This window comes from Ochotona curzoniae, unplaced genomic scaffold (genome assembly GCF_017591425.1).
Source record: "Ochotona curzoniae isolate NIBS_2020 unplaced genomic scaffold, NIBS_Ocur_1.0 contig_883, whole genome shotgun sequence".
In the NCBI taxonomy this organism is placed as follows: domain Eukaryota; kingdom Metazoa; phylum Chordata; class Mammalia; order Lagomorpha; family Ochotonidae; genus Ochotona; species Ochotona curzoniae.
The window spans coordinates 14,869,503-15,446,218 of record NW_024466599.1 but is presented as its reverse complement, the minus strand read 5'-3'; the positions used below and the strand labels follow the sequence as shown (position 1 = coordinate 15,446,218).

General features: G+C 41.5%; 1 non-coding gene across 1 annotated transcript; it reads left to right on the top strand.

Moving 5' to 3' along the window:
* The first annotated feature begins 390,840 nt into the window (after window positions 1–390,840).
* Window positions 390,841–390,902, top strand: LOC121165481. The gene has a single exon (XR_005885262.1). It is a non-coding gene; the product is annotated as a small nucleolar RNA SNORD43 (small nucleolar RNA).
* Window positions 390,903–576,716: the final 185,814 nt, after the last annotated feature.

Sequence of the window (576,716 nt, the reverse complement as noted above, 5' to 3'; positions counted from 1 at the left end):
ATCCACATACAAATACTGCCTTCTGGACCCGGCATGATGGCTTAGTTGGCTAATCCCCTCCACTGCAAACACTACCAGGATCCCTTATGGGCATCAGTTTATGTACCTGCTGCTCCACTTCCTTTCCAGCTCCCTGCTTGTGGCCTGGAAAAGCAGTAGAGGATGACCCAAAGCCTTGGGACCCTGCACTCATATAGCAGACCTGGAAGAGGCTCTTGGCTCTTGGCTTCAGCTCAGATCAGCTGCACCTGTTGTGGCCACTTGAGAAATGAACCAGAAGATGGCAGATCTTTCTCTCTATAAATCTGGCTTTCCAATAAAAACAAATGAACCTTTAAAAAAACAAAACAAAAAAACAAAATGAATACTTCCTCTGTGGATGCCCCTGAAGGTTAAACTGCAGAGAAAGACAGCTTAGGCACAAAGTAAAGAGTTGGCAGGTGTCTAAGAGTACTTGTAGTGGGGAGACGTTTGAGGTCCATGCACCGAAGGAGGGGTAGGAAAGTGAGATATGAAGGAAGTCTCAATACATGGCCTAGGCATAACTCCAGGGTCCCATTGGAATATCATTGTGATGGCATGTGTTGGGGAGCTAAAGTCACAGAAGGAGGGGCAGTGAGTTTCCTTCCTAGTATATTTCTTTTTCACACTTTAATTTGTATTGCAGTAGCACACAGCATGTGCTGTGTCCATCAGCTCATAAACACTCTGGCGTGCTGTGGGGCCCCCGTTAGCCTCATTCTGTTTCCAGAGGTGACCTGCCAGCCATCAGAGTTCCTTACCAGGGCTGCTTGCTGGGAGTGGCTCTTGAGCAAGGGCCTCATCCACTGGTGTTCTGGCATGAGGTGGGCATTGCAAGGCATTGTTCTCAGTAGGAATGGCAGAGTGAAGAACATGTTCTGTCTAGACTACAGGCATTCACATAGTCTTGCTGGTCCATCAGCTGATTGGAGAAACCTGTAGGGACTTGGAGCGGGCAGAGCCACAAAACAGGAATATAGGACCCTGAGCGAACACGTGACAGGAACCTGGCTAACTGGTTGTGACAAGGACAGGAAAGACACCCTCACTGTGTCGAACTCCCTGAGAGCGTGTGCCAACCAGAGGCCTCACTAGGACAGTCACTGCTGTTGCAGAGCAGACACCTGTGTTTGCCTCAGTGGACCTGAAGTCTTCGTGTTCCTAAGCAAGTGCAGCTCCTCCTTGCTCCCATGGGCTTCAGCGTCCCCATCTCCCCTGTGCTGAGCGTCTCAGGAGCTGTCCCTGTCAGGTAAGAAGGGATTGAGGATGGACATCGGGGGTAGGGAGGCCAGGATTACTATTGGAGGCATTTCTTCTCTGGGCTCTGAGTGAATTTTTTAAAAGTGAATTCTGGGTCTCTAGAATTATGAAAGTAATGGAGTCATGAATATAATTACCTCTGTTCTGTAATTACCCAGCAAATATCATATGAATACATAGGGGGTTTGAGTCAGCAGATCTGGCAGCTGTGGCGTTTGATTATGATGATTTAGCTGTTGGGAAATGCCAGGGATTAATTTTAGTCATCAGTGTAGGAACAACAAGGAGAAATGGCCCCAAATTAGGAGAGGGCAAGCACAGACTGTGTGGTGAGAGCACTTTGTGACTGGGAGGTCAGCTGGACCAAGGAGCCCACCTGTGGGGGACCCACCCCAATGGAGCCATTCCTGCAGGCCAGGGCTGATGGGGACTCATTTGCATGCTGCTATTTCCTCCCAGGTGGCTGCTCGTTAGGCCTCTCACAGCAAGCTCCCCAAAGGTGCCAGGTGTGCGTGTGTGCGTTCCAGCTTTCACACTGGTGGTTCCCATCTCGTCCTTGCGCTCACATTTCCACAAGGTGGAGTTGGCTCAGCTATTCCCATTTTGCAGGTGCCAACCCAAGTCCTCAATCAGTGAGCCATTCCAAGTGACATGGACAGTGGTTCTTTTAGATTAGAACCCAGGTCTGCTGTGGCCCGTCTCTTACTCAGAGCTACTTTGGCAAGCAATTGCTCTCCAAGTCTTGTGTTTTCCCAGTAGAAAAGGTAGATTCTTTTGGTAATTAGTTTCTTATAAGAATGTCATGGAGAAAAAAGATGAATGGGTATGGAAGGTCCTTGCTGAGTTAACTGGATCCTGCTGTTCTAGGAAGGATGTGGACAAGGCCTACTGTGAACCCGATGTCTCCTAAAAGTGGCTGGGATCCCTGTCCTGTTAGTTTTGTTATGTATTCTCTCCACTGACTCCCTTGGTCTTAGCTAGCTCTAGACAATGCCGCCCGCCACCACCAGAGTAGAGGGGTTCATGGCACCTGGGTGAGGCTGGCCAAGACCCTGGGCATCTTTCATGCATCTGAAGGGACCTTTGCTATTTTAGCCCTTGAGGCTCTACATTCAGCCATTTGCTGTCCTGAAAACTCCCTGGCGGCCAGGTGATGCAGTTACCAGTCCAGCTGCCTGAGAAAACAGCCTGAAGGATGGAAGGCCCATGGGAGGCAAGTGAGCCTGTGGCTGAAGCTTAGAGGAGGTGGTGTCCTGGGCTCTGGGCAGAGTCTCACAGTTCCACCTCGCACTGGCCTCCTCTTGCCTGCATTGGGCTCGAAGGTTTCAGAGGAGTCACTGGCTTGTACCAGTGGACTGATCACGGTTCTCTCTGTTTCCTAGAAGCCTGCTCAGCTTGTTTGTCCTGGGGCAGGGCAGCCCTTGTTTTCTCTGTGGGATACAGAGCTGCTGACTCCAGCAAGTCAGGGTGGAAGGGCAGGGTCAGCCGCATACCCAGTGGGTGAAGAATCTGAATAGCTGTCATGCATCCCTCGCAGCCACATGTAGCCACAGGCACCCAGGGAAAAGCTGCTCCACGTGGTGATCATGTCCATAGACTCACTCTAGAGCTTGGGGATTGATTGTCTATACCTAAATGTAGTCCCAATGGTCCATGCCCCACTGATACATTTCTGCCCAAACTCCAGACTGACTGTGGGTCATTAGCCTGAGCTTTACACACCATTCTCTCGGGCCTATAGTCAACCAGAATATGAATTTGACTGAACCTTCATGCTGTCTCCCCTATACTGTCCTGACTCTGTTCACGTCCTTAGCTCTTATATCCTTTTATGACTGACCCCTCCTCTCTCATGCCTTATTCTCTGGTCTTTCTATTGTAATGTCCTCTGTTTCCAGGCAAGGTTTGAGTCCTGAACATCACATTTACATAGCTGCTTTTTGATTTCTAAGGTGAAAGACTAGTTGATCTGATTAGGGAGTATATTAGTTGGTATGATAGTTATATCAGTTGATATGACTGGATTAAAGCATTATCTCTTTAAGAATCTATTTATATAAATAATTCATAGTTATCAAATTGCTATTGATTCCAGACTCTTGGGGTGGATGGAAAAAGGCTTAAATTACTATATGTGAGAGTGGGGAGAGGATGTAGCTTTCTGCATGGATTCATGTTGTTGCTGTGCCCCACTTTCCCAAACCATGAAGTAGGGATATAATAATGATCAAGTTAAGTAATGTGTGCAAAGTGCTTAGAGCACTCAATAAATGCTTATTATTGTTATCACTATTGTCAGAGTTTTCTATTTCTTAGACCCTAAATAGATCTGAAATCACTTAAAATTTCAATAAAGCAATGATAATATGAACCCAAGTTTTTCCATCAATTTTCAGCCAGTGCTATTATTGTAAATAGAACCATTTATGGTAAAGATAGCCTTTCTAAGGACAAGTTAAAGAAAATTACACAGGCAGCTTTTTCTATTAAGTAGTGAGATCGGTGAAAGATGGTGTAAGAAGGTACATGTGTTAGAAACAGACATGGTCTCTTAAACACTCTCCTTTCGACGTGACATAATGAAGAACAGGCATAGTATGGCCATGCTCCATTGCATTACCAGTTATAGACTAATTCACTCATTCACCCATTCCTTCCTTGAATCACTATGACTACGACAAAGGAACTGAACAAGATGGTTCCACTCATCACACATGTTTAAATTCAGTGACAGAGAAATGTCCCAATCTTGCAATGAAATGCATGTGCAATAAAATCTTGAAAAAAGTTTTGAGATGTAACAGAGAAAGGGTTACTCACTTAATTTGAGGGATTGAAGAAGGCTACTCTAGTGTTGACAGATAAGTAGGAACCGCTCAGCGGGGGGAACAAAGGGAGAGTTTGCTTCCTACAAACACAAGGGAATTCAACTTTATTTCACAGTAGTGTTGGAAGTGCCTGTGACTATGTTGCCAATAAAATCACAGCTCTTTTCATATCCTGTTCATTGAAATTGCAGTAGCTATAGACCCCATTGCTATATATTGTTGGTAAACACATGGTAAAGAAGCAGATTTGTTATATCTGCATCAAAAATGCATTTTTAGTACACTTTAGATTTTGGAACAACATTAGGACCACAGTAACACAGAGCAGTAAAACTTGGCCTCTTGCCCCTCCTCCCAACAAAGCCATACACAGCCTTTCTCACTCACAACATCTCAGATCAGAGAGGTACATCACAAAGGCAGGTGTGTTTTGATAGGATTTGTTCCCCCTTGTCATAACATGCATTTTATTTTATGTTTCAAAGACACCAAGCAGGGTTACACAAACTCTAGCAGGCTGCCAACGTGGTCCAGGGCACAGAAGGGTTAAGAGGGAAGAACATGTAACCGCCTGCCCTGCAGAAAGAAGGGGAGACTGTATTCCTCCTCAGTGCAGGGAGAGTGCAGGCAGCCAGGACGGAAGTAACTAGGTGAGGTTGGACAGGTGATAGGCAGACACTAAAGAGCTTTGAAGACCAGTCTGAGGATTTTGAGATGTTTTAATTTTTCTCATTAAGAATGGAAGGCAATTAGGATGCTTTAAGTGGAGATTGCCTCCATCAATTGAGTTTCATGGAACAGTATTCAAGCATCAATCCTTCTTTGCTGTTGTATGTGAGGAAAGGAATGTAGTGTCTATAGAGTTAACACAGGGACACCTGCAACTCGGATGATGGCAGTTGAAATGTAGAAAAGGGGATGGAGTGAAGATATATCTTGGAGGTGAAATTGGAAGCCTGTGCTAATGAATTCGATGTGGGAGGTGGGAAAAGGAACAGTGTCAAGGATGATTCCAGGGTTTCTTAAGTTCCCAGGAGATGATGCACCATTGTCTGTGATAAAAAAGGACAGAGGAGTGCCAAGTGAAAGAGGAATGTACAGATTTAGAAGAGTCCATTGAGCTGGCGGTGAGACGTCCAAATGGATGTGTCAAGGAGGCGATTGGATAAATGAGTCTGGAGCTTCCGTGAGATCTGGGTCGGAGATATGAATTTGGAAATGCCAACATATAGATGTCATTGAAAGTCAAGGAGATGAATGAAGCTGCCTTAAGCAAGAGTGAGACGAGAAAAGGACTACAACAACTCTGGAACTTCAAAAGTTAGCGATGGTACAATAATAATGGATCCTTGCAGAAATAGTCCCTGTACAGGGCTTACCATGTGCCAGGCAGTCTCCTAATGGTGCTGCAGGCGTTTATTCCTTTAGTTTCACAACAGAAAGTGAAGCACACTGGCAGAAGAGATGGAATATTTTGCTTAAGTCCCAGGGGATGGAGGAAGTTGGGTATGAACTCAGGAATTTTACTCTAGCTCTTTTTGCCTTAACTCTTACAGGGGGCTGGAACAGACTAGGCAGATAAATTGGGAAGTTGGAGGAAAATCAAGAGTTTAATGCTCAATGAGTGGAAAAAAGACTATTGAAGAATATGGGTATGGTTATCATGGTCAGATAGAGAATGGAATAATTGTAGGTAATGACAGGAAAGGAGTTTCAGTCAAAGGGTGTGAGGGTAGGATTGGATATCAGTTGGTGTGAATTGGAGGAATGTGAGTTAAGGATATAGAGATGGACAGAATGCTTTCTCTGTAGGGTAGATGTAATATATACAGATTCAATGTGAGATTCTAGAATGACTAAGCCATGATATCTATTCTGAATGAACTGATAGGCTGGGCTAGCTAAAGAACATAGCTGGGAAAAGGCAATGAGGCCGCCTGGGACACACTCCGACCCCTGAGAATTGGCAATCAGGGAGGGTGAATGGAGCACAACCAAGGGCTTTCTGTGAAGAGGTACCCTGTCTCTCCGGCACCCCCGTTTCTGCCTGAGAAAGGAGAGACCAAGACAAGAGCAGTAGCTTTTCCCCCAACCTGGACAAGCTTTAGGATATCAGTCACACACATGCTTCCTTGAGCAATACTAACACTTAACATGCAGAAGCAATTCTCTCTACAGGGCTGAAAGTAATGTGAAAGAGAACAGAGCACACTTCATTTCTCTTCCCCATCCAGCCTTCCATTCTTACTCTGCTGGCTCAGCTGGTGGCAAGGAGCCAGGTGACTCTGGTCTGCCTGGGGTGGCCAGAGGAGATTCTCACAGCAAGACCTGCAGCCCAGAGTCAGAGAACTGGATCAAGGCATAAGCTGATCTCAGAGCTCCTCAGAGCTGCTTCTCAGATTCTGGGAGCAAGCCTTTGCATTGGTATTGCATCTCTGCTCTTCTCAATGAAGAGATATTTCTGGTCCTTCTTGAAGTCCTACTGGCATCTCCTTTGTTTCTGAGGTTGTGTGAGTGAGTGGCGATTCAGAGAGAACCTGTGGTAGCTCTCCCCAGGTCCGAAAGCTGTGCTGAGATTTCTAACCTAGGATTTTGATGGTGATCTATGAGGCTATTGGGGAAGGTCCAGTCAGGTCATAGCGGGTGGGCTGCAGGGCAGAGCTATGGGCGTCTCCAGCAGCTGGATTGGGCCACCTGCTGCACGATCGCCCGGATCTCCTGACTGCAAGCCTTCCCTAGACTAACTGGAGGTGGCTCTCTGAGTCATTTGGAACTTGCCCCGGTTTTTCTGATATTAGCACGTTGCTCTTCACTAAGTATTCTTTTTCATGCACTTTATATAAAACCATCTGTAAATGTGCAGAGTGTCTTTGCTAATTCCTGCAGAGTCACTGGGTGTTGCGTGGGGTTTATGAAGGAGGTAAAGTGAGGTGAGCCTGGAGCTGAGTGTGTAGCAACTTCCAGATATGCCATAATACCTGCTGCAGAGGGTCAAAGGGAACTGTACTAGTCCGTCTCCTGCTCCCAGCCTCTTCTCAGCTGTCACTCACACCTGGGTAGAGTCCTACCTCTTCTGGAAAGCCCTACTTGGTGGTTATTCATTTCTTTAAAATTTCTTTTTGGTTTAGTCAAAATTCACATGATATATCATTAACAATTGTAAAGTGAAACTTTGAGTAACATTTGGGACACTCATAACGTGAACCACTACCTCTAACTAGTTCTGAAATATCTTCACCATACCTGAAATCAAAACTTACACGAAACATTTCCTCCATATTTCCCCCTTCCTGTAGCCCTTGGAAACAAAAGACTCTGTCCATCTCTATGGAATTGCCTCTGGACTGGGTACCTCACATAAGTAGAACCGAATCATTTGTGACTTTCCATGCCTGTCTTCTTTCTTGAACCACTCTGAGTTCATCCACATGGTCTCTGTTGCATGTATTAGTTTTTACAGTGTGGCAGCCTTGCATTGCACACATGCCACAGTTTGTCCATTCATCTGTTGATAGGCATTGAGCTGCTTGAGCTTCCTTTTTTTCTATTTTGAGTGTGTAAGTGTTTCAGTACTTAAACAAACAAACAAAACTGGTGGACTTGTTGGGTTAGGTGATAATTCTTTGTAATTATTTTATAAATCATGAACATATTTTCCTTAGTGGCTATACCACTTTGCATTCCTAGCAAAGCTTGATCATTTTACATAACAGCAATTTTTTCTGCAAATGTTATTATTGTATTTTTGCCCGTGTTTGAGCCTGTGTAATCACAATCATGATTTATATGTTACTTTTTAGCTTAGTCCAAAGCTCCACAACCTCTATTTTCACTAATTTTTGTTCCTTAGTTCATGCATGGATTTTAGTTAATAGTTATCAATGTAGTTTAGTACCTAAGAATCCTGGCTCCAGGTTTGGAATGAGCAATTTCACTCGTGTGCCTTAATTTCTTCATGTATTAAATGCAGGTGATGATAGCTGTGTTATCTTCCCATTACCATTAAAGCAAATTATCCCAAATGTGGTGGCTCCAGACAACATAGACTTACTGTTGGCAGTTCTGAAGCGCAGAAGCCCAAGTGGGTTTTAGAATGGACAAGATCTGGTAGACAGGGCTGCATGTCCTCTGGGGTTCCCCGGGAACAGTGGGTTTACTTTCAGCTTCTAGAGGCTGCCCACATTCTGTGGCTTCTGTAGTCTCCATGTCCTCAATTCAGCAGCGATATTAATATGATATCTTCATCACATTCTCCCTTTCCTGTCTCCCTCTTATGAAGACCTTTGTGATGTATCAGGCCTCAGTGTAGCGCAAGACAAATGCTGCCTCAAGATATTTAAGGCAGTCATGGCTGCAAGTCCCTGTTGTTATGTAAGCTAACATTCACAGATTCCAGGCTTAGGTTGTGGGTATCTTGGGTGTGTGTGTGTGTCTTCATTATTCTGTCTTCCATTATTGTATTTCCTCATAAAATTAACTTGGGGCTAAAATGAGATGGCCATACATAGTACAGGTACTCACAAATGCTAGATGTTGGTGTTTCTCCTGCCTTAGCTTCTTCTGGCCAGATGCTTTTAGTATTAGTGATGTTTGCCATCGTGCCCTGAACACAGAGACTGTTCTGGACGTGCGTGGAAACTCTGGAAGTCTCAGTAATGGTGCCTCCTAGGAAGGGACTGCCCTTTTCTCAATAGAGACATAGCCACTCATCAAACTCCCAGTGCCAGGCTCCCCTGTGGTTCTACTTCGTTCAGATTCATCTCTTTGGGGTCACTGAGTCAGCCTGGCAGCTCTAACCTCCCACAGAGGTCTCACTTGTTTTCGAATTAAAGAAGCAGAAGTTTTGGTCTCGGGGAAGAGAAGTTGACCTAGAACCTAAGGATGTAACTCTACATGCAGAAAGTCCTTCTCGAGCTGGTACTGGGAGATGAAAGCTTCTGATTGTGATCCCTTGCTGGATGTCTATGCCGAATAACATTCTGACAAGTTCTGCCAGGCAGGTGGAATGTGTGTCACTAGCCTCTCTCCTTTCATCTTACCTAAGAAGATGGGTCCGTGGAAGAAGAGGGCATGAGGATGAAAGCCTGTAGACAGTACGACACCCTGTCACTTTGGGAGCATTTGGAAATTTTACTGTTGCTGTGGTCAGACAGCCTTTCTGGGTGCATTTGCTGTGGAGCCCCCGCTGGGAAAGAAGCAATTGTTTCCAGAGCTCATGGCAAGGGCTCCTCCTTGCAGTTAACTGAGAGATGTTGGATGAAGCCAGATCCCCATGTGAGGAGGAGGCAGTGGGTAGGCAGAGGCCACAGGGCTCTGGTCCTAATAAGGAGATTTGATATAGTACATTTGCCTCCCTTGGGCTTGATCAAGCCATCTGAAAAATACAGATGGACTAAGATTTTTAACAAACTCTAGCAGCTTCTACAATTGTGTGAAGAGTTATGCCAAGGAATTTTAAAGGAAATATTTTTTGGATGATTCCATTTATGATCCTGTCAACAAACATGACCTTGGAATTTGATTCCATCTGTGGAAATGTCTGGGCTGCACCCTGCCCAGGTTTACTTATCTACAACACTTGCAGAAAACCTCAGACTTCCTAAGTGCTCTGTTTAGCCGCGCCCTTGGGTGGTCATGGCCAGATGGTCCTCTGGCTTTTAGGAAGGTGAAGCAGAGAGACGTGCATACTGATGGACGCAAACTATTTCATGAAAAGCAGAGACATAAAGATGTTTTTTGGAGTTCATGATTTAGGAAAATGATTAGAGGTTACGTCCCTGATGTTGAAGTTGAACTTTAGTTAAATCCCTTCCCACCTAGGTGATCATTTAGGTCATGGAACACATGGCATTTGAAAGCCAGATTGGGGTTAAGCCTGCATTCCATATCTGAATGCCAGTTCGAGTCTCAGCTCTTTCATTCCCAATCCAACTCCCTGTTAGGACACATGGAAGGGCAGCAGCAGATTGCCTGGATGCTTGGGCTCCTGCATGGAGTTCCCGACTCCTGGTTTCAGCTGGGACCAGATGTGGCTGTTGTGGCTAACTTGGGAGTGGATCAGCAGATGAAAGATGTCTTTGTCTGCCTGTCCCTCTCTCTGTCCATCTGCCTTTTAAATAAATAAAAATAATAGATATTTGGGGAAAAAAGAAAAGACAGAGTTCCATGAAGTTACTGTAGTTTGTGACCCATGGAAGAAAGTGAACCCTTAGGGTTCCCCAAGCTTGGAAGGGGAGCTGAAGTACTCTGGCATGAAACAGCTCTTTCTAAAAGACCACGCAAAGGCCAGAGGAGCAAGTCCAGACCCCTATGCAGAGGAGTAAAAAAGTCCTAAGGTGGAGGATAGAGAGTTGATCACATGAGCAGAGTCATGTGTCCACAGTCAGAGCAGGGCTTGGCTGTGTATGGGATGGGTGTAGGGGATTGGTGGTCTTCTTTGTCTTCTGAATGCAACATGAGGGGCAGGAAGCAGTGAGCTGAGGCAGGTTGGAGAGATTCTTGTAGATCAGGCAAGGTGTTTGACCATCACCTGTGTAGGTATGGGAGTTAGGGAAGCTTGAAGGACACTGCACAGGGACTTGCATGGTTCACTGAGAGTATCAGCCTTGTCGTTTGTCATCAGGTGCATGTTTTCTTTGTCTCTTCTTTTTCACAGCAGCCTTTGCCACTTTATTCAAGGAATCATCTCTTCAAGTTGAGGACAAGAACAACAAACTCCCAAGGGAACTCCCTGCTCTCCACCCACCCTCTCCACCACACACACACACACACACACACACACACACACACACACACATTGTGCTGTTGACCGAGTGGGAAGAAAGAAACCTGACACAAGATATTTGGGCAAAATATTTTGCACATTTCTGTGAGGGGCTGAGTTACCCAGTCTGTGTTTAGTTACATCTGCAAGGTTTCCTGGGAAATACTGAGGTCACAGCTTGTTCATACAGCTCCAATGGTATCTGATAATTCCATTATACTTCCCTAAGTGTTTGCTCTCACAAGCAAAATAAACTCCGTTCTGATGTGAATGAAGGCTTCAAGAAGAGTTGACAGGTATAATAAAAAGGAGAATAAGATTTTCCCATTTGTTAGTTTTGCCGGATACAGAAAGTATAGTTGTGACAGCATCTGAAAAGGTGTCTGTAGTCCACACTAGTCCACACATCAGAACACATCTCCTTGCAGTGGTTGTGGGGACAAGAACAGGGTGCTATAGTCAGATCACTTCTGCCCATTTGTCCCCAGCCTAGGGGGTATGACCTTGGCAAGTGTCATTGTCCTTCTGATATCCGTGTTCCATCTGTAAAATGAGCTATTACACAAAATGCTCTTCCCTACCTTTAAGGTTCTACACACATGCTCATGCAAGGGTTTGTTCCCCGCATCTGGGTTTTACCCCCCTTTTCACTAAAGTAGTTTTGGGTAATGTTTATTATGGTTCTCCTTTGGAATTACTTTCATAGGGTATTTGAATCAGGTTATCATAAGAGATGTAATCATGGTGGACTCAGTAAGGTGATTGGTGGAGTGGCCATGTGACTTAAAGGTTTAGATATTGGTTAACATGTCTTCCATCTCGTATCAGAGTCCTTGGGATTCAACCTTGCTCCCATGACTCCCACTGGAAGCACCTGCAGATTCTGAGAAGCAGTAGGGCTGACAGTTTGATTATTTTCACTCACACAGGAGTTTGGACTGTGTTGTAGGCTCTTGGCTTCAGCTTTGGCCATTGTGGGTGTCTGGGTAGTGAACCAGTAGATAAGAGAAATATTTCTCTCTCTCTCTGTCTGCTTGTCAAAAAATTAATTTCGCAGCATCTTACAAAATGGTGATTAGTAATAAGCTACCATTTGCTAGATGGTGCTTGGGTAAATGTATTCCAGAAGGATTAGTGATTTTTTAAAGTGAGCACTAATTGAGAGCTCTGAGCTTCCTGCCCAAGATGGAGAAGAATCCTATTATCTCTGCTTGGAAGGAGCCCTGGGCAATGGAGAACTGGTGTTTACTGGTACCCAGGACAGAGGACCAGGGGACCCCAGGACGTTTGGGGCTGGAGCAGCAGCACTCCTGTAAGGACTCATGATATTCTCCATGGCACTTTGCTTATTTTCCCTTGTTCTTTGGCAGATGTGAACAGATGTGTCTCTGAAATTGATGGAGGGTGACGAATTTTAAGGGTTTGCTATGAGTGTATTTCAGAGCTCCCTGAAATGTAAACTTCCCTTCCTGAGGCTCCACCCCATGCCCTGGGGAGCATTTATACCTCCTGCTGATCACCTCCTCTGTCCACCTGTCCTGCCTGAGGCCCCCAGAAGCCACCTCACAGAGCTCACCCACCCAGACCTCAGCCCCAGACTCGGAGTACCTAGTGCCTGCTACTGACTGGAAATCCTTTTGGGGGGTGTTTGGGGAGTCTGCCTTTTTTATTGGAAAGCAAGCTGGGGGGAGAGGTAAGGTCAAGTAGGTATTTCACACTGCAACCTGTTGAAACCAGAGAAAATGAAAGCCTAGCTTGAAAGCTTGAAAATGAGCAAGTTCCACATTCTGCAGCTGCCTCATCAGAAACCCAAGTCTGCAGCCAGCACTGTGACAGAGACAGGCAGCCATCCTTCAAAGGGCTCTGAGCTGACTGCATGCATTTGGGAAGTGCCCTGGGAACTGAGCACTCTAAAGTCTGCTCCCCACTGTGGAGATAGAGACTGGCAATAGAAATGATGCCAGACACTGGCAGAATTTAACTCATAGTGAGATGGAAGCAGTGTGTGTGTGTGTGTGTGTGTGTGTGTGAAAGAGAGAGAGAGAGAAAATGAGTGAATGTGTGCCCTTAACCCAATGCTGCACAAAACACAGTGAACCGAAGTGCACAGTGCACTGATGAACCTGCTGATGTACAGGAATTTCATCAGGAGCTGTGCACAGGATGTAGATGCCTCCACACTCAAACCTAAACACAGACAACTCCAGAGCTTGGATCTCTTTTATGGAGGAAAACCCAAGAATTCAAAAATTATTACTCTTCCTTCACCTTCCCTCCAGCCCAACAGAAATTTCCCACCTGTATCACTAATGTTGACTCTCATCATCATCTTGTTTCCTCTTTGGAATTCTCCTTGGCCACTCAAGCCACCAGGGATCATGAGATTATAATGCAAACTGCAAGGAGCTCAGGATGGGCAAGGTCTCAGAGGATGCTCTACCCCCTTCTCCTGCAGGGGAAGGGATTTCTCAGAAAGTGCCTCTCTCACTGGTGGCCCTCCAGTTCCTGCTTGAATTCTGCTCTTTATGAGCCTCTTACAACCACCTGCACAGTGTTCTCCTTTCAAACTTTGGCATTGGAACCCAAAAGAGTTAGACTTGGAATTGTCTCTGCCACTTGCCAAGTGGTTATCCTTTGGCAGTTTGGTAGCTTCTGTAACCATTCTGTGTCGAAATGTTTCCATCACTGCAGTGGGAGTTAGAAGCACTATGTGTATCGCACAGGACTCTTGGTTCATCCTTGGGGTTGGGCCAAGGTTGTGATTTTTTTAAGGACTAGCGTATGCATAGAATATTTTAAGGAGAATTGATTTGTTTCATTTGTAAAGAAGTCAGGGTTTATACCAATGTGAACTGTGTAAAAAAAGCCACGCCTAGAGATCTGAGTAGATTCACAAGGTTGATTCTAAACATGGTACTCAGCTACGGTAGGCAACAGTATGCTGTCTAGTTGCCTCAGAATCACCATCTGGGCTGCAAGAAATGGCCAGTGGTTTGGGACTGCTCTGAAAGAGTCCCTTCTTCTGCTCTGTTTACAATCCTGTTGCTTGGAAAAAATGGCTCTATTTTAGCAACAGGGCTGAATTTTTAAGGTCTTAAAAGCTCCATAAAACAATGATTTTGGGTGAGGTACTAAGGAATTCAGTGACTTTAGAACATAGTTGTAATATTTCATGAAAATACCAACTTTTACCTTTTATGGGAATAAACCTTTCCAACTGGGAGGTATATATATATTCCTTTACTTTAATTTTTGAAATAGCCTTGCAAACGTGGTAGAGTCCTATGCTCATTTCTGCCTTTCAGTGCACTCTCACAGCCACTGCAGGATGGTTTCATTTTTGTTGAATGGTAGAGCTTCAGTGTTGATCTATTCCAGCACTGCTCAGAAGCCATCTGCATATAATTACATTAATATTAATTTCATTTCAATGAGAAAGGCACTTTGTAATCACTTGTTATATCACCCTGATAACCTTTCCAGGAAAGAAGGAGGTACACTGACAGGCCCATGCATGCTCTAAGATGAACGTCCTCAACTGCCCAGATCCCTGCTGGGCACACATGATACTGGCGGGTTCAGGGAAGAGTGTGATGTATGGTTATTGCTCAATGTAGGAATCTGGATTCTACCCTCATGTGAAGGAAAGTTTAGAGTTGTTGGTGTTTGTCAAATGCAGCTAGGAGATCCTCTCAAAAAAGATGTGACCAGGGTCATTTTCCATCTGATGAGCTTACTGATGCAGATGTGTGTGCCACAGTATCATCTTGCAGAAAACAGCACCTCTTGGGAGTCAGAGTGAGTTATCTGCCCATGGGAGCATCTCTGAACTGATCTGGGGAGGAATGAGAGCTGAAGTTCAGGGCCCCAAGAGTCCCTGTGTTGGCCAGGAGGCTGCTGTTTTATCAGGTCTTGCAATAGGAACAAGTGCCTGGCAGCCTCTCTGCCTGCTGAAGTGCAGAGATCTGGATATAGCAGGGGACATAAAGAAAATATTATTTTTTTATCATCCAGAATCTCATAGTTTTGTCTGGCCCTTTGAATGACTTGTAGCTGGACATTTTGCCTCACTTGTTGGTGGTGAAGAGGTGGTGGTCTACTTTGGCTCAAGGGCAGCACTGATCACCCAATGCCTGTGATTTCTGAGCACCCGTTGCGTCTCGGTAGACATCCCTAAATTCCAGGCCTGATCCAGCTGACTTAGTCTGTTCATTGCAACCTCCAGAGTAATTGTTGCAACACAGAGACTTCTAAAAAACATGTTGGTAAGAAAAAAATTATTTTATTTGTGTACTAATGCCTTTTTTTCCCTTTCTAGTCTAGAAGTCTATGAATCATAATAATGACAAGATTTCTTCTGTTTTTGCATTTATAATCAGGAAATTCTACCCAGAAAGGCTTCCTTTACATTTCCTTTGTTTCTTGATAACTTCCTTTGAATGTGTCGAAACCAGCCTCACACACACACACACACACAAAGAGGAGCACAATAGCTATCCATATGACTGATAAAAATCATTCATCCCGTGTGGATGGGCTGGGTTGGAAGGCTGCTGCACTTTGAGGGAGAGCGAGTGCCATGCATCGTATGTGACCCGGCCCCTTTTCCAGCAGCTGTGAGCTGAGTGCTTTTTCCTCTCTGAACACTTCGCTGAACTGGGGTTGAAATAGCTCTGCCATTCCATCCTGTTGAAAAATGGATTATTCCTCCCAAATTCTACCTTTTGGCATCTTTGCTTATAGAGGATAGGGCTGGGCCCAGGTTATTATTTCTGCTTCCTTACTGCTCCATAGAGATCCCTATTCATCAGACCCTCCTGTGAGTCTTCATCTTTTCCCAGGGCAGGTGTTCCAGCGTGATTGATTGGACCTCCTCTTTGGGAAACTGATGTTGGGGTGCCTTGGGTTGAGCCTTCCTTTTGCCTCCATTTTCCATCCAGCCACCTGCTAACAGCTTGGAAGGGCGCAGATGGTGGTCCAAGTACTTGGGTTTCTGCCATCCCTGTGACAGACATGGATGGAATTCCTGGCTGCTGGATTCAACATTTTTAAAAATATTTTTTTAAAAAAAATTTTATTGCAAAGACAGCTTTATAGGAAGGAGAGACAGAGGAATTTTCCATCCACTGGTTCACTCCCCAAGTGGCTACAATGGTTGGAGCTGAGCCGATCCAAAGCTAGGAGCCAGGAGCCTCTTCCAGGTCACCCACATGGATTGCAGGGTCCCAAGGCTTTGGTCCACCCTTGACTGCTTTCCCAGATCACAAGCAGGGAGATGGATGGGAAGTGGAACAGCAGGGACATGAGCCAGTGCCAATATGGGATCCTGGCATGTGTGAGGTTAGTATTTAGCCACCATGCTGGGCCCCTTGCCTTCAACCTAATTTAGCCTCCAACTGTTGTGGGGATTTGGAGAGGGAGCCAGTGGATGGAAGCTTTCTCTATATCTGTCACTACGATTTTCAAATAAATGGAAATGAACAAATAACCAATTGTCAATTGAATAGAAGTGAACACATAACGTAAGTTTTTCCTTTTCTGAAAGGGACTAACCTGTCTTTAGCTAACAGTTTCTTTTTTCTCTTTCCTCCTATCCGTGGCCTCGTTTCCCAGAGGCATAGTCCCCAGACAGAGGTAGCAACACAGGGACAGTGGTAGTTGGGATTCAGCTAGAGTTCTTTAGAGATTTGGACTTACACAGCCAAAGCAGATGCACACTTAAGATCTTCCCTTTGGGGGACCTAGCCCTTGCTGCCACTTGCCCCTGGGAAGATGGCCGATGATGCTGTGGACAGCATCCTGTTGGGGTCAGTGGGCAAGAGCAAGCAAAGCTCCTGTCTACCATGCTGCGTCCAATGAGTTCATCCAGAGGTCAACTCCAAGGGGCTGGTGTGTGCCCAGCATCATGCCAACCTTTGAACAGCATGTCCATGAACTTGCTGTGCTTCTTGCTTGTGGGAACTCAACCTCTTGAAAAAGACATGATACCCACAGGGCAAGCTGGCTTATCTAAGCCCAGGATTAGTGTCTGCCACAATTACTTGCGCAGCAAGACATCTAGATCTGTTTTGAGGAATAATTAAACGAATGAAGTGCCAAATGACTATGAGGAGGGGGATGTACAGGAAGAAAAGTGCTCCAAGATCTTGGAAACTTCAGGAATGGCACTGGTATTGCCAAAGGATCTGCAGTTGTTGACAGAGAACATGAGAGCCTTTCTGGCAAGAGTGATCCTTAGCCTGGGAGGAAGACAGAACAGAACTGCAGCTTGATGCATAGATACATTTGAGTATATTTCTTTAAAAAATGCTTTTTAGTTTTCATTTCCTCATTTTACTTCTCTAATCATTGCTCACTCCTACTATCCCCTGCCCTCATTTTCTCTCTGATTTTATGCCCCGTCTTTTTTTTTTTTTTTTAATAAACAGGCAGGGGAAGCATTGTACTTTCTTTTTTTTTTTTTTTTTTTTTTTTTTTTTTTTTTTTTTTTTTATTGTTGCTTACATTATATTATGTAGTACAGTTTTATAGGCGCTGGGGATTCCCCCCACCCCTCCCCATATCCCTCCCCCCATGGTGGATTCCTCCACCTTGTTGCATAACCATAGTTCAAGTTCGGTTGAGATTCATTGCTTGCAGACACATGCCTAGCATAAAGTTCAGCGTCTTATTGTCCAGATAAGTTCAGTGGCCTCTTGGGGAGACCTTCTATGGTCTGAAAATAGGTCTAACAGAGTAAAGATCCAGTCAGTTAAAAGCCCCAACGAGGCCACAGTATCAATATACAACATTATGGAATTAATTGACATAGTATTGGGTAAACAATATGTTAAAAATAATGCAAGTTCCCTTCTTCGAAACATCTGGGGAAGCATTGTACTTTCAAGCCTATCTTATCTGCCAACCTGTACTCCCTAGTCCGCTGAGCTCCACATGCAGCCAGAATAACTTTCCTATGAAGCTCATTAATAATGTGCATGGGAAATCACCTCCCCTGTAGGAGGTCTACAGAGCAGGGCTCTGCCCTGTCCTCCGGCTTTCAGAAATGGCAGCTCACAGGCAGGACATCATGTCCCCACTGCTTGAAGGTTCTGGAGCTGTCCCTCCAGATAACCTGCAGGGACATTTTGTGGGTGAAATTTCTCCTTCTGAGGCCTCAGATGGAGGAAACTATTCAAATAGGGTTGCTTTCTGACCCTGCACCTGTGATGCGTCTTTGTGGGTGTTCTCGGCTAGGGAGAGGGGACTTCTAACAGAAGCTACTTGGCAGACCCGCTAGTTAGAATCACATAGGCCACTGCGAAAATTACAAATGCATCCAGCGCCAAAAGGACTGTGCAGTTATTTGGAGTCACAGAAGTGGTTTGCAGATGACAAATTAACCAGGCTTCCCAGAAGGCACTGAGGAAACTCAGGGGGTGGTTTGTCTCCCCTGTCGTTGACCCCACAGTCTCCAGAGGTGACACTTCCTGGGAGCACATGCAGCTTGAGCTTATTTCAGGAAACAACCTCGAGGCCTGGGACATGGAGTGCATGTTTTAGCTTTGCCTAACATTTGTGAGCCATTTTTTTTCCTCCTGGTTCATTCTGAATGCAGTTGCATCATCCACCTCTGGCTGCCTCCTAGGAGGGGGAGATGCCCACTGTTTAGAGCAGGCTTTTCCTGTGATCCTGCCACCCGCAGCGCGCAGGCTCTTGCATGATACAGAGGAAGCCCGAGTCCATGTTAACACAGCACCCCTAGGCTGCAAACCTTCTGGTGGTCTCCTGGAGACAGTCATGATCAAGTGCACCCAAGTCTTACCTTGTAAGCTTATGGTTAATATCTCAGGGCTGCTAGCTTGGCTGTTTATTGTGTTTCAAAGCGCTGTGCTGTTCTACCTTTGATATCTTCTAGGCTCCTCATTAGATTTCTTGAAATGGGAAAGCACGATTTGGAAAGAATATCCAAACCAAATCCTGGAACAAATCAGGAAGGGGCTGAGGAATGGCAGGTGGGTGTTCTTAGCAGAATGCCTCAGACCAAGAGGCAAGCCTGTGGTTGAGGACAGCAAGAGTCAACACTGAGTGTGCCTCAGGTGCCAAGGAGCCAGCTAGTCGGTAGGCAGGCAGCACAAGGTGACAGTCAAAGCCACAGGCTTCATGATTGCCTGGTTTGGAGTCTTGGCTTTTTCATTGTTCTCAGGTGTCCCTTGGCAAGTGACTTTTCTTTTCCATACCTTTATTTTCTTACATGTAAAATGGAACAAAAGTATGCTATATCTTATAGGACTGTTGTGACAATGGAGACGATTTCTTTGAAGTGTGCTGAAAAGGACCTGTATCTTGTGAAGGTGATTCACTCTGTCATATTTTTAGTCTTATTCTCACATTTTTTTCTGTAATCACATACCCATGTATTGATATTTAAAAACTTTGCAAGCTCTGCCTCAATTGTGAATATGATAGTCACATGAAGAAGCACACACAGGATAATGGGCGGATGCAGAAATTTCATTGTACAAATCAATGGAATGAACGCCTGGGTCAAGAAACAGGGTCAAGGCCTTGGAAAAAAGCCTTCTCGTGTTCTGCCCTGATTTTCTAGACCTGAACTTTCTGTTTGGTTCTAACTTTCCAATTATGACTTCATTTGTCTACATTTACTCATAATATAATTGGGATTGTGATTTGATGGGGACCCTTATATTGTGTGTGTGTGTGTGAGAGAGAGAGACAGAGAGAGAGAGAGAGAGAGAGAGAGAGAGAGAAGGAGAGAGTTGGTGTTTTCTGTAGTATTAATGTTTGCATCTTTTATAAAGATTGTTTGAAGTTCAACCCTCAAAGCTGAAGAATTGAGGGGTGGCACTTGTAGGAACTGATGAGGCCATGAGGGCTCAAGTCTTAGGGAAGGGTTCAATGTCTTGTCTAAGGGTTGAAGAAGTGGCCTGCCTTTTACCCTCCTGCATCTTAGACACCTACACAGCATCTATCCCTTTTGTTGTATGAAGATGTAGCAAGAGGATTCCATCTTGGCACCAGAGGAAAGCCCTTACCAGACACTGAATGTGCCAGAACTATAATGTTGGCCTTCCCTAGTCCCTGGTACTAAATGGAATATGTTTCTTTTCCTAGTCTCATGCCTTCTGTCATAGCAACATGAAGGGACTAAGACAGCCAGGCTTCTAGAATTCAGGCTTCTATTTGAGAGCTATCTCTGTTGTACATAGCTGTGATACATTCATTTCATTTGTTGTGTAGTGTGTGTTTACAGCACATTATGTGTTTGTTTTACTGTTTCTGGATGTTTTGGTTGCTCTTAGGTTTGGGCTACTAGGAACATTAGTAATTTTTGTTCACACTTACTGACACACACTTATGCTATGTATGTGTTGAGGGATTACTGAGCTATAAAATACAAACATTGTTAGCTTTAGTAAATAGAGGTAAATAGGTTTTCTGTTTTTTTTTTTAACAGCAATGATACAGTTGCATTGCATACAGGATTTAGCCATGGATGCAGGTTTCCATCGTTTTCCATTTGCACTGGCTATTTCTATTACTTCCATTCAGCCTTCTTGGAGATCAATGATGAGATTTAACATATTTTTAATATTGACAACTCAAATACTCTGTTTTGTGAGTTCCTGTTTAAATCTGTTACCTATTTTTTTTATTTCTAAGACTTTGGTGTAAATTTGTTGAGATGGTTATATATTCCACACACAAGATGGTAAATACCATGTGACTTTCTCATTCTGTGCAAACTAAAATTTCTCTTTTGGAATAGCATTTGTAAAATTTTGACTTTGTCCCTATCCCAGCTGAAGGTTCCCCGTGCTACTGATGGTATGCTTTACCTGATTCTGGAAAGACCCATTGTCTCACTTGATCTGGATGGCATCCTTATTATTTCTGTTTTCCAGATTCAGCATTGGTGGCACTGAGAACTCTGGTAACTTACCCAAGAACATGTAGCGAAGATGAGAATCTGGAAACCTCTCAAGTTCAGGCTCTTCCCTGAAACTGCTGCTCACTAGATGATTTGTTCACATGCTTTATGTTCTAAATCCTTGAGAGGCCTTCTGTATTCCCATAGAGTCCGTCTGCACATGTTTACAGAGTGGAGGGAGATATAAGTAAATGAACACATGGGTGGATGGGTGGAAGGAGGGGATTAATTAACTTATTTGTGTGTTTGTTTGAAAGGCAGATTTGTTATATGCAGAGGAGAAACAGAGAGGATTCTTGTGTCCACTGGTTAACTCCCCAGTTGGCTGAACTGACTGGATCTGAACTGATCCAAAGCCAGGAGCCAGGAGTTTCTTCTGGCTCTCCCATGTGGGTGTGGAGGCCCAAAGACTTAAGTCATCCTTTGCTACTTTCCCAGGTCATAAGCAGGGAGCTGTGTCAGGAATGGAGCAGCCAGGTTACAAATTGGTGCCCATTTGAGGTGTGGTACCACAGAGTAAGGATTAGCTTGTCATGCCACTGTGCCAGCCCCAGGATCAATGTTATCTTTATTTAAAACAAAACAAAATAAAACTTTTTGCATGGGAAGGAGTTTCCACCCAGGTCTTGGATAGCTGTCCTGCCATGGCCTTCTTTCCTAAGTGGCTGTATGGTATTGATGTTGGTGGTGGAGATGCAAAATAAATAATGGAGCAGGGACTCAGTGGGATGCTCTCACCTTCCTCAGGGTAGCAGTTGTTGTAGGGATTCCTGTTTGTAGAGACAGTGAAGCCTAGTGTCTGCCTGTACAGCGAATTGTCAGCTCTCCATATCTGGAGCAGCAGAGTGAGGCAGGTTGGGCTTTGGGATGGGCTTTAGACTCCTGCATGGAGAGCCAATCTCTGCTTCTTCTCCAAGAAGATTGAGGATTCTTCTCCAAGAGGATTGAGTCCCATGTGGGAGATTCACTATGCGCATTCTTATCTCAGTGTGTGCCAAGTATAACCTCCCTTGTTCACTCAAAAGTTCGCTAGCTCTGTGCCAGGGCCCATCTGAGCATCTATGTGCAATGGGTGTGAAGTGGGATTCTGTCTACAGAATACTGGTGGACATGTGTGCAGGGAGAAATGTGCCAAAGATCGCGGGTGGTAACTGAGCACCACTAGCTCTTGCTATAAAACTCTTCTTGTGCTGGTAGTTGGGCCTTTGTTTACAAAAGGAAGTAGCCTCTAGGACCTTTCCTCACGCAGGTGCCCATCATGCACTCTTCTGGACCCTTCCTGAGCACTTTTCTAGGAAAGTGCTTGTTGTATTTAATAAATTGCATTGATTTATTGCCTTTATCGATCTGCTCAAGCACTCTGTATTATCAGAGGTGATAGCCTTCTTAGGAAAACACGGAAGGTCTCTTCATTAGCATCCATTTTTCTATGAGGCTTTGGAGGGTGAAATACCAAGATGCACAGTGTTCATTCCAGTGATATATTGAACACCATCAGGGTGAACAATGGCTTCAATATAAATCAGGTGGAAGGAAGAATTGAGGCCATTTGCCATGGGCTCGCTGGAGTTTTTGTGATGAAATGAGCAGGCTACTTTTCTTTCTTGCAGTGATGACAAACTCCTCTTAGTTTTCTACAGGGGAGTAGCAGGAGGCAGAAGTGGCTCTTCGAGGAGTCTCATCCCTCCACAGATACAGTGGGCTGGGGGGTGGTGGCAGGTGTGACTGTCTCTGCACATCCACTGAAGGCTTGTTCTCTGACAGCAGGATAATCGCTTGCTAACTCTGAGCCCATGTTTTGGGTCTGTGTCAAGCTGTGCTTGCCCTTCTCCTGTGGTGTGCTCTCTTTCTCTCCATGCTTCTTGCCCCAGACCCATTTGGGACTGGGATTGGCTCTGGAATTTGCTGCAAGCTGCTAGGCCTGAGTTTCAGATGTAAGTCTCGATGAATCTGAGGAAGGCTGAGATCGTTGGGGGAAAATGATGACATTTCTGCGTTCTGTACTGTATCTGGCTAGCCTCCTCTGCTTGTCCTCGCATGTAAGCTTTTTCCTTCTTCTTGGAGAGGACTGGTGTGGTCTGCTGCTGTCTTTACCTCCTCCCAAAGGATCCTGTGTGCTTAGCGGCTGCACCTCTGGGAGCTTTCTGTTATGCTGGCTGCACATACTCTGCCTTCCTCATGCATCTGTTGAGCACTAAAAGCTCCTTGAATCCTTTCTGATCTGGCAAGAAGCAGAGAATATGTTTCCTGTACATTTACAGAGATGATTTTCTCATTCCAGAGGACCTTGGGTTAGCACACGTGGAAACCTGAGGCAGGTCCAAGGTTGAATCTAGTTCCAAGCTATGAGACCTTGGACAGATTAAACTGATTCCCTGAACTTGAGGTGGTCTCTTATTTGCATGATAGAGATCATCCTTCCAAACTTTAACGATTATTGTGAGGACTACGTGAGCCAACAGCTCCCAGTGCTTAGAAACGCGTGATCAGTGATGCCTGTTGGAACAATGGGCTCTGTCACTATTTGGGAAGATTCTGGAAAAGCAAGTTAAGCAGGAAACACTCAAAGATGTGGCCGTGAGGCCTTATATTTTGCTGGAAGAGACAGATAGGTAAATGACAATGAAAACAGCCTGGTGAGCTCGGTGGGAAGTGATGCTGGAGTAACATCACATGTCCCAGAAGAGATGTTTTGCAGGGACATCTGATCTTGTCCATGGCCTGCTGCAGGCCTTTACCAGGCTAGATAGAGGATTTGGAGGCCAAATTGGCGTAAAAAGTGCCAAGGAGCAAAGAAGGGATTAGAAGCCTTCTTTTAACAGATGAGCCATCATTTTTGCAATCTCCTATACTCCTCCATAGAGAAGAGCCTTCTATTCCAGTGATGTCACTTGGCTGGTTTTTCTCAGCAATTGTGTGTCTTCTCTGCTGCTACAGCGTGCGCCCTCTGCAGACGAGTCCAGGGCTGAGTTCTGTGTCTATAGCATTTGCCACAGGCTACAGCTTTTTTTTTTTTGTTCATGCTCAATAATGACTAACTAGGAACGAAAAAAATGTAGCAGTGCTTGATACTTGCAACATTTCATCATTAAAAAAAGTCCTTGGTTTCACATATTTCCCATTTCTCCCCTCCAAACTGGAGGCCACTTCTTAGTATGGAAGCCCTTATCTCTCTTGCCTGCCAGGTGGGAGTTAGAGTTGGGAATTGTATTCTTCTTGGCAAAGAGCAGCCTGTGCCCCTCTTAAAGCTGATTCTGGCCTTTGGCATTGCTGTGGGCTCTGTACTCCTTAGGGCGGCCTCCCTCCCTGTGTGATAATCAATGCTGCCTTATCTTTGGAGGAAATGATGCCCAGTGATATCACACACAAAATCGATTAAAAGCAGAACTTTGAACTCATCTGTTTGGCGAGGTCTTCCTTGAGTGAATCACTCAGTTCTCCCTCAACGTTGTCCTGCTGCTTGCCGGAAACCCCAGCTGCAGTCCAGAAGCAACTCCCATCACGGGGCCAGAAGATTAGCCTGGGCAGGAGCCGTTTAACGTAGTTATCTACAGTGAGGTCACCTTTCTCTACTGATCCTACTTTGACTTTTGTTTTTTGCACACTATCACAATGACCTCCAGGTTGATGCTGCTCTTCCTATTTCTCTTTGATTTTGCTTTTTAAAAAAAGATCTATTTTATTTTTATTGGAAAGTCAGATATACAGAGAGGAGGAGAGACAGAGAGGAAGATCCTCAATCTGCAAATCAAGTGGCTGCAACAGACAGAGCTGTACCAATCCAAAGCCAGGAACCTGGAGCCTCCTCTGGGTCTCCCATTTGGGTGCAAGGTCGCAAGGGCTTGGGCCATCCTCTACTGCTGTCCCAGGCACAAGCAGGGAACTGGATGGGAAGTGGAGCAGTAGGGACTTGAACCAGTGCCCGTATGGGATCCTGGAATGTACAAGGCGTGAACTTTAGCCACGAGGCCACCACGCTAGGTCCTGCTGGTTAGCTCTTACACCCGATGTGAAGAATCATTGCAGGTTCCTGGCAGAGAAGGTTCCCACTAGTCAGGCATTTACATTCACTTGAATCTCTGAGCTCTCCCCTAGGGGGCAGGTGGAGGGCTGTATACAGAATCCAGGAGCAAGGCTGGAGAAAGTTGGAATTCAGGAGACATGTGATTGAAAGTGATTCTGTACAACAAACAGCTGGGGACTCAGGAGTCCTGGGAGGAGAAATGTTGAGGTGCAGAGAGGCGTTGGAACATCCAATGAGAGGAAATGGGCTGGGGCTGGGTACTGGATGGTGAGGAGTTGAGAAGGCAGTGAGGGGCTAGGCAAGCTCTATGTGGGAGGGGGCAGAGTGGGAAAGTGCGTGCTCAGGGTGAGTGAGTTGCATGTGAGGGCACAGGGGACCACCAGTGGCCAGGTACATGGCCAAGGGTGCCCAGAGCATGCTGAGTGTGGTGGTTAGTTTGTGTGACATCTTGGCTAGGAAATAGTGGTCCATTATTTTGTCAAACACCAGTAGATGTTGCTGTGGAAGTCTTTTGAAAGTGATTAAAAAGCATTTTTCAAATTATTATTTTAATTGTGCATACCTTTAGGGTACAGTGTGATTAAGCCCATGCAAGTATTTAATGTGTGATAATCAAGTCAGGTTAGCATTACCGTTTATATAATTGATATTGAGCAAAGCAGATTCTCCTCCGTCATGTGTGAGGGACCTCATTCAATCAGTTGAAGGCTTTAGGAGCAAAGAACAAGGTTCTCCTTAAGACTGTGGAAGCCTTCAAAACCCAGCCTGAGCTTCCAGCAGCTTCTCTGTGGGATCCAGACTCGAGGTTGCAGTGCATCAGCTCTTACCTGAATTGCCAGCCTGTGCCTCACCCTTCATAGTCCCATATCCAGTTTCTGAAAATATATCTCTCTTTACATATAAATTCATGTCCCACTGCTTTTGCTGCCCTGGTATCCCTGACTGTGATGCTGAGTGAAGGTTGGGCTTTGCAGAACAATTGTGGTCCCAAGGGCAGCTCCTGAGAAACACACTTCCTTTGCAGAATATTTGAAGATCAAGACTTTGAGTTAAAGTTTGCATCCAAATTCAACACCTCAAGACTGTATGCAAGAGCTTAGATGAAGGGAATCCCTGGGACTCATTATCCTCAGTGTGCCACGTGAGTGTGAGATAAGAACACTGGGTAGAGCATGATTTATCCCTGGTGTGTCTCTCTCTTGGCTAGAGTCAGCTTCATTCAACAAGAAGACCTTCTATTGATGCGTGTTCTTTTAGTAGAGTGAAGGATAATTCATGCTGTTGGGCAGCAGAAAGAATGTGTGTGTGTGTGTGTGTGTGTGTGTGTGTGTGTGTGTGTGTGTGTGTGTGTTTGTGTAAGCAAGCCTTCAGTTTTGCAGAGGCACTTGTATGCGAAAGAAGACCACTGCGCAAGTGGGTCCCTGCAGAAGCATGCCCAAGCTGTCAGGTGCAGGAAGAAATATCTTTAGTAAGAGCAGGTCATGGAATGAGACTTCCCCGCTATAGCACGGATGGGGGTTTCCACGAGGACAGTTCTTAAGAATCTCTGTAAAAATGCATGACTCCATCTGTCTCTTCTCTCTTCTTTGGCTTCAGATGAGCTGAGCCATTTAAACATTTCCCAACAAGGGACCCCAGGCACCAGAAGAAGTGATGAACAGATTTTCAATTTGGCCCTGATTTGCATGCATTATTATTTTTTTTTTTTTGGCAGTTGAAATCATTGTCTGAAACTAGAGGCTGCAAATGGATGTGAGTTGTCCCATGGAAAGCAGATATTTTTGATCTGGAGACTGCCAGGACTCCTAGGTGTGAGGCTGAGTTAACCTAGGCTGATCCAGAGAGGGGAGAGATAGCCAAGTGGGAAGCTGGGTGTAAATGGACCCACAGAGGAGCACCCAGGGGCCCAGGAAGGATTTTTGCATCTGCATTGGTGAGGCAAATTTTGGGGTCTCTCGCAAGAGCCTCTGCCCAGCACCTCTTCTAGAGTTTCCTGCAGAGGTGCTTCTACTTGCAGAGGCTGAGAGGTTCCTTCCAATGAAGGGTTTCTCTCTTCTTTCTCATGGGGAAAGCAGAGGGGACCACAGGCAGTGCGGGGGACATGGCTTCCCTGGGAACTTGAATCTGGCACTTCCAGAGACTTCAACATCTCTGTTGGGGGAAGTTCAGAAAAGGCTGCAGCTTGAGGCCATGTGGGGCTGGTAGCATGGGATGTTTTTGGTGGCGGTAAAGGAGCAATAGTGGTCAGGAGGAATATTCTGTTAATAAAAGCGGCTAACATGTGTTGAATGGTTTTTGTGTCCCAGGAACTGGCCTTAACTTTTACTGATATTTAGTCCTTCTATTGCCACAGCCAGCCTGTGATGTAGGAGTGCTTCTTATTCTTATTTATCAACGAGGAGAGAAGTTAGGATCAAAGGTGGAGAAATAGAGCCATCTTGAGTTCTTCTCACTTCTAAGTGTAGCATTTTCTACAATTTTGAATGGGAGTAACACATCATTGTATTACAACCATGTGTATATTTTGCCAATAGTAGAATTCAAGTATTTTTAATATTTTATGATTTTGTACCATCATAACATGTTGTGATTGAATATTTAATTGATTTTGATTGTCATATTTTAAGGGTATGACAGTAATGAACCCTACAGTAAACACAGAAGCATACATATGAATGTACCACAAATGTGTTTTCTTTGATTTTGATAACTGTGTATCAGCACAATTAGCTTCCTTTGTATTTCCTATGTATTTTGTGCATTTGAGATATTATTCTGAGAATGAATCCATAACCCTCATCAGATACTAGATACCAAAAGAAAAAAAGTGTCTGTGAAAAAAGGAAAATAATGCCTCCTAACAATGCCAAAGAGTTCACCCGCCCCAATCCCTCTGAGCTCCATTGCAAAGATGCCCACGGAGGTTTCAGCCACAGGGCCTGTTGTGGTTTGAATGTGTCCCTTGAAGTTCATATGCCATATGTTAGTTCCCAAGTTCATGTGCTCACGTTATTTGGAAGTGGGGCCCTTGGGAGGTGACTGGGGGAGATGACATCACAGGGGTGGGGCCATATGGCATGTGTGCCTTCAGAAGAAGAGTAAGAGAGACGAGAGCGCACGTGCTTGCCCTGTCCCACCACGTAATGTCTCCCACTGCATACTGATGTGCTGAGACCCCCTGATCAGAACGAGCACCATGCTCTCGAGTGTCTCAGCCTCTGGACCTATAAGCCAAACCAGTCCTTTTCTCCTTAAAAATTTTTTTTGTTTATTTTCATTTATTTAAAAGTTGGAGACAAAGGGGATAAAGAGAGAGGACAGGGAGATCTCTTTCATCTGTTAGTTCACTCCCCAAATGACTGGATCAGCTGAGGTTAGGATAGACCAAAACCAAGAGCCCATTGGGCAGTCAGTCCCAATGTCCTGTGGGGACAGCCACTTGAGCCGTCACTTGCTGCCTCTCAGGATGTGCACTGTCAGAAGTTGGGGATCTGGGACTTGAACCTAAGACTGAATACATGATGAGACTATCGTAGCGTGTTCCAACTACTGCGCTAGATGTCTGCCCCAGCTGCTGCGCTCTGTCAGTTTCCAGATCTCAGCTGTTCTGTTATGGCAGCAGAAAAGGGTCTAAGAAGAATCTTAAACAGTAGTTCTCCGAGTTCTTCAGAGACTCCTCGACTCTCCTAGTGCCTTCAGAGGAATGAATGCCCAAGCCTGCCTCAGACACAGAAAAACCCATAGCACAGCAGGCCACTGTGGTGCACAATGATGTGTTCTCTTTGAATAACTGAAAGAGAAGAGCGGTTAGGCTCCTGACAAAATGAACAAGATATGGAAGAGCTAACTGCCTGATCTGTTAAGTTGGCACTCTACATATAACGAAATATTGTACTGTACCCCATAAAAAGAAATGAGTACTACCTGTTAACCAAAAAACTAAAAATTAAAAATAAACACAGTATACTTAGTGTAGAGCAGGGATGGGAAGTGGGGGCCCTAAGGTCTGAGGGACCAGGAAAACTGATTTCTGGGGTCCCCCAGAGACCCTTTCTCCAGAGCAAGGCTGGGAAGCCCCTGTCTGCCCTCAATCTTGCTAAGGCCAGTATGCTGTGTCCAAAAACAGGTGGCCAGAAGGGTGCATCCAAAAGGCCACCGCTGCAGAGACTAAAGTCCTTGGAAAATTCCTCTCCAGCCACGAGGCACCTGCTGATTTCCAAATCCTAGGGCCTGCTGTCTCTTCCCCCTCAGACTGGAAGAGGGAAGTCTATTGTGAACATGATTCTGAACCAGGTGAGAGATATTGTTAGCTCCTCAATTCCCTACCTCTCACACTAATTAAACAAGCACTTTGGGTTAATTAATTTGTAGGGAAGGACCATATTGCTGAGTGTACATTATTTTTTTTTTCCTTTCTGGGATTCAACTGCTCTACTTCTCAAGTTGAAATTACTTTGCAGCAACTTTTCTTTCTCTCACCTTTAACTGCAACTCTGTTTGTGTGTTTTCCTTTGCAGTTTGGGAAAAAAGTTTTTTTTAAAGGGGTAGGGGGAGAAAGGTTATTTGATCTTTTGAAGAGAGAAATCCTGCTCATGGATTTTCTGCATTTAATTCATTGGAGAGAAAAGAGCGATTAAGTGAGCTGAGTTGAAAAGAGGGGCAAAGAAAGGAAAGGGGGCTTTAATGTGCTCCCGGTGGAGAGAGCAGCCATCCTCCAGATCCCAGTCCGCTGAGATGCCTCAGCCCTTGGAGACCCTTCCACAGCCCAGCCACACTTTCTCCAACCAGAGAATTCTGGGCCCCAGGTTCTTAAAACAGGTCCAGAAGAGGGGAGCATTGGAGTTTGCCAGAAAAGCTCAAGCCCTCCTGGTGCTCACTGCCTCAGGCACTTTGATCAGAGGAATAAAAGCTGAGAACTAAGAAATCATTCTGAGCTTGAGCTGAGAGGGGGAGAGCTGATAAACCAGGGAAACACTCTTTGTAACATAAGCTTGTATTTCTTCCTTCCTCTTGAGGCATAAAGAAGGGAGGCAAAATACATGGTCATCACTACCGGGTGATAAATTCTTAGAAGTTCTGGGCCAGCTCAAGGGCTCTGCTAGCCCGAGAAAGAACAAAACACCCAACACCTGCCATGCAGAGCACACCAAACCAAATGCACGCAGAGCTGAACGCTCCTGCTGTCCCCACGGCAGGGTCCTCAGGAAACGCACACTTGACCTTGTGCAGGAGACCCCCACCAGACACCCGCTGGGATTCATTTCACTCCAGTCTCAAAACTGAACAAAAGACCGGCATCATGAATGAGTGGGTTAAACCACTGCTAGTGATGCCTAGATCCTGTCCTGGATGCTCCGCTTATGAGCCAGCTCTGAGCTAATGCACGTGGGAAAGCAGTACAGCAGGTGCTTGGGCCCCGGTGCTTGGATCCCTGCCATCCTTGTAAGAAATCCAAATGGAGTTCCAGGGCCCCGGCTTCTGCTTGGCAGCCATTTGGGGAGTGAACTGTGGCCCCAAAACCTCCTTAGTTCCTTGTCTTCCACTCCTCCTCTTGCTTCAACTCTCTGCCATGCTGCTTTTTAGATAAATAAACACAAATTGAAAAAAAAAATCAGAGTAAAAGAACACCTTAGTACTTAAGAAGTTGCAAATTTTGTACTGTAGGAATCTGGTACCGAAAGATATACAGGAGATGGTATTACAGACTGTGACTGACAACCAGCCACTGATACATGCTACAGAAGGTCTTCACAAGGTCAAACGAGTGGGCATGAGTAGTCAGCAGGGACAAGAGCTGCCCAGGGAGGCTTTGTTGCAGAGGTGATGAGCTGAGTTTTATTGAAAGAATAGGAGTTCCTCAGGAACCTGGGGCGAGAGTAGTCTGAACTGGGGAAGGAACACAGGCATAGAGAGCAAGGGACAAGGTATCAAGGCATGTTCAGCAGTCCAGAGGCACTGGAAGAGCAGGACTGGGGAGGAGCTGGTCAGTGATAGTTGACTCTGGGATCAAGTGGCTAAAGATCTATGCTACTCCAAGGCTGGTTTTCTGGGGGATTTTATCCTGTGGAGTGGAAATGTGTTCTGCATATGCATACTGGCAGCAGGTAAGCCAGAAGCAAGTGCAGTTAAGTGATTTGCTTCCAGGGTCAACATGCTAGTGGTAAAGCAACTCCAGAGAGGCAGGTGAGTGGCCAGGGGATAAGTGACTCCACAGCACAGGAGGGAGACCAGGGCATGGGTTCTGTTTGAGCGGTGGGAGTCATCATGGCATAGCCACCTCTGGATTCGCTCCACTGGGTGGCTCCCTGCTGTAGAGATTGACAGGACACCAGGGTTGATGGATTTCCTTCCCTTCATTCTATTGTGCAGGAACTGAAGACTGGTGGCACCTGCGACACTGGCTTCTGGTCACCTGAGTCCCACCCTCACCTGCCTCTCTGGTTGGAAGCGGGCAAGGGGATAGGAGAGAGAGAGAGAGCCATAAAGGATGACATGGCAAAGGTCAGGCTTAGAGGTAGAGATGAAAGACATTTCCCAGATTCCAGTCATGCAACAGGAGGAGAAGGAAGCTATAAGAGAATCACCTCCTTTTGTTTCTCCAGGGGAACTCCTCCCCAGCTCAGATGCCACTTCTTTCTTGAAGTCCTCCTGATCTGCAGGGATCAAGTGACCTCCTCCCTCCTTCTCTGTATCTCTGACTCTTGAATGTTGTGTGGAATTTGCAAAATTTAGACATCAATTAGAATTATTGATGGCCATATTTCATGTTGAATTTTAGAGAAAGAGCACTGGTGTCTGCTGATTCATTCTTCAAATTCCTGCCACAGGTGGGGTTGTGCTGGGTCAGAACCAGGGGTCAGGAACTTAATGTGGGTCCCCCAGGCAGATGGCAGAGACTCAAGTACTTGAGCCACCCATCCAGTCCTGGATTTGAGTGTACGCTGGCCTGACACTAAGCAGCAGATGGATCAATAGAGCTGGAAGACTCAAGACTCGCTGGAAGGCAAGACCTATAGGACCAGGTCCATGGGTGACCAGTGAGTAGAAAGTCAAGGAAGCCACTATTGCCCTGGAGGCCTAGCCCCGTCTCCTCTGCTTGAGTTGTAAGCTGGAGGAAACAGGAGTGATATGATACCAGTCACAGCAGCTCCAACAGAGGAAAGACGGCACCATTTAATAGGTTCTTTCCTGCCTTCGTGTCTGTTATCCCCAAACAAAGTGACATGAGCTTCCCAGCAGCTCTGCTCTGTTATACATACCCACCACTGTCAGGACAGAGACAAAGGGGTTCCCATGGCTGCCCAGCAATGCTGCCTCACTGAATCAGCGCATGGCACTAGCTGCAAGCTGCTGCCAGTCAAACTCCTCTGCCCCATAGCAGTCTTTGAGAACTCTTAGTAAAGCTGTGTACCAGATCCCTGGAGAGTTGCCAGGCATCTATTTTGTATTGGAAGTCCCTTCCTATCTCTGAGTCTTGATGAATCTATCTGGTCTGCTCACCCAGCCACTCTCCACTCTGCATGAGCCCAGACCCCTTTTAGTGTTGTCCCAATCATGGCTCTGGCATTGGACCCCCGTGAGCCTGGTCCAGGCAGGTCTGGCCAGTGTGCCTCTGGAGACTCTAATGGGGACATCTGGTCAGGCTTGGAAAATCACTGCCTAGAGAGGCAGTCTTGATCCAAGCTGTAGTTGATGAATCTTGCAAGAGACGGTGGATACTGGGTCAGGTTTTGCCCACTTAGAACACCCAAGGGTCATTGCCAGGCTGCAACAAGAAGAGAGGCCAGGAGCACAGACCCTCGAGGGGGGCCTGGTACAAAACTCTTCCATGTTGTGCCTGCTGATTTCTAGAGATCCAGACGTGTCCTGGGGGTTCCTTGGATGTAGTGTAAAAGGACTCAGCGGAGGTTTCCAGAGCTCCTTCCCTGTGGCTTCCAGGAACAAATCATGCACACATTCTTTAACCCTGGGCTGACTCAGCTTCTACCCATAGAGGGCTCCCCAGATTCTGTCTACTTTGGCTAGCCAAGTCCAAGTTAGTCCCAGGGGAGGAGAGGTAGCATGGGGAGCAGGTCCCCAGGTGGTCAGGTCTCCTGACCTCCCCAACCCGGAAAGATGCCACTAGTGCAGAGCTGGGAATCAGGGGACTGCTGCCCTGCTACGGCTCCCAGAAATGCCCTCATTCAGGACAGGGCCAACAGAGCTGAGGCCCGAGCACTGGGCTTCTTCCTCCCTCTGACTTCCATGGGCTCTCCCACCCCATCGAGGCTCCCATAGGCCGAACAATACAGGGAACAGCCCACTCTAGGGCAGCCCTCCTGCAGCCGCCAGCATAGCTCTTATATGTGGCCTTTTCACAGTGTCATTCCTCAGCTGCAACATGGCAGGGGGAGCAACCCCACACAGATTATTTCCATAGTGCCTCATGGCTGCTCTCATATCACACCTGTAGTGCCATCCCTGACTTGCTTCCTTTCCACATTCTGCTCTGCAGCCCGACTGTGGGATTCATCTGTATCCTTTTTCAGCATCCTAAAATCCTGCCATGATGCCCCTTCCTTAATACCCAGCCATGCTTCGCTGCCCCAGGAAGCTCTGCCTGACCTCCCCAGCTCATCCCTCTGCCTGTGTGGCCTGCTAGTCCCCTGGTGAACACTATCTCCTGGCTCTCTTTTCAACGATCCTAAGAACTGCAGCCTCCAGCTCTGTGCTCTTGCTCCTCCTTCCCATGCTCTCCCTCGCACTAGTCAGAAGAGACCTTGAAGAGGGTGGTGGCCAAAGAGTGGGCTCCCTCCTTCTGCCACTGGCCTGACCGGTGAGAGGACCCTGCTGGTCTCTTGGCTTGGACCTGCCACCACGGGAGCCCTGCCCTGCTGAGTGTGTGCTTGACTCTCTCGTCCTTACCACCTCCAGACAAAGCATCTGTTTGTTTAGAGTGTGTTTATGTCTTCCACCTCCTCGAAAAGTAACTCCACACAGGGAGGAATGCTTCTGTGGTTGTGTTCACAGCTGTAACCCATGTTCAGAACAGCACCTTCCCTCTGATGGACAGTCCACAAATGTTGTTGAACAGACCCATGGATGAGTTGGTGAACGGATGCCATCCTAAGCAATGAGCATGCAGTGCCACTTCCCGGAGAGACCACAGGAGGTGCCTGAGCAGCTCTGAGGGAGATTCTTGGCCTGTGTGTCCTCTTCCTGGAGTCCTGGGAGGAGGAGCCTCTCTAGTCCATGTCCTCAGGTTCCCCGCCTGTGAAGTGACTAGACCGGGAGGAGCATGGCCGGTGGGTGTGCCCAGAGCTGTTGCTCTTGTCAGTGCCCATTCCTGCCCCCTACAGAGTTTCCACAGGTCCTTGCCATGTTGCTAATTAGCAATCAATCTTACCATTTGTGTAATTTCATTTTCTCTGGTCAATTCTGCTTTTTTCATGAACCTTCAAGTCAATTCACTTCCCATGTCACACAGAGCAGGATGCTTCTAGAAGGAAGGCGGCATCCTTCTGTTGAAGTCTGGAACTCAAACTCCCAGGAGGCTGAGAGGGGTCTGAGTATTCTACACTATGGGATCCAGACACAGTCCACACAGATGCTCCAGCCTGCAGGGGTGGATGCTCTGATTTGGGTCCTGGTGGTAGTTTCCTGTTCCATGCTTTACCTCTGTTATACTCCCCCGTGCATACATTCATCTCCTTCCTGTTTAGGCCAGAGTTGCCCATTGCTGCCCTGTGGGAGGGAATTGCCAGACCCCAAATCCTGGGCTTGGATTCCTTTTACAAGGGAGTGAGAAAGCACTGAGGAGGGCTCTATTATGTTGCCTATCCATATCTTTCACAGAATTGAAAGAGCCTGTCTTTGGGATTGGGTTTTTTTTTTCTTCTTCGTGATTTGTGGTTCATGCTGATGTTTCTCTGTAAGGATCCTAAGTATAACCAAAGGGCAATGCACTAGGGGACAAGTCTCTCTGAGTGACTTGGATGACAGCAGAGGCCTGGAATCAGCCAGAGCTGGGGGAGACTGGGGCAGTCTGAGCACAGAGAGAGAGAGGTTGCCACAAGGATGCAGCAGCATCAGGCCACCTGGAAACTCCTGGTTCAAACCTGGGTTACCAGCACTTACTAAATAACCTGACAATGTCATTGGCTTATATTTTGAGCAAGTATCTACTTATGAATGAATATGTTTCTTTTGAGTGTAACTGAACAACTGCAGCTTCAAATAAATTCTTTCAGTATTTCCTGTTATATGGAGGAGACGTTGCCACTCTGGGGAGCAAATAATTGATTTCTTATAGAATCGAAAGATTGTATTGTTAAGGAATTAGAAGAGGATAAAGGAGGTAGAAATGGAGCAAGGAACCTTAGCATAGTATGTATAAGTTGAAAATTATTGCGTTGGGGCCTGTATTGTGTCACAATGGATTATATCACAGTGTATACCCCTGCCTCCCACTGCTCCACTTCCAATCTAGCTTCCTACTAATGTGCCTGGAAAGACAATGGAAGATGGCTTAAGTGGTTGATCTCCTGCCATGCATGTGGAAGACCCAGATAATAAATAGGTAAATCCTTTTTAAAAGATGCATTAGGCTGCTTGGCTTTGCTGTAAGCATACGTGGGTGAGGATTTGAGTAGAGGCTGAGGAAGAATGAATGGGAACCTACCGGCCTGTGCTGTCCAATGAGAAAAGGCTGACTGCTTAGGAGGTCAATTGGCCAAGTTGCACAGCGAAAAGAGACTTGGGGTGAGATTTGGAGTTCAGGCTATTTGAGTGATTAGAGGGAGGTAGTTAAAAGTGAGCTACTTAAACTTAAGCCCCTTTGGACTGGTAGATGCCAGATAGAGGTCCTGCTGTTGGTGTTGTGAGTCTGTGGATTTTGAGTTGCACCTGACCATGTGGCTTTAGTTCTTGCTCTTCTATGTCATCTTCATGAGCCAGACCACTTGTTGCCAAGTACATGTGGGGCATTTTCACCCACAGGTTATTTGCTTCCCAAACATCTCCTTCTGTATTCTCCTAAGCAGCCAACTCAAGACCCATAGCAAGCACCATAAGCCGGTTGTTCATTCACTACATATTCAGTGTCCTCGATGGCATAACACCTGTGAATGGGATCATATTTTTATCTTTCTTAGTTGCTATTCAGAAGGCTGGGGAGAACTACTCTCCAGGTAAGATTTAATTTTATGAAAAAAAAATCCCCAACTGACTTTTTCCCTTAAGTTAACATTTTTTTTTGTCCTTGAAACAGAATCCACACAATGTAGGGGAGTGGTTCCCTAAAGTTTGGGTTCTCTAACAAAAACCCGAAGCTGAGTGCATCAAGCTTATTCTAAAACCTACAGTAAGAGGCATGGGATCCAAGTTTCTCGCTTAGAACACGAGTCTCACCTTCCTCCAGGACATCGGACCAAACCTGGCTGACTAAGTGTTGCACAGGGAGTTGGGGGCGAGGGATTGGATGACAGCCCTCGGCCAGCTGCCCACTGGCCTGTTCTTTCTCACAAACTGGAACTTCCTATTCCTGGCACTGAGTTCAACACTGTTGTGCAAGAGGGAAAAGATGAATAAAGTACAGTAAGTGGTACACAGGCCCTGCTACCATGGAATGTAGTGTTAACTGGGAGGAAAGACAGTGTCTGACTTACTGTAAAGACAAGGACAGTTTAGGAAGCATCATGCAGAAGATGCCAGGAACAGCCCATATGGTGAGAAGTGTGGCTCCATTGCAACAAAAGATGCCAAGCTAAGAAGAGAATATGCAGTTCATTGCTGGGTGGGGTGAGAAGTGGGTCACGTAGGATCTCTTTGATGCTAATTACAAAGAGGCTTGACTTGTGAGGGACTCATGGTTTTCTGACCTTAACCATGCCAATGCTCTTTGTCAAAGTCCATTCCCTCATGTTGTCTGTGTGACACAGAATCAATTATCAATCTCTCCTGAGAGTAAAAAGAATAGGAGGCCAGAGATGCAAACGGTTTTGTACCATTCCCTGGGATGACCAAGTGGTATTTTGAGAGCATTTTATGAAAGGGAATGTACCACATATAGGGACCTTAAGATCTTTTTTTTTTTTTTTAAAGATTTATTTTTATTATTTTTTTATTGGAAAGGCGGATATACAGAGAGGAGAGACAGAGAGGAAGATCTTCCGTCCGATGATTCACTCCCCAAGTGAGCGCAACGGGCCGATACTATGCCGATCCGAAGCCAGGAGCCTCTTCCGGGTCTCCCACGCGGGTGCAGGTTCCCAAAGCTTTGGGCCGTCCTCGACTGCTTTCCCAGGCCACAGGCAGGGAGCTGGAAGGGAAGCGGGGCTGCCGGGATTAGAACCGGCGCCCATATGGGATCCCGGGCGTGCAAGGCGAGGACGTTTAACCACTTGCGCCACCGCGCCGGGCCCGACCTTAAGATCTTTATAGAAGAGTCTAGATTGAGTTCCGAACCTGCTAGTCCCTATACCATAGGAATGTTGAGAGAGTGTGCTTTAAGTGGGTTCAAGTTTGCTGCGTTCCACCATGTTCATGGTCGTGAATAGTCTGAGAGAGACCAGGGCCAAGCTGAAGGCATGGGCGAGATTCAGAACTCTCCCTTAAGAAGGGGGTTGGGGAGTAAACAATTTTCTCTTATTCTTCTTGGCATTTGGTACCCTCTCACTAATCCCATCTCCCTTTATTCCTGCTCAGGGGTTAGTGATCACATCTTAGGTCACTTCTCAGGATTATTTGCTTTGTACTTTCTTATTAGGAGAAAACATCCATTCTGGAGCTAGGGCCAGATGTTGAAGCAGTGGGTTGTGGGGTGATGGAGACAGCTGTCCTCCTGTCTGTTCACAAAAACATTTTACACACAATGTAAGCCCAGATAAATATTGTCCTCCAATGAGAACAATCTACCAATATAGGATACAATGCAGTTCATTCAAACATGAGCATCTAAGGTAGAGTATATCTAGGGGAACTGGTAGCAGAGGCCCTCGAGGTAGAACCAGCGGGAACCAGGATGAGGTCAGTGGCCAGGTTGGTCAAGGGCACAGCAAGGAGTGTAGGGCTATGGCATTTCAGTGCCTGTCTTCTGTGGGCAACTTCTTTGGTGGACTCTGTTGCCTTCCCATGTTCATAGTCTCAGGTGTTTTGGCCTTTGGTCACTCCTGCTCAGCCTCTTCTCATTGTTAATTATACTCCCTGAGGTGGGACTAACATAGAATTCTGCTTGCATGGGTGGCTGACACAGTTCCTTTCTCGTGAACAGTATTGTACTCTGTTCTCCCAGTCCATGTGCCCAGATTCATAATGCATGTTAGTGGACCTCTCGGGGCTCAGAAAGTCCCAGAAGGTCCTAGAACGGCCTTCTCTGATTGATATTTTCTTTAAATTTTTTCTTGACCTATTCTTCCTATTGTATTACAGTGCAAATATAAACCATTTAATACTCACAGCTCTTTTAAAAATATTTACTTATGTGAAAGGCAGAACTACAGAGAGAGGAAAATGCAGAAAGAGAAATCTTCCATCTGTTTGTCCTTGGCTGCAATGACAAAGGCTGGGGTAGAATGAAGCCAGATGCCATTTCGTTTTGGTCTCCCACGTAAGTGTAGGGACCCAAGTATTTGGGCCATCTTCCACTGCTTCCCCTGGTTTGTTAGCAGGGAGCTAGATCAGAAGTAACACAGCTAGGACTTGAACCAGCAAATATTTGGGATCCTAGCACTGCAGGCAACAGCTTAACCCACTGAACCACAGCATTGGTACTTCGCACAATTCTTATAATCACCATTTAGAAAAATGAGAAATGAGAAGACTGAGGGCCAGAGAGGTCAAATAACTTGGTCAAAGTTTCTCAGCTACCATATAGCAAAAGCGAAGTTCAAGTCCAGGACAGTTTGGCTTTAACACAACATGGTCCAACACAATTGGCAAACCCTATATAGAATGTCAAATATTCTAGTAGCCACACACACACAAAATCAACAGTAAGATTAACTTTAATATTTTCTTTTAACAAATCTAAAATGTAATCTTTTAGACAAATAATCAATATCACACTTAATTAATGTGATCTTTTATGGCCAGTAAATCAGTAGGTGTTTTACCTTTGTATCACTTGCCATTCAGACCAGTCTCCGGTGGAGTACTTTAGCAGAGGTGTGCGAGGAGCAGCCATCATCCACAGCAACACTCCTCCAGTGGCCAGCCTGGCACTCGCCTGAGCAGCCTTGGAGCTTGGACAGACCTGGAGCGTGGGGCTGGCGGGGCAATGCTGTGAGGCAAAGAGGCACGGATACAGGAAGCAGCACAGTAGGAGGCAAATCCATGAACCCAGGACCTAGGCACTAAAGGAGCCACCTGAAAATGATGATTATTTTGAAAAAGTGGAGAAGCCCCTTCTGGGGCTTTGTGTTTGCTCCCAGCTGGGGAAACGTCTTCCTAAAGAGCTTCCACTGATGTGTCCACCATGTGGCAGAACACGGCTGGGATGGGTGGGGAGATTCATTCACTGGGGTCCTCAACATCCCCAAGAGAAGGAGCAGCACCAGGCCTCCAGCTTGTTTCGGTAGCCTCTGTGTTATTTCTCCCATTTTGCTGCATTGATTATGCTGTTGTTATTTGTTTGTATTTCTATTTCATCTTATTTCTCTGTGATGCTGGATAAAATTGACAAAGATAGTGGGTCAACAGTGAGTTAAGAAAAGGACAGATGGATGGAATCAGGGATGATATAAATTCAAATAATGCATCCCATGTATTTGTTAGAGTTTGGGCTGTATTGGCCTGTCTCTAAGCTCCCTGCCAGCCTGGAAAAGAGGGAAACCCGGTAAATTACACGAATACCAATGTAGCCAAATAAAGACAAAGCTTGGAGTGGAGGAGGAAATTTACTATTTTGGATTCAGAGGCCTGGGTGAGATTTTCCTAGTGGTTCCAGAAGGCACTGGTAGGAGACCACCCTGAGCCATCGTCTGTTCTCTTGCCCCCTGTTTAGACCCTTGGTGTTCTGTAGCTCCACCCAGCTTTCTGAAGCCAATGCACTCCACACACTTAGTGCTCATCTAAATTAGTTTAGCTCAGGGTCAGTTTTAAGGATTTGGAGGAACAGATTTCCACATCAAGTCCTACTCTGAATTTACCAAAGCCTGTTTCCTTCCCTCCTAAGTAGGTAGAACAAGTGTGTTTCTAACCTTCACTGCTGCTCTGTGGGGCTTGGAGCATGAGTGAGAAGGAGAAGAAATGGTTGGGTGTACATGCATTTTCTCCATGGCCCCTTATCCCATCTGCTGGCTGAAAAGGAGAAGGCTACAAGGACCCAGAGGAGGGTGGAGCCACAGGAAGGAGGAAGCCTGGGCTGCTGGAGGCCTGGTAGGAGGGTTCCCATCCTCTGACTCTAGTGGACATGAGAAACCAGCTTTTGCTCTGCGGAGCCACTGAGAGGTCAAGGTTTATCTTGTCAGTACGAGTCACATTATCTTAATTACTGAAATCCCCACTTGGGAAATATTCTCAACCAAGAGAGATGAAGAGGTGGTAGACAGTACCAAGTCCAGGTCTTCAGCCCCTGAAAACTATGAAGATAAGCCCTGGTGCCAAGGAATGGGTGGATTCAAAGCCTCAAGTCTAACAGTCCCCCAAGGTGGAAGTGAAATTAACATGCTCCTGTCAAAACTGTGTCGCCTTACAAAAACTCCCGCCTGAGTAGAAATCTCTTCCATCTCCTGTTGGAGATAAGCCAGGGTGTACCTGTGGGTGAGGCCAAGATTCTTCTCAGAAAATCATTTTGGATGTACTTACAGGCATGGGAAAATGTTAATCAAGGCCACACAGTTTTTCTTAGTGTGAAATATGTTATAATAGCTTTGACCTAAAGAAAAATAAATTAAAGGAATGGTAGCTCAATGAATGTTTTTGGTTCTTAAAATCCAAATGAAATTTGGACAGTGAGCGTGAGTAAGTTCTCCTTTTTCCTTTTCTTCTTAAAACGTTTATTGAGGTATGTGTGATTGATATCTAAACAGCTATACAAACTTAATACATACAACTCTATGAATTTGGGGATGGGAACTCATTGTGACACCATTACTACCATCTCCTCCCCTCCCCTTCCCTCCCCTCCCTTCCCCTCCCCTCCCTTCCCTCTCCTCCGCTCTCCTCTCCTCTCCTCTTCTCTTCTGTCTCTGTAACAGCCTTAAATAAAGAACGTGATTGATTATAAACATCATGTGTAGACAGGGAGGGTACTATCTCCAAAAGGAGGCTGTTGAAAAAAGGCTACTGGTTCTATTCAAGAAGGACACTTTCAGGAATAGATAAGAAATGCATAGATAAATAACAGATGATTACATAAGATTGCTCTAAGATGGTTAAAATGAAATAAACCCAATGTGCATTACACCCAGATGAAACAGACCTGGGTGGTAAGACTAACGGCCTTGACTGGACTGTGCTTTCTAGACTTTCTCAGGCTATTTAAGAGTTTCTTCTCAAGGGCCATAACCATATCCAGTGCCTCCAAACATTTCTTTGCCTTTGTCATCATTATTAGATCTACCTTAGCAAAATTAAAGCTTATAAAACAGTATTATTGGCAGTAAGAGCTATAAGGTAAAGGAGACCTCCAGGATTTGTCTTTTTAACTGAAAATGTGCCCTTTGCCCATCACCTTCCCATTGCCCATCCCTAAGTGCCTTATAGCCACATTCTACTCTCTGCTTCTGGGAGTTCAAATATTTATATTCTGCATATAAGCAAGATAATACTAAATTTATATTTCTGAGTTCTGGCTTATTTCACTTAGCTTAATGTTCTCTGTGTCAACCATGTTGTTGTAAATGGCAAAATTCCTTGTGCTGTAAGACTAAATAATCTTCCATTGTGTACCTACAAGACATTTTCTTTATCTATTCGTCTATTGGTAGGTACTTAGATTAATTCCATATCTTGGCCCTTGTGACTAGTGCTGCAATGAATATGGTAAGGCAGTTGTTTCTTTAAGATCTCAGTTTAAGTTTCTGTAAGTTTAAGGCCTGAAGCATGAGACCTGGTATCTCTTTAAATTATATTACAAAGCTATAATAATCAAAGATATTTGGACTTGGTATAAAAACCATCCCATGGACAAATGAGACAGAATAGAGAATCCAGGAATAAATTTGGACATAGAAGAGTCCAAAGGTTCAACAAGGATGCTAAGAAAGCAAAATGGGGAACAAATTGCTTCTTCAATAAATGGTGTTGGGAAAATGGCACATTCCCATGCAAAGGAATGAAAGTTGACCATGTGCTTATGCCATATACATACAAAAAGTTGAGTAAATTTAGGTTGGAGACAAAGTTAAGAACTGAATCTATGAAGCTCTTAGAAGATAAGATACATTAAAAGTTCTTTGAGATTGGTCTTGTTAATGGTTTTAGATATGACACCAAAATCAGAAATAAATAAATGAGATTGTGTAAGTCTAAAACACTTCTTCCCAACAAGGTAAACACTGAAAAAAAATGAAAAGACAACACACGGAATGGGAGAAAACATTTGCAAACCATATATCTGATAAAGGATTAGTTTCCAAAACAAATAAGGAACTCATCCAACTCAAAACTCAAAAAAAAAAAAAAAGTCAAAAATACAAAACAAAAACAGATGGCAAAGCCTGAACCAACCAAACAAGACTTCCCAAAGAACACCCCCTGCAAAGAACCTAATTTAAAAAGTGGAAAAAGATCTGAACAGATATTTTTCCCAGACAAGTGACTAACAGGTATACGAAAGGTGCTCATCACTAATCATCAGTGCAATGCAAATACAAGCCAGCATGAGAGAACACCTCTGTAAGAACAGTGGTCTCTCATGGTGCCTTTGATGAGTTCTGTCAAGGATGGGGAGAGTAGGGAACCCTGATACTATAGCAGCTCCTTACAAAATAAAAAAATAGAGCCACCATGTAATCCAGTAACCCTACTACTGCGTACTTAGGCAAATCCCATTGGTCTTTAAGTTTCCAAGCATGAGAAATGTGAAATGTATGTAATGGGCCAAATTTGTAATTTATGATCTGTATGATGCCAAACAAGCTGTCTAAAGCACACACAAACACATCTTGCCTACATGCACGCTCGCGCGCACACACACACACCCCTGCATATTGTTCTTGGGAGATAAGAATATCAAATAAGATAGCAGAATAAGGGTTCCTTGTTGTCACGCCCACTTTGCAAAGTGATGTTATTATACCATTTGTAACCCATGGTTTGGTAGGCTGAGTCCACTTAGATACTCTACTTCTCCCAGAGTAGCACTGTAGGCACACAGCTGTGCTGTTGATCATTGATGAATGGGTACTGTTGTTGGCATCATATCAAGAGTGAAGGGTGGGTTTTGAGTTTGTGAGTCTTGATGATGTGCAGGGTTGCTTAGCTTCTCCCAGAGCTTGTTAGTGAATCATCTACAGAGCTTGGTGATCGGCCCAGGCATGAGCTCATCAGTTCTCCAGTGAACAGACAAGAGCAACATTCATGTATTTATATGTCAAATATTTATTTCTTTGTGGGAAAGGCAGATTACAGAGAGAGTGAGAGAGAGACAGAGGAAGTCTCTATCCAATGGCTTACTCCCCAAAAAGCTGGGGCAGGGCCAGGCCAAAGTCAGGAGTCACAGGCTTCATTATCCAAGTCTTCCACCTGTCCCAAACACTTGAGCCATCTTCTGCTGGTCTCCCAGGTGTGTTAATAGGGAGCTGGACTGGAAGTGTAGCAGTTGAGAATTGACCTTGTTCCTCTTTTTGATGCTGCATCATGGTTAGTGTTGAACCTGCTCACCACAACCTCAGCCCTGGCCCTAGCCCAAACAGCAACAACAAAATGTAGAAAAGAAAGTGGTGATGCAGATTGAAGTGTGACTGCTGGGCTTGTGCTTCTGCAATGTGGCTGAGGAACACAGCTGTATTCCATTCGGACTGGAAATGGTTGAGAAATGCATGATGAAGACTCCCAGATCTGTTTTGTTCTTCATTCATAGAACTTTGAAATATGTTCATAAGTCATCTTGGATTTGAGCTTCGGTAGTTTCACTTCTGAGAAGGTTTTCGAGTGGGATGAGGAGGCAAACAAATACTTCCTCACTCTAGAGGTCAAGTGACTGGAGTAACTGGAATCCTAGGAGCAGTGGTGTCTCCACTCCAGTGTACCTCTTACCCAGACACAGAGTGGTACCTGGTGGCATTATGTGAGCAGCAGACTTTGGGGTTTAGTGTTTCAGTGATGTGCAGTTCCCCAGGGTAGATCTCTGAGGAGATTGCATGTCGGTGCCTCTCTAACATGTGCAAATCCTCTGGACTCTTGCCACATGTAAATTCCAAGTGAGCAGGTATGGGTGGGGCCTGAGAGTCTGCGTTCCTCCCCAACTCCCTGGTGATGAGAACACAATTGCTCTGTGGCCTTCACTGTGCATAGTAAGGGCCCAGAGTACCAGGTCTCATAGAATGAGCTTTGGACAGGCCATCTGTCTGCATAGCTCCCCGAGTGCCTGCAGTGAGAGGTTGACGGATCTGTGGCCAGAATGGTCTGATTTTGGTCTGAGTAAGAGAACATCTAAAAACATGGCTGCCCAGGCCTGAGAAGAAGGGACTCCCTGCCTCCTTTCCACTCCCCAGCCCTGGCCCCACAGTGGGTTTTCTTCCACTTCTCTTGGCTTTGTGCATCGGTGTTTTGGCTTGTACCATGTTGGAGGGGCTTCATTGTCCCTTGTGTTTGAGCCAGGTGTTTAACCAATCTGAGAACACAAGCAAGCTGGCAAAAGGCTCCCGTTTACAGAGATGGGCTGGGGGCATAGGCCTGGTATCCATCCTCAGCGCCTGCAGGTCAAAGCGCAGCTGGTTCTGATCCTCCGCCTTCTCCAGGGATGTGGAGCAGAAGGACGCCTCCGCCCTGGGAGAGGCTTGGCTCTTTGCATCCTGACACGTGCATGTTTTCTGTTTTATAGGAAGAAATGTGTCTTGGCTGGAGGCCCATGTTTCGTTCCAGCACATCCTTTTTACCAAAAGAGCCATTCCCGGAGCTGCCAACAGTGTTTATGAGAAAGCCATCCAACAATGCCCTGGATCTGGGAGCATGGCCTGACCGCAGACGTGGCCTTCCTTGTCCTGTGAAAGCTTGGCACTTGGCATGAGCTGTTGGTGTCTTTATTTTTTTATTCCAAAATGTAAAGCTTGTTTCTTTCTTTCCATTCCTTTCATTTTTTTTTCCAGCTGGGAATACTCCTGTCAGCGGATGCAGTGTCCTTTCCAGATTCAATATTATGCAAACTGCATATCGGCAAGTGGAGTAAACAAATATGTCCACGGAGCTTCTTGATACAGAGTAATGGGACTGCACCGATGTGCAGGCGCAGACCTGCCGATCTGCTTCCCCTCCACCAGCCCTTGTGCTCTCTTGGAACATGTGGCTGGACTGACAACCTGGATGACAGGCCACTGTGATGCCCAGCAGCAGGGGGCGGTTGGAAGTCAGGTAGAACTAGGGTGACTAAAGATCGAATTGAGGCTTCCATGGACTGAAGGCTCTCTGGGTAACAGAAGCTCATGACCCAGCCAGTCCTGTGTCTACTTCAGGTCCTGCTCATTCCCTCTCTGTTCTTGCTTCCACCAAGGAGGCAATGCTGCAGAATTTTTGCTTTCTGGTGCTGCTTCCTCTGGCAGGTCTAAGGGAAGTAGTACTGTGCCTCGAGTCTTTCTGAGTCAGAAGGACTTGCATCCTGACGTGTGTCTGTGCCTGAGTTTTAGTGCCCAAGCATGTCGAGTGTTTACATGGGTGTGCTAGACCAAGACTGGCAGCTGCTCCCGGTTCTGCCGTCAGAGTGTAGGCTGCTTCTGTGCTGGCCTGATTCCCACCACGCTCCTGTGGCAATCACCTTGTGAGATTAAGGACTTTTAAATTTTCCATTCTAAGCAGATGAGGAAACAGATTTAAAAGGATTAGAGTGGTTTTCGGAAAGGTGGGCAGTGAATAAACGGAGAAGCCGGCATTTAGATATGGGACTGTCTTTTGACAAACCTCATAACTTACTTCTTTTTCACAAAATGGCACCAGCCTTCCCCTAACATCCCTGTGTTCAAAGAACAAGCAAAACAAAGGGGCAGAGATCTACAGCGTCTAATCTGAAGTTTGAAAATGAAAAGCTTCTGCATTTATTCTGCCTGTACCACTTCCTAACCTGGTTGATATTTTTTTCTTTCTTCTTCTTTTTTTTGTGATATTCTTTGTCCTTTATCCATGATAGGGAGTCTGCTCTTTGGGGAGTGCCACATTTGCCAACAAGCTTGTTTTTGTGGATGGACAGAACTCAGCACGTCAGCTGTAATCTGTGGGGAACCAACCCTTCTCGCCATTATTCCCTGAGAGAACCTGATCTGCAGAGATGCTTGTCTAAGCACACCAGGTCGGGCAGCCATCACCATATCTGAAGCCTCAGATTTACTGCGAACCAATATTTATAGCCACACTGACTGGGTCCCTGATAAAGAAGACATTCTGTTCTTATTGTTTTAGGGGAGAGATGAGTACTGAGATGTCAAGAGGAAATGGCCCTGGACCCAATTTCCTATCCCGATGACTATCCGTGGGGCGTGGGCTGCTGTATTGCTGAGCAGATGGCTGGAGCCTGGGGAGGCTTCTAGTGGAGAAAAGATGGAGAGGAAACCACACATCCCTCTGCAGTGATGGCTCTGGGGAGTGTTCAGCCGCTCTTGCAGGGCAGTAGCTGGGATGAGAGGGCAATGGGCCATAGAGGGATGGCTGAGGCATCTCAGGTGGAGGCTGTTGATAAATCCTGGGGTCTATGATATGAGTTTCAGCCCTGAGCAAGTACTAGATATTTTGTGGAAGTTTTTGACTATTGGATTCAGAAGATTTCAGATCTTTCTTATTTCCAGGATATCATTAGTTCCATTCTTTCTGGTAGGAAAATAGCAAAAATGGATCCATTAAAACAATCTTTGACCAGTACACTGTGCCTTTTTATATTTCTAAATCTCTGTCCCAATAACATTTCTTTATGAAAGTCAAGAAAATATCTTAAGCAGGTTTTTGGGTTTTGTTTTTTTTTTTTGTGGGGGACGGTGGGGGTTGGAGGGAACCTCAGGCTGACTTTATGTGTCCCAGTAGACTTATACCAACAGATTTATTTAACAAGAAACAATAGTGACATAAGAATATGTGTACTTGGTAAACTTACCTTCCCCTTTGCACTGTCAACATTTCTGATCTTTTGCAACTTTTATCAGGTGTACTTTGGCAGAATCCGTGTTGCATGAACTTGTAGCTTATGCTATTGTGTTTGCTCCCTGGAGATGGCTTTTTAGTTCTATTTCACGGTCTCTCCTACCTGTAGACCATGTGGCAGACAAAATCTCCAAGATCCCCATCTCCTGTTCATGTCCAATATCATCCTCATCCCCCCATTGGGGGTGGGATGTGTGACTTATGACTAGTCAGTAAGATATGGGAAAGAGACATGATGCCACTCCTATGGCTATGTTGCCTCATATGAAGCTTTGTCTTACCATCTGATTCACGCTAGAAATTCTCCTGGTTGGATTAGTGAAGTGAATGTGCATGATGGAGAATACTGCTTGGGCTGCTACAGATGGTGGGGGCATCTTGTTACGGAGGGCAGCCTCAAAACACTAGGCAGAAACAGATTGGGACTCACGGTCCTACAAGTCCATGAGATGATCCTTCCAGCAACCTGAACGAGGAGCCTGCAGACAGATTCCTTTTGAGTGATGCTTCCAGGTGGGGCCACAGTCCAACACATCCCTAAAGCGCAGCCTTACCAGGCAACACTGCTAAGCTGTGTGCAGACTCTAAGCGAGGGATGTTTAAAGGAGCTGTGTGCATGCTCACTTCTTTTGTGGTAATAGTAAACAGATACCTGCCACTCCACCTGAATTGTGAGAGTGACTAGGGGTTTCTACTCTGAGTCTTTCCCTAGGCCACTGAGTGTGCTCAAAAACAAAACCCTAGGTGAACTCTCAGAGATAAATAATGAGCACCACTGGGTTTGAACTCTGTCGTCGTTAGGCTTGCATCCGTAGGCTGGCTTCCCTGACTTCCGGAACTGAACCTCTGTGAATTCATCTGCATTTGATAGCTCCCAGATTAAATTCCTCAGTTTACAGATCTGCCACTTCTTCAGTGAATCACCGTCTATGTGTCTCCACCCCACATCTTCCCCACAGCTCCCAAGCAGCGGTCCTCCGGACTCTTCCCAAGGGATTGTTCTCAAGGATTCCTGGTATCATGTCCATAGAAGAGACGTACACAGAGGTCTTCCAAGTCCTGGGGCTGTGGAAACTGTCCTTGCTGGGGTCCGTGCAGTAGGTGTGACTAACACGAAGGTGTGAAGAGAACAGCTTCCCTGCTTGGCAGGGCCTGGGAGCTTCCAGATGTTTGGCAGGGCCTGGCAGATTTCTCTCTGACAACCTTGACGCAGTTTCACCCCCTTTTTGCATGAACACTCAACCACACCACTAAGAATTTTGTAATCTATTGAGGCATTGTTTGCCCCTGTGAGATGGCTTTTGCAACCAACATGAGCTTGAGAGTTAATGTTACTAATAATGTCTTGGTGAGTGGGCCTTTAACTGTGCACAGGAGTACAATTAAACCCATGCCGTTTTGGACACCCTATTGTGTGCCTACCCATTGCCCTGAAATCTGGCTGAGACATATAGCATGCTTTCTGGGAAATGGCTTGATAAGAATTTTACAAACTAATGGAAGTGATGGGAGGGTGGGCTGAAACTGCTATGACAAAAAATATAGCTACTATGACCCTAAAGGCTATCCTGTTACTGGAACGCTAAAGGCCTTCTTGTTACTATAACCCTAAAGGCCATCCTACTATGATAAAAATATAGCTACTGGGACCCTAAGGACTCAGATAAACCCTACACACACCCCTCTAGAATTATATGTTTGCAGCCAAATACTACTCCTGGAATGAAGGGATGTTCTCACAGCCTTACAAACCTCCGTGTAGACAGGACTGTCCTCCTGGGCCGTAGGCCAACAGAACCCTTAGTATCTGCACAATTCAGTGACTGTCATTTCTGTATCACATTTCAAAGCCATACAACTTTGATTTTCAAGGCTGCGTTGTCAGTTAGGGGGGCAAAGTAGAAATGCAAGAAGAGAGACAGCAGCTTTCTCTGAGGAAGTGACCGGAATCACTGAGAAGTTATATGGAGGAAGAGGAGGAACCAGTCCCACATAAGAAACGCCAAGGGGTAAGAGAGAGGGCAAACCAAGTCAGCATGGAATGCAATGAAGGGATGAGGCTTTAAAATGCAGTGGTCAGAAAGAAGTTCAGATTCAAGCAAAAGTGTGAGGTCAGGAAACCTAATATACAATCAGAAATAAACTTTTTTTAAAAAAGATTTATTTATTTTGATTGGAAAAACAAATCAGATTTATAAAGAGAAGGAGAGACAGAGAGAAAGATCCTCCATCTGCTAGTTCATTCCCCAAATGGCTGCAGTGACCAGAGCTGAGCCAATCTGAAGCCAGAAGCTCCTTGCAGGTCTTCCATGCAGGTACATGGTTCCAAAGACTTGTGCCATTCTCTGCTGCTTTCCCAGGCCATCATTTGGGAGCCAAATGGGAAGTGCAATAGCTGAGACATGAACTGGAACTGGAAATCTCATGGGATGTTGGCACTTGCAAGGTAAGGATTTAGCCATTGAACCATCATGCAGAGGTCCAGAAATAAGTTCTTTACTCAACTTCTGTGCTGTAAGTATGTAACTATACCAGAAGGGTGCGACTTTTCTTGTTTTAACATTTCTGTGAGCCAATGACAGAGGAAAGAATCAACCACATTCAACCACATGGATTATACTTCCTGGTGGGAAGCTGTGGTGTTTTTTTTTTTTTTTCTGCCAAGGGCCATTTAGACATTTGTAACATCATCTTTAGGTCTTGAAAAATTATCAACTTAAAAATTAGCCTGCTAGGGACCATCATTGTGTTGTACTTGGCCAAGCTAACAACAGCAACACCTGCATCCCATACGGACACTGGTTCTTGTCTGAGTGATCTACTTCTGATCCAGATCCCAGCTAAAGTCTTGGGAAAAACAGCAGAAAGCCCAAGTATCTAGGTCCCTTCAATCACAGAGGAGACCCAGATGAAGTTCTTGGCTTCTGGCTTTGACTCTGGACATCTGGATTGAACCAGCAGTTGGAAGATCTCTTTCTTTCTCTCTTCTCTTTCCATAGGCCCTGGGATTTTCCTTACCCCCTTCCCAAATCCTCTTCCCAATGAGTTGTCCCATATCATTACAACAGAATAGTTCCTCATGAACAGTCATAAGTCTACCATGGACAATGGCAGAGAATTCAGCATCCCATTATCATGACTCATCCAACAGTTTCATTGGGAGTCCATCTTCAATCCGGAAGTAGAGATGCACACTGCACCATATCCTCACATCTGGACATGCTGGTCTCCATTACACAGTCACTATCAATTCCCTCAAGTGAAAAGCCACAAAACAAAATCAACAACAAGGAAAAAAACAGAAATTTACAATGCCATGAAATTAAACAACATGCCACTAGATATGATAGTCTCCATTAAACAGTTACTATACACCCCCCTTAAATGAAAAGCTACAAAGCAAAATCAGCAACAGGAAGAGAAAAAAGAAATTTACAATGCCATGAAGTTAAATAAGCTGCTGAATGACTAATGTGTTGCTGAAGAAATGAAAATGAAAATTAAGAACCTTCTTGAATAGAATGATGCTACTGTATGAGAAAAAAAGTGTTTTGAAGAAATGAAACTAAAAACAGAAACATCAAAATTCATGAGAAGATTTAGTTTCTGCTGATCTTTGTTGGTGAGATGTATCTCCTATAGGCAACAGATAGATGGATTTTTTTTTAATCCAGTCTACTAATCTATGACCATTGATTGATGAGTTTAATCAATTTATATTCAGGGTTAATATAAATGGGTGGTGTGTATATATTTTGTGAACATGTAAAAGGCATTTATTTTTTCATGATGCTATATTCTCACTATCTAATACTGTCTCAGAAATGAGTCATGAATATATAAAATATTAAAGTTTATTAATTTTAGAAAATGATTTGTAGTTGTTTAGGAGTTGATTGATCTGGGCAGTCATCTCATTCTCAAATGGTTAGAATTGCACTTTCCTATTTGTTCTGAGCAAAGTGTTGTTCCTTCAGTGTTTGGCTTCATTACCCTGTCTCCCTTGACTTAGTGTTGTAAGGTTTTAAGATTCTCTCTAGCATCTCCCTGTCTCTGCGCACCGGAATAACACTTCTTTTGTATAGGGCATGATTCTTTCTTTCCTCTGTGTGACTCAGTTTGCTATTGTTTTATCTCAGTGTTACAAGGCTGGATCCCCCTCTGACACAACTAAGATGGATGCTAGACAGGAGTAGTCAGGTTGGAGACTGACAAGGTAAGACATTTTTCACTCTGCCCTGACACCTTGCTCCTACGGTCAAGTTACTGAGACTGTGGCCAGATGTCAGGTAGGCAGGGGTGTGTACCTGAGTCTGGCCTTTCTTGAACTCAGCCTCTTTGGCACATGCGAGTATCTTCAGAAAGAAGGTTAAGATGCTAGAAAGGGCCTTGTAAGGAACTCAGGACACTGGATGCTGTGTGTTGAGAACTTATGGATGACTTGCCTGGCTGGTACACCTTGAGGCTTGTAGCAGTAGCCCAGCAACATTGAACCATGTGGTGCTCATGTCTGGACCAGTGCTGAGGCTGTGGACATGTGACCCTCATGCTGGGTCACACGCGTTCAGCAGAGATGCGCTGTGAGGTTCAAGAACACAGCAGCAGAACATTCAGCCCAGTGGTGGACTGATCAGTTTTCTAGCTTTTGTCTTTTTACAGAATTAGTACCTGATATTTGCTGTTTATGCAGATTGTACGAGTTGACATCTTGCTTTGCAATTTTGGGGAATTTTCATGAAAATGGTACCCAGAGGGAAGGTATAGAAGTGTTTTGATGACCGTGGGATGGTTACTAATGGGTATTTAAATGTGAATATTAAAACATGACTCCATTAGCCTGCCGGAGATGTCACATGTATTCCACATGGCTTACAGGACAGAAATACATTTTCACACAGTTCTGGGCAGCGTGGCTGTCTTGGAGGTCTCCCTCCTTGGGCTGCAGCTGGCTGCTTCCCCACGTGGCCTGTCTGTGTGCATGTTTGCATTTCTGTTTGTCATAAGATCACCAGTCATATTGAATTAGGCTCACCCTAATGACCTCATGTTAATTGGATTACTTCTTTGAAGGCTCTATCTCCAAATACACTTGCACTCTGAGATACTAGGGGACTAACACTTCGGCACATGACTTATGGGATGATAAGCTAGAGTATAGCAGTCTCTCTCTAACACACACACATCAACAAATTGGAAAATACATAGTATCATTTACTACGTGTTTTGCTTCCACAGCCAGATGAAATCAGACTACAGTTTCTCGTTTAACCCCCTTTTGGAGGGGGGGACTCAGGGTTATGCTAACTTCTTAAAATTTCTGACAATCTTTTCATCTTTTCTACGCTTTTTAACAGCTTATACAGGCCCACAAGACCAGTCCGACAAGAGTCAGCTCCCAGTGTATCTCACAGTTTAAGACACCGTGTTTTCAGAAAGACATGAAGGTACATGCACCTTAGAACGCATCTCTCGCCCAGCAGTGCATGATACGTAATGGTGATGTTCACGGCAGGATGTGCCCACGAGAGGTAGCATGGAGACCATACACAGCGTCCATCTTACCTTGCTCTGGAATATTGGTGTAATTGGTTCCCAGGTCTTCAAGCTTAGAACAGAACCCACTAGACCAAATGTGCTGGATCCATTGGAGGCTGTAGACTGTAAAGCATCTCAATCTGTGTAATCACATGAACCAAGTGCTCAAAAATGCCTTTCCCTGCATCTATACATGTGCTGCGGATTCTGTACCTCTGGAGAACTAACAGAATGTCTTAACATGCAGGTGGCACAGATCACTACTTGTCTATTCTGCTGTCGTCCCTTCAAGTCTGAATGTGAGGATTGAACTACCTGCGTTATTTAAATCAATTTCTGCGATTTATTGATTTCCTAGAAACTTTCATAGAAATTTATAAATTTCTTAGCAGCTTTTAATCAGTATTCATATGGTCTTTTTAAAGTAAATCTCATTTATAAAAGAGATTTGTTTATTTGAAAGGCAGAGTGGCAGGGAGAGTGGAAGACACACACACACACACACACACACACACACACACACAGTGGTGGAGAGAGGCAGAGATCTTCTATTCAATTATTAACTTCCAAATGACCACAGCAGATGGATCTGTGGTAGGCCAGGAGTTCCTTCTTTGTCTCCTACGTGAGTGAAGGGCCCACATACTTGGACCCTTATCTACTGTCTTCCTGGTCACAGTAGCAGGAAACTGGATTGGGAGCAGAAGAGCTGGAGCTTGGGCTGGCACTCTGACAGGAGAGGCCAGCACTGCGAGTGGAAGCTTAACCCACTGAGCCATGTACTGGCTCCCAAAGTCAACTTCATATTTGCACTTAAATCATAATTTTTATTCTTAGTTCTTTTTTCACTCTTAATTACACCAACTAGGTATTTCTCTATTTCTTGCAAAGCAAACTCTTGATAGTACCTATTAATATTTGAAGATTTCATATAAAGATTATTGATTTATAGTATCTTGACTTTTGCTTGAAAATGTCCTTCATGTTACAAAGCTCCTCTTCTGGCTTCTTGACAAGGCCTGATGCTCAGGTTGTTTGTTTAAGTCCTTGTTCAAGCAACAACATGTAGCTGGAGAATTTTTTTTTTCTGTGAGTGCTGCTTTAGTCCCATCTGTAAGTTTGATGTGTGGTTATAAGCTGCAGGCTTCATTAACTCTGCAGGCTGGTGGCTCCCCTCCTTCTTCTGACCCCATCTCTTCTTGCCATCTTCAGATCTCACCGCTATCGATTTCCCTTTTCTTTCTTGTTTGTTCATCCTCTTCCTTTGATTGCAATCCTTCCCATTGGCACTTTAACAAAATCTCATTCTCTGCTATTAAAAAGTCAAGCACACAGAAGCCTTCCCTGGGATCTGCACTCTCTCCTTTCACAGCTAAAATGTCAGGATCTGCAGCCCTGTGGTCCACTTGGTGCCTCCTGGAGATCAAAGGCTTTCAGCCACAACAGAGATCAGTGAGTGACAATGGCTGTTGGTGGCTGGAGCAGAGAGTGTGTCACTGAGGAAGCTGAGATGAAGAAATCCCAGGAGCAAGAGGCCACGGTGTTGGGTCAGATGCTAGGTTCATACAGAATAAAGAAAGGACTAAGAGAAGAGCTGGCATAAGAGTGGGTGCTGGAATGAGAACATGAGCAAATGGAAGATGGTCAGTGGTGGTAAGGAGGAAGAAAGCGTGACACCGCGTGAAGCCATTACAAGAGTAGTGTTTATTGGAGGGGAGAGAGAGTTTCCTTTAGAAAATAATTCCGTGAAATGGAATCCATAGAACACAAAATGGTGATTTCTCAATAAAGGAGATTGCTTATTTAAAAGGCAGGGAGGAGAGAGTAGTAGAGAGCCACTGTGTAATTCCCCAATGCCTACCAAAGCTGAGGCTGAGCCAAGATGAAGCTAGCTACCCTGGAATTCCATGTGCATTGATCTCCCATGTGAGCAGGTGGCAGGCACGTGAGCAGGAAGCTGGCTCAAAGTGGACTTGCCTGGATATGAGCCCGCATTCTGAACGCAGGCATTCCTGGCAGTGGCTTTACCCACTAAGCTACAGAACCCATCGAAGTGACGTTGGCATTTATTGTGTCCACAGAGTTTTGTAATCACCACCTCCTTGCTGCAAGGCATTTCCATCACTCCAAAGCCAAGCACTTTGGCCTATTTCCCTCTCCGCATTTCTCCTCCCACTTAGCCTTGGCAAACACTCTGCCTTTTGTCTCTATGGATTTATCCTGGAATGTTCACATAAACAGAATCATGCAGCATGTTTTATATCAGCATATCATTGGCGAGTTCATCCACATCCCAGTGTGTACCATGACGGAACTTTGTTTCTCAAAAAGAAAAAAAAATAGTATATACGTGTGTGTGTGTAGTGGTAAAACACATATTTGTAAAGCTTGACATCTTGGTTTTTAAGTATGTGGGTTCAGAGGAACTAAACAAATTTGTAATGTTGTGTAATATTTGCTTTGATGTGTCTTTTAAGAATGTGCTTTGTCTTAGTTCTGCTGTTTGTTTTGTGTCCTATTATTTGATTCCTTTTCATGAGCGTAAGCCTCGTTCTTCCATTTTTTTTCTACTTCCGAATAGTCTTTATTTTGTGCTTTTCTTTCTAGCACTTTCTATGGGATAGAAATTCTCTTAGCTTCTATTAATGTTTACATTAAATTTAAAAAAAACATCCTAGCTGAATTATCACTTATTATCTCTGCTCTCTAGGGTGAAGGGCTGTGGCTCCTTGGACGTGCCTTTCCAGTCTCTGTTCCCTTCACCTGGTTCCCTTCCCCATGTGGGGTGTGTATAGGCATGCTGTGGCTTTTTGCTAAGTCTCTTGGTGTTAAATAGATTTTTTTTTACATCATTTATATTCTACCACACGATTGCCTATGACATTTGCATTCTGTTTTGTGATCACATTTAGAACAATTACATAAGGCTACTTTTTAGGATAATTGCTTTCAAGGCTTGCCTAAAAGGTGGGAAGGGAAAGGCTGGAGAGGCAGGCATATAAGAGATGAAATTCTGAGTCCTGGATGAAGCCCTGCAGGTGCCTCACGGTTGGGGGCAGGAGAGGCTTGGAGCTGGGAAGAAGAGTCCTTTCTGTCGCCTTCTCTCCACATGGGTGATAACCTTGACCAACTAGTTTAGCCTGTCTACAGTGATCATGGACCTGCCGGCATGACACCAGTGTCGGCTGTTCCTGGACTTGAGTCACTGTGCACCTTACTGAGGCAGGGCCTGAGACTGTCCCTGGCACTCTTGGGTTTCTTTCCTCTCCTTGTTTTCCTGTAATATCTAAAGACTCCACCATAAGGAACTTTGATTGTGGAGGTTAGGCTCAGGAATACAGATTTTTTAAGGGAAATATTCTCCTGGGAGCACTCCAACTTTTTTTTTTTTTTTGCAATTTTTGAAATATTTAAGTATCTTTTTTCATGCTTATTTGGGTTGATATGTGCTTCAAAATTGCCCTAGTAGTGACTTGATAGAGGATCTTGTGGCACTCCTCTGTCAGGATGCAATCCATGCAGAATTAAGGCTGAAAAAGCCTGGCTAGGCCAGGCTACAACACCTGCTGGCAAACGACAAAGTGAGGTGGGCCGTACTGGACTGGGCCGCAGCCCCCACCAGCACACCTAAGACCCAGAGGGATGGAGGGAGGCAGAATGAGCCCAGTAGGAGTGCAGCAAGAACTGCTGGGCCACTGCTCTTGCTGGTGAGCATGAGAACTGGGACGAAGAACAGAGTGTTCTCGGCAGAGCTATAACACCCGTTGGCCTGCATGTGAGCTGGGTTAGGGGGAGAGCCAGGCTGGACTAAGTGACAGTATCCACTGGTATATGCATGAGCCAGAGTGAGTGCAGTCTGGTTGGCCTTTGCTGCAGCATCAGATGGCAGCTGCAGAGGATGGGGGCAAGTCTTGTCAAGCTGGATTGTGGAATCACCTGGAAAGGGAAAGATCTGGGACTGGTTGTGAGCCTAGTAGGGAAACTGGGTACCTCTCTGATGGACTGCAGCTGCAGCTCCCGTTGGTAAGCATGAGAACCAGAGCTGGAGGTAGACCTAGCTGGATAGGTGGTAGCACCAACTGCCCTAAGTCTGAGCTGGATAGTGGGGTCAGTTGGGCTGAGGTAGGCTGCAGTACCTATTGATGTGTACAAAAGTCAAATGGGATGTGGGCTAGATCGGAGAACTCTGCTGCACATGCCCTGCATGCACAGGAACCAGGGCTGGGGTTGGGCCTGGTAGCAGGTTACTGGGGGGTTGCTCCAACTAGGCTTCAGTTCCTGGTGCACATGAGGGCCAAGTATGTAGTAGGCATGTATTGGCTGGGCCAGAGCATCCATTGGTTTACATAAGAGATGGAGCTGGAGACAGAACTGACCCAACTACTGCAACTACCAATGTATGTGTAGGTTGTTGTGGGTGACAGACTGAGCCATACTTGCAGGAGTCAGATCTGGAGTCACCTGATGAGGTTTCTTTGGGGACCTCCCCCCCCACAACTGAACCACTAGACTCAGAACTCCAACCATCAAGAAAATCAGAGCATCTGTGATCTGACCGTGAAGTGCATTTGTGAGAACTTAGTCTCTTCAGTTGTTGAAGACGGTGTGGTGGATGGCATGCCAGGGTCCACATGGGGGATATGGGAGTCCATTGGAGCCTACAGAGGACATCTAGTGCCATGGTAGGAAATGGAGGGCAGAACAAATTGGGTAACTCTCCCATCCAAGGTTGGACAGCAAGTATCTGGGCAAATGGAGACTCAAAGATGGACTAGGTCAGCCAGTGGACCTGGGAAGGATTTCCTCATCCTTGGGGAAATGAAACCAACAGTACCACATTGGGGATCCTGGGATGGTATCAGGTGCCTGTCCTCCATCCCTTGGTATTGAGGCCGTTAGGATGCTGTGTGCAGCTTTTCTCGCTCTTCTTCCTGCAGATACAAGAAAAAGAAAAAGAAATTTGGAAACAAAGGTTTCATCCACTTTCCCCTATTCCTTCACCCTTCCCATCCTAATCAGTGGTCCACGTGGCTGTGTGTCCTTCTCAACTATGTAAACATCACCAAAATTGAATTTTGGAAAATGTCCTGAAATAGTGTTCAAATGTACTAGGAGGTTGGCAGTGCTCTGAGTGGGTACTCCAGCACAGCATGGAGGTGCTAGATACCACAGAAAATGAGAAAATGACAGAGAACTGTGGTGCTCTGATATCAGTAGTACCCTTGCTGGCTACAGTCCTCACAGGGGACACCGGAAATGCCCAGATGTATTAGGTGAGTACAGCTGGACATTTCAGATGCTTCCCTGGGATGCCATCAGAGTCTCCATCTGAATTCAGCTCTGTTAATGAACTTTTCTCACTCACTCAGAGTGTAAGAAAACACTTGATTTTTCTTTCTGAGCAAAGAAATTGAAGCATAGGCTACAAACCTGAGTTTGTCTTTGGATTGCAAACATGTCAGCACTCAAGTTGCTTTCAAAAGTTTCAGAAAGCATGTAGACTAGGGTCCATTAGAACGGATTTGCTAATTCAGGGGTCTGTTTCCTTAAAAGTCTGTGTGTTTGTGTATGAGTGTGTGTGAGTGTATGTGTGTATGTGTATGAGTGTGTGTATTTGTGTGTATGAGCGTGCGTGTGTGAGTGTGTGTATGAGTGAAATTGTATGTGTGTGTTTATGTGTGTATTTATGTGTCTATGTGTATGTATGAGTGTGTGTAAGTGTGTGTATTATGAATGTTTGTGTGTGTGAATGTGTGAGTGTGTGAATGTGTGCATTTATTACTTCTGCTGACTACAGGGTGGTGACGGCCTCTTACAGCAGCCGACCTTTCAGTGTGGCTCACAGTACCCAGCATCACATGTGGGTTTGTTTGAAACACAAGGGCCCAGATCGTGTCCTGCTCATGGAGTCGGCTGAGGTTGGGGTTTAACACGGTGCGTTCCAACTGGATTTCCAAGGGAACCTGATTTGTGTTGAAGAGTAAGAAGCGCTGTTTAGGGTACTGTATATTCTGCCCATTTTTATCTGCATGTCAGATATAAGTTTCCCCATAGGGAAGGAGTTTGCCCAAGATCCCAGATGGAGTAGATCAAGGACTAGCACTCAGGTATTGCTCTCTGCACAGCTGCCATCATGCCTGGAATACAGGAGGTACTCAGTGAGTCAGCTAGCCTTACTCTTGCTTCTAGCTCTGGGTGCAGCAGAGCACAACCTGCCAGGGGTGAATTGATGTCTCTCCAAGTTCAATTGGGACCGATCCCAGGCATCCAGAGAGAGCTTGCTGTGTACCCAAGAGCAAGCCATCTTGCTGCATTAGGCCTTACTCTCCCCACTGCTATCATGAGCAAAGGGAGGGTTAACCTGGGCCTCTAAGATCCTGTTCAGTTCTGACTTTCTAAAGCTCCGTGACAGGCTCTGACACACATGCTATCAGCAGCCATCTGGCAATTAGCAGGCTCTGAGGCAGCTAATCCCACTCTGAGCTGGATTAGAGCTGAAGTTGAAAACATGGAGATAGGCAGGTGATTTCTGTTTGAGCCTCTGGGTCCTGCTGTCCCTAGCAGCCCACTGATGGAGGACAGAAAAGCTGATTTCCCTCCCTTATCTATCTTAGGAGGCACTGTGGAGCCGGCTCAGTATTCCGGTGGGGCATCATATGCTGGGCATTGTGCTGGGTTGCAGGAGGTACCTGCTGAGCTCCTGGAGCCCAGCCTTGGCTCATGGATGTGGCTGGGCTGCTCCAGGAGGAAGTGGGGAGCCAGGTTCTACAGAAACAGGTGCAGCAGGGACCTTGGGTGCAAAGGCCAGGATCATTTTGGGTCATGGCTCCCAAATGTCATATAGGGCCTTGGGGTGTTGGCTGACATGCTTTCTAGCTTCTCTGGGGTGTCCTCTCATTAGGCAACATGGTCAGAAATCAAACCCACGTGTTTGCTCATAGCCTGAGGAGATAATTAGCTTATCTCCACAGAGGGCCTTGATTACATTCCTAGCATGATCAGAATGAGAAGTCTGAACCTGAAACACTGGTGTTAGGAGGAGGTATTTGCAATGGTTGGCCGAGGAACCATTTATTCAGAAATTGTGCAAGCAATCAAACAAATGCCTCTTTTCCTAATTGTTGATAAAAACCAGTCATTGTGGCAGATCCAGGGGCTCACCCGGGAGACAATACATTACTCAAGGTGAGCATGCATCTGAATATGTTAGTCTGATCTCAACTCATTGCACATGGCTATAGTTGATAAATTGTATGCACTGTGGATTTTATACAGGACCAAGCAGAGGAGGGAGAGAAGCCTGAGTTTCGTCACTGGTTTGTGATTTGATCTCACTGAGCAGTTGCTTTGTGCAACTCAGTGCTAAGTGCAGAGGGACCAACACAGACAGGTTTCCCACCTTAGTAGAGGGAGCTTCTTGCTTATCGTCATAGGGAATTTTTATAAGGTGTCTGAAGTCTGAGTGGTGAAGTTTATTCTACTGGATTGCTCACTGATAAGGTCAGAACCAGAAAAAAAAAAACTAGCTAATATTTATTGGGAATTCAGTTATGTTGAACATAGTATTAAACCTTCCCTCGCTACATCTCTCACAATGATTTTACAAAGTAACTACAATGATTACTTCTGTTGTACTTGTGAGAAGACAGAGCACAGTTCACACCTGCTTGGAGGTGAGTAAGGAACAGAGCCTCAAGTGCACTGAAATTTGTGGACTATGGGGCTCATGCTCTTAATGTTGAGGCTACAGAGACTGGCTTGCAAAACCTCGCTTTCTGGCCCTCTGCCCCGCTTCCTCCTGGCCTGCCCTGTGCAGGTGCCCTAGCTGACCACCTCTTGCTGTTACTTGACCAAATCATGTTTGGTTCCTGCTTCAGGGCTTGTGTACCTGTTTCAGTTATCCAAAACCATAGTGTGGTCAGGATATAAGAACAATAATGGATGACGGGTTGAACACAGATAAGGCTTGAAGTTTTCTAGCAGTTGTTATCCAAAGAGAAGAGAATGGTTGATTTCTCTTCCTTGGAATCTGATTAATTATTCATCCTCTTTAGCTGCCTTCTTTGGTTGTCCTTTCTGAAATAATCTTTTCCTCTTTCCTTTTTCAATCTTCTATTTTGTTTTCCCAGAATTTTCTGTGAACTGAAATTAAATCCTTGTATATTTGTTGCTTGCTTATTGTCTGATTGGTTCTCTTGGCAGAGAGTAAATTGATAATGAGTCCTTGGATCTTGCAGTTCTTGACGTACTTTGATGTTGAACTTTCTGACAATTTAGTGAGATGGACAATTTCTGTTTTGGGTAAGGACACTGAAGCCCAGAAAGCTCAACTGACTTATTCAAGGTCACATACCCGTTCTGTTGCATAGCTGTAGCTGTGTCTGAGTCCTCTGACTCCCGAGTCAGTGATGCTTTGTCTGTACTGAGAAGAGCCTCATGTGACAGACCATGTTTTGGAATCTGAAATCATCAAATTAACCGTTAGTTCTGATTTAAACGTTTTTGGAAAATTCTTTGCTTGTGTCCCTCCTCCAACACGTCATGTCAAGTAGGACTAAATGAAGTAGCCCTACTTTGATGAAAAATGAGATTTCTGAAGATTTGAGAGGAAATGAAGTATGGAAATTCTACTTGATTATTTTATGTGCCCACTTTTTTCCACAAAATTAATTTTGGCTACAAAAATATCTAATTAAGGTATAGACATAACATAGTTAAGAAATGGAACCAAAGATGGTGGATTAGACATAGTGAAGGCTCTGAGTTTTGTCAAGGAGTTATCAAAAGGGAAACTATGTTGGGTGTTATGTATTTTGAAATGCCTTTCCATGAAAATAGAATAATTACTTGGGAGCAAAACAGCATATCATTCCCTAAACTGAAGATTAATTTTCTCTTGCAACGAAAGCATCTGGTACAGTGTTTCTCATTTTATTGTTGTAATCTTTTGGATAGCAGTGGAAACCTCACTTTTCCACTGTTAGTGAGGCACTGAAAATGTTCTCTGTTGGAAGGATTCTCACTGACAAGGACAGCTTTGTTGAGCTTTCACTTCTACAGGTTGTGTAGCCAAAATAGGTACTGTTTTATTTGTGAAGGAGAAAATGAAAACTTCTGAGTGCCCAGAAATACCGGGCCACCCCCTTTTGTGGACACGGCCTCCCATTTCCTTCAGCAGCCATCAGGGTAGCTGAGACAGGCAAGAGTCATCCGTAGATGTTGCAGTGACTGGGTGAAAATTTGAGGAAGGGCATGGTATTTAGTTATTGTCGAAGTGATTTGCTTATTAATTAAAAGGAGAAAAATATTAATTTTATGAGGGACACCACCTTAACCAAGTGATCAAAGTTATCCCTGTTTGTGGGACAAATCAGTAGGCATCTCCTGAGGAAGCACATTGCCTCTGTAGTGTATCTGTCAAAAATGTGTAATCTGAACACGACTAAGAGGAAATATGAGTCAAAAACACCTTACTCCACAAACCCACTGACTTGTACTCTTCAGAGACTGGAAGATTAAAGGAAATCAGAAAGCTGTGACAACTGAATTATGTGCATGGGCCAGGATGTTTGCTGTACGTTCTGTTTTTGAGAAGGTTGACAAAATGTAAATGAGTTCTACATATTAGCTACTTTAAAATATTGTTCTCATGATAATTTTTTTATAATTTCATTCTAATCATGTTAGAAAATATCCAGAACTATACATGGAAGTTGTAGGAGAAAATGGGTATCATAAAATTTACAACTTACTCTCAAATGACCCAAATTAAGACAAAATCATTTTTATCTCTCCAGCATGGCTGGAAAGATGACCACTTGGTAGCTAAATAGAAAGAGAATATGGTAGGACAACAGAAATTGGGTGGAAGTGTCAAAATTCCTTAGACTTTTCCCATTTGTGCTTACAAGTTTTCAGAAAGTTGAAAACCAAAGAGTTAACGATCATAACAGCAAAACAAAAATGACAGATATAATGAGTGGATTTAAGGGGTCCTTAGCAGTCTGCCTGTAGGTAGGAGGGTGGTGTGTACACTGGAGAGTAAATGCCAATCAAATGTCAGCCAACATTTGCACAGCTAGTATTTGCCATTCCCAGGATACTCTCTTTAATTGACTCATTTTGTAAAATCATTGTACTTCATTCGTAGGGTCCTGTCTTCAAATTTTATTGTGATAGAATTTCTCATTAGCATGGGAAAAAATGACATTTTAAGAAGGATTTAAGTATTTCTCACCTTAAAATATCCTCATTAATTATCAGCACTTTCCTGTGTCTCTTTATCACTGTTATTTATATCTCGCTGGGAGGATTTTCACAGGCATCTTTCTGTTGCCTTTCATCACCTCTTTTTGATATATTTTCTTCCCCCCTGCTTTTTCTCTAAGTTTTTCTATTTTATTTTATGCCGACAGTCTTATAAGGAATGGTTTTAATAGGTACATGTTGTAAAATGGAAATATTTTACTAGGATATTACATAAAATACACAGGAGAAACTAGGCTATAAATTATGGTTTTTATTGTAAGATTTTACTGCAGATAAGGTCACATATACAATCTTTTATTTATGATCAGAGCAAATTCTTTCTACTTATAGTTGCTTTTGAATTGGGAGCTTCAGCATGGAAGCTTATGTGTAGCTACATAAAAGAAGATTCTGTTTTGAATGGAAGCAAATCTCTCACTGAGGGAATGTGATTTTGTTGTTGTTGTTATTCTTACAGAAGGAGAGAGTGGGGTGTGGGTGAAGAGGAGGAGAAGGGGATTCTGCTTGCAGGAGGAGTTTGTGTTTGTTGCTTAGCTTTGGTCAGACTTGAACAGCACCTCTGTCCCACTCTCAGCTCTCCTTACCATGCCCCTAGCCATCTTCTCAAGCTCTGGATTTCCCCACCTTTGACTGGAAAATTTGGTCATGGGCCAAGACTCAATGACACCCCACAGAATTAACTTTTTGTTTTCGTGAAAACAAATGGGATTAGGCGGTGTGACTATTATCTATTGATTCTAAACAATTATGTAAAGAGATCACTTTTATAACTTGTATAAAGTTGACTTATACCACAAGAAGGTCGTATCACGGTTCTAAATATTCTACGCCCTGGAGCGGGCGTTCAGTGCCGTGAGGAAGAGTATGCCTGGGCTGTCACCATCCCGTGCATGACTGCCTGTTCCAGTCCTGGCTCTACTTGAGATTCTTTTTCCAGCTGCTGATTCACTCTCCAGGTGGAATTTTGGGCCATTTTCTACTGCTTTCTCAGGCCACAAGCAGGGTGATTTATGGGAAGTGGAGCAGCCAGGACTAGAACTAGCGCCCATATGGAATCCGGTGCATTCAAAGTGAGGATTTAGCCACTGTGCTACTGCACTGGGCCCTGGTCTTGCGTTTGAGGGAAAACAGAGAAGGAAAGGACATAGCCTGCCTATGCTTTTACAGTTTGCATTTTCTTCTTTACATGATTTCTTATTTATTTTAGAGATAGAAAGAGAGGGGCAAAGCAAATAAGAGAGTCCTCCAGTTGCCAGGAGGCTGGGATTGTGCTGGAGCTGAAATGGGGAGATGTGAACGTAATCCAGATCTCCCACATATGTGCAAGAACGCAGTCACTGAGCCACTGCTGCTGCTTGCCAGGATCTGTACTGGCAGGAGGGTCGAGTTGGTTCTTCCTATTCTTTTCCTATCATTTCTTTTCCCTTCCTGCCATACTTTTTTTCAACACATCTTTTTGGTAACATTGAGAACATGCTTAGAAAATTCATGTTTGGGATTTACTTCTGCGAAAGGATGCTGAAAATGTCTGTTTTTTTTTTTTTAATTGGAAACTCAGTTAACAGAGAGGAGGAGAGACAGAGAGGAAGATCTTCTGTCCAGTGGTCCACTCCACAAGTGGCCTCAATGGCTGGAGCTGCGTCAATCCGAAGCCATGAGCCAGGAATTTCTTCCAGGTCTCCCATGAAGGTGCAGGATCCCAAGGCTTTGGGCTAACCTCAACTGCTTTCCCAGGCCACAAGCAGGGAACTGCATGGGAAGCAGGGCTGCTGGGATTAGAATTGGTGCCCATATGGGATTCCCAGCTTGTTCAAGGTGAGAACTTTAGCCAGTAGGCTATCGCACCAGGTCCCTGGAGTTTGTGTTTTACACAAATCATTTGATCCTGTGTTTTGTGTTTGTGTGTGTGTGTGTGTGTTGGTATTTCCTGTCCTTTCTACTTACTCCCTGGTGTAGTCTGCTGATAGACATACTCCTTCCCATAGGAAGATTCAAATACCTTACCAGGAAGGCCCTCTGGCTTGTAGGGTCCTGTGTTTCAAGAGTATAATAATAGGACACAATGATGGGATATGGTTAAGTTGGCCTGTCATGATTGAAGTCTTGGTAAACAATTGAAAAACACTGTGCAAAAGAAAAAAAAATACTGTGCAAGAGTAAAACCAATTTTCAAATTCCTGGAATTATGTTTCTCTAACAAATTGAGCTTTGCTGTTGCTAGATTCCCATCCAATCTTGATCCTGTATGCACACAATATTGCAACTGCATCACAGTCATTCTGTAGGTGCGTCTTTGTATTCCCTCTATTCATGCACTGTTGTGTCATAAACACGTGTCCTTACTGACACCTAATTTCATGTCTAACAATTCTTGAGCATGTATTGTGTGTCAACTGCTTTGTTAGGAAACAGAATGAGGCAGCATGAGGATTCTCCTTAAAGTATGTGAGAAAATTGAATTAAACTATAAACTTTGGTGCAAGAGCTTTTGAAATCCATACTTTTTTCATAATAGACATTTTCTATGACATTTTTGAAGATCCTTCATTTGGCTAGGGTTCAGATAGGCTAGGGTTCACTTCTTAGCTATGCTGTTTACTTACTTTACTCCTTAAACAGGTGAATTGACTTATTTAAACCTCAGTCTCTTCATCTGATAAATTGAGAATAATGGCCAACCTTAAAGGATTTTAAAAGTTTTATTGAGATTCGGAGATAAAATGTATAACATGGCTGGCACATGATAAGTATTAAATAAATATGGGGAGGTGTTCGCTTGGTGCACAGAGCCTAAGATTAACACACTAATAACACACATGGACTACCGACTGATGCTCAATAGTTGAGGTTTATCAGTGGCATCAGACTTGTATAGACCAAGGGTCACATAGGATAAGGGAGGAGGAGTTGAGCTTATCTACAGAACCCATCAGTTGTTTCTATACCCTTGTTTGGAACTGTTTTGTATATCCCACCAAGTATTCTCATTCACATGCTGTCTGCTCAGTTATATTCATATAAATGATATCCATTTAGTTATACAACTGGTATCCATTCAGTTGTTCTCATACAAATGTTATCCTATCAATTGTAATCCTGTGCTTGCTGACCTTCTAGAGTCCTTCTACAGGGAGGAAGATACTGATGTCAATGCTTATGGTGATCTCCTCTCCAGGAGTTTTATAGAATATATGTTTCAAAAAGTCCATGAAAAAATATAATTAAGATGCAAGCTTATCTTGGTGCAAAAATGTTTTAAATCTATGCATAATTTTTCATAATCTACATTTGCCACAGACTTTAAAAAAATAATTTGAGAGGCAGAGAGTATGAGACCATACACACATGTGCAAGAGAAAACTTCCATCCATCGGTTCATTCCATACATTGGTTCATTGGAAATTGAAAACTCAAAAAGTCACTCCCAGTGGTGGCAGAGGCTGCTTGAATTACCAGCTTGAATCCTTCCTTCCTTCCTTCCTTCCTTCCTTCCTTCCTTCCTTCCTTCCTTCCTTCCGTAACATATCAATATGTCATCTTTCTATCCATCCATCCATCCATCCATCCATCCATCCATCCATCCATCCATCTATAATAGGGAATAGCAGAAGTTAGTGCATTAATAGGCTTCATCAGAGGTTTCCAAAAGCATGATGTATTACCCCAGGGGAATGGAGGTTAAAAAAAAAAACCTTTACAAAGAAACAACAAATAAGCTCAATTTTGAAGAAAGACTTGTACTGGTTGTACAGAAAAGGCCCCATCTGCTCTAAAGGAATAGTAGTTAAGTTCAGCTACCATTTTAGCCAAGTTGTAAAGGATGAGAGGATTTTACCAAGTGGAAATAAAGAAAGGTTATTCCAGGGAGAGGCTATCAAAGAGGCAAAGGCATTGCTTAATGATGCATTTACCCAAGAAATGGGGGTGTTTATGATTTGTTTAGTGCAGCAGGAACAGGGACCTCCCGATGGGGCCACTGCAAGATACGAGGTTGGAGAAGCAAGTTGCAGAAGAGTTCCTAGAGGCCTTTAGGACCTTTCCAGGATGGTGGAACTCCATTCTGCAGGTGCAGGGGCTAGGTAGCAGACTTGAGATGCCTCTGGTAGTAGGGTAGAGCCTAGGCTGAGGAGTACCAAGGTGGAAAGAGGGTTATGTCTGTTGCAGTGATCCAGACCTGAGATAACTCTGAAATAGTCTACCAATTACTGCTGCATCTGTCCTTTACATAACCACCCTCCTGTTCCTGGGCACTTAGCTTTCAACTTTTGCTGTTTTGAATATTGCCGTGGTTTGCATCCTTATAGACATCAAGATATTTCTTTCAGATATTTTCTTTGAAGATAAGGGGCATAAACATCTGCATGATGCTTGGCCATTGCAGGGAATTTTGTTTCAAATGGGTTTTCCAAATTACATTTTCACCAGGGTGCATTCATGCACAGGGAGGGTGTCATGGCACTGTGGGTAACATTGGGTGCTGCCATTCCCTCTGCTGCTTTGGAAAGCATAAAACTGTTATTTTAATTTGCCTTTCCTTGATATCTAGAGAGATAAAATGTTTTCTCTATTTGTCTTCTAATTATGTGTCCTCACTTGTAAATTGTATGTCCTGTCCTTTGCCCATTTGATAAGCAATTGTGTTAAATCCTTTTTTGGCTGGCCTCTCTTCTGGCAACTCTCCACATACACATTTCCCCACAGGCTCTCTTTCTAATTTCTTTTCTCTTTGATCTATTGAAACCAAATCCTTTTTCTAACTCAATATTACAATAGACATAACAATTCTAATTGCTCTATTGATTCATGGCCACTACATTTATGGACACATTAGGAAGAACAAGACTCTGCTATTGGAACTTTCTAAAAGTGTGATTTGGAGCAGATATCTTAATCATTGAGAACTGCTTTGCTTATATGTAGAATCGGAGCAGCAGTATATGCTGGTATCAATCAGAATGCATATTTGATTATTAATAGTAGAGAATGAAATACAGTGTTTTTTTAAAGAGGCAATTCTTTTTCCAGATTCATGTGAAATAGTTCTGGATGTGTGGATCTCAGGGCTGATGCAGCCATTTGTGATGACTTCCTGTGTCCCTAGTATGGTTGTGAAATCAGATTTGGGTTGAGGAAGAATGGCACACATCCTTATTCCTTAAACACCAGTAAAACGATTGGGTCATGTTGAATGCTGACAAAGCTTAATCTATCCACTTTCTCATTGAAAAATATTTGCTGTTGTATACAGAACCCTAAGATTTCCCCTAATGGAAAAATAAGAAGATCTTAATTATTAAATTTTATTCCCAAATCATGGAGAGGCATTCTGCGTCCTTTAGGAAGATCTAGGCTTGCAAGTCCTGATCTCTAAGGTGATTCTTTCCTTTTGTTTGCTTGTCCTAGTAAACTCCCTGTGTCAAGAAGGTATGTTTGTAAACTAGCCAGATCTGGACTCACTCATAAATAGGCTCTTGGTGTTATTCAAGAGGGGAGCTCGTATCTTCCTCTGCTGATAAAATTGGCAGTGGATGGATGTTTTGTGTCTGTTGGTTGGAAGGGCAGCATCATGATTTTGTAGTCACGCTGTTTATACAGATGCCTTAGAACTTCACAAGAAACATGCCACAGCTGGTGGCTCTCACACATCCTTGGCCAGCTGAGAGAATATCAACTCTTCCTGTTCCCTTGACTTGGTTACTATTATTATTGCCAGTAGAATCATCACTATTCTGCTTCTGACAAAGTATATTCATTACAAATGAAATTTCTGTTCAGATCTCGTAGTTCATGCCTAAAAGCAAAAATACTAGAATTAATGAGTGTTTTTGCTGATGAGAAGAAAAATCACTGAAGGGTGATTGGACTTTAGCCTTTTAATGGATCTGATATTCTTTCATTAGGGCTGACAAGGGTGTAACTGGCTCCCTTCATGCTATGTGCTATGGTTTATAAATGCACTGTGTATGATATGAAGCCAGTATTTTTCCCCCATGGTAATACATTCCAGCCATTATGAGCACATGTAAACAGATCTGTATTGAGTGGCGAGTCTGGGCAAAAGTAGAGTAAAAAGCGAAGGTTGTTAATAAGCTATGGAAAGGTTTGGACTGATTTAATAAAATGCCAGCGTGATGTGATTCTGTTTTCCTTTTCACATACTCAGCAGGTAATGAAGATTTGCAAAGAGTAAGCCCTCCCAGGAAACCAGATAGCAATGCTGAGCTTCTCACGAGCCCTGAGGAAAACCATGGCGATGTTGGCAGTGCAGGGAGTGTGGACACTGACACAGTCTAATCCAGTTCAGATGTGGCTGTGTCCTGGAGCACACCAGACCAGGAGACTTCAAAGTCTCCTGCCATCTCTCAGCCTACATGGTTGCTCCTGGTTAGGCACCTTGGGTTGCAAACCCTTCCTCAGGGCACCATTTCCTAAACACACATTCCTAACTCAGTGTCTGCTTGCAATGTATCCTCTACCTGAAATGTTCTTCCTGAATTTCCGCTTGGTAATGCCTTTCTCATCTTTTACAACTGAACTGAAAAATGTGTGTCTGCCATAACAATTTTACCCAATCTTCAGGTGTCATTAATTGTTCTTTTGAACATTTCAAGGTCATTTCCAATAATGTATTGCATACAGTTGCTTGCATGTCATTTCCTCCAACGTGGAGAATTCCTTGTTGATATGTCTGAGGGATCCATGTATCCATCACATCACACAGTAAAACTCATAGCACAAAGCAGATATTCACTGTTAAAAAAAAAAAAGGGACATCATAGGGTTTGAGGTAGAAGAAAGTGATAGGAGAAGAAGGGGAGAAGAGATAAGAATAAAGAAGGTAAGAGAAAGGAGACATTAATTCCACCATACATAATTTTTTAAAAAGATTTATTTATTTTTATTGGAAAGGCAGATATACAGAGAGGAGGAGAGAGAGAGAGGAAGATCTTCCGTCCAATGATTCACTCCCCAAGTGAGCGCAATGCCTGGTACTGCACCAAACTGAAGCCAATCTGAAGCCAGGAGACTCTTCTGGGTCTCCCATGTGGGTGTAGGATCCCAAAGATTTGGGCCATCCTCGACTACCTTCCCAGGCCACAAGAGCTGGATGGGAAGGGGGCACTGCTGGGATTAGAACTTCACAAGAAACATGCCACAGCTGGTGGCTGGTGCCCAAATGGGATCCTGTCATGTTCGAGGCAAGGACTTTAGCCATTACACTATTGCACCAGGTCCAACAGTTGTAGAACTTTTAAGAATTGGGTCTAGTTGTAGAACTTTTAAGAGCAATAATCAAATCAAGAAGCCACTTAGGAAAGGATTAATGCTCTTGAAGTCCTGTATCAGGTATGGGGAAACTGGATTAATAAAATGGATTACTTGGAAGTGAGATCACCCCATTTGTTTTGTCTCTTCTGTATCTTCCACAAATAGATTTTGCCACGTGGCCCTCTCTTATGATGCTCTGTACCATGTCATGGTAAAGGTGGGACCAGAAGTGACAAGGTATTAGGACCTGGGTTGCCATTTGGAGCAACTACTGTGGGAAACAGGAAATGGAAGCAAAACATCAGAGAAAAAGCAACATATCTGCTCATTAACTCTCTGCACACATTGGGCACATGGCTGGTGTTCCACACACATTGGTTGGCTGCAGTCTAGTGGGCTGAGACCTATGCAATAGGCTGCAAGTTAAGGATCTTGAATCTTTTGGTGTCCATGGGCCTCTTTGGTAGTCTAGAGACATCCAGGCATGCATGCTTTCTCAGAATAATGTTTTGTAATATATAGCATGAAAAAGAAAACTTGTAGGTATCACAAGCAAATTGGTGATATAGTAAGATATAAATTATAATATTATATTTGGGTGTGTAAATATTATATGTCTATAGATTTCTTCATTAACTCATTATGGAAGAGCTCTGTCAGTAGGAATAATAACCGTTAATTTGAAGATGTGATGAGGATAAGTGATAATTTGAGATAACTGCAGCAACTGTTATAGGATATGAAAATATTGGTGCGTTCTTCTGATGACAAAAATCACAGATACAGCTAATATCTTTCTGGTTTTGTGGCCCGAATTTATGATTAATTTTAGCATTACATTCAATTAGAGGTTAAGGAAAATGATACTTCTTTTTCTCCCACGGAACTTGCAAGGGTTCTCTCAGTTAAACCCTTGAGATTGCCATGGCTCTTGTGCTAAATACACAGACAACTGAGCATGGATTTACACACGTATTTGTAGTTGCAAATTTATTTGCAGGGCGGGAATTAATCTTCCCAACTCAAAACTTTGTTCAAAGGAATTTTTGTTTGAAAGGCCTGGATGTTTTAGAATTAAGGGAATTTGGGCTTAGCTGACCCCCACGGAGAGCTACTGAAGAGAAATCACTTTGTTTTTCTATAAAAAAATATTAACTCCATTAACCTAGCTTCAGCCAGCATGGAGGGCGGGTAGGTAGGATGCACTGCTAATAGTTCTCCAGTGGTACTCTGGTTCAGCTATTTCAGTCAGGAGTGACTTTCTCTGCAGTGTTTACTGTCTGTGGATGAAAATATAGATAAATTAAAAAAACAGTATTTTGCTAATTGGGTTAAAATCAGACAGACATTCAAAGGTCGGATTCAGATCTCCCATTGGTTGGTGAGGAAGAAAAAGGCTCTGTTGTGATTATCGATGGTTGAATCATACATTTCCTCCAACTTTAGCAGTTTAAATTAGAAACATATTCTAATACTATGACAATTTTGTGGGCCAGGAATTCAGGCAGTGCCTAGCTGGGTAACTCTCTGACTCTACATGGCATTGATAGCACTTCGTAGTAGCCACATGGCGGATGCACAGCCCACAGGGTCCGAGAGAGCACCAGGATGTGTCGGGTCTTTGATGTAAACAAGCTGGACTCAGCTGGAACTGTCAGCTGGAATGTTTCTCCATGTCCTCTCCTGCATGGAGGTTCACAGCTCCCTGAAAGTGTTTTAAGAGGCCTAGCTTCAAGGCTTTGTGTTATTTATTCTCAAAGACCCAAGAATATCCATTCTTTAGCATTCTATTGGGCCAGGCAAGTCAGCAAGGCCAGCTCAGATCAGAGAATCCATCTTTCAAAGAAAGCACGTCAAAGGAATTGTTCCTGTCACTTCTACATTGCACTCCACCTTTTGGCTACAATTTGTATTTTCACCACACAGAAGCACATTTAACATCTCCCAGTACTCCAAAGGTTCTTACCCTATTGTAGCATCAAGCTCAAGCTAAGGTCCTGGATCCTTTTTTTTTTTTGCATAAATCAGTACGGAAGCCCACAAGGCTTCGCAGATGCAGTTCATTGAGTGTGAGTGTGCCTGGTTTAAAGATACATGAAGCACAGAGACAGGCTATCCCCTCCCTACATGGCCAAAATATAACGGAAACACATACAGACAAAAAAAAGTAGTAAGTATCCTCATTTAATAATATAAAGATTGGAGGCACTTAGTAGTCACTGGTCCAGTTCAATTCCGCAATTCAGCAGGGTCTGAAATGCAGAATTTGCCACTTGTTAGTTCAGCCCACAGAACTTCCTCCCCAGAACACCTGTTCCTGCCTCTGTCATCTTGGTCCTGCCCTGCAGAGGAGCTTCTTTCCTTGTGTACACACAAGGATAGCCAGTGGTTGTAGTGGAGTCGTTTTCTCTGCTTTTGCTGCCCTAGTAAACTGAGGATGAAGATCTTTCGTGCTGTTTCCATCCAGCTGCTGTCCTTTTGGGGTACAATTTGGTTAAATACATTTGTGTAATTCCTATGATTTTTGGGGGGTTATTCTGTTTGATAAGAGCCATACTCAGTCACCATTCAGACAAGCTTTTTTTCCTGGCTTGCTTTGATGCAGAGTGTTGTGGGACAAAATATCCTTCAAGATTCTTGAAACCTTTTGGCCTAGATGAAAGATTTTTACAATGTTGTACACTTATGATTCTTACAAACCATCCTGCTTACCAATGACAGTCTAACAGGCATGTCCTCGGGGTTCTTGGAAGCCCTCGACAGCGTGCTCTTGAATATCTCCACGATGTCTTAGAGAAACACGCTGAGGTCATTTCGCCATTCAAAGAGGCAAGGGCTGAGATGGATTTTTATTCTCGAAAACAGGAAAGAAATTGTAATTCCTGTAAATGATGCTTGAGAGATGTACATTTTCTTGCTTCATTTAGTTTCTATGAGTACTTTGTCATACACAGTCAAAAGAAATCAGTTGTTGCTTTGACATTCCGCTTAAAAGTCACTGAAGGGCCTGGTGCAGTAGCCTAGTAGCTAAGTCCTCACTTAGTGTGGGCTAGGATCCCATATGGGTGCCGGTTCCTTTCCAGGCTGCTCCACTCCCCATCCAACTCCTTGTCTATGGCCTGGGAGAGCAGTCAAGGACGGGCCAAAGCCTTGGGACCCTGCACCCACATGGGAGACCCGGAAGAAGCTCCAAGTTTCTGGTTTCGGGTCAGCTTGGCTGAAGCTGTTGTGGCCACCAGGGGAGTGAACCAGCAGATGGAAGATCTTTGTCCTTCCTTCTCTCTGTAAATCTGCCTTTCCAATACAAATAAATAAATCTTTTTTTAAAAAAGCCTCTGTAGTTGTATCTGATAGTGTGTTGGACATGCGTTCTGTGTTTACATGACTGTGGTTTTCCTAGCATTTCCATCACTTTCTCCAGCTTCCAGCACATTTTTCTCATTGTCCTCTGAGATTTTACCAGCAGCGTCCCTCATGACCTTTAGACCCTGTTTTTACTTCTCAGTTGCAGATTGAACATTGCCTTGTTTAAGGTGCCTGTACGTGAGTGGCTGCATTTCTCAGGCACGGTAATTAGCCCTGAATTTTATTAGTTTTATTGTATTTCAAAATATTATTCTTCAAACATTTGAGAGAAGGTCAGAAGGATGATATTCTATTCCCGTGACTGCCTGGGTCAGCTACCCAAGGTATTTTATTTGGACTGGAGGGTATAAGGAGCTTACTGAAATTGACTAATGCGATATTTGGGATTTGATGCTGGTCTTTAAGAGCATGCCAAAGAGATCTTTTGTTTTACCCCAGATGGTCAAATCTGTCTTTTACTATTCTATTAGAGGATGAGGCCTTCTGTGTTTATTCACATCTTGAGGAAGGGGGAAAAAATCCCGATAATAGACAGGAATCATCCTTGGAATCCTTGAATCTTTTCAGGAAGTGGCATCACAGAGTTGGCGGCGTCATGAAATGATGGCGAGCATGTGGATGAAGTGTTTGGAGTACCTTGCTCGTGTTCTATGGGTTGTTTTGGGTTGTGGGTGTCTTTGATGCCCCTTGGATGCTAACACACACTTAGACATCCCAGGATGATAGGACAGTTTTCAGTTCATTTTGTCAATAGGGAAGGACAAAGTGCTCGGTTCCAACCTGCCTTTCTGTTGACCGAGCTTGCATCTCTGCTTTCCTAGTTGTTAGAGCTCAGGGAGGCACAGCGTTACATCTTATTCTGATTTTATACCTTAATCTCTTCCATATTCAATTAACCAAGCCAGGATCTTTGCTCTTAGCATCTCCCCGTTTTGAGTTTCACTCTTGGCTCATTTTGTCTCTGTCTGTATTTATGTGATTGGGGTCCATCTTGCTCTTATTCTATCAGTTATAATATGGTAATTACCAAAAATGTTTCATGGGAACAGTTAATGGAGATTCTGGAAAAAAATCAGTTTGCTTCTTGGCAAAAATCACAATGAGGAGAGAAAAAGAAATGTATTATAAGAATAAAAAAGACACAAGACATTATTGTGAGCAAAACGGACATGAAAAGCAAACTGCAAAGCAAATACTCTGTACAATTATTGACCAAAAAGGAGAGAGGCTGAGGCTTAGAAAACAAATATTTTTCAACACAGACACATACGGAGCCAGAAGGCATTTTAATGTTTTGTATTTTTTATAACATCTATGCCAAGAGAATTTATGATCAGAACATTTTTCATGATTTCTGGAATTAATAATACAAAAAAAAGAAGAAGCTTGGCATTGTAAATGAAGATTCTGGTTTTTACAGTGGATTCACAGTAGAGACTTTGTAACATCCCAACCACCGGTGAGGAGCCATGATGCAGCAGGTTCCACATTTGGTTTCTACCAACAAGTAACAGCCTATAGGTGTGTATAAGTGCCATCGGTCTGACCTATTTATTTTATTTTTTTAAATTATATTTTGAGAATCTTTACATAGTTAATTAGGGTAAAAAGGTTCAAGGGCTATAGGAAAGTGGGTATGATTATTATTTCCATATTGCTTTCTTCGGCAACCTCGTAGTGCTTGGAGTGGCAAGATTGGCAGTGATTCATAACTGTTGAAATATCAAAACCACCTGAGCAAGAACCTCGGAGCATACCCTACATCCGGGACCTGGGGAGGGAGGGAAATTGGGTGGGCCTTCTTCCTTAATACCCCTCTTTAAACATGAAGAAAAAAAAACAGTCTGACCTACTTAAAAGTGTAAATGGTCAAGTTATATAAAATATGATGCACAGATATCCAAGATGGCTGAGCAGGGAGAAAGACAACCTGGAATTTAGTCAGAAAAACCTACCCTGGCAGACAGTTGGAGAGAGAAATTTTCAGTGAAAAATTTAAAGGGACAGAGCAGAGATGGTGCTGTGCAGTAAGGGCAGTGTATAAAGAGCAGCAGCCAGCAGTGGACTACCAGCAAGCCCCTGGCTGGTGGCCATTTTCCCTGTGCGAGATGGAAGGAGGCTGTGATGGCCTGTGCACTGCTGGTGATTTGTCTAAATGAGGAGTCCATAGTACCCCACGAACTTTGAATCTGGCCTGAAGAACTGACACAGGGACAAGGTGTCCACTTAGCTTTACGAATGGAAGCCATGTTGCTTCTCTCCTTTCCTCCAGCCAGAGCACCAGGCTCAGTTTGCAGGGTGGAGCTCCAACCTAGATCTCTCACGGTACTCAATCTGGGGACCAGGAAGCTCACTGGGCTGGGAATGGATCCCCTGTGTCCTGTGACTGTGGGAGGTCTATACGTATAGGAATGCTGGCTTTTCCTTATAGCAGAGTGATCCCATTCGCCTGCTTCCTGATTGTGGCCTGGGAAAGCAGTGGAGGATGGGGAAAGCCATTGTCTTGGCTCCTGTACCCATGTGGAAGACCTGGAAGAAGTCCCTGTAGTTACCCACCATCTTCACAGACTTGGCCTTTTTTTTTCCCCAAAGAGGTAACATTTTTCATTTTATATTAGGCATGAAAAATCATGTGGCTAGTCTAAGTAAGAATTGTGACGTCTGGAGGGATAATATATATCAGGCAAAAGACCTCAGTTAGGACCCAGGCCTAAAGTGAGCTAGAAGACTAAGGATACCAGTCAACTGGATGAGCAGTGACATCGCTGGAGCAGGGGTGGGCAAAAATGTTCCCTCACAAATACCGTGGCCTTAGCTCTGTGCATGTCGAAGAAATATACAAGTGATGACATGATCTTCATTTTAAGTCATAGGTGATAGATTTGTGGTAATATATTATCACAATAGCTTAGTGTAAGGTTTACCTGTTTCCCAAAATAAGCAGCTTTGCCAATATTGGCTGTACAACTTATAAAGAAGAGTCAAAATGTGAACAAAGCAAAACACTAGCTCTGTGGGTTGCAAATGATCAGTATGTATTTTAAATATTTTAAATTTTGAATATTTGAATATTTTAAATTTTCATCTCAGAATATCTTCAGGTTTACAAAGCAAAACTTTTGTGGAGTTGTACAGTGAGTTCCCATATACTCATTCCCAAGTTTCCCCTATTATTTGCATCTTATGTTAGTGTATTTGTCTCAGTCTAAAACCACACTCAACTTCCCTTCTGCTTAGTCCCAATTTCCCACATCCCTTGCCTTTAGAATTGTTTAATCTCTTCCTGGATAGTTTTGATATTTAAAAAGTTAAAGATGTAATTTTTAACCACAAATATTCCACAGTAATATAATTTTCTAAAATCTAGTTTAACTGGAAAAGGGATATGTATCTTAGAGAATGTTTAATCTTCCGCTCTACTTCAATTTCCTCCCTTGAGACAGAGGGAAAAAAATCATGCTGCATTGTTGGATAATACCACTGTTTCATAAAGGAAGATTTTTCTGCCAAATGTCCAAAGGAAGGAATCTCATTTACTTATGGTGCTGGCTAAAGCATTTCTTTTTGAAGAGTTGAAAATTATGAATTTGTGAAATGAAATCCTGAGACTAAGCAGTGTTCAACGCATGTAATTTTTAAAAAGGAAATTTTGTGCAAGAGTACGTACGAGCTTTATGTTTAGGAATAGATGTTCAGCACAACAGTTAGGACACTGCCTGGGATGCCTGCATCCCTGCTTCCCAGCAGCGTGTCTGGATTTGGGCCTGACTCCCCTCCCACTTCCTGCTGACATATACTCTGAGAGGCAGCAGGTATTCTCAGCTATTCCTTCTTCTCTTTCCTTTTCTTCTTCTTCCTTTTCTTTAATTTATATTCATTTTTGATGGAAAGGCAGATTTACCGAGAGAAGGACAGAGAGAATTATCTTCCATCTGCTGGTTCACTCCCCAAATGGCTACGAGGGCTAGAGCTGAGCCTATCTGGAGCCAGGGATTTCTTCAGGGTCTTCCATGCTGATGCAAGGCCCCTTAACCTCCATTGCTTCCCTAGGCCACAAGCAGAGAGCTGGATGGGGAACAGAGCAGCCAGAACATCGACTGGAGCCTATACACGACTCTAATGCTTGGTGGTGAAAGATTAATCAGCTGAGGCATCATCCTGTCCCCAGGTCTCTACCACTTTTAAGGCAGAGCAGGACTGAGCTCCTGACTCCTGACTTTGGCCTGGGCAAAGATTGGTTGCAGGCATTTGGGGAAAGAACTAGCATGTATGAGATTTCTGTTTATCTCTTTCATTTCCTGATTTTTCAAAAAATAAAAGAGTTTTAGCTTTGTAGTCATAAAAATACCTTGATAACTTGGGGCCCGACTATATTTGTTAAAATTAATAGGATGTTCTTAGAAAACAACGCAAAACAAAACAAAACATTCTCTTTGTGATGTTCTAGATGTGTAACCCTGGTGTTTTGCAAAGCCTTATGCATCTTTTATCTTAGGTTATCTTCCCCGTCCCTGAGATGGGTAAGGCATAGAATTTTTCCTAAAATGCAGATGAAGAAATGGAGGCTTGAATAATTCAGATAGTTATCGCAAGTTCAAGAGCAGAACAAGAATATAGTCATCTGACCCTCAGTCTTAGGTTTTCCTTATGGCCTCCTACTGGCTCCCTTCATCTGAGGATGTGGAGTATCCACTGCCTGTGCCCAGTAAAACATTCCAAGCCTTGCCTGCTGAACAGTATCTGGTCATGATGGCTCCAGCGAAGAGAGAAGAAAAAGCGATTAGGAACAATAGCAGTGTTAAAATGGAGTATGCATTGTACTTCTTCACGACTACAAGCTTCTGCATTGCAAAAAGTGCTGCCTTGGAGCAGGCTCTGCAGCGTAATGGTTAAGCTAGTTTGAGTCCTGGCTGTTCCACTTCTGATTCAGCTCCCTGTGAATATACCTGGGAAAGCAGTGAAAGATGGTTCAAGTGCTCAGGACCCTGCACCCACATGGGAGATCCAGAAGAATCTCCTAGCTCCTGACTTTAGCCCCTCTTTTGCTCTCTCTCTCCATCCCCCACTACCTTTCAAATAAATTGATAAATCTTTAAAACTAATCAGTTTTATTCTATGTTAGCTATGCTTAACTTTTTTTTTAAGATTTATTTTTATTATTTTTTTTATTGGAAAGGTGGATATACAGAGAGGAGAGACAGAGAGGAAGATCTTCCATCCAATGATTCACTCCCCAAGTGAGCGCAACGGGCCGATACTATGCTGATCCAAAGCCAGGAGCCTCTTCCAGGTCTCCCGCACAGGTGCAGGGTCCCAAAGCTTTGGGCCGTCCTGGACTGTTTTCCCAGGCCACAGGCAGGGAGCTGGAAGGGAAGCGGGGCTGCCGGGATTAGAACCGGCGCCCATATGGGATCCTGGGCGTGCAAGGCGAGGACCTTAACCACTTGCGCCACCGCGCCGGGCCCTATGCTTAACTTTTTAAATATAAAAGTTTTGTAAATATGTGAAATGTAGTTGAAACTAAAAGATGTAACATCTAGTTGCTATTAAGAAAAAAAAAAGACAATAAAAAAAAACCCAAACCCAAATTATTCAGAGTGTCTCATATTTGATAGTAAAGTTAAATTAACAATTGAAATTTCCAAGTATTATTTTTGGGTTAAAAATTAGAACAAGTCTATTTGGGTTTTATATTCAGCTTCAAAAACTACATGCTAATGATAGATGCTATGATAGAGTCCTAAGTGATCTAAATTGTTTTATAGAACCATTTTAAACGGAACAAAAACCGAAAAAAACACCTTTATCCAGCCACATAGAACAAATATGAATAATGAAATCTTCAAAATATAAACCCAAATACCTTATAACTGGCAGCACTCATTGCACTGTCACTCTATAAGTGGTGAGGAAGTGCTGGTGTCTCACGAGCCCTGGGAGACTTGCCAACTTTGGCTCTTGGTCATGTGTGTGAATACTGCTTATCTGCCTCCTGAGTTCCAGACGTCGGGGTCTGGTAAGGGTTACCTTAAGAACCCTGTCCATGTTTTTCATGTTTCAGCTGCAGTAGCTTTCACAGCCCAGCTGTCTTATTGGTTCTATAGCTTTCTGCCTCCCTGTGTTGGTTTTTGGTACAGTTGCTGCTTTCCAGTTGAAAAAGGCAAAAACCTCAAGTTGAGTAAATATCGCCATGCATTCCACCAGACCATGGTGTGGCACTTGGCACTTGGGCACCTGGATTTTAACAATGAAAACCTAAAAGCTGGAGAAGTCCTAATGATGTCACTTTCATGTATGTTTTCAACATCTAATAAAACCACACGAACCAAAACAATACTCATTTTCAGTTCTGCTGATGGTAGAATAAAAGTAGTACAACTATATATATATATATATTTTTTTTTTTTTTTGCCAAAAATGCCTTATAAAATCCTAAAATTATCTGGGACAACAAAATGGAAGGATATCACGAGAACGTAAAAACGTTCTACATTTTGATTAGATCATTCTCCATTTGGAAGTTTGGAAATAATGTGATGGGAACAAAATGATGCCTGACCCATATATCATCCTGGAATGAGTGGGAAGAACATTAAAATAGAAAGCTAATTAAATGTACATCATTAGGGGACACGGGCAAAAAAGAAAAGACATTTAGCAAAATATAGACTGCAGGGGTCTCTCATGCAAGCATAGCATGAGAATCAGCTCTGGCTGCCTGGGGTTACCACTTGTACGCTCCCACACCAGTCCTCAACAACACTGAACCTTGTTTAACAACCTGTTTGCATCAGGCATTTCCTTCCGTGTATATCCCCTGTAACTAGCATGTAAGTCACACTCCAAGCGCATGCCTTGTTGCCTGTTGTTGTTGTTTGTTTGTCTTTGTTTTCATTTTTGTTTCTCCATGGCTGTCTTTTCTGTGCCTACAGCAGTTCCTGGCACATAATAGCCACAAAATAAATATTCATTAAAAGAGAGAGTAGCAAAAACAAATGAAAAGATACTTAGGACTCTGTGGTGGCTTGATTTTAATTCTGTTTCTGTTTTGTGCTTCTTATCCAGCCATTCATCGATGTGCTCATTTAGCAAATATTTGCCAAGCCCTTCTGGGAGCCAGACAATACAATAGATGCTGGTTCACTGCCCTGAGCTTCACAGGGGTGACCCTGCTGTAATGGAGCTCGTGGTCTGATGGGAGAGAGGCTGGCTGGAGCAACCATCGCCAGGGAGATGAGAGTGGCATGCCGCAGGCTGGAGGGATGTGCATGAAGGAGCTCGCTTTCTTGGGGTTGGAGGAGGAACTTCCTAGAGGAAGTTCCAAGCCGGAAAGCCTGGATGGAATGCCCCTGACATGACAGATGCACACATGGGGAACTTGAGCCATAGAACCTTGTGCTTTTGAAAACAAAATGAAGGCCTACCTCACTGAGGTTGGGGGTATGATGATTGTAGGGAGCGCAGGGCAAGATGAGGACAGAGAGGCAGATCCAAGTGCAGCAGCTATAGTCGTCTCTGTTCAGGATTTTTAGCCACTGTCCCAGGGATGGTGGGAAGTTCACAAAAGATAAATGTGAACTGTGGAAACAAAGTGACCAGAGTTGGAGTGTGCAGGGATGGATGGCTGTGACTGTGTCAGTGAGCGTGGCCACTGAACCTGCAGCGTGACACAAGCATGAGCCAGAGACCGGAAGTCCTGGCTCCAAGCTCTGTCCTCTTCCTGGATGCCTGCAGATAAAGGCAGTGTCTGTCTCAGCTGCCCCAGAGAGTGTCTGGATGAAATAAAGGACGAGTGGGCAGTGCTTAGTAGGCTGTAGGGCATGCTCAATGTGATGCATGGCTTGTATTCTTCTTCTGACCTGGCTCATAAATGAAGGAGTGGCCTATATTTTCTCAGCTCTCACGTGGAAGTTGAGAAATGGGCCTATTTTCACTGTCAGCCCATCTGATTGAGTTCTACATTCAATTTCTTTGCTTAGTTTCACAGGCTTTGGGACTGGGTAATATGAGGCAACCTGCATGTTCACTGCTTTTGCCTTACACATTAATTTGTTGGCACCAACATCAGTACCCTGGAGCTCTGGGGAAGTTAATCCTTGCAGAATTCTCCCTACTGTCTCACACACCGTCCTGGTCCCATGAGCAGGCCCTGAGGGGGTGCGGGTTTCTCTGTGAAGTGCCCCAAACACACTGGGGTGAGGCCAGCTGCTCACCCCCCACTTCCCCTTTTCTAATCAATTGTGAGCCTGCTGTGGCCTGGGACCCAGCCTTTCAATTATTCAGGAATTGGAAAGCATTTATTGCCTGATGCAGGATTTGCTTTTATTCAACAGAACAAAACCCTGGTAGTTGAGATCCAACACCCAGGGCAACCAGGTCTCCAGATACATGCAGAGTGCTGACAGAGGGCAGCCGCTCCAGGAAGCGGGCCGTTCAAACAGCATACAGAGTGGATGGGAGAGGGGAAAAAGACAAACAGAGATGAATAGGGAGCATCCTGATTTCACCTTCTATTTATCCTCCTCGAAAACAAGAGTGTGCAGAAACCTCAGGCTATGGCTCAGGAAAAAGGCAGCTATGCAGGCGGTATCCCCACCTGGATACATGCAGAGAGCTTTGGATTCCAGCCCAGATTTTGCTGCTAACTTGCCCTGTGTCTTTAGAAGTCCACTCTCTTCTCTCCCCCCACCCCACACTCTCTCTGGGCCTTTCTCTCCTCAACTACACTATTCAGAGGGCAGATTATGAGACCTCTTATTTGCTCGGAATCTCTATTTTCTCATTTCAGGAACATTTACAGGTATTAACCGTGACTACATTCTCTGCTTACCATGCAGCTGGTCTTGTAACTGCTCCTGTTCATTGTCACGCATTCCATCCTCTATTCTGGCTTTCAGCAAAAAGATGCTAAGTACTTGCTGTATCCTAGGGATGCCCTTCAGGAGTAGGTGGCCTGTGGGTCCCTGTGATGCAGTCTAATTGGGAAGGGCTAGCGAGGGCCATCCTTCTTCTTGTCTCCTCATTTGGCTTTGAACGCTGGTGGAGCTCACAGCAGACAACATTTAATGAAAGGCCATGAAGCCTTGTTCGTGTCTGCGCTTACTCATTCAATAAACATTTATGAAGCATTAACTGTAAGCCAGTTACCATCGAAGGAAAGCCAGATGAATCAGACGAAGGTCCTGCCCTCAAGTCTACATGGTTTGGTTGATGGGACTGATATTTAAAGGAAACTATAATGAAGAGAGAGAAGAATTGTAGGCACAGGGAATTAGGAAAGACCACAAGAACACTGTCACTGAACATGGACCAAAAAAAGGCCAACGGATGCCTCTCTGAGGAGCTGGGATATGAGCTTATTTTGATTTTATTACTTTACTCTGATTATGAAAGTCATATATAAATGTGTATATGATTGAGAATATTCATAAAAGAAGAAAGTAAAAATGGCCAGGTTTCCTAGATTCAGAATTAACCAAAAACACATTGGCATATAGCTTTGAGATGTTTTGGATGCCTCTTCTATTTTTATTTCTTTGTTTTGACAAAGGCAATCACACTATAAACACTACTATGGAAACAATATTTTCATTTGATATATGGAATTTTCATATAAATAAATAACATTCTGCTTCATTATTTGTGATAGCTGAATGCCATATTTTCTTGTATATATTGATAGTCTGGGTTACTCCAATTTTTTGTAATTATAAGCAGCATTGAGATGAAAATGTTTACCCTTAGGACAAGTTCTGAGAAGTAGGACATCTGGGCAAAAGGCTATCTTCAATATTGACAAACCCTGCCAGATTATAGTTTAATTTTCAAAGAGGATTTTCTATGGGAGTGTGTGCTTGCGTCTATGCTTTTGGTGATAATCATTGAGAAACAGTATTTCAGATTTTATATTAAGTGTTTACATGTATTACCTGATTTAATGATTCTGGCACTTCAGCACAAGCAAACCTTTTACCCACACATTCTTAGAGGGGCTACTCCAAGAAAAATTATCCAGAGGCACATTTCATTTGCCTGCCCTCAAAACTTAGTGGTGTTTGGTGGTGGTAAAATGATAAGCACATACCGGGTGAAAGGAATGATAAAAATGTCAGTTTTATCCTTGCTGGGGTGTCAGTCATCCTGTGGCCTTACCCAGTGATGATGACCTGTATGTTCAAATGCAACTGGAAAAGTCATCCAGCAAGAACGTGTGGGTGCTGCTGCATGGTATGACGCCTGGAGTTCCTATAGAGCCAGAGCTCTGTCCCCCACCCGATGTTGCCAGAGTTTTCCTAGAAATGAGGAGACAAGCCCTGGGTCCCGAGATGCCTGAGATAATACTTCCCTTGCCTATTCTCTTGAAGCATTGATAGTATAACCTTTCATTCTCAAAGTTGTCCACTTCAGTCAACAATTTCTTTGATGAAAACTCACTGAGACTTCGGGGAAACTGAGCAATAAGACTGCCAAATGCTGCCTGATACTTCTATGTCTCTAACTTTCTAAAACCTACTTACCTCGTTGTGCAAAAGAGTATCTGACTACTTCCAGTATCCAAATTGACAATTACAGAAAAACAAAAACTTCAGAGGGTCATATAACACAACTCTAGTCCTGGCCCATAAGAAAAGACCCTTATTTGAAACCTCTCTGTTCTTGGGTTAGCCACAACCTCCTAAAAGCTTGTGTATCTTGGTTCTCCTCCATGGGTGATTAAAGGGACAGGTTGAGAAGAGAAAGGAAATGCTTAAGGAAAGTACCTTAGCATGGGCAAGGCATGAGTCAGGGCAGCCTGGATGAGAAGACGCAAAGCTGAGGAGCAAACGCAGGAACAGCCATTGCAGGTATGGTCAGCCCCGCCCACCTTAATGGACCTGGAGAAACTCAAGGCAGAAGACAGTAATGGGAATTTGCAATAATGACCTTGAATTCTCAAGAAATTGTTCCATTGGATTCAGAGACTGTGTTTAGTAAGATAGGACAGAGTAGAGCAGTTTAGATGAGATCTTTATCCAAAATATTTCATATTGCTGAAATTAGACTTCCCAGAGATAAGCCTTCAGAAGGCAGAGAGCCTTGATTATATGGAATGACTTAACCTTCCAAGAGTCATGCGCAGCTAAGAATTTAATATATAAGAAAAGGCATTTAAGTCATCTTTCTTGCCCTCAATGACTTCAAATTCTTGTTGGCAATATCAGTTTTCAACCTTCCTAGATGTCTTTGCATTTTAATAAAGGACTTTAAGAGACCAAAACTGACTTAGAATCCCAAAGGAGTCAAGTTCCAGTAATATAATTCAAGGCACTGAGAACATAGGTAGAAAAGTTTTAGGAGTTGGAGACTTTTCTGATTATCCATGCAGGAAGCTGCTGATCCTCCTCTGTGTGAAGACAGTCCTGTACGAAGGAAGGCCTCCCGAGTGGCTCGGGTCCTTTGGAGTTCTGACCTCTTCCCTCCAAACGACCCTCTGGGCCTGAATTGTGACCTAAGTCACAGTACAGAGCGAGTCAAACATGCTCATGGTCCAGCAGAAGGCTAAGGAATCCTCAGGGTAATCGAAGGTACTGCTCGGTACAAGTCAGAAACAAAATAATGGATCATTTAAGTGACGAGTGATCCCAGGTTCTCAGAGTCAAGACCACTGGGGTTTTGAGAATTCTGGCTGAGCATCCAGTAGGCTTCTGCTCATTAATTCCATACATGGCCTTGTTTAAAGTGTAATGAAAACTCGATGCAAAAAAAAAAAAATTGGCATACTTGGTGGTTTTAATAGTTATCCCCAGGATACGCAGCCCTGGGTCGGAGGACCAAGGAGGCTGGCAGCAGAGACACACACCTGAGTGCCTCCACTAGGACGTTGCTCACTTGCTTGGCATCCACACAGGAAACCAGGTCTTGGCTTTCCCCATGTTGCCTGGCTGAATGAAAGCACTAGATGGGAAAAGGGTCCTCCTTCTTAGTGGATCAGTCCTACACCTTGACTCAAACCCCCTAATCCTTTATCCTGCAGAGTATTTGTGACTGTTGCTTAAATCTGCTGAACTGTGGTCCATTCCTATAGGTTATTCCTCCCAAAAAATTCAAATCAACATTTTCTGGAGAGAATTATAGCACAACTGCTAGAATTTCAACAATCTAATATTTTCTTTTATTTCCGGAAGTAGAACCTGGGTTACTGAATCCAGACAAGAACAGTCATTCAGACACAAAGAGCCCCCTTCTTGACTTTAGTTGGCACTTTTGGGTGTTGACAAGCATTAGTTTCTCAGTCTCTCTTGCTGGAGAAAAAGGAATGAAAGTCATTAGTAGCTGACACAGGGATAAAATAAAGAACTTCCTTACCAGGCTGAGGCTGAGGCAAAGAGAGTCGCTGTTTACTATATGTGATCTCAGAGGTACATAAACATCTAATTCACCCAAGTCAGTATCCATTTTCCAAGGATTATGTTGATAACTCCAATATTAGAAGCTTAGTCTCCCGAGGCCTGTGGTCCCCTCTATGTCTCTTTATCACTGTGCCTTTCATGTGGCAGTGATATGTAGAGGAAGGGGGCACAGCGTCAGTGGTGACACTGAGCACCTATGTGGGTGGAGAGGACACCTCACAGAATGAGAGGTGCTGAAGATGGCAAAGACACATTTTCTGACTTCAGAGCTATAGCCCTGCTCCATGTTCTGTGCAAATTCTGCTCCTTCACTTCATACATCATGTCATTCCATCCTTCATACTCACCTTTCCGCCCCATCAGCATCATGGTCTCCTGGGAATGCAGGTGCTGAATTTGTGTTTATGCCTTATGACCACAAGATGTTACTTTCCCATTGTAATAAATCGTATTTGTTATTCTCAAAAAGCTAACTTCAAGATAGTTCAGGTTTCAGCTAGTCTGTGACGTCTGTCACCAATTGCTACAATTCATAATAAGGCAACTCAGGAAAGGGGAGAATGCCTGAATCCTCAGTGGAGGTTCCAGAGGTAGGTTTTGATGTTTCCTAAAGTCATTGGTATGATGTTTCCCTCAAGGACTCATGCGTAGGGAGATTGGTCCCCAATGTGAAGACATGGGAGGTGATGGAACCTTTAGAAGCTGGGACCCAGAGGGATGCCCTGCAGTCACTGGGAACCCAGCCCTTGGAGGGGAATGCTTAACTCTGGGGTGCACTCTAGTAAGAGAATGTTGCTAGGAAAGCTCAGGTTTCCCCTCTGACCCACTCTCTGGTCACCTGTCTGGGGGTATGACCTCCTACTCCCCTGGGAATGTGACATGTGCCACTGTGTGCCATCCTCTGTGACTTTCTTACCACAGTTGCTGTCTTCTTGACTGTCCAGGGGACACCCTGTGTGATCAGTTGGCTTGTAAGTGGATAGGGAGTCCTTGAGATCAGCCAAGCCCTCATCCACCTCTAAGAGGCAGCAGGGCTTATACGCTTCATGGAGAACCCAGGCCAAGACTATAAGCCATGGGTGATGGAGCATCATGGCCAAATGCATACACCCAAGCTGACATGCACATTCCTGCACACTCGTGCATGCACGTACATGATAGAAAATATTCTACCAGAGAAAGACAGTGGCTGGACAACTTTAAAACAAAGGCCCAGAAAGCAGTGAAAACCATAGCCACTGGCTTCGTTTTGCTTCCTGGGGCTGGGGTGCTGCCTTGCGCTGTTCTAGCTGACACTCAGAGTCCCTTGTCACTGCTGCCTGTCCTGCTCAAGGTGTGAGTGCAGACAGCCCACCCTTCTGTGTAACTCATTTCCACATCATCTACACTTTCCAATAAGCCCTCACTCTATTAGATTGCTTCCTGGAAGAGCCAAATATTAAAAATCACCGGTCAGTCAGTTCTTTATTCTGTTAGTCACCAAACTGATTTTTTAAGCTCAGAACCAATAAAGCAGTGACGGAGAAGAACGGATATAGATTTCTCGTTCCCCCACACTCATATATAATAATAATAAAACTTTATTAAACAAGAGACATGTTGTTTCAGGGAATTTTTCTTTCCCTTCTCTAGTGCCCTGAGGCTAAAATATACAATCTTATTAACTTCCTGGAAGAAACGCTCCATTCCCTTGGCACGAGTGCTGAGCGTTCATCTTCTTGAACCTGGAAAATGAGACAGGACCTTGACAAGAAGGTGTGTGGGCTGGAGTCCTATCCAGAGAAATCTAAGGGGGTGGTACATTTGATCAGGATAACTCTCAGGGCATCTGTGTAGAATCCAAGAAACCCTTGGGATTGGTTATCTCCCAACATCCCTGTCCAGAAAGTCAAGAGGAAAGGGGCTCCTAGCAGTTAAGCAGGGTCTTGATGCAGGACCTGAGCAAGACTGCGAAGGCCAGTTAGTCCACAGGATTGTGTGTCGGGCTCCTGCTTGCCTGAGGCTGTCCTAGAGTGCCGCAGCGTAGATGATAGGCAGGATACAGAACTCAGAAATGCATTTCAGGAACTCTTCTCCCCTGGTTCCGGCCCCACAGGCCTGCATGGATCTGGTTAAGGTATCCCAGGGGGCTAGGTCTCTTCCCCCCTCCATCCTGCCCTGTCTATCCCCAGCACAAACAAAAGCCCCACTTCTCCCCAAGCAGGGGAGGCAGGGAATATCAGTCGTAATCCGATGAATGAGATAAATGACCTCCTTCAGGCAAGCAGTGGGATGAGCTCAGGAATATAATTCTTAGGGTTGCAGGCCATGCTGACACAGAGCTGAGACCCTGTTTACCAGCATCACAGCTTTGAAAAGAGAGAAGCAGAGGATGCAGTCTGCTGATGCCCAGTGTGCCTAGGTTAGAAGAAGAGCCAGTTGCTCACAAAAGATTGATGGGTGTGGCTAGGGGCCTTATGATCCCATCTGGGAGGAGAGGGGATGGAGATCAGGGCTGGGGTCCTGGCTGGGTAAGGCAGGGGAGCACCAGCACAGGGCAGGTCCTGTGCCACACAGCACTGCACCCTGCAGCATGCAGAGTGTTCCTATGGAGGGAGGGGCTGTTCTGAACTCTGTCATGTCCTCCCTAAAGGTCATATGTTGAAGGCTTATCTCCAGCATGACTGTACTTGGAAATAGGGTCTTTATGGAAATAATTCAGTTTGAATGAGTCCTTGAGTGTTGGTTGTAATCTAATAGGACTGAGTTAGCAGAGAAAGAGAGACCAGTGCCGTCTTTGCATCAGTACCCAGAAGAGGCCAGGGAAGGACACAGGGTGAACAGATTGTGGGCAAGGGAGGAGAGAAACCTGAAACCACCCCGCCAATAGTGCATTGGTACTGCACCCTCAGCCTCCAGACCTGGGAAAAAGAGTTTGGTGGTTTAAGCCACCCAGTGTCTGGTATTATTTAATAGCATCCAACTCTACTAACACAGAGGCTGCTGCGGAGCGCTGGCGTCTCGGTAGGAGTGCAGGAGTGGGGAGAAGGCAGCAGATACTTGCTGCAAGTGCTGACGTAGGCACAGGACATGCTCTTGTCATTAGCTGGCAAATAAGAGAGGGATCAGGTGACCTTTGAGGACTGCTACAGTTCTGAGACAATTAACAAAAACAAACACAGCTTTATGATCAAAAATGTTTGGATTTTTTTAAACTGCAAGTTTAGAGTTTTTAAAAATTTCATATAAAAGGAGCTTGAGTGACTAATTAGAAGCAAATATTTATGTGTATTTGATTATACATTCCAAGTACTAGTCAGTGGCTCCAGACTAGGCGGCTTTCAAGCACACTTGATGTGGCAGATGGTTATGTTGATGAAGGTGCTCTCCCCCATGCTATGGTGCATGGGTTCAATGCCTGGCTCCCGCTCCCAACTCCAGCTTCCTGCTAACAGAGACCCTGCAGTGGCAATGGACCAAATGACTGGGCTCCTGCTTTCCATATGGGAGACCACGATGGAGTTCTCAACTCCTAACCTTGGCTGAACACAGTCCCCGTCCTTGAAGGCATTTGGGAGTTAACTAACAGATGGGAGTCCTCCCGCCACTGTGCTCCTCCCAGTAGCCCTCTGATCACACTCCAACAGGATCTTGTCCCTGGATATGGGGCCCAGTCACCACCCTCAGCTTCTTGGTCTGCTCTGCTGTCCTGCAGATCCCCTTTTAGGATCAATGGCTGTATGTTTTCCAAGCAGCTTCTGTGCCCTCAGCTTGAGAAGTAGGGAGGCTACATGGACACATGTCCTCAGAGAGCTCAGATTTCATTCCCTGCATGAAGCAGACAATGCAGGTGTCTAATAGGCACATTAATGCCCTTCAGCCTGGCACATGGTGACAGACTCTCTACCCTCCCTCCTTCAATGAAGATGCAGTCCCTTTAGACATGGAGTCTCCTGACCATGGGGAATGAGTGGAAGTGATGGGTATCACTCCAAACATGGCTGCTAACACAGGCATTTATACTTCCTTGAATGCTAATGAGCAGGGGAGGAACCAGCATAAAAATACTGAGATATGGGATGGTGGAGTACACCTCTTAATGAGTGTGTGGAATGGAAACCCCACATAAACTGTGGCAAGACTAGAAAGGAACACATCTTGGGCTAACTCACTGAGAGTTAGGATTATTGGCCAAGGTGATTTACTTGTCTAGAGTAATACTGACTCTTAAGTAGAAGACAGTAGTCATTTGATGTCTATTGGGCTTCCTATGGGCATCATAGGAAGTCAGTGCTTCTAATTGCCATGTGGCCTGACTCCAGAGAACATGCTCCCAGGACTTTTCTTCTCTAATGCCCTCTGAACTACAGTACAAGCTATAGAGTGCTGGGTAGAGTATAAATGGAAACATGACTCTTATAATTAGTAAGCCAGGTGGCCTGCTTCCTCTGTGTATAGAGGTGTTTTTATGGCATGGTGTGGATTCTCCCTTTCATGATCTCACTGTTATGTTCTCTTGTTCCCCCTTCCAAGTATATTCTCCCCAAAGAGGTGGGAGCAGCTGAAGGGTTAATCCTCAGATGCACCTCAGCTGATTCATGGAGAGAGGGCTCTGCAGATGGCCTCTGTGGTACTTTGTTCTGGACTGCTCAGAGTATTGTCTGTTGGGGTGACCGTCTAGGTTGCAGTCTCAAGGCACATGGCGGCATTGGGATCCTGAGGTGCACTTCTCTTATTTAATAGAGGAAGTCACTGCATCCTCTACTATTCCCTTCCTAGCCTGTCTCCCCAGCTTGGGCCTTGGCAACACTAACCATGCATAAATCACATTCCATCAGCATAACCGCAGGGCTTCAGGGATCATTTTGGAAATACTAGGACGTTAATGCATCAGGTTTTGTTCCAAGTAGTGAGCCAACCCCTGGGACTTGGGAATCTTCCTTTTAAATCTAGATAGCACTAATGAGCTGGTAAGGGCTTCTGACCCCCTTGACTCATTCCCTCACCCGTGGGAGTGCTCTGAGCATCAGAATCAGCCACATCTGCACTGCCTTGCAGCCAGCCAGGAGCCCGCAACAGCCACAGGCTTCCAACGCAACCGGTTCCACTTGGCAGCATTCTCACCGCACTTGTTTCTTTTTTTATTTTTATTACTGACTGAATTTAAACTGCTTTGCACATCAGACTCTGGGTAAATGTTTGTGGTTATTTCAATGTCAATTTCACTGGTGTCCTATCGAATGGAATTTGATCAGGGGCTATCCTGTGATCACGGGGATGAAGAGAAGATGGTCCTGGAGGGGAAGGCAATAAGGGAAAACACATCCCAACAACAGTGCAATGTAAGTCAGTCATTCATCCACAGTTGTCTCTCAGTGCCATTGCACTTCACATTTACCTGCTTGTAAAGCCTTGTCTGGCACTGGAGACCCCCACATGACTAGGGGGTTGTTCTGTGTGGCTTGCAAATACTTATGAGTGCACTGTTGTATACTAGGTTGGTGTATACTTGACACAAAGAAACCTGAAATGACAAAGAGGCTAGGGAACCTAACCAAAGTCATCCCAGCTTAGCCCTGGGATTGCAAGCTGGCCGTGCTGGTCCCAGAGGAAAGAACCACTGTGCTCATGCCTGCTCCTGTAACTGGGACACTGCATCCATCCTATCTAGACTTCTGGTTTCTTCCTGTTCACAATTTGAAATCTGGGTTCATTGTTCGGGACTGACTGGATTCCTTCAGGAGCTTCTTCTACCCACGTGGTGATCAAGTGTGGTTAAACTTCAACAACATGGTTATGAAGAGCATGACATTCGGAGATAAATTTAGGTCAGAACTCAAAAACTCATTTTGCCACTTACTAGTTTTATAACCTTGTATAGGTTACCTCCCCACACCTGAATTTCCTGATCTTCAAAATGAAGACTAAAGCAGATGTTTATTTCATGGAACTGTTGACAGGATGAATTGGATTGCTGTATCTAAAATACCTGGGACACAGGTCAGCTCCCATTGTGTGATGGGTACAGATATACCTGAAACTAACTAGTTAGGAAGGGATCTGTAGGAGCTAGTTGACTCCTTGTCCCTGGCTGTGGGCGCTTAAATCAGCTGCACCTGTCCTGCACTGGGCAGCGAGAGTTGCTGTTGCTTTTTCCAATTCTGTTCCAGTTGCGTTCCTGGAGCATGCTTTTCTTCTGTGTAACTACACTCAACCTGAAGACAAAGATTGATTGTCTATACATGAGAAAAGTCCACAAAGTTCATGGAAACTGGAATTAAAAGATGAAGCTTTGATGCTAAAAATCTTGAAATCCATATGTGTGAAAGGCCTTCAAAAATCCCATGGAAAGTGCATGTTATAAAAGATAGTATTCATGTCTATAATAATGTTAGTTGCAAAAGATATGATTCCATTTATTTGAACTTCTATAATATGTAAGTCTAATCTAAAGTCAAATTAGGCCGATCATGGGTTACCTGGACCAACCGTGTGGAAGAAGAGACTGGCTACAAGCAGAATGGAAAAAACCTTTTTGGACTGAGAACTCTCCTTGGTACTTGTAGATAACTCACCGTGGTGCTTGCATATTCTTCAAGGTGGATCCAGAGACACCCTCATTGATGCTAAATCTGTAGTCACTCAAATCTCTGTATAAAATAGCGTGGGATTTGACTGTGGCCTACACATATCCTCTTGCATAGTTTAAATCATCCTTTGGTGACTTGCAATATCTAATTCTACATAAATGCTATACATCATTATTGTGCATTGTTTAGGAGATACTGATAACAAAATGTCCTTACATGTTTGGTATATACACTCTCCCCCAATATTTTCAGTACCTGACTGATTAAGTCTGAGCTTGGGGTCCACACATGCAGAGTGTCAGCTGCGTTTATGGAGCTCATTGAATTGTACCCTTGTACTGAGCTCATCTAATTGCATCAATCTTAACTTGATCAAGTTTTTTTTTTTTTAACTTTTAAAAAGCAATGAATGGTGCGGACTTGCCTTTGGACGTATAAAGAAAACCAGCATATGCATTTTAAACCGGTGTTTCTCAGTACAAATACAGACAAGGTCTCTCAGCGATGTTCAGATGTCTGCGTCCATCTCTGGCTAATAGGAATGTAGACGGAAGTCGGCAGGTTTGCTCAGCAGTCTCTTTACAGCATTATCTGAACTGGGACCATCAAAGAACATCCTCGGAAAAAACACTGAACATCTTTTAGCTCGTAAACTCGGACTTCCTGGAAGCAACAAACAACACGAAGAAAGATACAATCTCCTTCACTGGCACCGCTCAGCTTTTTCTGTAAAAGACCGATGAACCAAACCAGAAGGAGGAAACACAAGCCCCAAGCTGACTCCCTGGCCCTCCACTTAGCAGCCTGGTGATTTGATAAGGTGTTTAACCTATTACAGACTTACCCTTCTCATTTAGGAAATGAAGACAAAAAAATGTATAGCTTGTAAATTATCTGCAGATACTAATGAAATATCACAGAAATGGTCTGACAATGCTCATGTTATGATACAAAATAAATGGTAGTTGGAGGGGGGTTAGCTCCTATTATATGACACTTTATGACATAATTCATTTTAATATAACAACATATGTTATTCAGAATTCCTGATATTTATACAAGCTGTATTGTTTTGTCCAAACATTTCAATTATGCCTTTAAAATGCCATAACTTCTGCTGTTGGAATATATTCAAATACATAAAAACAAAATAATACACAGAAGTCATGTATTATATTGTCAAAGAAAATATTTGTTTCTTTCATAGGAAAACTGATGGAAATGCAAAGAAAACAGAGGGACCATTGCATCCAAAAGCCTAGGGAAACCAAAAGGGAAGAGATGACGTAACTTAAATTTGGTCTGAATTTACTTTCTTCTACAAGATGTGGACGGAAATGATGTCATCACCTTGCAAATGAAAATGTAGGACATTCTTATCTGATTGGATGACAAAAGGTGAGCAGATCCTCATCTGTAAATCTTATGTAAATATGAGAGCTGGGCGGCATTGGTGTCTAAATCTTGTCCATCATTCAGGTTTACGTAAAGATTTATTTATAGTTTCTAAACATATTGAAGTTGCTTTGACTGTTGACAGACAATAAGCAGATGGAGTTCAGGATTGGTGAATGGAAATTCATGAAACTTACAACTTGAAAGAATGTACTCAATCTATGGAACAAACTGCATTGCTGAAGTTGTATTCGAAGGATAACCTTTCCACACTGGCATTTTACTGCTGGGATGTTCCCAAAATTGATGAAAACAGTTGGTTGTCCATCTGGAAAAGGTGTTTAGAATTAACTTCAATGCAGATTGCTATTTTAAGGTACTAATTGTTATCCATACATATCTATCCTGGTTATATGCAGTCCTCACAGACACAAAATATAACATTAGCATCTTAGCGATTTCAATGTTGAGATATCTTCTGTGATTCTAAAAAGTGTGACTGGATCACTTTAAAACTGAGATAAGTTATAGGAAGTAGTTGATGTCAGAAATATATAATGATTTTATACTATGGAGGTATCAGCTGTATCATACTGTATATATATATACTTATGTATATATATAACTGCATTTAACACATTTTTATTTTCATACAATGATTCTAGGCTTTTAATAAAGTATTGTGATCAATAGTAAAATGGCTGACCAAAGCTTTTAGCCTCAGCATTAAAAGGCTAAAAGGTAATACTATCCCAATTATATCATGCTGCTAAGATGGCATGAAAGCAATTAGCCTGGAAATATGGTTTAATTGCTTAACATTACCTTGAATAAACGAGAAAGCAGACACACCAATTTCCAGTATGGAAATCACAGTGGGCCCGCATATCAGAGCAACAGCTGAGTGTGAAGCTCCTTCAGTCCCTTCTCCTGTCCCCAAAAGGATGCACATTTTAAATCCTGTCTACAGACTTACATGCCAGAGAGGTAACAAAAAGTGGTTTGTTTCCTTGTACGTTCATGAGCCAGATCCTAGCTGAAAGATAGCCCTCACCAAATATGCACCATTTTCTCCGCATTCACTTGCTGTTGGCCTGGGGCCGAGTAACAATGCTTTGAACAGTGGAATGGGAGAAGAGGCTAATAAAACCACTTGGCCTGATTTAAAAATATCTCATCTTGGGATCCTCCAGCCCTTTTGACCCTTCTGTGGCAATCAGTGCTGGAATGCACTGTATTATTACCGGGTAGAAGTAGTCTAGACTTAGAACGCTCTGCTTGGAAGAAAGACACCAGAGACATGACTGTGGCATGCTGGCCATTGCTTTGGCCATACAGGAGCAGCCTCGGTGCTTTTAGAGGTTCCTACCGGGATTTCAGGATTTATGTGTCATTGCAGCATAGACTTCTCAATTCTAATATCAAGCTAAATAAATAAATAAATACATAAAAATAGGGCCTTTATTGTTATAATCAGAACATACCAGACAGCACTTTTGTTTCTTTTTCTCTCTGGTAGGTTCCAGAGATAGTTCTCTACAAAAGAGAGTGTTGCTTGATATTTCACCAACAAGAGCTCAGTTGTACACGGAGTATTATCAATCACTTTGAAAAATTAAGAACAATATAACCTTACATTTGTGTAGCACTTCCAGCTTTTTTTTTTAAGAATGTCTTCAGGTGTGCATCTTTACAACAGCCCTAAAACATTTTTTAAGTGTTCAGAATCCCCACTTTAAAGCTGAACAAGGGTGCGCAGCAGCAGGATTTTAAGTGAAGTGTCCACTGACCCAGCTCATCAGCAGCAGAGATGAGACAGGCTGCTGCCCTTAGTCCGTCAGTAATGAAGAATGCTCCAAGCTTTCAGACCAGTTGCAGATTTTTACAAGCTTCACTTTTAATAACCCTTCTCCATTACATTCCTGACTTACTGCCTCCCTGGCTCCCAGCACTCTTATTGATATGCAGACTCATTCCAGCCTCACATCGCAATGTTTATGCTGCATTTACTGCGATGTCTCCTAACTACAGTCCATTATCTGCCGAAACAAGAGGGATGTTCACCAATAAAACACATCTTGCCTGTGGCTGCCAGGGCAGGAGAGCCCATCAGGAGAAGCGAGGATGTAACTCTGTTGCTGGGAGGGACCTACTTTTCCCATGGAGGTGTTCCCTTAAGTGAAGAGCTCGTCCCAGCAGTAGGAAAGGGTCTAGTGAGCAGAGAGCATGGCACTGACCCAGATAAACGCGTGGGTTGACCTAGCTTTCAAAGGGATAGAGGTTTGTTCTAGCTCATTGTTTTCAAGGTCCACAGTCCAAGACTGGGTGGGCCCCATGGATTCAGCCTCTGATGAGCTCTTTCTTGCTGGCCAAGTTCCCAGAGTGGCACAGAACATCCCATGGTGAAGATGGGGCATGTGTCTATTTGCTCTGCCTTTTCTCTCTTTCTTGCAGTCATGAAATCTCTACAGGAATGGCATAATCTGATCAGAATCACCCCAATGCCATAACTAAGCTGAATTTCCACCTTCTAAGTATCCATGGCTCTATGATGCCGAGGTTTAAATGCCTCAGTTTGATGGCAGGGACAGATACTCAAACCATAGCACCAAGAAACCCACACCAGGCACCTTTTCCAAAGCCTCAGCTTTGGGTGATTTTGCCCTTTTTCTGGGACCCAGGGCTCAGGGTACATGGCCCCATTCACAACTTCTGAGGGGATCCCACTTCCAGCAGGCTATATTCATCATCAAATTGCTTAAACAGAATGAAGAATTTATGGAGGAATCTGGGCTTAAATTGGCTACATGGGTATTTAACAGAGCTCAAGGCCAAGTTCAATAGCCTTCCGTCACTTCCTACCTGAATCACTCATCCGACCCTTTGGGAGCACTAGCAAGGGGGAGGTAGTTGCTTATACAGTGCAGGAGGGGTTCTGGGAAAAGGAACCTGGCAGAAGGGATTTGCTGGCACCAGGAGTGACAGCACAGGTTGAGCCCTTGGCCTCTTTCTGCTGGGTGTTTTGGGGCAAGTAGGTGATGAATGATAGGTTTAGTGCAGAGGCTACTGGTTTTGAGGTCAGATGATTATGTTTCCAAAGTTTACCTTTTGCTTAACAGCTGGGTGATCCAGGTTGAATCATTGAACCTCTCTGTGACTTGTTTGTTTCCCGTGTAATTCAGGGAAACCAAACTTTGCCGAACTGTTTAAGGATTCTACAGACACAGGGTCTTCCAAATTTTTGAAAAGAGTGTGTGCTGTCTCGTAATTTTGTTTCCCCATCAGCTTTCTGAAGCACTCGCACACAGATGCCTGGGTGCACATGAAAGCTTGCTGTGGCACAGCCTGGCCTGTGTCTGATCCTCTGGTAAGTCGATCCTTTGCTCTGATCCAGCCTTCACGCTCCTCGCGAACACCATCTGTGCAATCCAAACCCATAGAAGTGAACAGGCCTCCTTTATAGAGAACAGAAGTGCAAACAGTGCCCACTGCTTAGTAGATATTCTGGCACAGCAATTCCTACCAGTCCATACACGCTGCATGTTTGCATCCAACCAAAAATGAATCAAAAATATATGACAACATTTTGTGTCTGTACTGAACATATCCAGACATCTTTCTGGCATTATTCCCTAAGCGGCATAGTAAAACAACTCTTTATGTGGCAATTCTATTGCATTAGGTATTAGAAGAATCTAAAGACAATGCAAAGTGCCTGGGAGGACGTGCTCAGGTTATATGCAACGGTGACCTGACTTGAGCATCCATGGATTTGGATACCGCTGGGGTGTCCTGGAAGCCGTCTCCCATGGATACTGAGAGATGACTGTGGCCTCATTGAATCAAATTGAACGGAATTGTGCCCAGAATTTTATGCCGATAGACAACTTCCTTGGTTTGCTTCACTGCTTTCTATATTTCTTTAAAAATTAAACTCCGCTTACCCCTGCCTGGAGCTTCTGAGTGTTCTAAGCTGCAGTTATGAAGGGTTTATGATTTTTTTTTTGCTTATGAAGAGATTCACATTGGATTGTATGCTTTCACAAGACTGTTTTAATATTATGGTATAATTGAAAAAAAGGAGAGCAGATATTCTGCATTGTGATTGAAACACACCTGTCTAAGAACTGGGTTCAGTCCCCAGCTCTGGTTCCTGATCCCTGTTTCCTGTTAAGGTGCATTCTGGGAGATGGTGCCTCAAGGACTTGGTCTGTGCCATGCACGTGGAAGTTATTCCCAGCTCCCAGCTCAGATCCTGGCCTAATGAGCCCAATCATAGCCATTGCAGAAGTCAGCAGTCAGTTTTTTTCTTTGTCTCTCTCTGACTTTGCCTGTCAAACAAATAGAAACAGAACTGGTGGGTCACCCTTTCATCTGCATGCCACGCATTCTGGGTGATATTCGTGCAAAAGCTGCAGAGTTGCAGCTGTGTGGGGAGGAGGGACTTTACCTTATATTGTAGAATATTAGTGCCATGTCTTCCAAATCTAACATGGGATTTGGGGGATGGGAGGGAACCTGAGTCTCATCTAGTCCTACCCCCACCCCAGGCAATGTCTGCCACATCCTATCAGGGAGCCTTGAACAGCTTGGAGTCTGTAATCCCATCCCATAGTGCCAAACTGTGGGGCAGCCGATGCCCAGTGCTAAGTGGGTAGTGATGAGCTGAGGCAGACGTATTAACCATTGCACACTGAGGATTCCAGTCTCATTGCCTCCATGTCACAAAATTAAATGTACATGTGCCAGGTTTGTGCAATATTATGTTTAAGATTTAATGCCTGAAGTTGATAAGGTGAGGCTTTGTTGAAGGTGGTTCCATCCAGGTTTTCAACAGGGATGAAAAGAAGCCAAGTGCTTGAGTCATTATCTGCTGCCTTCTGGGATGTGCGTTGTTAGGAATTGGAAGTGGAGCCAAGACTCAAACCAGGCAATGCTTTAACGGCTGTGTCAATTGTCTGTCCATGCTTCGGCTATTCACTTATGCTGTTTCTGTTCTTTTTTTCTGTTATCATGTGTTTTTTTCATGATAAAGTATCTTTTTAAAGATTTACTTATTTTTTATTGGAAAGGCAGTTTTACAGAGAGAAGGAGACTGTGAGAAAGATCATCCATCTGGTGGTTTACTCCCCCAAGAGCTGCAAATGGCCAGAGTTGAGCTGATCTAAAGCCAGAAGCCAGGTGCTTCCTCTAGGTCCCAAGACTTTGGGCGATCTTCTACTGCTTTCCCAGGCCACAAGCAGGGATCTGGATGGGAAGTGTAGCAGCGGGGACAAGAACCGCCCCCATATAGGACCCTGGCTCGTGCAGGGTTAGGATTTCATGAGGGGTCACTGCGCTGGGCCCCTCATTAAAAAGCATATTAAGCATCTTATGGCATGCATTCACAGTACCACTTTATATCCTTGACAGTGAGTGGGTATGGTGGAATTAAATCTTGCAAATGGTGACAGTGCAAGACCTAGTCTCTACCTGGTGAGTCCCCGAGTCTCTGTCTTCCAAGACTGTGTTTGAGCCTCATAGTCCACAGAGTTAGGCTTGGGAAATGGCAAGTCCCTTATCTTCAGACATAAAAATCCTATTTACATGTTAGGTTAGTGTTGTGTCGGGGATGGGGGTGTCACATTTTTTGATAACTGCAGAGAGGCTGAATTCCAAACTTTCCCTCTCAGCAGTAAATAGCTTACTTTACAAACAGCATGAATTTTTACAGCTTGTATTCCAAGCCATCACTGTGTTAAGAAAACTGTCAAGTTTTGGAATTTCATGGAAGAATGTGAAGTGGCCTTTGTAAGCTGTGGAGGAACCCTCTGAGGTCTGACATTCTAAACATGATGGCTCTATTTACATATATATTGTCCTTCCAAGGAAATGCTGCATGTTTGGATTTGGGATTCCTATTGTTGCAGACAGCTTCCTCTGTTACACAGGGCATTGTCTTTCTCATATTTCTGCATGCTGTTTTTCATTGTCTCATTCATTTATTCACTCACTCATTCATTTACTCATTCTTTCATTGAAGCAGAGTTTGTGGGTTTATATTTGACAGTTGGGCAGCCCAGCTTCCGCTAAAGGTTAAGAAGAAGGGCAACATGGAATAGTCTTTCCATCTCTTAATTGCACTCCTGGAAATCATCAGCATTGCTTTTTGAGACATTTTGAGCCACCTAAAGATTCTTCAACCAATAAAGAAATTATGTTTGGTCTTCATCTGTGGGAATCTGGGTTCCTTCCAGAGAACTCTTCAAGGAAACCAACTTGCAGATATCCCTAACTTAGACCTCACCCTCCTCTGCATCCCTTCTCCTTGGATTGGGTACTCTGGACTTGGCTTGTTGAGCCTCGCTGGGAAGGAGAGTAAAGCAGTTTGTTCTTGGCCTTGGTTCAGAACCAGGGCTCAGGAGGGGAGGGGGCAGGGAGAGGAGAGTTCCAGGGAGTGTCATCCTCAGGAAAGGAGAGTTGCAGGTACCTTGGGTACTGCCCAGTGCTGTCCATTACTGGCTAGAGCTGCAGGTACCTTGGGTACTGCCCAGTGCTGTCCATAACTGGCTAGAGCTGCAGCAGTGGTTAACCACTGTGTTCTAAACTAGAACAATGTGGCCAGCTCTGAGTTGAGAGCACACTGGTGTCATCCCACAACAATCTGGAGAGGCACACAGCAGTATTTCCTTCCTGCAGATGGTAAAACTGAGAACGGAAAGGTCACCTAGATCATCCAAATGCCCCCCTTAGTTAGAGGGTGTCTGGGTTGGGATACAATCCACTGTTGGTTCTCCCTGTCTCCCAGCCAGTTCTCATAAAGAAAGAAAAAAAAAGCGGGGGGGGGATCACCTTTTTGTGATGTTACTGAGTATTTCTTGCTTATTTCCCTATTTTACTTCCTCCTCAATAAAGGTCAAAGGGTCTAGTGAGCAGGGTGCCTTCCACATGCAGAGTCCCAGGGCATGTGCTGGGAGTAAGGGCAGTCGGAAGAAAAACAACGCACAGACTGGATCATTGAGCCCGTCTGAAGAAAGAAAAAGCACCATGGGATCTGAACTCGGGATTTTCTGGGTTGTTTCTTTCACAAGGCCTGTTTCTCCACAGATGGTTGACAATTTTACAAAGAACAGAGGAACTTCTATGTCAAGAGTGAGAAGCCTAATTCAAAATGTAATTTGTGGGTTTGTTCATTGTTTTCTCTCACTTGACCTACATTAGTTCTTGTTAATCATGAACATATACAAAGACAAGCACTTCAGAATGTGTGTTTCCGTTGAGAAGAAGAGAATGCAGCCAGTGTTTGCTCAGTTCATTCATTTAATGAGCAAATAGACACCAAGTCACACGTCTGTGCTAACTACCAGGTGCAGCCATGAGAACAGAAAGGAATAGCACAGGCATTCTTGATCATGAGGAGTTAATATCTTATATCTGGAGGAGCCTAACTGTAGGGGCCCCAAGTAAAGGAACAGGAGCTGTAACACCTGTGAGTCAATTCTGGGCTCAATGTCACGTCATAGGTGGCTGGAGAATAAGCTTATTTCACTGTGGCTTTGTGACTCTCAAATGTCTGAGTAGAGAAAAAGTCCAAACAACAGATTGTGGAGAAGAGCCAGGGAGGCTTGCTAAAGCCTGCACTTCTGTGTTATCAGTGTGAAGCAGGCGCAAAGGCGCCAGTGGAAGACAGGGCCCAGCTGGGGCAAGGTTTGTAGCCTCAAAACAGGAAAACAAGATGATTCAGGTGCTCCTGTTTACGTGTATGCTTTTGAAAGTACAGGCCAGTGGAAGAAGAGGCCTGGCAGAGCTTTCGCTAGGACAGTATTTGTGGTGAATTCTGGAAACTGAAGCAAGCAAAAAAAAGAGGGATGTTCTGGTTAGGAGGGCAAAAATGTTTGCGAAGGCCATCTCTATTCCTGACAGCAAGGATTCCAGCAGGAGGTGAGACCTCACAGTGTGCCCCCTAAGCTAGTGTTGACCAACAAATAGTTGCTGTTTTGTTTTTTCTGTTGAAGGGGTTGACCACTTAGGTCCTGCAGATGGAATTTAGATCATTGATTTTAAGCGTTTATGAAGTCCCAGTGTTCCCCTGGCCCTCTGTGGGAGAAGATTGATGTGGGCAGGAGGGAACAACCCCCAGGCAGTGCAGGGATGAAAGTGAAGTGGTTCTAGCAAACCAAGTCAAGTGAACAGATCGGAAGGGTCGGAAATACTCCCTGCCTCCTCAAAATGAATTAGATGGCTGGGTTGATGAACCAAAAGAGAAGATATTGAGCACTCCAGGAAGAGAACATGTGATATGCAGCGCAGAAAGCCACAAGTGTGGCGTAAATTTGGGAATGATGAGAATTGTAAAGTATAGATTAGGGATTACTGGAAAATAAAAATTAGGCCCAGATGCTAGAAGGCCTTAAAAGCCAGGCTAAGCTTATGTTTTAGTAGACAAAGGGGAGCCATAGACTTTTCTTCAGCAAGGCAGTGACTTAGGATAAGTTTGTCAGAAAGGAAAGATGAATTGGTGTGCAAGGAGCTGTGAAGCAGTGTCTAGATGAACCACGATCACCTAAACATGAGATGGTGAGAGTCAACCGCGGTAAGGTGAGGAATACAGAGTGGTTACTGGTGATGGTTTATAATGCGTGGGAAATGGTGAATGAAGTAAATTGTGTAAAGTATAATATTTGGGGAAAAGTGTTGAGCTAAGAAGCAAGGGGTGATCCTAACATGTCTTTGAAATACTAAATACTTCTTCAAAGTGTTAGAGGGACTATGGTTTTAGGAGGGAAAACACAATTTACGCGTACAACAACCTAGGCACAGTTGCTACTAAAACCACCTCCAGGAAAAGCTAACACTCAGCACTTCTCTTTACCCAGTCCTTACCAATCATCTCCTTTCCTCTATACCGTCAAGACAGAGGGCTGAAGAAAAGCCATTCTCTTCAAAACAGACTGTGGGATGCTATTCAATGTACGGGTCACTCAGGGTAGACAAGCATCAATTCATCCAAAGCATGCTCCCGAACCAGAAAAAAAAAAATGTTCTCAACTAGGTATAGCATGAAAGGGGTAGCAGGATAGTCACCTGGAACTACAGCTGCCTCTTGGTGCCTCTCTGTCCTTGTCAAGGCTGTACTGAGCCCAGCTGAGGATGGAGGGCAGAGCTTGGCACCTGTTCTCCAAGAAGGGTGCCTGGAAAACCAAAAGGAATTGATGAGCATGTGGCGGTTCGGTTCTCGCTTTAAGAAAAACAGTTTTTGCTCTCCCTATGTCTTCAACTGCATCCTTCCATGAAGCTAATTTCTGCAATCTGAGAACAGTAACAGGCAGATGTTAAAGTAGTCAGAGAGAAGCTGCAGGAGGCCCTGTCCCTTTAAGTCCTGCACAGACTCTTGGTTACTACCTGGGCGGGGAGTTAAACTCTTGTCCTGATTTCTAACCGGAGCAAATGTGCAGCTGACTTGTTGACAGCCAGGCCGCTGTGGACCAAAAGCCTTGCTGTGGCTTCCCGACCCTTGCAAATCACAGAGCTGTATTGGCTTTAGAATGATTCATTAAAAATATTCTGAAATCAATGAACCCAGGGACCTAAATAGTCAAGTAATAGAGAAGGCTTTCTGAGTGGTTCCTACTCTTATGTTTATTGGGGTAATGAGACATCAGTCTTCCCATGGTTTCTCAGGCACCTGGCAGGGAGCATCTGCAGTATCTCCATCATAAATATGCACCTGCTTTGCTGAAGACGGAACTGAAAGGAAAAGTTTAAAAAGATGACATCTGGAGCCACACATTCTCGGAGGTTGGTGTTCTCTACAGATTACTGAAATTTGAATTCCGCTGTCTGTGCCTCCTGTTTGCTGGGCCACTCCAATTAATGTCTGCTTTTGGGTAACTTGCTTAGGAGTGAGTCTTTAAGCCCAGGCAGATTCAATTACCCCTGAGATGCACTATTCCAAAATCGATGAGCACCTGAAAGTTATATTTATTTGTAATTCAAGGGGACGAAAATATTTTGTGAGTCCTTATGGCGGATATTATAACATTAGCCACCTTCAACTGATTAATTAATTATTGCTGTTAAATTAATCAATTGCATCTTACACGTTTTGACAAATTGCTCTTCCATCATGATTCAGTTAAAAAGTATTTTATAATTTGCCTTTTAAATGGATTCATGTGGTGTTTAGAAATTTGTTAGCTTCCAAATATTGGAGACATTTTACATTAAATAGTTTAGTTCTGTATTGGTCGGAGAATACAATGTGTGATTCCAGGCTTCTTTATGTTCTCATTTGTCATCTAGGAAACCATCTATTTTTATTTTCAAGTACATGTGTATTTGAAAATAATGTGTAGTTTGTTATTGTTGAATGTATTATTATGTTATGTCATTTTGGCCAAGTATTTTGAAAACGTAGTTCAAGTGTTTTATATCGTTGGTAAACAATATGAAAATTCAAAAATATAACAACATGTTTTTCTATTTTTAGTTTTTTGTCAGCTTTTATATTATATGTTTTTGGATGCTTATGCACTTATGATGTTAATGAGCAGTAATGATCAAGGCATTTATGTGATTAATATTAGCATGGTGTATATTTGCCTACACTTTTAACTATCTGAATCTTTACATTTAAAATGATTGTTTTTATGTAGAGAGCGTATAATTGGATCTGGGTTTGTAGTCTGCTCTGAGAATCTGTAATTTGTGTGTAATGTACTTACCACGATGGTTTGTTAGGTCTAACATTTCTTTTTTTATTTTCTCTGTTCCATATTCTCTTTCTTCTTTCTCCCTTTTTTGTTTTTTTTGTCTTGGCTTGAATCTACGTTTTGAAATATTCAATTTTATTGTCACTGTTGGAGTGATTGTAGAAATGTTCATGAATGATTAGCATTAGTTGCTTTATCATCTCAGCTGACGTGTTTAGATAACTTCTTCCTACCCCTGTTCTCTGACCTGCTGACTGGAGGACTCTGGGGGCGTGCCCCAGCAGTCCGTGGATCTGATTATCCCAAAGTTGTGAAATACTCTGCTAGCACCAGCAATGTGCAAACCAGTCCCTTCACCTGAGGCTCCACCGCTTCACCTTCCTGACCCTTAAAATCCTCCCTTTGTCTTTGGGGCAGTAATCACCCTTTCTTTCCTATTTTTTCTTATATTCCCACACATAAAAAGGCTTTTACTTTTAGCCTTAAGCAACTAATGTGAAAATGGGATACAAAGTCTTCTATAGAATAATTTTGAAAAAGTGAATAAATAATGCATATTATAAAAAATGGAAGTTTTAAAAGTTTTACACCCCAAATAAAATCATTTTTAATTCTTATTTCCATGAGTGTTTCAAAGTATCTTTATATTTATCTTTGTATTTTCCATTTCTGTTGGCCTTCTTTCTTTTATGTTTGGAGCACTTTAAAGAAGTTCCTTTAATGTCTCTTGTAATCGTGTTTTCTGTTGACAAGGGATTCTCTTAACTTCCCTTACTCTGTATTTTTACTTTTCTTTTTATCCATGTTTTACTGACTGTATAATGCTCCCTTGGCATTTTCTTGTTGAATATTTTCTCTTGTTTTCAACAGCGAGGAGCTTCTTCTTGGTCTCCCACGTGGGTGCTGGGGCCCTTGGACTTTGGTCATCCTCTACTGCTTTCCTAGCCCATACACCGGGAGCTAGATCAAAAGTGGAACAGCCAGGACAGGATCTAGTGCCTGAATGGGATGTGGACACTGCAGGCTGTGGATGAGTGTGCTGTACCACCACACTGGCCCTACTTTGCCTTTCTTACTTGGATTTTGTTTTGAGCTTCTTGGCATTGTACGCTGATAATTTTCATGAAATGAGGACAATTTTTGTCAATACAGTTTTACATTTTTTTTTGCTCCCATCATTTTTTATTACTCTTGTATTACCTGGCCACTGTAGTCTATTTTCTTAGTATTTTTCTCTCTGTGGCTATTTGTATTCAAAATTTTTACATCTGTTTTATCCCTTAGAGTCTGCTTTTCTCTAAACATATCCAGTTAATTTTTCTTGTCATCTATGAGATTCTTCAGCTACATAACTGCTTTACTGCTTTTAATATAATCCATTTTGCTTCTCTCTCGTTCTTTTTCTCTATATACATGTATACATATATTCTTGAAATTTCCCTCTGTCAGTTCTGTTTCTCTTTGATTTCTGGGCCTATAGTAATAAATTGATTTCTCCCTTGGTTTTAGCTTTCATATTTTTGTTTTTCTGTACATTTAGTGAATTTTTATTGGATCCTTGACCTTTTTAATTACGTTTAATGCATTGGTTTTGTTTGTTTCTAGTTAAAATTTTGTTTTACCAAAAATCAAGCTCCTTAACATTCACCTTGATCTTTTTGATGCTGCAGAAACATTTCTGGTGGGGCGTAATTTGAGAACAGGAGTGGAGGCTTGGTACTGTGGTTTAGTGGGTGAAGCCACCACCTAGGATGCCGGCATCTCACATGGCCACTGGTTTGAGATCAGACTCCTCCACCTTTAACCCAATTGCCTGCACATGGCTAAGGGAAAGCTGCAGCAAATGGCCCTGGCCCTTGGGCCTCTCCCCTTCCCACCCACTTGAGAAATCCAGATGGATATTCAAGTCCTAGCTTCAATTTGGGCCAGCCGCAGCCATTGCAACCTTTTGGGGAATGAATCAGTGGATAGATCATTCTTCTTCTCTCTATAAATACAAATATAAATATAAATAAATATAAATGTATGCTCCCTCTTTACCTCTTCAAATAAATAAACCTTTTTTAGAAAGAGCAGTTATAAAATAATCTTACCGAAGGTCTAATTTAGCTTTATTTGTGTGCTCAGCATATTTGATGAAATCTTGCATCTCTGGCTTCTTTGTATTCAGATGTCCCCCAGTTTGGCCTAGTCTGAGGTTCATTCAGTGCTTAAGTGCTGAGTTGTTCTTTGTATAATGTCATTCTATCAATGTGCGGTTTACCACTCAAAGACTCAAGGAGGGGTTCTGCTGAATTCTCAAGCTTTTCTTCTGCATGTCTTTCTCCTCTATGGCACTTTCACCTGTAAACCTGGCTTCCAGGAGGCTCCTCGCATGAACTCTATCTCCTCATCTCAGCGAGAGCCAAACTGCTTGGGTTCTGTCCTTGACCTGTAGCCCATAAAGCAGCCTAGAGAGAAGACACTCTTGAGAACTTTATCTCCCTTCCCTATGTAGTCATACACTCAAGCTTTTTCTTGTCCAGATTTTGTAGAAATTTCTTTTTTAGTATTGTAGAGAACAGATTTCATGTATTTCATAATACAGTTCCAAGAAAATAATCATACTTCCCTTCGTTCCTCCTTTCCTCCCCCTTCCTTTCCTTTTTTCTTTCATTTGTGAATTAACATGATTTCAGTGTACTTTGTATTTATAGGTTTAAGGCACTACTATCCAGAATGTTCAGTAAGTCAAAGTAGAAAGACTACTGTTCCACAGAAATACAGGACTAAAAACATCAGTCAAATTGTAAGATGCCGGTTTTACTCTTATACGTTTTTTGGTATTCTATATTAATTATTGCATATAAAACATAGTATTTATCTTTTTGAGACTGACATTTCACAAAGTATAGCAGTCTCCATTTGATTGTATTTTGTGGCAAAAGATAGAATTTAGTTAATGGTTGAGTAGTGTTTCTTTGTGCATGTACACCACACTTTTTCTCCCAGTCATCAACTAATGGATACCTGAGTTGTTTGTATATCCTATGTTTTGTGAATACAGCCTCAATGAAGGTAGAGATACAAGCAATATTTCTTTTGAGTAAGTTCCAGGAGTGAGGCGGCTGGGTGATATAATAGATCTGCTTTCAGATTTCTGAGGAATTTCCATGCTGCCTTCCATCATGGTTGTACTAGTTTATATTCCCTCCCACAATGTACGAGAGGCTGGGGCTCGTGCAGTCAGTCAGGTCCTATGAGACTGGTAGAAAGGTGTTAGAACCACAAAGCTACCTTTTGCAGGATTCAGTCATTTGATGGATTTTCTATATCTGACAGCTTGTTCCCCTGAGTTTCTGTTGTCTTATCATTTCAAGATTGTTTTCGCCAAATGGTGACAAGGTTGGTGGTCACTTTTAACTTGCTACTGGTATGGCTAAGCAGGATATTGCTTCCCCCTTCTTGGAGGAAAATACTGTATTTTGCAAAGCCTTTACCTGTGTGTCATGACTTTATTTTCCAGGGAATAGTCATTTTTACCCATGTTAATTATAAATCTATGATTGGAGGGTAAGTCTTGTACCATTTACTTTATTATGGCTAATGGTGAAAATGTTCCATTAGCTTGCTTTATGTTTCAGCTTAGATTTTAACAGCAGTATTAATTTGTTTCATAGAGAAAAGTCTCTAATTGGGTTCTCAATGTTTTCTTCCTTCTCTCCTCTATATGGAAACAATTACATTGGAAAATTCTTCAACTTAATAACTGATAATATGCCTTTAGTATCTTCTGTCTATATACTGGAAAATGGTGTGCACTGGATTTCCTTTTGGTTTGTATCTTTAAACCAAAAGCTCTTTGGGGTAGGGGTATCATTAGAGAAGTTTTATTTTTATTTTTAACTTCGTCTAGTAGTAATAGTAGTGAACATACTATTTTCATTTTTGTTCTTTGACTATAGATAATTTCTGGTCTCTGCTTAGTGCGTGTGGACTTAATCAGCTGAAGGAGAAAGGCAACTGACTAGCTTGTTTCCAGGGCTTCAGAAATGGGTCAGGATAGCATTTAGAAAATATTATGTCAGGTATCATTTGTTATCCTTATTTAGCATGCAGGGAACTGCATTACTTTGTGGTAGATCATTTTCAGGGGATCATCTAATTGTCTCCAAGATGGCCCTTGAGTTGTAACACATAGGCCTCACTCACTGATAGATATGATTGCCAGTGTAGGGCCTTCTGTGTGAAAGAGGATTGATAAATTCTTTTAGACATGAGCTTGGTAGGATGGGGTCCTTCTGCCTCTTATGCAAGACTGTGTTGGGACAGTGTCCTTGGAGGGCCACAGTACTCAGCAAAAGGATTTCCTTTTTCCAAGTCTCAATGAAGGTGGAGGTTTTCAAAAGAAAATCTATTCATGGGCAGCAGTAGGTGCTTTGGCCAGTGTGACATATTTCCAGGGGATGGCAGCCATCAAAGCTGGTATATGAAGTTTTCCAAGACATAGCTTCCCTAACAACACAGGGTAGCCTAAAACTGGAATGTTAGCCTTTCTGAGGACAAATGGCATAGGCCTGCCAGTCAGTGGTATTTAGGAGTCTTGGGAGTGGAATGGTGCTTCTCCCCAACCACTGACCTCCAAATCAAGGGTGTCCACAGCACACCTGCTGAGCACAGAATCTAGATTTCTGGGGAATAGTCTAGAAGGTTGGCATGTGTTGATGCACAGGCTCGGTAGTTATTAAGACTTACTTGCAAACATCATAGAAAAGCTAAATTGAGTTAATTTCAGTTTCTTGAGTTGAAACACTGAATTAAAAAACAATTTAAGTGTCTTACTATATTAGAAAGAAATCAATGGTTTAAAATTAATTTCATTTTTTAAACTCACTGTTAACTCAATAAAGCCTTTTGGGCTTTTTAAGCTAATTGTCTTTGAACTCATTCTAAATTCAAAAGTCTTTATAATTTTGATAATATTTTAAACATTATCTTCACTAAAGCAGTTTGTATTATAAACTTAGAAGGATATAGAAAAAAATTAATGATGCTCCAATGCAAGGATGATACACACAGTTTTTGAATCATATCTATTATAGAGCAATGGGAGTTACCTCATCTTGATTTAAGAAAAGTGTATTTGAGTATCTAAGGGTGTAAAACATTCATATGTACATAGAAAAAACAGAAAAGCCGTGCACTGGAATGTTATCTCTGGAAGATAAAAAACACGAAGGCTTATCTTAAGTTTTTGCATTTCTGTTTTACCTTATTTCCACCAAGTGTAAAACATTTACAATTGATAAATTAAGTATTTTTAAAATATTTTAAGCACTGAATGAGTTTCAGAGGGGTTGGATCTGTCTTTCTTATGCATGAATGATACTCAATGTCTGTGCCATCAGTCGTCTGCAGTAATGATCTTTCAAATATCTTTATGATGCTCTACTTTACACATGTGTAATGACTTGTTGTTTTCCTAACTCTGTGGGAACATATGGTCACTGGCAATAGTACATAGGCTAGGGAAAGTGTGTATGCTTTTCAATTTTCTGTTCCCCCCTCTCTCGATGAATACATTTCTAAATGTGAATTGCAAATTTTGTATAGACCTTGAATGATTTGTCTAGAAATTCAAACAGTAAAGAGAGTACATAGTGGAAAGCAGAAGCCCATTTGGTCTCTTCCTTGTATGATGCCTTCTTTTGAGTATTCCTAGTTTTTTATAATAGTAACCTCGCTTATGATTTACCAACCTGGAGTTTCTGTCAGAGGTGCTACTTTCTTCTCTTTTCAGCCTTAAGCACTCATGTTTTAACTTTAAATCTATTGGTTTACTTTCTGGCCTGGAAACTTATCTACTCCTTAACCCCTCTACATGCAACGACATCTCTGATTTTTGTTGGAACTCTTTCTGCAATGCCTTGCTCCATGAGGGTCAGGGCTGGTGAAGTGTTTGTGACCTCCATGCTTTGTATGGCATTTAGGATACAGACCAGGATTCTAACTCTCTGTGCCCCCATTATCACAATAGTGGCCATACATTTAGATTCTCAGGCTGCAGACTCCTTGCTCCAACTGATGCAAAGGAAAGACAGAAATGGGAAATCAGTAGCCAAGTCTCCCAATTTGTCTTCTTCCACTGCCCTGGTTATGTTTAGTTACACAGATCTGGTCTGTTTTAGCATATGGGCCTGAAGCCCACAAAGGCATTAAGGTATGACTAAACTCCCCTCCTCTTTGGACGTGCCCAGAGCGAGAAGGGCAACCTGTCACCAGATGTTTTTCAATATTCCCCAGGTTAATAACCGCCTCTAGAGGGGACTAGGTTACCAGTCAAGAGCTGGGATTTTCTGGAAGTAGCTTTTCCTAGCAGTGTTATCTCAGTGGCCCTGTCTGTCAGCTTGGGATCACACAGGATGACAGACTTTTCAAATGGAATCGAGTCTGTGAGATTCCTGCTAGTTCTGGGCAAGGGGCGACAATTACTGTGACCAGGAAAGAGCTGTGCTGTGAACCCTCCGCCTTTTAGAAATAATCCTCCTATTTGTACAGCACTTTTCAGAGCATCTCAAACCCATCTTGGGGTGGTTTATAGATGGTATTAACATCAGTCAGACCTAACCTACCTGTTCTTCATCCTGTAAAAGCAAGGTTAAGACATTATGCTGCTGGTTTAAATCATCGAAGATTTTGTACATCTTGTTCTATACCTTGGGCTCCTATCTTTCAGTTTCCTCACCACTGCTAGTTACCCACGACTGGCCATGCTTCTGCTTTTTGGCGAAATGCTTTGATATTTCACAGATTTATTTCCTACCCTTTACTGCTGTTTTACCATCTAATTTGCCTGCCTGTTCTTTTCTTAAAGTGATTCATCTTTCTCCAGTCTTTCCAAGACATTCTACTTGGTATATATAAAAACAACTCTTTTTGTGTTCATCTTTCATTGGTATACGTGACATTTAATTAAATTACATAATTGCAAGAGCATATATAACTGGCATAAATGGGTTTGGTCACAATCACAGTTGACACGGCTGAGCATCTAACTCAATTGGCGGAAGCAATAGTATTAGTACACATCAGAAATTAGTCGACTAGCAGAGAGCCTCCAGCGTGCTGTGCCATCAGTCAATATGATTTACCAAAGACACGGAGGTATTCATTAAGTTAGTAGATGGCTAAAGAAAGAACCATTGAGAGAATATTTGCTTCAACAAATTCTGTGAAGACTTGTCTCACAGTGCTAAGTGTTCTTTTTACATCTCGGAGGATTCTGCTCTAGCTGGCAGCTCTGGGACCTGAGTGTTGATTAGATTTTGAGGCTGTAACCTCAACAGGCCTACTAGGCGTGTGGGAGGATGGTGGTCTGGTGCAGATCACAGCAACTCTGCAGTTGTCTTCCCAAATTCAGAGTCCAATGGCAGGATCACTAAATTTCAACATGAGCATCCCTGCAATTCTGTCCATTCCAGGAGGCAGAATGATGGTCCCTCCTAAGGATGTGCGAGTCCTACTGTCTGGAATCTGTGAGTACATTATCGTGGGGCAAAGGCGAGAGGGATTCACAGGTAGAGATAAGGTTGCTAATCAGCTGACTGAACTAGGGGGCTTGTCCTGGATGATTCTAGTGTATCAGTGCAATTTTAAGAGTCATGAAAAGTGGAAAAGGAAGGCAGAAGAAGAGTGTGAGTCACAGTGAGACCTGGAGGATGTCGGAGTGACTGAATGTCAGAAAGACTGGGGCACCATCAGTGACTCTAAAGGATAAGGGAAACCACTCCAAGGGCTATGGAGTCGAGGAAATGGATTCTCCTCTGAGACATTTACAAGGACACACAACCAACCATATCCACACAGTGGGTTTAGTCCAGCAAAAAGATATAGCAGGATTCTGGCCTCTGGAAATGTAAGATAGTAAGTTTGTGATTTTTTTAAAGTCACTGAGTTTATGGTAATTTGTTGCAGTGGCCTTAGGAAACTAAAGCACCTGTCTTCTTATTCCCCTGACTTCCTTCCTTTTCCCAATAAATAAAATCACATTTAGAGAACTTGTTTAACTTAATCTCTGACTTTTACAACCTCTTCTCACTCCCTGATGTATTTCAAAGCAGTTCAAAGCTGCTGTGTATAATTTAGGGAAATACAAAATAAAGGGCCCAAATTCCTCATAACCAAATGTGTAAAATGCTCTAAATGACCAAGGAGAGGTTTTATTCAAAAATTCAGTCATGGATGGAGAAGGAGGCTTGGAATGTGCTACAGTATGTAATGTCTGATAAGCCCATGCATTACTTGGCTGGATTGGGCCCCAGAATGACCTTGCACAATGAGGCCATAAGGTTTTGTAATGAGAAATTCCAAAGGGGACACCCATTGTCAAGTCACCTGTGGAACCAGAGGAGGGAACAAAACCTGCGGCCACAGCAAGGAAGAGGACAATTAAGGAGGTGGAACTTCCCTCCACTTAAGATCCTGCACAGAGAAAAGAAGCAACACATGGATCAAGTGAGCATTCAGCTTGTCTGTTTTGGAATACAAAGGAGGGACATCCACCTCAGCAGGTGTCAGGATTTCCCTGGAAGAGATAGAGATAGAAATAGAGATAGAGAGAGAGAAAGAGAAAGAGAGAGAGAGAGAGAGAGAGAGAGAGAGAGAGAATGTCAGAGATTGTGGCTATGGGTAAATGTGTGAGAAAGTATGTTTACTTGATACTATTGGGTCAACAGGCAAGAGTGACATGGAATATTCCCTTATGGGACCTGACATCTGTGAGAAGGTGCTGGGAAGGTTGTGGCAGTTCCTTGCCACCTGAAATGACAAACTTGTCCTCATTAGCAGTAGACATTCTGTGAGGTTCGTGAAGATGGGTTTTATCTGTGAACTTTTAAGATATCAGGAATTTCAGAATGAAGGGTAGCGTTCATCTAGGATGGCTAAGTGTGGCTTGGGACAAGGGCATGGCCTCAGACTTCCCTTCCTCAAATGATGGATTGGGTTCATTGTCCTGCCTTGTATCCTCAGACTAAGAACATGAGATGTATTCGAAGCTAATTTGGAAATATCAAAGTAGTTTGATAATGAATTACAATGAATATTTTCACTGCTGTTAATAGGTTAACTTAAATTTGCACAAGCCAATTCGAGTTGACAAATCCTCAAAATAATTTTTCTGTCGACTTTTTTTTTCAGACGAATTTGAGGAGTTGATTCCCTTTTGACCCTGTGGCCTTCCTTAGGTTTTATCTCTCACTTGCTAGAATTCCATGTCCTGTATTTTTAACCCCATTCATTTATTGGCCTACATCACACTGACTTTCATATCCCCATTGCTTTGCTGAAATGAGTTTGGACAAGGTAACTGTCCAAATTCTGTATATTCTACATTCTATGTAATAAAAGTCTGAGCCATAATGACAATGAAAAGTTAGTGCCTTGGTTGTGTAAGACATGATTCTGGGTGATTTACATGTATGAGGGGACATATATATCTCAAACAGGTACTTTTATCAGGCAGATTTTAATAATAAGGAAAATGTGGCCCAGAAAGGCTGTCCAGATCACAAAGCTGAAAAAGATGAGAACTTGAGCAGTCATGTTCTACTTCTGACTGATAACAGTGGCATTGCCTCTTTGTCAGTGTCTGCTTTATGCTGGATGTGGGTTTGACTTCCACACACAACTGCAGGTTGGAGATGGGGCTTTGGGAAGCCAAGTGTATAATAATACAGAGGAGGTGGAGACAATGACTATTGGGATAGGGATGTGACTGTTCTTGACATTGAAAGAGGGGCTGACAGCCCTTTTTAGGAATCTTGTGTCTAAAAGATGTGATTGGGTGAATGCAGAAGGCCAGGTTGGAGAAGCTGTAACTTAGGGAGCCAAAGAGACCCCAGAAGTTTGTATGTGACATTGACAGTGGGTTCATAGTCAGGTCCTCTAGATCTGGGACTCCAAGTGCATCAGGAGGATGGTTCGTGGTGAGTCACTGGTGAATGTTGCCTCTTTGTGTTGACTTCAGGGCCTGTGGCTTCCTGGTACATGAATGTCCTTGTCTTCTGTTTCTGTGATGATGATAAATGGCTAACATGCCTTACTGTCCACACATCTTCATACCATGGGTAAAGATGTCAGGATGGCAATGCTAATAAAGTGCACAGTTCCATCATGTATCCTCCTGAGGGATCCAGTGACACTGAACAGAGAAAGAAAAGCTTAGCACCGTCTTCCCCTGTATAGGTCTATCCATATGGGAGGGTGGGGGTTGGCAAAATGACATTTTGAATGATACTTTGAAGAAAATTCTTCAAAAAATGAACTAAAGTCAATGAAAATATAAATGTCTATTAATTTTCTTGCTCTGCTATAAGTTATTTTTCAGATTTACATAAATCAATTTTACCATTCCTAAGTCTGACAAGTCTAGAAATGTTGAGTAATTCACCTGGTATTCTGCAGAAACAATTTAATAATCATAGAAAGTAAGTGCTAGTCAGTGGTATAAATACTCCTGGCATTCCGAATTCAGGAAGAGGAGAGCTAAGAGGGACTCTGGTCAGGCCCAGGAATAACCCCGTATGCCACTTGCTGTGGATATTGTCACACATTGTGGCTGGGATTGTGTACATAGGTGGAGACATGCTCATGTGTCTGAATATGGGCACAGATGAAGACAGTTTGTGCATGAAACAGTGTTCTAGTTCGTAAGTAGCATAAAAATAATTTTACTGTACCCATATTGATTCTACATCACAAAAACCATTTTGATTTTTGTTTCCAGAATAAATTATCCCAGCACTCCAGAAATCATACAGGTTCTAATCATTTAATCAAGTGGACATTACCAAGGATAATGTCTTCTGGGGAGCCCAGTTACTTCTCTGTGATTCCAGAAATACATACCAGCCCTCTGGAAGCTTGGCCAGCCTTCTCGAAGCTCCTGAATCTTCGCTGTCTGGAAAGAGGCTCTGATCTGTTCTCACTCCCTTTCCATAATACAACATTATTTCTACCTGGAGTTTGAGCTGAAAAAATGTCACATCCAGAAAGAAGCTGATTCTTAGCCTCCCTATTGCCTAGCTGTGGCATGCAATTCAGTTTTGGCCAATATTGGGAAAGGCAGCAGAGAATGGTTCAAGTCCTTAGGTCCCTGTACACACACGGGAAAGTGGAGTAGTCTCCTTGTTCCTGGCTTCAGATCGGCTCAGCTCAGGCTTCTGAGATCATTTGAGGCGTGAATCAACAAATGGAAGCTCTTTCTCTATTTCTCCTTCTGCTGGTAAATCCTCCTTTCAAATAAACATAAATGCATTGCTTTAAAAAAAATGGGCCAATAGAGTAATAATAACAATAATGAATACAGACTATAAGACAGGTTTTTTCCCCCAAGCGTTGCAGTGAGAGCAAAGGAGATTCAGAGAGAGAGAAAGAGACAGAGACAGAGACACAGAGAGAGAGAGATCTTTTATCTATTGATTTACTCCCCAAATTACAGCAATGGCTAGAGCTGGACTAGCCTTGAAACACAGGTGGAGGGGTTCATAGGCCTTGGTCTCTGCTGCTATCCCAGACCATTAGCTGGGGGCTGGATTGCAAGTGGAGGAGCCAGAACTAGAACTGGTGCCTATATGGGATGGCACCAATGCAGGTACCTAGGCCGTTAAAAGCGGAAGGGGCAGGCATCTGGCCTAGACATTAAGACACCTGAGTCCCATCCCAGAGTATCAGGTTGGATTCCTGCCTCTGCATCCTGGCTCTGGATTCCAGCCAGCACAGACCTTGTGAGACAGTGGTGCTGGTTTAAGTAACTGAGTTTCTGCCACCCATGAGGGAGGATTCCAGCTTAGTCCTGCTTCTTGCAGGCATTTGAGGAGTGAACTAGCAGATGAGAATTCTCTGTGTGCCTCTTAGTAAATAAAACTTTTAAGAAAGAAAAGAAATAGAATTAATTGCTATCACTGAGAGGACACCATCCAGAAATTTGCAAAGAAATGATGTGTTGCTGCTCGTTGTATAACTGCTTATTTTAATTTTAAAGTGACAGAAAACTTTTACAAAGGTTGCACCGATGGCACAGAGCCTTGTATGAAGCTCTTCCAGACCTGCCGACTGTGTGTGTTTTGTTCCTTATCCGGTTTCCTTTGTGTGTTTCTCTCTCTAGGTAGCACTGTTCCTTACAATCACTAGAGAGTAGGGAGGCTGCTTCAGGATTTTGTACTTTGAGCGAAGTAGCAGCCAATTACTTGTAGAATGCTCCCCCACTGTCATTGGATTCGTGTGGGTGTTTCAAGTGGGAATATCATACAAGTGATGCTGTGCCCACTTGTCACTTTGGCACTGAACTAACCTTGCATCCACCAGCTCATTTCTGTTGAAGTTATTCTTTTCAGAAATACCAACACCATAAAATGATTTTATGAACTACAAGTTTTCAAATGCGTTTACTTGGAGGGATTGTGCTGCTTGGAAGAGGAGCACAAGCCGCTCCAAGTGGGAAGGAAAAGCCCTGGGTTGCAGCCCAACAACCCCAGATCGCCAACAGTTATTAACCTCTTCTGAAGAACACAGAGGCAGAGGAGCAATGTTCTGGAGAGAGATGTCCGGAGGTGTTTCTTCCACTTCTCCAACCCGAGGTACCTGGAAGTCACAGTGTTGTTCAGACATGAGACCAACATCCCAGCTGTTACGTGTGACATAACCGGCCGCTCGCTCTTTGGCATTCACCCTCACATCAACAAAGTAGGGCCAATGTTCTCCCACTAATTCTGGCCAATGGAGTGCGATGAAAATAATACTGCTGCTATTGAGGTTTGGCCATACAAAGCCATGCAGCTAGCTTCACCCTGAGTGGCAAGAAGATTGGAATGTCTTTTAGAAATCAGCTCCGCAGGCTGCCATGTTGTAAGGAAGCTCAATCCAAGCAGGGGTGTGAAAACTCGAAAATCTCTGGCTGACACTCCTGGCTAGGTCTAATCATTGAATCCTCTCTGCTTAGGTACCACATGGAGGAGTGAAGGACTCTCTAGATGATTCTAGTCTCTAATCACTTGAGTAATTACCACCTAGTTGACTCTTCCTTGCTGACATCCCAGATATTGTGGAACAAAGACAAGCGTCCCCACTAGATCCTGTTCAAATTTTTGACTCACAAAAGCTGATTGCATGAGAGCATGTTTATGTCATTTTAATTTGGAGGGGTTGAATATGTGCAAATAATAGAAGGAACGGTCACACCTTTCAGTGTCCCTTTTTCAGAAATGTATTCCCATCAGGTGGGAGCCATCTCAGACTTGAGCTTTACAACTTGTTAAAAAATATATATAATTATATATTTTGGGGGCCTGGTGCAGTAGCCTAGTACCTAAAGTCCTCGCCTTGAATGCACCAGAGTTCCCATATGGGCACCAGTTCTAATCCCAGTGGCCCTGTTTCCCATCCAGCTCCGTGCTTGTGGCCTGAAAAAGCAGTCGAGGATGGGCCAAAACCTTGGGGCCCTGCACCCATGTGGGAGACCCAGAATAGGCTCTGGGCTCCTGGCTTCATATTGGCTCAGCTCAGGCTGTTGTGGCTGCTTGGGGAGTGAATCAGTGTACGGAATATCTTCCGCTCTGTCTCTCCTCCTCTTTGTATATCGGTGCAATAAAAATAAATCTTTTTTTTTTAAAGAAAATATATTTTAAAGCAGTTAGTGTGCTGTGTTTCTCTTTGTTCTCCATGAAATGAAGTCATGGCTTTTGTGGATTTTGTAATGAGGACCGTCCTAAAAAATTTAGTCTTATTTAATCATTGATGCTTCTAAGACTGCTGTCATGTTTATGAAACACTGATTACTTTCAAACACTATGCATTAAGAGAAATGTCAGCTGCACTTTGGCAATAGATTTGATCCTGAAAAGGTGGTCATCATATTTCTCTCCTGGCATGTCTTACGCGTCTGCAGCACATTCCTGAATCATCTGTCTCCTTGTCTTGACGTTGAAGACCGGAGGGCAGAATGAGAGATTGACAACTGACTTGACATGGATATTTCCTTCTCTTGGTATTTACTGACTGACGGTTTTGAGAGGGAAGCAGAATACTAACTCTTTCCCAGTAATTAACTCATTGAGAAAACTGGAAGTTGTACTTGGCGTTGCTGATAGAGCACTGACACAGGCCCACTCAGATCCTGCTGTCCTGGAGGAATCCAATCGAGCAGGAAAGACAATGGACAGGTAAGTTGTAAGTTCTGAAAATACCCGAAGATCATGCCTCTCTGTTTATAGCAAAGGGCCCAGTCTATCTTTGTACTTATGAATCTATCATTCTTGATATTTACTGTATCATCACTGTATACATCTCATTAGTTTGATTCAAATACAATTTGAGACAATGAACTTGCAAAGTTTGACAAAACTTGAATTAGTCTATATCCTGTTCCAAAAGATAAATTTATGAATTCCTTCCGTGGGTAGTACGGCAATGTCACATCGCTATACAAGTATTTATGAGTCTACTTTACATTTACGTATTTGTCTCATCACAAGTAGTTTGTACTCTGGCCCCAAGACCCACATTGCTCTGAGCAGCACAGCACGCCTGTTGGAAAGTGGTGTATGGGATTTTCTGTAGTTTGCACCCTGGCCCCGGTAGAGAGACTGTTCTGAGTAGTACACTGTCGGCAATTGGTGCCAGAAGAGTGCCATGATCATATTGCTCGTTGCCCAGCTTTATAGATTTCTCAACAAAAAGGGAAAATGGAATGTTTCTTTAATCACAGCAAATAGTCTTGTCTGTTTCAGTGATTTCTTCTGTAATTCTAGAGTGATCACAGAACAGCTGATCAGCAGAGGCGGAAGTCACCTGCCCATGTCACACAATCCAGCAGCTGCTGCAAGGACACGCAGGCTCCTTTCCCATCATCCCCAGGATTGTTCGGCTGGTGCCGTTAGCGTTGCAAGGGCCTGCGTCCCCAGGGATGACTTAATGATTCTCCAAGGTGCAGTGTTCTTCACGAGGTAGACCGTGATTATTAACGTGGGTTTAAAACAGTCCACCCACGGAATTCTGTGTGCTAGCATCTGAAATTTACAGATAAAGGAATAACAGCGTATTCCTTAGGAGATCTCTCATTTGAACAAGTAAGAAGAGCCACACTCAAATTCTGAGTATTTTTTTCCAGGATTTTAAAAACTGAAAATGAAATCTAAATTCAGAAGTTATAGGACGCTAGCTCTTTATGACCTAGAATTCTAAACAATTCTAATCATAGGCATTTTTCTTATCACTAATTTCTCCCTAAAACCAAACAACACAAAATGCAATGAATTATGCAGCAGCTAAGCATAACTTTGCCCTCAAACCCTAGCCATGTCCGTGCAAAGTAATGGAAAGTGTGTGATCTTTCCCAGTTGATGTGACAAGACTTGCCTTGAGAGCCTGGAGGGGTGTAGCCCTTGGGGGCCATCAGTGTCCCCTCTGCCTTTCATATCTAATCTGGTCACAAAGCAGAACTTTGCAATAGAGCAGGAAAACCGGCTCATCATTGACATCTTGCCAGCTGTGGATTGTACTCAGCAAGGAATTGGAGCTGGCAAATAAAGTCCTGCTGTTTCTGTCCAGATCTATTTGTCTGGGAAAAAAAAAATCATTCTCACCTTAAAAAAAAAATCCGAAGAGTAGACAACAACAACTCTTAAACCAAACAAGAAATAGAAAGTCTACCCAAGAGCCATTTCTCCTACTTTTCCTCCAAAATACGAGTGTTTATTTAATAGACCCACAGCCCCAGGATGGAAACAAACAGATCAATCACTGGAGTGTTCCATTGTGCCTATCATCCTCAAGTCCGTGGATGGTATTTATCTGAATCTGAAAGTCATCACACGGGGCACAGGTGCAGCTGATGTGGCATGACATTGGTGCTATATAAAGAACAGTGAGTGACAGCAAAGAGGTAGCAGAGATTACGCCTGAGTGCCCCAGGCAGCCAGTCCTTGTTGTAGCCCTCCTGCCTTCAGCTTCAGGAGTCAGTTCTTGGTCACAGCTCCCAGGTCTCATCATCAACTTTGATAGCAGTTGGCATTCTGCTTGCCTCCTGTTGTGCCTTGGTCAAGAATGATATGAATATCTGTGGGTCTGTCTTCCTCTTTTGGGATGAGCTCATTTTTGCTCTTCTACCACCATGAGGATGCCCTTAGATCTCAGGACTGAAGTTTACGGACACAAGACAGGTTAGAGATTTATAGCTAAGTAGAACTCTCCCACAAGTGGGGAGCTTAAGGACACTAAAGATAATGTGATTGTTCAGCGGGTTGGACAAAGGGGAGCATAAATGTTTACAATAAAGGAGCAAAAGCAAGCTAGTGCTTTATTTTACGTGATGGCACAAAATGCCTTGCAAACCTGAGCTTGTCTGTGTCCTTGCCAGTGGACTGCACTTGAGTTGAGGGCCACTCCCTGGACATTCAGATGGTGTCATTGTGAAGAAACAGCAGCCATCCAGCAATGTCTTTGTGAAGAGCAAATACTCTCGAGCTACCATAGACTCGGAGTTGAAGCCCTGGTAAGAACCCCTGTCTATAGATGGAGCCCTTGGGGGACTGCTTGTGTGTTCTTAGGACATGGAAGTTCATAAAGATACCCACAACTCCCAGAGGGCCCGTGTCCAGCAAGGAAGGAAACACATTCCTGAAATCTGTTGAGTGTGATTGTATAGAACAGTTATGACTGGGGGCTTTGATGGTCCATATTGCCACAGGAGGCCAGCTGACTTTTTAGATTTGTTAGGAAAGGAGATCACTAGAACTAAGCCAAGATATAACAGTGCCCTGTCCCTTGCCCAGTAATCAAACCCAGGAAGGACACCTGATCCAAATTGCAAACTTGTCAATCTGCTGTCACTTGAGTTCCATCTGAATCAGTATCATTTTCTTGTTTGTTTATCTGTGACATAGCTGATTTTGCTTTCCTCTAGGGCTCAGAAAGTTACTAGGTTTTCTGATCATATATCTAACATTGGTGTGTAATGGGCTGTCTGTGCTATGCTGTTGGAACAGGTGGATAAACTGGGTTGGGGCCTAGTAGGCTTTTGAGAAGAAGACCTGGAGCCTCTAATTGTGGCACAGAGTAGAGTGGTTTTGTGTGAGGGCCACAGTGCGGACCCTGCACCTGCCTTCACGAAGACTTTCGTTTTAGGAACTAACTGTTGGTGTCCTTTGAATGACACATCCTCATTAGTTCACTTAGTCATTCGGTCAGTCTTGAACACAACATAATTGCATTCAGTCATCTAATACCTTTATATGTGGAATCATTCACCAGCCTCTTTTGCTAGGACAAGGTCCCCTAGTTTCATCCCTTTGGGAGGCTTATCTGTTCATTCTTTATTCATGCATTTACAAACTTGATAATACTCTTGACCTGTGGAGCATATGTCCTCTCTTTAAGAGAGAAGAGCAAACATTTCTTTGCTCAGCATCTGTGATGTGGAGCTGGGCTGATTTCTGACTACTTAGGAGACACTGCGGGTTGCAAATTCCTCTTAGCGCCAGGCAGGAGGTGTGCCTCATGGCCCTTCAGAAGAGTGGGGGGTCAGGACTGGCCCTGTAGGAGATCTGTCAGGAAGTAGGGGACTTATGGGGTTTTCAAGTGTTTCCTTGGGTATTTTGGAGGTCTTAGCTGTATACCCAAGACGCACTAACTGAAGGACAGGGCCATTGTGTCCAAGTTAAACTCTGCCATGACTAATTACCCATCCTTCATTTTGCTTTAACTAGTGTTATCAGCCCAACTGCTCTTCCCCTCTTGGGTGGCTGTTCCCCATTCTTTAATATTTTTTTTTTTAGATTTATTTTTTTATTATTTTTTATTGGAAAGGCGGATATACAGAGAGGAGAGACAGAGAGGAAGATCTTCCGTCCGATGATTCACTCCCCAAGTGAGCACAACGGTCGATGCTATGCCGAGCCGAAGCCAGGAGACTCTTCCGGGTCTCCCACGCGGGTGCAGAGTCCCAAAGCTTTGGGCCATCCTCGACTGCTTTCCCAGGCCACAGGCAGGGAGCTGGAAGGGAAGCGGGGCTGCTGGGATTAGAACCGGCGCCCATATGGGATCCCGGGCGTGCAAGGTGAGGACTTAACCACTTGCGCCACCGCGCCGGGCCCGGCTGTTCCCCATTCTTGAAGGCTCTATGCATGTGTTTACTTTTCCAGGCCACACTCTGATTACAGCTGCTCAATTAAGTGCAGTCCCTCGAAGCTTCTGCTATTTCAGAAATCTGCACATTTCATGGAGGCCTTGATGGTTTCACAATGCACACAGCATGCAATGTCTCTCCCCGGCTTTAGACTCTGCCCTCCCAGGAGAGCAAATATTCAGCAGTGTCCACACTATCTGGGGGTGCTGAGGACTAGGTGGTACTTTACAGCTAGGCTCACTACCAGACTACCAGCTTGGACATTGAAGCAGTCACTGCGGCCACTGGGTACAGTTTTCTATGCAGGGAAGGACTTGTCTTGTGCAACAGGTGGCGTCCATCTTCAGTTGTGTTCCTCTGTGTGAGTTTTGTAATCCTTATGGGTGCCTTGAGGGTGCTTGCTCCCGCCCCCGCGGATTTTCTGGTTGAAGCTTAACGTCTGTCAATTTGCTTGTAGATGCTGCTGTGTGTCACAATTGCAACTTGATGAGAGCAGTTTTGCCAAATGAAACAATTGTGGTGATGAGCCCCCGCTCCCTGCTGCCAGCCATGCAGCTGGGATGTGCTGCTGCTCTGGCCCCTCGCACACAGGCATGCACGGCCCAAGGGCCCGCTTCCCGGGTGCATTAGGACCCACTGCAGTTGTCTTTGCAAGCCATCCCTCCCTTCCTGAGTTAACAGCAGTGTCCCAGATACATGCATAACAGGTTTCCAATTTATTTCTTTTCAACAGCCCTTGGCAAACATTCCTTCCCCCTTTCTCTTTTATTGCTTGCCTTTACTTTATCTGCTAAATCCCTGCTTGTGGGTCTCCAGCTGCCTTTATAGCACCTGCCCTTGTTAATATCCCCGTGTTGTTGCAGCTGATGCCTTGGGGTCTTAATGAGGAGCAGGTGGGTATTAGCAGGTCACTTTCAGGAAGCAGGATGGAGAGAGGATCTATTACCAACCAAGGCATTATATAAGTTATCTCATTTAAAACCAGCCATGTGCAGTAAATATTATTTCCCCGACTTTATGATGAGAAAACCTATCCTCAGGAAAGCCCCCACCTATCATCCTTTTTAAAATTCCCTCTAAGAATCAATCTCTCTTCTGCTCAAGTTCTTTCAATGGAGTCCTATTATCTATTACTGAATAAAGATCGCGTTCCTCATCCTGATATTCAAAAATCCCTCACGACTTGGCCCTCATCTACATTTCTGTTCCCCTGCTCACTGCTCTATAATACCCAGCTATAATCAGCCTGAGTTTTTTACTCTTTTCCTGTGAGTCCTTGCTTCGTGATGTCCTCCTCAAACTGCTTTCTCTACCTAAAACTGATACTGCTTAACTTTTAGGAAGTGCGAAGTCCCAACCTTCATAAAAGCCACGCAGTCTCCTAGGCTGGAAGTAACAGCTCCATCCTCCAATTAGCCTGGACCCCTCCCCCGGTTCTTATCACACCAAGTGTCATCTCTCTTGCAGGTGGGAATTGTGTCTCATTTAAATTTGGCACCCAGCAATATGGCCAGGGCAATGCCTTTTTCAGAGTTGATGGTTTAAAAATAGTTGTTCAATTAATGATTTTCAAAAAGTCACTCCATCTTCGTCGAAGTACTGTCTCCATCTGTGGTTAATAACTAGTACTAATTAAGACACTTCCAACTAGAATTGCATAAAACACAAAAAATGTTGCCAATTAATTAGCATTCTGAAAATCTTGCTTACTGAGGCAAGTTCTTTTATTCTGCCCAATTGGCTTATCTTCAGTGACTATTTTGGTATTTGGTTAAAAAGATATGGCCTCCTGTAATCCAAATTTGAAATTTCAAAATGTTGTTATTCCTCTCAGACTAGGACATAAACATCAGACACAAACTAGGCTAATCCTTTTACCCAGAGACAACGTTGGTTGTACAGAAGTTTGCACATGACATATGCAATGTGCTTTTCCAAGTCTCCTATCGGTGTAACTCACCTCTCTGACCTGAATCCACCCACTCACTATTTGAACATTTGATCCACAAACATTTATGTTTCTAGGCAGACATCTCTTCAAATTTTGTGCATATAAATTCAATGATAGACTTAAAAACTTGCCAGCAATGGCCCACTTCCCTGTGGAAGCCAAGCTACTGTAACAGAGTTTCTAACCCCAAAGCTAGGCCAAGTCATTCACACACACACACACACACACACACACACACACACACACACACACACATACACACGCTCTCACATACACACTCACACTCTCTCACACACACACACACTCACACATTCACACACACCGCACACTCACACACACACATGCTCTCACATACACACACACACACGCTCTCACATACACACTCACACACATGCACACTCACACTCACACACACACACATACACACGCTCTCACATACACACTTACACACACACTCACACATTCACACACACCGCCGTTCTGACTGTCGAATCTGACTCGAAGAGCCGTACCTCTGTCACCTTCTAAGTAAACCTTGAAATTATCCTTCGATTCACTCCTTTTCTTTTTCCTCAACTCTGCACACACAATTAATTATTCAATACCGCTGATTATTTTTTTTTCTTTTCTTTTCTTTACCATCATTACTTTACTTTTATGTCATTTTCTTGAATAAATTGAAAATGGACAAGGACATTAATAATAAATGTCATTTTTTTGTGTCTCTCTGTGAAACCTGACAACAAACCTGGTTCTTTGTGTGTGTCATTTCATGTAATACTCCCAAGTACCCTTTGAAGGGAGGCATTTAAAACAAAACCTTTCAGTGAGGAAGCTGAGACTTTAAAAGTTGGGCCATCTAAGGTTTCAAAGTGAGAAAGTGAAAAATGGGATTTAAAGTGTGTCTTTGTGACTCCAAATTCCAATTTCATCTACTGTGTTCCCTTCTAGTAAGGAAAATAACAATTTTCCTTGAAAACATCCGCTAGTTTATTCAGCAGGTCTATTTAGCAAGTGAACGTGCCAACGTTTGTATCAGGCTCTATTCTACCACAAGAGCTGTGTTAACTGGAGGAGTCCCTCTGCTCATCGGGGTTGGCTAAGCAGATGCCAGTCCCAAAAGCAAAAGTTCTATTGTTCCAACACACCTGTTGGTCAATGGTTGACTGTTCATGGTTGGCCAAGAATGCTTCTCAAGGACATCCACGTTCCTGCTCCAGAGCCCCAGATGATGAAGTGGCTAATTTATAGAATCATGCCACCTTCAGTGACGTGAAAGAGTTTGCTAAAGGCAGTGCTTGCTCCTACGCCAGCAGTGCTAGCAGCTTAGGCTTCACTGACTACAACAAACTTTGTCACCACTGCAGGGATGTCTTGGGAAGTGCAGTAGATAATGATGGACAGAAACAGAATTTAGTGCTGGTAAGAAATACATAAATAACTGTAGCACAGTGGATTAACCCTCTACGTGAAACACACACATATATGAAATTCTGATTCTGATCCAGCTACCTGGATGTGTGCCCTGGGAAACGGTGGATCATGGCTTAAGTAGTTGGGTCCTTCCCACTCATGTGGGGGACTTGTATGGAATTCCTGATTCCTGGCTTTGACCTGGTCAGTTCTGGTTGCTGTCATCATTTGAGAAGTAAACCAGAGCATGGCCAATCTCTCTCTCAGTCTCTCTTTCATGGCTTTCCCATCTTTCAAATACATAAAATAAATTTGGAAAAAATCTTTTAGAAAGTTACCCATCCACATATTAGGAAAGGAAGCTTTAGTCTTCTTTCCTGTCGTTAGACATATCCCAAGGAAGGAAGACTTGTTACAGCTCAGACGAGTTCAAGGTGCTGAGTGAATCTTCGAGTGTCTCCTGTTTTTCCCACTTAACCAGCCAAGAGTGGAGTTGGCCCTCCAGCAGGAGCGGCTCATGCATTTCCCCATGCTGTCTGCAGTATGTGATAGAATTGGCAAACCAATTCTTCTTGGTTAGTAGTCGGGCATCTTTGCTCTTTTTCCTGGTCTCTCTCTCGCCACGATGATGTTGGCAAGAGACCCAGCTTAGAGCTTGCAGCAGTGAAAAGGAAGAAATAAGAGGCCTTGTTTTGGCCTTGACCCAAAGCTATTTCTCTACCTTACCTTGTAAAAATGTTCAGCCTTGAGTGTAGGGTACAATTACAACTAATAATAATGCCTTGTTTCCCACTGGTAAGAAATTTTGATTAGTGGTATTTAGTTTTTTCTTTTCTGGACTCTTGCCTTAATATCACTAAATTCCCATCTCTCTTCAAGAAACATGTGAATGCAGGCATGTATGTATTTTATGGGCCATGGAGGAATACAGATGACCATCATACCCTGCAAGTTATCAAGCCAGGGAAGGATGAGTTGCTCAGGCCCTAGAGAGTCTGAGAAAAGAGTAGGGCAGAAAGGAACAGCAAGTCTGTAGTCATGAGAGACAGCCTGGAGATGGATAGCAAGCAAAAAGGTTGGATTCAGGGCAGAAGATTTTTAGTGGTATTTGTAAAAAACCAAGGTAGGGATGACTTGATTGGTAAACCTGCTTGTCAGTAAGAATCCTAAATATCTTTTGTGCTTCAGAATTTCCAATACTGATCACATTGTCAAAGCAAAATAAACATCTAATCATTGTACAGAGAATAAATGAATTCTGGAATGAATAAAAGTACCATGTGCACAGTTTATTGACTAAATGTGGACATTTGATTATTATGTAACCACAAGAACTCGACAGAGTAAACAATAACGTATGGAGTGAAGTTGGGAAAACTAAAGCTGAGGAATATGAAGATAATTTGCTCTTTCCAGATCTGTTGTCACTGGCTGCAAGTAAAGTTGTATCTGCATAAATATGTGTTAAATAATGATTAAAAATAAGAACTGTCCGTTGCTTTGCAGAATTGCACCAGTTAATAATTTTATTTCTTTCTGTTTCTCCCGTGGGTTATAACATGGCTGCCATGGCTCTAACTATCATAGGAAATCATGAAACCATCAGCTGTGTTTGCTAGGGAAGTAACCATTTACAATGGCTCATCTTTAAAAATAGATTTATTTGTTTACTTGGAACAGTTACAGAGAAATTTTCCATTTGTTGGTTCACTATGCAAATGCTGCAACAATTGGAGCTGGGCCAGTCTGAAGCCAGGAGCCAGGAACTTCTTTGTCTCCCATGTGTGTGCAGGAACCCAAGTACTTCTACTATCTTCTGCTGCTTTCCTTAGGGCATAAGTAGGGAGTTGAATTAGAAGTAAAGTAACCAGGACTAGAAATAATACCCACGTGGGATACTGTCTGGCACTACAGGGGGCAGCTTTACCTATTACATTGCAGTGCCCAAACCCTACAATGGCTCATTTTTAGAAAAATATTTTAACTGGCTCCATGCTGTAGTCGTAAGGACATGGCAGAGCTGTGGACAAGAAAACAAAGAGTTATGTTATTGTATTTATTGTATTAAATACAATTTAGGGTTGGAGGAATGCAGTTACAAGAAAGAAGAGATAGGAACAAACATGGCAGTGAGTTGTGCAGCGTTGCAGTGCAGAAAGCTAGCACCAAGTGGTAAGTCCGAGTGACTGGAAGAACTCGTTGAGAATGATCTTTTCGTTTAAATAGTTCAAATGTTCCTGATATGCGGGTTTTCTATATTTCCTGAACCCATTGATACATATACAAATTCCATGTGACTTTTTTTTTTTTTGCAAGAAGAGTTAAGGAAATTGATTGTATTTGAAAACCTTGTTGGTAGAAAGCTCTCAGTTTCAAATGATTTTGGAAAGATCTATGATTTACCCATTCCAGGAACTTGAAGAAGACATTGAAATTTCCATATCATATGAGATAGGATCTTGGAATGGTTTTATTTAATTTTCTGGGGCCTCTGATGACGTGTGGGTCATATACACAATGCTGTATTAAATCTTTCTAAATGTCACTCATTGCTCATACTTCTGATAATTCCTTATGGATAAATTCCCATAAGAGCCATTACTGGTCAGAGGTTGTAGACATGTATAAAGCTCTTGAGATGCAATGCCAAATCTTGTGATGGTGTTCAATTCCCTGTCCCATTGCCAGCACTGGAGAGAATTGTGATTTTTTTTTTTTTTTAATCTTTGTCTAAAAGTTTTAAGTGCTGTGAACTGACTCTATGAAAGTGCATGTGTTTCCTCCTGGACATCTCTGCCTGTCTCCAGTCTCAGCTATTAGCTACCATTTAAGTGATTTTGATTGTGTCTCCCACCAGGAAAAGCCAAAATTTATGTGGATACAGACATGGAGGAATCCGGATGTATAGTGACTATGAAGTAGCAAGTGATGTTCTCTTTAATAAGATAGGCATTTTCTCAGATCTTGAAGTACTGAGAAGGCTCCTCCAGGATAATATGTTATCCCAAACTTGAGACTGTTCTTTCTCTTGTTTTCACCCTACTTTCTGATGGCACAGATACACACAGTGTTGTGTCCCTCCCTGAAGCTGCCAACCCTGCAGGTTGCTTGGGGTAGGCTGCGTGAGCACTCATTCCCTCCAAGTAATTTCGAAAATGGCATCTAAAGTGACAAAAGTCCAATGAAGCATGTTCTTTGAACAAACCAAGACTCTCCTGTTAGTGGGAAGAATCTTTTGCCCTGATTGCATGAATTCAGACCCATTCCAGGAAACAATTCAGAGCACAGACGTGAAGGGCCCAGCTACGCGTGGGTTCCAGGGACAGCTGGCTAAGACATTTGCTACTCAGGTAACATTGTTTCTGTTTCATGCCATTGTTGAATGGGTGCTGCGTGTATCTAGTAGATAGTCCAGCATAGAAGAAATGTGTGTGCAGATAAGTTAGATTATAAATTGGGAGTCTAAATTGCCCTCCAGAGGAATTCACCAAGGATACCCCACTATGTTTAAATCCATTTCATTTAATTGTGTGTGTGTGTATGTGAACACTATCTATAGGGCAATGAAATTTGGAAATTAATCAACAGGAGTTACTGACATTTAAAATACTTCATCCTTCTCATTGTCATTATTTCAATTTCCGTTGGAATCATAGCAGTGCAACTGATTGACTCACGGTCCTTAGTTCCATTCCTTACACCATCACTGGTGTGGAAAAGGACACCATTGCACGGACAAGGACACTGTTTATTCACTTTTCTAATCCTAGGGCACTTACAAGGCACAAGTAGGTATTCAGAGCATATTGACTAGAATGAATGAATGATAGTGTAATACCACTATTCCAGGGATGGTGCATACATGGTTTCATTTCATTACAATTTCTTATTTTCCTTTTATCTCAATCCCATTCTTGTTTTGCATAGATGATCTTTCTAGTGTATTTAATGGCTACCATTCCAGTTAAACTTCCACATTTATTTAATCACCATGTATCCTAAAAGTCCTGTAACATATTTTTAGTTCATATATGTAGCGATGAACTAAGATTTCATTTTTAATTTTATGTATTTACCTTATATTCTCATGGCATTTTATGCAAAATTGGATGAAAATTTCTGGCCATCTAGGTTGCTGAAAACTTCTTGCTCTCTCCAACGATGGATGTGGAAATCCCTATATAAGTTTCTTTAGAGGAACTTGGAGAGGGCTTCCCTGGGCTCTCACTCACTCACTGAAGCATTGATGCATCATGCTCTAAAATAGGCACTTGATTTCAGGAAGTTCTGCCAGATTCTTTCCAGAATGATACCAGCAGTACATGAATAGTTCTCTTTCCAGTCACTGGTGTGATCTACTTTCTGGTTTTTGTTTGATCATTGTAAAGCAATATTCACTGATGACTTCCCAGTGTGAGCTCTGATATTAGTCTTTTAGGTACCCTGGTGTTCCCACTCTTGTTCTCCACCTGTACAGGATCAGTCATTTCTTTCTAGCTTCCATGTTGACAGGCTTCATGGATACCGTTAGTAATTTCCTGTTAATGTCTTTTGCTAGGCTGCCCACGTCTTCACCTTTGCACAGAGTGACTTTTGAGGAACAGAACTCTTTTCTCCCATTTAGTCTGTTCCCTCGTAGTTTATGTATGTTGAGTTTCCTGAATAGGATATTTTTCATCATAAGGAAGATGCATTTCCAAGCTGAGGTATATCTCACATTTTTTCCTAATATTGTCTTGCACGATTTGCATTTGTAGTCTACATATATGAAGTGAATTGACGTATGACAGATAGCAACACACACTGATGAGAGAATAAGTAGACCTACTGGTGAATACTTGGGAAGAGTTAATTAATACTTGGACACATAATGAGAAAATAAATGTTGAGTAGAGTAGAATCTAGCTGTCTTACTATTGGCCCACGTTCTCTTCAGCTATCTTAACATTTATCTATGAATTAATCTTTTCCAATTTTTATTTATTTGTGACAGAATGATCAAGCACTGTCATCTGCTGTCTCATTTCCATGTCAGCAATAGTCAGAATGAGCTGGGTTGATACCAGGAATGGGGAAATCAGTCCAGATCTTTCATGGGGATGGTGGGGACCAAAACTTCGACCATCACCTGTTGCCTTCCACCATGTGAACTAGGAGGGAGCTGGGAGTCAGGGTTTGAGTCCAGGTTCCCTGATAGATGAAATTCCTAACTGCTAGGCCAAAAGCCTGCCCTGAGCTCATTTTTTTTGTACTCTAGCAATTGTCTGATAAAGCTGCCTTGTAGAATAACAGGCTTGGAGTGAATGGAGGCATAAAGTCCTAGATTGTTCCTGTGAAAGACCTAGAGGTGTAGAGCCTCTGGTGCTGACATCTGTGCCCAATTATTCCTGTGTCCTTTCTCTAAGAATTTTCTAATTCCTCTCTATTTCAGGATATCTCTATCTGTGGAATTATTGCATCTAGAATGGTTAGGAAGATATATAAACAACTGAATTAACACCCTAGGTTAAAGTAGGCCAAAAAAAATTATATGCCAGGAACAATGTTTGGAATCAGTGGTATCTTAGCAATCTCCATCTATTTCCCTGACTTATCCCACTTAGGTCATTGTTTATGGCCTCTAACTACCCAGACACTATGCACAAAATTTGCTTCATTTTTTGAGTATAACTGTGAAATACACAGGCTTTCTATTTCTTTTCTGGCATCCTCATGGTTGGTTGGGGAGGGTGCCAGGAGCCTATACTCATGGTCCTGATGTTGAGAACTGGAAGTCTGTCAAAAACTTGTCACAGTGGGCATCTGATGTTGGAGGTTTGTGCATGTCAAACATAATTGTGGAATGTTTTATGTGCTTTTATGTATTGTTCTATTCACATCCCATTTGGCATTTGTATGTGTAAAAACAGAGAAGTTGCAATATTTTAGTTTTGCTTGTTGGACACAAATTTTAACAACAGGTTTGTTGAAAATAATAATGCCAAATATAAGAGTAATCTCCATGAAGATCTTTGTGACCATAATTAATCACTCTGTTGATTTTTCATTAATTTGATTCTCAAGGCAGAATTGGGTTTGTGCTTTATTTTACGGAGCAAGTAGCAAGTCATGCACTCCAAGTCACAATAGGATTGGTGGGACTTCCAAGACACATCTGTGCAAGTGTCTGTTAACAGCCCTGCACTTCAAGGACAGCTTGCCATAAGGCCTCTTGGTCTGCTCCTGCAGCGACCCTGGATCTGCTAATGTGGCTGTTGGGGGCTGTACGGAGGACCCAGTCTTCAGCGGCAACAAGCAATCTGCTGCCTGTCTCACCCACGCTGAGGATCTGCGGGAGGAAGATGGTAAGAATGGAAACACACAGGCTTTACTTCCAGATCTGGTCCCACGAACACGCGTGGGCAGTATTTTATTTGTTCTGGACCTCAGCTTTCTACTCTGTGAGTGAGGGGGCTTTCTTGACACCCCCTTCTTGCTCAGCTCTGCAGACTTGACTTTTATGATGAGTCAGGCAGTGTCCTGCCCTCCTCCATGTGGTAGAACTGAATTTATATCCCTTGCAGACCAGAAAAGGTTAACATTGAAGACTTAGGAAGGCCTTTGCAAACACTGTAGGCAGGCCCTGAGGCTAGGATTCCTGTGGCAATGGTGTAGCTCAGCACTATACTGGGAACAACTGGAGGGTTTTGTTGTTGTTGTTTGGTTTTTCCACTTTATGCCTACTTTATCCAGGCAAGTGCAGCTGTAGCCTGTTTGCTCCAGGGTCTCATTCTTCAGTGTAAACTCCCCGGACTTCTTTGCTATGCTTCCTTCTTGCCTTCACCCTTTGCAACTAACCTCATCATTTCCAAAGGCTACCCTTGCAAATGTGCATACTGGCATGAGGTCAGCCCCCACCCCGAAGGTGCCCGTTCATGGACTGTGAATTGGTGGTGATGTGCTCATTGATCCTAGATTGTTCGTGTTTTTGTTTGGTTTTCTGCGTCTACTATCTAGAATTATCAACACCTGGGGGCAATTTTCATATTTAAACCCCTGGTAGATGTTTGCCTTTTAAAGTGTTCCAGCCATGAAATGGGTTTGTGTGAGTAGTAGAGTGTGGAGGTAAGCACTGGATGGAAGATTGGGAAGCGAAAGAGAGTTGACCTAAAAGCCATTGCAGGCAGTGATTCTTCTGGACCAGCAGGGGCTCGGTGAAATCACAGCATCCTCATCTTCCTGGGTTAGCTCCAAGGCTCCTACTGCAGCCCAGGTGACTCTGCTCCCGGTGTGGAGGCAGTGGAGAGGTGAGTGGAATCTTCAAACTGCTCAGCAGACAGCCACTCCATAGGAGTATCTATTTTGACAAAATAAACTGTGGATTTGCCCTAAGAGCTGAGGCAACAAAGATTGCAGCCTCCTGCCCATTCTCTTGCTTAAAGACTTTTTCTCCCAGTAATGGGAAAGTGGAGTAAGCAGCCCTTTCACCGACGGTGCTGGCAGCAGGACAACTTGTGCCCAGGATGGATTTTTCCTCATTGATTCTAATCTTCTTCCTGACTGTCTGTCTTGGCTGCTTTGACATATTGAACACTGAATAGTCCATGAGTAATTCTTGAACATTTGGGAATCGTTTTTATTTTTATAAGACACTAGAATCCAATGGAGTGATTTATACGTGTACTAGAAGGTGAAGAAAAAAAAAACAACAAAGTGGTTTCATTCTGGGAATAAACACAGACTCAATGACGATTAAAAACCACACCAAACAAAAGGCTCACACCCAATCTTCAATGATTTCATAATTTTGTAGGGATACACAGAATCATGTAGAGATGAACAGTAACGGATTAAGCGCTCTCACAGCTGTGACTTCAGCCATGATTGATGAGAAAATGCTACTGGAGGGAGAAGAGGAAAATGAATATTTATTAATGGAATCATGTCGGGGGCTTAAAACCCAAGGAGATCCATCATTTCAAATTCAAGGTTGGATGCATTCAAAACAGAAGGTTCAATACAATGGCCCCATAGCTGAGCTATGGACCAGAAAAATTCACAGGCTCTGCTGTCATCGGGACCATGGGGGACTTTCTGGAGATGTTATTCCTGTTTCAGCCCCCATTAACATCCCCCAGAACAGGGCAGGAGTACATGAGTCATCACTCCAAGAATGCTGTGACAACAATTGCCTCACATATTAGAACACCCAGAGCTATATGGTCTGGTCATTCATCCAGAAATTAATATATCATGTCTGCATACTCTCCTTGGATGTGGTGGTTAATGGTCTCTGTTGACAGCTTACGAATTATTGGTAGGATTTTTTTCTAACATGACTTCATCAGTTCTCCCTTGAACTTTCTGAGGGCGACGTTTAACCAATCAGTAACACATCTTCAAATCTCCTAATGTATTTTTTTCCCATAAAGCTGCTGCCCTATAATTGTTCTCTGTAGGTTGGTCAGTTATTAAATCTGAAAAATACAGTCTCCTTTTAATTGAATACTGCTCATCTCGTCTTAGCACCTTTAAACAACTAACATCAGAAATCCTAAGCGAGTTGTTGCTGATGCCTTTTATGATGACATGATTTCCCTTACGGAAATGGCTCATTCAGATAATTAACTGTAGTGATACTGTGGCTTCATACTTTGACAGGGCAAGAAGAATTGATGGCTTCTCCCTGCCTGATTGAACTCAAAAGTTTCAGATTGTCCTGAAAGTTCAAAGTGCAAATTTTAACTAATGGAGGACCACTGATCACTTTATCTTTCCCCACAAAACTGTAGGCGTACAGCATTCAGTTCCCCAGGCTTCCTTGGAATCTGTAGGACTTTATTGTAGAACATGGCAGTGATGGTTTATTAGTCTATAAATCCGCCCACACTGAGCTTTTGAAGCATAATCCAGATCGATGGTCTAGGTCTTCAGCCTGGTTGTCTTCATAGCTAATTCTGAGTGGCAAATTTTGGACTAGAGGAGCTATTTCTTCCTCATGTATTATGTATGCTAAGCTGGAAGAAGAGGTGCTATTCTTCAAGGCAGTGTGCCTCTGTTGGTATTAAGCCATTGATTCTACCAGGACCTTAGTGATCGACATGGGTGAATCATCTTTGTTATGTGTAGTTACTGCCTCCCACGCTGAGCAGTTAGGTCCCTCAGACATGGTCAAACTTAAAGAAGGTAGCAGGCAAATATTTGATATTAGCTAATTAGTATAATTTGTTCTTTGGCAGAAAGCAAGAGTGGAGTTATATTCTGGCTGGAAAGGAAAATTCAGACCCATTATAATTATGCAGCGGTGGCAGGAAGACAGCATTCCGGGAGTCTGTGCATATCAAACAATATCATTGAAAGTCTCCGTGTTGAGCAAAAGGAGGAAGGCTGTCTGCAGACACTTGTGTAATGGGGCTACAAACAGGGAATTGGGAAAGTGAGGATGAGTGATGAGAGAAAAAGCTAGAAAGGGAAATCAGGACAGGACCTTGCAGATTTTGGTATGATGAGGCCAGATTAAATGGATAATGACTGATCAGATTGGATTTTTGAAAGGCTATTTTACAACCAAAGAAGGAATGGAAAGTGGGAATAATCAGAGAGGGAAAACATGTTAGGAAACAACATCCCTAAACTGTGACTGTTGTGTTCTCTGGAGTTGATGTGGTGAGACCCTACTGTGAAAGCTAAGAGTAAGACGGTTTGGAGACAGAGTCTTTTGAAGAGGGAAAACAGGGCTGTGAGGTTAGTCCATTTCCAAAATGATTGATAACTAGGTAAGGGGGCAAATTAGGACATCGGGGTACTTCAGGGATGAATATGTACAGAAAACGGCCATGTGGGATCAGTTTGGAGAGCTTGTCCTCCGCAGTCTGGAGAAAAGGGATGGGGGAGAAACCAGCCAGGTTGACACCTTCATCTTGGACTTGTAGCCTCCAGAATTGAGAAAAACAATCTGTGATATTTAGGCTACTGACCCTGTGGTGCTGTGTTATGGCAGCCCCATGACAGTGCTCTACACGGAGCAGGCACTCTCCCTTAGGTCTCTTTGTTAAGTGGAATTGGTCTTGCAATGACACAGGATGAGGAGTCAGCAGTCTGCTGATCTGGGAGGGTCTCCTGTGTCCTTGTCCTGCCCCTACAGCCTGTCAGTTCAGGTCTGAGACGGGTAAAGACAAACAAGCCAGCTGCATAGTTAGACAGGAGGCCGACTTTTCTCCTGGGGGAGGCCTACCCAAACTGGAAGGGCAATCTGCTCCACCTCTCAATTGACCAACTCCAGTGTTAATCTCATTCCAGAACAGCCTCACAGATACACCCAGAATAACAGCTGAGCACTTTGTCACCTGGTCAAACTGACACGTAGAATTTACTGTCACAGCAGCTCTAGGGAACGAACACAGTGTGGAGTAACCAATGGGATGCCTCAAAGGAGACAGATTTGAAAAATATTCTCGTTGACATTATAAAGACTTGGTGGCTGCTCAGTTTGCAAGAGGTAAACAGCAATGAAGTCGACAATAACTTCAATATTCCTACCCTGGACAATGGAGTAGAGATATGCTGGAGAAACACACCTTTACACATGAACATATGTAGTTACCTTGGTTAGCAATGAATAAAAGCTAAAGGGTAAACTGACCCAAAACTAATCGCTCACTATTCTTTGTAGCTATTTGGAATAAAGCTACACACCCGTAAGGAGCTACATAAAAGCAGTTGAGTAGGTAAAGATACTGCACTCTGTTCATAGGAAAGAGCATGCAGTCTTTAGTAAGGCTTTGTAACTCATTTTCCATAGAGAGTTTTTTCATATAGTCATGTTAATTAACACATACAGAAATGCCTGTCTAATGCCTAGTGTTGCAAGGTGAGAGAAAGCAAATTCTTCAGCAAATGAAAACATGAACTTAAAGATTTAGGGGACATTTGGATTCACAGTCAGTGGTTCTGAGGTTATCCGTGTTTGGTTACTAAATGCAGTTACTACATAGGGAAATGATGGACAGGTTTTGAAAATAATCACAATATGAAAGTTTTGCAGTCAAAGTAAAATGTATTGATAGTGGGGACACAGCCACCGGTGGGCATACAGGGTCATGTTAGGTCATGGTGGGGGGGGCCAAGCTACCTGAAGACTTCTACGGGACTCAGTCTGCAGTTATGACCTGCACAGCTTCATCCAGTCGCACCCACCCTGCTAGATGCTAATCTGCAAGGGTCCTGTGAGTGGTGATTATTTTTCTCTCTCACAAACTTCTAGTTTTCTCCCCTTCCCACAGTCCTTTGGCTGGCTGGTGGGGGTTTTGATGAGCCTCGACAAACTGAAAGGCATGGAGGAAAATGGGGAGAGGGCTAAAGTACCTCTAGTTTTAAAAGGTATCAGTGTTTGTTATTTCAAAAGCCCAAACTCCACATTCAGTCCTCTTGTTTTTTAGGTGGTCTAGTGGGTGGAATGAATTGGCTGGCAAAAGAACAGACACCTGTTTGTTGCGAGATTGATGGCCTGGTTTCACGAAGCCCTTGGCCTTCTGCTGTGTGGAGGCCGCACCCTCTTTGGTCTTTAATCCGTTAATACAATTGCAAGTGAAAACTCGCAAAGAATTGCATTACAAGCCATTTTCCTGGTAGGACTCATGTATGATCCAGGCAGGCTGGTGCTATGGAAGCTGCTGACTCAGCCCTTGAGAAATAGCTATCCTGTGATGAAAGGCCTGTGTGTTGATGTGGGGCAGGGAGGGAAAGTCAGGAACTGGTGAGAAGATAGAAATTCAGGGTGATTCATTGGTGAATAGAAATTCATTTTAGAGTAAAATTCACTCGTGGATAGAATATGTATTTTTCAATAGCAAAAGCAATGACAATTTTTGTAAGAATTTGTCTCAGCAACATAAATAATGAGGTGCCTGCATATATAAACGCATCAAGTTATCTGCCATGTCCATGCGCTTGCAAGCATTTACTGCCTCTGAACAATCTTGTGGTGACTGCAGGCCTGCGAGTGAGCGACTAGGACAAAAATCTGTTATGTAGCACCTTAAAGCAGTGGTGCCGTGGAATCATTTGTATGCACTTTTAAAATGACTTATTTGTTTATTTGATAGTCAAATCTACATAAATAGAAAAAGAGAGAGGGAGAATGAATCAATGAATACATGAGGGCATTTCCATCTGCTGGTTCACTTCTAAATGCCTGCCTGCAGCTCAGGTTGGGATCCAGAAAACCTGTTCAGGTCTTTGTTGCCCAGAGGTGATAGAAGCATGATTCCTTGGGGCATCGTCCCTGCCTTCTAGAACCTGCATCGGCAAGTAGCCGGGGTCGGGCTTCAGAGCCAGGGACTGAACCGAGATACTCCAAAGTGGGATATGAGCATTTGAAGCAGTGTCTTCCCTGCTGGGCACAATGTCCAGTCCCCCTATTTGCAGTGCTTCAAACTGATAAATTATGGGATAACTTGTTACTCAGTAATACATAAGTAATATACCACTGTGGCACAAGATTTTAGATAAACAAGCACTAACCTAGAGGTGATGCCAATTTCACAGAGGTTTGGGTCGACACTTCATAGTTGCAGTCACTTTACCCAGGCCGTCATCCCTTGCCCCGCCCAATGGCTGTGCACAAGCAGCTGTGACCCAGGGGTGGTACACACAACCATCCTTCCCAGGTGGAAGCACAGAGGTGATTGCCACATGTTTTAGTCCCTTTGGTCACACGTTGATCTTCAGCACCTTTTTGGGTGGATAAGAAAATAGGCATAAGCATCCACAACAAACCGTACCCACAGCCAGTCCAGAATCTGTGAAGCCATGCTTCCTCAGCTCCTCTGGAAGTACTAAGAGAGTAAGCCACTCATTGACAGATCCCTGTGATGGTGTAAAAAGCACAGACAGAAGTTTAACAACTCTGACTTGAGAATCTTTTGTTCCTGTTGTTTCTCACTTCTGAATATGACAAATACTTCGTGGCACCTTGCCTGCTTTAGGGCATGGGACGGTCAGCCATCCTGAGGCAGTGTCCGTCTTTGTTTATTACTATCACATTCAGATGGCAGTCTCGAGCTTCTGTGCTCTGAGAAAACAACTGAGGACGTCTGGCCAGAAAATGATTCTCCTGCTGTCACGAGCCCGGCTCTCCTGCTGCTTGCTCTCTTGTAGGGCGTAAGGGATGCACATCCTATTCAGTTTAGAAAACTTAGTTTGCAAAACCCTTAGTTTGAGTCATCATGATCTAACAGAAACGTAATGCAAGCCACGAATGTCGATCCCATATGCCAATTAAAAATTTCCATTAGCTAATAAAAAAGGTACGAAAAGGTGGAGTCGATATGAAGAGTGCATTTTACTTAGACCAGTATACCCAATGTTTGAGCACTGTAACATGACACAAAAATCAAGAATATATTTTGTTCTCCTTTTCCATATCACATCTTCAGATCCCAGTATGTATTTGAGCATGCTTACAACCGCTCTTAATTCACACTGGCCACGTATCCAGCACCCAGGGGGGACAGCTGTCGGAGGGATGTTCAGGAGGCATGCATGGCAGCCTCCACATCCCAGGTTACTCTGAGCTCTACTTCATGCCACTGTGCCACCTCTAACAGCACCACCCCATTCTTTCTGCTCCACTGCCTTCCTACATGTAAAACCCCTCCTCTGCCACTCCTTTTAGCTTCCCTGAGTCCTTATAAAAGACAGCTTAAAAAAACTCATGCAAAAATGGGTTTAATAAGTTATTTTCTATTGGTGAAAAACATTTTTGAAATCCCTGTGTGGTGTTTTCATAATGCACAATTCCCATGAACTTATTGGAGCTTTCCCTTGTATCTGATCCAGGATATTAGGATGATATTCACGAGCAGGTTCTAGAGATGTTCCTGCAACAACACTCTTTTTGGAAAAGAAACATAGTAGGGGATATATAGATATATATGTATGTATATATATATCTCAAACTGTTCATCCAGTATCCATTACATCTGCTGTCTCCCTTCTGCCAATTGAGGTAACTGTGTGATTCTGGAAAAAAAAATCTTATTTTAATTATAATCCAATCAGGAGATGCATCCATTATGTAGAGTGCCTTGGCATGTTCCAAGGATTTAATTTTTGCACAGACAGTAGAACAAATGCTAGGGAGAGGAAAAGGCTCATTTGTTTCTTCGTTAAATCAGCCATTCAAAAAATACACAAACAAGGTTCACTGTGGGGAAGCATTTTGTTTGTGGGAGACACAGAATCACCCAGTCTACAGCCCATCCTGCCAAGGGATACACCGCTTACGTGAGAAGATGGGTCAAGGCCAAGTGACCATGGGTGTCTAGCAGGATTCTTACTCCATTGACTGAGGAGGTGAACTGGGAGCAAAGCTATGCCAGTGAGAGAAGCGCAGGTAGGATTTTGCTCTGTCATCCCAAGTGGGAATAGAGAGGTAAGGATGTTATTTCCAACCTCGAGACAGGCATGATTTTATGGCACAGCGAAGTAAAACTAGACACTGAAAAATTTCTGCAAGAATACATCTTTTTAACAGGCAGATCTGAAAGCGGGTATGAGGCCCCTGTGGGCAAGTGAAGGTGCACAGTGAAGTGGGGCTGGATTACAGGAGGATTTCCATGCTGGGCTGGAGACTCTCTCTCACTCTGTGAGCCAGGCCCAGTCAAAGAGGCTGCTAAGCAGGGGCTGAAGGAGGCCCTTCACCGTGGTTTTGAGAGGAGGGCCTGACTGACATGTGTGCATTCGTGCATAACAAGCAGGAGTAGGGGGCTGCTTGAAACACTTTGTCTCTAGTGGGAACAAACAAAGTAATGGGTTTATGCATTTTTTGACCTTTAAAAAATGGTATTTTCAGCAAAGTTCCTCCTCCTCACCTCAGTCTTGTTAAATATTTCATCTCAACTGGAAAATACCCACAACAATGATTTTTTTTTTATAGTTTTAGCCTTTCGGTGCTAAACCAAAACAAACAGTGGGGGAGCATAAAAGGCCTTTCTGCTGAGACAGATGAAAGCAGATGTCCCCAGTCTGTATTATTGTTAGAAAGCGCTACAGTAGGTTCCTTCTGGAGAGCCGGTGTGGAAGGAAGGGCAGGAGATGGGGCTGCTGCCATGTCCATCCCATGCCTGGTTTTGCCTGCCTTCTGGCTGTGTTTGTTCCTCGTCTGGGGTTTGCATGTGTTCTGTTTGCAAAGACCTCCCCAATAAGAAAGCCTGAGACGTGGGAATTCCTTGTTCACAAACCAACACTCCTTTAATGGCTTAATCTCTAAGTGCATTCACCAAGGGACTTTCGGGTGGCTTTTTGCCTTGACCGCTGACTTCAAGGGCATCTGTCACTATGACCTTGAATTACCCAGAGCTCCAAGTCAATGGCACTAAGTGGAGTTCTACTGTTTGTTCATTCCACGAGCCTGCCCGTGAGCCTTTGCTCACTTTCTATCTCCCACTGTTACTGTGCCGATTCATTTGACCAGACATTGGTTCAGCAAGCACTGAATGAAAACCTACTGTGTGTGGGGCCCAAGGATTCAGAAATGGATAAAGGAAAGCCTTTCAGCAGCTCATGAGCCACCTTGGCGGTAAAGGCCACATGCCAAGAGCCATATCAGCATCTTCTGGAAAGCTACGAGGTCTCCTGGCACCATGTGCAAGGTCTAGGGATCCTATCAGAAGAGGAAATGACTCATTTTCAGGAAATGACCTAGATATTCACTGCTGTGGTCTGAATGTTGGCAGCCACTCCAAATTCCTGTATTGCAATTTGTCTTCCAAGATGATGGTTCAAATAAGTTGGGCCTTCAGCAGGTGCTTAAATTGGAAGGGTAGAGCCCTTATCAGTAGGCTGAGCACCCAGGCAAGGAAACCTGAGGGGACAAACATTTCCCTTCCCTTCTGCCTTGTGCAGGCGCAGACTCAAAGGGAGAAACGTATGTGAGGAGTGAGTCTTCACTGGACCCCGAGTCTGCTGGTGGTTTTCCATCAAACTTACCAGAAATAATAAATATCTGTCATTGATTAATCATCCAATCACTGCATCCTGCAGTGGTGGCCTCACAGATGAGGACAGTAGCTTTGCCCGAGCTCCTCTACCTGCAGCATGCCTCCGTCATCTGCCATCTCCTTCCTTTGGACCTGGCCACTTGTTCATCATATAACTTTTGATATTACATGGACTTGTTAGACTGCCTTTGGCCTTTGCATTGGAACAAACAAATGTATGGTTCCCAGGTATTTTGATCTTGTAAAGAAGAATAAGTTCCACATAGCTGCTTATTGCCTAATGGCTTGTCAAATTCTGTATATTTCCTGGATGGGCTTGGGGGTCTCAAAGATTGAGCATGGTTTCATGAGTTCGTTTCTCATTCTTTCACTTAACAACCGCATCTTAAATACCTGTAAGTCTTAAGCTCTGTAAAAGCAAACAAATCACTCTCCTTCCCTTCATAGCAGTTACATTGCAGTGGAAGCAGTTTTGTCTGCTTTAGCCAACAGATACAAAATCAAACAAAAACCCAAACAGAGTCTTGAGGGAACTGCTGTGAGTCCAAATAATAGAAGATGAAGCTTTGGGAGAGTCGGGCTGTGATTTTTCTTCTCTCATACTGTGCTCATTTTCCTAAGTGTCTGTGTCAGCCACCTTCTTGACTCAGAGAAAGATTGATGGGTGTGGAGCTGGCAGGAACAGGCTTGTTGAGATGGCTCTCGCTCCCAAGGTTGTCCTGAAGCAGGTAGCTTGGCCTCCAGAACACCATGAGAGTTCTTAGGGCCTGGCTCATGCTCGTGCAGTGGATGCTGGGGGCATTTCCCTGCTCCTTGTGCCCATTCTTTATAGCGCCCCATGGCCTGTCTGTGGAGCCACAAAGGACTCCAGCTGGGAAGACTGAGCAGTATCAGTGTTGATTAATTTCTGGCCATTTTCTAAAATAAATTAAGTGGCACTTTGGAAGAGGCGAGGTTTGAATGCTGAAGAGAGAACAGGGAAACAAAGGTTGATAAAGCAATATCTGTCTATCCTGGGATGACCTTTTGGTTGTGTGACTAGAGTGAGGGCCAGGAAGGGCCAGGTAGGCTATCCTGGCTGGTTAAGCATGTCTGCCATTCCCTTGGTAGAACCACTCTAAAGAACCAGAAAAGAAGCTTCTCAAGGCAACATAAGAAGCTATGCATTCACTAAGAGAACATTTTGAAGTTAGTTTTAAGCAAGATTCCTTTTTTTAACTCTATAGCTCAGGAGCTTTCATAGTAAGATGTTTGTGGAAACACCAGAATTCAATGAGCTGTCCCCTTGTCAGAGACTGACAGAGGGCAAGATACCATGTGTGCTATGTGCTCAGCCTCTTTGGGCTCTTCTCAGGACCCCAGCCAGGGTCACCTCCTGAAGAAGGCCAAGATAGAGTGACCTAACCAGCTGGCACAGCATCCTGCCTGAGCCGGGTGCTAGCTGTGAGTTGTGTACAGTGAAGTCTCCACCAACCAACCACCATGCTTTAACTGGTGCCTGTTGGATACCCTGTCCATGCAGTATTAGCACAGGACTGGATCATGCTAATAGGAAAGAGGGAGAGAGACGGCCTTGATGCAGGCAGTGTGATCTAGAGGGCCTGTTTGTGACTGCACCTGCAGCTGGTCCTGGGTTCCAACCTATTAGTTGGAAATCACCATTGCCAAAAGTGCTTGTTATAAAGGATTAGTGAATCCTAGGCTGTGAGATGATAATTGATTGGAGCTAGGTTGGGGAGTCAAGAAATCCACATTTTTGGCAAGCTCTCTGAGTCATTCTGCTGTAGGTGACCCAAATTGGAGAAACTTGCCTGCATAGAGCTCATGACTTTTGAAGTGGTGAGATAACGCAGGGGAGTAAAATTTTCCATGGGAGTAAATGAGTAATAGAGACCTGGAAACAGAGCCTCTAGAGTCAGCTTTTGACAGAATCAAGCATTTTTCCAGGTCTGATGTACCCGCTGTGACCCCACAGAAGCAGCTCAGAGTCCCTGTAGGCAATGAAGGCCTCTGAATGGTGGTACCTAAAACCAAAGGAAAGAAGAAAAGATACATGTAGAAGGTATTTACTGAGATGCCACAACTATTGGTACTACTATTGACAGTATTTAAATCAAAATCATTTCTTGAGAACTACTTTTTTGCCATGCATTTCTCTCAGTTCTGTGCCTCATGGACTATTTTAATTCTAACAATTAATCCTTGAGGTCTGTACTATTACTCGCCTTAGGTGACAGATGTGGCAACGAAGGATGAGGCTAACTCAGTTGCTGATGATTGACCAACTGGCACATGAACAGGTCTCATCTAAAGAGCTCTGGGGTAGAGGCCTCTTAGGGGATGACAATGGCACAGACCTACAGCAAGAATTTCTAGCTTTGGTTTTCTTGCTGTAAAGAAATTCAGGGTTTGAGTGGTCTAATGCTAGCTACGTAGGGCTTTAGGACTCTAGCTTTAACCTGCACAGTCTGTTGTGGTCCCATAGTCCCAGGTTTGGTTTCATACTATATGGTTGTCATCATGCAAGAGTTTTTGAAACAGAAGCCCACATTTTCATTTTTAGCCAGATCCTGTAAAATACAGAGTAAGTTTCATCTTCAGAACTGTTACACTCAGTATATGTGAGAGAGTGTGTGTATGTGTGTATTCTTCCTCAATACCCTTACAGATCCTTAACAATTCTCTGTCATCCTTGGTCATCTTATGTGTTGGGGATGGAGCAGTGGGCTGTCCAGGAGGCCAGGTTGAGTGATCTGGAGCTAGCAATGAGACTCTACTTTCTGTCTGCAGAGACAAAAGGTAGATGCTGTGGCCTACTGGCTGCAGGTGGGTATCATGTGAGCTGGTAACTGCTTCCAAAAGTAGCCTCCACAGCCTCAGGTGTTGGAGGGTTTTTATCACAAGTGGCTCATCCATGGCATGAAGAGGCACAAACAGTTGAAGACCAGCTTAGCAATTCCTGTGCACAGAAGTGGGTTCAAGATTCAATATCGAGTCAAGATTAATGAATGCAGTTTTCCCAGAGAGGCTCCTGGTCTTCATCCGTACCTCCTCACCGGAAGTGCCACCCTCACTCTGTCTGAATCATAGGAGTTTATCTGTTTGCCAGGTGCTTGGGACAAGCCTTTCAAAACTTTGGCTTCTTCCTAGCACTGGTGAATGCTACAGCTCACAGAATTCGTTGTGTTCGGCACCTCAAAGGCTCAGCTGGGGAATGAGGGAGGGCAATGTTTATTGAGTGCTTTTATGTGCACTCCTCCTTCTCTTCTCTGGCTCTTCCTCCGAGTAACATCTCAGTCCCATTTAATTTCTAAGGAAAAAAAAACATAAAAGCAAAAAGGGTGCTTAATGGGATTCATGGCTTAGATTTCTGTAAGTACTGAGACAGAGTTCAGACATGGTGATCCCCTTCAAAATGCAGGATAGAAGTTTCCATCTTCACACCTTGATGTTTGTGGGTAAAACAAAGATAAGTCAGGAAGAAAACAGCTGTGCTGTGTGCGCGCACATACACACACTGGGTGTCTGTAAACTGAGAATCCAAAAAAGGTAAGATAAGTTCTCTAGTCCTAAGCGAGACATTTTCTTCTTGTCCCTTTCCAACCTTTGGATCCTTCACAAATTATTATTTTGAGTAGTTCTCTCCTGATATAAACTTAGGCAGTGCTGCCTCTGAGAAATTGGCTGCACTCTGCCCCGGGCTCACACAGTTGTCCACATTTGTGTTCCTTGCCTGTTACCGATCATTTATTTGCTCACGCACAGCCCCCTTGGGCTGCCATCTCCTTTAGGGCTAACGCCAGATCTTTCTGGTTCACTATTGTTGCCACAGTGAGGAGTGATACATATTTGTTAAAAGAATGAGTAAACAGCATGAGGAGTAGACACAATTGGCATTAACTGGGGCTGGTGCTGTGGCATGATAGGTTAAGCCTCAACCTACAGCTCCATTATCCCATATGGGTGCTGGTTTGAGTCCTGGCTGCTCTACTTCTGCTCCAACTCTGCTTATAGCCTGAGAAAGCAACAGAAGAGGACCTAGGTCTTTGGGCCTTTGCATCCACTTGCGAGACCCAGAAGAAGCTCCTGGCTCCTGCCTTCGGATCAACTCAGCTCTGGCCTTTGCAGCTACTTGGAGTGTGAACTTACAGATAGAAAATCAATTTCTCTCTGTGTCTCTGTGTGTGTGTGTGTCTCTCTCTGTCCTTCTCTCTATAGCTTTATCTTTCAAATAAAAATGAATAAATCTTTTCAAATGGCAGTGGCTGAGGCATGGTACCTCAGATGTGAAGAGAAATATCTCCCATGCCTTGCATGGAAGCGACTTGGTCACAAGGGTCACCCAGCGAAAGCTCTCATGAGTCTGTATTTTATAAGTTTGGGTTTTTTTTAAAATAAAGACTCATTTCTTTTTATTTAGAGGGCAGATTTACAAAGAGAAGGAAATACAGATTTTCTATTCACTGATTCACTGTCTAAAGGGCTGTACCTCCCATGTGTGTGCTGGGGCTCAAGACTTCAGGCATCCTCCACTGGTTTCCCCAGCCATAAGTAGAGAGCTGGAACAGAAGTGAAGCAGCCAAGGCATAAACCGGCGCCATTGTGGGATGCTGGCTCTGCAAATGGAGAATTAGCCTGCTGAACCACAGTGTTGGGGCCAATTCTGTGTTTTCTGAACAATCTGCAGGTACTGGCCAGCCATGCAAAGAGCTCCATTTGCATCACCCACTTAGTCCTTGCAGTGACTGGAAGATGTAGATATTGGTTAAGATTTCACACAGAAGGTAACTGAAACAGGAAGAGAAGCATAAAAGACATTGAAGCATGTGGAAAGACACAGTGGAGGACTTCCCGTTTGGAAGTTGGATGAGTAGCCAGGCTCAGGTAGGTATGTCTATGATGGGAGGACATTGGAGAATGAGCAAGAGAGACCTGGTGACAATGCTGAACCTTACCAGAGCCCTGTGACCCCAGGAACACCAGCTGAGTGATAATCTCCCTCCGTGCTCCACGTAAAGCTACCCACAAGGCTTACGCATTCTCATGTATCCCTAGGCTGTCCCATCTCCCTTCCCTAAGGCGTGGGGATGACTCCCTGCCTCATGAAACTCAAGGCCCACTGTAATTCCTCTGGTGTGTTCCTCGCTGATGAATGCTCCTCCTAGTGTGGTAGTCTAACTGCTGTCATTTCCTTCATTGCCCACAGAGGTCTTCCTCATTTGGCACAGCTATAACCAAGAGCCATGGACACTGTAGCCTATAAACAGCAGGAGGCGTGGATTTTAAGACCAGGATACCAGCATGCTTGGTCCAGTGAGGGCAGATCAGTATCTTCTCATTGTTGTCCCATCTGGTGGAGAGAGATTGAGAGAATCCCTGGGGTCTTTTTCTTACAGGCAGTAATTCTACTCACAAGAGCTCTACCCTCACACTTTAATGTTTCCTAAAAATGTCTTCTTATTAATATTATCCCATTGGGCGTTAAAATGTCAACATATATATTTGAGAGAACACAAACAGACCATATTTTGTTTCACATGGTATTTGATGAATGAGAGGGGAACCAGCTCATGGCCATGAGTTTAGAATGGGAAATGACAATGAAGGGGCTGAAGAGTCTTCAGTGGGGGAACTGGCAAGGTCAGGTGTGCACTGCAGAAATGTTACTTTTTGGAGAGAGAATGACTAAAGGATAAAGAAACTCTATAATCTTGTGATCATAAGGGATGATACTGTAAGCTATTGCAGCGTGTGTGTGTGTGTGTGTGTGTGTGTGTGTGTGTGTGTGTGTGTGTGTTGCTTCAAGGATGGTTTCCCACAGGATGTGGTGCCTGCATATACAATGGAGAGAAGGGTTCCCGAAAGGCTTGTTGGCTAGGTAGGCCTTCATGTCTGGGTAGCATCAGCCCCCATGATGGAGGCAGTCATCAGTCTACACCATGGAAAGGGAGTTGTGTGGAAAGCCATAGGCATCCATCCAATAACAGTGCAAAGGTTCATCAGGAACAGAACTTGGAGGCAGACACCTGTGAACATGCCAAACACCTGCATAGATGGGAAAGGATGGGAAGCTTCAGATGTTCATGGCCTCCCCCAATTTCATTAGGCTATGGCTTTATCTTTACAATCACTGGAAAAGAGGTTTCCATCAGCTCCTTATCCAACCACATAGCATCACGACCTTATCTGAATCCTATGTAGGTAGACCACCAGGAAGATGAGTCAGCTGGACAACGTCACCTGTAACATTGCAGAGGCAGCTTCTGTTCCATCTGACTTTGGCTCCCTGTTGGTGAGCAATACACAGGCCTCGGTGGAAGCCCTACAGCTTCTCGGTTGCAAGCCAACAGGGGATCTGTGGCCTTCAGGAGAGGCTGTTTCTTGGTGAATGTTGTGCGATCAAGCCGCACAGAATGAACACATCCAATCCTAAGGGAGTAACAAAGGGACTTTGCAGGACACTCTTGCAAACCTGCATGCAACTGGAACTGTGAATTTCAGACAGTCTGGTGAGATAGCGTTCTTGGTTGCATTCAAGTTGTCTGTGTTTTTAAAAGTGTTTTTCACACATGAATATAATTTTTTCAGCATTCCTCCCTCCCCCTCCAGTCCAGATATTTGATTGCTTGAAAACTAATATGGATAGAGCATTTTGCTGAGTTCTCAGTGAGAAATGTTACATTAAGATAATTACAGCCATGATGACTCATACTGTCCTGGCATCACGAATCTAGGTCTACAAGGAACTTTGCAAAAAAAAAAAAAAGCCCTCTTTCCTGTGAGTGTGGCATCTTCTCCTCTGTGTGGCGGGGGCCACATACCTGCTTCAAGCCCAGTTCAACTTCTGGAGGCTTCCCAGTTGTTCCTGAACCCAGTCATTTGTGCTGGACACCAAGGCCTGCAGAGCCAATTGTTGACAGCCATTTGCCATCTGGGTTTTGTACAGAAAACATGAACACCACTTGTATTAACATGGAGTGATCCATCTTTTCTATTCCCTTCATGTGTCTCCTTTGGAACAGTTATCATTCAAATGGGAAGTATCCAAAGTGGAGTTCCAAAAGTGATGTTAAACTTAGGAACTCAGAAGGTATTAGGAAAGCAAACTACAAAGTGTGATTGGTCTGGAATTTGACAAAGGATCTTCTTCCTGGAGCTTGGGTAGAATGTCAAGATAAATAATTAGGTCCACAATCTCTCTGCTTAAAGAACTAACAGTGTGTTGGGGCCCGGCGCGGTGGCGCAAGTGGTTAAAGGTCCTCGCCTTGCACGCCCGGGATCCCATATGGGCGCCGGTTCTAATCCCGGCAGCCCCGCTTCCCTTCCAGCTCCCTGCCTGTGGCCTGGGAAAGCAGTCGAGGACGGCCCAAAGCTTTGGGAACCTGCACCCGTGTGGGAGACCCAGAAGAGGCTCCTGGCTTCGGATTGGCATAGTATCAGCCGTTGCGCTCACTTGGGGAGTGAATCATCGGATGGAAGATCTTCCTCTCTGTCTCTCCTCTCTGTATATCTGCCTTTCCAATGAAAAAATAATAAAAATAAATCTTTAAAAAAAAATAAAAAAAAAAGAACTAACAGTGTGCTGAAACTGGGGTGTTTTATGCACTTTGATGATTCATTGTTCCTCCATGTCCCTTTTCTTCATTTCTAAATGGAAGTTTATGTGACTATATGAAAATCTTGACCATTAACAATATACACAGTTTAAATTTTTCTTTTTGTAAAAAGTAACCAGACATTGCTGACTCTCCTACAATAATACTTTGTCTGTGACTAAATTCTATGAAACGAACAGACTTCATAGGACATGTAGGCACTTTGTGTATATCTCTGAAGGACAAAGAAGGAAGTGATTAAAGCGTGTCCCTGGAAGGAGTATCATAATGTGCACAACCTTACATGTAGCAATTTCTCTTTCCTCTGGAACTTTGGCTTAGGATGTAGGAAGTGTCAGATTGGGGTGAGGAAAGCTATCAACAAGGACTCTAGATTTGCCCCTCTGTGAAGTCCTCGGCACAATATCCCTGGGTATTTTAGAGAAGGTGATGCATGCTCAGTGGGGATGTAAGTGAAGGGATTTGCAAGGGAAGTAAAGATTAGTGTGGGGCACAGCATTGCTGTTTTAAAAGTATAAGTACATTCATGGAAAAATATGGCTGTTTTTGTGTGTGACTCACATGTTCCTAAAGTGATTTTATTCAGTTGAATGATTGACAAGATTCACATGCTCTCTAATCCACATTCCCATCTTCCCACACGATGGCATGAGATTCGTGTTTCACGTGAATATTATGAACTGAAGCATCTAAAGTCCCGACAGGAGATTGCAGTACAGAAATACAAGTGGTGGACATTTGTGTGCAGCTGTGTGTGTGATTGGATTGGTGGGGACATGCGTGAATCATTGCAAAAGTGTGAGCTGTGTTTCCCATAGGAATAGATTTGCAAGGTATTTTTCAAGTGGAGGACCATTTCTTTTTTAAAAATAGAATTGCTTTCCTAAGACAGAAATGCTGAGTAAGTAGAAGGATGGCTCTAAGTTTTAGAAGAAGATTTCTAGAAATTGGTGCAAGGAGCTTGCTAATGGTATTGAGAGATAGAAGGCGAGATGCACAGACCATGCTGTGTTTTGCATTTCAATCTCTGCAGATCCTCTCTCCCTGCCTATGCATATTTAAAATTCCTTTCAATATATAAATAGGATAATTCTCTCTCCTCATCCCCACCAGAGTTCATTTAACAGGCAAAAAAAAAAAAAAAAAAAAAAGAATTGTACATCCAGGCCTGTCTTTTTGTGCTCCCTGTTTTTACTATTTATTGGTTTTTCTCATCTTCTTTTTTTTCTCTCCCATGTTGTTCAGCTTAGATTAAACTGTGTTTTAGGATTGACCAGAGGGAGAAATGTCATTTCCCTGAAAGAAGGTTGAGCCCAAAGGACACTGTCTCCAGGCTTACTCCGCTCTTTGGCACCAACCTGGACCTTCCAGAATCCACTGTGAATAGAAAACCCTGACTTGGCACAGTCTGGGTTGTATAATCTCCCTGTACACAGTTGCTTCCTATTACTGATGATAATTGCCCCCTTTGCCCAGTGAATGAAACTCTGGCACCTCCCAATGTCCCAGAGACACAGGGCAGAAATTTAGGATTCTTGTTCAGAAGGACAATGGGTAAAAATATGCGCTGGGATGTAGTGGGGGTGAGGGATGGGTGTGTAGTACGTATGACAATAGCTTATAAAGCTCTTCTTTCTAGAAATGAGCCCTAGGAAGCTTTGGTTAAGTCTAATGGCCTTCCCATGTGCTCATACTGTGAATTATTCAATCATTTCAGAATCATCTTTAGAATTTCCCAAATCACAGAAATAATCTATGCAAATACCAAAAGTCTATTAGACTCACATAGCAAATGTGTGGTGGAGGATTTGGGTTGCCAATCTTTTGAACATTTGTAGCTCTTACTTTTGTTTCTATCGTCACTGTTGGTTTTTCTGTTGTTTTGGCGTTGTAGATAGTGGCTCAGAGTACGGTCTATTGGGCTAAACTCAGGATCAAATGCTACTTTTGCCTCTTCCTTCCTGTGTGACCTTGGACCACCTACTTGTCCTTTCTTTGCCTTGCTTTCTAAACATGTAAAATGTGGACAGTAGTAGAGTTGTTGTAAGGATTGAGTGAATATGCTAACAGCACTGACAATGCCACCTGACAGCAGCAGCACAGTAGAAACGTTAGCTTCTTTTATTGCAAGTCGCCATTGCTGTTACAGTTGACATCTGGAAGGTGTGCTGAATAGCATGTCCTGCATGAAAATATGATAATGGCTCTTGTGTTTGCAACTAGTACCTATTAATTAAGAAACCGTCATTTGTGCTCTGTAATTATATTTATTAAACCCTAACTCCTATCATAACAATAATTAGTTCTTGCTAATTAAATTTATCAAATTCCCCCTGGATTCATATCTTAGGTAAATATTTAGTAGCCCTACGCTAATTATTTTAATCAACATGGAGTGTATTTCAAATGACTACAAATAGTTCTAACTAATTAGATTGAGTACAAAATAATATCTTATGTAATAAATTTGCAGGTGCTAAAACGAGTGGGAATGAACCATGGGATAATGTCTCAGCAACCTCTGCACCTGACTTAGTGAAGACAGCGTTTTCAAAGTGTGGTCGGCATAGGGAGTAAGTAACCCAGAAAGACCTATTGTTGCTATGTGATGTGTGTCTTACCACTGGCATTTTGAGCAGGAACACACACCGTACATGATTGTGATCTTAGACTGGGCCCACAGACACTCTGTCGGAAGTAGGAATAACAAGCCAACAGCAGCAGCAGCAGGATGAAGCTCTGCTTCTTAGAGGTGGAAGGAAGGAAAGCGGTCTCTAGGCCCCACCCTCCGAAGGCTCTGCATCCTCATCCTCAGGCCACACTCTAGTCCTAGTCATTCTGGGAAGTTCCTCCTGCCCCTGCTTCCAGCTCCTTCATCACAAAGAGAATGAATCCTTGAGTTATAGCTGGCTGATTGGCATTCTGTTGCTAGGAAACTAGGAAATGAGCGTATTGTATTCCATTATAAAAAAAATGTCTGTGACCCATCCTTACAAAGATAGGTACATTGACCTGTGGGTCCCTTGTGCTAGTGGCCCACCCTGCCAGGCTACCCTTTTTCATCTGCTCGCTTCAGAGGGCATTGTGAGGTATCTGGATATGGTTAGTGGAGGGAGGCCCAGAAAATAGTCTTGTCGGTGGTTTGAACCAGGGTTCTTCCCATGTCCAGGGATGGGTGAAAGAATGGCTGCTTACAGCCAGAGTTCGGCTGCTCAGCCTTAACCCACATTGGTAGGATGTCTATAGCAGCATTTCCGTTTCAAGGCTAGGAACTTCAAGTTGGAGTTTATTCTATTGTTAATTCCCATGAAGCAAGAGGCAAGAACAAAATGGCCATTGAAATATTGGTGGTTGAGTTACATTATAATAAAATCGCTCTACCTGAAGAATAAAAATGGTGAGTTCAAATATCAAAAAATTCACAAAGGGAGTGAAATCTTTTCAAAGATTATTGTCAGCTTTTTCTTAGCAATGACAAGCAAATTATCATTGCCAAGCAGCCTGCAGAGGGTGCCCGGCGTGTGGAGTCCGGAATTACCCCAGGCTGTCTTGGTCTTCAGCCAGTTGCTACTGAGGATGGGCAACTTCTTTGTATCCTCGATCCTAAGTCCCATTTTGTGCAAAGAATGTCTCGAGTGGGCATGGGAAGGATCATGGGAGTTGCATTTGACGGTGTATCTGCACTTACTTGTCTCCTAGAAGCGCACCCGCACACAAGAGTTACAGAAAATGCATAAGCTTTTTCTCTCCCTCTCATTAAGCTGTCATCCACCTTCGGTGCAGATCTATCTCTTGTTTTGAATATTGCTTCCCCCCTTCTGGCTCTCCTTGGAGTATTTGTGATCTCATGCAGCCACCTTTATGATAGATGAATCATTCCTATGGCAACCACAGTCATCATGAATCCTCCGAGTGAGCTGGCAGGAGAAAATAGCTTTCGAGAGAACAGAGATCCTAGGGGGTGGCAGGGTAGTCACAAGCCTGAGAACATTGAACTGATGGAGGAAGGATCAGATCATGCCGAGAGAGAAACGAGGGGATGGCTGAGGCCTGGAAAGAGGCTGATTTCGTCCTGTCTAAACACAAAGTTAAAATGCAGAACTCTTTTTTCCTGGCACTCTCTGGTAGGAGTAAATGTATGAACACAGAGCCAATGAGCATTGCCTCGCATAAACTGAGGACAAATAAATCAAGCTAAGAGAGTCTTTATGCATTCTGCATTTGAGCTCACAAAGCTGAGCATTCGATTTCATTCCGAGTCCAAGGCTGCAGGAATGCATCTGGACTTGACACAAGTTGTCTGTGAAAATCTCTGCTTCTACCCTATTTCTTTTTTAGGGAAGTGCTTAGCATTGATGGAGCGATAGGCAGGTTGGGCTCCAGCCAACAGAGAGATGCCGTGTACATGGCAATGAAAAAAACCTCTTGGAGACAGGCTGCCCGAAACAACTGGGTGACACAGCCATGCCATTTCTGTGGTTGACAGAACATGTGTGTTTTACTAACATAATTGCACCTCACAGATGGGGCATAGCATTCACTTTTACTGAGAGAAGATCTTTCTGAATGGAGCTGCTGGGATCAGGTCGCTGGAACACGTGGCTGCCTTCCACTGGGGCCACTGCGAGGTCATCCATTCGCTTGTGATTCCCTGTTAGTTCTAAAGAGTATCCATTGATAGCTCCGTGTAGAAAGTTGCTCCCTCATCCCATCCCTGCTCAAACATATCCAGGGAATCCTTTTTTTTTTTTTTAAGATGAAACACCTTTCTTGATGCTTTGAACAATTTTTATCCCAGACTGTGATTGAAAAGCAGGAGGAAAGCTTCTCTCGACGGAAAGAATCTACTACAAAAGAATATGATGTGCGTGGAAGGGAGGCATTGCTGCTCTTTCATGTTTGTGCTTTCCACCATGCTCTCCTGAGATGGTGCCCTGCAGCCTGCTGATTGTCCTTTATTCCTTTCATGGATTACCCAGTAGAGATCTAAAGCCTGTGGCAGACTAGGCAGAGAACCAGTGTTTGAGCACATTACTCCTCAAACTGGGAAGAGTGGCGTTCCAGCAGCCACTCTTCAGTGCAGTCCTAGGGCTTCCGTCCTGCTTTCGGCATCCATTTTTCTACATCACAAAATCTAACAGATGCATCTTTAGCCCTGAGCTCTCAGGAGGATTTCACATTATTGGCCACACACATCTTTACACCCTTCTCTTGCCTCCCATAATAATTCACTTTCATTAATCTTTTCCTTCTCTTGACTGTATCTTACATTGTGTTGTTGGATACTCTCAGTGCTTATACCAAGTGCTCTGTTCCTGTGCTCGTCTATTTCAAAGCAGTCAGTGTTTATCTATGCTTGCATTGCCCAACATGGTGACTATGAACCAAATGTGGCTATTGGGCACTTAGCACAAAGGTATCTGAATTAAGACGGTTGTATTTAAGTTTAAAACACACAAGACATTTTATAGGCTTGCTGCTACTACAACAAAAATGGTACAGACATCTCATTGAGTACTTTGTATTGCTTATATTCAAGTTGCTTTAAATATTACCAATTAAACTATATGACATAAATATATTAAATAATACACATAATTAACAGTAATCACACATTTATATTATGACATATTATCCTATACCAAAAATGATTCCTACCTCGCGCATTTCCTTTAAGATTCAGGTGACACAACTAATTGCCAACTTGGCCTTTCTGTGATATGATTTGATAGGCACTCAAACTCAAGATGCTTAAGTTGGAATGTAAGATGTTTGTGCCTAAATCCAAACCTATTTCAAGGATTGTTACCAGCATCGTTTTCATCTTCCTCTTCTGTTTCATGTAGGGACTCCTCTTGTTCAGAATTACAGAAATATTTTGCACTTCAGAGAGCAAGGCCATGTACACAGCCACTAATACTCCTATAGACCCCTCTTCGCAACACAGAGCCCCAGGTGCACCCCTGTAACAATGGAGGCTCCTCCCCTGGAAAAGACACCTGTTCTGTTGTTGGACTGCTTTGCTGTCATCAAATTTCTAACACATTAAATTTTGTTTCTTAGAATTTCTGTTTATGACCAAACTCCCTCTACTGAAGCTATGTGAATTTAATTTCTCTTCAATTTGTGAGGATTGTTTAATGTCATGGCTGCAGAAAAACCTCTAAGTTCGACATCTTAGGTTCCTTTGACATGGTTTCAAATTCTTCTACTCCTTTCTCTTACATTTGAACTTAAAGTAATTTGGTGGTCTATTGAAAATGTAGAAATTAGGGCTGGCATTGTGGCATGGTGGTCTGAGCTACTGCCCGAGATATTAGCAACCCATGTTAATAAGCACTAGCTTGAGTCTCAGTTGTTTTACTTCTTTTCTGGCAGAGGAGATGGCCAGTTAGTTGGACCCTTGCCCAACAATGTTTGAGCAATACACCATAGTGTGTATATAGCACATTTTAAGAAATCCAGTCATCAGATTGTAGGTATTGGGGTTGATTGCATGTCATATCTATTGTGAGTTGAGCTGTTGTGAAATTGGGAGTACAGATAACTTTCTCATATGCTAATTTCATTTTGTTTAGGTACATTCCCAGGAGTGGAATTGCTGGGTCACATTGTAGATCTATTTTCAGATTTGTGAGGATTGACTTTCCATACTGTTTTGCTAGTTTACATTTCTTTTTTTTTAAATTTTAATTGTATACATTTTATTTTTGGTAATTTTTACATATTTGATTAGGGTGTGAAGGGTAAAGAATGTATATCTTTTTTTATTGCATTTAATTTTATAACAATGTTTCATAGTCTCTGATCTTGCCCCTTCCCCTCCTCTTGCCCTCCCCTCATGGTGGATTGCTCCACTTTATTGCAGTATTACAGATCAAATCTAGTCTTGTTTCTTTCAATGCAAGCATGTGCCTTGCATAGTGTCCAGTATCTTGTTGCCCAGCTGAATTCAACTGAGGAATTCTTGAGGAGACCAACTGTGGTCTGGAGACATAGCTGGCACATTATCAATCTGACCTATTGAATGCCATAATATAACATCAACAACCATTTCCAACATTATGGGGTACATTTCACAGGTACCCTTTTACAAATTGACAGCATTTCAACTTAAGTTAAGGCAAACATGTGGTATCTGAGTATACATTTCAGCCACCGGTGGTTGGAACCACACATCACACCAGCCACGCATCGACACAAGCATTTACTGTTTTCTGATTTCTGTAGGATAGCCATTCTAATGAGTGTGGTGATACCTCATTGTGCTTTCTATCTGTATTTTTCTAATAGCAAATGATCCTGAGTATTTTGGGGTACGTCTGTTGGCCATTTGAGTTTCATCCTTTGAAAGATGCCTGTTCATGTCCTCTTCTTATTTCTTAATTATTTGTTTTGTTGTTGCTGAGTTTCTAGAACTCTTTATAATTTCTGGATACTAATCCAACATCAGTTGCATAATTTGCAGATTTTTTCCCATTCTGTTGGTGTCTTTTTGACTTCTGTTGGTTCCCTTTTGACTTCTTTTGACTTCTTTTCCATTCTGTTGGTTTCCTTTGTAGTACAGAAACTTCTTAGCTTAATGTAATGCCATTTGTTTATTTATGCTTTAGTTAGCTGTGCTTTTGGGGTCTTTTCCAAGAAATCTTTGTCTATGCCGGTGTCTTACAGAGTTTTTTCTGATGTTTTCCTCTAGTAATTTGATGGTATCAAATCTTTGATTTAGATGATTGATCAGTTTTGAGTTGGTTTTTGTATAAGGTGTGAGATCCAATTTTTCCAGCACACTTTGTTGGAGTGGCTTCCCTGTTTTCAGGGTCAGAATTTAGCTTTTTTTTTTTTTTTTTGGTCAAAGATTAGTTGATCTTAGATGTCTGGATTGATTTCCAGGGTTTCTATTCTGTTCCACTGACCTATATTTATATTTTTGTACTTGGTTGTTTTGACAATTATTGCCCTATTTCTTGAAATCTAGTATTGAGATGCCCTGGCTTTTGCTGTTGTTGTTTGTTTTCATTTTGTTTTTTATAAGATTGCTTTAGCTATTAAGGGCCACTTGTGTTTCCATATGAACTTTAGCTTCAACTTTCTAGCTATGAGAAGAATGTTGTTGATATTTTTATTGGGATCACACTGAATTTACAAATTGCTTGTGATAATATGAACATTTTTATGATATAAGTTTGCTATTGCATGAACATTAAATATTTTTTCCATTTTTTGGTGACTTCTATTTTTTTAAAGATTTAATAATTTTCATTACATAGATATTTCAATCCTTGGTTAGATTTATTCTAAGTTATTTAATTTTTGTTAGCTATTCTGAATCACACTGGTTTCATAAGTTTTTGTCAGCCATGCCATTGTCTGTGTATATGAAGGCAAAGAATTTTAGCACGTTTTCTATCCTGCAACTTTTTCAAATTCTGTTAAGAGTTCAAGTAGCCTTGAGACTCAAGATGGCAGAATTGGGTAAAGACATATTTAAACAGATGGAGAAACATTAACAAATGTGAAGCAGAGAGGGCACATTCCAGGAAATAAGAGAGGTCAGGACAACAGCAGAGGGGTACCTAGAGACTAATAGACACAGGAAAGCAACAGACACAATAATACGGTGTTGTAGTGAGTGATATCCATGAAGCATTCAGCAAGTGGTGATCTGAATTGCACCAGCAGCTGGAACTCCACAGCAACAAGCTGGGAAGTGGTATTTACTGGGAGCTCAGGAGGTGAACCCAGACAAAGAACTGCCCGTCCTGCTGGTCTGCTTGATTTGACCAGCTGCAGAGACAGAGTGGCAGATTCCAGACACGCAGTGTGAGAACATGGTGGATTTCATGGCCCAGTCCACCCTCTAAAGCCAAATTGGGTACCATCTTTTGTAGGGAGGCAATGGCTATGGGACAGGACTGAGCATGCACTGAACTAGGAGTGAACACGCCTCTAGCTCAGTGAACTGCAATAACACGGCATCCTACAGGTTCCATCCAATATAGGTCCGGGTAACCCTTAGATCTGACAGCCAGCAGATCAAGAACTCCATTAATGGCACATTAGGTGCCATTTCATACAGTGTGGCAAAGGCTTTAAGACTGTAGGTACAACAGTAAGCTGCATATGTGCTGAGCTAGGAGCAAACTCGCTTCCAGCTCAGTGCATTGCAATGGTCCCACAGGGAAAATAATACTGACTTTGGCATTGTATGAGTCAAAATAGGTTCAGGTGGCCCTCAGAACTAATGGCCAACAGGTTCTAGCATGAATAGCACTACCAACAACCTAGCTATATAGGACACCTTGTGTCTCCCTAATCTTGGGAACTGTATGAACAGGAAGTGGGAGAATGGTTGTACAGACAACCATTAGCGTGATGGTAGCCTTAGCGTGATGGTATCTTAGGAGTTGGAGAGTGGTGAGCCAGGAGTTGGGGCTACAGAGACTATGGTGGAAATCTAACATAAGAAACCAGAGGGAGGGATCACTGGATGGCGTGGTACAAGTAACTGCAAACAAAGAGCCATATACTACTGTGGACACTGGTTCAAGTTTTGGTTGTTCCATTTTAATCAAGGTCACTGCTAATGGTCCAGGAAAGCAGTGGAGGATGATCCAAAGCCTGGGGACCCTACATCTAGGTGGAAGATCTGGAAGAAGTTCTTGGTAGACTTACCTAGCTCTGGCCATTTACGCTATTTGGGGAATTATATAGAGGGAGGAAAATCTCTCTCTCTCTCCATTTCTTTAACTCTGATTTTCAAATAAAATAGCTTTCTAAAATTTTCAAAAATCTAGAAGAAATGAATAGATTTATGGACATGTACTAATGCCAAAACTGTATCATTAAGACCTAGAAAATATAAATAGACAAATTGCCATACAGAGATTAAATCAGTAATAATGCCCTTCCCGCCAAAGAAAAAAAGTTCAGGGCCAGATGCTTTCCCTGATAAATTCTACTAAACTTTTCAGGTAGAACCCATTCAAGATCTTCTCAAACTACTTAAAACAGTTGAAATGAAGGGAATTCTACCAAACTTCTATGAGTCCAACAGCACCTTAATTCCAAAACCAGAAAGATATATAATAAAGAAAGAACCATAGACCAACATCACTGATGAACAAATATAAAAATCCTCAACAAAAACTAATTGGTGGAATTCAACAACACATCCTAAGGCTCTTTCACCCAGACCAAGTGGGTTTTATCACTGGCATGCAGAGATGGTTCAACGTGCGCCAATCAATAAATATAAATTAACTAATTAAAGAATAAAAATCAAATGATTATCTCATTCGATGCAGAGAAGGCATTTGATAAAACATAGCATCTGTCAAAAGAACATATCTATAGATTCCAGAATCAATTTTATTATTTGACATGGAAGAACAGTTGCTATTCTGTGGCTTTTCCTTGTCTTCCTTACATTGTTTAGTGTTTAACATGATTTATTTAGTCATATAGTTGAAATAACTTTTATTTTAGAATCTCTCTGTATCCATAGCTAAACCTCTTCCTTTTAATATGGACAGTATTCATGAGCCTAATATCCTGGAAAATCCCTTTCGTATCAGAGGTAGCATTTTTAAAATTTATTCATTAAGCAAATATTTATTGAGTGCCTTATACATATGTCAAGTTTTAGATCAAGTATTTGAGAAATTATTTAAATAAAAGTTAATCCTGGTTCAAAAGACATGTAGGGAGAATCAAGATGGCGGAATAGGGTAAGAACATGTTTAAACAGACAGTCATTAGCCAGGGTAAAACAGAGGGCACATTTCAGGAAATAGGAGAGGACAGGCCATTGGCAAAGAAGCACACGGAGACTGAAGGACCCAGGAAAGCAGTGGAGACAACGGTGTGATGTTGCAGTGACAAGAGAACCCACCAGCAGGCAGCGAGCAGCAAACTAAACTCCACCCATGGTCAGAATGCCTGCAGCAGGCAGGAGGGAAGGGCAGTTCACCAGGAGCTCAAGGGGTGAACCTAAGGAAAGAACTGCCCTTCTTGCTGATTTATTTGAATCACCAGGAACAGAGACAGAGTAGTAGATCCCAAACAGGCAGTGCATGAATAGGTTGGATCTCACAGATTGCACCAGAGCCACATCGGGCTCAATTTTGTGTACAGAGGCAAAAAGTTGTGGGGCAAGACTGTGCATGCACTGAGCTTAGAACTAACTAATTTCTGGCTCAGTGTATTGCACTGATGTGGCAAACCATGGATTCCATCCAAAACAAGTCTGGGTAGCCCCCAGCCCTAACAACCGACAGATCCACATCTCCACAAGTAGCTCAGCAGGTTCTATTTTGTACAGTGTGGTAAAGGCTATGTGCATATGCCAAGCTGGGAGCAAACTCACTTCCAGCTCAGTGCATTGCACTGCTTCCTTAAAGACAATAATAACAACTTTGGCACCCTAAAAGTCAAAATAGGTCCTGGGGACCTCAGACCTAATGGCTAGCAGGTTCTGCCACGATCAGCACCACCAACAGCCTAGTTATTTAGGACACCCGGTGTCTCCCTAATCCTGCGAACTGCTCAAACCGGAAGTGGGAGAATGATTGTATTAGACCACGGCAACCACAGCACAGGATCACAGGAAGTAGAGAGTGGTGAGCCAGGAGCTGGGGCGTTAGAGATCACAGTGGAAGTCTAACACAAGAGCATGGACCTGAAACTTGCTGGAGGGAGTGGCACAAGTGACTGCAAACAAAGAACCAGGTACCAAACACAATAAGTAGAATTGAACTGTGGACCTGTGGGTGACACAGCTTAGAAACCTGCCCTAAAGAGAAGAGCCTGCTAACCAGAAGTACGATGACCAAGAGCAAAAGAAGTAACAGAGGCACAATGAATATTACTGAAGACTCTCCTGCAAAGGAGCAAAAGCCTTTGCAAATCTCAGAGTTAATTGAATTCAGAAAACTTGATATAAAGCTTCTTAAAAATGAGAAGCACACATGCACACACACACGCACGCAAGAAATGATAACAGTGAAACAAAATCAAGTAGAATTATTGGAAATGAAGGGCACAGTGGAGTACATTAAAAATTCAGTAGATAATAGAATAAAGAAGGCAAAAGAAAGAATCTCAGAATTGGAAGATGTTTTTTCCACAATGGGGAAGCAATCAAAAAGCTGGAAACAGAGCTGGGTCAAGCTAAATAAGAAGTATTCAGGTATTAAGAGACACTATTAAAAGGCCTAATATAAGTGTTATGGGAGTTCCAGAAAGAGAAGCTGGGTTTAAAAATATAATCAATGAAATAATAAATGAAAACTTCCCTAATATGGATAAAGAATTGGGAAACACCATCCAGGAGGGGCACAGCCCTCTCAACAGGTTTGACCAAAAGCAATTTTCACGGTGACACATGATATTCAAGCTCTCTTCAAGTGAACGTAAGGAAAGGATCCTTGAATGTGCACCTGGAAAAATCAATTGACGTATAGAGGAGTGGCAATCAGAATCACAGCTATTCTTTCACAGGAAACTCTACAGGCCAGAAAAGAATGGAGAGACATATTCCAGATTTAAAAGTTAAAAAAAAAAATGTTGGCCCAGAATAATGTACCCAGCAAAGCTTTCCTTTGTCTTTAAAAATGAAATGAAATTCTTCCACAGAAAAGAAAAGCTCAAAGAGTACGCCTTTTCCAGACCTGCCTTACAAATGATACTTAAAGATGCTCCTTGACAGAGAAAAGGAGTAGCACCCACCAAAAAAACCCAAAGCAAATGTGAGGAGTATCCCAGTAAAATAACAACAGAGACTAAATGAAGCAATGAACAACCCATTGTTAAAACGACAGGACCACATTACCACCTATTCATATTAACCCTGGATGTAAATGGCTTAAACCCACCAATCAAATGTCAGAGATTAGTAGACTGGATTTTAAAGAAACAAAACCCAGTTATCTTTTACCTAAAGGAGAAACATCTGTCCAACAAAGATCAGGGGAAACTATATCTTATGGATTTTTTGTTTTGGTTTTCAGTTTCATTTCTTCAAAACATTTTTTTTTCTTATATTGAATTCTTTACTGACTCATAGATCATGCAGTAACGTCATTTTTCTTCAAGAAGGTTCTTGATTTTCTTTTTCAGTTCTTCAGAGACATGTTAGTCATTCAGGAGCATGTTATTTAACTTTATGATATTGTACATTTCTATTTTTCTTCCTGTTGTGGATTTTGTATTGTGGCTTTTCATTTAAGGGGATGTATAGCAACTTTTTAATGCAGACTGTCATATCCAGATGTGAGGATACGATGCAGCACAGATCTCTACTTCCAGACGAAGATAGACTCCCAATGTAACTGTTTACTATATCTTGACAATAGGATGCTGGACTGTCTGCCATCGATAATGCACATAATGATGGACTCATGACTGTTTATGAAGAACTATACTATTTCAATAGTATTGGAGAGATCAGTGTGTTGGGAGTAGAAATTTGGGGAGGGAGGAAGGGAAATCCTAGCGCCTATGGAACTGTATCATGAAGTAATAATAATAATGATGATAAATGGAAAAAAGTTAATCCTGACTTCTACAACGCCTAGACTGCATTCTAAGGCAGACATTGAATGAGCACTTGGACTGCTGTATGCAGTAAGAACAATATTATGGAAATGGCTAAGTTATGATGAGTGTTGACAAAAGAGATTCAAGGAAGTTTCAGAGAGCCAAGGAGTTTCTCAAAAAGTTTTGCCAAGGCAAAAGGTTTCTCGAGATATATGGGAAGGCTATTCTAGACAAAGCAAAGGAGAGGGAACATATCCAGGTGTCTATATGTGTGGGTTATCATGGACACAGGTATGCAGTTGTAAGAGATGGGGCAGGCTGGGTCAACCCTGCCCCTTCCAGGATCTGGAGTTTATCTTTTGGGTGATTAGGATTTTTGTGAGAATTTTCTATTGAGGTAACCCATGATTATATTTTCATTTCTGAATGGGCTCTTTGGCTAAAATGTGGGAAGGAGAAAAACCCCACATCATAACCCATTCCTCCAAATAAAACTAGAAAGCATTTCAGATAGTATCTGCAAATCGTGAAATTTTGTTATCCATTTAAATATAGTTTAAAGAGTTACATTTAAATTAGATAAATGTGTTGATCACTTTTTGGCCATTTGGCTAAGATTGTATGTAGGTAAATGTGCTGAATAAGCAGGACTTGCAGAATATGATTAAAAACAGCTTTATTTTCCTCCAATTCCTTCACACCCACTCTCCCGGGGCCTTGCTTTTGTTTATCTTAAATAAAATGGAAGGAAAGTTCCTGGGCTTCTCTAGCCATGACTGTAGAAACCAAAGTTCCTGTGGTTACTCTGTTCCCTAGCTTGGATTAATCATTGGAGGTCCCACACCCTTAACAATCAAAAATACATAGATTTTGAAAGTTGCCTTCTTTTTCTCTTGCTTTGGGGCTTTTGGCCGATGTGGAAAAGAAGATTTTTCTTTGTGTGCAATTCTGAGAATTGTTAATCCTTTCCCTCCTTACCACTACCTCTGGATATTCCAGGGCAGAATTGGAGAAAGGGAAAAAAGGAGAGAACTGATTAATAGCAGCATCATATAAAATGAATATTTAAAATGCCCAGGAAGTTTTGTAGGACATAAATTCATTCCAGAAGAGCACCTCCCTGATATTCACATCCTATGAATAAGATGCTTCCAAATCTTGAGCAGCTAACGGGCCACTGGGAGAGAGGAAAACAAACAATTAATTTGTGCTGTCATAAATGCTCTACCAACATTGTATCTTGAAAATCATGGGACCTCCAGGGCATATCCTAGACAGTGTGGAGTAGAACGGCAAGGGGCAGCTTCTGAAAGTAGAGGGTGACTCTTCTGGTGTAGCTGGCCAGATTACTATGTAAGTAAATTAACTTGGTTTGTTAACTATTATTAGTAGTAGCTGTGAGGATGTGAAAAGTGGTGTTACTTGTGTAGATGTAGGGCTAAAATGTGGGAATTCAGGGTGTATCAGCATATTGATATGTATATGCAGAAATGAGTGAGTGAGGTCTTCCGGTGAAATGGCTCTGAAGGGGTGAAAGGGAGGAATGGAGAATTACATGTGAGAGAAGGGACACTAGGAAAGGAAAAGGAAAACTTGGAAGAGTGGGAGAATCCAGGGGAGGGGGCATATAGATGCCACAGGAGAGGAAATATCCAGGATCAAGAGACTTTTGTTGTAAACACAGCAAAGAGAACAAGTGTTGGATAGAAGAACCAGGTGTTCTTCATGTTCTTCATGGTATCTTCATGGATGAACACCTGACCAATTAGCACTCAATCGTGGGTCTTGGTGTTCATGCTGGTTATTTCATTGAGCACAGGAAGCTTATTCTCTCCAGAAGAGCCACACACATCCTTTGTGCTGAAAGCTTGCTGGAGCAGCATGTCCAAGCCCCTTGGAAACTCTGACCTCTCTGTCTTCATTCTCCACCTTCTTGCCTTATCATCTGCACTGTTTAACCTGACTTCCTTTTCCCCTGACTTTCCCCTGTCACTCTGCTCCTCCCTCCAGGTTCTCCCTCCTAGTGTCTCTGACCAGGTGTTCTGGTGCCTACCTCCCCCTTTCTCAGACGCATGGCAGCTTCCCTCTGTCTGGAGAGAGCTCAATTCATGATGAAGGCAGGCAGGTTGTGTCACAGATGTTTTGCAGAGTGCATTGCTCAGGCCAGAAAGAGTGAGAAGATGCAGTTTTTCTGTGTGACTTTCTACTCATAGCCTGCTGCTGCTGGTTTGCCTTCTACTGCACTGGTAATCTAAGAACGCCTCATTTCTCCACGCCTTGCCTTTACCCTGTGTCCTCATATGCATCCCTAGTCTTCTGCAGTCATTTCTATTCAAGAGTCCTCCACATGATGTGTGCCCTTTGTTCCTGACAACCTGTAGGGTTACAGGATGGAAGAAAAGATTCCAAGGAATCTTTGTATTTGACAATAACAGATCTGAAGCACCTTAATGGAAAAGGGAGGAAAAAGGGTTCCCTGCTAGACTGGTTTGTGAACTGTCCTCATGAAGATGAGTGGTGTTTTTAGTGTCTTGCCTTCTTGTCTGTCTCTCTCTTTCTCTTTCTCTCTCTTTCCCTCTCTCTCTCTCCCCCACACACACACCTCCCAGTACGTGAACTTGTTTATTGGAAAATTGGGTGTATCAAGGAGCCTAGGGATGTGGGAGATAGACTCTTTCCTTAAAGAAGGATGTTGCTTTACCTTACCTCCAATACCTCCAGATTCCCCTTTGGGAATTCACGATGAGGGCAAGCACTTTTCATTCCTGTTCTTGTTCCATGAATGGCCATACTGTCCTTTATGTGATGTGATGAGTTACATCTGCTTCACACTGGCTGTTTCTCCTTGTTGGAAACACCAACCTGCCTGTGTTCCTTCTAGACTGAGCACTTAAGGTGCCTTCTTTGTGTGTTCATAGTGGGAACCTGGAAAATTAGAAAGAGACCCTAGGAAAAGTGATGTTGGAGTCTGGGAAGCTGCCGGAAAGGGGACCCGGGACGACTTATGGATTAACCTAAAATCGCACCCATGTTCAGACACGGCAATTGACTGATGAAAGCAGGAGTGGATCTCAGACTGAGCATATTGCTGTCACAAGCGTGGGATGCATTTTACAATTCAGAGTTCTCTTACTTTGCATAGAGAATCATTCTCTGAAAATGTATGTGATACTTAAGTTTCATTTTGGATGCTCATCAAGGAACATGTTTTCTTTTTGAGTGTAGCTAGCCATATATTTGCTTAAAAACAAAGAGTAAGATGCAGGGGAAAGGAGAGTGTGACCTTCAGCAGCATGCACACCTTATCCTAAGCATGTCTTATCACTTCATTCATTCATTTGTTCAGTTGTTAGCTCATTCAAAAATATTTATTGAGAGCATTCACTGTTCCAGGCATAGTGCCAAAAATCAAGAAGATGGAACTAGAGAATTTTCTTTGACAACTTAGATAATTTAGTAACTTCTCTCAGCCTCAATTTCTCATCTATAAAATATGAATGCTAGCAACTTGCAGGTTGTCATGAAGGTTAAAATAAGGATACAGTTTCTGGCATGAATCAAGTTTTTTTGTATATTGAGAAATATCATTATGTAAGTAATATCCCATTTCCCATATTGCATGTTTTTGAAACGAAGCCTTCCTATATGCTATGACTTATAATAATGCTATTCTTATCAAGGGGCACTGAGTAAGTATCTCCCTATGAGAAATTGAACTTCTTTCATGCTCGGTGAGATGGAGATTTCAGAAATCAGCTCAAGTTGTCGAAGTTGCCATGTTGCTAGACTTGGCTCTCTTCTGTCTTTAAAGAAGAGTTCCTAGGAGCACGGGACCAAAACTCTACAGGCTTGGCTCGATTTTTGCCTTGCCATGATATGCCCACAGTTTTGTTTGTTCTTTTGCACCCTGCTCCATTTGTCTGCGAAGTAATTAAGCTAATCGTTTCCCAGCCTATATTATAGATTTTTTTAAAAAGATAAAATTCCAAATTGATCATTCTTTTTAATACTTGGTGAATGTTTTGTTTCATTCTGTTTTTTCTTTTCCAGGAAGAAATTAGAGTTACTGAGGATGGCTTCCCTAGTTGTACATCTTATGAGTCATCCTGTTTTGTGATGCATGTTTGTATGTATTCTGAGTGGTCAGCAATAATCATGGTGGGATCTGACATGAGGGAGGTGAACTTACTGAAATTTAATTTTTTGAAGCTAGGTAGATTTGAAAGTAAATGCTTGCTTGGGAAGTACAAAGCAAGAAGCAAGAGACTGGTTTTGTGTGTCCATAAACAGTGTGCTGGAGTTTCAAGCATCATCAGTGACATCATACAGCAGGAAGTAGCTCACCCCAGGGCTCCTGGGTGTTCTTGGAGAATAATCCTCACTTCTCTTCTCCTTTGCGCGGTGTGTGTTCACACATGTGCTTTACTGCTCCTGCTCTGTGGCTTGTTTTCCTTGCAGACAATATGGACAGGTAGAACAGGACATCTCAAATCCCTTTTTTTAAAAAGAAGGTAAGTGAAAAAACAGTCCCGGAATTCAACCCAGTCCCTGTCTTCATGACTACGTCCCCCAGGCACCTACATCTCTTTCTGTTGAACTCAGAGTCTGACGTGTCCTCCACCTGTAACACTCCCTCCTTAATGCCAGACTCTGGGTTTCCTAACCTGATGGAGACCAGCACCAAAGCACGTAAGGCAGGACTTCTTTCTTGACAAGTGTGTCTATTCTCAGTTTGGACATGGCCACATAGTAATATTGAAACATAGCCAGACATTTGTATATTTTTCTTCCAGTGTCTAGCTCCATCTATAAAGGGATCACACAGCCCCTGTACTTGAAGCAGTGTGTTCTTTACAGTGTGCTTAGTTGGAGACTTTGGTTTGGGTGGGTTTTCAGGGAAATTCAAAGCCAGTTTTATTCAGTGGTTTCCAAGTAAAATAACTGAAGCAGCTTCTAAGAGAGCCCTTGGACACATAATAGGGATTGCTTCTGGTATCGTCCTCTCCTGAGAGGTGTGTAGCTGAGAAGATCTCACTGAAGAAATGACATTTGAAAGTTGTATAGGAATTTATGAGGTTGGAAAGAGGTCTCAGTGAAAACTGGGCAAGAGGAATGTATGATTTGTTTTGAAGAAATATGTTGGAATTCGGGGAGCTGGTTTGACAATAGGAATCCTTTAGAGGCATAGTCAGGAACAGACTTAGTGAAGGCCTCTTATGCCCTCTGTCAGGTCTCTGTTAGTGTAGACAAAGTAGTGAATGCAAAGTGGCAGTGGCCTTACAAGGCCCATTAGCCCATTCTGCAGACGCTGTGGGAATTCTCTGAGTAAACCAAGGCGAGCGGTATTTGTAATCATGCAGGAGGGATTACAACAGTCTGCTAAAGACTGTTCTTGGCCCGGCATGCCTCTGAGTTGAGCTTTATAACATGAATCCCTGCCAGGGTAAGTCATGCCTAATGTGTCCTACCCATTAATTTGCTCTAATGGTAAACCATATGGATTTTTTTTTTCCTAAAGTACTTGCTGCCTGCTCAATGTATATAGAATTTATGAAGTTATTAAAATATGATATAAGCAGATTTGGGAGTGTTATCTGGGAGCATAGCAGATAGATGAGGAGAAACCAGATAGCTTTGAGGGGTCCCAGAGGAGGCAATGAGGCAGGGGTCCAGGGGAGAGGGCAAGGCTTGATTGAAGTTTTGAAGGGAGGCTAGAGACAGGAACAAGGAATAACAGAGATGCCCAGCAGTCAAGGCCAGGACCTTAAACTTCATTTTGGAAGCACTTAGAAGCAGAACACATTGCAAATGTGCCTTCTTATTGCTGTGCTATGCAGAAACTGCTCTGAGAGCCATCTGGAGAGTGGACGGTCAGCCATGTGCAAAGACAGTCTCTGAGTCAGAAGGCGGGAGGTCTTGAGTCCTGTAAGACTTCAGAAAACTCAAAGAAAAGTATCTGGAGAAACATCACCAAGTTGCTATTTGCAGATGTTGCTGACAGAGCCTGGGGAGCGAAGAAAAGTGGACTTTGGGAGACTTGTTGAGTTTCTTGGCCTCTAGCACCCAGGAGGGTAGGGCATGGCTCACCATGACAGGGTTTCTTGCTGTTAATCATTTTTCTCAGTTTCCCTAGATGTTGACTCTGAGATTGTACTCATCAAGTCCTCCCTCATGTCAGCAGCCTGCCTGTGGCTTACATGGCTTCCTGGTTATTACATCTGAGTTCAGTCACTGTCCAAACGAAGTTTCGTGTCTCCCTTACAGTTTCACCCCAATTCAGTATGTGTCTTGCCAGGAAATGTATTGTGTAGAAATGGAAAGCTTATGAAGAGGAAGGAGAGGCAGGAAGCAACAGCCTAGTAGAGGCACACTCCAGGCTGATGGATGGTGTGATTTTTGCTTTCTTTTCCTTGACCACAAGGCAGTGAAAGAAAAATCCAGGAAAAATAAATGCTGCCCTGACTTGCTGCATTTCCTGTCTTTCTCATTGTACAAAGAAACAGAGAAGCAAACTAGAAGGCAGAAATTGATTAAATCAAAAGCACTAAAATGCAGTCCACCTGACACTTAAGTAGGAATTGTCTGGAAGTCATGCCTACCTTCCCCTCCCATCTTTCTCTGCACTGCTTCCTTTGCTCTAGGAAACAGGGATTGGAGGAGGCAGAGCTAATCAATCATGGGTTCGTCAATTACTGGAAAGTGTCATGCTGGTCAACATCAACTGATGCTCTAAGACATCAGAGTTGTTATTTATCTCCCTACTCTCTAAAGTTGTTTAATTTGGAAATGCTAAAGATTGAAATCAGTCTCTTAGAGTCCAGCTCTTAAAATCTCTTTGGAATCTCTAAATTCATATATATTTTTTTTTCCCTAGAAAAGACTGCCAGATATTTTGATAACTTGTGGAATACTTCAATATCATTTTAGAGAATGGGACATTGGTATCACAAATATCACATTATTTTTCCCATCTTTAAGACAAATATGTCTATCCTGACCTCCTTTCTGACTCAGCATGTATGTCATTTTGCTCCAATAGAAGCAAATTATATCAAAAGAATTGTTACTGATACACACAAACCTAATTTTTATATTTTCATTTAATCCAGTCAAGTTAGATTTCTACCACTATCACTCCAATAAAAAATGGAAAGATTATAAGAAACACTTCCACTGGGTGAATCCAACACTTCTTTCCTAGTGCTGGATTTTTGGGTTATTGGACTATGAATAACCTTGAATACAACATTCACCTTTCTTCTGGATACACAACTTTACTTTAGTTTACAGATTAAACTCCTCCTGGTTTCCTGCTATCAAACAGGTGATTCTTCTCAGTCTTGAACATTGGTTTTTTTCCTTCTTTCTGGATTCTTTTCTGTAATTTCATTGGATTTGAAAGACAGAGACAGTGAGCTCTTTTTGTCTGTTGCTCTACTTCCCAATTAAATCAGCTAAAAGTCAGGAGCTAGGAACTCAATCCAGGTTACCCACATAGATAGCAGGGCCCAAGTAATTGAAAAGCATCATTAGATGCTTTTCAAATGTATGCAATAACAGGAAGCTGAATTTAGGAAGAGTGGGTGGTTGAGCCCAGGCATTTGTATCTGGAGTGAGAAGGTCCCAAGCATCTTACCTCTCTGCCGATTCCCTGTCCCCTCTCTGATTTCTTACTGTGGTTTCCTGTTGCTTGGAGCTTGGCCCATCACAGAGCACTGTGCAGATTATTTCTATTCCTTCTCGTCTAATAGCCCTAGACCCATCCTTCCCTGCCGGGTGGTTCAGAAGTCTAACCTCAGCAGTCTGCGTGGTCAAGGTTCTCTTGCCTTCACTGTGTTTGGGTTCAGGCACTGGGATGCATGGCTAGGTCCCAGAAGGTGAGAGGAGAATACCACTCCTCCCCTCTTGCTGTTGCCCATCTGGCTGCTCCTCCGGGCATAAGGCAGGTCAGGCTGTCTTTATGGCACAGTTGTAGCTCTTTCTTTGCTTTAGAAAGGACAATTAACAGCTTTGTTGCACATACCTAGCCAGCTTATCATTGCTGGTTAGTTACTTTAACTCCAGCCAAACCTCTTTAAATGATCTGTTCTATTGGATATTTGTGATAAACCATTTCCGAAAAAATCCTGTACTTTCTGCTGTGGCTCTAATGCAGGGGACCGGAATATTTACTTCTTTATGAAATAAATATTGAAGAATTTGATGAACACAAACAAAATATGAAACATGTTACTCAAAGAAATGTAAAACATATAAAAGTCTAGGAGAAAAATGAATATTCAGTGCTACTTGATAATTGCTGCTAACATTTTGATGAATTTGGTTTTAAGCATTGCTTTTTTGTTTGTATCTGAATCTTCCAGTGTTTGAAGCATTTCGTTATTTAAATAAGAGATAGATTGTAAAAATATAGGAATATAGAGAAAATGTAAATTATAAAATAATCTGAATTTTTGTCCTTTAAAGGTAAACTTAGAAAAAAATAGATGTTTTCTTAGACTCTCTTTGGATTTTGGTGTAGTAATTGTTTCATAGCACATGGTGATTTTAAAGTATAGTGGGTACAACTCAGTCACAATTCATAGAACAAAGAGTGAATGAAGATAGCCTTGACCTCTGGTTAGTTTTCCTTGTACTCATGAAGAAGTTTCATTTTATCCACTATTTGGAACTTAAATTATAAAAATCAGTTATTCCATTTTCGTGATATTGAAATAGCTTCTGTATAAACACTGCTTTTGTGGAGAGTGGAGTAGGCTTTGCTTGGTACTTTTCTGGTTGGTCAACTAAACACGCACCGATGCCGTAGTGAACCTCTGTGGTCTTTCTCATGGGTCAGTCTTTGTTTTCTCTTCCCATACGGCAGTGGGAAGGGGAATGTGCCTGGAGGAAGTTGCCTGGATCCTTGTAAAAAATCAGCGTAGCTGCAGAGCAGCTCTGTGAATTAAGCAAGTCCGATGTTGCACCTGGGATACGCGACCTAAATTCCAGTGGTCCAATCAAACGTTAAGAGGTCCTCAAATCATTTTTTTTAATTAATCACAATGTCCTAATCTAATTTATTACTGCTGATTCACATCTTTAAATAATATGCTAACATATATCAGTGTGCTTTGCTTAGTACATCTTTTGTCCTCATCAATGTTTTTAACATCAAAGACCTCTTCTTTGTGCCTGTGCTAATTATGCTTTTTAAAATATTTGGTCCTAATAATTGAGTAATTATGGTTTATGGGATTGCATCATAAGATGATCCAAGAAAAGCAAATTCATGTGCCTATGTGAGTAGCATATTTTTCTGCATTTTTAATGTAAATTTTAGTAATTTGTCTCTGACTAGTTTAAGAATTTCTGAGTGTCTGAATTTATAGATATGACTTTTCCTATCATTGATTTTTGGCTAAAATGAAGTCAGTGTCCTGTGAATCTGTGTATATAGACCTCAAAAACACACAAAAAATGAAATCTTGGGACCGGTGCGGTGGTATAACAAGCTCATTCTCCACCTGCGGTGCTGACGTCCCATGTGAGCACTGTTTCAAGTCCTGGCTGCTCCACTTCTGATCCACTCCTTGTTAATGTTCCTGGGAAAGCAGCAGAGGACAGCCCACGTGCATGGGCCCCTGCACTCACATGGGAGACTAGGAAGAAGCTCCTGGCTCCTGGCTTCAGATCAGCCCAGCTCTGGCCGTTGTGGCCATTTGGGAAGTGGATCAGCAAATGCAGATCTCTGTCTCTCAGTCTGTTCTCTGTCTCTTTCTCTACACCACCCCCGACCCCGTATTTGTGTGTGTGTGTGTGTGTGTGTCCTTCTCCTGCTGTAAACCTGCCATTTATTGATGGAAATGTGCTCTCATGGTTTTTAACAATTGGTGATCAAATAATGATGATAATGAAGCTTGACCATCATGTTATGTTTTCTACCAAAACAAACACAGAAACAAACAACTCTAAAGAGGTCAGAGACCCAAGCATAGGAACCCTGAAAGCTTCTGAAAGAAAACATGGGAATTTTTTTCATGACAACCGATTACAAATGTTAAATAGGACATAAAACAAAATTAATAAAATGGCCTTTATCAAAAACATTTTAATTGTTCTTCAAAAGACACAATTGTGGAAATGAAAAGAGAAGCCCGAGACAAGAGGAGCTATTTGCTATTTGTTGTCTGATAAAGGTCGCGTGTCTAGGAGATGTAATGAATTAAACACCTCAACAATAAGAGGACCCAATGGGTAAAATATTCCAATCAGCACTTTGTCAAAGAAGAAATATGAATAGCTATTTAATACGTGAACAGATGCTCAAAGCTATTGAATACAGGAAAGCCAAATTAAAACCACAGAGAGACATCATTAGACACTTATTAGAATAGTTCAGAAGATGGACAATATCATGTGAAAACAAGAATGTGGAGCAACTGGGGTTCTCACATATTGTTGGTGGCAAAGAAACATGATACCTACCTTCTGAAAATCTGTCACTTCCTGTAGTTAAGCATGTATTTTTAGCAAAAACATTCATTCGCGTAAATACCTGTATGTACCTAAATGCTCACTGTAGCTTTAATCATCAAAGCCATAGCCTGGCAACAATCCAAGTATCCATTATATGGTGAATGTGTGAGTGAAATATAGTATATCCACACAGTAGAATACTTAGCAATAAACCATTATCTACATATCATGGATGAATTCCAAAGCAATGATACCAAGCTAAGATATTAAGCATATGTTTCTCTGCACTATATGATCCCATTTATACAAAATTTTAGAAGTTTCTGTGCCAGAAGGCATAACACTGCTTTCATGGGTTGCTATTTGCAAATTGGAGATTGACTGTAAAATAGTCAGCAAATATTTAAATAAAGAGCTTGGGGGATAGCATTGTGGCAAAGTAGGTTAAGCTATTGCCTGTGATGCTGGCATCACTTATGGATTCCAGAATGAGTCCCAGCTGTTGCACTTCTGAACTAGCCCCCTGCTAATGTGCTTGGGAAATCAATGGCAGATGTCCAAGAGCTTAGGACCCTGCCACCCATGTGGGAGACCTGGAAGGAGGCATCCGTCCGGCCCAACCCTGGCCACTGTGACCATCTGGGGCATAAACAAGCAGACAGAAGAGTTCTCCATCTCCTCTGTCTGTGTCTTTGTCTTTCAAAACAATGAATCAAGCTTTAGCAAAATATTGAGCTCTTAAGAGGTATCTTCAAAATGTTCATAGAAAAATGTATCATTTTCTTTTTTGTGTGTGACTAATAATCTGTTAATTCTATTTCCCACTAACATCTAGAAGTACACTCATATTTCTCTATTAACTATTGTTTATTAATAACTTCTTATTGGAATTGATCATGTTTAACATTTTTCCTTATTTATTATTTTTCTGGCACTTCAAAGAAGTGGTTCTGTCATTGATGAAAACCTCTTTTACTTTCCTATTCTGTTTTTATCTACTTTTGTTTCTGCTGTCTTTCCCTTAAGTTATTTGACTTGACTTTGTCACATGAATTTTATTTCTTAAAACAGGTATTTGGACCACTGATTTCCGGCCTCTCCTTTTTTCTAATACATGGATACATACCCTTTAAATATGATATTAGTATTTCTGTTTGATTTTAAGATTTTTTTCCCTTTTTTACCTGCATGATCTTTTTTATGCAAAAGTACATAATTTTACAGTTGTCCTGCTGATATTGAATTGTAACTTAGTTGTGAGGTGCTCAAATCTGCATTTCTAAAATTCACTTTATAAGTACTTATTTCAGCTTACTATGTTCAAGTGTTTCAGGTGATAGAACTCCTTTGGTGTATAGATTAGGCTAACTTCCTAAGTCTTCGAAGTTTATACAAGAATATTTCAAAAAGTTTATGGAAAGTAGAAATAAAAGACAAGCTTATTTTGGTGCAGGAACTTTTAAAAATCAATATGTAGTTTATCATGTATTTCTCTTGAACTTTTTGAAAACTCCTTATTTTGCACCAAAAAAAAATCTTTTAATTCCACTTTCCCCACAATCCTTTCTAAGTCCATTATGTTATGAAATGGGAGAAGAGAAATAATAAAAAGTAATTAGTAGAATTTTTAGAATGCGTTAAGCACTATGTATATACAAAAGTCAGGACAGGAATGGGACCCTGTTGTATAAGTATGTGCATATTCGTGTTCATGTGTGGTGTTTCATGTTGTATGAGATCTAAATAGGATTTCAGAAAAAGCCTTCTGCAGTGAATTAAACTAGAGAATTAGAAGAGAAATGGAGTTCATTGGGGAAGAATTTTCTAGTTAGTTGTGTAATGAAAACATTGTTAGGCAAGCCCATTGCAGGAATGTCTGAAGACACTAGCTGGGGGACTGAGGAGAAGTGCTAGAACAGACAGCAGGGCAGGTGTTACGTGCACCTGTTAGGACCCAACGCGGGGCACCTGTGCCCCCTGTCAGAGTCCCTGGGTTTGAGTCCTGGCTCTGCTTCCAGTGGCAGCTTCCTGATGATGCCCAGTCTGAGAAGTAGGGAATGATGAACCAGCAGATGGAAAATTTTTCTTTCTGTTTGTGTTTGCTTTCCCCGTGTGCCTTGCAAAGAAATAAATTTATTTTTACTTATATTTTTAATGATACAGTTCTAGAGGGTCAGGGATTCAAAATAAAATTTTTAAAATGGAAACAAAAAGAAGAATCAGGAGCAATAGGGGTGGGGAGAAGCCATTCAGGCCTTGACAAGAGAATCCAAGGCCTGAATGTACTGTATCTCTTTTGCATGGAAGAATTGCTTTTTCAAGAAATAGCTTATTTTTTTAGAAATTGTTTAAAAGAATGTCTTTATTTTGGCATCAGGCATAATTAGATGACCATAGTAGCTAGGGCATTTAAGACCTTTTTTTTCTTAAGATATATTATTAATATTATTTTTATTGGAAAGTCAGATGTACAAAGAGGAGGACAGAGAGAGGAAAATCTTCCATCTGATGATTCACTTTCCAAGCCACAATGGCTGGAGCTGAGCCGATCCAAAGCCAGGAGCCCAGAACCTCTTCTGTCTCCCACAAGTGTGCAGGATCCCAAGGCTTTGGGCCGTCCTCGACTGCTTTTCCAGGTCACAAGCAGAGAGCTGGATGGAAAGTGTGGCTGCCAGGATTAGAGCCAGCATCCAATGGGATCCTGACATGTGCAAGGCTGGAACTTTAGCTGCTAGGATACCACACTGTGCCCTTGTGAAGACCTTTTTAGAAGATGAGTTAGTGTTGAAGAAATCCAAGCACTTGCTTTCTCTTAATCTAATGTTTTGTTGAGTCAATAACATGTATTTTTCCAAAACTAATTATACAAATTTTCTGATATTGACCTCAAGGAGATGTAGATGAATCAACTTTTAGCCATCTCATCTGATCATTTCATCTCAGAAATGTGAAAAATTTCAATAGTCAATGTCTTAAAAAATGGTAGTTATCTACCTTCTGAGTGAAAAATCTCACTACCTCTCTTATCTTCAGATGAATCCATTGCGGGATTAATTTAATTTGGCCAGTGTTTTTCTTATACTCCATCAGATATTTGAAAAACAATTCCTGTGATTCCCCCTGAATCCCAGATTTTCTGGTGCTTGCATTTTAGATCTTTCTGTGGTTCCTTATCTACTGCACCAGATTGCTTGCCATTTAGATCTTCTTTTAGACAAGGATCTTACAATGCTGAAATTTCTGTGGCAGAAGGATTCCAGCTCCTGAACTTGGATTCTTATCTCTTTTATCAGAAGGGAAACTCCAGCAGTAAAATTGTACCAACATATGGTGACAGTAAATTAATTTAGGTTCCAGCACTGGTAGTCACTTTAGGTATTTTGGCACAGTGTGAAAAGTATTTCCATTCCTCATAGAAAAATTATGTCATCATAATTATATAGTTTTTTAAGTCCTAGTGAAATGGGTTGCTTCGTTAAACTGGTGGAGTGTAGGCAGTTTTTTCACCTGCCCAAGGTTTTAGAAACCCAAATCAGTTCTAGCCCATGTTTCCCATGTGGTTCTCTACATGTGTGACCTTTATCTCTGTTGTTCTGAAGGAATTTCCCAACCTGTTAGCAATCAACAAGGCTAGGGATTGGCCCAGGACTGATTTCTTATTCATAATATGAATGAAGTTAGGATGAGCCTGAAGAGGTGCAATGTGTCCTGTCCTTTCTCTGCCCTGGGGAATGCTTAGAAATAAGGTGCCTGACATGCCTTTCCCCGAGGGCCTTGTGAATTCGTTCAGCTTGGGAAGGACTCTTGATTTGCTGGGAAGTGAAGCTAGCAGAAAAAGCTTTCAAGCTATCTAATAACCATCTGTGCTTTCATCTGATCTTCTAGCTAGTATCATTTTATATCTGGGAATATCCTACCACATTAGATAACATGGTTCCCTCTTGGAATATCTTTTCTAACCATTAAAAATTCCATCTACCACTCAAGGTTTGGGTAAAAGTTCATTCAAGGTGATTTTTCTTAGCCTTTATGAAGGTTAACATGTCCTTTGGGTGGAAAGATCTACCACCAGCTGCTTGTTGATAGTAGTGTTGGTTTTATATTTATTTTCTCTAAAGATATTTATTGATTTTGAAAGTCAGAGTTACAAAGAGAGAGAAAAAGAGATCCTCCAGCTCTTCTGGCTTACCCCTGGATGGCTGGAACTGCCAACGTGGCCTGAAGGCAAAAGTCAGGAGCTTCATCTGGGTAGTTTCTACTGGTTTTCCCAGGACTTGAAGGAAACTGGGTCAGAAATGGAGCAGCTGAGACATAAGCCTGTCACCATGTGTCACACCAGTGTCCCAGGTGGCAGCTGTGCCTCCTAGGCCACAATGTGAGCCTCGTTTTTTTTATATTTATATACATCTATACATGATCTGGTTTCAATTTCTATCTGTTCTCCAGGAGAACCGATATTTTTCTGATTGTATTGTTGGTGTTGATTGGCTAACATCTTAACACCTACTAGTAGAGTTCATTGTTAAATAAGTTATGATGGAAGATCCTGCTTCTATTATTGACAAAACAAAAGTCTAGAAAATAGTCCTGTCCTGCTGTCAACTGTACGGCATGGGCCGTGACTTACATCAGCAGAAGACACGATGCTACCTGAAAGCTTACTCTAGAGCACGGACACCTGGAATGAGTGTCTGTTGAGAATGTCTGTTAACGTTGATGGGGACGCTTTGCTCTGGGCCAGTAATGGCCTCTTGCACACAGCAGTGATGTCAGCCGAGTCCCATGCAGACCACTCCTGTGCTGTGATGTTGCCTTTGGTTCTGGTGACTATTTTCTGAACTGGCTCCTTCTGCAATTGCAAACTTGCTAGTGCTCTTCGTAAGACCCACTTGGAAGTTTATGCCTGTTGTTTGCAACCAAAATTCCTCACTAACTGAGGAGACACCTTTATTTCATTCAGAAATGGTTACCATATATGGTGTTACTTCATAAGAAATGGCATTAAAAGATGTTTACTTTAATGTAAACAAAAATAGGAAACCAGGTATATGACATGTCTTCAAAACATTTGTAGAAAATGCATGCTATGCAAGAAAAAAACACTGCATGGAAAATGCATGCTAGCAAACAAAGAACGGTGCAGATTTTTGGTTTTTTTGCAGCAAAACAATAAAAAAAAACCCTTATCCATTAACCTTTAAACATGCAATATAGAATATGCCTAATCAATTTTATTGATTTATTTATTTAGATGATGCTGGCTGTATCAGGTGCCTTTGAGGCCTAATGGGGGATCCTGAGGCCACAAGTTTTCATTAATTACATTTTCTGGGGTGTGAAACTCCAGACCAGGCTTCCTTCCCCTCACTCGCGTGTTCCTTTCTGTAGGCAGGATCATAGCACAGATTTTAGCATTCTCTACGTGAACTTGCTGCCCTTGTAACTATTATAGAGTTGCTGTGTGTGTGGTTGTGCTGACACACTCCAGTTTGAAACTGGAAAACTGCAGTCACTATGGAGTCACAGTACTAGAGGAGAAGGAGGAGTCATTTTCCTTGCTGCACGGTCTGGAGTGCCTGCTCTGGTGCTGTCAGTGCACAGGTGGCAGAGTAGCACTGGGTGACATTTCCTGGTTACAGTTCTTCCTCCCTTCATCTTGCCAAGGCATTTTAGAGTAGCAACAGTCACTGGTTCCAAACATTGAAAGCAGAAGTGCAGAGGGCAAAGCAAAACAAAACAAACAAACAACAATAAAAACTTACCCCTTTTCTGCAGTCAAACCCTCTGTGTGCAGTCTGGAAAATGGCCTGAGGTTTCTTAGCAGCTTCCCTGTTCTGCAGACATGGGACTTCTTTGCTGGGCAGAGCCATGTGTGTGCACGAGGGAGGGTGGTGCTCAGCCTCAGCCCATCTGGAGAACTCACCTCTGACAGCAATGATGAGTTTCTAATGGGCCCGAGTGGCGGCAGCCCTGCCTGGAGGCTTGTCTTCTCAGCAGCTGCCACACAGGCCGTTGTTGGCCTTCTCTAGAGCCTCGGGGGAGCCATGGGCCAGGTTGTGCCACTTCACTGGCTACAGAAAGCTGTGTGTTTCCACCATGGGAGAGAGATAAGTGTGTTTATCAACAGCCCAACTTGGAATGAGAGTCTCCTCCTTGTGGGAATGCATCAATCACGTCTAGAGTGACCTTTTGTCGTAGTTCCTCTTGTTGGGGATGTTTTGCTTTTCGTAATTGCTGAACAAGAATGAGAGCTTCATAATTATGCATGTGATAGACAATGCGGTGGTGGCCCTCTGTGTTGCCAGGCTTCTCACAGCAGCGCTGTGCAGTGGGCTTGATGGTTGCAACTCCAGACTCCAGGGCTACAGTTATCCTACAGGTAGAGAGGTCATTTCTGTGTGACACTCATCCTGACTCGGTGCTCCAGGTTTCTATTGAACTAATCAGAGTTTCTGACAAACTATTTAAGTGGAAAACCCAATAGAAGCTTCCTGTGTTTGCCCTACACAGTGTGCAATGGAGGCTAAACACACAGCTTGCATTCCAAAATTGGAACAAAGGGGTATTTGTTCTTTTTCCTGAGTAGCTACAAAGCATTTTCAAGAACATTTTGAAACATAATTATGTTGATTTGACTTAGGCCAAAATCAATGGATTGTTTTCCTGAGAAAGATGAGAGGCCGTCGCTTCTTCCCCACCCCCTCCATCTCCTTTGGAAGTAGACCGCCTGTGAGAACAGCATACTTGCACTCATTAGCAGTACTTCTAGAGCTGTTCCTATGAAATAAATTGTTTTGAGGTCAACATGAAACACCAACTGGAATGTAACAAGAAGATATCAAAACAGAACAGCCCTCTTTGTGATCATTAAGACAATGTTAAAAAGGGAAAAATCTATACTATTGACCCAACTTTGATATTTTCTGCTTTCATTGAGGGTTGTCAACACAAATCTCAGGGACTCAACTCATTGCATGTTTCAGAGGCTTTCGGAGCTGTGTGATTCATAATCCTCTTCTGAATAAAGGCATCGCACACAGTACATTACTTACACACTGTGCTGTGCGAGCAATATAGCCACCAGTGCCAGACAGTACCCTATCTGTGCAGCTGGAGATATGCCTGCTGGTTGTGACTGCTTTCTGATCACCTCTTAGGTCCTGGATTTCTTTTTGACATACTTTTTGAATTGTGTTGATTGACAAGGACATCAGTGATAGTATTACAGGACTTTGTGCCTTATCGGTTCTAGGCAGGTGTCATCAAGACCAAGCAGGTGTGTAGCCTTGAGATTAATATGCCATTATCCCATATCAGAGTATCTGTGTTCAGTTCCTACCTCTGGCCTCTGGCTCTAGCTTTTTCCAACACAGACCAGAAGGGAAAACAGTGATGTCTCATTTTGTTGCATCTCTGCCACCCACATGGGGCATAGGGTTGGAGTTGTTGAGTACTCATGTCAGCATCAGTGCTTCCCCAGCCACTGCAGGCATTTAAAGAATGAACCAACACTCTCTCTGCATCTCTTAACTAAATTATCAGATTAAAAAAAAAGCTTGAAAAAAAAGATTTTTCATGCCCCAAGGAGGAATTCCAGGAGATGCCAAGTTCATTAACAAGCCAGTTTGGCTCAGTTGTCACCAGGTACATCCTCTCCACAAATATTTGATACTGGCAGTTAAAATATCTCACTCATATTAGCACCAACAAGAGCAAAAAATTAGCTAATACCTATTGAGTATAATTACGCTAATTATAAATAAATTATCCTCCTGTACCATGAGTAGGAGCTTCCTCTGAAATCAGTGTTGTATAAGTATATTGCAATAGTCTGAGGCTGATTACCGCATCTATGAATGGAATTGGACAAGAAAAGTTGGGGTTAGCTAGAATAGCCTGGAATTTGGAAAACACATGGTAAAGTAGGAAGAACATGCCTATTCGCAGCTTACTTGGGGTCTAAATTTTGAAGATGGGGTGGGGTAGTTGCTTGAGTGTGGTTGCCTGCCTGTTGGTAGGATAGTGCCCAGTTTAGGAGAAAATCCAATGGCTAACTGTTCTGTCCATGGATTATTGGAGGGAGAAGTTGTGTAAAGTTTTGCTTCTTTCACTCTTTCTGTCTCTCTCTTGCTCTTTGTTTAAGGTTCTAGGCAAAAATATACACTGTCAATTTAATAAACTTCTTCATATTGTGCAAGATGATATTTTAAAGGAGGAATTTTGGCTCCTTTTCTGAGCCAAGGCATTATAGAAGAAAACTCAGCTATTTAAAGCCAGTGTTATCCCAGCAGCAGCTTCAGGAAAGAACAGCAAAAGAAATGATTCTAGGAGTAACAGTGGGATTGCTGCCTCACATATGCCTTTAGAAATTGTCTGTAGGAAATTTTCTTTTTGAAAGTCCTGGTCTTAGTGTTTTCTTAACGATGGAAATATTTGTGTATTACCGATGAGGAAACTAAAGGTTGAACAATGTAAGTAACATTTCAGGAACCCTGCAATAAAGCAAAAGCAAAGATGAGCTTGGAACCCATGTTAGTCTGCCAACAGAGTTCATGTATGTATGTGATGATGGTCTTTCATGGCATGGTTTGACCCAAAGAGAAAACCAATGAATCCTCTCACCCATTTATCCAACATCCTCAGACAAAATACATGTGTACATGCGTTCTCTCTCTCTCTCTCTCTCTTTCTCTCTCTCTCTCTCTCTCTCTCTCTCTCTCTCACACACACACACACACACACACACACACACACACACTAATTACAGACCAGGTCACCCTTGATATCCACCATGGCTGAGCAGTGACTTTTGATGCTACTAAGCAGAGGGCCCTTCTACTTGACTATAAGCTTATGTGTGTCTTAAGAATTGAAGTTCTCTAAGGAAACCTTTCTGTAATGTTTTCTAGCTCACAGTTGATACTCAATAATGTTTGATAAGTATAGGATTCTGAGTCTGGTGGCCTGTCCCGTGTAAGCCTAAAAACTGTGACACATGCAAAGTACTTTGATGTTTCTAAACCTTTGAACATTGTCTTGATTGACCTTTATTATGCATCCATAATAAAGGTCCCCACTTTGCAGAAGAGAGAACTTAGCTTCAAGGAAGCTTGATGCTATCCCATGCTCAGAGCAAACTCAGTGGTATGTTGAGGCTGGCCATCAGGCCACACAGCTTGTGGTCTCATGTGCTTCTCCTAATCTCCTGAGAAGGTGGCTCAGTTGGTTAGGGTGCAGTGCTAATAGTCTCCTCCTGAGCATGTTCCATTGATCTTTCCATATCTTAACTTAAGGAGGAAGAGCCAAGGTTACTGTTAGTGCTGAGCCCTTGTCTTGAAAAAGGTGGACTTGTGGTACTGTACACAACAGTGATGATGCTAAGCAGTTCTGTCTTGAACAGTTGATGTCTGTGATTGCATTCTTGCCAGAGTTCTCCTGCTGTTGGATTTCCTCTTCCTGTCTGAGATCAACAAAACCCTAGTCCATGCTAGAGCCCCCTAGTTGCAGATTGAGGACACACACTTCATAGGATTTTATTCCAAACATCTTAAATATAGCTTTAGTGCTGTCATGACACTTGGATATTTTTATGACTTGAAATAACTTTATTTTCTTTTCTCCCTTATAACTCCAGGTATATTAAAAGTTAGGGAAATTTTTATCAGAGGTGGTTTGGTCCCTGGGAGTTGTTTTCTCAAAGAGACCAAGAATCCGAGTTTTGGGACCTAACTGAGACTAGTATCAACAGAGAAACTTCTTGAACTGAGGATTGCAAAGTTCAGTTCTCACAGTATTTGAAGTCAGAAAAACTTTTCCTAGATCCTTTTTAACTCAAAGTATGGTTCTTGGAATAGCAGCATTGACATCACCATGGAACTCGTTAAAAATAGACTCTTCTGCCCCACATCAGGTCTGTACACCCAGAGTTTGCACCTTACATTTTTTTTCCAGTGATTAACACATATATTATGGTTTGAGGAACCATTTGGTAGATTATCTTAGGGGTTGCTAAGGTGTCTAAATGTTTGTTTTGTAGGTCGGGGATTAGTACCAAAGGCCGCAGAGAGCAAGGAAAGTAAGTTATTGGCCTCCGTTAATTCAAAATCAACACCCTGCCTCTCTGGGTCCCAAAGTCGTTGAGGGTTTCTGCTGACTGGTCAGTGTAGGCTTGGGCTTCAAGTTACAGCTCCAGCTATTCACACCGTCCACAGACTCATAGCATTTGCATTATGGGGCAGCTAGTTAGACGTGCAGAATCTCCAGCCCACATGTCTCATCCCTACTATGTTACAGCCCACACTTCAGCAAGCACTGAAAGCGAAAGGCCTGTACATTAAAGCATGAGAAGCACTGCGATGCAGTGTCATTCAATTGGAAGGGACTCCCCAGATCCTTACTGAAGTAATGACATTGCATCAGGGTCCACCTCAGACTGGTTTGGGATGGGCTTTTCCAGGCAAAGATGTTTTGAAGAAAGGAAAATATCGAAATACCCCACAAGGGAATAGTTCTCAAGGTTGAGTGTCGATTCGACATATCCGGAGATCTTTATAGGTAGCTAAGATCAAAGACCACTCCCTGAGAGTCTAAATTTAATCAGTCGTGTGTCTAGCACATCTTGGACAAGTTACAGCCTCTGCAAGGGGCTGTATCATCAAGTGGTACCAGGGGAGCATAGAAGCCCATCTTCAATCCAGCTTCAATTCTGGTTCAGATCTGAGATGAAGTATTTGAAGTTTTACCTTTGTTTTTAACACTAAAGTAAAAATGCCAGCATCTTCAAGATCTCAGAGGGATGAACACAGGGTGTGAGATTCTGGGGAGAAACATTGAAGAATACAGTAAAGGATTGCGACATTTATTGGAGCACAAGGAAAATGAAACCTGATCTCATTTCTTCACCCACAGATGCCCATTCTGTGTAGTTTTTCTTGAATGGCAGGAAATACCTACTGTGAAATCAGGTGCAGTGTCAACACTAAGATGTGCGGGTAAAAGATTTATCTCTCTTTTTCTTTTGTATCTGTCTATTCTTCCTTGGTCAGAGTCATGAATTCTCTCTTAGATGTTCCCAGATTTTACCCGCAAGTCTCATCATGTTTTTTGAATCCATTCAACCTTTTCTTTTTGTCCCTTTCTTCCTTTTCTCCCACACTTCTTCCCTCCCTTCTTCATGTTTTTCTTCTTTCTCTATTAAGTAAACATTTTAAAGTACCTTCTCTATACTAGGATGACATGTATCATTTTCTTTTTGATTATGAATACATTGAGCTTTTCTGCACTGTTCCTTGTTTACTCACATGCTTTCACAAGTTTGGTGTCTAAAATGTTACTCAAAGTTTTCAGAAAGGTCTGAAAACAGAGTGGGTCAGGGAAGTTGGACTTCTGTATCCGGGGCATTTGCATTTAGTTTGTGAAAAGCTTGGACCGGTGTTTATTTTTAACTTGTCTCAAACTGACTTACTACAGAGTCAGTTCAGCTTACCAAGGTCAGGTTGTATTTTATTCCTTTTTGGTGGGAGTACTAGCGAGTCTGCCTAACTTAGTAGCATTTGCAAATTTGAAGAAAGTGTTGTCGATTCCTTCATCACAGCCATTGATAAATAAATTGAATAGGCAATAAAGGTATTGAACTCTGTCATACCCTGGGACAAAGGCTTAGTGTTTACAATAACATTTACGGCCCTGGCAACCCTGCCAATTGAGCTCCAACTTTCTTCTCAGGTGAGACATTAAGCTCATCAAGCTCCCCTCAAAATTTCAAACATTATTAAAACTACTCTCAACCCAGCTCCTATTCTATCTGTTCCGGTATACAGTGTGTTTCTTACTATGTTTTCAGTCCTTCTGTATGGTCTAAGTAGATTGGGTTCCTGACCCCATTATTGGTAAAATAGCCTAAATTCTTGCCCTTGAATCTCAAGGTTTGGGGTCATAATTTCTCCTTTTTTCCTTCTTTTCTGTTCTCTTATTTTCCTTCACTTTCTTTTCTTTTCCTTTCCTTTTGTTTTCTTTTCAAAGATTTATCCACTTACTTTGGAAAGTCAAATCTACAGAGAGGAGGAGGAGAAACAGAAAGATTTTCTGTCCACTGGCTCACTCCCCAATTAGCTGCAACAACCAGAGCCTATCTGATCAGAATCTAGAAGCCATGAGTCTCCTGTGGGTCTCCCAAGCAGGTACAGAGTCCCAAGGCTTTGGACCATCGTCCACTGCTTTCTCAGGCCACAAGCAGGGAGTTGTATGGAAAGCAGGGCCATAGGGACAGGAACCAGTGCCCATTTGGGATCCCAGTGCATGCGAGGCAAGGACTCAGCCACTAGGCTATTGCACTGGGCCATAGCTATTTCCATTGTAACTTCTATCCCTTCCCAATTCATACTGCTCACACTCTTTGTATCTGAAAATGTAGTCCCTGAAGTTCATTTGGAAAGCTACGCAGTATTTTGTTCTGATGTTGATAGGTTTACCAAAGTATCCATGTCCATAACCAGAAGAAGAGTACACTTTAATTGCTTTTAATGCTTGAATTATTCCCTGTGTCTGATGCACTAGCAGGTTGAACACACTTACTGTTGGATCTCACTGTAGCTGTTCTCTGGTTGGAGTACGTAAGGAGTATTCAGAATATTTCCAAGGTAATGATTCTTCATTTTGAAATGTCAGCACTCAGCAGGCTGTGGCAAGGACTCTTCTCGATGCTTGGCCTTAGATGATCCTCTGACTTGGAAATAAAATGCCAGGATGGTTAATAATGTGACTGGCAGAGAGACGTAAAATCATTTGTCTCTGTACAGTGAAACAAAAGCCTGTATCAACCCAAACAGATGACAATCTCTCGCCTGCAAAAAGAACTTTTGCTCATCACTGCCTTGCTAGATATTTTATAGGTTTTTCCCTAATTTAAACCAACCGTTTGAAATAGAAATCATAGTTGGAAATAAAGACAAATGACATGCATCCTTCCAGACTTGGAGCCGGGTATGCTGCTTTTGCTGTAGCAGTCGCTCCATGACAGGCAATGCGTCTCTTTATCGTCTCTGAAATGCTGATTCTAGACCCCAAGATGCTTTTTCTGTTCACAGCAATATCTGGACAGCACACTTGGTTCTGTTGCCTCTTTAGCTGTAAAAGTTTAAGCCCATCTTACTGGCTGAAGAATTCCCTTGTTTGAATACTGTCTTTCTTGTCGCTTCCTTCTTGTTCTTGTTTGTTGGGCACTTTGACACTTGTTGACAATCTGACTTTTAACTCACTGTTCTTCCACTCAGCCATCAGTGAGTTATTATGAAGTATCTGCTACCTTCCAGGGGTTGTATTAAGACTCATTTCACAGGGTGAACAAAACACACTCTCATAGATCTTGCAATTGGGAAGGACACAGTAGAGCACTCTGAACACCTTTCTGATGCCCCACCATCCTTGTTGCAATTAAAAGGATACATGGGAGTTGTTTAGAGTATTCTTGCCATGGGTAACAGCATGTACTCAAGTCTCCATGGTAGGAAATAAGTCAGTGTAATTCTGAGAGTGGCACCGGTGTGCTGTGAGGGAAGGTGAAAGCAAGAAGACGGAGTCCAGGCAATGTCTACTAGACTTCAGTAAAAATCTGTTCTTTATTCTATGCAGAGTTAAGAACCCATGGGTAGTTTTGAAGTGGAGCAAGGCATTTCACTACCCTTTTGTTTTGCAGATTACATGCTGTATATACGTAAGAGAAGATTAGTCAAGAGCAGGACTTTTGGGAGAAGCCTGGAAACATCGTTCAGGACACTATGGCAATCTGTAGAATTGGAATGTTGGCAGCTTAGGGTAATTGTGGGAGAGATGGAAGGTGTTGGAATGGTGTCACAGGTGACATGAGTGGGATTTGTGGTGGTCGGGGTATGGGTGTTACGAAAAGGAAGAAGTCGGGGATTTCCCTCAGTGTTTGGCAGACACAGCAAGTTGAAATGTGATTTTACTAAAGAGGCTGCAAGAGAATGACGTTGCAGAGGGAAGAGATCTAGGGTTTCCCTTAGTGTACAATTTAATGAATTTTTTAGGTATCAAAGTGAGCCTCAACCTTGGATCAGGGGAGAAGGGAGGGAGCTCCTGATGTGGAAAGCTCAGATGTGCAGGCAGTACTGGGCATGCTGGATCCAGAGAATAAAAAAGGCTGAAACAAAGGATAAAGTGCTGCAGGTCTGACTGAACCTTGATGATTATAGCTTCTCTTTTTGTTTCCTTCTTTATATTGAGCACAATCCTGGTTTTATTCATTAGATTTAATTAATATTCGCAGCAAGATTCCTTTTCCCGATCTTTGTTTGATTTTCATAGCCTTCTTATAATGTAGATATGCTTGTTTCCATTTTGGAGTTACAGAGAAGGAAACACGGAGAGATTAAGCAAGCATTCAATTTTGACAAGTAAGAAGGACCAAAGTTGTGTAAGAAATTTGCATTTTTTTTTTTACTATCACAAACAAGCAGTATGAACTTCTGCTTTCAGTATCCAACAAAAGAGGCTCTTCACAGATACTTGTTTACTGATTTGTTGATGCCAGATAAAGTAAATGTCTGAGAATTAGGAAAAGCTGCTGGTGTTCCATTTTTTCTCACTAGCATCTGTGAAATAAGCCTTGATGTGTTGATGCTTTGCACCAAACAAGTTTCTTTCTCTGACCTGGGGAATTGCTCAGAGTATGCCATTTGCAGGCTGGCCAACATCACTAAGTAACAGGTGTCCTGAGATCTAACTTCTTGAAAGTGTTCACAAACTCCAGGGCTTCTCTGCTGTACTCATGAGGTACTAAATGTATGAGGCCAACTATACTGGAGGGAATGAAAATTAACCTTAAAAATAACTTTCATTGTGAGTTCAGTAATAGCTTATTTTCCTTGCACTGAAGGGATTCCAAGAATGTGACACTTTTGAGCTAAGAATTAGGCAAAGCAGAAGTGGTGTTCACCTGCCACAGCAGGGGATGGTGGTTGATGTCACATTTTTTCTAACCATTCAGGGAAATATTGGTAGAAGGGATTGAATTTCTAGGATTATTTAAAGGATAGAAGATAATGGAGACGTGTATTGACTTGGGAAAAGAAGAAGCAAACCATGCTGCCAGCCAAATTATTGGGAACGTTAATCTCCTCAAATCTATTAACGAGATGCTATTAGTATATAACTCCAAAGCAGGTGTGCACTTTTCCCAAGGCCTTCCAGAGACAACTGAGTTGTTTTCCTAGATGCTGAAGATGTTTCAATGCAAAATTTTTTACTTGCTGGTTAGAAAACTGGTGTGACTGAAGTTGATCAAATGAAATCATGTTTATATATTCCTTCTCTAACGTTCCCTGAAATGATCCTATTTTCAAAAACATTTTTTAAAATTTGAAATGCAGGCTTACAGAAGGATAGAGAGATGAAGGGAAGGAGGAAGGGAAGAGGGGAGAGATAAAGGGAGAGAGAGAGAGAGAGAAACTTCTTTCTGACTTACTCCCTAAATGGCCAAAATGACTGCGCTGTGCCAAGCTGAGGCCAGGAGCCCAGAGAATCTTCCAGATCCCCCAGTTGCTTACAGGAAACTAAGCACTTGTGCCATTTTCCACTGCTTTGCCAAGTGCATTAGCAAGGAGCTCTATCTGAATTGGAGCTGCTGGGTTTCAAACCAGTACCCATATGAGATGCTGGTATCACAGGCAGTGGATTAGCCTGCCATGCCACAATACAGGCCATGGGACTGTCCTAACTTTTTAAAAAACTGTAGTTTGTTTTTTCCCAAAACCATTATAAACTAACTACTAATGAGATAGAATATATGCAATCAAGTAGTTCGTAATACAAGAAGTCACCTGTTTGATGCCCTCGAGTCAATCAGAAAGCTTTGCAAGAGCCAATTCCCTGCAGGTTCTAGGTTCAGCTCCTTACGTTCTTATTCATATCTAGTTTATCCTCAGTGCCAAGAAGTCTGAGAAATATTGTACATGCCAAGGGAAAGTAATTGACAGGCTCCATTTTCAGACTTGGTCTTGGGCATGTGTTTGCACAGGATGCCTTTGGTGTGTCATTACATTAACAGATGTTTGCTTACTGCCTTTTTTCCCCTTTGTGCCTTAAGACTAAACCGATATAACTGTATTATATCTCTGATATATGGTCTGTTAATAATCAGAGTGATATGATTTATTGTCTCCAAGTTGATTTTTAAAATCTAAACAAGTGTATGAAAGGGCTGTTGTTCTCTGATGAGTCATCAATAACATTCAAAATCAGATTGCAGTGCAAGTATTATATTTGTTTTAATGAAGAATTGTAGAGTAATCCCAGGAGGAAACTCAGACATGCCTCTTGTAATATATATATATATATATATATATATATATAATATATATATATATAAAATCGTCCTGGAAAATCAGTACCTTCCTTTAGACTGTATATGTGGTTTCCCAGTGTCTAAGTCCTTTTTCTGCTAATATGACTAAGTTATGAATAAAGAAAATAAATGCAATATCTTATAGTTCTGGAGTCTGGAAAGTTCAAGAACATGACCCCAGCAGTTGATTGATCCTTCTTGCTGTGTCACAGCATGGAGGAAGGTCTCAGACAGTGAGAGGGAGCAGTTTATTTTATAACAAAGCCACTGCCATGATCATCCTTAATCCATGCATAAGATGAATCTGTTCATGAAGGCAGATCCCTACTGACTCATCAGCTCCCAGAAGACCCGTCTCAACATTTTGGACCAGGTTTCCAATACATAAATTTTGGAAGTATATTTTCAAACCGTGGTGGCCAATATGAAATTCTAGTTCATCAATATCCTACGCTGTTCTATTCTAGGTTCCTTCTTCTCTCTCATTGCCTGTCGGTGTCTTTATAGGAAACTTTCCAGTGCCCTTCCCTGTTCAAGAGAACAAGATTGGTGTAGCAATTAAGGTTGGAGGAGGCACATTGTATAAACATGGGAGTGCAGCCAGGGGAAGAGGGTCTCTTTCCCTTAGCTACAGAGTATATGTGCCTTAGAGGAATAGGTGAAGCTCAGGAAGGGGTGGGAGTGGGGAGCTATCACCCAATAAACTATGTCCAATAGTGCAGAGCCTGGAAGACGCAGCCAAAAATCTGAGGGACCAGGGAATCATAATACGATTAAGAGAGAATACACAAGACAGAAATAACCTGGGAACTTGCTTGGCAGACACAGCTGTCTGAAGCTGGCTCTGATATGCTCCTTGCACAGCAGAGGGCAAGCTGGCTTGCTCATTTAAAGGGCTGGGTTTGGCACAAATAGCAATGGAAGGTGAATGTTTACAGACATGGAAGGGAGTGTGGGTTTTATATTATTTCCAGGACAAGAGACAATACGATGAGTTTCAGAGTGAGAATGAGTGAGTGCATCCTCTGCTGCCTCCTATACAGAAGAGTAGTTCGGTGCCAAGTGGCTCTACCCCTCCGAGCCTCCCTGCAGCCCCTGTGAACTGGGATTTGATTCCTACCCAGATGAGTGCATGCAGTTGGCACCCAGGGCGCAGAGGCCAGCAGATAGCAAGCTTTCAGCTCAGCAATTGTTTGTTTTTCTTCACACTTCTTTGCTGTTGCTTTCTCACCCCACCATTCTTGGCGCTTCTTGAACATACCTTCAGGCTCGAAATGTTGAGTTCTCAGATAAGGAGAAGGAGATCACACTCCTTAGGGGAACCACCTCCCCGCCCTGGGAATTCACACTTCCAGTCAAAACGCCACTCCTGGCATGGGGTCTCCCTGCTATCACGTGTGAGTGTATGTGCACACCTATGCATGTACGTGTGTTTGTCACATCTGTGTGTTGTGTCCTGAGGACTCTTCCAGGTACAGAGAAGCTGTATGTTCAAGGCCTCCGTGGAGAACAGCATTGAGTCCGCTTACATATGACAAGCCTTCTACACGGCTTCCTTCCCTGCTGCTGCTCTAAGGCCTCTAAGCTCTCACTCTGGGGTTATCAGAATCCCTCTTCCAACTCTGCTGGACCAGGTGTCTTTTTGTGTTTTGAACTTTCCAGATTCCTCTGTGACTTTTTCGACCGATTTTGAACATGCTGCCTACACTGACTAGACACTGATTGTAAGTCCTGGATTATGCAAGAGACATGCAGTGTAAAGGTAACCCAAACCAGTATTTGCTTTTGTTCTCAGAGAGTGTATAGTACAGAAGGAACTTCAAATGCTGGGCAATTGTGAATGAGAGTCCTTGGGGCTGCCATTAAAAACAGCAACCAGGTCTGACACTAGAGGCTAAATCCTCACCTTGCTTGTACCGATTCCCATGTGGGTGCTGGTTTGCATCCCAGCTGCTTTGCTTCCCATCCAGCTCCCTGCTTGTGACATGAGAAAGCAGTTGAGGATGGCCCAAAGCCTTGGGAATCTGCACATGCATGAGAAACCTACCAGAAACTCCCGGTTGGTTCCTGGCTTTGGATTGGCTCAGCTCCGGTTATTGCAGCTGGTTGGGGAATGAGTCAGTGGATAGAAGAAGCTTCTCTCTTTCTCTCCTTCTCTTGGTAAATCTGTCTTTCCAATAAAAATAAATAAATCTTTTTTTAAAAAAAGAAAAAAGTAACCTTCACGACTAAGGTGGCACAAGTCTGTTGTGTCTGGGTGACATTGCGGCCATGCTCCCCGAAAGATGAGTGCTCCCATGCTATTCCTGCGTGAGCTCTTTTCAATGAATTGCATTTGCAATGACTCTGCTTCCAAATTTTGTGATAAGGTTAAGTACTGAGGATTCAGGCTTCAACCCGCAGATTTTGGAGACAGAAGTCAACCCATAACTGTGCTTCATGAAGAAGAAGGTCCGAGGAGTCCCGTGTTCTCAGACAGGGGTCCCGGACTCCATACTCTCCTGAACCCTGCATGTCCCAGGAGTTGTCCCCCCTTAGACTTCTTTTAGCAGTTCCACTGCAGAGCTCAATATTTTACCTTAAAATTCTTTCTCGGGTCTGTGTCCTCCTTTCCTCTATTAGATTATAAATTCTGTAAAAGCAAGCCATGTGTCTTCTACCTCCTGCCTGAGTTCCCAAGCAGCAGGCTTTCTTTTTTTTTTTTAAACCAAAATCAGCATGATTGTTGGAGACTTGGTAACTTCCAGCAAGTAGCAAATGACGGCAACTGCAAGGTCTTCCCTGCCCTCCCCTCCCCTCGGGGTTCCTCTAGAACCCTGTGTTGATACATGGACTCCAAGGAGAGCATTGCAAAGAGACACTGACAAATAGCAGGGTCTCTGGGCTACCCCCTGCAATGTAGCAAATCAGACAATGAGCAAATAACTGGACAGAAATACTGATGATGTCCGTGTGTAAGTCACAGGGTGTATGTACAACACAAACATTAAACCCGAGGATACATTCCAAGTACTATTAGTGCTTTTATGTACAATACAGAATGAAAAATAAAAAAAGAACCTCTGTACATCTTTATTTGCATCTGTAAAAGATGAGGAAATTATGTCCTTTGCATACATATAGGAATCACATATTGTATAGAATACTGAGTGTGATCACCAGCTTATGCTTCCATGACCTTTTGGAATAAATGATTGAGTTCTGTAGGCTGGGGGTTAGAGATCCTGGTTGCTCCTAAGGCAGCAAAGCAGATGGTGCATTAATAATAGGGATATTAGGGGATCGGCTTCACAATTCCAGTGTATTCATTAATACACTTTAGACAGTTTAATTGCTTCCTGAAACACTAATTGAAAGAGGTTCATTTGCAAACGCCTAGGTTCTAATAATATAAATCTGGCATAGTGCCACCAAAGTCCCTTAAATACCATTCTAAGATGAATTGTGGCATTTAACGGAAGGCAGCTAGATTTTAAAAATAAAATTGGTACAATGAAATCGAATGTATAATTTTTTTTTTCAGTGTGGGGAAAAGAAAGCACAGTAGGTATTGAATCCATACAATATCAGGGTTTCTGAAATACTCACCATCATGCTGCCATGCAGCCGTGGGACGACGAACATCTGGCACTCTCTGTGGCTCCACCAGCACAAAGCAGAATGTTCTCGTTTACATAAACTCATTTCCTGGAGGGATAGCTGTGGAATCTGTTATTTCAAGAGAATATGTGACTAAATGCTGCTACACCTTTGAAGGAAGGATTTTTTCCCCTTAGATTCATTCTGCCTACTGACCTCCCTTAAATTGTATTTCATGCCTTTATAGACATATTGATTCTATACACACTTCCCCAGTATTTACCAACCAAAACGCTGAGCAGTTAGGCTAAGAATACATAAGAAGTTTGCTTCTACGTGAAAAAGATAAGTACACATTGATCAGCACCTGGGTTAGAGCAATTTTCAGTTTCTTTGGGTAGAATAAAATGTTCTTCAATTAACGACATTAAGGGTTGAATGGTTTGCTTGTTGGCTGAGGAAGCTATGAGCAAGCCATGAATTTGTTATTCTATGACAGCAAGCAGAAGTCCAGTTCCTCTTCCAGGGAGTGGGATCCTCAGCGTCGGCCTTTACTTACATGGCCTTTACTTACATCTGCTTTGCACAAATTGCCGTTGCGTTAGTCTCCAAGAGCTGAGCTCAGTTTGGTTTTAGGGAACGGTTTAACTCTACTTTAGGGAATAGACAAGCAACACCCAAGTTCACACGTGAGGCACGGCGTGTCAGAAGCCCAAAAATTGGCCCAACTTTTTCTCATCATGCAAATAGCATTCCACATGAGCAGAGAAGAGTCCCTGCACCCTTTGCAGGGATGCAGGGGAACTCCATAATGTCACAATTTCCTGGAATCCTGACACAGGAAATAACGTCCTTCGAGATACGAGGGATGAGCTCATTGCTTTCAAATTATTTTTCAGTCCTGTGGGTAAGTTGTCCAGGCACGAGTCCTTGCACCCATTTCTACTTTCAGCCCCAGTCTAGTAAAGATCAATTGGCTTGATGCTATCTCTATAATATACACGATTCCTGCTGTCCATTCAGTCTATAGCCATATGTCTAATTTTATCGAGCACTTTATATCAGCTATAAGCCCGACAATTGTGACTTTTTGTTTCAAGAAACTTTAACTTATTGAAAATATTTAAATTACAAATAATTAAAAAGCTGTCTTATGACCCAATCCTTACTTTCTCAATCACAAAATATTTGCAGAGGAATGATTTCTTCAATCAGCCGCTGTATTCCGTGCTCATCACAGAGGCAGTAACTACAAATGAGGTTTTGTACTTTCCTCTCTTCATTTTCCTCATTGTTCTTTCTCCTTTCTCAAAGGGACATTCACAAGGAAATATACAGGAAAATTCAGTTGAACTGAGTTGAAGTGGATGAAAATTGAGAGAGCGAATTGTTTTTTAGAATGAATAAAAAGAAGATTGGTTACACTTCAACCCATGGACAGATAGAGAAAGCCATGTCATGCCAAGGTTTGATTTTTCTTACTGGGCAGGCGGAATTGTTGGTTTGATATCCTGCAAAAATGATTAGTCTTAAAAATTAGAATTAACTTGTATGGAATTACTCTTAGGAAATAGGGCTGTCCAGCGAAGCTGCCAAACATCTTGTATGTCTGAACATTCTCACTCCTGTTTCTTTTGTTTGAGAAATGGATCCTCATACATTATTTCACTGCATACCCACGAACCATAGGCCAGCCTCAAGAACAAGGCTTGCACCTGAATGATATCTCCTCCTGTTCCCTGTCTTTATTCCTTGCTTTGGTGTTGACCGTTCTCAACATATTCTCATCTCATTGGAACCAATTCTTGCTTGCCCTTTCTTTTTAGCTCCACACCGGCTTTCTTGTCTACTGTCCTATCCCCGCTTAAACCACCTTTCACACAATTTCTTCAGTACAGTTTCTAAACTTGACACCTGACCCCATTGCTATCCTGCTTAACATTGCCAGGATAAAGTGCCAGTACTTGGAAATGGGCCCTTCCTGTGCAGTTCTTTTCACTACTACAACTCATAGATCCCCACTCCAGGTAATGCTATTCTCTCCTCTAAATTTCCATGGTGCCTTCCATTATCCAGCCACAATATTGATGGCCACAGTGTAACCTCTTGTTTATTTTTCCTCTTCTCTAATAGATGACCCTGGGAGGCAAACCCTCTGTTTCACTTTGGTTTTAAAACGTTCTGTGCTGTTGCTTGCCAAAATATTGCTCTGCAGTGAGTGCTCAGTACGTGATGATTGTAAGTGGCTATAACAGGACGGCAAATTATAAATGTCAACTTTGGGTATAAAAGGAAACTTAAGCAGAATCAGCACAATGTAGTGTCAAATTAGAGAATGTTAAGTCATGTCAGATAATGAAATCTTATTTAAAACTTTTGAGTGCTATATTCATTTACCAATATCTACATTATAGAAACTGCAACATTTTAAATATCTGTGATCTGTATTATTTTGAGGCTTAGATCTTCATAGCTTCTTGGTGTATCTAGTATCTAACTGTCTTAGAAATATGTCTACTAATAGGAATATTTTCAGCATGTCTCTACTTATAAAACTATAAATATTCAAGCTTATTTTTATTATTCTTGTAATCCATGTATGGTTTTGTCAGAATACCCATTTTCTATGGTCTTTTTGAAGTACTTTTGTGTAAATGTGTGTTTCTGAAAGACAGAGAATATAGTTTTACGCACGTATATATGGTATATTTTGATGAAGAACAGTTTCAAAAATCACCCAGGTTGGTTTCTTGATATAAACTGTTTTCTGCCCTCACCCCTGCCCCAACTTGGTGAATCTTATCAGGCCACAATTTAAAGGTCTAAAAATACTTTGATTGGGAAGAAACACTTGTAATAAAACACAGTCTCATAAGTTATATGTTCTTTTTAAGAAGGTTGCCTAATAGTCTTTGAGATAAGGCCACTGAGAGAAGAAAACTTTCTTAAACCTCAAAATTAAGAATAAGATTAATTAATATTGTGGTGTTGATAATAAAAAAGAGGAGAAAGAAGGAAGAGATTGTAGGCCAAGTGTGTGACTGTATGCATGGCATTCCCATTTGATTTTGAGAAAATGTTTATTATAAGATTGTCTCTTATGACTGTTAACTAATGAAAACAGATACCAACAATAAGGAAGCATTTAAGCAAGGGTGACCGCATGGTATGGAGACAGGTGCTATCGGGTTAGTTACTGTAGGGTATCAACATCCTGAATGTTTGGGGCAAGACTAAACATCTCATCTCTGAAGGATGGATGTGCTACTTTTCAATATTGAAATAACTGCCAGTCTTAGGAACTCTCATCATATCCTATTGTTGCTCATTATTTCTTCACTTACTGATTACTCTTTTGGTACATAATAGCCACCAAGCTTGAACTGTCCCGAGGGCACAGACTTAAGGATTGTCAATAATGTTTAGACCAAATCAAGTAAGGCATTTGTGTTGATTCAGGACTCGTAAGTTACATCCACTAGAAAGGAATTAGGAAACAAAATGTCTGGCATTACTAATAATTCCCAAAACATCCTAATAGCTACAGTTTCTTTCCTTAGAATTATATTCATTGATCTAGATATAAGTAGTGAATGCTAATTACAGGGAAGCCATTAACTACATTCAGTTTTTCTCATACCAAAACCAACAACATTCTTCCCCTTGCCACACACACACACACACACACACACACACACACACAGAGTGTAGCTTGCTAAAATCTACAGTAAATAATTTCATCTCTACTTGTTTGCACTTTGCTTTGCAGCAGTCTTGAAAGAATTAGCTTTGCAGATCAAATATCACAATTGAGATGGGAGGGAGGCTGTCTCAACTAGAAATAAGATTACTTTCAAGGACTTGAACTGAATGTGCTGTGTTTAAGTAGGCACATTGTCCATCCTCATTGAAGCAAACTCAAGAAAATTTGTGCTGGGGACATTGCAAGTTATTTCTACATGAACATAGTAAAACTTCTCTTTTTAATATCAAATTTCACACTAAATACTTCAACTGATTTCGTGTAGGGGCACTTGTTATTTTTAACCCATCTTAACATCAAGATTCACTTCCTGTTTGGAGATTATCCTACTTCTTGTTGAAAGGCACCATTCTGGAATTTCAACAAAAGGCAAGGGTTCCATCACACTCCTTCCTGTTAAAAAGATACAAACTCAAGCCAGTTCTGTGGCATGCAGGTTAAGTTGCTACCTGTGATGCATCATTCCCACATGGGAGTGCTAAGGCTCCTGGGAAGGCGGTGGTAGATGGTCCAAGTGCTTGGGCTCTTGCCACCAATATGAGAGTCCTTCTTGGCATTTTGTGTCCCTACTTTGGGCTGGATCAGCCCAGCCATTGTTTGCCACTTAGATAGTAAACCAGCAGATGGAAAATCTTTATCTCTTCCTCTCTTTCTCTGTGATTCTGCTTTTCACATAAAAAAATATTTTAAAATATATAAAATAGGTACAGTCTTATAAGATAGACTTTGCTATTTGGTCATGATCTACATACGTGAGACTATGTACAATTCATTTTCATAGTGGTGACATCTGGAGTTGGCGAGAGTGGTGCCAGTCAGTGGGTCCCTAATAAATGTTTCCTATGACATGATTTTGGCTTTGACACCTTCCTTTTACTTTCTCAGTTTAACTACAAAAATTAAAAGATTTTTTTTTTTAAAATCTCATGACCACTGTTGGTCAATGCATAATTTAGGTCTTCAACATATATCTTTACATGAAATGTATATAAAATGTATATAATAGCATATGTGTTCATAAATATAATTTAAAATGAGTATATGCCCATTAAATTTTCTTAGATAATATTTTGCTTCTCAGTTTTACATAGTGAAGTGACTAAAAGACTCTAAAGTTTATATTTCATTATCCCCTTTCCTGTCTCACAAAGAATGTCCTAAATCTGTGCGAGTTTACTGGAATTAAACTTTATAAAAGAGTACACTTTGTTCAGTTTTATATTTTGGTATGTTGAATTATCATTTGACATTATTCTCTAATCTGGGTTATGTTTAAAAGTCAAAGTCATTAAATATTTTAAGTTTCCTTTGAGATTTGTCTTCTCTTATTAGGACTGGGACACAGAGAAAAGGCATATCTGAAAGAAATTGGTTACAAATTTGCCAGATCTCAAGTGTAAAAAGGGTCAACTTCTCATGTAAGACATAAAAACTCTACTTCCGGTAAAAATGAATGAAAGGAAAGCTGAAATCAAATATGAGAGCCTCAAGGTGATTTAGAGATCAACTTCTGCTTCCTAAATGGGTAGAGAACTTCTCTTCTCCTTTTTTCCCTGTGTCCTTCCCAGAGCTTAGGAAGAACATCAGTCAGAAGAGGGTACCTGGTGCCAACTTCAGGACCCTGACATTAGCACCCAAAACAGATCTGCAAAGGGAAATCCATTTCAGTATCTGTTAAGGTGTAAGATGAATTCTATTTTTTTGTTGGTGCCCTTTCTTATGCTAATGGAAGAAAGGACCTATTTGGATTAAGAAAACGATGCTCTATATTTGCTTGCTATAGGCATGGCCTTAAGATAAGAAACCAAGCCAGCCCTTCAAATAATGATTCAGTTGCAAGGCAGACTGCTTATCCAACAGTGTAGATGGATATAGTTCAAGGAACATGTGTTTGTGTGGCTGTTCTGTGAAGAAATTTTAAGAATTATTCTCTCTCTCTCTTTGTGAGCTACTGGATTTTTGGCTCTCTTGTCAGTCTTTCAATTGTAAAACACAGTTCTGAAAAGAATCTGGTTGGCAAGGCTGAGTTTCTACATGGCTTCAAGCAACTGACTTGACAGCTTTAGACAGACATATTGATTAATAATTATGTCCCTGGCAGTGAGTACCTCCACTAAGCTATTCTCCATTTTATTGTAGTGTAAATATGTAATCTGCATAAAATTAAAGCTGTTATGTGAATCAAACATTGCCTGCTGAAAAGATGATTACTGGAAAGAATAGCCATGACTGAAGTTGCCACTCTTTTTGTTGAATTCAACAATAACTTTTTCCTCTCTCTTTACTTCAAAACTGTATCCCCTTGTCATAATTCCTCTGAAACTATTCTCTTCTCCATCTTGGATGACTGGGAAGCTTGCAAAGGATCTTGGTGTGAACATTCTGTGCTTATGTCACCAACCTTGCTGAAAACTGAACGGTTACATTAGGAATTCATGGTCTCATTTCACACCATACTAGCCCGAGCTTGAGCATCCTGATAAGAAATGTCAGTTTTCATCTAAATGCACTGAACAGTAAATGTCTTCTCCCCAGAGCATGCCCTATTTGTTGAAAGAGAGACAGGAATTTCAGAGTTCACGTGTTGCACTTAGGAATGCCGCAGCTGGTTTTAACATTACTACATTTGGAATAATTAATGGTTGGCTGGAGGTTTCCTGCTGTGAAGTGTGATTCGCAGTGTTCTTGACAACTAGGATACAAGAAATTTCCCCTAAGTTCTTAATGCCAGTGTTCTGAAGACTGCCTAAACGAATGAGAGTCCAGGGAGGACTAACACAGTTTTTAGTACAGACACAAAAGTTACAAGCTCCTGATGAAGTCAGTTTCAATATATTTTAAAGATTAGATAAATTAAAGCAGAGAAATTATTTGCAATAGTGCCTTACACAGAGTAAGTGCTTAATGACATGGCCTGCTATGAGCATTCCTTCTTTTGTGCCAGCGATTTTCTTCCTGTTTTAGGTTATTTAAAGATGGACATTAGAATTTAGATTACTGGTGTACTAGAGGATGATAAAATTCCCTGATTTAAATCATTCATTAGGTTCTAGGAAAAGATTATTTTGCAGGTAGCAGCACCCTACAAGACAAATTGCTTTGCATGCCTTGCAGTGGTGTCTTTTAAATCTTTCACCCAGGGACGAGGTGGCCGAGTGGCTAAGGCGATGGACTGCTAAATCTCTCACTCACAAGTGAAAGCACGAGTCTCAGTGCAGGTTTGCAAGGAACGCAGGCAGAACCTTGTTGAGGAAACACAGACCCAAGTTTGCAAAAACAATTATTGCAAAAGAGTTTGTGCTGCATTCAGAAATGTCCAGGACTCATCTGGTAAACTTTCCTGAAGCTGCTGTTAAAGTGTCCTGTTCATTGTGTAGCTGGAGACTGCAAAGGAACAAGTAGATCCACGAATGGATGGCACTCAGTCTGCCAATCAAATGTTGAAGCAGAGGGAGGGAAAAGAGCCTACCCAGGCTCCCTGACTGCTCGGGGAATCTGCTCTCTCAGCTCTACTTGCTTCTGTCCCCTGCTGCAAGCATCTGCGACAAAGATTTTTTTTAAAAAAAAAAAATCCAAATGCTTTCATTTCTGCTAATTTTATTTCTCCTGAGAAACTGGGAATTTGGAGTGATTTACACAAGATGGAGAGCCAAGCACAGGGCTGGGCACAGGCGGGCAACGCTGAAAACTTCTGTGTGTGTTTTAGGAAAGGAGCCTGAGATGATGACATAGGAGACCTGAGCTCTGCCCCATCTCGGCATTGTGAAGTAGGTGCATCTTTGATAACAACACAGCACTTTATTGCATTGTTATAGCAAGAGTGAGTGCATAAAAGGAATACCATGAGATTCTTAGGACTTAGATGAGATGTCATTTCCCATCTGAAGAAAATGCCTGTATCACTTATAGGCCCTAGGAAATATCTTCTATGATTCTGCTTTGTGGTACAAACTTCATGTTGATAATGAACCAGCAGAGTACAAATTACAGATGGCTGGATTCAGGTCTCAGTTGCTTCATCTTTGCTCTTGTTTTGAACAGTTTCAGGAAGAACAGATCCAGAATTGGGGTAGAAGGGAGCAGCAAACAGTGTAAGTCACACTGGAACAAAGGTGGAAGTTTTGTATTAATATTTTCTATTGGGCAACATTAAATCCATTCATTCATTGATGCATCTACACATCGATTTCTGCCCATTCAGGATTCTTACCGATCGCTTCTCGGCCTTTTGGCTAAGATCAAGTGCAGAATTCTTACTGAGCACCTATTGCTGGCCAAGCACTGTTCTAGACACGAGGCTAAAACAGAGAACAAAACCTGGATCAAACTTCTTCCTTCAAACATGTTTGCATTTGGGAAAAAGAGGAAAGTATATCAAGTAAATAATTGACAAATGAATATGTCAAGTCACAAAAAAATACTGTGAAGGAGCTAGGCGCAATGTAAGCAGCTGTGGGATGCAGGGTTCGAGAGAGAGTTAATCTTCAGAGTAAAGGCCTTTCTAGTAGGTCAGTGTTTGAATAATGACCTGAAGTAAGAGAACAAGCTCCCTGGCCTCCAGGGGTTCAGGAACTGGAGTGAGTGTGTTTACATTCAGGTATAAATGTTGCATTTGTATTCTGTTCCCTGAATATTTTCATCTGCAGTTCAGGAATTAAGATACATATTTGGGGTCTGTTAAGCTCTGGAGTGGGAGATGTTCAGTCATACAGCTTACAGAGTTCACTGAAACAATGAAGAGAGAAGAAAGCAGATTTAAGTACTGAGCCCCAAACAACTCCAAAGATAAAGGTTTAAGATTTGAAGAATAGTCTCCGAGATCCCATGGACATGGGGAAATGGTGACTTAGAAAAAATGTAAAAGTTTTTACATCTAATAAAGGAATACCTAATGGATTAAATGCTGTCTTGGTGTCTGACATGAACTGTATTCATATTTCAGACTCCTTATCTCTAACATGACTCAGAGGCTTCAGGAGTTTCTCCATACTGTTAAGCAATGGTTCCCAGCATCGAGAAGGTAATATTGTTTTGCTTTCCTAGGGGCACTTGTACTGGCTTGAATGGAAACCAAATGTTTATATGGAAATGACTTTTAAGAAAAGCTGAAAATGTCCTGAACCCGTAGTTTCACATCCAGAAAACTGTGTCTAACCTATGTGGTTTGGGTTGATGTATTTAATTCCCAAACATGCTTCAACTTCAGAAAGAGCTGGAACAGTTGTGATGACATTAGGACCGTTTCAGGATGTAGCCATAAGAGAGCGTTCGTATCAGCTTCGAAGAACATCAGGAGAGAGAAAGCAAGCATAGAGATAGTGTGCAAGAGATGTGTTCCGTATCAAAAAATATCACTGCCAGATAGATACTCATGTTGAGCAGAAGTAGAGGGGGAAATACAGTAATGTTAAATGAGAAAAAAAATATATTTCAAAGTCATTTTATTATATGCGAGAGATGAAGTCAAAATAAAAGAATTAAATGCAAATATGGAAAATATGGGAGAAAAGGTATGTAGGAAATGTTCTAATTTTTTGCCTATAATTTTCCACAGTTTCCTATATATTTCTAGCATAAGTATAATTGCCTTTATAACAGAAAAGTAAACTTTAGTGGGAAATAGAAGAAACTGGAACTTTTATACATTTATTATTTTTTTCTTTAACACTTAATAGAGACAAAAATAGTGCTTATCCCTACTTATCCCTCCATGACATTTACACCCTATTTATGAAATTCAGCTTCCACTTTGCTAATGGCTCTGAAAATCAGGCAACCGCCTTACCTGCTCTCACAGAAGACTGCCTGGGGTGCATCCTTCTCAGGTTGCTGTTTTATTAATGATGGTGAAAGTGAAATACTAAGGAATGAAGAGATGGTAAACTGACAGAGTGATGCTACCAGCATTTGCCAAGAAAGTGAAGCACACCGAGACAGGAAGGCCCTAGGGAGGGCAATGGGGAGCCAACTGCTTCACATTCTATGGCCCTGAGTCCTGTGCTCACAGCTTCTGAAGACCACGTCTCCTTGGGGCCAGCTGCCTGTCCTCGGCCACCATGCAGTCTTCAGTACTCTGAGAGGCGTGAGCTGCCCCTGACGCAAAACGTTTTATTTGCAAACATCTCAATGGTAGCATGCTTATAATTGTGGAGGGTAAGAAAAAGGTTTTAGGTTTTATAATATGCTCACTGTATTCATTTTTTTTAAGTAAAGGAGAATCATTATTCAAGCTATGAAGATCCAGTGTGTCCCAATTTGTCTAAGTTCAATTACATCTCACCAATATATTAAGATTTATATTAAAATTGCTCTTAAATTGTTCCAGGATAATATTTTTTCTCTTAAGCTAAATGTAGGTAATAGTATTACCACTTGTTGTTTTTTTTTAACCTAAGATGATAGAGTGTGTTCAAAAAAGGTAGTAGATTCAGTAGACACCAGAAATAAACGAAGAACAAATGAGAGATTCACGTAGTTGTTAAAATACATGGCTGCTTGCTTCTGTAGAGGAATTAGTCTTGGAGTAGCTCTGCAGAGAAACTGGGACTGCCAAGGAGAGGATAAACTATGCAGTAGAACAGGATCTTTACAGCATTGAGAGAGATCATTCAATTCATAACCAGCCAGTGGACATCCCAGCGTCTCCCTGGGGGTCGGCTGTCAAATGTTTGACACTCAGGTCTGGTTACCACAGCTTGGCGAAGCCAGCGAAGATGGAGCAATGATTGAAACACACGTTCAGTGGCAGCAGGAACAGGTGAAGTGCCTCAACCTTCCCACAGTGTTGGCCAGCAGGTGGCCTTCTCCTTATAATAAGCTCTCTCGGACTGTCACAGTGCTCTCCTGAGTGGGGAGTCACTTCTGGTTTTCACACTTGAGGAAACAGAAGCTTAGAGTAGTTAGCTTTTCTGCCAAAGATCATAATATACTATGAGATTTCCAACTTGGAACCCAGAATCCGATTTTTACAAGACTATCCTGTTCCAGCCTTGGACTCCATGACTTTGTGTTGCTTTATTTATTCCTATTTTATTTATTCCGACTTTATTTATTCCTATTTATTCCTACGATTTTCTTAAGAACTTCCAAAAAACATTTGTCTGTGGCTTCTCCCTGAGTAGCTGCAAATAATCAACACCTTTAAAATGAAATTTAAGCAAAAATAACAGGGCCTTACAGTGAAATGAAACCCAGAGGACTCACACTGCTTTTTTTTTTCTTTTTTTTTTCTTCTTCTTTTTAAAAGTACTATTTTGATGGATTTAATTGGATTTCATCAGTAGAATTAACCATGTTCTATTTGACCTAAAATTTACTTCCAAGTTGTCTGATGTAAACTTTCTGAAAACTTACATCAGACAGTGTGCTGATGAAAATGACTAAAAGAAATTTGACATGAATGGCTCAATTCCCAGAAGTAATATAGAGATTTTTGAAAGTGTTCCCTCTCCCACCTGGAAATGATGAGGTTCATTAACATAAGTAAGTGCCAGCCTGTGGCCATGGGGTCTTCCTGTGTGCTTGGCAATCTAATTGCATGGCTTCTGATCCAGGACCCTCGGGCTCCTCATCACCTAGCTCTGCTTAAGAGCTCGAGTTGATTGGACAGTGATTGGTTGTAAGGGTTTTCTCGGAAAGTGTGTCCCTGCGCTTCTCTATAGCAATCGCACAAGGAGCATTCCTCAAAGAGTGCTGTTCATTGTTCTTGAGAGTTATACTCCCAGCTTCTCATTATGGAAGAAAATGATTTTGGCATCTCCTTTTGTTGCTTACTGACCTGCTCTGGCGGTGGCTGTCCTCCAGTTGCCTAAGTTAAACTTCTCTGCTTTTCCCATCAGAGGTTCTGCTTTTATCTTTCATAGTAATTACTTACTTTCTCTTCTTCATAGCAACCAATCAAGGACATGCCAACACTGCAGCAGAATCCACTTTACACTGACTTATGAAACCAATATTTGTGACTCTATGTTTGGTACTTTTACAGGCATTGGAAATGCATCAATAAATAATAAGTGCTCATGGAGCTCATGAGGCGGGCACCTAAAAAAAAAAAACATAATTACAAGACCAATGGGTCAAAGAGAATGGGTTGGGATGAAGGGAGGGTCTGGGTAGGGACATTGTATGTGTGTTTTATCTGAATAATCTAGGGCAATCACATGTGTAAGTGATGTCTAGGTCAGAAACCTAAAGTAAGTGAAGTAGAAAGTCACATGGAAATCTGGGAGAAGAGTTAGCATTCCGGGCAGAAGGACCTGCAAGTGCTGAGGGTTTGGGAGCACGTGGGAGGTGTCAGTGGCTGTAAGGCAGAGCAGTGAGGAACCAGGTTGGAGAGGAGACAGGGTAGCAGGCTGGATCCTGTAAGGTCTTGCAGACAAGGGCTTGGGACTTTACTGCAGATGATATATAAAGACTCCGAGTGGGATTTTTAGAGAAACAGCATCATAATCTGACTTTCATTTCTGAGGAATCACTGTGGCTTCCAAGCTAAGAATAGACAATATGAAGTTAATGGAGGAAGCAGGAAGACTATTTCAATAACCTCGGGGAAGGATGATCATGGCTTACAGCAGATGGATATAGTGGAAGTGGAAACATCAGTTGAATCTGGATTTCTGTGATGACAGTTCTTGTAGGAAAGCTTGAAAATAGTGTTGAAGCATAGGTTAAACTTCTTCAGTTACTCACTATCTCACTTTCGGCAAGAAAGTTTTCATTTGTTCTTGATGCCCTCGACTCTCCTATGAAGGCTCCACTGTAGTAAAAAGAAAAGGGCTGGAGATTGAGATCTCAAACTGAAGCCTGGTCTAATAGGTACATGGCCACCAATTCTTCAGTGATTAGATCAACTGAGCATTCATGTCTTAGTTTAGTAATGACGGTTCACTGAGAAGACCTGGAAAGTTCTCAGGGCAGTCATAGGCATGCAGGCAAAATTCCACATGTGCTCTCACTAAAATAATTTGAAATTATTGCTAATGCTTTTTCAGTGCTCAGTGAAGGCTCAGCAATTCCTGCCCTTCTCTGATTCCTGAGACCCACACCCCCTTATTTTTTCAGCCGCTGAGGTTATCTGTTTCAGCCACACTCACAACCCCTTTTCCTGTGCTTTCCAAGTGGTCCCTTCTTCCAGCAGCCAAGTGGTTTTTCATTTTCCCTTTTAATCAATGTTTACTTCCTGCTCTTTCATTTCCTTGGTCCATCTGGAAGCCTATTTATACTTCATTTCCTACATTTTAAGTCTGTGCCAAACAAAGCTGACCCCCAAAGAATACTCATTACATCTCTCTGTCTGCTTACAGTTTTCCTAATGTTTCTTTCCCATCCCTTGCTCTTTTCCAAGGTTTCCTTTCTCTGTTGGACAACCAGTTGACTCAGTTCCCTGCTTGCTAAACTACACTGCAGGTTCTAATTTCCAATTCTCCCTCTGTCTCTGAAGATACGGGTGCAGCTCCCCATCTCCTACTCTTTAACATCCTTTTGAGGAGGGACAGTTGCAGGGTGGAGGCCTGTGGGAATGAAGGTGTCCGGAAGGTCATTGTCTTGATGGGTATTTTCTAGTACTGTGGAAGTCGCTGAATTTCAGGGATGCCCTAGTGGCCTGGTGCTTGTCAGTGGTTTCTGATGGATGCAAACTTTAGTGCTGCCTCGATGCCCCACCCTGCCTGCATACATTGGCCCCAGTTCACATTTCTGCTTCGTGGGGATCTCAGTTACCCTAATGGACTTGCACTCCTTTGAAGCTGGGTGTGATCCTTTTAAGCCTATGCTTACGCTTTGTGCTATGAACTTCCCCGCAGCCTGGGACTCATCTGTGATTCTAACAATAGACTATCAGCTTTTTTCCATTTCACATTTTAGGATTGCCTGATGACTGCACTTGTATTCCGGATCACTCAATGAGGATTCAAGTGCACTAATGCATACTCGGTTTTCATTTTTTTTTTTTTTTTTAAGAATATGAGAGAGAGTCCTTAGACAAGACAGCACTAAGAAGTATTATGGAATCTAAAAGTTTGCTTTTGGGCTGCGATGTTGATATCCTGAAATTCTTTGTTTTTATTTTTAGTAGAAAATAGGCATCTCCCCTTCTTTGTCTTTAACTCCTTCCCAAGTGCATAAATACACTTAAAGAGTACTTTATAGTTTTTATATATATTTATGCACATTCTGTTATTCAGCTGCTTTCTACAATACAAAAGCCATCCTCAGAAGGAGACAAAAATGAATCCATTTTCTGTCTGCAGAGTTTTCTATCTGGTAGGTTAGAGACAGCTGTAAAACAATTACTCATGATCGTGCAGTCGGAATTACTATTATTATTCAGTCAAGCTAAAGCTCCATAATAGGCAAATGATCCAGACCTGTGTAAGACGGGCTGAAGAAGCTTGTGACATAGCTCTTTCTTTGCAGGTTGAGCAAACAGCTTAATCCTCAGCTGCTCCACCTGTCTTCTTGGGAGTGCCAACTAGTCCCCACCCATTCCCCCACCTCCGGCCAACTGTGCAGGGCTGGGTGTGTGAACTGATTGCATATGTTAGCAAGGAAATTATTGGGATGTCAAATGGCAGTGTCATCTTCCTGGCAACACATGCTTGAGCAGATTGTAAGCTAGTGACCTACAGGCACATCATTCAAAATGCCAGTCCCACTACTGGTCTTTCCTCACCTCCACTTTCCATGCAGGAACCCCATCTGCTAACGGGAAAGTACAGGCAGGTCCAGAGTGCTGTTTCTTCAGTCTTTTCTAGAACAGCTGCTTCAAGATAGTCAGGCAGAACCAGTATCTGGCATGGGGAAGCGTGGCATGTACGTGTTTATTGTTCTTGACCTTCTTTATTGCATAGTATCACATCACTCCAGGGACATACTCACATATGTAAGAAACTCTAGTAGAAATAAAAAAGAGATGCCTTCTTAAGATGTATATTTTTATAACCTATTTTTCACATTTTAAATCCCAAAATAAATAAATGCTTAACATATGTTAGCATATTTACTCAGAATTATTCCTCATTTTTACTCCCCTGGAAATAAGATACTTTATTATTCTTTTCTCTTTTCTTGAGATGATTGTGTGTATGTTCTTGTACTGCCCTAGGTTTTTCTTGTCTCTTTGATGTAGACTTAGTTTGATATTCCAGATGAATATTGTGTTTATTTTATTACAGAAAAGCATAATTCTCTTCAAAAGTCAACAAGCGTGTTTGAGCTCTTCAAAGGCTGCCTTGCACACATCTAGTATGAAAGGCTAGCTTGTTTAATTCATTGATATGCTATCTCCTATTAATTCACTCTACACGTTATTACTGTACATCAAGTAAGACACAGTACTAAGCCATATGAGGTTAGCAAGATAATCAGACAGATCTTGTTGATAAGAAACATGCAATTTCGAAGGTAAGAATCATTTAAACTTGAGCATGACAAATGCCAGAAGAGAGACATTTAAAAGGTGCTATGGAGAAGAGTCGGGTTAATGAATATTTTTCCCTTTTTATGGTAAAGGGAAACCTTTCCGCTTCCTTGATAGAATCTCTTTGGCCTATGCAACTCATTTTTATGAATTCACATTTCATAGTAAGTCTACATATCAGAGCAGAGGGATGGTTTTAGGATGTCTCTACCATCAGTGATGGCTTTGGGTAGCCATGACTACAATGCTGGCTTATGGACTTAATGAAGAACCATATCACTCATTTACCATTAATAATGTCAGACATAGTCCCTGTCCTCACAAATAGCAAAACCCAGTATGGTGACTCCTGATGGGTTTGTGGTGGAGTTGGGCTCGCAGAGAAGCAAACAGTGGTAGCTCCATTCAGATCATAAGCAGAATCATGTGGGAAAAATGACTTGACATTCCTTCTTTACCTCGCCAGAAAGGAGAGAGAACAAAAAAATTACTCACGGAGTCTTTTCCCTGTTACTCTGTGATTGCATTGTCGCTGTGACTTGCACGAATTATAAATTGGAGCCGTTCCATTCTTGATGGCCTTGCTATTAAGCTATGCTAACCTATGGTTTCATGGTGGCTGGTAAATTTTGAAAAGGTGGTGAAAATTTTCACAAACACATGCAGATAAAATCACAACCCGAGGCATCTCTATTAGCCTGAGAGAAGAGAAAGCATTCTGGACTCTTACGATTTTCACAGTGGGAAATTGAAAAATTTAAAGAATTTGCGTGCCTGCCAACTGTGGGGTCATATTTCTGGCACTCTCGGTAATGAATTCTGATAGCGTTTATTGGAATTTATAGAAAGTTGTTTTCTTTCTCTCTTACCTCTCCTCAAGTGCTTGATTGTTTGATACCCTTCAGTTTCAAAGGCTGAAAGATTTGATTGATGGTAAATTTGGTTCCCTCTGCATGAAGCATCCTTGTCTAATTACATACCAGGGAGACTTGCTCACCTTTTCTAACAATGTTGTCTTCTCTCTGATGCCTTTTCTATTCTTCATTTTTCTGTGCTCAGCTTAAATATCTATTACAGCACTATTGTAATTTAAGGTCATTGTTTCTATACGTTTGAAATATGCACTGATGTTTATATCCTCAGTTCCCAGAACACAACTAGGTTGGAGACACCATCCAATAAATGTTGAAGAAAAAGAGAGAGAGAAAGGGGAACAAAGAGCCTAGGAAAGAATCAAAGAAGAAAGGGGAAATACAAGAAAACTTTTGGTCTAGTCATGTCATGGTTTTCTTCCTTTCATTTTTGTTTTGTACTTAAAGCAATATGCAATTCAATACTATCATTATTAAATAATCAGTAGAATTATATAGTGTTACATTTTTAAATGGGATTATGCTTTGGTGTTAATGTATATGTATATATGTTTCTACAGGCTGACTCAGTAGCTCTGTTATTAATTCATTTTTACAAAGCAGCATGGGTATGGGTAGAACATGAATGAAGTTTCCATTCATTAACCAATGGCTAAGCAGATGCATTCCAATATTTTCTGTTTCAGGCATCACTGCAGTGAATATCGTTGTACTTGAGTCAATGTTTACGTAGAAATAATTTTTTGAAAAAGGTAATGAATCTAAGCAAGTTTGCTTTTTACTTTTTGGTAGATCCTTCCATAGAGTCTTCCAAAAAGATGATGCAAATTGTTACCTTATCGCTGGTAAGCAGTAATCATTTCAACCTCAACTGTTCTTATGCGTCAATTTTAAGAACAAAAATTCATATTTAATTGTCACTGCATTTCCTATATTATTTATTGGTGGAGTGCAATTTCATTTTATTCATCACTTCTTAGAAGTTTTTTTTTTTTTGGTCCCTTTCATTTACTCATGCTTGTACCATGTTAGATTACAATATTCAACTCTATTATATGTACAGTAAATAATTTCTCCCAGTAATCTACTAGAATTTGGAACAAAATTCTTCTAAAGATTCGTTGTTTAAGATAATCTAATTTCCTGACAGTTGCCGATGCCTGTGTCATTTGCACAGTAGCTATATGTCAACGAGAATTAGCTGGAGCTTTTCAATCCCCAGTGGTGTTGTACGATGAGGGCTTCCTGTCACTCTAGTCCGGGAGGGACTCAAACCCTATGTGTAAAACAAGGAATTGCTCCTAATACTGAATATTTAATGAAATTGTGCACTAGGCCAGGTTGATTTGATATGCAATGCACTGCTTTCTTCCTGGTGAACTTCTTGGTGATCTTTAAAACCATGATAGTGACCCTGACATGCCCTTCATGGTTTAAGAGCTTCTTTCAAGGGAGAAACGGAACACCTGCCAATTGTGCCTGCATCTGATCTGGCATGATCAGAACCCCCACTGTATCAGTCCGGGTAGATTCTCTCGAGGGTATTGTGCAGGGAGGAAGTTTTCCATTTAATTTTTGTTTCAGACGTCTGGGTCAGAGGATATGTATTATATTTTCAGGTGCATTTTTCTTCTGATCTTGTTTGATTTTAATGTTAGATATAAAATTTAACCAGTTTATATTCTGTTTAAGGGAATCCATTTGACTCATAATTAGCTTTGGTAATTTATCTCCACCTGCTTCTGTCTGTCCTTTTATCAACCTGAGTTTTACCATGAAAATAAAATGGATGCATTTTCAAAAGCTTTAAAACATTTTTGGGGGGGTTAAATTTGTTTGAGAGTCAGATAAACACACCACACACTCACCCTTCCTGATTAAATGATTGACTTAGCGCCCACAACGGTGGGGACAGGACCATGGCAAGGCCAGGAACCCAGGAATCAACCAGGTTGTTCTGTGGTTGTTAGGCAACAGGAAGCATCAGTTGCTGCCTCCCAGTAGAAAACTGGCATCAGGAATCAGAGTCAGGTACCAAACCGAGGCTGCAGTATGGAATGTGGGATTCTTGACCGTTGTCTTCACTGCAAAGCCAAGCAACCGCTTCTGCATATATTTGTAAGCTTTTTTTAAATAAGGGATTTTCTAGGTTCCCCGCAGCCAGCAAATGGAGGAATCACTGACTGAGAAAGCAATCAGGTCCTTTGTAAACTATTAGAATTATTATAACATATAACACACAAATATACGTATCTTGTATTGCTACTGTTCATCATGCCAACTTTAAGCTTATCTCTTCATATTTCAAAAGTAGAATTGGGCCCTATCATATTGATGTCTGCCTTCTCCCCCAATTTTTCTTATGGCATAGATTTCATGTAAGAAAATTTACCAAATCAACAAGAGTATGAGTATGGTCATGCTACCATTTTTGCCATCAAGAGATAGATTATTTTATTATCCTAAAATGCCCCTTTGTACTCAGAACAATCAAAAAGCATCTATACCACTCCAGACAAAAACTAGTGTGTCCTTTCTAGACTATAGTACCAGCTTTTCTGGAGTTCCATAAGCATGGATTCCAACTGCAAATGTCATGAGTTGTAACCTTTTGAAAACTCTGGTAACTTTTGAAAGTCCCGCTCCATTCCTGTAATTTGTGTCACAGCCTCAAATAGCTTATTCTCACCCATGCACAAATTGCTGCTCATCGCTGGGCTCAAGGACCCCTTCTGCACTTATGATGGATTCCTCTATGCAACACGTTGGCCCTGGAATCCAACCCAACAGCTTCTAGCTGGCTCAGCTTCCTGGAACATGGTTCTCTTGTCTCTTGAACTCAGCCAGGCTTTTTATCCACATGTAGAATCCATGAACTCAACTGTATCTGGCAGGGATAAGGCAAGAGTTGGTTGTGCTTGTCACCAGTGATCACGGCCCGCCTCTGTCTGTCATTCAATGTCTTCAGGTGCTGTCACATATGTTTTCTCCAGTCTTCTACTAGTTGAAGATGGAAGAGTAAATTTGAGCTTTGCTATTGGATCACTGATAGTTTATTAAGATTATTTCCATAACCTGATCTATATTTTACCTATACTGATAATTCCATTGTAATGACTATGCATTTTTATATTTTATCTCTACATATAATGTGTTTCCTTATTTTCTTAAATTTCTACCAATGGCAAGATCATTTTATCTTTCTACTCAACTCATAGTATTTGATTACTTATTACTTATTAGAACCTATGTTGGCCAGTAGAAAATACACAGATTAATTAGAAAAACTGTTGATCTCAAAAATAGGATGAGTGACAAAATTATGTAAAATAAAAAATACGGCTTTAATTTTTGTTGAAGAATTTTTAGTTTGATTTCCTTTGGAGCATGATATGTCTTCTTATCTGTTTCATGTTATTTTAAGATTTCATTTTCTTGTATTGGTTTCCAAAATTTTTATTATGAAACTACTGAATTTCTCTCATTTTTTTATGTCTGCTTGGGGTTTGTAGAACTTCATGAATATTCAACCTGATACTCTTTAATATTTTAGAAAATCCTTAGGCTTAAAATCTAGCTTAAAGAATGGTTCCCATGCCATTTTTAAATCTCCTCCCTGATACTTCAGTTACAACAGAACCTCTTCACTGCAGTACCTGAGACAGATGTGTTATTTTCTCATCTGTTCCCCAGGGGTTAGTCTGAATATTTTTTAGTGATTTTTCTTCCAACTTGCCATCCTCTTTTGCTGTCTACTATATACTATTAAATCTGTCTCCCAGTGTCTCCTTGACAATTACAAATTAAAGTTCTAAAAGTCATCTTTCAATACTTAATTAAGACGTGTGTTTTTTAACTTGAGCTTTATCATCTACCTCCTTGATTTTATAAGGTGGATTTGTTGAATAGTATTTAGTGTTAAATACATATTGGGGAAATGGGGAGGTGAGAAGGGAAATCCCAGAGCCTATGGAACTGTATCATAAAATAAATAAATTTAATATTAAAAATCCATGTTTGGCTAGTGATTTAGGGGCTTAGATCCTGTATCAGAGTGCCTGAATTTGATTCCCTACTCCAGCAACTACTTCAGCTTCCTGCAAGTGAGGACTCCAGAGAAACAGATGATGGCTCCACTGACTTCCTGTTACACATGTGGGAGAGCTCCTTCTTCTGGCTTCTCCAGTCGTGGCTGTTGTGGGCATCTGAATAATGAACCAATGATGGGATACCCTCCTCTCTCCGGATCACTTCTAACCAGGGCCTGTGCATGTGAAGGGCCAGGTGGCTGCTGCTGTAGCTGTAGAATGGAATGGATCCTGAGTTCCAGTTTTCTCAAGGCGACAGTTGAGATCCAGGGCTGATCACTAACATCCATGCCTCTGAGAAACTAGTCTTTGTGAATTGAAAATTCTATTCTGACACTCAGCTTTTTCTTGTTTATTTTATTACTATTACTATTATTATTGCTTAGTTGTTAGTTCTTTGTCGTATGCTATTGAAGAATTTAACAAGTATCTGAGGTTCTGAGCTAGTGATTTTCAACCAGTGTCACTTTGTTCCTTGGGGGATAGAAAGGCCAATGTCTAAGAGTCTCACTACTCCAGTCTTGGGGTGAAGGTGACAGCTACTGACAGGTAGAAGCCAGGGATGATGCTGTGTGTCTCAAAGTGCATGGGGAACTCCCCAGTTAAGAATTCTCTGGCCGGACACATCAGTACTTTAGGGGATGAGCAGATCTGCTCTGAATCACTCACTATCAGGTACACTTCTCCCTTCTCTCACATCCCTTGAGTCCTGACTGTCTTGGCAGCTAACAGACTCGTTTTTGTAGATCTTTAGTCTTACGGCATGTTGGTATCTTTGCTGGTTTTCTGTCTTGCACCAGTAAGGCTTTGCCAAGCATCTCAACCTCCTGCACCTCACTTCCCGTGCCAAGAACAGGCAGTTTCCCGAGGGTAAATGAAGCTTCCAGACAACCGTGCTCTTTCTACATACATTGTTTTCTCTGGCAATCTGGCTGCTGAAGTCACAGGAGCCTTATTATTATCTCCAAAGTCATGAGTTTTTGGAGCTTCATCTAGCTGTTTTCTGTTGCCCTGGCCGTCCCTCCATGCTAGAAGTTGGAGTCGTCCTGTCTGATGAGGAAAGTAAGAAGTGAGACTTAGAGAGCAGTCAGCGTGATGCCTGAGAAAGGAAAGAGATCCTTAGTGTCGTCTTCACAGCCAGGAAAAGAAGGATGAACGTCTTTCACAGAAAATCTGTTGGATCTATGGCTTTAAAAAAGCTGTCAGGCTAGGAGGTAAGAGGAAAAAGGGAAGAAAACAAAAAAAAAAACCCTCCTGACAAGAAATAAGCAGTCACAGCGGAATCCGTGATGCTTTCAGAATCACTGTAGGGGAGATCCCAGCTTGCCAGTCAAAAGCTTGCCTGAACCTGGCATGTGGCAGTCTCTGGCCGTCTACTCCGAGGCCCCTGCATCTCCAGTGAGGCTCCAGTTGCAATCTGAAATCACACAAAGTAATCACGTGTTAAGGAAGAAGGTTCATATAATCAGCAGTTTGATTATTAACTCAATTTGTGAAATTGAATTTTGTCTTATTTTAAATCATCCAAATAGACATTTTAGGATGTCAAAAGATTAATAATTGGATAGCACACACCAAAATGAATGTGAAATTATGATTAAAGTAAGCTAAAAATAAATGTAAAAGCATCAAATTAAAGCTGTGGCCTAATGGTTAATTTTCTGTAGTAAGTCAAAGATTTTAAGTACAGAAGATTTAAAGATTCTTAAATACAGAAAAAATTTGACTTAGGGTAACATTTACTTTGGCGAACATTAGTGAATGTTGCTTAAAGTGCATCATAGTCCATAATGTAGGTGTCATCCAGAAAGAATAGGACAACACCAACTTCCCCAAGTGCTGCCCCCTGCAGGCTGGACATTTATAATCAGGAATCCAATGCCTTCCTAGTGCATCTTTGTGTATTAGTTACATAGTACAGTAGAGTACCTTAACTAATACACTTGGAGATTATATAAAAATTAAATAACATGGTAGATTGAAAGGAAATAAGATCCTTAAACTCGAATATGAGTTGACAAGCCCCATGTGCATCCAGTAGGAATTCTTAAAGGAGGGCACAGTGGTAGAACAGTAACACTTGAAGACACCCTGCATGAGGTTTTTGAGAAAGTCTGGGTGATCAATCAAAAAATATACACCAAGGCTCATTCAGAATAAATAAACACAAATTCACAACTTGATACAGGAGAATTAAATTGTAAGTCATTAAAGAAAAAAGTCAAAGCTAGCAGAATGAAAAGAGAACCTACTTTCAGATGAATTTTGCTTAAATGCGATGATACTTAGCACTACAAAGAAATATACAGCAGAGAGCAGAACCAGAGCCTTGGAATCTGAATAAAACTCACTGTTAATCTTGACTAATCCTTAGCTCTCTATTCCTGTCAGGGGAATTGTAAAGGTATGAAAGTACTTCTAGAAGTTCTTGGAAAATTAGACTCGAAGGTAGGTCTATTTTGATGCCAAAAAAAGAAAATATGCATGGTTTTTCATAAGGTACACTTTCCCAAAACTTGTGGAAGACCCTTTTGAGCATGGATATACATATATATAATATATAATAACATATTATTTAAACATATAAATATATACAATTCATATATATTATATATTTAAACTTCTGCCAATACATTTTTTATATGTGTAAGTTTTATGCAGAATGTATATATATATACTTACGTGTGTGTGTGTGTGTGTGTGTATACTTACTTAATTGAAAGGCAGAGTGGCAGAGAGATAATGAGCTGGTCTTGCTGCTGGTCCGTTCCTGACATGCCCCCGGTGGCTGGAGCTAGACAAGGACTGGGTTTAGGAGCCAGGAAAACACACTCCAGATTCTCCCTGAGGGGAACTGCTGTCTCTGTCTCCTGGGGTCTGCCTGAGCAGGAAGCTGGAGCCAGGGGCTAGGAGTGAAGCCCAGGGACTCTGATGTGGGAACACTATCATCTAACCAGTGAGCCAACTACCTACTTCCTAAATTCCACTTCTGATTATAGATACAAAGACTGTGAGTAAATGTCAGGGAATAGCATTCAGGTATATGTTAAATAATACCATATTATGGCAATTAGATGTTATCCCAGTAATGCAAGAACACCTCAATATCAGGCAATATATTTATAGGACAGACAGTTGATCAGCCAGTTGACAGTATCAAATGTTGATAAACAAATGTAGCATTTCTTTAAAGAAAAGAACCTTTGTCTTATAAAGACTATAATTGCTACAAAGCATTTTTTCAGTGACGATGCGTACAGTCCATAGTAAAAAATAAACACCAAAGGATGGAAGCACTGTTGGTTCACCTCAAGAGATCATGATTATTTTAACAGTGTATCAGTGAATATGATTCCTCGTTCCAAGGGAACAGACATTTAGCACAGTGATAAAGAGGCTGCTCAGGATGCCAGAGTCCCTGAGTTCAAGTCCTGCCTTGATGTTTGACTTCAGCTCCTGAAGTGCACCCTCCCAGGTTACAAGGAATGGCTCCAGGAGTCAGGCCCCTGCCATCCATATGAGGGATTGGGATTGATTTGGCTCCTTTCTTTCCCTAAATGTTTGCCCCTCATAATGTTGTTAGAGTCCCACTGGCCTCTCTGGTAATCCTTAAGGCTCATTCCTGCCCCACGGCCTTGTTGCAGCTCTTTCTGTGCCTGCTAAGCTCTTATTCCAACCATCTAACTCGCTGTCTTTCTCAGCATCTTTCATCTTTTGCCTGAGTAGCACCTTCCCTGAGGAGCTACAGAGATTCCCCGACTTAGCATTCACACCCTCCACGTCCAGATAACCCATATCTGAAATATTTTTTCTTACAAGATATGAAATTTTTGTTACATGTATTTCATGTGCTATTGATCTGAGGTCACATCTGTCTGTTATCCCAGGTGCCAAAGAGTGTGACATCACGTTTACTGGTGTTCAAGAGAGGTTTGTGAAATGACAGTTTTGCAAAACCTAGACACATTTAGAAGAGTATTATGGAAAAAAACTAGGTCTGGTGACCCTGGACCTTTGGAATTCGTTGTCTGTATTCTGTAATGAGAATGTTTGATTTTTTTGTTGTTGTTGGATTTTTTATTGGAAAGGCAGCTCAGATGCATGTAGAGAAGGACAGATAGAAAGATCATCCATCTACTGCTGGTTCACTCCCCAACTGGTCTCAATGGCTGGAGCTTAGCAGATCCGAAAGCCAGGAGCCAGGAGCTTCTTCGAGGTCTCCCACACGGGTGCAGGGTCCCAAAGCTTTTGGCCATCTTCGACTGCTTTCCCAGGCCATAAGCAGACAGCTGATGGGAAGTAGAGTAGCTAAAACTTGCTGGGGGAGGATTAGCAAGTTGAGCCATGAAGCTGGGCCCAAGAACCTTTTCATGTATACATTTATGGCTTTTATTGTATTTATCTATAATTTTTTTTTTTAATGCAGACTGCAAGCTCTTTGCAAGGACTGCTGCATCTGACAATACTTGTGTATGTGTTTCAAAGTGGTGTGTGTGGCTAGTTGCTCCGTTCTGCATTTGGTTGAAACGCCACTTCTGATTTATTTTAATGTTATGTCTACCATTTTGGAGGGCATAGCTTAAGCAAATTTATTTCTCTTCTAAATGAATATATCTGATACATAATTTCAAAAATTTTTGTACCAGGGTGAACTTATCTTTTAATTTTACTTTTCCATGAACTTTTGACATACTCTCAGATGAATGCATATATGCATATCATTTACATATATTTGTGTATATATAAATTTATATATAGTCCCCGATAGAGTGCAAGTTCATTTGCATTGTTGAAAGTATTTGAATTTTAGCCTTAGAACTGCCACTTACTTCAGTATAAATGGGAAGTCACTTAAGCTGTTCTGAATTTCAATTTTCTAATTTAAGGGAGATATTGTAGATGAGCTTTAATTATTCACCCTCCCTGATTGCTTTTTATTTGATTCATTGTTTGCATGTTTCTTTGTACCTTTTGGTTTTGGAGGGCATTGGACGTGTGTGTATGTGTGTGTGTGTGGTGTGTGTGTGTGTGTGTATGTTGATACACATTAAGTTCAAAGGCGATTAAGAGGGAGAGAAAGACTTTTAGTTCAGGCAAAGAGTTTTATTAGGGGAGAGAGTCTGGCAGTCCAGGACCACTTCCACATAGCAGGGTGACAATGAGGACAATGGCCACTCAGGGAATACAACACTGGGCTTGTATACATGGTAAGTGTGGGAGCGGGAGGGTGGAATGGTGGGGAGAGAAGGCCGCAGGTCCTTGATTTAGACATGCATGTTACAGGTAGCACTGGGTACTGATTGTGGTGGGTGTTGACTTTTACTCAGAAACAGGTCAGGGTGATCCCAAGCATTCCTGGATGGGAGTGTCTGCTGATGTCCACAGGGTGGTGGTCACTTCCGCTTTACCCAACCTAACTGCTTGGAATCCAAACTCAGCTTTCCCAGGGAGTAATCACATCACCTTGGAGCAAATACTTGCTCCCTGTTGTGCGTGACTTATCTTTTCTTATCTCCAAAATGGGTTAGTCTTTGTGCTTCTCTGGCTGGTGGGGACTCAGTAAGTTCCTAAATGTAAAGCTCAGACATCACCTGACACACGGCAAATGTCAAATTAGGATTTTCCTTTTTATTATGTCCAGGTGTAAAAATATGTGTTGGGGGAAAAAAAATGAGAAGGAATTTGGATTAATTTCCTTACATGCACCTGTTCTTTAGGGCAACAAACTCAGTGATTTGGGTCCACGACACAGCCTGCAAGTTCAAGCACATCTGTCTTCACACAGCCTTCCCCCTCTGGAAATGCCACATCTGGGTCTACAATCCATCCTGCTCCCCTCGTCTCCCCCGGGCAACCTCCTTGCCATCTCCTCTGTAATCTTATGCCTCCTTCTGTCATGTATACTCAATAATTATCTGTAAAATTCAAATGCAGAGTGAAAATCAAAATGTAACCAATACTTTGTGGATTCTCACCCTGTATTCAGCACTATGCTAATCACTTTATTTTTATCACCTAGTTTAATCCTTCTCAATGAGTCTATGACGTAGGTGCTACTTCTAATATTTCTATGTGAGAATGCAAAGATTTGGTGACACAAGTGCCCTTTTCCAAATTCTTGGTGCTGGCATGATCCACAATTGAAGAGTGCCTTTGGGATAATAGGTCAAAGAGTTTGCATTTTGTCCTGTAGATTTTGAGATTCTTTTGCTGTGTTGGATGTTGAAGAACTCCTCCACCATGTTAAATTGCTAAAAGATACCCAAGGCAGGCATATTTGGAGAGCAAAAACGGGAGAAGGAAAATTCAGGAGGTTATTACAGCAAATCCTTGCAGAGCACGAGATAAGTCTACAGGGATGTTAACCAAGGAGCATGCAGTCCGTAGCTTCACGCGTCACATGCACCTCATTGCTCCCGTGAGTCAGAGGTCTGGATGTGGTTTAGCTGAATTCTCTGCCTAGGGTTTCCCCAAGTGCAGGTAAGGCTGTGTTTCCAATAACAATCCTCGTGAGGGGCCAGCAAAATGGCTTAGTAAGCTAATCCCCACCCCCACCCCGTGGTGCCAATGCACCATATGGGTGCTGGTCCTTGTCCCAGCTGCTCCACTTGTGATCAAGGTCCCTTCTGAGGGACTTGAGACTGTGCATACATGTAGGGGACGCTGAAGGGGCTCCTGACTCCTTGCTACATACTGGCTCAGCTATAGCTGTTGAGGATATCTGGGGAGCAGACCAGTGGAGGGAAGATTTATGTAACTGTGATTTTGAAGTGAAATGAATAAATCTTGGGGAAGGAGAAGAAGTCCTCTTACGGCCCGTGCTTCTGCAGGCACATTTTAGATCCTTGCAGGTGTGTGAAATACTGAAGCCACAGTTTCTTGCTTGCTATCACCCTGAGCCCAGCTCAGTGCTCTAAGTTCTAGGGGTACACATGGTTCCTTTCCAGGTGTTCTTCTCATGACGAGACAGCTTTCTTCTCCAAACCCAAAAGGAGACCTCGAAGTCCAGGAGGCTAAGACTGAGTCTTTAATCATGCAATATAATCATGAAAAGCAATGCTGTCAGCTTTGCCATCTACTCTTGTCTGGAAACTAGACCCAGGCTCCCCCTGTACACCAGGCAAGGGGACTATTCATGAATCACTCATGGCGTGCTTTACAGTGTGTCTCTCACAGGGTCCATTTGAAGATCAGACATTTAAGGTGCAATGAAGATGAGTAGTGTGGTGAACAGACTGTTGGCCTGGGGTGGTTCATGTCACAGTGGGTTAAGCCTCTAAGTGCACTCCTGGCATCCCATATTGGAATGCCAATTTTGAGTTCCTGTTATTGTGTTTCCAACATAATTTCCTGCTAATGCATCTGGGAAAACAGCAGAGAATGATCCGAATGCTTGAGCCTCTACAACCCTATGCAAGAGTCTGGCATTGAGTATTTAGATTTGGGCTTCAACTTGGCCCAAATCTAGTTATTGCAGCCACTTGAGGGAGTCAACCAGAAAATAAAAGGTTCTCTCCCATCTTTCCTCTCTCCTGTTCTCTGACTGCCTGTCAAATAAAGAGATCTTTTTAAAGAGCTTGTTCTTTTCCCCCTTACAAGTAGTTTTTATTTTCAATAGGCATCTGTTACCTTGTTTTTGTTTTTGTTATTGTTTTGTTTTATTTTTTGGTTTGGTGGCTTTAGGGCAAGATAGAAGTCCTAACTGTGGGGGGAAAACAAACAAACAAAAAACTATTGATTAAAAAGCCAGTCTGTCAGCATCCTACATAACCATGGGTAGTCTCCCCGTGATTTTGGTTGTCATTTGTATATGGGAAAAACAAAAGCATTGCTGTTAAAGGAGGCAGAGTGAGTCCCCCGGAACATAACAAGTGCTGCTCATACATTTGCCAACATCGCTGGGGGCCAATGCTTGTGTCTGCAGTCAAACTCTATGTGATGAAACCCATCAGTGATGCAAAAGCATTAACAAGTGGGTCTGTTGAGAGGCGATCAGGTCTTGAAGATCCAGCCCTGTGAATGGGATGAGTGCCGTCTCACTGGGGCCCAGGCTGTCTCTGGCCCCTTCTGTCCCCAGAGGGCTCATCTAGAGGATGCTGCTTGGGAACTCAAATGTAGGCACTCACCTGCCAGGGGATCTGCTAGTACTTCCCTCAGTGCTGTGAGGAAAGAATTTTTTTTGTCTGTATTATTGATACTATGATATTGTACTACTACAGTCTGCATGCCCTAAGATTATATATATATATATTGACCAAGAAGCCCCTCCCATTCTCTTCAGTTTGATTAAACTTTAGCTAGGTCCCTGACCTTCCTTTCCTCAAAGGATTCATGTTAGAAAGCATATACCAGTCAATGCTTTCGCAGCCTCTCTGAGATATGAACCTTCCCTGAGCCTCTCCTAGGTTTTACAACAAATGAATGCCTTACTAGCTAGGAAAGCTAGGCCTGCCATCTCCCAGTCTCTGTTGTAGGTCGGTCGGAGCTGAAGGGTGATGAGGGATGATATGCAAACACAGATGGCCTAATCTCGCTGTTCAGATTTCTTGCCAGAGGTCCTACAGGACTGTTGGACTGGGTTAGCCAGTACTTGAAAATCCCCCTAACTTTTGTTTCAGTGGAGCTGAGTTCATCTGTCACTCCATCACAAGAGTCCTAAATAAAGTCTCCTTGTCTACTGAATGCTGCCTGGTGCTTTGCTTAGACAGTCTCACGGCACTCCTCTCCCAGTGTGGCTTCTGGGTGGCAGCTCTGGAGCGTGGCCAACAGGCAAGCAAGATAATGACTTTGGCATTCCCCCTGCCTCTTCTCCTCTGCACCTGTTTCCCTGTGAGTGACAATTGTCCTTATCTTAGTTAAACCCTTTGCACACAGTGCCAACCTGGGCTGTGTTGGGGCTGCTGCATATTAAAGGATGCCCAGAAGTAATTTCTCGAAGGAGTAAATGTCAGATATCGACTCATTGTATTAAACATTGCAGGAGAATGTCCGTTTAAACAAGGGAGTTTTCTTATAGTGGGAATTTTTCTCACTAAGTTCTTGGACATTGGTGCTTGATGGAAGCTTGCAAGTGATGAAATGAGTTGCATCCTCGTTAGACTAAAGGTAAATGTTGAGTGGTAGAGGCAGAGCAAGCATATGTTTACACAGAAAGCAGACAAGAATGAGCAGCTCCACTCTAAGGCCTGGAGAACTCCTAGTTTGAGGCATATGCAACAGATGAAATCATGACTCAGTGTTTCTTTTCTGTAGCTTAGAAACAAATAGTTAAAGTGGGATGTATCTTCTTGGGGAAGTGTGGAAACTTTGAAAATAGTGTGCCAGTCTAATATCACATAAACGTCACAGAATCTCCAGTCACAGAACACAGGCCGGAGTCTCACTGATTTAATCCTCACTAATTTAATCCCTGCTCCACTCTCACCAGTTTATCATAATTTCAGAGGACACATACATCTCGGTGAGTAAGGCAGCTTTGGACCAAACAGCACAACTCTCTTGCATATCTCTGTGTGTCTGTGCATGTGCACACACGCATGCCCTGTGCACTTACTTGCTTTGCCTAAAGCTCAGGGTTCCTGGATGGCAGAGTAGACCTCCACCAGATTTTTCCTAACCACGAAGGAGGTGAGCAAACCATTGCGAGGCTATTCTTCAGACCAAACCTAATACAATTCAGAGTTCCGTGTCTGCCTTTCTAGAACCCACCTCTATTCCACATGACTTGCAGTTTGAAAACAGCCTGGGCATTTAAGGGATTCTGATAATTAACTTCTTGTTTCCTACGGGCCTATTTTTGTGTAGTTGGAAATTGTGCTTCAAGAATCAGCTGAAAGCAAAGGCCACATCATCCTTTTTGTTCCTGGTTTTCATTGCTGCCATGTTTAGGAGTGGGGTGGTGGAATTGGAGAAAGCAGGTATATGGAGCTACAGGCAAGAGGAAGAAGTTTTGGTGTTCCCCTGCACAGCAGGAGTGACTACCAAAAACCACTGTGTGCATATGGCTTTGTAAAGTCTTAAAGGATTTTGAACGTTTTCTCTCTGTAGGCCTGAGAGAGAAGTGTGCCCCAATCCCAGCCTAACACAATGTGTACTTGTATGCTGACAGCACTTGGCACTCCATCGGTAGGTATGATTTTTAGCTATGAGACCATTTTTTTAAATGAGGAATGAAAGTTAATTGAAGTGGTAGAGATCCAAAATGAGATATGAAATCAAATTCTCAAATTTAAAAGTAATGGTATTTTCTCGATTTATCTTCCCTCTCATGTTAATGGATTTCCTGATCCTGTAGGTGACTTTTGTGTAAGATCAGCCTCTTTCTGGCTGTTTGGAAACCTAGAATCGGACATGTTGAAATTACTTGTGACTTAAACGTGTGAGAGTCCTAGACACCAGGTTCAAGAGTTGTGATGGAGCTCTCCAAACGAGGGCCGTGCTGAGTTCTGTAGGGCAGAGGAGAGCTCTGTTTCAGTGGGAATGTAAGTTAAGAAGCATGTTGGGCACCATTGCACTAAAGGAGACCTTGTGAGCAAATGCCAGCAGCTCTGTACATCTCCTTACACTTTCATGCGTGAGACAACTTCAGTGATAAATGACATGGAAACTGAAACCCAGTGAGGTACTTCAGGCAGTCTCTCTAGAAGTAAGCTGGTCACGTCGACGCCTAGGAGTCAACCTTTTCAATCTGCAGGGAGCAGCCAGGATCATGACCTACAACCAAGGCAGGAGGGAAGGCATAACTTGAAGAAAAGGAAACGTGTTGCCAGACAGGCAGCCTCTTACTTTATTAAATAGAGAGGCTGGGGCAGGAAATTGGATAGGAGGTTAGTGAGGACAGATTTCTTGATCCTTCTGTGAAGGCCTGTACACAGATGGTTGATGCATTTCTGTGTATGTATGTGATTCCTTAGTGGGGCTTCAGCATATACCTTCCCTAAAGGCCAGGGTTTCTTCAGTAGGACTGGGTAGGGAGAAGCACAGAGGCTGCATTCGTAGCCCTGTCCCCTAGAGAATCCGCCTTTATGCTCAGTGAAATATGAAACCAAGCAGAGAGCTCCCCCTCTCCCTGGTGTCCATCCTGGGGTTCTGCCAGAACCCATTGTCCCACCTGGGTGGTCCTGTCCTGCCCGGACAGGGTCAAGGGTAGGGGGCTGGAGTGGGGCTGCAGTGTGCAGACAGTAAAGGCAGAGAGCCCTATTAACTTGGCTGTTGAATAGAATTGTGTCATTTTATGATTTCCCAAATGCTTTGGCCAAATCCTGCTCTCTGACCTGGGAGTTAAGCCTTTAATTTTGCAGCAAGATCAGCTCTGAAACTTAGAGTCAGCCCGGAGACAAAGCCTGCTAAATCACAATGTGAGGCTCGCTGTAAGGGAGCCAGTACTGGAGAAAAGTGACTGGGTTTTGGGGTCCTGGAGGCAAATGGGGATTGTGGTAAATGTGTACTTGAAGGATGCCTGATTTCCTGTGTACATGCTGGGCCACTTCATCAGGGGTTCCTGAAACTCCAGCTCAGAAAGAATTTCAGTAGAGAGATCTAATTAAATGAGGAAATGCTCTCTGCTTCAAATGTCTCCCCGTTTCCAGCGTCATCTTTCTTCCAGACTTCCAACTGCATTCAGACCTGTAACCTGAAGTGACATTATGGAAATAGAAACATCAAGACCTTCACAGAACCAACACCTGCACTGCATGTTGCCCAAGTGCACACACACACACACACATACACACACACACACCACTGTTTTCTGCAGCTGCTGGGGTAGAGACCTGTCACTTCTACTAGAAAACAGTTCTGAACTGATTTGCTTAAAGGACAGAAATGTGGCCTGGGCAACAACCACAACAAACATCACTGCAAATCGTTGCTGCCCACTCTTCTCTCATGCTCCTCTTGGGGCAGCATCTCCAGGGAATTTTTATATTTAATCATGATATTTTATTGCTAAAACAATACAATATTTATTGAATCTAAAAACCAAAAATTCTGGCCTGTCACAATAGTTCAGGGGCTAAATCCTTGCCTTGTATCCATCAGGATCTTTTTTTTTTTTTTTGGTAAGATTTATTTTTATTATTTTTTCATTGGAAAGGCGGATATACAGAGAGGAGAGACAGAGAGGAAGTTCTTCCGTCCGATGATTCACTCCCCAAGTGAGCGCAACGGGCCGATACTATGCCGGTCCGAAGCCAGGAGCCTCTTCCGGGTCTCCCACCTGGGTGCAGTTCCCAAAGCTTTGGGCCGTCCTTGACTGCTTTCCTGGGCCACAGGCAGGGAGCTGGAAGGGAAGCGGGGCTGCCGGGATTAGAACCGGTGCCCATATGGGATCCCGGGCGTGCAAGGCGAGGACCTTTAACCACTTGCACCACTGCGCCGGGCCCTCCATCAGGATCTTATAGTGGCACTGGCTCATGTCCTGGCTGCTCCACTTCCCATCCAGCTCCTTGCTTGTGGCCTGGGAAAGCAGCAAAGGATGGCACAAAGTCTTGGGACCCTACACCCATGTGGGAGATCTGAAAGAGGCTTCTGGCTCCTGGCCACTTGGGGAATGAACCAGTGGATAGACGATCTTTCTCCATGCATCTCCTTTTCTCTGTAAATCTGCCTTTTTTAATAAAAAAAAATACATCTTTTAAAAATCCAGACTTTTACCACCTCAGTACAAACATTTAGCATCCTATATATTCATTCTGTTTTAAATTGTCACACGTATCCATGTTTCAAAGGATGCATCACAGTTTGCTCTGTTATTCTGTTTCTCCTTGCTCTTCATAGTGGTTGGGTTTTTTAAAAAGGTTTTATTTATTTGTTTGAAACAGTTACAATGAAAGAAAAAGACAGAGAGACATTCTTCATCTTCTGGTTTCCTCCCCAAATGACCACAAAGCATCATCCAGATCTTCAGTGTGGGTTCAGGGGTTTAAGTACCTGAGCCATGCTAACATGTTAACGTGTTAGCATGAGCTGGATTGGAAGCGGAGCAGCCCAGGGCCCAACGTGGTAGCTTAGTGGTTAAAGTCCTTACCTTGCATGTGCTGGGATCCCATATAGGTACAGATTCTAATCCCAGTGCCCCCACTTCCCATCCTGCTCTCTGCTTGTAGCCTGGGAAAGCATTTGAAGATGGCCCAAAGCCTTGGGACCCTGCACCCACATCGGAGACCTGGAAGAACATCCTGGCTTCAGATTGGCTCAGCTCCAACTGTTGAGTCCACTTGGGGAGAGAATCAGTAATGGAAGGTCTTCCTCTCTGTCTCTCCTCCTCTCTGTATATCTGACTTTCCAATAAAAATAAATAAATCTTTAAAAAAGAAAAAAAAAAAAAAAGAAGTGGTACCATTGGGACTTGAAACTGTGTCTGTATGGGATGCCGGTAGCACAGGCTGAATCTTTACTTGCTATGCCACAGTGACGTGACCTCCCTAGTGAGTATTAAATGGCTGTATAATGCTGCATCAAGTTGGCTGATCATATTTATAATAAACCTCATTTTTTGGCATTGCAGCCTGAAATGAGGTTTGTCCCTCTTTTTGTAAGTGTGCCGTGCAGCTCAAGGCACTGCAATGAATGTTGTGGGCTTTGGTTCCCCATTAGGAAATGACAACTTGGCCTTCCCTTCCAAGCCCAGACAACTGAGGCTGAGCCCCTCACAGTACATTTCACATCATCTCAGTCCTCTTTGCAAGGGCTGCTCTTCTTGGAGAAACTAAAAAGCAAATGAAAGCCAAAGTGCATAGGAATTGAAACCTATATTTTACATAAGAAATGCAATGTGTCTGAGTGGAAAACTCCCCCTCATGTCAGTTTGGTTGAACAAAATGTAGGCAGGGGCTACTCTGTAGTGAAACTGCCATCTCTAGGGAGTCAGTGATGGTTAAACTCAAAGACTCTGACTGACAAAGACCCAAGGTTACAGTTCCGCTCCGTTCTGTGATGACTGAATAGCTACAGCAAATTGCTTCATCTTTGTAATAGTTTCCTTCACTGAAATAAAGAAAGAAAACACAGGACAGAATGCATGGGAAATAGCATATCTGTGCCATATACTTACTGTACAATAAGGCATAGCTATTATGATGTGATGGTGTGTCTTCCGGGCAAAGCACCTTAGATGATTTATGGAACTCCTCATCCTCGATTTTTATTTCTATAAAATGGAACTCATAGCAGGATCTCTCTTACGGTGTATTCGAAAGATTCAAGGAAGCAGTGCATGCAGATAGCTCAAGCTGGCACAAAGCAACCCTTGCATAAACGTGAGTTCTTTTCAGTTCTGACTTTAGCAATCCTAGCAACCTGACTAGTCATGGGTTATTATCTCTCCTTCTGCTGTGGGGAAATGGAGCCCCAGAGAGAGGTTCAATAATCTGTTAGTTACTTACTTACGAAGTTCTAGAATTCAAATGCATGCCCTTACCATTCTTGCAAACTCTGGGGAAGTCTAGATGAATAGGACAGACCCCATGATGATCAGAATTGCATAATCTACTAAGCCTGAGGATCCTGCGTGACATTCAGGGGCACTGAAGAGGCTGGAGGAGCCGGTGCCAGGACCTCATAAGACACTGGATCCTGCCTGGGGACAGAAGCGATGGGCAGACCTACGGAGGAAGTGGCCTGGCCTGGGGTTGCCTCTGCTCCTGGAGCTGACATCAATTGTGAATTCCAGGAGAGCAGTGTTGAAATGAACTTAATATTTCTCCAGATGAGAAAAGGTGCCCTCGGGGAAGAAAAGCCTGGTTGGGCTTTGACATTCAATTTCCAGGCACTTTAGCTTCTAAGAGAAGTCTAAAGACGCCTTCCTAACCTACTTTTCTGCTACATTTCCCCAGCCCCCTGTTCCTACTCCCACCCTTCCTGGCAAGCTCAGGCCAAGGACTTTGGGGTAAAGGAAATCCAGACCTGAGCTTCTCTGGGAGGACAGACAGAATGGAGGGTTGAAAAACGGGAGAATGGCAGGAGGAACTGACAGTATTCTGCTTTCCTCTTCTTTGATTCCTAGGCAATGATTTAATGGAAATAGATCACATTAAAAAAAAAAAGAGCATCTTGAAAAACAGACAGTAAAATCCTTGGGCTTTGATGATAGTTTGCAGTTGTTGCAGAATTGAAAAAAAAATCTAAGTGCATTTGATACTGAATCCATACTTGAAATAACCCAACTTTGAACCTCACTGCCTCAATGATTATGTGAAGTGCAGGTGCTCGGAGGCTGCTCACTGCTCTCTGGTGAGGACCCTGCAGAGTTAGGGGGAGCAGGGGCTCTCTCAAAGCCATGCTGCTTCGTCTGCTGCATTATTTGTTCAACGTGTCAGGGCAGAAATGGGCTTCCATTGCCACATTCTACCTAGGGTGACAGCACAATCAAAGGCCAGAACTGCTCTACTGGGAAGAGGGGGATTTGGCCCTTGGGTATCTCCAGAAGGTGTGAGGAAGTTGAGGTTCCAGCTCACACACATTTTTCTGTGTGGGTACCTGAGTGCGCCTGCATAATGCTAGCAATTGTTCCCTGCTGGCTTTGCCCCCTCCAGGTTGGCAGGAGCTCCTTGGGGTAGGGTGTACTTGTTTTGCCACCTGGCAGCTGCTCCCCGGAGTGTGGCATACTGAAGGATAAAAGTAAGGACTGTGGGGAGAGGCAGTCTGGATTTAATGAGGGTTCGGCTTCTCAGCCTGTGGCCTTCACTTGGGTTTTCCAAACATCATTTTCTTCACCTATAAAATCAGGCAAATATTTGGTGCTTATCACAAATACAGGTACTTGGATAGCAGTACCTTGGCACAGGCTGTACTATCTGCAAAGCCTGACACCTTAAACCCCTTCATTAAGTAGTAGTGGTCACGGCTGAACTTAACATTTGTCATTGTTGTTTTCATGTTCAAAAACCTTAGACATGAGAAGAGGAACTAGGGATATATTATAATCAATGTACATGTTTTGCTTTGCTTCCTTCCTATCCTGAGTTTGGGCACCACAGGCAACAATTTCTTTCAACAGTGGGTTTCCGGCTTATCTCACCTGATATCATTTATATTTGCTTGTGTGTTTGCTTATCCTATTTCTTTCTCTACTATCAAGCAGGAGCTTTGCTTGCAATTCTTCACTGCGTGGCATCTAGTGCAGAGTAGTGACTTGTTGGAAAAACTCTGGAGCTTTATATATTTCTATTTCATAAACAAGTAGAGAGAGTACCTTATGAATTCCAAGTTCAAAATTCCTAGTGAAGTCGTGCCTTGGCCTAGTTTGGGTCAAATGCCCTCACCGTAGATATTGGATACAATCACGTGGTAATATGGCTCTGTGAATGTGGAATGTAAGGAGGTGGGGAAAAAAATCCAGGAAAAAAACGCAATATCACACAGATAAAACAGGAAATGCTGAACTGAAATTATACAGTCTTTTCCTCCAAGGAGTTTACCTATTGTAATTTCATGCTTTTCTCTCTAGTTTTGAATTTAGGAAGGGCAAGGTTATCCTGACCCAGAAAAGTCCTTTATGCATTTACCTGGAAGATCACTTCCATCTTATCTTACAATCAAGCAGCAAGTATTTACCGAGTCATGATTGCCTGCCAGCAGCATGCAGTAAGTACCCTGTGATGTAGAGAGACAGACATGTAAAGTAGAGAAATAGATTTGGGAGTCATTTACATCCTGGTGAGAGAGGAAGTGTTGAAAGCCGATGAGCTCTCAGGGAAAGCAGGGGGAGAGGAGCAAGGATAGAATCCACAGTCTCAGGAGACTCCTCCGAAGGAGGCGAGAGGCTGGCAGTGAAATGCCTGCTGGAATGAATGAAGACAAACTTCACAAAGCTCTGGTTCTGCAGGGACCTGCGCTGTGAGAGATACCTACACAGACAGAGCTATTCCCATGAATACCTGCTAAGGAAGAGGACTGGGAAAGCTAGAGATGGGAGCACTTTGAGTATATGGGTTCTATTTTCCCCCGAATTATTTTTCTTACTCTAGCAATGAATCATGATTTTTATACCACTGCAGGTGGTATATATTTAGACCAGATGCCAATTACTAATACACTTATTGTGGCTTGTCATCATAAAAAATGATGCTAATTTTTCTACCCTCAGACTTGGAAGACCGATGGGATAGTATCATGACCCTTCCTGGTGTGATGTTGGTTCTTGTTAGGTATCTTAATGTGTCTGCATGAGGTATCACCCATGCTTGCGAGGATCCATAATTTCCAGAATACATGGAGTCTGATGAGACAGTCCAGCACATGGAATTCCTTTAGCACTTGTGCTAAATCGATAATCTTTTAAAAATGATGGACAATGACCAATAGCTGGAAGTTTTGCAAACTTGTTTCATGTACTCTGAGATTGCTGTTGCTCATGATTCATCCATCGCAAAAGTAATATCTGACAAAGTCTTCAAGGGGTAAGTTGGTGAGCAAAATGAAGCATGCTAAGTCAGATACTTGCTTGATAAGTACAGAAGTTGCCTTTTCATTCCTGGGATGAAATCCTGGAGGCAGTTTCGTTTTATAAATAAAACAAGTGTAGTTGGGTTCATCATTCTGGAAGTTCAGAGTCCCATTCCGGACAGGTCCCATTGGTTCACCTCCTGGTGATGGTGGTACTGCTGGCATCGCAAGGACAAGAGCATCAGGTGGAAGGAGGCAGAGTGTGTTTACACTGGTCTGTGCCTCTGTCTCTTGCCTAATACAGCCACCGGAACTCACTCATAAGCTGCTACTTTCACACTAATCCTTTCCCAAAGGCCTCACATCTAAACACAATAATTGGATTACACCTCTATCTTTTTGGTGGCTTTGACATAAGACTGTGATGCTGGAATTGCTATTATCAGGATGATATTCAAATTGTCACCAGAATGATATCACATGTTACTTGCTTGTTTCACTATTTTGAGTCTCCCCACCACGCCAAGACCAACTTGCTCATGCAGATAACATGGATTTAGCATGTGTATCAAGTATAGTATGATGGAAAAGACTCACTCTTTACACCTGAGGAAGTTAACTTAGGAGGGGGGATGAGACAGGTTCACAGATGACTGTGACAGACTGCAGCAGGTGGCAGTTATCAAATGTCTAGTATATTCATAGCATGGTACAAATGAGCATTTTCGAATGAATGTAAATGAAGACACTGGCTGGGAAAGTGGGTGTATTTAAGAGGAGGGAAAGGGACTCTGGTGAAGTGGTAATGCATTCCTTCCTGGGGAAAATGGAGTTGAGAGGAAGGAGAAGACTTGGGTGTGCTGAGATGAAAGTGGCAGGAAGAAAACAACAGGATATGTTTGAGGAAAGAATGTGGGTAAAAGCCTTGAGGTGGGAACCCAAGAGGCTGGGAGGCCATGTGGGCAGGGTGCAGCAGGCAGACATGCCTGATGAGTGGATCCAGAGGATCTTAGGGAGTCGTGGTATTTATCGTGGCTAAGGGAAGTGTGCCGAGGGACTTGACTCTCATTTATAAAATAGATAAAAATGACCTCTCTCTGGACTAAAGAAATCTTCCAGAGGACAGGCTATCACACTGGATCTAAGGCACTTTTATGCATACAGTCTTTAAGACCGTTTTATCATTTTTATACACATACCTTAGACATAATATGCAAATTGAATTTAAAAATGGAATTTAGTGAGGACAGCAATGATGTCTGCAATTATTTTTATGCTACTACTGTTGAAAATTGCTTAAAGGATGTTATCTACCTTAAACAAAGTGGTGCATGTTATCTTTCATGCATTCTCATAGAAGTCTTTGGTGTTCAAAAAAAAATTGCATTTCTAAGTAAATTGAATGGCTTAATATGTCACAAATATTCATGTAAGGGAAATGATTAACCCTTTCCTCTTACATTTGTTTTTAGTTAATTAGATAAACGGAGCCGCCTTCAGGTCCCTTGTATGACAATATTCTGATATGGAAGTGAACTTCAGAGGGCCTGAATTTACAACGCAGTTAGAACCCTTTGAAATTCTCTTACCTCCCTCCTTAATGTTTTATAATTAGATTGAAGCTTAGATGCTAGTGATCACTAAAAGAGGGAGAAAGAAACATAGTTTACTGATGAAGACATTACATTTGAATAAAACTAAAAGTCTAAACAGTTTATCATAACCCAGTATTCTACATCCTGAGCATGGGTTTTTGGTCAGTTTTTACGTACTATGGGTTGTATTTGTAAAAAATGATAGTATCACCAGTAATTGATTATATCTTTGAGCAAGTGCATGATGCACTAGTGACAAGCTAGTTTAAATGAAGAGGCTGTCGCTTTGTTCCCTGAAACAAAGGTGTGAGTTTATTGCATGCAAGGCAAGAAGAACTTTGTTCACAAGAATGTTCTGAGTAGTGTAGACTTGATTTTGTGTGAAGGTTCAGGAATTGTAGAGCTCAGAAACTGGCAGAAGTTCAAAAGTAAGAGTGTTTAGATATTTGTTGATCTTTAGCTATGAAAGCATGGCTGCTTAAGCCTCACTGTTGCCTATTGGCTGATTTTCAGAAATCTTGGGCTGTCACTGACTGGCCAGCTTTCAGAAGCACAGTCACTGATGAGAGTCCTGAATCATTCAGGCTGGATTTCAGTTTGGCCTGGCAATGTCTTGCTGTAATGGTTGAAAAGAAATCAGTTCTGTTCTATGTGGATGATCCTTTCCAGTGTCACTAGAAAGCACTGTTATCATCTTCCATGTTTAAAAATTTAAAACTCTAGTCTGACCATTTTCCCCCATGTTGAGGAATACAGTGAGGAAGGGAGAAAATTCTTCTTACAAGATAATGTACGAAAAATAGCAAATATTAAAATAGGCTGTCAGAAGTTTTGGCAGGTGAAGATAACAAGTGATACATGAATCGTTAACTTTTGAATTAAAATCCTCTATCTCTGGTTATATTATATTCCAGAATGGTATAAATTTGACTCTGTATTTGCATTGCCTTCCAGATTATGTAGAGCACACATTCATTTACTTCAGATTTGTTGAAAGAATATGGACATGATAAATTGAATTAGGTTGACATACTAGTCTAAAAAAAAAGAAAGAGAAAACTGTCAGTTAAAAGTAATTATTCTTTTGATTTCTCTTTTTTGTGAACATCTCTCTGGTGGGAAGAGCTTAGATTCAGGGATTCTGTGAAAATGACAATAGTGTGATGTGCCCATTGACTTGTGTGATGGTTGTAGAAGAGCATAGAGAGGAAGAGATCCTTTGAGAGTGTCCAAGAGTCAGCCTGGAATTAAACATTTAGATTTTTCTAGAACTAAGATGCACTTGCGTGATGTGGGCACTGTATTACATTGCTTTATTTCACACTACTGGAGGAATTTGTCATATTACACCCCTGAGACCACCCTGAGCATTGCAATCATATTCTTTCATTTTTAAGCATCTGTCTCTGCTAAAGGCTGGCGTGGCTCTCTGGAGACCCCATGGTCCTGTGATGGAGAGAATAACAGGTGCCTTTCACAATACAGCACCAACAGAGTGTGTGAATGCACCACATGGTCAAAACTGGCAAGAGTGGAGGTGATGGGGGAATCGCCTGGCAGGTGGGCGGTATTCATGCAGCTTAGAAGAGGGTTTGCAATGGGGCAATGAAAGGAGAATCGAGTAAGAAGAGCATCAGCCAACAAAGAGACCTGCAGTGAATGGGGGAATCTCAGGGGCCGAGCCTGGCCACGGTGCCTCAGGAGCCACATGCAGAATAGCTTTTTAATATCTGTTAAACCTAAATAATAGCATGAGGAAAAGATGGGAACACAAATGAGGTAGAGAAAGCATCCAGTTTTGATGACTTTCTCGTTGGAACCCCTTTCAAGCACTTGTAATCGTTCTCCTTAACGTTTCCTCACTTAATTACATTGGATCCTGTATTGTTCTCGAATGGTTTCAGGTGTCTCTCAGTCAGGTTTCCTAGAGGGTAAAGTTGCACTCCACTCTCTTGGATCCTCACGGAAGAGCAAAGCACAGGGCTGAGAGCGTAATTAAGCAAGCTCTCTCGTTTCAGACTTGATTGGCTGAGTGATTAAAATGGAAGTAAACAGCTCAGGTGATTATCCTGTCCATCCATAGGAAGATATTCCTTGTGTAACTTACCAGGTGGGTCGAAGGAAAGTGATGGCTGACGGTGTTTCAAATGCGGTGAATGAGAAGTGGCAACAGAAACCTTATTCTGGAAGGCCAGGAGTTACTATGAGTGGGATTCCCGTCAGCAGTTTGCGTGGTATTGGTCGTGTCCCGTGGAGAGGCAATGCCCATGGGTAGTGCGTGGAATTCTAATGCCTGGGAGGAGTCAATAAGAGGTACACTTCTTTTCCTGCATTTAAATTCTTTCTTAAAAATATGATGAAATGGTGTGAAAGCATCTTGAGAAATGCTTTATGATTTTACTTTTGGTTTCCAAATTATGCACTGCCTGGATTTGTGTACCTCTGGATAATGAGGCAGCATCACAGACGAGAAGATAACAATAACTCCCGAACAGGGTGAAAAAGTCATTTATCTTTCTGTTTCCACTCCGCCAGCAAGCATTTGAAAAATCACAAATATTCCTATTTGAATAAATATTTTGGTAAGATAGGTTCATTTGAATTTCTACCCTCAATAACTAAGATTGTGATGGGAAGAGAGGAAAGAGATGAAGTAGTTTTTATTAAGAATTTCTACTGCATTTCTGAAAGTGATGTTAATATTACAGTATCTTTTTCTGTGTGGTATGTTTCCTTTCCCAGAACACATTTGACTCTAACAGTTAAACGTACACTGCTGAATAGGGGTGTATGCATGCAGAATAGCAACAGAAACAGATTGGAGATATCCTTATCCACCTCATACATTCATCGCCTGCTCTCTGCAGGTGTTACCAATTAAGTTATGGCATTTCCTACCCCAAAGCCTTTTCTGTTCCTCTCTTGAATTTTGAAAGGCAGATCCTGGAGTGTGTAAACTCAAAAGAGTTCTATGTACCCCTTGTTCAAAATGCCTAACTTCTCGACTTACAGTTTTTAAGAGGTTGCTAATGATAACATGTCTTGATGACCCATATGGAAGATCAGGAGTAACAGCTAGGTTGAACTGTTAAGCCTCCTGCAGACTGTGAACAGTGTTTAACATAATACAACAAACATGTTGTGTTTGTGTCTGTGTGTGAGGAGGGGGATCCACAAAAACTATGGCATTCCTTCTGAACTTCATCTCCCTGACTGTGGTGGGTATAGAGCTAAAAGGCAGTATTTTCCTACTTAGGAATATTACCAGAGAATTGAGATTAATTATAAATAATTTGGGAGTCACAATAGAATCTTGAGGATGTAAATTATTAACCATATGAAACAAACAAAAAAAAATTTCCCCAAAGTAATTCAAACCTAAGTAGAGTGTACCATTTCAAAAGAGGTTTGTGTGTTAGAAGTGACACAGATTGTATGCATACATGTTGCTTTGCTTGTTCTTAAGTCTTGTTCTATATGCTTGGAAAGATTCCTAAATTAGATGTATTCTCTCTCGTTGCTATAGGAAAAATGTTATTTATTGAAAAAAACCTCCATTTTTCGTTTTCAAAGTAACAATCTGTATGCCTCAACTCAAATTTCCAAGTGGTCTCTCATTACTGCCTTTTCTTGTTCCTCATTGGCAACAGTGAAAGCTCCTTTGATTTGAACTTGGTTTCTGACGAGCTTGTGTTTTCATAGGTCAGGTGTTATTTGCGGCAGAAATAGTCAGCTTAAGTATCTGGAACTGTGGTTTAACACATTTCTGAAAAGGAGCAATAAAAATACTGTTTCCCCACTGTGCCTTCCAAAATGACTTATGTTGCTTTATGCTAATATTAACAGGCTGCTCCAGGCTGGAACAACATACTAGAAAATTGTGGTCTGCTATGCATTTCTTTGATGTTTTTCTATGCTGGATAGGCAGAGAGTTTGCATAACCTTGGCTGGGTATAGTTCTGGAAGTTTAGAACTTTTACTTCAGCACCATGCCTGGGAACAGCTCCCTGTCTCCTCTGTTTCATTTTCGATTGGTCTCAAGAGATAGTTATGGCTTCCAAGGAGCCATAATGTCATTGTCTCTCTTGTGTGGCACTTGGCCGTTCGTTTGTTTGCATAGAATAGCTTAATGTTATTATTTTTAAGTGCAAAGAAATTTGAGAGAAGGAATGTTATGTGCTGTTATTAGATAACTCTAACTGTATTATGAGAACATCAGAAACAGCCTCCATTGATAGTATAACCATCCATGCATCTCAGATATTAAAATTACTATTGCCAAACTGGAAAACAAGCAATGAACACCCTTAGCTGAATTGTAATATAATCTCTTACCTACCATAAATTAAACAAACAACAAAAAAGAAATATGTCTCCAAAGTAGACGTATTTATTACCCTCTAAAACCCCGTTTATTGAGCACATGACCAGAATTACCTGGTTCAAACCCTAGTTTCATTTCTTTTGCCAAATGAGAAATTTCTTAACCTCTTTGAATCACAGCTTTTCTATATGGTAGCTAAAGATCGTATAATCTTACAGTGCTATATTAAAGGATTAATACAATTTTTAAAGTATGATACATTTTCTATAACTGGAAAAGCAGTAATAAATGGCTACCATTGCTAATGACTGCCTGTGTATTTATATATTTATATATAATACACAATACACCATATATAATATATGACATGTAATATATGTATAATATATCATGACATAATATATGATATAACATATAAAATATATATTCATGTTCATATGTATTATATAATATATTATCCATATATAATATATGTCATAATATTTTATATATCTTATATAATGTGTAAATATAATATAATATAATATAATATAATATAATATAATATAATATAATATAATATAATATATATTACAGCATTTAGTTTTCCCAGAGATTGTTGTTTCCATGTTGCATATTAGGAATATTAGGGTTGGTGGGGTGCATTAATTAATAACTCACTGGGAAGTATTAGCAAAAGCAAAACTTGAATCTACATATGCCATCATATACAGTGGCTCACATGAAATAATCAATAATGATTAAAGTAAAAAGAAAATATGATTCTTGGTATTTGAAGTTAACAACTCCATAATAAGAATAGAAAGCCATCTCTAACATAATAATGGAAAAGAATGATTTAACAGTTGTTTCACAGACCTAAATTCATGCACACAATCAATTGAGCATGACTATCAGTATCATTAAAACACTGTGTACCTGAAAGCTAAGTGGTCCTCTGGCTTATTCTAGAGAATCTTCACAGCAACCTGCACAGTCATGGTAGCCTCCATTTTACTGGACAGAAAAGTGATAGCCAGGTGTCCTACAGAAAACCAGGAGAGAAGTCAGAACAAGGTTTTTAACACTCAGGCTCTCTGATCCGCAAAAAGCACTACTCAAAGGTATTGTTGAATCAATGAAAGAATTTCACATACCTGTCTGACTCATTGTGACAGTGTTGTCAAACAGAACATTTAATAATATATAATAAAATTATCACAGAAACAGTCTGTACCTGCATTTACTAATCCAGGAGGCAGTAGGCACATATGGCTATTGAGTCCTTGAAATCTAACTCCTGCAAATTAGAAATTATCTTTTTAGTTTGAATTAATTATAGTTAATTGAATTGATTATGATTAATTATAACCTTAACCTGTATTATTGTCACTGCAGGTTGATATCGCCTTAGATCATCTCTCCCATATCTTTTCCCTAATATCTTTTCCTCTATAGGTCTGAAGTGCATGCTTAAAGTCATTTATGCTAGAGAGAGAAATTTTGTCAGGTGTCTAGGGTGCCAGCCAAGATGTCATTATGCCATATTAGAATGCCTCGGCCCACTGCTTGGCTCCACTTCTGACTTTAGCTCTTGCTAGTGCAGAGTGGTGGTGAAGGCCTAAGGTTGTGTTCCTATTATTCAGGTGTGACATTTGCATTGAGTTTTCAGTTTTGGGACACCTTGGGGGCATTATGGATGTTTGGAGATATACCAGTGGTTGAGAGTGCTGTCTCCATCGCAATGCCTTTCAAATTATTTTTTTAAGGAGACTATTTAATATTGGATGCAGGTGACTGGTGATTAGCTTTCAACTAACAATAATACAGAAAATATTCTGTCTCCCCATAAAACACTAGTGCTATATGTATTCAGTTCTTCCTGATTCCTCCTGGGGAGATTATTTAACAAATCGTGTCTATGGACCATCAGCTGTAGAGCATGCAAACAATACCAAACTGAACAACAGATTTTTTTACTTCCTGTCTTCACTTAAAGGATCTTAATTTTGGGTGCTGGTTTCATCTTAGGGGACCCGTGACCTGCCAGACTTGATGCCCTATAGCCATCAACAACTGCTCATGACGAGACAAGACATCAGCAGCTCTGTAGAAGCAGCTGCCATTTGCATGTAATTTCAAGGGAAGAATGTTTTCAGGCACAAGAAGCAAAGCAAACTTTGCAGACAGAGAATGTTTTCCTCCTTTTTAATAGTTCAAGATCCCTGTCTCAAGTGTGAATTGAGGGAGTATGAAAGGAGAAAACGAGAAGAATTGGATAAAAAATATGGTAACATATGCCCTTTCAGATCAATTATATTTTTGAATACACTTTCTTTAGGAATAATAGAAATGAATGCAATCCAGTGTGGTGAGGCTGTGAGGACTCTTTTAATTGGAGCTCTCCACATTATCTCGTGGCAAAGAGTCTAGTGTCGACATACAAGCTTGGGGAAATAAGGAAATGCACCCCTTCTCTTTTTGACTTCTGGTCCACTGGCAGTTCTGATATTTGTACACTTTTCCTTTGCCTGATGTCAGAGAAAATTTCTTAGTCACCTATTCCAGCAGAACAACAATAATAAAATTATTGCTTCTATCAGGACAATGTTATACCATAACGAAAAATAGCTTATCAACACAAACATTTTTTCTGACCCACAAATGTTCACCAAATCAGGACAGATAATTTCATCTGCAAAATTATAAAAGAAATATTGCTTTTGAAACATGATATAACCTTTATAGAAGTGTGCTTTTTTCTTTTAGTCAGTGGTACATGGCTTTCAGAAACCATTTACTTGCCTGGTCTATCTTAAAATAAGTGCCTGATATGGATGGGAATCGGGAGGGAGATGATGTACTATCAATAACAAGACCTATCTATCCAAATAATCAGACTGGCCCTGAAGGAGCAAAGGCAGAGGAGTACTCACGGTGCAGACCTTGCTTCTGTCTCATTGGCCCAGCCTGTAATAAAACGCTGTGGAAAAAGTCCTTGCCCAAGAGTCAGGGGATTCTGGCTCAGTCCTGCCACAAAGACCTAGCATCCTTACTCAATCCTCCCCTCCCATTGCCTTATTTTCAAATAAGAGATGCTAGACTTTCCAATCTGTGTTTCAGTGTTATTTTTACAGAAAATTAAACCAATGTTTGTAAGAATTCTCTGGGGGCTACACTGACGTGAGAGTGCTGTGATTGGCGTGCAAATGTTCTGGGGGGTGTGAATGCTCCACAGATCATTGAAGGATGACACAGTTACTTGTGGGAAAGATCTGTTGGGATGTGGAAAGAGATCACTCTTAAGAGTAGGTTGATGGGACGGAGGAAGAGACCAAAAGATTTCATTAGCTTTAATGATGACATGTCACAAAACTTTCCTTTGTCTAAGAGTGAGTTATCAAATACCTTACGGAATGAATTCCAGCAAACTCTTTGTTTCATAAATAATAAAGGCATTCTGCTTCCATTTGGACATTGTTAAGGTTTCCATAGACCAGGATGGTCCACACGTGTTCTATCTGTAAGCCTGAAATCAAACTCTAAGTAAAATCTGTATTATGAGGTGGCAAGGATTGTGTTTCCAAATGGAAGCAGATCTATAATGCAGAGTTGTGATTTTTTTTTTCCTTCTGTATGTGTGTTCGGCTATAACTCAACAAATGGGAATATATACTGGTGAGTTCCCATGTATCCACAAGGTACAGGTTGTCATGAGTTTTCCTGGAAGAAAAACTGTGTGTGTGTCGCAATAATAATAATGTAACGGGGGAGGGGAAGGAGTATAAAATGAAAGGACAGAGTTTCCTGTTTGTTATTTTTCAAAATAATGACTGTGGGTTCTCTCCCCACAGAAAAGATGCTATTTATTTTTTAATGATGAGCTGTTTCCCAGAGAAACAAAGTGGCATTCTGTCGACACCATATGGCGGCGGAAAAACAGATTCCACCGTGTTCCATTTGTTACACTGTCTTCTGCATTTCTGTATCCATAATTTATGTGGGGGCCTTTGTGATTGCCAAAATATTCAAATGGATTTCTCTTAGCGGGGCAGCCTGCATGGGGGGAGAAAGGTTTTCAGAACAGCAGGACCTGAACAGTCTCCTGCTGCGCAGAGAGGAGGACACTTCCAAGCTTCTGTCCTTCTGGCGGCTTTCATTGTAATACTAATTCACATCCTCGGTTTAGGGACCACGTTTGCATTCAGAAAAAAGCACCTTCTATTCTTTTATGCTAATACAATCCTACTTGAATTATAACCCACACCCCTAAAGGCGCATTACTCCCTCTGTCTTGGAGGAAGTCAGGGGAACCTGGCCTTTAAGAAATGAATGGGAGTGCATAACGTGACCGCGACTGAACTGACATCATGTCGAGCACGTTGATTCTGCAGCTGCTTTCCAAAAAGACATCTGAAGTGGTTATAGATATATTAAAAATAGTCATGAAAGGTTTCCTTTGCTGTCTAAGCGTATGATTACATCTCCGTATCAGAGGCTGTGTTACTGTGTTCAGTGGAAGTTCGAGCTGTGTTCTCTAGTGTGTAAATAGAAACATGTCAACTGCATCGTATGGACTTTAAAGAGGGAATTTGATGACTCAAACTAATTGATGTTTGGCGAAATGTAATCTCTAAAAACAAGTTACATGTGCTTACACAGCCCTGCGTAACAGGGAGATATATATATATATACTTAACCATTATATGTTCTAGCACAGTCTATCAGGAAAATATAGAATAATTTTATGTGGCAAAAGAAAGCAGTGTAGGAAATGCTGTAATACATGGGTGGTAAAGCAATAATCCAGTAATGCTACCAGAATGTCTGTTTCCTCAGTCTGTACTGGAATGGCTAAAAAAATAAGCTACCAAAATACACGGTCATTATTGTCTGTTTGTAAGTGTAAATTGAAGTAAGTTTTTCAATTGTAACTGGCAGAACTAAAGACCCAGAGGTCTTCAGTGAGCTCCTTTTCTTCCAAACCAATTTGGACAGACCTCTGGCAATCTGTTAACTCTCCAGGATGCAAGGACAAGGAAGCATGGCTGAACTCACTTACCTCGTATATTCCTTGTAATGAAGCAGAATTTCAGTGGTCCTAAGGCATTGGTCTTTCTGGCTTCGATGTTTAAAAGTTTGCCTTTTTAAATAAGAAAGAGAGCCTAGGGTTTGACGCCTGGAATACAGAATTACCTCTCTGTTCTTGAAGACATGGTATTGTTTGGACTCTCCAAGGGAACTGAGAAGATCCCTCTTTGATTCTTCATTTAACATGGGAAATCTTTTGCCGGACATGGATCAGAACGTCAGAGACAGAGCTGGCAGTAGTAGTCTCAACTGTTTTGCTGCATTCTTTAGCACACTGTCACTTTGACTTGGCCCCGATCTGGTTGTCCTGGATGATATATACCAACAGACATCCCCGAATTCCAAAATGCTCAATTTGTGTCTCATTGACACCTGGTAATTAGAGCAATTCTGAAAGCTTCAGTTCCCACCCAGGAAAGCTTGTTGTAAGAGCAGCATTTCACCTGAATCCCATTGTATTGTTAGAACTCAACTCTCATCCTTTTCCCCTTTTCAATTAAAAAGTTATACATTCAATTAGACTACATCTGTGAACCTGCTTTAGTGGTAATTAAGATGAACGTTATGATATGGGTAATAAAAAGTAATAGTTTCTTTCAATCTCTAGGGTTTTTTGAAATACATTTTCTCGATGGAAATCAAATTATTTTATTGCATAGAAGTGATTCCTCTCTATTCAGTAAGAGAAACGATACGCAAGCTATTGATTGTGTAACTACTAAGGCGGAATCATTAAGAATAAAGTTTAGTAAATAAAGTTATTGGGTGGCTGCCTTTGCACAAAAGGTTTGGCTCTGTATTAAATTAAAAGGAAATAGGTCTAGAGCTTTCTCTAACTAACCTATCCTCAGTGGAGAAAAGAAATGAAATGGCCTATTCAAGGACATCCATTTGAAATCCATAAATATTTTATAAGGATGGAATAAATTGCTTATTTTCAAACAGGTGCTATTGTAAAAATTATTTTGATATTTCTCTTGCCTTGGGGCCCTTGAACAAAATAACAATATATCATGTACATGGTTCGCAGACATTAGGCTGTGTCTGTGTTTTCCATAATTGGCTCAGGCAGAAGGAGGCCTCCATTTAGGGTTCCTCTGCTATCTCCCCAGCGTCTTCCCATAAGGAAAATCATGCCTTAAATAGGGCCTGCATCTCATTGCTCATTCTGCAGATTGTCAAACGAAATGGTACCATTTCCTTCAAGATAATGACCACAGATTGAAATGTATTCTGTCAACTTATTTGATAGATAATTTTCACCTTCCATCAACACATTCAAATATTCCCAGTATTTGGTGGATGGCTTTGCATTTCAACAACCATGAAAACACTGTGTTAGGGAAGAGAGATATTTTTCTTATTTATTTATGATTTTGACCTCACTTTTTTTCTTGTGCTTTTTAGTTTTCTCTAAGTAATATGCATACTGTGCAAATCTGAGGTAGAGAAATTTGCTTTTTCAAAGAAATAATGAAAGAAAAGTTGGTGTCAATGCGCTGCCACTGACATATTTGGTCCTGCTTCTTTGGGCATCTTCCGGAGAGGAAAGAAGCTGAAAGGAGGCACTTTCTGCTTCTTCTGTGTTATGCAATGGTCCCTCTAATGAAGGAAGCTACACACTGAAGCCAGGGCCTTGCCGTGGTTAAGGTCAGAGATGAATGAAGAGCTAAAGATGTAAATCACACTACAAATAGAATTAAGATGGTTTGGAGGATGGGGTGGGAGAGGTCATGTAAGCCATTTTCCGGCATTGATAAGATAAATTGTAACTAACTGGGAAATACTCTAGAAGGAGCTATTTTCTATGACTCTAGAAATCTTGGAGGGAGATGTGGGCCTTTTTGGAAGTTGTCGCCTAGAAGCCAAGACAAATGATGACAATCAAAAGGGAAACCACCATGCATTTGTACTATATCACTCATCCCTGATCACATCTGTCTTCTAAGTGGAGTTGCCCCTCATTGAATCAGGGAGCTGCATTGAGCCCAGAGACATGACTGTGTACACCAGCAGTTCCAGTTAGAGCTTCCCGTTTTGAACACATTTGTATCTCAGTCAAGCTAATGAGGATGGCAGAATAAACATTCAAACATTACTAGTGCTGTCCCTGAATTGCTGGAGATTCCAGACTGTGCAAGTGACCACAACTGTGGTAGATTTTCATTATTGTCCCTGATTCTACTCCTCCTTCTATCCAAGTACTTTGCCATGTAACTGTAATTTCTCCCTATAAACAAGCAGAGCTCAGATCCAGTGTGGTGGCCTCACAGCTAAAGTCCTCACCTTGAAAGTGCCAGGATCGCATATGGGCTCCATTTCTATCCTGGCAACCCGCTTCCAATCCAGTTCCCTGCTTGTGGCGTGGGAAAGCAGTCAAGGACAGCCCAAAGCCTTGGGACCTTAAACCCACGTGAGAGACCCAGAAGAGGCTCTGGGCTGGCTTCAGATCAGCACAGCTCCAGCCATTGCGGCCACTTGGGAGTGAATCACAGACAGAAGATCTTCCTCTCTGTCTCTCCTCTTCTCTGTATATCTGACTTTGCAATAAAAAATAAATAGATCTTTAAAGAAAAAAAGGAGCAAAGCTTACTTTTCTTCCACTTTCATATTGAACTTGATCTTTTATCTTGCTTGGAGTGAAAGAATGGAATATCAGTGATGGTGTGCCAGTTCTGTGTTGTGGCTTTATGTAAACTTGGATATTTGCATCCATCCTTTTGAGTCTGCTATGGCATTAAGAAGAACTGTAGCCCCACTAGTCTGCCAGTTAGAGAAATATGAAAGCCACGGGGAACAGGACTTTTACATCCAATTGGAATACCATAAAGATATTTACCTATGGAGCCACAGCTTAAAGACAAACTACTAAGCTAGCCCAACTTAGATCCAGCAAGTCCCACTACACCACAGGTTCATGTGTAATCTAATGAGTATTATTTTAAACCACTGATTTTGTAATTGCTGTGAAGGAATACCTAGTCAATGAATGGGAAGTCCTGCGGGATTGGTGGGGGATTCCATGATACGTGAAACCTTCTGATGGATCCTTTGATGGAATTACTTTCATGGATTCCTACCCCTCAAAAGTTTATTTCCTACTTAGGACAGTAACCAAAGAGCCTTTAATAAGTTTGCAGCAAGGAAACCAGGCAGACCCCACTGCTGGGATCTGGGAGGAGTGGGTTGAAAAATACGACAGGGAATCCCAAGTTCTTCCCTTCATTTCCAAGTTATTTGATGGAAATGATCTTTAAAATAAGCCAAAAATAACAAAGCAGGCAACACTGGGATCAAAATTTTATATCTTAGTGAAGGGCTGTGACAAAAGCAAGTTCATTTAATGGAAAGTCTCAAAAGTCAGTCTAGTGCCTGTCATTTCCTATTATTAAGGAAACTTGGGGAAACATTGTAATCAAAAGCTTCTCTGTGAATGTGGACTTAGAATAACAGACTACAGGTTTTAAATATTTAGAAGTATCACTGTATGTAGTCTGTGTAATATGTGCAACAAGGCGGGGTACGTATTGGATGACATTGCCAAGGCATTCCCACTCTCTAGGGTTTAACCTCCCTTCCTGTTCTACAACTGTGTGAATACTTTCAGTTCAGTGTTCTCCTGCCTTGAAGCATCTTTGTCTAGCATGACCAGTGTTTCATTCTCTTCTGATTGAATCAAGGAGAATGTCTTCATTTCTCAAAGCCATCTTGGCAGTGTGGGGCACATATATTTCTACCAGGAGATGTATGGATTGAATCTGTGATTAATTTTGATGTAAATATCATTTGTTATTTAACTTCTTTGAAGATATCCACATTGCCTAGTATTTCTAACAAGATGTAAAGACAGTATTTTCTCAGAAAAGCAGCAGAATATGTGGCTTTTCGCTTTTCGTGAAGTTCTTAATGTAGTAACGTAGTTGAAAGTGTAATGTGGAGGAATTCTGACCCTCTGCTTCAGAGCTCAGAGATCACACCGAGATCACAAAACACGGGGTCCTCCATCAGTTCCCGGTGGAGCTAATTGATAGGGAACATATTTTATGAATGAAGTTACAAGATAAAAACTGAGACTAATGAAATACCCCGATGACTCCAAAGTAATTAAGGAAGGCATTCCATACACTACATCTAATTAGGTACTGAGGTTGAGAATTCGCAATTGACTGTGTATTCTCTGGCTGAGCTGACCCCTTGTTTAATAAGACAGTAACTGAGAATATGCACAACAATGAAAAAGAGAACCTGCTTTCCAAGGTGACCATGGGCCACCACTGAAGGGAAATGGAGGTGGAAACTGATTGGTTACAATCAGAGTAAATTTCACACCATCTGCATGTCTTCAAAATTACTTCAGAGATGTTTGCACAAATAATCTTTTATGTTCAATTTTTTAAGAGTAATTGTTATTTTCCATATTGCAGTTTTGTGAGTAGAGGGATTCCTTCCTCCTCTGCCCCATCTTCCCCCCCATTTCCCCTCCTACCATTTCCCCCATATTATCTCGACCATAGCGTTTGTTACTAATGGTTACAAGTTTAAAAATTCTGCCATTTAAGTGTCTCATGCCATTGGAGACACAGGCAAAAGTAGAAAACCTAGTATCATACTGTCAAGGTGTATTTAACTGTTCCGCTGGAAGTCCCCTTTTGATTTGGGAGTAGAGATGTATACTGCACTGTACCTTTGCTTCCCACTAGGCTAGCACAAAGACTATCACAGCATAACTCTTCTCATCTTTTAGAAATGTTGAAAAACCAAGTTGCAAAGCTTTTCAAAGTTATGCTTATCTGTTTCTCCCACTCAAATGCTAAAATTTTTTAATCAACTTTCCCTTAATCATAATTTCTATAAAATGGGATATTATAAATGTGCACTGACTCTTACCTCTTAACGAAACAATGCTTTCAAAGTGTTCTTCAGACTCCCCTCACTGCGAGGAGCAGCCGTTTGGAGTCGTTGTTAGGATGCCTCTTGGAGTGGTTGCATCCCTCCTGGTATGCCGGCTTCCAGTCCTAGTACTTGCAACTCCAGTTCCCTGCCGATTTTCAACTTGGAAGAGAGCGGGCACAAGTAGTGGAGAGCTTGCCACCCTGTGGAGGCAAACCTGAGGGAGTTCAGGGCTCCTACTTGGCCTGGCCTGGGTCTGGCTGCTGCAGCCATTTGAGGGAGTAAGCTAGCAAACAGAAGACTTCTCTCACTGTCCTCTCTATGTTCTTCTCTTTCTCTGTCACTCTGCTTTTCAAAACAATATATAAATAAGATTCTTACATGCAATAAATTTATTTCGGTGCCAAAAACATTGGAAATGCATTCATAGTGTACTTCATCACATTCGTTTTCTGTGAACATTTCAAGGACCACTTGTAAGTGAAAAGCAGTGAATTTGGACAAGTGGGATGGTAAGTGGTTAAGCAGCAAGCTGAGTGAATGTGCTAGGATGGGAATTTGGCATGGAGTTTTCATGCCATGGGACGAGGTAGGTTCGTGGATTTGTCTCAATAAAAGCAACCCCAAATTGTAAACAGTCATTTCACTTTCAGAAAAAGTAATGCCATTTAGCAGGTTATAAATAAGTAGAGGAGGCAGAAAGGAATAATTTAAAATCAATTACAGTGCATCTTTATTTAAAAATTCTTCTGCAAATGTAATCTTAGAGCAGGCAGAGATGCTGGGGGTTATCTACATAGAGCTTCCACCAAATGCAGAAACTCCAAATGCAGAAATGTGAGCTACTCTAAGCTGTATGAAATCAGTGCGCCTCCAATAAGTTATGCAATATTTTATTCAGTAAACATAGTTTGACATTAAGAAGTTTTATAGTTCTCTTAACATTTTTAAAGTCATTCAAAATCCTAAGATTGCATAAGAACCAGCTGTCAATTGCATGTTTGCTCGTTGACCACCTGTGAACATTGATACCAAGTCCTTTGTCCATTTAGCCAGTTTTATTTTCAGCAGATCCCTCCGTTACACCAAGCTGACACATCTCAATGTGTGATTCTAGTTTGGATCTTTGTGTGTAAGGATCCATGTCCACCAGGATGGTTGTGATTAGGAGCCAATCAAGTTGAACTACCAATGCAAAACGCAAAGTAAAATTCTATCTACAGAAGTGAAAACTGTGGGGAAGTGCACTTGGCATATGGGACACCTCCATCCCATCTCAGGGGCCTGGATTCTAGTTCTGACTCTGCTCTTGATTGCAGGTGTCTACTGAGGTGCACCCTGAGAGGCAGTAAGTGGTGGATCAGGTGACTGACGTTTGGGAATGCAAGGGCTTGGGTTGAATTCCATGGTTGCAGCATGGCCCATCCCCACCTGCTGTGAACCAGTGGATGGGAGCTTCCTCCCTCTTTCTCTCTGCCTTCTAAAGAAATTAAAAACGAAAGCAGACATTTTAAACAATGCAATAACTCACGTATTTTTTTGTCAAGTGGGGGCAAAGAAAAAAACTGAGTTTTCTATTTGTTCACTCCATTTGTGAAATGAAATTAAAGCGAATAAGCCCTCCAAGTTGACTGAGTTCAGCTTAGAGAACCCAGGATCCATGCAAAATGGCATTAATGGCATTCCCATGACCACCAGCAAGCGTCACAGCATTCACTGTTCTTGCCTTGCCTGAGCAGATTCAGGAGACGTTCTGTACTTAGGGTCCCTAATTTATTCCTAATGAGTAAAAGCTGTTTAAAATAACATACTGATTTAGAGTTTCCTCTGACTTATTTTTTTTAGTGTGATATATTAGAAAATCCCCTTTCCACTTATATCTTTCAGAAGTGATGTCAGTACAGTGAGGGACAATAAATTATTCAAAGTAGGGAAAGCCGAACAGCAAACAGGAAAGCTAGCAGTTTATTAAAGATAGCTGCACACAAATGCACATTTGCCAACGATGTCGACAGCAAATCAGAAATGATATATGACCTTTCCCACATGCCTGCAACATTTAATATCTTTGAAAGACATTAAAGATGTCAAATATTTAGACCACAATCTGAGAGGCGATGAAAATATAGTATCACTACTTACAAACCGGCTCAGCGTTTGGTAACCATTACCACTGCCTGTCTTTTCCTAAAGGGTAGACATTCTTCACATAATTGTTTGCTAGCGACTTTGCTTTGCAAAATAGTTCTGATCCTGAGGTGATGTGTGTTAATCCAATCTTACTTCACCATACACGAGAATTATCATTTCAGAGGCAGTTTTAGTCGTTTATGTTCAATTTCCAGTTCATGTAGTTTCCCATCATTTACATTTGTCTGTCCCTTTCACCATGCCCTGTGTTTAATGTTGAATGATTTATAAGTAGCTACTTTGAAGCACTGAGTAAACTGTTTCTTTTTACGTAGATAGTGGTGAATTTTTTTTTCTGGAAATAAAATATCACTTTCCTAGTTCTTTTGCTTTATACATTCTGTTTGGCTTAGCTTAATCTTTCATTAAATTTATTTTAAAAATTTAAGCATATATAATAATAGCGAAAATAGTATAATAAGCCCCACATAGCCATTATTCAACCTTAACAATGCTCAACCCCTGAGTGTATTTTACCTGTATCTCCATATTGCTTGACTTTAACTGGAAACAGATATTAGAAACTCTATTATATCATTCAATTTATACATATTTCAGGATTTCTAAAAGACAATGACATTTATAAATATAACTGTATTACCATAATTACACATGAGAACAACTGAAATTGTAATAGTATCAAATATCACAAGTGCTTCAGTTTTCCTGTATTTTTATTTTATTTTTAGCAGTTCGCTTGAATCAGGATCCATTTAGCATCCATTTGCTGTAATAGCTGGATGTGTCTCTAGACAGCGTTGCTTTGGGTCCTTCTTGCTCTTATGTTTCTCTGCATTTTCACAGAGAACAACGCTGTGTGGTTTGTCTTTATAGTTTCCTAAAGCCTCATTTGACTGCTTGCACGCATGGACTCTATGCCAGTGCATATTTCTCTGTCTTGCCGTTCTTGCTAATCTATATTTCTATAGGGAGTCGTTCACCTTTCTGGCAACAAGGTTTCATCCATGTTGCTGCATACTCCCGCTGGGAAGATTTGCATCTAGTCTCTGTGATGTCCAAACCATTGGTGATCATAGCCAGGCTTCGCGATTTTGTTAAGGAGTACAAAAATGGAGCTGAGCTTTAGCTCAGATAGGAAAGGCAAGCTACGTGTCTCAATTTCTTTTCCTTACCTATTTTCAACAGAATGAATGGCTCCCAAGGTGATGACTGAGGGTTATTCTTGGTGTCCTTTTGAACTCGTGGATTCCACATGTTTCGTGGGTTTCCGTCCATGGCAGCTGTTAGTCCTAATGATGATCAGGTTGTCCCGTACTTACCAGCAGGAGCGTCCTGAGGTTTTATTTAATTTTATTATTATTATTATTATTTGCTTTCAAGTTTGATAAGGCATTCCAGGTTCATCTTGTGATCTGAAATCAGCAATTTTCAAGGCTCTCTGAAGATCACAGGCCAGGCATGAAGGTACTAACTGTTACTGAATTTATAGTTTCTGAGCTTCTTCTAGGGGTCAGAATTAGGAAGCACCTTTTAAGAAGATAAAACATGTTAAAGTCATTCCAAGACTTGCAGGGCTTATGTACAGGGTGTTTACTGAAACATGTACCTATGACAGCAAACCCCTCACTGCAGCAAGCCCAAATCGAAGACCTAAGGTAGCAAGTTCAAGACTCACTAGCTACACTTGTATCTCACATAACCCTTCAGTGCTCAGTGCTGTGGATGCGAATAAATGATTGTCAGCTCCACGGAGTGAATGATGTGATTCAGCAGAAGTGGACAACTGCCAGCAAGTTGCCAGGGAGACAGATTTCTTTCTGCCAGGGAGCTTCCTCCTGGAAGACAGAGCAAGGAGTGGCAGGGTTTAAGGGGTGATAGATGTGGGCTAACTCAGAGTCTGTAATTAAACAAATGCATTACACTAAACCGCAGGATGCAGAGCAAAACACTGAATATACTTGACTACCCAGAATTTTACCCCATCATGGCAATGGTAACTGTTAGAACAGAAACATATAAGAAGAAGCCAATGTTAGGTGTTTACCCTCATATTTATGGATATAAAAGCTGAAAATACTTCCTTCATTTTTTTCTGATCAGTTAAAAAATTAATGTTATTAAAATGAGATTTTATTTTATTACTCAATAATATTTGTTAATTTATCCATTAATATTAACCTGACTTTAATACTGATATGTTAGTTATAATTTGAGGAATTTGTTATTCAGTATATTTTAATAACAAAACAAATGGTCCTCTTCTTTCTATCTTACAATTAGCTACAGGGTCTATGAACTACATGACATCTGCTCTTTTCCATAGTTTGGTCTGACTCTTTTCATTCTCATACAATTACTTTCTTCATGCTATACCATGTGTCAGTGACCCGTCCCCATGTTATTGATCAGCAGTATTCCATGATTTGAATAGTTCAGTCTGATGAGACATTCACAGAGTTTTCTATGTTGTTTCCAGTTTTGAAATAGTCGCAGCTAAGCCAATCTGAATTGTCAGAATGAAATTCTTTGCATGGATCCATGTTTTGACTTCTCTTGAGTAACTATTTAGGAAAGAAATGAGTGGGTCAACTGGAGGCTGTATTATCTGTTTTTGTGAATGAATTGCCAAATTGTTTCTTAAGGGGTTGTATCATGGTGAGCATCCAAATGTAGTGCATGAGTCAGTAGACCCACAGCCTTCTTTACCGTGTACAAAATGGATCAAATTACATGCTTCGTGTTCTCATTCCTCTAATTACTGGTGTTGATAAGCATATTGTATTTAGTATTTTTCACATGTTGATATTCCATATGTTTGTGCACCTCTTACTGGACTTTATATTCTGTTTCCTTGATCTCTCTGAGCTGTATCATGAAGTCTTGTTTATAGTAGTTGTAAACCTTTGAAACTGGGTGTTATTTTTATCCAGCTGTGTCCTTCTCCAAAGGTGATATGGCTATTTAGTTTCCTTGCATTTCCACAAGGTTTTAGAATTACTATTTCAATTTCTGCCAAAAAGCAAAGCAAGAAAAACTTGCTTTCATGAGCTCAGTGCAGTGGTTCAATGGCTAAATCTTCACCTTGCAAGCTCTGAGATCCCAGACGGGCACCAGGTAATGTCCCAGCTGCTCCACTTCCCATCCAGCTCCCTGCGTGGGAGACCCTGAAGGAGCTCCTGGCTCTTGGCTTCAGATTGCCTCAGCTCCAGCTGTTGTGGCCTTTGGGGAATGAATCAGCAGATGGAAGATCTTTTTTCCTGTTTCTCTTTCTCTCCATAAATCTGATTTGCCTTTCCCATAAACATAAATAAATTTTTAAAAATAATTTTAAAAAGACAGATTGCCTTGCCTGTATCGATAATGGGGAGAGGTTTAAGTTCTTAGCAGCAGCAAATCTTATGATTTAATGATATATATTTTGTTTTGTTTATTTAGGTCTCCTGGGGTATCTCAGCAGTGTTTCATACTGTCCTTGAACAAGTTTTACAAATATTTTGTCACAAATTTTCTTATTCTATCATAATTCTTGCTGATCATCTAAAAGGGTGTTTAGCAAGTAGCATCTAGTTGTTTGTATTTTAAACATAAAAGTGAATTTTTATGTTGATATTGTATCTTGTAATTTTGCTACTAGTTTCAGTATCTTTTTAAGACTCCAAAATATATATATATGTTTTTCTGTGTAGATGATTGTATGTTCTGCAAACAGTTGTGCTTTAGCTCATCCTTTCAAATAGGTATGTTTTTATTTTTAAATCTTGTCTTCTTGCACTGGATGGAACCTCTAGTAAAACAAACAAAACAAAAAATATGCAATTGGTGAGAACCAGCATTTTTGCTTTGTTCTGACCTTTAGAGGGTAACGTTATCCTGTTGAGAAAATTCTTTTTCTCTTCTTGTGTTATTGCAAGTTTTTACTTAGAAATGTGTACTTTTAAGTGCTTTCCTCATATCTCCTCAAATATCTGAATACTTTGTGTGGAGTTAGTATTATTTCTTCATTACTTTTTTTTCCCCAAATTTACCAGTGTACCTGCTGGGCTTGTATTTTCTTACAGTTAAGCTTTAACTTACAGCTTCTGTTTCTTAAAATAGAGCTAATAAGATTACCGAGCCATTCCTGGGTGAACATTGGTAGTTGACATCATGCAAGGAATTTCTCCATTTGATCTAAGTTCTCATGCAAATTTGTATATATTTGTTTATAACAGTCTTATTCCCTTTGTTTCTGTTGCTTTTTCACTGATGTACCTCTTTAATTGCTGATATTTTGAATTTATTGTCCTTTCAAAATTAGTCTGTATGAAGGTTTATCAATTTTATTGATCTTCTTAATGAACTTGTGTTGGAATTTAATTTCACTTCCCATTATTTTGCCATTTTTATTTTTATGTTTTTTCTTTTGATAGTCATTAATTCCGCTTTTCTGCTTGTATTGAATTTTGTTTGCTCTTATCACCTTGACAGGAAGTAAGGTGAAAGGTTTCTGTGAATATTACTCTAAATGAAGCATGGATGATCCAAATTTTGCTGTGCTCTGCTTTGTCATTCCGTGAAAATGCTTTCTGCTTCCCTTTTATTCTCTGGGTGTTGGTTGTTTAAGAATTAGGCTGTTGACTTCTCACAATCTGGATTTCCAGATATCATTTTGTTGCTGATTTAAAATCTGATTCAAAATTAGGAGGCATTGATTAATTCCTTTTGCTAGTATGCCACTTGGCGGTTTAAACATGACATATCTGAGAGCCAGTTCAAGTCCAGGCTGCTTCACTTCCCGTCCAGCTCCCTGCCAATGCACCCTGGGAGAGCAGGGAAAGACAGCCTGAGTATTTCTGTCTCTGACACTCATGAGAGAGACACGGATTGAATTCCAGGATCTTGACTTAAGCCTGAGCCAGCCCTAGGCATTGCGATCATTTGGGAATTGAACCTGTGGAGAGAAGGTATTTTTTTGTTTTGTTTTGTTTTTTGTTTTTGCTGCCTCACTCTTTCTCTCACTCTACCTTTTAAATAAATAAAATAAGCCTTTAAAAATTCTAGTATGATTATAGAACACATTTGTGAAAAACGTCTAAGATCCTTACGCTTTGATTTGCAGAAGATAGTCTATTTGGGGCAGGTATTTTGGCACTGCAGGGTAAGCCACCGTTCTGGATGCCCGCATCCCCATAACAGTGCCTGGGAATGAATCCTGCCTGTTTCCTGATGCCGCTTTCTACCGAGGTACCCGGGATGCTGCAGGTGACAGGCCAAGTTTGTGGATTCCTGCTGCCCCTGTAGGAAACCTGAGTCCCTGGCTCCTGACCCTTTCTCAATTCTCACAGAATTTGGGGAATCAGTCAGTGGATAGAAAGTGTCTCCTTTCTCTCTCTCTCATCTCCCTTCCTCTATCATTCTTTTCCAATCAATCCTTAAATTTTAAACAGAAATATTGTTTCTCTTAGGAAATATTTTCTGCACATTTCTGCTCTTATTGGATGGATAATTTTTATCCATTTAGGATTTCTTCAGTACACTGCGTTTCATATCTTTTATATCATATTAATTTTCTATTTAGTCATCCATTATTGACAGTGAGAAATGATCCAAATAAAATTATTCATATATATTTATCACCATGGTTCTGTATGGTGGTTTTGTTTGAAGTTTTTTTTTTGGTGAAGATAGTATTTAATCCAATTTTAATATGAAGATACTAAATTCATTATAGTGATGTTTGACTTTTGTATTTTGAAGCTTTATTATTGGATGCATAAATATTTACTGTTTATGTCTGAATGAATTACTCCTTTGTTATTATAAAATGGTAGGTGTTTTTGTCCTTATAGTAGCTTGGAACTAAAATATACTTTGTTGTATGTTGATGTAGTTACTAAACTTTCCTTTTGTGAATGTTTATATGAAGTATCATTGTCATTGTTTTGCTTTTAGCTGCTTGCTTAATTATACTTGAAAATGAATGGTGCGTAACATACAATTCAACTTTTCTTTCCAGCTTCATCTTATAGATATGAAGTTTAAACCATTAATATTTAATGTTATTATAGGTATGATGAAATTTAAAATTGTAATTTTACTGTTGGGATTGATTAGCCCTTCAATTTTTTCTTCTTTTCTTTTGTATGGAATATTTTTCAAAAAATATTTGTTTCACTCACAAGTCAATGTTACAGAGAAAGAAGGAGAGATAGAGAAAGAAAGATTTTCCATCCCCGATTCACTGCCCAAATAGTTGCAACAGCCACAGCTGGGCCAGTCCAAAGTTGGGAGTGAAGAGTATCTTCCAGGTCTCCCACATTGGCACAGGGGCCCAAGCTCTGACCCATCCTCCACTGCTCTCCTAGGCTGGGAATTGCATCAGAGGCGGAGGCATTGGGACTCAAACCAGGGCCTGTATGAGGTATTGATGCCACAGGGAGAGGATTAACATGCTGTGCCACCATGCTTGCCCCTGGATAAAATGCTTTTATTCAATCCATTTTATCTGCTTCATTGATTTGTTATGGCAAATATTTGATACATTAGTTTATGAACTGCTGTAGGATTATATTATACTTTTGGGGATTACATTATACAGTGTATATATTATATGACTGATTCATCTTATCAAATTATACTCTGAAATGATAATATACAATTCTTATAAGCACATAAAATCGTACAAGTGTCTAAAAATGTATGACTGTATACTTATGATTCTCTTTTCCTATAAATATTTCCAGTGTTTCGTGTATGTTACTTCTGTCATATAATGTGAGGAACATTTTCTAGAAAATTTGAATTGAATGACAAGTTGGCACAGGCATTTCTCCTAGCAGTGAATATTCCTGCATTCCATATTGGGCTATCTGTGTTTAATTCCCACCTTATATTGTAGACGTATGAAGTCATCAGTAATGTTATTTCATTGAAGTTCTTCCCACCCATGTGGAAAATCAGACTTTTATTCCTAACTCGTGATTTCAACCCTGGCCACTGTTAGCAACTGGGGAGTGAAACAGGTAATGTCTGATGGTAAAATACTCTGTTCTTATACTCTGTTCTTATTTGAGGATGTCTATTTCCTCCCCCGTCTGTTATTTCATTTAAAAATAATTTCATAATTTCAGAAAAGTTATATGATATTAAGAAGGACAATTATATACATTTTATCAGTATCCAGTCCTTGTTAGCATTTTGCTAAATTAATATGTACTTTTTTAGTCCTTTCTCCCAAATGCTCAGTGTGTATTTCCCAAGATTAAGGATAGTGTCAGGATAAGCATGTTTAGTTATCAATTCCAGTAAATCGAATACTGAAACAACAATTTTATCTAGCGTTTTATCTATTTTCCCCCTTGTGCGAATGTGTTTAATTTTTCAAATAAAGGTTCCTAATTTTGGATCCAGTTTTGTAAGACAGAATATTGTTCACTTTGCTTTAGGCTGCTATTTTGTCATGATTCAGTTGAGCTAATACACGCATCATGGTGATGTTGCACAAGAAATGCTGGGTCGTCTTCACATTCTCACATCACAGGCACGTGGTGCTCATCTGTACGCTTCGTAAGCAACAGTTTGGATAACTCAGTCCAGGGGTTATCTACGATTTCCAGTGAACACTTTCGCCTTATGAATGAAAGAATCTTCTGGTGTGCAACACTGCTTGTCTTCGTCACAATTCCTTTCAGTGGGTTTAGAGCCCCTTGGTGAGTTTCATTTGAATTGATTCTTATTTTGGTAAGAACGCAGTACCTGTAGTTATTCTTCAACTCCAGAAATGCTTGCTTGTTTACCTGTTGGTACTCTACATTTTATTGTAGATTACTCATCATTTGTTTTTTGTTATGTCTCTTCTTTTTTATATTTTTTTTATGATTCCTTGTCTTATCGATTGTGAACTGAGCTACTATAAATGTGGAGGTACATATAATTGTTTAATATTCTGATTAATTCCCTTTGGATATATTTTCAGAAGTTGGTGGATGGATAATATTGTAGATCTGTTTTCAGATTTCGGAGGAATCCCTAAATTATCTTCCACAATGTTGCACTAGTTTACCTTCCCACCAACATTGTATTAATGGGCCTTTCTCTGCATGTATCCATTAGCAGTAGTTAAGTTTTTGATTTTCTGGTGATAACAGACTCCAGAACTAAATTTCTGTTATCCCTAAGTCATCCCTTCCATGATAACTAAAGCAGAAAAAATCAAGGGCACTTGTCTAAACTTGAACTTTGCGTTCTAAGTGCTATGTGTTGCAAAGAAACTAGAAAATCTGCCATGTTTTCAGCATACCAGTTATTTCTCATTGGGATCTGGGGAGTTTTCCCAACTGTGCAAAGTTGTGATTCAGCCAAGTTTGGACAGAATTTATCTCTATACACTGGTCCACCCTCTGTGGTTCATTCTTTATCCTCTTATTCAAGATTGTTTTGAAGCCTATCCTCCATTCTTAGAGTTGTCAGCTTATTAACAGTGAAGTATTCCACTTGGACTCCTTGCACCACACTGGTGTGATCTCTAAGAAGGGCTTTTAAATGCCCATTACACCCAGGGTAACTCTCCTCTTACGAACAGTACAATATTGCCCAGTACCCACCAGATTTTTGGCTGCTCTCTTGGACTTTCTTTTTTTTTAAGATTTATTTATTATTTTATTGCAAAGTCAGATGTACAGAGAGGAGGAGAGACAGAGAGAAAGATCTTCTGTCTGATGATTCACTCCCCAGGTGCCCGCAATGACTAGAGCTCCTTCGATCTGAATCCAGGAGCCTGGAGCCTCTTCCAGGTCACTCACAGGGGTGCAGGACCCCAAGGCTTTGGCCCATCCTTCACTGCTTTCCCAGACCACAAACAGGGAGTTGGATGGCAAGTGGGGCCCCTGGGATTAGAACTTGTGCCCATATGGGATCTCAGCATGTGCAAGGTGAGGACATTAGTTGCTAGGCGACTACGCTGGGCCCTCTCACAGACTTTCTTATGCTTGATATTGTTTATACAGCCTGTAGTGATTGTCAAGAAAAGGGTTAGGTTAGCCCAACAGAAGCTATTGTGCCTCAGCAGCAGAAGCAAAACTTCTTTTCCTTTAAATCAACACCGGTCAAGAAGTCATCTGCCCCATTAAGTCCATTGGCAACTTGTACACTGACAAATACAAAGATCCATTCTCAGACCTTTTATCCTGTACTCTGAGTAATGTTCATCCTTGCTAATGCATTTTCCACCTCTTTTCCTTCTTTGTAGGATATCAGAGCAAACCACCTCTGAATCGACTTATAGTGTTCTTTCCTTTATCAGACTTATATTCCTTTCACAGCACTCTGCATATTATCAAAGCTGAAACCTGGTAAATCTTTTGTTCTCTATATGTAATCATTTTGGTTGACACCATCTAGTACCATGATTTTAAAAGCCATGCATAGTCTATGCTATTATTATGATCTCTCACTATATCTCTCACCCAAATTCAAGAATTCCAAACCCATCTATGTTCTTGAAATTCCCCTGTGAAGGCTGACTAAGAACTTACAGCTTCTCTTGACAGAATCTCAGTTTGTTGGTATTTTTTTCTCAGAAATTCTTTTCCTAATTTTCTACAAGGTAAAATTTGATTATTCCTTTCATTCTGTGCTTTCATCCCCTAACCATAGGATAGTTTTTAACTCTTTTTTTTTTAACTGATGTTCTCTATCAAATACTCTTAATTATCTCTGCTTTACCTTCAAAACACAACCAGAATTTGACTACTTTGCACTTCCTTCTCTGCTGTCAACTAAATTCAGGGCGTCATTATAGCCTAGATAATTATGAATTCCTAATTTTCTTCTTATTTCTTTAACATTTTATAGCTTTAACATTTGTTGTCCATCTAATGGACATAGTCCTATTTTGAAAACCTGAGTTTATGCCGCTGTAATAGCTCTACACTCTCCAATGGCTTGTAACGTCATCACGCTGAGTGAAATGATGAGAATCCTTCCACTTGCATCCATCTTCCTCCAGTTGGTCTCCCTAACAAGCACTTCAGCACTCCCTGTCTAACTTCTTCACGCCACTTTTCTATTGCTGTCACCTCTCAGATCAGGTGGGACTTTGAACTTCTCCCTGTATCTGAAAATCCTTTGCCAGCGTCTCACCAGCGTGTTCCTCATTCGCTTGGATTTCTGCTTAAGTATCACTCTGCTAGAAATGCCTGTTCTTCTTATATCAGTCCTTACCATCACTTTCACACTTACATGTTCATGTTCCCACTCACCATTTAGCAAAGTTTCAGGATATTTAAATCTTGCCGGTGATGTCTTGGCTATGACATCAAATACTCCAACATCAAAGGTAGATGTAATTCAGTAGGGGTACATCAAATGAAAAAGATTTTGTGCACTAAAGAGCACATTCAACAAAGTGAATTGGTGATATGTGGAATGAAAGAAAATATTTGTAAAACATATTTCTGACGAGTTACCCTCTAAAATACATAAGGAATACTGATAATCCAATGGTAAAATAAAAACAGACAAAGGAATGTAATAGATGCTTCTCCAAAGAGGACAAGCAAGTGACCATTGGAAACATGAAAACACATTGGCATCACTAATTGTTAGAAAAAAGCAAACCAAAACCACCATGGGGCATAATTCACAAAAATGCTGGTGAAGATGTGGAGACTCTGAAATCTTTGTGCATTGTTAGTAGGAATGCAGTGACCAACTATGGGAAAGAGTATGGAATTTCCTTAGGAAAACTGAAAGCGGAGTTTGACCTACCAACCCCATTTCTGACTATTCATCCAAACATTTGGAATCGTGATCTGTAAGGGATGACTTTAACTCCACCTCCTTTGCAGTATGATTCTTGACAGCAAAGTTTTGTTAACAACTTACATCTCTATAAGTGGATGGATATATAAAGACAATACATTGATATATTATTCACCTTCACTAAGGGAAATCCAAAGGTAAAACTGAAGATGAACCTGGAAGACTTTACATTCAGTGAGATAAGCTGGACACAGAAGGGAGACTACTGCCTATAGGAGCGATCCAGAAATACTTGAACTCATCGAAACAGAGACTAGAATGCTGATTGCCACAGGGTGGGGGGCGAGAAGAAGTGAGCTTGCTGTTGTACGGACATAAACATTCAATTATGTGAGATGAATAACTTCTAAACTTAACAATATAAATGCAAATGTGACATGAGACGGCCTAACATAAATTTTCCAACTAGCCTTCTCTCATTCCGTCTAATGTACTATGCACCATCTCCCTGCATTTACTCATTTCACAGTTATTATTGGCCATCTATTTACTGTACAGGCACTGATTGAGATATTGAATATACAGCAATGAACAGAACAGGCCTAGTGCCTGCACATATGGAGCTTAAATTTTTGTTTCTGAAGAGATAGACACTAAACAAACAAATATGTTGTGAATCAAAAGCTAAGTATATGCATATATATTTAGGCTGGATTATACAGATTTTCGTAGATTGAAAAAGAAAAGAAAAAGGACAATGTGTAGCTATTGAAATGTTTTCCATGAGGGAACTGATATTAAATTTGGATTTTGTAGAAAAGTCACTGTGATCCAGAAAACTTATGATCATTAAGGTTACAGCTCCTGGTTTCAGACTAATTGCTTCAAGCCCTCTTGGGTGAAGCCCAGTCATCAGGGAGTTCTAAAGCTTTTCGGCTGATTCCAGTGTACAAACAGGAGTGGCACCTAAAGTTCAAGGGTGAGGTTCCTAAGAAAGCATTATGGACAGAATTGAGAATTCATATGGCGAGATTTCAGAATTATCCTTAATATAGTAAGAGCTCAGAAATCCTTAAGCCAGTTCTTACATTCTGAAAAACCATCCTCACTGAGCTAGGGCAACTGTGCGTCACCGCCACCTGCTGGAGAAGTCTCTGTCCCACCAAGGGGAAAAAGACAAGCCTTATACTAAAAAGTAAATGCAGGCATGACCAAGCTTTACAGAATGTATTTCAGCAAGCTGTGAATCATGAATTTGGAAAGCAGTGAACAAACGTGTTCGGCTCCATCAAAGGAACGTTTTACAGTGCAAGGCAAAGAAACAGGCTGACTGGATGCAGTTTTGTAGTTACCTTATTTGGTCTTTCCTGCAGGGAAGTCCCTAGTTGCGTAACTGTTAAGTCAGTTGGCAGTTTCTGTTAAGTTGGACTTGAGCTTTGTTTTTCTTTAATATAAATATCTAGCCCAAGATCTGCTTAGGTTTGCACAACAATCTACGTCTGGGTTGATTCCATGGCTTATCTGGCTTGGTCTGCTCAGGGAATTCTTGAGTTTGGTGTCTATTCTATTCTATTTTAATACTGGGCAGTAGTGGAATGGGTTTCAAGAAAATAGGATGAGAAAGCTGAAGATAGGAAAGGGGCTAGGGGACACTGAGGAGAGAGATCTGCACTTAAAGGAGGCCAGGTGCCTTTCAAGTCCACAACCACGTACAGGGCCACTAAACCACTGAAACTGAACAAGAAAGAGGCAAATTCTCCCTTCTCCCCATCTTGCCACTACACTACCACACTGGCAATGGCATGACTGGCAACAAAGCAGCAAGGCACACTCTCCAGGGAAGGGAGGATAGCAAAGTCCCAAAGCCTAGAAGGGAGGACAACCCAATCCCACCAGAAGGATTCTGTCTCTGCTATTTACAGATACGACAGACATTAAGCACAAACTAGCTGCTAGCCAGATTAACACAAACTCTTGTAGTATGTCTTTCCACTTGAGTGGCTATTACCCTAAACAAAGCTGGCATTCCATGAAATAATGAAAAGACTTGTTAGAAAGCAAGAGAGCTTGAAGATAGGGATGCTTATTAGATATGGCATAATTGTTGGGATTATTAGCTAGAAACTTGAAATATTTTGGTTACTGTATTAAAAACACCAATGCAAAAATAGATAACATGCAAAAGCTAGATGGGCGGTGTTTGCAAGGAGAAAACTGTTACAAGAGAGAATCAAAGTTAAGGAGGGAAGCATGCCTTGGGCAGCGGTAGAGACAATTCTAATTTAAGAAGAGAGGAGAGAGAAATCATTGCTACAGTGTCGATAGATTTGTTTTTATATGCAGACTTTGAAGTTTCTGTCATTTCAGTCCTGTGTTTTATAACTGGAAAGATACAGGCAAGAAGAGGAAAGCAGGAGACCAGCTTAGGTATACTTTCTTTTCCTCCCAGGCCCATTGCACAGTCCATCCCCAGGGCACTGGAGCAGGCTGTGAGAGAGGAAATGATAGCAAATGATGGAGAAATACTTCCTCAGTTAGGGCTGATTTCCTCAAGAAGGCCTTGTTTACAGAGGGGTAGTCTGCTCCATTGAAACGAATGCTCAGGGTGGGTGTCTGGTGTAGTGATGCCCACGTGCACTAGAAGAGCCTGGGGTCAAGTCCCGCTTAGGCTGTGGGTTCCAGCTTCCTGCTAAGCTCCATCCAGGATGGATGCCCACATGGGTGACTTGGAGTGAGTTCCAGGCTGCTAGCTTCAGCCTGGACAGGTAGGGGGTCAACCAGTTGAAGATTTCTTTCTCTCTTTCTGCCTTTCAAATAATAATAATAAAAAAAAGTTAACAAGAAATTTAACAAGAGTACTTAAAAATGTATTTTCATTTTTCAGCCTTCATTTAGTTAAGACTATTTAAAGTTTTTATTTTTATTTGAATAACAGGAAGAGAGGGGGGAAAAAATCAAGCACAGAGATCTTTGATCTGCTGTTTACACCCAGATGGTCAGGCTGAAGCCAGGAGGCTAGACCTCAATCTGAGTTGTCCAGCTGAGTGGCCAGAAATGCTACTAGAGCCATCCTCTGCTGGCTCCAGGATGTGCATTGGTTCTGATTCGGAAGCAGAGCTGGGACTGAGACCAGGCCCTTCTGATATGAGGTGTGATTGGGCCCGGGCAGCCTGTTTACTGTTTTATCAAACATCCTCATAGATGGAGCTTCTTAATGTACTTATGATTGACTGCTGCGCACCCATCTCAGATGAAAGTAGGTAATGAGCTGTAACATTGAAAGAAAACGAGCAAGAAGATGCCAGAGGGAATGCATGTTATTGGGAACCACGATGTTACTCAACATCTTATATTTTGTACTCTGTTCTATGCCAGATGTTCTAAAGAATTCACAGTTCTCTTTCATGGTAGTTTTTTTTAAAACCACTATTTTATATGTGAGGAAGCAGAAGCAGAGAAATATAAATCAGTGCACACAGGTAGAGGCTCAGGTACCATATAAAATCATGGGTTTTCTTGTTTTGAATTCCAGTCTCTGAATCCATTGTTTGTTCCACTACATTCTGTCTCTCTTGTAATTTCTATCAAAACATGGTAAAAATGGGAAGTAGCAGAAAAACCAGAAGTTCACCTGAAGAAGGGAAAGGGGTTTTCTGGGGTTGTTTACAGAAATTGGTTCGGGTGTTTCTTTCACTCCATCCAGTTAGAGCCAGGTCGTTTTATAAGGCTAGCTTTCAGGAACCCTAGGGTTTTGTCTTCCAGAGGAATTCTTAGTTCCAGATTTGAAGACTCATATTTTCTTGTAAAATGTTGGGTTTGGGGAGGGGAATCCACAAGAGAAAGTTCCAGATAGTAAAGTAGAAGAGCAAGTGGTGATGACACTTTGCCTGAAAAATGAAAACTTAGCTCCAAGTTATCTGATTTATAGCTCACTGAAATAATTTGCATTGATAGCAGCATCTCGTGGTGATCTACATACAAATGTGAACCCTTACAATAATTTTTAATTCCTTTAAGAGATTATACATGTTTGAGATGATTATACTAAACACTGTTGATTGTTATATGACATTTACATGTAGTGAACTATCCCACTCTACCCATAATGCATGCAAATGTTATGCACCAATTAAAAACAACATGAAACTTTAATTAATTAATATAACTTACCCCCTTCCAAAAAAAAAAAAAAAGCCTTAAGACAGTAGCTGTGCATGGGAAAGATTTTTTTTTTCACCAAATGCTGGAAAGTGAAATTAAAGGCAAAAGAAACTGCTACATGCATTAAACTAGATCACACAATTTTGATAGCTTGAGAGAGTTTTTCCTTTAGTTGCTACATCTGAAGGACTCCCACTAAGGCTCTGGACTTCTAGTTTCTTAACTTCCCTTGAGCTTGCCAACACAACTGACTTCTTGCAATACAAGATGAATCAAGAAAATGCCATAAAAAAATGAATGAGAAGTTTGACCAGATAGAAAATGTAGATAAAACTTTATGCTTTAATACATTGTGTGGAACTGGTGAAGCTGAAACTGCTGTCCAGGTAAAGAACTGATGACTGAAGGAGAGATGGAAACCCAACAGAATGTTCAATAACAATATGAGATTTCCTTCATGCTACATACATGCTGTGCAAGTAAGGTTCCTGGGAAGTTTTGCAATATGCCAGGCATGTTATGGGAGCTGGTGATAGAGGGCTGAAGAGATAAGAGCTATCTGGGTTTATGATCATAGAAGGAAGTCTTAATGAGGGCCTGTCTCATAGATGTACTTTCCTTCACCATCTGCCTAGGGCCCTTGACAAAATCTACCATAAACAAATGCTTGACTCATTTGAAAAACTGAAGGCCAACACCTTTTAATGGCTAAAGAATGTTTGAAGTCTTTAAGGAAGTGTAAAATCCTGACTGAAACCATTCCGTTCTTTGTGCAACCATTTTGGAATGTTCTCAGAATCCGAACCATCCTATTTTTGACCATTTCATCTGTCAGGCTTTTTTTTTTTGTATTATCTTTTTTTTAAAAGATGCAGTTTGCTTAAAGTGCCACTGGCAGAAGAATGATGCAATTCATTGATGACAGCAGTGTTGAATAAGAATAGAGAGGGGACAGAAATACCCCTTAAATGGATCCATGAATGAACAGCACACCCAGACCATCCCCTGTCACATCCAGGGGTGAGGGAAATAAAACCAGGAATGATCCAAGCCTCAACCCAGAGCCTGCGTGGCTGCAGCCCAAAGACTAAACTGTGTGGTGGCCTGGTCAGAAACTCCCCGAAGATTGTCTCAATAACCATGTGCTATCCCAAGTCAGACTGTTTTCCCTCAAGGATCTGTCAAAGAAAGAATGGCCCTTGACTTTCTTGTGTGGAGACGCTGCCTTAAGGGCACACAGGTTTGGATGATTTTGAATCAGGGCTGTTCATCTTGGGAGTGAATACTTCAGTGAACTTGCGATGCCTCAGGAAATGGGGGAGAGAAAGGAGTGGGCACAGGCTTTCCTACAGTTGCTTCTGTTGGTACCCGAACACACCTTTGTTCCACAGCCCAGAGGTCTGAGCACTGCAAATGCCTTCCACGTGGCAGCCATAAAATGCAATTATGAACAAGGATCGAAAACAGTCGCATGTGTTGTGAAACAGGAATCCAATTCAGGAAAATCTGAAGACTTCATGATAAAATCCTGTTTCTGCTAGTGACTTTTCCCATGTAAGCACAGAGGCTATTTCTTTAATTCTTTGAGATCAGCGTCATTGAAAGGAGTGGGCAGAGATGACAAGCAATAGCACCAGGGCAGATGGTGGTGATTCCCGTTCAGATACCTGGCGGGCAGGTGTGTCTTGAAATTACGTAGTCCTGTGGATGTATTTGTCTTCTTAAAGAGAAGCTGAACAATAGAGAAGTTCCAGGGGCGTTGGCCTTGGTATAAAGCTTCAGTGCAGCCTCCGGCAGGACAGATCTGAGTAAGACAAGGGGCACGCATTGTGAAGGATTGAGAAAGGGAGTGTCAGCTGAGCAGCATAAAAGATGAAGACGAATGGAAGAGACATCATAGGAAAACCTAAGGTTTTGCAACAAATGGTGCTAGGACAATTGTATATCCATAGGCAGGAGGAAAAAAGGAAAGAAGGAAGAGAGGGAGAGAGGAAAGGAGCAAGGGAGGAGGGAATGAAAGCAGGTAGGAAAAGAGGGAGGGAAGGTGGAAGGAGAGAGGAAGGAACAAAAAGAGGGATGGAGTGGGGAGGGTTGGAAGGAAGAAAGATATTTTGAACTAAACCTTATACCTTATAAAACATGAATGCAAAATATGTCATTACTGAAAATTATAAAAAAAACATTTAGGGAAGAAAATCTTTGGGATCTAGGCTAGGTAAGAACTGTCTTGGCAGTAAAAGTACAATCAATAAAAGGAAAAATTGATCAATTAGACCTCATCAAAATTTAAAACATTGCTGTATAAAAGTCCCTGTTAACAGGATGAAAAGACAAACTACAGACTAGGAGATCATATTTACAAACCACAAATCCAACAAAGAACTAACATTTAGACTATCAGTAACTCTCCGTTTAAGTGTTGTGGGGAAAAAATGTGGAGGCAAGTTTTGTGCTCAATGGTTAAGATGTCTGTGGCTCATTTTGAAGTTTCTGAGTTAAATACGCAGCTCCAGCTGCCCATCCTAGTTTCCTACGAATGTAGACTCAGGAAGGCATGGAGGATGGCTTGTGTGTTTGAGCTTCCCAGGGCTACTACTCAAAGATTTGAGCAGTGAACTAGTGGATGGGATCTCTCCCTCTCTCCCTCCCCTCTTCCTCCTCTCAGTTATACAAATAAACAGAAAAATGGGCAAAAGATATGAACTCATATTTTATTGAAGAAGATAAGTATATATAAAAAAGTTAATCTAATGTTAGTCATTAGAAAAGCACAAATCAAAAGTACAATATCCCTACATATGTATTAGGATAGCTAAAGTAAAAAAAAAAAAAAACGTGATGATTGCAAATGCTGGCAAGATGTGAAGAAACTGGACTCATGAATATTGCCAAAGGGAATGCAAAATCAGATGGTCACACAAAATGATGGTTTGGTGAGTTGCTGATTCAGCGAAACCCACACTGATCTTGTGGCCCACAAGTTGCACTCCTGGACAACTGTCCCACAAAAATGAAACCTTGTGCTCCTTCGTTCATTGGATGCTCGCAGCAGCTTTATTCATAGTCACCAACATTGGTCAACAACCCATGTGTCCCTCGCAAGATGACTCTCCAAGCAAACTGTGGTGCATTCATGACATACAATTAATAAAAGGTAACTATATCCAGCATTTTGAATGAATCTTCAGTGAATTATGATTCTTAGTGCAAGGAAAAAAAAAACCCTAAATCTGCATATTGTTATAATTTTTTTTGTAATCATCTAGAATGGGGAGCAAACTAGTGGTTAGCAGAGACCAGAGACAAGGAATGATGGACAAATGTTTGATTAGGAAAGAACAATAAAAGAGATCCTTGTGGTGATGAAGGCATTCTGTGTCTTGGCTATGTTGATATCAGTATGCTTATGCTTAGTTAAATAAGCCAATCCATAAAGGACAAACATCAGATTTCTCTCTAAGACAGCCTTCGTGCAAAGTCCAAAGTAAATTGATATATAGGCAATCAAGTATATACAGATAATCTCAACGGTAAACTAAATCATGGAGACTAGCATACTGGGAAATGAAGATGCATTGCACATCTCCATTCCCAAATAAAAGGAAATCTCCCAATGAATCAGTTCCATTTACATTGGCAGTATGATACTGGATGTTCCACCTTTGCCTATAGCTACAGTGCCTTGAAACAATAAAATAACAGAAAGTTAAACTTGTGACTGTTAGACTTGTAACTGTTAGTACTTCCATAAAGCTGGAGAAAACGGTTGGAAGGAAAAATGGGGAGGAAGGAAAGGGATGGGGAGGGAGGAAGCTCTATGCCTACAAAACTATATTGTGGAAAATATTCTACTACTACTAATAATAATAACAATAATAATAACAATATAAGAAAATCAATTCCCTTGTGTTTTGTAGCATAGTTTGATAGGACACTGCCACGGAGTAAAATGTACAGGCAATTTCTCTGTACTATTCCTTAAAACTGTACATGAATATGCATTTATGTTAAATGGCAATGTATCATTTGCTTTCTGAAATTCAAATCACGTATAAGCTGTCTGGATTCTGGGGATCCACAGAGGAGTTGGGTTGAAGGGGCCTTTGGAATTTAGTTTATAGCTATAGAATGATTATTGAAGTATTGTGGTCCATTTTGCATTTAAGATCAGTCATGATTTTTTCTGCCTGCTGTAGATTGGAAGTGATAGAGACCTTAGGGACTGGGTAGGGATATTAAAAAGAGGAAGCCGAGAAAGACAGGGATGGTCACCAACCAGGAGACGTATAATAGTGGGCTGATCTAGAAAACAGCACAAATAGCCAGGTGGTGCGATCAATAACATGTAGTGGTGTGACCAATTTCCTTCTTCTTAATGAGTGAATTCATATAAAGAGAACAAATTTCACATATTTCACACTAAAGTTTTAGGAGCATACTGTTAACATCCCCTCTACCCACTTTCCTGCCCATAATGTGCCCCACCCGCTCTCCTCCTTCCTTTTTTCTTTCTTTTTCTCTAAGTTTTTATCATGTCATAGTTTCAGTTCACATCTCAATCACTGGCTTAACACCTCATTAGGCAAATAATCAACAACTAGAATTTTTTTTTTTAAAAAAAAGGCCTTCTATTTCTCAAGAGTATAAATAAAGGCTGTAAGGAATAGTTCTCAAAATGTCCATTTCACATTGCCTGTTCATGTACTTTACCCATTTTTCCCTGGATTGTTTGTCTTCTTGTTGAGTTTCTTGAGCTCTTTACAAATCCCGGATATTAATTCTTTGTCATAATATATGCATAATTATAAAATATTTCTCCCATCATATTGATTGCCTCACTTGCTGGATGGCTTCCTGTACAGCGCAGAAGCTTCTTAGCCTGATATAATCTGGTGTGTTTATTTTTGCTTTAAATGCCTGTGCGTCTGGGGTCACTTCAACACATCTTTGCTTACACCTATGTCTTGCAGTTTCATCTATGTTTTCCTCAGGTAATTATGATAACATAATGAGGATTAGATCCTGGATATATTTAGAGTTGGTTGGCTTTTTTTTTTTCTGGGGTGTAAACTAGGGTCCTTGTTTCAGACTTCTGCACATATAGATCCAATTTTTGCAGTACCTTTTTTTGAAGAGATTGTCCTTTTTTTTCCTGGATTGGTTTTAGTTTGCTTGTCAAAAACTAGTTGCCTGTGGGTGTGTGGGTTAATTTCTGGGGATTGTATTGCTCCATTGATCTGCATGTCTAGTTTTGTGCCAATACCAGGCTGCTTTAATTATAACTGTCTTGTAAAATGTCTTGATGCCTGGTGTTGTCATCAGTCCAGATTTCTTTTTATTGCTTAAGATTACTTTAGCTATTTGGATTCTCTTTTTATATGAATTTTAGCATCCTTTTTTTTTTTAGTTCTGGAAAATATATCATAGGTATTTTGATTGGGATCACTTTGACTCTGAAATTTCTGTGAGTAGTATAGACATTTTGATTATATTAATTCTAGCAATCCAAGAATATGTTGCTATCTTTACCTTTCTTTAATGTTTTGTAACTTTCATTGTATAAGTCTCTTAAATCTGTGACTGAATTTATTACAACGTGTTTGCATGTTTGTGGCTTTGTGATTAGGGTTGATCCTACAACTTCTTTCTCGGTCATGGAATTGTTCGTGTATTCAAAGGCTGTTGATTTTTGGCGTTGATTTTATATCCTGCAGCTTTATGCAGAGTGTGAGTTCCAATGATCTCTTAGTAGAGTCTTTGGTTCCTATACATTATGTTCTCTGCAAACAGAGATTGCTTGATTTACTTCTTTTCAATTTGTATCCATTTGATTTCTTTTTATCACCTGTTGGTTCTGGCTAGAACTTCCAGAACTATATAGAATATCAGTGGTGAGAGGGGGCATTCTTGTCTGGTGCTCAAACTTAGCGGGCAATGGCTCCAACTTTTCTCCGTACAGTATACTGCTGGCAGTGAGAATGTCATATACTGCCTTGGATGTGTTTAGGATCATTCCTTCTAGAACAAATTTGGTGAAGGCTTTTATCATGAAAGGATGTTGTATTCTATCAAATGCTTTCTCTGCATCTATGAAGATAATCACATGGTTTTTATTCTTCAGCTTGTTAATTTTGTTTTGAAATGGAACTTAGTGATGTAGAATGTAAGAACTGTTTGCAAGGTTTTCAGTGATGATCAGCAATGATTGGCAACTTCTGAGAGTGAAGGGATGTGGGAAAGAGAGTTCAAAGGGGAGCCGTGACCCAGATTGGTGAAATCACTGGCCTAGCGTAAGCATCCTGGCATTCCTAATGCCATCTACATGTGATTTCATGTGACACCGATGGGCAGACATTGTGATACAGCAAGTTAAGCTGCCATGTAGGCTCCCTTCTTCCTATACTGGAGTTCCACCTGCTTGTTAACGTGTATCCTGGAAGGCAGAAATATATGGGCTCAAGTGTTTGTGATCCTGCTTGTCCAATGGGTAACAGATGGAGAGCCTGGGACCCAGACTCAACTTGCCCCAGCCCAGATGAATATCTCTGCTCAGTAATAGTCCACAAAACTGTATTACTAGATTCCATTTTCAGGGGAAAAAAAGGAGAGAATGTCATATTCATTATGAATCCACTCAAATAACACAGGATTCTGTCCCTAGGAAGGGTTTAGGACAAATGGATGATGAAATAGAGCCTCTCTCTATTCTTGAAATTGACTCAAACAGGCTCCACCTAGATTGTTGCATCACATACCACCTTGGTGTGGATTCTTAATTTAGACGAGTAGTAGAGGCCATACACAGAAGAGTAAGTACATGTGTAAGACCTTTTCACAGTCCTTCAAGCCACATGCTTCTAAGAATACACAGTGTTCTTCCGGGGTTTCCCTGTTAGGGAGGAAAAAGAATGCTGTTAACCTTAACCTTCTCTAGAGTTTTTCAAACAACATGGTCATATTAGACAAAAAAAAGACTGGATTGCAGATTCCTCCTCTTCAGGAGCCCTCACAAATATTTCCTGAGAAATTCTGGAACCTTTCAGGGCCTATCTTGCCCCTAGCTCCTGATCTCCTGGAAAGTTTTCCCTAGTGTCTGTTGGCTGAGCACATGAACTTGAGCCCCGTCTCTTCTGTCTGCCCGAGAGCTAGGTGGATCTTTTTTTCTGAAGTACACTGGCCTCCATCCACAACTGGCTGCTATTAGCACCTACATGGCAAAAAGAAAAGCAACTGCGTAAAAAGCAAGCTATCCTAGTTGTCATGCGAATACTTGCACAGAAGAGACCAGAGGGAGTAATTAAATTTCTCTGATGCCCTATCAGTTTTTTTTTTCCATAAAGACTGAATTACCCTGTGGTATTTATTTAACATAATACCCAGAAGATCCTGAATGTGCTTTCACATAAGAATGTTTTTTTTTTTCTTTCTCGGCATCTGTCTAACTGTTTCTCTAGGTCTACTCCGGGGACTCAGCTGAACCCTGGAAGACGCTTCCTGATGGTGAGAGCTCTGCTAAGTTCAGTCTTGGGAAATGAGCTCTTTCCAGGGAAATGCTATTTTTGTTTTCATATCTGCTTGAATAGACATGGATAAGAAATTAAATCTGGCCGGGGGATTGATGCTGGTGTTGTGGGGGAGATGGGCATATGGAGGGGACAGGGGTGGGGAGAAAAGACTGGCTAGGACGTGGTCCCTACGGTAATAAGAGAAGGATTGGATATTTGCCAAAGCAGATCAATGTGGCGTTAGTGGCAGAAGAGATGTGCCAGTGGCTGATGAAATATGATCTTAGGGGAGAGCTCAAATCCAGTTATTAGGAGCGAGAAGGAACCAGCCTGAGCTAGAGAAGTGATTTGAAGTGCAGTGACATAAATAGAAACTGTGATTAGATAATGCCAGTTGCTTACCTGCTGCCCAAAGATGTTGTGAGGAAGAACTGAGCTACATGTAAGGTTCTGACAGCCTTAGCAGGTGCATTGTTCTTTCCATCATATCTAACATATAAGGGAAAGCTTGTATACACAGACCAGCCCATCTGTGCCTTGGCAGATGGGGTGGGAACTGCCTGAACGAAGAGCACAGTATGATTTAGGGCAGGATATGAATCAAATTAGACTTGGGACAGTTCAAATACAAATACATTAATATGGCCAGCTTGGGCTTTCTACTGAATGAACAGTTTCTGATTTGATCATATTGTTTAAAGTTGCGCTTATTTTTCCAAATTAAGTTGCCTTTAGCTGACTTAAACATTACCAAAGGCTAAAGAGTTAATTTTATAATATTTCAAGTCCTGAACCTAATTAAACATGTTCCTTTTCCTCCTTGTAAAATGGCCTATTTCTGATCACAAATGAAGAACAATAGATAAATTTTCAAGCAACTTCTTATGAAGCTGAAACTTAGGCCCTCAGTTCTCTATGAAGCATTGGATAAGCTACATTATCCTCTCTGGAGTATTGAATAAGCTTCATTAATACAAAAAAAAAGAAATGATAGTATCTTCTTTGCAAGTCTATTGTGAAGATGCTTCCAAATTATCTATAAAATTAATTATAACAGATTTTTAGCAAACATGTGCTGCTGATTTCTGTACTTTGCATGTAGTTGAATGTTCTGGTTATAGTCATTGTTAGAAAAAGGTACAGAGAAGATAATTGACATGATATGGAAATCTTCTCACACAATAAGAGAACTGTGAAAACGTAGATCATGGATAGTGCCAGAGCCACCAATTTAGACCTGATTTGTGAGGCCAGAGTTTGACAGACTTTTTGTTAGTATTTTTAGTTTTGGGGTTTGTACAGATGTTCAGCTGTGCTGCCGTAACAGGAGAACAGTTGCAGGCAGTATGTAAACAAAAGAACATGGCTCGGTTCCAATAAAACTTTATTTATAAAGCCAGGTATTGCTGATGTGCCTCATGGGCTTTCGTTTGCCAATCACCAATCTAGGTACCTACAAGTACAAGTAACATTCTGCTTTACCACCCGTAGAATTCCACAAATATTTTGCTTTAGGAATTATCTGTTTTACAGCTAAGCACATACTATATGCATTGCCTAAGTCATTACATAAACATTGGATGCCTTCTATGATTAAACAGTGTTATAGATGCTGGGAGTTAAACAGACAAATGTCTGGCTTTGCAAGCCTGTGTTCTAGTGCAATGAGAGGCCTGCCACAGTCACTGCCTTCCTGTGCAAACCAAGCTTTATGTAAACCTTATGTCCAGATTTGCAGAGGACATTTTTTTTTTCTGCACTCAATTCCCGGTAGCATCGACTAAAAGATGCTCTAGCTTAATATATCTGGATAGCAGCAAAACAAAACAAAACAAAACAAAAAATCTGGATATCAACTTAAACAAACATGTAACAAAGCACCTCACGATATTGTCATTGACTTGATACAAAAATGTGGCTGCATAATAATGTGGCTCAGTGTACTGGAACCAGGTAGAAAGACAGTACTCAATGAATGCTGATTGATTGATCACTAGCAACCCGGAGAGCAACATCCAGTGACCTGGAGGGCCATGTCCTTGCCTCTGTTGCTACCCAACATTTCCATCAATGAGTGAGATGAAAACATGGAAAGCGTGCTGATCAAATTTGCAGATGACATAAAACAAGGAGGGAGACGGCCGGCAGTGCTGAGATCTTAAATGATTTCGACAGGCTGGGACAATAGCCTGAATCTAACAAGATGAAACTTAATAGGGATAAATGGAGGGTCCTGCACTTGGGTTCAAAAGTCAAATTGTACATGAGATGGGAGAGAAGTGGCTAAACCAAAGTACGTGGGGAAAGGCCTTAGGGATCTCATTGACATCAGGCATGCAGGGAATCCATGGTGTGATGTGAATGTCCAAAATGTCAGTAACAAACAGCTGTGTTGTTATAGAAGGGCAGTATCCAGTGCCAGGAAGGTGGTTGTGCCACAGCCCCAAGTGGGAATCAGATCATACATGTGTGGTTCTCAGAGTGCTCATGTCCTAAGAGGCACGGGCAGCGTTTCCTTGGTCTACTGGACTCCCTGGACCTACTAAGCCGAGGGATGACTATGGAATTTAAAGGCAGTACATTTTTAAGTCTTATCAGGAAATTCCATATCCCTCTACCAAGCACATTTTGGGGGTGCCTGGCAAGATCCACTCTTGTCACAGCGACTTCTACTTCTCTAATAGCAACACTCATGTCTTTTCTGAGGATTGAAAGATGAATGATGTGTGCAAAAGCTTACACACTGTAAAAAAAAAAAAGGTGCTCTGTAAGTTAAAATTGCCTTATTTCTATAGATTTCTACATCAGCCTCCTGCTTCTGTAATCCATGAGTCATTTTGAAACATTTGCATGAAACAACTCAAGCATGGCATAGGTGAGCAGAAAGGTATGCCTTCTGCAATGCTGAGACTCTTAACACTAGGGCCAGATGTTTGTTTCCTATGGAACAGCCTTGCTCTGTACCCTTAGAAGAGCCAGAGGGAGTTATAGGCTCGAAAGGTGGGAACATTACTTTTGTTTTCTTAACTCAAAAAAAAAGTTTTTCTTTGACCTCTGTGGCTGGAAACTTCTAAAACACATCCATTCACTTTCTCGCCTTGAAAATGAGTGAAGGGAAGAATGCAGAATAGGGTGAGGACACATTTAAACAGACATAGAATCATTAGCCAGCATGAAGCATAGAGAGCAGTCTCCGGGATATAGGACAGGACAGGCTGATGGCAGAGGGGCACCTGGAGACTGATGGAGATGGAGAAGCAGTGGAAACAATGGAGTGGTTTTGCAGTGACAACATACTCCAGTGGCAGTCAGTGAGTGGCAATCTGAGTCCCACATGTGGCCAGAGCTCCAACAGTAGCCAAGTGGGAAGGGGAGTTCACCAGGAGCTCATGAGGTAAATGCAGACAAAGAACTGCCCATCCTGCTGATTTACTTGATCTGACCAGGAGCAGGGAAAGAGCAGAAGTACAGAAACAGGGTAGATTTCACATCCAGACCCTCACCAGAGCCACTTTGGGCACCATTTGGTGTAGTAAGGCAAAGGCTGTGGGACTGGAAGGACAACATTAAACTAAACATGCACCAAGCCAGGAGTGAACTCTTTCTGGCTCAATGTGTTGCACTGTTCCCACAGTACTGACATAGCAATCTACAGATTCCAACCAAAACAGGTCCAGGAGGCCCCCAGACCTAATGGCCAGCAGATCAAGAACTCTACCAGTAGCACACCAGGCACCATTTTGTACATGGTGGCAAAGGCTGTGAGACTGAAGGGACAATGTTGAGATGCACATGTACTGAGCTGGGAGTGAATGCACTGAGCTTAGTGCATTGCACTGGTCCTACAAGGAAAATAATACTGACTTCGGTATTGTATGTGTCAAAATATGTCCAGGTGGCCCTCAGACTTAGCAGCAAGCAGGTTCCAGCAAGATCAGCACCACTAACAACATAGCTTTTTAGGACACCTTGTGTCTCCCTAATCCTGAGAACTGCTTGAAGTGGGAGAAAGGTTGTAGAGGCATTGGTGCAGCCACAGCACAGGATCACAGGATCACAGAAAGTGGAAAGTGGAAGCCAGGAGCTGGAGCTATGGAGGCCATGGTAGAAGTCTAACATAAGAGACCAGATCTGAAACCTGCTGGAGATGTAGCACAAGTGACTACAAATGAAGAACTAGATACAACTGCAGTCAGTAAAATCAAACTGTAGACCTGTGGATGACATAGCTTAGAAACCTGCCTTAAGGGAACGAGTCTGCCAACCAGATGTGCAATGACCAAGAGCAAAAAAGAGACAGAGGCACAATGAATATTACGAAAGACTCACCTGCAACTTTGCCAACCTCAGTGTTAATATGAATACATCAAGGAAATGGAAGAAAAATAATTTAAAAACATGTTATAAAGCTTCTTACCAACCATGAGGAGCATATGCAGGAATTTAAGGAATATGTCAAACAGGAAATATCAACACTAAAACAAAATCAAGCAGAATTATTAGAAACAAAGAACACAATGGAGCAAATTAAAAATTCAGTAGTAAGCCTCAACAATAGAATGAATGAGGCAGAAGAAAAAATGTCAGAATTGGAAGATATTACTTGCCACAGTGGGGAAGCAATCAAAAGCTGGAAGCAGAGCTGGGTCAGGCTGAAAAAAAGTATTTAAGAATTAAGAGACACTACTAAAAGGCCAAATATAGGAGTTATGGGAGTTCCATAAGATGCCGAAAGATAAGCTGGTTTTAAAGATATAAACAATGAAACAATAAGTAAAAACGTTCCTAATATGGAGAAAGAATTGGAGAACAAACTACATGAGGGGCACAGAGCTCCCATTAGAATTGACCAGAAGTGATTTTCACCATGATACATGGTAACCAAGCTCTCTTCAGTTGAACAAAAGGAAAAGATCCTTAAATGTGCATGTGAAGAAAAAATCAATCGGCATATGCAGGAATGGCAATCAGACTCACAGTTCACCTCTCACAGGAGTCTCCACAGGCTAGAAGAGAATGGAATGACATATTCCAGATTATAAAAGGAAAAAAGCTGTTATCCCAGAATAATGTACCCAGCAAAGCTTTTCTTTGTTTTTCAAAATGAAATAAAATGGGCTCAATATGGTAGCCTAGTTGCTAGAGTCCTCACCTTGCATGCTCCAGGATCTTTGCCTGTGGACTGGGAAAGCAGTAGAGTACAACCCAAGGCCTTGGGACCGTGAACCCAAGTGGGAGACCCGGAAGGAGTTTCTGGCTCCTGGCTTCAGATCAGCTCAGCTCAGACCATTGCAGCCACTTGGGGAGTGAACCAGCGAACAGAAGATCATTCCCTCTGTATCTCTTTCTCTCTGTATATCTGATTTTCCAATTAAAAAAATAAATCATTTTTAAAAAGAAAATGAAGTAAAATTCTTCCACACTAAAAAAAAAAAAAAAAGGCTCAAGGAATATGCATCTTCCAGACAACCTGACCTACAAATACTACTTAAAGATATTCTCTTGGCAGAGAAAGGGAATAGCAGCTACTCAAACCAAAAGCAAATATAGAAAAGATCCCAATAAAATGACAGCAGAACACTAAATCAATGAACAACCCATTGTTAAAATGACAGGACCAAATTATCATGTATCCATAGTAACCTTGATTGTAAACAGCTTAAACTCATCAATCAAATGTCATAGATTAGTGGACTGGATCAAAAAACAAAACCCATCTACCTGTTGCCTACAGGAGACACATATCACCCAGCAAGGATCAGCGGAAACTGTATCTCATGAATTTTGATGTTTTTGTTTTTATTTTCATTTCTTCAAGACAGTTTTCTCATGTTAAATTCTTTACTGACTCATAGTTCATACAGTAGCATCATTTTCTTCAAAAAGGTTCTTGATTTTCATTTCTTCAGCGACACGTTAGTCAATCAGTAGCATGCTATTTAGCTTCATGGCATTATAAGTTTCTATTTTTCTTTCTATTGTTGATTCTTTTTGTGGCTTTTCATTCAAGGAGATGAATAATAACTGTGTAATACGGACTGTCTGACACAGATGTGAGGATACAATGCAGTTTGCATCTCTATTTGCAGATCAAATATAGACTCCCAAGGAAATTAAGTGTCTTGACAACAGAATGCTAGACTTTGCCATTGTTCATGCCCGCAATGTCAGGATACATATAAATAGCAGCATGATGGGCTTATGACTGTTTATGAAGAACTATACTATTGTAACTATCTAGGGAAAACTGGTGGAGAGCAGTTTGTGGGGGCAAGGGAGTGGGGAAAGGAAAATCCCAGAGCCTATGAAACTGGACCTAAAATAATTTTAAAAATGAAAAAAAAAAGAATAAATGAAGGAAGGAATGTTGATCCTGTAATATTTTCTTATTTGTAGAATAAAACTCAAATACGGCCGTTCCCATGCAGTCCGATCTGGCCCCTGCTCAGCTCTTCAGCATCATTGGTCCAGGGATTATGACTTCCTTTTCGTCTCTTATGGCCTTTGATCTCAATGCTTCCCCTTAGATTTGGAACAGTTCATACCCCAAATCTATCTCCTTAGGCATATCTGACAGACTCTTTTGTTCTTCTCAGAAGAGCTTAGAAAACATAATTTCTGTGAAAATTTCCCCGATTCCCACAGTCGGCAGCAAGGGCCTTATTTGATGCTGTTTGAGGACATCCTGTCCTTGCTCTGAAAGAAAGCTTCCCCTACTCACTGGTAATTGACTGGCAATTGCTGTCTTCCCTCTGAGCCCCATGAGGGCAGACACCATGACTGATTTATTCATTGTTACAGCTCCAACATTTAGCCTGGTGCGCAGCTCAAAATGTGGGTTCAATAAATTTGTTAAATCAAATTAATTCATTGGAGTATTAAGAACTTTCGGGACATCACTTAAGCCATCAATAACAATGTGCTAAACAAGAAGTGGCAATAATATGGCAGTCATGACAGGAGTCATCCATTCCAGTGGGCTCTTATGATAGAATAAGGAAGCTGAGTTCCAAGGAATGGGCTTGACTTGCACAAGGCCACAGAGCTGCCCAGCAGTGAGGCCAAAGCTGGATTCCATTTATCTTGCCTAGAGTCATTTATTTGTTTCTGCCTTGCCATAGCTGTCACTACCAGTCCATGAAGTCACAGATATGCCCTGGCAAAATCAAACAAGAGGAACTTATTATTTCTGAGTTCCAAGAAGTCTGGAGAACCAGGTTTGGAAAAGAACATGAATTAATGCTGGTGGAGTTTTTGACAGACAGACATGTGACATCTGGAAATATCCAAGTTAGGGTTGTGCCCTAGGGCATGCCCTGGACTTCTGGTGCCAAGGATACTAGATCAAAGATTCTTCCTAGTATACTCACAATCCTGGCACCGCTTTGTTCTCTGATTTTTCTCAAAGACTCTCCTTTTTTCCCCTAATTGCTTAAGATTCTTAAAATCTTATTGGTTGAGGTGAGATGATTGCTGGGAACCTGGATGCTGGGCAGAGGACCAGGAAAGGATCTGGCTCCATTCCGGTTTCTGCTGTGTGGGACAGACACTATCAGGACTCACCATCTAACCAGGATGGCAGGCAGGTCCGGATCAAGCCATCATACAATCATATCAAACCTACCGAGTCCCCTCTCATGGCACCACTCTCTTTGTGGCCTCCAATCTCCTATGTGGCCTGTGGCTCATGCCCACCAGCTTTCCTTCTGCCAATAACAACGATTTCACGAAAGGTCCAGAATTTACCTTTTGATTTTGGAGCAAAACTCTGCAATTCTTCCTTCTTTTGCATGTCTCTTCATGTTCTCACCTGCAAGATTGATTCTCCAGGCTTCAGTGAAGGTTTCATGTTGCAGCCACTCACCATGATGTGCAGGCAACTTTGTGTGGAATAGTATATTTAAGAACTTTTCCCTTGTTGTAAAGGGAAGTTTAGTGGCTGTTAAATAGTATTTGTTGGCTGAGACTTTTGTGGGGCCTCTGTCATCGTTTTTGAATGCCCACCTGCCTTTTCCGCAACCTTAGGTTTCTGTCCCTCACTCTGAAGATAATTGTCAGCTTTGGTCATAAAAACAAATGATCTCTAAAATGGACTGGTTCTGAAAGTGAACTGGGGCTTGTCTTAGAAAATGTTTGATCTTCAAAAATCACCCTTGGCAGCTTAGAGCTTGAAACACCTTGTGGCTGGGTTGGCACCTTTACCAAGATGTCCTATTGATTGGGGAAATAGTCCTTTAAATCCACTTAGCACATATTAATGCTACAACTTTGAAATGACTTCCAAACTTCAGAGAAAGCAAAATACCGCAGTGAGAGCCAGAGATTGTTACTGATGTTGACTGAAGCCTGTTGCTTCTTGGTAGTCTTGTCGGAACATTAGCATTCAAGCCAGGCATAGCATCTTCCTGACCCGCTCAATGATTTAAAGCCAACTAACAAATAAACCAAATGGCAATCCAGGAAAATTCCTCTCTTCGAGACAATGTGGAGCCATTATTCATTTAATAGTGTAAACATTACTCTGTCTCAGGGTTACTAACTTCTGTGTCTTTAATGGACTTCACATTGTACTTAAGGGATTAACACAGAAGTTTGTAATTGATTCTTTTTGTTGGGGGAAATAAAGAAGACAAGTATTCACCTGGTCATGGGTTATGTTACTGATGGAATGTAAAAAAGCTTTCAGTGTTTAGAGCTGGAGAATTGTTTATTTCTTTCTTCCAAAAGGCAAACTATGATGAATGCTTTTATAAAAGTCTACAGTAAATGTGGTAAAGAGATCGCTAGGTTCAAAATCATGTTTTCCTGATGTACTTACTAAAACAAGCGTGTTGCACGGTGTTGGGTACCCACTGTGTGACAAGCATTTTGTTGTCTCTAAGTCTGTGATGTTGAACAGCAGCAACATGACTCCAGCCTTCAGTGGGGTAGCAAGGAAGAACAGGCACGAAATGGATAATGACACAAATAAGCATAAGACTCAAAAGTGTTAATACATGGAGGCCAATATTGTGACCGGGTAGGCTAGACCACCTCCTGTGGTTCTGGAATCCCATGTGGGCCCTGTTTGATGTCCTGACTACTCCACTCTGACCCAGCTCCCTACTTGCAGCCTAGGAGGGGGCAGCAGAGGATAGCTCAGGTCACTGGGCTCCTGTCCGATGTAGAGGACCTAAGGAAAGCTTCCGGCCTCAGACCTGCTCAGCTTTGCCCGCTGCGGCCATTTCGGGAGTGCACTGGCAGATGGGGGATTTTTTTCTCTGCCTCTCCTTCTGTATGAGTTTGCCTTTCAAATTATAATATAAATCTTTACAAATTGTAATAGATGTTAAAATGGAAAGGAATGAACATTTCTGGAAAGAGAAGACTTGGAATGGGGAAAGAGTTAATCAGTGAAGCTAGTGGTAATGACTTTTTTGAGATTGAAAACCTTTTAGGCTTGCTTATGGTTTCCTCTTATGTGTAAATTAGATTCCTGATATGCGCTTCTGATTCTGGATAGTAATTCTTCAGTACTGCATGATTACTCGATACTCAGCTGTACCAACCTGAGTGCAGTCAGGAAAACCAAGTGATCGCAAATATTCTGGGCTACAAGTTCATATAGTAGTTGAAGTTTACACAAAATGAATGGGTGGGATAGGGCTGGAATTTGTGTAAGAGGTGAAATATCAGTTATGATGCCCAGAGGCCCTAAGAAAGCAATCGAGCTATGCTCCCATTTCCAGTTGCCTGAAAATTCATACCTGCCACCTACTTGGTAGATTCAGATCAAGTCACTGGCTCCCACCTCCAGTTTGCCGGGCTCAGATATTGTAGGCACTGCAGAGTGAGAGAACAGATGGGAAGCTCTGCCCTGCTGTCTGCCTCTGCCTTTCAAACATAAACTAGGAAATGAGAGTCACAGTGCCACAGTGGAAGGAACCCGGTGTTGAACACACACTGCAGCACCAGGTTCATGCAGACCCTACAGGTTACTGCCTGTTCAGATTTGCAGATATACCTGACAGCCAGGATCCAGACCACACAGCCCTGGCATCACTGTGCTTCCAGTCTACTCCCTCTGGGGCTGCAATGTAGGCTTTCATTCTATTTTTAAAATCATACTGACATTTGGTAATTTTTAAAAATTAAGAATCCTTGACATCTAAACTCAATTATTCTGTGAGCTATCCTAACTTTGGCTTGCTTTTGGTATCATGTTAATTTTTTAGCTGGAATAACAGGAAATAGAAGTATTCCAGGCATACTAGTTGTCCTGATACTAGAATAGAAAACTAGTTCTACCATTCCAATCATGTTGAATGGAGTGACGCCTTGCATGGTGTTGATGAATGGTTTTTTAGGTATTCAACCAGGAGGAGTTAGTGAGATTCAGTAGAGGTTTGTTATTGTTTATTACTTGGTCTCCCTCCAAAGATGGTTGTTGATACCTGCAGCCTACCTTGACCCCAGTGTGTGTGTGTGTGTGTGTGTGTGTGTGTGTGTGTGTGTGTGTGAAGCATTGTGGGCATGTGGACTCTCTCATGACCAAGAATGTTGAGTATTGCCAGTAAAATAAAAAGGAAGTTAGCAAGAAAAAGCAACTGTAAGACTTGAAAGGAGAAATGTGCTGTGTATGACTGTCAGAACAATCCAATAATGTCTGCGAAGAGCTTGGATTTATTGGGAATGAGGCTGGCAAGCTTGGGGCCATTCGTTCAGGTTCAGCCCTTCTAAGTGATTTGGAGGACTTTGTAGCATCGTAAGTAAGCATAATGGTTTTTGTATTGAACTGTGGTACCCTCAGCCAACTTGAAAGAACCCAGATTCTCTCAAATTCAATTTACTTTGCATTAACGGGAGATCCGAAGCTCATCTGCTCTAACTGTTTCTTTTATGTAGGCTGCTAAACAGTCACATGGTGTAGGAAGAAAATTAAGAGATTTCACATTTGTTGCTCTAAGCAAAATCATTTTGTTATCTACTTTAATGATTGCGTGGATGCGTTTTCCTGTTTTAATAATCACTGTGTCTTAAACTTCTCTTCCATGAAGGCAGTATCAACAAAACCTCTCTAGAGGTTTCATCTTGATACAGTTAGTTTTCCTCTCTGTCTCTTGTCCAAAATCCTTGAAATTGTTTTTAAAATAGGAGGAGGTATGCCCTTTCTTGGAGCTTTTGGTGCATGCTGAAGGAAAATGGACATTTACAGTATTGCCTTGAGGAGGCGCTTGGCATAATCTGAGGTCTCTATCCTTATCTGAATTCATGTTTGAATGCAGCAGTTCTTATTTTAGTTTACTGCATTTTTATCTCTGTACATAAAGGATCTCTATAGATTTTTTTTAACTTTGGAAGTGGAACCAATTTCATGTATTTCAAATACGCAGATTGAAGAGCATAATGATACTTAAACAATTCTATCCCCGGTCCTCCCCCTTGTTTCTTTTTTTTTTTTAATTTTTGCAATGACATTGTTTCAATTTACTTTATAATCACAAGCTTCACCCTCCATTAAAGAAAGAATTCAGCAAGTAGTAAATAGGAAACACAGTATTCTTCAAGACAAAGGCCATAAACAATAATCAAAAGTGTCCATTTCACTCAGACCTATTACATTTTTCTACTCTGTCTATTAGTTACCACAAATCAAGGAAAACATATGGCACTTGTCTTTTTGGGCCTGGCTTGTTTCACTAAACATTACGGTTTCCAATTGCTGCAGTCTCCAGGGAACAGATGTATATAAGCATTTTACATGGGTCTATTGAAAATTTCTATGAGCCACTGAAATATATTACATAGCATTCTGAATGTGATCTTTTTGATCAACCTGTTTTCTAGGGTTGTAAATGGACATTTCATAATTCTGTGGCCCCACATTTTGCGCCCAAATAACCAAACTGGCATCATCAACTTATGCTTTAAGCAAAGCTTCCCGACTAGAGAGAGACAGCCCTAAGACTGGAGTTAACACTGTCTCATTCATCAATGCTTTAATGTATGCATTGTTTTTGTTTTTGTTTTTCTTTTTAACTAAACTGTGTAGAAGAGCCCAGAATGAAAACAATTAATTAAGACTATTGCTATATACAAGACACAAATTAACAATGAGGTACTTGGTGTTATCGCACACACACCCAGCAAGAGTTAAACTTTCATTTGGTGAAGAGGCACAGTGTCTTGCGAGGAGAGAAACCTTTAGGAATAAATCCATAGACTGTATCACCTGTGTGGTGTCAAGATACAGTGTCCACTACATTCAAGGATGAATTTACACACTGTGCCTACATGTTTATATGGATTTTTAAATTTGATACTTAACAAAGAGACAGGGTGTCACAAACAATGTCCAGTAAAGGTATTTCTGCATAAGGCTAGTCTGATAGATTCAGGTAAGTTTATTTCAGATCATCTATTGATAAAAGGATCAAACCAGAAATGCTAAGAGGCAGGATAGATCTCATTGGCAATTGATATGCCAACATGGCCATTCAGGCCGCTGTAATTCTTTGTGCACTCAGTATGGTTTTATATGTGATATTTTTTTTTCAAAGGGAAGTTGTCATTTTATAGCAAGTTGAACTTTTCTGCAAATCATCAGTTCCTAAGATAAGATTACTACATTGTGTTTTTTTTTTTTACTCATAACTTACAAACTAAAATTTTAATTTTTTTTTCATGTGAAAGAGTTCATGGGAACTCCTTCAGGCATTGCGTTACTCAGGTCCAGTGGGCTCCCAGTTGCTCCCTTCCTTCTCTGTCCTAGACTCTCAGAACCAAGTCTACCATCTACTTTGTCCGTTAGGAGGCCACGTACTAACTCTACCATCCGCTCTGTCTGCTGGGATGCTCTTGCTGTTAATTCTGATCTCAGAATGCAGTAGGCCACTCCCCTATTCTGCATTTTTTTTTAACCAGGCAAGCATCTCAGAAAATGAAAACCACAGCATCTTGCATTTTTTTTTCCTACCTGCTCCTAGAGTGAGGCTCCGATACCTTAGGCTTTTATCAAAGCCTGTTCATAGTGCACGTCTTCTTTGACCCTTCTTCAGCCTTCAACATTAATGACAGGACATGTTTCATAAACTCTCTCCTAGCAATTCAGTATTTTGGTTCTAATGATTTTGTAAGACTCGTTTATAAACTTACCCATAAACATCTTATTTTGCAAGACTATCCCAAGATTCTATAACTATCCTTTATTTTCTCTCTCTCTCTCTCTCTCTCTCACACACACACACACACACACACACACAAACACACACGTTATGATCTCACTGTTATTCATGTTTTCAATCACAACAGACAGATTCATTCCATCTCTTTATCTCCTTAAGAAATTTCTTGCGCAGTTAAACTCTCATGATCTTACTCTTTATTGTACCTCTTTGTGCTGATACTTCCCAGGTGTGAAACCGAATTTGCCGTGTTTATTCCCAAACCCAGCCATTGCCTTCTTTTCTTTTCAGTTGCCCAAGGCTGAAATTTTAGCATCGTGCTCTACCTGCTTCTTTCCTTGACTCTGATATCTAATTGCCCTCGAATAGTTGTACCCAAGTTTCTCTGAACCTGATGTTCCAGCAGATGTACTTTTCTTACCTTTTCCAGGAAATAATAATCAACAGCCCTGCCTCAGCTCTAGCCTTAAGCTTATCTGCTTCACTCCCAATAAATCCAAGCCTTTCTCAGACATTATTGAACGTCTTTGCAGCCATACACACAATATACATTTCTTCTCTCCTCTCTTCAAATCTTGCCATTGCTTTTTCTTACTTTCTTTTTCCTTTTCCCTTTATTGGCATTATATTTACCTTGATGGAGGCAGGTGTCTTGGGAGATGATAACGTTACTATTTCACATTTGCCATCGCTTCTTTCTTGAGCACTAGATTTCATTAACTAGGATCCAGTTTACGAAAGACTCAATGGGGGAAGTGTGAGTTAGACTAAGGAAGGAGGGAGCTGTCACACCTGCTAATGCGCAATGGCAGAAACAGGGCTAGCAGGACTTAGAATAGCTCTTGCAGGTGTTGGCTGGAATGGCAACAAAATAAGGCCGGGTTGGGAAGACTGCGTGTGCCCTTGATCCTCTGCTGCGTGGTTCTGTTTGTCCATCTGTGAGCAGAATCACAGTCACCTGGGAAGTTACCAGAAAAGCAAGAGTGTAAGCCCCATCTAAACCTGCTGAATCAGAAGCTCTGGGGAGAGGGTCTAGGAACTTTTAGCAAACTCTTCAGGTAATTACAATGTATGCTAAATTTGGAACTTACTACTGTTCCATAATTCAGATTTGAACACTCTGGCAAGGGCACCTAAAAGTGCACATACCCAGGCAGAATTTAGGAATGAGTGAACAAAATGAGAGAAAACTGAGAAATGGCAATGGGAAGATTTGAAAAGAGTCTACCAAGTGTCTACCAGCACTTCCTTAGCTGCTTCAGCTTGCGTGCTGACCCAGCCTTTGCCATGGTTAACATGACACACTGGACTGGCTACCTTTGTGGCTCACCCAGACAGGCTGCAGCAGAGCATAGAGGTGCAGTGGTCTCGGAGCGAGAACTGGACCTTCATTTAGCCCATGTGGTACTTACTATCCCACAAGAACACACTTGTGAATTATGTTCTTCACTTAAGCCTGGAAAACTCTATCTTCATTAGAACACAAATACGCTAGTGAGAGGAGCGGCAGCAACTCCAGCATGTTCGGTGGTCCTCTCTTCCGGCACCAGTATGATTCCAGACTGACTCTCTAGAGTCACTCAGGGCTACAGGACTGTAAGGTAGAGGCCAAACCAGTGGCAATGTGTTGCCATCAGAGGCAAACCAGAATGCATTACCATTGGGGACTTGAAGGTCAGAACTGTAACCAGAAGCCATGTTCTGCCGGGATAGGACAACTGCTATGGCAATAACGAATAAATAGACCATATGGTTCCTACAGGCAAGATAATGGTTAGCTAATAATGATTAACATATCTGACCTGTCTTTTAGAATAAAAGTCAATTAATTAGAGGAGCAGCCACAGTAAGCATTTATAGCAATGATTCCTTTATTTCTTTTTCTTTTTTAAAAGATTGATTTATTTTTATGAGAAAGACAGATCAGATTTACGGAGAGAGGAGGGACACAGAAATATTTTCCATCTGTGAATTCAGTTCCCAAATGGCCTCAGTGACCAGAGCAGAGCTGAGCCAATCCGAAACCAGGAATGAGGAGCTTCTTTAGGCTCTCCCATGTGAGTACAGGGTCCCCGGGCTTTGAAGCATCCTATATTGCTTTCCCAGGCCATAACTAGGGAGCTGAATGGAAAGCGGAGCAGCTGGGACACGAACAGGTTCCCATGTGGGATCCCACTGATTCCAAGGTGATGATTAATTACTTAAGTAATTGCACCAGGACATCTTTAGTTTTTTCATTTAGCTATTTGGCTTTTTGCACACAGTTTAGTGCAAAGAAGGGAATTCTGTGATTTTTAAATGTTGATTTTATTTATTTGAAATGGAAGGAGTGGTGAAAATGGGGCTGGGGCAAGCAGGTGAGAGAGAATATTCCATCTGTAGTTGCACTCCCCTAAATGTCCACCACATCAGGGATGGGCCAGAGCGAAGCCCGAATAAACTTCACCAACATTCCTCATGTCTATGGCAGAGATTCAAGTACTTGAGTCATCCCTGTGGCTTCCCAGGCTGTGTGTTATAGAGGCTGGATGAGAAGGGGAGCAACCCAAACCACACATTCTTGAATTCTCAAATTCTGAAGTTCATCAGGTGTGTGGTAGAGACTGACATTGCCATTAGAATCTCTATAGCACAGTTACCAGCCTGCTGTTGCAGGAGGGGCATGAAAAAAATCAGGCGAGAAGTCAGGTACGTTCCAGTCCAAATCTGTCTCACAATGAATCCAATGTCAATAGCTGCATCCATTGGTGATTTTGGCTTTCATCAGAGTTCTTTGACATTCAGAATAATAGTCATTATTGAAAAGATCAAGTGGAAGACTGAAATATCCTCCTTTACCTGATCCACCATCCCCTGTTCCAAGTATGATAACAAAGCAAAAGTAGTTACAACTTCCAAGTGGAAGAAGAGATAGTAGAGCCATTCTCAGAAACGTAATGGCTGAGGGATGAAGGCTCACCTTATATCTATATTTAGTTAACCAGGATTTAATGCTATTCCAACTGTATCCTTCCTTCTATTTCAGGAAGCAAGCAAGCCAATGGACAACAGGAGTGTTGCAGCTGAGAATCCAAGTTCACCAGTTCTCTTAGGTAGCCTCATCAAGATCTGTCTTTCTTTGGGAGAACATATCAGTAGTTCGGCCAAGGTATGTTCTGTTCTGGCTGTGGGAGGTGGTGTTGTCAGGAAGACAGGTTTGTCAGCTGTTGGATTTCATTGTCGTCAGGTACACATGGAAGTAGGGTAAGTGATGTAAAAGACCCATTGAATCTGAGAGCGATGCTGCAGAAACCATCTGCTTGAGTTTAGTAAGAGGGGATTATGGTCTGTAGATTACTTAAAATGGCAATAAAAATCACCAAAGCTGATCTGCTTTTGAGTACCACTGATAGCTGAAAGGAGTACTGGGCAAGGGAGACATGGGAAGATAGAAGAAACAGGTGTTGGTGAGTCTTGTTTTGATGCACATCCATGAAATAGATCATTTTGCAATGTTAGTTTCACCTAGTTCTTTCCCTAGTATTTTTCTCTAGGAGGTTTGCTGTTTTGGTCTCTGTGTTTAAGTTTTTGGTGCTTGAGTATTGTATGGGATCATAGTTGAACTGAGGGAGCAAAGGGGAGCTGCCCATGAAGCACATAAAGTTACAACACGCAAAATGAATTGGTTTCAGAGGCCTAATGTATAACGTACAGTACACAGTACTGATCATTGATGCACTTTGAAATTATTGTACCTAGTAATTTGAGATGATAGATCTTATACTGTTACCATAATAAAACAAAATAATTTTTTTTTAGTAACTTAAAGAATAAAAGGAGCAGGGAAGCAATTTGTGAAGATGTAATTAATAGCATTGAATTAATTAAAATAAATCTGCCTTGTAGTTTTCAAAATTTATATTCAGTAAAATGGTATTTTTTAGTCCTCACACTCTTACCAAATACATTCTACTTGTTTTAAGTCCATATCTGCTGGCTTTGGAGAGCTAAAGATATCATTCTGAAAGTTTTTATCTTCTATCTTTTCAAGTCATACTAGCTGAAGGCATTGTAGAAATTATTGGATTGTAGGGCAAACATCAAGACCACTTTTTCCTGAAGTGTTGCCAAAATTTCTCCTTTTCCACTCTTTTTGTTCTTTGACTATCACACAAAAAGTTCTTCCATAATTGAATAAAACAACTGATTGTGTTTTGAGATATATTAGGCTCTCACTGTTTCATTGGTTTTAGTAGTGTCCAAGATTATGATACCCTGGGCTATTCATCCTGAGTGGAATGACTGCATTTTAAAATGCCACTGTTTTAGCATGGGAAATAAAAGATTTGTCTTATAGTCATGAATTGGTTAATCTTCTGTTAAATTGTAGTAGGACTTGTAGCAATCAAGTGAGCACATCATCATGCGTCATACTGTGTATCTTATACGGTCACCTTTTTATCCATCATTTTGGTAATGTGCTCTTAAGGGGCTGGCAGGTATTTCTCCCACTCTCCCTTTTATTCCTGTGCTTTTGATCACCCAGAAAAACACTAAGTTTCCCAGCATTACAAGCTCCCATTTTTCCTATCTTTTGACTAAACACGGCAGACACGGAGGCAACTGTAGACATAAGTGATGAGTTAGCAGAACATCCTGCCTGCCAGGTGGTAGAGACTGTCAACCCACACTGTACTACTTCACGAGAGAGAAATAAGCATGGATGCTGTTTGAGTGGCTTGATAGAGTTGCTTAGAAATCAACCTTAACTAAGGCAAAAATTGGCGGCTGAAGGCAGGGTTCCAAAATAACAAAAACCTAAAATATGTGGCTTAGACTCCGTAGTTAGTTGTTGGCTGCTGAAAATATAGATAGTACAAGCTGGAAAGGTGGTGGTATTTATTATGCCACAGCAAATTATTGGGTAAGACTATCATTCATGACAACTTAGAAAGCAGATTGTGTCTCTATGGAGACGATAACTCTATGTGAAGCAATTGGACAGAGCCAGAATTCTGTGGTGAATTATCTACTCCTTGCTGCTTTTAGAAAAGCCTAACAAGAAGAAGAAGAATGTAAACAACAATTGGAAAGTTTGTAAGCAATGTTGGAAAAATATAAATGCTTCTGAGTCAGAGCGAGAAAGATGTAAAGCTATCTGCCCAGAGCCTCTCACAAAAGACCTACCACTAAGAGTTTCAGCAAAATAAAGGATAAAGTCTTGTGCCAAAAAACTGGGTTAATATTTGTATTATACTAAAAATAACTGTTTCCAAGGGTTCTAAGTTATCTCCATTAAAACAAGAGAATGAACGGGTACTTCTTACAATGGAATCCCAGACTTGTCTTCTAAACTGGCTTCCTGCTCATTCATCCCCTGGGGAACAGAAAATGGTGATTCACAGCCTGAGATTCCTAGAAGTTAAGTGTGAGAATAGGATTGAGTTGGTCTTGTGGATCCAGCTTGGCCCATCTCTGGCTGTTGTGGACGTTGGGGGAGTGAATCAGTGGATGCAATAGGTTGCTTTTTCTGTATCTCTCTCTCTCTGCCTGCCTGCCTGCTTTGCTGTCTCTTATTTCATTTTCAGTCTTTTTTTTTTTAAACAAATCATGTATTTTTTACTTGAAAGGCCGATTTACAGAGAGAAGAGACAGGGAAGAATCTTCCGTCCACTGGTTCACTCTCAAAATGGTTGCATTAGTTGAAACCAAGTCAGAAGCCAGGAGACTTTTCTAATTCTCCAATGAGGGTATGAGGGCAGAGAGGTGTTCCAGGACTTGAGCTAACCTCCACTGCCTTCACAGGCCTTAAGCAGAGGGCTGAATTGAAAGTGCAACAGCCAGGATACAACCTGCTCCACATATGGAATACTGCTACCACAAGGTGGACAATTAGCTTGCTATGCCCCCAGCTTCCTTCCTTTGCTTTTTCTCAAAGTATGAGTAGTTTTTAGTAATATTCCATTAATAAATATGGAATAAATAAATAAATATGGAATTCATTAAAGGAAATTTGAAAAAAGAAAATTAATTTATTATTATATATAGTTTAAGAAGAAAGATTATAAATATCTACATAGCTAATTTTATATCATGCACATAATTTTCATTATCTGTATATATATAATGGATGCAAAAAAAAAAAGTGCGTGGTACTTTCCTGTGTCTGGCTTATTTCACATAATGATCTTCAGTGCCATCCACTCTTCAATGTCAGGACTTCATTATTTTGATGGACATTATTGCACTGGGTGTATATACTGTATCTTTTTATCCCACCCTCCATCATTGTACATCTAGGTTGATATCATATTTGCCATTGGGAAGAGTGCTCCAGTTAACAGGGACATAGGAAACTTTTTCATTTGCTGAAGTCATTTCCTTTGCATGTGTTCCCAGAAGCGGAATTGATGGGTCATATTTTTTATTTTTACAAACTTTGTTTTTTAAAGAAATAGCCATTCTAGTTGGAATGAGATGAAACCTCACTGTAGTTTTTATTTGAATATTCCTGGGGGATGAGGTTACTGAGATTTTTTTTTTGGCCACATATTTGTTAATCATTTGTATTTCTTCTTTTAAAACATTTGTACTGAAATCCTTTGTTCATTTCTTTACTGGATTAGCTTGTTCCTGCTGAATGTCTTGAGCTCCCAATATATAATGTAATAATTTTTCAGGTGTCCCCCATTCTCTTCATTATATCCATACTGTGTTGATTATTCCTGTGCTTGGGAGAACCTTGTTTCATAAAATCCTATTTTCTGATTTTTTTTCCTTTTTAAATTTTAAGGACTTTTCACATTAAATACAACTGTAAAACCAAGCATAATAATATGATGCTCCTTTCCTTCCTCCATCTCTGCCCCGCAATTGCTCTCTTTCCCTCTCTCTTGTTTTTGAGATGAGACTTTACATCATGATGAAATGACTTCGTGCTTCAACAAAGAAATTTAGCAAGTAAAAAGCAAACAGATCCTAGGCAATGACTACACACATTACATTATTTATTTATTTTAAAACTGGTTCATTTAGTTTGTTTGAATGAGTTATGAGAGAGAAGTAAATATGCAGAAAGGTCTTCCATCTGCTAGTTCACTCCCTAAATGACCTCAATGGCCCATAGCTGCTCTGATTCAGAGCTGGATGCGAAGAGCCTCTTCCAGGTGTCCCCTGTGGTTGCAGGGTTCCAGGTTGCAGGGGTGAGGGGGGTTGGGGGAAATTGTAGCTTCTGCCCAGCAGCCTTGAGTTATCCCTGCTATCAGAGTCTGCTTTGTCTTTGGCAGTCCTTTCCTTTTCCAAATGGGAAGTTGCACTGCGGTGGTTCAGTTCTTGTTCCACTGTCTACAGTGAAAGGAGAAGAGCGCAGACATTAGCTTATTACATGAGGGATGTCTGCAGAGCTGGGGCAGGGAATTTGAGGCCATCAGAAGTTCCTGATTCAGCAATCAAGGCAATCGCTGGGAGGAGGGCCTATGTGCTGCCTCCCCTGGGCAGAAGACAATGTCAGGGGAGAAACGCGACAGCCAGGAGTGACAGGCTTTGTTTTGCAACCCACTGGGATTTCCATGCTCCCTCTCTTCCTATTTGCATGTGATCACCAAGCGGAAATTGCATTGCCCAGATTTCTTGGAAGCCAGGTGTAGCCAAGAGACTGGTATCTCATTATTGGGACATAAAGACAAGAACTGCATGTGACTGCTGAATGATCTCAAAAGCCCTTGCCCTGGATTTTCTAGTCTTTTTCTTTCCTTTTCCTGGAACAAATAAGAAAACCCTCCATTGAGGAGATCTGAACTGCCTCATTAGCTGAGTCCCTGGGTAATTTAAGGGGGCAGACACGACCTATTGTTCTAGAAACTTACAGGAGAGAGTAAAAAAAGTCTACCTTGTTTGAGCCAATAATTTGGGTGTCTCTTCCTAGAAAGATAGAAAAATAAAAGCAGATTAGCTTTTATTGTAATTCAAATGAACATTTCATAAGTCTCCATAATCAATGTCATATCATTTGAAAAGAAGAGAATCTACTACAGTGTATATCTAAAGCAGCAAGATGCAGAAGGGATTATGCTAAAGGCTAGACCCAAAAAGGAAAGATAAAAAAAGGAGACACAGATAGAAAGTGTTTTATAATTAGATAATACATAATTATGTAGCTATATAAAAATATAGTGCTGCATAATTACTTGTGGTATTGTTTAGCTTTTCATGAATAGAATTGCAGATACATATAATCAGTGGGAAGCCTATTGAGGAAGAAGCAATTTTTAATATTTATATTTTAATATGATTGTCTAGTATCTGGGCACTGCGGCCGACTGGGATTCCTAAAATACTTCCTATGTGAATGCCAAAGAGTATGGCATAAAAAGATAGATTCCTTGAGCACAAAGAAAGAAGTGTGGGGAATACTGCCTACCTTGCCTGAATAGGTTTCTTACAGTAGCGCTTTTTGAAGCCTTCTATATGTTAATCTACAAGCATGCCTTCCCCACAGCGTGCATCATAGGACCAATATTCTGTATCATATGGAATCTTCAAGAATACTTTAAAGCAAATAAAGAAGAGCTTTCAAAGTGCTTTCCTGGCCACCATCTCAGAAGTCTGTTCTGCTCCTTACCTTGTCTCCAGGATACATCCAGACTCCCTGATGGATGTCCAGTGCTGCTGGGAGCTGAGACACCATCTCAGTGCCATGCATCGTGCCTTGATTTACCCCTTCTTTAGCAGAGGCACAGTCATTGCTGGTCGATTTCAGAGACCTTTCGTGCAGGGCCTCACGTTGCATGAGCGGGGCAGTCAACAAGGATGAATCTACTAATCCCAAGGGACTGTGTTCTTTACAGCAATGAAAGTTGAACATTTTGGTTAACATATGCATCATATGTGCATGCTTTGAGAGGAATCATTAGTTGTTCTCTGGATCTTTGTTTGAGAACTTTGAATCCCAGCAACAAAACTGTGGCCGGAAGCTAGAAAGGAACAGAGTTACTTACACACATGTATTCTGAAGAACAGGGGTGTGTGGGCAATGGCTTCTCTAAGGACCATTACCTTCCTGTTAAGAGGGAGAGAACATTGACTTTTCTTAGACATTTCAGCTTCCTTTGGGAAAACAGCTTCCTAATTCATGAATAACATCAAAAGACAAAATCGGTTGAGGGTAAAGAGGAGAGAAAAAGCTTTGAGTCTTTAGTGCATAAGCAAGAAGGAACAAAATACATCTATGGGAACAGACTGTACAAAATTACCGCAGGAAGAACAATGAAGCTCTTGTGGCTGCTTGTGGCTCAGAACCAAGTGCATGAAATGGGATAAATTGAAATTTATCAGAGTGTTTCAAGCATACAGAAAAGTGGAACATTATAACCAAATTCCATAATGCTGATCCCCTAGGTATAATATAAAAAAAGAAGACAACAAAGAATCATCCTTTTTTTTTTTTTTTTTCAACCAAACCAATTTTGAGAGCAGCGTAAGGAGAAGGTCTCCTGGAACATCACACTCCAGGATGCCGCTTAGAGTCAGGAGGGAAGAGTTCCCAGAGGGAGAGATTCCGCTGCAATGCTGTTAACAGCTGAGCCCCCACCTGGGTTTCAGTGTTTGGAGTTACGATGGCCTGTCTCTGAGACAGGAGCGTTGGACCTTGACTTCTATCCTTGTCCCAAACTCGCGAGAGACGTGCTTCCCCAGTGTAGAAGGACTGGCCTGGTAAGGCAGTTTTTCATTATGAACAAGCCTTAGAAAGATTATTAGCCAGGACTTGATGCCAGCCAACCCTGCCAACAGCTGGGGAATATTCCTTTTGGATGCTGAAAAATGAAGACACTCTCTTGAGAATAGTTACTCCAGTCACAGTTTGTGGAAGACCACATGGATGAGTATGGTCATGAATAACATCCATGCTGATGATTATGTTTTTTTTATTCTTAAGTTTATTGGTGTCTTGCATTGATAGATCTTTGTGCTGTTGTGTTAGCCTTACGCTTTTCAAAAAATCTTCTTCAGGCAAGATTAAATCTAGACACACAGCTCAATTTGATTTGCCAATATTGTTTTAGGATTTTTTCATCTATGTTGATCAGTGTGATCAGTCTGTAATTATCTAGTTATCTACTTATCTAATTTTGGTGTCAAGATTAAATCAGGTTCATAAAAAAGTGTACTTTGATACTTTGTTAAAAACCTCTTCTTTCTTCCAGTTCTTTCGGAGTTTGTTTTAAGGATCAATGCTCATGGTAGGTAAGAGACAATGTTGTCATTGTGACCCATCCACTTTCCAGGCCCAGCAGTTGCCTCTGATCTGATCTCACTGGCCCTTCTGTGATACCTGGACACTGCAGGGAACTTGCCTGCCTTGGAATAACCATATGGTCTTCTGTTGGGCACGCTCTTTCCCTGCAGACCAACCTGGTGAATTTCTTCCCCCCAAAAGAACTTGCTCAGGTAGTCTCATTTCAGACTTCAGTGTAAAACCTCTGTCTTACTTACCTTGCTCTCCCGCCCAGTCCAGCCCTGTAGTCCCTCTTATCCTGTCTGACTTGCTCCCATTGTTGTTATCACCAGCTAGCATCTGAAATAATTCACCATTTTGTAACTTGTTTTGCCTCTCTTTGTTAGAATTTTGCTCCAGATGGTACATCTTACCATTACTTGGCTTCATCCTGGGATGAGTCAGAGAACTTGGAACAATGGCCAACGTCTAGAAAGGCCGCAATAACCACGGATGCAATGGACTGGCTCATTTTGTGTCTCTTACTTCTGACGACTTGTGCTTTGCCATAATCAACGTGTGGCATCTATGGACAAATTTTGTTGCTTTCATAATATTTTTTAAAGTCTCTTGTGTTTACTCACATCCGTATTTTTAGTTAATGATTATGTTCTCTCTCTGATTACTCTTACATGCCTGCCTTCAAGGAACCAACTGCAAATTTGCTGATTAGCTCTATTTTTCTCTACTTTGTTAATTTAGACTTTCATTTATGTTCTTTCCTTCTTTATTCATTCTTTTGGTTCATACATTTTTTTTTCTTTTTCCAGCTTCTTCAATTGAGTACTGAACTCATGTATTTTTAACCATTTTTAAAAGTACTTTGATGCTGTAATGGATCTCTGATGCTTCCACAAATGTTGATGTGTAGTTCATTTGTTGTCCTTGAGTTCTAAATATTTCATAGTTTCCAGTGTGTTTTCCTTTTAAGACCATCAATTATACAGGAGTACTTCCTTTTAGCATGTATGTGGTGTTGGTAGACTATTGTTTACTGACATATGCATTTTACTCAGAGATCATGTAGCATACAATCCCTATTATTTGAAATATAGTAATGATTATTTTATGATCTAGTATTGTAGAAGTCTTGCGGAGGGGGACGAGAATTATCTTTATCTGTGTATGCCAGCAGACTCAAATTATTTATTCTGAAGTCTTAACTGAAAGTTTGGTCAGTCCTGAAACTTCATATCAAGGTTGTTCCCTTCAGATGTCCTGTGTCCTGGTGTCTGGTGTGGCTAAGGTCAGCTGCGTTCTTAACCACCCACTTACTGGACGTTCAATGATTTTCCCCCATTGCCTGTTAACACTTTTTTCTTTCTTATTAACCTTCCACATTTTTATTAATAAATGTTTAGGTGAGGCCTTGCCATGCAAGGGATTAAGTCCCTACTTGGGATGCTCATATCCCATTTTGTTGTGCCTGGAGTTTCACCTCTGTCTCTAATGCAACTTCCTGTTCCTGTGCCTAGGAAGCAACAGATGATGATCCAGGTATTTGATCTCCTGTCATTCAGGCGGGATACTTGGATGGAGTGGTTCTAACACAACCCAGCTTTGGCTTTGGATATTTGAGAAGTGAACTAGATACCAAATGGAACATTCTCTCTTTCTCTCTCTCTCTCTTTCTCTCTCTCTTTCTCTCTCAGTATACCTTACAAATAAATGCACAAATAAAACTTTTTCTGTACAAAAAGAAATGTTTCAATATGAAATTGGTTTTTTTGACCCTTGCATTTCATCTCTTCATTTTAGAAAATGCCTTGCGTGTTAAATTGTCCATAAAAGTTCTTAATATGTAAATTGTGGTTATTTTAGAAGCATCACCTGACCATTCTAAAATCTGCATTGAACCTGTGTTTCTGATTCTTGCTTTGCCCCTGTTGAACATGTATGTGTAAGTACATGTGTGTTCACGTGTGCACTAATGCAGACATACTTACATTTTTAGGTGTTTTTCCTGGTTTTGCTTTTGCTATTGAAAGCCAAGCATCATCTATTGGGTAACAAAAACTGAGGTATATTGCCAGAGTATGTGATTTTATGTTAATCTGACTATGAGTTGGTTTATCTTTGTTCATGCACAGCTGCCAGAGGTTCACATTAATTCAACGTCCTTTGTTGTGTGGCCTTGTTTGGCTATAGGATTTGCTGAGTGCTCCTTCTCAGAATCTGCGTGTGCTCTTGTTCAAAGTTGATGTGGAGGTAAAGTGGCGTGGGGGAAACCGTTCTGAACTGACAGTCTCCAGCCGTCATCAGGCCTGTGGCACACTTTTCCGGTGTTTCTCTGCTCTCCTTCTTGGGTAAGATCAGAAGCACTGGAGGAGTGTAAGTGTCAGAAATGTACTTTGCAGAGGTAGGCTGTGGCTCGTAAAACTCACACTCCGAGTGACTTAAACACCATGATTAGGATTCCCTTTCAGCTTACTGCACCAACAGGAAGTCCTTCCAGGCTCTTCATCATGAATGCTTGTGGTGGGGCTCCTGGGGCACTTAGCCTCCCCTGCCCTGAGCTGTGTGCTAGCCACTAATCCACCCTCAGCCTTCAGCAGTTTTTCAAGGCGTCCATGTATACATCCCTACTGGATTAGAACTCCACGTGCTCTTGCTCCAAGTAGGCATGTCTTCGTGGCTCAGTCTCCAGATTATTTTTTCTCTCTGCAGATTTTAAGGTGAAGATTTACCCTGAGATCACAGTCCTCCAGGCACAAAACATCTGTAAAAGATGGAGGTGAGCTGCTGTTTTGGCGAGGTTTTCCTTCCTTTTTGTAAGGAGTGGAATGGTAGTGACATGTTTACATTGTGGACCTGATTGTTAAAATAATGTTTGACATTATTAGAAAATGTTAATTATAATGTGAGATTTTACTACCTTTTAAAACAAGTGTATTTGTTTGAAAGACAGAGGGACCAGACAGAAAGGAATAAAGAGAGGGTGATGGGGAGACTTTCCTTCTGCTGGTTCACTCTCCCCAGTGAGCTCAGCAGCCAGGTCAGGACCCCATAGAAGATAGGAGCTTGTCAGTGAATCAGCCTCCTGTGTGAGTGGCAGAAGCCCAAGCCCTGGCCCACCTTCCTCTGTCTTCCCCAAGAATATTAGCAGGGATCTGATTTAAAATGAACATGCGGGCCCAGTACAATAGCATAGTGGTTAAAGTCCTTGCCTTGCATGTGCAGGATCCCATATGGGCGCCGGTTCTAATCCCAGTGGTTCCGCTTCCCATCCAGCTCCCTGCTTGTGGCCTGAGAAAGCAGTCAAGGATGGCCCAAAGCCTTGGGGCACCCGTGTGGGAGACCCAGAAGAACTCCTGGCTCCTGGCTTCTGATTGGCTCAGCTCCAGCCATTGCAGTCGCTTGGGGAGTTAACCATCAGATGGGAGATCTTCCTCTCTGTCTCTCCTCCTCTCTGTGTATTTACCGTTCCAATAAAAATAAATAAATCTTTTTTTTTTTAAAAAAAAAGAAAATGAACATACACTCATAGAGGATGTTTGTGTCTCAGTTGCATCTCAACTTGCTGTGCCGTAATGATGGACTTCAATTTTATTTTGTAGTTTAATATCCTCTGCAGTCCCATTTCTGAATCCCATCCTTGTGAGAGCATCCCTTCCTTCCCATATCCCGAACAGAATCCTGGTCAGGGTGCAGCAGTGATCAAGCAGCTGGGGCTTTCGGCTCATCCGGCTTTTCTTTATTAGTGACCCAGGGGATTATCACTCGTGTATAACTGGAGCTATTTTAGACACGTTTATCTTAAATTTTATCTGTTAGTACTATGTTTTACATAGAACTTTACATAGCACCTTTTTGGTTTGTAGCTCTGAAGTTTATCTTAACTTTAGTATTGCCTTTTGGGTAATTTGGATGTAAATAATCATTTGCAAGAGTCACATTGTATATGTATCTTTTATTGCAATTTTCCATGGTGGATAAGTTTCTCTTTTTGCATTCTATTATGGAAAAACATGTTGTAATATGTATAATCTACTCCAGGGGATCTTCCTCTGTTAAGAGATTACAGAGCTATGGTGCCTTATACATGGTCTCCAAATTACTATGTTGCCAGAACTCTAACTTCTCTACATTGTAGCAGCTGAAAGATTTCCCTTGCTTTTTGAAATTATGGCAGTGCACACACTATTTCTAGAATTGGTCCTGAAGTTATTTAAATGCCTAATAGATTTCACTGAATACCAATCCTTTTTGAAAATGAAAAAGCAAAACCAAAGCAGCGTACACATATGTTCAAATGATGGTTATAGGTCACACACTGGCATAATGAAACACAAGTTTCTTGTAGATAGGTGAGTACACACATAATATGGAAAACACATTTGTTTCAACATAAGATTAACTTCTGAGCCTAAATACTTACAGAGTGGATTTTTCGACTTCCTAGCTAGGTAGGTTGCGTCGTTTCTACATTCACAGGCTAAGGAGCAAGTGGCAGGAATGACACATAGATGCTTTGAAAACTGTTTTTCTTTTTAATAAGTCTTTTCTAAGTACTTTGACAAGAAAATAAAATGTCTTAATGGTTACAATGATCACACCCTTAAAATAACTGTTGGGTACTTATAGAGTGAATTTGCTGAAATGTGAATTATAAGAAAAATGGTGCTTTACTTTACAGACAGGAAAGCAAAGAAAGAGGAGTGCTTCATTTGGCTGCTTGGGTAACTCTAGCTCAGTTAGAGCCAAAAATGAATGCTGGAGCTCTTACAGGAGCCTGGGACTTTGACCTGAAATTCTCTCCCTTTGCATTCTAGGTCAAGCTCTGCCTCTGAGAGCTGCCTAAACCCTTCCTGGTCTTCCTGGGATTATTGGTCCGTGACTTTCACCCCATAGGTCTTTGCTCTGAGCAGTACTTTTGCCAGAATTATGGAAATTCGCTTAAGAAAGCCAAACTCAGAAAATGAGATGAGTATTTTGCTGCAATCCTTTTGACCTTCTGAAGTGGCCTGTGGGTTTCTGTGCTGGATGTGCTAAGGCACAGGGAAGCGATGTTCTTCTTAAGCGGTGAACTCCACAGGGGGGACATCCAATCTCACTGTTCCTTGCTTTCATTCCTGGGTCACCCAGGGCCTGCTCAACAGGTAAGGCTGGCTGACTTGAACTCCACCTTGAAGTGTGTGAAGTCATCTCTGGGAAACTGGGCTATCATTGCAGCTATTCAGGGAAGAGAAAGGGACAAAGAAGCTTGCACTTTTGGCAAGCACATTGTTCCCCCATGAGCAGAACTAGCAGGAAGAAAGAATGCTTTACTCTTTAAGTGCCTGTCTTTTCAGAGCAAGGCAAACTGCTGCTATTATTTTCTCTAGAATCCACTTTGGTAAAGATACATAATAGACATTATATATAATGCATGTAAAAAGTCAGAAAACCAGAAAGTTCTCTGACAGTAACCTGATGCTGAAGCGAATATCTTTGTAAGATGAACATTGTGCATTTCATAGAAATTGCTTTCCTTAGTTCCGTACGCTTAACTGGCAGGCATAGCATTTCATTTCATCTCGTATAACGACTGGTTGCTTGGGGCACCATATTCCTTTAAAAGCCATGCCTTTACTGCCTTTTGGTAATTGCATTCTGTGTGTGCAATGATCTGAAAGCTATTTGAGAGGAAAGAGCATAATGTTACATATATGTTAGAGGGAGGTACCAAATCTTTGTTCCAGTTCCTGATAGTTGATGAGTCTGATAGAACTGATTCAATAATAATGAAGCCATCTTGTTAATTTCTATTACCCTGATATGTAATTTATACAGGTCTTTTTAAAAAGAAAAATAAACCTGTTTAACTTCTTACTTATAGCTAATTAGGTGATTGAAAGGGTCAATCAATTTACCAAATACATTTCTAGACAAATGCAATGTTCCTTGCAAAGCCTCCAGTACACAATATGTAAATTAAAGGAGGAGACATTTAATGCTGAACCGAGTATGCGTTGAGATACATTCATCTGAGTAAACCCTGCACACGAGGAAGAAACAATGTGGAAGAGTCCTCCTCCGAAAGGAAGAGAGGAAGAGAGCCACAGCACGTGGAGATGGTTACTAATAGCAACACAGGTCCAACGCATTAATGACATAACTTGCCCATTGGCACATTCATAACGCTGTAGAAGCAGCCAGGAAGCGAGTGTGCATGGCCACCATCTGAATGAATTCGAGAAGACCCTGCACTGGCCATAATTAAATTAATAGTTCTGGGAAAGCAGCAGAGTCTATGTAGGCCACAGCAATAGGCCAAAAGTCAGACATCCAATTTATTTTCTCACCAAAATAAAATGTCCAGAATTTTTATATCTTATCAAACTGAATCTACAGAAGAGAAATTACTGTGACTATGACTGTTACAAGATTGAGTGACCCTTTTGGACTTTAACATTTGTGAAACTATGGACCAAATTGCCTCCTGATTTCTAAAAACGAAACAGGGCAACATCAAAATGAAATTTATAAAATAGGTACCTGTTTTTGGCCAAGCCAATTCTACACCTCTGTATCTTTGTTCCTGACTACACTCATAAAGATAAGAACTAAAAACAAAATGTACATTTTGTATTCTCTAAACAATATCAAAGTTAAAAACAACATCTCCTCAATGCTATTGAAAATTACAGATTTACTTTTAAAAGTTCTCATTGTTCATGTCTTGTTGAATTTTGTGTATTTATGCATTTGTTGACTTGTGTACATGTTTATATGTGTATGAGAATGAAGGGGTGAGAGACAAAGGAGAGACGCGAGAGGTCTTCCATTTCCTGAGATTCAATCCCAAAATTTCGACAATGGCAGGGCCAAGGCTGAAGCCAGGTCTGAGAACTCTGTGTGGTATTAGTGTTAAGTTCAAGTCAGGGACAATGACCAGGTGTCAAAACTCAGGCACTCCCAACATGAGACACAAGCATTTTAGTAGGTGTCTTCACTGTGGGGTCAAATACCTATCTTTTCATTTATTTAACTGTGTTGCAAATGCTACAATCTTCCATTGCTGTAATTCATCTGAAGAGAAAGATGTAGACTTTTCCTTAAGGGAATGGACTTCCTCCTAGCAAAGCTGTAATATATTGGGCTTGCTAAAGGCAATGGACTTGTAAGTAAATAAGCCCAAAGATTAAGAAAAGAAGATCAGTTTTCAGGGGGGGGGAAAAAAAGCATTTCTAGTAGGTGATAAAATCTGTCTTAATGGGAAAGTTCTTGTAGATGAGATGTGTAACCTGGAAATGCTAGAAAATGCAGATCTGCATACAAGCGAATAATACTGTGGGTGTGAATGGTGGCTGGAAGTGGGAGTGTCAGATATGGATAGAAGTTTTCAAATAATGACTGTGATTAGCTGAAAACAGTAATGCTGGTCCTGTTGAATCAGGAGATTAAGAAATGACTTTCCTGTGGATACTTTTCTTCCTTGGTTCTCAAGACTGTTGAAATCTATGATACTTGTAGCAGAGCTGAGTTTTGTGAGCAATGTACAGGGACACACATTAACACTAATTAATACCATGGTTGTCTGCCAACCATTGCATATAGCATTCTTTTAAGTACTCTCCAGATTTAATCACTGACCACTCCCAACAACCCAATGGGATACATATCTCTACTTTTGCAAGTGGGAAAACTGAAGGTAAGAGAGAGATTGTCTAGGATCGAGTAACAGGAACTATTAAGCTGCCACCTAAGCATTCTAGAATCGTTTTTTGTTTTTTATTTATTTGTTTGCTGCTTTTCTACACTGCGTCTACCTCAAACCATAGCACAAGATAGCTCTCCTACCGCATTCTCCTGGTCAAGGATTAAGCAGAGTAAGAGCCAAGGGGGTGAAGTCGTCGTTAAGTGCAGGTGACAGAGAGCAGACGGAGGACCTCAGGCCAACCACATTTCAGTTAGCAAACATTGTTTTTTCAGAGCACTTTCAAGTTTGTCTAGCTCACAAGGTCATTCTTTGCGCTATGTCTGCAAAAGCTGTCAGTCCAAGGGCATCGGTGTACAACCAATGGCCTCACCTTTGTTCTCTGTCCTCTTTCACTCTAAAAACACATTCCTTTCGGTCGGTTTAGGCAAACTGAAAGCATAGGAGCCGCTGCAGACTCTTGGGTGTTGGAAGGTGGAGTAAGGCAGGCCAACTGCTCTCCTGGTGTTAACTTGCCTGCTGTATAACAGACAGCGGGTGAGGAAGGTCGGTGTGTGCAGCCTTCGAGGGCCACAGAGTCTGAGTGTATCATAAGCTCTTCCTGACTGCGCCGCTCAGTTGAGCCTAACACCCGTGCAAGTCTGAAATTTGGAGAGCAGGAGGACAAAACTGGGCATTGTAAACTGGCTAGTTGAGAGAAAGGACCTCCCATCTTTCATTCATTTTTCATTCATTTTGATGCACTTGGATCCAAACAGCTGGGTGGCCGTGACATCAGCATCCTGTTTGCTTACATTCTGTCCACCGTAGGGTACTGTTCTTTCTTTCTTTCTGCCTGCAAGCAAATCTCAATTTCATTCTAGAATCTGCATATATATCTCTACAACAGGCACTCCAAGCAAGATTTTCATTCATTTCTTTATGTTTTATTGAGGCATAATCCTCCTGCAGTGAAATGTAGACAGCCCAAGTGTGCAGTGTGTTTCATTTTGACTAATGTGTACAACCATGTAACCCACATCCTTGTCCATAGACACTGAAAATCTGTGCTCCTTCACATCAGTCCTCAACTTCTTCCCATAAGGGGCAACTACTGTTCTTCTTTCTTTCTTTTTTTTTTTAAGTATTTATTTATTTTTATTGGAAAGACAGATTTATAGAGAGAAGGAGAAATGGAAATATCTTCCATTTGCTGGTTCAGTCCCCAAATGGCTACAACAGCTTCAGCTGAGGCTGTCCAAAGCCAGGAGCCAGGAACTTTTTCCGGGTTTCTTACACAGGTCCAGGATCCCAAGGCTTTAGGCCATCACAAGCAGGGAGCTTGTGATGGGAAGCAGGGCAGCTGGGACACAAACTGTTGCCCACATGGAATCCTAGTGCTTGTAAGGAGAGGATGAGCCACTGAGCCACTATGCTGGAGCCTTTTATTATTTCTTTTATCTTAGAAAAAATTGGCATGTTCTGGAACTTAATAAAAATGAAATCACATAACTGTGTTATTTACTATTATGTTTTTATATTATCTCACATTTTTTTGCATATGGCCATGCCTTGTCATTTCTTGTTGGTGAGTAATACACGTATTCGAATGTATAAATCGATCAGTTTGGCGGTGGCCTTCTGGTTCCCCTTCCAGGCTTGGACCATTATGAATCAAATGCTTATAACTAATCTTGTGCAAGTCTTTTGTGGACATATATTTTTATTTCCATTGGAAGGAATTGCTGAGTCATAGGACAGTTGTTTTTCAGGTCCATATATATGAAGGTGGAAAGAATAAAATATTTCAGAACCAGGTTTGGTAGGAGGTGGTCTGAGCCAATACACACACGTAATACAGAGATGCCAACCTCATTTCGAGATGCAAGCAGGGTTTATCACAGAGGAGGAGGCAGAAATGTTGGGGGTATGGTTAAGTGCCCATTATGGAGCTGTTGACTAGAGTAAGCTCTTGTTCTTGCTACTTATTTCATTAATGGTACTGAATCCCATAGGCATTCTGATTGCCCTGAAAGGACTACTGTGATTATCTTTATTATATAATCCCACAGGGAGAAGCATGATCAGAACGGTGCTTTTTAGTGGCGGGCTCCTACTGATATAATTCTAGCTCTGGGACACACCCACGAGTAGCTGGGAATTTCTGTCGCTTCTGGTAGGCAAATGACATGAGATAGTGCCTCGCTTGCCTGTTCACAGACAGACCCGCGAGCCCCGGAAGATATGGCTTTATCATTATTTGGCAGTACAACATGTCTTCATCTCTTTAAAGGGCATTTGTAGCCTGCTGAGAGAAATATCACTATTTTATGGTTGTACGTCTGCCTGTGGCAGGCACGCAGTGCCAGCCTCCAGAGAGTCTGTAATACTGGGGCACAGGAGCGCATGGTGAAGCACCTTGGAGATTGAGGGGGCTCGTGCAGTCAGGCGGGGCGCGCATTTTGGTGATGCGAAATGTCCACGCATGCGGTAAAGGCTTTTGGCTATACATCATCCGTGCAAATTTTTCTCTCCTATGCAGCACATAGGAATGCTCTTTTACTGCAAACATTTTTTTTTTAAGCTTTATTTATTTTTATTACAAAGTCAGATATACAGAGGAGGAGAAACAGAGAGGAAGATCTTCTGTCTGCTGATTCACTCCCCAAGTGTCTGCAATGGCCGGAGCTGAACCTATCCAAAGCCAGGAGCCTCTTCTGGGTCTCCCATGTGGGTGCAGAGCCGTCCTCGACAGCCTTCCCAGGCCACAAGCGGGAGCTGGATGGGAAGTGGAGCTCCCGGGATTAGAACAGGCGCTCATATGGGATCCCGGTGCAAGGCGGGGACTTTAGCCACTAGGCTGCGGAGCCAGACCCCCATCCCACCTTTTGATGTTTGTTTTGCAAAGGTTGCTGGATGAACTTGTCTCCTCACTTTGCTTTCCTAACTGCACCCTTCTCTAGGAGTCAGGGCTGCTTTCCTAATTTCATACTCATGTCCAAGTTGAGGTGCTGATGTCCTAGATCCCCTTTGACCATATCAGCATTATTATCCTTCGTGTTTTTGATTCAACTTAATTGGAACTTACGCTGCCTTCTTTTGGAAGCAATCTGCTTTAAACACATGGAAGTTGAGTGAGAAGCAAACAGGTGAAACTGAAGAGCGAGAATGGCCGGGGGAGATGGGAGGAGCGACGGCCAGGTACTGACCAATGGGAGGAGCGATGGCCAGGTACTGACCAATGGGAGGAGCGACGGCCAGGTACTGACCAATGGCTTCGCGGCAGCGCTTCTGCAGCTTGCGGTTCCGCTCCACGGGCCTCTCGGGAACCCTCACCTGCCAGCTATTCAGGCTCACCGGAAGGACAGCCTCTGTGTGGGCGGGTCCCAGGGCTTGGGCAACCTCTGGTTGGCCAGTTTGTCCTTCTTCCTGTGGGTCTCTGCCAATCATTATGCCTGCGGCTGCTTTTAAGTCGTCAACACAGCTTCAGCCGTGCTTCCCGCTCGTCTGCCGTCATTGCTGTTTTTCCCAATAGTTTGACGAAGTTAGAGATGAACTTTCTCTAGCATTCCGACCCACAATAAGTTGGCCTTTCGCTTGCTGACTGGGCTTCATATTTAAAATGGAAAGAAAGACCAGAGAGAAAAACCGACAGAAATCTCCCACCAACTGGTTCAATCTGAAATGCCTGCAACAGGTAGGGATGGGCCATGATATGCAGCTGGGCTCCTGCATGGGTGGCCGGGAACTAAGCACTTGGCCCGTGGTCTGCTGCCTTTCAGGGTGTGCATTAGCAAGAAGCTGGAATTGAGGACCACGATGTGAGCCTAGATACTCCGAGCTAAGAGGCCTCGCGGGCAGAATTTACTACACGGAACACCAGCACTGCGGCTTTAGACTTTGGCAAGAGCCTATCACTTTTGAGCCGCCTGCATTGCGAACCACCTGAGACGTGGAGCATTCAAGGCCACCCTCAGAGTTCCCAGTTGCAGGTTTTCACCGTTTCCACGCACTCCAGGACTTTCTGTGCAAGCACTGACCCCTGGGCCCAAGGGTGAGTGAGACAAGCCTGGCACAAGAGCACATGGGGCTCCGATAAAAGGTGAATCCAGAAGCTTCGCTTCCAGAGAGTTTCTAGGGAAGGCTCAGCAGCAGCTTGCTTGCCGTCATCTCAGTGGCCAGGGCACCTGACCACAAAGACTGACTTCCAGGAGGTGGCTGGCTTTAATGGATAAGAACCACTTCTCCAAGACCAAGTCACTCAAACAGGGAAGTGACACATTGCCTCAGACGCTCTACCCCAGCTGGACGCCTGAGCTGTCCTGTACATCCCAGGCTGGCTCCCACAACTCCTGGGAACTGGTGTATTTGACAAAGTCCAGGGCCCTCCTGACCAGCTCCTCTACGCTTGATCTGCGATGCAGCTGTGAGACTGGAAGCAGGTGCGCGCTGGTGAGTACTCTGGGCTTGTATCACTTGGGGCCTCGTGGGGATTGGGCCTCTCCACTGCTGCGCTTGGAATGACTTTCAGGTGGGTTAAGTGTGAGTTGTCCAGCTGGTCCTGGTTGAAGTTCAGTCAGCCCAGGGGAGCAGGTGTGAGATGCTCCCGTCTTTGGCCTTCTGGGACACCATTTCCTGTCTTGCCTTTGCCTCCTCCAGGGACAGGAGGGGTTGGGACAAGGTGTCCTTCATTTTCCAGTTTCCCTGCTGTGCCCTTTCACAAGTGGTGGTGTCACCTGCAAGCTGCAAAAGCGCTGCCCAGGGCCAGCCATTGGTTAGTACCTGGCCGTCGCTCCTCCCATTGGTTAGTACCTGGCCGTCGCTCCTCCCATTGGTTAACACCTGGTCGTCACTCCTCCCATTGGTCAGTACCTGGCCATCGCTCCTCCCATTGGTCAGTACCTGGCCGTCGCTCCTCCCATTGGTCAATACCTGGCCCTCGCTCCTCCCATCTCCCCCAGCCATCCTTGCTCTTCAGTTTCACCTGTTTGTTTCTCACTCAACTTCATATCTTTCGCAAGTTGAAGATTTGACCTGTTGGTGTCTCGTCTGTAGGGGTGTGGGACTGTGATGCTGAAGCCTACACCAGGCTGTGGCGTACGTAAGCTCTCAGCACCTGCAGAACCTTGAGATGGTCTGGTGGTTGGCAATGCCAAGCTCTTAGTTGACCAGCCTTTGCCTGACATGCCTGCAACAGATTTCCAGCTGCAGTTTTGGTTCTGGTTCTGAGGTGAACTCCTGGTCTCTTATGTGTCTGGGAGTGGCCGTGGTTTTCTGAAACATCAACGTCACTTGGGGCAAAGCCAGGTGTGTTGGTCTTAATGAGGCTGCAGATCCCATTGGTCTGTGGCTCTCACAGTAGCGTTTCAAAAGTCATCGTCGCTGTTGTTGTCCATGGCCAGGCTCTTGGCTTGTTCACAGAACTGCTAATCTGGCAAAGTCAGGTGACCAAACCGGAAGGTGCAGTTCACTGTTGTCAGGAGTGACTATTCTTTGAGGTCTGAAGTCACCTTGCGTGCACCTGCCGCCAGCCTCTGGCTCTTCGCCCATGTTGCTGGAGCTTGAGGTCATGATCTTCCCTAATGTCCAGATACCTTGTTGTGAAGGAAGGGACTTTGCTTTTGCTTTTGTTTAACATTATTATTATTATTTTCTGTATCTGGGGTAATGGGGGAGATAAAGGGAGAAGCCCCGCCCAGCCTCCCACCCATCCAGGTCCCGGATGTGGGGCATGCTCTGAGGGTCCTGCTCAAGCGGTTTTGATAGCTCAGCAGTTCTGAGTTGCTGCCAGAATTGCCATTGCAAGCACGATGATATCTCTCCAGAATCCACTGACTGACATAGTCCACCTTAGAGTCTCCATTTGCCCAGATTTTCACTGCCAACACTTGGCTGGGGTAGTTGATTGACTTGTTCTGTCCCCTGTCCTCTGTTGTGGTACCAGGTTACTCCTTTGTCTGATGCATGATCTCATAGCCACGCATGTAACCATGTCAAGTCTAAATATTAGTTCTCCTCCTCGAAGGTAGTAAGAGGGGACTGGATCCTGCATGCATAATTAGGGCTTAAGGGTAAACTAATCACTGATTTTCTAGAGTACCTGGTGACGTAAAGCCATGGGACTGTATTGTCCCATAATTCTGGAGGTTACAAGTGTGAAGTCAAGGTGGGACCATGCCGCCGGGGAAGAATGCCTCCTGGCCACTTCCTAGCTCCTGGTGATTTATAGGCATTCCTTTGGCTGTACAATTCCAGTCTCCTCGTTGGCTGACACGTGGTGCCGTCCCCGAGTGGCTCTGTCTCGCTTGGCTGTGTTTTCATTCAGATGAGAGTCATTGCCGTAGGAGCCCATCCGACTGGAGCACGGCCTCATCTGCATCATGTCTGATATGGCCCTACGTCCAAATATGCTGCGGCTTGGGAAGTCTGGGGGCAGACTTCTGTACATGAATGTGTTCACAGAAGGGGTGTGTGTGTGTACACACAAGCACACGTATGCATATAATACAGTTTAACCTGTGACCCCCTAGTCTGGGAAGTTTCTGCGGCCATCTCTTTAGAAATACCGAGTTTTCTGACATTGTTAGAGAGAAGGTGATTACTCAGTGTCCTGGGAGAGTGCCTGGATAGTGCTGGAATAATTGTATACCTGAAATTAATTCCTGGCGATCTGGCATGAGTCCGCTCTCATATTTTTTTTAAACAGTTGCTTCTAATTATGCTCCTTTGATGTTTGCACCTTGCAAATAACTTAAAACTCCAATCATTTCCATTTCTCACACTTTCCACGTCGTTAACACAAGCTGAACAAAATTTAGTCCTTTTTAGGCCTTTTTGGTTAGTCGGATCCTATAGCACCTTAATAATTGGAAGTTGCTCTTTCTTCAGCTTTCCCCTCAGCCGGCTGCTTCCCTGGCACTGAACCTCTCGCCTTGCGTCTCACGTCAGGGGAGCAAAGACCGGCTGAGCCGTCTGTGGAGGCCCTGCTGACACCTCGGGCCACGCAGGCGCTGAGTGTGTCAGCCCTGTCGCTTCTGAACGCCCCTGGGAAATCTGATTTTGTTCTTGCTAGCTTTCACTTCTACACTTTGTTTTTCCATTTGTTTCACAAAACACAACACGGAAAGGAGCCCACAGTTCTTGCACCTTTTATATAAGCTTTTTTTGGTGATTAAAACCCTAGGGTGTTGAGTTAGCGTAAATGTTAAAAATGTGTACCTGGAGAACAGTAAGAGCTTTCTCTCTCTGTGCATTTTTAGAAAGTGTTAGACTTGTGAATTATGCTGGATTGAAAGCTCTGGGATGCCAGGGCCTTCTGACTTTAGCCCGTGTGGAGCTATTGTAAGTTTTCCCCAACTTGGTTGCGTTAATGCCTCCATGTCGTTTCTGAGGGAGAGAAGAAAGCTCACTTCTTTCTCGGGTCAGTGGGCTGGTGGAAGCCCGGTGAACGATGACTCAGAGTGGGGTCTGCAGGAAGTGTGTCTTGTGTTCTGCTGCTTTCCCATCTTGGGGTCCTCCTGGCCTTGGAAGGAGGAACCGCTGCTCCCAGGCTGAGGGGAATTAACTCCTGGTGATAGAAAACAACTGGTTCACCAGCAAGTGCATCTTTGTTATGCAAACCAACTCCCTGGGGCCTGGACCAAGAAGTCCTCACCTTTCACAGGTGGAGTCTGTCTCCCCTTTCTCATTACCCCAGGCCCAGTACCAGGTAATCCTAAACCTGCCTGAGTTGCTCATCCTGCCTTGCCCTTTCCTTCCCAGGGGAACGCTGGGCAAAGCATTTGCTCGGGTCTCCCCCTCCCTGTGTCTGCTTCCTGACCAGGCTTAGCTGTGTGACCCTGCATGACACACTGTCTCCTGTGACTGAAGGTCTGTGGAGTAAAGAAACTTCCTTCAGTGAAGTGTCTGAGTGTCTTTAAAAAATACCTCCTGTGTGCCTTTTAAAAGGGGGCTCACACAGATGTCTTGGAAAGGAGCTGGGATCTAGTAGTGATTCTGAGGACACCTTAGCTGTTTTACGGCCACACAGACCAGGTTTACTCGAAAGATGCGTAGTGTGTACTCTAGACTGGGCGTTTGCAACAGGGAGCCACAGGGCTTCCTGTAGACTGTTGCGGAGTGCGTAGCTGGCATGAGGAGAAGCATTGCTCAACTGCAGCGTCTACTTCCTTGCTGTCAGCTTCTTCTAACATTTCCATCTGTGCTCTCCCTTTGTCCTGTTCTCTCCAGCTCTGGGACTAGCACAAGTCATGCTTGGTTCTCTGGCATCAGGTTTTATGGAGGGGCACATGGCAGGATCATCTGAAGGCCGCCTTGCTTACCTCTTGCTGTTCTTGACTCTGACGCGCCACACGTGGAAGGCTGTGATTCTGCGGTGGACTTTTCATGCTTAGATAAATCCATCACGACTGGTGGTCATCAGAATGATCCAAGAATGAAAATGGGGCATGAATCTTGCCCTCGAATACATATAGGGCGACGATTAACAAAGCAAGTGCTGGATGCATTGTTCTTTCAAATATAGGAAGCTGGGCCAAGAATTACTCTTCTAATCGGGATGTTGCAATCATGGAAGCAAGCAGCAGCCCAGAATCAATCCTTGTAAAAGAAATTTGTTGAGTAATTAAATCCTACCTGGAAGCAGATAGACGCCATTGCCTCCCATTGTGATGCACGGCCCAGGTTTGTTCCACACGTAGCTTTCTGTGGAGTTAAAAATGTTCGGTCACGCGTCCTCTTTTTACTCAATGGGCTGCTCAAGGGCAGAAACCATTCACGGAACTGTTTCAATCTAGGACAGGCTAGACTTTCAACAAACATGCAAGGAGAACTCTTGTTTGAAAGTGTTCTAGGAGTATCTGTTTTCCCTGTTAGAGTCGTGTTCTGTGCAGCTGTTGTGGCTACATTCACATCTCTCCATCAGTGTGGGGCCACTACTTGCAGATCTGTAATGTAACACCCAACTTTACATTCCAGCTAGAAAGTCCATGGGGGGAGGGGGTTCTAGCTGTTCTTTGACTGCATCACCAAACCACTTTGACAAAGGATTTCAAATGTATTCATTTCACTTGGCTTTGGTGAGGGTAAAAGAACAGTCTGCAGAATATCAATTTGCGAGTGTTTAATTCAAAATTATTCTGCGTTCTGCCTTTCACGGGGCAGATATCAACTGAACACATTGGGTGCCTCCCAATTTCCATTTTTAGACTGAATTTCAATCTTTGGAGTGGATGATGTGCCGTTACGCATATGTCTTATGCTATATTTTTAAATTGAGTAAAAAAAAAAAACCTGCGGAGGGACACCTGACGTAGTCCCAGGACTTGAATCTGATGCTTTAGCAAAAGCTGTGATATTCACAAGATGCAGCGGAGCGTGCATCTGCTTACCTGGCTGTGTAAACTTAGACGGCTGAGCACAATGGCAGCGAGGCGCTTTTTGCATGAGTGATTCTTCTTGGAGTCTAATAGCCATGGTAGCTGATTGGCTCGTGGAGAGCACGATTTTTTTTTTTTTTTTTGCACAGAATATAGCTGTGTGTGTTTCAGTTCCTCTTCTAGTTTGAGTTCTTTCCTGAAACCTCCATTTTTTTTTAAGATTTATTTTTATTGCAAAGTCAAATATACAGAGAGGAGGAGAGACAGAGAGAGGGGAAGATCTTCCATCTGATGATTCATGCCCCAAATGAACACAATGGTCGGTACTGCGCTGATCTAAAGCCAGAAGCCAGGAACGTCCTCCTGGTCTCCCACACTGAGTGCAAGGTCCCAAAGAGTCCTTGACTGCTTTCCCAGGCCACAAGCGGGAGCTGGATGGGAAGCGGGGCTGCCGGGATTAGAACCGGCTCCCATATGCGATCCTGGTGCATTCAAGGTGAGGACTTTAGCCACTAGGCCACTGCGCCGGGCCCTCTCCATGTTTTTAGGCTGAAACTTGCTCCTTTTTTATCACTGTCCATCCTAGTTGCATTCACCTGTATGGCCACATGTACTGAATTTTTAATACAGCAAAAATAATTTTTAAAAAACTCATTATTAGAAAGGCAGTATGGCAGAGAGGTGAGAGGGCAGCAGTGAGGGAGGAGAGAGGAAAGTCAGATCTACCATGGACTTGTTCACCTTCCACATGGCTGTGATGGCCAGGCCATTGCCAAGAGCCAGGTATCCCTCAGGGCCAGCAGGTGCTGCAGGGTGGGGAGGAGGGCTTAGGTTCTCTGCTTTATTTCCCCAACTGGCTGAAATCGTCATGCCTGGACCAGGCCAGATTTGAGGACTCCATCTGAGTGAGTCTCCCACATGAATGGCAGGGATCCTAGGCCTTGGGCCAGCTTCTCCTGCTTTCCCAGTTGTATTAGCATGGAGCTAGATAAACAAACAAACAAAAAACAAAACAAACAAAAACCCTAGCAGCCAGAGCTCAAACCAGCACTCACGTGGGATGTCTGTATCCTGGTACACGCTCAGCTCCACAATGCTGGCCCCCAGCTGGTGACGGTTTAAAAGATAAAAGAGCAGAAACATATCTCCCTTATACTATGCAATCATGTGTCTGCATCTTACTATTTTTGCCTTATAGTGTATTTTAGGTGTTTCATCAACTGCAAAAGCTACTCAGTCCAAGCTGAAGAGATTCCTCGGGCAGGCATCCAAACCCAATGTACTTTGCAATTGTATCTCCTTGCCTCAGTGTTCCCACCAAAATAGTGGGCACTGCACTTCACGTACTGTGGCTCTTCTGTGCGTCTTTGATCTTCTTCCTTTGCCAGAAATGTCCCGTTGAGTGCAGCACCTGCTGCTTCTGTCTGTCTCTACCTAAGCTGCGTACTGGGCCTGGCCACATCGTCTTGCTCACAGCTGGTTCGGGATGGTTGCTGTGAAAGCCCACGTGTTTCCTGCACTGGCTGCTCAGTCATCCTGCTGTCCCTCCAGCACAGTGCTGAGTCACAGGATGCATGGCGTCCATGTGTGCTCAATGGAGGAGGGTTGCTCTGTTGCTCTGTGTGGGCATAGCTCTGAACAAACACAGCATTGTGGCTCTAATCAGTGTGCTTGCACATGGTCACCAAGCATTTCCCCACCTGCTTGACTCAAGGCAGTGCAGTGTCCACATGACAAAGGTGAATTACGGAGTTGTGCTACTGAAGGACGTATTCCTGTTGAGTGACTTTGGGAAGTTACTTGACCTCTCTGAACTCGAGTTTCCTAACCTGCTGGTCATGGCAAACAACAGCATACATCCATCTTTGTTCCTTGTGCTTCCTACACCTTCACCATTGAACATTAAAAACCACTAGGAAACTATTACATATGCTCACTGTCTGCTCTGCAACACAGCTGTTGCAACTTCAACATCTGGGCATTGACCCCGCAGATTCCCTAGCCGGCCAGGTTATCTCTGGATTGGGTGTGTGATGCCTCTAAATAAACAGTTGCCACTTTGTTTCCTTTCTGCAGTTTATTCCCAGCATCCTCGGGTTGCCTCCTGTCTTTCTGTTCATTGCTTTTCCCCTTCCTACCTCGGGAGTGCCACATGGGATGTGGAATGTGTCTCTGAATAAACAGGTTCTGTTAAGGCAGAAGGCTCCGAGATCCATGCTGGAGTTCAATAAGGCGACAGAGCAATGCACAGAGGACCAGGCTTAGCCCTGGCAGGAAGCAGTCGTGCTGTTCTTGGGGAAAGACAACGCAGACAGAATGTAGTTTCAGGAGACGGGAGTCACTGTCACACAGCCTGTTTGCAGGCACATCTAATCTGCACCTGTGTCCCTTTGCGTTGACACGTTGTCAGGGACTCTTCATTAACTTCCAGTATCTCCAGTACATGCCATGATTTTATGAATTCATCTTTTTAAGATTTACTTTTTATGGGAAAGATGTAGATTTTTACAGAGAGATGGAGCGAGGTCTTCCATCTGCTGGTTCCCTCCCCAAATGACTGCGATGGCCGGAGCTGAGCTGATTAGAAGCTGGGAGCCAGGAGCTTCTTCCTGGACTTCCATATGGGTGCAGTGGCCCAAGGCTTCAGGCCATCCTCTGCTGATTTTTCAGGCCATAAGGAGAAAGCTGGATTGGGAATGGAGCAGCCAGAACACACACTGACACAATGGGAGGCCAGTGCTTGCAAGTGGAGGATTAGCTGGCTGTGCCACTGTGCCCCAGAAGTCAAAGTGTTTATAATGTGGGAGTGCAGCATAAGATAATAGCTAACACTATATATTCTGGGACCAAATGCTGAATGTCATTTATTTGCAAGGTGATCTTGGGTGTATTTACATAACTACTCTTTGCCTCAGCTGACTGGTCTGCAAAATGGGATGATGACAACAACGGAGCTCTCTGAAATGCCGTATGAGTTAGAGTTAAAGAATAGTTCCTGGAACACAACACATGTCTTTTTGCGATGATGATCTGTGAGTTCACACATCCTTCGAGTCAAAGCACCAAGTGAGAGAGTAGATCTATTTTCTGCCCTTTGAAAGTTAGCTTCAAGCCTGACTGCCTTCCCTGGAATTAAGTCAGATCATCACAAGTATCTTTCCTGAAGTCTGTCTTTCATTTAATTACATGTCTTGTTGATTCCCTCCATTGATTTCTTGACTCCCATTCAGGTACCTCTTGCCCTTGACTCATAGTGTCTTCCATTCAAATACCAGCTAATTAAACCTGGATATTCCTGAGCCTCTCCTTGCCTCTCAGCCTAATTCATCCTGCAGTGAGGAAGGAGGGTTGACACAAATTGCAACTGACAAGGTGTACCAAAGTGGACGTGCAATGACTCCTACTAACTGTGCACACACACACAGATGATTACCACTTGTGGTCCACACACACACACACACACACACACACACACACAGATGGCTAGGCATTACAGGTGAGATGATGGAGAGATTTGGTCATGTCAGATCCTGCGGCACCCCAACTCCCCAGCTTCCTCCCTTGAACCACATGACTGCAGCTCTCTTAGCCACAGCCTGACACTCTATGAAGTATAGATATTGATGTTTTTGCAGTTCTGGAGGCCAGAAAGTTCAAGGTCAGAGTCGCTCTTTGCCTCTGACACGGTGCCTTGTTGCTGCATCCTGCAGAGGAAAGAACACTGTGGGCCTGATGGGCCGGGGGAATCAGCAAGAGGCTGCCAAGTCCTGAGGGGAGCCACTGCCATGAGGTCCTTGTTATCTGTCACATGGGAGCGGCTTAGAGATTTTACCTTTTAATACTTTGATATTAGCCTTTCAGTTCTAATAGCTGGATTTTGGAAGGGAACTATTGAGCCATATGAATGTCCTTTTGTTTTCTCTCCTGTAAACGATGTATGGTTCACAACTTGCTTTTATGCACTTCATGTGGACCAGGCATAGGGACCTCTGGTGGGAAGGTGGCGTAGGGGGCAGTCTCAGTTTTTGCCTCCAACCTCAAAAGGACAGAACATTGTGGGGTTTTGGGAAAAGAGGATGTATGCAAGAAAAGAGTGGAGTTACATGGTAGGCTGGAGACATTAACGCAAGGGCAACTCATCCAGCAGATGCCAGAGTTCAGGATGAACTGGAAAGCAGGGCATGGGGGGAGAGAGACTGAGCACAGGGCCCAGAATGGAGCAGTTTTATGTAAGGCTGTTGGCACAAGATTCCCCGAAGTTCTGGATCCTGTAAAGCACTTTGGTGGACTTTGCCAGGATGGGCAGAACATTGGTGAGAACGTGACGTTAGTTCATGGTCTTACTCTGTTCTTTCTCACAGGTCTATGTGCACTGAAGTTGATTTTGCCATAAATACATTTAGCCCTTAAATAAGCCCATTTAAAAAAAGGATAGTGTTTTTAATGAGTTTAAGTCATTGCTTTATTCTTCTGGTAAACAAAGAGTCTCTCTTGATCACAAAACACAAACACCCAGACACATCATCTAATGTTCCAAGTCTAACAATGTGGCTGACTTTGGTCAGACCTTTTATAGAAATTACCTTATATCAGGGATACTATAAGCACTCATGGCCTCTTTGTGCACAGGATAAAGGGAATCAACAAAATTCTGTCCTTCGACATGCCTGGCTTGGCCAGCAGAGAGGAGATTGGCCCATTTAGGCGTCCATTGGATCTCTGATACACGACCCAACCATATAGCCACCACAGAGGTCCTAATTATCTGATGCTTTGCAGCTTGCCTTTGCTTTTCCCAGAGTCCACAGCACTGGGCCCCCTTGAACCTACCGAGTTCATTGCTCCAGGCAGGTAGCAGGGGTCCATGCACAGGGAAACTGCTTGCACTCTAGGGCACCTGGGGCACTTCCGCTGGTCTAGTTCTGGTGCCTTTCTAAAGCCCATTGGATTTTGGAAGGAAAATAGAAACAGTCTGATCATTTTTGCTCATTTCCAAATTCAGCTCTGCCTTTTCTCCCTTCGCCCAGAGCTCACATCCTCCATTCACCTAGGAATTTGCCTTAATTTTCTGTTAAGCCTTTGACCCAGGCTTACACTATGCTGAATAGAGCCTTGCAACTCATGTGGGGTAAAGGGTTTGCTGTCTCTAGATCTCATTTTCTTTTCTGTAAAATGGGATAGTGTAAAAAAAAGGGATTTAATGGTGTTAGAATGTTGTGAGAAACGGTACAAATACAAACCAAAGACACAATTAAAACAAGAAGGGATTAATTGAGCATAAAGTTGAACTGGAACAATTTACTCATCAATTTTTCTGTCATTTTAAGACACAGTTTGGACATCTGTTAAGTACTGGAGAAATGTATCATTTTCAACTGTCTAAATCCATATGCAGCTGATTCCAAAGCTTAATTGTGTTTGAACTAGGAATCAATACATTGTAACTGCACAGATAGTACTGCACTGAAAATGCAGGCATGTTTCTGAGGCTTTCATAGTAAATTTCAATTTCCCATTATTTTTTTGTTATCCCACATTTCTGAAAGGATTCTTTGAGCATTGCAAAGTGACACAAATCCCAAATGAATGGTAATGACTGTTTGAATATTAAGCTGGATTTGCAGAATGTCTTGTAGGTCCTCCTGGTTCCATGCCATCTCTGTAACAGAGACACAGAACAAGTCCTCCTGTAACATCCCTTTGAGCACATTCCTTCCTGAATAATGAAGTTTCCATTTCTTTTTTCCTGGCACATGTGATTGTAGTTGACAGCCATAGCCCTTCCTCATTTGGCTGCACTTCCCTTTCAGAACTTGTATCTTTCAGTTTAAGGATATTCCTCTGTTCCTAGCCCACATGGGAGATTTTTCTCAGCCTATCTTGGAGCATTCTGATCTTCCCCTGAATGTCTTCGGTTCTGTCATAGCTCAGCTGAGCCATTGCACAGGGTCCTGGAGGTGACACAGGGCCTTGGGTTTTCTACAGTTTGAGTGACCTTTAGCTGAGATAAACCTTGACCATCAACACACAGTGGTACTGGGCAGACTCTTGTTTTTGACGGGCAGTGTTAATGTTAGTGTCAAAATCAAGTTCAGAGGGATTGATCCCCAAGTTCAGAGGGATTGATCCCCAAGTTCAGAGGGATTGATCCCCAAGGTGGGTCCTTCTGTCTTCACCTTGAAACCAGTTCTTCACTTGCTATCTAATGTACCTGCAATAGGAACAGGCTCAAGCCAGCCAATAAAATGCTAACTTACGGGCTGCTCTTGCTCAGGGGGCTGAAGTATGGGAGAAGAAGTAAGATGACAAAGACCATTGTGGCAACGAGCAAAACAGAAAGTAGACTCAGCCATTGGAAAAGCAAAGGCAGCAAAATGGCAGGGGATCTGCAAAATTGTCATAACTCCATATTTGGCCTATCAAAAAAAAATTCAGATTGTAAATTTCAAGACTGGACTACCTGTCAAATCCAATGTGCTAGACAAATTCTAAGAAGAAATTATGGCTCAAATTAGGACATATATTCCATATTAGTAAGATCTAAAAATATTTAGAACTTTCAACTTGAATCTGCTCATGCCTATTTGTGAGTTTTTAGATAAGTAAGTATAGAAATCCATCACTGGACATTTGGTTTGCGGACCTAACACTGTTTCCCCCCAATATAACCATCCATGTATTATTTGTTAAATCACTTCTCTTTGTTGAGCGTTCAAGGAAATGCGCTCAGGGTGGATCCATAGACAAGCTGGGCCAGTCATTATATTCCATGTCCTCTGGGTGCAGTGATTGGCTGAATAAAGGCAAGGTATCTTTCACATTATCCCAAGGTCTAATGTTAGGAAATGTAATGAATATTTGGAGAGAAATACTGTCTATCAGGTAAGACTCTTATCAGAGAAAATAGAGCCAGCAAGTAGACAGACAGATAGATGGTTATGTAGTGAAATACAGAATGGGAGAAAGACAGACTGACTTTAAGAAATGGGTTTCCTTTGGAAGGCAACCTGTCCAAATTGCATAGAGTTGTGGCAGACTGTAAAGTCTACATGCAGTGTTCGTCCAGAGTCAAAACATTTTCTTTTGTAAAGGAAATACTGACTTTCCTTATCAGTTGCTCTCCTGATTGGGTGAGGCTCAGTGTATTATTGAGGACGATCTCCTTCATTTTAAGTCAGCTGCTCATTTGTCCGGCGTCCCCTGCAGAGGTTGTTCTCAGCCTTTGAAGTCTGCAGTAAGAGGCTAGTTGTTGTTGTTGTTTATTGGTCAAGGTCTGTATCTTCCAGTTATTTCAAACTAATTGATACTCTGCTGCCAGATTCAGTTCCAATGTTTTTTGAAAAGTAATACCTGGATGCATGCCCAGTGACCCTCACCTGTCCTGACTGATGTGTCCTATCCTCCAGGACACAGTGTTCCCTAGAGAATGATGGCATCAGATGTGATATGCCTTTCTTGCTGAACAATTGACATCGTTTCCATTTACTGCGTCTGCCTCACCCTTGGGAATCAACTTCTCCAGATGTAGGAAAGGCTGAGCCCTCCAAGAGGAACAATTAGCTTGTCAAATTAACCAGACAGAGTGGAGATGGGGCAGGGAGCCTGGAGAGAACCCTCTTCTGCAATGACTGAACACATCTGTGCATTGTGTTGACCTCATGGTGATGCACTAGTGTGGGAAGAGGAAGTCAAAGGAGAAACACACAAATTCTCATTAAGACTCTGAGGACACTTCTCCTCCCAGCTAGTTCCAGGCACTAGAATGCTTTCGGTTGGTTTTTAAAAAGGCTCAGGAAAGAAGAGATGAACTGACAGAGGAAGAGAATGTAGACGTTGGAACAGAATCCCCCCTTGGACCAGGGCAAGCAGGCCTTCTGCATTCTGTTCCTGTCAGTTCATCTCTTCTTTCCTTGCATTCTGCCGTGTTCCAGAATAACAGTTTTAATTCTGTGATTTGTGTATTTTCAGAACACTCCCCACCCCCATCAAAGCTATTTCTCAGCACACTCACGCACGCACACACTAAATAGCATGCTTGTTAAAATAACCAAATTTAGAGATGAATAGCGAGGATTAAGTATAGTGCTCATCCTATATTCTCATCTTACAGTAATTGATATAACATCAGTGAGATTTTACTGGCAAAATTGATTCGAATCAAGCCAGAAAAGCTCAGCCTCAAGAACTGAAAATGAGCTGAAGATGGTAAGCAAAGAATAATAATATGTGGCAATGTCTCCAGATTATTCATATTTTAAGCTTAGTGTATAGTTTGAAGTGGCAAGAATGTTTAGAAAGGGTGGTTTTTAAATGCGATGTCTTTATTAATGATCAGAAAATAGCACTGAACGCATAATCATGCCATTTGCAGTGATGTTAAATTGAAAGGTGTTAGCATTCAGGAGGAAGTACAAATAATACAAATAGATCTATAGAGGTTATAAATATGGATGGAAGGAAAAACAAAGACATTCTAGAAATATGCAAAAACCATCGTGCATCTGAAGGGGAATGCAATGCAAAATAAAGGGACCCTCAGCTGGGATGGAGATGCCGGAAGGATGTCCTCCAGCCTGGAGCTCCACGTGCCGTGGGGACTGATCCTGCAAGATTCTCCGGGACACCGCCAGAAGTAATAGTACTGTCATTAGGTAATTCATAAAATTGTACTTAAATTACTTTTCATTTTTTATAACGTGGCTATATGTCAATGTTGATGGAATTTTCAGTGGGTTACTATTTCTAGGCGGCCACAATGCCTAGCTGCCGGGGCTCATCCCTGTAATGTCTTGCTAGTCTGTGCAGATGGTGCCCTGTGGATGAATGCTGTGAACGCCCTGCACAACTTTACACCATTTCCTTGATTTCTTCATAAAATGGACACTTGACACTTCACAGTGTTCTCCAGCGTCCAGTGATAATTTGCATGGACCTGCCCCATCTGGAATGTCGCAAGTGTCTGTTGGATGATGTCACAGGATCATTTACTCTGTTGGGATCAATATTCAAATCCTTGGCATCAGGCAGAGCGTCATCTCCGTGATTTAATGATTTACCAACAGTCTTTCTAGAAGAACTGAACAGTGTGGCTGTCTCCTCTGTTATTCTCTGCAGGGTTTTATTGGCTTGTAGATTTTTTTTTAAAAAGTGGTTTCTGCCTGTATGTTTGATTAGGTTTCACGTTCCTGTTGGCTTCAAATCAATTTACAGGATAATATGCCTCCACTGATTCCAAGCTTGAAATGAGGTGGACTGCTAACAAATTGTATCAGGTGCAAGTCTCCCAGATCTGTCAAGCTGGTGTAGGATCTCCTCCCAGGAGCTGCGGCAATGCCCGCTTACAGTACGGGTGGAATATTTGTCTCCTGCTGTACAAGCACCACTTTTGGCTGTGTGCCTTTGTCTTGTTGATTTAATAATCATTCTGAAGCTTCCAGCCTTGCATACTTTAATAGAATTATTAACCAAACGTGATCTAAGACTAATTGATAATATTCATTTCTGGAATATGCAAGTTTGTATTGGGGACTTAAAGTTCAAATTTTGTAAACAGACTTGACTCATGGTATTATGTCTAGATGAGGCTGGGTGAATCAACAAGGACAGACCACAGGAAGATTTGGAAAATGATGCAGGGGCCCTGAAATATCTATGGCCTGTTCACATAATGGCATGAGATAAACATCCTGTCTGGTCTCGCAGCTGCGTCGGGCCGTCCAGTGGGTGTGGATGCATCGGCAACTCAAGAGTAATTGATTTTTTGAGAAAGTCACAACTCTTGCCCCTGTTTGAGCATGTCCCGACTTCAGGTGGTATACACTCACAGGAGTGTGAGGGTGTCCTGTCTGACCTGTGTAGGTGTTCTGTGTCAGTAAGTAATGCTGTGACTGATATCAGTGTGTTCCTGGTTCATTAATTATGAATTTAATGGGGTGATGGCCCTGGGGTCAGACTTCTCCAGATAGCTCATGGAAACTGGTGTCTGGAGCTAACATTTGAGGTCAGGTGTTTGAGCATGGAGGCTCTGACAGTGTAGCTGGAGCTGACACCGCAAGTCCCGCGTGGCCAGTCCATGTTCTCTCTGGTGGCCATCTCTGGGCCTCCGTATTCTTACTCCAGCAATGGAAAGGAAGATTATTATTTTTTTTCTCTTCAATTGGGAGGAAAAAAGTACCTTCCAACACAATTTTATATTTGAGGGTAGTGTTTATTATTAAAACTGGCTTTTTTTCCCCCAGTAAACTTTGATTCACTATGTTTATAGCTATGAAGTCATTTAAAATCTGATCCCAAAATATTTCCTTAGCTGTTTAATAAAAAAGGTCTTATACAACGAATGTGACTCCAGACATCACAACAGTCTCTTTCTCATTCTGGAATTACTTTAATTATGAGCTCTTTCAGACCTGGTGGATCGCGTATTTTGAAGGCATGACATGTGGTATTGCAGAATTATGCTGCTTTTGCACTCACTAAGGGTATTTATAAAACCTGGCTCAATGCAGCTGAATCTCTTAATACATGTCTTGCTCGTTCTCTGTCACATCTATATATGGGTAAACTTTTTATTGAGCCAGACGATACAGGAAAAAGAGTGTATCAACCATCGATGTACAGCTCAAAGTATTTTAAGAAATTGAGCAGATTCGGGTAACCATTACTTAAATCTGGAAAATGCAATATTGTCAGCAACCTAGTAGCCACTGACAAACCATCCCACAAGTGTCCTCTCTAAAGCTTGCATCACCGTCAGTCAATTTTGTCCACTTTTTAACATTTATGGAAACCATTTTCTTGCTGTCAGCATATTTTTGAAATGCATCCATGTTATGTTTTTTTGTTGCTGTTCTCTGTAAGTGCTTTTTCCATGCAACATGTTGTTAGGTAGCCATTCACTTCATAGGTTGAAACACTGGCTATTTTAATAAGATAATTACCAGAAGAAATCAGTCTGACCAAGTGTGATTTAGTTGTCATGTTCCTTTCAACAAACCTTCATTCAGGCTGTCCATTTACCCTCTTTTAATTCACTTTGCATGCTCATTTAGGGTATGGTTCCCTGCCTCAATACTACTGACATGTGAGATGGGGTAATCCTTTGCTATTAGAGGCTGTGCTATGCCTCGTGTATGCCCAAAATTATATTCACATGAAGAGAACTGATGTATTTCATATATACAATTTGAGCACATAATAGTACTTCTCTCACTTCCACTTGTCCTTCCTCTTCCCTTTTTATCAATGTTTGCAATAGATACCTTCAGTTTATTTTTATAATCACAGATTCAATCTTCCATTAAATAAAAAAAAATTCAAGTAGAAAGTAGAAATATCAGTGTTACGCATGAATAGAGACAAAGGCTATAAACAAAAATCAAATCCCAGGACGTCAACTTCATTTAAGCGTTTTTTTCATACTTTCTATTAGCTACCAAAAATCAGACAAAATACATTTGTGTTTTGGGTATGACTTACATCACTAAGTTAATGGTTTCCAGTCACATTTAGTTATTGAAATCCTGAAAGAGGGGATTTCATTCTTGTTATGACTGTGTGGTATTGCAACATGTGTAGGTACCACATTTTCTTTATCCAGTCACCAGCTCCCAGAAATCTAGATTGATTCCATATCTTAGCTCCTGTGCCATGAGCTGCTATACTGTCATGGGAATACAGATAACACTTCATATGTTGATTTGAGTTCCTCCTGGTAAATTCCCAGGATTGGAATTGTCTGTGTCATCAGATCTCTTTGGCAATTCTCAGGAAATCTTCATGTTTTCATCCGTAATGGTTGAACTAGTTCACCACCCACCAGCAGCGTAGTAGGCTGCATTTTCTCTACATCCTCTCTAGTATGTTATTTTTTGGTTGTTGGAGGATAGCCATTCTCACTGGGATGAGTGAAAGTTCATAATGTTCTTTTTGCACTCTTCCCTGATGCCTGGTAATCCTGAGCATTTTTTCAGATGGCTCATTATTGTTTGCATTTCATCCTTGGGAAAATACCTGCTTGATTGTTGTATCCATCACAATTTACACCTTCTAGTTCTGAGGAATATAGTTCTTTGTATGTATGAAGAACAATGCTATTATTGCTAACATATCTGCTGGTACTCAGACCCATTCCTGTTGTGTATACATGTGTGAACTGGAATATAAACTTACTTTAATCTGTAATAAATGCCATCAAAACATTGTCTAAAGCAATTTGCAAGTTTGCATTCCCACCATTGAATGTGGGTTTTAGTGGCTTCCTGACCTCTGTAACATTTCATGTCTTTAGTCGGTGTGATGTATACAGAGTATCATCTACTTGGGCTATTAATTTGTATTAATCTCGTCAATGAGATCAAGCATCTTTTCATAAATATTAGTTCCTTTTGATTGTGTGTGTTTGAGAGAGAAAGAAAATTCTCAGTAGAAACATTTACCCATGTTTCTGTTGCTTTGGGTACCTTTTTATTACTGATCTTTCAAACCATTAACATACTTGGAGTCCATGATGGAATGTAAATATTAAAACATTTATTCCTATCTTTTAGTGAAGAGATGCTCTTTATTTTAAAGTTGTCAAATCTTTCAAGGGTCAGTATTTTCAATGTCCTATTCAAAGAATTTTCTTTGTAAATGGTGGCATTTGAAAATTCTTATGGATTTTCATTTATAGTTAAGAAATGGTGGACCCAGGGTAATGGTTTCATAGCTAAATCCTGAATTCCAAGTGTCAGGATCCCATATGGATACCAGTTCATGTCCAGACTGCTCCACTTCCCATCAAGCTCCCTGCTTGTGGCCTGGGAAAGCAGTGGAGCCTGGCCCATCCCTTCAAATTCTGAACCGGTGTGGATGACCCAGAAGAAGCCACTGGCATCTAGCTTCGGATTGGCTCAGCTCCAGCCATTTCAGCCATTTGGGGAGTGAATCAGATGGAAGATCTTTCTGCCTCTTTCTGTAAATCTGCTTTGCCTTTCCAATAAAAATAAATGAATCTTAAAAATAAAAAAGAAAAACAATTGGTATTTATATAAAAGCTGAAAATGAACTTGTCAAACTCAACTCATTCTTTTTTCTAAAGATTTATTTTTATTGCAAAATCAGATATAAGAGAGGAGGAGAGACAGAGGAAGATCTTCCATGTGCTGATTCACTCCACAAGTGACTGCAAGGGCTGGAGTTGAAGCGATCTGAAGCCAGAAGCCAGGAACCACTTCCAGGTCTCCCACACAAGTGCAGGGTCCCAAGGCTTTGGGCCGTCCTTGACTGCTTTCCTAGGCCACAAGCAGGGAGCTGGATGGGAAGTGGGGCTGCTGGGATTAGAACGAGTGGCCATAGGGGATCATGGTGCGTTCAAGGCGAGGACTTCAGCTGCTAGGCCACCTCGCTGGGCCCTCAGCTCAGTTTTAATTATTAGTTTAGGTTCTTTCAGACTCCTTGGTGTGGCCCTTCTTTTCTCTAGGTGGTTTATACTTTGTACTTTTCAGACCTTGTACCGTGCATTTTCTTGCCCTGTTGCACTAGGTGAGCCCTCCAGACTAATATTAAATAGTTATCGTCCTCTTTGTACTCCTCATTTTAGAAGAAACATTTAAGGTGTTTTGTAGATATCACTATCACACTAGTATTTTTGCCTTTAATTTTAGTTACAAATACTTTTTCTAAAGATTCACTGATGTAAAGTTAGAAAGTTAGATGTCAGGCTTGGAGTGGTAGCCTGGTGGCTAAAGTCCTCACCTTGCTCGTGCTGGGATCACACATGGGCACACCGCTTCTAATCCCAGAGGCCCCCTTCCCATCCAGCTCCCTGCTTGTGGCCTGGGAAGGCAGTCGAGGATGGCGCAAAGCCTTGGGACTCTGCACCTGTGTGGGAGACCTGCAAGGAGCTCCAGGCTCAGCTCCAGCCGTTGTGGCCACTTGGAGAGTGAACCTGTGGATGAAGATCTTCCTCTTTGTCTCCTCCTCTCCGTATATCTGCCTTTCCATTAAAAGTAAAACCTTTTTTTAAAAAAGAGATCAAGTGACTTTCCATGCTCTGGTTTATGCCCCAAATTAGGTAATGGAAGATGGTGTTTTATCCAGGTCTGCCGCTGGCGTGGCAGGGGCTGAAGCACTTGAGTCATCTACTTTCCTCCAGTTAATTAGCTCAACTTGGAGTGGGGTGTGAAATAGAGCAGCCGGGATTCCAACTGTCTCTCGTGGAAGACCCGGGTGTCCAGGTAGTGGATTAACATGCAGTGCCACAATGCTGGCCCTGGTTGATTCAATTTAAAACATTTTGAGCGATGTTAAATTTTAGATCTTTTCAGAACATATTACAATAAGTGTTTGAGTTTCCTCGTTTCCCGATGATGTGCTAAATTTTAGAAGTTTCAAATATTAAGTCCAAGTTGTGTGGCTGGAATACATACAATTTTGATTGGGTTAACTTCCTTTATATTTTTTGGTTCTCTGTTTCTGTTCATGGGTTAGGTTATCTTGAACTTTTCGTTTCTGATAATGTCCTTGGCAAGTTTTGTGATCAATATTTTGATTCTATAAAATTAGGTTGTAACTTACACACTCTTTTTTTCTCTTCCTGAAGAATCTGAAACACTTTTCGTGACTTAACTTACAATTTTTTTTTAAACTAGGAAGTGACAGGAGTTTGTGCAGTGTTGTGTGGGAAGGTTTCTAATTCTAACTTCCATTTCTTGATTTTATGTGACATTATTCACGTAATCCTTTTGGAATAGAATTATACAAGGACTTGCATTTTGAGTTTTTTTTTTCTGAAAGTTTGCTCAAGAGTTTGACCTTTAGCAATAAAATTTGTTCATGAAGTACTGACATTGTCCCTTGTTTTACAATGTATAGAATATATAGTAGGCCACCTTTTAAATGTGAAGCTTAATAAATGAGTTTGGATACATCACTCTAATTACAGGAAAAAAATCAACCAAAAAATAAACAAACCTCACACCTCATGAATTTCTTGATGGTTCTTACTGTGAACACTTGATTGCTTCTCAGTGGAGATTATCATCCAGGTTTCCACCTCAGGCTTTCTTTCGAAGAACTTATATTAATGAAATACTATAAGAAGGATATATTTTCCTTTGAGGTATTTGACAATAGAATAGTTTTGATATTCATTCATGTCATTGTAATATCAGAATTGTGTCTTTGTATTGTTGACCTATGGTCCATTTACTGAATATAGAATAAATCATTTATTCTTGGTCACTGTTTTAGTTAGGACAGTACATTGCAGTGATGTTCTTATTGTCCTAACTTACATTTCTGTAATGAGAAATGGCATTGGACCTATTTGAGTGTACCGAGTTGCCTTCTATACATTGTGTTTAGCATCATGAAAGTTCAAATCTCTCATTTTGTAAAAATTTGTGTTTTCATTATTGAGTGATGGTTAGATCTATATTTGTCCCCCTCCTTCCCCCCCCCCCCCAATTTTCACTCTTACAAGTCCTTTGCTTTTCTACTCAATTTCTAAATAAACTTTTGCTTCTACCATGGAATCTGAGGTTTATAGTCAGGATGAAGAGAATTTGCATCTTGACAATATCAAATCTTCCAAAAGGTAAATATGTACATCCTTTCTACTATATACATTCACCTAGATTTATATTCTTTAGTCAGAAGGAGCTTTGGTTGTATTCCTATTCCTTTTTTCATTTCTGATGGGAGACTTCAAATGTCTTGATTTACCGAATAATGTATATCATTGATTTGTTCTGGTGGTGGTTTACTTTCTTTGAACATCATGTACTGTCATTTTGTAATTTGTTGAGATGGATCATTACATTGTTACATCTTTTCTACTTTCCTGGAGTGTTTATAAATTCACATTCTTTGCATGTCAATGTTGGGCTCATCCTGTTTTCTGCAGAGATGACGATCACTGACCTCATAGGTCAAAGGTAGATGCACATGCAGGCCCACCTGCTTCCCAAAGTTTGCATGTTTTTATTTGTTTGAAATGACTACCTATAATCCATTTTATTTCTTCCTTGAGTACATATTACTTGCCAGCACACTGCTTAATTTCTAAACATCTGTAAGTTTCCCCTCATTGCATGTTGGATTTCTAACAATTACAAAGTAAGGGGAAACATACAACAGGACAAATAGCAGACAACAGCACATTAAAATTTGCTTTTGTTACAGGGAAAGAATACAAAGGTAGGAAGCTGCCTCCATTCTTGTCTCACATGGAAGAATTTCCACCCAGCTAAATCAATGAACAAAGCAAGATATATTATGTTACAAACCTCTTGCTGCAGTGGTCATGAGTGGGATCTTCAACAGACGAAAACCCCAAAACCTGTGACAACTTTCTAGCACAGCTAACAATCAGAGGGTAGAAATGAAACTTTGAAAGGGCAGGAATCTGGTAAACCTGTCTAGTCAACTCATAACAAAAGGCCATGAGAAGGATGTGATGGGTGACTTCTTCCTGCTCTTATGTTAAGCTAAAAGCTCGGAAAGGAGGGATCAATACTTTGCTATCCTGATAAAACTAGAAACCCAGAGGATGGAAAGTCACATTCCAATCGGGACACGAACAATCTGCCTTGTCGTTTTCTACTTTCATGATAAAACCAGAAACTGAGTGAGATCTGCATTTTGATCTTTCAGGAGAAACAAGCATCTTTTTTTACAGGAACTTCCCCCTTTTTTTCTCATTTCACCAGGAGATAGCCTATTAAGGCAACTAACTTCTTACGCCATCCCTACATTTTAATCATAATTAAGAATATGAGAAATGTGACAGCCCAGACAGTAAGGCTAGGTCTTCTGAAAGATTTCTGAGACATTTCCATAATCTGACCTTTGCCATAGCCTTGGGATCTTGGGAAGTCCTGAAGAGGAGAGCGTGCTTATATAATGTCTCGTTCCAGGATGAGATCTTGCCTTCCTTTTACAGCTGAGGCAGTAAACAGATTGCCCCAAATTGTTTTCTGTAAGTAGAATTGGATGGATCTGTTTGCCTGGTTCTGTTGTTCACTACTAGATGGGATGTGACTCAAACTGGATATCCTATGTTCCATGCCAGCACAGTTGATTGCATCATTTGTATTGCACACTGATGTAAACTTGGTTGATATTCGTACCATGTGCCAGTGGTCTTCATTGATTGGATTACCATTGCTTAAGAACTCCTGAACACAGCTGGTTGGGGCTGTGCCCCTCTTCCACGTGTGGTGGAATGGGACAGTCCACCATTCAGTACTGGTCAGTGAACAAAGATTCCTCAGCTTCTAGGAGTATGCCTCTGACTCATTTCTGGAACAGATAGGGCCAACTCACAACACCAATATTGTGTTTGTTACATTTGCTGAGATCTTTGTACCATGTAATTCAGTGGGCACTTTGTGTCCTTCAGTCCTCGTGCTGACCCAAGAGGGTCAGGTGCTCAGAAGCATAGCTAAGGTGAAGTCAGTGATTTTCCAAAAGGCATATAGCTGAGAAATGGCACAGAAGAGAGGACTTTGGGAATTGGAGGGAACTAAATACATGATTTCCACCCAGCGGGAGTGTGAAAGGCTTCATAAGGAAAACCATCAGATTTGGCAAATATCACTGCTCTGGAAGAGAATGTAGCTGCTGGTGGTGTGTGTGTGTGTGTGTAATAGATAAATATAGGCAAAGGGTGTGTTCAGAAATGATGAAGAACCTGTATGTTTGGAGTTCAGGGTTTCAAAGGCAATTTGCAGTAATAGTGGAAAATTTTTAAATGAAAGAATAACAGAATCTGACCTACTGTGATGTGCACTTAGTTATCTGTCTTGTCATATCTCATGGTAAAAATGTCTGGTTCATCAGGCCAAGGCTCCACCTGGGCACTTGTGTCCCATACTGGCAATAGTTTGAAACCTGAGAGTTCTTTCATTCCAACTCCCTGACAATGGCCTAGCAAAGTATTAGAGGATGGTCCAAGTTTTGGGACTCTTGCACCCTTATGGGAGAATTGTAGGAAGCTCCTGGCTCCAGACAGGCTCAGCTCCAGCTATTATGGTCATTTAGACAGTAAGCTAGCAGATGGAGGATCTCTCTGTAACACTGCCTTTCAAATAAAAATAATTAATCTGAAAGGGAAAAAAGAGAGATTGGATACTTAGAGCACTCACTATCTTGTGGAGTATGTATGTCACATGTGTCAGTTCATTTTAACCTCAGAAAAACCCTGTGAGTCACAGAGGAAGGAACAGTTGAAGCACAGTGCATTGAGGTATTCATTTAAGGTCCTACTGCTGAACAACACCCCAGAATCGTTGGAAGCATTTTGTAGAACCCCTTAACTAGGACTACTCATCTGATGTGCAGAAAGCCAATCACTGACATAGGGTAGTGAAAGGACGTAGATATTTAGTGCAAAGCACAGAGCAAGGGGCCAGTAGCTATTCTATAACTCCCAGGCTCCTCAAGGAGTTAGGCGGTGAAGGTTCCTTTAGATTGAAATTGAGGCTTAAAGGTGGTTGGTCATCTTACATCAGTTCCTGGTTGGTCAGTGGACCATAACCTTCCTTGAATTGGTCAGTGATGCTGTGCTCTTTAGGGAATTTATCATGACCCAGTGGGCTCTATTTGGTCCGAAGTTTCCATGAGGGTGGCAGCTATGTTCTACCCAGATTTTTAATTCCCCTGCACAAATCAACCCAGGACAACACTGGACATCAAGATTCCAATCTGTTGGAGAAGCAAATGACCCATTGAATCCAGGTATAAGAACCTTGTAAGGCCAATGAGATCATGCCTTAAGTCAGCAAATTCCTTTTGGAGGATGTTAAGCAAGGCCTTATTCCCCACGGTAAGGGAGACAGTCAAGAGGCTGAGTCCTGGTTTTTATTATGGGGCTTCTGTTTTACTAACACTCATGGGTGGAGGTGTTGGGGTTTGGACCCGTGGCTCTGCTTTGAACAACTCTCATGCTGAATCTCTTTTCATACTCGGACTGGCATTGTTACCTGTGGCACAATGAAAGGGTTCACGTCCAGCTGAAAGTGAGGAGTCCTTGTGCAAAGACTCCTATCTGGATTGTACTCTCATTCTTTCAGTGGACATTATTTAAAAAAGATCAGTGCTTATGTGATCAGTAGATATGGAATGAATGAATGGTGAATATTGGGAGCAGTAATAGATACATGGTAAGTGTCTGATGTTGGAAAGTGTGTGTAGACAGAACAATAATATATTCACACATTTATAGACATATACATATATAAAGCATGTCCATTGTTCTTTGGAATGAATTGATATCTTTGTTAGATTATCAGGATGATTGAACATTTCAGATAACTTGTCAGTAATTAAGAATTTTCTGGGAGCAATTCCAAAAATAATTATAAAAAGCATCCTCATTTGTGAATATCTCTGAAATGTACATTTATTCTGAATTGACTTGTGACCCATATGTCCCCAGAGGAGTGAATACATTGACTTACTGAACAAAACCTTGGGTAGGATGATGGTTCTTCATTGCCAAGTCTTGAGGAATAAACTTCCCCACTATGTTTCGGGTCTTCAGCTTCTTGCTCCATTCTATGACACTCTGCCCCATATAGGGAGAGCTGCTTATCCTCTTCAGCTTGCTAGGACTCAACCTCCGTGCTCTCTGCATTCAGAGTGCTTGCTGAATTTTTTTTTTCAACACAGTTGTACCCTTCTATCTCTCAGAATGACATGGTAGTCCATGTGAGCACATCTTCTGTGATCATAAACACAGTATTGGTCACAGCAAAGTATCAGGAAGGACTGCTTTGCTATCTGACAGGCATGTAACCATGAAGTGGACTGGGACCAGGTACCGGGATTGATATTTGGGATTTCTCAACAAGTCATATTTTGTTCTTCTCTGATCTTATTATTTTCTACAAATGAGCAAATTTAAATAAGATGTTGCTGGAATCATCTGTTATTTCTGCGATGATAAAAATAAGTACCATTAATTCATTTATCATGTAAAGAATAAATTTTCCTTCTGTAGTAGTCTTGAGGGAGAACGTTCTGCATGGGTTTTTGTTGAGGGCAGTATTGCAAGTTGGCCTGTTATTGCTCCCAAGAGTTTTGATGATTGTAACCCTAATTATAAGCTTCTTTGCTCGGACTAAAGGACTTGGGGCCATTTTTTGTTCAATTATGCAGAATGGCCAGCAGTGGCATGTTCATGGAAAAATCCATCAGTTGCTAAGACGATGTTGAAAACAAGGATGGATGGTGTGAGAGACATTCTCCATGTAGCCCTCACATTTCTTCTGTGTATCTTGTAAGACAAGATGTCTGCTCATTGGCTTGAGGTATCTTTTGAAAGACCCTTTTCATTTTACTCTTGATCTTAGCCAAAAGGCCAAGAAGCGATGACACTTTACATTTTATTTTTTTAAAGATTTATTTTTATTATTTTTTTATTGGAAAGGCGGATATATAGAGAGGAGAGACAGAAAGGAAGATCTTCGTCCAATGCTTCACTCCCCAAGTGAGCACGAGGGCCGATGCTATGCCGATCTGAAGCCAGGAGCCTCTTCCGGGTCTCCCACGCGGGTGCAGGGGTTCCAAAGCTTTGGGCCATCCTCAACTGCCTTTCTGGCCACAGGCAGGGAGCTGGAAGGGAAGCGGGGCTGCTGGGATAGAACCGGCACCCATATGGGATCCTGGGCGTGCAAGGCGAGGACCTTAACCACTTGCGCCACTGCCCCGGGCCCAACACTTTTCATTTTAAATGAAAGGGGATTGAGGGGCAAAACAGAGAATGAATCAACTCACACACCAGTCTCCCATCTGGTGGTTTACTCTGCAAATTCCCACAGTAGCTGGGACTGGGCCGGGCTGAAGCTGAAACCTAATGCATATTTCCACTTGGATGGCAGGCACACAGGTATTTGGGAGGAAGCTCCTGGCTGCCAGCTTCAAAGTAGCTCAGTTCTGGCTGTTTGGAAAGTGAACCAGCAGATGCAGGATTGATTGCTCAATCAATCTCTCTCTCTCAATCTCTTTCTCTCTCCCCCTCCCTCCTTTTCTCCTTCCCTCTCTGCCTCTCTGCTTCCCTCTCTCCTTCTCTTCCCATTCCTTCTCCCTCCCTCTCCCTCTCTTCCCCCCTACCTACTTCTTTCTCTGTAAAATTTGCCTTTCAAATAAAAATGATGAAAATGATGGTGATGATCTATTGGTTCCTTGCATAACTGTTATAATCAGACTGCCTGGGGTTATTTTGTGATCATGGCCATAGTCCTTAGTCTATTGTGTTACAGTTTTCTGATTTGTGGAATAGTATTATAATATCTAACTCAGAGCTTGGATGTGAATATTGAATAAAACGGTACAGTTAAAGCCCACTGCATAGTATTTTCCAAATAATAAGTGCCCAATGAGTGTTTATCATGTTACCAGCTGTAGGCATGACCGTGTTCAGCTTTTGAGACCGAGTTATCAGTTGAATACCTGGAGAATAATGTTGCTGGAGGAGAGGTCAGAAAATCTCACAAATCATTTGACATTTAAACTGTAGTTTGGAGGAAAATAAGACATTATGAGGCAAAGGAGAAGAGGTTAGAACTTCTTGGAAATAGCCTGTGCCAAGAGATTATAAAAATTATGGAATACGGTATGTTGTCCATTGTGGCAGGAGCCCCAGAAAGGTTGGCTGAGCCTGGAATTCGAGGCTCTGTGCACATGCGGATTTTAATTGCAGAGCTTCTGTTTTCTTTATACACATGTGCATGATTTATGTGTCCAGCAAAAGTAGGGAGTGCTTTAAGATGGAGAAAGAACAAGTACTATTCGTTGTCTGTTCGGAGGATACTAATATATTATTGACAAAGACATGAGATGTATGTGGGAGCTAAAGCCTGACTTTTTGGGGGGAAGGTAGATTTTTTTCCAGCCATTGTCCAAAATTATGACTATATGATATTTGTCATCAGTGCAAATGAACTCCATGATTATAACTTGAGTAGCTTTCTTTGATGCTGCCTTCTCCAACCCTAGCAGTTCCAGGCTCATGGTTGCTTGATACTCAGACTCTCATTATCCCACATGATTTTCTTTGCATGATTTTTCCCTTCCAAAAACTATGTCCAGGGTCATATTACCAACTCTAGGAGATGATTTCTTTGCTGTGAAATATAAGTGATCAGTGGCCTCAGTGCTTTGGCCCAAGCCCTCCACATACACAAACATTATACATCTCCTGTTTTTCTACAACTTTCTATGGATGATAATATGATAGTGTGATTTGGTTAACTCCATATTGTGAAGAGAAACCTCTCAAGATGGCTTTATTTAGGCTAGTTACTGCACTCCATTGAGAAACAACAACCAGGGCCTGTGAGCATCATACTCTCTGGTGCCTAGAATTTCTAGGAGCAAGGAAACAAGACCAAGTGCACACCCTCAGTTGTCAGAGCATTCAGTGTGTTCTCCTGTTGAAAAGTCAAATGCAATCAAGTGTAGGAGTTAAGCATTTGGTCTCAGGAGAGAGTTTTCTCTTGTCCTCGGCAAAACTGGTCACCAAAAGGAACAGCCCACTTGGAGCACTTCTGTGGACATGGGATTTCTGATATGTCCAGTGAAACGTCTTCTGTGTTCAAGTAACTGAGCCTTAGATGCCTTTGATGCAAACCAGGTTTCCTTAAAAGATATAAAACCCAAAAACTGGAGAAGCAGTTTGTGTCTGATTCCCAGATGGCACATGAGTCACGAGGTGTCTGGCACGATCAGTTTGTGATAGCCACTGAATCTTTCCACTGACAATAGATGCCTCACTGCTTCTTTTAAGACATTTTAATTTTGGCTTCTCTTCGCAGGGTATTGATAATTAATTGCATCAACTCTACTACTTTAATAAAACTGGTCATCCACAAAGCAAATATGTATTGCTTAATTTTCAGTTTGAGAGTTGATAACCACAGAAAATTAATCATCCATAGAAAAGGAACTAAGCAGTGCTTCTAATCTCTGAAAAGATTGCCAGTCTATTAGAGTTATGTGCTATAATCAATTCACATATAACTGTATAATTTATAAGCTCCAAATTAGATCAGCTATCTATTAGACCTAATAAAAATGAAAATGTATTAATCAGATTTTAAAAATAAAGAAGAAAATTAGCAAAGAATGGAGTGTGATACCCCTTGTAAAAAGAACCCAGGCAACTGGCGGTGCTGGATATGAATGCGTTCAGCTGACTGACCAAGGATGTAGTAGCACGGTGTGAGCTGGCAGCTCATTACAGTTTGTACATAAAACTTTAATAGAAGTTTTTACTTGGAAAAGATATGAATTCTAATATGCTTGACAAGTATTTTTATATTGTCTATTACTAATAAGAGATTACATTTATTGAGCACTTCTTCCATGCCAAGTATGGGATTAGGCCTGGAGACATGGACAGCTCTTTTAAAACCCGTAATCTTGTTGAGCTCACCTCCTACGTTATAGATGCCATTAGTATCATTTTTTTTTCTTTCTAGATATCCAGATCAAAGAAACTGTTAAGTTTTTCTAATGTTTCAAAACTGCAAATATTTCTTAGGCTTAATTTGACATTCATAGAAGTGTGAATGCAAATGAAGAAATCGAGTTTGAATCTTCTGCCAGCCTCTCATTTCCTCATTTTGTGCTCTGCTCAACAGCTTAGCTGGATCCAGCCTCCTAATGAACCACCAGGAGCCATAACTACCAGCTACAGAATAAGTAACTGGAAATGAAATCACTGCCGTGAATGGATGCGGCAAAGAATAATGTTGGGGTGTTGTAAAACACTGTTTTTTTCTTTTTAGTGGAAGAGTTCTCTACCTGAAAGAACATAAACAAATTACCTAAGTAATCCCTCCCAGACGTGTTTACATAATCAAGCACAAGGAAAAGTTAGTGTCACCACTCCAATCTGAGTGTGTTATTTAGGATGGCTTTACTCCTCATCAGCTCAAACTTCAAGTTGCAGGTCCTTCAGCTGTGTCCAGAAACCGACACCCTCCATCCACTTTGCTCTCCTCACTTTTATCTTTCCTCTACCTAGGAAAGTAAAGTGATCTTGGAAATTACCTTCATGTTAGCTAATTTCCGTTAAGACCTGGTAAATTTTGACATCAGGACCAAGGGTCTTTTGTTCCCCTATTAAGCCTTTTTCTCTTTCTCATGCTTCCTTTCTCGGGGTCTTTGACTGTTACTCACTCGAGGTTTGAAAAAGCAAACAAATTATTGCACAAAATTATGGGTATCAAAGACCCACACTGAGAAAGCCATGCTTCTATGAATTGTTAGGTTAATAGGAAAAGAGATTCAGCTTTAGCAAGTACAATATGTTTCTATGGGATTTGAATCTGAATAGAAGATGAAGGGTAATGTTCAAATGCATAGATTGTTGTTTGGAAAATTGCCGACGTGAGAGGAGTGACTGATGCAAAGACGAATTGTCCAAAGTTCTGCTTTAATTAGTTTGTGCGTAACCACTTTCCAGCTTTGTTGAAATGTTTCACTCTTCCTTAATGAAGTCGACAAGTCTTAAAACTATAACAAAGTATACATGATAAAATATCAACTATTTGAAAACCTGACAGCCAAAATGAGGAGATGTTAGCGTTTTATGGCTTCTGTTTCTGAATTTATTTGCTGACTTTTAAGAAACAAAAGATGCATGATGGAATATGGTGGCATCTTCTTTCTTACCTTGCACAATCATATTATCTTTATCCCTTTTTTTGGAAATAAATGCTGTCATCAGTATGGCAGGTTCACATTTTTTATTTTGTGACACATCCATAAGTAAAGCATTACTTTGCATTGTTTAAAAATGTATATCCCACTCTCCTGGTATATGTATTGCTCTAGGATTTTTTTTTGACTCTGTATTGTTTTTCTGAAATCTATGTTCATACATTATTATAGTTTTTTAATTACTATATGAATGCACAATGATTTTTTTGTTCATTCCTTACCAAGGACACTGCCACAATGGGTATTTTCAGACACACCTCCTGTGGTGAATATGTGCAAGGGTCTCTCAGGAGTATATATTTAAAATCAACATTTGCTGAGTCATAGAATTAGATATTTGGGCCTATTCTGATATTGACAAGTTTCCCTTTAAGAGGATTCAACAGTTAAATCTCCTGCCAGCAGTCAACAAGAGCCCGAGTTTCTTTGTCCTTGACAAGTCTAAGCCAGATCAGTTTTTTGTTGAATTTTAATAATTTAATTGGTTTTAAATAGATAAAATAACCTGGGGAGTTGTCTTTGATTATTAAAGCAGATGGATGTTTATGATTTCTGGACTTTCATATTTATTTTGTGAGCCTTTTTTTTTTTTAAACATTTTATTACTAAATACTGAGACTGTTAAATAAACACCATGACTGGGAATTGAGATCATTTAGCCTGCTGACCTTGTCAGAGCACTCTTGCCTTAGAAGATTCCAGTGTAACACGAATGCTTTCAACGTGAAACACCAAGATGTCTAGGCAGAGTTTTCTCATTTGGGCAGATGATTTTCTTACAAGATATCAAGTAGAGAACTAGCCTGGTAAGCAGCACTGTACTTTCCTAAAACTCACTTCTAGACAATCACCTGTGTGTCCATCATAATTGCATTCTACATTCCTTTCAACCCTAGTGATTTTGTACCTTGGTGAGTCTACTCTCTTGAACCCAAACCCTATGATGGGTTCAAATCTTTCATGATGACCATATTCCAACTTAATCCTGTAAAGTTGGTCCCCTTGCTGCAGCAGCCATGAGGCATTTGACTTTGATAAAAATGTTACTGGTGTTACTTTGAGATGAAAAGTGGAAAATAGAATGGTGGGGTGGTGATACATTTTCTACTTACACTTTGTACTCAACGTAAATAGTTGCAAGTCTAGCCCCACCTAATTCCTCACATTTAAGTATTTAGAATTAATTGTTGAAATCCTGCAATTTCAGTCCATTTGTTTTTATGTTGTATTTATTAAATCTGTTGTGAAAATTTAGACATTTTCTGTTTTGCACCTTGCAAATACCTTCTCTGTCTAGCTTTGCTTTGTTTTGGTTCTTTAACATGCAGATAGTATCTTTTTGTAATAATATGTGCTTTATACATATGTGGAAATTATTGTTGTCTGGGTTTAGCGAAAGATCTACAGAATACGGAATTTATTTGAAATCAATATGTGCAGCTCATAGTTTGAAGAAAGGGGATCTACATGAATTTCTTCAAGAAGGCCTGCTCCTTCTGTTGGAGAGTAGTAAGTAGTACTAGACATTAAGTCGGCCTCCTAATCACGCTCAACCAGTAGAGAAAAGAGATGTGCCCTGCACTTACCCAAGTGAATGCAATGATCTACAAACATTCCATAGGCACCTAATTACTGACACAACCCAAGCATGAGCTCACCCAGATAACTGAAACAAATGCAGAGTTACAGAGAGAGTGAGTGAGAAAGAGGCAGAGATTTTACACTCTTGCTTGCTTCCCAAATGGCCACAATAGTTGGAGCTGAGCCTACTTCAGGCCAGGAGCTCCGTCATGGGTGGGGTCAGGAATGTAAGGGCTTAGGCTGTCTTCTATTGCTTCGCTAGTCTGTTAGCAGGGAGCTGGACGGGAAGTGGAGCAGCCAGGACACTGTGACCCCCTATAGGCCAAGCACTCAGCGGGTTAGCCTGCAGGACCAGCATGTAAATCTGACTGATTCAAATTTTAACCAATTCCGTGTAGTGATTCTTGCTTCCTTGTCTTTATCTCTGATCTCTCACTTAAGTGACTTTTTAAATCAACCTCATTGCATAATTATTTTTGTATTCAGCATTTGTGCTAATATTGCTCTATTTCAGAAAAGGTAACAAAACTTGCACCAACCTATCTATATACCTCACAGGTCATTAGCCTCCATTTTTGAATATTTCTGCTAGATATGGAATATTAGTTGAGAATGACAAAAGACACTGTAAAGTACACTGACTTCTGGTTTCCCTTGTATTCTGATGAGAAACTGGTCATCACTAGTGTTGTTTACCTAGCCATCCTGTATTGCTTTTCTTCCTGGATTTAATCTGTTTTTGGTTTTATTGGACATAAATATTTTGAAATTAATATTTCTTAGAATATTTGTGAATTTTTAATTATTGGCATATACGATAGATCTTGCTGATTTATTTCTGCAACATTGATCCTATATATGATTGCCTGATCTTTTTCCTCCACTTCTCTGAAACTGATTTTTCTTCAGTGTTGTCTTTACTTTCACCTGTCTGAGTTCATGAATCTCTCATCTGCCATAGCCACACACTGTTTTTATGAACAAATGATTTTTCTTTCCTATATATAACGTATATATTACATATATACATATATGTATTATATATTACACATATATTTACATACATGTTATATATTCATATATATTTTTAGAAACTATCTCATTCTTTTATGTTATTATTTTCATCTATTTTCCATTATACATCATGACTTCAGTGTCATTTAAGTCTCAGATTCTTCAAAAATCGCTTCTTTTGATACTTCTAACATCTGGATCACTTAAGGTCCATTTGCTTTAGATGTTTGTGTCTTAATAGTATGCCAGGGACTAGGTAATTTATAAAGAGTTCATTTCATGTTTCAGGAGGCAGGGGCGTTCAAGAAAGGCCGGCCATGTGTGGCAAGGGCCCATGCTGTGTAGTAATACAGAGGTGACACTGGTGAGTGGCAACTACCTGTTGTCATGGTAACTTACCCAGCTGCATCGGAGGGAGAACTCACTCTGGGAGTCAGCTTTAATTCTTGTTCACGAACTGGTGGCTGCTTACTGGTGCTGCTGCCTCTTGATGCTCTTCGTTGGCAACAAGCCTTTCCATGTTTTCGTGGTAAAAATCATACTTGGATTTTTACTGGACAGTGAGGGTGATATAGTGTAGAAGTTTGTTTCCCTATGAGTGATATTAATTTTGCTGTAGCAAGCATTAACTTAAACAGATTTCACTGCAAATTCTTTCTCCTTCAATGGGCAGCTATGAAACTTTGTCAGTTATTTCAGTCTCTTGGCTATTGGTGTTTGAATTGTGTGGGACAATGTAATAGAAAGATCAGGCATGAAATTGGCAGGACTTCACCTGTTAGGTCTGGGGGCGCTCTTATTCTTGGAGTTCTCTCTGTCATGGGATGTCCTACACATTCAACTTACGGGCTGACATCCATGTTTAATGGCGTGTGTCCTCAAGCTTGGTCCCATTCATTCCAGGACATTTTGATTGGGAAGTCTCTAGGGCAGGAAAAACATACAAGGCTGAGTTCACTTGGGGTCCACACTTGTTTTGAACGAGTCAGATTACCTCAATTCGTGTTTAGTTTTCTCAAGCTATATTGCCTTTAAGTAGTTGTTTGCATATGTTTTCGTATGTTTTTCATTGTTGTATGAGTAATAGCGTAATAGAAACCACCTTTCCATTGTTAGAAGTAGGTCTCAACATTGCTGATTTTAAAAAATTTGTTTTAGACCCATTAACAATGTTATAGACTAAATATCTTACTTAGTGTAACATTTCCATTTAGATTCTCTACTCTTTCAATATGTGGCCATATCATTTTATCTACTAGTAGTTATAATTCTGTTTCTTCAAAGCCAGTGCCTTTTGATTCTAGTTCTTACTATCTTATCCAAGTTTCCTATCTGTAGAAAACTACTGGAGATAATATATTACAACTGGTCATTTACTGTGTCATGTGTTCAGGTCTTTTCACTATTATTTTTTTTTAAAGCAAGAGTTACATGGAAAGAGAGGGTGAAGGAGAGCTTCCATCCACTGGTGCCCTCCACAGATGGCCACAATGCTTCAGGCTAGTCCAAGGCAAAATAAATAGTTGGGAGCTTCATCTGAGACTCTCACATGTCTGACATGCCCCAACCCTTGGGCAATCTTGGGCTGTCGTTTCCAGAGACCTGGGTCAGGTTAGACCAGCCAGAAGTGGAACCAGCACCCATGCAGGAGACCAGCATTGTAGGTGGTGGCTTTGCCCACTGTGCCATGATGTTTACCCTGATGGTTTGATGGTGGTTAGGAAATGCTATGCAACTGTATGTCGAAAAAAAAAGCAGCACAACTGCCTTCTATATCAGAAACGTTGCATCAATTTTGATCATTATTCTTAGTGATAATTTTGTTAATTTGCATTGTTTAATTTTACTATAGTGAGGAATCATATATATATATATGGAATTTGTTGAGTTATTTTGTTAATTACTACATTTCCTTGATTATACAATCATATGTTCATATTTTTCACATTACTAAAATTGGACTATATCTTATAATTTATAGTCTTTAATCAGTGGCAGCTTTCTTTTCCTGTATGTTCCAAAAATATGTATATAAAGTAGTGGAGCAGCTTGCAAACTGCTTAAGATATGATGAAATATTGTAGGGCATTACTAGTTCTAGGTGTGCTCCATTTAGTACAAAGAAGATTGTAAACATTGTTTATCAAAAATCTTAATATTTTCATGTTTTGCTTACATAAGAAAGCCATTTATGGAAGAAAAAAATCACTTCATATAATTAACATTACTTTTTTACCTTCTTTAATTCTGTTACTTTGCTTCATAATTTCCGCATTTATATATTATGAAAATTCATAATACTTTCTCAGTTGGTGTATTTTAGCAATGTGGTATGTAATGTCTGATTTCATAGCCATTCTTGTTTGTCTTGATTTTTTTTCTTGATGTTAATGTTGATCTTTGTTTGCTTTTCTGTAACTCTGCCATTTTATATTTTCATGTATCCTTGCTCTTCAGCTTTCTGGTTCATTTTCCTCTGAAGGGAATTGTTTAGACTATCTGGATTAAAGATATTTGCTTTTCTTCTGTGTGTGCATTATTGGTAAATAAGTGTATATTTCCCTCATATTTATAGACTTCTTTTTTTACAATATAAATGTTTGGTGACCTTATTTTCTATTTTTATATTCTATTACTCTTAAAATCGGATTGCTTCATACAATCAATGGTTCTGTCCTGTGTCTGCCATCTGGGATTGATTTGATTTTTATTACTTTTTTTTGCCTTTACTATCGATTTTTTTATTAATTTGTTTTCATTCGTCTGGAAATGGTAGATTTGATTCCTGTTATTTTCACGCCTGCCATTTGTTCTATCATTGTTAAATTCTTTGTATATCATTTAAATAAGATAATAAAATAATAGAGTTGCATGAAAAGCAAGACTGTAAGGATAGGACAACAAATTGAGTCCTGAAGAAACTTCATTTCAGAACCAATTAATAAAATAGAAACTAGGAGCAAAGAATAGACACAATGAAGACATTAATCTGTATTTTGATACAAAAGAGTCCAGGACATAACAGTAAATGGCTCAAAATTAATGAGAAGGTAACAGATATAGAGGACATAAATAAATACAAGGTTCATTTGTTTCCTTCGTGCAGAGACTCGAGCGAATGCAAACAAAGTGAAGATTGACTTTAATAATTTCATGCAATGCTTAAGGAACTAAATGTAGGCATAAGATATAATATTTCCTTGTCATGCAACACGTTATTTACGAAACGTAAGAGGTGATTAATATAAACATAATGAGTAAGTGCACAAAACCCCTAAGACATTTCCATAAATGATACACAGCAGTGCCTGCATTGTGAGGTAACTAACACAACAATGAAAATATGGGAGGATCTCCTGAATCTGTAGGATGAACACCTGTCAACCTACCTGGATGCCTGTGCGTGGGCGGAGGTGGACCTTCAACAAACCCAATCAGCATGGGTGAGGACTTCAGTGAGTAAACACAGAAAATTTCTGGAACTGAAAAGGCATGCCTTGGTTTTACATGGATTGGTTCCTTCCAGAATTCCAACACTGAAGCTCAAATGCTCAGTTCTTCACAATATGACTGATTTGGCTACAGGGACTTTAAATGAATGATTAAGTAAAAAACAAGGCTTTTAGGATAGGCCCTAATTCAAACAGACTGGTCTCTTCATAAGAAGAGGAAATGTAGACAAGAAAGGCATCAGATAGTAGGCATATACTTAGGAAAACAACACGAATAGCCATAGCAAGAAAGCAACCCACAAACCAAGAGTGGCTGCGGGAGAAGGCACACTTGCCTGCACCTTCACGGTGATCTCTACTTCTAAAACTCGGGCAGTAACTGTCTGCTCTTGAATGTGCCCGACCCGGGATATTCGTGCATCAGTTCCTGACAGGACAAAGATGACAGTGAAGCGAGATGAAACTGAAGTTTGAAATGAAGCAGCATGCTGAAGATTGTATGAGCTTTGCTTTTTCTCCATTCAAAGCTGATCCGTGGACAATTGAAGGGTTTAAGGCAGGCCAAAGACATGGTCAGATGTGTATTTTGCAAACATCAATCTATTTGCTCTATGGGAAATGGTTTGAACTTGAGGGGAGATTGGTGGGCAAATCCTTCTTGCTCTGGTTTTTGCATTAGTCCTGGGGGGAGGTAAGGGAGGCTGTGCTGTTATTTAGCATCCTTGTTGTGACTGCCTTGCAAACAACATTCCATACTTCTGTGTGCTCATGGAAATGCCCCGTCTCCATTTTAATATCTAAAACATTACACATTCACTTATCTAATTATACCTATATCTGTGCCAACAGCTGTGGTTTTGTTTAGTAGAGAAATCACTGATTTGTCTTGGTTGAGGGAGCAATGCATAGCATGTGGAAGAACTCAACAAAGGTTTGTTGATTGAATGAGCGAATGACTAAGTTACCACTGCTAAAACTTCTCCATCACGACTGTCAGATTTGTGCCCTGTACCTCTATGGCCTGGGTGCTTACCCTTCTGACTTGCTCTGTAATAGCCTCTAGCATTGACCTGTAGAGATGTAGAAACATGGGCTGTCTGCCTGCCACAGGGAAATCAAATTTGTCATCTGCTTTTATTTGGTGCTCCAAGTAAGCCTTCTACATTTTGCCTTGATCAGGTACTATGAATCATGCCTTGCTGTTCTTCTGGCTCAGCGTAGATGGGTCATTGTGAGAGTACCGCGTGCTGTGGGCTTTGTAGCACAGATCATGATTGATTTAGCACATTGGAACACTGGCATTGCGTGCTTGTTTGATGTGTCTGTGTTTTTGTTTGTGGCTACCTGTTCTTTTATGCAACTAGGATTAGCAACTTCAACTACTTTATCTGAATTCTCCTGAGATCGTCTTGCTCCCTTACTGTTTTTTGTTTTTTTTTTTTTTTTTCATCAAGACGTGCTGGTGTTTGCTGCAAGATTTGTGCGTTGAAGAACGCTTTTGAAAATTGTTGACTCTGATGCTTGACTTGGGATATCTTTTTGTCACTGAATATCCATAGGAAGGAAAAAATGATGATTTAGTCACAGGAGATGTGGGTTTCCTTGCCTGTAAGTGTTGACACAAAAAATAAATCTTGCGAACCATTCAGCTTTGGTGGAAATGTTTTATTGGTTGTTGCAGATTGAAAAAGACCCTCTGTCTGTAGTGCACATCTGGATAGATTTTGTTTTCAGGAAGGGATTTAGGAAACGAAACTAGGGAAGCTTCAACTTTATTAATTTCAGTCACTCTTTTCGATAGAAAGTCTACACATTGTGTGCTAAATATTTTGTGCTTACTTGGTTATAGTATAAATAAGATAGTCTCTGGGGAATGTCAAATATTGTGAGGAAGACAGAGTATTCAAATGGCAGTCACTGTGTGTCATTTCCACTTTGGAGGTATACATGTTGAGCTGGCAATGTGCCCCTGAGCGCTACCCCATTTCTTCTGTTGTTTTTCTTTGGGGTTTGTTTTCATTTAATTGGAAAGGCAGAGAGCGCTTGGGTCCAGTGTGGCTGGGCCCGACCCAGGAGGTTGGAACTCCAAATGTGTGATCCAACTGCTTACATCATCTCTTGCTCCCTCCCAGGGTGCATGTTGGTAAGAAACTGGATCAGAAGCAGCGCTCACACTTGCACCTCCGCTCTGATGTGGAATGCGGATGCCGTCAGCAGGATCAAATGCCTGTACCGCACAGTGGTTTTAATTTTTATCCTTTTATTTGTTTCGTGTTTTGGAAGTCAGAAAGAAAAATGGAGAGAGATCTTCCATTTGCTATTCACTCTCTACAGGAGTCAGGGTAGAGGCAGAATAAAGCTAAGAACCCAGATTTCAGTCTTGGAATTCCGTGTGTGGCAGCATCCTAGTTGCTTGGGGCATCTTCCATTGCTTCCCAGGGAGTTTATCAACAGGAAGTTATATTATGGGGTGCAGCCAGTGAGAGCCAGCACCCCTTGGCATTGGGCAAATGGAATGTGGCTGTGCCCCCCACCCTCTGTTCACAGCTTGGTGGAGTCAGTGAAGATGTTAATGTACTTTATATTTCTAATTGTGTACTCACACAGAAAAGTTTCTGGAGGTGGAGCCTAACAGCACTGAAATGGTAATTGCATCCTTTGAGAGAAGTACTCTGTGTCCCCTGCCCCTCCCTTCCTGCCTCCAGCTAAGACATTGTGCTGTGCACCTTTCAAACTGATTGGAGGGTGAGAGCTTAAAGCCCCCTGACTCCTGCCAGGCAGTGTAGTAGTTCCTGGAGTGTAGCAGGAGCTGCTGCCGCCAAGCTTGGGCAGTAGAGACTTCTCCTACCGTCCTACACTTGGGTCCAGGGTGATCTCACTCGCACTCTGCAAAAGTTGGATCAAAATTAGAGGGACCAAATCATAGACTGTATGTGGCATGCCTATGACTTCAGGCATCTTAACCTTGCTAGCAAATGTCTGCTTCGCTGTTCCCTTGTGTAATCTCATTGGCTTGAAACAAGTGTGCAGTCCTGCTTAGGATCAAACCCTGGCCCTTTGGACCTAAAGATTCTTAATTTAACCTAAGATTATTCATTTTGAAAGATAGTGAAGAGAAAGTTTAGGAATTGCACTTACGCTGAGCAGAACTACAGAAGAAATTAGAAACAAGGAGTGCTTGAGTGTTAATTTTGTCACCTACTCCCCATAGAAGTGACTATTTCGAAACTGGAAGAAGAACTGGATCCAGAAGGTCATGGTGGGGAACTTAGTGATTCTCATTTTAGCGTTTAAGACTAACTGGCATATGTTCCTGGCAGTCTCAGTGCATAAATTATGTTTTAAATACATGGAGTAGGAAATATTTTCTGAAAATGAGGACACTCAAATTTAGAACTTAAATCTTGACCCCTAAACAAGTTGTCTTTCTCTTCAGAGAATGTTTCAATGTGTGAACTTGTAAATTGAGGAATATATAGTTAGCAAAAAAAAAAAAAAAAATCCCAGGTTGTACAATGGAAGTGGAGTGAGAACCACTAGCACAAATTTGGAAGAATCAATGGGAAATAAACATAGTATGAGAGTTTGTAGTGAATCTGATGATCTCTTGGGAACCTTTGGGTTTCATACAAGGAGCTCTTTTAGTATAATTGTCATAATTTGCAAGACAAGGCTTGATACGGCCAATGGAGGTCACTGAGAGAAGCACCTGACATTGGAAGGAAATGTGACTAGAGGACTGGCTTCCAGACTTCTGTCAGCCTCAGAGACTTTCAATCAATAACATTATTAAAAGCTAACATTCATTAGACTCTAGGAGTTAGGCATCCTGCTACTTATCACATCATTTAATCATTCTAGAAACTCCCAGGAAAAGTGTTCTGAATTGTAAGCGACAAATCAGAGGAGATTGAATAACTAGCCTACGGCAACATGGCCAGAAGTGTGTCAAGATTTCACATAAAGCAGTCTGTCTCTAGTCAGCCACAAGATTCTCCAACCGTGATGTGAACAATCTAAGAATAATTCGGGGGCGGGTATGTTCCAGAACCTAGGGTACAGTGGAGATCAGTAAGGTAGGATGTCTTGGCTCACTCTGAGCAGACCCCATCTGCATATGGAACTCAGAATTGTATTAACTTACACAAACTTTGGGCCTGGGTGCCTACTGTCTCTTCTCCACAAAGAGCATGGTGTGACGTTTTGTCAGTCGAGGACAATGAGGATCATTGTGAAAACACTTTGCTTCCTGATTCTGCTTGCTGTGTTTTCTCTCGACATGCATTCTACACTGTGGATGTGGGAGACCTGCAGTGGTGGTCAGGTGCAGGTGCAGACCCAGAGCACAGATCCTTAGGAAACTCACAGCCCCAGGCCAGGCCTGCTGGTCACCTCCTTGTAGTTCTCCTGACCCTGAGCACCTTGCACCCAGGGCTTGGGCCTACAGCAGTGCCCAACCTTCTTGCCCTGTTGGTTTACCTAGATGGAAGCATGTGTTGCCTGGGGTCCCCCACCCACTGGATCAGAGTCTGCTGATAGGCTAGGAAGCTCAGCCAAGCTCTCTGTTGCCCGACCCTCTGCACCACACTTCCTTCAGTGAGCTAGGAACTACTGAGTCAGGGAGGCACCCCACCCCCTTTCTAATTTTTTCTTTGTCCAAACACTCATCACCCCCAGAATGGCTTTTAAAGTTCTCTATATGTTGCTGTAGTCATTCAGTTAGCTTTCCCTGTTTGCATGACCCAGTGGTTTCTGTTTCCTGATCGATTCTCCCCTGATGTAGAAGCCGGGCCGGCCCTGTGAAGGATGGATGACCCAGCTGCTTCTTTGGTCTGGGGAAGGGCAGGGGTTGCAGCTGCACATTGGATGTCCAAGTATCTGTAAATTTCCCGCTCGGGATGAGACTTACACTCACAATGCTGACGCGGCTTTGTCTCGGGGTGAGCAGAAGGAGGGGCTGTGTTCCCACACATTATATCACATTTCCTACCTAAGTGCCAGATTGAGCAACTCAAGGATGCAAAGTGAATCAGAACCCATCATTTCAAAGATTCTGGTCCATAAATCAATGACTAAATTGCACTTTGTGATGCCTTTTGAAATTTACAAGAATGATAATGTGTGTAACATTCTTCAAAAACTGACTAATTCCAGTATAATTCAGAGCAGTTTACTAATGTGCAGTGATTTATAAAGAGACTCCATTTTGCTTGAGAATTTCCGAGTGGAATGAGAAAACAGCTGCGCTGAAATGATTTGTGTGTTGTGAAAAGGATGTGTGTGTGTGTGTGTGTGTGTGTGTGTACTTATCCTAATACTCCGGAACCTTTTGGTGTCCATTTCCATGCTAATTCATATCTCCGGGAAAATCATTTCAAAAGATGGAGCAGTTGTCAGCCTGTGACACAATCTTTACACTGCCTCTTGAGACATACACATCCCATTATTACAGTGACAATCTGCTCTGCTTGTGGTCAGCTTTCTTGCTAATGTGTCTAGGCTTTCTCTGCCTCCACTTCCAATTCTAGCTACCTGCTAACATGTACATTAAGGGGCAGCAGGTTGTGGCTCCAATAGTTTGGTCCCTACAACCCTTGGGGAAGGTGAAGTTTTAGATTCCTGGCTTCAGCCTCACCTAGTCCTTGCTGTCCCAGGCATTTAGGGAGTGAACCAACGGATGGATGATCTCTGTCTCTGCTTTTCAAATTGAATAATTTCAGAAGACCATTGTAAATCCAAAACTGTATGATACAATTGCTTTAGTGTCACCCAATATGTAATTAACATTCAAATTATCTTAATTTTTTTAGTTTTATAATTATCTTTTTCTTGCTACATCCTTGGCTAATTTTGCTAGTAGGATTGGCTTAGCTTCATAAATTGAGCTGGGAAATAGTGTTCCCAATTCTATCTTATAGAATAGTTTGCATAAGCTGGGTATCATTTGTAAATGGTTGGTAGATTTTACCCTTGAGACCCCTGTCCTGGAATTTTCTTTGTGGGAGAGATTTTAATTACAAATTCAATTTTTGAAAAGGAATTTATGGTTATTCATAATTTCTATTTCTGCCTAAGGCCAAGTTGCTGGATCGTGGTGGTTTGTGTTTTTTTAAGAACTTTTCCATTTCACATTTTTTCCAGTATAAAAATGCATTGCAGTAAGTGGTTACTATGGATGATTATAACATTTTTGCTGTCAGAGCACATTTCAACCTTTTAATAGTGATGAGAGTGGACCCCATTATTGGGCCACAGTGAGTTAAGTTGCCTCTTGTGGTGGCAGCATCGCATGTTGGAGGGTTGGTTGGCATCCTGGCTGCTGTTTCTTATCCAGCTTCCTGCTATGGACCTGAGAAGTTGGTGGAGCATGGTCTATGCGTTTCGACTCCTGCCACTCATGCTGAAGACCCAGATGCAGTTCCTTAGCCGTGTCTTTGGCCTGGCCCAGAGATGGCTGTGTGGCCATTTGCAAAAGGAGTCAGCGGGTGGGTGAGATATGTCTTCCTCTCCCCATGGTCATTTCTGTCACCCTTCTTTCAAATAAATAAATGCATCCCTAAATCAGTCATTTGAAAACCTAGCATATGATGACTTTGTTTTCTTGGTAAGCTTTCCTCATCAATGTCAGGAGAATGTGGCCAGTGTTGCCAGATGTGGATTGCGTAAATATCGTTAAGTCCAGATGATGGGTACTGCTATTCAAGTATTCACTATCCTCACTGAACTTCTTGTTTATTAATTACTAAAAAGCATGTTCAGCACCTGTGTCTTCCTTAAAAAGATAGATTTTTTAAAAATCAAGTTATTGTTTTGCAGATTTTCAGGACCCATCATTTGGTGGGTCAATGTTGAATTCAGTATTAGGACTCTACTGTTTTTGGTGCCCTCAGTTTCCAACTATTCTTCTCGTAAGAGGATGTATGAGCCATGTTAATATGGTGTTGGTTATTCTCATGATAGAGGCAGAGGGCTCCCCCAGTTGCCATCTGCAGCCTGAGGCTTGGGTAGGCAGGGATGTGGGAGGAAGAGCCAGAGGCAGAGGGGTAGTGATTCCAGTGCTTGTCCGAAGGCCTGAGCACCAGGAGTAGCAAAGGCAGGAGAAGCTGCTGCTGGAGGCAGCTGTCCAAGCCATTTCCGGCTTCTTCCACTACTCTGTCCCATTCAGGCTCTTGCAGAAATGGCTGCCAGCACCCATAGTGAGGGAACCACCCCTTTTACCGACTCAAGTGGCTGTCTTCTAGAAACAGTGTCACAGAGTCCCTCACAAATAGCATCTCACAGGTGCTTGAGCATCCTGTGGCCCCGGGCAAGCAGACACATTCAAGCAGCCATCCTAAGTGCCGTTGTCATCTTGCTTGATGATCTTTGTAGGCCTGTGACATGCCTTTCTGTACTTGTAATGATACAGTTCGGCCTGATGTCTGATGTTGTTACTGCAGCTTTGTTAAAGTGGATGCTTGATTTTATTTTATCCTTTTCTGTCTATCTACTCTTACTGTTATCAATGTGTGTGTTTGTATTTAAAATACACACATAGTAGTAGTCGGGAAATTGTATCCAGTCTGACTAAAGATACTTTTAGTTGAAGGAATGATCTAAATCATTTCACTGATATGGTTGGGTGTAAGTTTGTCATATTCCTTGTTTGGCTTTTAAATTGTTCAGTATACTTTTACCACCTTTCTACAAATTTTGAGGTTACTCTTTTGTAGTGTTCTATTTTATTAAAAGGCGTTTTGATCTAATTATGTAGTAATTTTAAACATTAATTCAAGAAATTATAATGTTCATTCTGAATATGTTAATATGTAGTTCACTTGTAAACTGTGAATGTTTCAAAAAGTAAATCTGGGCCCACTGTGGTAGTCTAGTGGCTGAAGTCCTCACCTTGCATGCACTGGAATCACATATAGGCATCAGTTCTAATCCCAGCAGCCCTGCTTCCCATCCAGCTCCCTGCTTGTGCCCTGGGAAATCTGTCGAGGACGGTCCAAGGCCTTGGGACCCTGCACCCACGTGAGAGATTCAGAAAAGATGCTGAGCTCCTGGCTTCAGATTGGCTCAGCTCTAGCCGTTGCAGTCACTTGGCCACCTGGGGAGTGAATCAGCAAAGGGAAGATCTTCCTCTCTGTCTCTCCTCCTCTCTGTATATCTGACTTTCCAATAAAAATATAATAAGTCTAAATAAATAAATGATTGCATTTCAGTAATAGTCCAACATCTATGTATATTTTAAACCATAATATATAAGATCATTACTATTTCCCTTTAAGGATTGCATTATCTTTAAAACAATGTAAAATATTTTCTATTTATCCATTTAGTATTTAAAATGCTCTTCACTTATTTGAAGTTACTTAGAAAGATTTGTTTTTGAGACATGTCTGGAAAGCTGCCATAATTTTTTTTTAAAGTCTTATTTGTATATGAAAGGCAGATTTTACAGAGAGGAGGAGGAACAGAGGCATTCATGGTTCACCCCCCAAATGTCTGCAACAGCTGGAGTTGAGCCAGCCCGAAACCAGGAGCCTGTACGTTTCTTGGGGTCTCCCATGTGGGTGCAGGGGCCAGGAACTTGGGCCAGCCTCCACTTTGCTCCAAGGGCACAAGCAGGGAGCTGGATTAGAAAAGCACCACCAGGACTAGAACTGGTGCCTGAATGGGGTGGTGATGCTACAGGTGGAGGATCAGTCCACTGAGCAACAGCCCAGCTTACTACTAACAATTGTTCTTTGGTCTGCACTTGATGTTCTCATAGCCTTTGGATTTGAGAATTTTAGTATAATATGCTTGGTATTTGTTTATGACTTACTGAGTATCAGGGATTGAATGTATTGTTCAGATTTTAAATAATTTCTACAGTTTTCAAATACTTTCTTTCCATGCTTCTATTTGTGGGATCATCTTTGACTTATTGCATGCAGTACTCATTCATCATGCCCATTCCACTCTCATTGCCTTCGCAGAACTCTTCTGTCAAATCTTGTGCTTTTCAGTTGTACGATTTCCAGTTAGGTCCTTTTTTTCTTTTTTTTTTTAAATGCATTAGTTTAATATAATTCTCTAATCATTTCATACATTTTATCCATCTTTTCCTTAAAAGAAATTTGGTACCAATTTACTAGGGCTCTTGTCCCCTCTAGGTCTTCCTCTATGGATAAGATTTTTCTTTTGAGTGTAGGTTGTCTTTTCTTGCTTGGTAACATATGTAGCAATTTCTTCTGAAACATTACAAACTGTATCTGCAGTGCTAACACTCTGGGTTCTGTTAATATCCATCTTATTTTTGCTTAGCAGATCGTTAAGTTGCTGGCAGGCTATCTTGATGTTTTGAAAACTCAGATGCAGGCTTTGTCTCTTTTGGTTCATCTTTAATCCCAGAGTGTGGCTCTTAGTCTAGGGGCATGTTATTTTATGATACTGCTCTCCTAAGATGTTAAAATGAGTCTCCCACCCAAGTCCGAACCAGGCCTGGCTCTATGCAGCTCCTGAGATCAAGCATTTTCAAAGGCAAAGAATTGTGGTTATATTCTTAGAACTAGAACTTTGAAATACATGGAATCTGTCTTTAGAGTAATTCTGTTGAGTACCCATCACTGATAAGTTGGCAAGACTTGATTTCTGAAGTTTTATTCCCAACCCTGGGCAACTGTGCAAAAATCTTTGTTCTGCTATTTCAGCCTTCCAGGTCTTACAATTTAAAGCTTGATTTCTGCTTTTATCCAGTGTGTGTCTAGATCAGATGTAATGTGCTGAATGCTACTTGCAAGCAGTTCAGTTCTGGGATTTCACCTCTCCATTTCCCATGTTAGAGGGGCTCTTACCCCTTATTCCTCACCAAACAGGACCATCACTGTATTAACGGGTTAGATCAAACATGTGATGTAAACTGGGGACTGTTCTCTGGGAAAACTGACTGTGCTACTCACAGGTTTGTGTCTTTGCTTTCGCAGGCAACATCACCTTCAAATTTTGGCTACTTTTGCATCCTGTTGATTGCTTGCTAATAACTTGAGCATTTTTCTCTCTCTCTCTCTCTTTTTTTATCTTTATCATAACTTATTGTAGGAAATTTTAGTTTCTTGTAAGTTAGTCTATCATTTGTGTGGTGCTTCACACACTGCTTCAGGATTTTACATGAGTAACACTGATACCGCCCTGTTTGTCTCCATGCTTACAGTCTTGCAATTTACTCCTCCTGATCTGCTACTCATAGGATGTTTACAGTGGTTTGTCTCGGAAAAAACAACCAAGATAACCAAAAGCAAAACCAGACATTCCTCCTCTCTGCTGGTCCACTGTCAACTAGTGTTAGAGCTTTCATTTGCTTCCTACTTAGGGTATCATTATATACCAGGAGGCCTAACTAGATTGAGTAATTTATAATTCCTGAGTGCTAGCACTGAAAGAATCAGAGGTAGTGTTCCCTGATCAGAGTATCCAGTGAGCATCAAGCCTGGATGTGGACATTTCATTTCTGGACCAAGTTTACTTTTCTTGGGGAGGGGGTGACTTTCACTTCAATCTCTTCACCCTCTTAGAAAAATATCTTGTGCCAAAGACAGCATGGTATGTATGCCACTGTCACGAATACCTGTTTTAGTTTTTCAAAGGTTGGAACCTGGGCGGTGGAAACACTTTCGAGGGTGACTGTACCGCCTGGTGGTTCTGAATTCCACACCCCACCACTCACATTGTGCAGGCTCCAGTCGTGCCTTCTGCTCTTGACTCCCATGTCCTGATGCAGACCTTGGGTCTCAGAGATGAGTTCTACCCATATGGGAAATCTACACAGTGGTCCCTGATCAGCTTTGACCTTGGTGCAGCCCCGGCTACTGCAGGCATGTGGGGGGATGAATCATTAAATATGATTTGTATTATTTGTGTCTCTTGCTCTCCTTCTTCCTGTATCTTCCTGTTTGCCTCTTTTAAAATCCAGGTGGCCACAATCAGGAACCGGGAGCTTCAGCAAGGTCTCCTAAGCTGAGGGCAGGGGCCCAAGCGCTCGGGCCATCCTCTTTGTCCCAGGCTATTAGCTAGTAGCACTGGAAGCAGAGCAGCCGGAACCCAAACTGGCACCCATATGGGTTTGTCATGATCACAGCTGGCATCTTGACTGGATATATCTCAAGGCTGGCCCTGTGCCTACCTTGTGAACCAATGAATGAATGAATGAATGAATGAAAAATTCTTGAAGCAAGAAATCCAGAGTTATCAACAGGACCATACTCTTTCTGAAGTCAGCAGAGGATGCGTCCTGGTTTGTAGATGGATCACTATAATCTGTAATAAGATGTGACATGCTCACTGTATATCTCTGTGTTCAAATTTGCGTCTTTTAATAATTTTACATCATGATCCATCCTTATCCAGAACAACTCCATCTTCATTGTAACTTCAAAAAACATTCTTCAAAATAATGTCACCTTCACAGATTCCGGATGAATAAGAATTGTGGGGACATATTCAACCCTCCTTGCTGTGTCCCAGTCAAGGGACTCCTATGTAGGTGATTCTCTAAGTCATTCATTTACTGTGCTGTGTGCCTTCCTCTCTGGTTCTTCCTTCAGTTGCCTCCTCCTACAGGTCTGACTCTTTGGAGAGAGAAGAGTTCATTATTTATCTTTGCTTCTCTGGAGCCTCCTTCAACACCTAGTTAAGTAAATGTAAATGTTTGATAAATGAATGATTTTTAAGGGAACCAAGGACCTAGCTTCTTCCTTACTCCTTACATCCCTCAAGCACTATTAACTTTGTATATTACTATCCCATCCCTTTTGGCCAGAGTTTTATTTTCATCAAGATGAAAAGAAATTTAAACTGCATTCCTAGTGAATTAGAAACATTAGCTGTGGTATCAGGATGGACTGTCTCAATCTGAAAAAAAAAAGATAGAAACATAATGGGAGTCTGAAAATGTTACTGCGAATGTTAGTAATGAAATTGACTTAATTCTGCTCGCTAGGGAAGGACCACGAGTGAACTCAATGTGTTGAAAAGTTCAGAGGCATTAATCTTCTTATCTATGCTCAGACTCCCCCTGCAAAGACAAATGAGCAAGCATTGATGAATGCTGCTTCATTAGGAGAATTTAAAAATGCAATTTGTCTTCATGAAAAGGAAGTATTTTTACATTTTCCATTTTACAATGAATCAGTTGAAAAGAATTTCCAACCATTACCCTTTGACCCAGAATGGCCTTAATGAACAGTGTGTCGGCTCAGGAAGAGATTTGGTAGAAATCTTAATGCAAAGGTGCTCTTCAGAAAAATACCCGCCATCGACAGACCACTCAAAAGCTTGTTTTAGAATATTTTCACGGGTTTAAGTGCCCTCCCTCGGTTTACTTTTGTGAACAAAACTAAAGTCTAAAAGCAATAAAAACTAAATCTGACACCAAAAAAATCTTGAAGACATTTTAAGGTTTTATAGTGTGTGTACACGCACACACACCCGGTTCCATCCATGTCGCCAGTGTGAGCAGTCTTGGTTGTGGTGATTGGCATACTAAGCTATAAGGTCCTCCACAACACCAAGGTTAGGAACAGAAGGACCTTGGTGTTCTTGAGCAACTCAGATCGGAAAGAAACCACCAAGGCTCAAGGCATCCCACTGTAAGGTGTATGGCCCTAAATGGACTCTACCAACCTGTTGGTTAGTCACTTTGACCAAATAAAGGAAATATTGAAATGCCTCTGCAGCGCCCACTCAACTGCTGGGTTCCTTTTGTAAAGAGAAAAGTTAGTAAATAGATAATTTAGATAAAGGAAATGAAAGAATCTGTACCAGGGAGAAAGCTGTATTTTTATCTTCAGAGAGGGTTTATACAATTTTTTTTTAAGAAAAATATCCTATTTACTGCAAAGGGGCCAGGGGTTCTCATGGCAGATCCCACACTGTACTCCCCAGGTGAATACAACACCCGGGGCTGGCTGGACCTAATGAAAGCAAGGACTGGTATCTCACTCCAGGTCTCCTGCATGGCTGGCAGGTCCTGGGAAGTTGGGGTGAAGAGCGGAGCCAGCATTCAAATGCAGGTTCTCTGATTCTGGATGTCCCCTCCCGCCCTCACCACCACACTGCACCCCAACCACTGTATCCGATGCCTTGTAGTTCTAGGAAATTCTTTCCTGCATAAGCCTTCTTAGTCCTGTTTCTCGGTCTATCTCCTATAATTTATCCTCACTACCCTGAGATGCTTCAAACCCCTACTCCTTTGTGTAAGTCAGGCTGCTCAATCGGTTACTTCCTTGAGTTTTCTATTTTGGAGAAGGCAGACATACATGTATTTGTATGTAATTGAAGTTGTTTTGCTCCCGTTAACCTACCTTATGTGAACTTAATTTGTATACCTGCCAAAGAACTTAAAAGGCTAGAGGAATTGAATTCCTCCCCTGCCAAACACACAAACCAATTCATAACATCAGCAAATATTTTCAAAGAAGTTATTCAAAAAGTCTTCTGTAATCACCTTGGATGATGGAAGTTTTGTGGCCCTTTAATGTGGTAATATTCATTCAAGTAATTGTTGTTAGTGTTTCAGTTTTGCTCTTTGGCAGTCAACACGTTTGTGTCATTCAAAGGCAGTCACCTGTGTGGAGCTGCAAAATCATTAGTGGATGTACCACTTGCAGATATCGTAGCATTACTGTCATGGGCAATCTGTTCACTCTTTGGTGACCATAAGAATCACGTTACAAAAGTCAGAAAAATCCCAGTGCCAACAGCGTTACTAGGAACTGGACTGAGGACCAGAATTGTACACTTTAAAGGAAAGACTACTCCAGGTGTTTCAAGTGCAGGTGTTAGGAATTAAAATGAGGAATATTCTGTCTTTCATCTGAGGGTTCTCTGTAGATCAGCTTTGTGCGTTCCAGAAGAACAGAAGGTCTATCTATTGTTAATTTGGCTCATTTTTATGATATGCTTTTAATTTTACTTTTGTAGAGCAACACCTGGTTGGCTCCATGTCACCTTCTTTGCCCAGACGTCCTAGTTTCTTTATCCTTATCAATCTTTTTTTAAAGTTGGAGTGATACAGGGAGGAAGAGATGGAGACTTTCTTCTCTGCTGGTTCCCTCTGCTGGTTCTTCTCTGCTGGTTCCTCAATGGCTGGGGCCAAAGTCGGGATATAGGAACTCCATCTAGTTGGTGGCAGGTGCCCAAGTATCTGGGCCACTTCTGCTGCTTTTCCAGGTCCTTAGCAAAGAGCTGAAGAGACACAAAGGAACTATGACTGGAAGGTGCTGTCTGTTGTGGGGTGTTGCTGCCATGACGAGGGCATCATCTGTCACAACTCTGGCCCCATCCATTTTAAATTCCCATTCACACTTGAATACTTCGTTTCCTTACACCTTGAGAATTCATTCAAATTTCTCAAAATTTCTTTTCCCTGGGTCTTTGACTTCTCTGGGTTTTGACTGCAAATCAAGTGCCCACCATCTGAGAAGGAGGTCCTGCTCACCTCTCTACATGTTCAACACTAGGTTAAACATGCTCCAGCTGGGGCTGGGTTTTATGGCACTGTGGGTTAGGTTGCCACATGGCACCACTGCCCCTCATGTGAATTGCTGGCTGGAATCCAAGCTGCTCTGGTTCTGACCCAAATTCCTGCCAATGCGTGTGTGTGAAGCAGTGAATGGTGGCTGCAATACTTGAGTTTTTGGCACCTGTGTGAACAACCTGGATGAGTTCCTGGCTCCTGCCTTCAGCCTGGCTCCTGTGCTGACTGGTACAGGCATTCTGGGGAGTGACGAAGGGAATGGAAGGTCAATATCTTTTTCCTCTCTTTCTCTGTTAATTTGTTTTTCAAATAAGTAATACTCTCTAACTCCCCCCCCCCCGCCTTTTTTGTTGAGTATCTCCTGATTTTTGCTACTTTTTGAATTATAATTTATTTTTATCTCAACTTATGTTAACCTTGAGACACAACTTTTAAAATGAACTTAACTCTTGTTATTAGGCTTTAAGATTGATTCCTAGGATTAAAAGCAGAGTGAAGATTCTTGCTGCGTTAGCTGCACCTGCTTTCATCCTTGACCCAAACCTTTCCATCCTTCCTCTTGATCAGTATATTAAAAGCCATTAGAGTCCATGTGGCTGGTCCTTTTTGATTTAATTCATTTGAATTTTGATCCCTTTATTCATTGTTATCATTTCATGGGTAACTCTTGCAGATTCCTCACTCAGTCTTAGGGTGTGAGGGGTATCATCTACTCAGAAAGGAAATGGAAATGAATTGCAAAATTTGTATGAAGAATAATTCCAGGAAATTGGACAATAGAGAAAGCAACTCAAGACTTAGGGGCCAAAAAAAAAAAAAAAAAAAAAAAAACCCATGGGGAGCAACAGTGCGTGAAATGTCTAAAGTCACAGAGGAGTTGCCTGACAAGATAGGTAGTAACAAGGTGAGCAGCATTTCAGAGCCTGGGAAAAAAGGGCCCGGGAGAGAAGGAGAGATGAATTAAGAACATGAGCTGTGCACCTGGAAGGTGTTTAATATACTCAGCTGGGTGACAGACCTCCTAAGGAAAAGCTCTTCAAATCTGTCATGGTGGGAGCACCCCAGCACCAGGGGCAGAAGGTTGGTAGAATTACGTATAGACCTGACTTCTCTGTGTACATTAACTCTGTTCACCAAAATACTGATCTGGGTCACCAGGGAGCTGCACCAGAGCCATTGTTGTCATCATGTAAGAGAACAGCCTGGACACCAGCTATTCATTTTCTGCAGATTGTCATCCTGGAGGGCTCAGAGGGGAAGATGATGTGGCCAGCGTGGGCCCCGGTGGCTTCCCGCCATCCCAGGTGGTCATTCAGAAGTCACTGGCACTGATGGTGCAGTCCTTTTGCAACAGACTTCCTGTGAAGCCTTTCATTTCAGCAGGTCTTTGAGCTCCGTTTGCTACCATTGCTGCTGCCGCTGCTGCCGCTGCAGCTTCCAGATCCTTCAGAGCTCGAGTCTCTGCTTCCCTGCATTTTCCATAATGGAAGCAGGCGGGTGTTTGGAGGGAGATGCAGGATTGCACACCGTGGAGCTCTGCCCTTCCTGCCATTTCACTTGCTAGCCCTGTGGGTAAAGTCTGTCTGTATGACGTGCCCTGTCCTGTGGAGAATGAATTTGTCTCACCTCCTTTATGGAAAAAGAGGAAAGGCAGTGCTGATCCCAGGCAGGGCCAGTGCCTTCACAGTCGGAATGACCCAGGAATGAGAGGCAATGCTGAAGCCTTGTGGTGTCTACTGGCTCCTGAAGAACGAGCGTTGATCACCCCATGGTGACAGGAGGCCACCAAATGTTCTTAGAATGTTCTAGTCCCGAAAGGGTCCTTTGATCTGTGTCCCCCAAGATTTTTTTTTCCTACTTCATTTCAATCAAAACTGGCAGGAAGAAGAGCAAGATCAAGCAGAAAGAGTCGTTTTACTGTGCCACTTAATGGAATGTGAAGGCTCCGCGTATGAGTGAAAATAAAACTTTCCACATGGGTAAATCTAATTCTCTCTTTGTGCCCCCACAAATAATCCCATTCATTTATAGGGATGCAGTAATTTAGTATAAAATAGTTCTCCCTCCGTGTCTGCTCGCATAATGACCTAGTTATCTCCTTCCTTCCCTTCTTTGTGAGTTTGTGGCCATGGAGAGTCTGAGATGGTGACATGACCTGCTGTGGAGACAGGAGGAATAGGCACCGCTGCCTGCAATGTCACGTGGGACACCTTACTCAGACCGAGAGATGCAACAGCCTTCCGGGTCATGGAGTTGGACTTACTGAGCATCTCAGGTTCAGGGCCGTGCATACTGAGGTGGCTCTGCTGGCTGGTGCTAGGTACAAGGAGGAGTGTGTGATCGAGGCTGCTGTGAGAGCTGCCTGTGCAGGGAGCCTCCTGAAAATGGTAGGCTTGTCGTTCCCTCAAACCCACCGCCTTACCACGTGCTCAAGCTTTACCTCAAATACAGAAAGGAGAGAGAATTTATTATTTAAAATGACCTGCAAGTCCCCTGTGGGATTCAGTTAGTCTGCTCCTTGTCGTTCTTCACACTCACGATGCCACACTTCATGTTTTGAGAGCCTGTTTTGCGTATACTAGTGTGCATTAAAATGTAGCAAACAGGAATAAGGCAGAGAAATATGGTGTATATATAGATATATCAAGATTTCATTTCTCTGTGGAAAAAACTCGAAAGTTTTCTACAGCTTGTTTAATATTGAAACATAATGAGCCTACCTAGTATGATAAGCAGCAGAGTGAGGGCAGTTCCTGCCAAGGCAGGGGCCAGGCTGCAGGGCGCAGGAAAGACAGCAGCTAGCCAGCCTCTAATATAGAAAAATAGAGAAATAGGGTGATAACTCAGAAAGCAATGTCCCTAAAATGCACCAGGAGCAAGTACAGCTTGAAGACTCAAATGATTTGGAAGAAAACATTTCTCATTGAATTAGAGGCGAAGAATCAAGTTAAGGGCTGGTAGGAAAGTGAAAATTGGTTTCAAGGTTGTAGGAAAGGGGTTTTGCCAGGGTTCAAATTTCGTGGGGAGCCTGGATTACCTCAGAAGTTTGCTTTGGATGAAATCCAAACCACTCCTCTGCTGATCCACAAGAGACTGTAAAAGAAAAGGAAAAAAAAAAAACAAAGAAAAAGAAAAAAATTATTCCTGCTGTATTTGGTGGTCATCCTGGGAATTGGCCCTAAGCTGATGAATCACCCAACAGGTGTGTGATGTCACAGAACCAATGACTGAGGGGAAATAACATTGAAACCAGACACAGGTTACATTGAGTTTATCTTAGCATAAACTAAGAAAGTCAGAGGAAAAAAGTCTGTGGGATACTTGAGTCATTGGGTGCTGTGGCAGAAATACTGGATTTTTGTGTTCCACGCATGGTACCCATTTCCCTTCACATTTGAGGTCGAGTGATCATTTGTTCTATGCTCCTGTAACGTGAAACTGACCCAGATCCTGCCTCTCAAGGATTTCATCAGATAAGTGTGGGGAAAACCCCACTAAGAATACAAATTCTAGTTGAGCAAGGGATTCTGTGTCCAAGAAAGGTAAAGAATAATTGAACTTGGATGGGTCGCAGGGGTCACATTCTTAGTGCTAAGGAAAGCTCAGATACTTCGGTGACGCTGTGTGCATTCCATATTGGTTATTGGCTTGATAGCGCAGATGTTTCTAGAAGTTACTCTTGAGGAAATGTAACATTTCCTGTTTAGATGGGTCTCATTTTTCCAGCATCTGCAAAGGCTCCTTTTGCGGACATGGAATGACCTTGGTCACTTTACATCTATGCTCACTGCGAGGTTCTCCGTGTGGTTTTGTGTTGTCTTTGTACCAGAAGGAGGAACTTGTGGCCAGGTGTTTGTGTTTCTGGTCCTTAGTGGACAGTTAATGAGAAGCTGACCCCGTTTTTGCTTTCCAAAAACTTCTGCTCCATGTGAGAGCTTTGGCAATACCACAAGAGACTTAGCTCTTGCTCCGTGTTTTATTTGTGGTGGGGTGGCTTTGGAGGCCAGTTTACAAACACAGGACTCTTGAGCATCTTCTGAAGAGGCACTGCTGTCTGTATTCCATTCCTATTTTTTTCTTTAAAGATGTATGTGTTTATTTGAAAGGCGGAGTTACAAAGAGATTGATTGAGATCTTCCATCTTCTTTACTCCCTACATGGCCACAGTTGTCAGGGTTGGGTCAGGCTCAAACCAGGAAACGAGAACTCCATCTCACTTTCCTGTGGATATCAGGGCTACGAGTGCATGGGCGGTCTGCTGCTTTCCTGGGTGCATTAGCAGGGAGCTAAAGCACAAGTGAAGCAGTAGGCTCTAACATGACTGTAAGGGATGCTCCTGTCGCAAGTAGCAACTTAAGCAGTCGTACTGTTGCTCATCCCGTTGCATTCCTAGCTGCATTCCTCCTTTCTCCCCCTTTAAGGTATTTATATGAAAGGCATAGTGAGGGAGAGAGAATATTTCCATCTGCTGGCTCACTCCTCAGCTGGACCTTGGCAAATCCAGGAGCTTCTTCCAGTTCTCCCACTTGGATACTGGGGTCCAAGCATTTGAGCAAGCCTTCACTGCTTTTCCAGACACATTAGTTTGAAGCTAGATCAAACGTGGAGCAGCTGGGATGTGAATTGGTGACCATATGGGATGCAAGCATCACAGGTTTAACCTTTAACACCACAACGTTGGCTCCATATGTCCCCCTATGATTTACACATCCCACATACATATCATTTGATAGCTCTTTGAGAGTATATTATATATGTCCAAATTCTTTTTGTCTCCTTCATAGCTTCAGGAACAAAGAAGGGTATCAGTTATGTTCTAGAATAGATGGACAGATTATGAGTGCATAGTTTACTCATAAGACATTTAACCTCCAGAAAAAACCCTAAAAACTCTAAAGTTATGTCAAATTTCATGGAAAGCTGAAAAAAAACTAAGGTTCGGTTGGGTGTGTAGCGTAGCAGTTAAAGTCCTTGCCTTGAACATGCCAGGATCCCATACGGGCACTGGTTCTTATCCCAGTGGCTCTGCTTCCCATCCAGCTCCCTGCCTGGGGCCTGAGAAAGCAGTCAAGGACTGTCCAAAGCTTTGGGACCCTGCGCTCGAGTGGGAGACCCAGATTGGATGGAAGATCTTCTGCTCAGTCTCTCCTCATCTCTGTATATCTGTCTTTCGAATAAAAATAAATACTTTAAAATATATATAAGGTTATTTTACTACATTTTTTTTTACACTTTATGTTTCATGAACTTTTTGAATGCCCCTCAAACTTTGACAAGTTACATTATTTCAGCAGTTTGAACTGACTCAATGTTTTTTTTTTTTTCACCTGCAAAATGGGTGATTGTGATTTTAGATTTGGAGATTTTCTTTAACGTGCCAATACTAAAGGAGTTTTTAAGTCTATTATTGAGGTAAATGCTGGGATGTAGATTATTTTTGCTTACACTGGCTAAGAGTTGCATGACATAGTTACCCTACAGCTGGTATATTTACCTGGATATATTAAAAACCTGCTGAACGTTCTAGGGTAGTATATGCTTTACAGAAAATAGGTTTCAGTTCAGTGTATTCTAAAATTGATCTATTCAAAACATTCCTTTGCACTGTCCTTCTCTCCTGCCTCTTTTTTGCAGTGTTCCTGCCTCCACTGAGTAGGTCAGTTTCTCACCCATCAGGACTCTCACAGAGGCACTGCGCTGGAAACTGAAGACCTTTCTGGCACCAAAAGGAAATTCCTGACTTCCAAGAGTAGCCTTGTCTAAGCAGTTGGGCTGTGGGGCTTGGCTCAGGAGGTGGCAGTTCCTTGGCCAGGTTCTGTGTTTCTTTTTTTCTGTCAATTTGTATCCCAATTAGAATTCTGAAAAGAGGTGTTTGTCCTGAAGTCATTTATTAACAGATTTTCTTGAAGTCAAAGATGAAGTCAAATTTTCACTGACAACAGTACTAGTACATATCTGACTGATTCCAAAAAATTGTTTTTGCTAGTTTAGTAGATGATGCATATAAATTGAGAGTATTCTTCAACTAGCTTGACAGGTAGCCCATAGGTGGATGCTTCAAAAAGTTTGCAGAGAAATAAGATTAAAATGTAGGTGTTTTTGCTGTAAAAATGTTTTCAAATCCATGCATGACTTCATAATATGTGTGTCTCATGAACTTTTGAAAGCCTTACATTCAAAACACATCGAGAGCATAGAGTAGGAATTATTTCTTTTTCAACTTAAAAAGCTTTGTTGTATTTGAAAGTTGATAAAGGGAGAGAGGAGGAGGTGGAGGGAGAAGGTGGTGGAGGGAGCGAGGGAGGGAGGGTGAGGGAGAGGGACAGAGAACGCACACTCCTGACTGATGGTACATTTCTCAAATGCTTATGACAGCTGAGCTTGGACCAGGCTGAAGGCAGAAGTTTGGAGCCCACTCTGAGTCTCCCGTATGGGTAGCGTAAACTCATCAAGTTACGCTGTCATTTGCGGTGTCCCATAGAGTGCATAAGCACGAAGCTGTAATCAGGAGAAGAACTGAGCCTGGAAGCCAAGCACTCCAATGTGGGATGCAGGCCTTCCGGGGAGAATCTTCTTACTCTTCACTTGTCTCTTATTATGAATTTCCCATGATCATGAATCTCCCATGAGTATGAATTTGCATGATGAAAAAAATGTAACTACCCATGTTAATGCCTTTTTAAGAAACACATATGCTTCCTTAAATCTTAATAGGAGATAAGAAGGAAACTTTGCAAAATCACTGAATACGGCAGCTGGAGTGGGCGTTAGGCTCAGCAGTCAAGGTGCTGCATATCAAGTTACAGTGCAAAGGTTTGAGGCTTTACCTAATTTCTGTTTCCATGATCCCTGCTTCTTCTTACCCTGGAAGACAGAGCTGGCTGGAGTACTTGAGTCATTGTCATCCCCAGCGACACAGCACTGAATTCTGGGCTGCAGGCTTTGCCCTGACCCAACTTGTGCTGTTTGGGCACTTGATTAGAAGGTTTTCTCTCTCTTCATCTCTACTTCTCTTTTAAATATGTTAAAAAGGATGTTACCCTTAGCATTAGCGGTTTTCCTTTTCATAGGTAATCAAAACGAGGTGGCATATGGTAAGTATACGGCCCATGTGGATTTACGTAGTCAGTCTTTATTAGGGTAAACTTCAGATGAAATCCTTTGGGAATTATACCAACAGCCAGGTCCACTGGTGACTACACTGGCAGTGGCACACGCCAGGAGGAAACCACTCAACAGATACACTGGTTCCACTATCAATCTTCAGTTGGTGTGTTTACCAGCAATTCCACTTCTGTTTTCACATCTTCCTCTATCCACTGATATTTTCTCCCATTTGCACTTCAAGTCTCAAATTTTACCTTCTTACTTCTCTCTTAACAAACAGGTTCACTTCTTCGTGAAGATAATGAAAGTCATCCAAGTGTTAAGTCGCTCATCTTGCTGCCCATCCTATATATGTAGCTTGAGTACTGAGTCATAAAACTTTAATGAGTCTATCCCACATTCTTGTTTTTCCCCAGTTAGAAAAGGAAGGGCCTCTAGTATCTGAATATCCCAACCTCCCTGACTGCTGGCAGCCCATCTGCTAGGATATTTTTACTCTTACCCTTATCTCCCCCATTCTACTCTTTTTCATTAAAATGACATTGATGTTCCCCTATCTTCAGCAAAGGAATGAGAAACATTTTGTGTAATACATTTTCCTATTCATTCCATCTTTTCAAGCATTACCTTTTCTTCTTTTCTTTTTTCCTTCAAGCTAAATCCTTTATAGAAGTGTTGCCTTTCACCTTGAATATATCTAATTTTCACTCATTCATTAGTCCATTCCAACCTGAATCCCGCCTCTTCTTTATGCACAGAAAATATTTCTTTTTGTTCAGATCACTACTGAGATAAATGTCATTAAATTCAATGAGAATGTTTTCACTCTTAATTTACTAGAGAGCTTTAGCATTTGGTTTTATTTGTTGTTGTCTTTTTCTCTAAATCATTTTTGATCTTCAATTCCATGAATGCCACACTCAGTGATTTTCCTCCTATCTCCCTCATTTGCTGATCCAAATTTCTTCCCCCTGCAATCTTCAAACACTCAGTGTTGGAGCCAGGCCTCCTGTCTTGTCTAACATCTCCCCATGACTAAACTTCATTTACTTCAGATTGTAAACCACATTCTTCCTTTCACTCTTATGGCTTCACAGTTGACACTTGGATTTTATTCTTTAAGCCTTGTCTTCTTGCTGAAGATCTCCAGTTAAATGTTTTGAAAATACTCAACTTTTGTCTAAAACCTAAACAATGTGCTTCCCTCCAAACCTGACCATCTTCATGTGAATGAGGCAAATCCCTACCCATTTACAAAAGGCAGAAATCAAGTATGAGTGAACTTCAAAATGGTCATGTGGGCTTGAAAGGGGAGATTTAAACATAGGCTTATTCTGGCTTTTTGAAATCAGTGCATACAAATTTTTTCATACCATACATTTTCCAAGAACTTTGTAAAGAGCTTTTGTGTTATTTTAGACTAACTTTCATTTCAACTTCCAAATGTAAACCTGTTGGGGGCACTGACCATTTCCTGCCCTGTGATTGGCCCTTTGCCCTGATTGGTGTGCCTTGGTTCTCTTTAAGTTGATTGGTCAAGTTTGACAGTTAAGCGGGAGGCTTGGCGGGGGAGGGGCTGGAGCCTAACGGTCATAACGGTCATAACGGTGACAACGGAGTTAACGGACACAACGGAAGATCAGAAAAAAGCGCCTTGGAGACTCTCTCAAGTGTCGGGTGTTTTCTTCCGCGGGACGGGAGGACCCCCGATATAAACCTTCTTGAAGAAATGAATTATGGAATCTCTTTTGTAGCCGTCTGTGTGTGTAGCTTCACTCTTACCACCCCAGCTTAAGTGTACATCAGCCATGAGGCAGTAAACAGCACGGATATTTTCCATGCACGTACACGTTCTTGTCTATTTTGAAGCTAGAGTGATCTTAAATGGAAGTCTAACGATGTCACTTTCTCACTAAAACTTTTTCATTATTTTCTTCTTTTATTCCGAATGCAGCTATCACTACTTTCATATGGGATTCACAGGACTTACCGTTTGACATCAAGTCCAGGCTTATCAAGTGCCTTTCCTCCAGATACTCTAGCCTTATTATTTCTATATCCCCAAACACTGCAGGCTCTTTCCTATTTCATTCCTTTGTACCAGAATCTTTCTAATATGCTTTTGCTAACAACATTCTCTTAGTGAATTTGCAACAAGAAAATTCCAATGTGTGATTCAAAGATCTCTTTCTAACCAACTTCAGGCAATTCTAAAAACTGAGTACTGTTACTTTAGGACACACTTCGCTTTATACCAGAATAATTTTGCAATCATTAATGTTTCTACCCTGAGTAGGCTGTGAAATAATGGTTGCCCCAGTAACCAGAGGAGGGTGGAGCTTGCTTCTATCCCGTCCCAGGCTGTACCAATGAAAGGCTGAAGCGAAGACCCTCGCTGCAGCTTTCATGTTGAGGGGAGTTTAAACCCCCTTGCATGCCTCTTCCTGGCATTTTCTTTCCTTTGCAGCTCATTCTGCTTTTTATACAAGGAAGGGAAGCCCATGACCACAGTTTTCTGTAATAAAGATCATCTAAATTCTTTTTCTATATTCGGCTGAGGTAGTCTTCCTTGGTGGTTAGTGAATCTTACACCATGAAAGTAGTGAGTAGTTTGTTCATGACTAACCAATGTCCATCAGAGTAGGGACAATATATTAGAAAGATAGTGCTTATTTTTCACAAACTCCTTGAAGACCCCATATTATTTGTAGTAGGTACTGAGTAAATAGTAGTTGAATCAACTTGAGTATCAGGGGACCAACAACACCATTCCAGTATTATCCAGATTACACGCCTACAATTTTTTTTCTACCTATAACCAAATTTTTGCTGTGTGTGGTCCTAAGTACTCACTGTGTGTAGCCCTATGTACTCACTGCTTTGTGTCTAGCAGTGTTGGTCCTCACAGTCCAGTGGGACAAAATAGCTTAGTGTAACACACAACTAGGTAAGCTCCTAGCTAATGAACCTGTGCGCACTGAACAAGTAGCCCATACTTCATGGAGACTTCAAAACGTTTGCAAAGAAATAAAATTAAAACGTAGGTTGTTTTTGCTGTAAAAATAAACTGAGATGAAAATGCAGACGATGATGACTTAAGGGCCCTGGAAAGCGAACAAAAGCAGGTGTATTTTACAGGGAGGCTGCCAGTGGAGACATGAGAAGAACAAAGAATGAATTATTCATTCTTACTGCTTTAAACTGAGCCTGGCCACAATTGAAGCCACGCAGAGTATCTGAAAGGGCAACAGAAGAGCTAAGTCTTTCCTCACTGACCAAAGAGAGGAATCGCCTTGGGCAGTCATTTTCACTGAAAGACAGGAATTCCAGAAAGTCAGATCAGAGAGGAACTATTCCAAATCGAATGTATAAACCCTGCTCAGCCTTTGTCTCACCACCTCTCCCTCTCTCCCCCCATGTTTTGCTTTGTTTTTTTTTTGGGGGGGGGGTGGGTACATTTTATGAAAGGAGAAAAGGAGGTAAGAGATCAAAGGTGGGGGGAGAGGACTTGCAGGGATGATTTACTCCCCAAATGCCCATCATTGCTTGACTGTGTCGAGCAGAGACTCAATCCAGGAGTTCCAGGTGAGTGATAGGGACTCAGGTGTCTGAGCCCTCACCTGCTGCTTCCCAAGGCCTGTGTGCGTCAGGAGATCCAGGGATGGCAAGCACAGAAGCTGACACTGGAAGCAGGAATACCTTGTGGCAACTTAGCTGTTGCCCAATGCCCACCTTCCTACCTGATTTTTAAGCTTGACGTACATAGAATAGATTAATGTAGCCCCCAATCAAGAATAAAGGAGCTGAACTGATATTGGAAATGCAACCCAAGAGGCAGAGTTTACTATTTGAGCTCATTGAAACTCTACTAAGAAGAAAACAGCTCTCAGATGAATAGAATGGAATCTAGAGACCTCCTAACATGAACTCATCAAAAAACCAGGATAATGTATCATTCTCAAGGCAAATAGCAGTAGTAGAATTCATGGAATTAGCAGACACAAGTTTGAAGTTATTTATACATATACCCATTGATTAAAAGTAAGAATTAAAAGTAAAAACGTATTTTATCAGAGAAAAAGGAACAACAAAAAAATCTTAAAATGCAAGAACTGGACATGTATCTGAAATTAAAATATTTGCCAAGCGGTTCAGTTTCCCAGAAGCCACAGAGACAGAGAAAGTGAACTTGAATATAAATTTAAAAAATAAAAGGATTTTATAAAACAAACAAAAAACTGGCGCAATTGTCCAGTGACTAAATCCTTGTTTTGCATGTACCAGGATCCCTTTAAGTGTGCTGGCTGTGTCCAGACTGCCCTGCGTCCCATGCAGGTCCCTGGTTGTGGCCTGGGAAAGCAGCAGAAGATGGTCCAAAACCTGGCAGGAAACCCTAAGAAAGCTCTGGGCTCCTGGCTTCAGATCAGCCTAGCTCTGGCCACTGTAGCCACTTTGGAAAAGTGGGTAAAAGATTTTTTCTCTGGATCTCCTTCTCTTTACAAATCTGTCTTCCAATTAAAAAAAAAATCCTTTAAAAAGAGAGAGGAAATGAGCAAAGCTGTCAGAGCCTATGAGGGTGGTAACCTTCTCATATTTAGGTAATTGTGTAACATATGAAAGAGAAATTTCTTTCCATTGTATCTTAAAAATATATATAATGGACATACGGACACACTTTTGCTTGACCCAACCATGGCTGTTGAGGCCACTTGGCAAGTGAGCCAGTGGACAGAAGATCTTTCTCCCTCCCTCCACTCTTTCTCTAACTCTACCTTTCAAATGAATAATTTCTTTCAGAGGTAACTCTGCATGTGCCTAAAAATGACTTGTTTTTCTTTAAAAAAATATTTCAGTCAGAGAATGAGAGCCTGTGCTATGCCTGCAGTATTCCCTGGCCAGGGTCCAAGCTAGGAACTGGACAAGGAAAGCTCTGAGCATTTTAAATGTCAGACAGCTACTTGCACATATCTGTCTTAACTTTCTGTGGAATACTTACATGTGCTAACAATAAAATTGATAGCATTGTCTTTAGAGTTTACTTCATATATACTTTATAGGGTTCACAATATGTAAACTTATATATAAATATATAAATATATATATAATACCAGTTACATGGAAGAAATGTTAAGCATATGTAAGTTTCAAGTTTTCTAAGTTGTACATAAAGTAAGATATAAATAAAATTTGAAAAATTAAAGATGAAAAGATGTTATTTTTATTAGAAAGATATACAGAGAGGAGGAGAGACAGAGATGAAGGATCTTCTGTCTGTTGATTCACTCCCCAAGTAGCTGCAACGGCTGGAGCTGAGCCAATCTGAAGCCAGAGGAGCCCGGAGCCTGGAGCTTCTTCTGGGTCTCTCACGTGGGTGCAGGGTCCCAAGGCTTTCAGTCATGCTCGACTGCTTTCCCAGGGCACAAGCAGGGAGCTGGATGGGAAGCTGGGCCACCAGGATTAGAACTGGCGCCCATATGGGATCCTGGTGGGTGCAAGGTGAGGACTTTAGCCACTAGGCTACTGTGTCGGGCAATGTATTTTTTAATTAGATAATGAAAGGTTACAATACCCCAGGTCATGTAGAGAAGTAGCCACACAAGAGGCCTTATTGTGGTCCATAATTGTAAACAGTTTGCAGTAGCACAAGGTGTAGTCTTCTATGCAAATGACTAGTACCCAGTAAGGGTTTCCTTCTGTTTCCATTCCTCTTACTGCGCAGATGCCAGAAGTGCTTTCTTTTCAAAAAATTTTTTCTAGTTTCCACATAATTGTAGATATCAGTGATATTTTGATACGTGTGTATAATGTATAATGACAAAACTGGATTAATTAGTACCTCTAGCATTTCTCTGTCAAACATAATTTTCTCCCGACATGACTTCAACCTGCAGCCTAATTTCTTTAGGCTTCCTGATACTGCCCCCGAGCATTTTTGGATTATTTTTAAAACTTGATCTTTTTAGCATGCCCAAACATGTGACTGTATTTCAAAAGTGTTTTAAATGAATATTTAGCCATTTTGGAGGGAAGGAGGATATTTTGATGGGAATAAGTGGGGACGTGAAAATACAGTGACTCCTTGACTTTTTAAAGTTAGAATTAAAGGGGAAAAGGTGGCCTCAAATGGGAAGAAAATATGTGTTCAGTTAGGTAGCAACCAAATCAATATTTGAGGATGGAATTAATGTTACTTTTCCCTCAGAACTTCTTATTCACAGTCGATTATTAAATTAAAGAGGACATTCTTGCACTGGGTACATGGATAATTTCTTGATCTTGAGGTCACTTTTCTAATTTCATGGAAATTAAACATCTGTGAATGGATTGTCTAAAGTGGAAAATTCTTTGGATGTATTACAATTATAAACATTTCACAATTTATTGAGCATTTTCTATTTGCCATTCATTCTGCAGAACAATATTTAATTTGAAACTGAGACTCCCAATGAGAGAAGTTCCATTGTTTTCCACATTTTATGCATGACAAGAGCTTGCTGTAGTTAACTAACTTGTAAGTCACTCTGTGAATGATGTACTGTACGACAGGAGACATTAGGCATTAGGTATTGGGGGGATGAAGACATCTCTTTCAGACTGTTTTATAGTAATATTTTTTTCTATGGGCGTTGGGGATCCCATGGACTTGAATGTCTACAAAGTGTGATAGAATCAGAATTGGGAGGCCTCCTGGAATGAGCTATTCAGTTCATTTATACAGGAATTGCTAAGATGTGTTTTCCTTTAAGGTGTATTTTTTCCTTGATTCCATAGTACCAAAAGCCATAGTGTGACCGGGAATCCTCAGCAAGGAAAGGGTAGGATTCACGTAGGAGGTCTTTCCATGTTAGGACACCAGTGGCATTGTTTAAGTCCCCATCGAATTTTACTGTTTCTCTGAGAGAGAGGATTTTAGCAGATCGCTTCTGGCAGTGTCTATTTCTTCATTTGGGAAATGGTGATGGTAATGTAACTCCTTATAAGGGCATTATTATGATCAAGAAGATAATTTATTTGAAGTGCTTAGCTGAACAAGCCATGGATGGTGATGTACCGTTTCTTGGCCCATTGCCTCCTGAAAATACTTCTTTTGAAGGACCGAAGGATTGAGCTGGGATTTTCAGGAGAACACAAGTAACTTTCTAAATGAGACATAGTTCTCATCTTGGCTTCATAGTTCCTTGGACAAAAAGAGTTCAAGGAACACCAAGGAGAAAAGAACTTGTGGCATTATTGCACTGTACACTATAGGATAGAATGCAAATGAGCAAGTGAAACATGTTTTTGTCCCTGCTGTACGAAGGCAGAAGTGGCTTAATTTTATAGACAATAAAATGCTTGCGATTTGGAGAGCAAGCCATCATCTAAAAAAAAAACAACAACAAAAACCAAACAAAAATCATGTCGTTCTTTATGATGAAGAGCTCTGAGCAGGCACAAAAGGCAGCTTATGCTTTTAGCCTCTCAAAAAGTAAGGTGCAAGCATGTATGTGTGTGTGTGTGTGTAAGAGAGATGGTCATGGATGGATTGCATAGATGCTTCGAATCAGGTCACAGGCACTGATAACTTTATTAAATATTGATTTTTGAAAAAAATATATATATTCACTAAGCCATGAGCCAGAGAAGATCAGAGGTGGTGATAAAAATAATTATTAGTAGTATTTCAGTTTTACTGCAAACAAAATGAGTTGGTACAATCTGTGTATAACCATATATAAAAATAACTTCCCCCTGTGTCCCACTTGGAACGTAGATGCCACTGTTCCTGCCGTGACAACAAGGTCTACTTAAAGTGATGCTGTGTTTCTTTTGTGGTTTCAGGTGTGCCAGGAAAGGCAGCATATCTGACTCCAAAACAGAGTTTCAGAAACTGTTAATCTCAAGGACAGGGCCACAGAATGTGTGGCCAACAGGGCATGGGAGATGATCTGTTCAGTGAAATATGGGAGGAGAGGGCTACTTAAAGGGGAGGCCTTGCTAACTCTATACAACATTTACTGGCATCAGCAGTATTTCAAACTCCAGGGAGTCTGAGCGTGTCCAACATCGGTCACCCCTGCGGAGTTGAATGAGGAGAAGCTATTGATTCACTCAGCTTGTGTTTCCTAAAGTCAAGGATGTAAATAGATGCATGGGCAAGGCCTCATTCTGGTGGAAAGACATTAAGTTCAGAAGGAACAACCTTGAGATTTGTGAGCTTGTCATTATTACAGGGATTCAGGCCAGGAGTGGAGAGGCGTGTGCTAGGGATGAGATCACCCAAAGTACTGGGCATTCTGTACGTGTCCCATGTACACCTGCACGTGTGTCAGTGATGTGTGCTTTGAGGAGCATGCTGATGGCAACTCCCACATTGTTGATGATTTGAGTAAATCATCCACTGGCACTCCTTCAACAAACGACCCATTGAATGAAACTGATTCAGTCCGGTTGACTGAAATGCAAGAAATTCTGGACAGTGTGACAAGTGTTCTACAACAGAAGCTTATGGTTCTTACCACAATGTTAGGAAAGTGATATTATCCCCGTTTAATAGATAAGGAAAGAGATGCTCAGAACTGTAAGATTAGGTCTACACCAATGCAAATAGTTATTAGAAAACTTAAATACTTGCTAACACTTGAAGGTGGGAAACTGTTGGGAGATGACATGCTGGGGACTGAAAAGCAGCTTTTTGATGACATTTGGGAGGGTATTACTTAAGAGGATGGAGTATTCAGTCAAGTAAATGGAGGTTTTTATGCTTAAAATAAAATCTTAGAAAAAAATGAGTGTGCTTGCTGGAATTTTACCGTAGTGGCAATAGCTTTGCATGCTATTGCTATCAAATTGATTCTGCGCTCTAGGTAAATATCCTTCCCATTTTATTTGGCTTTAAACCTGAGTTACAGGAGGCACAAATTGCTATAAGCAAGGGTACCCAAATGAGAGGTGAGTTCAGTTTCGAGTCCACCCACTTCAGTTTTTTGAAGCCATATGTTTTAAAACTCCTTCATGTTATATTGGTGTGATTCTAAGTAAATTCAGGTTAAAGAAAAAAAGAAAACACAGGTACTTCTTGGACTCTGAACCTTTCTTAGCTGTTCTGTGAGAAAGTAGATATTGAGTGAATGTTCAAATCAACTGACACTTGTCAATGCACACATGCTGATTGATAGGGAGATGCTTAAATGGTTTGCTTGCTCTCCCTGAGATGGTAGTCTGGTAGGATGTGGATTTGAGTGGGTGCTTTGCCGCTGTGCCTTTGTGTCTCTCCTTAATATGTCCATCTGTGAAATGAAGCCTGTGTACAGGATAATGTGATGGTCTCATACAAGTAACCCTCCCTCAGTTTTGTGAGCTTTTTTTTCCCTTTCATTTAAGAGGAAAAAAAATGAAGAAACTGAGTATCATCTTTGAGTACAATCTCTGTTCTATTTTCTCAGTTTATGGAGCAATTTTGGAGGTCATGTCAAGTGTTCATTTGAAGAAGGAATGATTCTAGTGCAAATTAAACTGCCACTGGCATCTTCAAGGGAGGGGGAGGAAGTTTAGATAACCTCAGTTAAAAACAAATCTCATTATATCTTAGTTTTATCTGCTGCTTGAACGTCATACAGATGCGTCAGAGCCCGTATGCTCTTTGATGCCTGGCTTGTTCTGCAGTGTTGTATCTCTGTGATTGATCCATGCTGTTGCATATGTCAGCAACTACAATATTACCTTTTGTTCTATAAAATACCTTTACAAAAGTGGAATGAGGGAAAAAAAGACATTATTTAAAATGGAATGAACCAGTACATAAGTGTTATCTCTTGTCATCTTTTTAGTCTCAGGATCAGCTGAGATGATGACAAAATATTTTATGGGACAAGACAGATTGGGGAAGTTTTTTTTTTCTCTTGAGATTCTGATTACGTGGAAAGAGTATCTTTTTGTAAATGTTAGTTTTCTCTCTTGCAATCGACGTAGGGTGATGGTGAACGCACAGGGCTCCTGTGACATAAAGGTGAGCCTTAGCAGCATCAGCAAGCCACCCGTGCAGACGGCTGTGGGCAGGGGACGGATCCATAAGTTCGCCTGACTCCAAGTCTGGGGTTTCAAGCTGATCAGAGTTGGGCCTTGAATTAGGGTGATGTGCTGCTCCATTGTAGAGTCTGGATGGCCTGCAAGGAGCTGAGCAGCGTGCTGTTAGTGGTGCCCCAGAGCTTCCCGTAAGGTGGTTTGTTGCACACAGTGGTCATTCATCAGTGGTTAGTGTGCACCTGCCTGTCTGCAGGTAGACATGAATCCTGATGGAATACTTCTAAAATCTCTGTCTGTTGTTACAGTCTTTGTTGTTTTGCTTGCGTCACTGCTGATGGTGTGAGCACATCTGAAATATTGCAGGCTTGAAGGTACTAATCTTCTCTTTGGAAGGTGAGAAGCATCTTCCAACTTTAACCTTACTCCCAGCAGGTTCTGTTCCTGGAATATATTCCTTCATCCACTCACTTATGTCTTCACTCTCTTATTCAAAGTGTTCGCTTCTTAGTAATAAAAATATTTCAGGAAAGAAAATTGCAGTGTCCTGTCCTCATTGCACAGGTGTACCTGCTGCCCCTTGTTTGTCTAATTCCTGTGTCCTTCAGTACTCCTCTGACTTCTGAATTTCTATGGGCTTTTCTTTCTGCATTGTCCTTGAATAATGTCTTTTGTGCTTTGTTGCTTTTCATGTAAGAGTTTAGATGAATACCTCTTTCTTGAACTAATACTATTTCATTTCTGAGCAGCATCATGAAATCTAAAGAGCACATGTTATGTGCTGCTAGATTCCCCATTCTGCATGTTACAGAATGCCGCACATTGGACATCAAGTGAACAGTTCTTTCTCCTGAGACTGTATGAAGTAGTGGACCTAGAGCATGTAAACTGTGGGTCTCAGGCTGAACTCCGGCATCTATTAAAACACGGGCACCATTACCATCTACTTTCTGGAGTCCATTCATTTGCATCCGAAGACACCCCCAGCATGAACCTCAGCAGCTGACACATTGCTTGCACGGGTTTTATCATGAAGATCCTGTGGGTGTAGCAGGAACTGCATCTTTGATCATTTTCCTGGTCTCAGGAGCTTTCTCTCAACATAACAGCTCTAGGAGGGATTTGACAGCATTAATGTGTACAACTGCTTTCTGGCTAGCAGAGTTAGCATCAAGGAGTTGAAGATTTTATGAGATATGGACATGCTTTGGTTCCTCAATTCTCCCCAGTCAGCAAGCCCTTGATGAATTCGGCGTCTTCATCTTCTTAGAGCAGGTGTACTTTGGAAGGGGCTACTTCAAGTGTGTGAGCTGCTTGTGCGTGCTAGGGACTTAAGCAGAGCCCATACGTGTATTCCCCAGCTGTGCGTGGCGGGGAGGGAGGGGGTAAGGGCTGTGATATGCGATGAGGATGAGGGTTAATGTGTGACCCTGGTACCGTGATTCTCCAGTGCACACACATTTCCGCTGGATGGCCTACAAGAGCAGGTGTTTTGCAAGGGGAGAGGAAATGCGGGAAGGAAGCAGAGCAAGGCTGTGGGGCGGGGGGGGGGGTCTCCTGCTCCATCAGTGCACAGTGGGCATCCTGGGGTGAGCTCTTAAGGATAGAAAGAGTGCCCACGGGCAGCACTGGCAGCCCTGAGTATTTCCACTTAACACTTTCTTCTCCATATTTTTGTTTCTCACAAAGTGAACTCCAACTGTTCACACCTACACAGCGACAGGCTTCGGCGAGGTTGCATGTGTTAATGGTTGTAAAGTGCTTTTGGCCTGCTCAGGAAAAGTACTGTGAGAGCACAAAACATTATTATTATCTCTTCATGGACATTTTGCAGTTCCCACCGGTTAGTTTCATTGTCCCCTTTAATTTTGAATGCATTAAAATGGCTACATTAAAAAAAGTATTTTGAGTAAATAAAGATACCCATGATTTTTAAAAGTTCTTTATTATATATTTTGGTATGCATCATCACCTTCTCCTGACTTTCCACATAAACTGCCAAGGCTAAACAGCTCTGTAATGATATTGCTACTTGACTATAATTTAGAATGCTATAAAGATTATTTAGCACAAAAAAGTATTTTCAGTTAAAACTTAGCAACTCCTTTCATATAGATTTATGTTAAATCTTAGCCTGGATTTTTAGAAACATTGAACAGAGCAAAAATAAAGCACAGTACCTGTTCTCTGAAAGTATCCTTTCCTTCACTGCTTCTCCGGCTTTGTCTCTCTCTCTGGCACAGTCCTTCCCTGGTGAACATGAGCCCACACTGGCTTTTCTTCCCTTCCTGTCCTGTCACCCTCCATGTTTTGTTTCCTAATGTGCCTGCCCTCCTGCACAGAAATGCAGACCCTGAACATCCCATTTCTCTGGACTGTGGCTTAGTGTTCATCCTAGGCAAAGGCTCAGTGCTGCTGTTATATGCCAAACACTGTTGGTGCTCTTGAGAAGATAAAGGGAAGCGAATTTCTGCCCCCAGGAATCACACGGCTTTGGGGTGATGGGGCTGATCACTGTGCATGTAGCAGGTTAAACTGCATCTAGCTATGTCAGCATCCCAGTCAGGGTGTCAGTTTAAGTCCCATGGACTGTGCTTTCAATCCGGCACATCTGCTAACATGTCTGAGAAGTCGGCAGATGAGTGTCCCTGCCACTTCATGTAGGAGACCCAGATAGAGCCTGTGGCTCCTGGCTTTCGCTTGGCACAGCTTTGGCTGTCGTGGCCATTTGAAGAGTGAACCAGTGGATGGAAGTCTCCTCTTCCTCTCCCAGCCTCCCTCTTTGCCTTCTCACTTCCCCTCTGTCTCTCACTCTATCACTATTCCTTTCAAATATACTTCTTAAAAGATTATAACCTGGGGGATGTATTTGGGATGCCTGCATTCTGTATCAGAAAGCCTGGTTGGGAGTTCTGGCTGCACTTCTGATACAGCGTCCTGCTAACACACCTCTTGGGAAGCAGGGATTAGATCCCTACTGCCCGTGTGGACCCAGATGGAATTTCAAGGTTTCTAGTTTCAGTTTGACCCAGTCTTGGCTCTTGTGAGCACTAGGGGAATGAAGTGGCAGATGGAAGATCTCCTCCTGCGCGTACTCTCTCTATCTTTCAAATAAAATGAAAGCAAAATGCATAAAAACGTTCATAATTACACATCCTAATAAATACATGGGCATACACATATGTGTATAGCAGTGTATTGTTCCATGCTACAATGAAGGATGCAAGAAGCTCTGAAATTTAATATTTCAGGGAACCAATTGGCCCTTCCAGGTAGTTGGCACTCACCTGGGATTACACATCTCAGTTTCTTGCACTTACTTTCTCTGTGATCTGAGGTAAATCAGTTATCTCTGTGAGACGATGTCTCTTCTATGTATTGGGGTCAGTGGTACCTTCCACATATGGTTGTTTTAAGTCTGCAGTCAGTTCATATGTTAACAGGCTTATGCCTAGTTTATGGCAAGTGCTTGATACATGTTAACTGTCATTTTTATTAGGAATAGAAAACAATCACATACCTACACACGCCTGACTTTTCTTTCAAATAATTTTTTGTTTCTTCTATGCCTTTCATAGTTGAACTTCTTGAGTGGGATTTAAAGTTATCTTTTCCCAGCTTCTCTTCAAATCCCACTTTCTCTGCTCACATTTGGTGGAGAGCACAAAAGTACCTAGATCTTTCTGAAAGTTGGTGTTGTCCATTGCATGGACATCAGGCATGCTCAGGCAACTGTGACTGATGACCTCCATGCGTGATTCCAAGTCAAGTCATCTTAGACAATAGACAATCATTTCCACATCTGATTTGCCTCTGGACTGTCATCCTTACCACTGTGTGGGACAGCGTTTCTCATTACCTTTATCTGCCAAGTCCAGGATCCAGTTTCCACCCCACTTCTCTTTCAGCTCTTTGCCCTCAGCTATTGTGGAAAGAATGCTGTGCTTTAGGTAAGAGGGAGAGGTTTCTTTTTCATGTCTACCCCTTCTCCATCATGTGTTCTTCAAACTTGGTGGTAGTAGCTGCCCCTCTATGGCTAATGCTTTGGTGGTAAAGTACAGGTCACAGAGGAAAGACTCCAACCAACTTATCCATACTGATTTAGTTTGCAGGGGCACTTAAAATTCAGAATTCCAGAGCGGTAATTCACCACAAAAGGGAAGCATACCTAATGCCAGCATTTTAAGTTCTGACCTATAGGAGCTAGGAGATTCTGCAGCGTGGAGATGCTTCCTTATCCCTCAAACTAGTCCCTGTGAACACTCAGCCCCCTCTGCTTCCTGTCTGGCTTTCCTCTCTGGCTTTACCAGTTTCCATAAAACGAGGCCTTCGAGAGGCAAAGGACAGGCAGAAAAATGACACAAATTAAAGGTGTCAGGGGAAGAGCAGGAAGAATCGCTGGCTCCTGTACTCCAGAATCTTTTTCTGACCTTTTGTTGTGGGTCTCCCCTTTCCAAATGTCAAAGCGCTAAGCGTGGATCAATAAACAGTGTGCTGTCAGCTCATTCTTATTAATACAAGAAAATATCATGAACAATTAGAGATGTTGAAGGGAAGAACCCATAGCATGGGTTAAAATATTGCTCACAAAGGAATGAGTTTACAGCTGAACTTATTTACAAATAACTGATGGAGACAAAGAGGTATAAATATCATCCATGATGTTGAATTATCGATATTCATCCAAGTTGTATGCCTCCATGAGCAAGTGGCCTGTGTATTGTCAGCCGGATACCAAGTGTTGGGAGGGCGGATGCAATGTTGCTTATCACAACAGATGAGGTGTATAACTCACACATTCCAGTCAATGGCTGGCATGCTTAATGCTCTCTGCAAAACCCATGGTGACTTGGTTAACACAAACATTTCAGACGTTGGTGTGTACTGGACAGAAAATCACAGTGACAAGATGTTATTGTCAATGATCTGAATGCATTTTACAGTCAAAGCAACCAAGTATGAAATCAGACTCATGGTTTCCCTCAGAGGGACTTTGAAAAAAAAACCCTCTAGATGTCGAGTTCCCTGTGACACTGTTCTGATTTCCCAGATTTTTACTATAAATTTGTCACTAGAAGGCCACAGGATCCATTTTACCCAAACTATAGATGGGCTTGACAAATTTTTTTCTCTTTGAAAGATTGATTTACTTACTTGAGAGGTGTAGAGAGATGGAAGTCTACCGTCTGCCGGTTCACACTGCAGGTGAATGCAATGGTCAGAGCTGTGCTGGTCTGAAACGGGGACCAAGAGCTTCTTATGGGTTTGTAATGTGGACGCAGAGGTCCAAGGACTTGAACTATCCTCTGCTGACTTCCCAGGCACACCAGCAGTGGAGCATTCAGGGACTCAAACTAGTGCACATAAGGGATGCCGATGCCAGAGGCTACAGCTTTACTTGTTACACGAAAGCATTGGCCCCAGTGGGCTTTAGTTCTAAGACTAGATTACTTCAAGGAACTAGATATTGGTGAAAGATGTAACACAAAGTTTTAAGAAATTACCTCATGACTCATCAAACTTTGTGCATTGAGGATGCTAAGTTGATCTCACAGACCCATTTTCTGTTGCTTATATTCAGCCCTACAGCAGTCTTTCCTTGACTCCAGTGCTAAAATGATCACATTTGCTGCGATTTCATTTGTACTTTCTGTCCCCTTTGCCAAGAATTCATCTTGTAAAATCATGCCAGGAGAGAGCTTCACTCTGCGTAATGTCATATCAACCCATCAGCAAATCCTTTAGCGACAGCTATAAAATATGTACAGAGTCGTATCACCTCTCACCACCTCCATCACTGCCATGTGTGTCCGAGCCACCCTCATGTCTTGCTTGACATATCCCAGCATCCTCCTGCTCTGAGCTACCTCCCATAGTCTGGCTTCCATAAAATGCTTTTTGTTTCAAGAGTACCTTTCCAAGTCATAGGTTAGAATGTGTTACTGGTCACTAAACGTCTTTGATGATTTTCTGTGTATTTAGGTTGCAAGCCAAGTTAGTTACCACCTACAGTGTCCTGCGTGAACTGTTTTATCTTGCTACCCCTTCTTCAGTCATGCCAGTATTTTCATGGTTTTTCAAGCTCCAAGCATCCTCCTACCCTAAGGCTGAATTTTGCACCGTGTATTTTGATGTTTACAGCTTTCTCCGAGTGATCCTTATCCTGCTCCGTTCTTCCTTTCCTGTGCACCTCTGGGTTTTACATCCTCGGGACTCAGGATGACCAACCTCACTCATACGTACGCACTCTCCCTCCAGGCTACCTCCTCTTTCTTCTTAGCAGTGTTCTCTGCTCAGCTTGTTAATTTTATGTCTCTTCTTGCTGAAATTTTTTTTTCTATTATTTCACATAGCATGGTGTCTACACAGAATAGACAGTCAACAAAAGATTGAGTTAATATTTATAACCCTGAGTCCTAGACATCCAGATATTCAGTCCGAGGCAAGGACACAAGACCCCCTCCGCTCAAGTGCTGGGCACTTGGGCAAATCAGTGCTTCTCTGCTAAATGAGCTGCTACATCAGGTTTTCTATTTGGACCCTCAGTTTCTCAGAATTGCAGCTCACATAATTCCATCATTCCAGATTTTAGAGGTATGTACCTGAAAACCCATTTTCCTGCTTGTAAAATCTGGGAGGGAGTTAGGTTAGAGAATTAAAGGCAATCAGTGTCCTTTGGTGTCATTATATGGCAGGCCTCTTGTATTTCAAAACCTGTGTTGAACAGATAAGGCTGTGTTGGAGAAAAGTGAAATGACTTTCCATTTGTCATACAGCAAATCATATTTGGAAGTTAAACACAGATGTGTAGTCCATCCTCCTATTACCTTGCTTGTTGAATCAGATCCTGGGGCCTTCTGTCTATGGTCTGTCTCCAGTAGCTTGCTTTATTCAGACTTGATTTTGTCAAGGGGAGAAGCAGGGTGACATGTGTCTTCTTGTGGGTCATCCTGGGCCCAAGTCTCCTGCCACTGCATGTTCTGATCACTGCTTAATTTACCTATGCTTGGCCCAAATTTCACATGTGGTTTTTGATTACTGAACATTTTGCTTATGGAATGCTAGTAACACCGTCAATGAATACATACTACATGCTGTGTACTTCTCTTTAAGTGCTGTAGTTGAATTTGAATTAACAATGTGTTCATAAAAGCACATATTTTTATATCGAATCGTTTTGTTTTTGCCAAAGTCAAATGTTAAATACATTCATTCTCCACTGAAGTTCTAGAAAGCAAAATTGCATGGTTTGAGAGTGAAAAATCAAAGTATCATTTTAGGATATGTCCGATACCATTCTAAATCTGTGTGCAAAGGTTGGACATGTGTGAATTGCAGATGCAGGTTGATATTGAAATGACAGTTCCTGTGGAATCCAGTGTCACCAGCGAGCCTGACTTGGCCACACTGCAGGGGGCTGCACAGCCTTGTTCTTCACTGAGTTTGCCCTTTAACTTCTTAGTTAGGCATAACTGGTTTAGTTAGAGTTGCTCTTTTCATCTATCTATATGGGAGTGTGAATATACCAGGCACGTTGCACTTCGTGGCCTAGCAGGATTGATTTGATTCTAGTAATAATAATTTAAAAAAAATCACAGTATCTTTCCATAATTCACAATCAAACTAACCCTGGTTAGTTAAAATGCAATTCTTATTCTGCATTTTCATTTACTTGATCACCTGACTTCATGGTTGTGTATCCTTGTGCTGAGATTTCTAAAGGAGATATTAAGTGTTTTATTTCAAGACAAGAATAATGTGAGGCTAAAATGCTTCTGCTGGCCTTGCCGTGCTGGCTTCAGAGACTGTTCCAGCATCTTCCCAAACATAATGCCCTTTTTTTGTGCCAAAGTGAAAAAAAATCAGCACAAAATGAATTCTCTTACTATAGTTTCAAAGGAGATTTTCAGTATCTAAGAAACATATGAAATAGAAATAGATGAAAGGGGATACAATCATAAAAGAAATGTCTTCATGATTAAGCAAAGACAAATTATTTCATGCTTGAAAAATGACTCCATTTTCAAAGTTTCCCTTCATTCCTTAACACTTGAATTTTGCAAGACTTTGAACTTGCAGCGTAGAACACAAAAGGCCAGGGACTGTTCACTGTGGAGTTTAACGATATGAAGTATCAAGCTTAGAAGCAGGTAAGTGTTCCATATCATTCTCAGAGGCAAGCCCAAAGTCCTATGTATGGTGCTGGGAGACCCTGTGGCCAAAGTTTCCTTTAGCCCCTCCACCACCTCCACTCCAGCTGCTTCGTAGAAAGCATGGGTTCTGGTCATCCTCCCCTCAAGTTCCACCTGAACATCCTCCAGGCACTCTGCGATCCTCCTCCTAACAACATCTGAAGCTTTAAGAACCTGTTAGTCCACACGCCACTATTGGCTTCTTGCTCATGATTGGACAGGGTGAATATAGTGCCTTTATGCAAGAACCCTTTCCCCTTAGCCTGACTGGAGTGTGTCTTGCCTTTCAGAAGCTCCGAGTGCCCAGTCCCTCCGTTAGGCTCTCTGTCCAGAAGGTTCTCTGGAGAACCTTTGACTGTCATTGATGATAAACTTCCCAGGAACCCCAATGCAGCCGTTCTTCCTTCCCGTCCTCAAGCGTGAACAAGAACGTTTAAATCTCAGAGTTTAGTAAGTACTTGGCAATTTCAAAATATCAGACAGAAGTTGACATTGTTGATGAAAAAAGACTCAGTTTCATGTCGAGGTGTGACCAGGTGAAGTTCAGTTAAGTACTCTTGGCGAGAGTTTTCTCAGTGGAAATGTCAAGGGGCCTGGAGACAATTCTGCACAGCCAGCATCGCTCAAGTGGCTTTCTTCACCCACAATTAGCATTTCTACTCTGGATATGCCTTGAATATCTGTAAAAATCCTAAAATATTTACACGCTACGGAGCACTCAAAAGCACCTGCAAGGAAAGTTTGGCAGCAGGAATCTGCAGTCCCAGAGCCTGAGAGTAAAGCACTTGTCAGGGAAACAAAGTGATGTGGTTGCTTCAAATAGAATGTTCTAAACCGTCTTAGGAAGCAATGCTTTTGTCTGACGTACGCTTGAGAGCCCAGGAAGCATCCGAGTGTTTCTCTCACTCCTCATGATTTCAATCCATGATGAAGGATGAAGAAACAGGTGTCAAAGTGGTGATGGTGATGACCTACCTGGGACAAACCGAATGCAGCTCTGGCAGACGTTTCATTCAGGCTGGGCTTCTCCTTTGTGCCAAGGGATCTCCCCTCTGCCCATGTCCCGTGATACAAATCCTGGAGGGTTTTGTTGTAGGACAGAGCAAAGCTGTAGATTCTTCCTTGCACTACTTTGCTCACATAGCTCAGATCCACGTGAGACCAACCTTTGCAGGTGCATTTTCACTATCTGATTCCCTTGGAAAATATATCATTGTGCCCTGAGTGCCTAGTTCCCGTGAAACGTTTGGATAGTGTAACCCTGCTGTTCAGCATAGTGTGCGTCTAGTGATGTGAACTTCATGGCAGGAAGTTATCTCTCAGGGTGATCTCAAACCTCTGTTAGGAAGTTTTGTGTTGGGGCTGGCATCGTGGCTCAGGTGGCTGATCCTCCACCCCCAAGTGCTTACATTCCATATGGGTGCTGGTTTTTGTCTCAGCTACTCCACTTCCCATAACAGTGTCCTGCTTATGGCCTAGGAAAGCAGTTGAGGATGGCCCAATGGATGGCTTTGGGACCCTGTGCCCACATAGGAAACCCAGAAGAAGCTCCTGGCGCCTGGCTTCTGATCAACTCAGCTCCTGCCGTTGCAGCCACTTGGAGTGTCACAGCGATTGGAAGATTTTTCTCTGTCTCTCCTTCCTCTGTAAATGTGCCTTTCTAATAAAAATAAATAAACCTATAGAAATGCAAAAGAACAAAAGCCAGAAAATCTTGTTTTAATGTCAGTGTAAATCTGAAAGCTTGCTATTCCTGTCGTTTGTCAAGCATCCCCTTGACGGAGAAGAGGGATAGACTGACCTTGTTTTTAAGGCAGCTTCCCTGGTGACCCACTTCTCCCAGGGTGCACATCTACTCCTTCCCTTGATTCCAGGGCGATTGCCTGCTTTAATGATCAAAATGTGGCAAAGCTGCTGCTATGTGTATTCCAGGCCAAAATCTAAGGAATCTACAGCAGTGATGACTTTTTAAAAGATTTATTTATTGTTATTGCAAAGTCAGAGATATATATAGAGAGGAAGAGAGACAGAGAGGAAGATCTTCCATCTGATGATTCACTCCCCAAGTGGCTGCAAAGGTTCAAGCTGCACCGATCCGAAGCCAGGAGCCAGAAGCTCTTCAGGGTTTCCCACATGGGTGCAGGGCCCCAAGGCTTTGGGCCATCCTTGACTGCTTTCTGAGACCATAAGCAGGGAGCTGGATGGGAAATGGGGCCTCTGGAATTAGAACCAGTGCCTATTGGGATCCTGGCGCATTCAAGGTGAGGACTTGAGCAGCTAGGCTACTGCACTGCTCCCAGGGATGATTTAAATTGTTTAAAACCTCTCTGTTTTTAGAAGCATTTATTATGCAGCAATATGTAGTGAAACAAAGGAAAATAAAACTAGGAAATTGAGAATCATTAATAGAAGACGAGAGAATCCTTGAAATGAATAAATGAGTTAAGGGCAAGTGTGTAGGCATAGCATTTTAACCCTCTGCATGTGGTGCATGCATCTCATGGGCTCCAGTTTTTGTCCCAGAGACACCATTCGCTGTATAACTTCCTGCTATTGGCCTGGAAAAATAGTGGAGGATGACTCAACAACTTGGGCCTCTGCACCCACGTGGGAGAACCGGAAGAAGTTCCTGGCTTCAATCAGACCCATCCCCAGCTGTTGTGACCATTTGGGAAACGAATCACTGGATGGAAGATCCCTCTGTCCTCTCTGTAATTTCTACTTTTAAATGAAGGGCAAGTAAATCTTTCGAAATAAGTAAAAAATAAACTTAAAAAGCCACTGCTCTTTACTCTGCCAGCTTTGTGTTCTGTTGTAGCTCTTTGGGCCACCTTCGCTTCCCTGTGCGTCCTCCACTTTGCTCTTCAGCTGCTGCCCCAGCTGCCTGTCCCCATGCCCCCTCTCCTTGTGGCTTCCAGTACCTGCGGTCACATAGAACAAGAAAAATCTTGTGTATTTATAAGAAAATAATTAAAAACACAGAAAACCAGCAAGAAAAAATAGTGAAAACTGTTCATACACTCAAGTACAATAGAACCAATTTTTCATTAATTCTATTAATTGTTTCCAGCATGAAGAGTAAAAATCTGTTTCTATTTTATTTACTGTTTCTGTCATCTTGCTAATTAGCCTTATCTGAAGTCACCATATTTTAAACAAAACCCGTTGGATCTGCATTTACTATCTACAACAGCAGTGGTTTCAGTTCTTTAGTTCATATCCTTGAAAAGGCTTTAAAATCTGTATTAATTAATGAAGTTGGCACCCAGCATTACCAAGCATTGTACTTTTTTCTTTTCTTTTCTCTGCCACAATGTATTTTGCTTTCAAATGTTTTTCTTTTGCTACTAAAAAAAAGTTTCCGCCTTCCCAGAATGACTTTCATTCTTTCCTGTAAAACTCATTAGCATGAACTCTAACCAAATGGCTTACACTTTCATAGATTTGTACTAAAATTCATGAGACTGTGTTTAAGGCCATATCCATCTAATGCTTGGCATTCGGGATCTTGCAAAGTGTTTTAGAATCATTATTTTGGAGAGTTTATCAGAATGTTATTTAGTTCTGGTAATTCATTTCGTATTTTTTTTTTAGTAAAAGATTTCCTATGTACCCTTCCCCAACTTCTAAAATCAATTTGTGGTAGATCTTGACAGATATATAGTTAGATAAAACATCTCTAAGAGACTCCAGTTGAATCATTCTCTTTTACATACCATATCTATATATTATGTCTATGTGTAGAGAAGACAAATGGAGAGAAAGAATGAGTAAAATCTCATTTTTCAAGAAGTCATTATAATATGGTAAGGCATAGATTAATGTTGAAATCAAGAGAACTTTTGTTTAGGCCTACCATTCTTGGCCTTATCCAGTTGCAATTTCTTTGTAATTGAGATCCTAACATGCTGCTTGGTGAGGTTCTGTTGGCCATCCTGAGATTACAGGTGCGAAGTGAGGATTTATTGCAAGTGAATCTGAATGCTTCTGAAAACTGGCTTTTTATTGAGTTAACCAGGGGGATGTTTCCTGCCAATGTCTGCATCTCTCTAGACCTGTGACTAGGCTATGGGTTTTCAGGTAGTTGCACTTCCTTACATCATCTGGTTCACAAAACAATCTCTGCTTTTCACATGCAAATGCATGCAGGTATGGGTTAGTGCTAAAGAAGGTACAGAGCGTTTTTATATCCAGCCTAGTTCCCTGATACGGTGAATTTTTCATGTGATGCATACAGTGATTTGCATCCAATTGGACAAAACTAGATGATCATTTACTCATCCTGGGCATCAGAAATACAAAGGTGATAGATTCATGGGATTTTTTTCTACAAGATCTCAGAACCTATGGAGGAACCCACTAGTCATTCAACTGACCATGATTGCATCATAAGGGGGCAAATTGGAAAGAAAAACGTGGGTTACCACAATCTGTCAAGGTCTGTTAAGGCTTTACGTGGGGAAGAGGGGACTATTGACAGCGACTTCAAAATGAAATAATTTAGAAATAGTTTAGGCTGGGACCACTCCGTCTACTCCTTCTTTGTTGGTCTTATAAATTTAGCTGGGAACCTTGGCTGTCTCCTTTTCCAAGTGAGCTCCCTTGAGGGCATTCTCCTAAGGGACAGTGCTTGCCACCTTGTCCTCTCGCTGCAGGTGGCCTCGGACTAAATCAAGGGAAGGGAGAGATTTTACTGGTTCAGTGCATGCAGAGTTGCAGGGGGTGGACTGTACCCTTGCATCCAGCCTCCACTCCCACCCTCCCCAGGCAGCCTCTGCCTCAACTTCCATTCATTCCTTTGACTCCTCCTCTCAGTGGCTCCTAGGGTACTCACATTACCTCTTGCCATCTGCACATTCTGCACGTCCCTTGCTAAATAAAGCATTTCTCAAAACTTTATTTAGGTTACCCTAATTTTGCTCTTTTCTGTTTCCTAAGGAGACCTTGAATGATACTCTTTGTTCTACAAAATTTTTTCTGGCTTTTTCTTTCACAGTAGAAGTCCTCCGGTTTGATTTCCCAGAACACCATATCCTCTCCCTTTCCCTCTGCTGGTCATGATGCCTTACTGCCACAATTATGTGTCTGCCCATGCTTCTTGGGCTTGTCTCTACTCATCCTTAAAGACTGTTAGGTCTTGGATAATCTTTGGACCCTCATATAGACTAAGTTCTCTTCCTTTGAATTTGCATAATACCACTGATGTATGCAAGTCATGATGTTTGCCATAAAGGGATGTGTTTTTTAACTCATCTCTTTCTTAGGGAAGACATGTAAACTTTTCCATCTTCATGTAACAGTGATTCCCATAGTTCTCAAAACATTTATGACACCAGTCAGATTTAGTGAAATAGCTCAGTATTTTATTCAATAGCCAATAAAGCATTAGGTTTCCTTTTGTTCATTGGAATAATTTAAAGCCCTCTTGCATTTCATATGTCAGGTTAGAAGATTGGTTGTTTGGGGTGAAAACTTTATTCTGGATTAAACCAGCATTTGACATTGCAAAAGAGCATGAGAATGTTCACGTGATCACCATGTTGCCTGTCTAGCATACTTTGTGGTTAAGTTAGGTAAATGAATATGGGTTCCACAAAATTTCAAACTTTATCCTGCTTAATAAAGTATGTTATAACAGTGAAGGAAAGTAACGCCATAAGGCTAGAGTACTCTCAGCTCTAATTTATTTTTCCAAAATAGTCAAAGAACACAGCACTACCACTAATTGTTTCATCTTTCATAAAAATTATCTGTGAATGTGGTAGAATCATGAGCATGAAAAATCCTTTGTAATTCCTTAGAAGTTCACTTGCCCATGTAACTATTCATGTTTTAAGTCACAAAAGATGTAGGATAGAAGCCAGTTTTTTTCATAACAAATGTTGCCAAACAGGACTTGTTGAATATTACAGTTAGTGGTTCATCAATTCTTTGATTATACAGTGGACTAAAATTATGTTTTTGTAAAGATTAGGAAAAAAAAGCAGGATAGATGGAAAAAAGGTTGAGGGATATAGAAAAGAAGTATGGTTATCTTCTCAGAATTATACCTATGAAATACATGAAATCTACTCTTTATATTAATAACCAAAAGGCAAGATATGAGAAGAATGTTGCAAAGTCAGTCATTTTTGTAACTTTCTTTTTATGGATCTCTTGACCTACATCTGAGGGAGAGAAATTGAGACAAAGGACTGAAGACTTGATATGGAAAACTAGTAGCTGTTCAAAGAACTAATAGTCATTGGTTCCAAGGGCTCGTTGGATTTTGCTTCGAAATAACCCCAGAAATGTCACCATCATGGATCCTTGTTCTTGGTCTCCATCTGTGTTAGTTTTGAAGAGAGTCAAATGACGTGACTTGGAAGCCCAGAATCTTGTGTAGTAAAACCACAGGTGAAATGCCATCAATTTCTTGTTGCTTGTTTTCAGGAACAAACTAAGTTGATGTTATTTCTTCTTTGATTTTTCCAGGACATCACATTCAATTCTCAACTGTCCTGTTTTAAAGAAAGATAAGGCTTTGGTTTTGATTGAATTTTTCTTGAGATCAGTTATTGCTGAGTCCAGTTTATTAAAGGACTAACGTGGTGTCAACTCTGAATTCTCTGAGGTCACACTCAAGTTCATCTCTGGATGAGAGAAATTTTATTTCTTGAAGTGCGAATCTTGAGTTATATTTGTTTCATATGCAAGGGAAGTGAGGAGAAGAGATAAAATGAGGAATAATATTCTTCTGGTTGGATCTTTTGTTTTACTTAAGTTTGTACAGATGTTGACATAAGCTTAAAACATATATTCATTAACCTTTCTGATATATTTCTAACTCTTACAATCTTATCAAACTTTCCAGTTCCATGTAAGATAAATAGTTGGAATGCAATATTTTAGAAGGAAAAATATGCCTTTCATTTTAAGACTTGAAAGATGAGTGAGGAAGGAAGTATACTGTGGTGTCTAGCTAAGAAGTGGGTGTTCGAGTCCTCTGCTTCAGTGCTTTTTTGCATGATGGATAACAGTTTTATGTGATGGCGCTGCTTGAAGAGCAAACCCTCTGAAGCAATGCTGCAAATGGAGGGGCTGAGTTAACTGTTACCTACCTCTGTCAATGCCAGTTTTCTAAGTGGCTAACCTGTGTGGATAGGAACACTTCTGTAATGGGAAAACTATGGATCTTCAAATGGTCATCCCTGAAGTTTGGTTGAGCGTTGATCCATGCTCTCCTAAAAAGGCTGGCAAATGCGTTCCCCCAAATGCACAGCATTTAGGAATGAAACGGCAGGAAATGTTTCTTTTTCTACCTTTTGCATTTTTGGAAAAAAAAAAGATACAGGTCATGAAGAAGTCATGATGAAAATCATGTTAAAATTGTGAGATCAGAACCAGTCATATCGATGTCCATTTTTTTTGCTTGAAACCCTTGACTATTATCTGCTTGTTTTCATAATGGGAAATATCTACAGTTAAGTACATCATGGTCTACTTAGCTCCCTCTGCTTCCCTCATCACCTCCGCCAGGTGGGCTCTCTGTTGTCATTTTCTTGTATCACCCTGACTTTAAAAACCTTTCTCAGATAGTCCTCTTTATTAACAGCTCTAATTTTGCTGTCTTTGTGACAGCTGTTCATCCTTGCACTCCAGCTGCCGGCCTCTATCACCTGAGGAACTTTCACTGAACACTCTATGTGTTTTTTTTCTTTCATTTCCATAAGGTCCCACAGAATATTTTCTTATGTAGAGTTTTTATGTTCGAAGATGGTTTCTATTGCTTTGTGGAAATTATTCCTTTATTCCTACTGTACAGCTGCTGTTTCCTGCCCCATGGATTACTCTGCGGGTAACTCTATAGAGGACAGATAGCATATCTGCTGAATTTGTGCCTCCCACCTACAGGATGGATATCCTTGAGGAATGACTGGCACACTTCTCGATCTCTCCAAACATTTATGGAAGGATATTTGACCTTCCTCCCATGTCTTTGACTGGCTTGTCACTTTTTCTGCCTCACTGTTTCTCACTGTTAATTTCCCATGATCTAAGAAACCCAGCTGTTTGTATCATGAAGCCTTCTATACCTTCATCAATCTGTTTGGTCTCTGTACCTAAAACCTTGTAGCACGATTGAAGATTGCTATGACATAGCACCATGCAGCAGATTGTCAGCACATATGGGAAGAGTGTGTGTGTGTGCATATTGAGAGAGAGAAAGGAGAGAGGATTATTGAGGCTAAGGGATGTTGTGGGGTGCAGAGTTCAGCTGGTACACTGTTAACAAGTAGGAGCAAAGATAATGAACATATGGGTGGAGGGACAAAGACTTTGTGCTAATTGTCATGTTCTGATGATCAAGCATCTCCCAAAACCCTCAAAATAATGAAAAAAGTAGAAGCATTATGGCTGTTCAGTGGGGACTTAATGATGATCCAATAAAAAAATCCAGTGCTTAGGACTCATTCTCATCTCCTTTCCTTAGCAGTTAAATGATTCAGCTTTCTTCCCCCATGTCTCTGAATGGCTTATTACATGTCTTCTTAGTTTTTATGTCATTCTTTCCAACCTTATCATTTCTTTTTATCCATGTATATGTTGCCATATGAGGATGTTTCCATTTTCTGTTTTTCTTTTCATTTGGCCTGGAAATCCCATTATCACCCCATATTCAGCAGGTTTAAATACAACTTTGTGATTTAGCTCTGAAGCCCTTTCATAGTCCCTGGTCCTAATACCTTAAATACTAATTTCCAGACATTACTTTAGTCTATTTTGGTGACTTATTAGATTTTTTTCTTTTAGCTTTTCTCCAGGGGACATCAATTTCAAGCCATCACGAGCACAGGTGCGACTTGTGCTCTTACAACTCCCACCCCCACGCCCAGCTCCACTGCATCTCCTGATAACACCGTATTAAGTCACTGATGTTGAGAGTTTGAAAGATTGAATGTTAAAAGCATAATTAGAGATTTAAGGGAAACAAATTGTACCCATAAAATTTAGAATTAATTTCAGGAAAATAGGGCAATTGAAGCACCTAGTGCAATTTGAAATGACTTTTCTATATGAGTGACTGTACCAGAAATCACCCTCTTTCTTACATCCTGTTTCCTGCCCGTTTCCTTCCAAGAATAACGGCAGGTCAGTAGGGGAGCTTTGGCAATCAGCAATGTACATTTCTTGTCAGAATATCAGTGACAAAGAGCTCCCCTTAAAGTTAATCTTTCTGTCATTAGTGGAAATGGAAAATGGAAGGAGAGGTGGGGTGAGATCCGCCACTGCCTTTGGGTGAGCTTGGAAAAGAGACCAGAACCCAGTTATTCGAAGCAGTCATTCTTCTGAGTCTAGAATAATCCCATCGCTTATAATTTCCCATTGTGTCCAACATTGACTAATGGTATCATCTCAGTCCTCATATGCCATGCTGTAGAACCGCAGCATTCCAGTAGCATTCCACTTAGATGCTGGGCAGCTCCAGTGAACAACACAAATCTATCCATTGTCATTTTACACATCTTCACAACCTCACACAGTCAGGAAACCTTTGACGACACAGCCCTGATTTGATGCTCTAGGATGAAGGGTTGTGTTAAACTGAGACTAAAAGTGTACTATCTACTCCAGGTCATCTAGGGATACAAGGCAGAATGGTGTATGAGACCTACCTTGAAGGAGCTCATGAAGTATGGGAGGAATCAGACGAACGTGTCTGAAGAGGGGGCTGCAGGATCACGGCAGTGACGATGGTCGGCCCTGGACCTTCTCCCCTCAGCTATGTGACTGCACCCCAGCCGTCTCTCTGACCTTTAGATCTTCCATCCTTAAAATGACAAAACGAACAGTTATTCTGTATGTGTGGTTTAATATGATAAAGGTGAAAATGGTTGTAAAACGTATGGGAAATGTCTGGCCTAGAGAGAGTACTAAATAATTATCTTGTCATTGATGTTCAGGTTGCAAAGGGTTAAAGAGATTCCAGGGACGGGTTTCACACAATTTAGGGCTGTGAGCAATTCCATGACAGCCTCCTTTGCCCGCCCAGTGTTTATTGCTTTCAAAGGGGCAAGGATAAAGATAATGGATGGATCAGGGCATCTTCAACCTTGGTCATGAAAATCTGTGGTGATGAATGGTAGTTAGCATTTTTCTTTGGTTAGAAAAATTAGGACAGCAAACCCATGGGATCTGAGTTACCTTAGGTTGTTAAGATGGGTTGGCAGTGAGCGTCTGAAAAATGGTGAATAAAAACAAAGCAAGCTCAGGGTTCTACACAGTATTCTAAAACATTAACTATACAAATTTCTGCTCTGAGGGACGTATCACAGAATATTTTTCTAAAACATCGTATTCCCTGGAGTCTCCAGCTGTCTTGCCTCTGGAATTACTAAAAAAAGAAAAAGAAAAGGAAGAAAACAGATCTCTACAATTGAAGTCAAAATACAGATGCAGCAAGCCAGCAGAAGACCTTAAATGGGCCGGTGGAGACATTCCATGCATTGTTCCTCGGTTGTTTAAAGTTTTTCTTGGAGAGGTAGACAGAAGCAGTTGGGGAGGCAGTAAGAAAAACAAAAACCAAACAAACCAGATTTTCATTTCTCTGACTCACTCCCACAATGCCCCCTCTAACACCTAGGGCTGTGTTAGGCCAATGCCAGGACTTTAGAACTCAATATGAGTCTCCCACTTGCCTGGCAGGAACCCAACCACATAATCCATCATCTGCTTCCTTCTATGCTGGGCATTAGCAGTAATCTGAATCAGAAAAACAGAGGAACTTGAACTCAGGGACTCTGGTTGGAACTGTGGGAGTTCCAAGTGGCCACTCAGTATAAAAATTGCATCTGAGCGTGGTGAGAATCTTGAGAAAGTGAGAGGGGGAAAGGGAATGTGTGTGTGTGTGTGTATGCATTTTCTCTCAAAACCTTTCGAAAGGTAAGTCTGGGAAGTCTTTTAGGACCCTCTTAGGTGTATCCCGTAAGCCTTAAGGGTTTGTTTTCCTTATGCTTCAATATGAACAGTACAGGGAACTAAAAGGGTTTTTTTGGAATGATTGGGCCGTACCAAAACTCATGAATGTTAGCACTGCAGACCCAGCTTACTGCCTGCTCGCCTCGAGAAGAAGTCCACAGCAGGCATTTACTCTCTCACTGTCTACTGAGAAGGCCCTAGGAAAGCTTTCCTAATTTAAGACAAGCTTCAGTGGGGCACGAAACTGGAGAATGCCAGAACTGCCAAGTTCATAGCCCTAGCTCTTGTATGTTCTCTGTTTCTACAAGCCAGCTTATAAACCCAATGAGGTGAGTCATAAAAGGATGGTCTTTGTCCATTTCAGACTCGGCCCAGAGTTGCAAAATTCTTTATTCCTAGTCAGTGTTCTACCTAATATAATGTGCTGTCGCAACAAAGTCTGAGAAGTGGCAGGAAAGGGCAGGGATGAGAGGTCATTGTCCTTGTTAGAAATTTGTCTCCTTTTCATTTAGTATAACAGTGGTAAGCAGGTAAAGACGACACAGATGCTGCCACATATATTGCCTGTGTTGGAAAAATATTGGGTATTTTAAATGAGAAGATATAATAAGATACTTTGGGTTAAAATGCGGAATAAAGGTGAAAAGAGTATGTTGCATAGTGTCTCCATGAGGGAAAAATGTACTTGTGACGCTATGCCAGGAGCAGAGTGACAGGTAGCCATAGTAAGATACAACTGGGCACTGTGTGATGGAACAGCTCATGAGAAAGCAAGATGAAGATGTCACACGTGGCAAGCTCTTGTTGGTAATGGAATCAGGGAAGATTTCTCAGAGGAGATGGTATTTTCAGTGGGATCTGAATAGAGGCAAGATGTCAGTAGCTGTGAGTGGGAGAAATTAGTGCTTCTGACAGAGGAACGAGGAAATGGAGAGAAACAAAAGTTGGAAAGCCATATGGTGACTTCCTGGGACTAGAATAGGTGGTAGATCATTTCAACTGATACACAGGCACAAGTTGGGATGTCATCTTGATAACGAGATGAGTTTGAAAGTGATAGGCCTAAGATCTAGAACATGGTGTTTGTCAGATTTGCCACAAAAATAAAATAGAATGGAGGAGTGACAGAGACAAAGCCCTAATTTCAGAAATACTGCATTGTGAAGTGATTCCCATTGTAACTTTCTGTTGCCCTTGGCACCATGGCCTTCTTGGACCACTTATTTCATTTAAACATATATCTATATTTTATAACTTCACTGGCACATATATAAATGTTAGTGTTGTATATTAATAGCTTGTATTTGACCTACAAGTGCACTTTAAAAATTATTTCAGTGGGAAATTAAACTATTTCCATGAACTCCTGAAAGTATGATGGTCCAAGCATGATGGGTAAGTTGGCTCTAACCCTAAGAGCAATGTTTGAATTGTGTCAGGAGCAGGGACAGAAACAGAGCCCTGGGAAGAGGTTTTGACAGAGGTCGAGAAAAAGCTAAGATTTTCAAGACGTAAGGTATGCACAAGCAAAGGGTGAGAAATGGCCCTGTACTGTCCTTTCACAGAACACAGAAAGAAAATTCCCGCTTCAATATACCAGACCATCAACAACACGCCTGTTGATCATTCTGAGTGGAAGAAATGTCTGCAAAAATTCCATGTGTTGCCGCCCAAACAAACTATTTTGAGATTTGTGGCTATAACAAATTGTTCAGTATGTAAAGCTCCATTGCTTTCTTGTCTGTGTGGCACACCACTACAGCGTGTAAGTGCCCATGACCCCTGTCATTTCTCAATTACTGGGTTATTCTGAGGTATACCTAGGTCAAGCTCATCTGTTTGATTTCCCAAAGTGTCTTGTCTGATTTTTTTCATGGCAGCAGTATTGGGCGAGGAGAGTGGAAATCAAAGCTATCATTTAAGACTGTTAATTCTTGTCATCTTTAGTGCAGTCCCTGGCCTGTCTCCAAAGGAAATTCCCTTGACGCAGCCGAGCCTGCTTCTGGTTTCCTTGTGGATTTAGTAATTGTGCTCAAAGGTGCACAGGCCCTGGGTTCCTCAGATTTTCTGGTGATGTTGGTGTGGAAGCATGCCATGGGCTCACACTGTGGAGGCTCTCCTTGCTCTTACCAGTGTGGGTATCCCTTGCATGGCCGGTTCTTCTTGGGCCCTGCTAAGCATGAAATAATTCACGTTGGCAAGCCTTCCAATTGAGATGCATTATCATCAGTTCCCTAACTCCTCTTTGTCTAGCCCTGAAATATCAAACGTATGTTTCAGCCAGAGGGATTTCTTCCCTGTCCCTGGCCAGCACTGTGGAGTTTTCATTCCTGCAATTAGACTGTGTAACTTCCTGTTTTGAAGTATCCATCACTGTCCCTTTGCCTCCACAATTATTTCCAGAGACCAAACATTCATTCATCCTGCATTTCCTTGATGTGCCGACTTAGACTGCACTCTCCCTCCCCAAGGCCCTTCCCCAAGAATTTAGTCATTTGTCTGTTGTGGTATACAGTGATCTCTTTGTCCCAAAGTGGCATTGTTTTCCAGATGAGCTTTTTTTTTTTTAATTATTTTATGCATTGATTCAAGAGGCAGAGATAGAGTGATCTCATTCAGTGCGGTTCATTTCTTCAATGTCCACAATGGCCCTGGGTTCAGGAATAGAGGCAAGGAAGCAACGGGAAGAGTGGGCAGCGGAAAACCGAGAGGGCTTCCTGCCACCACGGATGGGAGTTGTAGGACAGAGCTGGGAACGGGGTCCGTTCTCCTTTCAGTTTGACCTTGAAGATGCAGAACCAAGCCCTCCACGAACACTGCAGGGATTCAGTTATTCAAGCTGTCGCTGACACTGCTATGATTACCAGGGAACTAGAGTCGAGAATTGAACCAGGCACACTAACTTGGGATGTAGTGTCTTTTATATATAATATATAAAATTATTTTTAATTGGAAAGTCAGATATACAGAAAGAAGGAGAAACAGAGAGGAATATCTTCCATCTGATGACTCATTCCATAAGTGGCCACATCAGCTGAGCTGATCCAAAGCCAGGAGCCAAGAGCCTTTTCTGGGTTTCCTATGTGGGTGCAGGGTCCCCAGGCTTTGAGCCGTCCTTGACTGTCCTGCCAGGCCACAAGGCTCATGTCCTGGATGGTAAGTGGAGCACCCAGGACATGAGCCTGTGCCCATATGTGATCCCGGCATGAGCAAGGTGAGGACTTTAGCTAGTAGGCTTACTGTGCTGGACCCGGGGTGCAGTAAGTTAATCAGCCTCAGAACAGCTGCTTCATGTGCCCATCCCTACCTGAATTTTGGCTGTTACCCAATTTTATTCTAAGCTCCTGAGGGCAAATGGTACATTTTTCACTCCCCAGGAGCACTTCCCACCCACTTTTTTTTTTTTTTGGTTCTGGTTATATAATTTTTTAAAAAAGATTTATTTTTATTGGAAAGTCAGATATACAGAGGGGAGGAAAGACAGAGAGGAAGATCTTCTGTCCATTGATTCACTCTTCAAGTGGCCGCAAAAACTGGAGCTGAGCTGATATAAAGCCAGGAGCCCAGAGCCTCTTCCAGGTCTCCCACGTGGGTTTAGGGTCCCAAGGCTTTGGGCTGTCCTCAGCTGCTTTCCCAGGCCACAAACAGGGAGCTGGATTGGAAGTGGGACCATCAAGATTAGAACTGGTGCCCATATGGGATCCCGGCACATGCAAGGTGAAGATTGGCTGCTAGGCCATCGCACCAGGCCCATGGTTATATAATTAAACCACAGTGAGGACAGGATGAGCAGAAGGTCTGCTTCATTGAGCTCTCTGGGACTTGTGTGAGTTAGGTGTTGACAGGGGTTTGGCAGCTCACTGAGCTGTGTGCATTTGTGTTTCCATGAGCGGTAGCTCCTTTGTACAGATGCCAATAAAGAAAAGGTAAATATTGAGTAACATAGAGAAAGCATAGATTCTGATTTAAAAAAAAAAAAAAGAGTTCCCACTCAGCGCCATTATTCATAAACTTTGGCTCAGGCTCCTTGAATATCTTGTTCTGTTTCATATATTATATATAATATATATATATACACACACACTCAACGAAATAGACCCAGCATGCAGTACAGTTAGACTGCATTTATGTAAATCCAAGAGTCAGTATCTTAGTAAGTTCTGTTCCTGACAGCGTCACCCAATGTGCTGGGTCGGCACTCTCCCCGCTACGCCTGACTCTCACTTGTGCCGTCTGACATCGCTGCGCTGGTGGTTTGTGCAGAGGGAGCCTCAACTCCCCCCCATCCCCTGTTGTTTGTCCTGTGTTGGGCTTTCTTGGCTTTGCTTTTGGGTCTCAAATGAGCAGGATTTAATTGCTGCTGAAGAGCTGATACAAAAGGTTACCCCACAATGCAAGATCTTATTTGGCACTGAACTTTGAAGCTGAAAATTACGGATTGTGAAACAAGAAACAGATGTCTGTTCGGGTCGCAGATCTGGTTATACAGAATTTGGAGGAAAGTGGGTTAGAGCTAATGGTACCCTCCCTGGGAGACAAGAAAGTAGCTTGCCATCCATAAGGCTTTCAGAGCAGTTACGTGGAGGAAAAGGCCAAGACTTCACTTCCATGTGTCCAAGATGTTCAAATAAAAGTAGACAGTTCTGCATTGACATAGATATGAAACGGGCAGCAATTGAGGGCATCAAGCTCAGAAATGAGGCTGAGGGAACCTGTGATTGCTCTGAGGAAAAGCTGTGAAATTGGTTGCCATGGCCCAGGCGGGGGAGATGGTGAATGAGGGCAGGATTTTTCGTTTGGTCTTGGCTAAAGCCTGGGGAGCAGTGCAGAGCCTGGGGAGCTGAGAATGGAGAGGGCTTCCTGACATTGCAGGCGTGAGTTGTAGGGCAGAGCTGCAAAGCGTGCCTGTTCTTCCTGGCCTTGCAGATGCAGAACTGGGATGTCACGGTGCAAGAATTGTATCTCCCAGGTCCTTTTGCTGTCAGAATATTTGACTTTTTTTTTTAAAGATTTATTTATTTATCGGAAAGTCAGATATACAGAGAGGAGGAGAGACAGAGAGGAAGATCTTCCATCCGATGATTCACTCCCCAAGTGAGCGCAACGGCCGATGCTATGCCAATCCAAAGCCGGGAACCAGGAACCTCTTCCAGGCATCCCACAAGAGTGCAGGGTCCCAAAGCTTTGGGCCGTCATCGACTGCTTTCCCAGGCCACAAGCAGGGAGCTGGATGGAAAGTGGAGCTGCCGGGATTATAACAGGTGCCCATATGGGATCCTGGCGTGTTCAAGGCAAGGACTTTAGCTGCTAAGCCACACTGCCGGGCCCCCTTGAGTTATTTTTATAGGGTGTCTGGAAATCTAGGCTGGGCCTTGGTCAAATCGGGCTGTAGGCACTTAGGCCACCTTTGCTGCCATCTGTTGTGAATAACTACAATCCTCTGTTCTTCACAGGCAACCGATCAGTTTATGTAATTTTTCTTCATGTCTGTACTGGATTTACCTAACCCACCTCGAGTTGCAAAGGTTAACAACCTTTGGGGCTTGTGCACGGCTTGCAGTCGTGGTGCAACAAAGGAGATGCACTGGCCCTCTAAGACATGCTTGGTTCCTGCTACCAGCTAACTAACGCACCTGCTAATAGCACCTCAGGAATCACGGCTTTCCAGTCTTTATGTAGATGCCCACTGCAGTGTCCCAGCTAGGAGTTGCGGGCTTGCCCCAGCTTCTTCGAGTAGTTTACAGGTACTCTTACTCCCGATTAATTAGCTGACATCTTTGTACATGTCTGACCATCACATAGATTTCCTTGCAGGTAGATTGAAAGATTTTGCAGATCTGCTGACTCATCAAAGACCATACAAAGTGTTTCTGTTACTATTCAAATTGTAACATTTTCTTGAATGCTCATTTTCAATGAAAAAAAAAAAAACTTACCCGCTTGGCTACACGAATGACCTTTTCTGCCTCTTTTCCCCTCTATGCTGGAAGTCTTCATTTCCTGGTGCCTGCTGCTAATACAGGACGCATGTTGAAATGTTTATGCTAATTAGGCTTTGATTGGAATCTCAGAAACAAGTTAAAATGACAGGTTTTATTGCATTGATGAATTAATTAATGAAATGAAACCACTGTTTTGCCATTTGAAACCAGCCCTCTGATTTTTGCAGGAGGCAAGAGGATTTTGTACTCAAAAAAGGTGGAAATTTTTTTATCCCAAAGAAGTGGAGGTATTACATTGTGATCGCAGGTGGATGTCCAGAGGAAATTAACAGGGGTCATTCTTTTGGTGAACAAAATGAGTAACAATGGGATATTATGGGAACGTACTTTTGTTCAAATGAATGTGGAAAGGAGACGTTTCTGGAGCAGGTTATAGAGAAGAATCGAGCCTGTGGCAGTGATTCCAGTAGCTGTTTTTGCCATTCAGATATTCATCCTGCCTATATGGAGTCCTGGTGGGTCTGGGATAGCAGAATGGTGAGGCCAGCCATTGTTCACAATGGCCAAGGCATGAAGACAGGCAACTTCAGAACATTTCTTTTCTTTTTTTTTTTTAAGGTTTATTTTATTTTTATGGGAAGGCAGATATACAGAGAGGAGGAGAGACAAAGAGGAAGATCTTCCATCCGATGATTCACTCCTCAAGTGAATGCAATGGCCGGTGCTGTGCCAATCCAAAGCCAGGAGCCAGGAACTTCGTCCACGTCTCCCACGTGGCTCAGGGTCCCAAGGCTTTGGGCCGTCCTCAACTGCTTTCCCAGGCCACTAGCAGGGAGCTTGGGGGGAAATGGAGCTGCCAGGATTAAAACTGGCATCCATATAGGATCCTGGCAAAGACTTTAGCCACTAGGACACCGTACCAGGCCCTAGAAAAATTTTTAAATTGCATTATTATATTATTATTATTTGACTGTGGAAAACATGTGTATTCTCAATGTAAACATGGCCTATGTGCTCAGGGAATTGGTAGTCTCGATTCATTTTGGCCATCAGAAATTACATCATGAAAGACATATTCTAGAATGTGCAATGAATTCATGGAATAATCTCATTAACAGATTCAAGTTGTGGCGCACTCCCATGGGAGTCAAGCGGTTGGGGCGTGATCACTGTCTGTGTTCTTGATGAAAAGAGGCAGAACGGAGGGTTTCTCTCCTATTTTAGGTTCTTTCTGTTGTTCTGATCAAGGGAGGCAATGGATTATAACATTGTCAAAAAAATGAAAACTCATGGAAGTAGAAACCCAAAGAGAAAAAATTGACTTGCCTGTGGTCTCTTAGAGACTATTCTGCAGAAGTCTGATGAGAAAACTGAGACACTGAGTGAGTGTTGAAAATAAGGATTTTTAGAAAGGATGTTCCCAGGGCCGGGATGTCCCCATATTCCAAAATCATGACATTTCACACTGGTCTATGCGGGGAGAAATCACAGGCATCCTCAGTGGTGGAATTACCATAAATCTCGCATAACTAGTAATTTCTGATTTGACAAGTCACAATGCTGCAGAAGTTTTGAGGGCTTTCCTACCAGAAGAATGGCTAGTTTAATATAGATCTAACCTCATTAAATATGTAACTTGGAACAATGATATGTAAGTCATTGTGATTGTGCTTGGAAAAAATATGAGTAAGCTATGGACCACACGTTCTGTGTTGACTATGTATTTAAGGAATTTGATGTTCTTAAGGAGCATCTTTGACACAAAGTTGAGTCAAGCCTGTTCTATAGGAAAGGCTCACAAACGGACTATTGAAGTTTCTAAATAAGAATGAGTTCATGGGCCTGCGGTGTCTGAAAAGTTTCCTGAAGTTCCATACAGAGCATAAAGAACTGCTAAACATTTTGATTCAAGCAAGGCATGGGGAAGCCACCATAAACCAGGAATAGCAACTGGAAGGAACAACAAACTGAATGGCACAAACCGGCGATGTATATTTTGTCAAGACCATGATATTGTTTGCAAGCTAACACATACACTCATGCAGACAGGCACAAACAAACTCCACAGTTTCTGACTTTATATCCTTTTTATGTTGCCAACATACGCATGCAGAGGTCAGATGTGGGCAGCTTCCTTGTGTAATGAGTTGTTTTCTAGAATGGTGAGTGAGCACAGCTTGCTTTTAGTGGAACAGTACTTGCTTGTCCCCGTGTGGCATGGTCCTGGCGTGTGACTGGTAGGAAAGCTCACACTGCTTCTGCAGCATGTCCTCATGTAGCTATGCCCTCCTCTGTATATTACAGGGAAGGATAAATTTAGCATGGACCTATGACTCAGATGAGAAGTTCACTAACTATTTAAGTGCAGCTGGCAGAAAACATATTTGTTTTCTGGCTTCCAACTGCAATCTCATCTTTGTAAATCACACTGGACTTGGAGCCCATTCAGAAACACTTAGTTCAATTAATGACTTAGTACCTGCGTTCGTTTTTAAGTAGCTTCAGTCATGCCACCCAGTGGAAGACTCTTTTGCAGATCTTGTTTAGATCAAAGCTCAGCTCAGGGATGTTTGTCTAATCAGGAAGTTTGGCATGCGATCCCTTCAAGCTATTGCTCTTGAGAAAAGAACATAATGCATGCTTGTTATATTTATTTTCAGTCAGGTCAGACATTTATCTAGCTTGCAGTGGCTGGGTGGGATTTGCAGGATCATCGACGCTTTCCTCTGTTCATCTATTTTTTTTGAGTTGATTTACATTGTTATTTTCTTTGAAATATACACGATGCATGTAAGCTTAGCAGATATTGGCTTAGGGTGATTGTAGACTAATGTGTGTAGTCATGGTTAGAGGTCAGTACTGCCAGTTTTTCACTATTATGTGGTAAATGTTGTATGACACTTTGTAACAACATTGCAGAATATTCCTTTAGAAGCAGGCTAGTAATTGTATCACATTCAAAAGCATTTTTAAGCTGTAGGTAATGAAAGGTTTGGTCTCCAAGTCAGCGTTCTGTGTGTGAAACTCATACGGTGCAGTAATATTCCATTCGATGTTTTATATGTAAATACATTCTTCACATGTTTCAGAAAAATAGATAATTTGGAAGTACAATGTTAGTTTTGTGATGGTTATTATTTATCATAAATTATTCTTATATCAGAAAGAAATGTTGACTCAAGAGAAGATGTTTGAGAATAAGTATTCCTGTTGCCAGTGAGCCTCAGTAGCAGAGTATGCAAAAATCACCAAATGCCACATTTATCACTCAGAGAGCAACTTTAAACTTGCATTATTGACTATAAGCACAGTTGTTTTTTGATGCTCAACATACATGAAAAGCATTTTTCTTACATTGCATGTAGGAAGAGAGCATTTTCTTTGATAGTGAAAAGAGAATGGGAGGAGTGGTTACTATAGTTTTTTGGAAGACAGAGGTTCCTGTCACAAGTTTTGGCTGTCCTTGGTGATGCTGAGTGCAACTGTGAGTCTGTTGAAGGCCTGCACTGCATCCTGCGTCCAGCCTTGAGCCTGATGGCTGCCGGGAGAGGCAGTGGAAGATGGTAAGGCTCCCCAACACAAGTTTTTTTGATGGGGTCACAAGATAAAAGAGCCCAACATCCTAGCTCACTACGGAGGGAATGCCTGGTGACAAGCCCCAAGGCAGTAGTAAGAAGAAGCTGTGCCTTTCACAAGGGATGGAGATCCTTGGGGGAAGATTGGCTAAAAAGCTATCAATTTTCGCACAAGCCTCTCCCCTCTCCCTTCCCTCCAGACTCCATGGCAGAGATTTCCGCTTTCATGCAATAAGGCGGGAAGAATTTTGTAATCATTAGCAGGAAATTTTGAATGGTGCTTTTATGCTATTTTCTCTTGCTCTTAAAGCTAAAATTCTCTCCAACTTGTCAATTCCAAAGGAAAAGACAACTAATCCTTCTAAAAGAAATCATCAGGATTTCTTAAGCATAAAAATGGATAAAAGCGAAGGAAGAGGATTTCTGCATGAAAGTTAATTTTATGATATTGCAGCATAAATTGTGACCTGGCAGTTCTCTCTGCAGTTTAATAGAACTGGCAGCAGGCACCACGACTTAGGCAGACTCTCTCTGTATAATGAGAAGCAGAGACAAATCGGTGTGAAGGACAGGGAGAAGGACATGACTGCTTCCCTCCTGGAAGATTAAAAATAGTAAAATATTGCAACCAGAATTTATCTGAAGGGAGATACTATCTAAGAAAAGGGGGGAAATGATTTTAAGGGACGGCCATAGTCCAGTGTGTGATGAGAAGAGCCAGAGAGCCAGCATATGAAAGAAGCCATACGACCCGTGAAGGTTGACCAGTTCTCCTTCTAAAGACCTGGTAGCAGGTAATTTTTGATGTTATAATTTTGAAGTGGGGCAGTTTTCTCAAGTGTAATTAGAGTGAAATGAACATGTTACTCCTTTTGCACTGCTAACTGTCAGTAAGAGACTTGGGTGTGCTAAATAAATGAGGGGATTTCTTGTTAGAGAACCAGAGCTGACAGCCAGGCAGGTGATTCAGGGCGCTGTCCTGAGGAGCCCGAGCTGTACATGTGATGGGCCTGCTCTGAGCTCTGTAGCCACAGGAGCAATATCAGAGCAATTTCCAAAATTACACAGGGCATGCAGCTTCTAAATCTCCTAGCAGAACAGCCATATTATCCTGAGGACTTGCAATAACAGGAATTATATGCAATTTTCTGATAATGACTCCATTAATGTGAGTCACTGCTGACAATACAATTTGTTAAACAGCGCTGGATTCCAAAATCTTACAGCCCATCACTCTGAAATCCATCATTACCACCACGAGCATCAGTACAGCGGTCGTCTTGGTAATGTTGTCTTTGGTGTCTTCATTCTCCAGCTCATCATCATCATCATCATCATCATCATCATCAGAGCAACTATTGGCACACACGAGTTTGCCAGCATTACCTTTCTTTAATTTATCATTTTGAAAGAGGAAAATCGTGCTCCTCTCTATTCAAATGCCAGTCTGGTAGTTGGTATGTTTCAGTCCTTCTTTGAGAAACTAGAACTCTGAATTAATTACATTTAGGCCAAGTATAGCTTAACTTTAAATTTTCTTTTATATCAAGAGAAACTGCTCTGGCAATTAGGTGCTTCAAATGAATGCCTGTAAATATCCATTATTACCCAGTCCAATATACCCTGCACACTGACTGGAACCTGAAGCTAGCTCATGGGTTCTCTGATGGACTAATGGGAAGAAGCCGGTGCACCTTGGGTTTTGAACCTGGAGCAATTAACCACAGCAGGTTAAATGCTGTGAGGTGTTCAAGGGCGAGCAACACTAACGGCAGAATTGAATGAGGAAAGGATTTTCTAACTTTTTCTTCATCACATAGGTCTGTCTTTTTTGCTGCTGTTAGTACAGCAGATCCTCAGAACAATTTCAAAGGTGAAAAATAACAGTAAAATAGTCTGTTTCCCCCTCAAAATGTGTAACCCACCATTCCCTTCTTCAAGCTTATCTCCTAGCGGACAGGTAAAAGGGACCTAGCAGATTGCTCAAGCAACTGAACAATTTTTTGCCGTATGTGAAATCACCCCTTGAGCTTTGCTCCTTTGACCATCCACGACACAAGTACCATGGTGTGGGGTACTCAACACGTTCTTGGAATATATTCATCTTGTACAGTAACAGAATGCATTGTTCCTTCCAATTGGCTCCAAGAGTCACCTAAACTGACACACAGAAGGCATTGCCACCTCATCGTCTTGCCCAAGAAGGTGAATAGACTTCTTATTTCCTGGCAGTAACAACTGCAGCCTCTTCTGTAGATATGAGGGCTTTGGGAAGGTCACTTCAGAGTCCTGTGTTTCCGGTAGACCTCAGGCCAGTTGGTAAGGACATACTCCCAGGCCCGGATTAGACCCAGCTCGCCCTAACAATTGATTCTTTGCAGAGATAAAAGAAAGGTGACTGGAAGAGGAAGCAGACCAATCTTTTCCTCAAGAATCATTTGCTTTTTTAAATGGTAATCCCTCAAGTTCTCTGATAGATACCTGAATGAGAGAGACTTCACCCTTCACTGAAATGTATTCAGGAATGTACCTTGTAACTGAGTCTTCAGTTCTTTTTTTCTGAGAAACATTTTCAAAACTGTTCCTTGAAAGAGTATCTCTGGGCCCGGCGCAGGGACCTAGCAGTTAAAGTACTCGCCTTGAACCTGCGGGAGTCCCACATGGTCGCCAGTTCTAATCCTGGCAGCCCCGCTTCCCTTCCAGCTCCCTGCTTGTGGCCTGGGAAAGCAGTCGAGAATGGCCCAAAACCTTGAGACCCTGAGCCATGTGGGAGATGTGGAAGAACTTCTGGCTCCCGGCTTCGGATTGTGGCCATTGTGGTCCCTTGGGGAGTGAATCATCGGATAGAAGATCTTTCTGTCTCTCCTCCTCTCTGTATGTCTGACTTTGTGATAAAAATAGATAAATCTAAAAAGAAAGAGTATCTCTGGATGTTTTGTAAACTTTCATAGGAGACATTTGTTCTTTAGTACCACTCATATTTTTATTGAACAATTTATCATAATGAATGTCACCCTTAATTATTTTACAATGGCTTTAATAATGGTACTTTATTCTATTATTCAATCCATTAAATTGGCCTTTTGCTTTCTTGGCTTCTGTTAACTCTGTTTTTGAACACATTTCAAGCTCCTCCACTCTTTGCCCTGTTATGTCTTACTGTTGTGATCTGGTTCAAACACATTTATGTCTATTGTAACCCATCTTATGTCCTTTCTTAAAGTCTGAATGATAAATACCCATGCCAATGCTGTTTCTTTTCCTTTTTTGGACCATAGGTCAATCTTATTGCTGGTATTGCCATGAAAAAGCTTGGCAAGGTCACTGAAAGGCAGTGAGAGCAAAAGGGAATTCTGTGCTGAAGGGTCCTGATCCCCAAGCCCCCTACCTCCTAAGGACTTTGCCTCCTTTGATTGGCTCTTCTCTCTGCTAAAATAACTTTAGGATTTCTTGGGTATTTTCCATCAGAATGCAATCATGAGCTAAACTATCACCCTCTTCAGAAAAGATGAATCATGGGATTAGACCTTTGGCTTCGGGATTGGGATGGCATTGGTGACCACTGAGTCCCATGCTGGAGTGCCTAGCTTAAGGTGCTAGCTACACTCTCAGCTCCGGCTTCCTTCCAGTGTGCACCCTGGGAGGCAGCAGGTGCTGGCTCAAATACTTGAGTCCTTGCCACCTTCATGGGGGATCTGGATTGAGGTTCCACTCTGGCTTCAGCTGCACTGGATTACTGTCGTGGGTACCCCAGAAGTAAGTTAACATATAAAAACCAACACTGCTATGATATCTGTCTTTTTATCTCCCTCGTTTTCTGTGTATATATGAATGCCTCCCAAATAAGTCATTAAAAAAATTAAAGCAAGGACGAATGAAACACTTCATTTCCAGCTACTTTCTAAGATCTGCTTCCTTTTGTGATCTCATTGTCATTGGGTCCTCTAACCTGGTGCTATTCACTCACTGTCATCTGATTTTTCACCATCAGATTACAACTATTCTCTGGCTGCTAGTAACTTCCATGTAAAAAGAATCCTTCTCTGTTTGTATTCTGTTCAACTTCTCATCATTAATTTTCTTCTTGAAATAATGTCCAATTATTTCTTATGACAAAAAATCCCTTCTGGCTTCCTGCCTATCCCGGATAATCTTTCCGAGTCTCTTTTGCTGATTCCTCCTCATCTGTCTACAAATGTTGACTTCTATTTCAATTCTAGATTCTTTCATCTTCACTCTCTGTATCTCTCCTAAGGTCAGTGTAATCATGAACATATACGTGTTTACCAATGACAGTGGTGAATTTTAAATTTCTATCTCTTTCAGATTTCAGGTCTGTATTCTTCAACTCCCCCTTTGAGCCCTCCTTCCTAATTGTCTTATGGATTCTTCAAAGTCAGCATGCCTGTTGGTTAATGAGCGCACAGTGGCAAATCCCATTAACATTTTACTCATTCCAATAAACAGAACAATCTTCCAGGCAGATGCTGCATCTACAGGACTAGGAATCCAGCTTGATCCCACTGTTTTCCTCATTATGCACATTTATTCCATCCATAATTCCTATTAATTACCTTTCAAATATATCTTCAATTTATTCACAGCTCTGTTTTCACTGCCAGTTGAACGTTAGCACATGATGTGGATGACTAATAAGTCTTGTCTTCCGGGTGCTCACCTGTACACAAGACAATTTTTTGGATGAAATAGAACCATAGTCTTTTTTTCCTCACTTCGATTATTGGCCCCATAATCCATTGTGTTTCATAGAAACCTGTGTTTATCTTTCCAAATATAAATCCTGTCATTCTGTGCCTTTGTCTGCAATTCTGTAGTTGTTTCCCACTGAATGTAAGATAAAACAAAATGCTTTTCCATGCCCTACAAGGCTATTATCTGACCCCTGGTTTATTACAGACTCTTAGTGGCATTTTCTCTCTACCCCACAACCACCCAAGTCATTCTGTCAGTATCTACAACATACCACACATTTCTTTATTCGGAGTCTAAAATAAATTTGCAAGTATTATTTCATTTCATTTGCTTCTGTTCTTGCCTGTGCTCTCCTCATGACGAATCTTTTCTGTTCTTTAATATACATCTGATTGCCACTTAACCCAGGAGTATTTCCTTGAGCCTCCAAACTAGAATGTGACCTGTTTCACCTCAGTCTCTTTTCTTGTGAGCACTTTTTACAGTGCGGATTGCTTTTTGTTTTTCTGTTTATAGTTATTGTTAGGAGATGGTTTGTCCCCATGAGAGAAGCTATGTCCCTACTGTGCTGATGTTGAGAAGTTGATCTAGTGGGAAGTTATTAGGGCCTCTTGTGGGTGCTGCCCTGCAAAGGCACAACCTCCAAACCTCGCTCTGTCTTCCTGTCTTGGAGTAGTTATATGAACATACACATTTTGCATGAACGTAAATGTTCAGAGCCTAATATTTCCTTCCATTTTATGCCTCTTTCGCCTGCAAAATAAGTAATTATTTCTATCAATTCTCCCTAAAAGTCTTGACTCATTCCACCATCAACTCTGAAGTGCAGAGTTTCACCTAAGTCAGACTTGAAGGAGGCTCATTTAGAGATTCAGAGGTCAATTTCTCTTCAGCCATATCTGTGAAACTAGTTATATAATTCCAAAATACAGTGGTGTTACAGGCAGAGGAGAGCAATTCCCATTCCAATGGGAGAAATAAGAAAGGGGAAGGAAGAATAGGGTCCAAGTTAATCTAAAACTCAACAGAGCGAGAAGCATTCAAATCTTGAGGAGGATCTTTTTGCTTTTATTTTATTTATTTATTTTTGACTGCAGGTCTCAGCTTCTGGACATACTAAGGTGGGGTTGAGCACAGGCTAGGCTAAAGACCTAGGAGAACCTGCAGCTCCCTGCCGTGGGATCTACCTGTGACTTTATCAGTCTTGTGTTGAATGTTACCACAACAGTGTCTCCACTGACAGATAACCCAAGTACTTTAAGCCTATGAAATGACTATTCACAATAAAAAGGAATGCAGTATGAAGATCTACATACTGTTGATGGAATTAAAAAGTTCTTAGTCTCTCTAAAAGAAAGCTGATATAAAATGTCTGTATTCAAAGAGTCAAAAATCTTAGAAAATGAAACGAATCTTTGTTATGTATATCAGGAATTGCATGGAGCCAGGCTGGAGGAAAAGATGGACTGAAAAGCATAAAATTTGGGGGGAGTGTGAGATTGCAGTGTTTTGTTTTTTGGGTGTCACATTAGTTTCATTTGGTGTGTATTTCACTGGCTTCTTGCATAAATATCTGTTGAAGCTCATCAGCTTTTACAATGTAATGAGTGCAGTCTACTCTTTATAAATCATGTCAGTAAACATGTTTAAAACAAACCCTGAAGCTCGGGGAATCTGGATAACTTGATTAAAATTTCATAACTGCATGGCAGCCTTAGAAGCACAAAGCTCATGCTCTTGGCTACCTAGGAGTATTTTTGTGAAACAACTGATCCATTATTGTTCCTTAAAATTTACTTAGATATGGGACACAAAGCATTTTTTAAAAAATAATGTGAGCCTGAATCACATTTATATATCATTAGTGTCCTCCATTATGTTAAGTGAATAATAGATATGTCTGTGTATGTGAGGGAATTATTTGAATAAGCTAATGAATTTCTTAGCCATATATTGGTAAGTTTATTGAGTATGGCTGATCATATTTTTTGCATTAACAGTGTAGCATTGTGCAGAACGAATCTCACATGCATAGGCTGTGCATAAGTACATTGGTTGCCATTGCCATTATTCAGTTTGTCCTAGCCAATGCACCAGCCTTGTGAGCAAACAAGCCCAAGGATCATTCTAATCTGTAGTGAGATTGACTCCCATTGTTGTGTCTTCCCATGAACATCAACCATCATGAGACCAGACCAGTGTGATGGGCCAGAGACATCATTTGCACATGTCCAAATCCTAATCTCCAATGTGATGATATTAGGAGATAAGGGTCTTTGAGATAATTAGATTATCAGGTAAAGCCCCAGATGACCAGCAAGGGTTAAGTAAGAAATGGAACAGCCAGCTTGGTCCTCCTGCTCTGTGCCATGCATGTGCAGATACAGTACTAAAGCTACTATATAGGGTTCGTGTTATATACATGTTATCTGCTCCTTATACACAGCTAGTGCCTTGATCTTGGACAACCCAACTTCCAGAGTGGTGAGAAACAATTTTGTTATTGAGCTGGTTTTTTTTCTATGATTCTGTTACAACATTCCAGATAAAGATCTGGCTTATAAAATCTGTTAGCATAATAAAACAATCATTTGTCACCAATTTTAATAAAGTATAATAACTCAAACATAAATCTAGTATCATTAAATGAGATTCTATTGTTATCAGCATCTTAAGGCATGTAGGTTTAGTTTTCAAACTGGACAGCTGGCATAAGCTGGGAGGACCCTTAAAGTTAGTTAACAGAAGAAAGGATTTCTGGAGATTCTCCCTAAAGCCTCAAGGATAGGGTTGCAGGCCACTGGATGAGATATTCAGGACAGAAAGGAAATTATGATCAGAGAGAGAACATAAAGTGACCGCTGTTATGTGATAGTGGAAATGTTGGCAACACTGTCATTTGTCTTGGGGAAAATACAGTATCTACCAAATGAATGGATGACTTTGACCAAGACCTTTCTTTTAGTTTCTTAATCGATGTAGAAAAAAGACGCACAGAGAATGTGAGGAGAAAATGAAGCTATACTTTCAAGTAACATCCGGGGTAACATGGAAGGTCCAGAATGACTTCAGGAGAGATGCTGCCCATCTCTTCGAAGCGGACAAATGGGCTTCCACAGATTTTGATGACGGCTCTCGCTTAGCCTCTCTGTTCAGTAATAGGCTTTCAAAGAACCCCAGGGGCATTTTACCACAGTAATCTTAGAGAAAATCCAAGGTAGAAGAGGGGGGGCATTACTTTAAGAGAATTATTAACATAGCTTTTATTTGATGGAGTACACTCACAAGTTGATACATAGAATATCTACAGAAGTTTTAAGGGCGTTTTATCACTGTGGAGCAAAGGAAATATAGACAGCATAAAATGATAAGAGGACTTTGGAAACCATATTTTATAGGCAGCAAAGAGGAAAGGAAGTCCTAGCTCAGACATGGACTATTTCTTAAGAAAAAGAAAAATTGACCCAAGGATAAAACTAAGAGTCTTCCATTCATAAGAATCAAGAAAGTACTATGTTGAGCTAGTGGTCAGAGGTAGTGTTCATTGGAGGTAAGACCTGTACCCAAATCAGGAAAAACTGATGAGGCGTCCAGCTGAATTTCAGGGTTGTTGCGAACCTGTACCAGTGTGTAGCTCCCTAGATTGTGTATAACAGCTATGTGGGTGTGCCCTACCTCTGTTGTTTGCTTGTGAAAATAAAGGAGAATTTCTTCTTTTAATTCAAGGTCCTTTCTAGTGAAAGACACAACATTCGAGTGACTGTGCTTCATCTATTTCATGGTGTCTTGAACTCATCTACAGGACAGTATCCTGGAATTACAGTTAGTAGTATAATAGGTTTAAGACTTGGGGCTTTTATAGGAAGCATGTCAAAAATAGAGGCAGACACTAGAGTGGGGAAAACAGATTTTATTTGGCATCTAGTACTATGAGTGTGGGAAACTGCTGAGCTCCCTTCTGACCTGTGCAGAGTTGGTGTACCATTTTAAGGGACAAAGGGATTTGAGCAGGTGAAGATAGGGGCTCAGGTAGAAACTGCTGAAGGTTGGTCGCTGTAAGTGGGATTCAGTGAGCTGTGTTCACAGCTCTGTCTTCCCACAGACAGTAGAAACTGAGGTCTTGTTCTTCCGGACAATTACACTGCCAAGGAGTGGCTATTAGATCCTTTAGCAAAGTCCGCTGGGATTGTAGATGATACAAATGTAAGATTCCGTGGTTGATGTTGTATATACAGATTCTGAGAGTTGCCCAGTCGCCCTCCAAAGTGTGTCAATATTTTATTGCAATCAAAATTTTAAAAATAATAGTTCATGAAAAAGTGGACCTAAAAGATAAGTTTTCATCTGAAAAAACTTTTTTTTTTAAAATCCATGTATATGAGGAAACTTCAGCAAGTTGGTGACGAATGTGTAGCATGAGAAGTCCACGCCTGGATTTCAGTGTTTCTTTGCACCAAAATACTTTAAATTTCTTTTTTTTTTCTTTTCATGAATGATGGGAAATATCTCCACTCATAAGCCCTTGTTAGTCCACTAAGACGAGGCAATCAGGGTGCCTGTGTTGAGTGCTGGGCTGAAGTACCAGTAGGTTCTCCTGTACTGAGTTTTACAGAAGGCATTTTATTCATGGACTGGGGTCATCTTGGGGGCACAGGAAGCTCTGTCAGAGATTGGCCATCTCAGCGACAATTTTACATAGGCTTTTGTTTTGAGTTTAGAGTTGTACTGTTTTTTTTGAGGGTCAGTGTGTTTTGCATGTGAGAGGACTGTAAATGATTTATGACTTGAGACTAGACAATGCCCATTTCAAAACATAGTTTGCAGTCTTCACTGTTTCTGCTGGCTAGAGGGAAACCTACATACCTTTTTGGTTGGATCTGAGTAAGTTCCGGCTGTTGGCACAGTGGGGATTGGCAGAAGGGACACTGTGGGCATCTCGGGTGAGGTCTTGGAAGTCCTTATGCACTGAAGCAGTCATTCTTGATCTCAAAGCTCCCACGCAGGAAACATATGGGCAATAATTTCGGAGAGAATGGAAGACAAAGTTAGAGACTATGTTATGCTTGCTAGGTAACCCGGAGGGGCCATTTGAGGTACAGGTCACTGAACAAGTACTGGTGAGCTGAATGAAAGCTGATTGAGTAAGTGCATTAATTCCATGGTCTCTTCATAGGATAGTGCTATATTTGATTTGGGACAGAAGTTTGGTGAGAATGAAAAGAAATTTTAAAAATTAATGAAAAATTCCTGAGCACCATATTTAAAACGTGACAAGTTAATGGACCTTTAAGTTGTGTCGTGGTCATTTTAGAATCTAGGTACTTCTACAGTTACATTTTTTTTTTCTACTGAAATGAAAGAAAGTGAATTTGTTGTTCATGGAAGAGAATAATTTTAGTGGTTTTGATTTAAAACTATTGTGACCCTACTGTAAGTATCTGTTATGCAAATGAATAAGTTGCTTTCATTTAAAATGTACAAGGAACAAACCATTGTGGAGAAGAGCGTTTTCCTGCTTAATATCCCTCAGTGGTTGATAGTATTCAGCAGGGAAAACAGATATTATTGAAGTAGGAAAAACTCATTCATTTATCTGAGGAAAGGGCTTTTTCTTTGTTTTAAAAAAAATTCATTTAGTTTGTGCAGAGCAGAATGGTAGGGCTGGGGAAGGGAGAGCGAGTTCTTAAATGTGTGTACTCTCTCTCCTAATGACTGCCAGGTCCAGGCTGCAGAGGAAGCAGACATTCCATGCAGGACGCCCACGTGGGTAACGGGGACCTCTCAGACACATTAACAGGGAGCTGAGTCACAGGTGGAGTACTTGGGGCTTGAACTGTCCCCGGGGATGCAGCTGTCCCCAGCAGGAGGTTAACCTTCAACAAAAAGCCAGTACCAGGGATGAGATTGAAGTCAGCATTTAGTATGTTTTAGTAATTCACACGTATCACTGGTGTAGGTTAGATGCTAGAAAGACGAAGAATTCCTTGGAATTCACTCTTCCCGAGGTGCTTGGCTGCACCTTTAAGTCTTGATTCAAGCATTCCGGTCCTGATGGAACCCTCATTTGGATTATACCTTCCATCTTGGCCTTCACATCCTCATCCTCCCTCAGCCCGAGTGAACTTTCTCGCCATGACACTGATTAGCTTTCAACATACTCTAAAAGGTACTCGTGTTTAATGTATGTCTCCCTCCTCCCCCCCCCCCCCCCGGGAGGTTTAGGGGGTCAGCTCTTGGATTAGACCCCTTTCATTCACAGATGTAAACCTATTAAGCAGTGTACGCATGCGTGCTACAGTGTGCGTGCAGCCTGAGCTCAGGCCTCCGGAAAATGGTAAGTTGAGGAGCTTTACCCTTAGGGTCCGTAGGTTAATTCTGCCCAGCTAGCTGTTTCTCTTGCCTTCAGGGACTAACACTTCCTGCTATTTTCTTTGTTTCCTCCTCTCCCCTTCTGTCTGATGCATCTGTTCATATCTCTCTCTCTCTCTCCTCTTATCTCCTCCATAATATCCTTTTAAAATATCAAGTAATTAAATTAAAAGAAAGTTCAGTGAAGATAGAATGTGAACGAGAGATCTTTCTTAAGGGTTTCTCGTCAGTTTTGTCAATTCAGTGCCTCATTTTTTTTTTCTGTGCCATCCAGCGTGGTTTCCTGTTGCAGGGTCACACTTGCCCTAAGGAGCATACTGCAGGCACCCTGAGAGCCAACCGACCCCTGAGGCCTTTGTCTGTGACCCCTCCCCGTTCTCGCCATTGCTTTCTTCCTAGTGAGTGGCAGTATTCCTGTTCTTAGACATCAAGTTCAACAGCACGAAGCAGTGTAAACACAACAGAAAACTGAATGTTTTAAATACTTGTTTTCTTTGAAAGAAACTGCTGGTAGAGCAGTTACTGCATAGCATGTCAGAGCAGAACAGCTTCTTAGGAAAATGACACTGGAGACGGAGGTCACTTCCACGGAGAGGACAGTTGAAGAATGACAATTCAAATTTTCAGTATAAATGTTCTTCATTTTTGCAAGACTGTCAGGAATAGAAGAGATAACAGGAATGAGAAGGTTTTTTTTTACTTACCAGAATGCCATCTGCAACCTTGAACCTGTATATATATATACATGCACACACGAAACAACTATGCACATATGAACATGCTGTGAGAAAAATCACAGAAGGCATTCTGCTTTGGAGTTAAAAGGAAAGAAACCCCCCAGTAAGGCAGGTGCGCAATGTCAGAGGAGGAGTTAACTTGGAGTTAACTTGGAGGAGTTAACTGGGAATCCCTTCGGTTGATGGCACAATTTCAAAAAAGTTACTTTTTTTTCTACTTTATTGTACCACATCCAAGTACGTAGTCACTGTTTATCTTGTATTTCCCAGTTTTAAATTCCCTGATGGTCTTAGAGCTTTTGTGTTCCTTATGCACTCTCATTTGTTATTGCTTTATAGTCAATTCTAACATTTGTCATATGTTTACAAGTCCTGCCTAATGGTGACCTGTCTCTCCTCTATTTTCAGATCCTTCTCATAGGTTTTCTAATTACAAATAAGTTTGCTTTATCCACCTGTGAAGAATAAATAATACACACCCACAGCTAAAAAACCAGGGTTTTGATAAGACTGTGTGTTTTGCTTATTACCTATTTCCAACACAAAACAGAGAAGTCATTAATCTATTAATACACTGCTAATTAGTCATCCTAAGAAATTCCAGTGCAATAACATTTGCTGAAATTTAATCTGCATTGACAACAAAGATGCAAATAAGAAATAAAAAGAATTTACCTATGTAAAGCATCCAAGTTACTGCATAAGTAAATCATAAATTAATATTTTTTCCTTTTAGGAATAAATTCTTAGCAATGCATTGCAAATGGGTTCATGAAAATAGTTTCTGGTCCTATTTGTATTTAATTATTTTTTGAATTTTAATAGTTAGAATAAGATATGGAAAAACCAATCAGGAAAATATTAAGAGGAAAACTTACTATACAATATACAAGATTAAAAGTACATGAAAATGTGTTTGGCAAGAGGTTCAGTATATTTGGGAGACTATAGAATTCTTATGTAAAAATTTGTTAGGAAAGTGATAATCTGGGAAGGAATCAGAAAATGACTGTTTAATTCAGCTTAGTAACAAAGTGTGAAATCAATAAAAGCAGCCTTAGTGGTAGACATGGCAGCTGTATGCATACAGCAGTGAGAAGTCACAAGTAACCGAAAGCCTGGATTACTGGGAAAGTCATACTTTTTAATGTTAAGGCCTCCGCACGTAGTACCCTTTGCACTTTGCCTGGAATCCTTTATGATTTTATGAGACACAACATTGAACAAAGGCATGTAAGTGTGGTCATCAATCCCATGTTTTTGCTCTGTTTTTTCTGGAAGGGTTTGTGTTCCTCAAGTGTTAGACACTCTTAGTTTTTACTCCATGACCTGCTTGGCAATTTCCTTTCCTTATTCTTCCTATTCTTCATTTCTTATTGTACTTTTTAGTACTCCCAGTGACTAATTGTTCGGTTGCGTATTTTTCATTGATAGAGATGCGTTGCCTGCTCTGGCTGAATAGAGTCAATGCCTTCTTTTGTTTCTTTAAATTAGATTTCAGGGCTCTCTCAAATCTTTGTATATGGTAAAAGAGAGGCTTAGCTCTGGTCTGTTCTTGTTATTCTTATGTTCTAAAAGGTGTTTCCTTGTTCCTCAGTTGCTGTTTGCTCCCAGTTTGAATTTGCCCAGCTCTTTTTGAGTATGCTGCTATGTTTAAAATATGTTTAATGTTTTCATTTGTTTCTATCTGGTGGTGCTAACACTAATGTAGGCTCTATGAATATAGGTTGCTGCTGTTTTGCAAATGCTTTATAATCTTTCCAAGACTTTCTGAAACCTTGTTCTGATGGTAGGAGCATCTCAGCTGGCACCAGTTGAAGCCACTGCTGGACTGTCCTGCAGACGAGGCCCACACTACCTCCAAATAAGAAATTGACCATTAGGCTCATCAAGGGATGGTCAGGCAGTCTGGTGCAAAATACAATTCTCTGTTAAGAAGGAGATCATAAATAATTCATTAACCATACTTTAAAAATTTATGGAAGTTAAAATTCAGGAATATTTGAATGCTAATGCCAGCAGAGAGATGCAGTGACAATTGTTTTGTTAGAAAAAAATGAAGTCACCTAAAAAAGAAAAATAAGAGAGAATAAGATTAAAACGTAAGGTTTAGAGGAATCTAACAAACTGAGACGAATGTACAAATAATACCAAAACACAGAATCAGTTATCGGATCTGGTGAATATAAAGGAGAATTCTCCGCTATGAAAAACAAATGACTTTGAATTCAGGAAAGGTGCCAAAAGAATACTAGCATACCAATTAAGAAAACAATGTGTTTTTTTTTTTTCTGGAATGAGATCAAAATAAGATACCTAAATGCAAATGATGTAAAGAGAGAAAAGATGGCGATGCTGCCTTGTGTACCATCATAGCATTCCCACTACACAATTTCTGGATAAAAGTTTTAAAGAAAATGAACAATAATTAATGGGCAGTGTCCAAAATACACTAACAAGGACTCCTAATGAGGACATGACCATTTAATTGCATCAGAATCATTACCATTTTTTCTCCTAATGAATAACTACACTCAGCCCAGATGGTTCCCTGCGAAATGGAGGAAAACAGAACAGGAGCAACCAAAGAAGCCCACTTTTTTTGAAGTTGTTTCACTACGTACATGCATGAGTGCACAAAGTTAAGTGACATCAAATAGTTGTAAGCTTCCTATCCACGAGGCATGATGGTAGGCTATATTATAGTTAGGTTATGCTCACCTTGTTTTAGTAAAACATTTGTCTTTGTCCATAACCATCATTGCCTACACCTTCTTAGCACCATCACTGTACTCTTTTTCATCCTCTCTAGGATTTCTTAATTTCTTAAAAATAATCCGTTATCCTGAGTTCATAAAAAACCTTTGAGGAAATGATATACTTGATGCCATTTATCCTTGAGCTGTAGAAATCTTTTGTCATAATCTCCTTTAGGTAGCAATGATTTTAATAATAATAAAATCGTGGCCCCAAGAGCAGTGTGGAAAAAAAGTGGCTTTTGCTGAGTAGTTTCTTGTCATATAGAAAAGACAGTGTACAGAACTGAACTTCCGATGCATTTGTAGACGATGATTAGGATGTCTTTTTCTCTGCACAGTGAATACTCACTAATTGAAATCTTTAATCATTCACTAAGCTGGATGCTAAAAGTAGTGCCAAATGAAAAAATCCTGGCTGTCACATGAAGCAGCATCAACCAAACTGAGCCTTGAGAGCTGAAGTTCCTGTGTGACAGACATGGGCCGTAGATGCCCTGGTGGCTCTTGGATGCACTGATCTTTATGAATGCATGAGGAAAGCAAGCGTGACCATGACCATGCATCTACTGTGCTCCTGCACAAAGCCTCCTGGGGACGGACTCATCAGTGTCCAGCATTTTCTGGGGCACCAAAGGCCCATGGCTTTCCAGACTCTGCCTTCCCCTTGGGGCTGCTTCTTTACATTAAAAAGCTTAGAACGTAACTCTCTCTACTAATCTTGACTGAACATGACCTGAAACTTGAATTTTGTTCCACACAGTAATCTTTAGCTTCCCTCACAATTCCCCTGGCATCCAACCCCAAATGCATTCCTACTTGCGAGTTTTCCCCATTCGTTTGGACCCAGTGCTGTGTTTTTTTAGATTATTCTTTCATCCTAAGGTAAATGATATTGTTATTGTTATGCAAGATTTTCCCTCTTCTACCTCCCCATAAAATTGACCCACTAGACACAAACCTTGATTTTAATTAATTATTTTCAAAACACAATTCACAGCCACATTCTCATTCCCCAAAACAATTTAATTTAGTTGGGAAAGATTAGAATTAACCCTGTTAGGTAATGGTTTCAATAGTTTATTGGATTCTATAACTATAATTGAACTGTCTGGTAGTTATTCAGTTGATATCTGTTACTTGTATTTTGTTTTAAATAGGACATGAGATTTGCAATACTTTCAAGAAAGGCTAAATAAAAATGATGATTTTAGGTTGTAATTGTTATGCAACTTTGAGCAGTTCATTTGAAAATTGGTTTGGCAGACCTTTGCCTGGCTTTTAGAACTTGGATCAGGCTATTCTATCTGCATTTTCAGCATGATACGTTACATATTTCAAGTGTGAGGAGGGAAAATCATGAGGGCAGTGGGTTCTCCTGAGTGAAAGGTAAAGGGGGCTGAGACGAGTGACAAGGGGATGCTGGAGGGAGAGTGGGTTTTGGATGTTTCCCATTTGCCTGAAGGGCAGGGGTAGATGCAGCAGGAGCGTCACTCCTCCATCTCTCCTCTTCTTGGTTGAATTCCCTCTTACTCAAGAAGTGGCCTTGGTGTCCTATGCTGTGTCCAGTGCGCTTTGACTTCTTGTCCTCCCAACACACTCTACAGGTGCATGTGTTGAGTAGTGAATCTCAGGACAGCATTGTGAGCACTTATACACTGGTGATGTGTTGTACTTTGTCCCTTGTATATATGTTTTGGCTTCTCCACTTCAAAGAGGACAAGGGAGAAGCTAGCATAGGTTGGTCAGTCATTAGTTATCAGGTCCGTAAACAGTCACCCATTGCATATTGCTCTTATAAAAGCCTTATGAATTAAGTCTGGGATATTTGTAATATTTCCTGTAGAACAAATTATACAATTACATTTATTTGCGGATTACTATTTTAAAAGCTTATCTTGTCTATTAGGCTCCAGAAGAATATCTATTGTGTTCTACTTACCTTCCCAGTAACAGAGGGTTTGTAACTAACCCAGCCCATAAATATCGTTTGAATGAATAAATGGCTCTACAAGAAAGTATTTGGTGCTTAATTTGTAAGTGAGGAAAGCAACACTCAATGAGAGGAAGTCAAGGTTGTATCATAGGTAGGGGCAGATTGTGACTAGGCCAATGCCCATTGATTCTTGCTGCAGTTCAATCTCAACCTAGGAAGTGAATGTTTAACCCTGTGGTTAAGGCTGTACTCAGGATACCCACATGCCATATGAAAATGCCTGTGACTGATCCTGACTCTATTGGCAACTCCAGTGTCCTGGGAGGCAGCGGGTGACTGGGCCTGTGACACCCATGTAGGACATGTGTCCTCAGGTCTTAGCTCCCAGGCATTGGGGAGTAAACAAGCCCATGGCATCTCACTCTCTCCCTCTCTTTCCTTTGTTTGCTCAAATATTTTTTCAGCCATAACTCCTGGTATTTGAAAATAATGTGAGGGATAGTCCTGAGTTCTTGTGACAGAACAAGGTCAAGTAAAATACTTGTTATCTATTTAAGTCACACTTGGAATTCATTGCTTCATTATTCATGTCTTCATTAAGCAAATATTTATTATTCGTGTAATGGGCTACTTCTCTTATGCCAACTCTGGTTCCATCTGCCACTGTGGGCTGAAGGATTCGTCATGCCCTCAGAATGGCTACAAGTCTAAGCACTAAATCTCCTGTCAGAAACTGCTAATTACCTCTCAACATTCATTATAGTAGCTAGGGCGCTAGGACTGTCTTTGTGAGTAAGGGGCAGGTGTTGCATGAGATGCTTAGCCAGTCCCCTTGGGGGTGGAGGGAGATGGTGGGCTTTTTCATTCCCTCTTTCTCTACCCTGCTGTGGCTGTGGTCTTGAGCTACAGCATCTATTGTGGATCTGAGGACAAATGCCACAGCCAATGGAACGCTGGGATTAGTCGACATTTATACTGGAACCTATGTCAATTGTAGATCATCTCTCAGCCTCTTTTAAATAAGAGAAGGAACACAAGTGTGTTTTGCAATGTGCTGTTTTCTGGACTTCTGGCCAAATGTAACCCTGCTTTCCATCATAAACTAAATGGAGATATTTAGATATGAGTGAGTCTTCTGATTTCAGGAGACATAAAAAAAGAAATTAAATGACAATAAAATAATTAAATGAGTGATATAGATTAGCTATATGGAAACCATACTTTGTAAACTGAGGAGCTGATGATAAAAAGTATTAGCCCAAACAGATTTGAACATTTCCACTTAAGATATTTTATCCTAAGTTTTGATGTAACATGAATTATGTATTATGAAAATTATCATAATATTCAAAGATTAAAGGAAAATCAAGTTTCAAAGCAAAAAACAAATTGAAACTATAGGAAATCCTATTAGATGATTATAAGGCAATATGGAGTGCATGGTGAGAGTTTGCATAATGGTACCAAATTAGAGTTAGATTGAAAGAGTAGATTCTTTGTCTTACACAGTATAGTAAGGAGACTATAGTGCATAAGAAACCTGTATATTCCATATGAACAGAAGGAAGGGTCCCCAAACCTCTAATCCTTATGTCCGAGAAGGAGAAATATTACCTTGTTTTAATCAGTTCACATTGTAACCATTTATTGAATCATCGCACTGTAGCTCATAACTGTGTATAGTTATTAAAATTTTGAAAGAGTTAAACTTGCTTTTTAAGAAAAATGGACTTTGACTAGAAATCTGCTTGTACACCAGGTAAGTGTGTTTTCTGGATCAGATGAGCCGTTTCATCATGTTTGTATTTTCATTTTTATTCCTTTGAAATCAAGACACTACTCGTACCTCAGCGAGTTTGCCTGAGAAGGGACCGCATGGCCACGGCTGTGTACAGAAGGGGTTGAAATGCTGCCTGCTTAGGTTGGGCTCAGGCAGCCAAGGCTGGTTGTGCAGTACGTTTTCTCAAGGCAACTCACATCAAAGCGAAGCCATAATTGATGATATCGAATAGAAACCAATTCTCCTGAATGTGCTTGCCTGCATCCTCAGGAGTGCATAAATTATGTCCGTAATTACCTCTAACTGCATACAGAATTCCTTTTGTTGCACGTTATTGCTTTGATCTGATGCCCGGCTTCACTGTTGAGGTAGTTGGCGTGGCCTCCTGAACTGTCATCTGACTCTTCTTCATTCTTCATGAACACTCTGCTATTTCAAAATCCATGTGGAATGTAATCTTGACAAGTTTTTGGTCCGAAACCTTTTGTTATGGTCATTTTTTAAAATAATACTGGTGAATTGGTCCAAAATATGACTCGCTGATGTACTAAGTACAAATGTTAGAACTATCCCATCTGTACAAGCTATGTAATCTTCAGAGGAAATCCAATCCCAAATTAAAAGTTTGTCACTAGATATTTTTTCTCCTTCTAATGTTTTTGGAAATTAAATATCGTAAGTTTCTGTTGCGCCATTGAATAAATGAGAAACCACTTGTCAGTGACTATGAACTCTGCAGAGTGTTTGCATGAAAAAGAAAGAAAGGAGCCTCAGGTTTTGCCAAATGCTTACCTGGGAGAGGGAGTGGCAGGTGTCAGCATCAGCGATGAATGCAAGAGATTGCCTCATGTATTTGGGGAACCTCAGTGGGTAGATGTGGGAGCAGTGATTAAGATGAAGAATGGTTTTGACCACTAGTTCCCTTGATCTAGGAGTAAGGAGATAGGTAATTCTCTGATCAGCAGAGACCAAAAACATTTCCTTCCTTTTCAACTACTAGAGTTAGCATTAGAGCAAGAAATAAGGGGTTAAGAGATATTTTCCACCTTTGCCAGTTGAGTGCTATTTAGCTTCAAAATGTTAATTTGCTTTTTCATAACATACTTAGTAATTAGTGAAGAAAACTATAAGGTGGGCATGATCTCGGCTTAAATAACAGACTAAAACCAGAATAATTTCAAATCTGATGTGTTGTTAAATAACAATATATTCTAAATGAGTGAACTTGAAATAACTAAGCCATCGGGGACTATTGGCTACCTGATAATTAAATTTGATCCAACATGGACATCAAAACCAATTATATGTGCTAAACAGAAAGACAGGTCAACTCTTCTGAGAAATGAGATGAACTTGGACAGATGGACAGAATGCAAACCATGAGTGTCTTAATGAAAATGAAATGAAATGTAACTCAGACTTGTGGAAAATCAGGGTGGCTATTCCTAGTGTGCAGATTATTGAAAAATACTTACACAAGGTGAATTGCTATATTTCCAACCACCAGAAAACCATGCCTATAGATCTGAAGACTCTTGGACAATTAGGCTTAAGACAAACTGACTTTTCTACTATCTTTTGTCAGTTCTCTAGGACATGAAAGAGTACTACACACTGGAGAGCTTGAACAATAACATTTATTTGCTCTAAGCTGGGAAGGTAAAAAAAATCCAGCAACAAAATGCCAGGAAAATAGATTTGTGAGGGCCTATCTCCTTGGCCGGGAGGTGGCTCGTTTTGTTCCATGTCATCACATGGCATCCACATGCCTTTGATTATGGTGTCTCTTCTTGTTAAAAGGCTACCTATCACTTTGGTCCAGAGCCAGTGCTAGTGATCCCATTTAAAGACCATGTCTGCAAGCACATTCACCATTTGGGGCTGTGGGGCTTGGGTCCCAGCTTATGATTTTGGATGACAGAACGTAGCACTTACAGTCTAAAACTTGCATACATTACAGAGAACAAAAACAGAAGAATAAAGAAAGGGACAGAAAGGGAATAAAATCAACCCATTCTGCAAGTACGGCTATCTGCCATTCTGATTGTCTAAGGATTATACAGATTTTAATACTGAAAGGCTCATATCCCATCCTAGACCAGAAGGGTTGGTCATCCGGTGTCATGGTGTGGATACTGCACACTACTGTGACAAATAGACATGTGTTTATCCACCCAGGAAATAATGGTGACAGATCAAGGTCACTCTTTCTTTTTTTAAGATTTATTTATTTTTATTGGAAAGTCAGATACAGAGAGAGGAGGAGAGGCCAAGAGGAAGATCCTCTGTCCACTGGTTCACCCCCCAAGTGGCCGCAATGGACAGAGCTGAGCTGATCTGAAGCCAGGAGCTTCTTCCAGGTCTCCCGGGCAGATGCAGGGTCCCAAAGCCTTGGGACATCCTTGAATGTCCCCCCAGACAACAAGCAGACAGCTGGATTGGAATTGGGTCACCGGGATATGAACCAGTGTTCATATGGGATCCCTGTGTGTGCAAGGAGAGGACTCTAGCCACTAGGTTACTGTGTTTGGCCCTATTCTTGTGCTCTTAAAGTTTAACCTTGAGTCTGAATTTTACTCAAGCTCACAACTAATTGTGTGGTTGTAAAATGGTTCCGGGAAGTCCCCACATCACTGGGCAGTAAGTAGAGGCTCACTGTGCTGTCCGGGTAGCACTGATTAATTGCCAGGCCATCTTTTCCAAATATCTGTATGGGCAGATTTTTGTCACTCCCAAATATAATTGCCTACCTCTTGGTTTTTGTTCAGGGGGAATATTATTAGTTTCTGGACTCCTGCTTTTTCTGAGACTCACATTTTCCTTATTGTTCCAACAGTTATTAATAAATCTTTCTCTCAACTCTACATTGTAATGTCACAGTTATGGTTTGGATATGGTTTCAGTGTATCCTTTAGATCTTGTAATTTAACTCCCATTGTAAAGTATACGGAGGGTAGAATCTTACCCTAACTTTGATATGTAGAGATGAAGGTGATTTCATGAACACATTGGGTTGAAGGTTCATGGTTGAATATTGGTGTTTTTGTAGAAAGAGTGAGAGAACACGAACACACATACACGCACTCTCCCTCCCTCCTTCCCTCCCTCCCTCCCTTCCTTCCTCCTTCCTGTCTCTTCTGTTAGAATGTCCTGTGCTAACTTGAAATTTGTTCAGCAAAAAGACTGTCAACATGCTCACTCTGTCATTCTTGGACTAGAACCATAAGCTAAAACATATCATTTTACTCGATAAATTAACCATCTCCAGGGTATTTCATGATTGTAACGGAAAATAATCCAAAGCAGCCACTCAGCCTACCTTGCTGAAAAATTCTTCTTTCCTCCGACACTTTCTTGACTTTCTATGCCTCAGCTCACCATCCACAGACACCCAGATTCCTTGGCTCTCTGTAGCTCTTTTCTTTGCTGTGGAGTAAAACTATGGAGAAGAAACTAAGACATTCACACTGTTGCATCCACTGGACCACTAAAATAGAATGTTACATTCACCAGTGACAGTCACAACAAGGTTTTTATTATAAGTGAGAGGCAAGGCAGCTGATTGACCAACCCACCTGCCAACCGACTATCTGGGACCAACACCCCCTCCTGGAGTGTGGCCCTGAACAGCACTTTCACAAGGTTTTTAGAGGGGCAGTCCACAATAGCCTGCAAGGTGAGAAGGCACCACACATTCCTGACCTATCTTGGCTGGACAGCCCATTTCTGGCTCTTCGCCAGTCCAGCAATTAAGGTAACCACCCACTTAATTACTTGGAGCCACCTGTGAGATAACCGGGCTTGGGCCTTGATTGGTGAGAATCAGGGTCCATCAGTACTAATAGCACACAGGCCATTTGATCTGGAATCTCACAGTTTCTTAATAGCAATGAGCCATGTTTTCTCCATTTTGTTTTCAATTCTGTACTACTTGATCATACATATACTGTGTTCCGATGAGAAAGAACCTCCTTTTCCCATCATTGGAGAATTGATGTGCAGTTCACTGTTTAAGACAAGAGCATACACAGAAGTTTAAAGTGATGTGGAGAGATGTCACATGTCAATCATGGAGCCTTAACGGGTTTTGGTGTCATCTAAGCAAATCCCTTCCCTATGCCAGGGATAAACTGAGACTCAGATAAAGGGAGTGATTTGTGGCAGGATATGTCCTAATTTGATCAGTTAAATAAGGATTTCTGGCCACCAATGGACCAGATGCTTTTGTTTCCCAAGTCACGTGTGTCTGCCACACTAGCAGAGCGTAGCTAATCGAATGTCTTTTCTGGGCTACCTTCATTTCCTAAGGTGACATATTTATTTTTCTAAGTACAAAGCTATTTTATGCACCTGAGAAAAGGTAAAAACAGAAGTCAGAAGAGAAATGTTTTGATCAAATGGTAAATCCACTTCCCAGAAATAATTGCAGAAGTGTTTTATTTCATTAAGATTTAATTTTGGTATTTGTGGCTGTGCATTTGTCTACACATAGACTGTATGGTGTGTGTGGATAAATGAGTGTCTGTGATATAAAGAGCTTTGCTTCTTAGATGTTGCCTTCGAGTGTACTTCAGAAAGTCCATGGAAGTTAGAACTAATAGACAAGTTTCGTTGGGAGCAGTGTTTTGAATATCTGCATGCATTTTCATAAACATAAACTTTTAAAAGACTCTTTGCATCTTTTGAACCCCAAAGTGTCCAGGGCACACGTAGTAAATCATATTACCCTTGAAAAGTCATCAGCTTTATTATTGATGTGGTTTCAAGCGACGTGGTAGTGTTTTAAAAGCATGGCTTCTCTCGGTACCAATAACCACCCTAGGTTTAAACAAAAATCAGAATTTCTACAATCTTGGTCCTTTTTAAACTGTAGTGTGTGTGGCCTCTGGGGAAGGTTGTGTTATTTCTATACATGCAGCGCTGGGTATGTGAATGAAAATGCTGGTAGCTGTCTTAGCTGGATAGAGAAAAACTGATTCATGCTTGTGATTAAGCACTGATTTTGTTGATGTTGCTTGTGCAGTCTTCATGTATGTGTAGGCTTTTTGTGAAGGCTTGTTTCTCTTCAACTCTTTTACATTTCTTTAGGTCAAGTTTTCATTATCTTTCACCAATAGGTTATTGTGTTGACTATTTTATCAGAATTCAGAAATAAATTTTGATTTTTATCCAATGTCTTATTCTTCAGCAAAGTGCTATTTTAGTTCCTATTTAAAAATAGGGTAGTAAAATATATTTCTTGTAACTTTAAACTTTTTACTCCTACTCAAAATACATTTTGTGAAATTATGGACTATAACCCATAAAATATTGCCTATAAAGTTAGTCTGTTTTGCATGTATATACACCCATTCTAATAAAGTATTTCATAAATATACACTGATACAAATAATGTCAAGCTTTGGTAACTTCTGAAATTGTCTAGAATATTTTCTTAAATCCTCGTAATTTAAATGATTGTAATTATCTGTCTCTTGAATGCCTGGGAGAAAATGCTGATATTATCGGTGATAATTTCAGTGATAATTCTTGGCCATATCTTGCCTTTAAGGTGAAAGTAGGCTAATGCACTCAGCTTAATGCAAACCACGTGTAATCCTTCTGCAAGTCACCATCCAATGCGGCATTTTACGAAGGGTGGAGGTTGCTCATGGTCCCACGCTCCTGCCCTGTTGTGCATCGCCCAACCTGTAGGTTCTCAGTCTAATGGCATAAGCTAGTAAAGGGAGAAAGGCAGAGAATCACCCATGAAGATGATCATGCCCATGGAAGAAATTCTGCTCCACAGGGGCCAGGAATTTCATTCTGGTCTCCTACAGAGCTGGCAGGGACAGCAGGCTTTGGCTGTCTTCTACTGTCTTTCCATGCACAGGAGCTGCTCTGGTGGGCTGCAATGGAAGTGGAAGAGCCAGGTGTCAAATTGGCATTCCATTAAGGGATCTGGGTATTAAGTGGAGGCTTAAACTACTGTGCCACAGTGGCAGTCTCTTCCAGCACAGGCATTGTTTGTCAAACGAATTAATCATATTTTCCTCTTAGTGTAATATAATTTTTACATTTTTTGAGTGCCATTAGCAGATAATTACATAGATTGTTTCTGAGAACTTGAGAGCTTGGTTATTCTCCATCTATTGTTGAATCCTTTTCTTTTTGTTCGGTCTCTATCCGTTTTCTGCGCACTTTTCTTGCTTCCTGTTTCTCTTCCCCTTCCCTCCTGATCTCTGGCCATCCTTCCCTCCCCCACCCCCCACAACACTCACTGGCTGTGTAAGATGTAGATGATTTCAGAGAGTGAGACAGGCTGATTTATTCTTTGAGTTTACCCATTGTGTAGCCTGTGCCCTTCTCAATTTATACAGGCACACAGGGTCCATGCTCAGGGGATACCTGTCCTCACAGGTACTGAGAGGCCAAGAGTAGGAGTGCCAAGCAAGGGAAGCACAGGATCAAAGGAGTGAGCCCTTCCCTCTTAGGAGCCTTTACAGGGGCTTGCAAGGGGAGTGTTTACACAACAATGCAACACCGCCCCCTCTCAGGTGATAGGTGAGAGTCATAGGTGGGCAGGAGGGAACACCTAGGAGGAGAGGGAGGAGAGTGGTTTCTAAGCTGTGACCCTGAATTAGCTGCCTACCTCACCACAGTTCTAGTCTCATGATTATTTACTTAGCGTCCAATAATATTTGCACTCTCTCACACACACAAACACACTCAACTCATTTTCCTGCCACAAAATCGTGATCCTCTTCCCCCTCCTTCACAAGAATATTCTAGAAGTTGTGATTGCCTCAAAAGCTGGATGCAGCCAAGCCCTGCCTTGGCATGAAATCTTCTCAGGTCAAAACTCTTGGTTCTCTTCACTGGTGCATACATACTTTGTTTTTGTTGTTGTTGTTTAATTTTGTTTTTTGTTTTTGTTTTTAACCACCCTCAATCTTCATTACAATACTCATATTCATGTTCTTTTTAAAATTTACAGTATGCTTTCATCTTCCTCCAGGAAATTGTTTCAGTAGGTATTATCTTCACTGGCAAAGCCATTGTGATCCTAATTCTGCTTCTTACTGGCTTCCTCTTTCTTTAAAGACGTCCTGTCCTGTCCCTGATAGTTTTTACTCAGCAGGTCCTTCCTCCTCTCTCAGACCTGACAGTAGAGGAGATTGTAATCAAAGCAGAAATTTGTACTAATATCTTCTGTGGCCTGATCTCTCAAGGAAGAAACACACATCTTGGCAGTGTTTGCTACTGCTAATCTACTTCCTTAATGTTTAGGATAAGTCTAAAGTTCAAACCAAAGCAACTTTTGCTCCAAGACCATCTGATAAACATTTAGTCTTGCAAAGCTGGAGAACATAGCTGGGGCTTTCTGGAAAGGTACTGCAGGTTTTCTGGAGAATCTGTCCTTTCATTTCCATCGAAAAAGAGAGTTTAAATCAACTTTGTGATAAAAGGCATCTACTTAACCCAGAAAATAAATTATGGTAAGAAAGGCCACGTGGCCATAGAGCTCCTCACTAGACGAGATGCTAATGTTCCTTTCTATTAAAAAGGTTTATATTTTATTTATACTTGATATTTTGGTAGGTGTCGTACAATTTCCAATTTAGATATGGAAAACTGAAAATGTGCAGAAATTTCAGCTCATGCCTGGGGTAAGAAGGGAAGGAATTCACCTTTTTAACTATTCAATAAAATGCAGAACAGGAACCATTAATAGTTGTAGGATATCAATAATCAGATCAGACATTTTTCAGTGAAAAACTCCTAGATTTTATTTTGGGGTTCTATTTAGATTCAGTTACATTTTAAAATCGTAGCGTACCTTGAGCCCCTGAATACTTGCTGTATCTTCAGAAATCTGTGTTAGAGATATGCAAGTACGAATTAGAGAATGTCAGCGTGTAGTTTGATTTTATGTGCTTTTCCACTACTATAAATAATGAAGCATGCTGAGAGCATTGAGGTAGATTCAGCTGAGCATAATTAAAATACTGAGGTGTAACATGTTCAAAAAAGGAGAAACAAATTAAGTACTAAAATGAAGTAGGTAGAAATACCAGCAATTCAAAGTGATAACGATGTTGTGATTACAGTATTGTGAATAGACTAAATCTAATATTTTGCTTTAAATGAAATCGGTGATATCTGCAAAGTTAATGGAAGCAGTGCCTTTATATTCCTGGTGGGTAATGGAGAGGTTTTGATTCAGGAGCACACCTGTTTTGGCCGTCTCAGGAAGTCTGTCTCCATCGTACTTGGAAAAGCATTCTCGCCCAAACGGAACAAACTCTCTGATGAAATTGGCTGCTGGGGCCTGTGACAAATAATTAAAATGGGATTTGGGCATCAGTTGATTTGTGTGTGTGTCCAGCATTCCTGATTGGGTTAACTGAATAGGGCAAACCAGCTTCTTTAGCTTATGTGAAAAACACAGTTGAGTTTCTTGCTGGTCATCAGTAATTGACACAGACCCTGTGACTGCCCATGCCAAGCTGCAGGCAAACTTTCTTTCTGGACTTTTCACTAATGCCTAGCAATGAAATGACCATTCATGCTTTTCAGGAATTTGAAGAAGCAAATGGCTCAATTAATATTCAAGTGCCTGATTAACTTTCTTTCTGACACCTGGAATATTACTTTCATAGGAGTTCCTGGGTCCTTACGCTATTCTGTTTCATGTCAAACTTCACCTTGAGCTACCAACAGCTGGGAGTTATGTCAGCTGGTGTATTGACAGACAGGCAGAACGGTGACCTAGTCTGACATCTACCAACAACAACGCACTTTGCTCATATTGCTCATAGTTTTAAGAAGAGATCGAGGCAAATAGATCACAGGTCACTTTAGCTGCGTTTATTTACTGTGGATTCAGATTTGGGGTTATAATTGCAAAGTTGGCGTTTCATAAGAAATACAGTTTTCAGGCTGGCATGATAGCTTAGTAGCTGAAGTCCTTGCTTTCGCACACCCCAGGATGCCATATGGGCACCGGTTCTAATCCTGGCACACCTGCTTCCCATCTAGCTTCCTACTTGTGGCCTGGGAAAGGAGTCAAGGATGACCCAAAGCCTTGGGACCCTACACCTGCACAGGAGACCCAGACAAGGCTCCGGGCTTCTGGCTCTGGATAAACTCAGCTCCTGATGTTCCGGCCATTTGGGAAGTGAATCAGTGGACAGAAGATCTTCCTCTCCGTCTCTCCTCTCTTTATATCTGACTTTCCAATAAAAATAAAATAAATCTTTAAAAAAGTAATATAGTTTCTATTGTTTGAACTTTCTTGGCGCTACTTAATTCTGAATTCAAAGATTTTCCTTTTTGAGAAATCCTTCAATTCTCTGCATCGTGTCATTACATTCCTTTTCCAAGAAAAGAGAAATGGGAATCAGGTTTCCTTGTATCCACTGTGCTGTTTAGTGGAGGAGAGTTACTCAGTAGATGAAGGTTTGTGATTTGGGATCAATGAGAAGACACGTCAATCTTCCCTCTAGCTCCTCTCTTATTTATCAGCTTTTGGTCACATGGAATTTATGCATAACTTGAACCATTTCTTGGTTATTTAAAATTTAGAACAAAAAATTTTTTCAAGAACATATTAGATGGAAGACACTGAATACTGGGAAATCTTGAAGTAATTGTGTTTAGCAGTTTACTCAGTGCTTCAAACATACTTGAAAGCAGAAAATTGTATGGGTTTGTGTGTCTAATACCTAGAGGTGAACTGAATTTAGGATATTAAACTATTAAATCTAAGGACATATAACCCATAATCATTACAGCATACTTATAATAAATCCTAATGCACGAATTTGCACATGAAAACATGATTCTACTTTTGCACATAAAGATCTCTTGTACACTCCTGTCATGCAAATCTTACCTATTCCTTATTGCTGATTAAGTGCTATATATATTTGCAATTAATTTGCCTTCCTCTGTCTGGTTTCATGCCATTTAGTATTTACGTAGATTCTGTTGTGTTCTGGAATTATCTTGTGTATGAATCATGGTAATGGCAGCTTGATGGAATAAAGACGGATATTTATCATTGATTTGTTTTATCTTATGCCAGGTTAATGTGGCTCAGACTAGAAAAAATATACCATGTTGGATCTTGTGGCTTTTCATCTTGTTCTCCAAGCACTGTGCATTCCTCTTAGCATCCAGGGACTTGTTACTTAAAATGATGTTCAAGACCCTTCACATCAGCAGCAGAACAAAACACCGAGTGAAATTACCCAATTTCTGCAGGACTCATAAACATCCGAATGTAGGTCACATTCATTGCCTGATGTGCTGTGCATGTCATGTTCCAACAAAGCAGCTGCCACGAGTTGCCAAACTCCCAGAAAACAGCAGCCCCCAAAAAGAGCAGCCATTTGGAAACACATTTTCATTGACAATTTGGGGAAGTTGGGCATTCACTTAAGAAAAAGCCATAATTCTGTAAGAAATGAGCAATTTATGCACATTATAATCAAATTTATTTTTATATCCAGCTACTCCTACATGTGGGATAATTCAGTCTGGGAAATCATGCTAATTAGCTTGAAATCCATTATATCGTAAGACTTGGAGCAGATGCAAATGCAATTTCAAGTGCTCTCACCTCCTTAATGTATGTGCTTCTGTTTGAATGCATTCCCGAGGTGGGCAGAGCATTGGTGAACCAGGCTCTCAAGTGCATCTCAGGGAACACACACAACCACCAGTGATACCAGTTCTTTGAGAACGTATTTCCTCTCTTGACACATAAATGCATGTGTGTGTGTGTACAAAATTTTTGCTTTAAATATATTGCTAAGAGTTTGCTCACAGGCCGTGCCGGCCAAGCCGTGAGCCTGTTAGACTCTGGACTGTCTCCACTGAAACTACTTATAACCGAGCCCACTCGGTCTTCCTGCCAGAGCTCTTGTGAATTTACACATTACCATGCATTTTCAATGTAAATAAAGCTGCCATTCTCACTTTGGGATCATTGCAAATGATCTGCCCTACTGACTCATCCAAGAACATCCTTAAAACAAAAGAGACAAACACCACCATTTACAGTGTCTGTCCTGAATTAAACCTTCTAAGGAAAATTCTAGGACTTTACTAATCAAGTAAGAATGTCCTGTTCCAGTTAGAGTGCATTGAGGTAAGTCATTATTCGTTTTCATCTGTTGTAAACGAGCTGGAGTTCTAATCATGTAACCTGTATTCAGGGCACCACAAACTGTACATTAATTATATTTCTAAGTGATAAGTAACAAGGTCTAATTGAGAATCAAAAACCTGATAAAACATATTTGTGATTACTTAGAGTTGAGGATGACTCTATTAAGAGACTGACAAGATGGGTTTGAGGAAATGCTGATCCAACTGTTTTTAAGTGGTGAACATGTTTACTCTCCTCTCCTTTCTCCTTCCTGAGCGGCAGAACAGCTGAGGTCCAGGCAGCTTCCCCTGCCCTGTGCGCCCAGCTTCAGTGATCAGTGAGGACTTTTACCACAAAGAGAGATGCTCTAAGCAAGAAACTTTGCTTGATCTTGGGGCTTTTCTCTACCTGCTCCTGTCACAGGAAATCTAATCGCTTCTCGGCCTTTTGGCTAAGATCAAGTACACAGGAAATCTAATTAACAATTAAGTCTTTACTCTGAACATGGTAAAACCTATTGCTGTCCTCTGTTTCTGCCTTACTCCCTGGAGAACACAGCTTCCTGACTGTCTCCTGGCTGCAACCTGGATGTCTCACTTTGGCCACTGCCTTCACAAAGTTAGCCACAGTCTGCTGAAATCAAAGTTTACTTGAGTTTTGACTGATGAAGTGGCTCTGAAAAGGATTGGTCTTCCTCTTACTTTTTTTTTTTTTGCTGTAAGCTGTGGGCATGGTGATGGTATGGCTCTCTAGAGTTGCCTAAATACCCTGTACCTCTTTCCACTTCCTGATTTTTTTCATAACTTCAATTTTTAGCAAAATGATTCTAATTCTCTTAGGTCAACTTCTCCTTTCCTTCATTCTTTAGCTAAAATTCCCGTTATTTGGAGAGGAAACTCATTTCACATTACTTATTTCCCAATATTCAGTTGATTGTCATGTTTAGTTACACTCGATATGATACGTCATAGTCCCTGACCATCTGTGATACCTCCTTCCACACTGGCACCTGCTCGGAGAAAGCTGAACACCTTAGAAAGACTGTGTCTTCCTACCATCCTTTTCCCAAAGTTTGATCTGAGACATCATTTACTTCTCTTCATCAGCTTGAATGAAATGAAGTAAGTCACAAAAAGAGCTCCATAATGACCAAATCTAAATCTGTCAGGACACTCTTCCTGCCCATCCAGGAAGCTCAGTGGCATCCCTGGCATCTTTCAGAATGCTGTAACACCAAAGCTTCGCCATCAATCTTCACGTATTTTCTTGGGCATGGAGCAAGTTTGTCTCTGCAGTATCTGGTCTATGAAACCCAGTGTTGGTAAACGAGCGAGAAAGGAAAAGGGAACACCTGCAGCCAAGTCCAACTTAGCCACGACTGTCTGACAACACTTACAGTGTGTCTGAACTCCAGGGTTTTGGTCACAAAGTAGTAACTGTGATTTGACGTATTAGAAATGTCCTTCTGATCCAGTGGAGGCATGCATAGTAAATCATTATTCCTTTCCGTCTTCATCTTCTTTGACCTTTGAGAATATATGCAGTCTGAATATTACAAAGAACTCCTCCTGCAGGAGTTAATTAAGCCTCGCAGAGCCCATTAGAGATGAGTATTTGCTGGCCTCTGTCTTGGTGTCAATGTTGAGTCATGAAAGGTTGTAGACTCTTTTGGTCAGACTCTCAGGATGAAGCCAGGCTTGGTTGATAGGGGGAAAAAGCCAAAAAGAAATGAAGACACTTTGCCAATATATCCACATTTTCTTGGTTATTTCAAGCCAACTCTAGGTGACAACACTGTTTTCCCAGTTAACTCAATCAGGAACAGTTATGAGTGAACATAGCTAGCAGCCTGAAATATGCACAGTATAAATAGTGTTTGTGATTACAGATCAGACAATTTCTTGTTTAGGAAACAATCAACATTGATGTTCACCAATTAAAATTCTTGTCTGTGGGTGACCGTGTGCATGAGAATCAGCCATTTATTCTGTTTGAGGAATATGGGAATAGGCTGTTTGGATTCCAGAATATTCCCTTACTTGCTGAATGGATCCTTAAATCCCTCTATCTGAAATAAAGGCCTTTGGATCCAAGGAGGAGCTTGCTGACTCTACAAGTTCCGCTTCTCACACCACTGATCTCTGCAGAGCAGCCTGTGATGTGCCGCATGAGAGCTAAGGTTATAGAAATCCTCTGGTGATTATAGGGAAGGGCAAAGGGGCAGAAAGGAGACTGTGGTAACTGAGAGCCTTGCCAGCGAGCTCCCATTTATGGAATCTTCAATTTTCTCATCAGAATACTTACTTCATGTATGGAGTGACCAACACACAGATGTCTGTGTGCTTCATGCTGCTAGGTGCACAGGGTAATAAGCAAAAGAACACCTAAGGCTCACTTTGCTAAGCAGAGAGATGGAACAACATGCTATATTTACCTGTTTGTCAAATATGGAGACCCTTTTGGGTGGAAATGATTTTACTGGGACATTGTGTACATGTAAGTGTGTCACAGTTCCTTTGGAATCATGTTCCATTTAGAGGGAGAGGGTACAGTAGGAAAATGTCAGGAGACAGGAATTTGGGTGACTTAGTATTGGTTGAGTAAGAGAAGTGTTTAACTTGGTGTAGAGAATCTGTCTGTCTTGTCCCATTGGCCTGTCGAGTTGGGGAGACTTCTGGAATGGTCTTGGAAAGTATGGCCATTATTTTCGAGATAAACAAAGGCATATTTTATTTTCTATGAAAGAATATATATAAGTTTTAAAATTCTTCTTTTGATTTCTTCTGAAAATTGTTAAGTAAATTTTTTTGTGTGTGTCTGTATATTCAAGTATTGACTCATTTTTCTATCCTGTTTTCTACATGGAAAATTCCTGTGTTATGAACATACTTTTGAAATATACTTTATCTCTTAGCTGTGGGTAGATTATTAAAACTGTCAGCACTATAGTTGATTCTTTTGAAAATGGGAAATACCTATTTTAGAGTTTGTGAACATTAAATGAACTAATGCATTGTTTAAAACAGTAATACTCTGGGTGCATACTTTGGGTTCAGGAAATTGCAGGCATATGTGACTCTTACCATCAAAGACGTTGTAATCTTAGTACAACAGGATGATTGCTTAAAATGCAGACATTGAGTAACAGGGCTGCAGAGTAGCATGGCTTATTATCCAAAGTGGTGATTACAGATGATCAGGTTAATATTCCTATAAATGCATTGGCTTCTTTCAGGAAAATGAGGGAAAGAAAAATGGGGAACCTTTGAAACTTCTGCTGTGCCCATAAGAACAGACTTGAGAGCCTTAGTAATTTATTTTCATCATTGCATTTTGTTGTTTTAAAGTTTGGCACTTACTAAGATTGGATTGTAAGCAAATGCAAGGTAGACAAAGTTTGTGAGTATTTGTCTTCTCACTTCTTGGCCTGTCCCAGATGGTCTCGTTCAGACCGGCCTTTGGAAATGTTTGTAGTCTTTGGCCTATCAGTAAGCCCCAGTGCAAAGATGCTGTCACTGGACCTCAACCTGGACCGTTGGCCACTTTAAAGCTCAACTTGAAAATAGAATATTGCAAATCATTTCCTTGTCTGCATCCTCCTCTTTTCTTCACTCTTCCTTCCCTTCAATTCTCCCTCCTTTAACTAAGCCATGTTTTTCTAAGTAACCTCCCAGACCCGAAACACTTGTTTCAGATTTAGGTTCCTCACAGGTTGAGCACACTTAACCTATAGAGATATTAATTCATAACTGAACATTAAGTCATTCACATGACAGAAAGACCTTTTTACTTGCAAAGGAAAGTGTAGAAGATTCCTTTTACTAAGTTTCTCAACAGATATAAAATGTTGAGTTCCCTTTCAATAATTTCCATGCATCTTTGTAGGAAGACATCTGTTGTGTGAAATAAGACGTACCTGCATATTCAACTTCAAATGTCAGTGTAGTAAACACTTAGGAATCACTGATGAAAAAAAAATATATTCTAGGCTTTGCATTCTGGTCTTTCATTCTTGCTATCAGAGGAATTTGAAATAAAATGCCTGGTGCAGTATGACTTCACAAGCTATTTTCCTGTGGTTTTCGCATGCAGGACAGTATGCCAGGTTTCAGTTCATGACTGATTCAACATGACTGGTTTTCATCTCCTTTGTACATTATCATAAAACTGTTATTCAGATGCCCAGAACAAAGGTTTCTAATCTTCAACAAAAGACATACACTTAACTGCCATTTTTGACATTTTAAGGAATTAATCAAGATGTTGTAAGTGCTGAAAGATGCATAGATAGAATGATTTTTTAAGTTTCTCATTTAGTCAGGGAAGTAAATTGCTGACTGCTCACTTCTAACTTCTAAGAAATTTTGCAAACTGAACAGTTAGTACGTGCCTTAAAGTCTAAAGACTTATCTCAGAATATGAAATGGTTGCAAAAAAATGAAAAGTAATTACTTCATGCAGATAACTCCATGGGATTATCCTAGGTGGTTGATCTAGAGTTATGCTAAGATAGGAGAAATGGGCTCTGTTAGAGAAACTGTAAAATGAGTTTAAAAAGGAATAATAAGAAAGGCTATTTTAGAGTTTAAAAATAATGAGTTTGATCTGAACAACGTTTTAGATGTTACAAAAATCCTTGAGGGATAGAACGAGTCAACTCAAATGTGCAAATGATGGAATAGTCTTGGGTTAAAAAAAATGTTAGAGGAATCAGATTTTCCTTTGGGTATAAGTTCTACAGCATCCATTACGCTTTATGATAATGTTTCATTTTGCTTGCCTGCTGTGCCTTGAAAAGTGCTGTTGATGGATGCCAGAAATTACAGTATTGCTCTCTGATTCTTCATGGCTAACCCTGATGCTCCTTTCAGTTGTCTGTGTGAAAGTCTGGCAACAGGTATGTGACGCCTGCCATCTGCAACTATGGTCACTTTTGGGTTTACGTCACGGGTCGCAGAATAACCTTATTACGCTCTCAACACCTTTGTCATGTAAAGTGAGTGTAACGTTGTTTTTACTGAATGCCATTGTTGGAAATATCTCTGTTGATGGCAGCAAGGAGAGCACTTTTCTGCACAGCGGTGTGATCGACATCATGCACGGTGCAGGGTATCAGACGTGTGTGAAAATGTGTTCTTGGTCCCACTGAAGTACGTTCAGAATTAGTTAAATGAAACTCTCTCTCCCTCTCCTCTCTTGCACTTAATTGAACGGGGTATATTTCAAGGTTCAGTGAGCTCCTGGCTTCTGTCTGCGCTGACCGGGGTGTGCTGGCGCTAGTTGCCATCCAGCCAAGGCAGCAGAACCAAAGTCAAGCAGCACTTCCACGGCGGGAGAGGCCAGGCTTTGTGGTTCAAAAGTAAAATAATTGGACTTAGCCCAATGCTTCACTTCATCTACCACCGAGCTGATGGTGTGAAGGGGAACTTGGCTTATGCTGCTGAGTTCGCAGGGAGAGTTGCTCAACCAGAACTGTGTGTGGAGCGCCGTGCAGGTGACACGGGATGAAGGGGGCGCCAAGGTGCTGTTTGCACCTTCCAGCCTGCTGCTTTTGTTTTGTTATGCATACAGTTTCATTTTTTTTAAAAATGTTCATCATTTATTATTTGAAAGAGAGAGAGAGAATTCATCTTCTGCCTGTTCCCTCCCCAGAAGCCTCAATATCCATGGCTGAGCCAGGTCACTATCAGGAGTTCAGAGAACATTCCGCTGTCCTGTGTGGATGGCGGCAACTCAACTACCTGAGCTGTCTTCTGCCCCTAACAGAAACCTAAATGAAAGTGGAGTAGCTGGGACTCGAACCAGGCCCTGGATAGGCTAGCTGGGTGTCCCACGTGGTCATTGTCCTGCCAAATGTTAGCCCCTAAGCCATACTTTAAAAGTTAGGCCCTGGGTGAGCATTTGGGGCTCACATGTTTCCTAGTGGTGGTGCCAAAATCAGTTTGTGATGACAGAATTTTCTTGGTTGTTACAATGTTGCTTCCTTTGCTCGAATTATTGACCTAAGAACTACAGTTCTTTGATCCATTCTTGGTTTAGATCTGCTTTGAAAGGTGATTTCTTGTTCTTGAAAGTTAATTTAGTTTACTTCCTTGTTAATCAATTTGAGCTCAGAGTTTTCTAAGGTAAGATGCCAATCTCTCGCTTTGGGACTGGCTCTGTTCTAGAAAATATAAATAAGTGCCTGGGCCCATTGCACAAGTTCTCCGAGAGGAATTCTGTGTGTTTTACTTCAAATGCCATTTCATGTGGCAGCTTTTCACAAAGCTCTCCTTAAAGCTTTTGTTTTTCTTCCTCTGGAGGTGATAAAATCATTAGTGAAATGATCTGCTGACAGCATATACACATCACATTAAACTCTCAAAGTAAAAATAAAACCTTGAAACCAGTCAAAATAGACAAAACACGCAAACATATACAATGTGTATGTTTGCTTTTTATCGCTTTAAAACAATCGAGGAGATTACAGGGAAAGTAATGTTTGGTTTCCACTTACAGTTTGGAAATACTGTGTAGAGATTGGGTAGATCATAGGCTGGTGGTTTTGGAGGAAGAAAATCGTATGGTAATCCAGGAAAGAGAAGCAGGCAGATCTGGAAATTCAGATTTAATCCTTTCCCAAGATCACTCCCCAAAGGCATGTCCTCCAATGACTGAAACACCTCCCACTAGACCTACCCCAGAGACACTGGTTAGAGCAAGTTTCTACCCTTTTCCCATCAACAGTTGACATGATTAAGAAGTGTGAACATCTGCTTAAGTTCTGGAGCAACAAGCCTTACTCCAACCGTTGCGTGAGGGAACTTGCATAATGCTTGGAAAATTATATTTAAGAGATAAGTTTATATTGATATAAAAGTTGGAATTCATGCTGTTTTATTTAATAGTTTTTTTTTCATGAGGATTGTGCAGACTCATTGTTATGTCAGTATTAAAGAAGCCTCATCAACAAATGGTATCAGAAATAGTTGTATAATGACAACTGAGCATGACATTTGCAAACGTATAAAACTGACAAACTGCTATTATTTAGAAAAGGCCAAGGGCACTGATATAGAAGTCATGGAAAGTCAACATCTCTATTAGAAAAATCAAGCGGAGACTCGGGAAAGATCATTTACGAAGTGGAACATCTATACAACTACTGACACATCGAGGACACGCTTGTTTCTGGTAACCAGAGAAATGCAGATTAAAATGAAGGAACAGTGCTTTGTATACTTTCCGATAGGTCAAATGAAAAACCTGCCAACAACATTAAGCATCTAAGAGAGCGGTGACTTCCACTTCATATTGATAAGAGCTGAGAACTTAATTATTGACAAATAGTAAAATGTGTAATATGCATACCCCAAAGATAATTTTTTCATTCCTAAGGATATGCATGTATGTGTATTGATCATATATATGTAAATTAGTATGGGTATCTAGAAACACAGCAATGGATTTTTTTAAAAGAAGATTGATTTATTTATTTTTATTGGAAAGTGAGTATATATGTAGAGAGGAGAGACAGAGAGGAAGATCTTCCCTCCACTGATTCACTCCCCAAGTGGCCTCAATGGCTGGAGCTGAGCCAATCAGAAGCCAGACGTCAGGAGCTTCTTCTGGGTCTCTTACATAGTCGCAAGGCTTTGGCCATCCTCCACTGCTTGAGTACCCAAAGCAGTGGGTACTCAAATATGTTCCCTCCTATTTTTGTATATTGCTACCATTGAAAAATGAGCAGCATGATTCTGCAGCATATTAATCATCTTATTAACATTAATAATTCCTTCAGAGTAGTTTGAATGTTAAGAAATTGGAGATTTGCTCTTTTCAAGGAAATACCTGTAATGTAAATATGCATGTGAAAGATGGATACAGAAGGCCTTATTGATAAACCTAAGGGGTTGTTGGGAGGGTACGAGTTCTAAATAGCACACGGAAGGTAAAGGTTACATATGCAGTAACCTTGCTTGGACCCATAACTGCGCTACTGACTAAAGCATATGAATATTTCAATTCTATGTAAATAGGTTTCAGAAAGACATGCAAACAACAAAGTTTGTTCTGTGTACATGGCTGTGTGCTAATATGGTGCATACACGTTTTGCATTTCATTGGTTTCAAATCACTCTCATGCGTGTGTTTATTTTCTGAAATGTCTCTGAGTCTCCTCTTCCCTTCCCACCTGTGAAGCTGACTCCAACCTTTCACTCCCTATCTGGAAAGCATGGCCTCCACCCCACTAGCTTGTAAGGCTGATTCAAATCTTGTCTGCCTTTGAATGTTGACGCAGATGATACTTCTCCCTCCCAGTGTTATCTCGTTGCTGCAGTTGGAAGCCAGTTTGTGACCTGTATATTTTCCATTTCTGATTCCATCTGCTTAGCCTTTGTCACCCATCTGTAGCACCACAACAGACACCTTTGCCTTTCTTATCACCTTAATTCTCTTTGCTATGTCAGCTCTCACTGTGCTTTTCTGTAATTCAGGATTACATTGCTCTGTGGACCACAGGCCCATTCTCTGCTTCAAAGAGCATCTCGTTCTGTCCTGATGCAAATGTGAGTTCTTTGCAGCATCCATTGCACAACCCCACCACCATTTCCATCCTTTCCACAAACACATTCTGTCTTGCCTTGTAAATTATTAGAGGGATCTTCCAGCCAGTGCAGATCAGCACAAATGGGGTGGAGGAAGATATTTTCATTATAAGCCAGTAAACTCTGGACGGGGAATGGAAGCATAACTTTGCTGTGGAAGAGGACATAAATGTTGATTAATACACTTGCGTCCAGTGAAGGGGAGAGCCTTCCAGTGTTCCCAAATGGAATTAGTGAGTGAAAGATGGTGAATACTTTCAAAGCTCCATCCAGTGGGTTTTGAGGGATGCCTTCCCTCAATAATTACATTCTCATTTATATTCATGCAAATGTAATTTCTGACCTGCCACCAATTGACATGGATGTTGTGTATTAAGTTTTAAACATCGCTAATTTATTGAATTAAAATATCTGTTATTACCATAATATTTTTATTTGGTTCTTCATGAAGATAAATCCTTCCCTTTTAGAGTTTTTATTGAAATGTGCTGTTGTGGTGTAAGCATGGTACAGTGGTTTAGAATGTTGCTTGTGATGCTCCCAGCCCTGTCAGGGTGCTGGGATCTGAGTCCTGGCTTGACGGCCAGTTCGATTCTTGCTAATGTGCACCCTGGAATGCAGGAGGTGATGTGTCAGGTGCTGGGGACCCTGTTGCTGATGTGAGAGATGGAGTAGGTTATGGACCCCTGAGTTCAGCCTAGCTGTTGTTGGTGCTTGGGAAGTGAATTGGCAAATGGAAGATCTTTCTTTGCCTTACTACCTTTCAATATAAATGTCAAAGTTTTCAATATAAATAGTAAAGTTTTCAGAATTATCCTTTTGTATTCATTGCTGTTTTATGTATAAGATACTTGTATATGTCATTTCCTTTTTAGAATTGATCTTTTTATTACATCTAGATTATGCATATATGGATTTAATAGAAGGCTTTAAATTTTTAAAAAATTCTGGAATGTCAAAGTTAGTTATGTTATCCTGCTCTGATTGGGCATAAGCTGACTTACTGTCTAGCAACTTACCTCACATTGGCTGGTCACTCACCTGTAAGAGTACATTTTTGCTGACAAGCAAAACACTCATTTTTGAGCCTACTTAAAAATTATGAAAAAATGAAAAATATAATCAAATATGAAGATATTTTAAAACTGGTTTTTATTTTTCAAAATAGCATTCTATTTCTGACTTATTTCATACGAAATAAGTAATTGAAAAAATATCCTGCCTATTGATTTTTTTTTTACCTTGGCAGCAAACTTTATTATATTTCGAAAGAGTACAGAAAAGTAAATAAGTTAAGACCACACTGATGGTGTTTTTAAGCAAATAATTTTTAGCTAGGTTCAAATGTTAAGTGCTTGGATTTTTAATGTTAACAGAATTGAGTTTTCTGCATAAGAATATTTAATACTTGCATTTCCCTATTAATGCAACAAATATAATTTCTAAAGCTTTGTTGTGCTTATAAAATATGGAATGACTAATGTATTCCATCTCTATATTCTTCATGTCTATTTGTTGATTTTTATGCCAATAAGTAGATGCCTGAAAACAATACTGATTCAGTTTAATGAAGCATTAAAAATATGAGGGTTTTCGAATGGTTCGTGGAAGATGCACACTAGAGAAAATCAAGCATGGATATAAAATTTACTTGCCCCCAAGTGTATCTTTTAATTCCACTATTCTATAAGCTTTTGGACATACTGTCATTGTACAAAGATGGAATGAACTACCTTGAGAAGCAAGCCGACTGTGGCCGAATGCATTGATTCTCACTGATTACAGATCTCATGATTCAAAGAATGATCTTGAATGACTAATGCATAATGGAAGATGCAGCCCAGGACTGGGAATAGATAAATGCCATTTTCCCATTCATTAAAAGAGGGAGGATATAATAGAAAATCGGAGACAATAGAGTAGGAAACTGACAAATAGGTAAGTTTTATGCCAGCTCACTGATAATTCTTTTAAACTATAAAACATGATTGTGAAACACTTAGATTAGAAAAAGTATTATCTATAAAGTAAAATTGGCTAAGTAGTTATTACTGAATCAGAGTAAGTTTTTTTTTACTAATGCTATGTCTGATAGTGCAAGAAAATACCACAGATAACACAAGTTTTAATATCCTGTAGATAGAGTAGAAATACACTGAATGATTCTGAAGAAAATAAAATGAAATATTAGGTGATAGAAGGTATGCTAGAAAAGGGCTTATAAAAGTATGCATTGGAGAGATTGGAAAAGGCCACTTCTGCAATGGTAACTTAATAGTTAAACTTTAAATTGTCGAATCATAATGTATCTGTTGTCAGGTATTTTGAAAACCTAATTATTTAAGGTTTTATTATTATTATTTTTTAATGGAAAGGCAGATTTACAGAAAGGAGATACGGAGAGAAAGATCTTTCTACTGGTTCACTCTCCAAGTGGCCGCGATGGCTGAAACTGAGCCAATCTGAAACAGGAGCCAGGAGCTTCCTCTGGATCTCCCATGCAGGTGTAGGGTTCCCCAATGGTTTGGGCCAACCTCTACTGCTTTCCCAGGCTACAAGCAGAGAGCTGGAAGGGAAGTGGAGCAGCTGGGACACACATCTTTATGGGTTCCCACCACATACAAAGGGAAGGATTAGCCAATTGAGCCGTTGTGATGGGCCCTGATTGTCTACTTACTGAGAAAACTTTAGACTGGAGAGAACCAAGTGAAAAATTCACTAAGTGTACAAATTTAAATTTAGACAAAATTGCTCGCATTCATGAGAAAGGCATGACATGTCAATTTTGTGTCACTGTATAACATGTGAACCCCAAATTAGCAGTTTCAAACAGATGTTTATTTTCTCTTATTGTTGGTTGGCTGAAGTTAGAGTCCTTCATGAGATTTTTTTGACCATCTGGGCTGGAGACTTTCCTTATGAGATGTGAATGTTGGGAGGTTGGGAAGGGATTTTCATTTCTCACTGTCTGGATGTCCTCCTCAAAACGATGACATGTCTCCATGAATTAGCTGCCTCTTCCAGGGTGTCGTGAGAAAGCCTGGCTGACAGCAAGAAGTGGCTTTTGTACCTTAACCTTAGAAGTGTCCTGCTGCTGTCACTTACATGGTAACTCTTACAGTCACCTAGAAAAATCCTGACACAATGTGATTTACTGTGCAAGGGCTTCAAGCATTTCTAGAAAACAATTTTGGGAGTTTTTTGGGTTCATATGCTGCATATGTTATTGATGTGATTTAGCCCAAAAGGTGTGCGTTATGAGGTGGAAGGAACACATAGCCACACATAATTGTCCATTGAGAATCAATTAAAATCACAGATGTGATATTTGAAAAATAAATGTAGAGCTCTGCAATTAATATATGCATGAACATATATGCATATGAAATAAGGGAATTTTGAAATGCTAAACATGAAATGCTAAATGCCTGGAAGAACCTGAGATTCTTCGCCCAAATGAACTAAACCAGCATGTGAGATTCAAAGACTAAAATCAAAGCCCTGTGATGTTGGAAGGGGCGTATATTTTCCTTATGCATATACAGTTTGTGAGAATATGCTTCAAAATGAATAACATTTTGGAAAGACAAAAATTGTCTAAATAAGGGAATATCTGTAGTACCAAAGGCTGTTTTAAAATGGAGGCCTATTGAGTTTCTTATGACTGCTTCCACTCATGGAAAAAAAATAGAAATAGTACTTAGTAGCATATCAGTAAGTAGGTCTGAGAGTAATTTGAAGCACTGAATGAATTATTCATTCCCTTAGTCATTGTTTCAGAAGAGAGTAAATGAGCACCCACTACATGCGGAGAGCTGTTTTTTCAAGGCTAAGATTGAGCAAGTGGTGAGTGAGCCTGTTCTTGCCAGTTTTCCATTTGATTGTAGGCGGTGCTCTGTAAGTGAGGCAAGTGAGTTTCTTTTCTGAGATAAAGTGAGCTAAGGTGAAGGTGACCAACTGAATTGGGGCATTTGTGTATAACCTAGATGCTACAGTGGCCAGCGAAGCAGTCATCAAGCCAAACATTGGATTGGCACAGGGACATAGCCTTTGTGGGGTTGTGGGGAGAGGTTCAGGGGGAGGGAAATCTAGGTTGCCAGGTCCTTGGAAGCAGTGAGGCCAGTGGGTTCAGTCTGCAGAAGGTGGCCACTTGGCTTGACCGTCTTGAGAGATGGGGATGGTCAGGCAGAAGAGATGACATGAGGTTGAAAGACCTCCACATGGGTTGAAAGATTCCACATGGGTACATGCAAGGCAATGTGTGTTTCAGTTGGCTTAAGGATATGGTTTGGTTTCCATTTTATGAAATGATTTTGTTCTGCTTGTGAATAAAAACCCTGACCAAGGGGCAACCATCTGGAATAAGTAGGAGAAAGAAAATGGCTATGGCTGTAGTTAGGATGAGAATAGATGCTATCAAATGCTTTCTGAAACATCTTTTCAACCACTCTTTGGCGGGAGATTGAATCTGTTCCTCTAAAGAGCACCATGCCTACTGAGGCATTAAGCTTGAGCAGCTGGGATGAAAACCTGATGGTTGCTGATGAGGTAGAGATAATGTTGAATGTGAGGATACCAACCAGAATGCATTGGTTTGATTGGAGAATCTCTGAGGTTCTTCCGGAGTGTGTAACTTCTTGAGCCTACTAAAACTCCCGAAAGGCTTTCTTCCCATTGATTCTGACTCTGACAGCTTCAGGTTATAGGACCAGCCTGTATTCACATGATCCTAAAGAATGGGGAATTTGGATGAATTCTTGGAGGATTTGGAAGCATTGATTTCTTTATCTGTCATCTGTGTGCCAGGAGAAATTGGCACTGAAGCTGTCTGAGGCCACTTTCCTACGTGCAGAGAGAGAGGTATGAGATGGAAGAATCCTGTAGAAGTCCTTGCAGACCCACATTCCTGAATTTTACCAGTCCGATCCCTTTAACTGCTTGGAGTTCATCTTTTCTTATCTGGTAAATCAGTAAAATTCCCTAAGATTCCAATGTGTGTTCTGCTCACATCGGGAAATCTTGAGATGAGATGATAAAATTGTCATACCCATAGACAAAATTTTCAATCTGTTTGAAATCTGGAAAAAAAAAATGAATGGCTTGAGGCACTGTTTTTATTGCACCATCTGTTAAATGGCAAGGTGTTCCAGCATGGTATCATATTTGGCCACATTCAACAAGAAGATGAGGTTGGTGAGGTTTTGTTTTGATTTCCAGTCCACTCTGACAAGTGTGGAGTTTCTTCTGTTCAGACTGTGTAAGTAATAGGGCCCAACTTTTTCATGCAATGTTACTGATATCAACAGGCTGCTGTGTAATTCTTATTCCAAATTGAGTTTTGCCTAAGATTCTTAAGATTCGCCAAGTGTTATTTTTTATTCTAGTTGTAAAATACGTGAACAGTATCTTTTCCTCAGGTATATTCTGTGTAACCTAGACCCCTTTTAAGTTTTTGCATTTTGTTCTTATTAATAAAAATAAGTTTAGGGCCCGGCAGCGTGGCCTAGTGGCTAAAGTCCTTGCCTTGAACGCACCAGGATCCCATATGGGCGCCGGTTCTAATCCCGGCAGCTCCACTTCCCATCCAGCTCGCTGCTTGTGGCCTGGGAAAGCAGTCAAGGACGGCCCAAAGCTTTGGGACCCTGCACCCGTGTGGGAGACCCGGAAGAGGTTCCTGGTTTCCGGCTTCAGATCGACGCAGTACCGGCCGTTGTGCTCACTTGGGGAGTGAATCATCGGATGGAAGATCTTCCTCTCTGTCTCTCCCCCTCTTTGTATATCTGACTTTGTAATAAAAATAATTCTTAAAAATCAAAGTTTATTTCTATTATGTTAATGCGACCCTTACTGCAGATCTTCTGAGTATATTTAAAAAATTACTACTGAGACACCTTGAATAAGCAAATATGATGTGCAGCATTTCCAAGGCCGTTTTAGAAATAAGAATTTTCTCATTTTTTCCCCTCAATGAACATGAAATTGGAATGTCTTGTATATTAGTTGGGGAATTCTGTGATACAATATTCTCCTCCCTGACTCCTTGTTGGTTTTTGCCAATGTCAACCTTAGAATTTTCCTTCCCATAAAGCTGAAGGCTCAAGCCTGCCTTAGAAAGCCATCTCCTTCTGCCCTAATCAGTTTTTCACCTCTCCTTTTCCCAAGTCCAAATCCAAATATATGGGCGAGTTTCTGGTGTCTCTACCTGTGCTTTTCTTGGTGTCTGGTTAGTCATACCTGGCTTTGCTTTTCCCCTGTTGAGAGCTTCTTGGTACATACTTGCTAAGTGATAGGCAAAAGGCAATTTTCTTGGAGGGCTTGTTGAGGCTTAAATGAACAACTTGTGTCCCATAATTGTTCACATGTACTTAAGACACTGAATGTAACTACCGGAATGGGGTTTCTTGGGGTACTTGAATGTCCTACTTGAGGCACAGAAAAGAGAGGTTAGATTCAAAGGAGAGAGAGACTTTGTAGTCAGGAATGACTATTGGAAGAAATCTTGAGCCATAATAATGTTGTTCAGAAAAACAGTAAACAGAATCAGGCTTTTAAAGCCAGATAAGAAAGGAGGACTGATGCAAAATTGTCCCAATTCATCTTTGGTAGAAGAGAATGGAAGTTGTGCTAAAACCTTGTCACTAACCATGTTGTTTTCTCATTCCCTGGGTCCAACATGTCAATGTGTGTGGTGAGGGTAGCTCTGCAGAATTGACCATGCTTTGTGATAGGTTATCACAGGGAAAGACTAAGTATTTAAATCGGTAGTTTATAAACCTGGGTCTGAACTGTTGGACCCATACAACCCCTCTGGAATTATTCCTTTTGCTAAGTTGAACTGGAAGCTTTCATGTATTTTCTCAATTTTCTTTTTCTTTTTAAATTCTACTGAAAGCTTTCAAATTACAGTCATCCTTCAGTATCCACAGGGGAGATTGGTTCAAGGACCCCTGTGGATAGCAAAATCTGCAGATACTCAATTCCCTAAATTCCCTAATAGAAAATGGTGTAGTATTTGCATACCTATTCACATCATCCCATATGCTCTGATCATCTCTGTAATTTTTAATGCCTAATACAATGAAAGTGCTATGTAAACAGCTTCAGTTACATTATTTAGAGGATAATGGCAAAGAAAAGTCTGTGTGTGCTTGGAGCAGAGATTTCCCCCCGCCCCAAATAGTTTGAATCTGTAATTGGTTGGTTATGAAGACACAGAAAGCTAATGGTATGCTTGATTTGTAGTGGAGCCAACATTATATGAAGAGAATATCCTAATATATCATTGATTTTTCATGATTCTTTATCTTTCCTTCCTCAAAGTATGTAAGAAAAGAGTAGGGAATATGTTTTCCAAAGGTGCATATTTATTAAATATAACTAAGAAATTGTGGAGAAGATGTTTTCTTGAAACTGAACTTGGGAATGAACGGAGAAGCCATGGGCTATACAGAAATGGGTTACTGCTGCCAGTCTAGTTGCCCATCTTTGGGAAGACCTGCCTGAGTTGTTTTTTGGCTGCTGACTGAGAACTTGGCTGGTTAACGGTTCCCTACACTTATAGAAAGCTCTCCCCAAATGATAAGGTAGCTCACTGTGCAGAAATTGTGTAAACAATTTGTTTATATTCAACACCTGCTTTGCTTCTGGGCACCTGGAATCTTGATACATGTTAGATGGAAGTTGCTGGTGTGAATAGTCCCTAGGAAGAAGGCGTGCTGCTGAGTTTTGAAAGCCCATCTCTGATAGGTAACACTTCTCAGAAGTTGACACAACTCATTGCCTGGGAAGGTGGATTCCTTTGTGATACCACTGGCAGAAGACATCGAAACTAGCACCACTCTGTTTCCTCTGGGTTTCACCACAGTGTATTTCCCTTTTTCCGTGTTTGCTTTGTTCCTATTCAATGCAGTGAGTCTCAGCCATGGGCACCCCTGTAGGTGAGCTTTATGAATCCTTCTCCCAGGAAGTCACAGGACTCAGGGATGGTCTTGGAGATTGTGAGTAGGGTGCCTGGCTTGAAATGTCTATGAACAAGGCTGATCATTTTCTTGTCCCCAAATTTTTCCCTTTTCTATGTATCCACATTATTTAATTTAGCAAAAATGCCATGTTTGTAAAAATCATCTATGACTTAGAGTTAACCTGAAATTTCCAGGCGTGTATCAGTGGTTTCTTCAATTTCTCCACCTCAGACATTGTGTGTTTCAGGACGATCTGCAAAAGAGTGACAGGACTTGCAAAATCCCATGAAAATGCATATAAACAGAGAGGGAAATAGAAAAAGATTCTCATACTCTTATGATATTTTCAGCTCAGTAGGGAGTGAAACATTGCAAAACCTCACAAGGATGCCTGCTATCCTGAGATGTGAAGTCAGATTTGTTGATTAGAGAGGGTTGTGTCTCAGGGTGCTGGGAATAAACTTCTAAACCTTTAGAATTTTTCAATGGGTTTGAATGTGAATCACAGAGGTTTGAGGCTTCCCATGGGGTCAGGGAGGCAGGCACAGAAAAGAGATTCTCGAGACATTGTCAGATACATACAGAAGACATTCACATCTCAACGGTTTTACAAAGCCGCTGCTTTGCCCATGGAGTATTGAGAATAGGGCTACAGTAGAAGGGCTCTGAACTAGGAAGATCTCAGGCTGATGCTGATTTCTCCTCTCTCCGTTCTGTATTTTTAGGTTGCTGCTGTATTTGGTGAGGCGGAGTTACCCTTGGTGCTCATAGAGCAGACGATTGCCATGTCTACAGTGGAGCTGATGAGGTAAGGTCCTGGGAGCTAAGACTTTCCTGAAAATAATGACCTGACTGAAGGGGGATGGACTAATTCATCCTTTGTCGACTCCTCATTGCTACAACCTAGAGAACCTTCGTAATCCATGGCACAGTGATCCTTCTCATCCAGTGTCGGTATGTCCAATACAGAAACATGATATTTTAGGCAAACCCTGCCCCCTCTTTGGTAAGAATTGGCTGTGGTTGGATGAAACTTGCCATGTTACACCAGTCCGTCTGGCTACAAAAAGAAAAACAGCACTGAGTTTTTCAAACAAATGGAAATGTTTGTCTGTCTGTGGTGCCCCACAGAGGGTGCTGGGATCCTTCCTGATCTGTTAAGAATCTTATCAACAGTTCTGACAGTTATATGAGGTGCCTTCTCTAGCTGCGCCACTGAAATAACAATAGGAATAATTATTTCTTCTTTCATTAGCTCCTGTAATGAGGAGCTTTTTCCAGATACTAAGGAGTGTATTAAACTCCACAGCATCACAGGAATTTTAAAAGGCGAAATATGACTTCATTTATACTCAAAGTCTTTAAATTTCAATGGTGATAAAGACCAGAATCAATGAATTTGAGAACCATATAAAGTGTTTTATTTCTAGCCATTGTAATTCCTACTCAGGGTGTAATAGCTCTGCACTCTACTAGGTTATCAGAAATATTAAATCTACTCTATCCAGTTTTTCGTGTTTATTTAAAAATATGTCTTGTGTTTTTGCATAAAATATCAGATTCTGACTAGATGTGCTATACTGCAATATATTTTTCTAATATTTCAACAGTTTACTTAGCTTATCTTTAATGCCTCATTACAAATCTCATCAAGACTAATTTATTGGGTGTCTTGATGGATTTATTTTGGTAAATATGATGGATTGCAAAAAAAAACAATTGCATGTTTCAGTTATTTCCCATTTTATTTAATATGTTAGCACTTGAATTTATATTCTTGTAGTAATCTGGACATGTAGGAATGTTGTGTTCTGTGCATTGTTGATTTGGCAATTAATGGGTCTGACAGGAGAAGGAGTGATTTTTCTATATGCCTCACTCCTTTTCTCTTTCCTCTGTCATTTGCATGTGAAATAAGCGAATGTTAATGTTTCTTGGACAAGATACAGTGCCTTTGGAATATGTTGCAAATAAAGCTTCTGATCTGGGGATGACGTCGTCTGGGATTGGAGATGAAGCGCTCCTCACGTGGGAAGCATTTGCTCTGCCATTCACCGAGCTTCTGAATCATTAGTCATTTTCACTCCCACCAACTTCTCTCATTTGACACTCAGACGTGTGACATGAAGCGGATGCTTTTGCCATTGATGGAATGGAGAGCTTATGCAGGGATTAGGAAGAAAGGTCTGGTTTGGCCCTGCACTGCATTGGAGAAGGCCGGGCAGTGGTGGTGGGAGGGCACAGAGTTTCTGTGCAGATCACACACCTGCCTGTGTTGGCTAAAGACGTCAACGTGTCCAACAGTAATTTCTTGGAAACTGCACTTGTGTTTGACAAATGCTGCGAGGCAAAGCTACGGAAATCCAAGTTCTGAATAAATCCGATTCCCATTCACTAGAGGAGTGCTAGTTGTAGAGATAGATGACATTTATGATACCTTTGCTAAACATTATGAAAACCCTTAAACCTCAAATCCAAACTGTGACCTTTGAGCAACATTTCACTTCTGTAATAATTTGCTTAAATGTCAGTTCAATCATTTTGATGGTGAATCTTTGGGAAGCTCTATCACAATAATCAAATAGTCAAATAACTAGCACAAAAGAAGGGGGGATTGAAGAGAGAGAGGGAAAAAAAGAAGTACAAAGAAAGGTAGCAAGGACAGGGAAGTGAACATGAGAGTTGAAAAATAAAAGTTAATGACTAAGAATCTCAGAAAGTTAAACCTTTGTGGAAAAGGTGAGAATGTCTTGATGAACATGGAATGTGTCTATTTGAAACAAAATCATTGAAATCATCATTTATCTGAAATAGCACCTTGAGGCAAGCCGTCCAATGATTGGGCACACTACCACCAAGTACCTCTGTTTTGCAGCGCTCTTATAAAAACACTTCAAACTAAGCATCCTAAAGGTGAAGTCATGTCTGTATATAGTCATCAGACATTTGATAAACATCTATCTTAATTTTGTGAGAATATTAAAATCCTTCTTGAAAAATTCAAAGGAGTGTTAGAAAACTAACAATTATCCAACAATTGCAATTCAACTTGATGTTGTGTCAGAAAAAATGAGTGAGAAAGAAGAGATTGCTTAAACCGCTAACAGATCTTACTGAATATGTGGGTGCCAATGTGGGGACACGTGTGTGCCAGGTTACAAATGGCATCCTAGAGCAGTAGATGGTCAGCAGAAGTTATTGGTGTCAGTTTAGCAATGCAGTTGGAAAGGACAGAAGCAGGAGGTGATAAGGCACTAGACTAAGAGGCACCAAGGAGGGTTTTATCACCAAGGAGGGTCGATGAGGGCCCAGGCCATGTGGGAAATAATGGGTGCCTGGAGCACAGAAATAATTAGACAGTCAATGTCACATGACAAAAACATTTATTTTTGTTTTTATTACAAATGAATATAGTACTTCATATGTAATAGATATGTATTTCAACATATTTGTTAAGTGAAGGAACAATTAAGACAGTAACGAGTGTCAATGTTACTAGTAGTTAGTTGATGCTTTTGCCTTTAGGGGATGGGGGCTCTGCCTGGGTACGGGAGGAAGGTCCTGCACTGCATTGGAGAACATCAGGTAGTGGTGGTGTTGGTAACAATGCTTGGAAGAGAATGATTCTGCGAGTATCACACATCCCCTGTTGGGTGAGGGTCCAGGCCTATCAGGTGCAGATGACATTCTGGTGATCTGCCTCCCAATTCTTACTGCTAACATATCATGCTCCATCTTGACTGGTGGCTGAGAATATTTTTTATTTTGTGTGCTAAGTGCTTAATGACAGTAAGTACTTTGCTTTTGATACTTTGGGCCATTTTTTTTTAACTTAAAATAATGGGTGGGAGCCTCTATAGTAAGTGTGTTTACATTGATATCATTCAGAACTTTTTATCCAATCCATGGCAAGAAAATTCTAGTGAATGTGTTCCCCTAAAAAGCCCACATCCTGCCATTAACTAGCTGTGTATTGATGAGCATTAAAATCTCTCAATTCCTCAATCCTGTCATCTTCTACAATGGGCAGTTTTATTTATCTGGCAGAATTTGGGTTAAAGTTCATTAAATTATAAGCTATACAGTAATTATCAGTTACCTAAAAGAGAGTAGGAATTCAAGCGGTTAAAACAAATGACTTTATTCAGTTACCAACATTGATGACAAATTAGTGGGCACATCTTCCTTTCAGTTATCAAGCAAGTTTTCTTCTTGGAACCATGGCAACTCAGACTTGTTCATTTGCTAGGACCATGTGACAGTAGCTGGTAAAGCATTCTTTGCAGAACCAAGCTCTTCAGCAGTCTCAGTATTTGAGACTCACCTTGTTGGTGACACTTTCTTTGGAAAATTGAGACTTTCCAGAACCAATAAAGCAGTATGCATTAAGTATACACTTCTATTCATGGAGAATGAATCTAGTAGACAACACTTTCTTTTTTGTTTTATTAATTACATTGCATTATGTGACACAGTTTCATAGGCTCTGGGATTCCCCCAACCCCTCCCCATACACTCTCCCCCATGGTGGATTCCTCCACGTTGTTGCAATATTACAGTTCAAATTCAGCCAAGATTCTTTCATTGCAAGTATATACCAAGCATAGAGTCCAGCATCTTATTGTCCAGATAAATTCAACGGTTTCTTGGGGAGACCATCTCTGGTCTGAAGGTAGAGCTGGTAAAATATCATCCTTATCTATTAAAAGCCCCAACATAACATCAACAACAATTTACAACATTATGGAATTAATTGACATGGTATTGAGGGCCAATATGTTTTAAAAAATGCAAGTTCTTGACCACATCCTGTGACTATTTCATTGACATTTCAATTTTAGTTTATATACAACCAGCTTCTATACACCTTAAAATGGCTATAGGGTACTATTCAGCTGTCTCGCAGACAACACATTCTTTACCCTTCCAATCATTTGCTATTCATTTATTGAATATCTACCATCAGGTCTAGCAACTGATTTGTGCTATGGAGACATTCACTATTTTCAGTATGAACAGTGTAATAGCAGGCAGAAAACATAAGATATTTAGTTTGTTATAGAGGGATTAGAAACTTGCACAAGAAGTAATAGAAGTGCAAGTGACCCTCTAGTCTATACTGATGGGTCATGAAAATTTCAGAACATTATCCTGAGGCTCTGTTCTTACAGGAACAGTAGCCGTGGTAAACAGTTGATAACACCTTAAGTGTTAAAAACAGACTTGAATATGCTGGAAGTTCTTGTTTATTTAACATCTGCCATTTTTCTCTTGCTGTCCTCTCCCAAACTTACGTGATTTTAGGATTATAGTCTTTAATTTTCTTCTGTTGGTTCTTAGGTACAAGAAGGGGCCTTGGAAATCCAGGGCCCCTTCATAGCCCTTTTTACTTGAACCATTTACCTTTTGCTTTACATTGGAACATCCTGTTTGTGTGCATGCCATAAAAAGTCAAGTTCTCCAAGTTCCTTTCTTCTAATCCTTATAAGTAATCGATGGCTCATTTCTGGGTTTAGAAGAGAAGCACAGACTGTTGAAGAAGGTATTCATTAGACATTGGAATGTGTCTCCTGCAGCATGAAGCAGGAGGGCAGGGCAGGTAATAGTTTTATCCCCTGTGGGATGAGTTGATCATTCCAAGAAGTATCAAGCAAAGACATGAGTATGGTATGTTTGGGTCCTAAATAATGATACAAGGTATTGTATGAAACGAATGACAAGCTATGATGCAGTAAAAACTGTTTTTCCTGTCTCTCAAGAGCTAGGCCTTTCATTGTTGTCCCTGGGCAGGGCTGAGGTGAACAATAATTGTTTGGGCAGCACTGCGATAATTCTGTAAAAATAGATGGATTCAAAGCACACTAGGCACAAATAGGAAACAATGAGCAAAAGAGCTGGGAACCAGAAGAAACTCTTTTTTTTTTTCTTCATTTCTTTTAGTGTAATTTGCCTAGGGTTGTGATTTATTTTTTAAATTCCGTGTTTTCCAGTAAATGCCAAGACTAAGTCTGGGAGATAAGTTGAATTCGTTTTGTACCTAAGTGCTTCCTCTCACTGATATTACCACAGCAGCGTAGAGTTTGTGTTTCAGTTGTGAAGGGTGGATTTATGGATTAAATAGTCCAATTGGGCCTGGCTGAGACTTGTGAGCCATAGATAAGTGGGATAGGGATGTCCTGTGTAGGTGGACTAGAGGTCAGCGGAAGAGCCAAGTGCTAAGAAGGGAAAAGAGACGTTAAAAGAATGGCAGCTAGGAGCCTGGGGAAGTATCCCAGGAACACTGGGACCTGAAAGCTTTCCTGAACCATTTGCTTTCTAAGCAGATGTTGCATACTATCATGTACCATATCACGTTGGTGCTCAAGAGAATAACCTAGATCTAGACTTGAGATCGGGGACCCGGTGGACCAGGAAAAATTCCCTACTGGGGTTAATAAACTCGAAGGCAGTTTCTTCCTCTAAAAAAATACTTCTTTTAACATTTTATTTACAAGCAAAGGGAAGGAGGAGAGGGGAAGGGAGAGGGAGGGGAAAGAGAGAGAGAGAGTGTGTGAGCTTAAGCTTCAATTTCATTTCACAACTATCCATAAGAGCTGGGATGGAGGCCACAGTCAAGATCCTAGAACTCAATCCAAGTCTTCCATTTGGGTGGGAGGAGCCTCACTGCTGAGCCATCACCCTTAGCTCCCAGTGTGTGTATTAGCAGGGAGCTGGAATGCAAGGCTTAGCTGGGACTTGAACACCTGTGTTCTTATGTGAGGAATAGGCGTCTTGTCCACTGACTTACAAATTGTGTCAAATGCCTGCCTTACAGGGCAACTTCTGGCTGTTAGAATGGAATGTGTAAGAAGTCTCAAGCTGGAGAACAGTTGAAAAAGACCCAGCATAATTGTATATTGAATGAGGTGACATTGGCAAGGAAGGAATTATACTACAGACTCTTCCTGGGATTTGGTTCTATGTTTTGTTGGTGGGGGTGGGGGGGTGGAGCTGTGATTTTAAAGGCAATTTCATGTATTTATTTGAAAGACAGAGTGACAGACAATGAAAGAGTTCCCTGTTTCTCTCCCAAATGGCTATAATGATGGGCGCTATACCAGCTGCCCCTGGATATGCTGTGTAGTTGGCAAGTCCCAAGTACTTGCACCATGCTTTGCTGCCTTCCCAGGCATATGAGCAGAGAACTGGATTGTGAGATGCAGTACTTGAGGTGGCACCCTGATATGGGAGACTGGCATTATAAGCAAGAGTTTAGCTCACTGTACTCACAAGGTCAATCCGCTGTATTGGGATTTAAGCCAGAGTAAACCTACCATATCATTGACTGTCTACTAGGTAAGAACTCATAACTTGTCCCAACCATTGGAAAAGATAAGGCTTGCAAGCCCGGAATAGTGTTTAGCATACTGGAGGAACTAATGGTTATCAACATGTGACCAAAGGAATGTGAATGAAATTAGTTGATTGTCTGTAATGAGGCTCTAGTACACATTTGGTGAAGATGTTGGTAGTGACTTCAGTTCTCTGACACTAGAATCTGACTGAACCCACCAAAAGGATGGCTACACAGGACACTGTGGTTTGAACATGTCCTCCAAAGCTCATATGCTGGAGTAATCTCAGTGCAGGAGAAGAGGGAGATGGGATTTTGGAAAAGGTGACTTGGTCATGAAGGTCAGGGCTTTTGTGTGAATTGTCAGTAACACAGCAGTGGACTCATTTACAAAGTACCTTGTTGCAGGACTGCGTTTGGCTCTTTGTTCTGCCTGGCCTGCTTCACCTGTGTTCTGGAAGGTACAGCCTGAGGACCTTCACCAGGTGCAGGTATGTCACTGTGAGTGGGCCAAGAGAATGTGTTCTCATTATAAATGACCTGGTCTGTTATAATAAAAAAAATGAGCCCCAGGGATTTCTAGGAAGAGGGTCATTTTACACTTCAGGTATAATGGAGATCAACTCAGCCTTGGTCTCAGAGTCAGCAAGAGGTAGATAGAACGTTGGTCAGAGGGGGCAGAGTCTATACAGAGCCATTCTATGCCAGCTCTTCCTAAGTTTCGGGAACTTAAGAATTTCCAACCTTTGGAGCTAAGTTCTCTTCCTTTCTCTTTATTTCAGTTAGAAAAAAGGTTTCGTCGTAGTCTACATCCTAGAATTTTCATTTTTTCACACTCAGGTGGTGCTCTTGTTCATGGTTGTTTTTTTTTTTTTTTTTGCAGAGTACCTGTTTTGATAAGAATTTTGAGATTAAGCCAAGATGCCTGAGGAAAGCATACTTGGCTAGTATATGTTAAAGCTTTATTCCATACTACATAACCAAAGTGCTTGCCCATCTCTTTGATGCTTTGCTATTTCCTATTTTTCTCTTACGTTGGATCCAGCAAAGAACAACACTGAAGAGATCTGTCCCTTTCTTTTCGTGTTCTAGCCTGAACTCCCTTGGTCCAGGCTTCCCAGAGTCTTTGGCCTGGAAGTGTAGGCTTGGCCTGGAACTCTGCTATCAATCAAAAATCAGGTATTAAACACTCCATAACCCCCACCCCGCTCAACAAAAGGGAAAGACCCTGTGTCTGAGAGAAAAGCACAAAAACACAGCGACATGCATGGAATTGATCCAAACACAATTCTTCCCTTGGATAAATGCTGTTGTTATTGTAAAGCACACATCAGTTCAGATTTTAATTTATCTTTTTTAGTACTTTATACCAATTTCTGTGCTCTGTCTCATATATACATATGAAAGTTTGTGTAAGTATTTTCATTATTTATATGAAGTTGCTACTTACATCCTCAGGTTAGACTTGACAAACTGGAAGGAATGAGAAGGTTGAGTGAGAACCTGAGGTTACGTGAGTGGGTGTGAGCCGATGACAGGTGTCTAAGCTGGTGTATTAAATCCCATTGTTGCACTTTCTTTGACCACTGTATCATCATTTCACAGAGCTGAGGCATTAGCCTTTGCTCCCTACCTTACATGCAGATAGGAAAAGTAACGCGATGCGGTGATCGAGACCACATCTGGAGACTGTCGTGCTTAATCATTAGTACGGAAATTCAAAACGGGCAAACTGGCAGACCAAATGACTATGTTTCGAAGTGGTGAGACACAAAGAGGAACCCAAAAAATGCATCACTCCATGAGTTGGCAAGTGCTGGTGGGACTCAGTGGTTACAGCAGTTCAGGCGGTGAGGGCGGGCCTTTGGAGTGATGACCTCCTGACTTTGACCTGTTAATATGCTTTTGATATGACCTTCATTTACAGCTACTATACGCACAGTTTGGATGTCACAAGAGGAAGATAATGAGAGGATCAAGTGTTAACTGCATAACACTGAGATCTGTCCAGGCTCCAGTCACTGAAAGAGTCTCAATTGTGAGGCATGCTAATTTCACCGTTGGTAGACACTGTTTTGCAACAAAGTCTTATTTCCATCATCTATCTAGCAGAAACTCATCAAATAGTATGTTCTTTGCCTACTCTGGTTCTGTGAATTTTTTGGCCAGTTTCTCAGTTTCATTTCCCAGTAATGAAATGTATGAAAATGGAGTTGTTATCATTTCAGTGTTCATGTGCTTAGTGCTGCTGTTCCCTTTCCTTTCAGTTATTACTTACTCCCACTTCTCAATTAATGTTCTACCTATGAACGGCAGATATTGGGGCTGGTGTGTTGCCATGGCTGTTTGATGGCCTAGGATTGTCCATATGTTAAAGACATGATGTTTTCGTTCCTCATTACTCAGTAAATGGCACAGTATAGTTACAGCTGCCAAAGGGAGAGAAAAGAAATTGTATTCATGCAATGGTGCATTTGGGTGAACCAGAGGGGAGCATGAGCTTGGTCAGCAGAGGAGGACAGAAGCTCCAAAAAGGAGTTCCATGCACTGTTCAGACCCCCCCTTCCCCAGCAAGATTGGAGACAGTGCTAAGTAGCACTGAATGCGGAGTGATTCCTAGTGTTTCCTGTGCCAGCTCATACATCAAGACCTGCTTTCCCATGCCTCTCTCTGTGTTTTGGTTATTTCAACAATGACTTGGGAGGGACATGTGAGGACTGGCGTCAGCTGGAATCAGAAAGCTCAAACATTGGAACATCTAGCAGAGGTGCATCTTACACTGCATTGCACAGAGGAGAAGTGACTTATTCGCATGATTTTGTTTGATTTTCTGATAGAGCTACTAGCGTGAGCAATATTTGATAATAGAACTGTTAGACTGAAAGGGAGATTTACTATGCCACCCGTTTAATCTTCTGGATAAATTTATCTACAAGAGTCAAATGAAGTACCTAAGTGTACGAGGTATTAAAACTCAAGCCTCCATACCCCAATTCCAGTATTCTTTCCACAGCCAACACAGTTCATTCTTAAATTTGCATTCTTGAACACATGTTTTTGCTTCCATCAAGTACACATACATGAATTCTTGTTCAACCATCCAATTATCTAATCTACTCCTTTTACTTAGGATAAAGGCTGGCTGGCAGAGGCAATGAGGGACTGCTCGATGCCCATGTCAGTCATAATAAACTAACTCAGGTGCCTCGGTCCTCCAAGTGACAGTCTCTAATACAGCACCTTTCAAGCCCACCAGACAAATGATGCGTTAAGGATGCAACCCTGAGTGACAACCCAAAATTAAGGTTAACATTCAGTTACTATATATATTACAATAACTCAGGACTTTAAAAAGTATGCATTTGCTTGCTGTTTCTGCCATGCTGATATCCAATCTTTGCCCCAAAGAGAAACATTTCTGTTTTCACCAAACATTTGGTGCAATGCATTCCTTAATTCATAAATTCTTTAGTATTATATTTATTACATCATAAATGTTCTATGGCCAGTTAAGTACTTACAAATCCAGAGAAAAAACTAATTCAGATTCACATTTCCCAAGTGTGGTATGAACGTTTTTCTTTTGTGTGTGTCATACATTATGTGCGTATGTGTGTGTATGCGAATATAGTGTAACTTAAACATTCAAGGAATTCCTGTTGTGCATTTTTCTATGGATTGGGCATTGTTAGAGGCGCTAGAGGTACTAGAGTGAGCAGGCAAACTAATATTCTGTTCCTGGAAATTAGACTGTAATGAAAGGGATATGTATACTGTCGTTCAATTGTAATATAGGCATTACCAAAGTGAGCACACAATGTATATGAGAAACAGGAGGTAATTTAATGTGATTATTCATTCTCCAGTAGAAATAAAAGTTTATTTGGGAGCATGATAGCTAGTTGTACAAGAAACCATATTCTAGTTAGACCTAAATACATATCTTTCTCAAAGCATTGCTGAGCTGGTAGAAGAGTGAAAAAAAATGTTTTATTGGTAAGGAACTATAAGAAACCTTGATTCAAGAGAAGGCAAGAACTGATATTGTCTGGGGACTGTTCTGTTGATCTGTGATAAACTAACCCATGGGAAATTGGGGCAACTAAAGGAATCTAGATGCAATAAAGACCAAGTTTCTCAGGGGAAGGAAGCGTCAGTGTGCTGACCATGGAGATGTGCAAACTTGCACCTGTCTTGGTGCTGCATCTGAATGATGGTGTAGATGGTTTAAATATATGTGATAATCCCCAATCACATAGCTTACCTCATGGAGTTCGGAGGCTCAAAAATTTGTGAATGCCTCATCAGAGCCTTCCGTCATGATATTGCTCTTGTTCATTTTTTATCAAGTAACAGCAATTCAGAGAAAAATTTGATGCAAATTCTTTAGGTACCACATTACTTATTTAGCTCCATCTAAATTATTTTTCTTTTGTAATCTTAAAGGAAATATTTTCCATTTTGTTTATTCTTATTTCTTTAAGGAAGTTCATTAGTGTGTTAGGGACAGGGAATGGCATTGAAGTTTCCATGCAATGTAGTGTTAGTACCAGGAGAACAGATGACATGTAATTCATAGATAAATTTTTAAGAACAAAATATGTCCCTCCCTTGGTCCCTATCCTTGTTTCCTTTCTTTCAAAAAAATTTAGTTAACATATTCTTAATTTATAGTCAGAACCTCAATGCCACACTAAATAAAAAGTTCAACAACTAAAAATTGTGTGTATGTGTATATATACATACATATATAAATACATTTACATATATGTATAAATACATTTATATATGTATGTATATACATATATACATATGCTTGGCATCCATTTTTCTTCAGTTCATATCATTAAAAAAAAGTCTACATTGATGTGGTTGAATTTTTAAGACCTGTGGGTATGGACTGAATGGTGGCTAGCATGTGCAAAAGTGTTTTGAATTTCATGGACTTTTTGCTCAGCAATAAAGTTATCAATTTAATTTTTTTTTAAAGATTTATTTTGATTATTTTTTTATTGGAAAGGCAGATATACAGAGAGGAGAGACAGAGAGGAAGATCTTCCGTCCGATGATTCACTCCCCAAGTGAGCGCAACGGGCCGATACTATGCTGAGCCGAAGCCAGGAGCCTCTTCCGGGTCTCCCACGCGGGTGCAGGTTCCCAAAGCTTTGGGCCGTCCTCGACTGCTTTCCCGGGCCACAGGCAGGGAGCTGCCACAGGCAGGGAGCTGGGAGGGAAGCGGGACTGCCGGGATAGAACCAGCGTCCATATGGGATCCTGGGTGTGCAATTCAAGGACCTTAACCACTTGCGCCACCGCACCGGGCCCAATATTCATATTTTGTAAATTAGAGTTTTAAAAAATATTATATTTAAAAATATTAATTATATTATATCATTTTCTTCTATTGTAAAATTCCTTATATGTTCTCATTTGTCCTTTTTTTTTTCCCCGGGGGCATAGAGATTTCCCCAAAAGAGGGACTCCTAATCCTGTAAAGGGGTCCATAGCTAATTATAAGCAGATATGAAGTAGTATCTAAAATGTTGGATTGAGTTTATTCTCATCAGTTAAGCTGCGAGTGCACAAAGGTACTTCCTACCTGAAATGGCTCACACGTTGCTTCCCTTCCTCCTAGATATCCACGACTCCTTAAATGAGTGTTTAATTATCTTGTAGGAGCTTCTCCAATAAGGAAGAAGTTATTCTGTAATGCACAGGGCTAGAAAAATAAAACAACTTTGGGATTTGATAACCCATTTTCACTTCTTATGAAATTCATGAACAGCTCACATATCTTACCAGGCTAGAAGTACATTAGATTTTGAGCCTAGTAGCAAAGTGTGGTCAATAGGCAAGGTTAGATATGACTTGGATACTACTACTTGACGCCAAAGTGTGTTCATGAATGCTACAGTCTAAAAAGAAAGCCACAATAGAAGATTCAGTGGGCATATCCTAGGTACCAGAGGACATGGACAGAGAGGAGTCTGGAGGAAAATTATTCTCACAAATAATGTGTTTGCTGTTGTTGTTCAGGACAATTTGAAATATGTCACCCATTCTAATTCTAAAATATTTATATTGACATTTCTTGGTTACTAAAATGAAACAACTTGCACTAAATTCCTCTTTTATGGTTTTTTCTACTTAATCATTTTTGTCATAAACCAATGAGTTGGTCTAAAAACCCACAAACACGTGGAAGATTCCATGGTGTATTCTGAGTGTTCCTAGATAGAACTTTTCATATTGTTGGAAAATATCAGTCTTCCTCAATGAACATTGAAAATCGTACTAATGATGTCTTCAAATTACACTTCGCTTCAACATGCTAAAGATTAGGAAATAGGGGGTCTAAATTTCCCTCTTAAACATGTGACTCTGAGGTGGTTTCCCGATCTGCTTTCTCTAAACTTCATCTTTCTCTTGCGTAGAAATGCAGTGGTTCCCTTCCACACATAAATGAATGATCGGATGTAGTTTCTGGCACATTGTGAGCACTATGTAAATGATATTTTATCACCATCATAATTGTTCTCAGTAACAGTCTTTTCATAAATCCATAATCAATTGGCAAACAGTTAATGATGCTTGGAAAGACTGAAGTGGATGCTGGGGACAGCAGGATAAAAAAAAAAAACCGCACAAGGTCTGTGTCTCGATTAGTTTTTAGCTTGGAGTCTAAAGTCATACACAGAAGTGCAAATCGAGTACAGGGAATAAGAATGAAAAAAGTAGCACTGAATGTCAAGGTTTTGTTGATACCAAGATATAGGTGTGGGGCAAGATCCCAGATGAACACCGTGTCTCAGATAGGTCTTGAGGTCTTGAAGCCTTGAATCAATGTGTGCTGTCATGCATGTATGTGATAGGCAGTGGGGTCTGGAGGGATTGGGGATTGGTGAACACAGTGAGGTAAAGGGAGTGTGCTAGACCCAGAGAAGGCATGCATGTTCTGTGTGCATCTTGTAGCCATCGGTTATCCTATGCTGCTCTTCTGTTTGACTGTGCCTGAGGTCCAGCCTTTAAAATAAACCAGGAGCAGTCAAGTGTGAGCTATTCTAGCAGATTATAGAACTAGAGGAGGAGATGTAAGAACCCTCTAATTAATAGCCAACTAGACAAAGCATGGTTGACAATCTGGTACTCAGGATTTGTATTGGAAGAAAGTGTAGTCCTTCAAGGCTGAACCCGGAGACCCTGAGATCTGACATCAACTCTGACTAGATGGTGTCAGAATTGAATTGAATTGTAGGGTACTTTCTTTGAGTCTGGAGAGTCAGAGAATTGGTTGCTTTTGTCAGAAAACAGTGCATGTCGTGTTCATTAATTTGGCAGGCACCTGCGCTGGAAGCTGTGCTATTTCCCAAAAGGAAAGAGTTCACAGCGATAACCTCCAGATAAAGGTGTGTCTTAGTGTAATTTTAACCACTGTCAGAGATGGCCAAACTCATTAAAAGCTGATCTGCGTAGTTGATAATATAAGTGAACAGAGAGATCTGAAGGTGCCCCAGAGAGGAGAACTGTGCCTGGATGTGAAAGGGTACCTGGGGGTGGATTGATTTCAGGATCACAAGCACCTGATAACCACAAAGATCAGCCCTTCTCTTCTGAAGGAGATCCACTCTTTCCAGCAAAGGGCTTTAGGCTAATGCTAGTAGGACAGCCTTGGAAGATGACCACACGGCATGCAAGAGATGCGTGCATGCTGGCTGGGAATCTGTAGGTGAAAGTGGATGATGATTCTGACTTGGTTTACGTTTTCCTCATAGGCAGGAAATTGGAAGTGGCACCCCAAAGTGATTGGGAAGCATTGTGTATGTTTGTGTGTTTTTCTTGAGCTCTGTCAGTAGACATGCATTATCTGAAAGAAGAGAAGACTTCATGCTTTCAGAGGGAGAGGAAGACCTACAAGGAGAAGGGGACGAGTGAGAGGGTATTCATTGATTCCAAAAGCAATTTACTCCACTGGTCATTTCCAGTGTTCTTCTGGCTATTACTCAGAGAAAGAAATATGATGCTAGAAGAGAACTCTTTTATCTCACTCCCTCAGCCAAACTTCCTGCTGACACACTGTGCCCAGGAGCCATTTTTCTTTTCAGCAATGATCTGCACAGTACCAGCCTGGGAGAGGAACAGATAGCTGAGTGCCCAAGCCATAAGATGGGCAGAGAATCTGTGCTCCTGCCTAGGTCTCCGTTCTTTTCTGCACCTGCAGGAGTTGGGATGGCAAGAGAAAGGGCAGGGCACGCCCATCCAACTGTGATAAGAGGTAGTTCTTTGTAGGGAATGACAGGTCTGCAGCCACCATCTCAAAGTGCTGGAGAAGTAGTATTACTAGGTATGTTGTATTTACCTAGGCCCTGCAATCTGAAGGCTCCAAGTCCTGTACAAACACATGTAAAGTAAACATCTTGTCTTGGCTCATAAATTCTCTCAACTGTATTTGTAGCATGTGGCAGGTGAGTATTGGGCTGTTTTTGTTTGTTTTGTTTTTGCTGGCTTTACGAAGAAAATGTGTATTCAAAATATGAAGGTGAACTCAGAGCCATCAGGCCCCCTGTCCAGCTCTGTCAATCCATGTAGCAATGATGGAACAAAATTCTTCTTCACTGTCAGAATCTTTAGGCTCCCTTTACATGCTGGCTTCTCAATGACTCCACTTTCTAAGCTGCAAGGAAACACTCATAGTCTTCTGTATTGGCTTTCACCTTTAGTTCTTAGTAAAATCATTGTTTCTCTTGTTGATTTCTTGTTGAACCAGAAAGCAGGTGCGTCTGCGATGTATTCCTCTACAGATGCAATTTTAGTCAAATGATGATGAGAAGAAGTGGGGAAGGAAGAGTTGGAGGAAAGAAGGAATGGCAGAAAGCTTTGTTCTCCTTTCTTAGGCACGGAGAGGGAGTGTCAGGGAGGCAGGAACACAGCTTTGTGGAGTTAGGTAGGAATCGTGACATAGAGGGTACAAATGGTTGTGTTAGGTCTCTTCAAGAGCCCATTCTAAAGTTTCACTATCAACAGTGTTACTACACGCTTAGTTCTCTAAGTAAAATGTTTTATTCAGGAGCTAATTAATAGAAATCTTGATTATTAATAGTTGAAATTCTACATTTTCACTCATAATGAGCTTATGTTTACTACTTACATTTTAAAAAGATTTTGGTTATTGAAAGCATAAAAAACTAGAAACCATTTGCTTTAGAACAGCTACTAGTATTTTATAAGAACAATAATGGTAGTTCTCTTCAAGTTAGATGGTAGTGTTGGGTATGTAATAGGTGTCGAATAAGCAGTTACTGGGTGAGTGTGTGTCTACATACATGGCCACGACACACCCATGCATACACATCACTCAGAACACTTGGAATCGTACAACCTGAGGGGCCTGAGTTTGAACCCTGCTTGGTTCGTTCTGCCATCATTGTACTACAGCCAGTTTAGCAGTTTACCACAGGAGCTTTTACAAGCAGCTTTGTTTTTAATGATCATCTCTGTTGTGTTGTGCTGTGTTGTTTTTAAGGTGGCCAATAGTTTTGTAGTCAGACTTGGCCAGATAGATTTTTCCTTTAAAAATCTACTCACTACTTCTGCGTCCCATGAAAGCTGACAGCAGAACTGGCAAAATGTCAAGAACAATTTACAAAAATGCCAATACAGGATATTCTTCAACAGAAGGAATATATCTTTGGAAGATTCTCTGTCTGGGTTAATTAGCGTTCCCTGTGAATCTTTCACAGGAATATCTTAGTGCTGCTTTTATTAGTGATTTCATCCGTGGCGTACAAGTCCTGAATGAGCTCTTCAGTCTGGCCTTAATACAGTAATATCCGCTTTGACAATGCCTGTCTTTTGATTGGAAAAGAAATTTCAAAAAGTCTCATTCTTAGCTGTTATTATGAAACATTGGCTTCTCAGCATGGAGTTCAGACTTTGAAAGCTTTTTTTTTTAGCCCTGGAGTGTAGACAGCATTGCCCCCCCCCCCAAAAAAAAAACCCAAAAACCAAAAAAAACCTGCCCTAGTGCCATACAGAAGCTAGTGTGCCATTTCACCAGAATTGCACGCTAGGGATGTTACTGATTTTTCTCTTTCTGCATTTCCTCCCTACTAGCAAATAAATAAATCAACCCCTCTCTGTGTAACAGTGATCCTGCCCATCTGGACCAACTTTCTTGCTTGTCCAGCTGCACTGGCTTGCTCTTTCAAGGGATCCCCTTTCTAGGAATACTCATCCTGGTCTCTTCTTATTTGACCTCCCCTGGGACCCTTGGCATGCATGGCAGCCGAGGTAAGCTGGGGGATAGTTTATGTCTTGAGGAGTTGAACTTATTCTGCAACTGTGTACCATGTTTAAAGCCGTTTCATCCAGGTAAAGATGAACTAAAAATAGCTTCCCTATATCTTTCTGTTTCTCTCAGTAAGAGACAAAACTTGTATTGCTTTCCAAATTACAGTCTTTGTGTTTGCTACCTTTCCCTTCCAATGTTTACAGCGCATATTTAATTAAGACTTTATTTTTTAAGGCATTTTTTCAAATATCATTTCACCTGATGGGGAGGGGAGGGTGAAAAGAGCCTTGTTTCCATTTTGCATTAGAAAAATGTGGCACAAGAAAGATAAAATACGTTGAAATGTTCAAGGATGACAAAAAAGAAGCCATGAGGAATTGATGGACCTACTAGTGTAAGTGTTCCCTGTGCACCCTTCAGGGCAGCAGCCTTCTCACTGGTAACAGGAAATTGTCTTTACAACTGCATTATGAAGTCCCTGTGTCACCCCTTCTCAAAGGCAGCTTCACAGAATGGAGAACATTCTGAGGTATGAGTCAGCAAGTCAGACAATGGGTGGAGAGAAGAGTGGCCAGGCATTTCCGTGCAGGTTGAGAACAAGATGGCAGTACAGGTAGTGTGAGGACAGGTACAAATGATGCAGAATCATTAGCCAAATTGAAGCAGAGAAGACAGAGTGCAAAAAGTGGGAGAGAATAGGCTGACAGCACAGGGGCACCTGCAGACCCGTGGACACAGGGAAGAAGCAGAGACAATGGAGCGGCTTGCAGTGACCAGATAGCCAGCGGTGGTCCCCTGGCAGCCATTGTTCCACCGGTGCAAAGGGGAATTCACTGGGCACTCAGGAGGTAAACCCAGTCGTAGAACTGCTCATCTGACTGATTTGCTTGATTCAACCAAGAGCAGAGAGAGCAAACAAACCCAAGTGGGTGGTTCAGGAACAGCATGTATTTCACGGCCCAGTTCACCACCAGTTCATTTATTTTTAATAAATCACATCAGGCACCATTTTGTGTACTGAGACAAAGGTTGTGGGACTGGAGGGACAACAGTGAACTGTGTTTGCACTCAGCTGAGAATGAACTTGCTTCTGCCTTGGCACATTGTCCTGGTCCCACAGGGAAAGCAATACTGGCTTGTCCTCCTGTAGGTTCCACCCAAAATAGGTCCGGGTGGACTGCAGACCTGCTAGCAGTCCCAGAGCCCAGGATGTGTTACAGTTCCAATATCCCCACCATCAATTTTCTCATTCCATATACATGAGATAGGGATATTGATTCCATTATAGCTACTCTCTGTTGACGGGCAGAAGTAGGAGATTTGCATGTGGGGCGGGGGGTGGCGTCTATGTGTGGCAAATTTACGGAGAAAGACAGTTAGAAAACTTCCATCTATTGGTCTGTTCATAACAGTTGGAGCTGAGCTGATCATGGCCTTCCAGCCTCCCAATCTCCCACACTGGTGCAGGGACCCAAGGCCTAAGGCCAATGTCCACTGCTTTCTTAGACCATAAACAGAACTAGATTGGAAGTGCAGCAGCTGGGACATGAGCTGGTGCCCCTATGGGATACCTGTGCCTTGAGTTGAAGGATCAGCCTGGGACCTGAATGGGAGACCTGGAAGAGGCCCCAGGCTCCTGGTTTTGAATCAGTGCAGCCCCAGGCCTTGTGGTTCCTTGGGTAGTAAATCAACGAATGGAAGATCTTCCTCTCTGTCTCCCCTACTCTCTGTATGTCTGCCTTTCCAATAAAAATAAATGAATCTTTAAAACAAATGTCATGACAGTATCAAATTGGAAGGCTAGACTGATTAATGCAAGATCCAATCACTGTGAAGACAGATAACAAAGGCTGTGAAAATACAATCTTATAAATGTAGGGGGAGGTATTAAGGTGGAAGCAATAAACAAATCTATCATAAGAAGCCAGTCACCGCTTTGAAAGACAACTGCTGTATACTGAAACTCATTTGTGAGATGGAGGTTTTATCCTGTCGGCCTGACTTGAGGCAGGAGGAGCTATTCTGCTTGTGGCTGACAGAGTGTGCCATTTTTGAGCTTCAGTCATCCACCAAAGGAAGCATCTGTCTGGGGCATCAGCTGTCCCATAGTTGGAAGAAGCCTGGGGTGACCCGAGTCTGAGCCACGGTCATGTCCATACTTTTTTTTTTTTAAGAGTCATTTATTTTTATTTGGAAGGCATATTTACAGAGAGAAGGAGATACAAGAGAACAATCTCCCATCTGCTGGTTCACTCCTCAAGTGGCCACAATGGCCGGAGTTGAGCCACTGAAGAAGCCAGGAGCTTCTTTTGGGTCTCCCACATGGGTGCAGGGTCCTAAGGCTTTGACCTACATTCCACTGCTTTCCCAGGCCACAAGCAAGGTGCTGGATATTAAGTGGAGCAGCTGTGATATGAACCAGCACCCATATGGGATCCTGATGCTTTCATGGTAAGGATTTAGCTACTGAGCCATCGTGCCAAGACACAGTTCATGCTTTCTCCATGAAATCATAGCTGATCCATAGCAGCAATAAAAATATGCTTCTTACTGAGGCCCACTGAGATTTTAAAATTTTGGAAGAAAATTATCATGCCAATAATTGAATGACAGGGCACATGATAATTAAAGCAGAAGGTTCACTGAATGGGAAAGGTATGCCAACAGGTGTCGGTGATTTTGTACAACTAGAGCAAAATATCATGGACAATGGACCATGGACCGAGCATCTTGTAAGAAACAGGTGTTCATGCTTCAAGATCTGGAGGCTGACCTTCCCTACCTGGTACCTGCCTGTTTACTGATTCACAGTTGGCAACTTGCGCTGTTTGCTTCTAGAGTGTGAAAGAGAAGACAGCTCATAGGGGCCTGTTTTTCAAGGGCACTATTCCAACTGTGAATGTCACACTCTTACAATCTTAGCAGCTTCAGAGAGCCCCCCCTAATAAGATTCTCACCTTGGGGATCAGGCCCCAGTGTGTGACCTTGGAGTGGAAAGGCTCAACACTCAAACCACAGTCATGAGCAGGATTGTTCCAAAAAGAGCAACAGCATAGCTAACTGTGGTGTGTGTGTTACAGTCAACTTGAGGAACACACACACACACAGCAGAGAACACTGTACATATAGCAACAGTGTTAGATTGTTCTCTTGAGTTACTCTCAGTGATGGCTTGCCAGTCAGATAGTGCCCCTCCTCCCCCCCTCGCCGTTAGGGCAGGGAGCTAGAGCAGGGGAGGGCAGAAGCAAGAGGAATCAAGTTTGGTCTTTCAGAAATGCAACTGATGTGAGTATGGGGAGCAGGGTTCTGGCTGTTCTCTGGTAGGGAGCCCGGTGAGAATGAAAATATCCTGGCAGAGCCTCACAGAGTGCACGTGGGCATGGCCTGGTCAGCCACCCCAAAAGCAAATGAGACATAGAAATAAATCCAAGTCAATAGCCTGAAACTCACCTGAGGGACAGTCGCCTGTCTTGCAAACCATTCTGTTCCCAACTTTAAATTATTGTCTTCGTCTTTCAACAAATAAAGTACAAAAAAAAAAAAATAGTGCAGCCTACACAGCCATCGTTGATGTGTATTGATGCCTGCTTCTCGTATGACAGTCCTTGTGATCTGTGTCTGGCCAGAGCAGCCTGGAGTGGGAGTCCCCTTTCCCACTGATCTTCATCCAAAGTCACTCCCGTGGTGAGATCCGGGCTCTCATGGTTTATCAAGGCTCGTGGCACCCTCAGGCTGGGGGGATTTCTTGTCTTGCTCTGCATCTTAGGCTGTGGAGACATTTTTCTATCTTGAAATTAAAGCCTTGTGTTGTTTCTTGGGAAACATACCTTAGATGGTTTGGTCATGCTGATATAGTATTCTAAAAGATGATTTTTGTTTTATTTACCATTGTGAATGTAAATGACAATTTGTTATGCGCCATTATATATGTGTGTGTGTGTGCTCTGCTTACAACTTTGACAAGAGGCTTGCAAACACTTCCAAATTTTCGCTCAGAGAATTGACAAGGGACTGTTTGTGGGAGTGACTTGGAGATTGTAATTTGTTTGGAAGGAAAGCGCTTAAGGACGACTGAATAAAATCCTGCATAATCCAAATATTCAGAGACCAAGTAAGTAATGAATAAGATTATGCTTAAAAGGGATTTTCTAGATTGTAAGAGGAAAAATAAACTATTTCATAGTCCAGAAAACCAGTGGAAAAGCTGAAAAAATTATCCAAGTGATGCAAAGGGACAAACACTTTTGGAAAAGGAGGATGCTGAGTGCTGAATTGACCAACAGGCTTTTGGAGAAGCTCTGCTGAATGGAGGAAGAGCAGTATCAGCTAGGGCTTTGTGCCAGAGCGCAGTGCTTAAGACTGTGAAGGAAGAAGATACAGAGAACTCAAGAGTCCACTACCTTCCTAGTGGCCGGTCAGGTGGCCGTGTTTCTACTGTCCCCTGACACGGTGTTTATCCGGCTCTCCTCCCCACAGGTGGAAGGTCTTGAGCTCAGTGCTTTGTGCTTAAGCATTGTGTTGGCAGTCTCTCACACAGAGCCACTGCACAAGGTAGACGTTCTCGGGTTGTTCCCAAATGAGCGAATCGTCAGCTCTGCCGGTTCTACCTGCCACATTGACTGACAGAGGAACAGCGGAGTGCAGGATCCTCATAAAAGTTTCTCTTAAAGCCTCAGCAAAGCGTTTCTAAGAAACCTGGGAGAGGTACGTTGCAGAAGCCACAATCTGCACAGACTGCACAAGTAATTTTAGGCCATCAGGATGTCATTTCCCTAAATGGAATAACTAGTCTCTTGCTGGTTGGAAATCAAGTGTATTCTTGTCGGTGAGCTTTCGATACAAATGCTGGTGAAGGGCTCGCTGGTTTGAACTGAGGCTTTTAGCCCTCATTCTGGAAGCGTTGGATTTGGACCCACATTTAAGATGGAAAACGCTATTTAAAAATATCTGATAGCCCATTAAAGTTCATCGTGCTGTCATCTTACGGGCTCCTCTCAAAAGCACGTGCTGGGCTGCACCGCTCGCGGCTGGAAGCGGCTTTTACACGGACACAGCACACAAAAGCTCATTGTCTCTTCTTGAAGGGGTGTGATCTTCGCATCTCAGAATGGGTCACTTTTTAGAAGGCATTGTTCCAATCCAGCTCATTCAGTCTGATCATTTTCTTCCATCCAGTCTTCTAAAAAAAAAAAAAAAACCTGTCCGTTTTGCAACTCTCAATTCCATTCTGATTTTTTTTTATATACATCATCATCTCAAGGGCTTTTACAAGATACTAGCATAGTGTGTTTGTATGTGTATACAAAGACGTATACATTTGTCTTTGTCGGTATTTGGATGTATGTGCATATAAATGTAAAGCAGCATTGTCATATCAGCATACATTTTATATTTACGGGTGTTAAAGCAATTTATTTGTGCATAAATAATGGAAAAGCTGGCCAAGTATCTGTGACACCTCACAGGGATGTGTGTTAAGTCTTAACTTTTGGATCTTGTTTCTTGTTTGGAAAGCATAATTTATAAAGATATGATCTTTCATTAACTTTTATCCTAGTTCTGGCCAATGTGTTGGATCTAGGTCTGTTTGTCGGATATGAGAGTCCACACTGGTGTCTTGGAGCATTGTTGCAGTGACAGAGACGTGCTTAAAATGGCCATGCCTTCTGCATCAGGACAAAAATCTATTTTTCCCCCTCCTTCCTTATCTTACATCTTACAACTTGAATACCATTTAATTCATTTTAATTCCTGCTTCTTTCTGTAAATTCCCTAACAAATAATCTGTATAATCTTGTCTTTTACCTTCTGGTAAGTGATACTTCCTGCCTTTGGCAGCTGCTTCTCACACACTGATTTTTTTTTTCTAAAATAAAATAAAATGTGCCTTTCTAGCCACGATGTCTGCAGGTATTTCTCCTTACTCTAGAACCACCCAGCTGTGCTTCATCTGTGTGCGTGTCTGGATTCTTCACAGGTTACTTGGGTGTGTAACTGATGTTTTTCATAGTATTTACCTGCATTCTACTCTTAGTTGGGCTAAGGATATGAATTTTTTAAGTGGTGGTTCTCCTTCAAGTGTGGAAAATACTAGATGTTTAATGATCACATTTCTTTGCTTTGTGGACCTGCTCATTTAAAAAAAAATCTTTTTCCTTGGTTAATTATTACTATTATGATACAGTCCATATGCTTTGGGGTTTCCCTTTCCCCTCCTCAATCCCCCCCCCCAACTGATTTCCCCTTTTTATTATTACTGTAGTATAGTTTCTTGGAAATACTCATAGGTCCCTCATTGAGGGCATAGACAATGGGGCAGAGAGTCCGGCATCCTGTGTTAAGATATATTTAACAGTTTCACTGGGAGTCCATCTTTGATCTGGAAGTAGAGATGCATACTGTATTGTATCCTCACTTCTGAATATGACAGTCTCCATTACACAGTTACTGTACATCCCCTTAAATGAAAACTCACAATACAAAAACAGCAACAGGAAGAAAAATAGAAATTTACATCATAAAGTTCAATAACATGCTTCTGAATGGCTAATGTGTCTCTGGAGAAATGAAAAACAAGAACCTTCTTGAAGAAAATGATGCAACTGTATGACCTATGAGTCTATGGAAAATTTAATATGAGAAAGAATGTTTTGAAGAATTAAAAATAAAAATCAAAATTCATGGGATATAGTTTCTGCTGATCTTTGTTGGTAAAGATGAGTTTTATTTTTTGAGCCAGTATGCTAATCTATGTTTGATTGATGAGTTTAAACCATTTACATTCAGGATTAATATGAGTAGGTGGTAATTTATGTCATTTTAGCAAGGGGTTCATTTTTTAAATTTAATCTTCTGTTGCTATTTTACTGGGATGTTCTTCATATTTGCTTTTGGTTTTGATGGGTGCTATTCCTTTTCTCTGTCAAAAGAATATCTTTATCATTTGTAGGGCAGGTTTGGAAGAAGCATATTCCTTGAGGGTTTTTTTTTTTCCTTTGGAAAAATTTTATTTTCTTTTGGAAGAAAGGAAAGCTTTGCTGGATACATTATTCTGGGCTGACAATTTTTTTCTTTTTAGAATCTGGAATATGTTGTTCCATTCTCTTCTGGCCTATAGAGTTTCCAGTGAGAGGTCAGGTGTCAATCTGATTGCCATTACTCTATATGTCTATTGATTTTTTTTTTTCACATGCACATTTGAGAGTCTTATGTTCACACCGATGAGAGCTTGATTATTGTGTGTCATGGTGAAGATGACTTTTGGTCAACCCTGTTTTGAGTTCTATGCCCCTCCTTTATTCTGTTTCCCAATTCTTCTGCCAGACTAGGGAAATTTTCCTTTATTATTTCATTAACTATATTATTAAACCTAGCTTCTCTTTTTGCACCTTCGAGAACTCCCATAACTCTTCTATTTGTCCTTTGAATAGTCTCTCAATTCTTGAATACTTTTCTTAGTTTGACTCAGTTTCTCTTCCAGCTTTTTGATTGTTTCCCCATTGTGGCAAAAAATATCTTCCAGTTCTGAGATTCTTTCTTCTGTCTCATTTATTTTATTATGGAGACTGTCCATGTTATTTTAAATTTGCTCCATTGTATCCTTCATTTCTAATAATTTTTCTTGATTTTGTTTCAGTGTTGTTATTTCCTGTGTAACATATTCCTTAAGTTCCTGTAGGGGCTTCTAATTGATAAGAAGCTTTGAAACGTGTTTTTAAAATTTGTTATCCCCCATTTTCTTGATGTATACCTTAGTGAACTCTGCGGTTGGCAAAGGCTTTTGCTCCTTTACAGGGGAGTCTTCTGTAAGGTTCATTGTGCTTCTGTCTCTACTTTTGTTCTTCATTGCACTTCTGGTTAGCAGATTCTTCTCCTTCGGGCAGTTTTTTAAAAACAGCATATAGTCCTTGTTCTCATGGATTGCTTTTTCACTCTTAATTTTTTAAAATGATTTTTACATAGTTAATTGGAATGATAAGGGTCAAGGCTACAAGAAGGTGGGTGAGATCATTATATTCACATTTTTTTTTTCCTTTCCTGTATCTAGGGGAAGAGGGAGATAAGGGGAGAAGCTACACCCAGTCTCCAAAATGCCTCTGTACCCTGGGATGGAGGACAGCCACCCACCACCACTTAAGGGTCTCCACTGTGGGGCACACTCAGAGGGTCCTATTCAAGAGGTTTTGATTGTTCAACAGTTCTGAATTACTGCTGATCTCACCACTCCAGGCATGATGAAGTTTCTCCAGCATCTACTGGTTGATGTAGTCCACCTTAGAGTCTCTGTTTGCTTAGGGCAGGTTTCTAAGCTTTGTCACCCATAGTTGTACTGTTCGATTTTGCTGATTGTAATTGGTACCCAGTTCTTTGTTTGCATTCACTTGTGCTACTTCCTCCAGTGAGTTTCAGGTCTTGACTCTGCTGTTAGACTTCCACCATGGTTTCTATAGCCCAAGCTCCTGGCTTACCACCCTCTACCTCCTATGATTCCATGCTGTGGCTGCACCGTTGTCTCTGCAACCTTTCTCCCACTTCCAGTTAAGCAGTTTTCAGGATTAGGGAGACACCAGGTGTCCTAAATAACTGGGTTGTTGCTGGTGTTGATCTTGCTGGAACCTGCTGCCCATTACATCTGAGGGCCACATGGACCTATTTTGACCCATATGATGTCAAAGTCAATGTTATTTTCCCTGTAGGACCAGTGCAATGCACTGAGTTCAATGTGTTTGTTCTCAGTTCAGTGCATATGCTGCTCCTCATTGGTCCTTCAGCCTCAGAGCCTTTGCCACCATGTACAGAATTGGGCCCGATATGCCACTGGAAGAGTTCTATATCTGTTAGCCTTTAGGTCTGAGTGCCTTTTGGACCTATTTTGGGTGGAACCTATAGGATACCATTTTGGTGCAATGCATTGAGCCAGACATGAGGTCATTCCCAGGAGTGCATGAGCGTTTCCATCCCAAAGCCTTTGCCTCACTACACAAAATGGTGCCTGATGTGGCCCTGGTGGAGGTCTGGACTGTGAAACCCACCCTATTTCTGTATGACCTGTTAGGAGTCAGCTGTACTGTCTCTGTTTCTGTTCGAATTAAACATAGCATGATGGGCAGTTCTTTGCCTGGGTTCACCTGAGCTCCCAGTGAACTCCCCTTCCCAGCTGGCTGTTGGTGGAGCTCAGAAGAAAGCCACTCACTGACTGCCACTGGGTTATCTGATGACTGCAACACCACACCGTTGTCTCCGCTGCTTTCCCGTGTCTGTCAGTCTCCGGTGCCCCTCTGCCATTGGTCTGTCTTGTGATGAGCCTTCTCTGCTCCACCCTGGCTAACGGTTCTCTATCTGTTTAAATGTGACTTCATCCTATTCTGCCATCTTGATTCTCCTTAAAAACCTGTTTTTCGATGTCTGACTATAGTTTTCAGCTTTGTACAGTCTCTCATTAGATGCCTTCCCTCGGCAACCAGTTTAGGCTGATTCCTTAGGACATTGGTTAAGGAGGAAAAATAATGTTGTATTTCATAATGGACGACAATATTTGGCAGTAATCTTAATAATCACTAAAATAGCATGTGATGTCTCTTGTACTTTTACTAGGAGCATTTCTGCTTCTGCTTTCTTTTATAATGCTGCTCATCTCTGCCTTTCCCTGTGTGTAGCACATTCTTAACTATCATCCATAAGGCTGTCTGGGTGATAACAAGCCCTTTGGGTACCTTTATTTTGGAAGCTTTTTATTTCCCCTTCATTTATGAAGGAGAGCTTTACAAACGCCGTATTTTGGGTTGACAGTTTCTGTTAGGACTTTGTCATGGTGTGTGTGTGTGTGTGTGTGTGTGTGTGTGTGTGTGTGTGTGTGTGCATATTTATATATGTTAATTCATGAGGAGGTACTATTCAGCCATACAAAATCTTGTCTGATACAGTTGGAGAACATTATGCTTAGTGAAACAAACGTAGAGAGAGAAATGCTTTTTTCTGATTTGTGGTAACTAAGAAAGTACTTAAAGAATAATGTGTATGAGTAGAATTGACATCTTAAGGTTTGATTGTGGTTGATATCATCCGTATACTACTCAGGAACAGTTGTTTTTATTTACCATTTGTTGAATTCTTTATTTGGTGGAAGACTGAGCTTGTGATTATAAAGTAAACTAAAAGTGGTTTAATGCAAATATTAAAGGAAAAGCAAGAAAGGATGAGGGAGGAAGGGAGGAGGGGATCCTTACGTTCCTAAAATTGTATACAGAAAAACATGAAATCCATTTCCTATACATACTTAAATTTAAAAAATTTTAAAAAGGTTACTGTCAAAGATATCAAAACTGTGAGAGGCATCTGTGACAGGATCAGTGACTTCTCGAAACATTTGACTTCTATGGACTTATTTTTATTCAACAAGGTGGTCAGGTGCAGTGTGTAAGCTGAGTGTGGGCCTCGCTTAGGGAAAGATGAAATGTCTTTATTTTCTGATTCTCACAAAGCCAGCAAGTAGCCAAAAGCAAAATCAGCTTTCTGACTCCAATATTAGTTATGTCTTGTTTGTCATTTACTTCTGTTTCAACAGAATGTTTTTCTGGGTATTAAGAAGTTTTGGATTTTGTACTTGATCGTGTGATTTCTTGGCAATCCAAGGAATCTACGTTGTTTTTTTATTAAGCATTGCACTCTAATATAGTATCTGTGCTGTTTTGGCTACATCAAAGGTGTTTCTGGAGTGTTTTTTTTTTAGTACGTTCTTAGCATGATATTTTAAACACAGTCCTCCGAATGAAATTTTAAAAGGTTGGCATGTAAGGGTTGACCTTTACACAGAGTGAATCCAACTTGACATTTCCCATGCTCTGAGACTTCTCTGTGATTCTTTTCTATCCCCACCCCTTACCTTAATTATTCATCTCTTACACTAACGCTTTGCTCAAATGAACTCCATTGTACCTACCAGTAGCCTCCCAGAAGAGCAGGTCGAAAGCAATTACCATTACAAAGTCATTGACTTTTGGTTAGTAAGAATCAGGACTTCTAGGAAGGGTGCTTTCATTATTGCTTTTCTGTGCCTGGGAGATGGAAAAAAGGTCCCCAGACCATGCTGCTCAAAGCCAACTGGACAAACAGCATCTCCCTTAGTAGCTGAGTCTTTAAATTGTCCTAATGGAAAGAAGACAGAGGCATTAAAAAGAGCCTGGCAGTGATTTCTGTATAGCCTGGGCAGTGCCCCTGTCACCACAGAATTGTGCATCTGCCTAATGCTGTAGAATGTGACTTTATTTGGATATAGATTCTTTGTAGATTTCATTGATCAAGATACAGTGAGGTCATATGGGATAGGATGGGCCCAAATCCAATATAAGTGATGTCTTTCTAAGAAGAAGAGACAACACATGAAGGTACAAAGTGAAAAGATGGCAGGGCAAGCTGGAGGAACAACTGGGGTGATGCTGATGGAAGGCCGTGGTTGGAGAAGGGGCTGGCTGTACCAGGATCTGAGGGATTTTTCCAAGTCTTCAGGGAGAATATGGTTCTGCCAAGCCTTGGGTCTTTGACGTCCAGCTGCCAGAATAGTGGGAGAAGTTGTTATTTTAAGCTGCAAGGCTTATGGTGATCTGTTGTGGGTACTCCTAAGGAGTGGATATCAATGTGTATCTTTTTTAAAAATACTTATACTCTATAAGGGGATAGCACAAATAGCAAACCTGCTGCTGCGCCATTGGATGTTTTGGTAGTTTATGTGTGACTCCAGAAGTCCCTGGTGAACTGGTGTGGTCAGAGAAGGGAGTTTATGGCGGGAAACTTCTGAGCCTAGCATGCCATGGGATGGCCATGGGGAGAGAGTATTTCAACCCTTCTCATGGGAGGAACTGCTTTCCTGAAGGCTGCCCAGGAAGGTTTTCTGCAGTAACAGGCCAACCTTAATGTGAACTCTGCTATTGTATTGAGACTGGTAGAGAATCAAGGCAGGGCCAAGGCACTTGAGTCCTGGGCATGCTGTTAGCTCTGCTTCCTGCAAGGGAGCTGAGCTGAGGGCATTTACTCACACTTAACACAACATGAAATGTGTTTGTTGTTGTTGTTGTTGTTGTGCTTGTTTTTATTTTTAACTGGCCTGGAAACTGTGATATTCCTTTGGTTACTACAGAGTGAATTCTATTGACAGTCAACTCTGGGGAGGGCAGACTAGTGACCTGTGACCACACCCAGGACAGTGAGCAGAAGACGAATCATGATGTTACGATAGTGCTGTTTTTTCTTGCTTTGGTTTTGATAGCAAAATAATGTGTTTGCTATCAGGAGTTTCTTATCCTTTTAAATATTTATCTTGTATTTGTTAAGTGATTTCTATTATTGAAAGGCCCCCATATGAGTAAATTCAATAAGATACAGAGCATGTATAGTATGTGACATATTCTAGGGATTCAATAATTATATCTGGAATGATTAAATTAATGGATAAAGAATGATACAAATTTCAAGTTTTTTTTTTTAATAAGGATTTCTTTGTTTTTACTAGAAAGACCTTTGCACAGAGAAGGAGAGACAGAGACTTTGCATCTACTGGTTCACTTCCCAAATAGCATCAAAGGCCAATGCTGAGCCAATCTGAAACTGGGATCCAGGAGCTTCTTCAGGGTCTTGTATGTGGGTTCAGGGTCTTATGATCTAAACTCCACAAGCTGGAAAGTGATCAGACAATTCCTATATAGCTAAATTTTACACAGAGTGTGTGGAGGGCGCTGCGAAATTACCTCTGTTTGGGGGAAAGGAAGTTCTGGTTTCTAAGGTATACTTCTGGGAAGAAATACTCTGTTTTATGGCATGCCACGGGGGAGATTGACACGAGAGAGACGGGAGGACAGAAGATCAGAGAGAAGCTTTGCTTGTAGGGTTGCTTCCAGACCACAGCAGTACACAAGGATGCTGGTGCACACCATTGGACAATGGTCCAACTGGTGCTCTTGATGGTGCAATTCACGGTCACCAGCATGGGACCCAACACTGGGGCTAGGTGCTTTTAAAAAAAATTGTAGTGTTAGGATGTTCAATCCCAGAATATTGGGCTGAGGGCCTTTGATTGACAAGAATGAAATTGCCCGCAGTTAGGACTCCTGTGATACCAGCTGAGTGAAAGAAGCTGGCAGGGTCTCTGATTAGCAAGATCTTTTGATACTGTTTAAAATGTCCCAAGGAAGGCTTTGGGGTAATCTTGAGTCTAGCTCTAGATACTAATTGCATTTCATTAACCTTTCTCTATTTCCTAGGTTGACATCCATACCTAAGCTGCTAGTAAGACATTCACGTACAAGTTTCTTAGTGAAAAGTTAATAAACAAGGTGGCAGTGTTCCTTTTTCCACAGACAACAGAGATGAGAATTCATTAGCAGGGAAGCATTGCTCCCACAGAAGCTATGTGCTGGAGACAAGAGGCAGTTGTTTGGACCAGCAGCATTTCAGGGAGGAAAATGGGAGGGCTTATCAACAGTAGCCCTAATGGTGGAAAGGTAGTAGTCAGGTATATGCAAATTTACAGTGTTCTAAAAGAATCCCGGGCACCTCTAAGCTTCAAAAAGCTTTCAGATTCTTCCCAGGCTATCTTTCTGGTTTTACTGAAAAAAAAAATTTTTTTTGACTCAGGGAAAATTGTTTCTGGGTCATTTAGTCCCTACTGTTAACTTGATCTCCATTCCTCTATTTTAAATAAAGTGGTGTTAGCTTCCCTAGGAGATAATATGATGTGCATTTCATTGTGGATCCAGAAGAAGGGATTAGAATTCCACACTGAGAGGCATGATATTTGCTTAAAAAGTGTAAGACATTGTTAGATCAAAATAAATTATCAATAAGCATGTGCTAAGGAGTTAAGTCAGAGCAAACTCACTCACCACATGATTTTGCAGAAGGAAGCAATGCTAAAGAGTTTTATAATGTGCTGCTTTTGTCTGGGGTGGACAATTGTGCACCGCGTGTCTATACACAAGAAGATAGAACGGCTGTGAAGGTGTATGGGCACCCTGGCGCTCTTGGAATGAGAGTGCTGCGCATTCAAAACAGCACAAAACAAACAGACTAGCACACCTAAGCAAGTGCTGTGCTTCAGTTCCCAAAGCTCCACTCCAATTCTTTCCATTCATCTTCCCTTACCATTGAGATGTTTCCAAGGTAACTTCAGTCTCAACCTCACAGACCTTTACAAATCTGAGTCAGTTGCCCACATTTTGGGTTGAAAAATGGAGCCAGCTCAGTGCTCTGCTGCTGTCTGCATGTAAGTGAGCAAGAAGCCAGGACGTCTCCAATAGTGAGCCTTGTAGGGGACAGGGCTGTGGTATAGTGGATAAAGACACTGCCTGCAAAACTAGCTTTCCTAACCGGTGCCAGATGGTATCCTGGCTGCTCTACTTTGAATCTAGTTCTCTGCTAAAGACCTGGGAAAGACCAGAATTGGATGGGCCAAGTAGTTCAGCTGCCTATGTTGGCTCCTAGTACAGCCCTCCCTCTCCCTCTCACTCTAATTCTGATGTTCAAATCAAAAGTATATATATATATATATATATATATAAAGTGTATATTGTAGGTAGCATTGCATAGGTTAAGGAGCTTGACTGTGAAGTCAGCTGCTCCTTCTGACTCTGGCTTCATTCAGAGCAAAGCAGCTCCATTTCAGAGCTTTCCTGGTGGTGTGTGGGGCTTTCAGGGGATGTGCGACTCTCTTGGTCCCCCCTACCCCAAGAAAGCCTCTTGCAGATGCTGATCCAACAGAACACATGTCTCTGGGTTTTTAATGGCCTGGGTCATTGAGATTCAGGTTCCCCATCAGACTTCTGAGTTTGACTTTTGGGATCAGTATGCCTCGCCCATACCTGAAGTCACTTTGTCTTTGCCTAAAATGTATCCTATGGACACGGTGGGTATAATTTTTTCTTCCTCATCTGAAAAAGCCCTTTTCAAGTGTTATTTCTGTCTTGTGTTGAATAGTTTCTTAATGTCTGCACATATTCATTCTTTTAAATTACACTTTAAATTTTTTTTTTCTAAATTGCACTTTTTGAGATGTAGCAGACTTTAACTTCCCAAATCACTTCTAGTTTTGCACGCTGTCCCTGAACCATTTAGAGACTGTTATTTAAAAAAAAAAAAAAACCTTTTCATCGTTGAGAGTAGACCTACCAGGCTGAACATATTTTTTTAAACATCAGAAAAAGTGAATGCAAACAGATTTCCTGCTTGCTCTGTACATCAGAATAATCTGGCATTATTCTTTGCCTGAGCATACGAGGCTGGCATCTCTTAGCAGCTGTTACTCCTGTTCATCCTGGATAGGGTGAAGCTGTGCTTGCTGAGTTTTCTGGCATTACTGTCCAAAGTCCCTTTAGTCCCTGTTAGTTGTAGAGGTGCAAGTTGCTAAAAAGGGGTTGGGCCTTGCCTCTCAATCATCTTTGATACTTCCTGTCCACATATAGGAATACACAGACACCTCAATGAGGCTCTGGGCACCACGAGAGTGATGGGCCATAGCATTCTCGCCTCAGTCTCATCTCTCTATTTCAGACACAGTTGAGGTAGGAATAAAACACTCTGGACAATTAGCAGATGCTTTGGGGCAGTCAGGGAAAAACAAATAATGGGAACCCAGCATGGTCAGGCAAACCGGATATGGTTAAAAAGAACAGTTTGGTCTTGCATCATTTTTAAATTTTGGAATTCTTTGAAGCATTTTGTAACAGAAATTTTTTTTTTCTGCAATAATATGCTTTGTTCCTGTGTGTGTGTGTGTGTGTGTGTGTGTGTGTGTGTGTGTGTGTGTGTGTGTAAGCATGCCAAAACTTAGTGAGGTGAAATTCCTTCTAAGAAAGAAAACTGCTACATTTTGGTCATCTTTTGATATCTTTTTTGCCATGGGATATGATTTTTTTTTATACCTGGCGATTATGACATGTTCCTATTTGTCATCAAGAAAAGTAATTATCTTTCTGTTTAACATGTAATGCGATCATTAATAAGAGTGCTAATGAAACTCAGCTGGTTATTGAGTTTTGGCACTCTATCTAAAGCTGTTCATCATCCCTGAAGCTAAGCATGGATTCCGTCCAGATACCTCCAGATGTGGTCGACTCGCATCTACAAGGAGCCATCCAATCACTTGTTAATGGAGAAAAGATTTTGGTAGGCTGTGGGTGTAACCCTACTATCCATCATCAACTTCATGGCTGGGATAGTTTTGCAGTCTTTTTAAATAGTTTTGTATAGCACATTTTTAATTTTGACCACCAAAGGACAGGAGTCATTAAGAAAGTACATTTACTTAGGTTATCTCCTGTTATTTCATAACAGCCACTTGAGGTATGGATTGATATTTCAGATTTAGATAAGTGAAAACAAGAGACTGAGTGAAATCACGTGGTCAGGCTACAGTGCTAAGGGACAAAAGAGCTTGTCCTCTTTAAGTTTCTTTGAAAACTTTTCTCTGTTCCCTTTCTCCTGTCCTTGCTCCATGTCTACCCCTTCAGTTTCACACACTTCTTTTGTCTTTCTCTGATTCAGTCTGCCTTTCAATGTTCATTTCTTCTTTTTTTTCCTCCTCACGGACTTCTTTCTCACTTCATTTTCCCCTCTTTCTCCAACTCCTCAGCCTTAAAAAAAAAAACAGACAAGCAAACAAAAACATAAATGGAAGTCAGGATGACAGAGGGGAAAGACAGGAAGGGGAAGAAATCCTCCATCTGCTGGTTTACTTCCCACATGGTCATGACAGGTCTGGGCCAGGCTGAAGTCATGAGCCAAGAACACCATCAAAGTGACAAGGACCCAGACACTTGGGCCATCACCTGCTGCTCTCCCAGGTGCATCATCACGCAGCTGGACAGGAAGCAGAACAGCTGGGACTTGAGCTGCTGCTTAGGTACAGGATGCCAGCATTCCGAAGGTAGCTTACTCCACTAGGCTACAAGGCCAGTCCCTCCTCATTTCCTATCATGAATTGGTTATACTGTAATCCACATACAGGAGAGGGTGTGGTGCCTGTATACCTCATTTACTAGAGAAAGAGAAGTGAAGTTGTAGATGTTTTGCCACAACTTTCCCCCCCCCCCCTTCATTAAGAGGCCCTAGGTTTTGGAAAGGAAATGCTGTGGATACTACCATGTTTTAATTTGCATCATTTGCTGTAAATATAATCATTACTTTCCTCTTGGCTTAGCATGTGCTAAGAAACTTTCCCGTGAGAAGTGCACTTTTGGCAGAAACGATGCAAGAAATTCCAATTTATCTAGTTTTCAGGATATTCAGATGGCAAATCGTGCTGTAACAGTGCTTCATGTCACCTGTTGTTTGAGTCTGTGTTTCTTTGCATCCTGGAAATGATGGTGTCTCTTCTGCTGGCATTAGCAATAGGTCCTGAGTCTCAAACTAAACAGAGGATATAAAAGAACTTGACAAAAACCCACACACATAAGAATGCCTTGACATAGCAGGTAAAGCTGCTGCGTCCACTGGTATCCCTGTATGGGAGCCTAATCCAGTACCATTTGCTCTACTTCTCATCTAGCTACCTGCTAACCTGCGAAGGTCAGGTGCAAGTGTTTGGGCCCCCACCACCCATGTGTGAGATTCAGAAGAAGCTCCTGCTGTTGTTCTGCGTCAGCCCTAGCATTGGGGGCATCTTGGGAGTGAACCAGCACGTGGAAGAGCTCTCTCATCTTGTAACTCTTTCAAAATAAATATTGAATCTTAAGGCAGAGCATTTTTTAGGCAATGGGCTTCTCAAATTGTACAGGAAAAGCACTAGTAATAAATGATAAAATGATAATATCCCAATATGGGCCATCAAGAGGAACCATGAGGAGGCAGAAAAGGCAACTCTTAATTGACAGAAATAACTTGCAATGAATCTATCCCATAGGGAATCCTTTTCTGCATTTATAAAGTACTCCTACTAGTCAGTAACCAAAAGGCTGATGATATAGCAAAATAAAAATGTGAAAAATAACTTTTGGACAACATATCTAAATGGCACGTAATAAATGAGAAATTTGACTTTCAGTCTTTGGACATTTCACAATTGATATCCAAATGGCAAAGAAGAGTGGCAAAATATGCTTACTCAGAAAAATGCAAACCCATCAAAATGTTATTACCATGACAGTTAAAAAAATCATAAGACTTTGCTGGTGAGTGCACAGGCATCATAAATTGATGATTGTGAGGAAGGAGTACGTGTAATTGGTCTAGTGTGCCATTTGCTGGTATCTGCTACAGTTGAATATATACCACCCTGTGACTCAGCAATTCCACTTGTAAAACTCTACTAGAGAAATTCATAGACATATTTACCAAAAAATAAGCACACAATTTTCATAGCAGAACAATTCATAGTACCATAAAAACCAGATGCCCACTAGCACAGACATAAGCTCCAAAAATATGTATAGATTTATTCACTAAATGTATTGAATGCTGCGTAGCAACAAGAATAATGAACTACAACTGCATGCAATAACATGGTCACTGTTTAGGTGACAACATGTATAAACATTGTATACTTTAATTTATGTAAAGTTCCGGAAGAGTAATACAAGAAAGGCTAGCTTCCATTGCCTTCTAAAAAGGATTTGGTGACTGTGAGGAGTCAAGGAGAGCAATCTGTGGTGTCAGTCATTGAATATCTCCTGAGCTAGGAGGTAGATGCACAGGTGCATTCTGGTTCTAAAAGTTCAACTGATTGAACCCTCAAGATCTCTGCGCTCCTTTGCATGAATATTATATCTCAATGCAAAGCCAAAAAATGTTTCTCCATAAGCTGGCTGGGATTCAAAAACAGTGAGAATTTTTTTCCCCATAGGCAGAAATGTATTCTAGTTATCAAAAATTCTATACATGGGAAAAATAAGTTATGACCTGTTTCTAAGCAAGGGACAGATTTGAGCAAAAAGAAATTAATGTACATTTGATTTCAATGAATCAAGGAATTAAAAGTTAAATATGTGCAGCATGTTCTTTGATTTAGATGTAAGCGAGCGTGTCTGGAAATTGGACGAAGGTGTGGTTGGCACGGGCTTCTGGTAGGATTCCAACCGAAGGAGTTGGTACTGAATTCTGTGGGTCACAGCCACATAGACAGAAACACTGAAAGAATGCGATAGGAAAGCAGCATCCATGGGAAGAGATGGAATCCAGAGGACTGAATGTGGACGGAGAGGTGCGATAAAACCAAGGACAGATGGACGGCTGGTACAAAGAACATAGCCCTGGGACATTAGGCTGCAGAAGCTTGTAAATTCTTTTTTATTAAACCAAACTATCACATGTTATGACAGGAATTAAACTAAACATCTGTTCTAACAGTCCTTATGGAACCAAGCCTTCATTATGAGGATATGTATTTGTCCACATAGATCATATAGCCAAATATATATACGTATATATACACACATATATGTGTGTATATTTATATATATATAAACAGTGAGGAATCTCAACTATTCTCACATTAATATGTGGCAAAACTGTAATTTTTATTTGTGAAAGCATCATTTAAAACCTGGCGGTTTTCTCTCCCTTCCTAGCCAAAATGGAGTAGTAGATTGCACTCCATTTATGAACTAGCAGTACGTTAACTTGCAGCGTGGGTAGGATTACCATAAATTAAGGCACCACCACACGCTGAAGTGAAAGAACAGAATGTGTTTGGCAATGGGCTGTCCTTGACTTTGTAGTCATTTGTTTTAGTTGTGATCTGCACACTGCAGTAATCTGCCAGCCAAAGAGGCTTGTGAATTAGCAAGGTTCAGCTGTTTGCACAACACATGCATAAATACATGTGGAGACCGTGTTTTTATCCAGGCTATGCATTTGGGTATATTTGGGTGTGTGTCTCATCTCTGTGGGGATGGGCATATTTCTGGATGGCTTGAATGGCAGGGTCAGTGTGTGGATCAGTGTGTGTATCTGTGTGTTGAGTGGGCATGTCCTTCACTGTACGGGGCGGGCCTAGGCATTGTCAGGCACGCGCTTGTGCTGGCAAGAATTTGCTCATAAAGGATCGAGACAGTCAAGTGATTTATCCACTTTCTGCCCAGTGTGCCTGTTCATGATAGGTCTAAACATGGAGCTGGCAGAGATTTGCGGGGAGGTTTTGTTGAGCAGGTCTGTACGGAGAATAATGGGCTCACTGTGAGATGGTAAAGGACAAACTCCTTCTGAAAGTAATTGTTGAATGAATGAGACTCTGAGTTCCTTTAAAAATACAGGTAACCCAGAGTTATCATCAATATCAAACTTTGCAACTGGAAAGTAGGCAATCCTATTATAAGCTATTCTCATTGTCCCTTCTTTTATTTGCTCTGTTTTGGTGAAATGACAGTAAGATACTATCATCTTACTTAGCAGAGTCACCAAAGACTGAAGAGGTAGAATCCAATGACGTGTTCTGATGTGTCTGTTTTGGTTAACAGATCCTGGATTGTACCCAGGGGGGACCGACAGAGACAGAAATCCATACCGAAAGACGGTGAACTTCTATCTCAAGACTCTCTCCCTAACTGCCTGTGTCAGCTGAGGCTGGGGCTGACCTGAACAGGGAACTCCATTGGCATGTCCTTCATTGGAGTCACTAGCTGTTGCTTCCCATGGTGTGCAGTATCAGGAAACTACTGAAAATGGAGGAGGGTCTTGGATTCTGACCTTGGTATGGGATGCAGGTGTCTCAAGCAGTACTGTAACGGGTTGCACCACATGCACAGCCCCAGATCCTGGAATTTATGTGCACAGTAGCAGGGCACCCATCTTAGGTAAACAGATACTCCCTATCGGCCTGTGACACCGTGAGCTCAATAAATGACCCCTGTTTCTTCGCTTCCTATGCATTCAGTTCTAAAAAGAGTAGAGCTTTTCTTCCCATGTGAAGGGAATCAGCCATTAGGCTCCCTAAGAAACTTGAATGCTTGCTTCTTTGGGGGGAGGGGAGTCATAAACGGATGCAGGAACACTGTGTAAGAACAGCAAAGTGTGAAGACACAGGAATAAGGAAAGCTTGAGAAAGAGAGCGGGGCCGTGAACGGAATGTTCCCAGCCCCTTTTGCCGAGTGTTGGCTGTGTGTGTGTGTGAATGTTGGGCATGAGCACACATGAGCACACATTGGATATATAAATTATCAGCACATTTTCTCTGTTGTGAAGTATCTAAGTGCCAAGATATAGGTGGCTCTTGGAAACTACTGGAAGGACTTGCAGAGCATATGTGGAGCTATTTCACCATCTGTAGCCCAGCCCTTTGTACCAGATTCTCCTTTGCATCGGGGCAAGAATGATGAGCAGATTTCTCCCCCGTTCGTGGCTCCTCAAACCCTGCCAGCTCACTCCTCTGACACTGCACCCAGTGAGGCCAGTCCATCCCTTCCCCTGGGATGCCTGGCTTGTTTGTAGTCGAGAACTGGCATCGTTGCCACCTGTAATGGAGGGGAAGCTCTGTGTTTAAAATGTGTTTATGCAAATTCTTTTGTAGCACATCATGGTTTTTGCTCTTCCTTAAGCTTGTGAATCCTACTCCCAGCTGCATTCGCCTCTCTAGAATTGCCAGAGTAATCTTAGATAAGACTAAATCTGACCAGTGTGTACCCATAGCTTTGAAAAACAAATCTGAGCTCCTTCTTTAGCTGGTTGAAACTGTTCACACCCAGAGTGGATGGACCAGTTCACTTCGTGTCTTGCTCCTGGTTACACTTCTAAGTCCTGTGTCCTTCCGTCTTAGATACATGTGAAGTTACACAGATTGGTTACTAAGTTATTTCCTCAGCTGAGATGGATTGAGGGGATGGGTAGCAGGCATCCCTTGCACCACCTCTTGCCAACTTGGCTGTCTCGATCTGATGCTGTCATATCTGTCCTTGGAAAATGTCATGATCCTTTAGACTTTCTGGGATGATCTGTTGGGAAAGGAAGATCTGTCCATTTGCCCTCTAAAGGTAAGGAGACACTTTTCTTTGTAATGAAAATGTAAAGGACATAATTAGAAAGTTTTAAAAGAAAAAAGCATGTGACTAAGTGAAGATTTTATCACATTACACAAAAGAGGTTTTTTACTAAAATAACTGGCCCACGAAGGACTTAGCTGTCCCGCTTTTCTCCTTGCAATCCCGTGTTGGCTGAAACCCTGACTCAGTGGATTTCCTGAGAGTTTGGCAGGACTCCTGCTGCTGTCCTGGGAGTTTGTCTCCCACACTCCAGGGAACATTGCTGATTCACAGTGCTGCATCCTGGGAATTTGAAAAAGGCAATCCAGTGTTCCAGTGCATGACTTGTCATCACACTGAGGGCCAAGTGAGGGCACCGAGAGGGATGATGTCCAGGTGCTGCTCTTGCCAGGTCTCCCTTCTCAGGATGCTCTCTGGCATCCCAATCTGAATTTTCAGACCATGTGGCTGAAGCTTGCTGTCACGGTGACCTCAGAGAGATTCTGGCATGACAAAACTTGGCGACAGAGAGACATGCCTAGCAATTAATTACTATCCAGGACCCCTTCGCTGTGCAGTGGGTCATATGGACAGAGTGATGGGATGGGAGACTTAAAGCACCACTTGTGGGGTGATAAGATCCTCTCTTGGTTGCCATGGCAACGCGCTGCGCTAAGGCTGTGTGGCTGTGTGCGGGGTTGCAGCGATGAATTAGTGGCAGCCTTTGGGAGTTGGTGCTAATGTGGAAGGACGCTCCCTCTAGGAGCGTCCTAGGTGTGTTGCTTCCGCTGCTCTCATCAGTAAATGGGGAGAGAATAAAATGGTCATTTTGAAGCTGTTGGTTTGTGGAGTTCGGAGGCACAGTTTAAAGATGAGTTGTGAGGAGCTGGAAAGTAGGAGGGAAGGAAGGGCTCCTCCACTGCTCAGGACTGTGTCGGCGGCTCTCAGGAGCAAGTTGGAGCTTCCAATCGCAAATATCCTAGAGGCCACCTCTGTGTCTAGACACTTGGTGATGGAGGACAGTTGGGTGTTCAGCTCCTTGGACTGGCATTTCTCAGAATGAATCCTTTCTGTGTGTGTGTGTGTGTGTGTGTGTGTGTGTGTGTGTGTGTGTGTGTGGTAAGCTCTGTATCCTATTCAGTCCATAGGAATCCCCCAATTCTTTTCCAGTTCCAAACAGGTGTATGGCTGCTAAGCTGATGTTTCTTTTTTAATTGGATCCGTAACTCCGGGATTGCATGCTGAAGATGGGCACTGTGCCCAGCTAGTAGGTCGTCTCTGTCTCTAGCTGTCTGTCGCTGAATTGGCTGTCATCAAACGGGATGTCCGTACTGGAAATAGAGGGAGAACAGTTCATTCACCACGGTTTCTCTTAGGGAGAACATTAGAAGAATTTGGAAAATATGTGCATGAGTGTTTTGAAGAGGTTTTGCCATTTGACAAGATGATACAAGCTGAGTAATCGGGTCATGAAACAACTGCTGAAGGATAGGCACAGCTGCCACCTGCGAGGCCGTGAGAAAGGGAGGGCGGGCAGGCCAGAAGTGGACTCAGAAAATTCCCTCCCATGGAAAAATAAAAAAGAGATGCATTAGAATGGGGAATTCTGCAATGGAGAAGAGAACCAGAAAGCAGATTATGTGGCAGACCCAGGAGTATGTGAGGGATGGAAGGGACACTTCCCTAGCACTGGCTAAATGCCCAGGGGAGGTATTTCGGGTGGAGATGTGAATATGGTTATATGAATATGGAGATATGCATATGGGTCATTTAGCAGGACTTTACGAGTCTTCAGCACAAGACTGAGAAAGTGACTGGGTGATGGAAATTTTCAAGGAAATGGTTGAAGGTCTCCACTCTGCTTCCTCAATCACAGGGCAGGCGACAGAGGGCATTTCAGCGGAGGGGAGCAGGTTTTGGCCACACAGCCAGGACCAGCACCTTAGCTTGCTGAAGTTGGAGCACAGGGACTTCGGGAGAGTTGGCTTTTTGCTCTTAAAACATTTGCTCATTGGTAGTTCAGTCCAAGTTCTTATTTAATGATGGAATTAGCTTTACCTAACATGTTCTGGGCAGATAATTGTACGGGACTATTGTGAAAGTTGTTAGTTTCATACTCGGCTTATGTGTTATAATCACACTCAGTACTTCATTAAGAAGAGCTTAGTGCTTTCCTCTTAATCAGTCTTGAACATCTTACCCAGTCCCCTTGTCACAAGCCACAATAGAATAACAGCGCTGCTTTCGGGGGCTGGTGTTTGGTGCAGAAGTCACAGCACTGCTTGGGGAAGCTTGCATCACGCTGTCTGAGTGCTTGCGTCTGAGGCCCGGCCTTACTTCCCATTCCGTTTTGCTGCAGTGTCTGCCTCGTAAGGCAGAAGATGATGACTCAAAGACCTGGGTTCAATCCACTGGTGTGGGAGACGGAGTCCCCGGCTCCTGGCTCCAAGTTGGCCTAGTTCTCGCCTTTGAGGGGAGACGTTTGGAAAGTAAATCGGTGGGTAGGAAACTCTGTTTCTAGCTCTGTTTTTCTTCTCTGCAAATGAAGAAAAATAGCCCAGATATTTAAAAATAACACTACTTCTTAAATCTGAATAATATGAAATCATTTCTTTACATTGTCTTTTTTTTTTTTTTTTTTTGTCCTCAGCAACTCTGAATGGCTTTGCCTATTTTCTAGGTGAGAACATGTCTAGCATATTTTCTGAACAGAAACACCTAATTTTGCCAAGTATTATTTCCTGGTATAATAATGTTTGTATGGAAAGTCTCAGGTGTAAAAATTAAATTGAATTCAGACATGCCTTTGTTTAATCAGTAATACACACACACATATATATCTTTTTTTTTTTAGAAGAAACAAAGGGTCCAAATACTAAGGTAGCACGGGAAGATCCAGCTTGTCACGTTGCAAGGTCTGCTGCGTAAGAATTAGCTTGCAGTCCGATACAGAGTGAGGTTTGTCTCTGTCCCTTGTGTACTCAAGAGCTGTGAATTCTACCATCTTCTCCACCGTCAGCTCCCCCATCATGAAATTCTTATTCCTGGTTTCTCTCAATTCTCAATAAGTATTTCCCTGTCCTATATTAGAAAAAAAGGTGATATGTAGATTCCTTCTTCTGGGGAATAGCATAGATTTCTGATCTCATGAATTAATTTATTGCCCTTTTTAGAGTACATATTTGCATTTTAGAGAGGGGTTTGGTGGTAAATCGTTTTCAAGTCAGTTTTCTGCTGAGAAAATATTATATGGCAAGCTTTTTTTTTTGGAAAGAATTTATATATTAAAAAGACACAGTGACAAAGAAAGGGAAAGATGGAGAGTTCTCGTCGATGCAGTGGCTCACTTCTCCCCAGAATGCCTCAAGAGCCACGGCTGAGCCTGGCCAAAGCTAGAATCTGGGATGCACATTGTGTCTCCCACGTGCGTGCCTGGGTGCCAAGAACTTGAGCCTTTCCAAGGGTGTTAGCAGGAAGCTGGGTAAGAAGCAGAGTAACTGGGGATGGAATCTTAAGATATAGGATGTGGGTATCCCTAGCAATGGCTTAACTAGCTGTTCTACAATGCCTGCCCCAATAAGGCAAGGTTTTGAAGACCCCCTTGGCTTTTGCTCACCAGCTAGAATAGCTCTTAGATACCTTGCCCTAACCAATCCCTTCAGACTCTGTCATCATTTTGAAACTACATTGCTTGTCAATGATCTGTATTTATACCTAGTGATTTTACCTTCGGGCCCTATGATTGAATTGGAGAGATATGGAATCTCAGAGTTTCTCTGAAAGACTACAGAAAGCCAAATGGCTTCCAAGTCCCTTCCAGTGTTCAATTAGGAGGACAGTGGGCAAGGAGGACCCTGGTGAAACAAGGCCATGTGGAATGCACACATGAGCACTGACGGGTGTTTTATATATATGTATACACACACATATATATAGTTTAGTGTTAGAAATATTTGAGGTGAAGGAAGGAGAAAGAGAAACAGGGAAGAGAGAAAAATTGATTTTCCATTTGCTTCTTCATTTCTCAAATGATCACAGTGACTGGGGCCGGGCAGGCTAAAGGCAGGAATGTATAAGTTAGTCTGTCACAGGAGAGGCAGCAACTCATATACTTAATTCATTATCTGTCACCTCCGAGATCCTACACTGGCAGAAGTTTGGCATCAGGAGCATAGCCAGAACTCAAATGGACGTCCTTCACATGGGGTGCTTGAGTTCTGCCCTTTGGCCCAGCATTCACATCTAAATACATCTTTCTCCCTGAAACTTTGTACATTGAAACAAACATAGCAAGTCTGTTTGCTGTAAGGAGCCAAAAATCCCTTTGTTAAGCTTTGAATGTTACCGGGAAACATTCAGAGAATTCAGAGAACAAAATCAGGAAAGCACACCAATGAGCAGTTCGGGCTCGATTCTTTGGTGTGCGTGAATCTGACGGCTTGGTGGGCAGTGACCATGTCTGAAGGCTTGTCGTCCCACCAGATCCCCAATGCAGATGCTGAATCACGCACTGTACAGGGCCAGGGGTTTAATCTGTGGTCAATAGGGAGGAGATGGGGGCCTTGACAATGATGGTGATTGCCCAAGATCCGAGTAGAATCAATTCCATAGCTAGTGATTCAGAATAAAAATAATTCAGAATTGAGCTCAAACCTTTCAAAGACTGACGTGGGGGTAAAATGTATTTTTTGTCCGAATACTGTCTTATACTAAATGTAATGTTAAATGTGCCAAATGACAGAAGTCATTTGAACTGTCAGATTTCTCTTTTACACATTTAGATGTGTTTTTTTTAAAAAATTCAGTATAGTACGCTGCCATTTCAACCCAGCACTAGCAGACTCCACATTGGGAATTTTATTGCAATAAGAGGTTATCAAGTAAATAATTAGGAGCATGAGGGAGCGAGAAGCGTGTTTTTCTAGTGGTGTTGCTTCGAGGGATACATTTGCTAGTACTTAGCTTTTTTTGAAATGTGCACATTAAATTTGGGAGATCATGAGAGGCTTTTTAAAGTTTAATTGCTGCAAACCTCTTGTTATCATGCTTTCCTGCGAGATTTACGCAGCCCTAAATACTTTCCGGTTTGAGAGTTATTCTTTCCCATATTGTTTAGTTCGAAAAAGTGGAGTGTGCTGAAATACAGGGAAGATTAGGGCTCCTTCCCAGGAGTAAGTAAAAGTGAGTGAATTAATTTTCTAGAGCGATTACAACCAAATGCTACAGGCTGGGCAGTTTAAACAACAGGGAATTTTTTTTTCCCCCTCTCCCTGTTCTGGAGGCTGGATGTCTGAGTTCAAGGTTGCTGTAGGTTTGTGTCCCTTGAGGCCTCGCTCTTGGCTTGGATGTGGCCGCTGTGGCTGTTGGGGGCTCTCAGATGGCTTCCCCCAGTTTGTGTGTATCCCTGCGGTCTCTGCCAGCCTGCTTCCTCTTCTCACGAGGACACCAGTCAGATTGGATTTGGTCCCAGCCAAATGGCTTCATTTCAACTTGGCCACCTTAAAGTTTTTGTCTCCAAATACAGTCCAGTCAAACTTTGGGGTTCTGAGAGCTAGAGTGTCAACTGTCGCCCACTACCCAGTGTCATTGCTTTCAATTTGAATGATGGGTGAGGTCACTTAAGTTTATACACATCAGAGTCTCTGATTCTAGAATGTTAAGGAATTCTTCAAAGTGACCCTTCCGCGCATAGCTCTTCCGTCTGTCTATCTTGTGTCCTCTTTGTCCGGTATCACTACCGTCGGCTCTTTCCAAGTGATGAGGCTTAAGACCCGCCCCCTGCTTGATGAACCCTCTCTCTGCTCTCCTTCCTTCCTATGCACTGTTCTAACTTGAATTTTTTTATGTTAATGCAACAGAAATATTCAAAATGATAACATACAAGTTGCTGAAGGAGACCCTGTTATATACTATTTTATTTAAAGAATTATGGTAGCTTAAATGGACTCATCTCGATGATAAAGGATAGCCTGACTCCGATGGAAAGTAGCATAGGAATGTAAGAGAGATTTCTCAGGAGAAGTTCTATGACATACTGACTTACTAAATATATATATGAAACGGAGAGACATTTAAGCTAGTGCTGTGGCTTCCCTCTAGTCTGCTTCTGTGGACAGTGGAGCCATGAACCGTCATCAGCAGCAATGGATGACATATATTTTAAAAATTGCCTAAAAGCATATAGGTCCATAGACATGCAGGCCCAAATATTACAGATGTGTGCAATTTACACATGTCCATATGCCTGTATTGTCAATACACACATGACCCCACACACATAGAGTTGAAATTACGTTAGTTAAGCAGAGCTTGTGCAGGCTTGCAAATAAACGCCAGCACAGAGCTTGACTTCACAAATGGCTGGAAAAAGTACAGCCCTGGGCTGGAGCGCCGGAGAGCTGTCCTGTCTTACATAGGAAACAGAGGATGGTGAGTGGATATGTAAACACAGGACATTTTTATCCTACATGAGGTAGCCGCCATTGAGCGAAGGATACAGAGAGCTAAGGTTTCAGACACAGAGGATTAAAAACAATAGATATTAAATCACAGGGTTGTCAAAACTGTGTTTAGTTCTTTTGTATTCTTCTTTTATATCAAAAACTAAGGATGCCTACTTGGTGGTAGCTAATTGACAACAGCAAAGTGTAGAAGAGATTATGGAATAAAACCTTCAGAGCAAGCATTCAGTGTTGTGATGAAAGATCATTAGCTGCAGTAACTGCCTTGCTAATGAACACGTTGTAATGACTTTTTAGCACTCAGGCTAGGCACGATAGGTTGGCAGTAAAAGGTGGAAATATCAGGGTACTTGGAGCGAAAGAGTAAACTCATTAGATACCATTAATCTAAGATAACATTAATCTTTCGTGCTGCATTTTGTACCGACATCATTAGTGTAGATGGATTACCGAAGAGTCCAGTGTGGTAGATGCGTAAAAATGAGTTTGTTGAGTTCGAGTCAATGATTTGTTTTGAGGAAAAGTTAATTCTCTTAGCAGCACAAAGATGAGTCCTTTCAAATGAAGGTAGCTTTATTGCTAACCCTAACTTTAACTTTCTCGTTTGTAAAGAAGGTCTCCATAGGTTGAAACTATCAGCGTTCATCATTGCTGAAATTACCCGCTAGGAGATATTTTAACAATAGCATCATAAGTGCCCAGCACGGTGGTCTAGCAGCTAAAGTCTTCACCTTTAACATGCCAGGATCCCACATGGGCGCCCAAAGCCTTGGGATCCTGTAGCCATGTGGGAGATCCAGAAGAAGCTCCTGGATCCTGGCTTCGGATTGGCTCAGCTCCAGCTGTTGCAGCTGCTTGGGGAGTAAATCACCGGATGTAAGATCTTCCTCTCTTTCCTCTTCTCTGTTTATCTGACTTTCCAATAAAAATAAATCTTTTTTTTTAAAGAGTAGCATTACTGATTCTTCTCATGCTTATGCAAAATTGCTTTTCATTCCAAGTGCCTTGGCATAGTGTCACCATTGAAACATGGTGGAGGTTGGCGATGACAAAAGATGGTTCCACCAGTGCCATGGTAACCAAGTCATCAGGATATTTTAATTCACAGCCCCTTGGAGCAATGCCCCTGGCACCCTTGCCTTCAGGTCTGCAGGCTCCTCTTTCTTGTTGGCCTATCAGCTTCCCTCACTGCTGATGAGCTTACCACGAGTTAGTACGTGTAAGCAACTAACCCCTGTAATTGATGCATCCGTTAAATAACGTGTAAATCACCGAATCCTTAGCTATAAGGACAAATACTGTAGCTGCTTTTCTTGGAAGACTAGATTCCAAAAAAAAAAAAAAAATATTGTCAAATTATGCGTTGTTAGACAGCCATTAAAGTTGGGGAACAACATTGAAAACATTCAGCATCCTGCACTCAGCTTGCCTCCCCATAGTTCTTGTGGTTTCAGTTCAATTTAATGACATCAAAAAGTGGAATTCTAGGACATGCCCCCAAAATGTGGTTTTTGCAAGAAAACTTTGTAAAACTCTAATCGATGACCTGGTCACAGCAGAGAAAGGACTTTGGCCTCGCGCAGCTAATGTGTGCACATTTATGTATCCTAAGTGCAAAGAAAATGCTCAAATTATGAATGGTTTAAAATGAGTCTGTTTCATAACCTTTTTAAAAATAATTGGTTATTAATTCTGGATGTTCAAGAGGGAAGAGCTTGTACTACACTAGGGAAGTCGCTGAAGCAGTGTACAGGTAATTTACAGTATAAATCTTTATCAAATGCTCAGCACACACAAGAAGTTACGTAAGAGAGTAGAAAAAAAAAAGTAAACGTGCATTTTGATGTTAAGTGGTTTGTGCTAAGAATTGAATGTTCTTTCCAAAACTCATGTTGAAATGTAATTGCCATTGTTACTAAGCAGTGAAACCTTTAACGAGTCAGCCAGGGCTCTGGACGAATTACATGCGTTCTGGTGTTGGGCAGCAGTAGGTCTGTAATGGGAGTGAGATTGGTACAGGTTAGGTTTGCCCTTTGCCCTTTCCTGTCTGTCTCAAGTGGGAGAGAAGAGAGATGCAGTGTGTGTGTTTTACATCTGTATTTTCTTTCAGAGATTTTCCTAAATCCAAATGTCCCTTAGAGTGGTCCTGACACGAGCATCATAGGAAAGGAAGCCACTGCACCTGGCGCGATGACTCGGAGGTTCCATTATTCATGCTTACCATACATGTGGTTGGGTCCCCATGTGGGTGCAGCTTCGTGTCCTGGATGCTCCACTTTCCATCCTGTGACCTGCCTGTGACCTGGGAAAGCAACAGAGGATGGTCCAAAGCCTTGGGATCCTGCATCCGCATGGGAGAGCTGAAAGAAGCTCTTGGCTCCTGGGTTTGGATTGGCTCAGCTCCTTGTCAAGTGAACCAGTGGACAGAGCTTTCTCTTTGTCTCATGTTCTCTCTATAAATCAGCCTTTCCAATACAAATATATATATGTGAAAAACCAGTAGACGGCCTGTAATGTGTTCTCCTATCTTTGATTTTGTGTCTGTATTTGCACCAGAGGCATCCTGCCATCCTGGAGGATAACCAACTCAACCTCCCATGGGAAAGCATCTGCAGTAGGGATGGTCTGGGCCTTTTCTCTCCATGTATCTCTAGTCACAAAATCTACCCTGCATCCCAATGACCTGGAGATGGGCTCTGCTTGTTCTAGAACCCAAACCGCAAGTGCCCCCTCTGCTGTTGGAGTGGGTCACTGCAGCCCAAACTGCAAGTGCTCCCTCTGCTGTTGGAGTGGGTCACTGCATTCCAAACCGCAAGTGCTCCCTCTGCTGTTGGAATGGGTCACTGCAGCCCAAACTGCAAGTGCTCCCTCTGCTGTTGGAGTGGGTCACTGCAGCCCAAACTGCAAGTGCTCCCTCTGCTGTTGGAGTGGGTCACTGCATTCCAAACCGCAAGTGCTCCCTCTGCTGTTGGAGTGGGTCACTGCCATAGTGGTTTTACAGAGAAACTAAGGTCTTGGATAATTCAAGTCCCTGCATCTGAGCTTCATTGACACACATTTCTAGTTGTCAGTGATTTATATGTGTATTCTGCCCTTTTTACTCTACTCTGGACAAATTCATTTGAAATTGCTCATTGAAACTAATGTGGGTTTATAAAATAGTCACGGTTGAATAAATTGTGTGTGCATGGGGTGACCTCTTGTTTGTTTAATTCAGAGAGACTAGCGTGATCCTTGGTAAACAGCCACAGCTGATACTGAAACCTCAGAGGGAGGAAGACAGATGTTCTAATCCTAATGAAAGAAAGGGGAGTTAACACAGAACCTGTGCTACTCTGACCTTGTGGCTTGTAGGCCAGCCAGCAAGGCACCAAAACGTTGACCTAATATGTTCCAAGAATCTGCCTGTCCTTGGTAGCTGGCAGGTGGTTATTTTCTCAGCATTTTGTCTGGCTATATTTACGTCTGAGTTTATTGTTTTCAATTAAATAACATTTAGATGAATATCAAGTGTCAGGCTGTGTTGATGTTTTTCTTCTTTGGGACACTAGCAGCATACGGTGTTTATGCATTGTATTCAGCATGGTCCAGCATCATTGTGGCTGTGTCAGGTTTTCTTACAATCACAGGACAGGTCAGAGCAAGCAGGCACGTGGCCAGGAACCTGACCCTCCTTACAGTTCTCAGTCTGCCCCTCCAGGATGTGTTCATGCTGATCACAGCTCTGCTCCCAATGTGGGCTGCTATCTGCCCATCAAGGTATAGCTATGAGGGTCACAGCACGCCTGAGGGGTGTTGGGTCCAAACGTCATGGACGCACATTGTTTCTAAAATAACTGTCATGATAATGATAAGGACTGTTGCCATTCTTATAACTGAAAATAAAAGGCTTTATGAGTTCAAAATCAGTAGTCTCTGATCGCACAGCTCTCCAAGGCTGTATCTGAGGTTTGAGCCTAGTCCAGGCTGGAGAGTTCTAAGATATTACTTGCATCTTCCATGGGGTTTCTGCTCCCATGGAGTTCTGTGCTGGCAGGTGCGACCGGAAGGCACACACAGGGGGAAGAAACACAGCGAGCCAAGCAGCTGACACTGCCCTGGAATGGGAATGTCTCTCTTCACCTTTTCTACCAGACTGTCCTTTCTCAAAATTTTGATTTTGAGTACTTCCCCTTTTATTTAAGGTGATTTATTAACTATGTCATCTAGTGGTATTTATTTTCCTTTAAAAATAGCTTTGGTGTATTTGTGTGTGTGTGATATGCATTGTACCTCTTCTCTATCAACTTGCCATATCCATAATGACTTTTAAAAAAATACTTATTTACTTGAAGTAGAGACACAAAGAGAGACCTTGCATCTGCTGGCTCATTCCCCGAGTGATTGTATTACCAAGGGCCGAGCCACTCCAAAGCCAGGAGCTTCTTCTGGTTCCTCCATGAGAGTGGCAGGGTTCCAAGATCCAGGCCATCTGTTGCTGCTTTCCCAAGTACGTCGGCAGGTGGCTGGATGGGGAGCAGAGCAGCCAAGGCTTGAATTAGTTGTCAATGTGGTGCTGTCGGTAACAGGCTGGGCTCCAGTGTCAGCCCCAACACAGTGACCTCTCAATTCACCTTGTGCTCTCCTCGACTGCTCCTATGGTGCAGTCACTGCTTTCCCGCCGTGGAACCCAAATCCCTCCTTGGCACCTACAAGTACACTCAGCCAGAAATCAGATATTTTTCCAAACTAAAAATGGCTTAAATTTTTTGAGACCTTCTTCCTTTCTTTCTCCTTTTACCCTATGATTTATTCTCAGATACCAGTGGTCAAAACAGTATTGTTTAAGATGTAGGATACTCTTTGATTTTTTAGCAATGCTACCTGCCAGCCTGGTAACAATGCCACCTCTAGAACTCATAACCAATTTCAGTGAGTTTCTGCCTGAACATTGCACAAAGGAAAGGTGGAACCATAGACTTCAGGTGCAGTAACTTCATTTCTAGGAAGCATTGCGTTTGATGATGGGTACCACGTCCATCTATATTTTCAGAGGTGGTGTGACTGGTAGAAAAAGTAAAAATTGCATTTTTACTAGGAGGTTGAAGGTTTTCTTTTTGGTTTTCGTTTTCTTTCTTTCTTTTTTTTAGTAACTAAAGAAAATGGAGTTGTCAAGTTGGGAGTCATATAAACAATTTGGAGCTGAATGATCTATGCAGCTTTCACCAGTGGCAACACCCTCCGGTAGAGTAGACATTACAATGCAAAATGTAGGATAGATTGCTATTTCTAATATAGTCACCAGCAGTGCGACTCAGTCATGTTCTTGGTGCTGTTGTAATCAGCCAGCAGATGCCAGATTTCTTTTTTCATTTCTCTTCTGCTAAAACCCACAGGGAAATAGGATTAGCCTCCACAGAGGCGTTAGGAATTACAGGACTAGTTCTAATGGTGGGTGAGAGTTCAGGGAATGCCAGATCCTCAGCTGACCGAAGTCAGGCGATGCTCTAGATGCAGAAAGGGAAGGCTGAGGTTCGTGTCACTTTGCAGTTGGAAGGCTCTGGTCGTGGGTTCGTTGCATTCAGTGGGTCTAGAGCAGGTGGAGAATTGAGCAGTGTATTCTTTGGGGGAATCAGACTTACTGGGAAAGACAAGGGGTTATTCCTCAAATTTGTTGTGAGGAGGTCTTGGATTCAGTGAAAAGGCCTGACGTGCGATAAAGCTCACATTCAGGAAGCAGTTCCTTTGGAACCTCTCGGGCTGTGGGGGAAGCGTGCTTTCCTCTGTTCCTGACGTCTGAAACCTGTACTACCCCGGGCAACAAAGAGACACGTCTGCTTCTAAAAGGTGCAAACTTCAACTTGTACTGTTCGAGGTTGCTCTAAGCTGCAGGTATTGCGAAGCGTTCAGAAACTGGGAGCAGCCAGATCATTTGTTCTAATTGTTAAATTTCATATACAAAAGTGCTGGAGAATCTCACAACAGACGGTGATGGGTGACAGCCACATTCGGAGTGCAGAGTTCTAGTTCTCACTGAATCCAAAGGTATGAACGCTTGCACCTGCAGGGGGAATGGCCTCGCCCGCACGCTCCTGACGTCACAGCTGCACTCCTAGTCCGTGTCCCGCATTGCCTTCTTGACTGATGCCTTCAATCCTTTTGTCACGGAGACAGAAGAACGCCACATTAACCTTCTGCTTCACCATGATAACTCTGTTTTGTTCAGAATTCGCTGCTGCTACATGAAACTGATCCTCCGTCGACCAGCTTTGTTCTGCGGCGGGGAACGGCTGGTCGTCGCTCTGGCTGCCATAATTACTGAATAATCTGTCACTTGGAAACACCGACCCTCATAATTCTTCCATTGTGCAAATACTCACGGATAAGTTTCTTTCTGATTTACAGAAAGCAGTTTTGTGGCAGGGGCTGCCGTGCACCCTCCACAGACAATGCACGCATGAGAGTGCGCCCTGGCAGGAAGTGAGAGCCAGCCCCCGCCGCTGCAGGAACTTCCTGACGTGACTGCTTCTCCCAGTTCCCAAGGATGCAAAGCGGGTGACTGCAGAGGGCTTAGGGCTCGAATTCCCGCAGCCGGGAGGGTCAGCTTCACTGCCTGCCTTTGCTTGAGGCTAGATCCCAGAACTCTTTAAATAAAAAGTGCAAGGACTGGAGCGGTGAGGATTAGAATATTTTCATGGAAGGTAAAATTCATTGCCTGCGTTTCACAATGTAGCATCTTCGACCTTCAGAAGTTTTAAACTAAGTGTCCTTGTATGTAGATTTCCTATGCCTTCTCAAAGAAGTTAATTATGTCTCAGAGAATAAAGATTTATCTCATCAGAACCACTGTTATACTCTTCACAGCGTTTAGTTGTTTTTTTGTCAGCTATAATAGGAAGAAAATGCCACTGTCACCTCCAAGTTGAATTAAAGAACATCTTTTAAATAATTAAGTTTTCTGGAATATTTTGAATTATTACTTTTTTTTTTCTTTTGGGCAACCAGCAACATTTAAAAGTAGTAAATTGGCACTATGGATGCCAGTTGGGATTCACTGGCTTATTAAAATCCACATGCTCAGATACGACATGGGAGAGGCAGGTCTCTATTCTAACGGGGGTGCCTGCCTGGCGCTGGTGGCGCTGGCGCTGGCGCTGCTAGACCCTGTGATGTGGTTCCCCATGGCAGAGCCCAGCTCCGTGATGGAGGAGTGGGGAGAGGGGAGGAGGCAAGCTGGAGAAGCCAGGGAGCAGACGAGAAGGAAACCTGGTTTGGATTACACTGTCCTCGGTGTCTGCGGAAGGTACAAGGCGAATCCTGACTTTCCAGTGCTCTGCGGTTCAACAAACGTGGATATGCCAGGATCTCTGCAAGGTGTTTGAGTTATAAACATAAACTAAACATGATCTTCCTCCCCAAGTCGCTCAGAGAGAGTGAAAAACGTATTAGCTAATTTTTCTTTCTACTTGCATTTTTTTCCTGAGGCATTACTTAACTTTGAAATACATTATCTTTTATTTACATAAGTAATAGATACTTATCGGAGAAAAATTTGTGAAATTCAGGAAAATGATTCTTTCCCTCTGCATCTTGTTTCTGAGTTCGGTGTATCTTTAATAAGCCATTTCTCTTTTTAATTCCTCCATGGAGAAGTCGATCTTTGAAATCTTGCTGTTCTCCAGGGAGAAACAAGCGTGGCTCAAGCGAGGGTTTGTTAAGATGTGGGTGAAGGGCTGGCCCAAGGGCGCGGTCTGCAGGCACATGCTTCGTCCCTGCCTGCTGGTCGCTTAGTAGGTGCTCAGAGAGCAGCACTATGCGCACAGAGGGAAAAGTGAGAAAAGCTGGGGAAGCCGAGATCCAGGCTGGGGAAAACAGCTGCTTTCATGGAAATCAGGAAACGAAAAGATGAAAGGACTTTCTTCATCAGACTCTAAAACCAGAGTAGGTGATTGACAGCAGCAGGTCCAGAAGGTTCCCTGGAACCCACTGCTGCATCTGGCCTCTTATCTACCTGCTATTGGAGGGTGACAGCAATTTTCTTTTCTTTTCTTTTTTTTTTTTTCCTTTTTCTCTTCTCTCTTCTCTCTTCATTCTATTTAGTTGAATCTCGTTGAGGAAATTTAGGTCCAAACCCAGGGAAGAGCAAGGTATTTTCTCGGTTTCCAGACCTTACTAGGGTGTGTGTGTGTGTGTGTGTGTGTGTGTGTGTGTGTGTGTGTGTGTGTGTGTTGGGGGTCAAAGTTAGGGAAGCCTGAATTCTAATAGAAAATTTTCAATGCATAATATAAATAATAATGATTGAAATGTATTAAAATTCATCGTATTGTCACCATGCAAAAGGCTTTATGTGTTGCCTTTGTAGGAGCTGCATAAAGGAATAAAAAATATTACCTTCTGTTAACAGATTAAGAAGGTAAATTTAGACATGTAACTGCAGTGCCCCTCCACTGTAATATAACAAGGTTTGCCTGCATAGATAGGTCTATTTTATTTCCATGTCAGGATTCCATTGCTTCTATAATTTGGCCAATGTGTTACTGAGAGAGATTTATTTTTGAATAGGTAAGTTCTATAGGTATATACTTGCCATGAAGCAGAAATCAAATCTGCAGTGAGAAAGGCTTGCCCATTTTTTAGACCGTCACCTCTGACTCATCTAGACATTGTGATTCCCCCACAACTGCACCTGAGCTTTGGTAAATACAAATTCCTCCTGGATATTGGTAGGGAATTGAAAAATTCCAAGTTTGCAGTGCTGTCTTGTCTTGGCCAGATTTTTGTGCATATGTTTTCATAAATGTTGTATCAGGGCCATTGCTAAAAAGCTTTCATTGATCTTTTCAATAAAATAGAATATGTCAATAGACCTAGGCATTGGATATCACAAAGTGTGTCAGGTTCAGTTTTCCTTCCCATGCTGTCACAGCTGATGATTCCTCTGCACCTTGATTTATTGTTCTAATTATTTGCTCACTGTAAGCGCAGACATGAGAAAGAAGATGCTTGGATATAAAGGAATTAGATATTACTAACAAATGTGTTGATGTGTGAGTAGCCCCCCGAGTCAGATGCTGCCCACGTAACTCACGTAACTAAGCGGGCTTCTTCCAAGTCCACTAGGAGAAGATCTTTTCCTTGTGCCCTTTGATGTTCTAAAGTTAATAGTAAATGGGATGAAATAACTTTAGAGAAGACATATTTATAAAACTATTTGTTATGAAAATCCTTTCATGTGCCATTCATTTAATCATGAAAACCAAGGTAAAAAGAAAAAGTAGATTGCAGGTTTTCTCTGTTTCCCAGTGAATCTCCCATTCGAGAGGATTAAGGGCACTGTATTCAGCTGATGCTTTTCTGTACTTTCCTCATGTGGTGTTGATGTTGTACGAGCATGAATCCTCCGCAGTCCCTGCTGTCAGGCTCTCACCTTCGGGACATGGTCTGTGAAGTGGCAGTTCAATGAGTAGTGTGGTATGCTGAGATATGCGTCCGGTCCAACTGATTTGTATAAACAGAAAATGACGGAGGAGCTTAGAGAACGGAGACACATATGGGGAAATTTCCTCAAGAAAGTTTCCTTGGGGCTCTGGGCCAAGGACAGGAACTGAAGAAGCAAGATGCTGGCCAGAAAATCGCCAGCAGTGTTACCTGAAAGCAGGAACATAGGAGCCAGAGAGCGTGGACAACCTCTCCGCTGTGTCCAGCCGTCAGGATACGTCATCGGACACGTTACCCATGGGCTCTCCACAAGAGCCCTGCAACTTTGCTAAAATCATGCATTTCTTTTTAAGAAATAAGGATATCAGTGGCACAATATTGAAGTTACTATTTTGAAATCAGACCATTTTTAGATGAGGAGGATTAGATTATAATGTCATCTGTTGATTATAAAGTCTAAATTTGAATCTTTCTGCTCTACCATACTAAAACTTGACTATAATTTCCCCGGAACAACCTGTTTCCTCACCCAAAAGCTCCTTAATTTTTTTAGCTTCAATGGGAGAATTTTGCCCTATTGGGTCTTAAACAAAGAAGACACTGAATGCTTAAAGCCAGATGGTGAGTTAATTATTTGTACGTCACTTCTAGGGTATGTTCCATCTAGGAACCTTGTATTTCAACATGGGAGAGCTCTTCACAAAATTTGTGGAAATTGCATGTTATAGAAAATCATCTATGCATTTATTTGTGATAAACAAGCTTTTTTTAAAAAAAAAATTATGTATTTTTATTGGAAAGCCAGATATACAGAGAGGAGGAAAGACAGAAAGATCTTCTGTCCGATGGTTCACTCCCCAAGCGGCCGCAATGACTTTAGCTCAGCCAATATGAAGCCAGGAGCCAGGAGCCTCTTCTGGGTTTCCCATGCAGGTACAGGGTCCCAAGACTTGGGGCTGTCCCCAACTGCTTTCCCAGGCCACAATCAGGGAGCTAGATGGGAAGCGGGGCTGCCGGGATTAGAACCGGCACCCATATGGTATCCTAACATGTGCAAGGCGAGAACTTTAGCTGTTTAGCTACTGCCCTGGGGCTGACAAATAAACTGTTAATTGTGTTTTTCCATGCATTTTTGCTGTACTCTTGTAGTCCTGGTAGGAGACAGCGAACTTCCCCCAGGAGCATCACTGGTTTTTGTTTGATTGTTATTTGACAGAGAGACAGGCAGGCAAGCAGAGAAAGAGCTTCCATCCACTGGTTCACTCCCTGGATTCTTGGAATGGCTGGAGGGGTGGGCCAAGTCAGGATCCAGAAATCAGGAACACAATCGGAGTCGCCAGGGGGGTAATGGACACCCAACGACTGCCCCCAAGGAGTTAAATTAGTAGGAAGCTGAAACCGGAAGCCAGAGTGAGGAATAGAAAAGAGCAGTAGAAAAGTCTGCTACATGCCAATGTGGGACAGAGGCCCATGCTTTCATTACCCTTTGCTTAGCACATACCAGGGACACAAAATTGCTAGAACCTTCTGCTCCTCTACATAATCAAGCACAATTTTGCATCCTTCTTAATTTAAATGTGATTGAAATGGCCTGGTCATATAAAGTGCCACCTGTTCGGAACAGCTAGGAAGAAGAGGGAGGAAACAAGTTCCCAAGATGGATAGTTACCAGAAACCCACCTCTTTTGGAGGCGTGACGAAAGCGGCACACACAGGTCCCTCCCCATCTTCCCAGGCTCTCATGAGAAAAGAAGAGCGAAAGAAAGTGAACTCCAGGAAGCAGTGTCATTGTCCTGCGTCACAGGTTCAGCTCGAGAAGTGAGGACTGTTGTAGGACATCACGAACAGACATCAAATGGCATCCATAGACTTCGTTCTTGAGTGATGATCTAACGGGTTTGAGAGCCAGTCAGAAATGCAACGAGCTCTGTATGGAGGCTAGAGCCAAGGCTCTTAAACTGTATGAAATCAGAATTAACTGTGCCATTCCTGGAGTTATCATGTTTTTGGAGACACCTGCCCCAGTGAGAAGATTTTGACAGAAGATTGAATAATTACCAACTAGGATCGCCAGAGGTTGCGTTGCCTGTGAATTGACCATGCCCTTGTTTAAGCATTTTTATTTCTGTCCTCTTTGCTGTTGAACTCTTTTGCAATCACAGATCTTCCTTGATTGTTTCTTTTCACTTCATCCCTTCTGGTATTAAATTGCGTATGTGATTTTGTCTCTGAATCCCCCAGTATTGGTTGGCCGCTGTTTAAGACACAGGTACTGAAATTGAAAATGAAGTTGCAGACCTGCAAACGTGAGGCATTGAGAAGGCCTTTCCTTTTGCTCTGCTTGGTTAGATGAGGCCTTTTTTAGTCCACCTCCCAAGTGGGTCCTGCTCATCTGCTCCCATCTCCGCTTGGCAGAGTGCTGATGATAAAAGGTCCACCTTCTCCAAACTCTCATGGTCCCTGCTGCTCTGCTTCCCATTAACCGTGTGTGTTCCCGCTTGTTTGTCTCCAGATGTGTTCGTTAGCATTTTTCCAGTTGAATCTCATCCTGTTATTTCTTGCTCATATTGCTAACCTCCCAGGGGCCCATATGCTTCCACAGCAATTGTGCCAGATTCACAGAGCATCTTAATACAAAGCTTCACTCAACTTCCTCCTCCCAGCCAAAACCACAGGCTGGGTGGACTGCCAGCCTGATTTATAAGCAGCTCAGTTCCAACCTAACGGGATGGGTACCAGGTTTGATGTGGATTCAGAACCATGGCACTTCCTGCCTGTTTGACCTTAGGCAAGGGGGTTTAATCCTTGAACCCCCTATTTTCCCCTCCATGGTTAGATTGTTAGAATGGTTAGATTCTTGCTATGATCTGAGCCTGAAGCCATGGTTGTGACATGCCTTCTGTGTTTCCATCAAGGAAACATTGATTTCAAGAAATTGTTCAAACTTGTGCCCAGAGTGACATTCTAGTGGCTAGAACTTCACCTTGTGTGTGCCAGGATGGCATATGGGTGCTGGTTCATGTTCTGGCTGCTCCACTTCCTGGGATAGCAGTAGAGGATGACCCAAAGTCTTGGGATCCTGCATACACATGGGAGACCCAGAGGAAGTCCTTGGCTCCTGGTTCTGGATCTGTTCAGTTCTGGCCATTGTGGCCATTTGGGGAGCAGACAGATCATTTTCTGTTGTGTCTCCTTCTCCCTGTTTATCTGGTTTTCCATTAAGGTTTTTTTTTTAAGATATAAATTGCTGAAGCTGTTAGGGCAAATTGTGTGTGTGTGTGTGTGTGTGTGTGTGAGAGAGAGAGAGAGAGAGAGAGAGAGAGAGAGAAAGAAATGGTCGCTTGCATGCTGGCCATGAGCCTGAGTGAGTTTTCTCTCTTCCTGCCGACAGTCTTCCAGTTTCTTGAATGCCCTTTGTTTTCACACACTGGCATGTGTAATGCAATTATCTTCCTACAGAGAGCCCCAATCCCCCCATGTCTGCCCACCTTACATTTCTCTTGGCTTTGGAGACTTGAAGAGATCCCCTGCTTCACGAAGTTGAGTTTGGCACTGATGCTTTCATGCTTTCACATCAGCCTCTGTAAATCTCTCAGCGTACAAATCACATTGCTATACTTTGTGCTAAATCTGTCCAACCCAGACTGGGCTATGCACCACTGTAAGGCACAGGTCCACTTCATCTCTGTATCCCCAGGATCGAAAGTAGTGTTTGGGATGCAAAATGCCTATTGAGAATCTGCGAGAGTGAATGAGGAAAAGGCACCGCGCCAAATGAATTCACCTTGGCCTAATAGCAAGTTCAGCGTGTGATTTTCAGTTTGTTCTTAGAAACAGAGAGGAAATGCCAGTGAGGCGACTGAAACATCATCCGCAATGTCTGCCTGCACTGAACTGCCATCAGAAGCATCACTCTGCATTCGTGTCCCACTTCTAGAGGTAGCAGAAGCCAGGCTATCTTCATCTGATTTTTTTTTTTTTGGAATGATAATGATCAGAAATGGACGAAACGAAGCAGCCAGACAAAACCACGCCACTGTAGCCATGCACAATAGGGAATCCAGTTAATGGGTATGGTGAGAAGCTCAGAATAGACATGTAATTCTGGAAGGGTAGAGATTGTGTGTGTTAAAATACAAGGTTAAGCTCATTTGCTCTTTAAGCTTTTCCTAAATCCTGGTGCTTACTTTGAATTATCCTTCCTCAGATCATCTCAAGGTTAAGAGCTGCCTTCTCCATCCTTTATGAAATAACTCCCCCTAATTCTGCTAGTTCTTCATAATAGCATAAAAATTCATTATCTCCGCATCTTTTCCAATCATGCAGTTATCCTGTTTGCTTGTTTACTGACTTGATTCATGACTTCCTCTACCACACCAATTCCCTCGTCTTAAGACTCCCATTCCCATGAGGGTGGAAATCATTTTCTAATTAATAAGTACCTAGTAAATATTTGTGGACTGACTGATTCATTTCTCACTCTGCAACATGTTTCTTCTTCATTCACTTATTTATCTAATAATGGATAAGCACTGGCTATGTGCCAGTCATGCATATAGTATTAAAGAGGTTTGCTAACTTCAGAGATGTTAAAGGAATTATGATGGGTATAAAAAAAAACTCTTTGATACTGCATATGAGACATAGCATAAAGTAATGCATTGGAAGCAAATATCTTTTAAAGGCATTATCTTTGCTATAAATTGAGTTATTACAAGCTAGAACAAAGATAACTACAGACATTTCTACCCAAAGCAGTCCCTGTTTCACAGACAAGGAACTGTTTGCTGGATCCATGTCCTCAGTTCCCTTGGATATGCCCAATTTCTGGATAGTTCCTGAACCTGAACCAAAGAGGAAGTCATAGGTAGGATCCCAAACTCAAGCTCTGGCTTCCTAACACACTTGGAACGACTGGTCCTCTGTTAGGGGGTAATGAGAAAGTAATAGCCTTGTAATACAACCAACAGTTTACTGATGTTTTAAAGTACATAAATTCAGCAAGTAGCCATGGATAAAATGGTAGATAAAACATCATTTTTTTCTGATATCTATTTCTCAGAAACTATTAACTCCCTTTGCATATGAGAGGGAGTGTAAGAGATATTTTAAAGTCTGTGGCTTGCATTAAGACACAGTATTTTGTCTTAGAATGGAATCTTTAGTCAGGAGGCCATAAATATGAATGCAGAATGTAAGATTCAGATCAAATGCACTTGAACCTGAATAACGTTCCATTGTCAGACCTTTTAAACATCTGAGTGGAGGAATGCTGAGGGCTGACAGTAAGGTGCTATCCAAATCAGGCAATGCCATGCAGAGCTTGAGCCAAGACAGGGCAGGGGAGTGGATCTCTCACTCCCAATGGCCCCAGGGATTGGAACAGGCAACCCAAGGCTCCTGATGAAGAACTCACCTCAATGACAAGCATCATGAGTCTTGTAAAAATTTACATCCTACATTCTAAGCATTTAGTTACATATTTCCACATATTTATCCTTTCTTCCGCATAAAGAATTAAAATTGCTAAGGAATATAATCACCCAAAAGACTTTTCTTGAAAAGACAAAGCATACGACATAATTAAAAACCTTTGTGGCATTCTGGACCAACACACAAGAAAGATGAGTTAGCTTGATAAAATAATTTGACTTTAGAAGTTGTGTTATCTGTGTGCACCAGCTTATTCTGTCCCATCCTGTTTGCCAAAGACATATGGTACAAGCGAGGCATCAGGATCAGTACTAGGAGGGGCAGATACGAAGGGACAGAAAAGCTGGTCCTCAGATAGTCTACTCAGAGCTGTGAAGACCGGCAGAAGCCTGTTGACTTAGACTGCAAGGTGTCTACTTGAGAGTCTGGGATGCTGACCCTTGTATGGAGAGAAGAGCTGCACAATGATAAGTGTTGGTCCTTACTTTGGTGCTTCACTGCTGTTATTGCCTCTCGGCTGTTTTTCCTCCTTTTCCCTGGGTCTCTCCCAGCCTTGGCCCCGGTATGTCATTTCCAAACCCTGAAGCATAGGAATGCAGAAACAGATTATCTGCCAAGCATAGGGAAAGGCATATGACTGTATTTTCCACAGAATTACATTTACTCAGCAAATACCTACCAAATGCCTGTTCTATATTAGATACTGTGACAGTCTCGAGTAGAGAAACATAGGTCTTGACCCTTACTTCTCAATCCTGGAAGGAGTATAGGAAAAGAATTTGTCCAACTATAATGAAATGTGACTATATTTGCATCCAAATGTGTCTGTGAATTAGCTTTAAGCAAGACATTCATTACAAATCCAGATTTTCTAACTTTGCTCAGTTGTGCTTGTATGGAAACAGAATCTCCCAACATGGAAACCAGATTTTTGTAGTGGAAACAGATAACAATGCTTTTCCAGAGAATTCTAATGAGCTAATTCAAATTTTCTTTAGAAAGCGTCACCCTGAAAGGTGGCATCTCTCTGAAAGGTGACTGGTCTGGTGGGCAGAAGGTTAAGCCAAGAACGAACGTTGGTCCCCTGCTTTCTCAAATGTCACCCTTTCAATATCTTTTATTGTGGATGTGTAAGTTTCATACCTTCCAGAATTAGGGAAATTGTGTTTTATTTTCTCATTAGCTATCAGTAATGTATTACCTTGAGAAGATGATCTTTTATTTTTCCTACATGATGTTAGGAAAATAAAGTTAGGAATATAAATAAAGTTAGGAAAATAATGTTAGGAAAATAAGTACTTCACATCTATAGAAAGGTCTCTGGATTTTTCTTCCCTGTGATTCGAGCTCATGGCTTGAACTTAATAGCAATGTGCTTTAACACCTGGTCTGCGATGTATTTTGGAATACTTTCAGAAACCTGCTACGTCCTATGCATAATTTAAAAATCCAGATACCACGTGCCATTTAATGGAGGAGAAAAGAACCCACTGCAGACTGACCTTGCTTGCTCTTTCATTAAAGCACTCTAGTAAGTTAATTGTCACTAAGAAACAAAATAACATTTTATGAGAGACCATTCCCCAGGATCAACCCTGAAGTCCTGAACTCATCCCCTCACTGTTAATTGACTTCGCCAAGATCTTTTTAATGAACATATTATAAAACTGGCAAGGTTTGTGCCTTTCAAAAGCTCTGTTTGACTCGGAGATTGAAATTTGGAGCAGAAAAAAAAAGTCAATTACGTTAGTGTTATTATCTACAAAAAAAATTATATATAGAAGGAGCTTCAACTACTTCTCGTGCAGGTAAAGGAAAGCTACATGGGCTAGGGGAAGAGACATCAAGTTAGCTGACTCTGGAACCCTCTCCAGCTCCACCCTGTTAGCTCCCTCACCTCATCATTTCGGATGAGGGAACTGTGCTGTGTGGGATTCAGTGTCTTTCTACTAAGATGGCATGCCTGCAACACAAGCCATCATAAACGCCTTGAGGCACAGTGCATGTTACATTTTTTTTTTCTGGTCTGTATGGCATAGACTCATTATCTGCTTCATTTAGAACATTCACTAAATAAATCTTACTGATGCTGTTCATTTGGTTATGGCCCTGTGATTCACAGATCTTAACTTTAAAATGTATCACTCCATCATTCGCAAAATCTAACTCCATCCACTGCCTTCAGGAACTCTCACAAAGAAGAAAGTTTGCTGATGATAATAATGCCAGTTGACAGTCACTGATCCTTCACCAGGCATTTTAGAGAAGGCATTATTGGCCTCTGATTTTACATAATAAGAGGCTCTACCATAGCAATAAACTGACTTGTGCAAGCCAGAGTCTGCAGACTGCACACCTGCTCATGACCCGCTCAGAAGTTTGGGGATCGTGTTGCTCCTTTACCTGCTGACTACTCGAAATGCCAGGGAAATAGTACAGTTCCATGTTCTTCACTTTCATAAAGTCAGACAAACTATGTAGTTGAAGAAACGCTGGGATATGTAATAGAGACAAGTAATTGTACTATGTTCTTTATGATGCCCTTTTTAATTGTAGCCCTTCTTGGCTTCATGCAGGAAAATACTGCTAAAACATTCTATTAGAATGATATTGAGAATAAACTTGCAATACCAATATAAAGATAAATAATACATTTTGTTTGTCGGTTAGTATAAACTACGCAGTGTCTTAGCCACAGGGCTTATACTGCTTTGCTTAAGACCTCTTTGCTGCAGAATACAGGCATGCTGTAATTTTACAAAGCAGCAAATTATGCTCTCACATTTATAATTGTAGATACCACAGAAAATGGAACCACTATTTTTTTAAAATAACCTTAAGCATTTTTTGAAAAGCATTACTACTAACTGTATGATGACATGTCAGGATAGACAAGATGAATTTAAAGATTTATTTTTATTATTTTTTTATTGGAAAGGCGGATATACAGAGAGGAGAGACAGAGAGGAAGATCTTCCATCTGATGATTCACTCCCCAAGTGAGCGCAACTTCCGATACTTTGCCGATCTGAAGCCAGGAGCCTCTTCCGGGTCTCCCACGCGGGTGCAGGGTCCCAAAGCTTTTCCGGGTCTCCCATGCGGGTGCAGGGTCCCAAAGCTTTTCCGGGTCTCCCACGCGGGTGCAGGGTCCCAAAGCTTTGGGCCGTCCTCAGCTGCTTTCCCGGGCCACAGGCAGGGAGCTGGAAGGGAAGCAGGGCCCATATGGGATCCTGAGCGTGCAAGGCGAGGACCTTAACCACTGCGCCACCGTGCCGGGCCCGACAAGATGAATTTAATGTTTAGTATGTTAAATATGAAAATACATATCATATTAAACCATCTGCCTTGGTGTACATTTTATATATTATAGAAGTGATTGCATTTTCATGCTATTTTAAAATCTAAAGTACATTATCATAGAGTTATTATTTAAGGTTATTAGCCCTAGAAGAGCATATTGAATTGTTCTATGCACAAATGTTGTTTCCTGCACCAGAGGCTCATTTCAGGGACGGTGGAAGCTCTGCCTGACGTGCCTTGAGTTCCTGTCTTTTTTCTCCACTTATACCTTTTAGTCCTACCGGTAGCTCATTGCAGAGGCATAGAAAAGCCACTCTTGGCAGACCAGTTTGCTGATATAATTGCATATGTGTTTTTCCATACATGTATTCAGCTTGCTTACCTCTTCTTCTGTCTTCATGACCAGCACAGTGATGAACGTATAGAAGGGGCTTAATGTAATGCATTGGCTTTGAGGACAAGACATTTTCTAGTGCTGATAGTGCCAACTCAGAAATGCCTTTCTGCTGTGAGCCTTCCATGCTTTCACGCGTCTGGTGAAGCAAAATTGCACCTGCCTTCTGGCATCAGGGAAATTGATTGGAGATGATTAATAATCATCTAATGAAAAATGAACTTGGAGGATTCTGGGAAAACTGGGAGACAGAAATTAGACGTTCTTGCACAGTTCTTTTTGCCTTCTCACATTGCCATATGGAAATTAGCAGAGACTTTTCAAAATCATGCTTCATCGTATTTAATAATTAAGGCAAGGATGAATCCCAAAACCTGCAGGATTCTTCAAAGAAATCCCTCTGCTGGTCTACAGACCTTCTCACTACTTGCTTATCTGTTTGTTTTTAATTTCCCACCACTGCAAAGGGAGCTACTTTTTTTATGTTTTGCACCAAAAAATAGGTTAGTCACAGGATTTTTTTCTTCCTACTTTTACATGTGTCTGTAATATTTCATTAAATATTTATACCCCCATCTCTTCAGCTAGTCGCTGAGAGATTCTAGAATACATTCTTCTACCTTTTATCTTTAGTGACTGGCATAGCTTCAGTTGAATAATGTTTCAATTATATATTGCTGCACAACAAAATACCCCAAAATTTGAGAACATAAAACAGCAACAGTTTCATGTTTCTCCGGATTCTGTAAATTGAGGAGAATTTATTCATCTGGGAACTGGCACCAGCATGGAGAATCCAAGGTGGCCTGGGTCACATGCCTATCGGTTAGCATTGGCTATTGGCAGGGGACCTCAGTTCTCCTCCATTGGTTTCTGTCATCCATTGGATTTGTCAGGTTCCCCTATGGCATGAAAGCTGAATTCCCAGAGAGTAAAGGTGTGACGTCCTTCCTCTTGAAGGTTGCCTTGGGACTGGCACAGCATAGCATTCATTACATTTTCGAGAAAGCCAGTCTAGACTGAAGTAGAAAGGAAATCTCTAGAATCTATCACTGGAAGGAAGGAGTCACAAAACTGTTCCAGGGCAGTAAACATTATTGATTGGTATCTTTGAAGAAATATTACTTATAAAGTTATTTTTTAAGTATTTTTAGAAAAATACTTGAGTAAATATATACTGGGAAAACCCATTACTGGACAGACCAAACAGACCATGACATATTAGCAAAAGACATGATTTTTCTTTTTATTCTTCTATATGCCTTACATTTCTCTCTCTTTGTTATTCAATCAAGAATCATTTTAAATTTCCATTTACCAGAAAGCGAATGAAGTAAATGATATTCTAGACATGGTGGGGCACCAATAGGAAAATATCATGAAGATTTTCCTTAGTATAGTCTGTCTAAAATGAGCTGTCTGTATAGTAATGAGGTCAAAAGTCATAGCTTGGGACCAGCACATTAAATTGTTGCTTGGAATGACAGCTTCTCTTATAGGCTCACTGGTTTGAGTCCCAGGCTGCTCCATCTCCAGTCCAGCTCCCTGTTAATGTGCCAAGAAAGTTGGGAGTGATGGCCTAAGCCCTTGGGCTGCTGCAAACCATGTGGGAGACTCAAATGAGTTCCAGGATCTTGGTTTCAGCCTAGCAGACTTGTGGCAATTGTGAGTATTTGGGGTGATAAATTAGCACGTGGAATATATCTCTACTACATGATCTTCCAATCGAACCAATCAATAAAAATGGTTGATTTGTTTGTATTAAGGGAAGAGGAAAGGAAATAGGATCGTCGTTTGCATGTTTACCATGCAAATGGTCACAGGAATCTGCAGCTGCACTTGAGTATCCCAAGTAGCTGGTGGGGCCAAAGACCTTCGGCCATCCATTGCTTTCCCAGACTCATTAGCAGGGAGCTCTGTGGGAATCAAAGGTGGAACTCAGACTGGCAGTCTGATGTGGATCTGATGACTGTAGGCAGTGCATCAGTTCAGTGCACCAATGCATGTATCTTTGAAAGAAAAAAGTCATTCTGTGTCATTCCTTTGTAATTCTCTTTTATTAAAACTGGGTCTGTGACACATACCATGTGGTCAGTTACTTTAAAGAGATGTTTAATCCTTGATTGCTGGAAGTATGAGATTGTTTATATGGGCCAGATTATTTGGAAAGTTAAGTGATGCAGCTCATAGAGGGGCATTAAGTCATTGGTCAGAACCTCAGACAAGGCTGATGCATAGACCAGGTTAACATGAGACCTTGCGCAATGGATCTTTTCACAGGAAAGAAGAGCCAAAAAAAAGAAAAAAGAAAAAGAACTAATTCTTATACCTCAAACATGGATGTTTTTGCTCCATGATCCTAGGGTAGCCAATAACATATATTTCAATAATTGTTTGCTTTATGTTTCAACCTCATGGATGAACAAGATCAAAAGTAGCAGCAGAAAGTACATATTTCTGTCACAGATCCCCCAATCCTAAAGGCCACAGCCCAAGTCCAAAGACACAGGGACACTCCGCACTGTGCCTCAACACAGGACAGCTCCATAGACACAGGGACACTCCACACTGTGCCTCAACACAGAGCAGCCCCATAGACACAGGGACACTCCACACTGTGCCTCAACACAGGGCAGCCCCATAGATTGCCTTGTCTCGGAGTCTACTTTCAGAATTCAGCATAGCCTTTTGGTCCAAGTTGGATTCTTTTTAATTCCTTTGGCGAAAGTTGGATTTTTAAAATTCTTAATATGTATGCATCTGGAACTCATTCTATACACTGAAAAGAAATCCCACTGGGTATTAGCAAAAATGTAAGTTTGGTTCTGATTTCCTTATAGATTGTCACTTACCTAAATCAGTGGAATGATTTTGCTTAGGGAGTGGGTGACAGGAAAGATAAAGTGATGATTTTTTTTTATCCTCTCTTCTCAAAAGAGAGTGCTTTGTAAATAAGAAATGAGCAAGAACATTCCTGAATTTTATCAAGGGTGTGGAGAAAGAATAAGCTCAAGTGGTCCCTCTCTATTATCATTCCTGCTTTAAATCTTCATCCTTGCCTCACTCTCCCCTAATGCTCTTTTCACATTTTGCACAGCCTCGGTTATTATTTTTATTTTAATCATAGGGCTGTACCCAGGATGCTTTTTAATTCAATGTATTCAGGCACAAATTCATTGTGAAGTTACCGCTGGGCAGCACTGGAATGCATTAATCCCAGTATTAACCTGTCTCCTTTGTGCTTTTCTATTATCAAGAATTCTGTCACCTATGAATTCGTGATTGCTTTTCTAAAGGTGTTACTTGGTGGAATGATCCTGTTGTTGGTCGCTATTAAAGTACAAGCTGGGGCATTCAGTGTTGCAGTCGCAGTGTCACAGAACTGGCCATCTGTGAGTGGATTCACTCGCTCCCCTCAGCCATGCCCATCAGCGTAACTTGTCTTGCTGCTGAAAGCTATGGGATGGCATGTCAGTGTGGAGTGCTTACCCTTCAACCTCTGACTTCTACCAAGGAGGATTTTTCCTTTATACCCCCCAAATCTTGACCATCATGTCATCACTCCTTTGGGAACACTAATTCTCCAGGGAATATGTCATTCTGTGGATAGTTTGTACTTCTGTACACGCTGGGCTGACGACAGTTGAGCTCTTTGGAGCAATATTTGCAATGTGTTAGCTAATTCAGCATTAAGGATGCAGTATGAGCAAGTCCACCTAGTTAATAATACTAAAGCCATACTTTCCAACCCAGGCTTTGCCATCAGTAGCTGTTAAGTAACCATCTTCCCAAATTGTCTCTTTCAGTTTGACCAAGTTGAAATAAGGAGGGGAGAGTATAATTAATTGGCCTCATTCTGCTTCAACAAATTTAGTTATATTTTTCAACTGCAACTTACTTGGCCTCCCTCCCCCCCTTTTAAAATTTTGCTTCTTTTTATTATTATCATTATATGATACAGTCCCATAGGCCCTGGGATTGCCCCTATGCCATCCTCAGTTCCCTCCCCTCTCACTGAGTTTCCCTATATCATTACTACAGTACAGTTCCTCATACACAGTCATATGTCAATCATTGCAGGCATGGACAATGACAGAATCCAGCATCCTGTTGTCAAGATACAGTAAATAGTTTCATTGGGAGTCCATCTTTGTCTGGAAGGAGATGCGTACTGCATTGTATCCTCACATCTGGATATGTTAGTCTCCATTTCACAGTTACTATACATCCCCTTAAATGAAAAGTCACAGTACAGAATCAAAAGGAAGAAAAATAGAAATTTACAATGCTGTGAAGTTAAATAGCATGCTGCTAGATGATAGTCTCCATTACACAGTTACTATACATCCCCTAAAAGACACAAAACATAATCAAAAACAGGAAGAAAAAAAAGAAATTAACAACACCATGAAATTAACATGCTACTGAGTGACTAATGTGTCACTGAAGAAATGAAAATCAAGAACCTTCTTGAAGAAAATGATGTTACCGTATGACCTGTGAGTCAGTGAAGAATTTAATGGGAAAGTGTTTTGAAGAGATGAAGATAATAATCAAAAACAATTTAGTATAGTTTCTGCTGATGTTTATTGGTGAAATGTGTCTCCTGTAGGCAACAAATACAAGGGTTTTGTTTTGTAATCCAGTCTAATTCTATGACGTAAGATTGATGAGTTTAAGCCATTTACATTCAGGGTTAATACAAATAGGTGGTAATTTGGTTCTGTCATTTTAGTGATTGGTTGTTCAGTGATTTAGTCTTCTGTTATTTTACTGGGATGTTCTTCACATTTGCCTTTTATTTAGGTGGGTGCCATTTGTTTTCTCTGTCAAAAGAACTTCTTTATCATTTGTAGAGCAGGTTTGGAAGAGGCATATTCCTTTAACTTTTCTTTACTGTGGAAGTTTTTTTTATTTCATTTTCAAAGATACAGGAAAGTTTTGCTGGGTACATTATCCTGGGTCAACAATTTTTTACTTTTAGAATCTGGAATATGACGCTCTATTCTCTTCTGGCCTGTAGTTTCCTATGAGGGGTAGCCTGTGAGTGTAATTGGCATTCCTTTATATGTCAGTTGATTTTTTTCATATGCACAACCAAGAATCTTTTCCTTATGTTCAATTTAAGAGAGCTTGACTATCATGTATCTTGGTGAAGATTGCTTTTAGTCAAGCCTGTTGTGAGTTCTGTGCCCCTCCTAGATGTTGTTTCCCAATTCTTTCTCTAGATTAAGGGAATTTTCCCTTGTTATTTCATTAAATACGTTTGTAAGCCCAGCATCTCTTTCTGTAGCTTCTGGGACTCCCATAACTCTTACATTAGGCCCTTTAATAGTTTCTTTCAATTCTTGAATAATTTTTGGCCTGATCCAGCTCTGCTTCCAGATTTTCGTTTGTTTCACCCTGGTGACAGGAAATATCTTCCAATTTTGAGATTCTTTGTTCTGCTTGCTTCATTCTATTTTGGAGACTCTCCACTGTACTTTTCATTTGCTCTACTAAATTCTTCATTTCTGATATGTCATCTTTCATTTGATTCATTTGCAGTGGGACATATTCCTTAAATTCCTTGAATGCCTGCTTTACATGCTTCTCGTTGTTAAGAAACTTTATAATAAAGGTTTTGAATTCTGTGTCCCCATGTTCTCAATGTCTTCCTCACTGAACTCTGAGTTTGGCAAAAGGTTTTGCTCCTTTGCAGAGACTCTTCAGTAATATTCATTGTGCCTCTGTCTCTTCTTTTACTCCTGGTCATTGAACTTCTGGTTATCTGATTCTTCTCCTTGGGACAGGTTTCTAAGCTGTGTTACCCACAGGTCTACAGTTTGGTTTTGCTTATCGCAGTTGGTACACAGCTCTTTGTTTGCAGTCACTTGTACCACTCTCTCCAGTGATTTCCAGGCCTGGGTTCTTATGTTAGATTTCCACCATGGTCTCCACAGCCCCAGCTCCTGGCTCACCAGTCTCCACCTCTCCCTGTGATACCAGGCTGAGGTTGCACCATTGTCTATACATCCTTTTTCCCACTTCCAGTTGGAATGGGTCCCAGGATTAGGGAGACACCAGGTGTCCTATTTAGCTAGGTTGGTGCTAGTGCTGATTTTGTTAGGTCTGAGGGCCACACAGACCTATTTTGACCCATACAATGTCATATTTATTATTATTTTCCTGTGGAACCAACGCAATTCATGGAACTCAGCAAGGTCTCTTAGCACAGCACTTGGGCAGTTCAGCACTGTCCCCACAGTCTCAAAGCATTGCCACACTGTACAAAATGGCACCTGATATAACACTACTAGAGTTCTTGATCTGCTGGCCATCAGGTCTGATGGCTACCCAGACCTATCTTGGGTGGAACCTGTAGGATGCCACGTTGTTGCAATTCACTGAGTCAGAAATGAGTTCACTTCCAGCTCAGTGCGTGGGCAGTCTTGCCCCATAGCCTTTGCCTCCTTTAACAAAATGGCATCCAGTACAGCTCTATGGGGCATACTGGGTTGTGAAATACACCCTGTTTCTGTACTGCTTGTCTGGGATCTGCTGCTCTGTCTCTGCTCCTGGTCAATTCAAATAGACTAGCAGGATAGGCAGTTCTTTGGGTTCACCACCTGAACTCCTGATAAGCATCCCTTCCCACGTTGTTGCTGCTGGAGTTCTGGTTGCCAGTGGAGTTCAGATCACCACTTGCTGAATGCTGCTGGGGTATTAATCACTGCAACACTACTCCATTGTGTCTGCTGCTTTCCTGTGTCTGTCAATCTCGAGGTACCTCTCTGCTGTTGTTCTGTCCTCTCCTTTTTCCTGGAATGTGCCCTCTTGCCTCATACTGACTAATATTTCTCCATCTGTTTAAACATGTCCTTACCCTATTCTGCCATCTTGATTCTAATCTTATTTGGACTTTTCTAAAATCCAATGCTGTAAAATGAGAATGCTGTCATTATATTGTACTCTCTTGCTTCAGTTAGTATTAACTCCCTCCACATAATTAGAAAGAAAATAACTTAGGGAAAGCATGCTGATCCATAATGTGATTGCAGTTGTTGACAAGCATGAACAAAAGTGTGAAAACTCAGAGGTTTGCAACAAACATTTGGACCTTAGCTACCAGAAACTATATTTTATCTTGAATGAAGGCAATGTACAAATGGACACCAAAAGTTTCTATCTTATTTGCGGTTTTTTTCTTTTATCAAGAGAGCCTGTTTTCTGGGAAAACTTATTTTAGGGCCACCAGACAGAACAGACAGAAACGAAGCTGTCCTAGATAGGTTGAGGTAGAAAGGGCATAGTTGCCCACTACTTCCTCTTCCACTATGGTGCTCCATGCTACTCTTAGACTATGTGGCTAGCAGTCATCACTCACACCACAGGAGAAGGATCCTGAACTGGAAGTGACACACATGAGTATTTATATCTATAAACACCTCAGTGAAGCAAGAGCATTTGAACTCACCAATGCGTTTCTCATCTGCTGGAGGCAGCTAAACTCTTGGGTTCTCTTTGGTTTGCAGAATCAAAGAGGTTATTTTTATAAATGGAAGATCATCCAGTTTCTAAATTCTCCCTGTATCACATCTCAACAGTCCATTCTTTAATTTTATACACTCTCTAGTACACTTTGCTGACATCTGAAAGTTAACATTTAATGACTGAATAAGTGAATGGATAAATGGAAGAGGTGGATAGTGTCTGGAGCAGTGGTGGGCAAGAATCAGTCACATACTATGGAACAAAGAGTCTCATTCAGGAAGTTTCAATAGAGAAACTTGACTTTTCAAAGATGAGAAACGTATACATCTGAAATTACCTTCTCCATCCTTCAAAAGTAAATGTTCACAAAGAAAAAAACAATCCCCTATCTGTTGGAGTAGGACTCTTTGCTGCTGAAAACACCTGTCTCTGACTGAATGGGCTTCTTTTTCTTACAAAAGGATTGTGAAGAGACTGCCCACTGGCTTTCCAGTGCAAAAACTACAAGCCATGACAAATAGGTTACAAGACTGCTCAATGCTAGGAAGGAAAAGTTCTTTTTCAAGTATGTCTAGGTTTCTGCTTGAGCAGCCTGTTTGTAGAAAACTTAGTGTAATAACTCGATGGCTAAATTCTCACCTTGCAACTCGATGGCTAAATTCTCACCTTGCAAGCACTAGGATCCCATATGAGTGCCAGTTGGTGTCCCTACTGCTACATTTCCCATCTAGCTTCCTGCCTATGGCCTGAGAAAGCAGTAAAGGATGATCCATAATCTTGGTCTCCAGTACCCATGTGGGAAACCCAGAAGAAACCCCTGGCTTTGGATTGGCTCAGCTCCGGCCATTGAGGCCATTTGGGGACTGACCCAGTGGGTGGAAAATGTTTCTGTCTTTCTTTCTAAGTCTGATCTGCCTTTCCAATAAGAGTAGATAAAACTTTTGAAAAGAAAAGAACTCCTTGGGACTTCAGAAAATACCTGTTTCTTACTACCCACCTGTCACTGTGTATCTTCCGTCCCTAACTGTTGACTCTTACAGGAAGATTGTCAGCACAAGGACCTTTTAGGGTCATACTCTGAGAGCTGTGGCTCCCAGTGAGTCTGTATTGATATCCCATGTGTTCCTGTGTGTTCACTTGGGTACCATTGGGTAGCTCAAATGTTAGAGACAGTACCACAGCATATATTGAAGACTAGAGCAACTTCCGTTCTTTCGCAGTTTTTATGTAGCACTTAGCTGTTTTCTGTAGAGGAAATCATTTCTTTACCCAACTGGACTTGAGATTGCTCTCATAAAAGGAAAAGGCGGGGAAAGGTACCCTGGACCGGGACATGAGGGTTGCTTGCATTCATGCTGACTGTCATGTTTGAGAGGTTGTCCCACATCCTCAGACACACATCTCATTAATAACTCCTGTGGTGAGTTAAAAATGAAACAAAATGTCATTCTTTCCGTGTGTATGTATTATTTTCTCAAATGACTACTAAGGTATTAGTATGCTGATAATTTGGCCCTAACTGCTCATTTGACTTGGTCTAGCAACATACACTAATGGGAGCAGCCAAACAAGTTCCAGTTTTGTAAGATTCACATGACCCAGATAGCACTTTTTATATAAATATATATTTAGATATATAATAAGTTATATATACATAAATAACGCATGTATAAGTTATATATGTATATAACTTACATATAATATATATAACCTAATTTATATATTATACGTAAGTGTGTATATATAAATATGTCTATATATATGTATATAAAGGCACAATTCAGAGAAAGCTTTAAAATCAAGATATTGTAACCAAAGCACGTCCACTGCAGAGAGAGCAATCATGCTTTGAACTGCTTTTCTCTGAATCATTCCAGAAATACCTCCTCCCTTGAACCAGGAACCATCTGATTTTGTGCTTGGAAAACTAAGCACCAGTGTCAGGCAGGAGTTTACTTTTGCTCTTCAAAGACCTAGGTGTGTTTCTTGCCATATAAGCAGCTCTAATGATAAAATCCTCTAGGGCCCTCCTTGAAGTGGTCAGTCTCATTGTTATCTAAAAGCTAGGCCAGCAGGTTGCTCCAAACCTCCTTGGACCCATTGCTACAAAGTGACACTATTATTCAAGCCTTGACCAAGGGTCGGTGTCCAGAAGATACCTGTCTTAGAGCAGCAAAGCAGGTTAAGTACAACCAGACCTGTAGGAGTGTACACCCAGAACACAGCTCAAGAAAAAGGTGCCTGGAAATAGGGTACCACCACCTGAGAAAGTTGCCTTGTAGTTTTATTTCAATAACTACAAGTGTTGACGTCGATCACAAGTAGGATATACTGAAGTCCAGCACCTTTTATATGAACATTCTTAGGAAACTTGGAGGCAATTGCAAGAAGGCCCATCAACGGACAGTTTTTTTAGCTTCATTTCCACATAGAACATGTATCTTCAGAACAAGTAACAACACAACACTTACCTGCTATTTACAAAGAAAATGATGAAAGAATAGAAAAATGGGAAAGGAGAATACAAACTGTTTAGGTCTTAAACTGAATTCTGGGAAGGCCATAGGAAACATAGTAAAACTTACTTTTAGCTTCATGTCTGAGTACAGCAAATGTGTTGTAATTCGCCCCATCCCCTTTAAGGATTATAGTTGCTCCTTGTTTCTGCTCATTCTAGCCTTGTGTTTCTTTGCAATCTGATGCAGTTATCTTATTAAGCTTCCACGAGCTGCTAATGACTTAAATCTGTATTTTCAACGCAGTGGCCTCCTGGGGTCCAGTTTAAGCCACCAAAGTACTTACAAAGCTTCTCTTCCAATGTGTCATGGGACTTTTTAAGCTTAATATACCTCAGTTCTGTTCTCTCTACTATCTTCACCAAACCTTCTCTTGCTTAGTTTCTTATCTTTGTTAAGGATATTAGCACCTTTTAAAGTAGATGGACAAGAAATTTGGTGAAGTCACTCTTCCCTGTCTATAACCATTTATAATCCCTGACATGCAGCCTGTACTGGATTTTATTGCCTCCTCACTTCAAACTTAACAGAATTATCTCCCAGAAGCCGTCCTCCTCTCTCTAGTATTTTAAGTCTACCCTGTGTTTTTGTAGATCACTGAAATGGCCGTGTTGTGGTCTTAATACTGTGGTATTCCCTTTAGCTATAATGGATAAATGGTTCCCTCAACCAACCTGAGTAAGTCATTGTTTCCAAGTAGATTGTCCACGAATCTGAATGATTTGGTCTTGTTTTTGCTCCAACAAAGCTACATTTTGGACAGTTAATAAACACACTTGAACTAATTTATATCTGTTCTGTGCTTATATAGTTTTCCATTTTGCATGTTGTGGCATGATTTAAATTTAAATCCAGGATACTTATGTTTGAGGAGCTAAAGCAGGGATTGAGTGCAAGCAGGGTTCAGGATCTGGGTCTTTGATGTGGTCTTGTGAGCTGCTAACTCCTTATGTGCTGTCTAGTTACAACCATTGGTAATTATGGGTTAGAGTTGCATAGAAGGCTCAAGAGGAAAAACATGACTTTCAGATGTTTGGAAATTACAGAGACTGCACACCACATACAGTAGTTACTAACACATTACTTACAGAAAATACAGGTAAAATATAAACGTAAATGTTACAGTGGATGTTATGTGACTCACTCACAACTAATAATGTTCTATCATAGCTGGGAAAGCATAGAACAGGTTGGAAAGGAACAGCAAATACAGCAGCCTGTATGAAGCTTGCCGCTCTTTGAAACTTCTGTGGTGTACAGACTTGCCATGCAGGACGGGAAGGTGGAAGCCATGTGTAGAAAGCGCTTTTTGTCATGTCAGAGAAGAGTGCTCCATGGCTGAGTTGCAAATGGTGAATGTCAACCAGGAAGCAAGAAGAAAAGGGAAAAAAAGAAACACACGAGGAGTCTGTGAAGCTCATTATCTGGAAACACCCGAGATTTCATCAGTAGACGCTATTTCATCATGTTAGGGTGATTAAAACACAAATATTGATTTATTTGTATCCACAGACTTGCAGGTCTGGAAGTTTCACTTGATCCACATCCCCGTCGACAATAATTAGAGCTAATTTATTTGTCTGTTGTGCTTCATCTTCTTCCTGCTGTCAGGACAGTGCATAGAAGCAGCGTTTCAACAGCAGCATTCCACCACACGTCCAGATGTCTGTCTCTCTGGGTGAATTACAAGTTCAAGGAGGGCAGATACCATAATCTCACTCAAGAGTAGTATGGTCTCAGGAAAGAACAGAAGTTCAGTAATACTAATTCACCAGCACTGAATTGCTTCAAAAACCTTAGAAAGGACTAGAAGACAGAAGAATAATTTTCTAATTTGCAACAAAGAAGCAACTAGCACACTTTCTTACAAAGAAGTGATAACTATCAAAGTAGTATTAATCAAAATGTGTTCTATTTCCTACCAAGCTTTGCTCATTAGGAAAATGAAGGACAGGATGTACGCACCAGCATAAATCATGCTTCTTAATACTGAAGAGAGCTGTGTGTCTAGACCTAGAAAAATGGCCCCAGGTGAAAGAAAACAATAATTAAGCAACTCACTACATAGAGTTCTTTGCAAGATCACTCACAATTTCTTTAAATGTGGAAATGTTTCAACACATTTTTTGTTGAAGAAGAACATTTTCCTTATATGTTAGTATTATGTCTTTGTACCTAATTCCAAGTTTCTTTGGACTTTCTGCTTTACCTGGTACTGAAATTTTCCTATGGTTTATATACTTCAGTTATCTAGATTGTGTTAGAAATAAAAGCCAATAAAACTCCTTTTGTTCTATTGACAACCGTATGTAACGAGTATACATTTTATTGACTGAAAGTTGCCACATTGCAGAAGGAAGCTAAGGTGTCTGGTTATGGAGAGCTGGGTAAATATGCTGGTGCTTAGAAAATTAGGTGAGGTGTGATTTTCACTGGGTGCTTAGAGTGCATTGTCTCAAATCATCCAAATAGAATTATAGATGATTTACCTTGTAACACAAGACACATGATTTTCACAGTTTCGTAATAGAGAACCCTAAAGCACTTCTCCAGTAATAACTCCTAAATCTACTAAAATGCATTTATGACCTCAAATCTATTTTGATACTCATTAATTCCATATCAGTTCCTTTCATAGGTGCACATAATCTTCACTGTAGTACTGAAAAAGCTTTATGAAATAGAATTGCTACCATCATCATTTTACCATGGGGAACTCGAACTATAGGGAGTTAAAAAATATTTCTCCACATTTATGTAAGTAAGTGCCAGGTGGATATAGAATCTAATATTCATGAGTAACATTGATCAATCACTAATGATACTTCAACCACCTTCTTAGAAATAGAATATTATGACATGAATGTGATAAAGACCAAATTTATATAATGGGACCAATTACTATATTTTTGCATAAATGCGTGTGACTATGTATGTCTTGGTTTTCTTTTAAGTCTTTAAACTGAGTAATGTAAAACATCAAAGGGGGTGACAGATTCCTAACCAAAGATATTTTTGCAACTTTTTGCATTAATTTCTATAATCTCTATGTTTGAACTTTATTTAATGTATGAACTAGATAAAGATACAAAATGCAGAGGCTAAAACGTGTGAAAATCTTGCCAAGGGCTATAACAAAAGTATGTATACAATAGCAAAAAGAGACATTGAGAAGGAAATGTTACTCCAAGGATACGTACTGGGGTGAGCATCTGGTGCAGGGCTAGGATGCTGCTGAAATGTCTGCATTCTATGCCTGGGTCCAAGCCCCAGCTCTGTATCCAGTTTCAACTTCCTGGCTGGTATAGACCCTTGGAGACAGCATGTAATGCCTCGAGGATTTGGGTCCTGTCCCCACACATAGGCAAGAACTGGAGTGCATTCAAGCTACTGACATCAGCCTCACCCAGCCCCCATGGTTAGACCATTTTGGAGTGAACCAGCAGATGAATGAACTCTGCTTTTCTCTGCCTTTCATATAAGTCAAATCAGTAAAAGGAAAGCAATGATTTTTTAACAAAATATCTGCTAATTTTACTTGGACTTGACAAAGGACCTGGATGGAACAGACTGTGATAGGTAAAGATGGACATAGTGAATCATATGAGGCAGAAGGACCCCATACACAATGGCACAGAGTTGTAAGGAAGGAGCATGCACCTTCTAATGGGATACGTGGAAAGGGGAGATGGATAGGCTAGGATTTCACTAGATCCCAGGCAAGTGGTTGGGATGCCTCGCATTTGTTAACATGGGATTTCACTGCCTTTATTGAGACAGCCTTTGATCAGAAGGAAGCCTATTTAAAACAAAGAATTTTTTTTTTTGTAAGTACAAAGGATATTGAGTGCCTCTTTACGGCATCAAATAAATACTTCCTGAATGAATGAAGAATGAGATTGCTAATAGATTTCTCCAAATTTTGTGATGGATTTTCAGAATTGCCGAGATGTAGGCAGTATGAATTAAATCTCGGCGAGTTTTAATTGGAAGTGGAGTAAAATGTGCATGTTCTTTTCCTAATAAAGCTTGTTTTAATTATGACCACAGCAGCTCACATTGACCGTGGGTAGCAGTGCTGTGTGGTCATCCATTAAATCGTGCGGTGACCGATTTCCTTTTCCTTTTCTGCTTTCCAGGGGATTATTTCTACCAAATCTAATTGCCCTTTAGTGAACAGTGTTAGTTTGATGTACTTGAACTTCTGTGGGGATGTTCAGCCTCTTTGAATACTAGCATTAATCTAGCCCAGAAACATTAGTGGCTTGTAAGGATTAATTCTATTCTAAGAACATTTTTACAAATCTTGAGTGTACACATGCTCCGCCATCACTTGTTTCCAATTTCTCAGCTGTCACATTGTTAATTTGGTTATTCACATTGTTTCTTTACAGCTGTTGATTCAGAACTTAGCTCTATATTGTTTGAACAGTATTTTTAACCTTTCCCATGGTTCCAAGAGTGAGAACTGGATGACAGAGATGCTGTCAGTGTCCCAGACATGTGCATTAAAGGAGGGACTGATCTTTGACCCTGCCTTCTTGAAGCAGCACACACATAGCACAGGTGTCCTGCGAAGTTATGTTTCTTCCATGTTAGCAGTAGAAATTTTATTTTAAAATTTAAATGCCTAAAACAATGATTACTTCACCTGGGCACTCCCACAGCTCATCAGCAGTTGAATTGAGATCATCATCGACTTGTCAAACCATTGCACAGAATATCCACTAATTCAGTTCAAGTCAATTAATCCCTAGTGGAATGAAGTGCCAGCAGTTGGTTATGGAAGGAGTCATTTCTGTACCACCCATCATTGGTCCTAACTCATCAAGAAACAAATCAGCTTTCTTCCCAATACTTATAGTTGACTGCACTAAGGTCATGTAATTGTCCTATTTAGCATGATGGATTGTAGGCTTCTCAGGAAACATATTTACATTGTCTAAAGGCCATAGGCAGGCAAGATGTCTTTATAGAGGGTTACTCGAGAGCAGACTTGAAGCATCTGCCTGTTTCTGGCAAGAAAAAAGAATAAGGAGGAAAGCACAGTGTGATATTATGCTTTGGATTAATACTAATTGATCTTGGAGCACTTAGAAGCTAAGTCTGGAAAGGTTAACATATGAAGTAAAGCTTCTTAAAAAGAGATGGCAGTGGTATCTCTGGGCATTATAGTCCTTTTATCCAGAAAGATCCCAACATTGAATGTGGGTGATGAAGCAGAGCTGTGACTCATTATCATTTGTTGCATCTGAGATCTTATGGCTGACAGCACTGTTTGCTAGCACGTCCGAATGGCTGTAGGTACTCAGTAGGGTGTACATGTCATTTGGACATAGGAAAGATTACTTGATAGCCAACAACATGAATATGTTCTGGCTGCAGAAAAGCAAAAAGTAATACTTTGTAAATTAATATGTGTTTATTCTTTAACAATTGTATGCTCAACTGACTTGAGAGGCCACTGCTTTCAGTCTCGGAGGCAGTCACAAAAGTCAGGAATGGACATGCCGATGTGTGAATGTGACTTCTTTTATTCAATCACTCTTTTTGGAAGCAGTCTACTTGAAAAAATTGGTTACACATATTTCAACCAGATAAAAATGTGAGAAGCAAGTTTTAATGATAGAATTACTTTGTACAAGAACCTTTAAAGCCAGAATTCAGCAAACTGTGATGATTAGTTTAATGGGAGTGATAAGTGAAAAATTTAAGTTCCATCCAAATAAACGAAAAAACCCATCTCACCCACTCTCTGTGTAGCTTTTGCCCAACCCTAAGTTAAACACTGCTCATAATGCTCAAAATGTCCTATGACCCATTGTGAAGCAGGAAGAGGGTGATGCTTTTCTTTCTTTCTTTTTTTTTTTTTTTGATAAGCATCAATTGAGGCTGGGGTAGAGCCAAGTTGCTAATTAGCTAATGAGAAGAAATACAAATCCTCTGGATCTAGCCTAAACTACAGTGTGTGTCACTCTATGTCCATTTGTAAGTCTTGCTTTTTTTTTTTTTTAACTTTTGTAGAAGGACATTTTCAAAGTCAGCAGGCACTATGCAGAATGTTCTAAGTGCTTCAACTTTTTAAAAGGCAAATCTGGTTAAAAAAAAAAAAGCTTCTCTGATTAATATTCTGCTTTGTAACTTACATGATCCATATTCAATCTCTTAATGAGTTTTTGATTGTCATAAGGTTCCCTGTATGTACTTGAAGGTGAATTGAAAACAAAAGTAGTGAAACAAGTGTACTAAATATGGCACTCCGGAAAGATACTTCTATAAATAATCAATGTTCAATATGTGTAGGTGTGTACTTGTTAGATGTATGTATATATTTATATATTTATTGAGGACATGCCTAATTTGCAGTATGATTTGCAGTAGATTATTTTAGTATAGTTTTGATTCGTTTGCATAATTGAGAAGGATCTTTGCCTATGAGGACCACTGATCTGAATGGGGCAGGTCGAGGCACAGGGGAAGGGGGGTGGGACAAGTGCTTCCTGTTTAGTTGTTTGGTTTTGTTTGTTTGGTTTTCATTTTTTTTTCTTGTCTCTGGCTGGGGCAGAGGGCTGCTCCTAGCTGCAGGGAAAAATTTTAATGTGCCTAATTTACTCTTAGCTCCCAGGATATTAGTGAGACTTTATAGATTATGTGTTTATGTATTTTTAAAGTCATATTAGGAAAGGTATTCAGTTGTTTATAGGAGGAGTTACATTGGAGATTTTTTTTTAACCAGTTATACATTTATATCTAAAATATATCTTAGTCTTTAGATGAATTACAAACATGCCGATCTATCATGAAAAATTAAGAATCTGCTCATAGATATCTGGAAACTCAGTGTGGATGCCATGATTTAAGCATTTGGTACAGTCTGTCTCGACTATACAACCAAGCCTTTGCTCTTATACGCTTTGTAAAACTACCTCGTTGTGAAGACTTTGTAATCAGTAACCAGTGTCTCTTTAGCAGGCAAATTAGCATTATAGATTCTCAGAAGTTACCAGTCTTCCTGTCATTATGGCAGAGGAAGTAGTTAGAATAGACTATTTCATTCCTTTTATCACATCTTAGTCATATTACAAACACTACCCAATATTGAAATCAGTAAATATTCAGTTCTACCGGATATCCAGTAGGGATCCATCCTAAAAAGACTCATTCTAGAAAAACAGATTTCAGTCCAACTCGCCATGTTGTATGAAGCCACTCGTGGTAGACTGCAGACAAGGATAGGAAATATGGTGTACCCCACTATCTAAAATATGTTTCCAGACCCTTGTTGTTTCATTCACACGCAGTGTTGAATACGAGGATCACTTTTGGAGGAAAAATGTGCTTCTATGAATATAGTGCAGTGATAGGATATTCCAAAACCTAGCTATGCAGCTCAGTCAGACTTTTTAATTTGCATTCTGAATATCAGGTGTACCATCTGGTCATCTTGTTTGGGCAAAGACACAGAGATAACTAGAGTTCAGCAAAGGTTATCATACTGATCTCAACTTGTTGGTTAAATGTTGTTTTATTCTATACAGTGTCCAATAATTTGAAAAGTATCCATTGGCTGCATTGTGTCTGCACAGTGTTCGTGTCTGTAGGTGACACGAAGTCTTGCTATTTCACTTTATGGGCGTTAGTCATGATTTCATGGGTTTTGGTAGTGTTGGGAACTTTATGTGAATAGAGGACATATGCAGTTCATTTGGAAGTCCAGGTGAGACTTTGGTACTTGCGCACTTATTCAGCCTTCTGGGTGAGGTAGGATTTAAACACTTGGAAGATTTAGATACTCAGTCTTCTGGGTGAGGTCCACTAGACCCTCTTGTTCACAGCCAGGAATCTGAATGTAACTGCTGAGTCTGTTATTAAGACAGTAGAAATAGATGACGTTTAAGCGTTTATAGGCTGGAGTAAATGGCCTTACAAACCAGATGTTCTGTGGCAAAACATTTCTCTCTTGGAGCCTGTCTTCACCTGTGATAGTTAACCCACATGCTTAAAATATGCTAAAAATGGAATTAAGCATTCTGTGTGAAACAGCCAGAGCTAAGAATTGCATTTGTTTTCTTTCATTACTTTTTTTCCCATAATTCCTCTTACATTTGCTTTCTAAGACCTTATCAAGTTTAACACATGTCATTTTTGATACTAATGCGTCAAGTGTTATGGACTTACATGATTCATTGAAAAGTTCATATTAAACAATGCAGAGTTTATAAATATGATAATATATTTAAGTCATTTTAATTCCTGCTAGAGTTTTCTTGCTATCTTAATAACTTTTTTTTTAATTCCTGAGAGAATTGTTAGATCATTGATTGCTGAGTCTTGATTAATCAAATTCCCTATTTTTCATTATCTGTGGCCTATGGACTTTAGATCAAAGAGGAAGCATCTTGCAAATAATATTTGGGAAGATGCCTGGGAGTTACTTGGATCTCATGGAAACTTGAGTAAGAAAGATTGGGTCTTGTCTAGGCAATCATAGCAACGTGTTATGTTGGAGCACTGCTTGAATTCACATACAGAGTGTCCCCAGCTGGACTAACACTTCCAGATGTTCTCCCTACCCACCAACCCCTCTCTGCAAGAGGAAGTCTGAGTGACATGACTGATGTGTTTGAAAGAAGGAATTCAACTTGTTCATCTCTATCCATTTCTTCCACTTCATTTGAGACTCTTTGTGGGACACACTGCTATCTGTTTCTCATCGTGGTAATAAATGTTCTTTGGCACTACTGACTGCTGGATTCTGGGGACAAAACATGGCCTTGGGTAAATCCCTTCATGTTAGTATGGCTACTGTGTCCTGTAACAAGCTTTAGTTCTTTGGACTTTTAATGCTAGAGGCTTATGAAAGACACTGTTGTTGAATCAGTGTAATTCATGTGGCCCTAAAGGAACAAAGTCCTTAATAGTGGAAAACGTCCCACGCTGTAGAAGCTGAATGTTAATAACATAATGATGTAGAAATGTAGATATAATAGGAGATGATGCTTTTTCTTATGTATGGAAAGCCCTTGATTCAGTGTGCTATTCTGACTCCATTGGGGGCCTTCTGGTGACATCTGCCTTCAGATGTTGGGCCAAGCAAAATATGCTGTTTGATACTATAGGCACATCCTAGTAGAGATAGAAGTAGACAATAGCTGTACTCTTTTTCACTTGTAGACTTAATGTTTCAGAGTGGCAGCTAAGCAAATAGAGGGCCATGTTTTATGGCCAAGGATTTGTGGTAGTGGTGGTTCTTGTATATTCTTTTTTTAAAATTTACTTCTTTTTATTATTATTTTATGATACAGTTTCATAGGCCCTGGGATTTCCTTTATCCCTTCCTCTATACCCTCACTGAGTTCCCCTATATCATTATTATAGGATAGTTCTTAATACACAGTGACATGTCCATCATTGTGGGCATGGACAATGGCAGAGAGTCCAGCATCCAAATTGGCAAGATATAGTAAACAGTTTCGGTGGGAGCCCATCTTTGTCTGCATGTAGAGATGGCTTAAACCTATCAATCAAAAGTCATAGATTAGAAGACTTGATTACAGAACAAAACCTTTGTATTTGTTGCCTACAGGAGACACATTTCACCAACAAACATCAGTGGAAACTGTATCTCATGGATTTTGATTTTTTTTTTGTTAGTTTCATCTCTTCAAAACACTTCTGACTAAATTCTTCAGTGCCTCATAGATCATACAGTAGCATCATTTTCTTCAAGAAGATTTTTGATTTTCTTTTTTCATTCGTTCAGTGACTTATTAGTCATTCAGTAGCATGTTATTTAACTTCATGGTGTTGCTAATTTCTTTTTTTTTTCTTCCTGTTGGTTTTGTGTCTTTTCATTTAAGGGGATGTATAGTAACTGTGTAATGGAGACTATCATATCCAGATGTGAAGATACAATGCAGCATGCATATCTTGTATATTCTCCAAGTTTTCTTTTCATCTGAAATAAAATTTCCTAATCTGAATTGTTTATTGAATTATCTGATCGATGACTTTTGAAGTAGTTGATTATGCTCTGTTAAAATCCATTCATTTTCTTAATCCTGATTCAGATAGATTTATCTATAAAAAGGAGTAAGAACCCAAGCATTCAGGTGCCTCCCCTTAATCCCGATGCTGGACCTTACACAGCGTTAGCCCAGGAAGATAAACAAGTCTGGTTAATGTAAGGGCAGTAAGTGTTATAAACTCTTTAAATGGCAGATCTCAAAGCATTGTTGTTGAGAGTCCATGAATGCAGCTAACATTTCCATCTTCATTTTTCTGCCTTATGTGTTTCATAATTGACTCCAGCCTCACAGAGAGAACTAAAAGGCATTGCTTATAATCTCCTTTCAACCCCAGCATCCTTTGACATCAGACAGGAAAAATAAAACAGGCAGGTAGGCAGAAATTATAATCAATACGTGGGTTCATACTCTCAAATATAAGCATAAAAAATTAGGGTTGCCTACTGTACAATTTTTAAAAATCTCTCTAATTGCTCACAATAATTGTGAGAAAACAACCACTGTAATTTTTTTTCTCTAAATTCTCATGGAGATCATATGTGTTCAATTGAAATTACGTTTGTGTAGGATGATCTCTCAGAAGTGGATCACAGATGTTGTTGGAAATTATGCGACCTTGCTGTCCTTCATGGCTGGTCCCTCCTGACAAAAAGACCATAAGAGGATGCTTGAGTTTCAGAAACTCTCAGAACAAAGTGAAATTTCCCTAAACTCTTTGGTGTCACCTCATATACCATTGCACTTTGACATCAGGCTTAGCTTTGTGATTTATTCTGGCCCATGGAAAGCAGAGTGAAAATGGTCACTTCCCATAAGATATGCAAAGAGCATTCCATGAGTTCTCTCTCCTACGTGTGGCATGAGAAAGCATAGCGCAGACACCCCTAGTCGTTTCTTCATCCTGGGGCTGTTGCCATAGTCCATACAAGGTGATTATCACAGGTTCAGCTACAGGCATTTAGTTTTCATTTTTCATGATACAGTTCCTTAGACTTAAGGATTTGCTATTCTACTCTCCCCTACTCCCCCTTTTCTCCCCCTATATTATAACAATAGTATAGTTCTTCAGCAACAGTCACAGGTCCAGTATTCTGCTATTTAAGTGTATCATGACATTAAAGGTCTAGAGAAGGATAGAAAATCCAGCATTATATTGTCAAGATATATTTAAAATTTCATTGGGAGTCAGTTTTTTATTCGGAAGTCAAGATGTATACGTGATGTCTCCACAATACAGTTCAACCATTTGCAATGAAGTGGTCCCAGCTAGAGACCCTTACACTGAGTGAAATAAGCCAATCCAAAAAGGAAAAGTGTCATATATTCTCTCTGATTTAAGGCAACCTTTATGCAAAATACAAGATCCATAGACATATAAGTCAACCATAGGCATATTCACACACCAAGTTTTTGCTCTGTTAGCATAATCATCCAGGTGTATCTTCTTTCTCATCATTTATAAGATGGAATACCTCTCATCCTCTTTTCCCCCACTTTTGTTTTGTTCCTCCTTTGAGTTTCTTATTTTCATCTCCTTGTGCTTCTTTTAGAATGGGCTGTGGTAGGAATCTGATCTCAAGCAAGGTTTAAAAAGAACACATTTTCTCAACTGACCCAGCTGGGGTGGAGTTTATATTCAATATGTTTTGCTTTTTGAAATGTCCGTAGGATATCTAGACATTAAACAATTTGAAAAAAAAAAACCCACACATGCTTACACACATTTTTGGGGTTCCTTGCATTATCTTCCCGCAGAAGGGAAGGAGGGCATGCACAAGATTTATGTAGCTGACAGGGATTTCTGTGTGCTGTGTGCACCACATTTATATTTTCAGCTTAAACCATTGAGTGATTATTTTTTGAAGGAATTTCGTCTTTCTTGGGGGAGGTTGAAAATCATGTCTACTCGATGATTTATTAAGTGAATAAGTAAGTGAAAATGAACAGACTGGTCCTGATTTTTACCATAGGCAGTAAATTATGAATAATGATTCTTCCATGCTTCAGCTCCCTCACAGTGATTCCGCAAAGAATTCTAGTCTTCTCAGGTTGTTTGGGCCAAGTGGATTTGCATAGGCAGAAGAAGCTGAGTGACAGCAGGTGCCTTGAAGCACCATGTCAAAGGACACGCTGGAGTTTTATTAGCAATATGAGCCTGCCTGTCCTTGGTGCCCTGGCTTCATCGCGGTCATGTGCTTCTAACTTCATAAGTGGGGGAAATATTTAATATCATGTATCAAATAAGGAGACTAGGCAAAGAACTTTACAAATGAATTCACAGAGTTTACCATTCTGTAGAATATGTCTTGGAAATCTGTTGGATTCCTCACTCCCCAACTGCATAGCTGTCCTTGAATTCATTTCTTGAGCAAACAATAGCACTCTCCCTTTTTCCCATATAGTCATCTTCTCCATTAAACAAACCATGTGACATTTCCTCCTGAGAAACTTAGAATTTTCAAATTTGTCAAGCAAATCACTTAATGTATGAAGCTTAACAAATTTAAGGCAGAATATCCACTTTAAAATGTAGCCTCAGATTTCATAAGAAACATTATAGATGTACAATGATTATCAAATGTTTCATATTTTATTGTTAAAGATTAAAACTTATCAACTTTGCTCATAGATCACAAGTTTTTAATTTTTTTTAAGATTTATTTATTTTAATTGGAAAATCAGATTCAGAGAGAGGAGAAACAGAAAAATCTTCCATCTGCTTGGTTCACTCCCGATGTGGCCACAATGGCTGGAGCTGAGCCGATCCAAAGCCAGGAGCCAGGAGCTTCTTCTGGGTCTCCCACACGAGTGCATGGTCTCAAGTTTTTGTGCTGTCCTCGACTACTTTCCGAGGCTACAAGCAGGGAGCGGGATGGGAAGTGGAGCAGCCAGGATATGAACTAGCTCCTGTATGGGATCCTGGCATGTGCAAGGCCAGGACTTTAGTCACTAGGTTAATGTGCTGGGGCCACAGTTTTTAACTTTAAAAAATGTGTATAAGCTGAACACGCGCAATGTGTTTCATACATACAGATTTAAGATCATAATGGTAATTCATTCCCACCCTTTCTCCTCCTTCATTTCTATTTTTTCCCTAATTTTTATAATGACATACTTTCAGTTTATAATCACAAGCTAAACCTTCCATTAATTAAAGAATCTAGCATGGCTGTAAGGAATGATCACATGTCAGAATGCAAATATCAGTCACATGTAATACGTTGTTTGAAATGTGTTTTTAAAATATTCATTTGAAAGAGAGAGACACAGAGAGAGGACATGATAAATAATGGGACAAAAATCTTCCATTTGCTGGTTCACTCTCCCGGTGGCCGAGGCAGGGAGAGACCAATGGACAATCCAACGACGCCATCTGGATCTCCACCTCGGCAGCAGCGGCCGAGTCCCTGTGTCGTATTCTGCTTCCCAGGCTCTTTAACAGGGAACTAGATCCAGAGTGGAGCAGCCAGGACTCCAACTGATATTCTCGTACAGGATGGCAGCACTTAACCAGCTGCACCACAAGACCATCTCCTATGCAAATATCTTAATAGTTTGTTTGGTCTATTTTGTAGGTGCTGGTGGATTTAGCTTTTGCTCCTAACGTGTCGTAGTGAACGTGTCATGCTTTTCTTCCTATGTAGAGTGAATTGCCCATGCAACATGCTTCTTGCTTGTATTTATATGTTGCATAGCTTTTCCAGGTTTTCTTTATATGATATGTATGTTCCCAAAGCAGTAACCTAAAATGGTATTATAATTAGTTATTTCATTATCTGCCATTGTGCTGGCATTAGGTTATTATCTTTATATAATGCCATGTAACACGTTAATGCTGTAATTAGACATATACTGTATTACTACTGCGATTTAATAATTTCGGAAAGTTCTCTGTTGATATGTTGAAGTCATTTGTTATCTTACAGTCTTAGTTTTGTATGTGGCTTAATCATTTTGGCCCCGACACAGACAAAGATGTTTGACAAATGTGGAAAGGGATGGTGACAAGGGAAGCTGCTGTGCATGCAGAGACACAGGCTCCCCTGAGAGAACATCAGTGGGTAGGAGGGAAGAGTTGTCAGGTTAGAGCACGTGTGACACTGCCTCCAGGATGGAGAGGCGCAGACAGAGCGGAGCTGTGTCTGCTCTTGTCCTGCAAATCATCTCCTGGCTGCACAGCTGTCTGAATTTGTACCTTCGAACTTTGAGATGAGAAGATCGTGATAACAAGGAAAGCAGATTTCATTCTTGCCCAGGACCGTCCTCTCAAAGATCCCCACGTGAAAAGAGGCAGGAAACAATGCTACCTGGCATACAAATGTTGGTACTGATTGAGCTGACACTAGCAGTCAGTGTATTAGAGGTGTGCCCCAGCCCACCGCCAGGAGGCACTGCAGGGCTCATGGGCAGACGAGGGTCACCCTCTAGCCACACAGAGTGGCCATAGGCAGTGTGGAGGTCAGGAGTGGAGCTGGAAGGAAATTTGTGGTTGGGAGGAACTTAGCAGAGGTGCAGGATGGAACCCATGAGGACGGGCAGGTAAAAGTAGGGGAAAGAAAGGGCAGCAACTGCTGTGGAGATAGAGTGTGTTTCCCAGCCAGGTTTCTGGTTTAATCGCTTCCTTTAAATTTCCACTTTGGAGGAGGGAGAGAGTGAAACAGAAAAGGAATACATTGTTTTGTGTGTGTGTTTTTTTTAAGAATGGGCATTACAAGTGATTTGAATCACAATGACTTTCTCACATTGATTTATACCCGTAGAGAAGTCTCAAAACACTTTTTGTTTAGCCTTCTCAGCTGGGAGATTTGGAAGTTCTTTCATTCAGATGTTTAAAATATATTTAAACATTCAGTGTTTGTTATTACCTATTTCAGCTTTTTTTTTTTTTTTTTTTTTTTTTTTTTTTTTTTTTTTTTTGTGGTACAATCTATTACTCCTAGAGAAAAACCTAGGAAAGATGCCTGTAACATTTCCAAGGTAGGAAGAGGATTACCGGGTGTTCAGAACACAGGTGCCTGCATAAACAGAATCCCACCCGGATGTCCCAGGCCATCAGGGCACTGCTGTCTGATGATGGGCCACCTTCTCTCCGCCTGGAAGCCACTGCTCCGCATAGCCACGGGCCTGTATTAAGGGCAGTTCATCATCTGCCCATACACATTTCAACGACATATGGTGTGAATTCTGATTGGCTCTTCGCGGGATTATGCTTCCGTTCTTCATCCGTTGGGTGCAACTCACTGTTCAGTTGTACTGTGCTGCACAGTTTTACTGCTCGAAATATAGACTAGGATTCATTTTTGCTACACATTTCCTATATGAACGTACCTCATAAAGTTCACAGAAAAACTAACGTTGAGTTTGTTTTAGTGCAAATATAATATGAAAAAAAAAGACATAACGGAAAGAACTCTACCTGGATTTCAAGGCTTTTTAGATTAAAACTTACTTTAAAAATATGTGCTTGAAAGGGTTAGCAACAGAGTGAGTGGGGTGTGGGGAGAGGTGGAGATCCTTCATCCATTGATTTACTCTCTGCATCACCGTAGCAACCTTTGTGGGCCCCAAGGCAAGAGTCACCCGCTCCATTCTGGTTTTCCCACATGCAGAGCAGGGGCTCAGTGCAGAGCCTGGGCCATCCTAGGTGGCTCCCCAGTCACTCTAGCAGGAAGCTGGATCCAGTACCACATTGGTGATGAGACAACAGTAGGCACTGAATAGTACACAGCATTAACATATGATTGGATTCCAGTAATCCTAAAGGATGTCAGAGTATTCATGGGGATGTATATTATATCTTTGTACAATTTCTGCACCTATAGCAATGAATATTCAGCAGGTTTCCGATTTCTAGTTTCTAGAAGAAGTGATGTGATGGACACGCCTATGTGAATTTCTGGTGCTCGTGTGTTCTTTCCCGTGAGGTTTATCCCTACACGTCAGAGTGGTGATACGGCCTGGGCTTGCGTTCTCACTGTGTGGATATTGCCAGTGATTTCAGCCGGCAGAGCAACTTGCCCTGGCGTCTCGTGATGTGTGGGCATCTCACTTGTACTTGCTCTTCGTACCATTTGGAAGAGATAAGCTCTTCATTTTTATTTAGTTTTATTTTGACTGTGTATACTTCTATCCCATTATTTGTGAAAAAGCCTGATTATGTCCTTTAACCATTTCCTTAACAAAAATTGCCATTTTCTTTGATATGTTGAGACTTTTTCATATGTGCCGGATTCAAGGCATTGTGAAAGGCCATTTGCATATTCTCTCTCACTTTTAATGAAGTCTACGAATAGACGATGGTGTTAGTTTTAAAGTGTTTTTTTTTTACATATTCCCGGTTACTCACTCTTGCTGACACCTGTGATAGACATTCACTGTATCTCTTTGTTCTGTGCTCTGTGTCTTCGATAGCTTAGTTTACCAAAACACAGTAACTAGTTTCATCAATTACAGTATTTTAGAATAGCTTTCTGTAGTTTTTTTCTAGCATGGAGTTAGATTATTCATAGATGTTGATTTTCCACCTAACTTTAATAGCTTTATTTCATATAATGTAACAATTGCCTCTTTTTCTTTTTAAAGATTTATTTATTTATTGGAAAGTCAGATATACAGAGAGGAGGAGAGACAGAGAGGAAGATCTTCCGTCCGATGATTCACTCCCCAAGTGAGTGCAATGGCTGATGCTATGCTGATCTGAAGCCAGGACCCAGGAACTTCTTCCAGGTCTCCCACATGGGTGCAGGGTCCCAAAGCTTTGGGCCATCCTTGACTGCTTTCCCAGGCCACAAGCAGGGAGCTGGATGGGAAGTGGAGCTGCTGGGATTAGAACCTGTGCCCATATGGGATCCTGGTGCCTTCAAGGCAAGGACTTTAGCCACTAGGCCACGCTGCCGGGCCCAACAATTGCCTCTTATACTAAGTATAGTTAAAAATCATCATTGCCTGAAATGTTTACTTTTAAGTACTTGTGAAATATATTACTCAAAAACTAATATTTTCAATTTTGGTTTATTAGAACGTTTAACTTTGGTGGTTTTTTTTTTTTGGTATATTTTTACATTAAGCACTTAAGTTTTTTTTCCCTATTACCATCTTACTCCCAAATTATTTATAGAGTGTACACATTTTCACAGCCCCTAGAAACAGCTGCCCAGGGCCCAAGTTGGAACAATTTGAACAGTCAGATAAATGAGGTAGTACTTGATGACTGCTTCCCAAAATGTAAAGTAAGCAGCCCTGAGACCATATTAATATAACTGCATGATGAAACAAATGAACTGAAGGTGGAGACACTAGCTTCCCACCCAGAAGGATCCCAAATCCATTATGTAATAGTCAACCCCCAGAGAGCTGGGAGCTCACTCCTCACTCCTTAGCTTGGACTCTGCACAGTGGCTTTCTTTGGAAGCAAATCTCTGGAAAGGGAAAGAAGAGTAGCACTGACGTGGAAAACTTTGAGAACTCCTGATGAGGAGAAGAGGCTCAGGAGCCACACCCCAGTCCTGTCATGCTCCTTTGACACCTGCTGGTAAGGTGTGACGCACAATGACCCGTCATTTCTGTTCCGTCTCCCCTGCCCACTCTTAATCCCAGTCTAAAACTCAGAAATCATCATACAAAAATCTGCTAATGGATAAACCACATTATAACAAAACTACTTCTCAAAATTGTCCAAGTCTTAAGAAAGCAGAACAAGAGAGCTCTGGGAAACTTAGAAATATGGGGAGCCTTGAGATGGCAGTTGACTCCACTGGTTCATCCTGAAAGGGGGCTTGGACCTGTAAGTGGAAACTGGGGGAAAACCCAAAAAAGGTCTGAGTAAACTGTAGGCTGTACACGAATGTGTCAGTAGTAGCATGCTCATGGACTGTGGACTTTGGACCTAAGTAATACACCAATATTTTTCAGTTAGTTGCAACAGAATTTACATTGTGAAATAAGATATCTTATGTGGGTATGTGCCATTTAATAACTATCTACTACCACCCAATTTTTCAGTACATCTACAAATTTTATAAAAAAGGCTATTAACAAATATGAATTAATCAGGTGAGATATGTAGAGATGGTATGTTTCTAAGTTGCTGTTGTCTCACTCTTGAATGTGTCCTGAGTTGGATACATTAATGTCTAATGTGTTTTGCATCTTCAATAGACTAATACTGTAATATTTTTAATGAATGCCTACAAGTTACCCTGGAACCATTGCTTCAGAATGAGTGGGCATTGTCCAAAGTGTAATACAAGTGAACATCTCTGAGAAAAGGTCTACGTAATTGAAATAATAATTATCCATCGTTTATTATAGCCTGTGATGGGAGCTAGTGTTCCAACTTAGCAGAAACATGGAATTTTATAAATATTGAATGATAATTAATCAAAATGAAATACTTTGCTCCAAGACATAAACTTTAGTTCTTTAGAAAATTAATTGAATTTAAAATAGTATTTTCGTAGGTTTGGGTAACTTGTCATTAATACCAGGGGACATTTGCAATTGCACAACTTCCAGAACATTTAATAGAAATGTGGACTCATAGAGCTGGAGGCAGACTGCTACTTCAAGCCTCTGGTTTACTCCATTAAGGAGCTGCATCAAGTGACCTAGCTGAGATAACTGTAATTTTTGTTATAGAGCATACAGCAGATCCTAATTTTCTGCTGTAGTTTGGAATTGAAAGCACAGGGAAGCGGGGTTGGGTATTGTGTGGTCCCATTAGAGGCTAATGAGAATAAGCGAGTTCTATAACTTTTATTTTTAAATATTAGGGTTTTTTAAACTGTGAAATGAATATAAGAACATGATGTAAGGATCTAGGTGATTAAGGTTTCAGAGTGCTGAAGGAATTTTAAAACTCTAAATCAAACTTGTTAATACTGCTCTTATTTTATTAAATCATGTCTATCATCTTCCACCTTTTACTTTCCTCTTTCCAGATAAATAAATTAGCAACAAATCATGGAAACTGGTCTTAAAGAATTTAAAAAGAAATTATACATATGTAATTCAGGATTGGATAGGCAAGTACTTTTCATTGATTTCTGTACCTGTTCTTTTTACCTCCATAGTTTTTTCCAGGGCACTTTAGTGTATTAGCCCTTATGATACTGAAAGTAGGAACGTCGTTTTCTGTAACAGCCAACCCTCCTGGACCTTTTCATAATGATAGTATTGCTTTTCCCCATCCCTTCTGCCTTCATACATTCCATTGGTTTTCCTTCTATGTCTTTGAGCAGTTATTTGCACTGTTCTCTTCTCCCTGTGTCTTTGGCAATAAAGGGTCCCTTGGTTTTCATTACACACATGCCTTCTGGATGGCTTGGTGTGGTTTTCACGGCCTCACGTTTCACAAATACCCCAATGAACTTTTAAATTTGTGTGTCTGGCCCCCATCATTGTCTGCAGCTTTCTACTTCTAAGGCTAATTAAACACAATTTTTTTCTCCTAGAAAAATATCTATAGTCATTACTGAATTCAAAACATTCAAAAACAAGTTCATGGTCTGATGATCGCTCTAATTAACTTCCATAGTCTACCTCGCAACTTTCAATCCATATTTATCTGTTATGCAAATCAGAAATCCGGAAGTCATCGGAACATTTTTTCCCCTCCTTCTGTTCTCATTTGTAATTGAGTTCATTTCCAAGATAACCTTTACATCTTTGCACTCCGTGTGCTTTCTATAAGGTTTCCAAGATTTCTCTCCCTCACCTTAACAGACTCTCATCTCATGTAACTCCGCTGCATTTCTGCCAAGTAGTTCACACTACCCCCAGTGGTTCTAAATAGCATGTTACGGCGTGTGGCAGAACTGCATGAAACTCTGTCAGTAGGTCCCTGTGTACCACATACAGATTAAAGGTTATTTTTTTTCTTCTTAGAAAGCAGTTGAGCAGCTGCGTTATCTAGCCACTGACAGCATTTCCATCCTCACGGTTTCTCCATTTCTGTTCCTTAAAAGCCTTTGGTAAATGTTGATTCTGCCGATGCCTCGCCTATACTTTTTCTAAAGGAATCCAATGTAAGTGTTACTAGTAATTCCTTCAGACTCCTGTATCTGTCCTCGTTTCTCTTTTACTTGGTTTTTCTCTGTCCTAGTGATTGGAGTTTAAATTTCACATGTACATTTTCTCAACAGACTATAATACCCCATCATCTACAACTCCAAGTAGTCATCCACTCCTGGGAGTTCACTGAACAAAGTTGATAGTGTAAAGGGGTGAGTGATTCCCTTTGTATGTTACGTGAATGGTTCTAACACAATAAACATCCGTATCTATGCAGATTAGTGTTTTTATTAATATTTTGCTATTATCATCTGTTATTCCTTGTCAAAAAACACTCAGGTACAGAGCAGTCTGGTTTTAATAGGAATACCAGTTCCAAATTGCCCTCGGATGAGTGCTTGCTTTTAAATTTGATAACAAATTGGTACATTTCTATTTAGAAAAGTTTTATTTACATGTAGTTAATGTCTTTTTCTCATGATGTAGCCTTAAAAAAAAGTCTGGCCACTAATGTTATACCACAAAAAAAGTTGCTGTTGAGGTTGGGTCGGCTAATGAACTCTGTAAACACATTCAGCATCTGGCAGACATTCCAAGGTGAAAGCCAGGCAGATGGCTAATTTAATATAATCTAAGTGACTTTGGATCAGATAAAGCAATTGAATTAACAGCACTTTAACTCCACATACATCAGTTCCCAGCCATTCCTATCCTTTCATTCCAATAGGCATTTCTTCAGGATGAAAATCAATGCTAATTGAAAGCTCATATGGTGATGTTTATATCTGTAAAGTGTGTGGTTAAATAGCATATTAAAAACATGTGGGCATGAATATTAGGATTGGGAAATGGGTTAAATGCAGAATAAATCACAGTGCCCCTTAGAATTGTTTTATGGGTTTTAAATCACAAATTGTATTCTATCCATTGTGTGAATCGTATTAATCTCAATTTCATTCCAAGTATTTCCACTAGATACATGGGGATTTATTGTTGATGCATGATGACTTTGCTCTTGCCCTTTTGTGAGGAGTAGGGTAATGTGTACATATCTGAGTGTGGAGACATAATCAAGGGGCAAGGGGGAGACTGATTTTCATTTAGTTATAAGTGATGCTCTATATTTTTGAAATTCAGGACTTGATAAAATGTATTTTGTTTTATATGATGAGATTCATATGTGAGAAGATTTAGGCAGTTAGGCTCAAGCGACTTAAGAAGTTACAAAAAGAATATACTAGAATTGGCCAATTTTGGCTGAAGAGGAAAACACAGCTATTATAGTCAGAACAATGTTTACATCCTGATTCTGTATCTTACCAACTGTGCAACGTTGCACAGTTAACTTAATTATTCTAATATCAGGTTTGTAACACGTGTGGGGCGCTGGTAAATACCAACATCGTGGCTGTTGGGAGAACTGCGTGAGATGATGCCGCTAACCCCGGATGCATGGTATGGGAGGGCCGTCAGTGCACGTCAGTCATTGTTATCTGGGTGCTCTCGCCATCATCACTAGTTAGTGTGTGCTAGCCATTTCATGCGCGTATCCAGGGATGCTCTTTGCAGGGGCACTGTATGAGGCACTAATGACGAAAGAAGGGCGGTGGGGTGAAAATGGAGTAAAATGAAGAATCACACAGACATTGAAAACAAACTGCTAAAGTGCAGATTCCAGCATCACCATTTACGAATTCTGTGTTCTTGGGAAGGGAACTTCTCTCTCCTTTAGTCCCATTCTGGAATAGGGTAAGCAAAAATATCTAGAGAAACATAGGAATGAAATGTCTAACTCTGGAAAGCTGCTAAAAATTGAGCTTAGTAATTGCCTCCTGAATATCAGTTGAAGAGCAAAGGCCATGCAAGCAAGAAAGAAGAAATGAGATGGCATCAAACTGGAAAGCTTCCGCGAAGAAAACAGCAAAGAGACAACTAAGAGGATGTGAGCAAATATGTGGTAACCAAGTATCTGGTCAGGGGTTAATACTCCAAATATTCAAATAGCCCAATCACTTTAATAGGAAAAAAACAACCTAGTTTAATACTGAGCAACTGATCCAAATAAGACCTACAAATGACCAATTGGTAAATTAAATGCTTATATATAACAACAAATATATGCTATATGCTTATGATTTAACATCACTGTAAATATATACTTATTTAAGAATCACAGATTAAAATATGAAATTTTGACTGTGAGGAAGGAGAGTGTTTTTTTATTTTATACATGCACTTATAAATACTTGTTGATTAAGTGCAAGATTAAATTTTCTTCTTCCAAGAACAGTCTAGGAGAATCCAGTTTATAATACACAGATCACAATCAAAGCATGATATTTGTGGATGCTAAGTAGAGTTGTACTTACACATGGCCCTTGCTCTCTAGGAGGGAATTGTGAAAATGCAAACAAACATTAAATCTGTATGATGACTTTATAATTAATTATTGTGCTGGAGGCATAGATCTCCTCTTGTCTTTGGATAACTCACAGAAAAAAAAAAAAGAAGAGATTGGCTCTACAGAGTCTAATGAAACTAAGTTCACATCGTGATCCCCTCTAGCACTGTGGCTTTGGATGATGGCACCTTGCACTTCCACTGCAAATGCACACAACTCAGAGGGAAAACAGACCCAGCTCCGTAGTGTTTTCCAGTTCAGCTTGTCTTCTCCCATCACTTAAGTTCACATCAACATTAGGAAGACAGTATTATGAAGTGAGGTACTGTGCTACTTAAAAGTGGTAAGTAAAGGTTAAGTTTACTTTGCTGTAAACACATTAAATCCGTGCTCATAAGGGATCTTCAAAATGTTTGTGGAAATGTGTTTTAAGAAAAAGCATGGATTTCAGAAATTATTTAATGTAAGTAATTTTATTTGCCATGAATATTTTGAAGTATCCTCCTAATGAAGAAGACTTACAAATATGACATCAGAATCAAGCTTTTTTATCATGACTTCACAGCTCTTGGCATCGTATGCTATGCAGAACGTAAATTGTTAGCATTGGGGATTTTTCTGGATGGATCTTTGAACCATTAGGTTATTTTTAATGTTATATTGGCATGCATGCATACATACATATACATGCACAACACACATGCTGACATAACAAAAAATAAAGCAATGGCTTCTAAGCATGTTGTAAGCATAGGAGAGGTAAATACAGTTGAACCTGGCAGGAACCTTTGTTCCTTACTACCCACCATGGAGTTCTGAATATGATCACTTTCTGGTTTTTGCGTAGATGTATCAGATCAGTAACATCTATTTCAAATGGCAGAATTTCATTTCTCCTCTTCTCTGTTCTCTCATGGTCTCTCCTAAGCAGCATAGGAAAGGTTTTCTCTTCCTGTGCTCCACACTCTGGCCTGTACCTTGTCCCTCCCGACCCCTTCTGCTCCTCCCACCTGTTGTTCTGTGTCACTCTAAGTGTCTCTAGAGTTCCTCTGCCTGCCTCTCACTTTCAGAGACCCTTGAGTTGTTTTTTTTTTGTTTGTTTGTTTCTTCTACATTTAGAATCCTACCAATCCTACCTATCATGGAAATATCCTGCAGAATCTTTCCTTTGCGATTGGGCATCTGGCACAGGGTGAATGAACCTCTTGGTGATCAAGTCTGTGTGTTCTAACCCATCACCTTCTCTCTCCCAGACTTCCAGGACTGGCTCCCCAGGCTCATCCTGCCACATATAAACCTTGAATTCTGTCAGTTGCTTTATCTTTGATCTGTATTTTTTCCAGGCCATAATGGGAGATCAGTGAGTTTGCCCTTTGTTTCCCTCCGCACTAACTTGAGATCTCATGACTATCAGAGAATATGACAAGGTGTCTCTGTAAATACCTCAGGCTGTGCTATCAAGGTGATTGAGTGAGGGGCATAAATGCATCTAAAGGCCAGTGTTGTCACTTACTCATATAGACCGCATACAGTGATGTGTTCTTGCGGTTGCAAATTAAGGCAAAGGCAACATATCACTGTGTGCCTAACTTACCAACAGGAAGATACTGTGTTCAAACAAACAAGGTGGGCAGATAAATATAAGATGAAGAATTTGAACAACCAGTCTTATATCCTTAACTTAAAGTTGAGTATACAGAATAGCTCACTCCAATCCTACTGGGCATTTTTTTTCCCACAAGTAGCCCTAATACCAAAGAAGCATCAACATCGTGCTTTAATTTTTTTGTAACAGAATTGTGCGTGCGTGTGCATGTATGTGTGAGTGATTTGACTCTGTGGCCAGGTAGTTGCATGTTATCTGACTTGTAGTTTTTTTTTTTTTTACCTATTTTTTTAACTTTGAGATTTATTTCCAATTAGAGCGATGATAGCTCCAATAGCTATAATTTTGGAAATTCTAAAATAAAAAATATGGATGTTGACGAGTAAACAAAATGATGAGAGATTTTTGAAATAAGGTGGATTTGTATCTGTTAACAAGGAATGAGGAATGTGCATCTGATAAGCACAGGAACTCAGAGAAGACAGAGTCTACACAATGTGAGGCCCTGGAGGCATTGCTGTGTGACTTGGGGTTACTTCCTGAGAGGAGAGGATGCAGGTATTTGGGATTGAATAAGCTTCTTCTTGGCCCCAAATTTAAAGTACCTGTCACTGCAGCTGGCCATGATGGATTAAGTGGAACTTGTTCTAAGCAGGCCACCCTGCATACTAAACTTCTCAAATGCACTAACAAAGCACTTTTGGAAGAAATCTAACTAGGTCAGCAATACATTTGCCATATATCACACGAATAATTCTAATGCAATTCATAAATATCTAGGCTTATGGAAATTGATGTTTTCTGTAAATATTGGAGTATGAACAACTCTTGCTGCCAGTCAAAGCAGAATTAAATTTGAGGCTGGGATATAACAAGGGAAATAATAGAGATTCGTAGATTATAGGGCAGGAAGGGTCAAATGCTATGCATTATCTGGCATAAACAGATACCTCAGAACCTATAGCTTCTCTCTTTTGTGCAGTTATAGGCAATCTCTGTTTCCTTTGAACTGTGTTCCTGAAGGCACCTCAGTAAGATTTTCCGGAGTAAATGATTCTATTGCCTGCTTGGAAATACTTGAAAATGTGCTGCTCATTCGCAGACTATAGAGATGATCCCTGAAAGTATAGTCTCTGTGCTGTTCCTTCAAATCCAAGTTCAACACCTTGCCCCAGCTGTCCCGACTGCTTTGATGAACTTTTCTAGAACTTCATTAATAATAAATGTCTCAGGACCCTCAATAACTTTAATAGGGAAGCATGTGCAGATAATGCCTCTAAAATGTCCCCCATTGCACTCATAGGGCAGTGATGTTGCAGTATACATAGGTCTAAGTATTTTCCAAAATATCTACTACTATTAATACATATTGACTTTAAAGTATGGCACTCAACTGTTTGTTCATCTAGTGTTGCGTGAATGCCATTGTGCAACCTCCAGTTTTCCCGGTCCTAGAGATACATAAGAAAAAACTCAGTGAACTACATAGCCAAGACTTCCTGAGGGAGGATGGCAGCTGGTCAGTGGTGCCTCCCCTTGCTTCCACTGTTGTATTCTGTGCAGCCTGTTCTAGTGCCTCCTGAGCGGGATCTGGAAGGAGGCTATGACTTGTGAACTGGAGGAGCAGGATCTTTGTGTGGGGTGGTCAGTCTCTCTCTCTCTGTCCTCGCTCCCTCTTTGTTCTGAGTTTTTATTTTAGAGTCAGGTTAAAATTACTTCTTGAAGGTGAACTAATTTTCCTTTTACATTTTTTATTTTGAGGTTCCCTTTGGGTGAGGTGTATACTGACCTAATTCTCTGCAAGATTTTGTAATCTATAAGACTGAGAATGAAGAGGACAAGGAAAATAACAAGAAAGGGAGGTGACTCACCCCAGACTTTTCCCTAAGAGTAACAAAAAAATACTGGTTCTCTGCTGTGAATTTTTGTCCAAATGTTTGTTAGGGAGCCGCTGGTAAAAAGACGGCTTGATAGCAGTATTTGAAGATGCTTTCCCAAACTGAGGCTTTTGAAATATTTGATTTAATTAAATATTTATTAGCCATCAGCTGTACACTCCTGGAGAGACAACTAGCTTACCTTGCCTGTAGAAACAATTCACATTTAGAAAAAAAAAATGTGACAGGTAACTAAGGTGTAACATACAGATGTCAGTCCCCTCCCATGGCTTGCCCTAGGCACCTGTCACTTCAAGAGGCACTGAGAAGAGACCTCGATGCCCAACCCAGGGCTTCAGAAGGAACACCTGGCAGGAAGAAGAGTGCCAAGGATGCTTTTCTGGCTGACCCTATAACTTGACAGACAGCTCTGTGCTTTGAGCCCTCATTCAAAAAGAGCTTAGCTGTGGTTTATGCCATAGGCCCTTGCTGTGACTAAGCTTGGTTTATCCTGCTCCCCGGGAGATCCTTGCTTCACCCACATGCGTAATTCAATTCTAGAACCCCTGAGACTGTTGACTTGGCATTGATAACACACATTTGCTCTCAGAATCCTGGCAAGCACCACTTAGTTTATGGTCTCTGAGAACCTTGGCATGCAGGGTTCAGAGTGCCTGGAGAGAACACTCATGCCTGTATACACCTTGCCATTCCCTGTCTCCCCCTGCACTGACATGCTTGTCTGGGCTTGAGCATTCCCTTCTGAAAGAAATTTTTCCGGTCTTTGGTGCAAATTCACATTGCAGGTGCCTCCCCTTTAAAGTACCAGCTGTATTAATGAAGTGTCCAGATTGGTCTTCCTTGCTGCCTTGTAAATTCAGCAAACACAAAAAATCTTTCCATGCACCTGTTTGACGAGAAATACCAGGCGGAATGAATCACTGGTCTCAATGTTTCTGTTGCCCTCAAGTTTTCCATTATATCTGTGAGAAGAACAAATACACCTCTATCTTATATCCTATTGTAGAGACAGAAATTTTCATTGTCCTTGAATTTGTGTTTGTATCTCACATTGAATTGTGAGATTTTTTTTTCTAAAGACCACCCATGAAGTACTGTTCATCCTATACGGATTCATCTCAAGTTGAGTTCAGGAAGTGGGATTTGGTCGCACATACCCTTGAGAAAATCCTTGCTTGTTGAAGAACATGGAGTTTTCAGCATGTTTGAGAAAAGTAGCAAACACAGGTTCGGAGGGAATGCAGAATGGGAACGCTTGTGGGGTGAAGCAGTGTTCTTGCTCGCAGGAATACCCAGAGTTGAAGGGAGGTCTCTGCGGCTCCTCTGTTACCTTCCTTAGTTAGAACTGCACCACTAATCTGTGAAGAAGCCTGCTGCTCGTGTACAATCAGCTAAAAGGATAACTCCAATTCACACATGGTGGTGAAAAGAGCAAGGTCCCAATCCTAGCCTGTTTGGATACAAGGGAGATGAGAAAAACCATTTATCGGTGATTTTCAGGTAAATATCTGAAGCTTTCTCCAGATACCTCCATCTGAGCAATCAGGGGTATAATTGAACACAATGAGATGTGGCAAACACTTCCCAAGAATTATAGAACAATAATAACTCTGCAGTTATCTCTTACAAAACTAGAACAGCACTGTTATTCCTTTGTATTGTGCAAAGCCTTGTACTATAGAAGATTCTTTTACGTTTTGATATTTTTGGTTGCGTTAATATCTCGAATTTTTATCTACCATTCAACCCATGTTTCAGATGGGAAGACTATGAATAGCTTGTTCTTGGCATTGTGACATCAGTATTATTTATGAAGATGTGAGACAGCTCAGCGATGACATATTTTCATCACTTTTATATAAAGAACACATAGCCATGAAGCATGTCTTCGCTACAGTGACAAAGTGGTATTGGACAACACAGCGAAAGAGATAGAATCATATAATGTCATGCAGTCATTTAAAAACATAGCCGACTGGGGTTATTTATGAAAGGGACAGTGTGTCCCTTATGACTTGCTGCTTTCCAGGTCACCGTTGAGTGACAGTCCACCATGGTATTTATGTATTTTGCATAATGACCTGGAGTCATCTAATCAGTTTAAGTTCTTTTTATATCCTCAGGTTAGGGAGTCAGAGGATTGTGTCATATTTTTTAACAGTTTTCAAACTTTCAATTGAGGCATCAGAGTTTATTATGGATACTCTGTGCAGACAGAGTTTTGACGGCAAGATTCAGGTTGGTTTGACTCAGAGGCTCTGTGCAGGGCTGCCCCCATTGGTGCCTAGAACATCCTGGAAATACTTGTCAGATTCTACCATAATTGGTTGCACATCTGTCTTCTCTATTAGGCTCTCAACTCCTGAAAAGAACTGAATTTTCTTGTGTGTAACGTAGCCAGTGGCACACGGTTCGCATTCTGCTATCTCTTTCTTAGAGTGAGGGTACTCAGAATGGTGTGTGTCATTTGGCATTGTCTGTCCAGGTAAGAGGTAGAAGGCCTTGAACCATGAGATATTCTAGATCTAGTCACAAATGAAAACTTGACCCTTTATTTATTTATTTATTTATTTATTTTTTTTTTTTTTACCAAAATGAGGGCTTGTTTATAGTCAGAACATTCTGTAGGTAAGGAATTGATCATTATTCAGAAACTTAAGCTACTAAAGCAAATTATTCCAAACTAGAAAAGATTCCTGTCTGTTCAGTGTCCTCCTAGATGTTATTTCACAGCCCTGCCTGGGTATCACCCAAATATCTCATTGTGTACAGTGCCTTGCTATTTGGAATACTTTACAGCGTTACAAGAGTACATGTTAACCTTCCAAAAGTGGGGGGTAGCATTGTAGATTATTCTAATCCAGTAGCGATGAAATTGAACTGCGCACGCAGGATGCGGGTAATTTTCAGCTGAAGATTGCAGTCTTCCTGCCCCATATAGACGTTAACCAGCTTTATGCCAAAACTAGAAATCTCACCTAGACATTTTTCTCCTTGGAGTCACTGTACTGTATCAATTTCTCTGATACATTTTGAACCAGCTTTAACTTCCTTGTAGTTTCATCCAAAAGGAGCAGAAAAAAAAAATATTTTCCACACGTTCAAATTGTATTTGCTCACAATATCAGATTTGAGCTTTTTGAAAATTATACTTTCAAAAAGTGAAATCCGTGTGGTTTAAAAAAATCACCTTTCAACATATTGAAGAATACAAAATAGGAGAGATTTCCCCAACATATTTTCATGCTATCTTTGAATTTTAAGATATTGATAAGAAAAAGCAAATTTTTGTGTGTTGGGGGAAGCAGGATTAATCTAAAAAGTGTACAGACAAGGGATAAACAAAGATTTAGACACTGAATAGGTCTTTGGGAAGGTGAAACAGTGGTCATCACGGAGTGCGTAAAATGAAAATAGCAGTAGCCAGCAAGTTCACTACACAAGAAGACAAGCTGCACCAGACTTTATTGTATGGGAAGCTGGCATTGATTTGCTAGATTTCTAGCATGAATGAAAAGTTTTGGTTTGAGTGCCACTTTATAATGAGGTACTTAGAAGGGAGGTTTTGTTAAATTCTTGGGGGAAAAAAAAGCAATGCCATCTATCGGCCTTTTAAAAAACACAAAAATATTTTAAGGATTATAGAGATGAGGATTTTGCTCAAAACTGTGAAAATCATTGAGCACGAACTTTATGGAACATATACAACAAGAAAAGAAAGAAAATCAGAAAAAGGACAGATGTCTCTTAATTTATGATGGGGTTGCATCCTGATAAATACAGTATATTGAGAATGCATTTAATATACCTATGATATTCAATAGCTTGGCTCAGCAGCACTGTACATGGAAGTATACCAGTTGTTCACCTACCATCATAAGTGGAACCATTGCAAGTTAGGGACCATAGGATAGCAAAAGGTTCTAGGGAAAGCCAAGTATGAGAAATTATTGCATCACATATAATAAAAATAATTATGATTAGTTCGGGAAACTATTTGGTATTTTTGTCTTCAATAGTTACCTTAGAACAATTTATTAATTTATTTAATGCTCTTTAATAAGCATCATCCATATAATTATATGTTTGCAATTATTTAATATTGTAAAAGATTCAAACTTGGTAGTTTCTCTACTATTAGGCACTTGTTTAAATGTTTGGTATCTTAAGTAATTCTGTACTTTCTTCATCAGTGTCACTTTTTAATCATAAGAATTACTATAAGCCTTTAATTGAGAAATAAATATTATGAATACCTTAACTAGTCGAAAATCATGGGTATTTTTAAACTAAGTGAATATTTAACATGATTATTACACATTATTAACAAGCAGCATTAAATTGATGACAGACCCATGGAATCATTAGCTCAGAATCTTCAAAATTAAGTATCATGCTAGTTTCAATTCCTAAACTTGATTAATATATTAGGATGTAAAAGGTAATTGTTGAAATGTCAGTCTCTAATACTGGAATATAAGAAGTACGTGATGTAGTGATTAAGCCGATGCTGGTGACTCCTGCACCCCCTCTTGCAGTGACTGGGTTGAAGCCTTGCCTTCACTCAGATCCAGCGTTCTCCTGATGTGTATGCTGGAAGGCAGCAGACCGCGGCTCACATCCTGGTGTTCCTGCTATTGACATGGGCTACAAGGATAGTACTCTGCTCATGGTATCGGTCTGTCCATGTTCTGTGATGCTACAAGCATTTCGAGAGTGTGACAATTGATGAAAGAGCTCTTTCGCAGTCAACACTTTCTATGAGTTTTCAAAAAGTAAAAAATGGAATCAAGATAAGAAAAATAGTTGAAATGCTCAAGTTTACAAAAGTAAAAATTATCAGTGAGTTAGAAGATGTGTCAGTAAGACAGAGCTCTGAGGAAACCGACAGATGGACCCCAGATCATGCAGTCTTCTGTTCTTCAGGTTCTTACTAAGTTGGTACAATAAATCCTTGTGCGTTTTCATGACTTTCTTATCATAGATTTAAAAAATATACAGTCTGATGCCTCTGGAAATGTCAGGATATACATATGTGTAATGGAAAGAAGTGATGTGTTAAATACTATGTATATTTGCTGCATTAACTATTTTTGTGAAATGAATTAAATTGCATTGATTGACATAAAGCAATTTGTGCTTACTTGCATGAATTCAGAAATAAAGACAGGAAAAAAGATATCGAGCACCATCCTGAATCTAGGAGTTTACATTTTATTATTGGTCACTCTGTGTTTTTTGGAGATATTTCTTGGGCTAATCTGTAATCATACTGCAAATAATGATTTTTTTTTTAGTTAGTCTGGCTTAATAATCTGCAGAGATATTATTTACACGCTACAATTTTTGTTGTCTGTCTAATTGCTAATTAAAATTCCATAAAAATGTAGCACATTATTATTTAACCCATTCCATAGTGTAAGAAATATGTGTGAGTTTCAGGATTTTTATTTCTTTTTGCTGATTGTGAGCACTTTTGGTGATTAATATGTTCACACAGCCTAAATGGTCTATTTAGAGTGCGTTGCTGTTTGCAGGAGTGTAAGATCCAATGCTGTGAGCATGAAGATGCGGCTCTCTGGTGGACTGCACCAGTGCACCATGTCAATCATGGATACAGCTTTGGCTCGCAGGTGCTTCAGACGTGTCCGTAGTGGATGCTGGCATTGTGTCCCTTAGAGAAAAAAAAAATCTTCTCCATCTATCGTGCATAGATATTTTAGCAATCAGTTGACTATTTAAATTATTTCAGTTTTGAGATTTTAAAGCCAAGAGAATTATTTTAAGGAGTTTTTCTTTGGACAAAATGTATAATGTCTTCAAAATTAGCTTAATTTTTTTGTATGTGACTCTGTGTATATGCAATAAATAAATCGCTTTCTTGAATTGTCAGGTAATGGAATTAAGCAGTTATTTCTTTGTGTGCAGCAGAAATATGACAAGGTTAGATGTCTTTTGCTTTGTTGAACAAAGTGATTCTAACATTTTTTTTTCTTTTATAGCTTTCATTATATGTTATTTTTAATGTTGTGTTCTCTTTTATCTCTCTTGAAGTTATTTACCAGATGGGATATTGACTCACTAAAAGACACAGTTTTAAATTGCTTTTTATTGGGAATCAGACTTTAAAAATATCTGTTCATTTATTTAGTGATGATTTGGCTTATTTGATCTCCTCTCTAGCTTTCTGATCACTCAGGGAGCCAATTAGAGCATCTTTTGTCTAAAAACTCAGTATTAGTGGGCTTATGCTTATTTTGGGGGGAATGAGAAGCTACCACAAAGTCTCAGTGGCTTTCACATAATAAAGGTTAATTTCACACCCATGCTGATGTTTGCTTTGCATCAGCTTCAGCTCTATTCCATGTTACTCTCATGCGGGGTTCAGGCTGACAGAATTAGCTTGAAAACAACACCAGGTCTTGTCGAAGGAAACAAGTGCACGGCAAGTCATGCGTTGGATTTTCAAGCTTTTCCTAGAGGTGAACACGTTATTCAGATCACAGTTCATTGAACAAAGACATTCTGTGGTCAAGCCGGATATTAAATAAGCCAGGAAACACCACCCTCCCTTAATCCCCACCCCCAGCAAATCAAGTATTTTGAACAATACCATCATTGTATCTTTGCAAGTAGTCTAATACTTGGCTGTAGAATTATAAAGGCAAGCCAATGGGAAATCCCCTTATGTATTAATTAGCTTAAAAATTTGACCTTAATGCAACCCTGGGTGATTAACAGTAGGGATCTGAAACTTCTCTACAAAGCTAGATACTAAATATTTTAATTTTGGTTGCTCACATGTTCTCTTCTGCAGCATTTGAATCTTTTCAAGTCTGTTAATAAACGCAGAAAGTAGCTGCCCTAATTGTTACAGAAACAAATGGGCATCAATGTGTTGCAGTAAAATTTAGCACATTGGGAAGAGAAGGACATGGGATGGATATTCATGCTTACCATTTGTGAAATGCTTACCTGTGAAATGGGTTAGTCCTTATTTCTACTCTTGTGGAAATATAGAACAACTTGTTTGAATGTGGAGTTCTACTTACTCTAGTTGAAAGAAGTTTGTACTGAGTGTAGAAGCTGTGGTTGTATTTATGGTGGCTCCTGATTTGTATGAGGCAAGTCGGAATGAATAGGATGGAAAGGCATGGTTTAAAAAGTAATTTTTCGATTCATTTGCTTTCTGAAGACGGGCTATAGACAAAGCGCTATGAAATCTCCCTGGTTGATGAGAACATACAGATGATAGAAACCATTGTAAGGGGCATGGGATAAAATATTACTGAGAAAGCCAGATGGAATTCTTATCATTAAATTGCAAATGGTACTAACCTTTCTGTCTTCCTGGAAAAGGTCCATTGTGGTTTCCCTATTTCTCTCCTAAACAGACATAATCACGGTGTAGCCATGTGCTATGAACAAAAACCAAAAAGTGACTATATCTATATCTTTTGAGCCTTCCTAGTGGTTGCTTTTAAGTAATCTTAAAGTAGAAATTACAAATATTGCTGAGAAGATAAGTAATATCCTTCTATTGAATTGAGACTTGCTGAAAATATTTAACACAATTATATTGCTCAGTTTTGTTTTAGGACCCCAAACCCGTTTTTGTGCTAAGAATAGAATAGATAAACAGTAATTCCAAATTTCTCTACCCCCTGCAACATGCACACTTACATACAAAGAAGAAATGTTAATTGATTCATTGAACTTTTGAAGCAACTATTTAACATTTTCAATAAAAAGAAGCCTACCTCTATTCCCAAGTGGCAGCTTTAGCAAAGATACAGATTATAATTCTGCCTCTCTTTTCATTTCCTCCTAATAACTGGGAAAGTCTGCTTTCAACATCTGCTTTTCAAGCCATCATTAAGACAGTGCTTGGTTAAACCCCACCAAACATTAAAGGTCACGAGGATTCCTTGTGTTTATGCTGTAGCAACCAAATGTTGCAAAAACTCTACCAACTGCCAGCAAATGTAGAAACATCAGAGGATGGGATGAGAACAGAGGTGGTAAGGTCATTCACTCAACAGATAAAAACACTGACCAATCGAATATGGTCCTTACCAGCTAGGAAATCTTTCTGTACAGAGGCTGAAGCTTACATTGACAACTGATTGCCTCATGTAAATATAAATTTGATTTCTGTTAAACAGTTGGACTGACTGCTCTGTCTCTGTTCTCTGATATGCAAGTTATATATAGCTGAGTTCAAAATATAAGCAAACAAAAAGAGAACATAAATTTGGAGTAGTAACTGAAATGAAAGCTCAGGGACTTAGGGGCTGTGGAATCCACTACCATAGGAGCAAGGCACCATGGTAGGAATTGCAAGTAAATGCCTTTGCAAAGCAGTATTGGTAACATCTGATCAATCCTTTTATAAAACAGGGAAATAGCTCCAAAGCTTACAAGTTGCTAGAAGATGTGGACGGATAAACTGACTCAAAATGGATAAAAATCTCAGCCATTTTTTCCTCTTAGGAAGTCTGAATTCATAATCCAACAGTGCACCACATCCACAAGCAGCCTAAAAAAAATAAATCCTATTAGAGTTAAGTATTTCTGGAAGGATATTCTTATAGTAAAGGGTAGATGGAAACTTCCTGCTGATTAGGATGAACTTATATTAACTTAAGTTATGGGCCATACATAAAATTAAACGTAAATGTAGGGAGAGGTAGGGAGAGAAATAATTAGGCACAAAATTGGAAATAATAAAATAAACTTAATTTTAAAATATTGCACAGATAAAATAATATTATAACAATAGTAGTGTGAAACCTAGGAAGAGGCTTCATTGAAAATGTGTGTGTGTGTGTGTGTGTGTGTGAGTGTGTTTTGAAAACAAGACACAGAGTTATTGAATAAATAAACATTAACTGGACCAGTGATAAGTAGAATAGATATAGTTAAAGAGTGAATCTATCAATTAGAAAATAGATGGTGCAAAATCATTTAGGATTACCACATAATGACAAGGACATAGACAATAGGCTTTTTAACACATATGGAGGAAAAAATGAAGTCAGCATCATTCAAATGAAAAGAAGGAAAATAGAGGATGAATAAAATGCTACTTAAATATTTTTCGTATTGATGAAATGGGTGATTTTTCTGATTGTCAGGACTCTGCCAATCTTAACAGGGTAAATTAGAATATACTTACTTAAGGTATAAGAAAATCACATAATGTTGAAGACAGCATAGTTTTCCTGAAGTTATTTACAAAGCAATTCTAAATGGACTATACTAAATGTTTCACAAACAGGAACTGATCCTCAGTTCTTGAAAATAGATGATTATAACTTGACACAGTTTCAAATGAAGTCAAGTGTTAATTAGATAGGATGGTGAAATAAGAGACTTTTTCTAGAAAATATTGAGAATTTACTTCTGGAATTCTCTGAAGAACTGATAATATTAAATATAAGCAGAAAAGCTGTTGAATCTAACAGAAAAGATGAAACCACAACTGGATAACTTTAAATAGGTACTCACTGAGTCTAAGTTATGAGTGTGACCAAGTTAGAAATTGTACAGACTGGCCGAACTGCAACACTACACCATGATAAGGAAGACAGTATTGGAAAATATTGGTCTTTAAAAATTTTTTTCCACAGTAATTTAAAAAAAATGATTATTTAAAATTTTTGATGATTGCAGTGATTAGGATCAAGGGCTACAAGAAGGTGGGTGAGATCATCATTTCCACATTCTCTTTTTTTCCTTCCTGTATCTGGGGCAAAGGGGGAGGGGAGACAAGGAGAGATGCCATACTCAGCCTCCCAAACACCTCTGTACCCTGGGATGGAGGACATCCACCTGACCCTACCCCAGGGTCCCTGATGTGAATGATGTGGGGCATGCTCTCAGGGTCCTGCCCACGAGGTTTTGATAGTTTAACAGTTCCAAATTACTGCCGATCCCACCACTCCAAGCACAGTGAAATCCTTCCAGAATCCACTGGTTGACATAGTCTACCTTAGAGTCTCCATTTGCTCAATTGTTCACTGCCAACAGTTGGCTGGAATAATTGATTGATTTATTCTGACCTCTGTCTCCTCAGGTGTCCTCTGCAGACTCTAATGTCCTGTTGTATTGTTCATATGCATCTGGATATGTTGTCCACTGCTCTCAGTCACTGAGGAGGCCCAGCTTTGACACATGCATTCCACGGTCAGACCATAGAATCTGCAATTATCTCCATGGTTGGGGTTCTGAGTCCAGCAGTTTAGTTGCGGAACAGCGGGGAGGGGGGGGCGGGGGAGGGGTGATGGTGGTAGTGGTGGATGGGGTCCACGTAGAAACTTTATCTTGGGTGATCCTGGACCTGATTCCTGTGTGTGCTTGCCAACACAGGGTCTGGCACAGTCTGTTGCCCAAAACAGCTTATGCATCTGCTGGTGGTTGCAATTGCTGGGCTAGTTCTGTCTCCAGCCCTGTCTGCAAGTACAGTGGCTCTGTCATTGAGTGTCCCTTAGGATTCTTTCCTCATCTACTGTGGCGTTATCCATGGATGTCCCTAGGCAGTAATTCCAGACTCCAAGACCCCAGAGCTCACCACCGGGTGGCCAGCGGGTGAAGCCAGCTCCATTGTCGCTCTAGCTGCCATCAAGCTTAGGATTTGCCCACTGCTTGGCAGCAGTGGACTGGGAGCTAGGATTCCCAACAGGAAGCCTGGCCTACCGTGGATTCTCCCAGCCAGAGCCTCGTGCCTGGGAGATTCAGACACCCATACTTCTGAGCAGACTACATTTATTTGAATGACAGAGTTAGAGAAAAAAATCTTCCATGCACTGGGTCACTTTTGAAATGACCAATGGGCTAGGCATTATTATTCTACAACTGGGACCAAGAGCTTCTTCTAGATCTCCCATTTGGGCCCAAGTGCTTGTGCAGCTCTCCCAGGTTATGTTAGCAGGAAGCTGGATCAGAAATGGAGCAACACAGACAAGAACCTGCACCCATGTGAAATGCCGGTATAGCAGGCAGAGGCTTAACCCAGAATGCTACAGTGCGGCTCCCCTAAAAAGATTTTTCTTAAAGAATTTTGCTGCAATTGTACACCAAAGAAGCTGTCTAGGAGCGTTAATCACTCACAGTTTAGAATATTTATGAGGAATATGTATATAATTACTTAAAAAAAGAAAGGATATTTATCAAAGTGGAGGAAGAATAAAATCAGCTGGATGAGTAAAGGGCAGAAAATAAAAGACATAGTCAATTGTGTAAATATAAGATTGTATGAATAGTCATGATGTATTAGTAATTACATCTGCATATAGCTATTAAAGTATCTATTTTGTAAGAAAATAACCTAGAAAAATAAAATATTTTATCACATGGTTTTCAAAGGTGCTACATAGACCATAAAACTGTGATATATCATAGAAAGGTGAAAAAAGCAACATGTAGATTGTTTAATATTTTCAATTATGTTTTGTCCATTGATGTTGGAAACAAATGACTACAAAAAGCAGAAACGTGTCTACCAGGCAGAACTGAGAAACGACTTATTTGCTACTGCTTTCTTTTTATATTCTTCCAAACAATGATCTCTATGAATGAGTTGCAAAGATAAAACATATTTATTTTGTAACTTGTTGACATTCTTAAACATTGTGTGGATAGTATGTTTATTGGCAGTTGTTGAAGAAAGGTTATTTTAACCCTGTCGTCATGGCTAGCACATCAGAGAAAACCGAAATCCCATAGCAAGAGCCAATAGATGAGCTTGACTCCAGAGCTTAGTAGGAGTTCCTTGGCTATTTTGACTGTTGGGGAAGTGCTGGGGTCTGGAGCTGGACTCCGGCAGGGAAGACATTATTTATTAGGAAAATACAGTTTTTATCATGCAATGTTCTTCAATTCTAAGTTTACATGGGAATTTCTGTTAGAAATTGTTGAGTTTCATTAAAAATCTATCATAGCTAGTAACACTATACAATAGTCTTCTGTTTTGCCCCACTGATAAGAATGTTAACAATTTCTCATCATTAAGCATTATTGTATTTTTTTAGGTTAAATCCTAATTGGGTATAAATGCACATTATTTTATGGCAGTGTTTATTTGGTTGGTGGTTTACTTCAGATTATTAAGTTTCCTTAAAAACTCCATTTATCTTGACAGAATTCACCGCTATTCTCCACTCACTGAAAGCACAATTAAGGCAGGAGCCAGGCCTGCTTTGTTCCTCATTTGCTTAACACTCATCATCTATGCTTAGTCTACTACCTGGTACCTAACAGGAATTCAATAAATTTCTGTTGAATAAATATTTCAATCTGACATTTGTCAATAGCATTCTGCTTGAATTAAGCGTTTATTTATTTATTTTTAAATCCTTTTTTCTCGTTCTGCCTTCACTCGGCTGGTTTGTTCACCAGCAAAGTAATTGTTAAAGATCTCTATCGTGCAGGAAAGCACACTAAATTCTTTTTGACTTATGGTTACCAAACCTCTTTAAAGAGGGTTCTCTTCATTGATTTTTTTTTCTAGAAAATAATAGCCGAAGAAAAGTTAATCTGTACAATGAATCCTGCTTATGTTGGTTCTCTTTCAGAGATGGGAGGGGTGACATGTCTGTTAAGATGTAGTTTCCCAATGTTCCCTGTTTGTAAACATCACTCAGGGTGACGGTTTTAATTTTCTAACAATGGCAATAGTCTCCGAGCCAGGATTCTCTCAGCTCAGAGGCAATGAAAAGACATTGCTAGCTGACATTCTGCAGGCCAGTTACGTCTGTGGCTGCTGGCAGCACCCAGTGTTTGGGAACAGGGGAAGGGGCATGCTCTGAGATGGTCTGATGAGAGTGCTCTACTGGAAGAACAGGCCATCTCTACGTTAGAGCTTCTTGCATTGAAGTGACCGTGGAACCTCAGGCGGATGTTTGTCAAGGGCTGGGCCAGTGATTTCCACGTGGCTGACCAGATGTGCAACTTCTTCTAATGGAAATGTGATAAGAGTCTGAGTTGTGTGAATTTCTAACTGGCCAGACTTGTGCTTTATGATGCCTGGCGACTGTGGGGCAGTGTTTGGGTGGAGTTTAAAGACCTGAGGGTCAAGGGGTACGTTGGCTGGTTGTCCGCTAGCTGTCCGCAGGTGGGTGACACTCCACAGCACGTCTTCCTCACCAAGTAAAGAAGTTCATGTTTTACAAAAGAACTTTTATCCTATGCACACATGCCTCCAGTTTTTTTCTTTTTAATTTTTAAGACTATTCTGGTTACTCTGTACTTTGACTTGGGTCAAGTTTCACCTTGCTGTTTTTGTTGCAAATGTGTTTGCAATAATACATAGATCCTAACCATTTTATTTATGGAGTATAGAATGTACATAAATAGGTATGTTTTAAGTGTATTAACATTTATGAATGAAAATGGACAAATTATGAAAGTATGTCTTCTTAGTGCAGCCTTAGACATTCTATAAATGTCTAAAACATTTTTGGCAAAAAATCTAGCTTGCCTCTTGTCAGCATTGTTCCTACAAATGCAATAGACTTTTTAATAATTTGTGAGTGCATTTTTCAAATTACATTCTTTCAATCCTTACCAGTTTAAATGTACAAAGTTTTAATGTGAATTTTGTATTCAAATACCCAATTCAGTTCTCAAAATAGTTCCACCAGTGTTGGTTCATGTGTTAGATTTTTAATGTATTTCCATTCCATTTTCTTCAGTTAATAATTATTTTAAATTTTTCCCAATATTCCACCGTCAATTTATTTTGTTATTTCAGTGCATTTTCTAGAACCCTCACATATTGTTATTTAGAGATTGGAATTAAATTGTATTCGTAATTGTGTGGGATTCTGTTATATAGTTGAATGCATCTTGGAGAGAGTATTGGGAGACTACTTAGTAGTTTTGCTTTAATATTCATGCAAACCTAAATATGCTGTGTGCTGAGTCTACCTGCTTCTCATGTATGGAAGCAGAGGTAGAGAAAAAGAATCCATTTGTGTTTCATGCCACTAATGGGCAGTGAAATCCAGGACTTAAGGAATCAAAGTCTGGCGTGTATAGACCTAATGAAAACCATCTCAGAATAAAATTCTTTTCTAGCATTTATGTTCTGAGAGTTCAGAACACTGAACTGTTAGTGTGTTAAATTACACTAACAGATTTCCTAACGTTATCGCTCATGGATAGCATCCCTTGGATCCTTGGTAATGACACAATGGTGTATTTTATTAGCTATTGTTTTAGCCATAAGATACCATCTAGAGTTACATGTGACATGGATGTCATTTGATTTTACAGGCCAACATGCATGTTAGGATTATATGACTTTTAAGTGAGATAGGGTGGTTTCCATGTTTTCTGATAGTAAAACAGTATTAATGATAAGCCACAGCTCATATTTGGAGGATGTGCGGAAAGAGTCTCTGTGTCACCTCACTGCATTCTCATAACAAACCCTGTGGAGCAATAATATCATTAACTCCGTAGTAAAAGACAGCAGCTGTGATGGTAAGTAGCTTGGGCAGTTGTAGCACAACCCCGGGTCTCCATGGGTAAATTAATGTGTCTTTAGAAATCAAAGTGGATTTTTTGGTATAAATAAAATTGAGCTAAAATGATGTTGTGGCTGAATCTTTACCTTCATCTGAGCTTATAATTTCTGGCCTGACAAGCTTTGCCTATCATATTCCCCAAAGAAATCATAGCATATGATTTACTTCCTATTTTGTGTATCTTCAGTATCTTCGCTTCTTTTATTTTTTTTAAATGCATTTTTATTGGGAAGGCAAGTTTACAGAGAAGAGGGACAAAAAGATCTTCCATCTGCTGCTTCAATCCTCAGATGTCCACAGCAGCCAGAGCTGGGCTAATCCGATGCTGATCTGAAGCCGCTGGGTCTCCCACGTGGGTGCAGGGTCCCAAGGCTTTGGGCCATCCTGCACCACTTTGTCAGGCCACAAGCAGGGAGCTGAATGGGAAGTGGAGCAGCTGGGACATCACCTGGTGCCCAGATAAGATGTCAACACTTGCAAGGGAGGATTAGCCAATTGAGCCATTGCGCTGGGCCCCAGTGTCTTTATTTCTGTCACATGTTTTGAAGTGTTAGTTATGTTAGTTAAGTGATGAAAAGTTGGTATTTTTTCCTTTTGGCCGTATTAGGATGTTATCTTTAGGAATCGTATCTGCTTACGACAATTTAGACAATTATTGATTTGGATTTCGCTTCTATTTTCTCTCCTTTCCAATTCTCCACATGTTAGCTCATCGGTGATGGTTTTGCAATACTTACAAAATGTACAGATGTGTGTGGCCTGAGGTGGCTATGTGGGCATTTTAACTGGAGTATTTATACATTTTATTTACCCTTTAATTCAGTGACATTTATTGAGTACTTGCTAGGTTCTGAATTTTCTAAGAATTAGCTATAAATTAGTGAACCAATCATACAAATATCTCTGCCATGGAAGGAATTTATACTATTAGGGTGGAGAATTAGAGAAATGACAAAATAAATCTATATGCTGTATACTGGGAGTTATAGTGATCTCTCAACGGAAAAATAGAGCATGGGGTGAGCTGAATCATGTTGATAGTGAAAATTGTGATACATAGAGTCAGAAGTCTTCATGGAGGTGGTGGTTCTGGAGAAAGTGGTCAGTGTGTCTATACAGACAGAAGAGTGTTTCAGGCAAGAGACCAGCAAATGTGAAGCTGTTATGGCAGTGCACGTGGTGAATTAGATAAGAGCGGAATGACCACTGTTACGGAGACGTGTGAGAAGCGTAGGAGATGCAGCCACAGAGATAGCACCAGTCCAATGGAAGAGTCACGTAAATTTGCAGATGGATTGGGTGTGGGTTGAAAGAGAAAAGGAGGGATTAAGGACAGTTTGGGCTGTAGCAGGCCTAGGGAAGGCTTGGGAGAGGCAGGCTGGAGAGGAACAGCATGAGCAGGTTTGGGGACCTGTTACGGGGGAACTGCTCGGTCCCCTTGTGGCTGGAAGTCTGTCTGGAGTGGAAGAGGAAGATAGAATAGCAGGCATGATTCTCAGCCTGATCAACTAACACACATTTTTTTTTTTAAATTCAAGAAGTTAATCCAAAAATTAAGAAACTGATTTCCAAGAGACTAGCTATGAACAAAAATGGAAGAATTGTTTAAAAGCTCCAGGATTGAAGTCTGTGGCGCTTCAGTATCAGGAATCATACATTCTCAGTCTCCTCCAGCAAGATAAGGCAGGCAGTAAGGCAGTGGGAACACCGGGGACGGCAGTATTTGAGAAGTGATTCTAAGTAAAAAATTAAAATTGCTCTTTTGTTAGTTTATTCTCTTCAAAACACTTGCTCATTAAATTCTTCACTGACTCATAGATGATGCAGTAGCATCATTTTCTTCAAGAAGGTTCTTGATTTGCATTTCTTCATCGACACGTTAGTCATTCAGTACAATGTTATTTAACCTCATGATGTTGTTGATTTCTTTCTCTTTCTTCCTGTTGTTCATTTTGTTTTGTGGCTTTTCATTTAAAGGGATGTATAGTAACTGTGTAATGGAGACTATCATTTCCAGATGTGAGGACACAATGCAGTATGCATCTCCTTCCAGACAAAGATGGACTCCCAATGAAACTGTTTATTATATCTTGAAAATGGGATGCTGGATTCTGTCATTGTCCATGCCCTCAATGATTGACATATGACTGCGTATGAAGAACTGTACTATAGTAATGTTATAAGGAAACTCAGTGATGGGGCAGGGTTTTGGGGAGGGGATAAGAGAAATCCCAGGGCCTATAGAACTGTATTATAAAATGATAGTAGAAAGAATTAACAAAATATAACTGCTAATAAGATAAAACTTAGGGGCAGTTGTAGGGGTGAGAGGGAGGGTGGAATTGGTTTAAAAAGAATGTAAGGACAGGGCTTTATGTTAGAAAAATTGGGTCCTTCAAACATTCTGGAGAAATGGAATTAAATGATACTTATTTTTGGTGCAAAATATTTTACAATTTTTGCATGTCTTCCTAATATGCACTCATAAACTTGTTGAGGGCTGTATATGTGTACTCAAACATTTTAAGATCTGAGTCTCTATGAAAAGCAAGGTGACAGTGAGGGAAGGACACTTGAAGAACTGTCTCCTGGTGCTGGTTTGCTCCCCAAGTGTCTGCAGCCGTCAGGGCTGGGCCAGCCTGAAGGCATAGGCGAATAACTCCAGCCTAGGCTTCAGTATGCTTAGCAGAATCCCAAGTGCTCCTGCCTTCTTCCACTGCTTTCCCAAGTGAGTTAGTAAGAAACAGGTTCAGAAGCAGAGCAGCTGGGACTCAAACCACTCTCATGTTTATACCACTGTCACAGTAGTGGGTTAACGTACTGTACCACTGGAGTTCAAGATTCTGGAGTTCAAGACATTTTTGCACCAAAATAAACTTTCCTTGTGATGATGCTTTCCATGAGCCTCTGAGATATCTTTATATTGTCCAAAGAATTTCTGCTATGAATAGAAAATTCGGACTTGTAACTGGAGGTTGAAGCAAGAACAATAGAAGGTTGTTTGACGTTTTACTGTTTTTGGGTAGGAGACATAAAAATAAAAAATTTCAACCTCAGGAAGAAAAATGGAAATTACAATGCCGTGAGGTTAAGTTACATGCTGCTAGATATGATAGTCTCCATTACACAGTTACCATACATCCCTTTAAATGAAAAGCCACAAGACAAAATCAACAAAAGGAAGAAAAAGAATTAACAGCACCATGAAGTTAAATAACATGCTGCTGAATGACTAATGTGTTGCTGAAGAAATGAAAAAAGAAAATCAAGAACCTTCTTGAAGAAAATGATGCTTCTGTATGATCTATGAGTCATTGAAGGATTTAATCAGAAGAGTTTTGAAGAGATGAAACTAACAAAAAAAAATCCAAGAGATACAGTTTCTGCTGATCTTTGTTGGTGAAATGTGTCTCCTGTAGGCAACAAATACATGGGTTGGCTACAGGTTTTTCATTTAAGTGAATGTATACTAACTGTGTAATGGAGTCTATCATATCTAGATGTAAGTCTACAATGCAGTCTGCATCTCTACTTCCAGACAAAGATGGGCTCCCAATACACTGCTTAGTATAACTTGGCAATTGGATGCTGGACTCTGCCATTGTCCATGCCCGCAATGATGGACATATGGCTGTGTATGGGGAACTGTGCTATGGTAATGATATAGGGGAACAAAGTGAGGGGTAGGGAACTGAGGAGGGGGTAAGGGAAATCCCAGGGTCTAAGGAACTGTATCATAAAATGATGATAATAAAAAATTATTGCAAAAAAAGTCATTGATAGAGATAATGCAGTACCTAGTTATACAATGAAGACAGGAGAAAATCGCTGATGTGATGTGGTTAAAGGGTTGAGAGCTGGTACATGAGAGGAAGAACTGGATGTTTGTGGGAAGAAGACAGAATAGAGGGCCTAGGGTGCAGATATTGATAGAAGTGTGTAGGGTCACCTGAGAAAGTTCCCTTCAAATCACTATAGGATTTTGATAAATTAGGGAGTGTGGACCTTACGAGAAGGAAAGGATAGTGAAGGGATCATTACCATTTCGTTTGAAAAACAACGGACTATAATAACAGATTTGGAAATGTACTGGAATGGAGAAATGTATTAGGGTTGTGTTTGCATGTAAGAGATCTTCTCAATGAATAAAAAAATAGATGAGCCTGCATGGAAAAGAATGAGAGAACCTGTATCTGAACCACACATAGCCACAGATATAGATAGTCAATTTGCAGATTAAATAATTGTTAACTTCGGTAATAATCCAAGAAAGGAAACTAGCAAATTATCACTGGAAGCACATATTTTAAGAGAGTAATTTATAAAAGATATCACTTTTAACAGACCTATCTATGTGTTTTATAGAATTTTTAGCACAAGAAATAATCCAGTTTGAAAATGCTTAATCTCTTATTGTTATCTCAACCATTTTGCAACTTTGGGCAGAAAGGGAATATTGATCAAGGGAAACTGATGAATAAATTACTATAAAAAACAATCAAGCTGTCATTAATTGTAGCTGAATATTTAAAATTTGATGCTATACATAAGCAAATACATTTTATTATAATTGCCTCCTTAAAATCAACTGTGTTTATATATAATAATGTTATAGAATTGATATTTGATGTATACTTGTTTTCATCAGTTGGGGTCTATACATGGCTCTTAATCTTGATCATGTTTTCTAAAATCTCTCTTCTATTTTTTTTTAAGTTAGGTGGGTTTTGGGAAGAGAGTGTTGATAAGCTGTAAAGTAGTAATTACAGAGTCATTTTTCTGGGAAAATAGGCCCACGGAATGTTTCTGCCTAAATCTGTGACCCGAACTGATTTTAGAAAAATTACTCATGTACCACAGTGGTGATTTGGACAAAGATAAACTGGGCACGTTGAGACCCACTAGAGGCCTTTAGGGGAACCTGTGAGAAGAGGGAGAGATTGTCGGGAATGCGAGCAGAACAGAGAGCAAGGTGGACGTTCCAGATGAGGTGTGTGCAGGGCAGGTCAGGAAGCAAACTGCCACCCAAGAGCTCCTTCAGAGATGCCAGTGAAGGCATCCTTGAAGATACTGTCAAATCCATTCCTTCCTAACAAGAAAAAAAAAAAATCAAATCTCTTACCCAGTACTGTGCAACCGCAACTTAGTTACATGATTATTTTTGTCCTTGGTTACCCCGTCCATATTTAATTATATGCCACTGTAATGGTAGGAAAATAGCAGCTATTTTGAGAATGCTCTACCTTTTCCATCCTGTATCTCTTCCCCGCGTGATGCTGGAGGTAAGAGGAGGAGCACCACACACAAGTGGCGCAGGTGGTTCTGTTTATGGCCTTCAGGGAGATATGATTACTCCACTCGGCTGATTGCTACCTGAAGGAAGTCAGATTACAATTAAGACTGTCAGGTAAAGCACACAATTAAAGTTCATTGCAAATGTTGTCGACAAACTGGTACTAGCTGGGAAATAACACTCTGGCAAACAGATGTACCCTGGAAAATAGACAGGGAATGTTTCCTTCTAGAGCAAATCCACTTTATGGAATCTGACAACTGGCGCTTGAGCTCCAGCTCCTCAGCTAGAAAGGGCTTCTCAGTTGATTGAGGCGATTGGCACCTAGCTTACAGGGTGGGAGGGAGTTGACTCGTTAGCTTGTTGTGCTTAGGAGTGACGCTGGAGAGAGGTTAAGAGAAGCATGCTTCCCTCACTGCATTTAACGCTTCTCTCTGCTCTCGGTTCACTGGGGAGCGGGATCTACTCCCATTTATATGACACTAAGAGATCCTACGAACAGCAGTTCTGCTGGTTGATTTCACTGTGTAAGGATATGTGTGTGTATGTGTGGTGTCCCTGATCACTTAAAGATCACAGCCATCCCAGACGTGGGAGTTCAGCACAGGGACTGGGGAGAAAACGAAGTGCCTACTCCCACGCCTGCACGCTGCTCTTTCTACAACAGTGGCATTTCTCATCTGCTTCATAACAGGGGCACCTGAGCTAGGGAATGGAGGCCCCAAAGGGACCGTAACTCGGGGCGGGGTTTTGCTTTGCTCCATGTCCCACTGGAAGCCAACAGTTCACAGTAGCCCTCCGTTCTCTAAACCAGTCTGACTCCAACCAGCATCTTAGGGAAAATCTCCAATTAAGAACAATAAGCACAGAGAGAAACACAGGGGGAGCCTGTTTGGGTTGGAAGGGGGTTTATGCTTTACCATTCTCCTCCGATTCCTCCTTGTACAGTAGCCCTGTGGAAAATTTCTTAACTTTAATTGTATCTCTATGATTTTGCCTGTGAAGTTCCAGTGAAATGACACTCCCCACTCCACCCCCTGCCCATAGGGGAAAAAAAAGCAGTGATTTTTCTCCTTTGCTTAATTAATCCTGGGTATCAGTGTGCACAAGCAGGGTTGACCCTGTGGCACAGCCCTTTAAGCTGCAGACTCCAACACCTGTACCCCTGATGGAAGTAGTGGTTTGAGTCTGACCCCTTATATTCCAAGGTAAGCTTCCTGTTAATGTTCCTGGGAAAGCAGTGAAAATTTACCCAAATGCTTGGGCCTCTGCCGTCCATGTGGGAAAGCTGGATGGAGTTCCTGATTTAACTATTGCTCAGCTTTGGCCATTGTGGCCATTTGGGGAAGATTAGTAGCTGAAAGATGTCGGTCTCTCCCTCTCCATCACTTTCTCTATTCTTCTATCTCATAAACCAATTAATCTTTCTAAAAATGGTTATACATATCATGCCTTGCTGTGAAAGTGGATATCTTATTCCCAGTCATTCCCTTCGGCTCTCACGAATGCTACCTTGTTTCCAAGACAGTCACATACAGCTTAAGATATGTCCAACTGGTCAATGGACTGCCAGCAGTGATCTAACCTCTTTTGTGGAACCTAGGAAAGATGTGACCTTCTAGTATATTCCCTCTAGTATGCATTAAATGGGGCATACATTACATAGAATGAGCTATTAGAAGTGGGAAAGTTTAAGTGAACAATGAATAAAGTTTTCAAAAAGTATGTGATCATCACCATCATGCTTGTGTCAACTTGTTCATCTTGCAAAACTTCCAAGTTTGTGCTACCATTCCTTCCGCCTTCCTCATTTCCTAATCGGTCTCTTCTGATTTGATCTTCTTAGCCAAGATGTTCCAGACATTGAGGGTCCTACCTCCTACCATAGAAGCTTGGCTATGGAAATACAACAAACTTGCCTTAAATTCAAAGAATTTGTATGGCAATCAAAAAAAAAAAGATACCTTGTTGAATTTATGCCTTGTGGTAAAGGGAATGGAAGAGTAAAATCAACCTTTAATCAGTGCTGACTCTGGGACAGGGACTGTGCCAAGTGACTAAATGGAAGTATAATCTTTAATTTTCTGTGTCAAGTCAGATGTCACACTTTCTTGGGTCTTCATAATTGATTTGCCCACTCCTTGTAAACACTGTACAGTGATTGTCTCCTCTAGGGCTGTTCTCACTTTAAAGAGAAAGACATAGTTACAAGGTGAAAGGTCCCAGAAGGGAGAGAGTGAGGTTTGGCGGGGGGAGAATCATTCTTCTCTTCAGTGGTTCACTCTCCAAATTGCTCCCCAATAACCCTGGACTAAGTCAGGAGTCAAGAACTCTTTCTGGGTCTCCCACGTGGGTGCCAGAGTCCCACGTACTTGGGCCAACCTCCACTTCGTTCCCAGGCTCGTGATGTGGAGCCACCAGGCCTCGAACTGCTGACACCTGATGCTGTTGTTGCAGGTGGCAAAGTACCCTGCTATGCCATAGCCTTTGCCCCAAGAGCCTCTATTATGGGTGTTGTCATCTCTATTCTACTTCCTTTCCCTCTCTCCCTCTCCACCTGTATAGCTTTTTTCCCCTGAGGTTCTCAGAAGCATCCTTGATCACATCCTTAACTTGCTTTTGTCTCTCTGCTCTACAAAAGTCCCCCATCTGGAGTACTTGGAAAACTAATACATTATCTTTTTCTTCCATGTCTCACTGGCATACACAGCTGGAAGTGCCAAATGACAAATTTGGACACCAGTACTGAAGTGCTTCCTACGCTTTTAGGTACCTAATTTCTACATTTAATTCTAGAATTCTCTTTCTCTAGTTTCTCTCTCTCTCTCTCTCTCTCTCTCTCTCTCTCTCTCTCTGTCTCTCTTTTACCAATTGTAGATGATTTCTTCATTCCAAGTTAATATCCACATTAGTCTATTATATTAATTATGATAAGTCATTAATGGTGATGTCAAAGTAACTTAAATAATTACATAATATCTTATCTGGACAGAACTGTGACTTCTTATCAGGAGCTTTTAAATGATTCTTACTCAACACTCCTGCGTTCAAAAACTTTTACTATACTTACTGAACAGGCAGAGGCAGAGAGGCATAAGGACTGGGATGGCTAGGAAAAAGCCCAGTCTGAGCCTGAAAGCTGGAAACTCCACTGAGGGCTGCTGTGTGGTTGGCAGGAACCCATTTCCTCGAGGGGTCATTGTTGCCACCCAGGTCTGCCTGAGCAGGAAGAAGGCCTGGAGCTGGAGTTGTGTATCCAACTCAGACTCTTGGACAGGGGCCACAGGTGTCTTCAGCTGTGTTTTCACAAATACCTTTTCAAGTTTCTGAATATCCAAACAAGAGAAGCGATAGAGAGCTAAGTAACTTTTTTTTCTAGGAAGTCACTTATTGCATCCTACAGTCAACACTCTATGTTGAACTGCTTGAACTGCTGTGTTGAACTGCTGACACTGGCGAAAGCATTTGAGTCTCTACCACCCACATGGTAGATCCAGACGGATTTTTGTGCTCCTGGCTTTAGCTTGGCTTAGCCCCAGCTGTTGTAGACATTTGGGAAGGGAGCCAGTATTTGGAGGATCAACAGCTCCATCTCTGTAACACTGCCTTTCAAATAAGTAATAGAAGTTCAGAAGAGACAGAATCACATGTGTGGTTCACTTTTTTTTTTAAAGATTTATTTATTTGTTATTAGAAAGCTAGATACACAGAGAGGAATATTATGTCTGCTGATTTGCTCCCCAAGTGGCTGCAACAGCCAGAGCTGAGCTAATCTAAAGCCAGGAGCCTCCCTGTAGTCTTCCATGCGGGTTCAGAGTACCAGGTCCTTGGGCTGTTCCCTACTGTCTTCTCAGGCCACAAGCCGGGAGCTGGATAGGAAGCGAGGCCGCCAGAATTAGAACCAGCATCCATATGGGATCCCAGCACATGCAAGGCAAGGACCTTAGCCACTAGGCTATGGTGCTGGGCCCTTACCTTTTTTTCTTTTTTTAAATCAGCTGCCATTCACCAACTTGAACCTGAGGCTCGAGTGCAAAATGGTTTCAGGCCAGGCAGCTGGAGTGCTACTGCCATCACCCCTGAATCCCCAATTTTAATTCCCTTATTCTGAGTTCACTTTCCTCTGCAAGTTGTTTCTGGTATTGGTCTCCATGTGCTGTGGGACTCTTCCTCAATGCTGCTCCTAATTAGAGTTGCTACTCTTGGTCTTATTACTTAGGGCATCTGGACATCTCTTGGATACCCAGGTTGTATTCAGCTCATTGACAGAAGCCCAGGGAGGTGAGCTGCATGTGAGCTGCATGTGGCCCAGGAGCTCCTCTCCGCAGGATGCTCAGATGGCAGGGAGCACTGAGCAGAGCCCTGTCTGGGTTCCTTTAGAAGTCTGACTTCGGGCACTTCTCCTGTTCTCTGACCAGCTCGTGTCTAACTTCTCCAGAAATGTGACTCCTTCCCTAGATGTCATCCATGCAGGTGCAGTAATGGGAACGGTGACCCCGAGAAATCACAGTCTGTTTTATTTAGTGCCTTTTCATAATCTAATGTGACTATGCAAATAAATAATCCTGAATCAGATCTTTTATGAAAAGATCTTTAAAAATGAGTCATTTTGTTTCCTTTCTTTCTTCCCTCAGTCTCTTACTTGGAATTAATCATGTTAATTGCCATCAGATTAAATGAAACCATAGTATGATTAGGTTTAATTTATTACAGCATTTCTAGTGTCTGCAATTCTTAGGCACCCAAGAAAAAAAAAAGTCAGTGTTTTGAAGAGCCTTGATTTTCACATCAATCTGCCTAATAGTCTTGTTAACAAATAGGTGAGAAGAATCTTCTGCCTCGTAGAAGGTGCTTTTGGACTTTACAAACCATTCTATACAATTCCAACTAAACTCTGACACACTATGCCATGAGAAATGAAGATTCATTTAACCGAACGTATTCAAGAGCAGTCTCTTAAAGAGCAAGCTGTCAGTGCCTGCTTTGCAGTGCTAAAACTCCAAACCCCCCCGCCCACCACTGCCACCAGGTTCTGGTCTTTAGAATGTGGTTGCCAGTAGCAGAACCGTGACCATGTGAATTTCCCACCAGAACCATTAAACATACAAATAAAAAAAGCCCAGCAACTTGATACTGAAAAAACAGGAATCATAAGATGGCAGGGTCATGCACTTGAAAATGCAGTGAAGGAGCGGGTGGTGAACATCCCGGCTTCATTCGGTTGGAGATTGGCTCTGGGTCTGGGGCCTCCAATTAGCTTATTGACGTGCCCGTGCCTCACTCCTGATTCTGCCCGTGCTTTGGACTGAGGCCGGCGTCCATGTAGATTTTGGTTCTTTGATTGCTGGCTGTCAGATCTCGTTTATATTTATTCTTTTCCCCTGAATCTTTGTTTTCTCATCTGTGAAGCAGGGCTAGGGAGTATCTGTCTCACAGTCCTGCAATGTATTTGTTGTTTAACCAAGTGCTTGCTCAGGGTAAAATATGATGAAGCAGCATGTGTTGTTTTTGTTCTTGTTGATACTACTACCGTTACCCATGTATTTATTGCCTTGTGCATTCAGCAAATATTTATGGTCCCAGGTACTTCATAAGATACTGTGAATATAGATAAAAATAAAACACCGCCCCTGCCTTGAGTGATCTCGTGATCTGACAACACACACAGATAAGTAAATCCTGCAATTATAGTTCAATAAGTTAAGTGCCACCGTGGAGAGGAAGATGGAGACATTCGCTGCCATGCTCCCATCATCTTCCGCTTGCTCCTAGCAGGAAGCACTCCCTTCCACTTAGCATCATGCTAGGAGCAGGAGGGGCTGCTTCTCTCCGCAGTAGCTCAGTCCAAGGGGCAGCTGAACCACAGCAGTGGGGTTGCTGGTAGTGGAGCCTGCACATGTGTTCTGTTGGGCACCAGGTCAGGAACTCCTCACTGTACTGAGATGTCTCCTGTCTTTCTCATGTCTATTCTAATTGTGAAGAAACTCCAGTCTCCAGCAGAGGTTTCTTCAACTCTGGCACCTATTGTGGGACCAAGGAGAAACTCAACAGCAAGGTGTGATCTAAGAATTGTGCTGAGATGTCTTAACACTGAAGTCACATTTAAACCTAAACACAGTGCTCATTGGAAACTGGTGCTCAGGGAGCAAGGTCTTGTGGCTTAGGTGAGGCAGCTGCTATGGAGCAAAGCTTGGTGTGGGGTTGGCCTGCTAAGTCCTGGAGAGATCTCTGACAGAGCAACACTGGTTGAGTTGCTCTAGCCATTGCAGGGTGTGCATCTTTCCAAAGTTAACTTCTCAACCACTGGTGCTGTTAGATAACAGTAGTGTTAAGGCGTCCCCAGCATGGCTCCCAGTTGACAACAGCAGAGATCCCACGGGATCTCATGTTAGAGAGAGGATTCTGAGAATGGTCCTTAGAGACTATCCATCAGTGCTGACTTGCATATTCCCAGATAGCACAGCATCCTTGAAGGTCACCTGGCACCTGTTCTTACTATGCTATCCCTGGGGGAGTCATTCTCATAATACATGGAGTTTGGTAGGAATGCAATGTCTATTATTGCATTTTCCTCTTATAAAAACAGTTTTATTAAAAATCCTTCCAGTACCTGTGCACGGCCGGGTCTCCCAAGGGTTAACTCCACAGCACAGCTTGTTTCTCCAAGGTGTAACAGGAAGGGCAATCATGGCCTGATACATTTAGCCCGTGGCTTGACTGCAATTTCCCTCCTTCCTGCCTCCCATTCTTGCACGTCCTGACTGCAATTTCCCTCCTTCCTGCTTCCCCTTTTTGCATGTCCTTGGGGGAGCTTAGGTGTTGCTTAACCATTGGGAAGATCCTGGGAGGGGCCAAGCAAACTATATAAGAGAGTTTGACTTTGAATAAAGACTTCACTTCACAGGAACAAGTCTCAGTGTGTTGTGTGTTGTCTGTCTTGTCTGTCTCATAACCCTAGTCCCTCCGCTCGACTCGGGGCTCGGGGTACTTGGCAACGCGGGCGTTGCCAACATCTGGAGGTTCCACCGAGATCGAGAAAGAGAGGATACACGACGAAGGGTCGTCCCGGGAAGCTGGCCAGCAGGTAAGTGGGACGTATTGTAAGACTTTCCTAAACTGGTAGGAGAGGGAGTTTTCTTTTGAAATACAGTTTGGTTTAAGATTTATTGTGAAATATAGTAGGTTTTAGTCTTGTTTTGAAACACAGTTTGGTTTAAGATTTGTTGTGAAATACAGTAAGGTTTTACCTTTGTTTTGAAGTATTGTTGGATCTTGGTGTTTCATTTACCTTGCAAAAAAGATGGGTTCTGCCTTCTCCAAGGATAAATTGGCTGCTGAGCTTGAAGAACTTTTACATCAACTGGGGAAGCCAGTTAAAACTAGGATG